Raw genomic sequence first — 561,041 nt, 5'->3', positions numbered from 1 at the left:
AGGCAGAGTCTCGGGATGGGGCCCAAGCGACAGGTTAACAGGCTCTGCATGTGATCCATATGCACACTGGAGTCAGAACCACTGCCTAGTCCACATGGGGTCACGGCAGGCCTATGGGCAGGAGGCAGCCTACCTTCCCTCTGCAGGCACCGGCCCTCCCTGCCCCTCCAACGCTGATGGCCCAGCCTGGCCTTCAAGTTCCCTGCTCCCTCTCCCATATCACCCAGATCCCCCTTGGATGTCAAGTAGGCATCAGCCTGGGTGGACTCTTGGCCTTTCACTCACCTGTAATCTGTTACAGCAGCAGTCAAGAAACTAATACACTCCTCAAATTGATTTAGAGATTTAAATGCACCCCATCAAAATCCCAGTCAGGTTTTTGTGGACCTTGACAGGCTAATTCTAAAATGTACATGGAAAAAGAAATAAAATGTGCATGGAAGGTCAAAAAGCTAAGAATAATTTAGAATCTTGAAGAAGATCGGATGTCATTCTCAGCTGGGCGTTAAGACCTACAGTGACTCAGACATACAGTAACACAGTGAGATTCCTTCAGGATGAAGGTTAAATGCAGACTTAAACTGAACTGTAGTCTTTAGAGATGCATCTAGAGTAAGGGGAAAACTAATGAGTAAGATGAAAACTAAGTCAGAACAGAACTGTCTGGGGGAGAGGAGAAGGTGGGGTGGGGGGGCGGTGCAGTGTTGAGATGCTGGCTGTACTCGATTTCTTGAGTGGCAGCGACACAGGTGTTATCCTCATAATTCTGTTAAGTTGTACATTTCTGTTTCATGTGCTTCACAGTATGTTGTTATAATTCCCTCAAATTTAATGTATTAAAAATCAGATAACTCTAATTCCAGGCAATCCAAATAGCAGAAAGTTCCCCAAGTCATTCTTTGAAGCAGCCAGCACTTGAATACCAAAACCAGTTAAAGAAAGAAACTTTATGGGCGTTCCCGTCGTGGCTCAGTGGTTAGCAAATCTGACTAGGAACCATGAGGTTGCAGGTTCGATCCCTGGCCTTGCTCAGTGGGTGAAGGATCCGGCGTGGCTATGAGCTGTGGTGTAGTTGCAGACGCGGCTCAGATCCTGCATTGCTATGGCTCTGGCGTAGGCCGGCGGCTACAGCTCTGATTGGACCCCTAGCCTGGGAACCTCCATATGCCGAGGGAGAGGTCCAAGAAATGGCAAAAAAAGAAAAAGAAAGAAACTTTAAAAAAAGAAAGAAAGAAAGAAACTGTAGACATACTTTAGAAGTAGAATTTCCAAACAAAATATTAGCAACCACGATTGAGCAGCAGGTCAATACTACCGTATGCCATGACTAAGCGGGGTGTATTTCAGGAAGGATATTAAGTTCCACAGAGGCCACTCAATCTATGTAACTCATCCCACCACCAAACTGAAGCATGTCAGTAAATTCAGGAAAGGAGTGACACGTCTGATAGATGTAGTAATAGAAGGAAGCTACTTCCCCATCACATACAACCCCCATTTATCAACAGGCATCAGAAAGCACCCCTCTTAGCGGTCCTTGTAGACAAGCACAGAAGGAAAGTTGTGTCAGTGGCTTTCTCTGGCACCAGCACACAGCAGGCAGGAAAGGCCAGGAATCAAAGCCTGCCCCCCCAAACCCCCCTGTGATTTCACAGTCCAACCTCAGAAACGCTGAATTTTGGAAGTTCTCTGGTGGTCTAGTGGTTAGGACTTGGTGCTTTCACAGCCGCAGCCGGGGTTTGATCCCTTGTCTGGGAACTAAGAACCCACATCAAGCTGCTACATTCAGTGGCCAAAAAAGAAAAAAAAAAAAAAAAGCTGAATTTTAATTAAAGCCTAGTTAAACTAACAATGTTATTGGTTTCCTATGGCCCTGCCCCAGATTCCATCACAGGCCCCTTGTATACCCCTCACACAAGCAAAATGGTCCAAGAACACACTGTAGCTCTGTAAGAGCCAACCACGGAAAAACAGCCAAATGGTAGCCAGTAGGATGATGGCAGAAGAGTTGTAAATTTATCCAAGTGAGTATTGTGCTCACTCAGTGAATGGTCCAGGGCTGAGTGTGCTTACCTGGCCACGTCTTTTTTTTTTTTTTTTTTTTTTTTTCATTCTAAGAGTACATTCCCTTGAATTCATTGGGGGAAAAAAGTGCTACACAATATAAAAATTACATACAAAATTGAAATCTGTGGGAATATTTTTAGGTAATGTTCTATAATGCCCATTCTTTTTTTTTCTTTTTCTTTTTAACAGCCGTATCTGTGGGCTATGGAAGTTCCAGGCCAGGGATTGAATCTGAGCCACAGCTGCAACAATGCCAGATCTTTTAACCCACTTTGGGGAGGGTGAGATGGAACCCACCTGCACCTCCCCAGCAACCAGAGCCACTGCAGTCAGATTTCTTAACCCACTGTGCCACAGCAGGAATCCTATTAATAAAATAGTAAAATGCCAGTCTTATTAAAGGGAGACTCCTCTGAAGAATAAGGAAAGCATACTTGGCCAGGTTTCCAGTTGATTCTGTCCTTAGCAAATACGTTTTAAGCTCCATATTAATCCTACTAAACCAAAGTTGACCGTTCACCCAGCTCATGACCCTGCAATTCCAGCACTGCGCATCTGTCCAAGAGAATGAAACATGCGTATCATGAAAAGACAGGGACTCAAATATTCACAGCAGCCTGACACGGGATACACAAGGAGCGATAGCCCCAGACAAGAAACATGAGGCGTGGAGGAGCCACACAACAGAATAGCACACAGTAATGAAGAGTACCAAAGGCCTGCCCCATGACACCACAGAACAGATCCCAGCCAGGAGGGAAAGCTGGCCACGAGGCAACTGACTAGAAGGAACTTTCTGGAATGGTGTTTCCCATCATTTTCTACATTGTGACTTGGGTGCCACTAACATACGTGTCGTTCACACGCACCAAAGGCACGCACTTTAAGCACTTTATGGGCATGTTATACCTCAGTTTTTCAAAGCTTAAAAATAAAAATGCCGGGAGTTCCTGCTGTGGCTCAGCAGATTAAGAACCCGACCAATATCTGTTAGGATGCAGGTTCGATCCCTGGCCTCACTCTTTGGGTTAAGGATCCGGTGTTGCCACAAGCTGTGGCCTAGGTCGCAGGTGCGGCTTGGATCTGGCCATGCTGTGGCTGTAGCATAGGCTGGAGGCTATGGCTCCAATTTGACCCCTAGCCCGGCGCAGCCCTAAAAAAGACAAAAAATAAAAAATAAAATAAAAATGGTAATAGCTAAAAATACATAAACCTCATTAATGAAATGAACAAATCACAGGAGGGTGTTTTCCCCCTTATTTATACGAAGTTTAAAATCTCGTTAAGACAGCACTTTGACATTTATGGCCACATAGTAGGTAATAAAATATGAAATCATATAACGGGGAGTTCCTACTGTGGCACGGCCGGTTAAGTATCTGGCGTTACCTCAGCTGTGGCCTAAGTCACAACTAAGGCTTGGATTCAATCCCTGGCCCAGGGACCTCCATATGCTTTGGGTATAGACCAAAAAAAAAAAGTGTAAGGGAAAGATAAACTCCAGATTTTAGAGAGTAGTTCCCTCTGGGGCAGGGAGAGGAACACTGGAGGCTGAGCTAGGGGTTATGGGCCTCAACTGCATCTGTCAGGTTTTAATTCTCTGGTCAGTGGTACACACATGTTAAATTATCACATGTTTTTGTAACAGCCTAAGATCACTCCTAATAAAGATTCTACTTGAGATCATGTCCCACCCCCGCTCAAAATCCACTATGCCAGGAGTTCCCATGGTGGCTCAGCAGAAACGAATCCAACTAGGAACCACGAGGTTGCGCGTTCGGTCCCTGGCCTTGCTCAGTGAGTTAAGGATCTGGTGTTGCCATGAGCTGTGGTAAAGCTCGCAGACGCAGCTCGGATCCTGCATTGCTGTGGCTGTGGTGTAGTCCAGCAGCTACAGCTCATTTGATCCCTAGCCTGAGAACCTCCATATACCATGGGTGCGGCCCTAAAAAAAAAAAAAAAAAAAAAAAAAAAAATCCCATCAAGCCTCCCCAGTGCCCTCAGAGGAAAACTCCCTCCTCGCCTGGGGGTCTGGCCCCATCCCCTCTCTGGCCTCCTCTCTCGCCCTCCCTTCCTCTGCTCCTGCCACCCCTTCCTTTCTGCCCCAGGCTTGTTCCCACCTCAGAGCATTTGCACTTTCATGTCCCTCCGCACTATGGGCAACGTCCTTTCTGACTCAGCTCAACTTCCCCAACCACACCAGCTTGTCCCTACATATGATTGTTCTTTGTTCTACATTTTCCTGTGTCCCCTATCTACCTATAAGTCCCCCAAGGGAACAGACCCCTGTCTGGTTTGTCATTGCTGTGTGCCCAAAGTCCAGAGCAGTGCCGGACTGGCACTGGGACCTGTGGACAGGCTCACAAGACGCTTCTGGTCATGGCCACCAGAGGGCGCCCACAGGTCAGAAATAAATGCTTGGGGACCTAGGCTAGGTCCAAGGCCAGAGAAAGGAGGGTGGGAGAGGCTTGGGGATGGGGTGCTCAGGGCCTCTCTGAGTACAGAAGTGCCCCAGACTCCTGCTACCCTTTCTTGGGGTTCCCACTTCAGCCTGACCATGACAGATGTAGAAACCGAGGCTCAGAAACATCATAGAAAGTTCTTGGGTTCTGAATGCTCCCAGATCACCCAGTTGTACCTTCTCAGCCCCACCGGAAGAAGCTAAGGGAAACTAAGGATGGAGGATGGGCAGGGGTACTGGGGGGTGCCTGTGGTCCCCACTGACCAGCCTGTCCTGGCTAGAGGGACCAAGTCAGGGCCACTGGAGGGTCAGGTTGACCTTCCCAAACTCAGGGAAACTCAGTTCACAGTAGGTGGTCCATTCCCTGCCTGAGCCCCACAGCCCCTCTGAACATATGGGGAAACTGAGGCACACAGACAGGCTAGAACATTCTTTGGAGCTCCAGGACTGGGCAGGTCCCCTCCACCCAATGCTGCCCACCCAAGCTTCTCCAGCTGCCCCCAGGGTGGGGGCCCTACTTGGGGAAAACAGGCAGGGTACCCCTCACCCCCTTCCAGCTATTAAACAGATAGGGAACTGGGTCTGTCCCTGACCCAAGGTCACCTGGGAGCCCTGCTCTAAAGCTGAGCCCCACAGACTGGCTCCCCTTGCTGTGTGTCCTCGAGCCATTTCCTTACCCTCTCTGGGCCTGTTTCCATGTCTACATAGGACTTCTACGTGCCATTTTGTTAGAAGAAAGAAAGTTTTAGGCTGTTCTCAACCGAGTAGAACCTACACAATTTCCCTCTCTAGGGGCCACGGTCCTTTCAGAAGGTGCAAAACTCTGGTGTCTCCAATTCACTGTGGTTTTCATTGAGTTGAAATTCACATAGCATATAATTAACCGTTTTAAAGTGGGCAGTTCTGTGGCATTAAGTGCATTCACAGTAGGGTGCAACCATCACCTCTTAATTCCAGAACTTTCCATCACCTCAAGGGGAAACCTGTCCCCATAAGTAGTCACTCCCTGTCCCCCTCCCTCGGTCCTTGGCAACTACTAATCTGCTTTCCATCTCTGTGGATTTGCCAGTTCTGGACATTTCCTGTAGATAGGATCATACCCTATGTGACCTTTTGTGTCTAATCATGTTTTCAAGATTCATCCACATTGTAGTGTGTGTCAGTGTTTCATTCCTTTTCATGGCTGAGCAATATTCCATTGCCTGGACTTACCAGATTTTGTTTATCTACTCATCTCTCAATGGACACTGAGTTGTTTCCACCTTTGGGCTAATGTGAATAGTGCTCTTATAAACCTGAGTGTAAAAATATCTGTTTGAATCCCTGCCTTCAGTTCTCTTGGGTATTTACCTAGGAGTGGAATTTCTGGATCATACAGTAATTCTATGTTTAATTTTTTAAAGAATTTCATTAGTTTTTATAAGGCTAAAAAGGGCATGGCTCTTGGCCAAACTGGGGATACTATGCCTAAATATTTCTGGCAAGTTTTTCCTAACGATCACTGCCCAGCCCCCCACCCCACCAAATTTCATGTATTTAAAGTGCTGCCCAAATTATTTTCAGGATTCTATATATTCACCTTTGGATTGAGACATAAGACACAGCAAAATGGGCCAAATACTTGGATCTGAGGTGTGTAGCCTGATGCATTTTTGCCTCTGTGTAGGCTCAGATTGATATAACACCCCTCCATCCCTAGGGTGGACTCCCTCTGACTCCCTGTTCCAAAGGGAACCAGAATCCTGTTGGCTAACACCATTGGTTCATTTTGTCTGATCTTAAATTTCAGATACACAGACTCACACAGCATTGTTGTGTTTGGGGTCTGACTGCTTTTGCTCATCATCATACCTACAATATTCACCCATATCCCCCATCCTTTTTCCTTTCTGTGTACTATTCCTCAGCACGACTGTAGTGCAATTTGTTCACTCCATTCTGTTGAGAAGCATTTGGGTTGTCTGCAGAGTAGGTCCAAACATGTATGCTGAGGTCTTGTGGCTGTTTTCATCTCTCATGGGTCAATACCCTGGGGTGAGATGTCTGGGTTATAGGGGAGGGGAAGACCTCTGTTCGGCTTCAGTGGACATTGCCAAACAGTCTTCCAAGGTGGCTGTACTGTTTTACTTTCCACAGCAGTAAGCAGGAGTTCCCTTTGCTCCACGTCCTCACCAGCACTTAGTGTCACCAGACTTTTCCACTTCAGCCCTGCTGGTGGGGCTGTGGCTCATGCCTTCTGGGTCCACTGCCAAGCTCCCTGCCAGGGAACCAGTGGGGTACTGACCACACCCACTTTTTTGAGCCACCCCCTCTGCCCTTGGTTTCTGGGCCACCATCTCCCTCTGTTTCCCTACCACTGCTTCATCTTCATCCCCTCTTTCTTGGCTTGATCTTTTTTTTTCCTTTGTCTTTTTAGGACCACACCTGCGGTATATGGAAGTCCCCAAGCTAGGGGTCAAATCGGAGCTGTTGCTGCCGGCCTGCACCAAGCCAGAGCGATGCGGGATCCAAGCCACATCTGCGACCTACACCACAGCTCCTGGCAACACCCGATCCTTAACCCACTGAGTGAGGCCAGGGATTGAACCCACCCCTTCATGGATAATAGTTGGGGTCCTTACCACTGAGCCACGGCAGGAACTCCTTAGCTTGATCTTGAAACAGAGATGTTTCCAGGTCCTCCTACCTCACAGGAAATGACCACAAAGCCAAAGTGCCCCCAAAAGGTCCCAACACTCTACTCCTCCTCACCTTGGGGGGTGTGTCCAGCCTCAGCTTCAGCCCAGCTATTCCAGGGCACAGATGGAAATGGGGGCTTGCCCCACCCCCACAAGGATCACGATGCTCCTGCCCATTCCACCTCCTGAGTCTCATCTCCAGCCCCCACCTAGCCTAAGCCACTGCGTCTCCACTGGCCGGGCTCAGCTCCTGACAGGTGCCAGCACCCCTGGCACTTGCCTCTTGTCCAGTTCACACCAGAGTGATGCTTCCGAGAGCATGCATAGCCCGGCTTGGGCGTTTGAACAACCAGGTCCTCTGGCAAGTCCCTGCCAGGCCTGGCTCCTCTGACCTTCTAACCCCTCCTCCCACCCTCATTCATTCATTTATTCATTCAAGTATTTAATGGGTGCCTGCTGTGTACCAGGCCCTGGCAACTGAGCCCGACAAATGCAACCCCTCCCCTGGAGCGCATGGGGTAGGGGTACAGATGTCTCCACGCTCGTGGCAGAAGGGAGCTGCATGAGGGCAGGGAAGCCCCAGCCTGGCAAAGGGTGGGGAGATGTCCTGGGGAACTCAATATAGAGGCCAAGGCCTGGGATGGGCAGGGCACAGCCAGCCCATTGAGGTGGGGAGAACAAAGATGAGGAGCAAATCACACCTGCCACCCCAGAAGGGAATGGGGAGCCCCAGAGAGGCTTAGGTTTTCACATCTTCCCTTGGTAGCCAGAGAGCAGAGAAGGCTGAGGGACCCAGGGCTGTAGGGTAGGGAGGTAATGGGGGTGCAGACAGCCTGGAAGACCTTGCACACCCTCTGGCAGGCAGCAGACACATCCAAGTAAGGGATTCAGTTCCTTAAAAAATGCCACATACACACGTACACAAACACACACACACATACACACACACGGGTGCATCACACACAGAGATACATCCAACATCAGATACACACATAAAGCACACAACAGCCATACAGACACGCCTACAACACAGACACACAGAAAGGCACACATACAACACAGAAAAATACACACATACAACTCACGCCTGCAGTGCACAGACACACTGGCACCCTCTGCCGCCCAGCCTTGAGGGACAATCCTTTCTGCCCTTCCCTCTGCCCCAGGGACCCCCCTACCCCTGCCGCACAGGGCCAGGTCAAGCTCCGGTGTCGCTAAACCAGAGTCAAAAGTCCCTCTCTGCCTCTCAGCCCTGTCTAGTCCCAACCACATACTGTGTGTCCACACTGAGGAGATCCTCCGGGCACACAGCAAGCGTGGGAGGAGCAGTCAACAATGCCTACTGAGCAACCGGTGTTGGTCCCCCGGTGTTGGTCCCCTAAGCTGCTGCCCCCACACTCTCCCACCGTCAGAGCCGGGCTCCCCATTCCTCAAATTCTCTGCTCAGCCTCACCCCTTGACTGAGCCGGACACAGATACCTCATCTCAGATGGATCAGGAATGAGCCAGGGAAAGGCTGGGGGACCTAATGGCAGAGCTAGGATCTACCTGGGAAATCTGGGAGGGCTGCTTGGAGGAGGGGACATTAGACCTGGGTTTTGTAGAATGAACTGGAGCTTGGCAGGCAGACAAGTGGGGGTTCCTCTAGTCAGAGGGACAGACTTTCTAAATTCCCGTAGTACAATCTGAGCCCAGAGCAGCTCCAACAGGAGAGCTCACTGGGCTGTTGGCCTCTTGGTGTTTGTTTTTTTTTTTAATTGTGGCAAAATACGCATAACTTAAAATTCACCATCTTAGCCATTATAAAGAATATAGTTCAGGGGTTCCCACTGTGGCACAGTGGGTTAATAATCTGGTTTGTCTCTGTGGCGGTGCTGGTTCAATCCCCAGCCTGGTGCAGTGGGTTAAAGGAGCCAGTATTGCCACAGCAGCATTGTAGGTCAAGACTGTGGCTCAGATTCAATCCCTGGCCTGGGAACTTGCTGTGGGTGTGGTCATAAAGTTTTAAAATATATATATATATATATATATATATATATATATATATATACACACACACACACGTATATACATATATATACACACATATATACATATATATATACACACACACACATATATATATACATACATATATATATATATAGCTCAGTGGCCTTAAGTGCATTTTCACACTGTTGTGCAACCATCACTACCATCCATACTCAGGACTTTTTCATCTTGCAAAATTGAAACTCTGTCCCCATTGAACACTAACTCCCCATTTCCCTCCTTCCCCAGCCACCCCCATTCTACTTCCCGTCTCTATGAATTTGACCTAAGGACGTCACATAAATAGGATCATACAGTCTAATGTCCTTTTGTGACCAACTTCTTTCACTCAGCGTAACGTCCTCCAGGTTTATCCCTGCCGTGGCAGGTGTCAGAATTCCTTTCCTTTTAAAGGCTCGATAATATTCCATCGTACATATGTACCACATTTTTTCTCCATTCATCTGTCGCAATTCTATTTTCAATTTTTTGCGGAACTGCCGTCCTCTTGGCTGTTTGTTTTTAAACACAGAGTGTTTCTCAGTCATCCCATCCAGGACCCAAATAGCCCATCCTCTCCCAACTTCTGCCTGCCAAGCAGGGTTCCCTCCTCAGCTGAACCCCTTTACTGTCTTGTCCATCTCTCAGATCTGCCCTGAGAGGCAGTGACTGTTATAAAACCCATTTTATACAAGAAAACTGAGGTTGGAGAGCAGGAGTGATGTGCTTGGTGTCACCCAGCAGGGGCTGGCTGGTCCCAGCTCCCAAACCACGGGCTGTTCCCCTCCCTGCGAAGCCCAGAATGTTCCTAGCCCCTCAGCAGTTCCTGAACAACCCGTCCCCCACCCTGCCTGCTCTCGGATGCTGAGAGCATTTCCCATCCCACTCCTGGCTCTGCTCCCTTCCAAGAGAAACAGGTTGCACCTGGCACGGCTTCCCAGAAGGCCCCGGGGGAGGGAGGCAGAGGCCCAGCCACGTGAGTGGGTGTGTGTGGAGGCGTGTGGTCACATGGCAGCCCCCCATCAGACAATTGCTAGGGGAGGGAGGATCCTAGACCCAACAGAGAGGACCTGGGAGGCACTGAGCGCACAGTGCTGGAGCCAGCCGGACCTGAGTGCGACAAGAGCTTGGCTGCTTGCCGGCTGGGTGACCAAGCGCCTCTGAGCCTTAATCTATCATCTGGGAAATGGGCTTGCAATGGCCTTTGCCTCTCAGGGAGGATTCTGTGAGGGGACTCGGGGCTGGGGAGCATGGGTCCAGCAGGCTGGCAGAGTGAAATCACTCAGGCATCAGTGAAGGCACGGACATCAGTACAGCAGGGGCAGGACCACTGCCACCCTGGCTCCAGCAGCAGGTTTTTCTACTGAGGGCACTGACTGCGTAACAGGGGAGTCAGTTCCACCCTCAGCCAAGAAAATCAGAAGACAGATAGCCCAAGGGTCACCATTTAAAAATTTAAAACCACCCAGAAACCAGCCCCAGGACACTGCCAGGCAGTTTAAAAATCTTTTTTTTCTAATGGAAGTGAAATGCACAAGACATAAAATGAACAATTTTAAAGTGAACAATTCAGGAGTATTTGGGGCTTTTACAAAGTTGTGCCACCAGCAGCAGCATCTAATTGTAGATCATTTTCATCACCTCAAAAGGAAACTGCTCCCACAAGTAGTCCCTTCCCATCCCCCATCCCCCTCCCCCTCCCCAGCTCCTGCAACCCCCAGTCAGCTTTCGTCTCAATAGATTTGTCTGTTCTGAACATTTCATGTAAATGGGATCGTGCACTATGTGGCCTTTGGTGTCTGGCTGCTTTCACTCAGTGTGACAGATTTGAGGTTCATCCACATTGTAGCGTGTGTCAGGCTTCATTCCTTTTTATGGCTGAGTAATATTTCCTTGAACCCAACGGACCACATTTTGTTTATTTTTCACCCATCAATGGGCATTTGGTTTGTTTCCACTCTCTGGCTACTGTGAAAATGCAGTTGTGAATATTCATGTGCATGTATTTGTTTGAGTCCCTTGGCCACACATTTTTGAATCCTCCAACCAGGAGACCGAAGTGGCTCAGGCCCCACAGAGGCAGCACTGATTTATTAAGCAGAGTTCCATATTTGGCTCACATTTATTGAAAAAACATGAAAGAGGAGATCTAAACCAACAGTTTCCTGATCTATCGCCCCACTGGTCCTTCCTGTGTTGTGTACCAAAGCCCAAAACCTAAGCCAGTGAGGCAGGGGCTGGGTCCCTCCAGGTGAACAGTCTTGAGATACTGGTGTCCTCAGGCATCTTGGCCTCTCTCAGGCCAGGGAGGGTGTGGACAACCACCCTGAAGCCAGAGGGCAAACAGAGGCAAGTCCAGCCACCCCGAGACCTAGCTGGAATCTTGAGACTCATCTTTGACCCCAGTCCTTCCCCTGCAGCTCCCATCAGACCCTCTGCCATCGAGTCTCAGCCACCAGAGCCTGACTCTTTCCACGATGGAGCTGGAAAGAGTCAGTGAGAACCCCCTTTTAGAGTCAGCATGTAAGTGAGGTTGCGGGTTCAATCCCTGGCCTTGCTCAGTGGGTTAAGGATCCTGCATTGTCATGAGCTGTGGTATAGGTCGAAGATGCAGCTCAGATCCTGCATTGCTGTGGCTCTGGCGTAGGTCAGCAGCTACAGCTCAAATTAGACCGCTAGCCTGGGAACGTCCTAATGCCGTGGGTGCGGCCCTAGAAAAGACAAAACTAAAAAAAATAAAATTAAAAAAGAATAGAATCAGCATGTACGTAAAGTGAGTAATGTTTAATTTTAGCATATCAGTTTGATAAAGCAGTAGGTATGTTGACCTAACAAGGACCCAGGAAGACAAGAAAATGTATCACATTTATACCAAATTAAGGATGTTGAGTTACGACGGTAGACAACTTTAATACCATCTGCCAAAATAAACTTTATTTCCTAGAAAATTTTATTCTCTTTAGTTATTTCCTGTAACTTAAAATATGTGTGCTATACATGCATACATACGCATAGATAAACACATATATAGTTTATGATGTGTAGTTAATTCCACCATTTGAGCTGTAATAAAATCCATTTTACTTTGTTTTGTTTTTTATTTTAATTAATTAATTTATTTCCACCTGCAGCCTATGGAAGTTCCCAGGCTAGGGGTCAAATCGGAGCCACAGCTGCTGGCCAAGCCATGGCCACAACACCTTGGGATCCAAGCTGCATCTGCAACATATACCACAGCTTATGGCAATGCCAGATCCTTAACCAACTGAGCGAGGCCAGGGATCAAACCCACATCCTCGTGGATACTAGTTGGGTTCTTAACCTGCTGAGTCACAATGGGAACTCCAATAAAATCCATTTTGGAATTTAAAAAAAAAAAAAAACCAAGTCCCAGGGTCCCAACTGAGAGGGAACATATCCCATCCTAGCAACTTGGGTCTTGGGCAGCAGGTATAGGAGGAAGAGCCAGGTTTCAGAGCCATAGAATGACCTCCTCTTGGAATCTCAGCTTCCTTCTCTGCAAAAGGGGCAGAGTGTCACTTTGACTCCAAGCATTCACATACACTGTTCCCTCAGGCTGTTCATCCCTTCCATGCCTTCTGCCTGGTGAACTCCTACATATCCACTAAACCCCAGCTGTGACATCCCTTCTCCAGGCAGTCCCCCTAGACAGACACTTGGATTCCTCCAATCTCCACCCTCCCTCTAGCCAAGCCCTGATGCTGCAGTGCTGGGGGGAAATCTGTGTTCAGCTCTGTCTCGCCGAGATTTGGGGCTCCTTGAGGGCTAGGCTGGGGTAGGGTATGTTAAATGAAAATAGAGATGCCACTATCGCCACTTGATGGATGAGGGTAACTTTGAGAGGGGCCCAGCTCCCGAGAATCACACAGCCATTTATCACTAGAGCCACAACTCAATTCTGGGGAAGCTGGGCTCCAAGTACAGTGCTCCTTCCCAAAACTAGTGAGTTGACCCAACAACCCACCAAGTGGGTTGCTTGCCCTGACCCCTCCTGGGTGCCTGCAGCCCCTTCTTGGGGCCAGAACAGCCTGTCCAGGCTGTCCCCTTCTTGGGGCCAGGACAGCCCCAGGGTCACAGATAAGGCCACTGAGCCTGGCTATCGGCAGGAAACATCTTGGCAGGACAGGAAGCCACGGCATTGGCCAGCCGCGCCCTCACCCGCCTCAGCCTATCCGCGGCCAGATATTTTGGGAGGCACTATATAAACCCCGACTGGTCTGCGAGTTGTTCCCGGGGGGAAGCTTGAAGCTTCACGTTGCTCGGGCAGCCCCTGCCAGCTCCGCCACTGCTGGGACACAAGCACATGGGTGCTCAGAGCAGGATGCGCCTGAGAGCCAGACTCGCTGGAGGTGTCAGCACCTGTGCGTGTGACCCCCTTTCAATCCAAGTGTAGCCACTTGCTGGCTGAGTGACCCGGGGCAAATGATTTCAACTCTCTGGGCCTTGGTTTTCCCCACAGCTCTCCCCGGTCCTGTCCCAGGAAACACAGACTCAACTCTAAACAGACCCACGGGTCCCAGAGCCTTCCCTAAAGTTTCCTGGCGTGCTGTGGCACCTGCTGACACCTGAGGGCCAACCCGCCCCCTCCCCACTCTGGGATGTACCCACATTTTAAACTAGCCTCCTGAGGAGAGCTTTGTACAAGCTCAGTTTTCTTAAGGTTAAGGGCAAATCGTTGGTCCAGCCTCTCCAGAATGTCTCATCTCCCCCAGACAAGCACCTGGCCAGACTTTGAACAAGTGCGGGATCAGAGAGACAGCATGACAAGGATGTGGCTGTAGTTATTCCCATCTTACAGAGGAGAAAATTGAGGCCCAGAGAGGGGAAGGCAGTTGCCTGAGGCTACACAGCAGGCCAGAGGCAGGGTTGTGTCAGAACCCAGGCCCCAGGTCTCCTCCTGCAGCCCATGCAGCTCTCAGAAGGCTCAGCAGGGCTGACTGTAGCTCCAGAGGCCACAGGGCCAGCCAGTGGCAGGGGAGGGATGCAAACCCTGGTCTGTGTGATCCCCCACCCCCAGCCCTGGTCGACACAGTACAGAGCCATCCCAGGCCCAATAGCTACTGCTTGGGGCCTAACTAACCTGCACATTTCACCCAAGACCAGTAAAAGTGAAACGCAGAAGTGAAATAAAAATACTCAAGAGCTCACTGGGGCTCGGAGTTGGCTCCTGCTCTCAGACCCCCGGCCCTTTCCTGGTGAGAGGCGAGGGGGCAGGACAGCAAGCCAGGCGGGGGAGACCAAGCGTGGCTATGTAAAGTGGCCGGCCCAGCACCTGCGGCCGCTTGTCAGAACGGGTGGTGGAGCGTGCCCAGTGGCCCCCACCCCGGGCAGCTGCAGCCGGCGAGAGGGAACGGCCATGCCAGATTTAACCAGACCTGAACTCCACCCATAGCCAGGGCTCCAAGGCCAGCCTGTGCCTGGAAAGCCAGTTTTAGCCAAATGAGCTTGGGCAGGTCACCTTCAGTTTCTGGGCTTCTATATCCCCACTGAGAAAAGTCCCAGTGTGGCCACATGTCCCCGGAAGTCCTCCTCCTCACCCTCTTCCCTGCAAGGCATTGTGTGAAGTAAGGGGTTAGATGACCCTCATCTTGGCCCACCTGCAGTCCTGAGTTCCTGCTTAGCTTATGCCCGGGGGTATCAGGCTGACACCTGATACCCAGGGGGAGATACCTGGGGATATCTCTTGATGGGATGCTCGCTACCATCAAAGTAGCCTAGAAACCGGCTCCCTCAGGGACAACCACCCTACCCTGCTCTGCCACAGAGCCATCTCTAGCAGGTGACAGGGACCTAGGTCTGCCCTCCAGGTTAAATGCCCTAAAATCTCCAATGCCTTCTCCCAGAGCACCACTCTGAAGTTCATGCACGCACACACACAAACACACACCATGTTGGTCACTGAACCTGCCTTTTTCTGCCCCATTTCCAAAGTGGCAGAGGTAGCTGCCTGCCTGCTCTGATCAACCCACAATTTTAAGAAAAATCACCTCCCGTGTTCTGGAGTCTATACTTCTATTGATGCATCCCACGGACCTAGCAACTTATCATGCAGCTACATCACAGACAGAAGGCCCCTTGGGTAATCATTAATCATCAATTCAAAATTTTTTGAGCCCACCAGGGAGTTTGGTAGGAGGGGGGAGGCCTGGGAATGTTCTGTTTCTTCATCTGGGTGCTGGTTACATCGATGTGTTCAGTTTGTGAAACATTATAGAGCTGTAGACTTAGGATTTAGACACTTTTCTGCCTGTAGGTTACATTTGAAAAAAAAAAGTTTAAAAAGAAGGACAGGAAAGAAAGGAAAGAACGCAATTTGACGTCAGGCTGAGACTGACAAGTAAGCAGGCAATAACTAGATGAGATTTGAGGCATGGATGGATGCAGAAAGAGCAAGTGAAAAAACCTGGAATCCTTGGGGTGCCTGATGTGTTTGAGGACCTGGCAGAAACCAAGACTGTGGTGGGGGCAGGGACTGGCTACGGAGAGCCCCCAAAGCCACTACCAAGATGGAGGTCACCCTGAAACCAGTGCAATGTTATCAAGAGGTTTAAGTGGAGGCTGATGATGTGGGTGGACACATGCAGAGGCCACCAAAACCACCAGCAGGAGTGTCTATGCTGGAGCTAGTGAGGGGTGCTCAGTCCATTTGCTGGAGGGGGAAATTGAGGCCCAGCAAGGCCAGGCTGCTTGGCCGCACATTAATGACAGAGGTGCAGTGTGAGCCTCGCCTGACTCTCCCAGGGTCTCTTTCTTCCCAGTCCAATGTAGGAAGGATCATTGCACCCAAGAGGCGTCCAGGCACCCTGGACTTGAGTCTCTGTTTGAGCTTGCTGGCCTTGGGATCCTTATCTGTAAAATGGGGGCCCAAGAGGGCTAGGAGGGGGTCCTTCCCAGCCCTGCTTCAGGGGGCGCTCGGTAGGCAGTGAATTCGGTAGGGTCTTCCTCACTAGCCCAGGGTCTATTTCATAACCCGGGCACCGCAGAGGTGGCTTTTCTGAGAAACCCGAAGCCGAGGAGGAAATCCTTTGCCTGTGGAGGGCCATGGGGCAGGGGTAACACCTCTCAGGCCTGCACCCAAGAGTCTTTGCAGAGAAGGCAGAAAGTAGGAGTTCTAAAAAGAAGAAATGTCCCAATAATGCAAATTCAGGCTCGTGGGGTTGAAACTAAAGCAGGAAAGAGAGCAACGGAAGAGACATTGGTCAGGGGACACCCACCTCGTGCAGAGCAGGAGGCTGGTCACCACGAAGGCCCCCATCACCCCACCTCCCTCACTTGGCCCCTCATCACGGCTCTGGGATCCTCTGCCACCCCTCCATGCTCTCTAGAATCACCTTGCTCTTTCAGCTTTCTCTCATCTGTCCCCTGGCCATCAGCCATTGGCCAGCAGGAGGTTCAAACCTGGTCAGCTTGCTCCCCATCAAATTTCCGGCACCCAACCCAGGCCCTGGCACCAGGAGGAGCTCAGTAAATATTTGTTACCTGAATAAACGGTGGCAGGTCGTCTCGCTGCTTATCTCAATAGGGGTTTTATCAGCCTGGGCTTGGCACCAGGCCAGCAGATCAAACCCCAGCTTGGCTTCAGTCTGGTTGTCACAGTTTTTTTTTTTTTTTTAATAAACTGTATTGGAGTATAGTTGACTTAGAAAGTTGTGTTCATTTCAGGTGTACAACAAAGTAAATGTTATACATATATCCCTTTTTTTTCTTATGATTCTTTTCTCATTTAGGTCATTACACAGAGTTGAGTGGATTAAATCAGTTATACATATACATGTATCTGTTCCTTCTCGGATTCTTTTCCCATATAGGTCAATACAGTATTGAGTAGATTACCCTAAGCTATACAGTAGGTCCTTGTTCCCTATCGATTATATATACAGAAGTATGTTTATGTCAATCCCAATCCCCTAATTTATCCCTCCCCCCACCACGTTTCCCCTTTGGTAATCATAAATTAGGTTTCAAAATCTTTGAGTCTGTTATCTGTTTCTATTTTGTAAGTTCTTTTTTTTTTGCTTTTTAAGGCTGCACCCTCAGCATATGGAGGTTCCCAGGCTAGGGGTCGAATGGGAGCTGCAGCTGCCAGCCTACACCACAGCCATACAGCAATGCGGATCCGAGTTGCATCTGCGACCTACACCATAGTTCATGGCAGCACCAGATCCCCGACCCACTGAGCAAGGCCAGGAATTGAACCCATGTCCTTATGGATACTATTGGATTCACTTCCACTGAGCCACATTGGGAGCTCCCTGTAAGTTCTTTTATATCATTTTTTTTCCTTTTCTTTTTTTCTTTTTCTTTCTTTCTTTCTTTTTATTTATTTTTTTTTATTTTTTTTTTTTGAGGGCCATACCTATGGCATATGGAAGTTCCCAGACTAGGGGTCCAATTGATATGGCAGCTGCTGGCCTAAGCCATAGCCATGGCAACACCAGATCCAAGCCACATCTGGGACCTACACTGCAGCTCACAGCAACACTGGGTCCTTAACCCAGTGAGTGAGGCCAGGGATTGAACTCACATCCTCATGGATACTAGTCAGGTTCTTAACCTGCTGAGCCACAACAAGAACTCTCATGTATCATTTTTGTTTTGTCCACTCATTAGTGATATCATATGGTATTTGTCTTTCGCTGACTTACTTTACTCAGTATGCGAATCTCTAGGTCCATCCACATTGCTGCAAAGGGCATCATTTCATTCTTTTGTATGGCTGAGCCATTGCACTTCTATGAGCCCCCATGTTCTCATCCAAACTATGGGTCTAGGGGTCACACATCTTGTGGGGGTCCCAGGAGACGACCCACAGCACGTGGAAAGCCGGGGATATAGTAAGGGCTCAGTAAACGGCCACTGTCATCTCTCCCCAACTCCTGGCCTTTCACCCTGTTGAAAGGCAGACCCCCTATCCACCCCCTCCCCCTGCCCTCAGGAAAGAAAGGGCAAAGATGGTGCCAGGACTCGCTGGGGGCTGGCAGACTCCCTCATCTCAGCTCTTTCTAAGAAGCCAGCATTGATAACATTCCCCCAAAACAGGAACCAGCAGCTTGGGCTGGGTATTGCAGAAGCCTCCATCAAGATTGCCCCCCCAGGCACAGTGGGACCCCATGGTCGGCTTCAGGGCCCGCTGGGCAGAGCCTGGAAAGATTTTTATGTAAAAGTGGCCGATGCAAATCCAGGGGCCCTGGAACCACGAAAAGCTCCACTTCCCCCTTTACTATCCTAGCCTGAGTGGCTGCCACCTGGGCGTGGCGGGAGGGGAGGGTCAGTGGACACCGGGGCACCCCCATCAGGCTGGCTGCCAGTGCCTATCCTGCTCTGAACTGCCCTGAGGATCCAGGACCCCAAATCTGCCCTAGTCACTGGAAGAGGGAGGGGGAGGGGATAGTACATATTCCCCCGCCCCCGACGGCCCAGCCCCCTCCTTTAGGGGTGATCACAGAGGCTAGCTCAGATTTTTTAATTTTTATTTATTTTATTTTATTTTTTTTTTTTGTTTTTTTGCCATTTCTTAAGCCACTCCCGCGGCATATGGAAGTTCCCAGGCTAGGGGTCGAATCGGAGCTGTAGCCACAGGCCTATGCCAGAGCCACAGCAACGTGGAATCCAAGCCACGTCTGCAACCTACACCACAGCTCACGGCAACACCAGATCCCTAACCCACTGAGCAAGGCCAGGGATTGAACCCACAAATTGATGGTTCCTAGTCAGATTCGTTAACCACTGCGCCATGATGGGAACTCCTGATTTTTTTTAATTGAGATAAAACGTACATAAAATTCACCATTTTAAAATGTATAATTTAGTAGGTTTTAGCACACTTACAATTTTGTGCAACTATCACCCTTATCTACTTCTAGAACATTCTCAATACCCCCAAAAGGAATCTCCCCAATTAGCAATCACTCCCTATCTTCCCTCCCCCAGTCCCTGGCAACCTCTATGGATTTGCCTGTTTGTTTTTGGTTTTGTTTTGCTTTTTTGTTTTTGTTTTTGGCCACACCCACAGTATGTGGAAGTTCCCAGGCCAGGGATGGAACCCACACCACAGCAGCGACCTGAATCACAGCAGTGACAATGCCAGATCCCTAACCCTATGAGCCATCAGGGAACTCACCAGTTTATATTCTTACCCATAGTGTAGGAGGGTTCAAACTTCCCCGCATCCTCACCAACACTTGATCATTTTTGTCTTTTTTTTTTTTTTTTTTTTTTTTTGCTTTTTAGGGTCATACCTGCAGCATACGGAGGTTCCCAGGCTAGGGGTTGAATTGGAGCTGCAGCTGTCAGCCAACACCACAGCCACAGCAATGCAGGATCCAAGCCTTGTCTGTGACCTACACTGCAGCTCATGACAGCACTGGATCCCCAACCCACTGAATGAGGCCAGGGATCAAACCCACACTCTCATGGACACTAGTCTGATTTGTCTCCTCTGAGCCACAGCTGGAACTCCCCATTTTTGTCTTTTTGAAGAGGGTCATTCCAGTGCATGAGAAGCAGAAGCCCCTGTTTTACAGACACGGGGGGGGAGGGGAGGGCGGGGGGGCGGGGCGCCTGCTTGCCTAGCATGAAAACTCAGCTCCTCAGACTTGAAGGCAAACAGGTACATGGGTAGATCACAAGAAAAGAACAGGTGTGCCCTAGGGAATTCTCAAGTGGGATCAGAGTTGGTCTTCCTATCCGACTTGCCTATGCAGGCCAAAGGTCTCCCAAAAATCTCCTCCAGGAATCCAAATAGAACCTCCTTATATGCCCCCCCTTAATGGGGCACTCACTACCCACAGGGCAGCCTGGAAGGACCCTCACCTCTGATAGCTTCCAGGGCTAGCAGTTTCTTTCCTAGAAGGAGTCTCAATTTTCCACTGTCTCCCCTTCAGCCTGCCCTTGACTTTGGGGAACTTCTGCTCGGGGGAAGCCTCACAGAGGTCCACAGACACCACGCAGCACCCCCGTCAAGGCTTCTCCAGCTTGACAGCCAGGTTTCCAATACATAGAATCCTCATTTATAAAACAGCTGAAAGATCAAAAGCAAAGATGGATTCTGGAGCAGAAAAAGACGCCAGTGGAAAAGCTGGTGGTATTCAAATAAAGTCTGGCCTTTGGTTAATAGTAACGTAAATGCACCAGCATTGGTTCCTTCAATTTGGCCAAGGTACTATGAAAATGTCAAATGTTGATGGGGGAGGTTTCGGGGAGGGTTACGGGGCTCCCAGTACCGCCTATGTGACTTGTCAGGAAGCCTAAAATTATCCCAAAATAAAAAGTTTATTTAAAGAGTTAGCTGGACATGAACACACATCACCCCCCAAATCCCATGGCAGAACAGAAAAAGAATAATCTCAGAACCCATGGGACAAAAAAAGCCTAAGGACTCCAGTGACCCCCTCACCTTGCAGGTCCCAAGGGCTCTGTCCCTGGCCTGGGCCACTCCTGGGCTGACTTCCCCAGGAGCTAACTCTTTAAGCCTCATTTTCCTTTTTTTCTTTTTTTTTTTTTGGTCTTTTTGCCATTTTGGGGGGCACTCCCACAGCACATGGAGGTTCCAAGGCTAGGGGTCGAATCGGAGCTATAGCCGCCAGCCTACGCCAGAGCCACAGCAACACGAGATCCAAGTTGTGTCTGGGACCTACAGCATGGCATGGCAATGCTGGATCCCTAACCCAGTGAGCAAGGCCAGGGATCGAACCTGCAACCTCATGGTTCCTAGTCGGATTCGTTAACCACTGCGCCACGATGGGAACTCCTAAGCCTCATTTTCAATATTGGCTCAGAGAGGAGTTCCTGTCGTGGCTCAGTGGTTAACAAATCTGACTAGGAACCATGAGGTTGCAGGTTCGATCCCTGGCCTTGCCCACTGGGTTAGGGATCCAGTGTTGCTGTAAGCTGTGGTGTAGGTCGCAGACACGACTTGAATCTCGCGTTGCTGTGGCTCTGGCGTAGGCTGGTGGCTATAGCTCCGATTCGACCCCTAGCCTTGGAACCTCCATGTGCTGTGGGAGTGCCCCAAAAAATGGCAAAAAGACAAAAAAATTAAAAAAAAATATTGTCTCAGAGAGCCCCCACCCCAACCTCCCCCAATCCAAATCAGCCCCCACCCCTATAGCCCCACTTGACTCTATATATCTGTTCACAGCTATTTATTATGCCGCTGCAGCGTGCCCAGCTAGGGTACAGACAAGATTCTTGCCAATAGAGAAAGATACAATAAATGTATAAATGTGCAACATAACATCAGGGAAAATCTTTGTGATACAGAAAACTGAATCAGGATAAGGAGGTGGGTGGGATTAGGAAGATTGTTTCATTTGGAAAGGTCAAGGAAGGCCTCCTCATTTGAGCTCAGACCTGCAGGAGGTGAGGGAGTGAGTCAAGGGAAAAGCATTCTTGCCAGAAGGAACAGCCAGTGCAAAGGCCCTGAGGCAGACTATGCTTGGTGTGATCATGGAGGGTGGCTGGTGTGTTGAGAATGGGAGAAGATGGGGTCAGAGGGTTGTTGGGGCCAGTACATAGGGTCTTCTCAGCAAAGTATTTAGATTTTATACCAAACATGCCTGTGGAAATACCTAGGACAGGACCTTGTACGCTGCGGCAGTTCTGAAAATATTTGCTGAAAGTGGACGAACATACCACAGACCCAGTGCTGCCTTTGGAGTTTTGGGTCCTTCATATTGGCCCTCGGAAGCCTAGGGTGCAAGGAATTAGAGCCTGTGTGTGCCTTCCTGAGAAAACTGGAACAGTGTGAGACTGGGTGGAACACACATAGGTGCATTATGGAACCAAAGCTCTGATTCCAGCAGAACCCAGCTGAGTTGGCCTCTCTGGGACCTAAGTCCTTAGCCAACAGTTGCCCGCTTCAAAGCTAAACCTGGGAAGACTGAACTGCCTCCTGCATGCTGCCCTTTTGCAGAGACTTGATTGTGTGACAGAAAAGAGGCCACTGTCCTGGACAAAGGAGTCTGAGCTGCTGGCACTTCCTGCCAACCCCTAAGATGATCCACACATCTACCCTGGATAGCCCCAGACCTAACAGCAGCTCATTCCCCTGCTCCTGAACCAACTAGACCTCAGGTTCTCCAGTGTGAAATGGATGGAAGAAGCCTAGCTGCGCAGAATACTAAACCCCCTGCTTTCATCAGGCCCCTGCCTCCCCTCCCCCTCTCACCCCGCATCCCCAAGCACCCCACGCGCTGCCCTTTGCTCCTGACCGCGGCCGAGCCCAGGTACTGTTTTGATCTCACTCTGCTCGGTCGACCTGGCACCACAAGTCTGATCGCTGTGAAAACCACAGCTCAGGGGCTGTTATCAGCTATCAGCGGCAGGGGGGAGGGTGGTTTGGGGGCCCCTGCAGGCGTCCGCTTCTCAGAAGAGTTGGCCCATGTCATCACAGGGCAGCAAGCACAAAACAGCTGGGTTATCAGGCCCCCTCATCGCGATCCTGGCCGATTAGAGCCTTTAATGCCCGGATGACTTGTTTACAGGACTTATTTTTAAGATTTTTCAGCCGGATGCCTCCTGGGCTCACAGCCAAGCCAAGAGGGTCAGGGCTGGGGAGAAGGGGAGAACTGGAAGGCTTCCTGGAGGAAGGGTCACGGGATGGAGGGTAGGTCTTGGGGCAGTGAGTGAGGGTTCATTGCAGAAAGTGTGGAGGGTGCTTCAGGCAGAAGGACCTGTATGGTCGAAGGCTTGGCGGTGAGGACCACCAGGCAAGTTGAAGTTAATAAACTGGGCCTTACCTCAAGGGCAATGGGGACTTTGCACATCTTGAGCCATGGAGAGGAGAGATTAAGTTTCAAATCCTGGCCCCGGCTCTGTGATGGGACACACAGCTTGCACTCTCTGATCCTCAGTTTTTCTCATCTGTGAAATGGGCATAGTGGTAGCCCTCACCCCATGGGGGTGGTGTGAGGATAAATTGAGACCACAAAGGATGCGCCTGAGGAAGAAGCCTGAGCAGGAACAGGCCAGAGGGAGCTGGACTGGCGAAACCATCAAGAAACGGAATATCCACAGGGATGGAAAGCAGATTAGTAGTTACTTAGGGCTGGGGGCCTGGGTGGAGAGGGGGGAGGGAGAAACACAGAGGTGAGAGCTAAAGGGTTTGGGGCTGCTTCCTGCTCTAAAATGGACTATGGTGATGGTTGCCCATCTCTGTGAATTTAGTAAAAACCATTGAATCGGATACTTTCAATGGTGAATTATATGGTACGTGCAATTATATCTCAATAAACTTAAAACTAAGGAGGCTGTTTCCTCTTTAGAGCTGGCAAATCAGGAGGCAGAGTCAAACCTCCCAATATTTGGGGGGATGCTCAAAGAGGGAGGTAGTGAGCTCCCCGTCACCCAAGCCAGGACCAGGTGAGCCTCCCCCGGGAACCCCAACGGCCCCAGCAGTTCCCCACCTCCTTCCTCCACAGGCTAGACAGGTGCCAGGGGCCGCCACTCAGATGTGGCATCAAGCACCATGCCCCTCACCCACCCATGACGCCAGGCAAGCCTGGGGTTTCCACGCATTTGCTACCTGTCTACCTGCTAAGCCACTTCCTCTGTGGGCTGCTGCCTGCCTGCCTCTCTGTCTGCTCACAGGTGCCTGGCTTCCCCTGGCTCCTGGTGCAGCCTGGCCCTCCTGCACCTGCCCTCTGGCTGCATCCCCCTGTCTAGCATCCTTGCATGTATTCTATGGAGGACCTCACAGGATGAATCTGGGACAGGTCAGGAGGGAGGCCAGTTAGAAAGAAAGAAAGAAAGGCCCAAAGTCAGAGGCTGGCTTTGTCACTGAGCCTCCAGGCACCCTCCAGGATAGCTGGGCCTCAGTCTCTTCACTTGAGCAATAGGGTCAAAATCGCCAGCTACGCAGAAGGGCTGTGAGCTACAGGGCCTTTGCACTGGCTGTTCCCTCTGCCTAATGTACTGTTCCCTCTGGCCTCTCTCACCTCCTGGGAGAGGCCCTCCTCGCTCCTCCAAAGCACATGTACAGACGTACCCTCTCTCCCCCTTCCCCTACTTCATTCTTCTGAGCACCTTAGCACCTGGAATTGTATTTTGTGTCTATTTTCCGGGGTATCACTCATCTCCCACTGGCCAGAGAGTCCCATAAGGGAAGGAGTTTTGACCAGCCCCAGGGCCGAGCATGGGCTCAGTGACTATTCGTTAAATAATGAGAGAATTGAGCCTGGGGGAAGTGCACCCACAGATGCAATAGAAAATTGAAGGTGGTTTTACAGCAAATTTAACAAGAAAATGTCAAAGAGTTGAGTGAAAACTTCAGAGAAGTTGTCAAAATACACTCTGTAACCTCACAGAAATTCTCTGCTTGGGGGAGGTCAGGTTGAGTCCAGCCCTACCCCACCCCCAACCCCCAAGAGTCAAAGTTTGAGCAGCGGAACCCTCAGGACTTCCTAAGGTCTGCCCTGGCCCCTCCCCTGCCTTCAGTTAGTCTCAACATGGGAAGGGGGAAAAAAATGGAAAAGGACACTTCCTTCCAGGCCTCTGTGTGTTGCCACCAGGAGTTCTGTTCCTGGTGGTTCAGGGACTGTCCTGAGCCTGGGGCCTGATCAGAGAAGTCACTGCAAAGAGGGAGAAGGGGCAGGCAATGTAAAAACAGTGGGCCATTCAAGGCTAGCCAGAGCTCCAAGGAGTTCCCATTGTGGCTCGGCAGGTTAAGAATCTGATTAGTATCCATGAGGATATGCAATTGATCCCTGGCCTCACTCAGCTGGTTAAGGATCCAGTGTTGCCACAGGCTGCAGCATAGGTTGCAGAGGCAGCCTGTATCCCACGTTGCTGTGGCTGTGATGTAGGCCGGCAGCTGCAGCTCAAATTTGACTCCTAGCCTGGGAACTTCCATATGCTGCAAGTGTGGCCCTATAAAGAAAAATAATTTAAAAAGAAAATAAAAAAAAAAAACAGTAGGGCTCCAAGCAGGGGCCCTGCATACAGCATTTAGCAAGACTCTGCACCATACAGCTCCTTGGAAAGAGGCCTCAGTTTGGACACTGCCTCTGAGAAGGCCTCCAGGATACCTTGCCCACCCTGGGCCAGGCCAGGAGCTCCTAGGTCTCACCCAATGGTTCTCAGAGTGCACCCCCATCCCCCTACCTACACACACACACACACACACACACACACACACTCACACACACACCTGAAACCTGGAGGGGTCTGGTGGCATAGCACTTACTGCCCCCTACCCCCACCCCTGAGCATTTATAGCTGGTTCCAAAGCCAGTGGAGGCAATTCTGTTTCCCAGTCCTCAGCTCCAAGATGAGAGACACGCAGGTGGGGGTCAGAGGCGGGGAGTGTGTCATGGGCACTCTGACAGCGGAAGGAGCCCAGAAAGGCAGATGCTATGAGAAATTACATCTGAATGCCTGTTCCGTGTGTTTTCCCCTGACATATTTCCTAGTTCCCCAAAATTTATGGCAAGCCTCCACCCACTTCTGAACCCCCAACTCCTCCCTGCCTGGGCCACAAGCTCCGCAGCTTCCTGGCTCCACAAAGCCCGGCTTGTTCCCTACCCCATGACCTTTGCACCTGCTATTCCCTCTGTCCAAAGCATCCTTCCCCAGATCCTCACACAGTGTGTTCCCTTACCTCCTTCAAGCCTCAGCTTAAATGTCACTTCAGAAAGGGCCCCTTGGGCCTCTCTAGTGACTAAAGTAGCCCTCAGAGGCCCCCACAACCACCACCCTATCTAGGCAATCCCCCATCTCTATCATAACCTATCATCAAATCATCAGGCTCACGCCCCCTGAAATGTCAGCTCCATCAGGCAGGACTGGACCTGTCCTGTTCACTGTTGTGTCCCCAGGGTAGGGGACTGAGCTTGACACATAGTAGGTGCTCAGAGAACCAAGGCATGTCAGTTTAGGAAAAGCCAGAAGACTATAGACAGAGGGAGGCAGAAGAATGGGGCTGCAGCAGCAGAGCCAGGGACCGCAGAAATGTTCCCAGATCCCCTGTCCCCCACCCCCACTGCCCCAATGACCTGCTGACCCTCTTCTTTCTCAATTTCCCCCATGAACCACTTCCCTTCCAGGGCCACCTCGTCCTGGGTGGAGGGGGCAAAAACAGTCCTGTACATGTGTTCCTTTCACCCAGTGGGGGAGGAGATATGATGTTATTCTCCAGTGTAGATGAGGAACAAAGTCAGGGGACCCAGAGTAGGAAGGTGGGGGCCCAGGGGGGTTCCTAAAACCTCCATCTTTAAGGTAAATAATATGTAACACAGTCTGTTTTGAGAATCAAAATGAGTGCAAAAACATCCACATGGATAAAGAATCCACCTTCTAAATACCAACAGGTCCAACCCAGTGGGTCAGGAGTCTACCTCACTGTCCTCACCCAAGACCCAGAGGGAAACTTGGCTTCAGAGGGATGGCTGAGCAGCCCCAAACTCAGCCCCAGGGAGGTCATGGCTCCAGGTGGAGAACGTTGGGAGCTGCAAGGACAGAATGTGACAGTGCAGCGTTCCTCCCATTGCACACCCGCTGTGTGTCTCAGGGAGGTCGACCCACATGGCCACATGCTGGAAAGTCAACCCTGAATTGGAACAAAGTGAGGGACACATCGGGATGGCAGCAGCAAAATCCAGACTTTGGGAAACTACAGGGCATGAAACCCCAGTTCCACCACAAATAAAAAGCAAAGGGGAAAAGAAAAGGAGAGAGAAGCTGTCAAGTTAAAGAGATGAAAGAAACGTTTCAACCAAATACACATTGGCTTGGAATGGGATTTAAACAAACCACCTGTAAAATGTGTGTGTGTATGTATCTATATATATGTATAAATATACACACACATATATATGCATATATGTGTACACACATATGTGTATATATGCATGTTTTAAACATGTATGTAAATATAAGTGTGTATTTGCATATATTTACATATATTCCACACTTGCATATTACCGTATATTTGCATATGTTTACATAGGAAGCAGACATAATGTGTGTGTGTATATATATATATGTGCTTTATTAATTTTTTTTTTTGTCTTTTTGCCTTTTCTAGGGCCGCTCCCGCGGCATATGGAGATTCCCAGGCTAGGGGTCCAGTCGGAGCTGTAGCCGCCAGCCTATGCCAGAGCCACAGCAACACAGGATCCGAGCCGTGTCTGTAACCTACACCACAGCTCACGGCAAGGCTGGATCCCTAACCCACTGAGCAAGACCAGGGATCGAACCCACAACCCCATGGTTCCTAGTTGGATTCGTTAACCACTGTGCCACGATGGGAACTCCTATATGTGCTTTAAATATATGGTTTAAATGTGCATAGAAACAAGTATGTATTTACATATAATATCTTTATACACTGCACACTTGCATATTATCATATATTTGCATATATTTACATGTAGCTGCATACAATGTGTGGGTAGTCTATTCTAACCATTCACCAAAAACACTGAATTAGTGTATACTGGACCATGGCCCCTAAAGGAAATATAGTTTCCTTCAAGATTCTAGTCACATCTTCATTAACCTATCAATACCTAGCCTTGTTTTCTGTGTGTTTCTGTTTAAAGACACTTTTTTGGGAGGTGTCTTTTTGTAGGGCTACACAATTGAAGCTAAAGCTGCAGGCCTACACCACAGCCACAGCAACGCCAGATCTTTAACTCACTGAATGAGGCAAGGGATCAAACCTGTGTCCTCATGGATGCTAGTTGGGTTCGTTAACCACTGAGCCACGATGGGAACTCCCAAGACACTTTAATATATATCAATGATTCGTTCTCATTCAACTCGAAGCCAACAGAACTCATACCTGAATTAAGTTAATGTATTTTTTCCCCATACCACATCCCAGCCTTCTTGCTCTTAGGAACACCAGACAGAATTTCACTACACTTGAGAATGCTTTTATTTTTTGGCCACGCCCTTGGCACACAGAAAATCCTGGACTAGGGATTGAAGCCTCACCACAGCAGCGATAATGCTGGATCCTTAATTGCTAGGTCACCGGGGAATTCCTGGGGACCTTTTAAAACAGCAAGATTACCAACAAAAAGCACAAAAGTAGGGGAAATGTGGCCCTAGAAAGACCGTGGAAAAGATGCTTGTTTACAGTCTGAGAGGTGGAACAGGACAGTCAAGCATCACCTTGTCGCACCTCAGATGGGACCCTACACTCGGTGACTCAAATCTGTTCCCACACTGCATATGTTTGCAAATTGATTTGGGTGTTACAAATAAATTTTAGCAAGTTGGAGAATTTACACATACAGAATCTGTAAATAATGAGGAATTGACTGCATATATTTGCATGTCATATATTAAATTACATTAAAAATAAACATAATATATTGGTACATAAATATATTTATATAAATATATCTCTTTATACATGTATATTTATATTTATTTATATTTATATTTATATTTATTTATATTTATATTAAATGTATATTTATATTTATATAAATATATCTCTTTATACATGTATTAAGAAAACCAGGTATACTAGATATTAGCTAGTTTTAAAAAAAGAGTTCCCTGGTGGCTCTGTGGATTGAGGATCTGGCATTGTCACTGCTGTGGCTCTGGTTAATGCTGTGGCTTGAGTTCCATCCCTGGCCTGGGAACTTCTGCATGCCATAGGCAAGGCCCTCAAAAAAACAAGAGAGAGATAAATGAACCCTACTTGTATCCCAGCTTGCCCCTCCTCCTTGGTCTTAACTCTTAGAATTCTACTTGATGGGGCCAGATGTCGTGGTTATAACTATGAGCTCCACATGCAGAAGACCTTCAATAAATCCTCTGCAGAAGAGGAAAGGGGAGGTCAGGCTGGTGGCTTCCCTGCCTGGGCTCACACAGCGACAGCAACAGAGTGGGATTCGAATCCAGTCCCTTGTCATCAGGCCAATCTTTTTTTTTTTTTTTTAATCTTTATACATCTTTTTTTTTTCATTTTTTAAAGCTGTATTAAAGTATGGAGAACAGTTTGGAGATACCTTAGAAATCTACATATAGAACTTCCATATGACCCCACAATCCCACTCTTGGGCATATATCCGGACAAAACTCTACTTAAAAGAGACACATGCACACGCATGTTCATTGCAGCACTATTCACAATAGCCAGGACATGGAAACAACTCAATGTCCATCAACAGATGATTGTATTCAGAAGATGTGGTGTATATACACAATGGAATACTACTCAGCCATAAAAAGAATGACATAATGCCATTTGCAGCAACATGGATGGAACTAGAGACTCCGATACTGAGTGAAATGAGTCAGAAAGACAAAGACAAATACCATATGATATCAGTTATAACTGGAATCTAATATCCAGCACAAATGAACATCTCCTCAGAAAAGAAAATCATGGACTTGGAGAAGAGACTTGTGGCTGCCTGATGGGAGGGGGAGGGAGTGGGAGGGATCGGGAGTTTGGGATTATCAGACAGAATTTAGAATAGATTTGCAAGGAGATCCTGCTGAGTAGCATTGAGAACTTTGTCTAGATACTCATGTTGCAACAGAACAAAGGGTGGGGAAAAAATGTAATTGTAATATATACATACATGTAAGGATAACTTGATCCCCTTGCTGTACAGTGGGAAAATAAAATAAAATAAAAAATCTTTATACGTCTTTTTTTTTTCACTTTTTAAAGTTGTATTGAAGTATTTACAACGTTGTGATCATTTCTTCTGTACAAGAAAGTGATTCAGTTATACATGGACATGCATCTATTCTCTTTCAGGTTCTTTTCCCACATAAAATTATCATAGGACATTGGGTAGAGTTCTCTATGCTGTTCGGCAGGGCCCAGTTGCAGGCCAACCACTCTTATCTGGCCTCTCTGCAGGCTGAGCTTTTGTGTCTTGTCCCTGGGGCCTTTGCAGGGTGCTTGCTAAACCCACATCCTCTGGGTGCCCTCTGAGCCTCAGTTTCCCCATCTGTAAAATGGGACTTTTGCTGCGGATAAGCATAGGACTGTTTGGTACCCAGTGACTAGAGCCCTATTGTGACCTGACTGCCCCAGGTTCTCCAGGCTTCAGGGGGTGTCATCCTCCTCAGCCCTCAGGTGGATTTTGTCCAGGCCCCATCCGGGTAGTTCAGAAACCGCCTCAACAGTCATTATGGTCATTCATTTGTTCACATAATCAACAAATATTTCCTGAGCCCCTGCTTGAGCAGGGGCTGGCTCTGCGTGAAAGAGGCAGATAAAAACACCAGTTCTTGAGGGCGTGGATCAGCTGGAATTCTCAAATGCTGCAGAGGGAATAAGTAAAAGGACACTACTTTGGAAAATCATCTGGCAGCTTTAAAAGATTAAAACATCTTGGGGTGATGGAAATGTTCTAGAATTAGAGAGAGGTTGCACAACATGGTGTACATACTGAATGCACTGAACTGTTCACTCGAAAAATGGTTAATTTTGTGTCATGCAAATTTCACCTCCATTTTTTTCAAAATAAGAGTTAAACACATACGTCCAATTTGACCCGGTCGTTCCGCACCTAGGTATTTACTTAAGAGAAGTGAAAACACACGTTCATAGAAGTGTTCATAGCAGCTTTATTCCTAATTGTCAAGCATGGCAACAACCCAGTTGACCATCAGATGATGAATAGAGAATCTGTGTCCGTCCATTCCATGGAACACTCTTCCTCCATGAGAAGAAATAGACTGCAGGTGTCTGTGCCCATAGGAAGGGAACTGGGGACTGTAATGCCTAGTGAAAAAAGCCAGTCTGGGTGACTCTGTTTCTGTGAAATTCTCTCTCTCTCTCTTTTTTTTTTTTTTTTTTTTTTTGGCTAAACCCGCAGCATGCCAAAGTTCCAGGGCTAGGGATCAAACCTGTGCCACCGCAGCAACCATGCCGGATCCTCAACCTGCTGAGGCCTCAGGGAACTCCTGTTTCTGTGAAATTCTAGCAAGAGCACTGACCTATAGTGACAGGGAGCAGATTGTGGATGCCTGGGATGAAGTTGGAGGTTGGCAGGGGCGGCGGGAGGGGAGGGATGATGAGGGGACCCAGGAAACTTGCAGGAATGGACCTGTTCACCTACTCCTTTGTGGATGGGCACGTCTATCAACATTCATCCAATTACACTCTTTAAATAAGTACGGCTTCCTGTGCATCCACCGTATCACAGTAAAGCTGTAATCAATGTCTCATATACTTCAGGAACTGAGGATCTGGCAGGTGAGACAGGTGAGAAAGCAAGGAAACAAATGATCAGTGGGGACTGTTTTTTTGGTTTTTGTTTTTGAACGGCTGCACCCAGAGCATATGGAATTTCCCAGGCCCAGGGATTGAATACGAGCAGCAGCTGTGACCTACACCAAAGCTGCAGCAATGCCAGGTCCTTAAACCACTGTGCCAGGCCCGGAATCAAACCCGCACCTCCGGAGCGACCCACGCCACTGCAGTCTGGTTCTTAACCCACTGTACCACAGCGGGAACACAAGATGGGACTATTTTATTCAGGGTGACTAAAGGCAACTGCTCTCAAGTGACACTGGAGCACAGAACCGAAGGGAGTCAGGGAGGAACCCTGTGGCTTCCTGGAGGAAGGGTGTTCTGGGCAGAAGGAACAGCCAGTGCAAAGACTTTGAGGTGGGTGAGTCTTGGGCTGGGAGGACACTACTGCTGGAGCAGAGTGAAGGAGGGAGACGAGAGTGGGAAGGCCAAAGGGGTGGCTGGGAGCAGTGATGGAGGCTGGATGGTGGGGGGAGGTGGGGAGAAAAAAAGAATCAGCGTGCATTTTGGAGGCAGAACCAACAGGACTTCCTTACGTGATCCACTTGGTCCCAGGGTGGCCACAGGCGTTAGTCTGGAGAACCAAGGCCATCTGACCCAAGATCACGGATTCTTGATGGTGAGAAAGAGCTCTGTAGCTTCTCCAGCCCAAAGCTGAAGGCTCCCCCACAGACACATCCCCCCTCTGGACGGAAATTACATTGATTTTAGGAAAAGGAAGTTTTTATTTTGGATCACTTTAGATCATCCAGATTACTGCTTGAGAAAATTTGCAGTGACGGTACAGAGCGTTCTGCCTCCACTTTCCTTAACCTCCTCAAAGCCGGCTTCTTCCCCATCCATGTGTCGAAACAGGATGTTTAATGGTGGGACAATGCCGTTTCCCAAACTCCAGACCTTTTTTGGATTTTCTCCAGGTTTCCCTCTGCTCTTCCAGGATCCGGGCTGACCCCCTCAACCCAATAGCATTTAGGCAATCCATTTTATTTTATTTTATTTTATTTTATTTATTTTATTTTATTTTATTTTATTTTATTTTATGTTATTTTATGTTATGTTATTTTATGTTATTTTGTTTTGTTTTGTTGTCTTTTTGTCTTTTTAGGGCCGCACCCACGGCATATGGAGGCTCCCAGGAGTCAAATGGGAGCTGTGGCCGCCGGCCTATGCCAGAGCCACAACAATGCCAGATTGGAGCCGCGTCTGCAACCTACACCACAGCTCACAGCAACGCCGGATCCTTAACCCACTGAGCCAGGCCAGGGATCAAACTTACATCCTCACAGACACAATGTCGGGTTCTTAAACTGCTGAGCCGCTATGGGAACTCCAAGAGAATCAATACATTTTGTACGTATGGAAGAGGTGCACAACTCGAACAAGAGTTCCAAATTCCCTTTGCCCAAGCATGTGTGTGTTGGAACAAGGAGACCAACTTTGCCCATATTTTTAAACCATCACAAGCAGCCTCCCTCTGTGTCTCAGGACCTCTATGGCTTAGAGAAGGCAAATTAAGGCCTCTAATCCCACCCTGGCCACATCCTGCTCACTGTGACCTTGAGTCACTACATCTCTCTGAGCCTCAGTTTCCTGTTCTGTAAAACGGGCACATGCAGTGCCAGCCTTACGAGAACACACCAGGCACGTGGCAGGCACGGCACAAATGCCAGCAAGTTTGAATCTTATGGTCGGTTGCTTGACAGTCTAGGCATCTTTCCGTGGAATAAAGTGCAGGCGTGGTGCTCCCTCAGCCGAAACGCAGAACGTGCAGGTTTATTTCCCAAGCAGAACCAGCCAATGGGTGGGGACCCCTTCCCATTGCCCTCTGGCTTCCCCATATGACGTCTTGATCTTCCTAACGATGCCGGAGGGTGGCCTCACCTCCCCAGTTTGCACTGGAAGAAACAGGAGCACAGAATGAGATGCTCACCCAGCATCTCTCAGCCAGCCCCACCCTGGGTATAAATGAATTATCTATTCTTCTTACAGACACATCTCAGAATGTGTGGGTTTTTTTTTTTTCAAATTGTGGTAAAATTTGTGGTAAAAGACACGTAACATAAAATTCACCATCTTAACCATTTTTAAATACACAGTTCAGGCGCACTGAGTACATTGTTGGGTAACCATCTGCACCAGCCTTGTCCAGAACTCTTCATCTTGCAAAACTGAAACTCCATCCCCAGGAAATGCTAACTCCCAATCCCCCCACCCCAGCTCCTGGCAACAACTCTTTTTTCTGTCTCTGTGAATTTGCTCTAGGAACCTCGTATAAGTGGAATTGTGCAATTCTGTTCCTTTTGTTACTGGCTTATTTCACTCAGCACAATGTCTTCAAGGTTCATTTATACAGCATGGGATGGAATTTCCCTCCTTTTAATGGCTGAGTAATATTCCGCTGTGTGGATGGACCACATTCTCTTTATGCATTCATTCTTTGTTAGACCCTTGTGGTGCTCGCACCTTTTAGGTCTTGTGAAAAATGCTGCTGTGAACGTGAGTGTACAAGGATCTCTTTGAGCCCCTGCTTTCCATTCTTTTGGGGGATCAACCCAGAAGTGGGGGTGCTGAATCAAAGGGTAATTCTGTTTTGAATTTTTTAAGGATCTCCTATACTCTTTTCCACAGCAGCTGCACCATTGAACTTTCCCACCAACAGTATGCAAGGGTTCCAGTTTCTCGATATCCTCGATAACACTTGTTATTTTCTGTGTTTTTGATAGGAACCGCCCTCGTGGGGGTGAGGTGGTATCGCTTTGTGGTTTTGATTTGCATTTCCCTGATGATTAGTGATGTTGAGCATTTTTTCATGTGCTTCTTGCCCATTTGTATAATCTCTTCAGACTAGAATGGGATGGGGGGTGGCTTTAGTTCCTGGGGGCCACTCTGAAGTAACGAGGATGGAAATGGCTAGTTTCCTTCAGGTGAGGGCAGGTATCCGAAGCTAGCTGATCACTGACTGTGTGCTGGGTGTCTGTCTCTGAGGCAGAAACTCAGCCTCTCTCCAGATCTGCTTCATTCTTCACCACTCGGCCACACGGCTCATATCTCCAGACTTCCACATGCAGTTCTCTCTACCTGGAAGGCATTTACTCCGAGGGCACTGAATTCTCATGACCCTTCTATGGAGCGGGTACTACTGTTAACCCCATTTTACGGATGAGGAAACTGAGACTCAGAAAAGTCAAGGCACTTACCCATGGTCACACAGCTCGTAAGCAGCAGAGCTGGGATCTGAATGCAACCAGCCCAGCTCTAGCCTTCACGCTGCGCTATTTCTCTTCAGAGGGATGGGATTTCAAATGTTCTCAGTCCTGCTGAGCCCCTCCCCAAATCCCGCTTTGTCCTTGCGCCTGATCCCCAGCTTTGAGCCCAACTCCTTAGCTGTGGTTAAGGAGGGAACCCACCTCCCTCTCCCTGGACCCCATACCTCTGTTGATGTGGCAGAGACTCACCGCATCCCAGGCCCCACCCCCCTCCGTGCTGAGTCATATCAACCCAACGGAACCCTGAAGTTTTTCTTACAGGTGCTCTGATATGCCGTTATCTCCCCCACCTGCTCCCGGTCATTTCCTTTCCTTGAACCCCAGGGCAGATCTGAGTTGCTTTTTTTTTTTTTTTTTTTCTTAATGGCAATGAAATTCACAGAACATAACATTTACCATTTTAAAGTCAACAATTCAGGGGCATTAAATGCCATCACAAGGCTGTGCATCCATCATCTAATTTGTTCACCATCTAATTCCAGAACATTCTAATTAGTTCACCATCTAATTCCAGAACATTCTCATCACCCCCCAAAGAGACCCATCCCCATGAGCAGTCACTCCTCCATCTTCCTCCCGCAGCCCCTGGTAACCACTAAGGTGCTTTCTATCTCCACCGATTTGCCTGTTTTGGACATTTCGTATAGATGGGATCATACACTATGTGGCCTTTTGTGTCTGGCTTCTTTCAATCAGCGGGATGTTTTCAAGGTTCCTCCAGGAATTCCTGCTGTGGGACAGCAGGTTAAGTATATGACTGCAGCAGCTTGGGTCTCTGCAGAGGTGAGGATTTGATCCCTGGTCCAAGAACTCTCATGTGCCTCTAGTGTGGCCATTAAAAAAAAAAAAAAAAAAAGTAGTTCATCCACATGTAGCATGTGTTAGTGCTTCATTCCTTTTGTTTATTGGTTGGTTGGTTGGTTGGTTGGTCTTTTTAAGGCCATACTCAGCATATAGAGGTTTCCAGTCTAAGGGTCAAATCAGAGCTACAGCTGCCCATCTATGCCACAGCCACAGCCACAGCAACACCAGATCCGAGTCTTGTCTGCGACCTACACCACAACTCATGGCAACACCAGATCTTTAACTCACTGAAAGAGACCACGAATCAAACCTGCATCCTCATGGATACTAGTTGTGTTCTTAGCCCTCTGAGCCACAATGGGAACTCCAGTGTTTCATTCCTTTTCATGGCTGAATAATATTCCATTGTGTGGATGCACTGCATTTTGTTTATCCAATCATCCTTTGATGGACTTTGTGCTCTCTTCATCTTTTGGCGATTGTGACCAGTGCTGCTGTGAACATGCATGTACACATTTTTATTTGAACACCTGTTTTTCAATTCTTTGGGGATATATTCCTAGGACTGGAATTGCTGGATCATAGGGTAATTCTCTGTTTAATGTTTTGAGGAACCACCAAGCTTCAATGACTACACCATATTACCTTCCCACCATGAGGGCCTCCACTATATTAACACGGTGACTCTCACCTAACTGGGACACAAGTTCAAATCTTGCCTCAACCGCTATGACCACATGAACCTTTTCCTTCCCATCATGCAGCCCGCTTGATCTCCTAGAAATACCCAGCTCTCCTTCCAGGAATAACCCATCTCATCCTAGCCAATGGACCTTTCCATCCCAGAATCCTCTTTTCCTCAGGCTTGGGACTGGGGGGATTTGGAGCACCAGGGACAGCCCCTCCAGGTAGGAAAATCCCTGTGGACAACGCAGACCCGAGATCCACTTGGGAGAAGCAGAGAACACAGAGAAGACTTGGTGGTTACTGGGGGCTCCTGAACCAGGGAGATTTTAAATCTGTTTTTGCACAGGCATAGTCACATAGACCTTAAAACAGGAATAAAAAAGAACCTGTGTTTAGAGCCGAAAGCCGAGCGTCTAGGCAGCTGGCAGCGTTTAGCCTGGCACAGACCCTCGGAGGCAAGTGTGCGGTTACGGTTGTGTTCAAAAATACGGCTTCGAAGCAGCAAGCTTGGGTCTGGGCTGCACGCCCTGTAATTCTCTTTCCAAATAAAAGGCAGAACTATTCCTGGCTCGGCTTGGGCTCTTCTGCGGTTGCTGGGGCTCCAAGGAGGCTGGCCTGGAATGTCAGGCATGGCCCCGGCCTTTGCTGCCTGGGAGTTTACATGTCGAGTCTGTCATTGTAAGACTTTTTAATTAAAATGTTATTCCCGTGGGGGCCATCCGAGGATGCCTGGGCCCAGGACCCCTTCAATGGGAGACCCATGGGCTTGCGGCTAAGCATAGGGAGTGTGTGATGTTTGGCAACTGGAGTCGGTTTTGAGCTATTCCTAGAGGGGACTAAAAAAAAAACAAAACCAAACATCATTTGATGTTTGCCAAATATAGCATTTTGCGTTTCTATAGGCAAAGCCTTGGTTTTAAAAAAAAATAGTGTATTTGGTCAGCCATAAAAAACTATGAAAGGGAGGAGCAGGGGGTGGGAAGGACTGGGAGACTGGGGTTAGTAGATGCGAACTATTACATTTAGCATGGATAAGCAATGAGGTCCTGCTGTACAGCACAGGGAACTAATCCAATCACCTGTGATAGAACAAGATAGAAGATAATAGGAGAAAAAGAATGTATATTTATGTATGACTGGGTCACTTTTCTGCACAGCAGAAATTGACAGAACTTTGTAATCAATTACAATAAAACATTTTTTAAAACGAAATAAAAGTTTACTGGTCATGAAAAAAAAGAATGAAGCACTGACTCACACTATAACATGGATGAACCTCGAAATTGCTGCGATGAGTGAAAAAAAAAAGCCAGACATGAAAGGCCACATTGTGTCTGATCCCTTCTATATGGAATGCCCAGAACAGGTAAATCCATTGAGACAGGAAACTGACTGGCAGATGCCAGGGGTGGAGGAGGGGAGTGAGGAGGGACAGTTAATGGAGACAGGGTTTCTTGGCCCTCAGGCCTGGAAGCACCTCAGTGCACGGCACCAGGGCTGCCACCTTCCACTTCTGCAAAAAGAAGTGAAAATTGCTCTCATGAGGGGCAACTCAGGAAAACAGACAGAGAGATGGACATGAGCTCGCCAATGTGGGGGAGGGGTGGAGAAGGGGCAGCTCGGACCCCTGCCCAGGCCTGCACCCTATGCCTCACCCAGGCATCCCCCCTTAAGCAGCCCTTGGAGAAAGACCCCTGTCCTGGTCCCCTGGTTGCATCTGTGGATGCTTCCACCACATGGATTCTTGTCACCGCAAACCCTAGGTCTGAAGCTGGGGAGCTGCTTTCAAAACTCCTGGTGCCCAACTCTTGCCCAAGGATCTAACTTAACTGGGCTTGGTGAGGCCAGGACCCAAGGCTCTGTTTTGTGGCTTTGCCACATTTTATTTTGAAGCATGTGAAACCTCTAGAAAAGTTGCTAGAATAATACATACCCTGCACCTAGAACCACAAACTGCTAATAATTTATCACATTTCCTCCTCTCTTTATATGTACATATAAAGTATATGCATGTATATATACTCATAGTATGGATAATATATGTACATATGTATATATACTTACAGTATGGATACTATATGTATATATATATAAATTGATACAAATGGTATAAAATGTGTGTGTGTGTGTGTATTTTTTTTTTTTTTTTACAGCTCCGCCTGTGGCATATGGACATTTCTGGGCCAGGGGTCAAATCGGAGCTGCTGTTGTGACCTATGCCACAGCCATGGATCTCATGCCAGATCCTTAACCCACTGAGCGAGGCCAAGATTGAACCCCCATCCTCACAGATACAACATCAGGTCCTTAATCGGCTGAGCCACAGTGGGAACTTCTTGGCCACCTTCTTTTTTTTTTTTTTTTTTATACACTAAATTCTTTATTTTTTTCCATTAAAAACTAACATCCCCAGGTCATTCTGATGTGAAAAAGACAATATCTGGCTTTTTTTTTCTTGTTTTATTATTTAATTTTTTTCCACTGTACAGCATGGGGACTAAGTTCCTCTTACATGTATACATTTTTCCCCCACCCTTTGTTCTGTTGCAGTATGAGTATCTAGACATAGTTCTCAATGGTACTCAGCAGGATCTCCTTGTAAATCTATTCTAAGTTGTATCTGATAACCCCAAGCTCCTGATCCCTCCCACTCCCTCCCTCTCCCCCCGGGCAGCCACAAGTCTATTCTCCAAGTCCATGATTTTCTTTTTTGTGGAAAGTTTCGTTTGTGCTGTATATTAGAGTCTAGTTATAAGTGATATCACATGGTATTTGTCTTTGTCTTTCTGGCTCATTTCACTCAGTATCAGAGTCTCTAGTTCCATCCATGTTGCTGCAAATGGCATTATGTCATTCTTTTTTATGGCTGAGTAGTATTCGATTGTGTGTATATATCACATCTTCCTAATCCAATCATCTGTTGATGGACATTTGGGTTGTTTCCATGTCCTGGCTATTGTGAATAGTGCTGCAATGAACATGCATGTGCATGTGTCTCTTTTAAGTAGAGTTTTGTCTGGATATATGCCCAAGAGTGGGATTGTGGGGTCATATGGAAGTTCTATATGTAGATTTCTAAGATATCTCCAAACTTTCTCCATAGTGGCTGTACCAGTTTACATTCCCACCAACAGTGCAAGAGGGTTCCCTTTCCTCCACAACCCCTCCAGCACTTGTTATTTGTGGACTTATGAATGATGGCCATTCTGACTAGTGTGAGGTGGTATCTCATGGTAGTTTTGATTTGCATTTCTCTTATAATCAACGATGTTGAGCATTTTTTCATGTGCTTATTGGCCACCTTCTTATTGCTTCTTCACAGGGTCTTTTCTCCATCCTTTGTGTGTCTCCTTGTGTCAATTTCCTCTTCTTGGATACCAGTCAGATTCGATCAGGGCCCACTGTATGTCCTCATTTTAATTGTATCACCTCTTTAAAGGCCCTATCTCCACATACAGGCACATTCTGAGGTACTGAGTTTGGTGAGAGGAGACAAAAATATCCGGTTCATAGCAATATAATAGAATATCATTTTTGAACCATCTGAGGGTACACTGCTGATCTCATGCTCTGTGACCCCTAAGTTCTTCTGCCTGCATCTGCTCAGAGCCAGGAGTTCTCACACAACCCCAGGACAAATGTCACACTCCTCAAATTTTTCATTGAGAAATCCCATGAGCTGATCTACATTTTGTAGTTAAATTAACCCACTGCCCCAGTGTCTGAATCTTGGTGTCCTCCTAAAATTCCAACATTGAAATTCTAATACCAGAAATTCCCGTCGTGGCTCAGTGGAAACGATTCTGACTGGTACCCATGAAGATGCAGGTTTGATCCCTGGCCTAGCTCAGTGGGTTAAGGATCCAGCATTGTCACAAGCTGTGGTGTAGATCAAAGACATGGCTGGGATCTGGAGTTGCTGTGGCTGTGGTGAAGGCCAATGGCTACAGCTCCAATTCAACCCCTAACCTGGGAACCTCCATATACCTTGAGTGTGGCCCTAAAAACACACACAAACACACGCATGCAAAAGAAATTCTAACACCCACTGTGATGGTATCAGGGGTAGGGCCTTTAGGAGGTGATTAGGTCATGAGGGTGGAGCCCTCATGAATGAGATTAGTGCCATTGTGAGAGAGATCCCAGAGGTTCCCTCACCCCTTCCACCACGCCCGGACACAGTGAAAAGGCAGCATCTATGAACCAGGATGCCCTCACCAGTTGCCAAATCAGCCCATACCTTGATCTTGGACTTTCAACCTCCAGAACTGTGGGAAAGAAATTTGTGTTTATAAGCCAACCAAACTGGCTTTGAATTATGGCTGCATAACACAGGGACTAAGATAATATCATTTAGGGCACTATTTTCTTCCCTCTTTTATGATCCATTTCAGACTCGCCTGCTGTCTTTTGTTCTCACAGCTTTCTAGCCTCCCTTATCAGGAGTGTTTTTCAGCCCCTCTGTGTCTTTCACAGCACTGATGTTTTTGCAGGGTCCAGGCAGCACATCCCCCAGCAGGCTGGCCTGCAGGTTCCTGGTGACCGAGTGCCATGGTGCGTCATGGGGCTAGTCCTCCGTGCCTTATATCAGGAAGAACCTGGTTTGGCTTGTCCCATTGCTGGTAACATTAACTGCGTTTGCTGGGTTCAGGTGGAGGAATTACTGCACTTCCAACCTCCCCTGGGGCACTTGAATATTCAGGCAAAGTTGGAAATGATCAGCTTAAATCGCCTTTTTCTGAAAATGCAGAGAAATTGCCAAGTTCCACCAGCCTGAGCCTACATGCCCAGCTTGGGGCACCCTCACCCTGACATCTTGTCGGCCGAGGGATGAGGAACCACTCGCTGGGGCCCAGGGATGGCTCAGACCCTTCCTTGACCCTGAGAAGTTTTGTAAAGGGGACCACATGAGGATGGAAGGAATGAATTCCTGGAGGCTTCCTGGAGGAGGGGACCTCTAAACCAAGCCTGCCAATGGGCTGCACCCAGTGCTATCCCAGGGTCCCAGATTCTCACCAAAATGCCTATAGGAGCCTCCTTCTGAGCTCACTGAGCAGGTGGGAATGGGGGCTGTGTCCACTGCCCCCTATTCTGAATGGGCTCATTTTGACTCTCCCCATCAGAGAGTTGCGGTGGCTCCCCAAAGCAGTGGGCAAACACAATCAGGCCCCCAACATCAGGCACCAGATGGCTTTGCCTTCTTTGAGGTTTATGCTTTCCAGGGGACAGGAATTGAATCTTTTATAGGATCCCTGCAGCTCTGGAGTCTGAACCACAGGCCATGGTGTTCAGCAGTTGCCTTGGAGGGAAAGGCAGGGGAGCTATTTTGGGCTCTGAGGCCTGTCATTTCTGCTGCCCGGAGAGCACCTTAGGGGCAGGGAGCAGAAGGATGGATGACTGGCTTCCTTCGCCGGGCCTCAGTTTACCCACCACCTAAAGGGGTGAGCAATTCACATCTCACAGGAGGAGTGGAAGAGGTGCTAGGTAGTGAAAAGTTCATCCTTTGGTCTGTCTCATGAGGAGGGGGAGGTCTCTCTCAACCCTTCTACCTCCCACCAGGAGAGGTGGGTCAGACAGAAGGGGAAGGGGATGTTTAACTTCCGGGGGACATTGGGCAACATCAGGAGAGGTTTTTGGTTATATTGATGGGGTGTTACTGGCGTCTGATGGGTGGAGACCAGTGAAGCTGCTCAACCCTCAATAAGGCACAGGACAGAAGCCCACTGCAGAGAGGGATGTGGGTCCAAATGTCAGCAGTGCCAGGTTGAGAAGCTACCATAGACCTATATTGAGCTTCCTGCAGTTTCATGCAGTTCTCTTTGTGATTTAAAATACAATTCAATATTACACATAGGACATGTGTTATATTAGTCCTAATAACGGTGAAAATTGGAAGCTGAGGGGGCATCTATCAGTAGAGAAATAGCTACATATACACTGCATATATGTATAAAGTTAAATATTACATTGCTTTAATATAAATGAAGTAGCTCTATAGTGGGGATTCTGCCCTTAGGGGACATTGGCTCTGTGGAGACATTTGCAGTTGTCACACCTGGCAGGTGAAGGGATGCTGCTGGCATCTGGTGGGACCAGGGATGCAGCTCAGCATCCTACAGTGCACCAGGATGGTCCCATCGCAGAGAAGGACCCAGCCCCAGACACCAGTGAATTCGTGAGCTAAGGGAAAGCAGCAGAGGGGACAATTGAGCTGAGATCTGAACACGCCACCCTCAGTCATGTTGGCAGGCTCCACCTTGAAGGAGTCACAGCTGACACTCACATTCAAGGGCAGAATGACCCACTTGGGGGGGGAAGCAGCAGGCTGGCGTTGTCATCCCTGGTTGAGAGGGAGCGGGCTCAGCTGGATTGGAGTGTGGATGATGAGGTGCAGAGAAATCACAGGGTCGACAAACTTCCCACAAGAGAACACATGGTACAGATGCTCGGCTTTATGAGTCATACGGTCCCTGCTGAAACTATTCAACACCACCAGTGTAGCTTGAGCGCAGCCACGGACAAAATGTACACCAGTGGGCAGGGCAGGGTGCCAACAACAGTTTATTTATGACACCAAAACTTGAATTTCATAAAACTCCAATAACAAGTCAACAAATAACAAATGCTAGAGAGGGTGTGGAGAGAAGAGTACCCTCCTACACTGTTGGTGGGAATGTAAATTGGTACAATCACTATGGAAAAGAGTATGGAGGTATCTCAGAAAACTAAATATAGAACTACCATATGACCCAGCAATCCCACTCTTGGGCTATATCCAGACAAAACTTTCATTGAAAAAACACCCCTATGTCCATTGCAGCATTATTCCCAATAGCCAAGACATGGAAACAACCCAAATGCCCATCGACAGATGATTGGATTCGGAAGATGTGGTATATATACACAATAGAATCCTACTCAGCCATAAAAAAAGAACAAAATAATGCCATTTGCAGCAACATGGATGGAAGTAGAGACTCTCATACTAAGTGAAGTCAGTTGGAAAGAGAAAGACAAATACCATACAATATCACATATCTGGAATCAAATATACAGCACAAACGAACCTTTCCACAGAAAAGAAATTCATGGACTTGGAGAACGAACTTGTGGTTGCCAAGGAGGAGGGGGGGGAGTGGGATGGAGGGAGAGTTTGAGGTTAATAGATGCAAACTAGTGCATTTGGAGTGGATAAGCAACAAGATCTTGCTGTATAGCACAGGGAATGATATCTAGTCACTTGTGATGGAACATGATGTAGGCTAATGTGAGAAAAAGAATATATATATGTATGATTGTGTCACTTTGCAAAGAAGAAAAAAATTTTTAAAACTTCCACATTTCACAAAATAGTATTTTATTTTAGTATTTTTCAACTATTAAAAACTTTTTAAAAAATGCGGTACAACTAGAGATTATCATACTAAGTGGAGTAAGTCAGAAAAAGAAGACAAATACCATATGATATCACTTATACGTAGAACCTAAAATATGGCACAAATGAACCCATCTACAAAACAGAAACAGACCCACAGACATAAAAAAAAACAGACTTGTGGTTGCCAAGGAGGAGCCGGGAGGGAGTTGGATGAATGGGGAGTTTGGGGTTAGTAGATACCAACTATTCCATTTAGAATGGATAAGCAATGCAGTCCTACTGTACAGCACAGGGAACTATATCCAGTCTCGGGATAGAACCTGATGGACGATAATATAAGAAAGGGAATGTATATTTATGCAAAAAAAAAGAAAGGGGGTGTATGTATATGTATGACTGGATCTCTTTGTTGTACAGCAGAAATTGGCAAAACATTGTAAATCTACCATTCTTTAATAATGCAATTAATATTATTTTAAATAAAAATGTGGGAGTTTCCTGGTGGACCTTCCCTTTTTATTGCTGTGGCATGGGTCACTGTTGTGGCATGGGTTCAATTCCTGGCCCAGGAGCTTCCAGATGCCATGGCTTGGCCACATAAACAAATGTAAACACCATTTTCAGCTAAAGGCTGTAGGTTTCTCTGGGGTAATGAAAATGTTCTAAAATCCATTGTGGTGATGGATGCACAGCTCTGTGAATATGCCAATCATCTTCGAGTTTTACACTTTAAGTGAAACCGTATGGGATGTGAACTATACTTTGGTAAAGCTGTTGTAAAAAGAAAACATGCAATACCCAAAGGTGGAAACAACCCAAATGTCCATTGATGGATGAATGAATAAGCAAAACATGATCCATCCATACAATGCAATACTATTCAGCCACAAAAAGGAAGGAAATTCTGACACATGCTGCAACGTGGATGAACCTTGAGGGCATTATGCTGAGTGAAAGAAGCCAGACACAAAAGGACAAGTACTGTATGATCTCAGTTATATGAGGTCCCCAGAGGAATCCGTTTCATGGAGACAGGAAGCAGAAGGATGGGTGCCAGGGGCTGGGGGAGGGGTAATTTGAGGTTAGTGTTTAACTCAAGGTTAAGTTGAGGGGGACAAGGTTTCAGTTTGGGAAGATGAGGAAGTTTGGGGGGATGGACGGTGGTGATGGATGCACAGCAGTGTGAATGTATTTAGGGCCACTGAACTGTATATTCGAAAATGATGGCAATGGTGGAGTTTCCGTTGTGGCACAGTGTAAATAAATCCGACTAGTATCCATGAGGATGTGGGTTCGATCCCTGGCCTCACTCAGTATGCTAAGGAACCAGCATTGCCGTGAGCTATGGTGTAGGTCGCAGACTTGGCTCGGATCTGGCGTTGCTGTGGCTGTGGTGTAGGCTGGCAGCTGTAGCTCTGTTTTGACCCCTCGCCTGGGAACTTCCGTATGTCGAGGGTGTGGCCCTAAAAAGAAAAAAAAAAAATGATGACAATGGTAAATTTTATGCTATGCACATTTTACCACAATTTACAAAGAAAAGAAAACAAATATTCTCAGTTCACAGGCTTTACACACACAGGCAGCGGATAGGATATGGCCCCTGGGTCTGTAGTCTGAGGACCCCTGGGCCACCCCATACTGCTTGGCACTGGGAATAACACAGTGTGAAACCCAGAGTGGTCAGTGGAACTGACTCAAGGCGGATTTGCTCATAAAGCAAAACCAGGTGAGGATGCATCTGTTCTGGAAGGAGAAATGGGTATCCTGGCGAAGGTGAGCCTGGGGTTCAGGGGGACAAAAGAAGGTTGAGTGCTAGGCTTCCCAGGGACAAGGAATGAATGGACTGAGTAAATGAATAAAAGAATAAGTGATAGAGATCTCTTGTGGCAAAGTGGGTTAAGGATCCCGCAAGATCACTGCAGAGACTTGGGTTTTGATTTCTGGCCTGAGAACTTCCACATGCTACAGGTGCAGCCAAAAAAATAGAATGAGTAAGTGGGTGCAAGGATGAATTGCGGGGGGTGGAGGGGGCAAGGGGGCGCTGCTGCTAGCATCCACCATGAAATAAAATGCGCCATATGACGAGCCACATTTAGAGGGCCACAGACGTGAGTAACCAGGAGATGTTCGCAGCTCTTCTAGGCAAAAGCAACAAGACCTCTCTAGCTCACCTGCTGTCCTCCCCCGCTGCCACGGACCTTCCGCAAATTGGGTGGAACCCAGCCAGGAACCCCCTTGCCTTCAGGTTAAGTCCAGGGCCCCAGCCCCCAAGCATGGCTTCCCCCCTACGTGAGCTGGCCTCAGCCATCCTCACCTCCCGGCTGGCCCCAGGCTGCCTCCGCTCTCCAGGTCTTTGCACATGCTGTTCCCCTGCAAGGGGAGTCCATTTTGTCCCCCTCACCTCTTTTTTTTTGTTGTTTTGCTTTTTTAGGGCTGCACTCACAGCATATGGAAGTTCCCAGGCTAGGGGTTTAATTGGAGCTACAGCTTCAAGCCACAGCAATGCCAGATCTGAGCCGCATCTGTGACCTACACCACAGCTCACAGCAATGCTGGATCCTTAACCCACAGAGCAAGGCCAGGGATCAAACCCACAACCTCATTGTTCCTAGCCCATGGTTCCATGGATTTCGTTTCCACTGCGCCATGACATGAACTCCTGTCCCCCTCATCCCTACTCCACAAATCTGATTCCATTTTGGAGCTCCCTGCTTCCCTCTCCCCATGTCCCATCCCTCCCTCTGGCCCAGCCCAGACCCCACTCGCTGGGGGGTCCGCATCCCTCACTTTCTCCCTGGACTCAGGGCCCCTTAGCCATGGCTTGGATGGAGCTGAATCTTCTCAGGGGTCCCAGCCTCACCAGGGACAAATTCCCAAGTTGTTGGGTGAGTGACTTCAGTAGCCCATAACTATGATAACAGGGCTCATCCCCTGGGTGGGGGCAGGGCCAGATGGCTGAACTCAGTGCAGGGAAGCGGGAGACCAGCCTGGCTGGCCAGCCAGCTACAAAGGGTTAGGTGTCCAGGACTGCAGACCTAAAATAGGGTGACAAAAAATAGCTGCAGGCTTGGAAGCCGCTTAGGATATAAATTTAGATGCAAATTTTTTCTTTCTTTTTTCAGTCACGCCTGTGACGTGCAGAAGTTCCCAGGTGAGGGATTAAACCCATGTCACAGCAGTGACCTGAGCCATGGCGGTGCCAATGCCAGATCCTTAACCAGCTGAGCCACCAGGGAACTCCAATTTTTTCTTTCTTTTTTTTTGGCTTTTAGGGCCACAGTCATGGCATATAGAGGTTCCCAGGCTAGGGGTCAAATTGGAGCTGCTGCTTCCGACCTACGACACAGCCACAGCCACACAGGCTCCGAGCCAAGTCTGCGACCTACACCATAGCTCAGGGCAACACCAGATCCCCAACCCACTGAGTGAGGCCAGGGATCAAACCCACATCCTCATGGATACATTTCCGCTGATCCACAATGGGAACTCCCAGGAATTCCAAATTTAGATGTAACTTTTAAATTCGCCCTGAGCTGGGGGCTCCTTGTTCCTATTGAAATGAGGTTCCCAACCAAGGCTCTAGGGTGGGGGGAGGGGGAAAGACAGGATCTGATCCCCATAACTGTCTGTAATTGCCCACCTCCAACTCGCTTTACAATCGTTTATAATCACCTCCCAAATTTCCCTCCGACACTCTGAACTCCTCCCCGTTTCCCAAATTCACCAAATTCTCGATCTGGACCTACATATCACTGCTGCATGCAGCCTGGCCATGCACACCAGTCCCAGGCAAAGCCCCTGCTCTCCCTCTGGGTGACCCCAGCCCTGGGTCCTTCCCTCTGGCCAGCCCTGACCGCGCAGGGCTGGGGGTGTCTGAAGTCTCTGTGCCCCCGCTGAACTATATCTGGGCTAGAAATAGGGATGATGAATGTTTATCCAGTGACAAGTGGGGAGGCCATGGCTGGCCCCCCAAAAGATGGTCATCTCCCCTCCCATTTACTGTAAGGAGCCCAACAAAGCTGGCCCTCTCCCTTCTGCAGCCACAGCCTGCAGCTGGCTTTATAGAGATACCTTAGCCCTTCTCTCTCTCTCCATAACTTTCAGGAAACCCACTTGGATCACCCCATTCCTTTGGGAGTCCTTCAGCTCTGCCATACGGAGGACCCCAGGCTCTGTGCCTCAGTCAGGCCCACATCCAGGCCCCAGAACCATCTCCTCAACATATGGATTAAACCAGTTCCCTCCCTTGCTCTAACACCTCTCATGGCTCCCTACTGCCCTCAGAACGAAGTCTGAGCTCCACATCTCACAAGAGACACTTACCTCTCTAGGTCCCAGTCTCCTTGCCTGAGATTGAGGGTTCCACCTCCCAGGGCTTTAGGAGGAAACCTGCCACTTCTGTTGTGGACATCTGAGCCTTCACTAGACTGGGGTTTCTCAGCAGTTCTGAGATTTAGGGCTAGATCATTCTCTGTCATAGAGTGATAATAGATGATAGGTAGATAGATAGATAATTAATAGATGGACAATAATTGATAGATGGTAGATGTGGTAAATATAGATGATAGATGATTAATAGATGTCAGATAACTAGATTGATGAAAGATAGATGATTGATAGATAATATATGATTGACTGATCATTGATTGATTGATTGATTGATTGATGATAAAGAGACAACAAACAGGGTCTCCCGCACGCTAAGGCACTGCTGACATTTAGAGTACTTCATCCTCTGTGGGTAAGGGGCGTCCTGTGCATCGCAGAGTGTTGAGCTGCACCCCTGGTCTCCACCGACTTAATGCCAATGGCACTTGCTACCTCCAGTTGTGACAACCAAAAATATCCCCAGATTTTGCCAAATATCCCCCACCCCCACAGTGCAGAACCCCCCACTCTTCCCAGGTAAGACCCACTGACTCAGGCAAATGTCTTTAGACGTGGTGACAAAGGCCCATCTGAGACAAAGCCACAACAGAAGAAACAACAGGATGGTGATGACAAGGAGGCTGTGGCTTCTCTGAGGGCTTATGCCCCAAGGAGACCAAGAGGGATAGTGGCGGGGCTGCTCTGGAGGCTTCCTCCCCACCCCCAACCAGAAGAGGAGCTCATTCAAGTTCAGGCTGGGGCTGGCAGTACAGCTGCATCCCAGGGCTGCATCCCAGAACTTCTTGTACCTGTAGGACCCTGAGCAAGCCACGCACCCTCTCCAAGCCTAAGTTTCCCCATCTGCAAAAGAGAGGGTCCTCCCAGTGCAAAGTTCCTTAGGATACTGGGGGCCGAAGTCCTCGCACAAAGGATTTAGGCTTTAAGAAAGCCACAGGGATTTATTTGCCCAGTGTCACGTGGCTGGTAAGGGAAGGAGGCTGGAAAGTGAAGGAGGCTGGATTGAAGTAGGTCCTGGCTGTCCACCGCACCCTACTGATTCCGCATGAGAAACATCACCATGCACAGAAGAGTACAAAAGAGTTGAGATGACTCTGTCCCTACATACCTTTCCCCTGTGTCTTCTACCAGAGCTCAGAGGGTGCCAACGAATTGCTCGGCTGCAAACCAGCCATGTTTCAAGAATGACATGACATTGACGAAAATAATTTTATCCAAACCCAAGCCTTCAAAGGATGTTGGAAAGCAGAATCTATCCACCAGCAGTGGAGTGGATGAGCAAAACATGGGGCAGCCACACAGTGGAATATTACTCAGCCATAAACGGAAATGAAGCGCTGATTCATGCCGCAATGTGGAGGAACCTTGAAAACATGATGCCGCGTGAAAAAGGACAAGCACTCAAAGCCACATAGTGAATGATCCCATTGATGCGAAATGTCCAGAACAGGCAAATCCATAGCAACAGAGAGCAGACGAATGGTTGCCAGGGCCTGGGGGACGGCGGATGAGAAGTGACTGCTCAGGGGGACCAGGTTTGATTTTGGAGGATGAAAATGTTTTGGAACTAGATAGAGGCGGTGATTGCACAACATAGTGAATGTACCCGATGCCACCACATTTTCCACTTTAAAATGACTCATTTTATGTTATGTGAATTGCATCTCAATAAAAATACATGGATAAAAATAAAAAACAGAAGTATTAAAAAAATCAAACAATCCAGTTGGGGGTTGGGGAGAGCACACACTCCCCCCCCACCCCCTGCCACCGCCCCACTGCCTTGGGAAGGTGATGGGGCGGTAGGGCAGGGAAGGGGAGCGCTGCCTGGGAGCCCTGGGCACCTTCACCGCCAATTTGTCAGCGCTGTGGGGGCTGAGCTCCCGCTGGCGGGAGTGCAAGGCTCTGAGAGGGTTTTGTCAGGGTTTTGAAAAGGGGCCAGGTTTTTTTCCCAGAGCCGAGCAGTCTTGGGCCTGTTGTTCTCAGCAATCTCGGGGCCGCGTGTTAGCAGGAAACACGGCCAAGTAGGGCTTCCTGCGAGTCAGAGAGAGGAAGCTCCGTAATGTTCTGGAAGGCCGGGTTAAAAATAACCCCGGTATATAAAGACAGCGGAGGGTCCCCTCTCTCCCTCACTTGCTCGCAGGCCGGCTGGACGGCCGGGCTGAGCAGGTGGTTTGGAGCCTAAGACAGGCCAAACCCCTCTCTATGAGCCCCGGGGGCTGGGGAAAAACACCAGCCAAGTTGAGAGTCTCGAGGCTGCCCTGGCTTTCAGAACTTAGGCAGAGGCAGGGACACTGTGGGTGTTCCTGTTTTAAATCACTTTTCTCCAGCTGAGGATGCAAACTCAGGCACTATCAGGGGAGAGGAATCCGGGTGGAGCTGTGATTTCGGATGTGCGTGGCGGTGGCGCCCAAAGCACACACAGGCAGAGGGGTTGACAGCCAGGGTTCGAATCTTGCCTCTGCTACCACCTCTGGGTCTCAGTCTTCTCATCTGTAAAATGGAATGAACGATAGTTGCTACCTTATTGTAAGCAGTAAACACTTAAAAGAGAGGTTCTAGGAGGCTAATTACTATGCAGTCTAATCATTCATTCCAGGGCTCCTACTTTGCTGGAAGTGGTGTCTGTATATTATCTCATTTAGCCCACACATCAGTTCTATGGCCAGCCCCACCCCCCTTCACAGGTGCAGCAAGTGAGGATTGGCATCATGTGTTGCCATGGTGACCCAAGAGCTCCTGGCTGTAAGTTGTCTCGGGAAGTTTTTTCCAACCTTGCCTTCCACAAGCCTATGGATGGAGCACCTCCTTAAAGTTTGCACCTAGATGCCTCATTTGCCTTACCGTATTCCAGCCCTGCTGAAAAGTAATAGCTTCAGAAGGACCCATGTTTTTCTGTTCTGTGCTTAGAGGTTCAACTTTGGGAGTTCAGCAGGTGCAGCGGGAAGATAGTCATCACCCTTACAAAGGCAGGCTTTTCACACTTTGAGCTGGGCTGGGTTGCCTTCCCATGAGGGCATCTGATGTCAGGGCCATTGGAACAGTGAGGAGAACAAATCCACCACTGCTCAAATTTGGGGACAAACTCAATACCTGTGTGTGGAATGTCTCATCTTGGGCAGAGCCACATGGAGAAGGAAAATAAACGAAGACACAGATTACCAATATCAGGAAGGAGGGGGGGACCCCATGACAGATACTACATATATTAAAAGTGTGCATTAATAACCACTTGATTCCAATCAATTTAAATGTTCAGATGACTTGGACAAATTTTTCTCTTTCTTTCTTTCTTTCTTTCTTTTTTTTTTTTTTTTTTTTGGTCTTTATAGGGTTGAACCCTTGATATATGGAGCTTCCCAGGCTAGGGGTCAAGTCAGAGCTATAGCTGCTTGCCTATGCCACAACCACAGTAATGCAGGATCCAAGCCACATCTGCAACCTACAGTGCAGCTCACGGCAATGTCGGATCCTTAACCCACTGAGCGAGGCCAGGGATTGAACCTGCATCCTCAAGGATGCCTGCCAGATTCATTTCCACTGAGCCAGGACGGGAACTCCTTTTTTTTTTTTTTTTTTTTTTTTTTTTTTTTTTTTAATGGCTGCACCCAAGGCATATGAAAGTTCCTGGGCCAGGGACTGAATCCGAGCCACAGCCCTAGCAACATTGGATTCTTTAACCTACTGCACCCACTGAGGATTGAACCTGAACCTCTGCAGCAACTCTAGCTGGTGCAGTCAGATTCTTAACCTGCTGCGCCACAGTGAAAACCCCCCTTTTTTTCCCATCCAAGTACTAACCAGGCTTGACCCTGCTTAGTTTAAGAGAGTGGGTGCCTTCGGGATGGTGTGGCTGTAGACGAAAACTCCTTTTTTTTTTCTTCTTCTTCTTTTTTTTTTTTTTTTTTAATAAATTTCTTGAAAGACACAAATTCCCCAAACTCACTCAAGAAGAACAGATCACCAGGAGAGCCCTCTATCTACAGAAGAAATTGATGCGATGGTTGGAGAAACTTCCCACTAGAAAGCCAGGTCCAGAAGGCGTCACTGGTAAATTTCCCCAGACGTTTAGGAAAGAAAGAATGCCAGCTCTACACAGACGCTTTCATAAAACTGGAGAAGAGGAAGGCTTCCCAACTTACTCTAAATAGGGGGCTGCCAGGGGCTGCGCTGGGGGCTTCCCTACCTGCCACCATTCAGTAGAGCCCTGGAGCTCCCCTCCCCCTGCCTGTCCTCCTCACCCTCAAACCCCAAAAGAGATCCTGTTCCCTTCCAGGGGATGCTTTCTTTTGCCTTTAGGGCAGATCCCTTGCCGGGGCTCAGGGAAATGAAAGAAACTTTTGCTCTCCAGAAATCTGATCCAGACACACGGGTTCCCCTGAAGGCGCCTTTGTACCCTGAGCGCTGCCACAATTAGTGCAGTCGCCGGCTGTGGCCTGTACTTCGGGGCCGCCTGGGCTCTGAGGCCCCTTTCAGAATTCATCGTCATCCTCCACCCTCTATTTTTAACTGGCCAAGGGAGATCTGTGGGCTGGGGGATGCAGGACAGGGGACTCGAACACCCATGAGGCTGAGGGCCATGGCAGGTCAGCCGGGGGCTCCATGAAGGGCAGTGTCTATGCCTGGGTGACAGTGAATGGAGGTGCCCAGTTGCCCTGTGGGCCTCAGTTTCTGCATCTATCAAATGAAGACTTGAAGCCCATCAGGGGCTTCAATTCAAAGTAGCCCCAAGGCTAAATTCCATCAACAAATCTCAAGGGTCCCTCCATTTCTCTGAGTTCCCATTGTGGCGCAAGAGGATCGGTGGCGTCTCAGGACCACTGGGACTCAGGTTCAATCCCCAGCCCAGCACAGTGGGTTAAGGATCTGGCATTGCCACATCAGCAGCTTAGGTTGCAACTTCGGCTAAGATCTGATCCCTTGCCTGGGAACTCCATATGCTGCGGGCGGCCAAAAAAAAAAAAAAAAAGATGGAGGAAAAAAAAAATAAAAGTCCCTCCATTTCTCTGTGTGTCTCTTTCTCTCTGCATATCCCTCTTTCCCTGTCTGTTTCTTGCCTCTCGCTCTCTCACTCTCTCTCAACATCCCTTCTGTGGGTTGCAGTGGTTTTCTGCTCAGCTCTGTCTGAGCAGACAAAACTTCTCTCTTCTAAGGACAAGTTGAGCAGTTCTGCAGCCTTGTTTTCTTTAACTGGAGAAAGGATTATCAATCAAACCATCATTGATTGCTCTAAATCACCCATCCAGCATGCCCTGTCTGTGCTTGGCCCCTTGTTCCCATTTTCCAGCAAGTTGGGCTGACTTCCATCTCATGCACACATTTCAGAACAAGCCCTTGTTCTGAGATTCAAGTTTCTCAATTAAACAAGTAAGGAGTTCCTGTTGTGGCTCAGCAGGTTAAGAACCCAACTAGTATCTATGAGGATGCAGGTTCAATCCCTGGCCTCGCTCAGTGGGTTAAGGATCTGGCATTGCCACAAGCCATGGTATAGGGTGCACATGCAGCTGGGATCTGGCATTGCAGTGGCTGTGGTGTAGGCTGGCAGCTGTAGCTCCAATTTGACCCCCAGCCTGGGAACTTCCATATGCCACAGGTGCAGCCCTAAAAAGAAAAATCAAAAAACTAAAACCAAAAACCAAGTAATTAGAGAGCCAAGCCCCTCAGGGAAGGGGTCCCGTCCCTGCGGAGATGCCCTGGGGGATTGTGGACTCTCCAGGAGTTGGATTCAATTTCACACCAGCCTGTATAGCAGCATCTTCTATGCATTCTCCACTGACCAGCGGAAACTGAGGCTCAGAGGAATGAACACACTCCCCCATCCCAACGGGCCTGTTACCCAGCTCCAAGAACCAGGCTCTTAAACAAAGCATCTCCTGATTATTGGAATTCAAGCTCTTTTCAGATCCTCTGTCGGCCCCGAATGCTGGGCCTGCCTGGAGTGGGCCTAACAGCCCATGAGGCTGCCTGCCTCAGGGCTGTCAGAGGAGTAGCCCCTACGCCCCCCACTCCATAACACCCTGTGGTGGCTACCCCCAGCAAAGACTCTAGCACACTCGTCCTGCAGGTGGCATTTCCCTGGAAGGACCTCCTGAAGTCACACAGGCCACCTTGCAATCCCAACTGGCCATCCTGAGACCTTGGGAAAACTCCCTGCTCATAGGCCTCAGGTTTCACTTCTATAAAGGGGGCACATCAGTGGTCCTAGCTCCTCAGCATTCAGTGGGACCTGACATCTCTATCAGCATGGCTCTGGCAGCAGTTATCCAACCAAAGGTCTCTGCTCACAGCTCTTCTGGGACTCTGGCCATGGGTTCAAGTTTCCTCCTAGCCAGGCTCTGCCTGGTATTTTTTTAACTTGTGGTAAAATATACATAACATAAAATTTACCAGTTTAACCATTTTTAAATGTGTGATTCAGTGGCATTTAGTACCTTTGCAATGTTGTGCAATCATCACTTTATCTAGTTCCTCAACATTCCCATCACCCCTAAAGGAGACCTTTCCCCATGAACAGTCACCACCCCATCCCCCACCCTCAGCCCTTGGCAATCACCAATGTACTTCTTGTCTCTATGGATTTGCCTGTTTTGGACACTTCACATAAATGGAATCATATATTATATAACCTTTTGTGTCTCGGCTTCCTTCACTAGGCAGGATGTTTCACAGTTTATCCACGTTGTAGCATGAAGTAGTGCTTCACTTCTTTTTATGGCTGAGTAATATTCCACTGTATGGATGGATAATATTTTCTTTATCCATTCACCTATTGTTGGACATTTGGGTTGTTTCTATCTTTTGGCAATGGTGACTGTTGCTGCTGCAGATGGGCAAGTAGTCACATAAACACCTGTTTTCTTTCTTTTTTTTTTTTTTTTTTGTCTTTTTGACATTTCTTGGGCCGCTCCCACGGCATATGGAGGTTCCCAGGCTAGGGGTTGAATTGGAGCTATAGCCACCAGCCTATGCCAGAGCCACAGCAACGCAGGATCCGAGCCGCGTCTGCGACCTACACCACAGCTCATGGCAACGCCGGATCATTAACCCACTGAGCAAGGGCAGGGATTGAACCCGTAACCTCATGGTTCCTAGTCGGATTCGTTAACCACTGCGCCACGATGGGAACTCCAAGGATAATTTTTAAATTATATCCCATTGCATGCAAAATTTGGGATATACTCATCTTTTAAAAATTGTTGTTCATCTGAAATCCAAATCAAACCGGGTCACCTGAATTTTACTTGCTCAATTGGTGACTGGCTTTTGTTGCAGTTTATTTCTCACAACCAGGAATAAATCACCAAAATCACAGAAATCATAGCCAGGTAGAAATCAAAGGCAACGCATTTTGGGGCAAAGGCATTGCATTTCAGGGCAAAGGCATTTTGGGCTCTGAGCCACCTGACTTGCCTCAGCAGAACCCTGCTGGGACCTGAGCCACCGTGTTTCTGATTCTCCACAGGTTCCTCAAGAAAGGTCTGATGACAAAGGATTTGTTAAGACCCTGGGAAATCTTTGAAGGTCCATTTCAGACAGATGACAAATGATCTAAATTTGTCCCCAGACCCCAGGCTGCCGGAAGCCCAGTGAGCAAAGGGGTGAGCATTCAGAGTAGCCCCTTGAAAAGACATCTCACCGGGGCCTGCCTCCCAGGGCACCGAGGTCTGATTCACGTTTCCTCGTATTCAAACGGAGCCGGTCAGGGCCGGAAGCATCACTGTGAGGAGCAGATCGGCCTGAACAAGGCGACACTTGTTCCCCTTGATTTTTCCCAGAACCCAACTCTGGGCCCTGCACAGGCCTGGGGCTTGGGAGATGCCAGGCAGCGTCAGATAATGAAACTGCTGTGATCACTCGTCACCTTGGGGAAATGGGCTTCAGGGAAGGCCACCTTCTCCAGGGCTGGTGAATGCGTCAGGAACGAGAGGTCCAGAGCCCTGGTCCTTGACCGAGTCCACAAAAGGGTCTTGATTTCTTTTAAAATCAGAAGAAAAAAATTTTGTATTGTTTTTATTAAACATTTACAATGTTGTGCCAATTTCTGCTGCACAGCAAAGTAACCCAGTCATACATATACACACACACACACACACACACACACACACACACATATTCTTTTTCTCATATCATCCCCCCAGAAGAAATAATTGGGGGGGGCAGAAAAAAATATTTTATTTTTTCTTACTTCAGTAGGGGTGGGGGGTGGGATGCAATTTTTAGGACCTATGAAAATCTGTTAAAGTATTTTAACCATTTTTTTAATAGAAGAAGAATGTCTCATTCCATGCACTATTTGGTACGTAGTTCTCCCCCCAAAATGTGTTGTTTATTTGTATCTCAAGTTTACCTGGGCTGCTCGTGCTTTATTTGCTAATCTGACAACCCATTTCTCAGATATCAAAACTGAGGATTAGAAAAGAGAAGCGACTTGACCCAAGCTCTAGGCCATGGTGCTCTAAAAAGCCTTTTCAGGGAGAATGGTTTTGTACTTTTTTTGATGTCCTAGGGCCCATGTAATGAAAGTTGGAGAAAATTCATTGTAGGTAAATATCTTGGCCACTTGCCTTCAGGTTTATGGGGTCTGTGGACCCTCCAAGGCTCTGACAGGGAAACAAGTTTGGGTAAGGATCAGAGGGTAAGGACCAGATAGTCGGGAGTTCCCGTTGTGGCTCAGCAGGTTAAGAACCCGTGAGTATCCATGAGGATGCAGGTTCGACCCCTGGCCTCGCTCAGTGGGTTAAGGATCCAGTGTGGCCACGAGGTGCAGTGTAGGTCGCAGCTGCAACTTGGATCTGGTGTTGCTGTGGCTGTGGTGTAGGCCAGCATCGGCAGCTCCAATTCAGTCCCTAGACTAGGAACTTCAATATGCCGTGGGTGTGGTCTTTAAAAGAAAATAAATAAATAAACAAACAAAATCAGGTAGTTGACCTGGCTCAGTTGAGGATCCGTTGTGCCTCATTTTCTTGCCCTCTCACTATACAGTGGTGAAAAAAACTAATGGCTGAGTACTGAGGACCCAGGGGGCTCCATGTAGGGCCTAGCACATAGTAGGTCTTCAATGTTAGTTGCCTTCTCCCCTCCCTCAGTCCTAAGCCTCCAACACACACACACACACACTCAGCGTTGGGCTAGCCATTTTATTTTGTTTTATTTTTTGCTTTTTAGGGCCATACTTGCAGCATGTGGAGGTTCCCAGGCTAGGGATTGAATCAGAGCTGCAGTTGTCAGCCTACACCACAGCCACAGCAACACTGGATCCGAGCCTGGTCTGTGACCTACACCACAGCTCACGGCAATGCCGGATCCTTAACCTACTGACTGAGGACAGGGATGGAACACAAGTCCTCACTAGTCAAGTTCATTACTGCTAAGCCAGGATGGGAACTCCATGTGCTGGCCATTTTAAACCCAAGCCTTCACATCTATTTCTTGGGGGATAGGGCAGGGAAAGGAAACTTTTCCTTTTTGAAATACTACACATATTTCCAAAAACTGCCCTTACAGTGGAAAAGTTTTTACATCTGAAGAAAAACCTGATTGTTAAACTCAGGTCTGCAATAAACCATAGCTATTTTTAAGCGCCTGGGGACACAGGCTTGCAACCCCGGGGAAAGAAGCAGCCGTTTGTCCTCCTCAGCACGTCCGGAGTGGCCCAAGTGATGTGGTGCCGAGAGTGAGGGGCACGAGCCCTCAGCCTGCCAAGAATACAAGAGCCTCCTAGAGTATTCCAGAACATTCTTCCCCAGGTTTTTAGAAATCCTACAGCTAGAGCTGTGCTTGAAAGTTCCAGCTCTGCAAGCAGTTGTTTTCCATTTCATTTTTCCTTTTTTTTTTTTTTTTAATATCTCAAATCACATTTGTTTTTCCACAATCGAAAGCCCTCACACACATCTTGCCCTGGCCTTCAAACACGCTGTTCTGACCAAGATGTGTAAACAACCGCTCCCCCACCCCCCTCCACCCCGCAGCTGGGTGTTTGGGTGACACTGGAAAAATCTTCTGGAGGGAAAAGAAAACGGGGGGGGGGGTAGTTTTCCAAAAATCAACTCAGGATTTACGTAACACAGAGTTTATGCAACTGGCCCCTGGAAACACATCCAGCCCAGCGGCCTCCTCCAGCTGCCGAGGCTGCGAGCGCCGGGCGGAGGGCTGTGCTGGCAGCAGGCAGACACGAGAAGGGAAAGTGACGCCTTGGCAGGGATCCCTGACTCCTCCACCGGAGTGATAAGAGGAATGTGGATGGGGCTGGGAGGCCAAGTGCATATTTGAAATATGTTAGCAAGGCCAAGTTCTTGTAAACCGTCACCAAACTTCCAAGGGAAGGGAAGCGATCTTCCTCCAAGAGCCACCGGCAGCTGGGACACAAGCAGATCTGTTGGTCGCCTACAGTGAGCCAGGAGTTTTAAGTCACTTGTTCTCAGTGTCTCCCCGATCCTCCTAGCGCCCTTGGGGGTTCCACCGCGCCCCGCACACCTTTCCCATTTTACAGAAAAGGAGACCCCAAGGCACAGAGAGGGGAGGTGACTTGCTCCAGGAGAGTCACACACGGCTGAAGCAGGCAGCAGCGAACCCGAAACTAGATCTGTCCAAAGCCACATTCAATATTTTCAATATTTTCCTTGAAGACCATTGGTCTGGCCAGGGGGGTGGGGGTTGGTCACTGTGGGAATCAGGCCCTTAGAGGTGTGTAAAGTAGGCGTGCAAGTGTTCTCCAGCTCAGATGTGGTGGGTTGTCTCTTGCCACAAAATTCAACCCGAGCATTATTCCTTTACCTGCTGCCCTCCCCCGTTCCCCCTCCCCCTGGGGGATGTTCTCAAATCTTGTCCAAGCTGCATGTTCAGGATTTTTTCTTTTTGCAGACTCTGTGGGCTCTGATCTTAGGGAGCGGGGCTTTCTCCTTGGGGTGGTTGTTTTTCTCTCACAAGCAATAAATCGGTCTAACCACTTTGGAGAACTGTTTGCCAGTACCTACTAAAGCTATGACCCTGTAACCCCTCTCCTAGGTGTATGCACCTAAAGAAATAAATCCACGTGGCCGCAGTAAAGAAATGCAGTCACATTATTCACAGTGGCGAAAAGAAAGGAAGGGAGGAAGGAGGGAGGGAAGAAGGAAGGAAGGGTGGAAGGGAGAGAGGGGAGAAAGAAAGAAAAAGAGAGAGAGAAAGAAAGAGAGAGAGGAAGAAAGGAAGGAAGGAAGGATGGGTTACAGGGTCATAGCTTTAGTAGACATTGGCAAATGGTTTTCCGAAGTGTCTGAACTGCAGTTCCCGTCATGGCGCAGCGGAAACAAATCTGACTAGGAATCGTGAGGTTGTGGGTCCAATCCCTGGCCTTGCTCAGTGGGTTAAGGATCTGGCATTGCCTCGAGCTGTAGTGTAGGTCGCAGACGTGGCTTGGATCCCATGTTGCTGGCATAGGCCGGCAGCTGTAGCTCCAATCCAACCCCTAGCCTGAGAATATCCATATGCCGCGGGTGCGGCCCTAAAAAAAAAAAAAAAGAAAAAGCCAAAGTGACTGGACTGTTGTATTGCTTGTAAAAGCAAAAGAAAGAAAAGGACAAAAGAAAGAAAAAGAAAAGAATCCAAATGTCATTGGTGAATAAACCATAGTTTATTCATTTAATCAGATACTAAACAACAATGGGGGGGGGGAGAAAAAAGAAAAAGCCCTGCTACATGCAGAACATGGAACCCAGTGGGCACAACACTGAGCAAGGAAACCAGATATGAAAGAGGGCATAATGGTGATCCCACAGCGAATCCCATCAGTGAAATCAACAGCTGACAAAACTCATCTCTGGGGACCGAGGTCTGAGGCGGGGTTTCCCTCACTGGCAGAGGGAGCCTTGGGGACACTGGATGTTCCCGTGTCTTGATCTGGGTGATAGTCACATCCCCGAAACCCACTGAGCGTGCTCTTCAGATGAGCATACTCAGCTGCATGAAAATTTTACCTTCATTTGAGAAGATTGAACAGGTATTTATTGAGCGCCTAGTCCATGCACTAAGGAATAGCAATGGCTCAGACCCCACCCTTTGCACCAGTTCAGCCCCCCAGGAGGCTGGAGGGTGTAGCAGGCTTCTGCAGAAATTTCCACCCATGGTTGACGCTGGTGCTCAGTGTCCCATCAGCCCCGTGACCCGGGGAACCGTGCTCTGTCCAGGAATGATTCTGAGTCTGGGGGTGCAGAGGGATTCTTGTGGACCATGAGGTGTGGATGGTGGTGGAGAGAGAAGGTCTGAAAGGACCTGTGCTCACGGGGGTCAGGTCCCTGCCCAGGGGAAGCTGTCAGCAATGATAGTGGCCACCATCGGTGAGCACTCCTTACCCACGCCAGGGGATTTACTACCTCCACCTTGCCCACCCCCATCCCATTCTAAGCCCCACTTGGCAGGTGTGGAAACAGAGGGTCAGTGACTTGCCCAAGGTCCCCAAACTGGACTCAAATGTGGAACACCTGTCCTTGAAGGAGCCGATGAGCCTCATAGGAAACCAGCCCCCAAAGCCGGCCCCTCCAACCTGGACACATTCCCACTGCCCACTGGTTTCCTTGGTGACTCAACCAGCACAAGGTGTGTCTGGGAGCTGCACGCACACACTGCAGCCTCCCCTGATGGTCACCACCTTCAGTACACAGCCTCTGGGTACCCGGGGACACCATGAGTCATGGGGACTCGGCCCTGGGATTGTCTGCAAAAGGCCCTTTGTTGCCACAAATCAATAAATATGGTCAAAGGTTCCAGCAGTCAGCCAGCCATCCCCCTGAAAACCTTTCCAAGAGATCCCCTTGGACTTGATGAGGATAAAAGCCAATGGCCAGTCATCTCCAAAAGAACTCAAAAGTGAACAGATGCCTCCTCTGTGCACGGAGACAGAGGACTTTTGACATGAATGTGATCCCTCCATTCCTGGCTGGGAAGTCTCATCATCCAGGATGATCACCCAGAGCCTTGAGGCCCACAGCCCAGAGGACAAAGGATGCTCACCGGCTCAACGCAGTTGTCTTTGTTTGAAAGGACCAGGGATTGTGTTTCTGATGAATGACAAGGGACTCCCCACCTTCAAGTCCACCCATGGGCCACCTAAGCAATTCTTTCATAACTGTCCATGGGCAACGGCAGATGATGGGGCTCATGGTGAGAGGGACTCAGAATCCCGAGGGTCCCTGGAATAATACCTTACAGGTGGGTGGGACCAGTGACTAGTTGAGATATCCGCTCCCTTGATCCTGTTACCTTATAGGGTCAAAGTGAAAGGATTTTCACAGATTGAGTTAAGGTCTCAAATTATTTGATTCTGAGTCCATCTAAAGGGAAGGATATCCTGGGTTGGCCTGTCCTAATCAGGTGAGGGTTTGGTGGAAAATTTTAGGTTATGGCTTCTTCTTCTTTTTTTTTTTTTTTTTTGTCTTTTGTCTTTTTGTTGTTGTTGTTGTTTTTTGTTGTTGTTGTTGTTGTTGCTATTTCTTGGGCCGCTCCCGCGGCATATGGAGGTTCCCAGGCTAGGGGTTGAATCGGAGCTGTAGCCACTGGCCTACGCCAGAGCCACAGCAACGCGGGATCCGAGCCGCGTCTGCAACCTACACCACAGCTCACGGCAACGCCGGATCGTTAACCCACTGAGCAAGGGCAGGGACCGAACCCGCAACCTCATGGTTCCTAGTCGGATTCGTTAACCACTGCGCCACGACGGGAACTCCCTTTTTTCTTCTTTTTTTAATGGCTGCACCCATGCATATGGAAGTTTCTGGGACAGGGATTGAGTTAGAGTCACAGCTGTGACCCAAGCCTCAGCTGCAGCAGCACCAGATCCTTTAACCCACTGTTCCAGGCTGGGGATGGCACCTGTACCTCCACAGTGACCCAAGCTACTACAGTCAGATTCTTAACCCACAGTGCCACAGCAGAAACTTCAGATTATTTTTTTATTTTTTTATTTTTTTATTTTTAGGGCCACACCTGAGGCATATGGAAGTTCCCAGGCCAGGAGTCCAATCGGAGCTGTAGCCATTGGCCTTCACTACAGCGAAGATGTAGGATCTGAGCCACATCTGCAATCTACACCACAGCTCACAGCAATGCCAGATCCTTAGCCCATTGAGCAAGGTCAGGGATAGAACCCGCATCCTCATGGATACTAATAAGGTTTGTTAATCACTGAGCCACGATGGAAACTCCAGGTTATGTCTTTTTTTAATCACAATTTTTTCAGTTGAAAAAAAAATTAACTGTGTTGGAGAGTAGAAACAACTCGTGTCATTCACAGATAAATAGATAAACAAAACATGGTATATCCATACAGTGGAATATTAGTCAGCCATAAAAGAAATGAAATTTTGACACATGTCACATGAGTGAACCTTGAGAACATAATGCTAAGTGAAATAAGCCAGGTGCAAAAGGACAAATACAGTATGATTCCACCTGCATAAGGTCCCTAAGCTAGTCAGATTCCTTACACAAGGTAGAATGGTAGTTGCCAGGAGCTGGGGGAGGGGAAAATGGGGAGTTAGTGTTTAATGGGGATAGAGTTTCAATTGGGGAAAATGAAAACATTCTGGAAATGGATGGAGGTGATGGTTGTACAACAACGTGAACTTAATGCCACTGAACTGTACAATTAAAAAGGGCTATACTTGGAGTGCTCATGTGGCTGAGTGGGTTGAGTATCCGGCATTGTCACTGCAGTGGCTCAGTGCAGTGAACCTGTGGCGCAGGTTCAATCCCTGGCCCGGGAACTTTTGCATGCCATGGATGAAGACAAAAAACAGGGGGCTATACTCAATATTTTGTAATAACCGTAAGGGAAAATAGTCTGAAAAGTATATATATATATCTTCCATATAAAAGTTATAACTTTTTTTTTGTCTTTTTGCATTTTCTAGGGCCCCTCCCATGGTATATGGAGGTTCCCAGGCTAGGGGTCGAATCGGAGCTGTAGGCACTGGCCTACGCCAGAGCCACAGCAACATGGGATCCAAGCCGCATCTGCAACCTACACCAGAGCTCACAGCAACGCCGGATCCTTAACCTACTGAGCAAGGCCAAGGATCGAACCCACAACCTCTTGGTTCCTAGTCAGATTCGTTAACCACTAAGCTGCTACAGGAACTCCCTAAAAGTTATAACTTCCATGTTAAGTTGTATATATATATATAACTGAATCACTTTCCTGTATACCAGAAACTAATACAACATTATAAATCAACTATACTTCAATTTTAAAAAATCTAGAAAAGCAGAAACAAAGGGAGGGCTAATATGGTAATTTCTGTTATGCATGTATGTTTTACCATAATTAAAAACAAAAGCTATGTTGAATAACCCAGAATTAAACTAAGTCGTTTTGATGTAAAAACAATTTTTTTTAAAAAGAGGGTCTTGAAGTCAGAGACTGGAAACAGCAGAGAGCCACAATGCTGTGAGCCTCGAGGAAGCTTGTGGCCAAGTTATAAGATGTGAGGGCCTCAGTCCTACAACCACAAGGAGCTGAGTTCTGCCAACACTCAGGGAGCTCAGAAGAGGACCCTTCAAGCCTCAGGTGAGACCTCTGCCCTGGCGGACACCTTGATTGCAGCTTTGTGAGAACCTGAGCAGAGGACCAGCTATGCCATGCTGGTTCCTGACCCATGGAAACTGTAGATACTAAAGCCTGTCTTGGAGTTCCCATTGTGGCTCCAATGGATTAAGAACTCCACTAGTATCCATGAGGATGCAGGTTCAATCCCTGGCTTGCTCTGTGGGTTAAGGATCCAGTGTTCCTGCAAGCCGTGGTGTAGGCTGCAGCTGTGGCTCAGATCTGACTTTGCCATGGCTGTGGCATATGCCTCAGCTGCAACTCCAATTCCACCCCAGCCTGGGAACTTCCATATGCCACAGGTGCAGCTGTACAAAGAAAAAATAAAATAAAACCTGTCTTAGCGAGCAAAGGCTGCTAGAACAGAATACCATAGACTGGGTGACTTGTCAACAACAGATTTTTACCTCTCATAGTTCTGGAGACTGTAAGTCTGAGATCAAGGTGCCAGCCTGGTCAGGTTCTGATTCAAGCCTAATTCCCAGTAGCAGCTGATATATATATTGATATGTGTTGTGTCCTGATGTGGCAGAGGGGGAGAGGGAGCTCTCTGGGGTCTCTTTTATAAGGACACTAATCTCATTCATGAGGGCTCCACCCTTATGACCTAATCACCCCCCAAAGGCCCCACCTCCTAATTCCATCACATTGTAGGGCAGGATTTCAATATGTGGATTTTAGGGGGACACAAACATTCAGCCCCCCCCCAATAAATTGTTTTCACCTGCTGAAAAAGAAAAGGAGGGGAGTTCCCATCATGACTGAGTGGGTTAAGAACCTGACTAGTACCCATAAGGATGCAGGTTCAATTCCTTGCCTCGATCAGTGGGGTAAGGATCCTACGTTGCCGTGAGCTGTGGTGCAAGTCGCAGAGGCAGCTCAAATCCTGAGATGCTGTGGCTGTGGTGTAAGCCGGCAGCTGCAGCTCTGATTCTACCCCTGGCCTGAGAACTTCCATAGGCCACAGGCGCAGCCCTTAAAAAAAAAAAAAAAAGAAAAAAAAGGAAACAAAAAAGAAAAGGAGAAGGAATGTCCCTGCATTCTTCTCAGACACAGCTCAGCTGGACGCTCATACTGGGTGACTGGGAGGAACAGGTAAAAGGACCAGGTTTGGGAAGCACGCAGGGCTGGACCAGCACCTGGGATGAGCAACATCAGGGGGCTGTTATGGCCCCAAAGGCAGCAGGAGCAGAGGAGAGGAGTGTGGTCTTCCTCTAGCAGCAGGTGAAGCCACAGCCACGTGGCAAGAGGGACCCCAGAGGTCCGATTCCCTAAATCACTTTCCTCCTGCCCTCAGCGCCCCTCAGGGCCTCCTACTGGCCAAACCCAACAGGGAGACATCCATGTACTAATGGCCAGCCCCCCAGCCCAGAGCAGGATGACGGGAAGCCAGACACTAGGCCTAGTATCGGCCCCACTGTCAACCTCCCCGATTCAGTGGAGACACTTGCCCCCAGTGTCCCCCCACCTCACCTCTCACTCCCCTCAGGCACTGGACACCAGACAGAAAACCTAGGGCTCGATTTATGACTGCACCAGCTCCTCATACATAGGGGGATGCACACGCTGCTCCTTCTTGGCCTAACCCAAGAGTGGTCACATTTTTTCTATAAAGAGCCTGATGTAAACATCTTCACCTTTCTGGCTCATACGTTCTCTCAAAATGACTCAGTTCTGCTGTTGCAGTGCAAAGCAGCCATAGACAACATGAAATGAGTGAGCATGGATGTGTTCCAATAAAACTATTTATCAAACAGCCTGGGGGCTGTAGTTTGAGACCCTTGGCCTAATCCATTTCAATCCATCACCCCTTCCAGAAAGTCTTCCTGGGGATGCTCCCCACTCCCGGCCTTGTAAAGTTGCACATGCTCCCACTGTTCCAAGTGTCCCTGCAAATTCTTCCAGGCCAGGGGATTGCCCCCATTTCCCCCCACCCCACCCCTCCACAATGCTTGGGACAGAGCCTGCATAGAGCAGATGTTTAAAAAACGGATGCAAGGAGTTCCCATTGCAGCGCAGTGGAAACAAATCCGACTAGGAACCATGAGGTTGTGGGTTCGATCCCTGGCCTCACTCAGCCATAACTGTGACCTACACTGTACCTTGCAGCAATGCCAGATCCTTAACCTACTGAGCGAGGCCAGGGATGGAAGCCACATCCTCACAGGCCCTATGTCAGGTTCTTAACCTGCTGAACCACAACGGGAACTCTGACTCTTTTTTTTTTTTTTTTTTTTTAAAGTTAAAGTGAATACACAGTCCAGAAGGTGCATATCTGAAATTCCACTCCCCTCTCCCTTTCTCCAGGGTCTTTCCCTGGTACCACTCTCCACGGCTGACTCAGCCTGCCTCCTACAAACAGCCTGGGGCGCCCAAGTGTACCAAGCCATCATGGGTCCCACACCCCTTCACGCCCTGGGTGTTTCAAGCAAGCACACAGCCGAGCCTGATTGCTGTGGGTTTAGCCAATATTTTCTCAGAGGGGTGCTGTCCCTGAGCTGAGGGCACAGGTATGACATCGAAGGCTGTGAGTCACGCCTTGGCCATGCTCCCAGCACAGCAGCACATGAGTCAGGCCTGGAAAGCTGACTGCCTCTCTGGTTTTTCTTGCTCTGCACATATCGGCAGGTGACGGGCTTTCTGTGGTTCATAAGTCACTGTTTGGTGTAAACAGTACAAATCGCTGAGCACAAGGCCCCCCTGGGTCAGAGGAGCTCAGACTTTTCTTATTAAATTGCAAACATCCAACGTCTTACATGCTGGCCAGTGACGGTGGTGATGGAAGGAGATTTCCTTCCCAGAGCTGGGAACAGGACAGACTGCCCAGCAGGGCTCCAGAGTTTGCTGAAAATGCAAATCACACCTCTGAGGAGCAGCCTCACTTCCTAGAGACCCACAGAGGGTCTCTGCCTGCCCCCCAGGGAAAACTTGGAAACATTTCTGGGTGTCACAACTGGGGGATGCTACTGGCATCTGTGGGTGGTAGACCAGGGATGCTACTCAACCTCCTACAATGCACGGGACAGTCCCACCCCCAGAGAATGGTTCAGCCCCAAATGTCAGCAGTGCTGAGGTTGGAAAATTCTATTTATGGGCCCCTGTAACCGAGTTCTCAGGCTGATTTGCCTCTCCACCCCCGCCTCTTAAGAACATATTCTAGGAGCAAGGCAACTTAACTACTGAGGCTTTTTACCATGCGGAGCAGAGTCAGTGGGAGTAAGCAGACCCAAGTTGCTGTGTGACCTTCAGGAGGTACCTCTGCCTCTCTGAGCCTCTGTTCTCAGGAAATTTTGGATAACATCATGGAGCTACTGGGCAGATTACATCAACTCTGAGAGTTAAAATGGCTCAGCTTATGTTCTTTGGGCTGTTAAGTTAGAGGAACACGATTCAAGCATACCTCTCAAAATCACTTACTGAGTCTGTAAAGTGTGCATGCTGGGAAACAAACTGGGAAGAAAAGAGGACTGTTTCAGGATTCACAGGCTCTGCAGTTGAAGAAGCACTTTCATTTCCTCCACTTAAAAACCGTCTTCCTTGGAAAGCAGAAATGAATCTGACTAGTATCCATGAGGACGAAGGTTCGATCCCTGGCCTCACTCAGTGGGTTAAGGATCTGACATTGCTGTGAGCTGTGGTATAGGATGCAGATGCAGCTCAGACCTGGTGTTGCTGTGGCTGTGGCATGTGGCATCTCCATACGCCATGGTGTGGCCCTAAAAAGACAAAATAAAATAAGATCCTGCTGTGGTGAAATGGGATCAGAGGCATCTGCAGCACCAGCATGCAAGTTCCATCCCTGGTCCAGTGCTGGATGGGTTAAAAGATCTGGCATAGCTGTAGCTGCAGCATAGGTTGCAACTACAACTCCGATCTGATCCCTGGCCTGAGAACTCCATATGCTGTGAAGCAGCCAAAAAAAGAAAAGAAAAAGAGAAAAAAAAAAAAATCCATCTCCGGCAGTGGGGAGGGGTGTATCCTGGGATCTGACCCTGTGCCTGGTACATGCTATTGCCATCTCCTGCATTCAAGGAACCAAAACTCTGGTTCCTGAAGATGTTTAGGGAATGCTCATGGTACCCCCAAAGGACAGCGTTCACATCACTGTGAAAAGTCACGCGGTACCCCTGGGATGGTGTGACATGAAGGACCCCCCCACCTCTGTGGTCTTCTCCTCAAGTCCCTCGGTCAAATCACAACAAAACATCAGGCAAACCCAAAACGGGGGTTGAGGGGGGGGACATTCGGTTGTCCTGGGGGATACCCAGCCAGCACTCTGCAGGTCCGTCAAAGTCCTGAGAAAAACAAAGGCTGTGTAACTGTCACAGACCAGAGGAGACGGGGGCGACGGGTGACTAAGGCAGTATGAGATCTAGAACCGAAAGAGGATACTCATGGATAACGTGGTGGCATCAAACAAAGGCTGGAGTGCAGTCAACAGCGTCGCTCACGCTTAATTTCTCCATTTACACACACACACACACACACACACACACACACACACACACACACACACAGCGGTCTCGCGAGATGTTAACTTTCGGAGAAACTGGGCCAAGTGGAGAGGGGATCTCTGTAGGTGATCTTCGCAGCTTTTCTGCAGTTAGAGCTGTCATTCCAAAACGAAAAGATTGTTTGTAAAAACAACCACTCTAAGCTAAGAAGGGGAGGGGAAAGAAGTTTACAGGGACATACTTAGGTGAAAACATCACTCTTCATCTCTCTGACATTCACCTTTAACGAGGTGGCTTGTGTTTGATCTGGCAACTCTAGCCTCAGTGGAAGAAAGAGGCTCCATTACCTGGGGTGGGGAACGGAGGGATGGGCTGGAGGTGGAAGGGGCAGATAATGAGCGCCTCCCCCATTTCACGGAGGCCAATAATGACTCAATAACAATAATGGTGATGAGAACAATAATAATTGCACCTCTTTCACGGCATTTATCTCGCTCCACCCCAGCTGTTTATGGGCTCACCTTACTCCCTGCTGGACCCAGGGAATCTGCAGCAGATGATCTCTGCTATGTTCATCCTGGGCCCAGCGTGCAGAGACCCCAGCTCTACTCACCTATCCATGCATGTGAGTTTCCCATCTGCTTTAACCAATGACTACAAAGTGGGTGGCTTTAAACAAAACACATGTGTTGTTTCACAGTCCCAGAGACCAGACAGAGGTCTGTGACCAAGGCGTGAGCAGGATGGATTCCTTTTGGAGGTTCTGAGGGAGAACTCATCCTATGTTTCTCTCCCCTGGCTTCTGGTGGCTGCTAGCAACCCTCAGCATAACTTGGCTTGTGGCTGCATCACTCCCATCTCTCCTTCCATCTTTACACAGCCTTCCTTTCTCTATTTCCCCCTCTCTTTTCCTATAAGAACACCTGTCCCTGGACTTGGAGCCCACCCTAAGTCCAGGATGATCTCATCTCAAGATCTTTTACTTAATTGCATCTGGACAGACCCTATTTCCAAGAAGGTTGCATTGCAGTTCCCTGGTGGGTCAGTGGGTTAAGGATCTAGTGTTGTCATTGCAGCAGCTGGGGTTGCTGCTGTGGCTTGGGTTTGATCCTTGGCCCAGTAACTTCTGCATACTGAGGGCGCGGCCAAAAAAAAAGTCACATTCCCAGTTATGGAAGGTTTAGGATGTGGGCATATCTTTAAGTGGGGACACCTATGACCCCACCATACTGTGGATATTTTTCCATAGGACCTTGCTCTCTTTGAGATTTTTCCTACCCCCGGAAGTTCCCATTGTGGCTCAGCAGTAGCAAGCCCGATTAGTATCCATGAGGATGCGGGTTCAATCCTTGGCCTCACTCAGTGGGTTAAGGATCTGGCATTGCTGTGGTGTAGGTCGAAGACGAGGCTCAGATCCCACAATGCTGTGGCTGTGGTGTAGATCTACAGCTGTAGCTCTGATTCGACCCCTAGCCTGGGAATTTCCATATGCCATGGGTATGGCCCTGAAAAGCGCACACGCACACGCCCGCGCACACACACACACAGATTTTTCCTACCCCCTCCCCCAAATTCAACCAGAAAAGTGTTGGTAGCACAGGGACCAAACACCAGCATTTGCCCAGGGTGGAGGAGCAAAACTGCATAGATGTTGAAGAACCAGGAATGAGAGGGGGCTGGTAGGATGGGATAGGTGTCCCAAACCCTAAGGCAGTGAGCCTCAGTCTCCACATCTGTAAAGGGGGCTGACTGCACCATCCAGGTGAGGTCCATCCTACCATGCATGCATCCATTCCATGGCTTGGCTCCCAGTGGGAGGTGGGAGAAACCCGGTGTTCCTGGAACAGGCAGAGAGAGAAAGTATGTGGAAGAGAGGGAGGGGTCCAGAGGGAGGAAATGAGACTATGCTTATAGAAACTCAAATACACATCATCAGGACAATAATCGTTCCAGGGGCAGGAGGTAGGGTCAAAGCTAGAAGACCCAGGACTATCTCAAGCCTGGGAGAGTGTTTTCAAACTGGATCTGATTGGGTGGTTCCTCCAAAAGTCAAACAGAGTTATTGTAAGGCCCAGCCATTCCACATGAAGGTACAGACCCCCAAAGAACCGAAAACAGGAACTCAAAATCCCTGTACATGAATGTTCACAACAGCACTAGTCACAATTACCAGAAGGTAGAAACAACCCAAATGTCCAGATAGATGGATGGTGGTCCATCCACACAACAGAATATGACTCAGCCATAAAAAGGAGTGAAGGAGTTTCCATTGTGGCGCAGTGGTTAACGAAACTGACTAGGAACCATGAGGTTGTGGGTTCGATCCCTGGTCTTGCTCAGTGGGTTAAGGATCCGGCGTTGCCGTGAGCTGTGGTGTAGGTTGCAGACACGGCTCGGATCCCGCATTGCTGTGGCTCTGGGGTAGGCTGGCGGCTACAGCTCCAATTAGACCCCTAGCCTGGGAACCTCCACATGCCGTGGGAGCGGCCCAAGAAATGGCAAAAAGACAAGAAAAAAAAAAAGGAGTGAAGCACTGATACATGCCACAATGCAGATGAATTTTAAAAAACATTATGCTGAGTGAAAGAAGCCAGACACAAAGGCCACTTGGTGAATGATTCCATTTTCACATAATGTCTACAACAGGCAAATCCATTGAGACAGAAAGCAGCTTAGTGGTTGCCACGGGCTAAAGGAGGGAGAAGAGGAGTGAGGGCTCGGGACTGCATTTCCCTTGGGAGTGCCGGCAATCTTCTGGAACTACAGGGAGAAGTTTGTACAACATTTTGAATGTATTTAATACCACTGAGTTGTACACTTTAAGTGGTTAATTTTTTGTTTTGTGAATTTCACCTCAATTAAAAAAATTCAAAGTGGAAAAAAAGAGGATCTGAAAAATATTTTTGCTCCTTTGTTTCCCAGAGAAACTGTTCTAGGCATCCAGAAATACCTTATCCCCTTCCCCCACAGGAGATGTAGAGCTTTACAAATAAACTTCAATAAGGTTAAATGGGATCCTTAAGTAATCCATCCCTTGTAGAGCACTGGCCAACCTGTCGCGTTCCTATCATTATTAATAATGTATAATAATGATATAATAACATAATAATGTCATTATTATTTTCCGCCCTGATTACAGCATTGCGGGTCAGCAGGGTGAAGCAATGTGCTTGAGGCCATGCACCATGGAAGGAGCAGAGACTCAAATGAGGTCAGTGCCAAAGCCAGTTCCTCCAGCTGATGACAGGAAACCAAAGCAAGCTGCATGACACAGGCCACAATCCCTGCGGAGAGGAGGCTCTGTGCAGGCTTGTTATCCATACAAGTGAGGATCAAACCTTCCTTGAAGTCAGAAGGCAGGTCAGGGGACTGTGTGAGGAAAAGGATCCCCCAGGTGCTAGCAATGTGGGGCTCAAACTTGGCCACTAATGCCACAGACCCCAGCCCCTCCTCCCTACCAGGTCAGACGTATGGTGGCTATGCTAGGCAGAGAATGCAGAACAGGTAGGTGTCTGGGAGAGCAGGACGTCAGCCTCCTCCTCCCAGCAGGGTGTGGCAGGGAGACCTACAGGTCTGATCAGCTGCCCCAAGGGGTGACTTTGCAAGCAGCAGTGCTGGAGTCCCAGGCCCACAAGGGTGAGGGAAGGCCAGGACACTCAGGATGGGAAAGGACATTACCTACCACCTTTTTTGACAATGAACGTGGGATTGTCCCTGGGCTCCAAGAAGTGACACAAACAACACAGAATTATGATGCTCTTAGAGGCAGTCTGCATCCACCAACAGGTGAAGGGATGACCAAGTTGTGGTCCATACTTAAGTTGGAATACTAGTCAGCAATGATAAGGAACCAGCGACTGATACATGTTACCTCAAATTTCACAGAGTGAAAGAAGCCAGACACAAAGAACCACATTGTATGATTGCATTTATATGAAGCATCCAGAAGAGGTGAATCTATAGATTCAGAAAGCACATCAGGAATTCCCATCCTGACGCAGCAGAAATAAATCCGACTAGGAACCATGAGGTTGAAGGTTCGATCCCTGGCCTCACTCAGTGGGTTAAGGATCTGGCGTTGCCATGAGCTGTGGTGTAGTTCACAGATGCGGCTCGGATCCCTCATTGCTGTGGCTGTGGCATAGGCTGGCAGCTGTTGCTACAATTAAACCCCTAGTCTGGGAACCTCCATATGCTGCAAGTGCCGCCCTAAAAAAAAAAAAAGCACATCAGTGGTTGCTTGGGGCTGGGAGTAGGACTGGGGATGGACAGCAAAGGGGGCAGGAGGGATCTCCTTGGGATGACATAAAGTTCTACAGCTGGATTGTGGTGATGGTTGCATTACTTGGTAAATTTCGTCGTATGTAAATGATGCCAAAACAAATCTAAATAAAATTTTAAACATTTTTCTCTTTTTCGGCCGCACCAGAGGCATATGGAAGTTCCTGGGGCAGGGATCCATTCCAAGACGGAGCTGTAACCTACATCACAGCTGCAATAATACGGGATCCTTAACCTCCTGCCAGGCCGGGGATAGAATTGGTGCCAGATTATTAGAGAGACAAGCCAGACTATTAGCCCACTGTGCCACAGTGGGAACTTCAAAGTTTTTTTTTAATTTTAACATCTAAATAAATTGGTTTTTGTTTTGTTTTGCTTTTCAGGGCCGCACCCGGCGGCACATGGAGGTTCCCAGCTAGGGGTCAAATCAGAGCTATAGCCTCTGGCCTATGCCACAGCCTGCGCCACAGCCACAGCAACACAGGATCCTAGCCGCATCCGTGGCCTATACCACAGCTCCTGGCAATGCCGGATTCTTAACCCACTGAGAGAGCCCAGGGATCAAACCCACAACCTCATGGTTAACAATCGGATTCATTTCAGCTGCGCCACAACGGGAACTACACCTAAATAAAATTTTAAAAACTTTTTAATCCAAATACAACTAAATATTTTAAAATAAAAAATTAATCTAAATAAGATTTAAATTTTTTATCTAAATAAAGCAAAATTTTTAACAAAATAAAAGACATCAAAATAAAATGTTTACATTGTAAATCTAAATAAAATTTTTTTAAATAAGAATAAAGTGAAAATGAAACAAAAAAGCAGTCCCTAGCCCAGAAGTTATAACCACAGGTAACAAAAAGTCTAAGCCAAAAAAAAGAAAAAAAGAAATTTTTTTTTTTCTTTTTCAAAAAGAAACTCTCAAGTCAGGCATCACTAATAAAGTATACCATGGAGTTCCCATCGTGGTGCAGAGGAAATGAATCTGACTAGGAACCACGAGGTTGCAGGTTTGATACCTGGCCTTGCTCAGTGGGCTAAGGATCCGGTGTTGCCATGAGTTGTGGTGTAGGTCGCAGACTCAGCTCGGATCTGGTGTTGCTGTGGCTTAGGCTGGCAGCTACAGCTTTTTTTTTTTTTTGTCTTTTTTTTTTGTTGTTGTTGTTGTTGTTGTTGCTGCTATTTCTTGGGCCGCTCCCGCGGCATATGGAGGTTCCCAGGCTAGGGGTTGAATCGGAGCTGTAGCCACTGGCCTACGCCAGAGCCACAGCAACGCGGGATCCGAGCCGCGTCTGCAACCTACACCACAGCTCACGGCAACGCCGGATCGTTAACCCACTGAGCAAGGGCAGGGACCGAACCTGCAACCTCATAGTTCCTAGTCGGATTCGTTAACCACTGCGCCACGACGGGAACTCCAGCTACAGCTTTGATTAGACCCCTAGCCTGGGAACCTCCATATGCTGCAGGTGCGGCCCTCAAAAAGACAAAAGAAAAAAGAAAAAAACAAACAAAAATAAATAAATAAATAAAGTGTACCATTACAACCAGGTGTTGAGACATCCTTGATGTTGAAAACCACTGACCTAAGTCTGTCTTTGGCTTTATCCCCATATCTATTTGACTAGTTAGTGACTTAACACCTGAGAGCTAAGCAAGGGCAGAGACCAGCTTTCTCTAGACAATGGCTCTCTCGCCAGCACCTGCACAGTAAGAAGTATTCCAGAAATGCCTATTAAATGCATACCGAGAGGCAGTGATGGTTTGGGGGGGCCTGCTGAGACTCTGGAATCCAAAAGCAGCTCTGCTGGCTTCTCCCCATGAAATCATCTACTCTAAGCTTCAGGGCAGAGAATCAGCATTTTCTGCTTGTGACCATACACTCTCTTTCTGTGCAAAATCTCAACACATCCATGAATGGGCATGGCTGCATGCCAATAAAGCATCTTTATGGACCCTTCAATTTGCTTTTTGTAGAATTGTCATGTATCATGAAAGATTATTCTTTCGATTTTTTTTAACCATTCATAAACGTAAAAATAATACTTAGCTATTGGCTGAACCAAAGTTGCCATGGTCACATAGTGTGTGATTCCCTTTATATGAAATGTCCAGAACAGGCAAATCTATAGAGACAGAATGGATTAGTGGTTACCAGGGTCTGAGGGAGGAGGGGCTGAGGAGTGACTGCTAATGGGATGGGGTTTCTTTTGGGGGGGATGGAAATATTCTGAAACTATAGAGAGGTGATGGTTGCATAACACTGTGAATGTCCTAAACGCCTCTGAATTTTTCACTTTAAAGTGGTTAATTTTATATGATGTGAATTTCGCCCCCATAAAAATTATACACACATATGTAAATGTATATCATTAACACTGGAATGCACATGAAATATTCAGAACTCTGTACTTTGCTGTACAGAGGAAATAAACACAACACTGTAAATCAACTATACTTCAATAAAATAAATTTTTTATGAAAGTACAGTTGGTTTACAATGTTGTGCTAATTTCTGCTATACAGCAAAATGGCTTAGTTATACACATACGTACATTCATTTTATATTCTTTTCCATTATGGTTTAATCCCAGGAGATTGGACACAGTTCCCTGTGCTATACAGTAGGACCTCATTGTCTATCTAATAATAATTTTTTAAAGAAAGAACAATGCTATTGACATTTTCATATATATACATATTGATATTTTCATATATATATACTATTGACATTTTCTCACACACACACACACACACACACACACACACACACTGTAAAATGCTACAAGCTAGGATGTGCTAGCTCTTGATTTAGGCAAATAAAAACAGCTTCCAGAAACAGAGGGCCTCTCCTAGGAAAAGTCCTTTACATGGGGTGTCTCTTTGGGTGACAACGAATTCTCATGCTCTTTTGATGGAAGGGGGACTAAAGTTCAAAAACAAAAGCCGTTCGTGCAAAGTCACTGAGCTGTAAGCGCCATGGCCATGATCTGACCTGGAGCTCCGGCTGAGCCCCCCTGTTTTGCTCGTCGCTCACCATGTCGAACAGACCTGCTGTGAGGAATAAGTGAGAAAACACGTGCTGCTCTGCAATGCAGGACCTGGCATACCATCAGTGCTTAATAAATGTTCCTCCTTCCACCTCTCCTGTCTCTGTGTTGATGAGACTGAGATAGTCATGGCCCAGCTGGCAAGGAGATGATGAGGGTTCTCACAGGAATCCATCAGTCATCAACCAAATGCAATTCTGCACCCTTCCCACACACTCATTACTTAATTGTTCATAAACAAGAGGAAAACTCCAGAGACAGGGGGGCTAAATGGCAAGTGCCCTTTCTTACTGACCCTTGGCCACGAGCACAGCAGAGGCAAGGTGGGGACCTGCAGGAAAAAGCCCACTTGCAGGGGAATCCTTGCCTGTATCACTTCCCATTCTCAAGAAACACCAAGCTGCCAAATATCTTTGCGACACACACTGCAAAAAAAACTTGAGCAAATTTAAGCAGAAATACCCCGATTACCCCAGCTGGGAGTCATCACCCAGTTGCTGCTGTCATGCAACTGTAATTCCTCTAGAGCATTCACAATTTGTCTTGGAAGTTCAGCTGTGTTTTAGGTGACGTGCTTTCTGTAAAATTCCTGACTGCTTGCTCTTGGGAGTTGGGCCAAGTGCACACAATAGCTATTCGGGGTGGAACAGCTGATAAAGGGAGAGGCAGTCTAGACTCTGGAAGAAAAAGGGAAAGAAGTAAAGGATACTAGAAATGGCCAGGACCCAGTTAAAGGAGACTATAAGCTCTCCGTGCGCAGGAATGGAGCCACATCCTTTTTTAGCTTATTCTCCATGTCCAGCAGAATGTGAAGAGGGAGTCAACATTTATTTGTTGCTCAGACTAAAAACTTCTGACTTGAAAGTTTCCTGAGTCCTTAAAGACAGCATGGCAAAGAGTTTCTTTGTGGCATATCAGGTTAAGGATCTGGTGTTGTCACTGCAGGGGATTGGTTCACTGCTGTGGGGCAGGTTCGATTCCTGGCCTGTGAGTTTTTATATGCTGTGGGTGCAGCCAAAAGGGGTGTGCTTAGGCGAGAATGGCCTGGCAAGAGATGGCAAAAGTGAAGCTGCATGCATACTGTTCCTACAAGGATCCACCAGGGACAGACATCACCAATCAAGCACAGACAGACATCACTAATCAATCACAGCACTTTTTATCCAGCACTGAACCTGAATGTAATCTCAGAACCTGTGCCAGCACGGTGCTCAAACATCACCAATGAATTAGAGGGAAAAGATCTGCCTCCTTGGTTTAGACTATTAATGCTGGTTTGTTGGGAGTGGATGGGAGGCCTTGGGAAAGAGATGAGAACAAAGATATCATTATCAAGAGGCAAAAAGTTTGCAACTGTGAGAGGGGACCAGTGGGGCACAGATGAAGAGTTATTCCCTATCCTTTAGGAACGTATTCATGACAGGGAAAAAGGTACTCATTTACTTAGTACCCACCGTGCACTTCAGCATCATCAGTTCACTTACCAACCGCATAACCCTCAGACATGCACTTTGTTCTCCCCAGCTTAGTAGCTGATGGGACAGGCTGCTCAGAGGCTGCAAAGCTTCACCAAGAATAAGTCAACCAGGAGTTCCCGCCGTGGCTTAGCAGGTTAAGAACCCAACATAGTATCTGTGAGGATGTAGGTTTAATCCTTGGCCTTGCTCGGTGAGTAAGGATCAAGCATTGCCACAAGCTGCGGCATAGGTTGCAGATGCAGTTTGAATCCTGTGATACTGTGGCTGTGGTGTAGGCCGGCAGCTGCAGTTCCAATTCAGCCCCTAGCCTGGGAACTTCCAGGTGCTGCAGGTGCAGCTCTAAGAAGAAAATTTACCCAGCTTGCAAGAGGTAGTGCTTGGACCTGACTTCAAGTGCAAAGCTCTTCCTCCAAGACCATTGTCACCTGAGATGTCACAAGGACACACCCCCACAAAGGAAGACACAGCCTAGCTAGCAGGGAGTCAGAATGCTCTGAACCTCTCCGTGCCAAGCCTCTCTCCCTGCCTGGGATTCCCTATCTGGCTCATTCATTCATGTCCATGATCAGGCAGTAAGTACCCATATCTTACTATGAAAGAAGCTCAGAGAGGTTACTTGACATGCCCAAGGTCACACAGCTAAAGGAGCAACCAAAGCCCATATTCTTTCCACTCGGTGGCTCTGCGTGTAGGTCCCATTCACTACGTGCTCTGCTCACATGTCTCAAGCTGCCCTGGGGAGGTCCTTGGTGGGTGGCCAGCATCCTCACATCCTGTCTGTTTCAACACCAGGTCCACAGCTGGGCCTTGGGGACACAGAGATGAATCCAGGGAGGTCCCTGCCTTTGAGGGGCTCCTTTTCTAGTAGGTGGGGAGAATAGCTGGTTACCATGACATGTGAGCTTCTTGGGGCTGCTGGAGCAAAAATGACACAAACTGGGTGGCTTAAAACAACAGCAATGTATCCTCTTTAGTTCTGGGGGTCAGAGAAGTCTGAAATTAAGGTGTTTAGAGGGTTGGTTCTTTCTGATAAGGTTCTGGGGGAAAGTCTGTCCCAGGCCTCCCTCCTGGCCCCAGGCAATCTTTGGGGTTCCTTGGCTAATAGCCACAAAGCTCTGAACTCTGTCCTCAACCTCGCATGGTCTCCTTTGTTTTACTCTTTGTGTGTCTTATTTATTTATTTATTTAGGTCTTTTTGCCTTTTCTAGGGCCGCTCCTGCAGCATATGGAGGTTCCCAGGCTAGGGGTCGAATCGGAGCTGTAGCCACTGGCCTACACCACAGCCACAACAACGTGGGATCTGAGCCACGTCTGCAACATACACCACAACTCACAGCAACACCGGATCCTTAACCCACTGAGCAAGGCCAGGGACCGAACCCGCAACCTCATGGTTCCTAGTCGGATTCGTTAACCACTGTACCACGACGGGAACTCCTGTGTGTCTTTTCTTTTAAAAGCATACCTATCATGGGATTGAGGGCCCTTCCTAACCCAGGATGAACTCATTTTGAGACCTGTAATTACAACCACAAAGGCCCTCTTTCTGTTTTTTTTCTTTTTATGGCCACACCTGCCGCATATACAAGTTCCCAGGCTGGGGTCAAATAGGAGCTGCAGGTGCGGGCCTACACCACAGTCACAGCAATGCCAGATCCAGCTGCATCTTCGACCTACACCACAGCTCATGGCAATGCTGAATCTTTAACCCACTAATTGAGGCCAGGGGTCGAATCTCCTCCTCATGAATACTAGTGAGCTTCTTAACCCACTGAGCCACAATGGGAACTCCCTTAAAGTCACATTGACAGGTACAAGGAGGACTCAGACATATCTTTTGGGGACACATTCAACTTATTACCACACATGGTGACAAGGAAGGTCCATAAGAGGACAGGCAAGGAGGAAAGACGTAGACAATCCTGCAGGAGCAGGAGGTCACCCGCAAAAGTCCCTCTGAGGAGCTGCAAGAGATACAGTCACTCATTTGCTTGCTTATCCCCTGGTGAACATTTTTTTTTTTTAGGCAGGAAATAGATTTATTAAGATAGGACGCTTGTGAGAGGTGCAAGTGGGCAGGCATGGAAGCTCTGTCCCTCTGGTGAACATTTATTGAGCACCTGCTCTGTGCTGAGCTGGGCGTGAAGAACACAACAGATCCAGTATAGACTTGGTTCCCACCCTCCTTGTGATTCGCATACTATTGTGGGGAATACAGAAAAACAGCAAATGGATGGATAAAAATAATTATGGTGAAAAGTACTGTAGAACAAAAAAAAGGGGGTGGAGGGAAGAACTAAACTGCCTGGGGATAGTATTTGTGAGGGGGGAGAGGGAGGCCTGGAAAACCCACATTTGCACTGAAATGCATAGTCAGATGAGCTGAGGACAGTCTTTTCAACAAATGGTGCTGGAACCACTGGGTATTCACATGCAAAAAAAAAAAAAACCAACCAAACAACAAAAACAAAATTAACTCGAAGTGGTATCATTCACTTCCATGTAAAATGCAAGACTGTAAATCTTCTAGATGATAACACAGGGGAAAATTGAGATGACCTTGGGTTTGGCACTGACTTTAGATACCAGACCAAAAGCACAGTTCCTGAAAGGAAAAGCTGGGCTTCATTACAATGAAAAACTTCTGTAAGGCAAAAAGGCACCATTAAGAGAATGAAAAGACAAGCTATGGACTGGGAGATCTTTGCAAAACACCTATCCGGTAAAGCACTGGTGTCTAATACATACGAGGAATTCTTAAAAACCAATAAAAAATAAACAATCTAGTTAAAAAGTGGGTCAAAGATCTAAACAAATCCCTTACCAAAGAAGATACACAGATGGCAAATAAGCATACGAAAAGATGCTCCACATCAGACATCTTCAGGGGATTGCAAATTAAAATGACAGTAAGATACCACCAAACACCTATTAGAATGATTAAAATATTTTTAAAAAAAGAGTTCCCATGTGGCTCAGTGGGTTAAGGACCTGGTGTTGTCATAGCTGTGGCTCGGGTTGTTGCTGTGGTGAGGGTTTGATCCCTGGTGCATGAACTTCTGCATGCCACAGGTGAGGCCAAGAAACAAAACAAAGCAAAACAAAAGACAGAGTCTTATCCTACAGTCCATCAATTGTGTTCCCAGGTGTTTATCCAATTAATTTGAAATCTGCACATGAATATTTATAGCAGCCATATTCAATGTCTGTTAAATAGCAAATATATTGCCCTAAACTGGAAGCAACTAAGATGTCCTTCAATAGGTGAATGGATCAACTGTGGTATATCCATACCAGGGAATATTATCCATTGATAAAAGGAAATGAGCTATCAAGCCACAAAAACTTAAAAGCATACTGCTAAGCAATAGAAGCCAGTCTGAAAAGTCTACATACCAAAAAACAAATTAAAAAAAATAAAAGGGAGTTCCCATTGTGGCTCAGCAGGTTAAGAACCCAACTAGTATCCATGAAGATGAGGGTTCAAACCCTGGCCTCTCTCAGTGGGTTAAGGATCTGGTGTTGCCACAGCTGCAGCATAGCTCACAGATATGGCTCGGTTTGACATTGCTGTGGCTGTGGCATAGGCTGGCAGCTACAGCTATGATTCCAATTTGACTCCTAGCCTGGGAACCTCCATATGCTGCCAGTGCATCCCTAAAAAAGACCCCAAAAAAGAGTGGACCCTAAAGCAAACTGTGAACTTGAGTTAATACTGTATGGTATCAGTATTTGCTCAATAATAATGTATGAATATGTAACAAATATATCACACAAATGCAAGATGTTAATAAAAGGGGAAACTGTGTTGGAGGATATATGAGAACTCTTTGTGCTTGCTGCTCATTTTTTATGTAAACCTAACACTGATTTAAAAAAAAAAAAAAGTGCATTAGTTAAGGGGGGAGGGGGTGGGAGATGAGCCAGAGCAGAGCAAGTGGAAAGTGAGAGGACTGAATGCTGGGTGGAGGGCACAGCAGCACAAAAGCTTGGAGGGGGGAATGTGCTTGATGTGTTCCAGAACCTTCAAGGAAACAGAGTAGGAAGGGATGGGGGGATGCAAGGCTGAGGGGAGGACCCAGGTGCCATTTGAGCAGAGGTCTGCAATTGCCTAAGAATCACACATCAAGGAAGCAAATTCAATTTCCTTAAACTGAGGCCCAGACAACAGCAGAGAACAAAGCACACAGGGGGCTCATCTAAGCAGCTCTCAGGGTGTCATCAACACTTCCACAAAAGAGAAAGAGCCCGCATGACCCTCACAATATCCCTTTGGGGGTAAGGTATTTTTGTAATCTGCATTTCTCAGATGAGGAAGCGAGTCCAGAGAGGCAAAGCCACTTGCTCAAGGTCACACAGCGAGGGGTCAGGAGCTGAGGCTGACTCAACCATCACCCTACTGTGATGGTTGGAGGCATGGTGGAGCTCAACCTGAAGTCTCCAGCAGCCTGGGAAAGCTGCAGAGGGGATCCCTGCACCATCACCCTCTGACACACAACTGTTCCTGGGACTGAATGCAGCACCTCTGGATGCCCCACACCTGGCAAATAGGGCTTATCAACAAGTGTTTGCTAAATTCACAATCTAATGAATCACGATGAGATAGCGCACTTCTGAGGTTCCTTCCAGCTGAGAGGGTCCAGGATCGTGGACCCCAAAGGGGTGTCTTGGTGCCTGTGTGATGCCAAGGTGACCTCTTGCAGTGGCTCTGTGCTGTGGGGGTCCAGCTGCTGTCAGGGACAAAACCCTGCTGTCCCCAGGCCAGGAGCTGCCTGCACCCCTCACCACCTGGCCATGGACCCTCTGGGCCTGAATTCTGGAATCAAGGTTCTGGAATCAAGAGACCAAGGCTGGGTGCTGGTTCCAGGTTACACCATGAGATGCTCTCCCTCTGAAACCCACTTGGCTCTCCTCTTCCCTAGGTCTTGACTCACACATCTCCTGGGTGAGGTTCAAAATTCCACCATTCTCTCTTCCCCCTCATTACCCATCTCCCTCTGCTGCTTTATTTTTCCAAAAGGCCCCTTTCCCCAATAAACTTGTGTATTTTACATCTCTGCCATCCCCCCACCCTCAACTGTGAAAATCCCAAGGCAGGGGGATTTGTCTGACTGTCGGCAAATGTGTTCCCAGTGCCCACACAGGGTCAGGACACAGGAACAACAGGAGTGCCAGTCCCTTGCTAGCAGGCAGCCCCCACCCCACCCCCGCCAGCCTGACCCACCCACCCATCCCCGTTTGTTCGTGGTGTGTGGGAGGGGATGGGGGGATTGTTTAAGATGCTCATAGGGGAGGCTTGTTCCCTGTGGTCCCTCTGGTGCTGGATCTGTGTTGTGAGATTTGAAGTCGAGTCAATAAAGCACCAGGCCTGATGGCAGATACAGAACCTCAAGCCTCTGCCAGCGCCTCCTGAGCCTCAGTTTCCCCGCTCTGAAGGGCCTCCTCAAGGGAGAGTGTCTCAAAGACTTAACATTTCTTGCTGTCATCATGCAAGGTTTTTGACTGAATGGTGGGTGTAACAGTGGATCAGGCTTAGTGGGTCCCCAGAAAATGAGAAGCAGAGTCTCCATCCACCATGGGTCCGGGGACTCCCACCCTGAATTCTCGGGACTCAGTCTTCCTCTCCATCTAGGATTCTGGGGGCCCTTCTGTGGCTGAGGGGTCCAACTCCCCATCCAGAAGGGTTCCCGCGAGGCCCCGGGCCCCTGGGTTCCGCTCAAAGTCCCGGGTCCCGGATGCCGCCCCCGCTCCAGGTCCTCCCTGTCCTTGCGCAGGCGGGAGCCCACGGGGCGCCCCGGGGATCCCTGAGCGTCACGCTGCTGTTGTGGAGTGTGTGTTGACGCCGTCGCCGAGGAGACGGGCGGGGGCGGGACTGGGCTGGGGGCGCGGCCTGGCGGCGCACGAGGGGCCGGACCAGCGGCGCAGGGCCCTGGCGGCCTCAGTGGCCACGGCCGCCGCCGCCCGCCGGCTTATATACCGCGGCTAAATTTAGGCTGCGCCCGGAGCTCGTCCCCATCCGGGACGCGTTTCCGCCGCCGCCGCCGAGGCCCGGCCCCCGCGCGCGCCGCTCCTATAAGGCTTGGGCGGGCCCGGCCGCGGCCCGCAGAGCCGTCCCCGCCCGCCCGCGCCCCGACCAGCCCGGCTCCGGGCAGCCACTCACCGGTGTCCCGAATTTGCGTCGACCCCGGGTCCCAGCCATGGCGCTGAGCGAGCCCATCCTGCCGTCCTTCTCCACTTTCGCCAGCCCGTGCCGGGAGCGCGGCCTGCAGGAGGTGAGGGCGGCAGGGATTGGGACGGCGGGGGCAGCTGGCTCAGGGTAGTAGAACGTGGGCTGCGGGGTAGTAGAACGCAGGCGGCCGGGACAGCGGGCTCGGGGTAGTAGAACCTAAGTAGCGGGCAGCGATCCCCCGCCCCACCGCGCGCTCACGCCTGCACCCTATCGCCCTGTCACCCGCAGCGCTGGCCGCGCGCAGAGCCTGAGACAGGCGGCACCGACGACGACCTCAACAGCGTGCTGGACTTCATCCTGTCCATGGGGCTGGACGGCCTGGGCGCGGAGGCCGCCCCGGAGCCGCCGCCCCCGCCCCCGCCGCCTGCGTTCTACTACCCGGAGCCCGGCGCACCGCCGCCCTACGGTGCCCCCTCGGGTGGCTTGGTGTCGGAGTTGCTACGGCCAGAGCTGGACGTGCCGCCGGGGCCCGCGCTGCACGGTCGCTTTCTGCTAGCGCCGCCGGGCCGCCTGGTTAAGGCCGAGCCCCCCGAGGCAGACGGCGGCGGCGGCTACGGCTGCGCGCCCGGCATAGCCCGCGGGCCACGGGGCCTCAAGCGCGAGGGCGCCCCGGGACCAGCAGCCGCGTGTATGCGAGGCCCTGGGGGTCGCCCCCCGCCACCGCCCGACACGCCACCGCTCAGCCCCGACGGCCCCGCGCGCCTGCCTGCGCCCGGCCCGCGCGCGCCCTTCCCGCCGCCTTTCGGCAGCCCGGGCTTTGGCGCGCCCGGGCCGGGCATACATTACGCGCCGCCCGCGCCCGCCGCCTTCGGTATCTTTGACGACCCGGCCGCTGCCGCCGCAGCAGCAGCGCTGGGCTTGGCGCCGCCCGCCTCCCGAGGTCTCCTCACGCCGCCGGCGTCTCCGCTGGAGCTACTAGAGGCCAAGCCCAAGCGCGGCCGCCGCTCCTGGCCGCGCAAGCGCACCGCCACGCATACCTGCAGCTACGCGGGCTGCGGCAAGACCTACACAAAGAGCTCGCACCTCAAGGCGCACCTGCGCACGCATACAGGTGGGTGGCTAGCGCAGGCTGGGAATCTCGGGTGGGGGCGCTGAGGGGAGGACTCACTAAGGAAGCCTGCAGAGGGCGTTGCCCAGCGGTTGGGGAGGGGGCACAGTCTTAGAAAGCCCCCCTGGGGGTGTGGCTCCGGAGCCTGGGGAGGGGGCGCGCGCTTAGGACACTCCTGGGAGCTTGACTCAGGACTTTGGGCAAGGATGCAAGCTTAGGAAACCTAGGGGGATGTTGTGTCCCAGACTGTTCAGGAGAAAGTGCATGCTTTGGATCCCGCTAGAGGCGTGACTGAAAACACTGGCGAGCGGGCCGTGTTGAGGATCAGTAGATAGATGCCTAGGATCTCTAGAGGTTCAACACGTAGCCGGGGGGTGAGGAGCACGTCAGAGAGGCGTGGGGTTAGGGGTAGGTTGATCGCTCCCGCCGCCACTGATCTGGGTGAGTGCCTAAGCCACAGGCTAGAGGGAAACTGAGACCCGTTCTCTTCCGCTCCCTGCAGGCGAGAAGCCCTACCACTGCAACTGGGACGGCTGCGGCTGGAAGTTTGCGCGATCCGACGAACTCACGCGCCACTACCGCAAACACACAGGCCACCGGCCATTCCAATGCCATCTGTGCGACCGTGCCTTCTCACGCTCTGACCACCTGGCGCTGCACATGAAGCGGCACATGTAGCCTGAACACCCCCACCCCGCCCACCCGCGCGCGGCCGTGGCGGGTCCCACGCGCCGGGCACGGCCCCCTTCCAAACTGTGACTGGTATTTATTGGGCCCAGAGGACCGGGCCGGGCACAGCGTGGCCACCAAACGACGCTGCCCGGACCCCATCAGAGACTGAAGGGCCCGGTGGGAGAAGACCACGATCCTCCTTGACGAATTTTGTTTTCAAAATGGTGCAATAATTAAGTGTCGTCTTCCCTCCCCCAGCCCACCGGGTCTACACTAGAGGATCGAGGCTTGATGCCTTGTGAAAAATACAGCCTTAATTTGTACTGTGCAACATTTTTTATAATATTGTACATAGTGACTGTGACAGATATTGTATTTACTGTAAATAGGAAGACAGGTGGGCATTTTGACTGCCTGGTTTGTTTTTATAAGATTTTGCTGTTTTTTTTTTTAATTAAAAAAAATTTTGCATCTTTTGAAAATAATCACAGCACTGGTCTGGCTGCTTGGAAGCTGGAGGTTTGGAACACTTGGGAGGGGCTGGTGGTGGGGGAGAGGAGGACAGGCAGCTTTGATGGAGAGCAGCCTGGCAGAGGCAGGGTGAAGTGGGTCCTGCCCTGGCCAGCATCTGGGGTTGCCAGCTGCAGCCCCCAGCTGCCAGGAACCTGTGGGTTTTTCTATAAATTGAAACACTGCATTTTAAGACTGAGGGAGAGTTATTTTAAGGTTGTTCCCTGAGCCATAAATTGCCTCCTTTTCTCCAGAGCTGGAGAAAGTGCTGGTCCCACTGACGTGGCCTCCTCTGGGCTGAAAAAAGCCTTACCTCCTTTTGGAAGCTTCTGAGGTTTTAGCCAAACTTTGAGTGTGCCTTCTTTATTTTTTTTTTTCCAGAAAGGGCAAAATGCTGACTTTCTGACCTGCTTTGCCTTTCATTAGACTTGCCTTTGAGCAGAAAAAAAATTTTAAGATGAGTTCCCCATCCTGTTCGGGAAAAAAAATGTAATCCATGTTTGAGTGTGCCTTCTTTATTTTTTTTTTCCAGAAAGGGCAAAATGCTGATTTTCTGACCTGCTTTGCCTTTCATTAGTCTTGCCTTTTAGCAAAAAAAAAAAAGAAAAAAATTTAAGATGCGTTCCCCATCTTGTTAGAAAAAAAAATGAAATCCATATTTGAGGGTATTGGGTAGTGAGTGCTCTTTTCCAGATGAGACAATGGAGGCCCAGAGAGGTAGCTGTGATGTTTTAGGGTGCTGGTCTGCCTCCCGAGGGTCCCCAAACTCCACTAGAGGGGATTGAGGGATTTCTGCACCAAGCCACCTGTTGCAGGCTCTGGAGGGTTCTAAGACCCTCCCTTGTACGAGCTCTGGTGTGAAGGAATCATCAGAGCCCCCACCTTGATGGCTGGAGGTGGCCACTCCAGAAATCTACCTCATGAGGGAGGAAAGAGTGCTGCACAGCATCCCCAACGCCTCAGTTGGCGGCGGAGGTACATTTTCCCTAGCAGGTTCCCCCTTCTTAGGGCCCTGGGTGGGTAACCATGGCCACCAACAATTGCACAAGTTGTTTCCAGAAAGTGAAAATAGCTTGTAAGCAGCGCCTGTTTTAAAACACTCTGGCCCTGTTGCAACAGAGGCTGGGATTTCCTCCCTCCCTCCCTCCCTCTCTTCATCCTTCCTCCCCCACGATAGCAGCCCTGGAAACAGCTGAGAGCATTTGGTAATCCACAAAAAGCAGAAATGGGAGATGACAATCTGATTCATCTTTTTCGAGTAAATAGCCTGGGCCCACTTCCGCTGGCGATGGCAGGGCGTGTGAGCATGCATGTGCGGGAGGCTCCTGTGCCCTCTCTGCAGCTTTTGCAAAAACTCTTCCAGAGTGGAGCACCCCGAGACCTGTGGAAATGCCCCTCTTTGCTCAGAGCTGGTTTCAGAGGCACTAGCGGTAGAAGACTCGCCAGAGATCTTAAGCAAATTTTCCTAGAGCACCTTCAATCTTCCCCGTGGCGTTTTTAAATGTACAGGTAAAGCCATTTTTTATTGCTCGAAAACACCTCCCAGAGGCACCTGAGTCTAAGGAGAGGCAGTTTTAAGGGGACTGAAGCTGTTGAGTTTCTGTTTCCTGAGTGCCTCCAACTAATACAATAGAAAGTGTCAGGCTCCTACGCAGCTGTACGTTTCAGTGAGAAATATTGGCCCACGAAGAGCTGGCTTGAACGGATGAATACAGAAATACCTGCTCTTCGTTTTCTCTGCCTCTTTCTGACGCCCAAATATCAACTTCCATCACCTATCTTCTAGATGGGTGGTTCTCAACCAGGTGCAACCCAGTCTTGAGCTGTTTGGTTGCATCATTCAGAGATGCTGTTAGTATCTAAGGGACAGGAGCTAGGATGCTGCAGAAACTTTGTAGAAGGTACAGGGCAGTTCCTTCCACAGAAAACCATTTTGTCCCAATGTCACTAGTGCTTCAGTTGAAACATCTACTCAGGTTCTCAAAATATCATCATCATCCGTCACGGCTTTTATCAGCATGGAGGGGGCTCCGTTCCAGGAAGCAAGCTGCTATGGAAAATGCCACCCAGGAAAAGGATGGCTAAAACCTCCTCTTGGGCCCTGTCTCCATCCCTGTGAGAAGACTTAGGACATTTTTCCTTGCTGGTGTCCACTTGAGAAAATGGTCAAATCAGGGGGAAAAAAAAGTTGGAGATCCCGTTGTGGCTCAGCAGGTTCAGAACCCAAAACAGTGTCTGTGAGGATGCAGTTTCAATCCCTGGCCTTGTTCAGTGAGTTAAGGATCCAGCGTTGACACAGTTGTGGTGTAGGTTGCAGATACAGTTCGGGTCCCACTTTGCTGTGACTATGGCTCAGGCTGGCAGCTGCAGCTCCATTTAGACCCCTAGCCTTGGAACTTCCCTATGCCTCAGGTGTGGCTGATAAAAAGAAAAAGAGAGAGAGAGAGAAAAAAATTTGTCCCGCATTCCACAACTCAATTCCAGTTAGTTTTTTTGAGAGGAGTTTCTGTCCTGGCTCAGCGGAAACGAATCTGGGAGACGAAGCACCCGTGAGGATGCAGGTTCGATCTTGGCCTTGCTTAGCGGGTTAAGGATCCGGTGTTGCCATGAGCTATGGTGTAGGTCGAAGATGAGGCTTGGATCTGGTGTGGCTGTGACTATGGCGTAGGCTGACGGCTACAGCTCCAATTCAGCCCTTGGCCTGGGGAACTTCCATATGCCACGGGTGCAGCCCTAAAAAGACCAAAAAAAAAGTCAGAGGCGGGGATTTCTGGTCAGTGGTTAAGTCGGGTTCACATAGCTGCAATTACCAGTGTATATATTTTTTCCCCAGGAAAAATTATAAGTATTTTTCCATATATTTTCCTCCATGATATGTTTTACTATCATTTTAAACAGTTGCATAATATTCCATTTTAGGGAGTTCCTATTGTGGCTCAGTGGATTAAGAAACCAACTAGTATCCTTGAGGATGCAGGTTCAATCCCTGGCCTTGCTCAGTGGGTTAAAGGATCCGACATTGCCATGATCTGTGGTGTATGTCGCAGATGCAGCTCAGGTCTGGCATTGCTGTGGCTGTGGTGTAGGCCTGCAGCTATAGCTCTGATTCGGCCCCTAGCCCAGGAAGTTCCATATGCTGCAGGTGCAGCCGTAAACAAAAGATAATCCTTTTTAGCTGTATCAGAATTTGCTTATGCAAATAAGCATATGTATACACACACTGGGTCATAGATCAGATTGTCCCCCAGGGCTGGAAAGGAGCATGGTTTTGGAGGGCTTTGAGCATTGCCAAAATGCTCTCCCAAGAGTGACTCCAGTGATGGGGAGAAAGATACAGGAGCTGCGTTTCTACCAGGAGTTTCCTGTATGTCGTGGAGCCCCAGGCATCCTACAGAATACCTTGGTGTGAAGTAGGGGGAGGGAGAGCCTTCAGAGGGCCAGGTGGGTCCCAGGACATGCTTGACTCAGTACCCTGCCCCATCAGCAAAGCCAAGCTAGCTCCTCAGCCACACCCTGAGGAGTTCCAAGGCAACAGGCCAGAGATGAATGTCTCTCAAAGGCACCAGCACCAGGCAGCTCTGATAGCCTGGCCCCATACTGAGCTGGGGTGTGATGAGCACAGGTTTTCTCAATCCTGTCACTGTCAACACTGGGGGCCCAAATCAATCTCTGTAGAGGGGGCTGCCTTGTGCACCACAGGACTTTGAGCAGCAACCCTGACCTCCATCCCCTCGATGCCAGCAGTACCTATGCCCCAAGTTGTGACAACCAAAAATGTCTCCAGACATTGCCAAGTGTCCCCTGGGGGCAGGATCACCCCACACTGAGAACCACTGGGTTGGGGGGTTCTGTGGACACATAAGACACTTTGCCTCTGTAACAATCTAACCTACTGAGGTCCTAGGAGGCTACACACATTTAAATACAGAAACTTAGCAGGAGGGAGGGAAGAGGTAATTCACAGGTGCTGAGGGATTAGCCTGGTTTATACCATCTAACGCATCAGGAATTTATTCTGGTGTGTAAGTGAGTTAGGAACACACATCAACATTTTTTTCCAAATAATTCACACAGGGTTGCTCCCATCAGCCCTGCTGACTTTTGAGGCCGAAACCTTCTGTATATTCTGGGACCATTCCGAGCACTGCAGGATGTTCAGAAGGACTCCTGGTCTCAATCCAGGGATGCCAGTAGCACCCCTGGTTCCGCAGATGTGACAATCAAAATGTCTCCAAGAGTCCCCTGGAGTAGGGAGGATGCAAAGTCGCCCACAGTGAGTACAACTGCTTAGGCAAAACCATTCTTTCCCAGGGAAGCCCTCAGCTGTGCTGTGTGGGCCTGTCTCACTGGGAGGCGAGGATGCTGCAGTGGGGATGAAGTGACAGAATGGACATTAGTGCCTAGCACTAGACACATTAGAGCCTGCCCAATGAGTCTCCTCCGTGAGATGAGTGTGTGCGAATTTCAAGGCTCGATATCCCACCATCTCTCTGTTTCTCTGTCTGGATGGATGGATGGATGGATGGATGGATGGATGGATAGATGGATAGATAGATAGATAGATAGATAGATAGATAGATAGATAGATAGACAGATAAACAGAAAAATGGATGGATGGATAGATGATAGATAAATGGATGGATGGACAGACAGATAAATAGACAGTAAAATGGATGGATGGATGATAGATAAATTGATGGATGGATAGATAGATGATAATCTTTCAGTCTCTCTTCCTTCTCTTCACCACTGTCTCGTGCCCTCTTCCCCCCGCCCCATTCATTCAGCAGATGCTCCCAATGCCTCAGCACCAATCTGAGTCCTGGGGAAGCAGAAATGACTCAGAAGTGACTCAGCCTTGCCTCTTCACCCAGAGCCAGTATCAACAAATGTTTGTTGAATGACTAACCCAGTGTGAACTTGAGCTGAGCTCCAGGCTGAGGCAGGTGCTTTCATCTTGGCACCTTAACACAAATTCTCCCTTTCAACCCCCAACCAAGCTGGGGTGTGTGTGGGTGGGGCCATAACCACCCCTGTTTTTCAAATGTGGAAAGTGGGTGCAGAGAGAGAAGACTAGATCCTTGCCCGGTGTGGGTATAGGTGGTGGAGTCAGGGTTCAAACCCAGGTTTGCCCAATCTTGATGTCACAGCTCCTATCAACACCTGGAAATATATACCTGCTAGATTCCATCAAGCCCGCCCTGTTTTCTTCCTTGCACAAAATCAGGGGTTCCCGGAAGCCCCAGGGCGTCCCTTTAAGGCTTCCATATAAATATCCTGAAAAGCTCATCTTCTAGGAAAATCTTGGACAGCGAGGAACAGGGTCAGGGCTGGGAGAGGCTGGCCGGGTGAATAGAGCTCCCCAAGATGTAACAAGAAGCAATATGAGGAATTCCCATTGTAGCAGAGCGGAAACAAATCCGACTAGGAATCGTGAGGTTACAGGTTCGATCCCTGGCCTTGCTCAGTGGGTTGGGGATCAGCATTGCCATGAGCTGTGGTGTAGGTTGCTGACAGGGCTCGGATCCCACATTGCTGTGGCTCTGGCATAGGCCGGCAGCAATAGCTCTGACCAGACCCCTAGCCTGGAAACCTCCATATACTGCAGGTGCAGCCCTATAAAGACAAAAAAGACCGGAAAAAAAAAAAAGAAGAAGAAGAAGCAAAATGAGGCCTGCGGGAAGCATTTCTCCAACATAGAGTTGTCACATGACCTAGTCATCCCACTCCTAGCTATAGACCCCAAAGAGTAAAACAAGGACTCAAAGAGTTCCCGTTGTGGCACAGTGGTTAACGAACCCGACTAGTATCCATGAGCATGCGGGTTCGATCCCTGGCCTTGTTCAGTGGGTTAAGGATCTGGTGTTGCCATGATCTGTGGTGTAGGTCACAGACGTGGCTCAGATCCCGCACTGCTGTGGCTGTGTTGTAGGCCAGCAGCTACAGCTCCAATTGGACCGCTAGCCTGGGAATCTCCATATGCCAAGGGTGTGGCCCTAAAAAGATAAAAGACAAAACAAAAACAAAAACAAGGACTCAAACAGATGCTTGTACATGGGTGTTCACAGCAGCGGGATTCACAGCTACCAAATGGTGAAAACACCTCACATGGCCATCAATAGATGAGTGGGTAAACAAAAGGAGACACATCCATGTACTGGAATATTACTCCCCGATAAAGAGGAATGGGGCACTCACACAGTTACAGTGTGGATGAACCTCAAAAACATTATCCTGAGTAAATGATGCCAGACACAGAAAATCACATGAGCCCACTCATGGAGGGTCCTAGAGCAGGCAAATACAGACAGGCAGACAGCAGCAGGATGGATGCCAGGGGCTGGGGAGAAGAACCAGGGAGGTAGTGTGTAACGGAGACAGGGTTTCTGTTTGAGGTAATGAAAAATTTTGGAAAGAGATAATGAGCATTGTTGCACAACACTGTAAATATAGTAGCACTGAATTGAATGCTTTAAAATGGTCAATATAATTCAAAAATACACACGCACCCCTAATTTCATAGCAGCCCTATTTACAATAGCCAAGACATGGAAACAACCCAAATGTCCATAAAGAAGATGTGGCACATACATACAATGGATACCACTCAGCCATTAAAAAAAAAGAGTGAATAATGCCATTTGCAGCAACCCGAATGGACATAGAAATTATCATACTAAGCAAAGTAAGTCAGAAAGAGAAAGACAAATACCATATGATATCACTTATATGTGGAATCTAAAATATGACACAAATGAATTTATCCATGAAACAGAAACAGACTCACCCACATAAAGAACAGACTTGTGGTTATGGGGGGGGGATGGGATGATTTGAGAATTTGGGGTTAATAGATGCAAACTATTACATACAGAACAGATCAAGAACAAGGTATTACTCTATAGCACAGGGAACTATATTCAATATGCTGTAATAAACCATAATGGAAAAGAATATTAAAAAGTGTATATATATAAATATATGTAAAACTGCATCACTTTGCTGTATACCAGAAACTAACACAATATTGTAAATCAACTGAGGGTTTGCAGTGGAAATGCTGTAAAATTTGGTTGTGATGATTGTTGTGCACTTAAAAATGTAATAAAATTCATTAAATAATTTAAAAAACAATACTTCAATTAAAAAATAATTTTAAAAATTAAAAATTTTTGGAGTTCCTGTCGTGGCGCAGTGGTTAACGTATCCGACTAGGAACCATGAGGTTGCGGGTTCGGTCCCTGCCCTTGCTCAGTGGGTTAACGATCCGGCGTTGCCGTGAGCTGTGGTGTAGGTTGCAGACGCAGCTCGGATCCTGCGTTGCTGTGGCTCTGGTGTAGGCCGGTGGCTGTGGCTCCGATTCGACCCCTAGCCTGGGAACCTCCATATGCCATAGGGGCAGCCCAAGAAATAGCAAAAAAAAAAAAAAAAAAAGACAAAAAAAATTAAAAATTTTTAAACAAAAATGGTATAAATGAACTAATTTGTATAAGAGAAACAGACTCACAGTCTTCGAAAATAAATTTATGGTTATCAAACAGGCTAGGTGGAGGGGGAGGGAAGGACTGGGGGTTTGGGATTGGCAAAGGCACACTGAGGCATATGGAATTATTGGCCAGGGGGGACCTGCTGTATAGCACAGGGAACCCTACCCAATATTCTGCAATAACCTACATGGGGTAAGAAGCTGAAAAGAGAATGGATATATGTATATGTATAACTTAATTACTTTGTTGTACAGCAGAAAACAACATTGTACATCAACGATACTTCATTAAAACCTATAAAAAATGAAAAAAAAATTGGAGTTCCTGTCATGGCTCGGTGGTTAACAAATCCAACTAGGAACCACAAGGTTGGGGGTTCGATCCCTGGCCTTGCTCAGTGGGTTAAGGATCTGGCATTGCCATGAGCTGTGGTGTAGGCCGGCGGCTACAGCTCCGATTCGACCCCTAGCCTGGGAACCTCCATATGCCACAGGTGCGTCCCTAGAAAAGACAAAAAGGCAAAAAAAAAAAAATGTAATGGTTAAAATGATAAACTTTATGTTAAGTATATCTTACAACAGTTAAAAAAAAAAAAAAGGCTTGGGAATCTCCTATGAGTCATACCCTGTGATGAGTGTTTTGCGGGCATTTGTGCCCATTTTACGGGTAGGAAAATGGAAGCCTGGGGAGGCAAGGCCACCATCTGCATAATGTAGCTGAATTTTGAACCTGGGTCAGCCTGAAATGAAAGTTTTTCTCCATTGGGATGCCTCTGCAGTGGACAGTCACTGGGCCTCTCTGGCCCTCAGTTTCCTCATCTGAAAATAGCCAGGGCATTGGACCTGATGGCTCCTCTAACTGGACCACATACTGGGGACAATTTTTTTCTCCCCAATAAAACTAGATAGTGTCCTCTAGCAGAATGCCATCATTCTAGAATAAATCCAAAGTCTTTTGGGTCTGTGGGGCCCCAAATCCCCCTGCCCACCTTTCCTTCAAGCCTATGTGCTCACTCAGCCACACTGGCTTCCTGATTATCCACCAAACATGCTTCCCTTCAGTCCTGCCTCAGGGCCTTTGCATTTGCTGTTCCCTGGGCCTGAAATGCTGTTCCCTGTATTCTTCCCATAATCACTGGTAGCAGCCAAGCCAAGCTGTACTTGGTGAGGAATCTCTGCAGCCTCAAAACCAGAAACCAGATCTTCAGGTGAGGGCAGGAAGCTATCAGACATGGGGGCAGGGCCCCTGCTGGCCCTGACCAGACAGGAGGTGAAAGAAGCTGGCCCTGGAATTCAATCTCCAGCACCTTTGCCTCCTGGCTGTGTCTGAGGAAAGCCCCTTGGAGGCGTTATTGACCATCCTTATAAAGAGGAAACTGAGGCCCAGAGGTATTTCCCATCGTCATACACCGGTGCTAGGACTCCCTGAAGGTAGGGGTTTTCCCTTAGCTGTGTGCACCTAGAAGGCTGGGTTCACTCTGGTTCATGAGGGAGGCAGCGGAAGGAGGCAAATCTCAATGCCCCATCCCCCACCAATTTTCATTCTTCTTTTTATAGAAGAGAGGAAGGCTGGAGTAGGATTACATTTATGGCCATTTGTATCCCTAGGAGTAAAGAGACATGCCTTCTATGCCTGCCTCAGGGCCTTTGCACTTGCTGTTGATGAGGCCAGAAATGCTGGCCAGCTGTTCCTTGTCCTTCCAGGATGAACTTCCAGCTGACCTTACCCACTCCCTGGTATGGAGGGTTTAAGGCCTCCCCTCCCACTTGACACACATTTAGCAATGTCTTTCAAATGATTGGGTTCCTCCTCCAGGCTTGACTGCACGTTGGCACATGTTTACCCAAGCAGGTAGAATTGGGGGCTGAGCAGGGGATGGGGGCAGACCAATGCTTTAATGTGCCAGGGAGGTGAAGAATGGTGCCCACGGAGGCTCAGAGAGGGGAGGAAACTGCCTGAGGTCACACAGCAGGAAAAGCCAGACTTCCTTGGAGTTCTGTCTCCCAAATCCTTACCCCGACTCCCCAAATGGTGGGACCCAGTGACCATCCTGTCCCAGAAGACTCTGTACCTCCCCAGGGCCTCTCTCCTCCTCAAACCCCAGGGCCTTAGCTGGGCCTCCTCGGACGGCACCATTGCTTTTCTCAGCCTCACAAGACCTCCTCCTAACCTGCCTCCAACGCAGGGGCTCATGGACTGACCCACCCAGGAGGGAGTGGGTGGAGGGAGATCTCGAATGTGGGGCTTCTGGGCGGGAGAAGGTGGGTGTGGCTGGAAGGCAGGGGAGGAGGCGGTGGTGAGTGGGGCTGCAGGACTGAAGGGCAGGGGGGAGCCACAGAAGGATTAAGGCAGATGACTATCCATTTTGTGCCCTGTCCCTCCAGCCCCATCACATGGTTCTGCCATGACCCATGGCTGGGAGGGCCCCCTTTCCCCTCTGAACAGTCACACCCTTCTCAGACCTTCTCTTGGTTCTCTAAGCATTTTTCACTCCAGATTCCTGACAGTGGTCCCTGGCTGGTTCTGACCCCTTTTCCTAGCAGCAGAAGCCCAATCAGGGCTGGGACCAACTGAGGGAGGCCACTTCACTGTTCTAGAAGGGACAGAGCCCAGCCCAGGCAGAATGGGAACAAGGGCCTCTCGAATACCACCCCGCTTCTAGCCCTTAGCACTTTCTCAGATTCCGACTCCTCCATCACCTGAGTCTCTTCCCTTCCATTTTTTCAGTGTTTTTTCCTCCCCCCCCCTTTTTTTTTTTTGCCCTTTTAGGGCCGCATCTGCAGCATATGGACAATCCCAAGCTAGGGGTCGAATCAGAGCTATAGCAGCAACCTACACCACAGCCATAGCAACACCAGATCTGAGCTGTATTTGCCACCTGCACTGCAGCTTGCAGTAATGCGAGATTCTTTTGTTTGTTTGTTTTTTGTTTTCTGCCTCTTCTAGGGCTGCTTCTGTGGCATATGGAGGTTCCCAGGCTAGGGGTCAAAGCGGAGCTGTAGCTGCCGGCCTACACCAGAGCCACAGCAACACCATATCCGAGCCGCGTCTGTGACCTACACCACAGCTCACGGCAATGCCAGATCCTTAACCCACTGAGGGATGGAACCCACAACCTCATGGTTCCTAGTCAGATTCATTAACCACCGCGCCACGACGGGAACTCCAGTAGTGTGAGATTCTTAACCTGCTGAGCAAGGCCAGAGATTGAACCTGCATCCTCACAGACACTGCGTCGGGTTCTGAACCCCACTGAGCCACCACGGGAACTCCTCCCTTCCATCTTTTGTTTGTTGCTTTCTTTGTTCATTGCCGTCAAATACATATGCCACAAATGTAACCATTCTCACCAGTATAAAGTGTACATAGAGTTCCTCCGTGCTAAGTACATTCACACCATTGTGTAACCACCACCACCATCCACCCCCAGAACTTGTTCAGCTTCTCGCTCTGAAACTCTGCCCCCATTAAACACTAATTCCCCAGTACCACCCACCTCAGGCCCTGGTACCCACCAGGCTCCCTTCTGTTTTATGAGTCTAACTCCTTTGGCCCTTATGTCAGTGGAGTCACACAGTATTTGTCCTTTTGTGTCTGGCTTGTTTTACTCAGCATAATGTCCTCAAGGTCTATCCACGCCATCACACGGTGTCCGAATTTCCTTCCTTTTTAAGGCTGAGTAATATTCCATTGTGTGGATAGCTCACAGTTGTTTATTCATCCATCTACTGATGGACAAGTGGACTGCTTCCATCTTTTTGCTGTTGTGGGAACATGGACGTGAAAACACATCTTTGACACCCTGCTTTTAGTTTTTCGATGGATCTATCCAGAAGTGGAATTGCTGGATCCCCCTTGTTTTGTTTTGTTTTGTTTTTTCTGAAAGTTTTATTTGCCACCTCTCAGAAACTCAGAAGTGTTTTTCTTTTCTGAGCAGCTTACCTAGGAGCGGCAGGCCCAGGCCGAACATCTGCAAATATGTCAGTGTCCACATCTCACCTCTTACACCAGCTCACCACCATCAGCTCCAACCAGCCACACTCTGGGCCTCAGTTTCCTCCTCTGTGAAATGGGGGCAGCAGCAGAGGGGAGGGGAGCACTGGCAGTGGCCCGGCATTGGGGTCACCCGGAAATCGGGGTTTTGCAGCAGCGCAGGCTGTGTAGAGAGTCACAGCGCAACCGGGAGCCGGACAGGCCTGCGGTCGAGGTGCCGCTCACACCCAGCACGCCCGCCCGCCCACCCCTCAGCTTCCAGGCTGCTCTGCATGCAGCCAGCACCCAGCCTTACTGAGCCCCAGCGGCCCAGGACAGCCTTCTCAGGAGGGACACATATCCCTTGGAAACCAGCTGGGCGACCCTCCATCGGGCCAGGGCTTGGGCTGAGCCAATGCCATCTGCCCTCACTCAGCAGAGGCCACTCAGGGGAACAGGCCAGCCAGGACTTCTGGGTCCCTTGGCCCCCCCAAGCCAGGACCTCCTCCGTTTTAACCTAGAACAATGTGAACAGAACATTCTATTGACGAGTCTTTTTATTTTTTTTTCCCCTCCCTCTCACTTTTTTTTAAAATGCAGGGTGTCTGGAAACCCACTAGACTGAACAGACACGTCTGGAACACTCCACCCCACGGCGGCAGAATACACATGAACATTCCCTAGGATGGGCCACTGACCAACCTCAAAAATGGAAGAGGCTTTGAGATAATACCAAGTATGTTCCTTGGCCACAAGGGAATGAGATGAGAAACCCTAAACAGAGGGAAATTTGCCCAACTTGGAAATACGTGGAAATTAAGTAACTAGAGTACAGAAGGCCCTGCTCCAAGATAGAACCAGCAAATCCTGGAGGCAGGAGATCCATTTGGGGACCTGAGTGCCAAGGCTGGGGGGAAGAGGCATGCAGATCTGGCTTTGCTCTGGGCCATGTAGGCACCCGGGACTCATCTGCAGATCTGGGGGGTCCATGATGTCTCTGGGTGATTCTTGTGATTCCCACGGGGTTGGGGCCTCCACAGTGGGAGCCCATCTTGATCCTGCGGGTGATCCCAGAGCCCCAAAGGGCAGCTCCTCATGGCTCCAAGGGGGTCCACTGCACAGGGATGAGTAGGGGGTCTGTTCTGAGGGCCTACCCCAGCCATCCAGATACACTCCTCCCTTGCTTATTTATTTTTCTTTTTTTCTTTTTTTTTTTTTTTGTCTTTTTAGGGCCGCACCAGTGGCATATGGGAAGTTCCCAGGCTAGAGGTCAAATCAGAGCTGTAGCCACTAGTCTACACCACAACCACAGCAATGCCAGATCTGAGCCGAGTCTGCGAACTACACCACAGGTCATGGCAACACCAGATCCTTAACCCACTGAGTGAGGCCAGGGATTGAACCCGCATCCTCATGGATGCTAGTCAGATTCGTTTCCGTTGCACCACAATGGGAACTCCTCCCTTGCTTATTTAGAACTTGCTGGAAACTCCTTCATTCCACATTCCAGTCCTTAATGGTCAGCATGCTCTCTCCTTTAGCCTCTGCTTCTCCCATGTCATGCTTCTCCCATGTCACCCCTCATCTTTCACTCTAATCTCTGAGTCCCCTCTCCCTGTCAACCCTGACTGACCCTTGCTTCTCCTCAATTCCACATTTTGGCAGAGGCTGTTCCTTATGCCAAAAAACCCCTCCCATGTGTCCATGGGAAACTCTAGTCCATCTTTCAAGGCCTTGCTCCAGCGTCACCTCTTCTGGGAAGACTGCCCTGACTCCCTTAGCAAAACCCCTGCTCCCCACCCTGCGAGCCTGACCTCACTGGGGCAGGGGCACCTGGATGGGTATCTGGCACTCTCAGCAGACAGGGCCTGAGCAGCCAGCCATGTGGGGTGCTCCAAGAGTGGGGGGGCTGGTTGAGAAGCTGTCACAACATGAGTTGGTATAGTGGCTCTGTCCCCAGGTCCTCATAATACCGCAGCGAAACCCTAAATTCAGGCCTTCCTGGGATGACAAGATTTCTGATCGACCAGGAGTCAGTGCTGATGCTCATGCAGGGTAGTGTGCAGCAGGCAGTGTAGATGGGACTTGGAACCTGGCAGCCCGGGGTCACTCCAGCTCTGGCGTTTGCCTCCCAGCTGTGGCCCCGGGCAACTGAATCTCTGGAAACAAAAGCTTCCCCCTGGGCTGGCCAGAAAAGTAAATCAGAGTCAAGTTTCCCAGCACACACACAGCATGCAATCAGCCTCTGCTGTCCCCTCCCCTCTGTCCTCCAGGGGAGGTCTCATCTTATCCGGGGGGACCTTGGGCAGGGCCCAGAAGTTGACATGTATGTAGCGCCCTGGGGACCGGCTCCACCACACATTGAGACATGAGGCTCTAAATTGTCATAGTCATTCAGGAAATCATTCTGCACCCGCCGAATGCCAGCCGCCGTTCTCGAGGCAGCCGTCCTGCCCTCTCCAGCACATCCTGACTGATCTCCACCTCCATCAGCCCTGATTTTAACCTTGACCCCGAGTTGGCCTTTGAGGGACTGTCCCAAGACTGAAAGACACACTCCTTGGCCAAACCCCCTGTCTGCGGCCTCGGGTCTCTGACATTTCCAAAGCTAGGAGGAAAACCAGGAATCCGGAGTCCAGCCAGCCCCATTCTTCATTTGGCTTTAAAATATGCCCAGAGGCACCAATCCCATCTCTCAGGAGCAAAATTCTCCACATTCCCAGTGTGTTTCCGTTGAACCCCAAACCTCAAACACATCCTGATGGCTCATTTCCTCCACGTGGCCCGGGGTGACTTAAGCCAGCTTGCTGGGGGCTCGTCAGCTCATTTTGAGTCATCCGGGGTTTTGTCGAAGGAAAGCTTTCTCATCTCAGAAGTTGGTGGCTGTTCCATCAAGCACGGCTTGTTCCCACCAGCCCTCGGCCTGCATCTGCGCAGTTCACTGCAGGAGCCCAAGGCCGGCTTTGCCCTGCCTTCAAGGATCTGGGTTTCCAGTGACTTGGAGAGGCGGCCCTGGCCACCAGGCAGGGGCTGGGGGCACTGGACAGGTCTGAGCTGAGCTCCATCAACCTGTGACTCCCGGGCCTCCATTTCCTCCACTGTCAAAAGGGGTCCTTGGTAGCTGTTTTGGTGGCTGTTCTCTGATGGGTGGGGCCTGCTCTTTGCCTGGCACACAGTAGGTGTTCAGTGAAGAAGTGGTGGCCGTTATGAAGAGGGAGACAGTGAATGCTAAAGGAGCAAGCCCACTTGTTCTGCTTCATCCTGCTGGTCCCTGAGAGGTGGGACTGAAGTTGGGGGGACTGCTACGTTTCATGACAGTTCCCGATGTCATTGGCAACTGTCCTCCCCTGAGCTGACTTTTGTCCAAGGAGACTCAAGTGCCTGATGGAAATGCATAGGCAGAGTGTCAGTGCAGGTGATTCAAACTGGGCCTTTCTCCAGCGTAAGTGCATCTCTGAGAGGGAGGGGCTTCTGCGAGGTGTTTGCCTGGAAGAAAAGTTTTGGGTGTTTCTTTTGTTTGTTTGTTTGTTTGTTTTTTGCTTTTTAGGGCCACACCTGCGGCATATGGAGTTTCCCAGGCTAGGAGTCCAATTGGACCTACAGCTGCCAGCCTATGTCACAGCCACAACAACATCAGATCCAGCCGTGTCTCGACCTACATATACCACGGCTCACGGCAACACCGGAACCTTAACCCACTGAGTGATGCCAGGGATCGAACCTGAAACCTCATGGTTCCTAGTCAGATTCATTTCCGCTGCACCACGATGGGAACTCCTCTGGTAATTTTTTTTTTAATGGAAGTACCTAAGCCAGGGATTGAATTCAAGCCCCACCTGTGACCTATGCCACAGGTGTGACAATACCAGATCCTTAACCCACTGTGCCATAGCAGGAAATCCAAAAAACAAAATGATTTTTTAAAAAAAGCAATTGGAAGAGAGACTTTGATGGAAAACTTTGCTATTTTTAATGGAATTCTTTGCGTGAATGTAAATATAAAATAGCATTCATCAAAGGATACACAGATAACAAAATATAGTATATAAATATACAATGTGCATACGATGCATATACAGACGTAGGATGAAATATTATTCAGCCTTTTTTAAGGAAGGAAATTCTGACACAGGCTCCAACATGGATGAACCTTGAGGACATTATGCTGAGTGAAATAAGCCAGTCACAAAAGGACAAATTCTGCACCATTGCACTTATATGAGGTCCCCAGAATAGTCACTACCAGAAAGCAGAAGGGTGGGTGCCAAGGACTGGGGGAAGGACAGAGTTTAGTGTTTAGTGGGGACAGAGTTTCAGTTTAGGAAGAAGAGCAGATTCTGGGGATGGATGTTGGTGGTTGCACAACCATGTGAAATGTGCTTCATGCCACTGAATTGGACACTTGAAAATGGCTAAGATGGTGAATTTTAAAGTTACGTGTAAAGTTTAAATTTTACCACAATTTAATAAGTAAATAAATAGGAAAATCAGAGTAACGAAAAAAAAACTAAACTACAGCTTCCCAAACAGTAACATTCACTCATTATGTTAACAACACAAAGGGTGAAAATTCAAACCCTCTTTTCCATTTTCACTAGGTTGATACTATATTCAGTGCCAGCAGGTTGTATAATTGGATCCATGAGTGATTTTCAAGAAAACAGTGGGTTTCTCATCTTATTGTTTTGGGGTTTTTTTGTTTTTTGTTTTTTTGCTTTTTAGGGCTGCACCTGTGGCATATGGAAGTTCCCAGGCTAGGGGTTGAATCCAAGTTACAGCTGCCAGCAACCTACACCACAGCTCACGGCAACACTGGATCCTTAACCCACTGATCGAGGCCAGGGATCGAACCCACAACCTCATTCCCATCTTATTGTTTTAACCTATGCATTTGTCAGCCTTGCGCCAAGATGGGAAAGAGAGCCCCAAATATAGAGAGCGTGGAATCAAAGAAGTGGAATGATCCTGATACTATCATTGAGATTCACAGAAGGAGGCCATCTTTATTTCACACAATTTCCTTTAAATATATTGATCCTAAAACCTATGGGGAGGGAGTTCCCCAATGGTTCAGCAGGTTAAGGATCCAGCATGGTCATTGCAGCAGCTTGGGTTGCTGCTGCGGTACAGGTTCCATCCTTGGCCCAGGAACTTCCACATGTTGAAGGCATGGCCAAAAAAAGGAAAAAAATAAAATAAAATAAAACATACAGGGAAACAGGGAGGGGACCTCTCATTTAATGATGATGCTGTGAACAATGTAGCTTTTAATTTTTATTCTTTCAAGTAATGTCCACTTCCTGCACCAAAAACCAGATTACACAGGAGTGGGAAACCATTCATCTCTAATGAAAAGTAATTCAGCTGGAGCTCCATGAGGGCAGAGAAAATGTCACCACTGCCTTTCCAGCACCCTGCTCAAGGTCCTAAATCTGGTGTGGCAAACTATGACCTGAAGACCAAATATGGCCCTCCAACTGCTTTTGTAAATAAAGTTTTACTGGTACACAACCACCTATTCATTGGCATTGATTCTATGACTGAGTTTGTGCTATAATGACAGGCTTGAGTCATGGCAGTGGACACTACACGGCATTTGAGGGCATCTGATTCTTGAAGAAATCACCCAGATCGACCTTGTATGTTTCTCCAAGGCTCTTAGGAGAAAGTTTCAAATGACAAACAGGAAAGAGTGCCCAGGGCTCAGGGCTTGGACAGAGTAGTCTCAGCCTCTTAGGTAACAGGACGGAGGGAAGTTAGTGAGAATGGGCTCTGTTGTCATTTAACCAACTACAAGTGGGAAGAATTTTCTAGATCAGGTTTCACGGCTGCCATGGCCCCTCGGTGAAGGCCAGATGAGGGCAAATTCTTGAGTTTCACTGCCTGAATCAAACATTTAGAGATGCCTTGCAAAGTCTCCAATCTGTCCGGGGTCCCTGCCTAACCCCAGAAAATGTGTGCACACAGGGGGACCCTCATTCTGTTTTGTGGGGAGGTGACCCAGCCCATGACTGTTAGAAAATGCCTGCTTAGGATTTCCTGTTGTGGCGCAGTGGAAATGAATCCGACTAGGAACCACGAGGCTTTGGGTTCGATTCCTAGCCTCTCTCACTGGGTTAAGGTTTCGGTGTTGTCATGAGCTGTGGTATAGGTTGCACACGTGCCTCAGATCTGGCACTGCTGTGGCTGTGGTGTAGGCTGGCAGCTGTAGCTCCAATTCAACCCCTAGCCTGGGAACTTCCATATGCCATGGGTGCAGCCCTAAAAAGCAAAAAAAGGCAAAAAAAGAAAAAAAGAAAAAAAAAGAAAGAAAGAAAGAAAAAGAAAAGAAAATGCCTTCTTAATGCTCGGCCATGCCTCCTAAGAAGAATTTTGGTTCAGGGAGTACCTGTGGCACTGCCCCCAGGAATTGGGGTGTAGTGTCAGCAAAACAGTGAGTGCAAAAATGGAGTTCAAAGGGGTTGGTATGGATGTGAGAGAAGCAGTCAAAAATAGAAATAAAGAAGAGTTCCTGCAGTGGGTTAAGGGTCCAGCGTTGCCACAGCTGTGGTGTAGGTTGCAGCTGCATCTCGGATTCAATCCCTGGCCAGGGAAGTTCCATATGCCATGGGTGCATCAAAAAGAAAAGAAAAAAAAAAAAAAAGAAAGAAAGAAAAAGAGTTGCTGGAAATGTGACAAATGCCCTGAAGACAAAATATCAAAAAGTGCCACACACAGGGTCTTCTCCAGAGCTGGGACACTGGCCTGGGGGACAGAGAGAGCGCTGCAAGGGATAGGGTGTTTTCTATGTCTGAAAGGAGGCTCTGAGCTGAAAATCAGGTTCCCTTCACTTCCTCAATCAAATGAATCATCTTCCTTGGCCGTGTCAATGCTTGAGAGCAAGAGCGAGGGCAACTGGGAAATGCATGCAGTCAAGAAAGTGAAATGGGAAATGGAAAACAAGAGAACTCTCCTCCCCTTTGGGGCAGATGCATTCTTTTCCTGGGAGGGCCAGGCAGGAGTGGGGGCAGGCTGCCTGGGGTAAGTCTTGAGGATCAGAGGACCATGATACAGGAGAGAGGATGATGGCTCTGGGGCCTCAAACAGGTGTCCTGAGAGACCTGGTCCTCAGGAAGGCTGAGGATCCCTGGGGTTTTTCCTGAGCTGGAAGTGATCTGCTCTGTGGAAATGTCATGGTCAAGGGCTTCAAGAGCCCATGCATTCCAACTCCTCACATTTAAGTGTAGGAGTTTCTACCCAGGAATGCCAAGCCATTTCCAGTAAGTCTCATCATCAGCTATAAAAATAACCACTGTTGAAGTGGTGACAAGCTCATGATACAGTCCTACTGTGCCACAGAAGGATAATGGCATCTGGTCCCCCTAAGTGGAAAGTCCCCTGGCCAAGGTTCTGGACTAAAGGGAACATCTTCGTTTCAGACAGGACCGCCCTTTTCCAGAATGGTGGCGGATACTGGACTTGGTCTGTACAAGGCACCCAATACACCCGAGCCCCCATCTCTCCCAAGACCACACAGTCACACAGAAAGTTAATGGTAGTCCTCCGTCTTCCTCAACTCTACACGATTTCCTTTAGAATGAGACTCGCACAATAAAGAATAATGTAATAGCTTATTGAATACAGACAGAATTACCTCTCGCATGTTCCTGGGTAGTGGAACTAAGATATACACGCCCTGCTCTCAAAGTGCAAAGCAATCACTCTCACAGCTGCCATAGCTTTCATAAGAACCATCTGAATCAGTAATAACAAAAACCGCTACTACTGGCTGGGGGGAGGGGAAATGGGCGCTGTTGTTCCATGGGTACAGAGTTTCAGTTTTGCAAGATGAAAAAGTTCTAGAGAGCTGTTGCACAACAATGTGACTATACTTAACGCTACTGAACTGTACACTGAAAAGTGGTTGAGATGGTAAATTGTGTTATTAGGTTTTTTTTTTAAAAAAAAACCATAATTACTAATAAAACAAATCCAAAACAAAACAACAGTTACTACTGTTCTTACTACCTTGAGGATCTAGAACCTGCTGGGAATGCTGCTGTGGATTCTCCCCACAGCCCTGGGAGATGGATGTTATTATCTCTACTTTACAGATGAGGAAAAATGACTCCAGAGCTGAAATCAGCTCCCCAAGCTCACCCCACTAGCGAGAGGGGAGCTGGGTTTAGGCCAGGTTGTCTGACTCCCAAGGCTGTACCTGCTTGTAACTTTGTGTCTTCTGTGCTCTCCCTCAGGGCTCTTATCCCAGGATGTAGAACGGAAGGAATCAGGGTTTTGGTCTACCACCTTGTTCTCTTAGAACCACGATGGCTACTTCCTTCAAAAAGTATGTTTATGGTTGAACAATGGCTATGGCTTTGCTTGGGTCTTTTTTTGGCTCTTGGAGTGGAAACTCTGCCCTTTGTCTTTAGTACAGAGAAACAGTATTCACTGACCACTATCTCAAAAGTCCTTATGCTTCTGTTCCTCAGAAAGTGCTCTCTCTCCCCCTGGTTGAAGGTTAGCATAGAAAACCCACTGGAAGTTCACGGAATTGTTCATTTATTAAACTACTGTTTTCTATACTAATTTTTTTTTTTAGTTTATAAGATACATATACAATATTATTATCACTTATATGTGGAATCTAAAATATAGCACACAGAGTTCCCATTGTGGCTCAGTGGTTAACGAATCCGACTAGGAACCATGAGGTTGGGGGTTCCATCCCTGGCCTTGCTCAGTGGGTCAAGGATCCAGTGTTGCCATGAGCTGTGGTGTAGGTCGCAGATGCAGCTCGCATCCTGCGTTGCTGTGGCTCTGGCGTAGGCCGGCTACTGCAGCTCTGATTGGACCCCTAGCCTGGGAACCTCCAGATGCCATGGGAGCGGCCCTAGAAAAGGTAAAAAGACAAAAAATTTAAAATGAAATAAAACATGGCACAAATGAACCTATCTACAAAAGAGAAACAGACTCACAGACATAGAGAACAGGCTTGTGGTTGCCAGGGGAGAGGGTGGAGGGAGTGGGATGGACTGGGAGTTTGGGGTTAGTAGATGCAAACTATTACATTTAGAATGGATAAGCAGGAGTTCCTGTTGTGGTGCAGTGACTAGGAACCATGAGATTGCAGGTTCGATCCCTGGCCTTGCTCAGTGCCTTGCTCAGTGGGTTAAGGATCCGGCATTGCCATGAGCTGTGCTGTAGGTCCCAGACACAGCTCGGATCCCCCGTCACTGTGGCTGTGGCTCTGGTATAGGCTGGCGGCTACAGCTCCGATTCAACCCCTAGCCTGGGAACCTCCATATGCCGAGGGAGAGGCCCTAGAAAAGGCAAAAAGACAAAAAAAAAAATTAGAATAAATAAGCAATGAGGCCCTGCTGTACAACACAGGATCTGTATCCGGTCTCTTGGGATAGAACATGGTGGAAGATAATATAAGAAAGGGAATGTATGCATATATATATATATATGTATGTATGTATGATTGGGTCACTATGCTGTACAGCAGCAATTGGCAGAACATTTTGAATCAACTGTACTTTAATAAAATAAATAAAACAGTTCTATTAAAAACTAAAAATGATACATATAAATAGTATTTCTATTGATAGAATTATTGATTTATATTGTTTATATATTATATTACATGATATTATATTATACTCTACTATATTATATCATATTAAACTAGTGTTATTTAAATTAATATTTCTTCCTTAGCTATCAAATGGTTATCAGGATTGGGAAAATATTGAAAAATATCTTTTTCCTCTACTCCCACCAGCAGTGTATGAAATTCCTGGTTGTTTTACATTCTCATCAATATTTAAAGTTGTCAATCTTTTAAATTGAAATCACCTACATAATATTTCATGTGGCTTTAGTTTGCATTTCCTAAATCACTATTACTGGTGAGCAGTTAAGTTTATTTGCCCTATGGACGTCTTCCTTTGTGAAATGTCTTTTTAAATCTTTGCCCCCTCTCTTTTTTTAGGGCCACACCTATGGCATATAGAAGTTCACAGGCTAGGGGTCGAATCGAAACCGCAGCTGCCAGCCTATACCACAGCCATAGCAACACCAGATCCAAGCTTTGTCTGTGATCTACACCACAGCTCACAGCAATGCAGAATCTTTAACCCACTGAGCGAGGCCAGGGCTGGAACCTGCGTCCTCATTGGATGCTAGTCGAGTTCATTACTGCTGAGCCACAACGGGAACTCCCTTTGCCCCTTTTTTATATGCAGTTGTTTGTAGGAGTGGTTTATATAGTCTGACTACAAATCCTTTGTCAGATATAGGCATTGCAAATGCTTTATTTCAGTCAGTTGCTTACCCTTTCTGTTTTGAATGACATCTTTGATGGTATATTACAAAATTTTTTGTGCATAGAAAATATTTAAAAATTTTTTGAAATACATTTGACACTTAACATTGGGTAAATGTAAGTTGTGTAACAGGTTAATTTGATACATTTCTGATATGATTGCCATAGTAGCAATCGGCACTTCCATCACTCACATTTCTTTTTTTGTGGGAGGGGGCCTGGGCCAGGGATGGAACCCACACCACAGCAGTGACAATCCCAGATCCTTAACCTGATGCACCACAAGAGAACTCCTAGCATGTCTTTTTAGTGGTGGGAATAATTAAGTTCCAGTCTCTTGGCAAGTTTGATGATTACAATACAATATTGTTGTCTACATATGGACAAAATATTTTCAGTAAAAATGAGGACAGCAGGATGCCATGTATTCCATTTTCTTCTTTTATGTCACCTAAAAGCCTAAAACAAGTGCTTTTCTAGAGATTTGAACATGAATCTTAAGCACTTTCAAGCTGGAAATGTCTTCATTGGAACATTCCAACCTCCTCAGCCAAATGAGGAAACTGAGACCCAGAGCGTTTAGGTAGAAGGCCCAAGGTCACCCAACAGAGCACACACAGCATGGCCACCAGAAAGTAAATCAAAGCACGATATTTAAAGACCCACAAAACATAAACACAAGTCCAACCACGCAAGCCCACATCACGTAATTTCTTTGGAATAGATTCAAGATAAGGATCACATTTCCATTTCCCTTTATGTTTTTCCAACAACAGCTCATGATACAATTTGTACAGCTCCTGGTCACTTTTACTGGGGAAAATTTTTGGAAAAAAAAAAAAAAAAAGATGTTTCAAAGACACCAGATCTGATAAGGGGGCAGAAATATTTACTCCATTATTCCAAGAGGCAGGTTCTTTGTTTCTCAGATGCTTCCTGTTTTAAAAATAGCTTGCCACCACTGTTTCAGAACTAGAATGTCCTTTTAAATAAAAGTGGCTTTGAAGACATGATTTCATTTAGTTGGAGCCAGTCTCAGATTATCAATCATTCTTTTGCATAATGCCGCTCAGATCAGGTATCCCAGACCCTTGGGTTCTGGTCCAACTGCAGCTGGATCTGGGTCATTGGACCATGAGGGGGTTGGGAAACAGCTGCCACTTGTGGAGCCAGGGGGCTTCACCTTAAGGGGACATAGACTTCCAAGCACCAGAGCAGTAAGTTGATGAGGTTGCAAAATCACAAGTTGCTTCTCATGGGAAAGATGTGACTGATGCTGGGAGGGTGTGACTCAATTTTGTTAGGTGTGACCATGGCCTGGTGGTTATATGAGAAGGTCCCACATGTCTTAGCTGAATGCACTTGACTGTGGAAGGGTGAAGTGACATCATCACTGAATTGCTTTAAAGCACCTCCGCAAAGAGAAGGAGAGGAAGAAAGGGATGGGTAAAGCAAGGGTGGCAAAATCTGGAGGAGAGTGATACTGGGTGATGGGAGTGTGGGGGTTTAGTGTCCTCTGCTTGCTGCTATTACATTTGCAGATTTTTGCAATGCATTTTTTTGGATACTCTGTTTTTCAGGAAAGGGTGTGAGTGTTCCCTGCCAAGGAAGAGGCAGGAGAATCCGTGTGTGTGAGTGTGTGTGTGTGTGTGTGTGTGTGTGTGTGTGTGTGTGTGTTTGTTTGAGGCTGGGGAAGAAGGAAACAGGATTTAAAACTGCTTCATGGAATTCCTATTATGGCTCAGCAGGCTAAGAACCTAACATCCATGAGGATGCAGGTTTGATCCCCGGCCTCGCTCAGTGGGTTAAGGAAACAGTATTGCTGTAAGCTGCTGTGTAGGTCCCAGACACGGCTCAGGTCTGGCATTGCTATTGCTGTGGCTGTGGTGTGGCAGCTCTGATTAGACCCCTAGCCCGGGAACTTCCATTGCCACAGGTGCAGCCCCCCAAAACACAAAACAAACAAATGAACAAAAACTAGCTCATAAGCTTTGGGGTGTGGTGTCTGCGAACCTCTAAGGATTAGATTAAAAGGTCATGGACATCCTCCCCCAAAACAAAAGATACACAAATGTGCATTCTGGGGGCTCACAGGTTCCCCAAAGGCCATTTCATCCCTCTGGGTGAGAACTCCGAATTCAAAGCATGGCCATCAATTTCTAAGGTGTAAAGAGACAATTTCTGTACCTCTTCTAGGTACAATGGATATATAATGAAGCAGCAGGCAACAAGAAACACATCTTGGAGGTCCTCCTGTGGCACAAGGGGGGCACAGTGGGTTAAAGGGTCTGACATTGGTCGAAATTGTGGCTCAGATCTGATCCCTGGCTCAGGAAATCCATATGGCAAGGGGCAGCCAAAAAAGAAAAAGAAAAGAAAAAAAGGGTGAGGAGAAAGGAACACATCTTTTTTTTTTTTCTTTTTGGCTGCTCCCATGGCATGTGGAAGTTCCCAGGCCAGGGATCAAACCTTTACCAGAGCAGTGACTTGAGCCAGAGCAGTGACGATGCTAGGCCTTTAATCCACTGAGCCACAGAGTAACTCCAAGAAATATATCTTTTTTAAGATCAGCAAAACACTGAGCCACCGCCACTGGCTGGCTTTGGGGCTGGGGGCAAATAAATGACTGCAAACATTGAGTCTGTTTTCCCATCAGGAGAATGGGCTAGCATCCCACCCTCCTCACATACAAGGTTTCTTGGAGGTTAGAAAAAAATGCCCGATGTCGAATGCTCTGAAAACCAGGTGTTTTTCACCAAGTGCAGAGTGTGGATCTCATGTTCAAATGGGGGCCTGCGACCATCTCAAAGAGAGGCGACCCTTCCCCAAAGGGATACGATGGTTGGGGCTCGAGGCATGGGACTTTCAGATTTATTCTGATGGCTCCACTGCAGGAAGAGGAAAGCTTAGGGGTCACCTCAGGCCCCATTCTGGAAGTTGCTTGCTCTTCCAGAGAGGATTGGGGCACCTCAGAGGTTTGGAAGCCCACAAGCCTTGCATGAGGCCCTGGGTCCCAGACCCAGGTCACTGCTGCTGACAGAGGCAAGGCCTCTCTATAGGCACCAAGGAATCCCATCCCCTCCAGGACCACAGGGGCATGACCAAGGGCTCGGACTGTCCTGGTTGATCTCTATATCCCCCTAAATCTGTCGTAAAACCCCAATTTACAGTTTACTTTCTTTCTTTTTTTTTTTTAGTCTTTTTGTCTTTTCAGGGCCACACCCTTGGCATATGGAGGTTCCCAGGCTAGGAGTTGTAGCCCCCGTCATATGTCACAAGTGCACCTGTGACCTACACCACAGTTTATGGCAACGCCAGATCCTTAACCCACTGAATGAGTCCAGGGATGGAACCCTCGTCCTCGTGGATGTTAGTTGGGTTCGTTAACCACTGAGCCACGACGGAAACGCCTCTTTTTTCTTTTCTTTTCAAGGCCACACCCGCCGCATATGGAAGTTCCCAGGCTAGGAGTCCCGAATCAAAGCTGCAGCTGCTGGCCTACACCACAGATCCGAGCCACACCTGTGACCCACACCACGTTTTTCAGCGACACGGGATCCTTAACCCACTGAGTGAGACCAGGGATGGAACCTGCATCATCATGGACACCATGTTGGGTTCTTAACCTGCTGAGCCAAAATGGGAACTCCTACAGTTTACTTTTAATCTCACGGAGTATCGCCCTGGGGCAAGACTGTGTAGACCCAGTACCTGGGTCTGAAAAGCTGTCAAACATTAATCTCTCCCCAGGCGATGAAGGTCAACATCAGGGGTGATGAATCCTATTGATGACATAGACTCTTGATACAACGTGAAGGATGTTTCGCCTCTGAGGTCCTCCCTAAACCCCTCCCCTAGACTAAACCATGAGAAAAACATGGGCCGATCCCAACTGGCGGCAACAGACAAGTTGACCACTTTTCCTCAAAACTATCAAAAGCAAGGAAATCCTGAGAAACTGTCTCAGTCCAGAGGCACCTAAGGAGACATGACAACCAAATGTCAAATGGTACCCTGGGACAGGAAAAAGGCAAGAAGGAAAAAACTGAGGAGATGTGGATAAAGGTGGACTTTAGTTAATAAGGTCTCGATATTGGGTTCCTTCATTATAATGAATGTACCAGCCTGAGGTAAGACGTTAAAAGCAGAGGAAATCACATGGAATACTCTGTATTATCTTTGTGATTTTCCGGCAAAACTAAAACTGATCTAAAAAATAAAGCTTATGGGGAGTTTCCTTTGTGGCTTGGCAGGTTAAGAACCCAACTAGTATCCATGAGGATGCAGGCTCAATCCCTGGTCTCAAGCTGTGGTGTAGGTCACAGACAAGGCTTGGATCTGGCGTTGCTGTGGCTGTGGTGTAGGCTGGCAGCTGCATCTCTGATTCAACCCCTAACCTAGGAACTTTCATTTGCTGCAGGTGTGGCCATAAAAAAAAAAAAAAAAAAAAAAAAAATCAGCTAAATTTACAGATGAGGAAACCAAAAGCCCAGGGAGAATGAGTTGGCCAGGATGACCCACCCAGATCCAGATCAAGTAGGATTTTAAAAAATAATATAAAATAAATAAATAAAGCTTACAGGAGTTCCTGCTGTGGTACAACAGGATCAGTGGCATCTCTGCAGTGCCAGGATGCAGGTTTGATCCCCAGCCCCAGCACAGTGGATTAAAGATCCAGTCTTGCTACAGCTGCAGCTTAGGTCGCAACTGTAGCTCAGATCTGATCACTGGCTCGGGAGCTCCACATGCCATAGGATGGCAAAAAAAATGGGGGAAAAAAGTTACTAAAATGCAAATGCGGAGTTTCCGTCGTGGCTCAGTGGAAACAAATCTGACTAGCACCCATGAGGACGCAGATTCGATCCCTGGCCTCGCTCAGTGGGTTAAGGATCTGGTGTTGCTATGAGCTATGGTGAAGCTTGTAGACGAAGCTTGGATCTGGCGTTGCTGTGGCTGTGGCATAGGCCCCAGATCCAATTCAACCCCTAGTCTGGGAACCTCCAGGTGCTGCGGGTATGGCCCTAAAAAGACAAAAGACAATAAAATAAAATAATAAAATAAAATTCCTCCTTAAAAAACAATAAAATGCAAATGCTTCTCCTCAGAATGATTTCTTGGCTGCAATAAAGCATTTGAGGTAGTGGGTTGTCCCCTAGCTGGAGAAGGAAGGGGAGAGGGCAAAGACGGGGACTCAGAGACCCAGGACACACACTGAAAAGGAACTTTTCAAGAGAAGGGCCTCTAGGGTGCCAGAGGGGCTGTGCCTGTGCACACCCTGCCATTTCCAGTAAATGGTTCTGATAGGGAACATTTTGGGCCTCTTGCCCCCTTTCTGCCTGGTCTTGGGGTCAGATATTCTCCACTGCATTTCTCTGTGCTCAGGCCACTGCGGTTCACCAGTTTTGATCATCTTGGGATTTGTTTTATTTCTTTCTAGGGCCACACCCAGGATAGGGGGTCAAAATGGAGCTGTAGCTGCCAGACGCCACAGCCCGGCAATAAAAGATCCAAGCCACATCTGTGACCTACACCGCAGCTCACAGTGGTCAGATCCTTAATCCACTGAGCAGGGTCAGGGATTGAACCCACATCCTCATGGATACTAGTCAGGTTCTTAGTCTGCTGAGCCACAATGAGAATTCTAAACACTTGGGATTCAAACAGGAACTTCAAGATTGTCTTGCATCTCTCTGCCCAAGGTTAGTCTGCCTCTGTGACACCGCGGGTGAGCACGAATGCAAGGAAAACAATGTTTCCATGAAAAAAAAAAAAAAAAAAAGATTCTTGTGTTTTGTATTAAAATATTTTATATTAATCATTCAAACTTAATTTTTATACAATGACTGCATACATCACCAGGGTGTCTGTCTCAGGGGGAGGTCAGGGGTATGGGGGGGGTACGCCCCGGGCCCTGGTGCTGGCCTGGCTGAGAGCAGGGCAGGGAGGGCAGGAGACGGGCGCTTCCTCTTCTTGTCCTGCACTCTGCTGGTTCCAGGAGGGAGGCAGGGATGTCACAGCAGGGAGGCAGATCCCAGGGCTGCCTCCACAGGCGTGAGCTGATCCCTCGCCCCAGGGCCAGCCTCTCAGAGCCCGAGGCCCTCTGACCGGCCAGCGAGTCCTTCACATAACAGTGGCTGTGACGTGTCACATGATCTGGGGACTGCTGAGACTGAGCGTGTGTGTATATACACAGAAACTTCCAGTCCTCTGCTGTTGCAGGCCTGCCCCACGGCCATCCAGCCAGTGGGCACGTGCGTGAGGCCACGCCTAGGCGGCGGGCATGTCAGCCTTGCTGAGCGCGATGGCCAGCTCCAGGTCCTCCTGCTCCTGCCTCCGCAGCCTCGCCAGTCTCTCCTGCTCCGCCTTCTCACTCTCCCGCTTGGCCCACGCCAGCTGCTGCTCCTCATTGCCAAACTGCAAGGGAAGAACGAAAGGTGGGTTACATGGTCCCAGAGCTGCCCGCCAGCTGGGTGGGGACAATGAAGAGGCCTGTCTCTGGCAGGTGGGTGGGTGGGTGCTTCAGGGAAACGCGATGCTGGGACGCATGGGGGGGAGGTGCCCAGAGTGCAGGTGAAAACCAGGAAAAGCCAGAAGCCCTTGCCTTGGTTGGGGGCGGGGAGGGGACACACATGCCCTGGTCCTGCCCCAGTTGAGAAGGGGTCATGTGCACTGAGAAGAGGGGCTGAGTCTGACCTTAACCGCCACCTCCAACCTCAGAGAATCAGCCGCCCGCCCCTGCAGGAAGCTGGAGCAGGCATTGGATGGGGGACACTCAAAGACCCCCCAGAAGCCACGGAGACTTCATGGCATGTGAGGGAAATGCCTGCCTGGGTCTCCCCTTGGGGGATGGCAGGGGCAGCTCCAGAAGCAGCTGGGGCGCAGAGGTCAGCCGAGCCCCGGGGAGCCAGGACAGTGAGCCCACAGAGCCTGGGCCTCCATGATGGGCCTTGACGCTTGGTGAGAGGCGCTGGGGCTGGAGAGTTCTGGCTCCTACAGAACCCCGAGTTTCAAACATGCACAGGGGCCTCAAGGCCAAACGTGGAGACGACATGGTCCTGAAACGCGGCGCCTCCATCTCGGCCATGCTCCCGGAGCTCTGGGAGACGCCAGGAGCCACTCTGTAATTGAACGTTTACAGAAGCCCTGGCATTTATGCCATAACTTAGTCCAGGAGTTTTTCCCTTCTTGGAGTCCTTTACCAAAAGGTTCAATTTGAAGAAAAAAAAAAAAATATATATATATATATATAGTTTTTTTAAAACAAGGGAAGAAATTGTTTTGGTTCTGAAGTGGGATGATTTCAAATCATTTGAGGTACCTTAGCTCTATGCAAAGAAAAGCAAAGCAGACCTCACTCGCTCTTCCCCTGGTGGGGGTCTCTGATCCCCAAGCCCTCCCCCCTCCAACCACCCGACCCCCAGTCACTGTGCTCTGCCTCCAGCACCCTCAGCTCCGAGCAGAGCGGCAGTTCAGGTCCTTGCCTCCCTTCATTACTGTTTCTCTTCTGTGCACTGACTGGCTGCCGGCTCTCTGCTAAGCACTGGATGACACCAAAGGTAAGGAGGTCCCAAGGTGCCCCTCGGGGAGCAGACAGACATACAGACAATCCCAACCTGATAGACAGAGGCTCTTGTAGAGGCCCTGGAAGACCCATCAGGAGCAGTGGGGAAGGCAGATAGACCAGAATTCACGGCTACTTCTTCACCGCCCCCTACCACCCCCAACACATGGTCTGAGTGGTGACTCAGGAGGTGGGTTCCTGCCACAGCTGGGGACACCGAGGCCTGGGGAAGGTGGGAGAAACTGGCTACAGAGCCTGGGTTCTCAGGATTCTGGACTCTCTCCTGGGTTTGGAGGGGGGTGGTAGTGGTCAGCTCTAACTGCAAGGTCGAGGGCACAGCACCACCACAGGTCCTGGAGGCCTGGGCACCATTCCTAATGCAGTTCCAGCTATGGGGCTAGGGAGGGGCTGGGGGGGGGGCAACAGGGGTCAAATTCTCAACCTTGGAGCTTCCAGAACGGAGCACTAGGTAGAAGGGGCCGGACCTGGAGGGGCTTATGGGCTCCAGAAAGATTTTCCTGAGGAGGCTCCTTGAGCAAGTGAGTGGGGCAAGTGGACTGGCAGTTTCTGAAAGTCTCATGATCCGACAGCCAGTGTAGGGGTGAGACAGGGGCAGGCAGGGGAGGGCCGGGTTGGGGGAGTCTGGGTTGGAGCCAAATGTGGCCTGGAGGAGGAGGAGGAGAGGGAGGAGGGACAGCCCGGGATGTCTCTCGCCACCTGCCTGGGGAGTCAGGCAGGGGCAGGTGAGGGTCAGCACCAAGAGGCACTGTCTCTGGAAACAAAGGCCAAATCCTGGTTTCTTAGAGAAGCTGCCTGGAAGAAAGCTCAGGGGTCTGATGGGTCTCCAGGCTAGACTCCTGAGAGCGGGTTCCTACCCTCTGTGTTTCCACCACTGGTCACAGATAATTGCGGCCGCCCCCCGCCCCCACCCCACGCTTTAGGGAATTTTCCAATACCTCTTCAGAAGACAAACAAGGAAAAAACAACAAACGCCGATGGAAATGACTCCACAGTGCTGCTGACAGCAGCAGGAGGGACAGTCCAGCTGACAGGGACCTCACCCTAGCCAGCCCAGAGGAAGGGCAGGAGGGGCTGAAGAGTATGACCAGGATGGTCCACGCCAAAGCCGAGGACCAAGGCCTGGAGAGGTCAAGGGGTCAGCTGAGGCCCCATGGCCAGGTGAGGCAATCTGGGCCCATGCCCCTGTGCCTGCTCAGCCTGGTGTCTCCTGCTCAAGGAGCCTGTGTTTTCAGAGTAAATGTGCTGGCAGGAATGTTCTAGATGCCATCAGAGTGGACTGGGTTGAGGCCAGCTCAGGATCCAGGATTGAGACTCGCATCAGGCACGTGGTCTGCTCGCACTGAGAAGCAGGATGGACTGTGACATCTGAGGGAGACGGGAGGGAGGGGCTCCCTCTGTGTCTTGAATCAGCAGAGAATCCATCCTGGCCCTGGGGGAGACATCCCGACCGGCCCCGCTCTAGTCCTCTGACCTGGCGACAGGCCCAAATCTGGAACGGCCTGCAGGTGCAGGAGCTGCTCAGTGAATGGCAAAGCTGGATTTCCCCTTCACTCTGGCACCATCTTGGAACCAAGACCTGAGGGGGGACAAGCATCCTGCCCTCCTGAGGCACCTCCCACGCCGTGGACTGGTGGACACCAAGTGGCTTAATCTTGGTGGCCTCTCCGTAGAAATCTGAGGTTCCGAGGCTTCTGCCCATGACGCACTGATGCCTTTTCCTCACTGGGGTGGACACGTGTGCCTGAGGCATCCAGCAGCACGTCTGCTGTGTCCCTCGGTGGGGACGCTTCTCACCACCTCCTGTTAATTCACTTATCCCGCTGTTGAAAACGCATCCAACTGTGACGATGCAGAGCGCGACTTCTCTTGTCCAATATTCGCCCTGCTCTTAATGCAGACTTCCAAATGAAAGAGCCGTTTTCCTCACCTATAAATGCAACTTCCTAATAAACACGAGTCGCCTGGGAGAGAAAGGCTTGTTTTAAAAGAAACGCTGGGGAGGTTGCCCTTGAGCAGCTACAAGCACAAGAAACCCATTGATAGAGCCTTGGGGCGTGTAAATTAAAGGGGTCTAGAGCAGCAGAGCTGGGATGCTGGAGGTGGCGGGCAGAGGGGGGAAGAAGCGGGACTTAGAATGCATATGACACTGGCTTCCCTGAACTCCAACCCAGACCAAGCTGCTTTTGCACGGGTGACAACGAGCCTTGATGGCACTCTTACACTCTCAGCACATCCAATGTGAAAGAATCACGCTGCCAGTCTGCTGGGCAGTTAGAGATGGGGGCGGCGGAGGCGGGGGGGGGGGTAGGCAGAAATACACAAACCGGAGGAATCAACTTTGGCCTCTTTTAAGTCAGCACCTATCTTTGAGGTCCAGTGAACTCAAAGACCAGGCTGAAGGACTGAACCCAGGGTGCCATGAAAATGCAAAGACCTCCCGAGCCCCTGGAGGTGGGGCAGTTGTGACCGTATCCTGAACCGTGGTCTGACTGAGGTCCTGCCAATCCGGCACCACAACCCATCAGAATGGGTGGTTTCCTCTGCCAAGACTGGTTGTGTCAGAGCAGGAAAGGTGATTTTAAATATAAAACAGCAGGACTGCAGACTGGGCAGAATTCAGTTCCCTGCCTGGAATCAAAGATGATTAAATACCAGGGGTGTTTTAAAAACTGAAGTTAACAATTGTTCTGGAATGACCAGAAATGCTGGGCCGAATGATAGTTTGAAATCTTGGGGGCTAAAAAAAAAAGTTTTCTAAAGACTCGCCCTCAGGAGAGGGGGCGGAGGACCACAGGAAACATAACTGTGCATTTCAGAGAGAGAAGTCTTTTCTTCAAATTGCCATTCAAATCCACTTATTCTTCCGCCCTCCCCTAAACAGAGTACCTGAGTCATGAGTGAATGGGTCTATTTTTTTCATCAGCGTTTAATATTTTTTCCACTGAAAAATAAAGGCGGTGCTATTTAGGAAACTCTAGATAAAGTGGGTTTTGTTTCTGGCTTTATTAACAATGTCGCCATTTGTATATATCCACAGCCTGCACTGGCTGTCAACAAAACCCGGCTAACTGCCATCATAAAATATTTACAGGTCGCCAAGAGCCAGGAACGTGCTGGCGTCTTGGGCGATTTCAATAAGCCACAGCATAGCTGATCGCGCACAGGGTGGATCTGAAATGAATTGGGCGTTCACACTGGGCAATGAGACCGCAGAGCTTGCTTTAAGACGGATATTCTAGGAGAGGAAGCCTATATAAACAATACATTTCACAGCTAACGAGGAAGCAAGGTACTCTGCACAATGCAGTGAAGAAAACCTTTTCACAAACATAGGTGTACAACAGACAGTGAAACCGACTCTGGGAAGACAACGACTGAAGCTCTCTGAGAACAAGGTTTTTGGGTGCTGATGAGGGTACCGAAAACACCCTAAGGTAACAGTGTTTTACAATCTGCGATCTTTTTTTTTTTTCACACCAAGAAACAAAGCCAGGCTTTCAAAATCCCCAGGTTGACGTCTGAAAAGGCACTTAACTCCGCCAAAGGGCTTTCTAAGTTTTTTGGGTTTTTTTTTTTTTTTTTTGGTTTTTTGGGTTTTTTCCCTCCCACAAAAGGAGGGCTTCAGAGCAGTTTTCTAGGTTGCGTTTCAGTTTTCCTCGTAGCTGATAACAGATATAAAAGTTTAAAAAAATCAAACTGCTTTCCCTTCGTGTGATCCGCCTGGGTCCTTCAATTCTCACTTGCTGCACGAAATGCACTGGGTGGGACCATCAGAACTCCTGCACAAAGACTTTTCTGAGGACAGCAAAACCTGAATGCAACTTTCTCAATCTTGTTTTCATACTTCAGAAGCACTTGACTTCGTGGCTTTCCCAAATAATCAATGAACACGACAGCCTCCGGGCCACAGAAATAATACAAAGAGTCTACCGTGAAGGACAGAAAAAAGAGGCATATTGGGCCACCCTGCTGGAAGAAAACGTGCCCTTATCACAGAGAATCCAAACCAGAGCTCTTTTTTTTATTGAGAAACCGTTTTTCTTACAGAAGGCAGCAGTACAGAATAAATAACACGGGTGATGGCGTGAGGTACCAGGAGACTTGAGCCAGGAGGGGGTTTGCCATTCAAAAGACACCAAAATAATAACTATAACCACCCCAAAGAAGCTGCAAGCAGTGAGGGGGGAGGGGTTGGCGCGGAGGCGGAGAACTCAACTTACAGAGGTGAAGTCTGCAAAGCCCAAGGAAGAGGCTTTAGAAGATTTAGCTGAAGAGGAGGGAGCAAATGGATCTTTTCCACTAAACGGGTCCCCAAACCCCTTTTTATTTTGGAACGGGTCACTGCTGTCAGCCCCGAGTGGCTGGAATGGATCAGGGGGCTCGGGAAAGTCTGCAGAACCAAGCTGGCTTACGGGTGTACTTTTACCTGGAAAGTTTAGGAGAAAAAAAAAAAAAGGAGAAAAAAAAGAAATACAAGTTACTGACCATGGACAGAACAGAGTCCTGACAAGAGAAGCCGGGTGCCAGCTCCCTGGAAAACCCTATCCCTCTTTAGAAAGGGATGGAATGCCACTCGCTCCGGGATGGTCCTGGGGAAGCGGTGTGGATCTCCATTTATCCCGGAGGCTTAATGGTTTGTGGGCGTGACCAGAAAAACCACTTCAGATGACCCCCTTCCCTCCCCACCACCGCAGCTAAAATCTACATGTCTTTAAAATGCTCACATGCAGGGGTGTTTCAAAGTGATTCACTTTTAGTGTGGCAACACATTTACTATCATGCTGTTTTTTTTAAAAAGTCATGGCTGAGCAGAAAAATACGCTGCAAAAGGCGCGCGCGCGCGCGTGTGTGTGTGTGTGTGTTTCACAGTCAGTTGTGTGAGTTGTCCGTGTCTGGAGACAGTTCACCAGACAAACCCACTCTGCAGTCCTGGGTTTAAATTCACATCCAGCTACCGCTTGTGTCCCTTTGGTGTGGGTGGCTCCAAAGGGCAGGCCTTGAGCCTTTGGGCTCTTGCCAGGAGGGTGGCTCTGGGATACCCAGATCCTGGCACCCGGTAAGGCCCATCTTTAGGGGGACTTGGGAGGTGTTTAGAAATGGAGGGAAATGAAGCTGTAAGGCTGTGCTTGGGGATGTGGCCTGAGGACAGGGGGCTTCTCCCCATAGGTCATGCCAACGTGTCAGAACTATCCACTAGGAACCTGACCCCTCTCCAGGCCTGCTTGGCAAGGAGAGGGGGGGCCCTACTTGATGAGCCTCAGGGACTCGCCAGTTTTGCGGGCCAGGTTCCTGCCTGATGGCATGCATTTGCTCAACAGCTGCCCGGGTACCGAGGGGGTGAGACATTCAACTTGGCAGCTCTGTGTCCAAGCCCAGGCTAGAGGCTCAAGGATACTTAACATGATTCTGACTTGTTAACTGAGCTGCCTGTGTTCACTCTTGCAATTTCAAAGCGAATGTGCAAAGAGAACCCCAAAACTGAATGAATGACCCTGGACATCTAGCTGCACGTCCTGACCCCTGTAGCCTGTCTTCCTCGCCTCTGCCATGCCACCTGCCGCACTTCCATCTTGAAATCCAGTTCTAAAACCACCCTCTCCAAAGCTGCTTCCCAACCACACTTCTGAGAGCCCCGAGGTGTCCCGAAGGGCTCCCCCCGTCACCTAGTTCTGAGACCCAGACAAGGACAAGTGCCTCAGCCCCAGCTGACCTGTTGCCTGTCAGTGAAGGTGAGGGTCAGAGGAGGTGACTGGTGGACAGTGTGCTCCTCAGGGCAGCATGGGGTCTGCACGTGGGTCTACACCCCACTCCAGGCACTGCAGTGTAGGAGGGGGCCGATGGGAACCTGGCCCAAGGTCCCTCACCTGACACACGTTTACTGTTGACAGAGCAGCTGAGCAGCCATAAGGTATAAATGGCACCCTGTCTCCATCAGCTTCACCCATGCACGAGAAGCTTGGGTCACCAGTGCTGCAGTCCTGCCGCTGAGAGCGCCGGTGGAGAATAGGAGAGGCGGAGCCCACTAGAAACAGTGGTTAAAATCCCCATGGCCTCTCTCACATGAATTGGGTTGTCTGGGTGGGCGGGTGAGGTCAATGCATGGCTGTGCCCACTGATGGTTGGGGCACAGAGGCCCCAAGCCACCCCCGCCCCTGAGAGCTGCTGCTGGTTTCCTTTCGCACGTTCGAGGAAACACCGAGTCTTAACTTCCCGAGGCTTGCACAGGACTCTGAGACACAGGCAGACCTGCACCCAGCCCTCTGTCTCCTCCCACAGTTGGAGCAGAGCACCTCCACACCCTTGGCTGTGGCCTCCAGGGGCTCCCTTGCTGATCCCTGGCCTGTTCAGGCTCTAACTGTCATAAGCAGCACCACCGAGCACGTGTGTCTATTTATAGGAGGCGTTTCCGGAGGTGGGGCAGTGGGTCAGAAGCCCTGTCCACTGTGGCCAGACCCTCCTAGTCACACTGCCCACCCAGGCTCCAACAGGACATACCTTGACCGAAAAGGAGAAGAGAGGAAGCTGCAGGTCACAGTCAGCCATGAGGCCCAGTGAGACAGATTAGCCACAGCCCTGGACGGGCCCCAGAGGCCAGGTCAGGGACCTTTCCCCAGAAGGGTGGTGCGCAGGCCACTACAAAGGGGGAATTAGGGCCTCGATCCTCTAGGGCAACTGGCACCTCAAGGTGAAGGCCTAGGGGTGGTCCCTTCACCCCACCTTCCATATACAGCTGTCATCTACCTCTGGCCCCTTCTCTCCTATTCCTGACACAACCCCAGACTTCAGGCTGCCCCCCAGCACCAAATGCTCTTCCTGAGCCATCCTCCCTGCTGTCAGCTCTTCCGCCTCCTCCTCTCCCTCCTGGACCTCAGCCCCCTGGGCTTCGGAGAGCAAGGTGTTCTGGTTGCAGGCCTGGAAGAACTGCTTCCTCCCACCTCACACAGCCAGCCTACTTCCCTGTCTGAGGGATGACCCGAAAGGTGAGCCAAGGCCTTTGGGCCCAGCACTGCAGGGAGAGGAGCGTGCATGTCACTGTGGAACCCCATCCGTCTCCAGAGGCAGGCCGCAGCTCTGAGGGGAGAGGTCCAGCGAGATCTTCCCAGTAGCTTATCAACTTCAGGCAGTGCAACTGGGAGCAGTGGGAAGCCAGGTGGGCCCAGGAGCACCCTGGGGAGGAGGGAGGGTAGGCGCCAGGCCTGAGTGCCCTGGTCCACAGGGCTGCACCACCACCCCAGGCAAGTGGTCCTCCCCTTTCCCAGGTCCCTGGGAACCACCCCTCCACACACACACACGCTGGCTACTCCCCCTCTCAGCTTCTGGTCCCATGGAGCACCTGCAACCTACACCACAGCTCATGGCAACACAGGATCCTTTAACTCACTGAGCAAGGCCAGGGATCAAACCCGCATCCTCATGGATACTAGTTGGGTTCATTACCATTGAGCCACAAAGGGAACTCCAAGGTGGTGTTTTAACACAGAGCTGACCAGACACTGCTGAGCTCTCCCGATGGCTTCAAGCTGCTCTGGGAACACACACCCCAGCCTCCCCCATCCCGCCTCTGCCCTGGATGGGACACTAATGTGGGTGCTACATATTCAGAGGCCGCCCTCCCTACTCCTCGCTAAGATACCTCTGCAGCCCTGGTCACGCTCTGTTACTATGTCACTTGCTGTGTATTTCCCGCTGCCTAAACACCTACTGAATGAAGCTTTCTAACATGCGAGCTCCGCCTTCTACCGCGCCCCAGCCCTGTCTCAGGCCCATGTGCCTGCTGAGGTGGATCCAGAAGGCCCTAGAGCCTTCCCAACCTCATCCCTCAACAGTCCTCCAGGGCCTCCCAACTCAGGGCTTCTTTTGAGACAGTCCCTCTGCCCAGACGGCACCTCCACCTCAAACACCCATGTCTTCTCGGGGACACCCCCACAACCCCCGTCTCCCCAGGCCTGTGTTCGGCCCTTCCAGCCCAGCCTGGGGCAGCCAGTGGGGTGTGGGGCAGGCAAAGATGGACCACCACCCTGCTCAGCCTTGCTCGCTCAGCCTGCTTCCTCCTCCATGAAATGGGGCCGGGATGGGCTAATTCATTATGTTCGGGTCCTGGGCCCCAGTACCTCGGAATGTGACTGTCTTTAGACAGGTGGTCTTTGCAGAGGTGATTAAGTTACAATGAGGTCCTACAGGTGGGCCCTAATCCTCCAGGACCCTTTTCTTGGAAGAAAAGGAAAGCTGGAAAGAGCCATGCACAGAGGGGAGACCAGGTGAAGACACAGGGCGAGGACAACCGTCTACAAGCCAAGGAGAGAGGCCCCAGGAGCAACCAACCCTGCTGACACCTTGATCTTGGACTTCCAGCCTCTAGAACTGTAAGACAATCAATTCTGGCTGTTGAAGCTGCCCAGTCTGTGGTAACTGGTGCTGCGGCCACAGCACACACACGTGGGATAATGAGAGCACCTGCTCTGTGTGGCTGCCAGCCGGAGAAGGCCTGTGATGGGCTGCCGGCTTCTGGAAATCAAGTTTTACTGGTCTGTCAATGCCAATCGTTCACGTGTCCCCTATGCTGCCAAGACTGTGCAGCTGAGCAGAAGGGAGAATGTATGTAAGGCTCACGGGGTCAAAAACGTGGACTTTCTGGCCTTTTACAGAAAAGCTGTGCACATATCAGGTGGAAAAGTGCTTAGCTCAGATGCTGCCAGGCATAGGCACCCTGCGTGTTATCCTAAGAGATCAGGCCCTTCTGAGAGGTGGAGTCGGGGTAGGGCGGGAGATACTCTGAGCCTCAGGGAGGGAGGAGCCAGACCAGCGCAGCTCTATACCTAGAGGTCAGGACAGCTCATCCCCCAGGGGCCCACAAGGAAACCCAGGACCCTCAACTGCAGCCTCCTGCTCTGATGAAGCCACTAAGATGCACTGAGTGCAGCATGGGGGGCATGTGCAGCCCCTGAGCGAGGGTGTCCTCCCCTCAAACTGCTCCTATCCACCCTGTCTCCTCAAACTCTCCGGGCAACTTCCTTCCCCACGGGGGAGCAATGCCACATGGCAGGTATGCACCCTCACCAAAGAAGACCCCCCCCCCCAGCAGGTTGTGCTAAGATGCAGACCCTGCTTCGCTTTCCAAATGCCCAGCAGTGACATCACCAAGGCTTGATCTCAGATAGACACACAGGTTTCCGAGTGAACCACACTTCAGTGGCCCCTGGAGCACCTGCAGCCTTTCCTGGGCGCTGGGGGACAGGTTCTCACCTGTGCACGGACCCTATGCATCCTGAGGGATGGGGACATAGGCTCGGGTTGCCTGGGGAAGGACCTCGGCATGCACAGTGCCTGTGGCCTAGCCACCTCGGCCTCTTTCCCATACTGATTTCCACCATGATGACTGTCCTGCACTGTCCAGCCTGGCACAGCCTCACCCCTGCCCTGGAAGATATTTCTCCAGGCTTCATTTCTCCCCTGCAGGCATGTCCACCGTCCTGTTCACCTCCCGTGGCACCAACATGTTCTGGTCTAGCCTCCAGCACACCTGAGGGTCAACTCTACAGAGGCAGGGCTAGCACATCGCAGGTACCTGTAATACCTGCCGCTTCTCCTCGGTAGGGGTCCTCGAGGGCCCAGGCGCCACCACGCAGCCTCCATGGGGCCATCCAAAGGGACCCAAGGCCTTTAGGGGAGCCCCTCTGGTGTGCTAGAAAGGGAAACAGGCATGTGGCCTCCCTCCCTCACAAGACAGGGCAACAAACACTCACTGGTATACTCTTGGGCTGACTTTTTTAAATCAAAAACTAAAATGACAATGGACCAAAGAACAAAATCCTGATGCAAGAAAAATCAGGAGTTGCCAGGGACAGACTGAAAACCTCTGGGCCCGGCACAGCCCCTGCTTCCAGCAGCAAGTCCAAGGTCGACGGCTGCTTGATTTCCTGGAGCATTTCTTGCAGGAGTTGTTCACAGAGGACAGACATCTAAGCGGAGGTGATGGGGTCAGTTGACCCAGCCCAAGCCCTGAGAGGGTCTATAATAGTCCAAATGTTCAAATATATCATCACCCACTTCTGTGCTTTTTTTCTTTTTTTTTTTTTTTCTGTCAATTAAGAAAATCTTCCTTCCTTGGTTTGGGTTTTTTTTTTTTTTAAATCACTTTGGGGTGTGGGTGGGGCACGGTTTAGGATTCAGCCAGCTAGAATTTCAAGCTGAGGTTTCTGACAAGCAAAGAGAGGATGGGGGAGATGAAGGGTGGCATTCACATCAAGAACGGCCCGGGCCTGGTTTTCCACTGCTGCCGAAACCATTGTTATTTAGAAATCATGCCTGTGTTTAATATGAAACCAGGGCACATCAACTGCTCTTCTTCTCAGAGGGGGAAAAAAAACAAAACGGTTTTTTCTCAGTTATCGGTTTTTGTGCTCGGGCACAGTGGCTGAATTATCGGACCTGACACGTGCAAAACCGGTGGCATCCCCGGTTCAGCCCAACACCAAGCCCATGAGCACAGGCAGAGGCTTTTTGCAAAGAAACCCCCGCCCTGATTGCCCTTGGTCCAAACTTCCCACTCTGTGCCCCCGTTTATTTTTAGCAGCTGCGCTTTTAAAACATTCTGGGGCTAGTTCCTGCTTTTATATAACCACTTCTGCTAACTCCTTAATGGTTTTTTTTCCGATTTTCTGAGGTGTGGCTTGTCTTAAACGTGACAGAATAACTCCATCTGCCTCTGCGCCGCTGAGCAAACTCACTGCCCAGCTTTATGCCTCTCCATGGCCCTGGACACCGCGAGAAAGGAAAGAACTCAACTGGGGTGTGTTTCAGAGAAGGGAGCACAAATTATTGGGTTTTTAAAATTTGGTATAAAGCTAACCAAGATGATACCTGGCTGCGTGCTTTGTCATTCCGAGACACCGGGTCAGGGAAGGGAGCCCTGAGCGGAAGGGGAGGCTGTGACTGCAGACAACGAAACGAAGACCCCCAGGGGCTGGAAGCTGCCGCTGTGCCCCCTACAGCAACAGTCGGGCACTCAGAGGAGTCTTCAGTACTGGAGGGGGGGGGCGGTGCGCAGGGTTGAAGACAGGACAGAATCGGGCTTATTTCAAACCGCAGCAGTTTCAGCAGCTACCCCAGCGGTGCACCGAAACCGCACACAGGACGGCCTTGAGCAAAAACAATATGAACCCGCTGGTTTACCACGGTGTGTGCTGTTAAAAAAAAAACCTCGGTGGCCGGCCCCACCCTGGTAGAAGTGTCTTTAATTCTCTTACTTCTGAACTTTCCGAGGCCGTGCGTGCCCCCAGCACCCAGGATCCAGGAGTGGCGAAGCCCCACCCCACCTCCACTGCCATGATTCTTGGGGAGCTTTCCACCTAGAGGGAGAAGACGATGGAATCTAAATCCTGCTGGCCTCCAAAACTTAAAAATACGAACACTGAAAGAAGGCAGATTCTCTTGCTTAAAGGTTTGGGTGACTTGGGATCTCAATAAATCGGATTAATACTAAATATCAAAAATATACACGAGCCTGAGTGTATGTTTTATCCCAATCAGATACTTGCTAGGTTCTATTTATAAGATTCATGGCTGCAGTGGGAAAATGAAGGTCTGCAGATGAGAGATAAATACAAACACAACAAAACGAAACACCAAAATAAAAAAACAAAGGTTTGTGGTCAGGACAGCTGCCCCACCTGAGCTCTTACCCTACACAACACAGAACGTTCCCACAACTGCCATTTGTCCCAACATAGGACACCCACACAACTGTCACTTGGCCTACACAGCACGGGACACCCGTACAGCCACGGGGCTTCTGAGAGTCCTACTACACAGGAGGGCTGTGGCTGGGGAGGGGGCATTGCCCATCACTTTGGCTCCTCCACTCCTGCCCCCCAACCCCAGCAAAAAAAAAAAGCTCAACTGTGGGGGAGAGAAAAGCACAGGCTGTCCAGAGCACAGGCTTTTTCATTTTTTCACACATCCATAATCACTTGGGAACTTCTTACTGAAAAAGACAGCTTTTCACAGACACCCACGAGTGTTCTTCTCTGGCTTCCACCTGTGGGGGAGAGCTAACGTCTCACAAGGTGACCCACGGGGCTCGTCTGAGCCCCAGGGCCACTGGCAAGGAGCCCTGCAGACGGCAGCCCTGTTCGCTCTGGCAGATGCAGGAGAAGGCAAACCTGGCAGATCAAAGCCCGTGCCAAGCAGCACAGCCCCAGCAGATAAAATCTGAGGTCCCCACCATCACAGCGTTGAGATTTTTCCACTAAAAATATTTACTGAATTTTAAGAAAAATCTGCTTAATGCATTGAAGGGAACAGGATGAGGTTTGGTTCTGAATTGTCGAGAAAAGCTGAACAAATACGTACTATTATCCACCAGGCACCCCACGACTGATGTGTTTTTTTTTCTTATCATTTGTTTATTACTTAAAAATTTTTTTTTTTTTTACTAGAGTTGATTTACACTGATGTGTTTTTCATCCTTTGTGAGGTGCCTGGGGTGGTCAAAGGGGGTAGAAATTGCAGGTGGCTGATGAGCCCATGGATGCGGGGTCATCGCATTGTCAGCAGGAAAAGGAGAGGGAGAAAAGTAGCCACATTTTTGGAGTCCTCAAAAGACAAATACCCTCTTGATTTAGAAATACGATTTTCAAGAGGTTTCCACTGAAGTCTCCTGAGACCTTCACAGGAAACCTGACAGGGGCTACTTTAGTTCTTGTAGCAAAAACGGAGAGGCGGGTATGTGACTTATAAATGAATTTACAAATCACAAATCAGTCTTCACAACAAAAATAATACAGACCGGCAGGGCTCACAGTTCTGCTTTTTGAAAAAAATCAAAAGAATATTTGTTCTTTGATTTGCGCCTTCAACACCGTCTGCTGGAATAGCCCGCTTGCTCTGAGGGGCCCGGGGTGCCCTGGAGGGGACAGGGGGATGCTAGCTAGAGCCGGGTGGGGGAAGCCCTGGGGCCGTGGTGGCCCAGCCTTTGTTCCTCCCTGCAGAGGAGAGCCAACGCTGCCAGAACACACCTCTTCGAGGGCAGAGAGGCACCGTGCCCACATTTAACAAAACCCCCAGGGTGCCACAGAGCGGGTCTGGAAGCTGGTTAGTAGGCACGTGTGCAGAGTGGGGGGTGCAGAGCCCACCAGAAGTTTCCTCCCGTAGTGGGGGCAGCACAAACGGAGTTGAGAGAGCCTGGAGTAGATGGCGACCCCGCCCACTCTCACTCTTTTTATGGCTGGTTCCCATCACCCACTCAAATACACTCCCGTACTGCTTTTCAGTTGACACTGGCAGTGGGAGGGGGTTGACTCAGTGCTTTGAATGTGAGAAATGAAGAGACTAAGGACCACATGCATCCCAGCAGAAAGACAAGGGCTGCACGGGAACACCTCCCTGGGCCCCTCACCTTGCTGTAGGTGGAACCAAGGGGCTGGGGTCAGGGTGGCAGCTCCTGTCTGTTCACACCCATGCTCAGATGCAAGACAGGGATGTCCAGGCTCTCTGGGCCTGCACCCCACCATGAGGCCCTGCTGGCCCCCAGATCCCAGATGGCTGAGCCCTGACTTCTCTGCTCCAGGACCCCAGCTTGGGCATTTGCACCCCAATGAATAACGGGTGACAACAGCGTCACTCAACTCCCACTCAATCCACCGCTAGATTCTGGGTGCAGGAGGGTGGGCGTGTGCTAAGATAGGCAAACGCTTCTATTTTCAAACTCAGCCGACTCTGCGGAACAGAAATTCACCCCCAGGAACAATTCATCTCCAGGCATTTTATGTGTTAAGAGGCTGAGAGGAAAATGACATTTCTCCCTCTGCTGGGACCCAAGTCCCGCCCAGCCCTGGTGCACCCCAGCCTTGGCTGGCCAGCGAGTGCCGCAATTTTCCAGGCATCTCTGGTTGGCGGTGAACTACTTTTGTCCCATTCTAGAACTTCACATGTACCCACCGAATTATCTCTTCGAAATCATCGTGGGAACGGAATTAAAGTAGTTAAGTTAAAGGCTGAGGTGCTAACCGCACGGCTCAACTGGAGAAGCCACTTTAAGAGTGGATCTTGTGCAATAAACAAGGGGTTGGGACCCGCACGGGCCAAGGATGACCACCCTGACCTCACCCCCAGCCTGGCGTCTTAGAGCCAAGCGTGCACCGGGCTGGCACCATGTCTGAATCAGGGCCATTCTCTGTGATAGAGTCCGGTGTGGCAGCTCCCAGGACGGTCAAGCTGACTGCCAGCCAAGTGGGCTGGCCCGACAGTGGGTGGCAACCAGAAAACCGCCCCAAAGGAAGATCCTGCAGTCAGTCACCCTGCGAGGAGTCCACACAGGTGTGGGAGGGGACCTGTGTTCTAGGGGAGAAATGGCTTTTTCTTTTCTTTTTCTTTCTTTCTTTTTTTTTTTTTTTTTTTTTTGAGAATCATTTGAATCAAACAGGACACTGGTTAAAAGGTATCCCGTGGTCTTGGGTTTGTCAGAAAAATTATGGGGGGGGGGCAAAAAAGACATCACAGGTGTGTGCGTGGCTTTATTCTGTAGGTGAAAAGGTCGTTAGCAGTAATAATAATTAAATTGGGGAGAGGTTAAAGGTGACTGGCTGGTTAGCGGTGAAGGCGCGCTAGCTGGTGTCACCCAGGCGCTGCAAGGAACCGCAACGCGGGGCTGCGCCGGCAGGAAGTGGCAAGGGTGGGGCCCTGGGCGCAGGATCCCGCTATCTGTCGCCGCAGGCGCGAGGCCCAATCACTGACACCCACACAGCCATTTCCTGCACTTAAAAAAAAATCTGTTTCTCCCTTTGCAAATCAACAACTTTTACCTAGAAACTCCTCAGCGGTGAGTTCTGACTGATCTCGATCTCCGGTCCGTTGCAGAAAGCACACCACTGTTTACCTGGGGGAGGTGTGGCAGTGCTAACCCTAACTGACAGGTTTCAGAGGTTGCGGAGGGGTCTGTTTTGCATCTGCCTAAAGAAACCAATTCTCTTTACTCCAAACAGACACCTGCTGATTATTTCATACCTTGATAGACCTTTCTAGAAAAGGGCACAGAGAACTCAGTGCCGACGCCAAAGCTCCATGCACACGCCCCAGAGGGTGATTCTCCAAAGTCCCCAGGGGTCTGCTTTCTGGCTTGGGTCAGAGCAGATGGCCAGACACAGGCTGTCCTGGTCACACACATATGACACTAGAACTGTCCCAGAGAATCTTGGCGAGGCTCCCAGTTGGCAGGATCACCACCATGACTGCATCGGCTGACACTTATATATATGTGTTTATCGCACATCAATGAATCAAACTTAAAAACACAAATGAAAAACAGCTCCCACAAAATGTGAGAACTGCAGCCTCTGGTGCAAGAGATGGCACCCCGCAACCAGGAGTCACACGGACCCACAAGTGTACTCGGTCCCACAGGAGTGATGACAGCTGAGCTGTGCCAGAGAGGACCCTGGAGCCCTCTTTGAAGTTCTACTACCCACGCTCTGACTTTTTTCAACTGCAAAGACTTCTGCTAAACTGCAATCTCACCGGGAAGGAGCCTTTGATGACTCTCTGTGTGGATGACCGCCTCAGGCCCAGCCTCTCTTTCCCCAGGACAGGAGCTAGGGAAGGAGGCCCTGGGGCTGGGTTTGCTAACACACACCTCACTCATCATGGTAACCACTGTGCAAGGCGAGAGGCCACACGCTAGGCCAGAGCTGGTCCTGAGTTCAGGCAGGGAAATTGAGGCTCAGCGAGGTTAAGACACTTGCTCAGAGCCCCTCAGGGAAATGGAAGTGGGCCGGAACGTGAAACCAGCCTGATCAAGCAGCCTCTCGGGGTTTAGCCAGACAGGTGGGCAAGAGGCTGGAGGGAAAGGGCATCAGGCTCACCTGCCCTGGCCTCACACGTTGGAGCCAACTCCAGGTGCAAAGACCTGGCAGGGTTCCACAAGCCTCTGAGTCCCCTGCAGACAAGCCCCAAGTGGGAATGTGGCAAATCAGACCCACTTCACATGTAGAACCATTTCACATGGAGAAGTTACAGAAGACCCCATCCCTTCCTCTTGGTTTCTGAAGCGCAGGTACAAAGATGTGCGTATGGTTTGCGGAAAAAAAAAAAAAAACCATTACCTCTGGCAGTCTGGATGGCCCATTTGCCCACCTCCACAGGATCACGGCTCCACTGCTAGGGCCACACAGCCCCAAGAGCAGGGCACCCACCTCGTTTCCTCCCTGCACAGTTGCCTGGGACCAAGACTCCCCCAGGTGTCAGGATGGCCCTTAGGCGTGACCACGCAGCACTCCCTGGTGAAGGCGGCCACCACCAAATGCTGGCCATGTGGCCCTTCCAGGCGGGAAAAGGCTGGGTCAGCAAGAAGAGCAGACAAGCACATTCCATCCCTCGCTTGCAAAATGCTGGACTTTCTCACAAAACAACAACAACAACACTTGGACATCTTCCTGGTTGCTTCCCATCTTTAGCAGCCAAGAGAACAAGAGCCATGCCTGAGGCTTTCATGACAAACCTTCTGAGTGGGACTTCTCCAACATGCACCTGCTGACTTGTCTTGCTAATAACCAGATAACTACCGAGCTGCTCCGGTGTAAAGCGGCCTCACCCCACGCAGCACAGATTGGGAGAGAGAAGGGCCACATATGCAGCTGGGCTCAACTCCCTCTACCGGGGAGCAATGGCGGTGGGGGGGGGGGGGGAGTGGCCACTGACCTCTGAATCCCTCTAAGGGCCCAATGCTCTCCCTCCCAAATCCACCTTGTTAAGTGACACCTGCTGGGTCAGGCGGCCCTCGTGAGCGCATGGGCACAGCCAGCCATTCCCAGGATGTTAGAGGTTAGTATGAAATCACAGCAGAAACACCACTGGACGTGCTCCAACGTCACACCGTGTGTACCTACCACCCAGCAGCGTGTACAATGCAGGGTTTTTCTGTTCAGCCACTGCTTCTAGGTAAGAGAATCAGATGAAAGACATTTAGGTCTCTACACGGGCATGTCACGGCCACTCACAGATTAAACACTCTGCACAGGCTGTTTTCCAGAGCACCTGAACCTCACAGCTTGATTCTCCTTACAGCTGTCTTGGGGAATGGGGGCGGGGGGTGGAAGGGCTGGGGGATGTTCACTGGGTTCAGGGTTGGCCCTGCTGTGTGACTTGGGCACCCACGTGACCTCTCACGCTCCTTTCTGATTCCAGTAAGAGGCCATCATGGTGTTGCCCTGTCTTGCAGGTCTTGTTAGAATCTTGCAAGATGACAGTCATGCACCCTGAGGGTCATGATGGCAAGAGGCTATGAAGGCACTCAGCCCCCTGGCCGTGGCAGAGCAAGAGTGTGGTAGCCCAAAGCCATGAGCAAAGGCAGCCTGAGACCCCTTGGATACAAGCACCAATGCCCCTCCCCAAACATGGACAGCCCAAAAAAGCCCAAGCCCTGAAACCAGCTCCAAGGAGGTCAGCTGAGCCTCTGGCATGTTCTGCTTTCTAAGTCCACAGCATCCTGAAAGGCAGAAGCCAAGGTAGGGGGCAGTGGGGAGGGTCGCAATGGGGAGGTGACAGCGGAGGGTGAGTTCAAAAGCACCCAGGACTGGTTCGGGGAAAGGTGAGAATGAAGCTCTGCGCCTGTCACAGCTGGCAAGAGGAGCAGCTCCTCCTCGAGGCCAGACAGATGCTGTGCTGCTGGGCGTGTGTGTGCACACGCGAGTGTAAGAACATTCACATGTGTGGCGCACGGGCTGGTGTGTGCAAGCACTGTGTGAGAGTATGTGCACATGCATGCAGGCCAGCTGTGACTCCCTTCTTCCGGGCAGAGTGAGAAGGCGCGATGCCATTCCATCAGGAGACTGCCAAGGGCCACCGAGGACCACTGCTTCCATCTAAGATACAGCGGCCTCTCACAGATACAAGGGAATTCCTGTGCTGTTTTCGCTTTTCTCCTCCCGTTTTACAGTAAATGCCTTTGATGTGTGACTTACAGAAGTGAACTCTTAATGCATAGTTTCTGCTCACAGTTCACAGAAAATCTGTTATAAATTCACCCAGCCCATTGGTAGTGCTTTCTCTCATGACTCATTCACAAGGCCAAACTGGGCACCGTGGGCAGAGTTCCTGTCCTCCTGAAACAAAGCCCTGGCCAGTCCAGGTGCCAGGAGGAAGGAGGCAGTGTTTTAAAATAAATTTCCCTGTTTGTCTCTAGTGACAGGTGGACCTTGTGTCCAGCCAGCCTTGTACCGACCACCACTGTAACCAGTGCACTCGGGGTCTTGCACTGATGACAGGCTGTGAGGAGGAGCCCCGGGGGCAGATTGAGGAAGGAATGGAGTGGGGAGCTCAGGCAGGAAGGAGAATGCCACAGAAGGGACAGGGAAAAGAGAGGTTGTGGAATAGCAGGCACAACCAAGGGAGCGTGAGGGTCTCTTGTGGCCATCCCGAGGCTAAGGACAACAGGGGTTCCTTTGCCTGGAGACCAGAGCAAACGATGCGGGGCGGGGAGGATAAAGGGATTGGAAAGTTGTAGTGAATCCCTCAGCTGCTTGGAGCAATAGCTCTCTGCTTTCCAGTCTGGTAACCTGGCCTGTACACCTACTGGTATCACGGAACAGAGGTCCCACGAATGAGCTGGTAATAGTCCTCAGTATCCTGAGGAGGTGGGGGGTGGGGCACCTGGGCTCCCTGGTGAGAAAAAGTAGCAGCGCCACCACAGCCAGGAGAGGCAGGGTCTGCAGGAAACCCCTTGCTCAGAGCCATCTGCCAGGGGCGAAAGTTGAGGAGAGGGGAGCCCCGAGCCATCCTGCCCCTTCTGACATCAAATACAGCCGAGGAAGACCCCCACTTCCACCCCGTGTCCTTAACTAGTTTGGAGGCACTGGATCAAGATCAAGAGGCTGAAATCAGCCACTGCTACCACCACCTCAGCCACGAGCCCTCCCTGAACCAGCCTGGGAGGGAGTTTGGGTGGGATCCACGACTACATCCTGAGCCAAGGGCTGTGAGGAGGGCTAGGAGCCTTGGCCTTCGGGAGACCACCCTGGAGCCCCTCTCAGAGCCCAGAGCCAAGGAGCCTGCACGACACAGAGCGGGTGGAGCAGGAGATGCCCCAGGCACATGGTGGATGTGACCCAGGCAGACCGTCTATTGCTCTGACTGCAGAACCCGCGGCATCTGCTCTACTCTGGGTTGGGGAACAGAGGGGCCCTCGGTGTCCCAGCCATCTGGCGACGGTGGGCGGGTGGCTGTGAGAGAAGAAAGCGTACTGACCGCTGGGCGGTTTAGGCCGAGGAGGAGCAGGTTTCTTCGGAGGCAGAGCGGGAGTGTCCTGTTTACTTTTAAAGGGGTCATCTGAGAATCCTGCCCCTCCAAAGGAGGAGGTGAAAGGGCCAGAAGTTGGGGGCTGTAAGAGAGGACACGAAAGAGAGGCAGAAACAGTTGTTAACACAGAGGCAGCGGACGTCCACCGAGCCCTCCGGGCTGCGCGGCACAGCCCCCGCTCTGACCCGGGATCTCTCACGAGCACCCACTATACTCCACCCTCAACAGCCGGGGTCCTCCGGCCTGTGAAGGGCAGCCGGCAAACACAGAGAGCAGTCGAGAGTGGCCTGGTGCCTCGATGGGCTTATGGCATGGCAGGGCAGTGCGGTGGGTAGGGAGGTGGGTAGGCAGGCAGCACTGAATGGCCCTGAAGCTTGGAGGGAAGCACTCAGCATTCTTCAAGGCACGCAGGGCCTTCGTCATAGCTGCCCCCTCACCCAATTCTTCGGCCTGAGCCCTGCAGTTCTCCCAGTCTCCTCCAAGCAATTTCCCAGTGCCTGGAACCTCTTTTGAGCCCCCATCCCCAGGCCCCCATATACACAAGGTCTCCAACCGGGGGTTTAACCTGCCCCATTCACCTCAAGTCCCTCTTCTCCCTCAGAGACTGGCTGGACCTCACTGCCGCTCCCAGAGCTCTCCCTAACACCCCTTCCAGCTAACTGTGCCTGCCTGGACATCCCGGTGGGAGTTGACAAGACAAGTGCCACCATGCCACAGTGATGGGTACCCCGGCCCCTCCAGCCTAACTGGGTGGCCTGAAGGGCAACTGCCTGTGACAGCTGCCTGTGGTGGGCAGGGACTTGTCTATGTGTGCACCCCACCTGGAGCACCAGCACAGTGCTAGGCCTTGGACCAGCTACACCCCAAAGGGAAAAGATCGCTTCCTACAGGGGTGGGGGACCACTTTCACTAAAACAGAAAATAACCAGGAAAAAGTAGAGCAAGGTGATTCATCAGACATAAAAGGAGTTGGTGGACACAGGAGTAAAAACACTAACGCATTCCTTAAAAAGCAAAGGAAGGGAGACGCAAAGCAGGGATGGAGGAAGGGAACTCAGGGAAGGGCACCTGCAATTCTCTCCCCAGTGAAGAGGGCTGAGGGACAGAAAACAAAGCAGAAACACAAGGCACTGGGACTATCTTAGGTAATCTGCTTTCAATACATCTCTGGAGAAGTGGAGAGAAGGGCTGACGCCAGTCACGGAACAGGGCTCCCCGCTTCTCCTGGGTCCAGTTACAGGGATGGGATGGGATGGGATGTGGCCACCGTGCCCCAGCACCTAGTCCCAGATACTAGTCTCAGGTGGGAGAGAGGCGGACAGCCCATGGCGGGGGGGGTGGCGGCGGTGGCTGCTGCACACTCAACCAAGCCCACTGGGTGCCTGGGTTGCTCCATCCTACCCCACCCTCCAGGGCCTCCAGAGTAGGAGATGCTGACTCCATGCAGGTCTTCTCACTATATCTTTCCAACGGCCTTGGGACAGAGTCCTACTGTCCCCACCTCCATTTTATGCATGGGGAAACTGAGGCACAGGGAGGAGATGTGGCCTGCTAGTCACACAGCACCTCAGTGGGGGAGTCGGGGTGGGAATCCACGTCATTCGCCTCCTGGGCCAGGAGTCCCAGGCCCTGCACTCGGCTGCTGGCAGCCCAGCCCCCACGGGAGGTCTGGGCACTGTCCTCAGGCCCATGGGGGAGACACTGTACAGATGCAGGCAAGGGACAGAGCAGCAAAGAAGGCCTGGGGAATAAGGGGTCACATAGGGAAGACCCATTTGCCTACCAAGACCACCTTAGCCTGGGCAAGAAGGGCTGCCAGGGCTGTGGCACAGCAAAGAAGGTAGTACTCCCCTGCATGATGGCTACTCCCCTCTCCCAGGCTTTGAGACATTTGTCCTTTTCGGCACTAAAGTCAGGGAGGCTCTGCAAGACCTGTGGCTTGAGTTTCTAGAACGTGTTCTGCAGAGCATGGGGGTCAGGGTAGGATCTGGAGGCCCTGCTACCAGCTCCATGCTTCCATTTCCTTGTCCGTGAAATGACAATAATGACAGGCTCACGGGGCTACGGCAGGACAGAAAAAGGTAATGTGTAAATCGCTCCACCCAGCATTTCAGAGGACATCAGCATAAAGGCAGCATGGTATCATCAAGCCAAGGGTGTGGACCTGACTAGAACATCTCTTGGATGTCCATGCATCTGCATGCCCCCCATCGCCCAGCAACGCTTTCCTTCTACCACTTCCTGTCATCCAGACAGGGCCAGCAGGAGAACCAAGGTGCAGTGACGACCTGTAGTTTAGTTCGGCTCTAAAACGCGTGAGTGCAGTTTGGGAAAGAGGACAGACTGAGGGCTAAGGAGACAGAAGGGAGGGGGAACACTAGTATCTCTGCTTCTGTCATGCACAGGGCACGCCCTGGGTCCAAGGCTTTCTCCACTCTCACCACAACCTGAGACAGGCAGGCAGGAATCAAAGCCAATTTTCTTGGTGGAGAGGTGGCGTGACCAGCCCCGGAAGGCCCCGCATAGACCCCAGTTCTTGTCCTGGATGCTGGGAATGCATGCCCTCTGGGGAAGGGGTACAGAGGGACACCTGGACTCCCCCTGAGTTTCGAGGTGCACGAGGCCTCATCCTCCCAGCTCATACACTGCACTCTGGAGCGTGAGCCGCAGTGATCTTCCTGGCTGGTTGGGGACACCGCAGGCCAAGCCAATTCTCCACCCCCTCTTCTGTCTGAACCCACTGCACCGGTGGGCCCACTCCAAGGTAAAAGGGTTTCAACCGTAAACGCCTGGTTCGCCCACAGCAGGGAATTATATCACTTCTAATACTGAAAAGCCTGCGTCATTTCCGAATCCCAACTTTCATGACTTTGAGTTTCCCAAGAAGCCTCCTTTGGGACCTGACTGGTTCCTACTCAGACAGTGGCTTCAGGGAAAGTCGCTATTTTTAGAAGGGTTTCAGTAAAGCCGGTAGGGGCTCTCTGGCCGAATAGAGTGAAGTGTGCTCACAAGAAAAAAAAAAAAAAAAAAAAAAAAGGGACAGAAAGCTACTATATGAAAAGCAGCTCTATAAAAGGTTCACAGTTTAAATAATTGGTTTAAAGCAAATGACTCTCAACCAAAAAAAAAATTGTCCTAAAGAGGAATGCACGCTTTTGAAAAACAACTGAAAATGGGCTGACAAATGGTCAAGTATTTCATAGGTGACCTTTTTTTTTTTAAGGGTGGGAGGAGTAAAATAATAAGTTAGAGTCTTATTTTTATTCTCAGATATCTATTTTGGGGAATGTGTTCTTAAAGGAAGGTAATGTAGGCTTGATACTGTCTAGAAAAATCTCCTCAGGTATGGGGGGACCTCAACTAAAAATGCAAGCCCAGAGAACCTCGAAGGAATCTCCTGGAGTCAGATTGCTGCCTGGCACTTTCCTTTAGCACTGCCAGGCAGCAGGAGGACACTCCATCTGAGGGGGAAGTTAAGAAAGAGCACCAGCGTGCATCACCAGCATGCACTGCCTCCCCAGCACACTCGGGTGGGAAAAAGATAGCCATGTTAAACACACACACACACACACACACACACACACACACACACAAAACCAAGCCAAAAAAACAAAAAAGAAACACCTTCTTGCCACTTTACTTTCATTTCCTTCAGCATTTTATTTATACACACGATGTTGTTCTTGAAAAACAGAAAGGGAACCAAAAGGGAAAAACAGAGACCTGGGGGTTAGGGCCCTGTATTCGTCTGGGCAAGTGGCATGAGAGCAGGAGCTGACGGGATCGTGGAAACAAAACAATGGAGTACCGGAGACAAACTTTCCACAGCCCTGTCCAGCTCTGTCCCACCCAGCGCCACCAACAGGAAGGTGCACTGGCTCTGAAGTCACAAGTGCACATTTGTGCAGCCTGCCGGGGGACAAGAGACCAAGGAGAGGGAAAATGGAATGAGAAGAGGGAAAATGCCACTTTAGGTCAGAAGGGGCAGAAAGAGGGAAGATCCAGGCTCTGGCGAGTCTGCAGCTACAGCAAACGCAGGCACTGCCTGGGGGAGGGAGGGGCAGCCGTTGCTGCCATCTGGGGCCCCACCACTCTGGTGGCCCCATCGCAGCCCCATGAGCCCGAATAGCCTCAACTCAGGTCCTTCTTGAAACAGGGGGCCTGGTTCATGCCCTCTGCTAGCTCTCCCTCACTCCCTCGGCCTCCGCGGTCAGCCTTGTGCAGGGAGCTGGCTCGAGAATACAACCGTGAGTGCCTTCCCTGGAAGCTGCTGCCACCGTGTGGCTGACAGATTCTGCAAACAAGGACAGAAGCCGAGGACACACAGCTCCATGCAGTGACGGGTAAATGAGGCAAATCTCAGGCCCTGGGTGCCTTTTGGCTGATCCCACATAGCATCCCAACCATCAGTGTCACAGTTTCCAAGTCAGGGCTGTAGACTCGTTCCCTCCGGGCACCAGAAGGAGAGAGGCCACAATCCCAGCACCTCTGGCTCCCTCCTGAGGCAGCCGATGGGCAAACAGATGCTCTGCCTCCCACCTGAAGCTAGATTTGCTACCGCCAGTTTATGTTCACATGCTTCTTTGAAAAGCTAAACAGAATCTCAGATGCTTCTTGGAAGCCACACACCACGATCGCACATTACTAACCACAAAGCTCAGTGCCCAGAGAGCTGTGCACCCCTCAGGCTGAGTGAACATGGAGGAAGCAGGCAGGGCACCTCCAGGAGCTGGCATGCGCGGGTCCAAGAGGCACAGGAGTCCCCACGGTGGGCGCCCACTGCCACCCACTCCAGGGGCTCCCTCCCCCGCCCCCTCGCCACCACTGGCTTGTGAGCCTTCCCCAGGTAGGGCGCAAGATCAGAGAACTGTATCTGCAGGGGGTCGTCCCAGTGCCCAAGCCCGGAGCAGGCAGGAAAGGCTGGTGGGTTCAACGATCGATCGCAAGGCTTTATGACTCCGGGGCCAAAGGCTGCATTGCCTGAGCTCTTTAACTGTGAGGGATCCCACCCTCACCTGCAAGGAGAGGAGCAAACGCAGGTGCCAGCAACAGGGACTGGGACTCAGGCCAAGATGTGCACACCTAATGCCGCTTCCCTAATCCTTGTCAAAGAAACCAGACCCACAGTCAAAAATCAAGGGACATCAAAGGTTAGAACGAAGAACAGCAGGCCCTCGACCCTTTCTCACTCGCCAAGGCCAACATCTTCAACTTAGCAGTTTCCTATGGAATTAACCTCATAGGCTTCCACTCTTATTTCTTAATCTGTTCCTTTTGGACATTATCTATCGACTGACTTCCTGCTAAATTAAAGATCTAACTCTCTAACCACACACCCAAGCCCCTGCCAAATGAGCTCAACCACCACCTGTGGGGTTATATTCAGTCAGCTTATGTAACTCTGGCCGGGCAGACACCGTCCTGTCCAGCCAAGGGTGACTATGGTCCTTCCTGCACAGCTGACTTTTCACTTGCGCATTTATTCACCAAGCCTAGTCCTCACTTTCCACATCCTTCTCAGGTTCTGCCCACTGGCAGACCCAGACACATCTCCTGCCTTCTGGCCCATGGCCCACGGTTCCATCCTTAGCGGGCTGCACATCAGGGCTGGCCCTCTGGCTCAACACCTTCCCAAGTTTGTTCAGCCACAGAGACTTTATTCACTGAGGTCTGATGGCCGTCAGAAACAACAGGGAGCAGGGGGAGCCTGCGGCACTCATGCCTCAGGGAGGGACTCAGGGTTCTGGCAGTTCTGCCTAAGGACGGGAAATAGGTCCAGTTACAGTCACGGGCGCTTTCCAGACCCTGTCTGCTGAATCATGACCTCACATGAGAATGCATTTCAGAGTGTGACAGGTGCCAAGGAAATACATATGTGGCATTAAACAATTATGCCTGGCAGCCCACAACAAGACCACGACAAGAGGCACAAGGATAATGGGAGAGCACAGGGGCTCCATGGGAGGGGCTTTACCTTGGACATCTGGCTGAAGTCGGCAAAGCCCTCAGCACTATTGAAGGACCCACTTCCGAAGGGGTCTAAGGTTCCAAAGGGACCTGCAAGCAGCACCAGCAGAGGCAGAGTTACAGGGTGTCCACAGAACACACCTCCTGGAGTAAAGGGGAAATGTCACCTCTTTGTTCTCAATGGCCCCTAAAGCCGGAGACCCATGGAGGTCACATTTGTTGGCCAAGGTCGTGAATCTGGGTGCAGACCCCTCAAAAAGGCCTCCCCCATCTCCTGTCTATTCTGGGTCCTGACCTGGATCCTGGCCATGACAGCCAGCTCAGGGAGAGCAGAGGGACTCTGCCTTGTGTCTGTGCCACAAGCCAGCAATGTTCAGAGTCACCAAAGGGGTGACAAATGCCCTGGGGAAACAGAGCCTCTGTCCTGCCGGATTGGGAGGGGAGAGTGAGAGGAAGGGGACCCGCCAACTGCACAATTTACGTGGGGAGGTCATCTGTGGGGAAAGACTTTTGCTGCGCTTTCTCTTTTGCGGGGCGAGGGAAGGAGGCGATTTGCCTGGAGTAACCCACAAGCCCACCTATGAAATCAAGCTCTGTTAACTAACAAGCGCAAGATGCTAAGCAAGGCCGCAGTACCCAGTGGGGCCTGTTCCCAAAAAGCAAGGGGCAGTCTGCAAACACCCCTTTCCTTAAAGGCTCAAGAGCTTTATACTGTGAGAGAAGGTTTTCTCAAACACAGCGCCTAGAGCACAAGCCTCAGCAGAACTTTGGCTTCCTTTAGGAAACAATCCAAAGGAATGAACCAAAGATTCACAAGGAGGAATGAGTAGAGAGTAACTAACACATTGGTATTATGACTGAATTAAACCCCTACTGCCAAGCTTCCTTTCCAGAAAGATGCCAGCTCTTGCTCAGGAAGATGGGCAGCTAGAGGGAATTGGTATGGGCCGCACTGCCTTGAGCGAGAATCTAGGTGCCACTTGCTAATGACATAAACACTGAGGACTCATCAGTTTTGGAAACAGGTGTGCTATTCCACTGCCTGAGGAAGAGTGAGAAGGAAATTAAGCCATCAGTCTCACCTGATCCTTTTGAGGAGACACTGGATGATGAAAAAGGATCACTGGATTCAAAGGGGTCGAGCTGAATGAAAGGAGAGAAGAGAGAGTGAAAAGCAGTTCCCTTGTTCATTATCCATTCATTCAACCACAAACTTCCTTGACATCTATACACACCAATCTGGTGCCCTGGCTGTAGGGAGGATAAAATGTTTTAAACTAAATCCAGGCAGAGTCAAATCCCAGCAGATCAACCCCTCCTGCAGATAACAGCTATAAATACTTTGGACCAAACCAAACAAACAAAACAATCACCTGAAGACCCAGGAGGCGAACCAAAGCAGAAAGACTTTGGAAGAGAACTGAAACTTGGCAAAACAAAACAAAACAGTACGAGGTTGAGTTTTCTGTTTTGACAGCTACTGGGAGGCTATGACTCCAGTAGAAAATTCACTGTCTTTGTGGACTAAAGTTCTGAAGAGGGAGCCCCAGGACAACCACAGCCATAAGAAAGGGTTGCGGGATTTGGAAAGGACAGGCAGAGGATGGGAGCCCCAACTTCCATGACAAGCTCTGCCCACATCTCAGGCTGACCCTTACACTGTGTGGATGGGCAGACTCAGAGCAGCCTACAGATAAGGCCATAGGAATGAAACCACAGGTGAGAGAGGGAGAGCCTGCAGTGCAAGACTCACCAAGTTTGTTGCCTGCTAAAAGAAAACCACCCACATTCTTTGGAGGAATGCAACAGAGTCCAGTCTCCACAGCAAAGCACTCAGAATGCATAGAATACATTTCTAAGTTATTCAACACAGAGAGAACCAGAAAAATGTGGTTCTCAAGGGAAAAGGCAATCAATGGAGTCAATCCCAATGACCTGCATATTGAAATTCTCAGATGGAGGACAACTCAAAAGCAGAGATAACTGTGCTTAGTGAGGTAAAGGAAAACATACTTAAGATGAATGAAAAGACAAGAGATCTTAGCACAGAAAGGGAAACTACACAGAAGGAACATGGACATTCCAAAACCATAAAGTAGAATATCTAGACTAAAAATTTCACTAGATAAGCTAACCAAAAAACGACAGAGAAGGTAAGTGAGGTTGAAGATAAATCAGTAGAAATTACCTAACATGAAGAAAGAGGAGAAAAAAAAGAATGAAAAGAAACCGAAGCATGGGGACCTGTGGGGATAACACCAGAACATATGTGTAACTGGAATGCCACAGATAAAGGAGAGAAAACAGGAAGAAAAAAAAAAATCAAAGAAATTGATGGCTAAAAACTTACCAAGTTTGGTGAAAGACATAATTCATAGACATAAGAACTTCAGCAAACCCAAGCAGAATAAATACAAAGAAAACCATATCCAAATCCTATACAAACTACTGGAAAGCAAAGATAAAGAGAGGCTCTATAAAGCAGCCATAGAAAACAACATGTTACAACTATCTGAAAGACTGACAACTTCTCAAGAACAAGAAGGACTAAACGGTAGTGGAACAACATCCTACAAGCGGCAAAAGGAAAAAAATAATTCTAGATTGGGCACAAATATATTCAAGAATGACAACAAAATAGTCCTGCATTACAAGAAGTGCTAAAGTAAGTTCTTTGGGCTGAAGAAAAATGATAATGGAGGGAAAATCAAATCTTGAGAAAACAATGAAGAACTTGAGAAATGGTGAATATATGGGCGAAAAAAAAGGATTGCTTTTTCATCTTTCAAATTCATACAGTGGGGAGTTCCCTGGTTGCCCAGCAGTTAAGGATTCAATGTTGTCACTGATGTGGCTTGTGTGTGATCCCCAGCCTAGGAAATTTCCATATGCTACAGGCACAGAGGAAAATTCACATAGTGGATTAAAGCAAAAATTATAGCACTGTCTTAAACAGAATTTAATATATTTAGAAATATTACACTCACAGGGCAACTGAAACAGAGACACTGCTATTTGGGGAAGGCAGACAAAGAGACCTATATAATGGCAAATTTTCTGCATTTTATATTAAGTGACATAACATTAATTCCAAGTAGCCTATGAAAAGTTAAGAGTCTATTACCTAAGTGCTTTTAGGTAATCCCTAAAGCAACTTCTAAAAAATAATGAAAAAAGCTATAGTCAAAAGAGGCCATTGCAGAACAGATGCTGACTCACAGACACTGAAAAACTTATGGTCTCCGGAGGAGACAGTTAGGGGGGTGGGGGGATGTCTTCGGTTATGGAATTGAAATCCTGTGAAATAGGATTGTTATGATCATTACACAACTACAGATGTGATAAATTCATTTAATAATTAAAACAAAAACAAAAACAAACAAACAAACAAACAAAAAGAGGCCAATAGATTCAATCCCTGGCCTGAGTAACTTCCACATACTATGGGTATGGTCAAAAAAAAAGGCCGATAGATATTAGTAAATGGAATTCTAGAAAACACTGAGAAGAGAGAAGAAGAGGAACAGAGAAATAAAATACAGAGCATAAAAGAAAGCAAATAATAATAGATTTAAATCCAACCATGTCAATAACTGTATTAAATGTTAGTGGAATAACCACTTCATTTAGAAGGCAGTGACTTTCAGACTTTATAGAAAAGCAAGGTCCAACTGCATTCTCAACACAAGAGACATCCTTCAACATCCAGATGGGTTGTAAGTGGATAAAAAAAGATGTTCCATGCATAGACTAAGCATAAGGAGAATGAAATGGCTATTTTAATATGTGATAAAAAATAGATTGGACAAAGATTATCACCAGAGGGAAAAGGAAACTTTTATAATGAAAAAGGTCACTGCATCAGGATGATACAACAATCATCAATGTGTAGCACCTGACGAAGCTTCAAAATATACAAAGTAAAACCTGACAGAATGAAAGAGGATATGGACAATTCCACAAATGTAGAAGATTTTAACATCCCTCTTTCGGCAATTGGTAGAGCTAACAAAAACTGTAAAAACAGATGATTGGTCCTGTAATAAACCATAACGGAAAAGAATTCAAAGATATACATAAAACCTAATTACTGCGTTATACACCAGAAACTAACACAACACTGTAAATCAACTATACCTCAATTTTTTAAAAGGAGAAAGATGATGAGAACAACACCTTGACCTAACCAGCATTTACAATACATTACATCCAACGACAGCAAATAGACATTCTTCTCAAGTGTACACAGTATGTTTACCAACAGAGACCACAAAACAAGTCTCAGTAAACCTAAAATGACTGGAAACATACAAAATATGTTCTCTGGTAATGACAGATTTAATTAGAAATCAATATTATAAAATACCTGGGGGGACAAAAAGTATCTGGGAACGAAACAATACACTTTATTCTTTTTTTTTTTTTTTGTCTTTTTGCCTTTTCTAGGGCCGCACCAGCAGCATATGGAGGTCTCCAGGCTAGGGGTTGAATCGGAGCTGCAGGCACCGGCCTACACCAGAACCATAGCAACACGGGATCCGAGCTGCGTCTGCAACCTACACCACAGCTCACGGCAACTCCAGATCCTTAACCCACTGAGCAGGGCCAGGGATCGAACCCACATCCTCATGGATGCTAGTTGGGGTTCTTAACCCGCTGAGCCACAAAGGGAACTCTGAAACAAAACACTTTAATCCCTAGTTCAACAGAGCAATCACAAGGGAAATTGGAAAATATCTCAAACTGAATGATAATGAAGATACAACATATCAAAATGTGTGGAATGCAGCTAAAGCATCACATCGAGAGACATGGATACCCAATGGGGACCTGCTGTATGGCACAGGGAACTCTACCCAATGGTCTGTGATGGTCTACACAGAAAAAGAATCTAAAAAAGAATGGATGTGTGTGTGTGTATATATATATATTTATATAACTGAATCACTTTGTTGTGCAGCTGAAATGACCACAACACTATAAATCAACTATACTTCAATAAAACTTTAAAAAGGAAAAAAAGAGAGAAATGCATAGCTTTAAATACTTAATACTAGAAAAGAAGATTAAGATCAATGACCTAAGGTTAGATCTTAAGAAGTCAGAAACAGAAGAGCAAAGTCCTAACCAACCCAAAATAAGTAGGAGGAAGGAAATAATAAAGAGCAGAAATCAGTGAAAGAGAAAACAAACAAGAGAGAAAATTAGCACAGCCAAAAGTTGGCTCCTGGAAAAGCTCAATAAAATTGATAAACACAGGGTGGGAACAGACCACAACACTAAGAATGAAAGGGAGGATCCCACGACAGGGCTCACAGACAGCAATGTTTCAGGTTAATCTCTGCCTTCAAGGAGCTCTGGGGATAGTGCTGCAGACCAGTAGGTCTGTGGAGAAGTGAAACACCAGGAAATGGGTAAGGCAGGGACAGAAATGCAACCTAGAACATGAAGGAAGGCTATACACTGCCCTCACTTAGAAGTTTCTCTATTCTATCACAAAGTCACTTTTTAAATCCTCACTGACACCAACTGAAACCAGTCTGTTAGGCCTACTGTGCAAAACACTTGCTTGCTTGGGGACGAGAGGCATACTAAGCGCAGTCAGGCTGTGGGTCTGGCCATCCTCCTGGCATGGCCAGGACCCACTAAGCCAGGCTGACGCCAAGGCCACTGGCAGGGGAAGTCATGTGGCAGCTGGGGAGGTCTGTGGGAATGTGTGGTGCTCTGTTTTGTCTTTGTTGAGAGTCAGGGTGGCAATGGGGGTGATGGGGGGAGAACCCAGCAGGTGGGCTGGAGCTGCAGTAAAGGGGCTGTTCAGGACACAGCCCGCCCTGCCTTGGGCTCACTGGACTGCTGGGTCTGACACCTGCTTCATGGGACAAGCCTCTGCTGGGACCAACAGAAACAGTCACCGTGCTACACCGAGGCTTGTCTCACAAGCCAGCTCCTGGGGAGCCGCCTGGCCTCAAACGGCCCTCACTGGTCAGGCTTAGCACAATCTGAGCAACGGAGGCCCTGCTTTCATACCCGCAGAGTGCACAAAGGGGCAGCACCGAAGGCAGCCTTCCCGGGGTCACTCACCTTTGAAGGCAAGGAAGGGTTTTTCGTGAATGGGTCTGAGGTAAATGGGTCATTCTTTGTCTGTTTCTTAAAGAAGTCATCGGGGGCAGAGCCACGGAACGGGTCGCTTTCTTTGAAAGGATCCCCTCCAAAAGGATCTACAAGGTGTTTTGGAAAAAGAAGGAAAAAGTGCTCCATTAATAAACATTACGCTTAGTGAAAGAACCCAAAAATAAAAGAACACTTAAGTGCTGGAGGCCATTTACATGAAATTCTAGAAAAGGCAAAAACCACAGTGACAGAAAGCAGGATGCCAGAGACCTGGGGGCGGTGGGGGGGAGGGGAGCACCAGGGACCCTTTTGGGATAAATGGAAATGCTGTCTCTCACACACCACTACACGTATCTGTCAAAATTCATTCCATTAGACACCGAAAATTGGTGCGTTTTGTTGTGTGTGAATTATACCTCTCGATAACACTGATTTTAAAAACATCAACGAACAATGTGGGGAAATCCATAAAGACAGAAAGCGGATCAGTGGCTGCCAGGGGCTGGGGTAGGGGTGGGATCAGGGAGACTGCCCATGGAGACGGGCCTCCTTTTGGGGTGAGGGAAATGTTCTGGAGCTAGACAGAGGTGGGGGCTGCACAGCACCATGAACGGACTAAATGCCACTGAAACGTGCACTTTAAAATGGTTAATCTGGGAGTTCCTGTCGTGGCGCAGTGGTTAACGGGTCCAACTGGGAACCATGAGGTTGCGGGTTCGGTCCCTGCCCTTGCTCAGTGGGTTGATGATCCAGCGTTGCCGTGAGCTGTGGTGTAGGTTGCAGACGTGGCTCGGATCCTGAGTTGCTGTGGCTCTGGCATAGGCTGGTGGCTGCAGCTCCGATTCAACCCCTAGCCTGGGAACCTCCATATGCCGCGGCAGCGGCCCAAGAAATAGCAAAAAAGACAAAAAAAATTAAAATAAAAATAAAATGGTTAATCTGTGTTATGTGAGCTTGTTAATTTTGTGTTATGTGAATTTCATCTCAATAGAGAAAAACAGGAGTTCCCGTCGTGGCGCAGTGGTTAACGAATCCGACTAGGAACCATGAGGTTGCGGGTTCGGTCCCTGCCCTTGCTCAGTGGGTTAACGATGCGGCGTTGCCGTGAGCTGTGGTGTAGGTTGCAGACGCAGCTCGGATCCCGAGTTGCTGTGGCTCTGGCGTAGGCTGGTGGCTACAGCTCCGATTGGACCCCTAGCCTGGGAACCTCCATATGCCGTGGGAGCGGCCCAAGAAATAGCAACAACAACAACAACAACAAAAGACAAAAAAAAAAAAAATAGAGAAAAACAGATAACAGGGGAAAAGAGCCCAACATGAGCAGCATGAGCCCAACACCACACCCTGAGGGCATTCTCCTTGGATGTGGGGTGTGGCCTGGTGACTAAAGGAGGGCAAGTTGTCACCACCTGGAGGGGACAAGGTACCAGACTTTTGTGCAACACGATGCTGTCCTTCCCCGTCTACTCCACCACCACCCCTGGTATGTGTGGGCAGAAGTGCCACCACATGTGGGTACCACACAGGACACCCTGATGCAGCCACAGGTGACACAAGCGGGCATAACACTGACCAAGTGTCCCAACAATTGTCTGGCTCCCTCCCAGGAGCCTTTACTCCAGTTCTGCTTCTCACCACGCTACATGTTGGCAAGAAGGGGCACTGGGCTGCAAAAGGGAGGGACAGTGGAAGTTCCTTCAGAAACTGACCTGGCACAGGAAGCTGGAAGGGGTTTTTCCATTTCCCTCACCCTGAACTAGCAACAGGAATATGCTGAGGACCAGCTCACAAAACGTTTAACAAAGGCTTTTCTTTTTACCTGTTGAAGCCGTCTGTTGTTCTGCAAAGGGGTCACTCTGGAATGGGTCACCTGGATTAGAGGAGAGAGGAACATTCAGCTCTGTGGTAGAAATTACTTTGGTGCAGCTAAGTGGGAAAGCAGGGGCAACCACAGGCTGAGGCAGTCTGTCATGGCTAGGATGACTAAGACCAAGTGAAAAGTATTGCTGGCTGCTCAACATGGGCCCAGCACTCCAGGACCCCAGGGGCTGCCCGTGTCCTCAGCCCTGGAGCAGTGATGAGTTAGTAAATCTGCCTGATTCATCTCTCAGACCTAAGGTGCTTTCACTCCAAGCCTGAAACTGGAAAGGCACGCCCATTGCCCTCTCCCTGCCTGGGCATTTTTCTCAGAAAAGTACAGATAGCTTTCCTGGAAATACTAGTTTGCTCTGCAAAAAAAATGGAGAAACTTAGGAAATGTCTCTAGAATTCTTCTTAGTTATTTGACTTGTGTGTGGCTCTGGGTAAACTCACCACACTAGGACTTCCAACATTTATGTGGGGATCTGCTGTTTATTAGTTTCACGGTCATTACTATGCCTGATTATCTTATCAGTCCCACAAGGTGGACAGGCACTGAAGCACGTAGAGACTCAGGGCCAAGCAAGCCGCCCTTGAACATGGACCTATTGCAGTGAGCTTGGAGGTCTTCCCACCCCTACCCCGACACCGCAGCTCTCCAGTTGACTGGGTGAGGTGAAAAACTCCAGAGGCCCATTAGGCTCAAAAAAGCCCCTTCCTCCCCCATGTCAGAGGGTGGTATCTCCTACCTGTTCTGGTCACTGGACAATCCTAAAGAGCACAAAATAGACAGCCTTTCAATGAGAAAGTGGGTGCCAAGTGAGATACCTTTGAAGGGATCGGCTCCTTTAAATGGGTCAGATTTGAAGGGGTCTTCTGCCTGGAAAGGATCTGGATGCAATTCCTGGGCGTTGTTGCTAAATAACAAGGCTTTATTTTTGAAAGGATCGTCCTATAATTTTGTGAAGAGACAGGACAGGGATTTAATTATTTCAGATTTAAATTAAGCAAAATACAGAACTCTATATCAAACTCGTATAAGTGGTGTGACCCTAAGGAAAATGATTTCTTTTTTTTCAAAAGACGATCAAGAAAAGATGGACTTCAGTTAATAATAATCCGTTGATAATGGTGCATGAGTTGTGACAAATGTACCACAAGATGTTAATAATAGGGGAAGCTGGGTGCAGGTCCTATGGGAATTCTGTACTACCTTTGCAACTTTTCTCCAAGTCTTTTAAAATGAAAGTTGAGGAGTTTCCATTGTGGCTCAGTAGTTAACGAACCCGACTAGGATCCCTGAGATGTGGGTTCGATCCCTGGCCTCGCTCAGTGTGTTAAGGATCTGGCATTGCCGTGAGCTGTGGTGTAGGTCCCAGACACAGCTCGGATCTGGCGTTGCTGTGGCTCTGGCGGAGGCCGGAGGCAATAGCTCTGATTAGACCCCTAGCCTGGGAACCTCCATATGCCATTGGAGCAGCCTAAAAAGCCAAAAAAAATTTTTTTAATTTTTAGAAAATAAAATGAAAGTTTATTTCAAAATCACTGAGCGGAAGTAATGCAAGTGTCCACTGATGGAAGAATGAATAACCAAAATGTGGTATATACATACAACAGAATTACTATTCAGCTTTAAAAAGGAGGGAAATTCTGACACACACGGCATGGATGAACCCTGAAGATATTATGCTGAGTGAAAGAATCCCATCACAAAAAGACAAACACTGTGTAATTCTACTTATATGAGGTCCCCAGAGCCATCAACTTCACAGAGACAGAGAGCAGAATAGTGGGTGCGTGCAGGGTTGAGGGAGGAAGGAAAGGGAGCTGGTCTTTAATGGGTACAAAAAAGTTCTGGAGCTCAGCTCTACCATGTGAATGTACTTAACTCTACTGAACTATATACTTAAAAATGGTGACGATGGTAAGCTTGACACTATGTCTTTTACTGCAATGAGAAATTTTTTTTAAAAATCACTGAGTCAGAGAAAAATCATTATTTTTGTAAATGTCAGAAAGAAAAATGTAATGAGCTACCCAACAACTGCAACTAGAGGCCTTGTTCAAAGGTCTGCCTCCTTCGACTACCTTCTCAGAGAGCATGCACCTACGTGGGCATTTTAAAAAATGCCGTTTCCACACCAAGAAACATGCTAGCTATTTACATCCTGAGAGGAAATGAGTGCTTATGCAGTTAGAACTACTAGAGCATACCCAGCATTTTGCATTTTTTTTAAAAAAGTACTTATCTCTAGAAACAAACAAGTTTATTTAAATCAGAGGGGGAAAAAAAAAAAACCTGCTTTTGAAGAGCAAGTTTTTATAGCGGAAAATGACCTGAAAGGGGGGAGCGGGGAGGCTTCACAATATACACGGGAACGGTGCACTTGGTTTAGAAACACCAAGCTATTTTGGTTAATAAAGACACACCCTCAGTGAAAACATGAAGGTTTCACTATGATAGTAAAAAGCACAACATCCTCAGTGAGGCTGGCAAATGTGTCAGCATCTGCAGGGCTAGCAAACTCAGCCCTTATTCCAACTGACAAAACCAAATGATTACAGAGCTTCTGTGAAAATACAGATGATGGTTACCAGGCAATGACATCAAAGGTGCCAAAGGCAGATTCTTGATGAGGCTCCTACCCTCTGGGCTGGCTGACTTCAGGGAGCAGGATGGGTCTCAGAGGTACTAGGCTAACAGGAAGCCATGGGCTTTGAAAGGACAGACCAACGCCCCAGCTCTGTGATGAATATGGAAGGATTCTCTTTACCTGAGAAAGATTACCTGGAGCCTTCAACCATAGGGCTTCCCAAGGCGGGGAAACCAAGCCATTTCTTGGGCAAGAAAGTATCGATGCGTGCAAGCACTGCGTCTGGCAGCAGCATGTGGACTCGGTAGGGACACTGTGGGGGCTAACTACTTTGAGAAGCCCCAGCCAGCAAGCACTCGGGATTCTGAGACATGAATCAATGTGACAGAAAAGTCCTAATCTAAGGAAGCCAGGAGGCCAGCGTGGAAAACAAACCTCTGGCACTGCGCCATGGGGCAAGGAACACATCTGTTCCAAAAGAACAGAAAGACATGAAGAACAACCCGGATGAAGCAGTGAGTTAAGAATGACAACTTGGCCTTAGAATGGAAGCTTCTATTTAGTTTTTAATTAGCATTGACATACAAATTGGTTGTTTGGTTTCTGGGTTTTTTTTTTTTTTTTTACTATTTTCAATTGTCATTTGGAAGACTGACAAATAACAGTGGACAATGGCAGAGAAGAGGATGACTCTGGTGTCTCTGGCCGCAAGCCCTTGAAGCAAAAGTCAGGTCTGCAAATCCTCTGTCTGGAGAAACTGTTTGCCTGAGGCAGCAACTGCTCCCTCCACTTCTAAGGGGAAGCAACAGAAGACCCCCCCGCCGCAGGATTCATGTGGTTAGGGTAACCACATGTGGTTCAGATTCCAGTTCACAGATACAGAGCAGAAAACTAGATTTCCCCTAGTACAGGGGTGCTGTCAAACTCCACCCATCCACTGACCACCTACCACTGAGAACAGGAGCCATCTGCCAACTTGGTGGACACAAGGGCAGCACGGGGTGATCAACAAGCACAAGGTGAACGACATGTCCCCTGGCAGAGCGAGAATACCTTGAACAATGAGTTTCGTGACCAGTCTTAAGTTTTGCATTTCTTAGGAAATAGACAGGACACCTCTGAAAGGGCATCAACATGATATTCTGTAACATTCCTTCTCTTTAGATGGGTGCTGGGCAGTGGTGCGCTGTGAAGCAGCCCTCTGATTAAAAAAAAGCCATGACTGGTAGCTTCGGCCAATTCTCATGGTGTAAATATCCCATTGGACTGATTTTCTTTCTTTTTTTTTTTTTGTCTTTTTTTTTTGTTGTTGCTGTTGTTGTTGCTATTTCTTGGGCCGCTCCCGCGGCATATGGAGGTTCCCAGGCTAGGGGTCGAATCAGAGCTGCAGCCACCGGCCTACGCCAGAGCCACAGCAACGCGGGATCCGAGCCGCGTCTGTACCCTATACCACAGCTCATGGCAACGCCAGATCGTTAACCCACTGAGCAAGGGCAGGGACCGAACCCAAAACCTCATGGTTCCTAGTCGGATTCGTTAACCACTGCGCCACGACGGGAACTCCTGGACTGATTTTCAAGTTACCAAATTTGAACAGCTTACTAAATTCCTATTTAATAATCAGCTCTAGAGAGGTAATAAAACTGGCTCAAGCACGCCAGAGGCTGGATGTGACAGACAACCCCATCTTTCCTGATGTATTCTGAGGCTGAAGTCTGGGGTGATTTATTAACCTTCTCTCTAGGAGACAGGCTGGTTGAGTGCTGACTTCAAGGCCAAGAGGATGGTATTCTTATCAGCGAATGAGAGACAAGAAATAAACATGGCTTTAAGAACCCTGATGTCTTAGACAAAGCAAAACTAGGTGAACCTAACACTAAACTTAGTAAGTTTAGCAGGACTGCCCAGACTTAGAAAGTTCTAGATTTACCTCTGTAGTCACACTGTTCTCAGAAAACCAAACCCCTCATTTTTATCCCCCCAAAGAGAAGAGAAGTCCCTCTCCTCCACAAGGGTCTTGAAATGTCCAGGAGTAAACAAAAAGCCTTCTTCAAATTGTTTATTAAAAAATGGAAACAAACCAAAAAGTGCTTTAAAAACTGTATTTGTACAACAAGATAAATATAGTTTTTCTTTCAGACACTGGTTGCAAGTTTCTACATAACAGATCTGACGTCAACATTTCAAGATGAATTGACTCTCATGTAAACTTTGCCCTGCTTACAAGATGAATAAAAATAAAGGTAAAAAATCTGTTGGGGGCGGTGGGGGAAAGAATCCCTGGCTGCTTGAAAACCACCATATGACTGCTAACTACAAGGGTGTTTGAGAGTGAGCTGTTCCATGAACTAAGACAGAACTGGGCAAGCCGAGAGCTGTGCAAGGGTACCAGTGACAGGTGGGACAAGAAAGAGAACAGCTATGAAGCTGAAATGCACACTGAGACAGCCGGGCAGCCGAGCGGGAAATTCTGCCTCACGCAGCTCATGAAAGATGTTCAGCTCATGAAAGATGTTCGTAGTCTCCACTTAGATGATAAAGCTGACGGTGGGCCTAGGAGCGGATATGGAATTCATTCGTTTACAATTCCGCAAGGAAAGGAATGTGTGAATGGCAGAGGGAGGTACTGAGCGCCAGAGACAGGAGACAGATGAGAACACCAACAGTGTCTTCTAAGCGAGCCAGAGAAGAAAGCATGAGCTCCCCCATAAATTCTTAGGACTGAGGACCTGGCTACTGAGAAAAGAAACATGTCAAGAAATGAGCAGAAAGCCGAGTTTCACATTAAGAGAGACAGAGAGGCTGAATTATTACAGGGAGGGGAAGGAATCCAGAAAGCAAACAGGGCCAGGAGCAGGAGGAGGGCTCAGAGGAGGAGCCCTGGAATAGAGACGGCAGCACAGGGTGTGCTGTGAAAGGCTTTGGGAGCAGAGCACGGCGAAACCGCCCAGACCACCAGCATCCCACTGGCTCCCTCAATGGCACAGAGATGCCTTCATCAGCCAAAACAAATTAGAATCAGCACAATTTGCAACAGCAGACTCCGGCAGAAACAGAGGACAAAGTTAACACCTGTGGGATGTCAGCAGCCTGAGGGCCTGCAGAAACCTAAACAGGCCAACAGGCCCTCAGACCTGCACCAGGACCACCAGAGTCACGAGGTTTGCACCAAAATGCTGAAGTGGCAAACATAACCAAAGTTTTAGGAGACAGGCCAATTCACAGGTGACACAGCAACACCCCAGGAGGGCTGACTGTCATTTTCCTTGAGCTTTACCTACACATTTACGTTACAAGTGCTCCTTGTGGAAACACACACACACACACACACACACACACTCTTTTGGCCTCCCAATTAGTAGAATGTGGGTTTTTCACAATCTGTGAGAGATGATTCAATTTTGGTTAAGCCTTGGAAACCCTCCAAATTTAGGTGGTTGGCCTACAGATGGAGGTCTTTAAAAACCGGTTTTACAAAGGATTTAGGTCTATCCTTGGCTTTGTCCTGGACACCAGAAAGGAGTACACCGGGCTTCGGGACCAGTGGGGACACGTAAGGCAGCAGCAAAAACAAGAATCACCCTGCACTTGGATTGAATTAAGGCTGGCAAGTGCTGGATCCAGCAGGCGGGGTATTCTCTGATCCCAGCATGGGACCTAATCCTAGAACGGGAATACATTTATTCAACCTTTACCATGGCTCCAAAACCGCCCCTCTCTGTCAAGGAGACGCCCTCGCTCAGGTCTGCTAGGTTGGTCAGGCTGGCTCCATGGGCCCCGTCGAGTGCCTGGTCACACTGCTCCAGACTCCGCTGGGCTTCCTGGTGGCTTTCATGCAGCTGCGAAAGCTTGCTTCTTGCCTGTACAATAAAGACATCGCCGGCATCAAGTATGGTTTAGGGGAAAGGTATCAGGTGACACATTTTTTTCTCCTGACATCCAACTCTGGATGATTCACACCAGTAACTGAACTATGCACCTACAGAGTAGACACTTCCTGCTGCTTTGTTTACAAGAAGTGAGATCGCTCGTAAACCAAGATGAGATCCTGCGGGCTGCTCCCGGCAGCCTCTTTGTATCCCTGATCCCTGACAGAGGCAAGTGTTCAAACAGACATTTGTTGGTTCGGAATGCACTGGAATTGGACAAAATCCAGATTCACAATCTATTCAAAGTGATATTCACCAGTCGTTTTCCTTTATGGGATTTTCATTACCCCACTTACTCCTCCCTATTCCTGGAGAAGGCATGTAAGGGCTGGGAAAGGAAGGCAATCACTGATGTCAAACAGACACTGGCATTATCTTAACTGCTTTGTACACACTGTGTGACCTCAGGCTGGGGACCTAACCTCTCTGTTTCCTCTTCTCCAAAACGGAGCGCTAGAAACCATAGCTAAAACACCTCTTGCAGTGTCTGACAGGGTGGACCTTAATAAACAGCAGCTATTGTTTTTATTATCATTATTATTATTGCTAACATACATTTATGTCTTAGCTCCTATCTATATTTTATTAACTCTGAAGGCTAGGAGGGAAAAGATTTAAGATAATCTTACAGTAAAGCACAACAAATGGTATTAAATCCCTGAGTGTTTCATGTTTGTAATTAACTTTTGCCTGTAAACTGGCAAAAAGAGCAAAGAGACTGATGCAATCAAGAAAGGAAGCACGAATATGCTTTTTTCTTTTCTTTTCTTTTTTCTGGAGTTTGGAGAGAAAACATTTATTGCAAGGGCCATGTAAGGAGTACCGGGTGGCTCATGCTCAAAAGGCCTGAACTTCCTGATAGGTCTTAGGGAAGTTTTTCAAGGAAGGGCAAGGGAGAGGATTTGCAGGGTGCAAGATCAAATACCACCCCCCACTCTGCAGATGGGACACCAAAGGGCCAGTAAGGAGGCCTTTGGCTATTATATACAGGGGAGCAGGAAAATAGCCCTCCCTCTGCTGGTGGGCAGTGGATGCAGGCCTCAAGGCCTTCATACAAGAGCAGGACAGGGAGGGCTGCCTGGATGAGGCCCCATGGGGCAATGCTCCTTAGAGGATGGGGCCTCCTCGGTGTGACAATTTTCAAATGGCACGGGGACAGAAAGGTGCTGGACCATGTCTTGGACTCTGTCCCTTTCACCTGTGCAAGGACCAGGCTGGGAAGAGCACTTCTTGAACCCAAGGCTCTCTCCAAAGGAGTTAACTTAATGTCCTCACCCAGCAGCCCCTACTCCTCAGAAATAACGTGCACTCAGGCAGGGAAGTAGAAGGCTAGTAAGGCAAAGCGGCCGCCGCCAACCAAGGCCAACATGATGTGGAACACCTGCTGGGGAACCCTCAGAATTTCACCTTCAGGCCAAAGAAAGTCTTCTGAGCAGAGAACCTAACATAAACGAGGTGGGTGAGAGGAAAGGAAACATGTACTGCAGTGCAAACAACTGGGACCGCTGGTCGCACACACCTCTGTGACTGCTCTGCTCATGGCAGACACCCCAGTGGGCAGAAGACCACAGAAGCATCCCTGGCCAGGGGTGGAGGCCCTGCACCCATGAGGATACCTGGTTGATTTCATCTTGTGTGGATTTTAGGGACTTGATGATGGTTTCCAGTTGAACTTTCCCAGCCTGAATGCTCTGCTCCAGCTGTGTTTCCTCCTGCTGCAGTCGGTTCAGCTCAGATTTGGCCCGGTTCAGGTCATCTTCCTGCGACTTGAGGTCGGATTCCTGAGACTGAATCTGCGTCTTCAGCGAGGAAATCTGAAATGAGATGAAACAACACTTCCAGGAAGAATTCTGGTTTGTGTTCTTGAAATGAGCTGACCCACGAAGGTGGAGAGCAGCCTGAAAGCCAGAGCCTGGCTTCCTCACAGGGACCCCTCTTCACACCTAGGACAAGCACAGATCATCTGCCTTTCCCTCGAGGCTGAACATTCCCAAAAGAGGCCTCAGACAGGGATGTAAGGAGTTTACAACGTGCTGAGGCTACAACCTCCCTGGACTGTACCAAACAGCAAAGCCACCAGGGGAGGGAAGAGAGGGGTGCTGTGGGTCACCAGACAGGGTGGGGTGTCCATACATGGGTTCATGCTTATACACATGACATGGTGGAGGAGACAGGTCAGGCCACATACGCCTGGGCACTTTCCAAATGATACATTCAGCTTCTCTATTAAACCCATAGGATGTCCTAGCCCTGATTCAAAGTCAGGGTGAGCTCAGGGAAGCCTGTGAGGCACTCCTCCCTGTGATAGGCACAGGGAACTCACCATCTGGGTCTCGTCCTGGCACTTCTGCCTGACATCGCTCAACATGTCTCGGAGCTTGGCCTTCTGCTGGTCCATTTCGTCCAGGCGGTCTTGGGCGTCTTGTTTCTGAGCTTCAAGCTCTTGCAAACTGCTTGTTTCCCGATCTAAATCATTTTGTAATTCCTGGGAAAGGGTGGCATCGATTTACTTGAGACTCATTAAAACAGGGTACATCCAAGGTAACATGGTCCCAGGCTGGGCTGGAGCCCTTGAGATGTCATCCAAAACCTCCCCGGGACTGGCGTCCTGCACACACCATCAGGAACACCACACACATCTCAGTGTGGCAGCCCCAGCTGAATCTCTCACTAAGTCCCTCAGGAAATATTTACTGATGGCCTAAGAGAGGACAGGTAACAGGTGAGGGGCTGGGTCCGGGGCTAGAAGAGCTCTTCAGTGGTCAGGGGTGGGAGCGAACAGCCATCACTCAGACACAAATGAACTGAGATGAATGGATCTCATGCGTGCTGTTGGTCACTGCTGCAGGAGGCCTGCAGAGACTGGACTGATGCTACATGGGAGAAGAAGAACCCCATGGAGCACCACTTTGATGAGACCAAAGGACAAGCAGGCAGCAGTGAGGAAAGGAGCAGGAATGTGAAGAGCAGATGGGGAAACAGAGGACCCTCAAGAGCAGGGGGTGTCCGGGTCCAGGTGGATCACAGGAAAGAGGCCGTGCCTCACAGGCCACGCCAAAGGGGCAGCTCTGGCTTTTGCAGCAGGAAGCCCCTGTGGATTCTGAACACAGAGAAAGGCATAATGGTTCTCAAGCTCCAAGCGGGCCATCTCTGTCAAGACAGCCAATGCGCATATGCTAGGACTTGACTACTGGACTTGCAGGGAAAGGCTTCTAGGGGTGGATGGCAATGCTGTGATAGCAAAAGCTGCCAACAATGCAAAGTTCCATATGTGGGTTGCGGGACTTGCAGCAAAGAACATCCACAGGGACACTGCACTGAGTTACAACGTGAAATGAACAAGGCACGAGGCAGAGTGCACACGCGTTGCACACTAGCAATCGTGCAAACAGAAAGGGGAGAATATGCAGATGTCTCTCCTTGAACACATGCAACCTTTCTAGGAGGCTCCATGGGAGCAGCTGGACCCCCTCTGGAGGCACAGGGAGGGCAGGAGGCCTCTCTATCTTTGATTTTCCACCAAAATGTGACAGAATGTCTTACCTACCTATAAGATAGATGACTAAAGCAGAGACAGGATGGGAGAGGAGGGTGTGGCCATGAGGCCCACAGAGGAAGCAGAGACGGTGGGGAGGGAACTCAGGCTGGGGTCAGGGGAGAGGTGAAGGCAGCCCAGGCGAGGCAGTGGCTGTGGGAATCAAAGGAAGGGGTGGACTTGAGGGCACTGCTGAGGGGTCAGGGAGGTCAGAGTGGTGAGTCCAATCTCCAGAGCTGGCCTGGGCTGCCGGTGGCTAATGTCATCTTAGAAGAAAACCCAAAAGAGGTGCAGGGTCTCTCTCTCCCTGCTTTGAGGACAAAAAAGTCATAGCTCTCTCGTGATAGCCAGAATACACCTCTTAAGTTATTCTGGGGGGTGGGTTCTCTGGTCCCCAGTCTCCTTGCCCCCGACATTTAATTTAAGGAGAGGATTTCAAGTCTAACAGTTTGGGGAACATGACACTGAATGTTTGCAAGGGGGGCAGTGGCAGTGAGGGGACATGGGTTTGCCACATCTGAGGGAAGGACAGGTGATGGGGGAGGGGGAGCCGAAGGAAGGAGGAGGTCAGGCCCAGAGTGGGGTGCTTGGGATGTCAGAGAATCTGGGCCTCACTCCATAATGGAGAAGGAGCCATGGAAACCCACAGGAAGACAGCCTGCCAGCCTCGGTTAGGAAGAGTGCTGCAGTCGGAGCAGGGGAGGTATCTGAGCAAAGAGAAGACAGGAAAAAAAAAAAAAAAAAAACCCAGACAACCTACAGACTCAGAGCAACCCCCAATGGAATGCCTGCTGGCTCTGACAAGCGGATTCCAAAATTCATGAGGAAACACAAGGGATCCAGGATAGCCAAAACAATCTCAAGAAATACAAAGTTGGAAGACTCACCCTTTTCAATTTGAAAACTTATGACAAAATAGTAATCAAGACAGAGTGATACTGGCATAAAAAGAGACAGGAAGCATTGGGATGGAGGTGAGAGTCCAGAAATAAACCCATATGTCTATGACCAGTTGATTCTTGAAAAGGGTGCCAAGACCATTCAATGGGAGAAGGAACAGTCTCTTTAAGAAATGGTTCTGGGGAGTTTCCGTTGTGGCTCAGCGGTAACGAACCCAACTAGTAACCATGAGGATGTGGCTTCTATCCATGGCCTCGCTCAGTGGGTTAAGGATCCAGTGTTGATGTGAACTGCGGCGTAGGTCAAAGACACGGCTCGGATCTGCTGTTGCGTGGCTGTGATGTAGGCCAGCAGCTATAGCTCCAATTCAACCCCTAGCCTAGGAACCTCCACATGCAGCGGGTGTGGTCCTAAAAAGAAAAAAAAAAAAAAAAAAAAAAAAAAAGTGGTTCTGGGACAACTGGCTATCCATGTGCAGAACAATGAAGTTCGACCTGACCTCACACAATATATAAAAATTCACTCAAAATGGCTCAAACACCAAAATGTAATAGCTAAAACTACAAAACTCTCAGAAGAAAATGTGGGATAAATCTTTGTGACCTTGGATTTGGCAATGGGCTCTTAGTTATGACACCAAAAGCAAGAGCAAAAAAATGGAATAAACTGGACTTCACCAAAATTTGAAACTTTTGTGCTTCAACGGACAACCATCAAGGAATTCCCTGGTATCCTAATGGTTAAGAATTTGGTATAGGTTGTTGCTGTGGCACAGTTTCTATCCCTAACCCGGGAACTTCCACATGCCACAGGTGTGGCCAAAAAATTAAAAGAGGACAACCATCAAGAAAGTGAAAAGAGGAGTTCCCGTCATAGCGCAGCGGAAACAAACCCGACTAGGAACCATGAGGTTGCGGGTTTGATCCCTGGCCTCGCTCAGTGGGTTAAGGATCCAGCGTTGCCGTGAGCTGTGGAGTTAGTCGCAAACGTGGCTCGGATCTGATGTTGCTGGGGCTGTAGTATAGTCCAGTGACTACAGCACCAATTCAACCCCCAGCCTGGGAGCCTCCATATACTGCGAGCGTGGCCCTAAAAAGCAAAAAAAAGAAAGAAAGTTTAAAAACAACCAAAAGATAGGCTATAATATTTGCAAATCATACATTTGATAAGAGAATTTATCTAGAAAATATAAAGAACACTTTACAACTCAGCTATAAAAAGACGAATAGCCCAATTTAAAAATGGGCAAGGATCTGAGTTGACTTTTCTCCAAAGAAGATACACAAATGGCCAATAAGCACAGGAAAAGCCACTCATCATCGTAAGGGAAAGCAACTGGGGCAACGAGATGCCACTCCACACCCCCTAGGAAGGCCATAATAAAAAAGGGGATACATCAAGTGTTGGTAAGGATGTGGAGAAACTGGAACCCTTGTGCATTGCTGGTGATAATGTAAAATGGTGTAGCCACTTCAGAAAACGGTCTGGCAAGTCTATTAACTTGCATGTTAATAGTCATGGTGGCAGGAGTTCCCATCGTGGCGCAGTGGTTAACGAATCCGACTAGGAACTATGAGGTTGCGGGTTCGGTCCCTGCCCTTGCTCAGTGGGTTAACGATGCGGCGTTGCCGTGAGCTGTGGTGTAGGTTGCAGACGCGGCTCGGATCCCGCGTTGCTGTGGCTCTGGCGTAGGCCAGTGGCTGCAGCTCCGATTGGACCCCTAGCCTGGGAACCTCCATATGCCGCGGGAGCGGCCCAAAAAAATAGCAAAAAGACAAAAAAAAAAAAAAATAGTCATGGTGGCATTATTTGCAACAGCTTAAAAGTAGAAAAGCGCAAACAGCCATCAACTAATGAACAGATGAATAAAATGTGGTCCAGCCATACACTGAAATATTACTCAGCCATAAACAGGAATGAAGCACTGACACATGCCAACATGAATGAACCTTGAAAACTAAGCTGAGTGAAGGAGGCCAGACACAGAGGCCTTATAATCTATTGTCCCACTCATATGAAATGTTCAGGACAGGCAAATCCGGAGAAAGTAGATTACTGGTTGCCAGGGCCTGGCTGGTGATGGAATAGGCACTGCTAATGGGCATGGGGTTTCTTTTTGGAGAGATGAAAATGTTCTGTGACTGACAGTGGTGACAGCTGTATAACTCTGTGCATATACTAAAAACCACTGAATTATATACTTCAAAGGGATGAACTGTATGGTATGTGAATTATATCTCAGTAAAGCTGTTGATACAAAAACAAAACAATAAACCAGGCAAAGATGCTGCAGGTTCTCACTAGGATGGTAGCCTTGGAAAAGGAGAGATCACCAGGGCAGGCTGGGGAAAAGCAGGCCTAAGGGGCTGAAGCTCCCACTGCTCACAACCAAACACAAATTGACCGGAGGACTGAGGCCTCCTCCCTGACCTGCAGCCTGAGCTGGCGGGTGTGGCACATGACCTCTCAGCCAGACCCACTTGGGAAGAGGCAGCAGGAACCAAAGTCAAACCTGGCTGCATAGGGAAACTTTAAACAACATATAGCGTTCTGTCCCAGACCAAGGAGCTGCCATCACATTGCAGCAGGGCCCCACCCTGGCCTGAGTACAAATGAGCTCCCATGGAAAAGGGGCTGGTCTGGCTGGCACTGGGCTCCCTCCAGCTCTAGGGGGCTGTCGGGGCAAACAGGGACCCCATCAGCTCAAAGGCTGCAGGAGTGCACCATCAGGACCCAGCAGCAAGGGTTCCGGGGGGGCCTTGCTGAGCCACAGACCAGAGTGGACAACCCCTCCCGACATCAGAGCAGGTCTCTGCAAAGACCCAATGGCTTTCTCAGAATCACCCAGGAGTAGGCTCCAGAGACCTGGTACTGGTTTCCCTCGTAGCTGAAGGACATCACAGCACCCAGCTCCCCAGGCACAGGAATGCAAACCAGAGCTCATTCAGAGTAACCCAGACACAATGGGAGGGAGAACTGCTTGCCTAGGCATCTGTGTGGCCAGCCAGGCCAAGGCCAAGGTGAGAGGGAAGATGTGGCCAGCTCCGCCACACCAAACAGCCAAAAGGATGGAAGGTAAGGCAAAATAGGTGGTGCAAAACTATGTCTAAGGGGTCAGTTCTAGGACATAGGTGGAAATCTTAGGGCTGAGGTAAAAATAAAACAGCAGGATGAACATACACATCCAGAAAAACAGTCACTTCACCTGTGGTCTTATAAACAAGGCAGCTCATTTCAGAAAAAAACAAAAAACGAAAAACAAACACACACTTAATGGTAGAGGAAGGATGGGCCCTGCCTTCTGATTCAAAACATTCCAGGGGGTCATCTAAACCCCAATCCTCAATACCAACGTGCAGACAGTGAGAAGCTATAAGAGAGGAGTTGCCTGCACGTTGTGGGGCAGCATTGGGTGCCATCCATCCACTGGGTGTCTCACAGAATCCTCCGCCCCCTCATGGACAGGCCCAGGGAAGGAGGAAGAGGGCCACCCAGCACCCCATAAGCCCGAGTCAGGTGCTGCTTCCCCTGGCCTGGCTCAGGTCCCTGTCCTAGGAGATGGCCCAGAAAGAACCAGCCACTCTCATGGTGCACACTGCAGTCAGACACTGCTCTTCGCCCTGAGCCAAACACAGTCCATGCACTGATCCTTGAAGCCAGGCAGGAAGGTGTGGAGGCCTGGAGGCTGAGCAACGTGGTGGGCGGGAGTGGTGACTGCTCAGCACTGCTCCTCTTCCCCAGCCCTGAGCTCAGAGCACTCGAAGCCCCCACGCAGAGATCATCGGCCCAGTGGCATGGCTCAGCCTTGCTCTCAAGGCCCTACAGATGATTGAGCTTTCTCAAAATGGCAGAGCTTTCTCAATTCATTCAGACCTCAGATATCTCAAGGACTGATCTTTCTTCAAGGGGGTAGCTCCCAGGCACTGACCATTTGCTTCTGGCACAGCCTCACCTCTGCCCCGACAACGGGTAAGCACTGAGCATGTTCCAGGCCCCTCCATACTCCAGCCCACTGCCCAGGACATTAGAACACTCATCACCAACAACACACAAGGCCCAGAGATGTTAAGTAACTTGCCCAAGGTCACAGAGCTGCCCAGAAGAGGCAGGTTTGAGCCCCAGCAGTCAGACCTCCAGGGTCTGCCATCACCACCACCCACAAGGAGACTCTCCAAGCAGGACTGTCCTGAGAACAGGTTAGGGGTCACTGTCTGAACCTCCAAAGTTCAGGCTGAGTGAAAGAAACCAGACACAAAAAGCTGAATGTTGTATGATTCCCTTTATGTGAAATATCCAGAAGAAACAAATCTATAGAGACAGAAAGTAGATTAGTGGTTGTCAGGGGCTGGGGAAGGGGAAATGGAGAGTGACTGCTAATGGGGATGGGCTTTCCTTTAGGGGTGATGGGAATGTTCTGGAACTGAACAGAGCAGGTGGTTAAGCAACATAATATGCTAAAATCACTGAACTGTACATTTCAGTATAGTGAGTTTCATGTTACATGAATTACATATCTAAAAAAAAAAAAAATCCACTGTCTATGACTATAGGCAACTCAAAAAAAAAAAAAAAAAATCACTTGGAAGCCCCCAACAGCTCAAGTTTCCAACAAATACACTGCTGCCCTCTTTGTCCTGCTCCACCACCAATGATGGGAACTCCCTGCGCCCTGCATCTGACACAAGGTCAATCCCACCAGTAAGCCATGTTCTTACCTGTACTTCATTGGTTTTCTGTCTGATTGCCTCCTCCTTTTCTCTAATGTCTTGTTCCAGTGAGTATTTCTCTCTGTGTGTTTAAAAATAGTTCATGAAAGCACAGATAGGGTGAATAAGTTGACTGTCCCTCCCAAGTTTCCCAACTTCTCAGGACTCAATCCCATTCGTCCCACATTAACCCACCCAGGCTGACCCCTGTCGGTGGGGGCAGAAGTCTAGGAATGACCCCTGGTGACCTTCTGCCCTATATAACCCACCCTTCAAGTGTGGGTGGGACCTGTGGATGCAGTGAGGCTTCACTCCCAATGTGGCCGAGAGAGTCTTTTAAAGCAAGAGGGTGTCAGAGCAGGGCTCAGGGCAAAAGAAGAGCTGGATGTGCCCCTGCTGACTTTGAAGATGAGGGGTCACGAGAGAGGAGGCATGGGGCAGGCTCTCAGAGCAGAAAGAGCTCCCGGACACACAGCACGGAAAGGAGACCTCAGACTCCCAGCTGTCAGGAACTAGATTACCCTCCCATTGGGCCAACACCTTGAAATCGGCCTTGTGAAGCCCTGAGCAGGGAGCCCAGTGGCCCCACCCAGACTCCTGATCTATAGAGCTATGCACCAATAAATGTGCATTGTTTTAAGCCATTCCCTACACAGCAAGAGAAAATGAATACATTCTCTAAATCTATGTTCATTCGCTCCCAATGATGAGTGTCAACTGCTCAGAAGTGCCAAGTACTGAGGACATGAAGACACATGGAGAAAGCCCCTGCCTTCAAGGAGTTCAGAGGCCAGTGAGAGAGACAGGCAACACATCGACACACAAATGCTTTCAACCTAAGTGCCGCAAAGGGAAATGCAGTGGGGTAAGGAAAGGGGGTGAGGAGGGTCCCACACAGAATGACCAGGGAAGGACTCTGAGGAATGTGGCCTGTGAATAGAAAATGTGATGGAAGGACATTAGTCAATGGAAACAGGAAGGCAAAGTTCAGCTGGAAGAGCCACGGTGAGACGCTCAGTGTGACGCAAAGTAGGGTGGGGAGTCCAGAGGGCTGGCAGCCAGAAGTGGCAACGAGGGGTCTCTGGCCCCCGGGACTTCCCCTGGCTACTCCCTCACAGGAGGCTGTGGCTGGCCGCTGTGCATACTGGGCACTCGATGGGGCCCTGCCTGTCTGTCTCCTCAGCTGCAAACACTCCCCAAGGCAGCCACCAGCCTTGCTCTCCTCCTTGGAGACTGAACTGCCAAATTCATGTGTTGAAACCCTAACCCCCAATATGATGGTATGTGGATGTGGGGCCTCTGGGAGGGGATCAGGCCATGAAGGTGGAGCCTCTATCAATGGGCTTAGTGCCCCCGTAAGAGACCCCAGATTGCTCCTTGCCCTTCCACCATGTGAGAACACAGCGAGATGGTGCTGGCTATGAACTAGGAATTGGGCTCCACCAGACACTGGACCTGCATGCACCTCTCCCTGGACTTTCAGCCTCCAGGCTGGGGAGAAGTACGTGTTTGCCATTTAAGCCCATGAGTTTGTGATAGTTTGTTACACAGTCTGAACACACTAAGACACTTCTCTGTGCCTCAAGGGGCTGCCTCAGAAGCAGGAACACCATGTGGCCAACAGACCCTGCCTTCCCTGCCAGGAACCCAGCACTTGCTCAACAATAAGACTCCCTATAGGCTGGGCCAGATGCGAACAGCTATGAACCTCTGCACATTCATTTCCACAAGTCTAAGAACTAACTAATGGGGAGTTCCCTGGTGGTCTCAGAGTTAGGACTTGACATCTTCACCACTGCAGCCTGGGTTCAATCCCTGGTCTGGGAACCGAGATCCCACATCAAGCCACTGCATACCATGGCCAAAGAAAAAACTTTTTAATTGACAAAAAAAGAAAGAACTACCTAGTAATACATCCTCTGTAGACTCAGCCCATTACAATCGGGTCACATCTCAAGGGGGGGGGCATGTTTTGCCACACCCCAAGCAATGGGCCTGAAGGTCACTCTCAAAGCCACCCAGGCCCAGCTTTCTGCATGCTTGCCTCTCGCTTTCACAGGGAAACACTCTGGGCTGCCAGGAGCTGCATGGCTGTGAAGAGGCAGCCCTGGCCTGACTCGGATTCAGACACCAACGTCCCTTCCAAGACCCCAACTCTTGTCTTACAGGGTCCCCTCCCTCCTCCACCTGCACTGCTAATTAACAGGCCCACCCAGGCTCTTAGATACTGGCCTGCCATCCTCATAGACCCTCTCAGCCTTGCCACTCTGCAAGTACTGATCTCTAGTTTGGAAATATGGCCCAGGGGGGCAGTGACAAAATGAGAGCCACCCTCTGGGCTGAGCATGAAGCAGAGTCTGGTGTCAGCAGGTGGCCAAGGCTGAGGCTTTGTGGCCACCCATCTAACTGGTCTCTCATGACATCTGTCCTGCCTTTAAATCTCAAGACTCTGCTCCACTAAGGGCACAAACCACACCCACGGGACATCCAACTGTGAGTGGGATCGGATCCAGCCTGCTCTGGCAAAGCAATGCTGTTTTCATTCCTGGTCAAGAAACACTCCCTTTCCTGTGAAGGGCAGGGTGCCTCTGGCCCTTCTTCCCACCCTTGGTTCTCCGAAGTAGGGAGAGCCCACCTCCCTCAGAATCAACTGGAAGATGATGCTGCTTTGAAGATCACAGGGGCAATAGGAAGTAGATGTATTCTTTCACAGCAGATTCTGAGAGTACAGACACCCCATCCAAAACCCTGTTCACAGGTGGGAGAACCAAGACAGTCGGCACTGGGAATGAAGACAGAAACCTGGACACAAAGCGTCTCTCACAGAGTTTAGCTGTTGGTCCTAAGCCATGATCTCACCATCTGAGACTCAGACACTTTATGTGTTTGGAGATAACAGGGCCCTCCTGAGGAGGGGGTGGGGGTGGGGGCCCTGTGGCCGCCCAGCAACAACATGCCTGAGACCCCATGGCTCACAGCAACTCCCACTGAGGATGTCATGAGTCAAGCTCACCAGTCACTCAGGAATTCAGGAGAATCTGAGTCCTTGTTTCTGAACAAACTCGTGACGGTCAACCTGTCACCTGGTTCACAAGCCTCTGCTACTTCCAATCGCAACCTGGGATAGAGACTGGGAATCTGAGAGGAAGGAGATACTTTAACATACCTTTGTAACTGGGCGATCTCTTGACTGATATCATCAAGTTCCTTCACACCGGTAAACTCCCCAGATCCAAGAGAAGTTGAACTGTCCTAGAACCAAGTTCAGACACAGAATTACAAATTGGCAAGCTGACCTCACTGCACAGCAGGGCTATCAGGTCTTAGAATTGAGGGATAAAATCATCCATCTCCAGCCCCAAGCCTGGGAGCCATCTGGGCAGCACAGACACACACCCCCAACAAGGACTGCCAGCGCCACCTGGTGGCGGGGTGTAGGAAGCAACACAAGCACGACAGGGGTGGCCCGGAGTGGGGGCCAGCAGCTACTCACCGGGATGGGAGTGCCTCTCTCTGAGGGCGGGACCATGTCTGGCGAGAGGACTTGAGGGGGGTCGATGCCTTTACTGACCTTCTGCTGAATGAAATACATAGCTAATGCGAATTGGTCTTTGCTTAACTTTCCCGTTTGCCTCGTATCGGCCAGGGCCCTGGGAGAAACATTGGATGCTAATTACACATCACAATCTGTTCCAACTACACAGAACCCACACTTTTAAAAAATGGACAACCACAATGATAAAAACAATAGGTCATAGCTGCAGCTCCTTTTCTACTGAACAAACCCCTCCCAGGGAGCAGTCCCGCCCCACCACCAGTGTCAGGGCTGGAAAATTGCCAAGCCCCACCCACGGGTCAAGGAGCTGGTCCCTTGGGAAACCCTCTCAGCCGCTAGGAGAGATGCAGCTGGCTCCTGATGGCATGCAGGCAATGGACTGAGATTCACATTCTGGTGTAAGTGAAAGCTGGGACTGTGTTCACACACAGATCTTTAGTTGGTTCCCGCAGCTTTATCTTATCTGAACGGCCTGGGACACTGGTTTTAAATGGGGATGAAAAGCAGGATTTGGGGTGATCATTATGAGAGGACAGGGCCTGGAGAAGCCAGGCATGGTCACACAACACAGGGGACAGTCCCCCAATGCTAAGGTGCCCCTGCCCTTGCGGCCTTCTGGTGTCCTGGCAGATGGGCAAGGCAGCACGTAAGCTCTGGGACTCCCCAGTCACCGAGAGCCAGCCGTTAAGGGAAAAGAAGCCTCATGCAGCAAGAACAAGATCTCCACCATCTGTGAAAATGTCATCCCTTCACTCACCCTGTTCCCTCAACACGCAGTCTTTCCCACGGCACACAGCCGCCTTGAGAACAATGAAACCCTGTCCTAATGCAGAGCAAAGAGCTGGAAAAGTTTAACAAACTCAGGCCCAAACACTGTGAGAGACAGGGCTGGGAGAGATCCCTTGAAATGTCTCTATTAAAGGCCAATTTAGAAACCTCTCTGTTCTTGTTAGGGCTGGAGGGCAAGAGTGACACTTTTGAATGCAACTACTTCTCCTGGGTCTGCCGGCGAGGGCCAGTTCTGCCACACCCCGCCCACAGTGGCTCTTGGCTGCAGCCTCTTCTCTCCTGCCTGTCCCTGCTTCCCCATCTCTGAAGGAGCAGGGGCTCCCAGGCCCACATGTGGGGGTTCTCTGTCCCCAACCAACTATGGCAGCGTGTTGTGCTTGTTGTGACACCATGTCGAATGGCAAGGTGAGGGGCCAACCTCCATCCTTGTTCTCTCCCTCTGACCCTTCTTGGCATGTTACCTCCAGTTCAGTTACGCCCCTTTCCCATGGCCACATACCAACAAACCTCGACTGTCCTTTCGCTTTCCCAGTGGTTCTTCAAGACCTCACTCTTTCTATCCATTCCCTCTGCTCCCTGTAAGCAATGTTTTCTGAGCACCTTCTTTTACTCCAAGCATATTTGTGATTTCATTATGTCATTTACATGTCATCATGCCACTTACTGGTTGGAATATATGTCATAAGTTACATCATGATCAGGGTATAATTTGAATTCCATGCACACCCCATTTCAGGATGATAAAAGGGGCACTGGATCTGAAGGGCCTGATAGAGACTGCCCCCAAGTTATCACAGGGCCAGGCCTCCTCTAGTCCTTTTGGTGACTGACAAGGTGTCGTGTGCCCCATGAGAAGGGACAGCCCATTTTTCTCAGTTGGGGCCTCACCTCACAACATGGCCATCTCTAAATTTTCGCTAAGGACAGTTATTTCTCCAAGTCACTCAGAAATGTGCTAAATTTCACAGCTCCACTTGGAGGGGTTCAGCCCTCCAGAATTACATGGAAATCCTCACAACTCCCAAGTGAAGCCCTCCAAGGCCCGGTACTCTGGGGAGAAAGCTAGGAGGTGACTGTCACCACTGGCCAGGTACAAAAGGAGCCTGCTCAGTGCCATGAAGACTGCATGCCAGCCCTGGAAGAAAGTGGGAGTGAGGCTGGCTCCCTGAGGTGCAGACCGGAGTCTCACCCTCCCCACCAGTCGAATCACTGGCCTTCATGGGGCAGGGCCTGAAGGGGATGTGGCCACATCCCTGATGCCCAGGGTGGCATATTCTCCCCACCCCCCGCCCCACACCTCCGCGAGGGCAGGGCCGAGCACCTGCATCCCCACTGGCTGGGCTGAAGGGTGCATAACCACCAGTAAGCACTTGTCCCAGCCACCCAAGCAGATGGCCCCAGAGCTCCCCAGAGGGACAAAACAGGAGAGCTTCCTGCTGAAGGAGAGTGAACTGACCTGTATTCCATGCCCTTTACACTCGGCCCTGACAGCAGCCCCCTCCCGTCCTCTCACCCCCTCCAGACCTGCACACAGCAAGTCTCACTCAAAGGGTGAGCCACCCACAGCCATTACCTCCACACCACGAGGCCCTGAACACTGAGCAGTAGATGTCCACCCATCTGCCCTTACCATATGTGTGCTAGAAGGTTCTGGGTGAGGCCTGAGTGCATGAAGATCTCCTTCACCTCCTGGCCACTCACATAGCCATCCAGGTCCAGGTCGGTCTTCAGGAATATCTCGTCAAATCGCATCTTGTCCGCCACCGGCACCACCCAGTTTACTGTTGGCTGAAAGGGTTTTTCACAACAGTTAATCCTCAAGCTGCTCATCACCTACAAATGCAGGCTATTCAAGTGTTTCGTGCTTGTTTTAGCAGAAAACCTTCTATGAGCTGAGAGGGCAGACAGGATCCCTGTTCTGTAAGTGGGGAAACTAAAGCTCAGAGAGGAGGATACTGCCTTGGTCAGTCTAATACAATGCCTCTGTCCACCCATCACGGTGCCCTCAATCTTTGTTCTGAGAGGGATGTAAAGTCCCAGAGGGTCCATCTGCCAGTATCCGTCTATCCTTGCTGCCTGGGACACGAAAGCAAGCTTGTGACCACCCTTCAGGAGGGGGCTTTGAGCACGCTCACTTTGCAAGGACTATGTCCTGAGAACCAGCCCAGTGCCCATGCCTGCCTTCCTGGCCTTCTGTCTCCCACCTGCACATCTCTGCAACTGCCAGGGGCATTCTCAGGGCTCACACTTCAGGATCCTGCAGCAGGGATGAGAGGACTATTGGCAGATGGACCTGCTGGGTCTTTATATCCCTCATCCTTCTCTGACCCTGACCCCCCTCCCTGCGGCTCAGCAGACCCATGTGAGGTATCAGTACACACAAGGCACTGATGGGCAGTGGGTGAGGCTGATGTGAAAACTGCACCCACAGGACAGGTGGGCTCTCGGGGACCTGTAACGCCGATTGGGGAGCCCAGGCCTGGGTAGCATGCACACCACCTGCAAGAGCCCTGCTCTGGCAGACAAAGCTGAGAGCCCAGCAACTTGATGTGACTTTGCATGTGTGACCTCTCTCACCACCTGTCCAAATGCTACTTAAGAAAGGCCAATCCAGGTCCACCGGGGCCGCCTCCAATCTGGAGGCAGCCGGGCCCCTTCAACTGCTTATTCTGGGTTTCACTTCTAACCTTCGGGGGCTCTCACTGCTCCATGTTTCACAGCATCTCCGCCCCCTTTTCTAGAGACGTTTCCCCTCATCTGCTTCTTCTGACCAGGTCTCTCTTGTCACCTAAAGCCAGCAGGTTCCAGATGTGAGCAGGAATCCAGAAAGCAAGTTTGGGAAGAAAGGGACGACACGCTACTCAGGGTTTCAGGTAAGGAGCAGAAAGATTTAGGACAACTAGGATTAATCAAAAAATTTATCAGAATTTAGGAACCAGATTCTAACTGCCAGGGCTCAGGCAGCAAGAATTCAGAGAGCGTTTCACCTGTCACATTATGGGAATTTTCCAAGCCACCTCAGGGTCTGTCACGGAACAGGTCGATGGAGATGTAAAGAGGCAACAAAGGAGCTCTAATGAAGACAAGGCTTGCTGTCTTTCAGTCAAGAGCCTGGAGCAAACTAACCGACTGACTCCAAGATAGCCACAGAAGCAGCAGCAGCGGGCAGACAAGCTGAGCTGAGGGGAAGAAGGGTTTCTGGGTCCCATGGTCCAAACATATTACAACTCTGGGATGAAAGTGTCCAGATGCTCACTGCTTTATTTCTGGGGTCTTGGGGTGTGCTGGCAACAAGAACCTGATGCCTATGTGGCTACCAATCCAACACTGGACAACCTTTCCCTTAGAGCGAGGTCTCCTGGAAAGGGCTGGGTGTAAGGTCACCTTAGCAGCTGCAGGCCTCTAGTCAATGGGAACAGACCCTGGTGGCTAGAAGAGGCTTCATCCCATACCTGGCCATGAGGGCAGGACTGGGGGGCCCTCAACGGACCCCAGGTAAGGCATCACTGACCTGGGGGTAAGGGAAGTGTGGGAGGGGAAAGCACAGAGCTTGTGGGTCCCCAGAAATGCCCGTTCCCACATCTGTGATTCCACCAGCTCCCCTACTCCTGGGGAAGGGGACACACACCACCTCTGACCCCAAAGCAGCCACTAGTAAAAACTGGTCTAGTTAGGGGCTCAGCAGCATGTTCCTGGGATCTGGGGAGAACCACCAGACCACGGCAGGGGTGGGGGGCAGCATGAGGCTGGCTGACTTGCACCTATCAGCAACTTCAGCCACACTTGCTCCCCTGTAACACACACCTCCACTAACCTAACCTTGGTACTTAAGAACTCTCAGCAAGAATGCTGCAGACTCAAGGTGTCGGGTCTTGGAAAACAGCAGTGTGTACATGTCAAAGTAACCAGCCTCAGCCCTGCTTCTCTAATTGCACCTCACCATTCCCTGGTCATCCTGCCCCAGCCTTCTTCCTGTTTCAAGGACACACCAAGTGCCCCCACTTCAGACCTTCACCATGTGCTAGTTCTCAGGTGGCTTCTTATCATTCAGGTGTTTGCTCAGATGTCACCTCAGCAGTGACCTTCAGCTGGCTTCACCCCTTCCTCACCTTGACATTTTCAGGCCAGGGCTTGTCCTGCTTTCTCATGGCTGGTGGACCTTCCATAATTTACTGATTTGCTTATGTCTGTCTCCCCACATGGGGCAGGGGCCTGTCACACAGTCACTGTGGCACCCCCAGGAGCACCAGGCATTGGTTGGTGAGCTGGTAAAGACTCCCAGGATGGGCCATCAGGAGCAGGGGATTGTTCACAGAGAGCCACAGACAGCTCACCAACCAGAAGCTATGCTTGTTCAACTGGCCTCTATGACCAAGTCTCCACAACCCTCTCTGATCTCTTTTTTTTATTCTAGGGTATGATGAGCTCCTTGAAAATGAACTTCCCAAGTCAAATATTTAACTTTAAAAATACATCACAAGCAGAGTTCCCACTGTAGCACAGCGGAAATAAATCCAACTAGTATCCATGAGGATGCAGGTTTGATCCCTGGCCTTGCTCAGTGAGTCAGGAATCTGGCGTTGCCATGACCTGTGGCGTAGGTTGCAGATGTGGCTTAGATCCCACGTTGCTGTGGCTGTGGTATAGTATGGCAGCTGTAGCTCCAATTAGACCCCTAGCCTGAGAACTTCTATGTGCCACATGTGAGGCCTCAAAAAGCAAATAAATAAATAAATAAATAAATTTTTAAAGTCACAAGCAAGAGAAATTATTGTCTTATTATGTTTCTCATTTTCATTTTTATCATAGTTCAAAGCTGCACAGTAGTACTGGCTGGCCTTTTTGTCACAATTCATTGCTCTGCCTTTGAAACCACAAATGAGGGAGAAAGTGAAGCTTAATTCCAGACATAACTCACGCTCACATTCTTGCCTGTTTTAGCCTCGAAGGTGCCCTTTTATAAAGAGCGTGTTATGATGCTGCCTTTGCTAGAACAAGAAGCATCTTTTTTGATATATAAGACACTGCCACATCGAGAGCTGGAGTCCCCTCCTGTCTTCCCAACACAGGAGGAAGGCCTCCCTCCCTCACCTGGTTACTCAGCTCACTTTGACTGAGCATCAAAGTACCACAGATTCTCCTAGATGCCAAGATTATAACCAAGAACTCTGCTCTCATGAAGCTAACGGCTTGAGGGTCGGGGGCAGGGTAGACACAGATGACAAATGCTACGTATTTAACCATGCCTAACAGTGCAGGTGTGAGAAATCTAGAAGCGCACAGGTAGAGGGTGGCCAGCCTGGTGTCACGCCAGAGTCCCCAGATGAGGTGCCCCGGGAGCAGAGGCCTCACAACGCTGGGTGCCACGGTACAATCTGGGGACACACCCTCCCAGCAGAGGGACCACCTGAGGCAGGAAGGCCAGAGGGGTGAGTAGAGAGCCTGGAGGTGGGAACATGCTGGGTGTGTCTGGGGAAAGGTGATGTTTACGTGCAAGTGAATCCAAGAGTTAACTGTGAAGCCCTGCTGCCATGGTCTGAATGTTTGTGTCCCCTCCAAATTCCTACAGTGGCAGTCCCAATCCCCAGTCTTATGGTATTAGAAGGTGGAGCCTTTGGGGATGGTTAAGTCATGAGGGCAGAGACCTCATGAATGAGATTAGTGTCCTTACAAAAGGGACCCCAGAGGACTTCCCTGCCCCTTCTATCATGTGAGGACACAGCTAGAAGATGGTCACCTGTGAACTGGGAAGTGGCCCCACCAAATATCAAATCTACCGGCACCTTGATCCTGGATTTCCAGCCTCCAGAACCATGAGAGATAAACGTCTGTTGTTTAGAAATCACCAGTCTGTGGCATTGTTATAGCAGCTGGAATAGACTGAGACACCTCCGTCTAGAGGTAGAGATTTAACTGCAGAGATTTAATTTCATCACAGACTTCACCCTTCTCAGGTCACAAACTACTTGTACCCAAGAAACATCTTACTGGGAGTTCCCACTGTGGCTCAGCAGTAATGAACCCAACTAGTATCCATTAGGACGTAGGTTTGATCCCTGGCCTCTCTCAGTGGGTTAGGGATCTGGCGTTGCCACGAGTTGTGGTGTAGGTCGTGAATGAAGCCTGGATCTGGTGTTGCTGTGGCTGTGGTGTAGGATAGCAGCTGTAGTTCTGATTAGACCCCTAGGCTGAGAACTTCCATATGCCTCAAGTGCAGACCTAAAAAGACAAAAAAAAGAAAAAAAAAAATCTTGCTGAGACTCTACCCAGCAGTTGTAAACAGCTGTTCTGAGATGCGGCTACCCGCACAGAGGGCACCATACCTGTGTTTGCTTGATGCTGTGCTTGGGAGACAAGCTCCCAGTGCTGTTCAGGCTGCTGACGCTGCCATGGGAGGGCGTGGAGCGGAGGCTATCTTTGGGTGGGGGGCTGGCGGGCAGGACGGGCACAGCGCCTGGGAACACTGTCTTCTTCCTCTTGGAGGGGGGGATGAGAGATGGGGGCAGGACGGAGGGCACGGGCTCCTTCTCGAGGGCTCGGTACACCAAGTGCATGGCCTGGGAGCACAAAAGAAAACAGTGTTCAGGTGGTGAGGCCCAGAGCCAAGGGCGGACAGAGGGCAGCTCTTTCAGGGGCTGCAGTGATATGATAAAGATTGCTCTCTTTGAGGTCAGTTTCAAATGGGACAGAGTAAAAAACCTTTTCTTGGATTAGCAGTGAGAGCCTGCTGTGTAGCACTGGGAACTATGACTAGTCACTTATGATGGCACATGATAATGTGAGAAAAATGAATGTATACATGTATGTGTAACTGGGTCACTATGCTGTACAGTAGAAAACTGACAGGACACTGTAAACCCGCTATAATGGAAAAAAATAAAAATTATTATATATATTTTAAAAAAAACCTTTTCTTATGAGCTATGCTGCCAATGTATAATTTTCCAAGACTTTTGTTTAATCACCAAGACTGAAATGACTACAAAAGCTAATCACGCCAGACTCCAAACATGCCCCACAAAGCAGAGCCACCACCTCCAGGGCTGATGACTCCCAAAGGACTGGAACTTGGAAGTCTGAACACGCACCACGATAGTACACCTTAAACTTATACAGTGCTGTAAGCAGGTATAGCTCAATAAAACTGAAAAGGGACAAAAAAAAAAAAAAAAAAAAAGACACACCACAAGAGCTGCATGTACTTCAAGATATTCAGGAGATACACACACACACACACACACACACACACACACACACACACACAAATATGATATTCAGGAGACACAGAAAACTACTCAAAAGGGTGTGTGTGCCCAGGACAGACAGGTGGCTCTCCTGTTTGAGGTAAGCAGGCAGAAATAAACTCTGTCTAAAACAAGGGTTGAAAGGTATGTTCTAGGAGTTCCTGCTGTGGCTCAGCAGGTTACAAACCTGACCAGTACCATGTGGATGTGGGTTCGATCCCTGGCCTCATTCAGTGAGTTTGAGATCCGGCACTGCTGTGAGCTATGGTGTAGGTCACAGATGCGGCTTGGATCCCTCCTGGCTGTGGCTGTGGCTGGCTGGCAGCTGCAACTTCGATTTGACCCTAGCCTGGGAACTTCCACATGTCACAGGTGCAGCCCTAAAAAAGACAAAAAAAAAAGTCTGTTTCAAAAAGTAACAAAACCAAACTAAAATTACAACCCTCCCACGCACTTCAAACTAGTCTTTTAAGTCTCTATCTGTATAGAGAAGGGATCATTCACACAAGTAAAAACTTAAAATTCTACTAAATGTTAAACCCAGCTAGTGATGAAAAGAAGCACAAAACACAACTCTAAGACCCACTTTTTTTTTTTTTTTAATCTTTTTAGGGCCGCACCCACAGCATACGGAAATTCCCAGGCTAGGAATTCAATCAGAGCTGCAGCCGCCCTACACCACAGTCACAGCAATGCCAGATCTGAGCTGTGTCTGCGACCTATGCCATAGCTCACAGCAACGCCAGATCCTTAATCCACTGAACGAGGCCAGGAATTGAACCGCATCCTCTTGGATACTAGTCGGGTTCATTACTGATGGGCCATGACAGGAACTCCCATCTAAGACCCATTCATAAAGGAACATAAACGTTGGCTGAAATAATATTGGAAAAAAACAAAACAAAACAAAACCAGAAATTCATGGTTCCTGAGGCTGTGAGGAGAAAGGCATGTTCCCAGGTTCACTCCAGGACAATCCTTCCATTCCTGGGGACCACCTCAAGGGGAGTTCAGCAGTAAGAGAAGAGGGTGGGAGAAGGAGAAGAGGGTGGGAGTGTCAGGGCTCTGGCATGGACAGAAGCAGATGTGGAAGCAAATGTCAGTCTGCATGTACACCTACTTCTCAGCTCTGGCTGCTGAAAGTGCCTGGAAGCGGTGGCAACCTAGTGGCACTGAGCATACCAGTGCCCAGACCCTGGTTTCTAATACCATCCTCCACTACAAGGTACCAGGGCTCCCTGGAGAAATGGGTGATGAAATGGGCTGGGAGAGGGGATGTACAGGAAGAGCCAGGAACATCCTATCATGCCAAAAGAAAGCAAGTGCTCAAAGAACAACAGGATGTGATCAAATGACAAAGGAGCCAGCTGGGAGAAGCTCCCACTGGGCAAAATAAATCACGTCAGTAAAGAATTATAAACTATGGATCAGGGAACAAAGGACACATCCATAAGCCCACTCTGATATCAACAAATTCCTTACAGGAGGAGGCCAGCTAGAAAATGTGCAAGAAATGACAGAATTAGAAAATCACTATCTGGCAACCACCCGAATCCTAACTGACTCAGGAGGGCGCAAGAACTAGCAGGTGAAGGTTGTAGGGGTAACAGGGTGTTTAGTTCTACAAGTCTCCCAGGAAAGAGTGGGCACAAAGGAAAAGAGTAACCGTGGAGAGAATCCCAAAGCCTCACCTCCATCAAAGCTGACATAAAGGTAGTAAGACGTCAGAGTTCCCACTGTCACACAATGGGTTAATGATCCAGTATTGACTCTGCAGTTGCTCAGGCTGAGGTGCAGGTTTGATCCCTGGCCAAGCACAGTGGTTTAAGATCCAGCATTGCTGCAAGCTGTGGCATGGGCTGAAGCTGCAGCTTGGATCCAATCCCTGGCCTGGGAACTTCTATATGCTATGGGTATAGCCACCCCACCCCCCAAAAAAGCATAGTAAGATATCACATGACCTATCCATGTCATGTGCCCTGGGAAAATGCGCCTCACATCGGTGGGGACCTGCCCCACAAAAGTGCATGGCCTGGAGTTCCCGTCATGGCGCAGTGGCTAACGAATCCGACTAGGAACCATGAGGTTGCGGGTTCGGTCCCTGCCCTTGCTCAGTGGGTTAAGGATCTGGCGTTGCCATGAGCTGTGGTGTAAGTCGCAGACGTGGCTCGGATCCCGCGTTGCTGTGGCTCTGGCATAGGCCAGTGGCTGCAGCTCTGATTCAACCCCTAGCCTGGGAACCTCCATATGCCACGGGAGCGGCCCAAGAAATAGCAAAAAAAAAAAAAAAAAAAAAAAGAAGTGCATGGCCTGAATCATCATGAGGAAATAGCGGACACCCTACAAAGTGGTGGCCTGTGCTCTTAAAAATGCCCATGTGGCCATGAGACACAAAGACAGAGGCAGGAGCTGATCAAGATTACAAGACATGAAAGAGAGAGGGCTACAGATGTACCACATGAGGCTAGAATCTCTCTCATTACAAAGGATACGCTGGGAATGACTAGCAAAACATGAATAGCAGCCTTAGATTAGATAACAGATTAAGACAATAATAGATATAGTAATATATAACATATATGATATAACATATAAGAGATACTATAATAAATCAGACAATGTTAATGTCAATTTCCTGATTTTGAATTGGACAGTGGTTATATAAGAGAATTCCCTGGTTTTAGGATATAGACACTGAATTATTTCAGGATGAAAGGCTTGTGTTTGAAACTTACTCCAAAATGATTCAAAGGGAAAATGAATGTGTGTATACATATGCACACATACACTCATCTGGAGAGAGAGGGAGAGGGAAAAAAGAGAAAGAGGGAGGGAGGGAGAAGGATAAAGCAATGTAATAAAACTAACACTAGGGAACCTGAGTGAAGGGTATTCAAAAGAATTCTCTGTAGTCAAGTTAAACTCAAAACATGTCAAAATAAACACTTAAAAAATTAAAGAAGAAAAAAAAAAAATCCAGAAACCCCCCCCACCCCCCGCAACGAGCTGCACATTTCCTTCCTCAGCAGAGGGGGGAAGAGAGTCACAGCAGAGGCCTACCACAGCAAACTCATCTCTGTCCAGGTGCCCGTCCTTGTCAATGTCACTGAGGTCCCAGACCTGCAAGGGAAGAGCAGCAAGGCTTAGTGGGGGGTGGTACTAAGGCTTGGGAAGTCAGGGGAAGGGCCTGTGTGGCAGCAGGCACACCCACCAGAACTCAGATTCTGCCTGCACATCAGGGTTAAGATTAGGCAATCAAAATGCATTTAAGAACCCACGTGGGAGAGTTCCCTTCATGGCTCAACGGTTAAGGAACTAGGCCTCGCTCACTGGGTTAAAGATTCGGTGTTGCCATGAGCTGTGGGGAAGGTCACAGACATGGCTCAGATCCTGCATTGCTATGCCTGTGGTATAGGCAGCAGCTGTAGCTCCAATTCAACCCCTAGTCTGGGAATTTCCATGTGCTGTGGGTGGGGCCCTAGAAAGAAAAAAAGAAAAAAAAAAGTGTGGAGAGTTCTCTTGTGGCACACAGCAGGTTAGGGATCCAGCATTATCACCTCAGCAGCTCAGGTCACTGCTGTGACATGGGTTCAACCCCTGCCCAGGAACTTCCATGTGCCATGGGTGTGGCAAAAACAAACAAAAAAACCAGTCAGCAGGTTCTCTGAAAAACCATCCAGTGAAGTGCTGTCAGTTCCAAGATCCTTTCTACCAAATTATGTTTCATTTTCTCTGAAAAACGATCATTATTATACTCACATCCATCCTGATTTTCAGATTCTTTGGTTTTGGTGGAGATGTTGCTCTGAACACAAGCACTACCCATGCACCCACCCCTGTCCCACACACACACAAATTCAGCACCAGCCCCCATTCATGGCTGGGGAGGGCCATGGGCATGCACTTAAGCAGGTCTGTGGGATCCTGTTTCCTCTCCCCCATCAGTGGATGGTAAGGAATATGCCACAAAATATGTCAGGCTCACCTAGCACCCTGAAAGACAAGGCAGGCATGGATCAAAGGCCGCATGCTGGGTTTTCACAAGTACAATCAAGGCACTAGCCTCCTGATCCAGGTCAGTCCTCCAGGACTGGCAGGCCTGCCTGACTTGGACAGTGCTGCGCATGGCATCAGTGCCCAGAGGGAGGTAGGTACACTAGCTTCTCCAGCCCAGGGATGCTTCTCACGAGTGGGTCCTCCTCTTCACCCCCTGCTGCGGTGCCCTTGGCTTGGACCTCTCCACCACTTCACAGAGGCCAGAGCTTCCAGCTGGGCTCCCCGCCTTCTCCTGTCCCCAGGGTACCCACAGGGCCCTAGAAAGCACTCTGACCCTGCCAAGCCCTGCAGAAAGCATCCAGTCCCTGCCCTTCCCCTTCCTCCTGGCACATGGAGCCCACTGTGCCCTTAGTGAGTTCCTGCACCCCAGCCCAGCCTCCTGGGATTCTATCCACCTTGACCTCTAGGGACCTCAAAGTGTTCACAGTCCCCTCAAGCACACAGATGCCCTTTTAAAGGTGCCTGGCACTGGGCTGAGTACTTTACGTTTGTGGCCTCTATTCAGAAAGCAGAAGCTCAGAAGAGTAACTTACCCCCAAATACAGCACATATGGGCCTTCCTGGCTCCACAATCCTCCCCTGCCCCGGTCTTCCTCACCTCAGCACCACTGATATCCAGGGTCAGGTCATCTCTGTGGTGGGACAACCTGTGCACTACAGGATATTGAGCAGCACTGCTGGCCTCCACCTACCTGATATCAACAGCACCCAACCCAGGAGGAAGAACCCAAAATGTCTCCAGATACCGCTGAACATCCCCTGGGGGCCAGGCTGCCTCTGCTCATGCTGTCATGCACCCAGCCTTCTCAACCCATCATCTGCCACCTGTCCCTTCCCCCTTGAGCCTATAACACAGGGGCACCTACTCTAGGCAGCCTCCCCTGACTGCTCTGTAGCCCTCTGTTCACGTGGGTCAGCTCCCTCCCCCTCTACTGCAGTCAGTCCGTGATTATCAGGGAGGCAATGGGAGGTAGGGGTGGAAGTACAGAGCACCAGAGCTTCATTCTTTTCACCATGTGACCCTGAGCAATTAACTGGCCACTCTGAAGGCTCCTGTTTCCTTATATGGAAAATGGAAGTGATACCATCCGCAACGAAGTAGCTGCAAGTACTCAGTGATATCTTTCCTGAAAAGTACAGGACCTGGCATGTACTAAGCCCTCAATGAACAAATATTAGGATCTTAACTTCTATTTATTTATTTGACCTCCTGGACTGTATCTAATTTCCTCCCCATATTCCCAAAGCTCAGCACAAGGCTGGCCCAGAGCAGACTCCAAAATATGTTTCTGAATGACTAAATGGATACATAATATGAGGGTGCGTGGACACACAGATGAACAAGTGTGTGCACAGATGCATGAAGGGATGCATGAGAGCACTGATGCATGTGAGCATGGACAAATGAGTTCAAGGATATGGTTGGATAAACCATGAGGTTGTGGGTTCGATCCCTGGCCTTGCTCAGTGGATTAAGGATATGGCATTGCCATGAGCTGTGGTGTAAGTTGCAGACGTGGCTCGGATCCCGCGTTGCTGTGGTTCTGGCGTAGGCTGGCAGCTACAGCTCCAATTAGACCCATAGCCTGGGAACATCCATATACCAAGGGAGCGACCCTAGAAAAGGCAAAAAGACAGAAAAAAAAAAAAAAAAAGAAAGAAAGAAAGAAAAAGGATATGGTTGGATTCATGCACAGATGGATGGGTGTATGGATGTGGATGCATGTAGGCACAGATGGATGGGTACACATATGGGTTGATGTTTGGAGGAAGGGAGAGAAGGAGAGAGGAGCAGATGAGGAGTGACCCCTGTGGACAAGACCCGGAGCCAGGGCAGAAGAACCACTGAAGCCACCCTTCCTAGTTGTAGCTCCCTTTCTAATAAAGTGCACTCTCCTCTGTCAGTCTGTCTTATTAGTGATTTGACTCTACAACATTACTACATCCAATTGTGGGGTATTTTGAAGAACTGCCAAATAAAGGCATACGCTATGCAGAAGCACATAACCCCATCCTGCCTCATAAAGACCACTGGTGATCAACGTGGGTCCCCATCACAGGGTTGTCTACACCACACCACGGCCAAGAGGGAGTCAATAGGATCTGAGAGATCCCCTTCTTAGTGGCCTCATTTCAAAAAGTCCTATCTGGGTCCTATCAAATGGGCCAATGTCTATAAAAGTGATATTCAAATAGACATGTTACTTGATAAATCCCAGTGAGCAGGAATTTGCACCTTTCCCATGGTTCTACCGGTTGTCAAGAGCTAGACCCATAGGTGCGGCCTGGAGCAGCAGGGACCAATCTCTGTCCTGCTCTAAGCCTGCAACCTGCCTTATCAGCAATTCTATCCAGATAACAACATCACCTTGTCTCTCGGTCCAGAGCTGGAAACTTGGCAGAGAGAGAGCCATGTGGAACTGGGCTTTATGCATGAGCAAATACATGTGGGGCCATAATGCAAACCTCATTAGAAGGAAAACAGTTTGGTACAGAAAGCTGTATCTAAAAAAAAACCTGCATTTAATAGGAACAAAACTCAGAGGAAACGGGGCGGCACATACACACACAAAAAAAAAAACAGGATGGGGGATGCATAAAATTTTATCTAAACTTGCAGCAGAATTGAAAGTATCTTTACCTTCGGTTCATAAACAGGAAAAAAAATTAAAAATAGTAAAGAAATAAAGAGATACAGACATTTACTTCTATACTACTTCCCTAGAAGCACAATATAGAAAGGAAACTGCAGCCTGGATTTGGGTCCCAGCTCTGCCTGTCCTCAGCCCTAGGTAGTGAGTCCACTTCTGAGGCTGCCTCCCCATATATGCTGGGGAGCTTCTGTGAGCTGCACCCTGTGAGCCCCGAAGCCATCCACATCAGCTCTTAAGAAACCCAGTGGTGCACAGCCATGCAGTAAGGCCTCATACGTTATCTGTGGGGGGCAAGCATGGGGCTGAGCAGATTCAGCAGCAGTGCCCAGTGTGAGAGAACCACTTACCCGGCCCAGGACATCAAGAGGCAGCTTCGAGTTCATGAGGACTGGCTTGACTTTGTCTCCAGAGAGCAAACCATTGATGGGTAAGAGGCTTTCAAAAATGCCATCGAATTTTGCCTTTTCTTCTACCTAGTTGGAAAGAAATAGGCTGAGTAAATGAAAAGTGTAAGAGTCCAAAATGAGCCCTGAACTGAAGCTGACTGAAAATGGACAAGGACCCAGCCCTGGGCTCACCCAAGAGTATAGGATGGTTTTACTGCCCTTCTAGGATGAACTACACCCTGAAGAAAAGAGCCTCTGCTGTGACTAGAGATTTAGTAGCCATGATAAACAGAGGAGAGAGGAGCTGGCTCCGGGCTTCACTTTCTGCCACAGGGGATGCCTGGGAGACCAAGGTCACTCCTACCTATCTCCTAGGAGCTCACCAGGATGAGAAAGATGTGAGAACAAAGAACTAGATCTGGATATCAACCCACAGAACTTAAACAACTCAAGAACCAAACATAAAAATAAACCAAGGATGTAAGCACTAATTATCAAAATTGGCTTTAAGTGTAAGTCCTTTGTTCTAACATTAGAAAATAAATCAAGAATAAAGCTCCTCATGAAGAGAATGAAGGGCTGGGCAGGACTTGCAGTGCAGAACAGCAGCCACTGCCATTCTGAAATATGAAATGAGGGCAGTAAAGGGAGCTGTCAGTGAGGGAGTTTGGACAGGGGCCTCCAATCTGCCCTTCTATGGAAACAAAGCCCGTGGCAAAGGGAACTGAGGAGATGGCAGCCCTCTCACCACTCACTCTAACCACAAGCTGAAGCCAAAATACTCTCAACAAGTGTCCATCAATGGAAGAATGGATAAACAAAATGTGGTCCATCCATACAATGGAGTATTATTCAGCCATTAAAAGAAATACAACATTGATGCATGCTCCAACATGGACTAGCCTTGCAAACATTATGCTGAATGAAATAAGTCAGTTACAAAAAGACAAATGCTACGACTCCACTCATAAGAAGTCCCTAAAGTACTCACATTAATAGAGACAAAGTAGAATGATTGATGCCAAAGGTTGGAAGAGAGGAATGGGAAGTTAGTGCTTAACGAGGACAGAGTTTTATTCTACTAGATGAAAACATTCTAAAGATGGACACTGGTAATGTGAATATACATAACAGCATTGACCTCTAGGACAACTTCAAACATACTAACATTCTATCATATGGGTCCCAGAAGGAGTAGAGAGAGAAATGGGCAGAGAGCTTATTTCAATAAATAATAGCTGAAAACTTCCCTACATGAGAAAGAAAGCAGATATCCAGGTCCAAGAAGCAGAGAGTCCCAAATAAGATGAATCCAAAGAGGTCCACACCAAAACATTATAATTAAAATGGTAAAAATTAAAGAAAGAGGGAGTTCCCATTGTGGCTCAGTGGTAACAAGCCCAACCAGGATTCATGAGGATGCGGGTTTGAGCCCCTGACCTTACTCACCGGGTTAAGGATCCAGCGTTGCTGTGAGCTGTGGTGTAAGTAGCAGAGGTGGCTCAGATCCCTTTTTGCTGTGGCTGTGGTATAGGCCTGTAGCTATAGCTCCAATCTCTAGCCTGGGAACTTCCATATGCTGCAGCTGAGACCCTAAAAAGAAAAAAGAAAAAAAAAAAAAAAAGAAAATTTTTGCATACCACATACAAAAATAAACTCAAAATGGACTAAAGACCTATATGTAAGACTGTATACTATAAAACTCCTAGAGGAAAACATAGGTAGAACACTCTTTGACATAAATTGCAATAGTATTTTTTTGGATTCCTCTCCTAGAGTAATGGAAATAAAAACAAAAATAAAGAAATTGGGAGTTCCTGTCGTGGTTCAGTGGAAACGAATCCAACTAGGAACCATGAGGTTGCGGGTTTGATCCCTGGCCTCGCTCAGTGGGTTAAGGATCTGGTGTTGCTGTGGCTGTGGTGTAGGCCAGCAGCCACAACTCTGATTAGACCCCTAGCCTGGGAACCTCCATATGCTATGGGTGCAGCCCTAAATAGCAAAAAAAGAAAAAAGAAATTGGACCTAATTAAATGTAAAAGCTTTTGCAAAGAAATAAAACCATCAACAAAAGGAAAAGGCAGCCTAGTGAATGTGAAGAGATTTGCAAATAGTTTATCTGATAAGTGGTTAATATCTAAAAATATACAAAGAATTCATTCAACTCAATATCAAAACAAAACAAACAACCTGATTAAAAAATTGGCAGAGGATCTGAACAGACAAAAGATGTTTCCAAAGAATGTTTATAGATGGCCAATAGACACATGGAAAGATGCTCAACATCATTAATCATCAGGGAAATGCAAATCAAAACCACAATGAAATATCACCTCATACCTGTCAGAATGGTACTCATCAAAAAGACAGTAAGTGTTGACAACGTTGTGGAGAAAAGGGAACACCTGTGTACTGTTGGTGAGATTATAAAGTGGTGCAATCAGAGTTCCTGTCGTGGCTCAGTGGAAACTAATCTGACTAGCCTCCATGAGGACATAGGTTCGATCCCTGGCCTTGTTCAGTGGGTTGAGGATCCAGCATTGCCGTGAGCTGTGGTGTAGGTGGCAGATGCAGCTCAGATCCCATGTTGTTGTGGCCATGGCTGTGGTGTAGGCTGGCAGCTACAGCTTCAATCTGACCCCTAGCTTGGGAACCTCCGTGTGCTGCTGGTGTGGCCCTAAAAAGACTAATTAATTAATTAATTCAAATAAAATGGTACAACCACTATGAAAAACAGCATGGAGTTCCTCAAAAAATTAAACAACCACATGGTCCAGCAATTCCACTTCTGGGTATTTTTCCAAAGAAAACAAAAACACTAATTTGAAAATATCCCTAGGTCCACTTACAGCTTAGCCAAGATATGGAAGCAACCTATCTTGCTTGACTGGATAAAGAAGATGCATGAGTTCCCGTCGTGGCGCAGTGGTTAACGAATCCGACTAGGAACCATGAGGTTGCGGGTTCTGTCCCTGCCCTTGCTCAGTGGGTTAACGGTCCGGCGTTGCCGTGAGCTGTGGTGTAGGTTGCAGACGCGGCTCGGATCCCGCGTTGCTGTGGCTCTGGCGTAGGCCAGTGGCTACAGCTCCGATTGGACCCCTAGCCTGGGAACCTCCATACGCCGAGGGAGCGGCCCAAGAAATAGCAACAACAACTAACAACAACAACAAAAAGACAAAAGACAAAAGACAAAAAAAAAAAAAGAAGATGCAGTATATACACTCAATGGAATTATCACTGAGCCATAAAAAATAAAAATAAAAAATCTTGCCATTCCTGACAACAGAGATGAATCTAGAATGCGTCATGCTAAATGAAATAAGTCAAACAGAGAAAAAGAAATATTGTATGATCTCACTTATACGTGGAATCTGAGAAGCAAAACAAAACAAAATGAAAAGACACAGAGGGAAAAAACAGGTAGTTGCCAGAGGGGAAAGAGTGGGGTGTGCAACGAATAGGTGAAGGGAATTAAAGGGTACAAACTTCCAAGTTACAAAATAAATAAGCTTTGGGAATGTAATAGGCAGCATAAGGAATATGATCGATGACACTGTAATCACTTTGTATGGGGACAGGCGGTTACTAGACTTACTGTGGTGATCATTTCATAACATATTCGAATGTCGAATCACGACGAAGTACACCCGAAACTAACGTAATATTGTACATCAACTGTATTTCAATTTTTAAAAATGGTTAAGATGTTAGACTTTAGGTTATAGATATTTAACCACAAAAAATAAAATAAAATCAGAGCACAGACACTGCACATAAGGCACCGTAAGCGCTGATTCTCCCTGACCTATCAGACTGGCTGACTCAGGGCTTCAGGAAGCCTGAGAACTTTCAGAAGAGAAAAGGACATCTGGCACTTTGGGTCTGTCACTGCTTCTCTGAATGGACCATGAAGCTCTCTGCCCAACACGCACCATTCCTGCCCTGACTCCTCTCCTCAAGGCCCTGCAGGCTCCCCAGCCACCAGCCCTTCTCTCAAGGCCTCAACACAGTCCCTGCTGGAAAGAAGCCCAAATGTTCAAGGTTCAAGGAATAAGATCCCTCTGGCACCATTTTTTCATGGCAAAGCAGTTGCCACGCAACTGGAATATGGAGAAAAGAAATCCTTCAGTGTTGCGCTCACCGCCAGCAAAGGTCTTGGCTGCTCATGAAGGCAACTTCTTGACCCCTTGCTCACCCAAGGCCTCCTTCTGCCCTGTCCCTGTACAGATCTCCCCTGTCCAAACCCTTCCAAAGAGGGAACAGACCAATCCTATAAAAAAGGACAAAAGTCCTTTGGGGAGGGGTCTATTTTAAAGCAAGAATGCTAATAATGTCAGTAATGAAGCCAAATAAAAGTGGAAATGTGACAACTGTCTTACAGCAAGTGGGGAGAAGGTCTCATTCTCTGGGAGAACATCTCCGAGTCCCCCGTGAGTTTCCTTTAGGAGTAGTTCTACATTTATTAAAAGACACCATTCGTTTCTTTTCTTTCTAGAGGCGGTAACACAGGTCTGGAGCCACAAGATCTCGTCTAAGAAAGAACATTTTAAGTGCTGAAGCAAGCTTTTCAAAAAGCAACAATAGCAACAGCAACGAAGATTTGTAACATATAAACTGGCTAGAAATAAGGAAGAAGTCTACAAAGCCATCCTGGAAGTCTTCATGCTTGCAATGAATTTCCCCTTCTATCATGATTAACCAACCCAAGCACAAATCCACAGAACATGACCTGGAAATGCAAGAGTGAAACTGTAAAATTTTAAGAATCAACATAAACATAGCTAACTGCCTTAGCAGGCAACATTCAATTATATAGGAAAAGGTGATACCGCCTTTTCCGAAGACTCTAATTTAGAAAAGTCTTTCACACAAATTCTGTGACATACTCACTCTGAAACAGAGTGGATGAGACAATCATCCTATGAACATCATAAATTGCATGTGAAAGACAGTCAAGGGGTGCTGTCCCTGGTCACTTACCCTCACAGCCCAATGGGCCTCTGCAGAAGGTGGTGTAACCATCAAAGGGCTGCTGGTGTCATGCTGAGAAGAAAGAGAAACATTTTGCTGTAGCTGGCATAGAATTTGACTACAGTAAGATATGTTTATTGTAAGGATAAACATTTCAAAGTGCTTCCCCAAAGAAGAAAGACTTCAAAAAGTTAAACACAGGAGTTCCCATTATGGCGCAGTGGAAACAGATCCAACTAGGAACCATGAGGTTTCGGGTTTGATCCCTGGCCTTGTTCAGTGGACCCAGCGTTGCTGTGAGCTGTGGAGTAGGTTGCAGATGCGGCTCGGATCCAAAATTGCTGTGGCTGTGGTGCAGGCTAGCATCTGTAGCTCCAATTTGACCCCTAGCCTGGGAACCTCCATATGCCACAGGCGTGGCCCTAAAAAGCAAAAGAAAAAAACCAACCAACCAACAAACAAAAAAGTTAAACAGAGAATTCCCATGTAACTCAGCAATTCTACTCCTCAGTATAGACCCAAAAGAACTCAAAGCAGGTGTGTAAACAACACCCTGCACATGAATTATTATTATGTGCACTGACAGACAAATGGAGAGACAAAATGGGGTTGACCACACAATGCAATCTTATTCAGCAATGAAAACGAATGAAGTGCTGACACATGCTATGATGTAGACAAATCCTGAAAATGTCATACTAAGTGAATGAAGCCAGATGTATGATTCTATTAAAATGTCCAGAACAGGTAAATGCAGAGAGAGAAAGCAGATTAGTGGCTGCCAGGGGCTAGGGAAGGTGGGGGAAGAAATAGGGAGTGATTACTTAATGGGTGCAGGGTTTCCTTTTGGGGGGGTGATGAAAATGTTCTAGAACAGACAGAGGTAAAGTTACACAATACTGTGAATGCATGAAATGTCACCCAATTGTTCATTTTAAAACAGTTAATTTTAGGTTATGTGAATAATTTATGCAATAGGAAAAGAGAGAGAGGAAACAGAGAGAGACAGATACTAGAGGAACGTGAACATGAAGGATTCTGACACTTACAAATTTGGGCGGCGGCATGTTCAAATTCAGATTGCTCAAGGTAACTTCGTGGCCGCTCTGTGCACAGGCCACTAGTCTCAGTGCAACATAGAAACCCTGAAAATCCAAAAAAGGGCCAGGTGTAAACCCCACCCAGCTGGCAGTGGCAGAGCTGTCTATAGCAGTGGACTTTGGGGAGTGAAGGATTTCATTTCACTTAAATGAGGAAGACCACATGAAAGTTACTTACAGTGTTGAACAGAACTGGTCTCACCATGGGAGTCCTGTTTAAATGAATTCGCTAAAACAGACTTAGCCCAGAAAGTACAGTGTACTTTCTGAACACTGTAAAATTTCCAATGTATCTTTCAAAAACAATGAGCTCTCAAGATATAGGAAATGCTAGACTGTATATAAGAAGCAGATTACAGTTTAAGAATCTAAAGGACGGTTCAAATATGCATTGACTTTCTAAAAATGGTTTGAAATAGACATGGTTTTTGGGGAATTGACATGATTCACTGGGATCCTCATGGTGTCGCTAAAGAGAGCATCTCCCAATTGCACCACTCTGCCCTGCTCAATGGCCTGACATGGACTTCACCCCCCACACAAGGACAAAGGCCCTGAACTAGGCCGTCAGGGGCCTTGGCTCCTCCTTGCCCTCCTCCTAACCCAGAACTGGCCATGCGATGAGCTCAGTGGACTTGTGCAGCATGACCTAGTTTTTTTTTTTTTTTTTTTTGTCTTTTTGTTATTTCTTGGGCCGCTCCCGCGGCATATGGAGGTTCCCAGGCTAAGGGTTGAATCGGAGCTGTAGCCGCTGGCCTATGCCAGAGCCACAGCAACGCAGGATCCGAGCCGCGTCTGCAACCTACACCACAGCTCACGGCAACGCCAGATCGTTAACCCACTGAGCGAGGGCAGGGACCGAACCCGCAACCTCATGGCTCCTAGTCGGATTCGTTAACCACTGCGCCACGACGGGAACTCCGACCTAGTTTTTTTTAATTGATCAACTCACCTAAGAACATGGACTCTTTTTCAAGCTATACACACAACTATGGTTTTAAAAACTTTCAAAGTGATGAGCACTAGACCAGTCTTTCTCAGGCTGATGACCACAGGATGCTCACAGAGTGTAGAGAGAAGGGGATGTAAGGTTAGAAGAACTGCATTAGGAGTTAACGGGGTTCTGGAGTTTGCATTGTGGCACAGTGGAAATGAATCCGACTAAGTAACCATGAGGTTGCAGATTCGATCCCTGGACTCGCTCAGTGGGTTAAAGATCCAGTGTCACTGTGAGCTGTGGTGTAGGTCACAGATGGGGCTCGGACCCTGTGTTGCTGCGGCTGTGGTGTAGGCCGGCAGCTGTAGCTCCAATTCAACCCCTAGCCTGGAAACCTCCATATGCCTCAGGTGCGGCCCTAAAAAGACAGAAAAAAAAAAAAAAAGAGTTAAAGGGGTTCTCTTCCACAAGGATCCTCAGAACCCTTAACACAGAGGCATGCATTGTGAATCTCCATCAAGGGAGGACTTGCTGAGGGTGCTTTCCCGTTGGGTTGGATCACAGACCATGGGAGTCTAGGAACATCTCTTGAAATGTAGTTTGGGAAAGACTGAACAAAATTAAAATATGACCATTTAAAAATCCTTGGTAAGTACTATAAACTTCCACTTACAGAACATTCTTGAAACGACAGAATTATGTCAGAGAAGGAACCAGTGGTTCACGGGGTCAAAGTGTGACTACCAATGGGCAGCACAAGGGAGACTCTCTGAGGTGCTGAGGATGTTCTGATCCTTATTGTGGTGGTGGTTACGTGAATCTATGCAAGTGATAAAATTACTTGGAACTACATACACCAGAAACAAAAACCACAAAAAAGGGCTTGTAAAGCTGTTCAGCTCTGAGCCAGGCCTCCAGTTTAGTGCTGCACTGGCTCTACGCATGGCACTATGCTGAGAGGTGGGAAAGCATACACAGGAATTCTCTGAACTATTTTTTGGAACTTCCATGAGGGTCTGATGTTATTTCAAAATGTTGTGAAAACATTTCAATCGCTTGTAAGTACACAAAATATTAAAAGATACGCTAATCATGAAAGATGGCTCAGAGAGTTCAAAAGACCTTTATTTTGAAATGAAACCTTCTCATTTTAACAGTCTAATGGCCACATTTATATCTAGTAATACTTGTCAGTGGAGACAGCAAGGAAGGAAGTGCAGAGGTGACCCAGCCTGGGGGCTCTGGCCCAGCCCCTCCACATACTCTGTGTATACGTGTATATACCTGTTTGTCCAAGAACCCTTTACCTTCTGGATCGGCCAAGTCCCATATCTGTAGAAAAATAAAAATGTTCTTGAGTATGATCACCCATCACTGCCCATTTATTCATAAAACAGGAGCCACCAATGCCGCATGCGGGCTTTATATGTAAGTCACAGCAGCCTCAGACTCAGAGCAGGTGAATGACCTACACTCCTCCCTCCCCCTGGGGAGGGACACAGCAGTCCTTGGCAAAGCTGGGAGAACATCCAGGTGCACCAACTCCAAGGTCGACATAAATCCATAGCTGTCAAGAGCCCCAGGGGTGGTCCTGAGAGGTCTCTTGTCTGCTACTCACACAAAGGGTGGTGACTGCCATCAGAGCGTTTGGATCCACCAGTTATAGCCCCAAGAGACTAACAGTGGCTGGTCCACTTTCCAAGAGGAGTACATAACCCATGAAGAGGGGTCAGCACAGGCTGGCCTTCGCCTGCTCTAGGGGAGCCCTGAGGGTGGCCACGGAAGAGACACTGCTATCATTCATCACATACCTTCCCAAGGATAATGTCTGAGAGCCCAGACTTCTTTAGAAAAAGTGCAGCTTCACTGGCCCCAACTCGCCCTGTGTATGCTGGGTCTACCTGGAATTGAGGAGCAATACTTGAGACATGGCTTCAGCAACAGGAGCAGCAGGTAAAGCAATACCCATAACATGGGTTTCTGGCTGACAATTTGGAAAGAGAAAGGGACAAAAGGCCTCCCTGGGCTGTAATTCCGAGCTGTGCTTTCTGAGTCACACCCTCTCTAAGTTCAGTCCAAAAAGACACTAGTGAAAACTTACCTGCTTGTAATAAGATTCATATAATGGATTTCCAGTAGGAATCTGTAAACAAAACCACAGATACTGGTCAAAAGTAGACACAAAAGCTATCTGAAAACAAAGTGTCATCCCCTCATCTGTTATCACTAAAATACACAATAATGAAAATAAAAATGTATGCAACTTTCAAACGTCCTCCAGACACAAACTGAACTTTATTTTCAGACAGAGATATCACACTTACGCGATTTAGAAAAAGGACATGCTAATGCTTTTAAAAACACAGTCGTTCAGGAAGAAGCAGCAGCCCAGAGTCGGTTTCCAGTCCCTGAACAATGGGATTTCAGTGTGTCCGGGCTCTCAGAGGGAAAAGACACTCTTGGCCTTTAAGATTGTTCTCTGTCTCTGGAACCAGGACAGGAGTTTCCGTACGTCACAATGAATCACCAGTCACACAAGCTTCAGACTGGTTTCCCCACCCCAAGTCTCATCCCCACCCATCTTGTCCTCCACCAGCCACCTGCAGTACTGCACAAAAAGACCCTGACCTGCCCACAAGCCAGGAGAGAGCTGGCCAGCAACTGCTCCCAATGTGACAGGCAGGAAGCTCAAAGTCCTCAGCTCTGCACCAAAGACACTCTACTTTTGCCATAAGATTCCCCAAGACCTCACAGTTCAGAGAATGTAACCACCATGTCTGAGGCCATGCCTGGATTCAGCCCAGTTGGCAATCGAACCCCCAAACTTCCCAACCTCAGTGAGATACCCCCCAGTGGGAAGAAGGGGATCTGGAGGCGTACGATGGGGGTGCGGGAGGGAATTAAGTAGTTACTGTCTGTAAGGCTGACACATGTTGGTGTTCTACTGTGTGAAGGGAAAAAAACAAGATATCGCAAACCTGCTGTTGATTTAGTCACCTAAGAAAAGTGAAGAAGACACCATTACGCTTAATCACATGGGAGAACAGGTGTGTAAAAAAAGAACTAAAGAGAAGAAGGCCCAGGAAAATGAGTACCAGTTGAGAGGTGGGATGGCAGTGTCTATTTTAAAAGTCTTTGAATACACTGCTGTGCAATTTTTCATAATGAGTAAAACTGGTGAGAGCTGGGTTCCTTTCAGCTACGATCACTGATTTGAACCAGTCCAGCACTTACATACTGATGTGCTATAAAAAGTCAATTCAGGTTAAAAACAATGCCCCGATTACGGTCAGCTCCTCTGGGGGTTGCCAACACCTGCAAACACAGAAAGAAGCGAAAGTACAAGAACAACAGCAAGACAGAATTAAAAGAGAAGGAAGAGAGAAAAGATCTGAAAGGGGAGAGGGGAAAGTCAAAACAAAAGAAAAAGGGGAAAAGAAAGAGGGAAATCCTGAAAAGAGAGAAAAAATTAAATAGAACTTGAGAAAAAAGATGACATCAAGGAGAAGGATTAAGTGTACAGCTACAGCAGCTCCTTGGCCAGTGGCTTCCTCCTGCCCTAGGCCCTTGCCCAACACTGTCCAGGAGGAGGCTGTTACCCTTAGCTTCTTATGACTTCAGACAGCAGTGTCTACCAACACACCCTGTGTGACTTCCAGAGTTTGAAACTCTGCTTGAGAAATTCCCAGGTGGCTCAGCAGGTTAAGGACCAGGCATTGTCACTGCTGCAGCTCAGGTCGCTGCTGTGGCATGGGTTTGATCCCTGGCCTGGGAACTTCCATATGTCATGGGTGCAGACAAAAAGAATTTAAAAAAAACAAAAAACAAAAAAAAACTCTGCTTGAATTCATACAACTCAATAGAAAAAAAGACAAACAATCCAATTAAAAATAGGCAAAAGATCTGAATAGACATTTTTCCAAAGGAGATATACAGGTATGTGCAAAGATGCTAATCAAGATCACAACAAGATCCTACTGTATAACACAAGGAACTGTATCTAATCTCTTGTGAAAGAACATGATGGAAGATAATATGAGAAAAAGAATGGGTGTATATATATACATATAACATACATATACACATATGCATACACATATATACATATATATACACACACACATATATGACTGGGTCACTTTGCTATACAGCGGAAATTGACAAAACACTGTAAATCAACTATACTTTAATAAAAAAAAAGATATCACCTCACACCTGTTAGAAAGGCTAGCATCAAAAAGCTAAGAAATAAGTGTTGGCAAGGATGTGAAAAAAAGGTTAACTCTCATGCACTTTTGGTGGGAATGTAAATGGGTGCAGCTGCTATGGAAAACAGTATGGAGATTCCTCAAAAAATTAAAAACAGAACTACCACTCTGCAGCACTATTCACAATAGCCAAGACATGGAAAAAACTTAAATGTCCAGTGACAGATGAATGGATTAAGAAGATGCAGTACATATACATAATGGAATACTACTCAGCCATAAAAAGGGACAAAATAATGCCATTTGCAACAACATAGACGGAACTAGAGATTCTCATACTGAGAGAAATAAGTCAAAAAGAGGAAGACAAATACTATATGAAATCATTTATACGTGGAATCTAAAATATGGCACAAATGAATCTATCCATAGAAACAAACTCATGGACATAGAGAACAGACTTGTGGTTGCCAAGCAGGAGGGGAAGGAATGGGATGGCTGGGAGTTTGGGGTTAGTAGATGCAAGTTATTGCATTTCGGGTGAATAAGAGCGAGGTCCTGCTATACAGCACAGGGAACTATATCCAATCACTTGTGATGGAACATTACGGGAGATAATATGAAAAAAGAATGTATATATAATGTACATCTGGGTCACTTTGCTGTACAGCAGACACTGACAGAACATTGTAGATCAACTATAATAAAAACTTTTTTTAATAAAAATAGAACTACAATATGATCTAGCAATTTCACTTCTGGGTATTTATCCAAAGGAAAGGAAAACACTAACAAAAAAAACCCACATGCACCTCCATGTTCACAGCAGCATTTATTTACAACAGCCAAGACATGGAAGCAACCTAATATTTATTCATCAGTGGAAGACTGGATACAGAAAATGTGGTGTTCACATACACACAAACACACATATAGAGAAGAATATTATTTAGTCATTAAAAAGAAGGAAATCCTGCCATTTGTGACAACATGGATGAACCCTGAGGGCATTCTAAGTGAAATAAGTCAAACAGAGAAAGACGAATACAATGTGACCTCAATTACAAGTGGAATCTAAAAACAAAAACCAACAAAACAAGAAACCAAATTCACAGATACAGAGTATAGATTGGTGGTTGCCAGAGGTGGGAGTAGCGGGTAGACAAAATGGGCAAAGGTGGTCAAAAGGTAAAACCTTTTTCTTTTTTGTCTTTTTAGGGCTATACCTGTGGCATATGAAAGTTCCGGGGCTGGAGGTCAAATCAGAGCTGCAGCCACAGCAACACGGGATCAAGCCACATCCGTGACCTACACCACAGATCACGGCAATGCCAGATCCTTAACCCACTGAGTGAGGCTAGGGATCGAACCTGCATCCTCATAGACACAAGTGTCGGGTTCTTAACCCACTGAGCCATAACAGGAATTCCAAAAGGTAAAAACTTTCAGTTACAAAATAAGTCACAGGATAAAATGTACAGCATGATTAACAGAGTTAATAACACTGTATTGTATATCTGAAAATTGCTAAGAGTAGATCTTAAGAAAATGTTATAGTATGTATCGGTGATAGATATTAAGAACGGTGATCATTTCACAATATGTATATATAAATATCAAATCATTATGTTGTACACCTGAAATTAATAATAATGTTATATGTCAATTATAATCTCAATTTAAAATAATTTTTTTTATTTTATTTATTTTTTTATTTTTTTGGTCTTTTTGCTATTTCTTGGGCCACTCCCGCGGCCTATGGAGGTTCCCAGGCTAGGGGTCCAATCGGAGCTGTAGCTACCGGCCTACGCCAGAGCCAAGGCAACGCGGGATCCGAGCTGTGTCTGCGACCTACACCACAGCTCACAGCAACACCGGATCGTTAACCCACTGAGCAAGGGCAGGGATTGAACCCGCAACCTCATGGTTCCTAGTCGGATTCGTTAACCACTGCGCCACGACGGGAACTCCTAAAATAATTAATAAAACAAAAAAAATTCTGCATGCTTTCAAAACACATCTCCCCAGAGAGGAGTAAGGCCAACAGAGGAAGCAAAGTCAGGCAGGCTGTTTGTCATCTGTCAATAAAGGAGACAGAGCCAGATCTAGACAGTATATCACATGTCTCTGGCTCACAGAAATGGAAATGCACAGACCCCAAGGACCCCTCACCTTGACAACAAAGGTCCCCTTCCTGCCAGCAATCAGAGAGGCACAGGTCTGAAATGCATTTCCAGTGGAATTTTTTTTAAGATCTCATGATAGGCAAGAGGGAAGTTTCCAAGCTACTATAATTCCAATTAAAAAAAAAAAAAAGTTAGGAGTTGCCGTCATGGCGCAGTGGTTAACGAATCCGAATAGGAACCATGAGGTTGCGGGTTCAATCCCTGCCCTTGCTCAGAGGGTTACCGATCCGGCGTTGCTGTGAGCTGTGGTGTAGGTTGCAGACGCGGCTCGGATCCTGCGTTGCTGTGGCTCTGGCGTAGGCTGGCAGCTACAGCTCCGATTAGACCCCTAGCCTGGGAATGTCCATATGCCACGGGAGCGGCCCAAAGAAATAGCAAAAAGACAAAAAAAAAAAAAAAAAAAAAAAAAAAGTTAGGGTATTTAGAGCATAGAGGTTGACAACTATCTCACACTTCACAAATGGTTCTGAGTTTAGCTCTACAATCAGGAGAAGCAAGACACCTAATAGTATAGAAGAGGCTCTGAAGCCCCAGACTCAAAGCTTGGATCATCAATGCTAAGGTCTCATCCCATAGACATTCTCTGGCCAGGTGTCAATCACTAATGGAAAAGTACAGCATGCCTCAACCATTTCTCTCTAAGTACAGGAATCAATCTGAGTAACCTGGGACAAGGACAGCAGTTTGAGGTTCCGATTTAATCACACACACTTAAGGTACTCCAAAAGCAGAAGAGGAGAAAAAGGGAAACCACCACCAGATCTAATTGGCACTTCCTCTTACCACACTACTTCCTCCAGGGAACAGTGGAGTCACACCTGCAAGCTGCCCAATCTGCCATTGCAACAGAGCTGAAGACAATGCTGCTAGTGCCTCAAGCCCCCAAACGACACGCAAAGACCTCAGAAAGAAATAGCTCTCTGGTGCAGATAGCCACTCTGCTGGGACAGAGCCTTCTGAGTGCTAAGAGTGGGCACCAGAGCTGCCCACCTATGTCTAATCCTGACAAGTCCAGGCAAAGCTAGAAAGGGAACAGGCCAAGGGACAAGGCTTTTGGGCCAAGAGGCTGGAGACAGTTTTAAGAACGGAAGTCAGATGGAGCCTGCCCAGGAGGGCATTCTCCTCCACTAGCCCACTGAGCTAAGATACCACCTTTGAATCTGAATTATTGATGTGGTTCAATATAACTTTAAACCTGACCTTTCAGTTGGTCATTGCATCTTAAAATCCTAAGAGAGATGGCATAACAAGTACCCATGGCCTCTTTCCTCTATTCTTTAGCCGGGAGACAATTCACAAATGGGGTGACCAGGAGGGGAACACAGCAGGGAACAAGCTCTCATCCTTCTGTTGGGAAGCCTTTAAAACTCCACAGTTCATGGGAGTGCACACGATTTTAAAACTGGAGAAAACCAGCTTGAGATGAGGAGCACAGCAGTACCACTTTGGAAGGGGAGCCCTCTGAAGACCAGGGTTCCAGCCACTCCTAATCCTCCCAGGATTGAGTCCAACCACCTCTGATTCCTGATTTTACCTGTGGGCAGAGCTTTTATGCACAACAAAGCAATGTTTACTGGCCTTAATGGTTTCAAAATGACATTTGTAAACCAAACTCATTTTATGTTTCAAAACTTTTAGAAATGTATCTATGATTCCTTATTCTGATAAACAATGGATCACATTTACCGAGTGTTCACTGTTTTCTACCCTGTACCTCATTTAATTGTCTCACAATGCCATGGGGCAGGTACTACTGTTTGCCTCAATTTATGGGTGAGGAGACTGAGGTTATCTTGCCCAGAGTCACAGAGCCAATGAGCAATGGACTCAGAGGAGAACCAGGCCATGTGGGTTTTTGAACCTGCTTTGAACCTTGCAAAAACAGCCCAGGCATGACAGAGTCAGGCTTGGGGCCACTGCACAGCCTCCTGTGCACGCTCCCCTGAGAAAATGCAAACATGTGATTACATCTTGGTGCATTTTATTCAACAGATGAGGTCAAAGCGCAAGATTTAACTTAAGCATATGAACTGACCTGAAAGCCAGTGCAGCCTGTCATTTCACCAGGAAAACAGAGACCCCCTTAATGGCTGGTTTTTCAAAGCTGTTGCCAAGTTTTGCAGGAAGTTAGTCATGTAACAACAAAAGACACTGCCGTCTGAGTTCCTACTTGGAAAACCAGATACGGATGCAAGGGCAGGGCTAGAGAAGTGCTCACTTGATAGTCCTTATATTTCATCTTCCACTTTAGAATTTGTTCCCCTCAATGGCTTGCACAACCATTACTTTGGCAGTGTTCACAGCCCTCGAGGCAGGCCAGACTCGCTCAGCAGCACTCCAAGGGCATCAGCAAACACTGAGGCATCCTGAAGCTCCCTGAAACTGACAGGCAGTCTAAGCCAAAGCTAAGGTAAGCACTGCCAAGAGAACTGAGACATGAGAAAGGGCTTTCATAAAGTCTGAGGGAAAAGACATCCCAATTAAAAATTGAGCAAAGGATAAGAAAAGGTAATTCTGAAAGAAGAGATAGATATAGCAAAGTTAGGGGAAATGGTCAAGTTAGTACTGCTAAACAGAATGAAATGCCAGTCCTTGCTAATGGGTTGGCAAAGTCAAAGAGAGGTGCCATGCAGGGCTGGCAAAGGTGGAAACATATCTTGGGCCCGGCCGGTGGGAAATTAAACCGATTGTCCTCCTGGAAGCCAATGCAACAACATGTGATAAATGGGTATGCCCTGATATGCAGGTTTAATGCAATTCCCACTGAACTCCAGCAAGATTCTTTGTTGATACAGATAAGATTACTCTAAAATTTTATGTAGGAAAGGCAAAAGGACTAAAATAGCTAAAACAATTTTGAAAAAGAATAATGTGGGAGGAATCAGTCTACCTGATTCCAAGGCTTGCTATAAAACTACAGTGATCTAGACTGTGTGGCACTACAGGACAGACACACAGAACCACAGAACAGAACAACAAGCCCAGAAACAGACCCACATGGACATGCCCAATGGACTTGTGACAAAGATACAAAAGCCATTCAGGAGGAAAGAGGCCTTTCTGACAAATGATGCTGGAACAAGTGGCCATCCAGAGAGAATGAGCCTGGACATGACTCTCACACCTTCTACAAAACTAACTCCAAGTGGAGCATGGACTTAAATGAAGACTAAAAATTTTAGGAAAGAACATACGAGAAAATACTCAGGATTGGGGGCTGGGAAAAGACTTCAGACTTGCCACCAAAAGCCTAATTCATAAAAAGAAAAAAAAATCGATACATTGGACCTCGTCAAAATGAAAAATGTTTTACCTATGAAAGACCCTGATAAAAGGATGCAAAGACGTATTGCAACGCAACAAAGGGTGGGGGAAAAAATGTATACATGTAAGAATAACTCGATCCCCATGTTGTACAGCGGCGGAGGGGGGGGGAGGAGGATGCAAAGACAAGCTACAGACTGGGAAGAAATACAGGCGATCTTGAACAACATGGGGGTTAGGAGTGCCTATGCTCTGCCCAGTCAAAAATCTGAATGTAATTAACTTACACTCAGATTACAGTCAGCCTTACATACAGTCCCTCTGTGCAGTTCCACATCCATGGAGTCAACCAGCCTCAGATCAAGTAGTTCTGTAGTACACACTGACTGAAAAAAAGCCACACATAAGTGGACCTGCACAGTTCAAACCTGTGTTGTTCAAGGGTCAACTGTGTTTGCAAATCATATACCCAACAAAGGACTAGTATCTGGAATATGTAAAGAACTCTTAAAACTCAACAGCAAAAAAAGCGAATAATGCAATGAGAACATGAGCAAAAGGCATGAAAGGACATTTTGCCAAAGAGAACATACAGATGGAAAATAAGCACATGAAAATATGTGTAGCATATCATTACCTAGGAAATGTAAATGAAAAACCATAGTGACAGGATTATCACAATACTGCATGTAAATCAATTATACATCAATAAAACTTTTAAAAATGAAAAAAAAAAACATAGTGACAGGGAACTATATTCAGTGTGTCGTAATAACCTATAACAGAAAAGAATCTGATAATTTATATATATTTTGCTGTTCACCCAAAACTAATAAAACATTGTATTTCTTTTTTTCTTTCATTTCTTCTTTTTAGGGCTGAGGCATATGGAAATTTCCAGGCTAGATTCCAAAGGTTATCTACAGCTCTCAAATGGGAGCTGCAGCTGAGGGCCAATACCACAGCCACAGCAACATCAGATCCTTAATCCACTAATCGAGGCCAGGGATCAAACCCACAACCTCATGGTTCTTAGGTGGATTCGTTTCTGCTGCACCATGATGGGAACTCCCCATACATTTGAATTTTTAAAAGATTATCTTGAGGAAATTCCCATAGTGGCTCAGCACGATGTATCCACTGAGTATCCACTGAGGATTCAGGTTCAATCCCTGGCCTCATTCAGAGGGTTAAGAATCTGGCATTGGCACAAGCTGTGGTATAGGTCACAGACAGGGCTCGGATCTGGCATTGCTGTGGCTATGGCATAGGCCAGCAACTACAGCTCCAATTCCACCCCTAGCCTGGGAATTTCCATATGCCGCAAGTGCAGCCCTAAAAAAAAAAGACCAAAAAAAAAAAAAAAAATCTTGAAAAACCACAGTGAAAGGCCACCACATGACCCATCAGAATGGCTGAAAAAACAAAGAGCAACACTAGTGAGCACACAGAGAAACTGGATCACTGGTACTTTGCTAGCGGGAATGTAAAAAGGTAAAACTCTGGAAAACAGCTTAGCAGTTCCTTTAAAAAACAAAAACACTAAGCATGCAACCATCACAGAACCCAGCAACTGTCCTGGACATTCATTCATCCAGAGAAAGGAAGACGTAAGTTCACAGAACATCCTGTACTCAAATGTTCAGTGCAGCTTTATTCATAATTGCCCAAAACTGAAATAAGCCAGATCTCCTTCTGTAGACAACTGTTTCAATGAACCATGGTCCCACAACACCATGGAATACTACTTGGTAATGAAAAGGAATCAATTGCAGATACACACAACAACCTGGGGGACTCTCCAGAGGATTACAGTGACTAAAAAGATTACCTACTCTATGATTCCACTGTATATTATTAAAATGTCAAAATTATAGAAATGAACAGATCAGTGGCTGCCAGCAGTTATGGAAGGAATGGGGTGGAAGGGAAGTGGGTGTAGATGCAAAAGGGCAACCACCAAGATTCCTGTGGGGATGGAACTGTTCTGCTTCTGACCAGAGCAATGTCAATGTTTTGGTTAGAATGGTGTCCTACAGATTTGCAAAATGTTACCATTGGAGGAAACTGGATAAAGAACACACAGGATCTCTGTATTTTTTTTTTCTTTTGTTACAACTGCTTATGAACCTACAATTATCTCCAAATGAATAGATGTATATATGAATATATACATTTTTTAAATTTTTTTTATTTTTAGGGCCGCACCTACAGCATATGGAAGTTCCCAGGCTAGGAGTCAAATCAGAGCTGCAGCTGCTGGCCTACACCACAGCCATAGCAACGTGGGATCCAAGTTTCATCTTCGACCTACCCCACAGCTCACGGCAACGCAGGATCCTTAACCCACTGAGTGAGGCCAGGGATCAACCCCGCATCCTCATGGATACTAGCTGGGTTTGGATACTACTGAGCCATAACAGGAAGTAGTGAAAATATTTTTTAAAAAGAGACTTAGGAGATCTCACAGCCAAACAATTTCCTTGATATTTTTAGATAAGGAAATTTGAGTATGGACTGAGTATCAGCTAATACTAAGGAATTATTCATTGTTTAAGTTGTGGTATGGCATTGTGGTTATGCAAAAAAAAGTTTCAACTATCAGAAGTACATACTGAAATATAATTTCTAAGATGAAAAAAAACATAAATAAAGACATTTGTAAAACATTGGCACCTGCTGTAAACGGGGGGAGAGTACATGGGAATTGATTAAACACTTTCCTCTACTTTTAGTGTGCTTAAAACTTTTACATAATTAAAGACCAACGTTTGATGTGTTTCTGCTCTGGCAAGGCACAAGATTCTTCAGGTTTAAGTGTGATAAAGGAAGAGTAGCTTTATCACTGGCAGGTTCGCGTTCAAGTCAAACAATAAAGATCAGCATTTTTTTAACACACATAGGGCCTCCCACTGCTCTAAGGTCTTTCCTGGGAATCAGGAATGATCAGATATGCAGGAAGACGGAAGGGCAAGGACTGCAGGTGACAGTCAAGGACAGAAAATAGTTAAGAACTGGATAAGTCAATAATGAATTCCTGTGTCTCCATGGGATAGAATACCACAAAGCAATATTAAAACAAAAACAAAAAACAAACAAACAAACAAAAAGCAGGCAGAACGTTTATGAGTGGATATAATGGCCAGATATTTGCTCAAGTGAAAAGGGAGGGCCCAACCAGCATGCAGTTATGACCTGGCTGGAAGGCAAAAAAGCCATCACATCCACATGGATCTACACATAGTGGGACGGCCATCACACACGTACAGTGCTTTATCCCTGCTTTCTGAGTTCTCCAGTGTTCTACATTAGAACACACTTCTTTTCTCAATAGGGCAGAGAAGCGAAAGGGAGATGCCAAAGGAGAGAAGGATCTGAAGGAAGAGATAGGATTCTCCCTGGGGACCCAAATGACCACTGTGACAAAGCACCAGCTGAAGACATGTGCCCGCCACTTGGCACAGATGTGGTGCCTCTATCCAACCCATGCAGAACTCCGGGCCTACGGTGGGGACATGACATGGGGGAGTTAGGTCTGCAGGCCCCCCTACATGGAGAACCAACGAGCAAGAGAACCACACCTGGAAGTTTAGACACACAGTGAAGCACCAAGGTGAACAAGCCAGGCAGGGAAAGTTCAGGGTGAGAAGCCATTTGGAGGAACACAGAATCAAGGAGCAAAAGCTTCCATGCTCTCAGAAGACCAGTGCTCTCTGACCCATTGCCCAGAAACAGAAGTAAGGAAGAAACAAGGGTCACTGGAGGCAGCCTTCTGCTCCAACACACTGCCCTCTGCAGGATGCAGGACCTACGCTGGGCCTCAAGGGTCAGGAAAAACCTACCACCTCCACCCATACCTCTCAGCCATGCCATCCCATCACCAAGGGAGGCAGGAGCACAGAGGTCAATAACTCCACCAGACAGATGTAGACTCAAGTCCTACCCTATCACTGGAATGGTGTGCAACCCTGGGGAGGCTGAGCAGCTGCTCTGTGCCTTGGTTTCCTCATTTGGAAAAGGGAAAATGGGTGCCCCCACCACTGGAGATTGACAAAGGGTGAGCACTGGTGCAATGCTGGCTCTGTCAAGTCCTATTCTCTCACTCATCATTCTCCTTCCACCAATTCCTATCCCCAGAAATGCCAACCCCACCCTGGCTGCACTTCAAGCTACCAAGCTCCTCCTACCCTTCTCTGGAAGAGTGATACACCCTTGCATTTGCCAGCTCTCTGCTCTTGGACGTGGGAGTTCACTCATTCACTTTTTAAACATTTACGTGTTGAGTTCGCACTATGAGGAGACAGAGGACACAGAAGCATACAGGACAGTGCCCTGAGGCTTGAGAAGGGGGAGAGGCAGGGAAAGCAAGTCAGGACTACAGTGCAGGTGCCTCGGGATATGACAGTGGGAGCACAGCCAGGGCCTCCAGAGCAAGGGATCGGCAAGGCGGGCTCTGGAGCAGGAGACAGCAGGAGCATGGGGTTGTTCAGCACCATTTCAGTCAGGTGGGAAGGATGGGCACAGTGAGATGACAGGTCTGTGCACCCCTTGCTGAGAGGCCAGAATGCAACCTGAGTAAGACACGTTCATGAGAAATAAACTGAATATGCACTCGGCTCCTCAGAGAGGGTAACAGGATGGAGGGAAGGAAGTGATCAGGGAGAGACTGCCACTGTCCTCCAGGAAAATAAGGCCTAAGAAAGGCAGCCATTCATGGCATGGGAGGGAGAAGGGCCATTCACCTCTAAACACGTTTCTCTGGGATGTCCCTATAGGCCATTGAGGTGGAAATCTCACTGTCATTTGAGCAGTATCTACAGAGTGTCTGCCTGGTCCCAGGCGCTATCCTCAGTGGGGGGTGTGGCAATGAATAAAGGGATTCCATCCTAGCTTCTCAGAGCTCCTGGTCCGGAGGAGAATGTCGTTAGTTGTGATAACGTGCACAGCACACTACCAAGTGCTATGAGGAAAAGACAGGATAGAGGGCAAAATGACACGTCTGAGAGGGAATGGAGACAGTGGCCACCCTGGCTGAGACTGCCCCAGGGGACTCACAGGGGCCAAGTCTTAGCAGTAAGTAACCCCACCAGAACTGGGCATCCACAGCCCACTTTGCATAGTGCTCCCAACCTTCCCCAGGCATACCCTCAACCTTCCCACAATTCCTTTTCTACATCGGCCACCCCAGGGTTCCAACATCCCTACCATTCTCTGACCTCTGGCCCAGGGTCCCCCCCAGAGCAGGGCAGGTTGGCAGTTCTCTGTGCCTCCTCCCCCTCCCCTTTATAGTGGCATCATCAGCCTCCCAGCCCCACTGTCCTATAAAGCCTCAGGGCCCTCTAGGCACCAGGCACTAAGCCAGGCTCCCACATGCCATAGCGAGCAAAAAGACAGTGCCCACCACCATGGGGCAGAGCATCACAGTCTGGTCAAGGAAGAAACACACAAAGGCAAAAGAACAAACCCACCGACAGGAGAGGCACAGAAATGGAGCTTTGTGCTGTCAGAGAGGGAGGGAGGGAGCAGGCGGGCAGAGCAGCAAGGGAGGCCTTCTGACCCCCTCCTCGCTCTGCACACACCTCTGCCCAGGCCCCAGGCCCAGCCTCTCAGCTGGCAACCCACGCTTACTTGCCTCCCTCTCCATCCCACCTAGCACATGGTCACGTCCCCTGCTCGAAAAGACCCTCGGTGGCTACAGAAAGGGTTTGAAGTTCCACTCAGCCATGTTCTCTGTGTGCCTACAGGCATCTCCTGGCCCTGCCAGGTCAACTTCCCCTCAAATTCCCCACACGCGCTCGCTCACAGATATACACACACAGCCATCAAGCTCCAACTTCCTTCTGGGTCTGGGAGGTTGCTCTACTAACCACACAGAGCACCTTTCACTCTAGTCATGGGGCATAAATTATTCCCCATGGAGGGGGATGGGGGTGGGGGGGTGGAGGGTAGATCCTGCCTGCTAAAAGCTAATTACCTTCCAGCACCAGCGCCAACCCCCCTGCTGTAAGAAGCCTCCCAAATTTCCAACTGAAATGAATCCCTCTGTCCCACATTCCCATAGCCCTGAATTTACAAAAGGGACACTTCTTAAAGTCTTCTTGGGGGGGGGGGCGGGGTCATCACACAGAAGTTCTGAGCCTGGGATCAAACATGCACCACAGTAGTGACATGCCAAATCCTTAACCACTAGGCCACTAAAGAACTCAAAGTCCAATTTATGTTAAGCTTACTGTAACGACTGGGGCCCCTCCCTTCACTTCATTTCTTGAGAGGTGGCGGTTTCACATTTATTCCATCTTGTGCAATGCTGGTTCCAAATCCTTGGTAAAAGTTTGTTCATGGAGTGGGTGGGATTTTGATGGAGCCTCAGGAGGGAGGGACTGAGATGGGTGGAGAGCAGTCAGCATTTCGGCAGACACAGCTCCACCACTCAGTGGCATAGTGAAGACAAGCCACGTGGCCTCTCGGGGCCTCAGCTGACCCATCTATAAAATGGAGATAATACAGTGCCTGCCCTGAGAGCTCCTGTAAGTATCAAATGAGAATATGCAGGTAAAGCATACTCTACAAAGGGAAGCCATTATTGTATCTATTATTAAGGCCGTTGCTATTGTTACTGAAACAGGGACAGGCTTTATCTACAAAGAACCATGAGGAGAAGGGAGAGAAGTCAGGCAAAGCTGTGTGTTGCAGGCATCAAATCATCATCCTTACAGCTGGCCATGCCAAATAATCTTATTACCAAACAATAAAATATTTCACCCAACACTGAACACAATGTAGTACGTATTGCACGTCTTCTCTCTCAACTCGTTGGCTAAGCTGCTCCCAACACCAGGACAGACAGTTCTCTTAGTCTCAGTGATTGTTTAAAACATAAAATTTCACAAACAGTTGTTATAAGTACATACCTATAAAAACCCATTTACAGGGTTGTGAACTAAATAATATTTTCTAACATTAAAAACCAACATTCAGGGAGTTCCTGTTGTGGCTCGGTGGTTAACGGATCTGACTAGAAACCATGAGGTTGCGGGTTCAATCCCTGGCCTTGCTCAGTGGGTCAAGGATCTGGTGTTGCCATGAGCTGTGGTGTAGGTCACAGACACAGCTCGGATCTGGTGTTGCTGTGGCTGAGGTGTAGGCTGATGGCTACAGCTCTGATTCGACCCCTAGCCTAGGAACCTCCATATGTCGCGGGTGCGGCCCTAAAAAGACAAAAAATAAACAAAAAAAAACCCCAACATTCTAAGGCTTTGCTACACAAAATATAGTTCTGAAGACCACCAAATCAGCATCACCTAGATGCTTGTCAGAAACACACAATCCCAGGGAGTTCCCATCATGGCTCAGAGGAAACGAATGTGACTAGTAACCATGAGGATGTAGGTTCGATCCCTAGCCTCGCTCAGTGGGTTAAGGATCTGGCATTGCCACCGTGAGTTGTGGTGTAAGTCACAGATGACGCTCGGATCTGGCATTGTTGTGGCTGTGGCCACAGCTCCCATTCGACTCCTAGCCTGGGAACTTCCATCCATGGGTACGGCCCTAAAAAGAGACAAAAAAAAAGAAATGCACAATCCCAGAAAAGAGTGCATTTGGCCAATACCATTTATGCGGCCTTTCTGTGGGAGGGATAATATTTCAGGATTTTTTCTTCTTTCAATACTCAGCACTTCCTATTCTGTGCCTTTAAGGCTCCTGGATGCTATTCAGTCTTTCCACAGCAGGTGCAACACTATTTTTCAAGATATTTTAAGGAGACAATAACATTATTTAGGCCATAGAAGCCATATATATATATATATGGATGGATGGATGTATTTGCTTTTTAGGGCCACCCTCCGTAGCACATGGAAGTTCCCAGGCTAGGAGTCAAATCGGAGCTACAGCTGCCAGCCACAGCCACATGGGATACAAGTCGCATCTACAACCTATACCACAGCTCACAGAAACGTCAGATTGAGCAAGGCCAGGGATCAAACACACATCCTCATGGATACTAGTCAGATTCGTTCCCACTAAGCTATGACAGGAACTCCCTCAAAATATATTTTTTATGCAAATCAGAGACTAGGATACAATATTCAAATCCAAACAAATATTAGTTCATAATTAACTTTCTTCCTTTATAACCAAAAAATGATGCAAGCCACCAAGAAGTGGGATTAGGTAACAGCTACAACATGAAAAACTGACGTCTAAGACTAGACACTGCTTATTAAGATTACAAGTTCATGCCCTTACTCTTTATGTGCAAGCACTTTAACTTCTGAAGTAGTGTAATGGTTTGGTATCACCTCATTAGTACAGTATTAGGAGAGGTTCTTAGTCCTTTGAGCAGCAGTATGACTTGTGAACTTATAAGAATTATATTCTTGATCCTCACCCAGACCTACTGAATCAAATACTAGATTTGCAGACCAGCAATCTGGTTTAACAAGCCCTCAAGGTGATCCCGATGCATGCTAAAGTTTGGGAACTACTGGAATAGTGGTTCTGGTATAATAAGTTTATACTAAGTTTTCCATCACCAGCTTGAATGTGGTTCCACCTGAAAATTTATGAAGATTGGAAATGGGACACTAAAATAATGAAACCCAACCTTTACGCCTGGAGATAAGTGTACCTATGACCAAGGCCATGTATTATAAAGAAACTGTGATTTACAGCTGATGTAGTTAAAAGTTATTGCGTGTTTATGTGACTGTCTACTATGTATGTTTGAAGGATTATTTATAAACTTTGTATAATCTTAAACTTTTTTCAAAACTACATTTTTTATAACTGTGCAAAGTATAAATAAAACTTGTTTCCCTGATGGATGATCAAAAAAAAAAGAATATCTTCTAGGAGTTCCTTTCTAGCAAAGTGGGTTAAGGATCCAACACTATCAATGTAGCAGCTCTGATCACTGCTGTGGTGCTGGTTTGATCCCTGGCCCAGGAACTGCCACATACTGCAAGTGTGGGGGGAAAAAAAAATTCTGGTGGCAAAAGGCAACAAAAAATAAAAAATGCCAACACTAAGAACTTGGTCTGAAAGAAAACACTGATTCCATGGCACAGTGTATGAGCACCACGGTGACCTATAGGCTCGCCTGACCCACTCGGCTCATCCCCTCAGGAGCCTTCTTCTCCATGGAGGTAGTGTTCAAAATGGACAGAGCAATGTGCTGTGGGCACAGAAGATGTTCTAATCATTATCAAAGAGAACAAGCAAAGAGAAACATCTGCAACACCCCCACACACACACCACACCACACCACACACACACACACACACACACACACACACACACACACGTCTATCGCGCTGTTTGCAGGGTGTGGGGGGATTTAGAGGGCTAGTCCATCCCAAAACTTCAGAGTTTCAGTTTAAGTCTCCAAGTGAGAGGCCTCATCATCAAGCTTTTTTCCTGTTTAGTTTTCACTCTTTAAAAACAACTTGGGAGTTCCCGCCGTGGAACAGTGGGCTGAGAATCCAACTGCAGCAGCTTGGATTGCTGCAGAAGTGCAGGTTAGATCCTCGGCCCAGTGCAGTGGGTTAAAGAATCCACCACTGCAGCTGTGGCTCAGATTCAATCCCTGGTCTGGGAATGTCCACATGCCGTGCGGGTAGTCATAAGCAAAAAAAAAAAAAAAAAAAAAAAAAAAAAAAAGTCTGAAAGAAGACAGTTTTCTTTTCCACTGAGAGTGTAAAACTGAAAAGCCATCCTATATGGATTAAGAAAAGCCAATTTTCTATGGATCAACAGGCATGCTTGTTACTGTCACTAGTAAATCAGAGCACCCTTCCCATATCCTCTTCTAGCAGAAGTGAAGAAACATCGGGAGCCCTGAGGAGGGGTGGGGACCTGGCCGTCATGATGCTGGCCCAGGGACTGGGGTGGGGGTGGGGTGCCCTGACTTTCATCACCAGCAGAATGGGTGCCTGCTTCTTCACCCAGGACACAAAATACGAAATATTCCCACCAATCGAGTATAATCAAGGGTTAGCTAGAGAGAGACTGCACTACTGGCTGCTATTCAGAGCGTGCAGCTATCAATCAACAGCTGACTATCACCTGCCTGCTTCAGAGCTGGGGACACAGCAGGGACAGAGGCACGCCTGCCCTCTAGGAGACTAGAGCGTGGCATCCACAGAAACCTCAGAGTTCTAAAAGCTGGGGCCAATCCAGGCACCCCCACCTCCCTGGGAGACCTGAAACCAGTCATTTTTTTACCTCTCCCGCTTCTCAGTTTCCTTGTTCATAAATAAGCACAAGGATGATGACAATGACATCTCCCTAATGGGGAGTCAATGGTGAATGGGCACAAAGTGAGTGTCTAACCATACTCCCTCACTTCTAGGCAAGACCTGTGCCCCAAATCTCTCTCCAGCCCCACTCCAGGAAAGCCCAGGTGATCAGAGTCCAGGAAAGGGGGCTCTGACTGGGTTGGGGGGTGGGAGGGGCAATCTATAGAGTAGGGTGCAGCGGCGCTGGAGGGCAGCCAGCCCGGATGGCTGCACACCTCTGCTTCTTCCAGTCCTACAGGACCAGAGGAGGGAAAAGAAAAAAGGGAGGTTGCAGGTCCCCTCCTCCCTCTCTCCCAGTGGAGGCATTTTGCTCCACCTCTGCGAGCTGCCACCTGACCTCCATGAGGATGTCTGTCACAGGTGTCCTGATCAGCCATGCGCCTGGGAGCCCAGCTCCAGTTGAGCCAATAGAAGGGTGGGTGCTCAGTTTACTCATCTTAGGCCTCAGTCAGCACACAGTAGGTGCTCAGTAAATGGAACCTGGTGGTATCCCAGACACATGGGTTGCCCCTCAATGTCTGGCCCAGCCTGGAGTGCCTGCTGTGAAGGTGATAAGTCTGGTCTCAACTGACACACAGCTACCACTGGTACCACCCACCCACCCGGCTCCCAGGAAAGCTTGTCTGTGAGACTGTGCACACCACACCAATTCTTTCGCCTGCTTCCCACCTAGACTCAGAGAGCCCCTGTCCGACTAGCCAATCCACATATTCCTTTGATCACCAGCCCTTCTGCTCTTCTAGAAACAACCTCAAGCCAGGTTGCTCTTTATCACTTCAGGCCCATATCACGGCAAATGACTCTGAGCTAGTACCCAGCTCTGGGCACACCCTGTATAAGCAGTCAGACCATCTAAACTTCACTCCTCAAGAATCTGCCATTACTCCTAAACACCTCCCATAAAGTGAACCTGCCCTACCAGTCAGCCTTTAGTTCAATAGATGATTACTAGCACCTAGGGTACAAAATTAAAACAGGCATAGCCCCTGCCTTTGTGGACACAGTCAGGAAAGACCATCAATCAATATTCCCACCAGTAGAAAATTATAAGCTGGTATGTGGAAAATTACAGGTTATCCCCAGTGGCAGTAACAGAAAAGCTGGGCCAATTTGGTAGAGAAGTGAAGTGCAAGCTTAAATATAAAGAGGAGTAGGGGGAGTTCCCTTTGTGGCTCAGCAGTTAACGAACGTGACTAGGATCCATGAGGACGAGGGTTCAATCCCTGGCCTCGCTCAGTGGGTTAAGGATCCAGCATTGCCGTGAGCTGTGGTGTAGGTCACAGACATGGCTCAGGTCCCAAGTTGCTGTGGCTGTGGTGTAGGCCAGTGGCTGCAACTTCGATTCGACCCCTAGCCTGAGAACCTCTATATGCCATGAATGAGGCCCCCAAAATAAATTAATTAATTTAATTAAATAAAGAGGAATAGGGATTAACCACAGATGAAGGGGGAAAGAACACTTCAGAGAGGCCAAAATAGCATGTGCAAAGGCCCTGAGGCAAGAGACAATGTGCAAGCAACAGAAAGAAGGGCCTAGGAGCTGCAGGGCAGAGCAACAGATCTGGGAGGTACAGGATACAGAGGTGCTACATGCTGGATGAGGCAGAGGCCTGGCAGTCCACAGTCCACAGACAGTGATGGCCAGGCACCACCTTCACCTGTTCTCAGCCAATGTGTACAAGAGGAGGAGAACTGACTCTGCATCAGCCAGTCTAGAACACAGTCGGTAAACAGATTCTGCTATCAAGACTGCAACAATCCCACCCGGCAGGAAGAACCAGGCAGAAATCTAAGGAGACAGCTGTTTGTGGTCATCTATAACCTCTACTTCTCCCCAACAGCTCATGGCATTAAGAACTGGGACTGCCATGGGAGGCAAAACACTCTGCGCAGGAGCAGCCTTTGGGCTGCAAAGCGGGCAGATCTCCTTTCCTCCCCCACGTCTGCGTCAGCCACTCTCTGGGCAAGCAGAGAGCCTGTCAGTTCCCTTTGTCTCAGGGCAATTTGTAAGCCAGGCACAGACTCCTGTGTCCCATTTTACTAAGCCACCTTCTTCCCCTCAACCCTAAGTCACCCTAATTAAAAGCAAGACATGTACCCCAAAGTCCCAGCCCCAGCCTCACATTTGGCTCTCTGAGCTGCAGCTCCAGTTTCTCAGCTTCGGCTCATTCTGCTCTGCCTCTGTCTGAAAGGCCATGACTCCTCCCTTCCGAGGAGCCCCACAGCCCAGTCCAAATGCCCCTTCTCCTCCAAGCAGCCGTCTCCAACACACCCACGTGGAAGCAAGTCACCCACTCTCCTAAAGCTTGGACCACCCGAGGCCTGAGCCCCTCTGGCCTGAGAGAGTCCACCCTCCCTGTGGGCTGGACATGGCCCACTCATTCCACCCTCAGCCTCTGGAAGCACTGAGCACCTGCTCTAGCAGGAAAATCTGCTGATCCCTCATAAAGGTGAGGAAGAGGTCTCTCCATCTCCCCCTCTTCCTTCCAATAAGATAAAATTAAAACAATAAAATAAAAATGGAAACAAGTGATCTCTTCACCAGACTCCATAGTTCCTAATGATGAAGTAGCATGACCACTGTGGAAAAAACAAATGAGACCTCACACTATTCTATCCAAGACAGGAAACTACAGTGCAGTGCAAAGCCTGGGACCAGGGTCAGCATGAGCTTGTTGCATGCAACCTTTGGCAAGTGACGTAAGGTCTTTAGGCCTCAGTTTACCCCTTTGTAAAGCAAAGATAAGACTGACCAGTGATAAATGGATATGACTGGGAGTAAACAGAGTGGTCCACAACGCCTTTCCTATTTAGTCCTTGCAGCGGGGCAAGGCCTTCCCAGACCTCCAATTGTGCCATTCTCTGCTTTACACTTCTCACAGCGCAGACAGCATCACTGCACTATGTGTTTGCTCATTTCTGTACATCTAGGCCCCCTTCTTAGAACCTAAGATCCCAGGGCAGTCTTCAGGTGCACTGGTACATCCCACCATCCAGAAAGAACTAGACAAGAGAAGATGTCCAATAAATACTTTTGAATGAAGAGTGTGATACACAAATGAAGGCACTCTGAGTACACATCTGTCACTCTGAGGAACCCTTACACCTCCTGTTATGAGACAGGTAAAACAAGTAGAGTATTACTCCCAATTTGCAGCTAGGGAAACTGAGATGCAGAAAGTACTGCACAACTGAGACCCTGAAAGAATATCTGGGGACCCTAACATTGAAAAACAGGCACCCTGAAGTGCCCTCAAGTGATAATGGGGCTTGGAGGGCCATTTCAAGGAAGAAACCAAGTAGCCTTTCCAAGTGAGTGCTGGCTGCTCAGGGCAGATCGTGGGGGAGGGGACCAGAGAGCGCTCCCCTGGAGTGAGGCTAATGAAGTCCCTCTCACCTGTGTGGCAGTGGCCATGTCTGTCCACAAAGCCTGAGGCATCAGCAAGTAGACACTACAGCCAGTACATCTGATCAAACACAGTCACTGGCTTCTCCAATCAGTTGATCAGGATTAAGAACCAGGCAGGGAAAGTTGTTTTAAAGCTCAAAACTGGGGCAGAAGAAGCAAAATTTAGATGTTCTTGCTTGCCTGGGAGGCTTGTAGTCAACAAAAACCGGGCTGATGCAGGTCAAGATGACAGACAGAGCCAGGGAACTCTGGATCTTACAGGGTACTCAAATTTACTCTAAACCTGGCTCTCTACCCACCAATTTATATCACATTAGCAGTCTAGTACGATAGAGAAACTAGCAATTATTTTGGAGGAAAAAACAAGGGACAAAAAGGATAAACAAGTGTCTCAAGCACTGAGCCTTCATTCCAGACACATTTGCCGGGAGCTGCTGTGGGCGGGGTGCCCAGCGGGCCACCTAGAAGAGTGAAAAGAGCAAGGCACTGTGGGCAGACAGAAGTGGGTTCAACCCCAGCTCTGCACCCACCAACTAGAGACTTCAGCAAGTTACTTAATCTCTCTGGGTCTGTTTCCTGTTTGCAAAATGGGAATAAAAGCCTCTCACTTTTGAAAAGGGACACCCACTAAAAAGAAGCATATGACTAAGAAGGGAGGAAGGAAGATGGAACTCCTTGGGCACCAGGCAGACTCTAATTTGTCACTGAGCCCAACGCTTTTCTCCCATTACCATGTGCTCCCTGGGTCTGGGGGTGTCACAATAGAGACCCATGAAGGTACAAGAGACCCATTCAGGTAGGACTAAGGGAAGACCACCTAAGAGGCCTCAGAGAGAGCAGCCTCTGGGGCAGGTAGGATGCAGCAGAAGGTCAGAGCATGAGGTTCCAGGCATGCAGGGGGCAAGGGCAGAGGGTGTTAGAGTGCTCTGCACCAGAGGCAGGAAATGCACAGAAAGAAAGGATGCAAGCGGGAGAGGCTGAAATTTAGGAGAAGAAAGACAGTGAAGGCTAAGGGTAGACTACAGTGACAGACAAGTGTTGCAGAACTCCAGGAGGACCAGCCCCAAGAACAGGTCACTGGGGTTAAGGACATCAAGGTTGCCAGTAACCTACAAAAGCACACAGTACAAAGGGAGTAAGGGATACAGGTGCATTTCCAGGGTGGGCTGCAATTAAAGAGAGGTAGGCATGGTGGCTCAGTGGGTTAGGGGATCCGGCCTTGTCACTGCTGTGGTGTGGGTTCCATCCCTGGCCCAGAAACTTCTGCATGCCATGGGTGCAACCCAAAAAAAAAAAAAAGAGGAGAGGTTGAAGGGGGGCTGAGAGAAACATAAATCAATGAGATGTTGACGGAGGGGAAAAACCACTTCTAAAGGAAGAACCAGCTACTCCCAAATCAAAAAGATTTATATTCAGGGCCAGAGGAGACTATACAGGGAGAGAACGTCACATATGTGGCAGAGAGTAGGAAGCAGACCATGAAAGATGCTGACTGTTCTGGGGGCTGAGGAAAAACAGCCCACCCTCCACAAACCTACTGGCTACCTGCTTTACTCACTTTCAGCTGGCCATCCGTGTTCCAAGTATGCCCTACACCTCAATCCAACCAGATCACGGTATTCTACTCCAGCGGGCTCCCCACTGCCCCCAATCAGAAATTGTCCCGGAATTACAGTCATGCTCTCCCTGGAACTATCTGAGAATTCAGGGGAGGCCCTCAGCTTGGTGGGTCTCTGCCTCACCCCAGGATGAACAGGAACATATGGTGGAGCACTTCTCTTAACAGGTAAATGTTGACATAACTACTCAAGGAAGAAAATCTGGCCAGGCTATGATTCAACAAACACAGAGGAAAAGGAACAGGAAAAAGTATACCAGTCAGCGACTTCAACTTGTCAGAGACCAACTCTTACAACTCCTCCTTTGACTTCGCTCCCATTGCCAGGGCCCAGACCCCAGGCCACAGGTAGAGAAGAAAAGCCACCTGCCATGGTGCTGGGTGGTGCAACTCACTGGTCCCTGCTTCATGGGTTTACCTGACACCCCCGGGGTACTGAGCACAGAGTCAGGGATGCTGAGTAAGAGGCCTGTGCCTGGTCTAACAGGGGCACAGACACCTGTAGACCATGACTGGTGCTCATGGTGGTGTGGGGGAGACATACTGCTGAGGGGAGAGGGGCTACTTTTGACAGGTAACCAGCAAAGGTCTCTGGGAAGAGTGACATTTGCTCCGCCTCCTGCAGAGAGCCAGGCACTGGCAGCACCAAGGGAAGAAACAGGGAAGAGTGCTTCAGGAAGAAAGCACGACCCACAGGACATCACAAGGACAGAAAGAGCTTAGACCATGGGCGGAAGGACTAGAAAAGCCACAACTATGGCCACAGCGTGGGGGCAAAAGGCAGGAGAGGCTGGCAGCCGCCTGACCAGCAGGGATTCCTGGGGAGGGACTGGGATTTTATTTTAAAAGGTTCTAAGCGGTCAATCACATGATCTGATTCAGGTTTTCATACCTTACCTCACAGTACCAAATCACTGCCTTCCTCTAAAGCTAATCCTTCATCAGTAAAATAAGAACCCCCTCTCTTTGCTGTGTGGATAAGGGTGAACATGTTAGAACTCATTTAATAAACCCTAAAGCACTCAACGTTAGCAATTGTCATCAAACTTCAAATTAAAACAAGAGTCAAAACGTGGTAAGTTTTAAAAAACAGTAGCATTTCCTCATTAAATGAGCCTAAGTGAATTTCGCATCCCCCCCCCAACTGCACCAATTGGCTGTTAATACCCAACCTCTGGGGGGTACTGAACAGTTTAGAGAGTGCTTTCATATGTTACAAGAACTTGTTAATTAATAACTATCGGTCTTTAGCTTTTAATTTAGTAACAGTGTTACAAATTTGCTAGTTTTGGCAATATTTAGCAAGTAAGCAAGTCAGTCTCTTCCCATCAGCTGAGGCATCACATCAACCTGCAAGGGCTCTCCTGGGATTTGGCATTCTCACTGCTGTAATCTCTATTCCCAAATGTCCAAATCTGCCAGGGAATGAAATAATGATTATAATTAGAGGATCACTGAGTGCTTCCGATGTGCCAGGCACTGTTCTAAGCACTTTACATGCTTAATCTTCAAGTGATCCCGATATATTTATATATATATATATATATATATATATATATTTTTTTTTTTTTTTTTTCCCATTTTCCAAATGAGGTGGCTGAGGCATGGAGCGGTTAAGAGCTCTGTCCAAGGACACTTAGAGGAATAAGCCCTGGAGCCAAGATCTAAACACAAGATAATTGTGAGCCTGTGTTCCCATTCTTAATCTAAATGCTGTGCTAGATAATTCTAGCAAAGAGCATGTAATACGGTGTTCGGTACTACACAAGATATTCAGCAAATAAAGGCAGGATATAGGTAGCCTCCAGTTCCCACGAAAGTGTCACCTCCATGAGAGCAGCGACCTTGTTGGTCTGGATTACTGCTGCGCTCCCAGCACCTGGCCAGAGACACATCTGACGGGTGGATAAATGAATGAACGTCCCTCCCAGAAGGCAGGGCTGCCTGCGCATGGCTCTTTTTTTGCACGTCTGTGTCTCGCCACTGATACTGCCCCTTAGTAAGAGTGTGAGGCTGATCTGAGGGCACTGCAAGATGCCCAGAGACTTGCGACCCCCCAACCCCACCCCACTCCCAGCTTTCGCAGCGCAAAGGTGGAGGAAGCAGCTCCCAAAGGGAAAAAGAGATGAGTCTGGGATCGCACTGCTAGCGGGTCCTGGCTCTGGCGGGGCTCAGAACTCCACCGCGGAGAAGACATTGGCCACCCGGACGCTGGGACCGGGCAGGAGACAAAGACCCGCGGGGCCTCCGCACCCGCAGAAACGTTCGCTCCCCTAGCCCACCTCCCCGGGAGGCAGCCCAATGCTACCGTGCATCACCTGGCCTGGACGCTGCGGAGGAGGCCAGGCCCCAGGCGGAACAGACAAGCGCTGCGGCTCCATCAGCCGGGTCGCCGCCCGTAGAGGGTCGCTCGGGTGCGAGAGGCCGCAGGCGGGACCAGCCTGTCACCTTCAGGACCGCCCGCCCACTCGCCCGCCCTCTGCCGAGGCCCCTACAAAGCCCGAGCCGCCGCCGCCGCCCAGCTGGGCCTCTACGCGCTTCGGCTTCTCCGCGGTGTCTGCCTCGCGCCCCGCACAGCCGCGCCTCACCCCCGCCAGCCCGCCCGGTCCGTACCTGCTGGGAGAGAGGGATGAGCGGGGCCGCCATCTTCCCGCGGACTCGGGTTCCGAGCGCCGGGGGAAACGGGGCGGGGCCGCGCATGCGCTCTGGTGCGAGGGGCGGTGCGCGCGCAGCCGGGCCGGGGAGGGCGGGGCCAAAGGAGGGCGGTGCACGCTCAGTCGAGCAGTGAAGGGGTGGGGATGGAGGGTGGGGCCGCGCGCTTTGCCCCAGCTGGAGGGGGCGGGGCCTGGGAGGCCCGCGGGCCAGGGGACCCCTGAGGAGTACTCTCTGTGCTCCTTCACCCCCTTTCTCCTGGATTCTTGGCTAGTTAGCCACAGTCTCTCCCCTCTCCAGTTCTTTGCCGATTGCGCTCTCTTCTAGGTATTTCCCACTGCCATGCGCCTGGCGAAGCCCTGGTAGTCGCCCATTCGGCAGAGGGTCGGGACCCTCGCACTGTCCAACGAGGCGCCTCGTTCCTAGGATAGCTGGGGGAAGGTATCTGCGTATGTTACAATATGGGTCTGCCCCCTTAGGGCTTCGGCTAAACTAGATTGCAGTATTTTAACCTCTCTGTGCTGCAGCAGCACCCTGGACGCCTAGGATTATTTCCCAGCTGCCACTTCGTAGTTGTGTGACCTTGGAAGTCATTTAAGTAGTCTCCCTGCATCCCCAGTCCCCTCTTTTGAAAAGAGAGAATGGTAATATATGTTGGCTCTTGTTGCACCTCTATGCCTCACACTATGCCCTGCACAGGGCAAGCACCTGAGTTTGCTGGAGAACACCAATGGAGAGGATTTATTTGCTTAGACATGTTTAGCCTTTCTTTGCTGCAGACATCCACTCATCTGTGGCTGGTTTCCACTAAAAGAATGAGGAAAGAATGTTCCGCTGGGTAGCTAGCCATTGTGTCACAAGGTTTCTTTAGCACAAGTCAGCTTCCCCTTACCTGGTCTCTCCTGTGATGGTGGCACAGTAAATCTGGGTGGGCACCTTTTCTCAGGTGGGCAAGCTGGAAGGCTGTATGATCTTGGGATGGTGGGGGCACAGCTTCTTATTCCCCTCCATTCTGGAGTCTCACAAGCTACTTGCTCCAGTATCTTCAGCAACTTGGTGTACCTCATGCCTTTCAGATGAGCACAGTGTGCTTTGTAATTCATTCAACAGCTATTCACTGTCAAATGCTCACTAAGCACCTCTGGCCTCAGCACAGGGGCTCCATTGCTGGGCCAGGCAGAGCTGGTCTCACCCTGGAGCTGCCCAGGTGGTTCATTAAACAGACTGGCTTCCGATTCTGATTTACAGATCTGGATAGGGCCTAGGATATTTGCATTCCTAACAAATCCCCAGGAGATGCTGCTGGTCCCAAGCCCCACATTGTGAGAACCACTGGTCTAGAGGAAAGAAACAGACATCAAATAATCACATGAGGAAACAGATGACTATAAATAGTGATGAGTGCTACAGAGTAGTCCAAAGGAGTGACACTTGAAGGTTGAGGGTGCATGCAGTGACAGAGAGGGCTGAGGACCATCACAAGCAGAAAGAGATAAGGTGTGGTGAGAGTTCCACCTGGCCTGCAGCAGAGTGGCCTGGGATTACCTCTCCCCCAGACAGGGTTGTGGTCTGTGCAAGTGGGTTGGAGAAGGAATTTCCAGCAGGGCAGGTGAAGAGAAAGAAGGCTTTATTGAGATAACAGACAATGCAAGTGCAGCGGGACAACTTCCTAATGGTCAGGGAGAGCCGACCCCAAAGAGAAAGAAGAGTTTGAGAGCTTGAGCAGAGCTTGAGCGTGGGTTCACATAAAGGCAGCTGACCTTGGCCAAGTTCCTTACCCTCTCTTCCTCTACATCCCTGTTTCTGAAATGGAGATGAGGGCACAGATTGATGATATAGGCAGAGATAAATGGGTGATGGTGCCTAGAATAAATAATGCCTGGTGCATAGTAGCACTGTGTGTTCTTATTATGTGGTGGTTTACGTTGATAATGGTCATGATTGAGTCTGAACCACCCCTGCCCTCCAGGCCTCATCCCTGCTGCCATTTTCTCAGCACAGGTGCCAGGTGGGACCATTTCTCCAGGCTGTCACAGGCTGAGTGGAAACAACCATCACCCAGACTGAGTTGAGAGTCCTGTTGTTTATGGATTCTCCAGAAGATTCTGGGTGTTTGGCAGAAATACACAGTGTTGTGGTCTGTCTTTATAACCCAGGGAGAAAGAAGGGGTCTTACAGTATACCTGCTGACCTGCTGATAGGTTAGTGGCACATAAAGCCCCTAGAGGGGCAGGGTGAGGAGTGTCCACATACCTTTCATGGTAGGGGGTAGGAAGGAGTAGGCCAGGTTGTTCAAGGTGGGGGAAGGGGCATTACAAAGAGAAGGGTGGGGTGATGAATAGGGTCTGGTAATTCTTGTCTTGGCCAGAGGCTTTGCGCTGTATCTCCTTGAAGAGACCTTGAAGTCCGACAGGCAATGATCAACTATCCTGGGGCCTCTTTCACCAGAGTCTAGAGCTGCACCGCCCAACACAGTGGCCACTTGCCACATATGGCTATGTAAGTTTAAAAAATTTAAATTAATTAAATAAAATTTAAAATGTTTTCCTCCATAGAAGGTACAACACCAAGAGCAAACCCTAATGTAAAGTACGAACTCTGGGTGATAATCATTTATTCCGTGTAGGTGCACCAATTGTGACAAATGTACCACCACCCTATGGGATGTCGTTGGGAAGGAAGGCTGTGCAGGTGTGGGAACAGGTGGTGTAGGAGAACTCTTTCTACTTTCTGCTTAGTTTTGCTATGAACCTAAAACTGCTCTAGACAATGAAGTGTATTCATTTTTTTAAAAATGTATTCCTCAGTCCCACCAGCCACATTTCAAGGGCTCACATGTGCTGGTGGCTACTGTATTGACCAATACAGATGAGGACCATCTCCATCTTCACAGGAAGTTCTCCAGGGCATTGCTGCTCCAGAAGATGAGTTCTGCATGGTCTGAGCTAGTCCGACCTATCTTTTTTTTTTTTTTTAACTTTCCCTTTTTTGGCTGTACTCGCAGCATATGGAAGTTCCCAAGCTGGGAATCAAACCAGCATCACCCCAGAGACAATGCCAGATCCTTAATCCACTGCACCACAGCAGGAACTCCTTTTTTTAAAAAAAAAATAAAATAAAATACAGTTGATTTACAATGTTGTGGTAGTTTCTGTTGTACAGTACATTAATTCAGTTATATATTTTTTTTCAATTACAATTACAAGATATTGAATATAGTTCCCTGCGATATACAGTGGTACCTTGTTACTTATCTATTTTATATATAGTAGTGTGTTAATCCCAAACTCCTAATTTTTCCCTTCCCCACCCCCTCTTTCTCCTTTAGTAACCATAAGTTTGTTTTCCATGTCTGTGAGTAGCCTGACCCATCTTTGGACAATTGTTTCTGGCATTTTCTCTTGAGGTCTAGCATTGCTTCTTCCCTCATCAATTTCTCACCTTATTCAGAGATTAAAGAGATGCGGGGTGTTTGAATCCCACCCCTGCACTTCCAGGGACTGAGTCTTTATAGTTTCTGAGATTCATAACCCCTAACAAACTGGGAAGACCCATGTGACCATCAGCCAAAAAAGTTCAAGGCTGAGGTCTGCCAACTTTGACCAAAGCCAGGACAAAGCTTGCCAGACCTTCACTTCCTGGCCAGACTTTTCACCCTGATCATCTATCAATATATATGTAATTTCCAATTTTATTTGGCTTATTTATAATATCACTAAATTGCACATTCCTGGTGTCCTAAATGTGATTATTTCCAATACAAATTTCTGTGTGGAAACAGATCTCTTCCAAACAGAAGCTTTTTTTTTTTTTTTGCAAAGCACGTCATTTGATTTAAGGGGAAAAATTAAACTGAGAAGTAATCACTATTTTCGCTTGAGAGAATGGATTTCGTTCCTCTGTCTTACAAAAAACTAATGGCCATGGAAGTGGGTCACAGAGTGCGGAAAAAAAATCAGCTTCTTTGTAGAATGTTAAACGTCTGTGCACAAGGCCCAGGTTTTCCAGAATAACCAGAGCACAAGTGAAGCATGCAAAACCTTTCCAGGCCAAGGATGCTGCATAAAGATTCCATATTGGAAAAGTTTCAGATGTGTTATTATAGTCATTTACAACCTGAAAAAATAAAGCATCATTTCTCCTTTTTAACGTAAGTTTTACCACCTTTTATTTATAAAATATTTGGGGGGGCTAAGAAAAGAGCATCTTGGAGTTCCTGTCATGGCTCAGTGGTTAACGAACCTGACTAGTATCCATAAGGACGAGGGTTCAATCCCTGGCCTTGCTCAGTGGGTTAAGGATCCAGCATTGCAGTGAGCTGTGGTGTAGGTCACAGATTTGGCTTGGATTCTGAGTTGCTATGGCTGTGGCGTAGGCCGGCAGCTGCAGCTCCAGTTCAGCCCCTAGCCTGGGAACCTTCATATGCTTCAGGTATGGCCTAAATAGACAAAAGACAAAAGAAAAGAGCATCTTATTTTTAGTTAGACACTCACCAGCCTATGGCTTCTTCCAGCCCTCAACTTTGTCCAGAGGAAACATCTCAGGGTACAGAGGGGCTCAGGAAAAATAAGACTGAGGAGTTTCCATCGTGGCGCAGTGGTTAACGAATCCGACTAGGAACCATGAGGTTGAGGGTTCGATCCCTGCCCTTGCTCAGTGGGTTAACGATCCGGCGTTGCCGTGAGCTGTGGTGTAGGTTGCAGACGCGGCTCGGATCCCGTGTTGCTGTGGCTCTGGTGTAGGCCAGTGGCTACAGCTCCGATTGGACCCCTAGCCTGGGAATCTCCATGTGCCGCGGGAGCAGCCCAAGACCAAGAAATATCAAAAAGACCAAAAAAAAAAAAAAAATAAGACTGACACCACCGAGAAGCACAGGAATATTTTTCAAAGAAAATTGGACATATGACCATGGATGTAGACATTTGAGCTTTTAAGTGTAGATTAAAGTAGAAATCAGGTTTTACCAGTCATCTTTATCTGGGGTGGGGATGACTAAAGTTCATTCCTCCTGTAGAATCTTCTGAAGTTATTTTCTTGCCCATTAAACCTGCCCATCTGAAAATCCTCCTCATCTTCCTCTCGGGCCTTCTTCACTTCTTCCTTGGCCTGTATGGCATCCATCTCCCTTTCTGGGTCCTGGAGAAAGAAACAAAGACCCTGGCAGCTGGGGATTATGCTTCCTGGGGGCTGATTGGTTGTCAGCCTGCAACCTGCCCCTGCCTCCTAGAAGCCTCCACACCAGCTGGGGTTGGCTCAAAAAGAGCCCCCAAGTCCTTTCTTACCACCTTTTATTTATAAAATAAGGTCCCAATTCCTGGAACCTATGTATGTAAACTTAGACATGTATGGGGAAAGGGTCTTCGCAGATATGATTAAATGAAGCATGTTGAGACAAGAGAATTATATTGGATTTAAGTGGGCCCTAAATTCCACCATGAGGTTCTCATAAGGAACAAGGAGAGGGAGGTTAGTTCCCATTGTGGCTCAGCAGGTTAAGAACCCAACACAGTGTCCATGAGAAGGCAGATTCGATTCCTGGCCTCAGTCAGTGGGTTAAGGATCCAGCGTTGCCATAAGCTGCAGTGTAGGTCACAGATGTGGCTTGAATCCAGCATTGCAGTGGCTGTAATGTAGGCCAGTAGCTGTAGCTCTGATCTGACTCTTCACCTGGGCATCTCCATATGCTGCAGGTGCAGCCCTAAAAAGGAAAAAAGAGAGAGAGTTAAACGTACACTATGCCCAAGAAAAATAAAAGCACATGTCCACACAAAAAACAATGTGCAAATTTTGTTTTGTAGGACCACACCTGTGGCATATGGAGGTTCCCACACTAGGGGTTGAATCAGAGCTACGGCTGCTGGCCTGTGCCACAGCCACAGCAACACCAGATCCAAGCCGGGTCTGCAACCTATACCACAGCTCACGGCAACGCCGGATCCTTAACTCACTGAGCAAGACCAGGGATCAAACCCACAACCTCATGGTTGCTAGTTGGATTAATTCCCGCTGCACCACGACAGGAACTCCCACCATGTGCAAATATTGATAGCAGCTTTGGTCATACTGTTAAAAATTGGAAACAATCCAAATGTCCATCAGCTGGTGAACAGATAAACTACTCAGTAATAAAAAGAATCAAACTGCTGACTGAATCCCAGTAGCATGGATGAATCTCGGAGACACTATGCTTGGTGAGAGAAACAGACTTAAAAAGACCCAGTACTATAATAAATGCTGGAGAGGGTGTGGAGAAAAGGAAAACTCTACATTGTTGGTGGGAGTATAAGTTGGTACAGCCACTGTGGAAAACAGTATGGAGTTTCCTTAAAAAGCTAAAAATAGAGCTGCCATACAATCCAACAATCCCATTCCTGGGCATATATCCAAACAAAACTATAATTCAAAAAGATGCACTCCTATGTTCATAGCAGCACTATTAACAATAACTGAGACATGGGAACAACCTAAATGTCCACTGACAGATAAATGGATTAAGAAGATGTGGTACATGTGCACAATGGAATACTACTCAGCCAAAAAGAATGAAATATTGCCACTTGTAGCAACAGGGATGGACCTAGAGATTCTCATATTAAGTGAAGTAATTCAGAAAGAGAAAGACAAATACCATATGATATCACTTTTGTGTGAATTCTAAAATATAACACAAATGAACTTATCTACAAAATAGAAACAGATGAACACACATAGAGAATAGACTTGTGGTTGCCAAGGGTGAGAAGGGGTGGGGGAGAGGGATGGACTGGGAATTGGAGTTAGTAGATGCAAACTATTCTACATAGAATGGATAAAAGAAGGTCCCTACTGTATAGCACAGGGAAATATATTCAATATCCTGTGATAAACCATAATGGAAAAGAATATAAAAATAAATAATTTTTAAATAAAAAGTAAAAAGGAATGTGAATATATACATATATATGTATATATATATGTATAACTGAAGCACTTTACTGTATGGCAGAAATTAACACAACATTGTAAACCAACTATACTTCAGTTAAAAAATAAATTTAAAAAAAGATCCCATACTATATGATTCCATTTATAAGACATTCTGAAAAGGCAAAACTATAGGAACATATGAGGACCTACTGTATAGCACAGAGAACTCTATTCAATATCTCATAATAATTACAGTGGAAAAGAATCTGAAAAATAAAATATTTTTATATATAGCATATATATTTAGTATATTTCTATGGCATAATACTACATATAGTATATATATGTACTATAAAGATACTAATATATATAAATATATATGCACATAAACTGAGTCTTTTTTTATGTACCTGAAACTAATACAACATTGTAAATCAACTATACTTCAATTACGATTGGACCCCTGGCCTGGGAACCTCCATATGCCACGAGTGGGACCCTAAAAGACAAAAAAAAAAAAAACTATACTTCAATTCTAAAGAAACTATAGAGACAGATATCAGGTCAGTGGTTGATGGCGTAGGGGAGGGCTAGGCTACAAAGAAACTTTTCTGGGGTGATGAAACTGCTCCATATCTTTATTTTTAGTGGTGATTTCACAACTAAATGGATTTGTCAGAATTCATAGAACTGTACTTTTACAGTATGTAAATTATACTTCAGTAAATCTGACTCATCAACAACTGACAGTAATACCAAGCATAGCCAAAGATGTGGCACAAGTGAAATTTTCATCCACTGCACAAGGAAATGTAAATAGGAGGACACATTGAAAACTGTTGGTGAAAGAACTTGTGACCCAGCCTGTCCACTCCTGGGCATGTATCCACTGAAAGACACGTACGAGAATGATGGGAACAGCTTTATCCATGGGACCACAGGCTGGAAGCATCCCAAAGCTGCATCCACAGAAGATGGATGCATACCTTCTGGAATATTCACAAAGTAAGAACAAGCTACCGCTGTATGCAAAAATACAAGTAGCCTTCACAACACTGCCTGAATGAATAAATAATGAGTGGTTCTATTTATATGAATTTCAAAAGGAGGTCAGATCCATCTGCACAGAAGGAAGAGTGGAACCAGCATTCCTTTGGGGGCGGGTGCTGGCTGGGAGGAAGCATGAAGAGGTTTCTGGAGCTCCGGTGACATTCTTTTTTTATTTTTAGTTTTTTGGCTGAGGCTCGCAGTGGCTTGAAGTGGGATCTCAGTTCCCAGACCAGGGATTGGACCAAGGCTGCAGCAGTGGAAGCACCTTAACCTAACCACTAACTACCAGGGAACTCCCTCTGGTGACATTCTTGATCTTGATCTGGGTCGGGTGCTTGTTAGTAAAAATTCATCCAGTCTCTCCCTATATGTGAGTCTCAAGTACAGAAATAAGTGAGTAATGAAAGAAAGCTTCATTGTGTTCATCGTACCTTGGTTTCACCCCAGGTGGCCTTGCCGAAGTTCTCGGCATACTCTTCATCATCTGTGATCAGGAAGTTATCGAAAATGGTTCCGGATCTCACCTGTGGATGAAAATGAGTTCTTCATTACTGATGCAAAAAAGGAAACTTTCTACAAAATGAACGGTTGTAATTTACTCAGTATGATCACAGTGATTAGCTGTCAAGAGTAGAACAGGCTGAAACCCTTTTCTACAACATCCATTCCTTCCAGGGCACTGGTGCTCAAACTTGGCTACATACTGTTTTAAAAACTCCTGATGGAACTCAGGAGTTCTGTGTCTTCATGGATACAGGGGAACCTGTGGTGTAGGTCACAGATTCGGCTTGGATCCCATGTTTCAGTGGCTGTGGTATAGGCTGGCAGCTGCAGCTCCAATTCGACCCCTAGCCTAGGAACTTCCATATGCCACACATGCAGCCCTAAAAAGCAACAAAACAAAACAAAACAAAAAACTCTGATGGATTCTGAAAAACTTAAGGTTAACAAAGGAGACAGGTGAGAAATGGACTGGGGGTTTAGGACCGGCATATGTATGCTGAGGTATATGGAATGATTGGCCAACGGGGACCTGCTATATAGCATGGGGAACGCTACTCAAAATTCTCTGATAATATAGGTGGGAAAAGAACCTGTAAGAGAATGTATATGTATGACAGAATCACTTTGTTGTACAGCAAAAATTATCACAACCTTGTAAATCAACTTTAATCAAACTTAAAAACAAAACAAAAAACTCCCGATGCCTGGTCTCACCCACCGGAGCTGCTAATTTAGCTGGTCAGAGGTCCAATCACGGCATCAAGACTTTGAAGAGCTCCCCAGTGATTCAAGCACTTGGAGATGTTTGAGAACCACTGATCAAGGACCTTCCTGTGCAAGGTGTGAGCCATCGATGGGCAGCACTGACACCACCCGGGAGCTTGCTGGGGATGTAGAACCTCAGGCTCCACCCTGGACCCACTATGACAGAATCTGCAATCTTATCCTAAAGCTGATGGGAGAGTTCCCTGGTGGTTCAGTGGGTTAAGGATCTAGTGTTGTCACGTGTTTTGGCTCTGCTTGCTGCTATGGCATGAGTTCAATCCCTCATGCCATGAGCATGGCAAAAAAAGGCTGATGGGCACTACAGGTCAGCTTCAAGCAAATTCCCAGGGGGCAGGGAGGCAGACAAGACATGCCCAAGGGCAGGAAGGATGTCCATTTTGTCCACAGCTAAATGCCTTGGGTCCAGGTAGGGGTGCCAGGTGCTTTGTGAATTAAGGACTTTGGGCCAAAGTTCAGAGTTGTTAAACTAAAGCACATTTAAAACCAAGTGACCTGCCAAAGCTCCAGTCCGATGGCACCAATATTCTCAAATTCTGAGAGATCATATTCCGTCAAATAGTTGGTGTGTTTCATCTTCTGATGGAGCCAAATATCTTTGTCTATACCTTCTGGTTTCAGGCCATCCTGCAACAACAAACCATATGTGGAGGTCCCCGGGGACTCTGCGGCGGGGAGAGGGGGGTGGCAGGAAGAGGACCCCATGTACCTGGTATGGAGGTTTCTGCAGCATAGGCGCCTGCCAGTCCCCATCCAGTTCGCTGTTCCAGTCGCTCGGCTTGCTGGCACCAGCATCCAGAAAATGCTTCTCCCAGTCCTTGAAATATGTGTGGGTTGCGGGGCGGGGGGGAAATAGATTCTCAGATTTGGGAAAGCAAACTCCTACTACCAAGACGCAGGGGCAGGCCTGTGACCTGGGTGGCACTTTTCCCCTCTCCTCAGCTTGGTGGTTGAAGGCCGGAGTGCTGGGGTGTCCAGTCTCACTGGGGGCTTCAGGACCACACACTGCCAGGTTTTTCTCCCTAACTCTCCATGTGATGACAGCACTCTTCCCGTGCTGTTGAGAAGAACAGCACTGTTGCAATAGTGGTCAAAGTTAAAGTGATGATGGGAGGAGGTGTCATATTTACTATTGGTTAGGTTAAGTCTGTCCTTCTACATTATGGTCATATATGGACTGTTCCAGAGAGAGGCTGGATAACTAAGGAATGTTTCAAGATTTACCTGAGGACTGCTGACTAGCAGGAGAAAAGCGGTTATGTTATTGAGTCCATATATATATATACACACACACTCACACTATACACACTATACACGTGTACAGTGTATATACATGTGTGTATAGTGCATATACACACACATATATACACTATACACCTATGTATGTATACATATATACACTATACACATGTGTACATATATATGTACACTATGCATATATACAAGTGTATAGTGTAAATATGTGTGTATATACGTATACATATATGTGTATATGTGTGTATATATGTACACACATATACATATATACGTGTGTATATTGTATATATATATACAATGTGTATATGTATGTACACATATACACATATATGTATATGTATACATGTATACACATGTGTACATGTCTACATATATACACTGTATAGTGTATATATATGTGTATATACACACCATACACATGTATATATACACATACATATACACTCACTTATACACACATTTATACACATGCATACATACATGCATATATACACACACACATATATATGTATATGACTTAGTATGTGTTGAATAAATATTTGTGGAATAAATGAATGGATAAGGAAAAAGTTGCTCTGGATTTATAACACAGATGAAGACATCAAAGCATAATAGTAGTATCCAAGGGTGATTTTTCTTTTAGAATAACCGAGAAATAGTAAAAGTGGCGCACTCAGACTGTGACTTCCCCAAGATACTCTAGAACTTCTCCACAATGGCTCCTGGGAGTCAATCACCTCTCCTATTGCTTTTCACCCTGACCCCAACTGGCAACCGATAAAGCACTCTTATGTTGGGATCCAGGAAACAATTACCTTTCAATCTGAGTAGCTGGCTCCTTATAATGGGGGAGGGGGGCATAAATCATAAAGCCATAAGGAACTACACTGTTTAAGAGATCACACAGCATTCGGAGTTCCCGTCGTGCTGCAGTGGTTAACGAATCCGACTAGGAACCATGAGGCTGCAGGTTCGATCCCTGCCCTTGCTCAGTGGGTTAAGGATCCGGCATCGCCGTGAGCTGTGGTGTAGGTCGCAGACGCGGCTCGGATCCTGCGTGGCTGTGGCTCTGGCTTAGGCTGGGGGCTACACCTCCGATTAGACCCCTAGCCTGGGAACATCCATATGCCGCAGGAGCGGCCCAAAGAAATAGCAAAAAGACAAAAAAAAAAAAAAAGAGATCACACAGCATTGAACATATTGACAGTTTGGAAACAAGCTTTCTTTCTCTCTTTCTCCCTTCCTTCCTTCTTTTCTTTCTTGTCCACACTGTGGCATATGGAAACAAGCTTTCCTTCTCTTTCTCTCTTCCTTTCTCCCTCCCTTCTTTCTCTCTCTCTCTCTTCCTTCCTTCCTTCCTGCCTTCCTTCCTTTCTTTCTCTGTCCACACTGTGGCATATGGAAGTGCCCAGGCTAGGGGTTAAATCAGAGCTGCAGCTACGCCACAGCCATGGCAACACCAGATCCAAGCCGCATCTGTGACCTACACCACACACAGCTCATGGCAACACTGGATCCTTAACCCACTGAGCAAGGCCAGGGATCATGGATACTAGTCGGGTTCTTAACCTGCTGAGTCACAATGGAACTCCCTGGAAACAAGCTTTCTGAAAGGAGGATTTGGCTGCTCTGGGACCTGCCTTATGTACATCTGGCACTAAGGCACACTTGCACAGCTGGGACAGCATCCTTGTAGCCCAGAGGCAGCCAGGATTTCAGTCCAAGACAGGTATCTTCTACTAAAGAGCCAGGGAGCTACAGGGTCAATTTCTTTGCCAATTTATTTTCTGCATCTTATAAAGTAAATGCTCTTTCCAGGTGAAAACTACCTTGTTTTTTTTCTTTTTAGGGCCGCACCTTCGGCATATGGAAGTTCCCAGGCCAGGGGTTGAATCAGAGCTGCAGCCGCCGGCCTACACCACAGTACAGCAATGCAGGATCCGAGCTGAGTCTGTGACCTACACCACAGCTCATGGCAACGCCAGATCCTTAACCCACTGATCGAGGCCAGGGACCGAACCTACGTCCTCATGGATGCTAGTCAAATTTGTTAACCGCTAAGCCACTACGGGAACTCCACATTTTCCTTTTTTTTTTAAAAAAAAAAAATATATATATATATATTGGTTGGAAAAAAAAAAAAAAAACTCTCCTTGCTTTCATCTCAAATAGTTTAACTCTTTCACAATACCTTGAAGTGTGTGGCTGTGTGGCTGTGTGGCTGGTTTCAGCACATGCACTCTGAGGAGGGCACTTTGTTATATGGCTGTCATCATGGTTTCTAGCCAGGCAGCAACTGTACAGTACCTGGGTACTTACAAACTACACTTTGTATACTTTCTAGCAACTGTGCAGGTGGAAATCCACACCTGGGGTTTCTCTGTAGCCTGGTCCCAGTCCTTAGACTCTGCCGAAGCCATCTCCATCTTTTTCAGTGATGTTAATTGCCAGTCATACTCTATGCTGCCGGATTCAATTGACTGACCATCAATTTTCACTTCGTAAGTGAGGTCTGGTCTTAGAATCAGAGTGTAGAGGTGGGTAAAACCATCAACCTGCATGTTTCCGGAGGAGAAAAGGAAAAGAATTAGACCCTTGATGGAAGGTCTATGTATGCATTGTCAGTTGTCATGGGTGAAAACCTTGTGGTGAACAACAAGCAGAGACGTTCTAGAAATAGGGGTGGACTTGACTATGAAAGGAGGTCTTATGGAAGAACTACACAACCCCTTGGTGGAAGACTTCCTCCCTACAGGCAGCCTTCTCTTGAATGGCCTATTCCCTTTTGTACAAACACAAAATCCCACAGGTACCTATGATGGGATGGTCAGTGTAGACCAAGGGACCACTGTGCTGTGTGATTTATGAAAAGTTACATAGAAAACAACTTCCTGTTCTGTATTCTGAAAGATATCCGTTGAAGCCCACTCTATTTCTCAACACAGGGAGGAACTTTCTTTTTCTTTTTCTTTTCTTTTTATGGCTGCACCTGTGATGTATGGAAGTTCCCGGGCCAGAGGTTAAATCTGAGCTGCAGCTGCCATCCTACCCCATAGCCACAGCAACACCATCTCCCTGTTTGAGGATCACCCCGTCCCTCCCCTGGCCTCCCCAGAACATGTGAGGTATTTAGGGCTGTGCTTGCAGCATATGGAAGCTCCCAGACTAAGGGTCAAATCGGAGCTACAGCTGCTGGCCTACACCACAGCCACAATCACAGCAACATCGGATCCCAGCTGCATCTGCAACCTACGCTACAGCTCACAGCAATGCCAGATGCTTAACCCACCAAGCGAGGCCAGGGATCGAACCTGCGTTCTCATAGATACTAGTTGGGTTCTTAACCCACTGAGCCACAATGGGAACTCCCAAGGTATTTTTCTAGCATGCAGACCAGACCTCCTCCTTGGAAGCTCTTGAGGGCTCAACATCACACTTTCCCTCCATGATGTCAATGATCTTGACATACACTTGGGCCTCCCACCCAGACTCACAGAGGCTCTGGATGCTGAAGATGCCTAAGGGGACAGTTCCCTGCTCCCTGATGCTTACATTCAAAGTGGGGTGGAGGGAGGGCCATTCTGGGGAGTGCACTTACCCTTCTCAGGCCCACATACCAGGGACTCAACGCCAGGTGCCTCTCTGGAGACTCCATGGCAGGGCCCTTGAGTTATAAACTGGCCTTAAGGAGTTCCTATTGTGGCTCAGCGGTTAACAAACCCAGCTAGGATCCATGAGGATGCAGGTTAGATCCCTGGCCTCGCTCAGTGAGTTAAGGATCTGGCATTGCTGTGAGCTGTGGTGCAGGTCGCAGACAAGGCTCAGATCTGGCATTGCTATGGCTGTGTTGTAGGACAGCAGCTGTAGCTCTGATTGGACCCCTAGCCCGGGAACTTCCATATACCGTGAGTGCAGCCCTAAGAAAAATAAACAATAAATAAACTGGCCTTAAGATCTAAAGTATAATTTTCACAGGATCCCCTGGATGAAAAGGTAAAGGGTATATTATGCTTTCATTTAAGAAATATTCCCATTTTTTTGGGGGGAAGGTAGATCCCACTGTGGCTCAGTGGAAACAAACCCAACTAGTATTCATGAGGACTCAGGTTGGATCCCTGGCCTCCCTCAGTGAGTTAAGGATCCGGTGTTGCCGTGAGCTGCGTCTGTAGGTCACAGACATGGCTCGGATCTGGTGTCGCTGAAGCTGTGTCATAGGCCGACAGGTGCAGTCCCAGTTAGACCCCTAGCCTGGGAACTTCCATATAACACAGGTGTACCCCTAAAAAGACACAAATAATAAAAGAAATATTCCCATTTTTAAATGTGTTGGTATTTTGAAGATTTTTTTAAAAATATTTCTCCAGAATGTTTTTTAATCCTGAATATTCCATTCCTTTTGTTTTTGTTTTTGTTTTTTCTTTCTACAGCCGTACCTGCAGCATATGGAAGTTCCTGGGCTGGAGTCGAATTGGAGGTGCAGCTGCCAGCCTATGCCACAGCCACAGAAACTCGGGGTCCAAGCCAAATCTTCAACCGACCTATGCTGCAGCTGGCGGCAATGCTTGATCCTTAACCCACTGAGTGAGGCCAGGGATTGAACCTGCCTCCTCATGGACACTGTGTCAGAGTCTTAACCTACTGAGCCATAATGGGAACTCCCAATATTTTCATTCCTTAATGATGATGGGTAGAGTTGAAACGCAACCATCCTATTGTAATCTTTACGGGGCACGTGATAAATCGATGTCATAGATCACATTGAGAAGTAAGTGTGCCCTCCTGGTGGGTAAAAACTTCAGAAACCAAACCAATCAAAGTGATAGCCATGCGTCTCTAATGGACCTGCTAGACTGGAAAGCAGGAAAAGGACAGACAAAGTCCATCCGTGGTTCATTTAAATATTTTAAGATCAAAACTATTTTCTATAAACTTACATTATCATCCGGCAAGTTCCCACAATCACTAATTTGAATATGAAAGCATTTACCTTACACCTGATTGATTTTTTGTTTGAGTGATACTGATTCTTGAAATATAAAATAACATGAACTTTCTTGATATCAAATCCACAAATATCGGGTCCTACAAAAAAAATATATTAACTGCTGTCAATTTCCTTCTGTAATGCATCACCACAGAATATCCCTGACCATTCCCCTGAACAAGATAGGAGGTACAGGAAGCTTACATATCTGGGGGCATCAGATGTTCATGTGGAGATATTTAAATGGTCATCGATGCCCTTCTCAGTTCAGCTCATGGTCACCACAGCCACTTTCGACTCAAGTGTAAACCAGCACGTGAGTAAGAAAAGGAAGGTCTAACAGTCTAGGAAGCAGCCCCTGATATGCTGCCTGAGCGTCAGGTGTTCACTCTGAAGCTCTGACCAGGGGTTCTGCACCCATAGGAGGGTTCAGAGCTAGCTGACTGGCTCCAATCCCAGATCTCCATGTTTGAGACATATTTGCAGGTAATATACTCACTTCCCCATGCCTCAGTGTCCTGGTCTATAATAATGGGGGTGTTAATCTTGACTTCACAAAGCTATTTTGCCAATCCAATAGGCTAATGTATATAAAGATTTTGGTAGGGTAATGCTCAATATTTGTTTTTATTATTGTTATGCTCCAAGACAACACACACAGGTATACATACGTGTATTCTTAACGATACCGTCAAAACGTAAGCAAAAGAGAGGTTACAATTGGTACATACGTTCTGATGAACTGTGAAATCTATAAAGTTCTATTCAGATCTATAAAGGACCTGACAAGTATCAAGTTAATAATTTTTAAATTGGCATGAAGTTAAGTTTCAGTCATTAAGAAAATAGAACGCTGTAGTATTCTCTGCTCAGAGGCTAATAAATTCTGAATATTCTCAGCAAGGTTCCAGGAGGGATCTGGGAAATCTGTCAGACCTTCGGAGGATGTTTGGAATTACCCTGTTGTGGCTTCACTGACCTTAAGCCATAGGAATGTACTAAAGCGTCCGCGTGTCTTTCTGTCTCAGACTGAATTCCACCACATCCACTGACCCGAGCCTGCACCCACCCCTGGGGATTCTGTGAGCAAACCCTGCATAAACACAGGCAGATGACTGTGATTTCTTCTAGAATTTGCAGTGGTGAGCCTCCAGATTCAATAAGAGAGATCTGAGCTGCATGTAATTAGTAAAGAATATTATCAATCTGCCAGTATAGATGTGACACTGAACTTGGAAACAGCATCTTGAGGGACCGACAAAGAACACCACATGAGATGTTCCAGATGAGATCCAGGAGGATGCATGTTTATGTAATTTCCCTTTTTTTGTTATTGCTGGAAAACATTCCACTTCAATTTTTTTAAAACAAAAGCTATGCAAAGTCTATTAACACAGGATTGATCTATGAAATTTATTTTTCCTTCAAAGTTGGTTAGAATTTTTCTCTTTCTAAGCAACTACACATTTTTAACATTAAATTAAGCTTCGGAATGTGTCCAGACTTAATCAGAAAAATCTGGACATTTTCCCTTAACAGCAATCATAAAATAGTTATGTGGTAATGGATTTTTGCGAAGATTGAGGTAGGCAGATGAGCTCTGAAGTTGGGCTGACGTGACTTTGGACAAGTATTTTAATCTTTCTGAGCCTTAGTTTCCTTATTTGCAAAATGGGGGTTGTTACCCATCTCCTAGGATTTTATATATAATCTAAGACTGCATGTGTAAGTCTACTGGCAAGGGTCCAGTAAGATATATTTCTCTCTTCCTCTCATACTAAAGCCTAGAGCTGAGATATCACAGGAAATGTTCTAACACAGTGGGTTTAAGTAAAATGTAACTGATTTTGAGTTAAAAGCAAAATAATACAAAAAAATATACAAACTCCAGAAGTTCCCGTTGTGGCTCAGAGGTTTACGAACTTAACTAGTACCCATGAGGATGCAGGTTCGATCCCTGGCCTTGCTCAGTGGGTTAAGGATCCAGCATTGCTGTGAGTTGTGCTGTAGGTCACAGATGTGGCTTGGATCTGGTGTTGCTGTGGCTATGGCGTAGGGCAGCGGCAACAGCTCCGATTAGACCCCTAGCCTGGGAAACTCCTTATGCTGCAGGTACAGCCCCAAAAAGACAAGAAAAGAAAGAAAGGAAGGAAGGGAGAGTGAGAGAGAGAAAGAAAAATGTCGCAGGTCTCACGTGAGAGAAAATAATTGTAAAGATTAATTCCCTAAATTTGGACAATAGGTGGATATTTTAAAAATACATTTTCAGGGAGTTCCCATGGTGGCTTGGTGGAAACAATCTGACTAGTATCCATGAGGATGCAGGTTCGATCCCTGGCCTCTCTCAGTGGGTTAAAGATCTGGCATTGCTGTGGCTGTGGCATAGACCAGCAGCTGTAGCTCTGATTCAACCCCTAGCCTGGGAACCTCCATAAGCAGCAGGTGCGATCTTAATAAGACAAAAAAAAAAAAAAATTTCACTCTTAAAGCTTTTTTTGATTGCGGTAAAATATATATAAAATTCACCATCTTAGCTATTTTTATGTCTACAGTTCAGTAGCATCAAATGCATTCACACTGTTATGCAACCATTACCACCATCAATCCCCATAACACTTTTAATCATATAAAACTGAAACCCTGTACCCATTAAGCAATAACTCCCCATTCTCCCTTCACGCTAGCCCCTGGCAACCACCATCCTACTTTCTGTCTCTATGATTTTGACTACTCTAAGTACCTTGTATTAGTGGACTCATAGGGCATATGTCCTTTTGTGACTGGCTTATTTCACTCAGCATAATATCCTCAAAGTTCATCCATGTTGTACCATGTGTCAGAATTTTGCTCATTTTTAAGGCTGAATAATATTCTATTGTATGGATACCCCACATTTTTGTTTATTCATTCATCCATCAGTAGACACATGTGCTGAATTCTCCAGTCTTGTTCTTCTTTTTCTTTTTTCTTTTTTCTTTTTTTTTTTTGCCATTTTCTTGGGCTGCTTCTGCGGCATATGGAGGTTCCCAGGCTAGGGGTCCAATCAGAGCTGCAGCCACCGGTCTACGCCAGAGCCACAACAACAAGGGATCTGAGCCACATCTGCGACCTACACCACAGCTCACAGCAACACCGGATCCTTAGCCCACTGAGCAAGGCCAGGGATCGAACCCACAACCTCATGGTTCCTAGTCGGATTTGTTAACCACTGAGTCACGACGGGAACTCCTTGTTCTTCTTTTCAACATTATTTTGACTATTTAGGGTCCCTTGAGATTCCCTATGAATTTTTTTTTTTTTGTCTTTTTTGTCTTTTTAGGGCCACACCTGTGGCATAAGGAGGTTCCCAGGCTAGGGGTCTGCTGTGGCTACACCAGAGCCACAGCAACGCGGGCTCCGAGCCACGCCTACAACCCACACCACAGCTCACGGCAACCCCAGATCCTTAATCCACTGAGCGAGGCCAGGGATCGAACCCGCAACCTCATGGTTCCTATGGGGATTCATTTCCACTGCACCATGATGGGAACTCCTCCATGTGAATTTTAAGATGGGTTTTTCTACTTCTGCAAAAGAAGTCATCAGATTGAATCTGTAGACTGCATTGGAACCTGTAGATTGTTTTGGACTCTGTAGTCACTTTGGGTAGTATTGACATTTTTAACAACACTGAGTGTTCCAATCCACGAACACGGGTTATGTTTCCATTTATTTATGTCATAATTTCTTTTAGAAATAGTTCATAGTTTTCATTTTACAAGTCTTTCACTTCCTTGGTTGATTCCTAAGCATATTACTCCTTCGCATGCCATTATAAATGACATTATTTTATTTATTTATTTATTTTTTTGCCTTTTTGCCTTTTCTAGGGCCGCTCCCACAGTATATGGAGGTTCCCAGGCTAGGGGTCTAATCGGAGCTGCAGCTGCCAGCCTATGCCAGAGCCACAGCAACATGGGATCCGAGCTGTGTCTGCAACCTACACAAGGCATTGCCGGATCCTTAACTCACTGAGCAAGGCCAGGGATCGAACCCAAAAACTCATGGTGCCTAGTCAGATTTGTTAACCACTGAGCCACAACGGGAACTCCAAAATGACATTATTTTTGTACTTTCTTTTCAGATTACTGTTTGTGTATAGGAATGCAATTGTTTTGTTTTGTTTTTAACATGTTGACTTTGTATCCTGCTGCTCTGCTGAATTCATTCATAGGAGGTTTTTTCCTGCAATCTTTAGAGCTTTCTACAAATCTCCTGCAGAGATAATTTTACTTCTTCCTTTCCAATTTCTCTTATTTCTTCCTCTTTCCTAAATGCTTAAGCTAGAACTTCCAGTACTATGTTGAATAGAAGTGATGAAAGCAGGCATCCTTGCCTTGTTCCTAATCTTAGAGGAAACACTTTTAGTCTTTCATCACTGAATATGTTCACTGTGGACTTTTCATATATAACTTTTATTATATTGAGGTACTTAACTTTTTTTTTTTTTGTCTTTTTGTCTTTTTGCCATTTCTTGGGCCGCTCCCACTGCATATGGAGGTTCCCAGGCTAGGGGTCCAATCGGAGCTGCGGCCGCCAGCCTACACCAGAGCCACAGCAACGCAGGATCCGAGCCGTGTCTGCAACCTACACAATAGCTCTCGGCAACGCCAGATCCTTAACCCACTGAGCAAGGCCAGGGATTGAACACGCGACCTCATGGTTCCTGGTCAGATCAGTTAACCATTGAGCCACGATGGGAACTCTGTAGGTATTTTATTCTTTTTCATGCAATTGTAAATAAGGTTGCTTTCTTTCTTTCTTTTTTTGTTTTTTTTAGGGCCGCACCTGCAGCATATGGAAGTTCCCAGGCCAGGGGTTGAATTGGAGCTTTAGCTGCTGGCCTATGCCACAGCCACAGCAATGCCAGATCCTAGCCATGTCTGTGACCTATACTGCAGCTCATGGCAATGCCGGATCCTTAACCCACTGAGTGAGGCCTGGGATCAAATCCATGTCTTCATGGATACTAGTTGGGTTCTTAACCCACTGGGCCACATGGGAACTCCAAGATTGTTTTCTTAAATTCTCTTTCTAATAGTTCATTGTTAGTGTATAGAAACAAAAGAGATTTCTGTATAGTGATTTTACATCCTGCAGTTTTACTGAATTTATTAGTTCTTAGAGTATTTTGGTGATGTTTTTAAGATTATTTATGTGTAGTAACATGTCATCTGTAAATGGTGACAGTTTTTACCTCTTCCTTTCCAATTTGGATTCCTTATTTCTTTTTCTTATTGGATTACTGTAGCCAGGACTTCCAATACTATGTGAATATAAGTGGCAAGAGTGGATATCCTTATCTTGTTCCTGACCTTAGAGGAAATGCTTTCAGCTTTCACCATCAATGATAATGTTGGCTGTAGGTTTGTCATATATTGCCTTTACTATACTGAGATATGTTCCCTATATACTCACTTGGCTGATACAGGGCTTTTCTTTGTTGGGAGGATTTTGTTTACTGCTCCGATTTTCTTAAGAATTTAGGTCTATTCAGATTTTCTATTTCTTTGTGATTGAGTCTTGGTAGGTTTTGTGTTTCTAGGAGTTTGTCCTTTTCATCTAGATTACATAATTTTTTTGTCAAATATCTGTAGTACTCTCTCATAATCTGTTTTATTTCTGTAGAATAGGTAGTAACATCCACACTTTCACTTCTGATTTTGGTAACTTGAGACTTGTTTTCCCTTTAGTCCATCTAGCTAAAGGATTGTCAATTTTGTTGATCTTTACAGAGAATATCAACTTTTGATTTCATTAATTTTCTCATTTTTTAAGTATTTCATTAATCTCTGCCCTAGTCATTATTATTTCCTTTGTTTTGCTAGTTTTGGGTCTAGTTTATTCTTTTTCTAGTTACTGAAGTTGTAAAGTTACATTTTTGATTCAAAGTATTTTAATTAATTGATTTATTTTTAAAACCCTCACCATTTTATGCTGATACTTCTTCTACAGAGTATACAAATAGCACTGCCCAATGACTGTCTATTTGATATGGTTTTAACAGACTCCGTGTGACCCTGTGGAAGAGTGGTACCTGTTGGGTACTGTTTGCATGTCATTTCATGGGGATTGGATTTTAAAGGACCAAAGTGTATCCAAACTCAATCTCATATATTCTAAGTTTTTTCCTTTTTTTTTTTTTTTTTTTTGCATTTTAGGTCTGCACCCGTGGCACATGGAGGTTCCCAGGCTAGGGGTCGAATCGGAGCTACAGCTGCTGACGGCCTATGACACAACCACAACAACACCAGATCTGAGCCCCGTCTTCGACCTACACCACAGCTCACGGCAATGCAAGATCCTTAACCCATTGAGCGAGGCCAGGGATTGAACTTGCAACCTCATGGTTCCTAGTTGGGTTCGCTAACCGCTGAGCCACGATGGGAGCTCCCATTCTAAATTTGTTAACAATGCGTTCAGGCCACATGAGTTTTCTGTAAAGAACTGAGCACACGCTGCATTTTTAGTCTGTCCAGGTGTTTTTTTGCTTGCATGCCTTATGCAAACCTTTCCTTGGAGATGACCAAGGAGGTTTTGAACCCCAGATCTTTAAAAGAATAAATATGCATTGTTTCAACCTACCAAGTTTGTAATAATTTGTTAACAGCAGCCATAAGAAACTAATACATCACCCTTCCATGATTACCTGCTTTAAAAAAGCCTATGCTTAGCTATACTTAAATGGTTAATTCTTACTCTGCCATTGGCATATATGTGGAACTAAAAACCATCTTTAAGTCAGGAGTACTATTAATATATTCATATCTCTGACTACTTTGTGCTAAAAAATTTAAGTAAACCTGATTTAAAATTTAAGTAAACTTTATAGCAAACTACTTGGCTCACTTTAAACAAAATGGAAAGGCAAGGTTCAAAGTACTATGGTGAACATTTTGTCTTAGTACTATGAAATAATCACTACTTCCCTCAGGGTTATGTTTAATAAATAGCAAAGTGCATACAGTTTTTACAACAGTTTCAAAGAAAAACACAGGTCCTTTTCTGTGGTCCCAACAATAACAACAAATAGGCGTTGTCGTGAACTATTTATAAATTCTTGAGTACAGTTGTTTTGAAAGTAGAGTTCACTTGCAATTGTTAAAAAAAGAACATCCGTGGAGTTCCTCTCGTGGCTGCCATTCCTCAAAATGTGCTCCAAGTTAAGTGTGGATTGGAATCTCTTGGTGTCAATGAGCAGCAACTGCTCTTTGCCATTTATTATCAGGGATTTTTAAATTTTTTTTAATTTTTTAATTTTTTTTTTCTTTTTAAGGCAGAAACCGGGGTATATGGAGGTTCCCAAACTAGGGATCCAATCGGAGCTACAGCTGCTGGCCTACGCCACAGCCACAGCAACACCAGATCCGAGCCACATCTGTGACCTACACCACAGCTCACAACACTGCCGGATCCTTAACCCACTGAGCAAGACCTGGAATTGAACCGGAAACCTAATGGTTCCTAGTGGGATTTGTTTCTGCTCTGCCACAATGGGAACTGCTCTTATCAGGGATTTTAACTCTCTGTCTTCTTCCACTTCTACACTTTCTTGGCCATTCTCAATGATTCTCTTGGTGGTGAGAATCACCACCTTTCCTTTGTTTTGCTAGATGTGGGTTTAGTTTGTTCTTTTTCTAGTTACTGAAGTTGTAAAGTTTTGATTCGAGATATTTATTTTTAATGTAAATATTAATGGCTATAAATTTCCTCCATAATACCACTTTCAATTGTCCTGTAAATTTTGGTAAGCTGTGTTTTCATTTTCATAAATCTCTAAGTATTTCCTAATTTCCCTTTTGAGTTCTTCTTTGATCCACTGATTGTTTAAAAGTGTTTGTTTTCCACAATTTAAAAAATTTTCCAGTGTTCCTTTTGTTAGTGATTTCTAACTTTCACCTATTGTGGTTACTTTGTATGATATCCTTTTTGAATCTATTGAGACTTAATCTGTGGCCTCTCATTGTCTATCCTGGAAATGCCCCATATGCACTTGAGAAGAATGTGTATTCTATTGTTGTTGGGTAGTGGTCTGTAAATGTCTGTTAGGTCTAGTTGGTTTAATGAATTGTTAAAGTCCTCTTAGTTCCTTATGTTCTGATTGTCCTATCCATTATTGTGAATGGGTTACTGAAACCTCTAACTATTAGAGTAAAGCTGTCTATTTAATCCCTTTAATTCTGTTCGGTTTTGCTGCATATATTTTGAAGGTCATTAGGTTTATATTTCTTTTTGTATTCAATCTTTTATTGATATAAAACATCCTTCTTGTCTCTCGAAAGCTTTTTTGATTTAAAGTCTATTTTGTCCGGTATAAGTATAGCCACCCTTGCTTTCTTTTGGTTACTATTTGCAGGAAATTTTTTTTCATCCTTTTACTTTCAACCTGCTTCTGTCTTTGGATCTCAAATGAGTCTCTTGTAAACAATACATAGATCATATGTTGTTATCCATTCTGCAAGCTCTGTCTTTTGATTAGAGAGTTTAATCTATTTACTTTTCTTTTCTTTCTTTCTTTCTTTTTTTTTTTTTTTTTTTTTTGTCTTTTTGCCATTTCTTGGGCCACTCCCAAGGCATATGGGAGGTTTCCAGGCTAGGGGTCTAATCGGAGCTGTAGCTGCCACCCTACGCCAGAGCCACAGCAACTCGGGATCCAAGCCAAATCTGCAACCTACACCACAGCTCACGGCAACGCCGGATCCTTAACCCACTGAGCAAGGGCAGGGATCGAACCCACAACCTCATGGTTCCTAGTCAGATTCGTTAACCACTGCACCACGACAGGAACTCCCCCTATTTACTTTTAAAGTAGTTACTGATAAGGAGGGACTTCTGTCATTGTGTAGTTTCCTATATGTCTTAAAGCATTTTTATTTATTTCCTGCATTCCTATCTTCTTTCACATTCAGTTGACCTTTTTGTTTGAAATGTTTAAATTCCTTCTCAATTTCCTTTTGGTTATATTCTATAGCTATTTTCTTTGTGATTACCATGATGATTGCATTTAAATCTTTTTTTTAAATTTTTTAACCATTTTAAGTGTACCATTCAGTAGCACTAAGTGCATTCACAATGTTGTACATCCATCACTCCTGTCCATTTGCAGAACCTTTTCTTTTTCTGTTGCTTTTTAGGGCTGCACTCAACAGCATATGGAGGTTCCCAGGCTAGGGGTCAAATCGGATCACAGCAATGCAGGATCTAAGCTGCGTCTGTGACCTACACCACAGCTCATGGCAATGCCGGATCCTTAACCCACTGAGTGAGGCCAGGGATTGAACCTGGGTCCTCATGGATACTAGTCAGATTCATTTCCGCTGAGCCATGATGGGAACTCTCTTAAAGTTATAATATTTTAATTTGAATTTATATAGGCTTAATTTCAATAACATACAAAAACTTTGCAAGTTTACATCTCTGTCCCCGTGCCTTTCAGTTATTGATATTACAAAATTATACCTTTATACACTGTGTCCCCTAAAACATAAATAATTCTTTTAAATTCATTAGTCTCTTAAATTATGTAGAATACAAGATTTGATGTTACAAACCAAAGTTACAGTTATATTAGATTTTACATGAATAATTATTTTTCCTTAAATGTATTAGTCTCTTAAATCATGTAAAACTCAAAAAAAGTATAGTTACAAACCATTGTTAAATAATACCAGGCTTTTGGAATAGAGTCGTGGCTCAGAAGTAACAAACCCAACTAGTATCCATGAGGATTTGGGTTTGATCCTTGGCCTTGCTCAGTGGGTTAGGGATCCAGCATTGCCACAGCTGCAGTGTAGGTTGCAGACATGGCTTTGATCTGGCGTTGCTGTGGCTGTGGCGTAGGCCAGCAGCTGCAGCTTTGATTCAAACCCTAGCCTGGGAACCTCCATATGCTGCAAATGCAGCCCCAAAAAGCAAAAAAAACGAAATAAAACAAACCAAAAAAAAACTAGTTTTCATGTTTATGTTTACCTTTATTGAGATCTTTATTTCTCCATATAGGTTCAAGTTACTGTCTAGTGAGTGTCTTTTGATTTCACCTTACAGGACTCTCTCAAGCATTTCTTGCAGTGCAGGTCTAGTAATTTCAAACTCCCTCAGCTTTCGTGTTATCTGGTAATGTCTTAATTTCTCCCACACTTTCGAAGGACAGTTTTGCCAAATAGGACTTTTGGTTGACAAGTTGACTTTTTTTTTCTTTTAGCACTTTGAATCTATCAGCCCAGTATCTCCTGGCCTCCAAAGTTTCTGATGAGAAACCTGCTGAGGGAGTTCTCTTATGGAGAAATGGATTAAGGATCTGACATTGTTACTGCAGTGGCTTGGGTTGCTGCTATTGTGCGTGTTCGATCCCTGGCCTGGGAACTTCCATATTCTGTGGGTGTAACCAAGACTATTTTTAAAAATTAAAAACTTTTTAAAAATAAATCTGCTGATAATCTTATTGAGAATGCCTTGTATGTGACGATTTGCTTCTCTCTTGCTGTTTTCAATATTCTTTGTCTTTTGCAAGTTTGATTATAATGTGTCTTGGTATGGATTGAGTTCAACTTACTTAGAGTTCATAGAGCTTCTTGGATATTTATATTCGTGTATTTCATCAAATTTGGAAGTTTTCGGCCATTTTTTTTTTCAAATAGTCTCTCTCTGCTCCCTTTTCTTTATCTTCTCCTTCTGTGACTCCCACAATACATATGTTGGTCTGTTTGATGGTGTCCCACAAGGCCCTTAGGCTCTGTTTGCTTTCCTTCAATCTTATTTCCTTCTGCTCCCCAGCCTTGATAATTTCTATTATCCTATCTTCAAGTTCTCTGATTCTTTCTTCTGCATGCTTAAATCTGCCTTCGAACTGCTCTAGTGAAATTTTCACTTCAGCTGTACTTTTCAACTCCAGAATTTCTTTTTGGTTTCTTTTTAAGTATTTTATCTCCTTAGCTCCATTTTGTTCACATCATTTTCTTGAGCTTCACTAGATCTTCCTTTAATTCCTTAGCATCATTCAGATAGTTATTTAAGTCTAACAGACTGCCAACAGGTCTTTTTTTTTTCAGGGACAGTTTATGTCTGATTAATTTTTTTCATTTGAATGGGACACACTTCATTTTTTTTATACTTTGTGATTATTTGTTTACATATATATATTTTACAATTTTTTTCATTATAGTAGGTTTACAGTGTTCTGTCAATTTTCCACTGTACAGCAAAATGACCCAGTCACACACATGCATACATATACATACATTCTTTTTCTCACATTATCCTCCATCATGTTCCATCACAAGTGACTAGACAAGTTGCCTGTGCTGATTATTTGTTAAACACTGGAAATTTGAGTCTAATAATGTTAACTTTGGAAGTCAGATTCTTCTCCTTCCCCAGGGTTCGCTGTGTTATTTTTACTTTGTTTTGTTTTGATTTTGGATTGATTGTTGATGGCTGACTCTGTGCCAAAGGTCAGTTTGAATAAAAACTTAAAGTTTCCTAAGGTCTTTCCTGAGTGTTTTCCTGGGCATGTGTGGTCATTTTCTCATTACCCCTGCCTATGTTTTTGTTGTTTTCTGGCCACATCTGTGGCATGTGGAAGTTCCTGGGCCAGGGATTGAACCTGAGCAACAAGAGTGACCCAAGCCACTGCAAGAGTGACAATGCTGGATCCTTAACCCACTACATCACAAGACAACTTCTGCAAATGTTTCTTAATGTCTTAGGTCTTTAATATGTAGCTTCCTAAAGGTGAAAAGATGAAAAATGGAAGAGGGGGGAAGGGTTCTAGCCCTTTAAATCCCTGGTAATCATTTCAGTTGGAGGGGGAGAGGCTTACAACAATTGGGGGGAGGTATAACAACAATGGCTGCCCAACTTTTTTTCTGCACTCTGTGATCAGAAGCAGCAATCAGTCATCAGAGCTCAGATCCCTGATATTTGAAGGACAGGATCCGTTTTGCCCACCCTGGCTCCTGCAAAAGCTGCTTCAGGAACATGATGTGAAACCAAGGTCTTCCATGTGCCTGGAGGCGGGAGACGGGTAGGTACTACTATGCTAAGAACTGAAATTCACCCAAATTAACCTTCTTTGTCCTCCACTGGAAGTTGTAGTACTTCCTCAGACTTCAGAGTTCCATCATAGTTATATCAGATAGAGTCTGCCATTGGAACTGTTGTCTATGTGGGGACACAGATTCCTGGTGCTTCCTACTCCCCCATCTTCCCAGAATCCTCTTCATTCTTAAAGGTTTTTGAATCTACACACTTCAGTTATATCTAGTTCCTGTAGCCCAATGTGGTCTCTTCCCAATTCCAGCACAAATGGTAACCAATTACCCTTGATGCCAGGAGACATTTAATGTATTTCAGGGGTCAGTAAACTTTTTCTGTAAGGAGCCAGGCAGTAAATATTTTTGGCTTTAGTGGGCCATACCATCTTTGTCACAACCACTCAACTCTGCCAGTGTGCTTGAAAGCAGCCATATCAAGATGTAAATGAACAGAGTGAGGCTGCATTCCAATAAGACTTCATTTGCGGACACTGAAACTTGAGTTTCCTATTATTTTCATGGGTTGAAAGTATTGTCCTTATTTATTTATTTATTTTCATTTTTAAGGCCACATCTGCAACATAGGGAAGTTCCTGGGCTAGGTGTCAAATCGGAGCTACAGCTGCCAGGCTATACCATAGCCATAACAACACCTGATCCATACCACATCTGCCACTTACTCCACAGCTTGTGGCAACACTGTATACTTAATCCACTGAGCAAAGCCAGGGATCGAACCTTCATCCTCACAGACACTATGTTGTGTTCTTAACCCATAGAGCCACAAAAGGAACTCCTTGTCTCTCTCTTGATTTTTTTCAATCATTCAAAAATGGTAAAACCCATTCTCAGTTCATGGGCTATAACAAACACAGGCTGTGGGCAATCTGGCTTATGGCTGAGGTTTGCTGACTCCTGATAACATTTAAAATACTTGGGGCTACATTAATGTTGAATAAATAACTTTCACCAAAGAACAACTGATGGCACAGCTGCCATTTTATGACAGTAATTAGGTCTAACGGTGCTAAAAACCTTTAGCTAGATATACATCAATGCTACTTTAGCAAACTCAGTCTAAGGATCCAACAAGGTAGAAGTGTTTTCAATATCACCAGAAATAGTTTCATGTAACATCTAAACTCACCAAACATAATATAGTACTGGGATTTTCCATTCAGGTTTTTCTGATCCACGTCTGCAGGGAAGATTTTAATGTAGCCCCCTCCACAGTCCATCTTCTGCTCATGTTTCACTGTGTACTGAATGATCAGATTTTTCCCTTTGTTGCTAAATGGTTTGAACCGTGCAGAGATGGCATAGAAGCGGCTGTTTTGAGTGGTTTGCAGACCTTTAAATGAAAAGGAATCATGAAAGATTAGGAATGACATTGTTCAGCAATGCAGGGAATTAAAATAGCTGTCCTCCCCACTCCCAATAATAAATCCCCTCTCCATTTACCTTGATCCTGTGCTTAGAGCACATTTGTACAATAACATGCAAAGGACATATCACTAACAGGTTCTTAGATTTCACATACTCATGCACTTGTTTTTGTACTTAATATACAACTGGGGTTTTGTTTGTTTGTTTGTTTCTTTTTGTCTTTTTTGCCATTTCTTGGGCCACTCCTGCCGCATATGGAGGTTCCCAGGCTAGGGGTCGAATCGGAGCTATAGCCACCGGCCTATGCCAGAGCCACAGCAACGCGGGATCCCAGCCGCGTCTGTAACCTACACCACAGCTCACGGCAACACCAGATCCTTAACCCACTGAGCAAGGCCAGGGATCAAACCCGCCACCTCATGGTTCCTAGTTGGATTCGTTAACCACTGAGCCATGACGGGAACTCCATGTACTTAATATACTACTGTTTTATCTTAAATTATCAAAATGCTTCAGCTCTAAATGACAAATGTGCAATCTAATTACAGATAAAAGATTAATTTTGTTTCCATGCAATTTCCAAAGGGTGGGAATATACGAAGAAGCTTTGTAGCAACTGGAATGGAGCATTCTATTTCATTTCCTTATTTCTCATCTTAAAACAGCCACTTAAGAGACACAATGGCTAGAGCTCCTGTCATGGCACAGCAGTAAGGAATCCAACTAGTATCCATGAGTTCGATCCCTGGCCTTGCTCAGTGTGTTAAGGATCCAGCATTGCTGTGCACTGTGGTGTAGGTTGGAGATGTGGCTCAGATCTGGTGTTGCTGTGGCTGTGGTGTAGGCTAGCAGCTGTAGCTTTGATTCGACCCCTAGTCTGGGAAATTCCATATACCACAGATGAAATATTAAAAAAAAAGAGAGAGAGAGACAATGCCTGATGCAGGACAGTGCTGATCTGTTAAAGAAAAGTGTTTCACAGGAGTTCCCACTGTGGTGCAGCAGAAATGAATTCGACTAGTATCCATGAGCACACAGGTTTGATCCCTGGCCCTGAACAGTGGGTAGAGATTGGGCGTTGCCATGAGCTGTGATGTAGGTTGCAAAAGGCTCGGATCTGGTGTTGCTGTAGCTGTGGTATAAGCCAGCAGCTGTAGCCCTGATTCCACCCCTAGCCTGGGAACCTCCATATGCCATGAGTGTGCCCTGTAGTGAGTGAGCTGGTCCACAGGTGTCACCTGTGTGTTGGCTCTTTTTATAAAGATACCATCTTTTTGTCACGTGAATCACGTCATACTTTATAGATTTAAGCATTCCCTTCAGAACCACACCTTTTTTCAGTAGCCCCTGGACTCTGTACCAATTCCTAATCTTACACTGTAGAATAAAGCAAACCTGGCAACAAAAGGACTTACTGTACAGCACAGGGAACTATACTCAATGTTTTGTAATAACCTGTAAGGGAAAAGAATCTGAAAAAGGATATATATGTGTGGGTATATATGCATATATATGCAAATGAATCACCATTCTATACACCTGAAACTAACATCATATTGTAAATCAACTATACCTCAATTTAAAAAAAAAAAAAAAAAAGACAGGAGTTCCCGTCATGGCTCAGTGGTTAATGAACCCGACTAGCATCCATGAAGACACAGGTTCCATCTCTGGCTCATTCAGTGGGTTAAGGGTCTGGTATTGCCATGAGACATGGTGTAGGTCTCAGTCGCAGCTTGGATCCCGCATCGGTATGGCTCTGGCACAGGTCAGCAGCTACAGCTCCAACTGGACCCCTAGCCTGGGAACTGCCTTATGCCATGGGTATGGTCTAAAAAATAAATAAATAAATAAACCAGAGCCAGTCCTCTTATAACCTACCCTTCCTTGCTTCATACTCCAGCCCCCATAATTGCCTGTGATAAGAGTCATCATTAATGAACTTGGCATTTTGGTGGGTTTTTTTGTTTGTTTGTTTTTTTTTTTTTTTTTTTTTCAGAACCCATGGGATGCAGAAGTTCCTGGGACAGGGATCGGACCTGGGCCACAGCTGTAACCAGAGCCACAGCAGTGACAACACCAGATCCTTAACCACTGAGCCAGGGGGGAACTCCAAACTTGTCATTTTGTATCAGTATATCTATTCCCATCTCTGTCTGGTTAAATTCCATTGATCTTTCCATCAGTGGCTTCTATGTCATAGTCCTGGGAGACCACAATGAAAGGGGCCAAATTAACAGTATCCTCAGTGCCTTGCCTTCATCTGCTCTAAGCAGATATGTGCTGGAGTGAATGAAATGCACAAGAGTCTCAGGATTCCAGGTTGGAGGGAGGAAAAACATTGTGGGGAAAAAAACAAATGACAACCCCTTTCCTTGGACAAGCTACATAGAACAGCTCATTTTCACTCCATTCTTGCCATTATAGCCTGACAATTTGGAGTAACACATATCTACAAAACGATGGGTATACAATCCTAAACCAGAGGCAACATTGTTAAGGCAACATTGGAATAACAGAGCCAAGACAGAAGGTGAGTAGAAGGTGGTGAAGAGAGAAATGTCTCATTTAAATCAGTTGGTATTCTTTTTTCCGAAAGGCCAGGGAATGAATGCTTTACACTTTGTGGGCCATTCGTGTGTTCTCTGTCTCAACTATGCAATTCTGTCTTTTGCAACTATGCAATTCTGAAAGCAGCCAGAGACTACATGAAAATGAATGTTAGTGTTCCACTAACACTTTACAGACCCTAGAATTTCAAACATTCCATTGAATTTCGTGTAATTTTTATGTCACAAAATACTATTCCCCTTTCTATTTTTCTCCAACAACTAAAAAATGTAGAAACATTTTCAGCTGAAGGGTACAAAGAACAGGGAATAGCAGAGGTGTAGTTTATCTTTGATCATCTGAAATGAGAAGCCAGAACAGAGGTTATCCTTGGTACCAGGAGGCTACTGATTTGGGGGGAACAGATCACAAAGGAGGAGGCCTCTGGGGGAGGAGGTGAGGCTTGAAAATGTTCCTATCTTGACCTGGGTGTGCAGTTGTAAACATTCATCCTATTGGACCCCCTAAGATTAGTGCACTTGACACTTAACATTCACCTTGCTTTTTTCAAACATGAAAATAGGGAATTCCCATTGTGGTTCATCGGTTAATGAACCTGACTAGTATCTGTGAGGGCATGGGTTCAATCCCTTGATTACTCATTGTGTTAAGTATTCCGCTTTGCCTTGAGCTGTGGTGTAGGTCGCAGATGCAGCTCTGATACTGAGTTGCTGTGCCTGTGGTGTAGGCCCGCAGCTGTAGCTCTGATTCCACCCCTAGCCTAGGAACTTTCTTCTGTTTTTTTTTTTTTTTGCTTTTTAGGGTCGCACTCACGGCATATGGAGGTTCCTAGGCCAGGGGTCGAATCAGAGCTACAGCTGCCAGCCTACACCACAGCAACTTGGGATCCAAGCCACGTCTGAACCTACACCACAGCTCACGGCAACACTGGATCCCTAACCCGCTACGCGAGGCCAGGGATCAAACCTGCAACCTCATGGTTCCTAGTCAGATTCATTTCCTCTGTACCACGACGGGAACTCCTAGCCTAGGGAAGTTCATATGCTGTGGGTTCAGCCCTAAAAAAACAAAAGACAAAAATAAAATAAAATAAAATTTTAAAAAAGTGAAAGTAAAAAGGAGAAGTATCCTCTATCCTTTCTCCCTCTGTAGGGCAAGGCCCTTGAGTTGAGGTACCCATACCAAAACTGCTTGTCAAGAGTAGTTTCTAGAGAGAGACTACAACCCTGCCCCCAAAAAACCCTTCCCAGGAGTTCCTGCTGTGGTGCAATGGGCTCAGCAGCATCTCTGCAGGTTCAATGTCCTGCTCAGCACAGTAGGTTAAAGAATGCAGCACTGGAGTTTCTGCTGTGGCACAATGGGATCAGCAGCCTCTTGGGAAGGGGCCTCTAGGACGAAGCTTCCATCTTGCTGTCCGGCACAGTGGGTTCAGGATCTCGCGATGCGGCGGATGTGGCTTAAGCGGCTCACAAAAGCGGCTGGGATCTGATCCCGGGTGGGTGGGGAACGCCATATACCCGCGTGGCGGCCAAAAATGAAAAACAAAACAAAACAAAACAAAACAAAAAAGAAGAAGAATTAGAATCTGGCATTGCCCCAAAAGTTGCAACTGCCCCTAATTGCAAGGTCCTATGGTCCCTGGCCCAGGAACTCCATACACCGCGGACAGCCAAAAAATAAATAAGTAAAGATCCTTCCCATGCCTTAGTTTCTCCGACCTGTGAAAAGGGTGTTAGGGGTGTGCCACACCTACCTTAAAAGGTTGCAATGGCGGGGGCGGGGGTGGGTGGGTAACTATTCAGCTTGATTTTCTCACGATTCCTGCACTAACCTTTGTCTTTCTCTTTATGACCATAAAATTTCCCGGACGATAGTCTAAAATGCCCAAATTGGGAGTCATTGCTGGACTGCACCCATCGGTTCCTCCAGCGCTCTGTGGGAGCGGAAATAACACCAGTTAGTGCTGAAGATTGTTCATCTGGGTCGTAAGGAGAGTGATGGGGCCCTCCAGGCTTCGCGGTTTTGCCACCACCAATCCCTCGGCGTCAGGCCGGGGTCTGATGGCAACTCGGGCCATGCGTTGGGCAGCGGAGTATGCGGGAGCTTAGCCCCCGCCACTAATGGCGTGGCCACTTCACCTCCATCTAGAAATTCCTCCTGGAAGTAGATAGTGGCCAGCGTCACTCGCAGCACACAGACTACCCAGAGCGCGACACAAGCCGCAGCCATGGAGGGTGCGCGTCCAATTCTCCTAACCGCCCCCTAGAGCCGAGGTCTCCACTGAGCGCCGGACCCGTCCCGGAACTACAACTACCGTCACGCCTCGCGATTGTGACCCGAGAGACCATTGGACCTCGGCGCGCGGTGCACGCCGGGCCCACTCCCAAACCACCACTCCCACGACGCCTGGCTATTGTAACGGAGCGCTATTGGCCCTCTTGGCGCAGGGCGCACTGGGAGATGTAGTCTTTTCCTCCCTGGCCCCGTTGCCGGGGGCAACGGTCCTCTCTGGCCTCAGTGTCCGGCAGAGAGCGGTGGCGGCCTCCGTGGAAGGACTACGTGGGAGGAGGTTGGCGGGGTTTGGCTGGGCGGTGGTCAGGCTTGGTGCCTGGTCTCGGAGCAGCGGCTGAGGGGAAAACAGGTCGCTCTCCGGAGCTGGGCCGGTTGGGCGGAGGGAGGGCGTCGCAGCGCCTCACACCTCAATTTCCCGGACCTGGGCACACTGGAGAGCATGGCCTGCTGTGGGTCGCTCCAGGCCAGGGGGAAGAGCTTGATGGTCTGAGGGGCACCCGTGTTTTCAAATTTTCATTTACTTATTTTAAACAACTTTGTTGATGATTTCATCTACATACATCGTCCCTTCTAAGCGTACAGTTCCTATTATTTTTGATAAATTTACCAAGTGGTGCACCACCATCCAGCTTTAGAACTTTTCACTCACCCCAGACGTATCTCTCCTTCCCCCTTTGCAGTCCATCCCAGTTACCACCCCCAGTCCCAGGCAACCACTGATGGGCTTTCTGAGTCTATAGATTTGCATTTTCTGGACACACCTTGTAAATGGAGTCAGAGGGATGTGTGGTTTTTTGCATCATCTGATTACTTTCTCTTAGTATGATGTGTTTGACATGTATGCATGTTCTGTGTATTGTTATTTGTTGTTTTTGTTATTCTTTTTTTATTTTTTATAGTATCTTGTTTATGAATGTAACTTAATTCTCATTCATTCACTAGTTGTTATTTCCACTTTTTGTCTATTGTAAATAAGAAATATTATTAATATTTCCATACATTTCAGTTATCTTGGGTTACATGGGAGTGGAATTGCTGCATCTTGTGGTAACTATGTTTAACTTTCTGAGGAACTACCAGACTGTTTTCTAAGCTGGCAACTGCATCATTTTACAATCTCCTGCAAAGGTGTATGGAGGTTGCAATTGCTTCACACCCTCACCAACACTTGTTATTTTCTGTGGGTTTTGTTTTTTTTTCTTTTTTTGTCTGCGCCCACACCATTTGGAAATTCCCAGGCCAGGGGTGGAACCTACGTCATGGCAGTGACCAGAGCCTTAATCCGTTCTGCCACAAGAGAACTCCATCTGTAGTTTTGATTATAGCCATCTTAGTAGGTGTGAAGTGGTATCTTGTAGTGGTTTTGATTTGACCTTCCCTAATGGCTAGTGATGTTGAATATCTTTTCATGTGCTTATTGGTCATTTGTATATTTTTTTGGTGAAATATCTATTCACATCTTTTGCCTGTTTGTTTTGGTTTTGGGGGTTTTTGTTTTGTATTTTGCTTTTTGGGGCCACACCTATGGCATATGGAAATTCCCAGGCTAGCAGTCGAATAGGAGGTACAGCTGCACAGCAATGCAGGATCCGAGCTGCATCTGCAACCTACACCACAGCTTGAGGCAATGCTGGATCCTTAACCCACTGAGCAAGGCCAGGGATTGAACCTGAATCCTCATGGATAGTAGTTGAGTTCTTTTGGGGGGGACCACACCCAAGGTGTATGGAAGTTCCCAGGCTGGGGGTTGAATTGGAGCTATAGCCAGAGCAACATCAGATCCAAGCCATGTCTGTGACCTACACCATAGCTCACAGCAATGCCAGATCCTTAACCCACTGAGCAAGGCCAGGGATCTAACCTGTATCCTCATGGATACTAGTCTGGTTGATTTCCACTGAGCCACTCCAAGAACTCCTTGGTTTATTTTTAATTATGTGTTTTAAAAATACATCTGTGTCTGAAACACAATATTGCAAATCAACTATACTTCAATTAAAATATATCTATTTTAGTTGTGGCAAAGTACACATAACATAAAGTTTACCCTTTTGATTATTATTGATTTATTTTTAAACCTAGGGAAAATTTCAGAAGAACTAGGTGCCAGAAAACCTGGCATGGTAGTCAGGCTTCCCCTCTGACCCACCGAATGGCATGGGCTGAGTCATCTCGAGAGCCTCGGTTATAAAAATATTAACAAAGATGGCTGTTTATTCAGTTCTTTCTACTTCCCCTTCACCACGTCCTTCCAGCTAAAAGTGAGCCCATTATGCAGGTCATCCAGATACAGTTATTACTACTGTCTAAATTTTATTGTATGCCTATTCCATGCCCCACACTGAACATAGGAATCTTATGAGGGTAATAGTTATTGTTCCTTGTTTATAAATGAGCAATCTGAGGCACAAAGTGGTTAAACATCTTGACCAGGGTCACTCAGACTAGGAATTCTGCACTGTTTCTGTTGGGTGTGGTTTTGCATTCATTGACCACTATGGTCAGGCCTCTGTTGAGCACTATTAGTATGCAAGGTGGTTAAGATGGAGAAAAGCAAGCAAGCCCCCTGGTCAGAGAAACAGACAGCAAAATAATAAAAATAATTCATTCTTGTACAGAATCTCAGGGGCTGGGTTAAATGTTTTACCTTGCCTAAAAGGTTTGAGCTCAGCTTTGAAAGGTGCATAAGATAAAGTGTTGCCAGATTTAATAAATCAAAATATTGGACAGCCAGGAGTTCCTGTTGTGGCTCAGTGGGTTAAGAACCCGACATAGTGCCCTAGAGGATGTGGGTTCGATCCCTGGCCCTGCTCAGTGGGTTAAGGATCCGGCATTGCTACGAGCTGTGGTTTGGGTCACAGACTCAGCTCGGATCCTGCATTGCTGTGGCTGTGGCAGGTGCAGCTCCAATTCAACCCTTTGCCCAGGAACTTCCATATGCCGCAGGTGGGGCCCTAAAAAAGAAAAAAAAATATGGGGCAGCCAGTTTAATTTCCATTTCAGATAGGCAACAAATTGTTTTTTAGTATAAGAATATTTGGAACATACTACTTTTTAGTCTAAAAATATTTGGAACATTACCTTTTAGTATAAAAATATTCAGGTCACATATTTTTAAAATTATTTGCTGTTTATCTGGAAATTCAGATAACTGGGTGTCCTGTATTTAATCTGGCAATCCCAATAAGATTGTTTTCTGAATGGACAGAGTGGTAAAAATAGGCTTTTTTAGGTCTCACAGTGAATATTTTTTTTTTACATAAAAGTTACACATGGCCTTGCTAAAACATTCAAACAGTATGGAGCTAAAGTGTGGTTCTGCATCTTGTCTTTTCTGCCTCAGAGATCATTATGCTGGAGACATGGCTATGCACAGAGAGTGCCCATTCTTTTTAACAGCTGCATAGTGTTCCATTGTCTGCCTGTGGTCATCTGGATTTCACAGGCCTCTGTGGATGGGTTCAGATTTTCGATGAGCACAAACAACGCTGCCAAGACATTCCTTGAACATATATCTCTGTGTGTGTTTGAGAACATAATAGCAGGTAAATTCCCAGACTAGGAATTGTGGGGGTCACAGTTTATGCATTTTACATTTTCATTGTTGTTGCCAAGTTCCTAGTTAAGGGGGCTGCAGCAAACTCACACTCACCCATGTCATATTTTTCCATTTTATAAACTCTTTAAAATCTTTCGAAACTTTGCTCATACAGTGGATCATTCATATTCTTGCAGGGGCACATGGGAGCTCTGAGAATATGATGAAAACTATGGCCCTTCTCCCCGGGAAACCATACACCAGCACGCACATGCCACGCAACTCATAGTCAACATTTAGTGAGGGGCCTATGTCTATCCACAGCCCCACTTCCTGCTTCCAGGGCAGTGGTTCTCACACTTTAAGTAAAATAAGACTTCCAGGGAACTCATTACATATTCAGATGGTATTTCAACAACTCTTTTTGAGAGAGCTGAGGACACTTGGATAAAGTCATTGAAACCCAGTTTGGGGTCCGACTCTTGAGTGGAGATGGAGCAATTGGAGAGGCAATGAAGCATGATGGGGGCCAATGGGGTCTTTGGAATTGGACCCGAACTTTGAACTTGGCTCTGCTACTCCCTGGCCTGGTGACCTAACCTGTGGGAGGCCTTCATTTCCTCCACCTCCTCTGCATGAGGGGGATGGCAACCATCTGGCTTGAGTGAGGGTTAAATGAGATAATGCAGCTCTGAGCTGAGTGCCGGGGCCTGAGAAACACTGGCTCTCGTCTTTTTTTTTTTTTTTCCCACTGTACAGTAAGGGGGTCAGGTTATCCTTACATGTGTACATTGCAATTACAGTTTTTCCCCCACCCTTTTTTCTGTTGCAACATGAGTATCTAGACAAAGTTCTCAATGCTATTCAGCAGGATCTCCTTGTAAATCTATTCTAAGTTGTGCCTGATAAGCCCAAGCTCCCCATCCCTCCCACTCCCTCCCCCTCCCATCAGGCAGCCACAAGTCTCTTCTCCAAGTTCATGATTTTCTTTTCTGAGGAGATGTTCATTTGTGCTGGATATTAGATTCCAGTTATAAGTGATATCATATGGCATTTGTCTTTGTCTTTCTGGCTCATTTCACTCAGTATGAGAGTCTCTAGTTCCATCCATGTTGCTGCAAATGGCATTATGTCATCATTCTTTTTTATGGCTGAGTAGTATTCCATTGTGTATATATACCACCTCTTCCGAATCCAATCATCTGTCGATGGACATTTGGGTTGTTTCCATGTCCTGGCTATTGTGAATAGTGCTGCAATGAACATGCGGGTGCACGTGTCTCTTTTAAGTAGAGTTTTGTACGGATAGATGCCCAAGAGTGGGATTGCAGGGTCATATGGAAGTTCTATGTATAGATTTCTAAGGTATCTCCAAACTGTTCTCCATAGTGGCTGTACCAGTTTACATTCCCACCAACAGTGCAGGAGGGTTCCCTTTTCTCCACAGCCCCTCCAGCACTTGTTAATGATGGCCATTTATTAATGATGGCCATTCTGACGGGTGTGAGGTGATATCTCATGGTAGTTTTGATTTGCATTTCTCTTATAATCAACAATGTTGAGCATTTTTTCATGTGTTTGTTGACCATCTGTATATCTTCTTTGGAGAAATGTCTGTTCAGGTCTTTTGCCCATTTTTCCATTGATTGATTGGTTTTTTTGCTGTTGGGTTGTATAAGTTGTTTATATATTCTAGAGATTAAGCCCTTGTCAGCTGCGGCTCTTGTCTTTAATATGTAATGTATTTCACTTAAGACCTCGTTGGGAGTTCTCGTTGTGGTGCAGCAGAAATGAATCCAACTAGGAACCATGAGGTTGAGGGTTCGATCCCTGGCCTCATTCAGTGGGTTGAGGATCCAGCCTTACCTCGAGCTGTGGGGTAGGTCGCAGATGAGGCTTGGATCTCACATTGCTGTGGCTGTGGTGTAGGCTGGCAACTATAGTTTTGATTCAGCCCCTAGCCTGGGAACTTCCATATGCTGCAGGCGCAGCCCTAAAAAGCAAACAAACAAACAAACAAACAAACCAAAAAACCCCTGGCCTTGAATGGTAATTTAGTGGTAATATACAAGGTGTCTTATTATTTTCATTGTCATCATCAAGCTTGAAGGGGAGGCTCTGGCCAGGGGGGAAAAGGGGATGCAGTCCCACCCAGGTGGTAGGAGGCAACGAGGGATTTAAATGCACTGTATGAATACCAGGTATTAAAGTTTTCTTTCTTTACTCCCTAGAATGGCTTCAATAAGAAAACCCAGCCGTCCCGTGTCCAATATCTTTGGTGACTTCAGTGATATTTCCTTGGAAGATTCAAAGGTGGAAGAAATCCAGAACTTGGGAATCAGTCGAAGTCTTACCAAAATAGCACCCAGTCAGAGCAGATTTCTAAAAAGAAACCAAACTGTGGGTGGAAGACACTTATCCCCCAAAGAGAACGCTGTCCTGGGGAGTGGGCCCTGGCCCTCCTCAGGTAGACCCCTGACCATGGCCTCAAAGGTCAGGGCCAATGCTGCACTCACGAAGCTGGCCCAGATCGAAAGCAAGATCAGGAATCGGAAGGTGCAGATGGCGTTGTCTCACGTGGAATCTGACCTGAAGACTTCTGAGGACATGCTTCCTAGTGGAGCAGACGACATTCCCCCCAGGAGGCCGGGTGACCTTTCTTCACAGAACACAGACAAAACCTCCTGGACACAGACCCGTGAAATTCTTGTCTCTGAGGGTGACAAGCCCAGTGGAAAGGTCAGTAAGTTTCTAAAGAAGAGAGAAGCACTTGTTGAAAAGATATCCCCCAAAGCACATGCTGGGAAAGAGAGGAATTTTCAAACACTCAAAGAAAAGAAACCTCCTAGAAAACTGGATTCTCCAGACAGCGATGAGGAGGAAATGAAGGAGCTGCTGGGAAGCTTGATGGAGTCTCCTAGAGAAAAAAACACAGCCACAAATCAGGGTTTCACCAGCACTAGGGTCAGTGAAGAACAACAAATAAAACTGTTCTCGGTAAGATTTGCATCTGCCTATCTACCTATCTATTTACCTATCTACCTATCTATTTTTTCTATCTATCTATCTATTCTTTCTATCTTTCTTTCTTTCTATCCTATCTATTCTATCTATCTGTTCTTCCTGTCTATTCATTTGTCTACTTATCAATTTATCCATCTATTTATTTATTTATTTATTTATTTAGTCTTTTTGCCTTTTCTAGGGCCGCTCCTGCAACATATGGAGGTTCCCAGGCTAGGGGTCCAATCAGAGCTGTAGCCGCCAGCCTACACCACAGCCACAGCAATGCAGGATCCGAGCTGTGTCTGCAACTTACACCACAGCTCATGGCAACGCCAGATCCTTAACCCACTGAGCAAGGCCAGGGATCGAACCTGCAACCTCATGGTTCCTAGTCGGATTCGTTAACCACTGAGCCACGACAGGAACTCCCTATCTATTTATTTATTTACCACACCTGTGGCATGAGGAAATTCCCCAGCCAGAAATTAAACCCATGCCACAGCAGTGACCTGAGCCACCATAGTGACAATACTGGATCCTAAACCTGCTAGGCCACCAGGGAACTCCTGCTTGTATTTATTTTTAGTAGAAGTTTTGCATTTGTACCTTTATGTCATAGCACTAGAGGTTTTTTTTTGGTTTGTTTTTGTTTTTTTTTTTGGCTATGCCCAAGGCATGTGGAATTCCTGGCCCAGGGATAGAAACCATGCCACAGCAGCGACCCAAGCCACTGCAGTGATATGCCAGATCCTTAACATACTGCACCACAAGGGAACTCCCACTAGAGACTCTGATGGCAGCCATCACTCATAAGCTACTTGAGAAAGTGTTTACAAAGGAAAGGTTGGGTTTCAGCCCATCACAGGTACCCATTCCTGGTCTGTTCTGTAAGGGACGGGATTTGGGACACATTAGACAGTTTTGCAATATGTTGAGCTTATGCTATATACACCACATGACAGCACCAGCAGTGATCACTGCTATTGGTGATCCTCGCCTACTTGTCAGTTGTACCACACAATAATCACTAACTTGGGAAGGCTGCCTTTCCATTTTTTAAAAATTGAGGTGGGAGTTCCCTTGTGGTCTAGTGGTTAGGACTCGGCACTTTCACCACTGTGGTCCGGGTTCAATCCTGGTCTGGGAACTGAGGGCACATATTAAGCCACTGCATGCCATAGCTAAAAAAGAAAAAAAAAAGGTCAAAATTAAAAAATAAATAAATAAAATTGGGGTGAAATAACCTAAAATTGATCTAATAACAATCCAGTGGCATTTAGTGCCTTACACAAACCACCAGCTCTGTCTCGTTCCAAAACAGTATCATCATCCCCAAAGGAAACCCTTACCTAGTATCACTTCTGTTTCTCCCTCCCCTAGAACCTAATAGTCACTATCTCCTTTCTGTCTCTGTGGGTTTGCCTGTTCTAGACATTTCATGTAATGGAATCACATGGAATCAGACAACACCTGGCCTTTTGTGTCTGGTTTCTTCCCCTCAGCATGATTTTTTCGAGGTTCACTCACATTGGAGCGTGTATCAGTGCTTCATTCCTTTTTATGGCTGAATATTATTCCATCGTATGGGTGGACCACATTTGGTTTATCCATTCATCTATTGATAGGCATTTGGGTTGTTTCCACCTTTTGGTGATTGTGACTAGTGTACAAGTATCTGAGTCCCTGTTTTCAGTTCTTTTGGGTCTATACCTAGGAGTGGAATTGCTGCGTCCTATAGTAATTCTATGTGTAACTTGTTGTGGAACAGATGAACTGTTTCCCATCAGCAGTGTATGAGGGCTCCAGTTTCTCTACATTCTCGCCCACATTTGTTTTCCGGGGGGTTTTTTGGTTTTGTTTTTTGTTTTTTGTCATAGCCATCCTATGCGTGTGAAGTGATGGGACGGTTGTAGGTTTTTTTTAATTAATTTATTTATTTTAGTCTATTTAGGGCCATACACATGGCATATGGAAGTTCCCAGGCTAGGGGGAAAATCACAGCTGTAGCCACAGCAAATGGGATCCGATCCTTGTCCGTGACCTACACCACAGCTCGTGGCAATGGTGGATCCTTAACCCACCAAGCAAGGCCAGGGATTGAACCCACATCCTCATGGATACAAATTGGGTTCATTACTGCTGAGCTGCGACATGAACTCCATTGGTCTTGTTTTGTTTTGTTTTTAATCTTTTAAAGATTTCTTTCCTTTTGGCCATGCCCAAAGCATATAGAAGTTATGGGGCCAGGGATTGAACCTGCGCCACAGCAGTGACAACACCAGATCCTGAACCTACTGTGCCACCTGGGAACTCTAGGAAGGTTGCATTCTAAAAGGGAAAAATCTGTATATTGATTTTGACTCTGTTGAAGATCCAGGCAGTCATAGATCACGTACTAAGGGAACCTGGTTTAGAAAATGTGTAATTAACGGTATGTATTTGAAAGCAAAGTGATATTCCTAATTATTTGTGGAGTATGTTTTTTTCTTTTTAATTTTTTTGGCCATGGCATGCAATAACTTGATGTGGGGCCTGGGTTCCCAGACCAGGGATTGAACCCAGCCTGCAGCAGTGAAAGCATAACCACTAGACCACCAGGGAACTCCCTTGTGGAGTATTTCTAATCTCAGTGTTAGCTTGTCTAAATGTTGTACCTTGACTTCCAGAAATGGGGGGAGAGGAGAGATAGGAGCAGAGAAGGATAATTGTTTGATCACCAAGGAGTTAGTCTCATGCTTCCCACCAGCCGTGGTGTCCAATGATAAGGACAGATGTGTCGTACATTTGGTAATTTCACTTAATTTCCTCCAAAGTAGGATCAGACCCCAACTCAACCAAGAGTCCTTTCACTGCCCAGTAAGGACCTTTCCAGTTCAAAGCCATTTTGGACATCACGTGTGCCAACCTCACAGTCAGCCGATGGGATCCTTCGCAGCACTGGCTCAAGAAATTGTTCCCCACAGACTCACATTTCAGATGACACAGCCCCCCACAAAGCATCGATTTCCACTCCCGGCACCTTTCCGAAGTCATTGCCTTCGACAGTCGGGGACGGCAAGCTCTCATCCCCGCCCAGATGGAGTGAGGCTGGGCCTCTGGAGGAGTCTCCCTCAGCAGCTACCGATGACAGCCTAAACGGTAACCCTGGGTAGGAAGGGCAGGTCTGCCTTTAGGGTCCCCAGTGTGGTGTCACAGGGTATTGTCATGAGGAGTACCAGTCACACCCTCGGCTTCCTGATCTTTCCTAGTCAAGGAGCCAAGTCAGATTTTTGTTCTGTCTTTAAGCCTTCATCTGGTAATGTTGCCCAGTGACAGAGCAGAAAAAAAAAAAAAATCCTTCTCAAGACATGTGGATGAGAAAGGCAACTCAGTTTTTCTTGTTGTGAAAAAGGAATTTGCCTCCCTTCCTTTTTTTCTTTTTTTCTTTTTCTTTTTGGTATGCAGAAGCTCCCCAGGCTAGGGATTGAACCTGTGCCATAGCAGCAACCCAAGCCACAACAGCAACAATGCCAGATCCTTAACCCACTGACCCACCAGGGAACTCCTTTCCTTTCCTTTATATTTTAATTAAAAAATTTTTTTTTGTCTTTTTAGGCCTGCACCCACGGCATATGGAGGTTCCCAGGCTAGGGGTCGAATCTGCGCTACAGCTGCAGGCTGACACCACAGCCACAGCAACTCGAGATCTGAGCTGCACCTGTGACCCACACCGCAGCTCACAGCAATGCTGGATCCTTAACCCATTGAGCAAGGCCAGGGATGGAACCTCTGTCCTCATGGATACTAGTCTGATTTGTTTCTGCTGAGTCGCTATGGGAACTCCTCCTTTCCTTTTTAAATTCAGAAAATGAAACAGATCTCTAGCCAGTCACTTTTAGGGGTGGGAAGGCTGTACCTTCAGCATGTGGAAGTTTCCAGAAAGGAATGCAACCCATGCCACAGCAGTGACCCAAGTTGCGGTAGTGACAGTGTGCATCCTGAACCCACTCTGCCACAAGAGAACAACTTTTCTGTTCTTTCTTTTCTTTTTCTTTCTTTTTTTTCGGTCTTTTGTCTTTTTAGGGCTGCATCCGTGGCATATGCAGGTTCCCAGGCTAAGGGTCAAATCGGAGCTGTAGCTGCCGGCCTACACCATAGCCACAGCAATGCAGGATCCGAGCTGCATCTGCAACCTACACCACAGCTCACGGTAATGCTGGATCCTTAACCCACTGAGTGAGGTCAGGGATCAAACCTGCCTCCTCACGGATGCTAGTCAGATTCGGTTCCGCTGAACCACAACGGGAACTCCCCTTTCTGCTCTTTCTTAAATACGTACAATATTAAAATAAAAATCATGTTGAATGATGTTCAAATAATAAAAATATTTGTGACTGAAGTTCTCCTGTGGTTCAGCAGGTTAAGGATCCAGCATGTCAGGAATTTGATGACAATTAGACGCACCCCTGCCCCCAGGTGCTGGACGATCAGTAGCCTGTGAATCAGTTGTAGGGAAGGACAAATAGCTGTTCCTTGTGTCTTTCAGGTTTTCAGCTGGGGCTGTTTAACAAAAGACAGGTTAGAAGTTCCTGTTATGGCATAGTGGGTTAAGGATCTTTGTGGTCTCTGTGGCAGCACAGGTTCAACCCCCAGCCCAGTGTAGTGGGCTAAGAATCTGGCGTGGATGCAGCTTTAGCACAGGTCTAGCTGCAGCTTGGATTCCATCCCTGGTCCAGGAACGTCCATATGCTGCCGGCATAGCCAAAAAGAAAAAAAAAAAGAAGAAGAGGCAAATTAACGGGAGAAAAGCATTCAGTTTTTTGGTTTTGGGTGTTTTTTTTTTTTTTTTGGTCTTTTATCTTTTGAGGGCCTCACCTGCGGCACATGGAGGATCCTAGGCTAGGGGTCTTATTGAAGCTGTTGCTGCCGGACTACGTCACAGCTACAGCAACGCCAGATCCAAGCCACATCTGTGACCTACAGCACAGTTCATGGCAATGTCGGATCCTTAACTGACTGAGCGAGGCCAGGGCCACATCTGTGACCTACAGCACAGCTCATGGCAATGTCGGATCCTTAACTGACTGAGCGAGGCCAGGGATCGAACCCGCAACCTCATGGTTCCTAGTCGGATCCATTTCTGCTGTGCCACAACAGGAACTCCAAGCATTCAGATGTTAAATAAATATGTGATAAATATGTAATGTAAGTTTTATGTGACACAAGAGCCTTCATAAGGAAATGAAGAAACGGTCACGCCTCACGATAAGTTTGATGAGGAGTGGAAAATCGGGAGAAAATGTGATAGACAAGAGGATATGAGCTAAGGGGAGTAGTAGTGTGCTACTTGGGGTTGGGATCGCTCCGTGTCCCTCCATCTTGGGCGTAAGGATGCTCCTTTCCTCTGGGTAGAGGGAAAGCGCGTCTTACGTGAAGGTCTAACAACCTGCTTCAGGGGAGAGGGTCAGGGAGCCCTCGCAGCCCCCGCTGTGTCTCAGATTCCTGCAGCTCAAATATTCAAGGTGCCAAAGTACCACTGGGTGTGGGCCGGGAGGAAGTGCACCGCCAACCAAGGTGATCTCATGAGGGTCAGAGAAGGCTGGGGGATGGACTCCAGTGATGTGGCAGCCTCAGGGCCTGCCATCTGCTGGATGCCACTTGGTGCCTTGCCAACACGGGCTCGGATCTTTGGGCCCAAGAGACTGGTGAGTGGGCATCCTCGCCAGCCTGGCCGGTGTGGATGAGAAGGTGGGTGTAGCTGGTGGGGCAGGTGCCAGACCTGGCTTCTTGCCCTGCTGGGCTGCCCCTCAGCCCTTGCCACTGGCCCAGAGAGGCCCCTTGGTGCCCAGACCCCCCCTTCCCTCATCCTGATGCAGCCTCAAGGGAGGCAGGCAGCTGGGAGTGGGGAGTACTAGTCTGAGTTGGGGGTTTAGCATACCTGGGGTGGATGTCCTTACTGGTCAAGCAGTCCGGGGTTCTGTGTGCCTCATGTTCCTCATCTGTGAGGTGAGGCAGAATTGTGTCAGTGAGCTGGTGCCCGTGGAGGCCTCAGTGGGTCCTGCTTCACAGTAAAAGTGCATGTCAATGTCAGCTGATGTGACAATAATGTTATTTCGCAGCCAGCACCAACACTGTTCCTAAAGGCTAGTCCACAGTCTTCTGTGGTGCCTTTGCCCAAGCTGCCTCGGATGCCTTGGTCCATGAACGTTATCTCTGGATCTACCTGTCCCACGGCACTGTAGTGACTGGCAATGTCAGAGGAGCTGGGAGGTGGGCGGGAGGAGCCCCTAGCGCTAGTGTCATGTGTGGGCTTTGATATGATCCCATGTCAGGCTGACTGGCATGTGGTGGTACTTCACTCAGCCGACCTTTCCAGAGAGCGTGGGTGGCCCACCCTTTTTTCTCTCTTGCTCACCACCTGTCCAGAGGGTCCTACTCCCGTCTGCTCCTGCTTACTGTCCCCTTCCTGTTTTGTGGAAGCCCCTAGGGGCCCTGGGCCCCCCTCCCAGATCAGCCATGGTTGGATCATGTACCTGCTTGAGTTCTTTTCTTTTTACAGCCGCACCATTGGCATAAGGAAGTTCCTGGGCTAGGGGTCGAATCAGAGCTGCTGCTGAGGCTTGTGTCACAGTTACAGCAATGCCAGATCTGAACTGCTTCTGTGATCTACGCTGCAGCTTGCTGCAATGCTGGATCCTTAATCCACAGAGCGAGGCCAGTGTTTGAACCCACATCTTCATGGACACTATATTGGATTCTTAACCTGCTGAGCTATGACAGGAACTCCCTCTGCTTGGGTTTTGAGGCCATGCAGGCAGGAGGCACAGCTCCAATCCACACATACCCCCCTCCCCCCGCCTCCCAGCACACACATACAACGTCTGTGCTTCAGGGTCTTGAACTGGGCCAATGGTAGAGGCCCTGCTGACACTGCCAATGGCGGGCTCACAGGTTGAATGGGCAGAAATCTGCTGGGGCACCAGACCTGGGCTGAGCATTCCTGCTCCTGAGTGGCCGCCCAGCACTTGGGTGCTGGTGACTGGCCAGCTGGCCCCACAGAGCGGTTGTTCACCTGAGCTCCTGTGGCCTTAACTCTCTGTAAATGAGAACTTAGGACAAGGTGCCTCTCCTCAGAGGAGGGGACCTTGTGCACCCTTGTCACTGTGCCTCCTTCGTGGCACTGTGATCATCTGCTCTTCTGTCTAGGCCAGGGGCGAGGAGGCCCATTTTTATAAATAAAGTTTTATTGGGACACAGCCATGCCCATTCATTTACACATGATTTGTGGCAGTTTTTGAATCATAAGAGCAGAGCTGAGCAACTGTAACAGACAGACTAGTCCGAAAAGCCAAAAATAGTCACTCCCTAGTCCTTCAGAAAAGAAGAAGCACTCAGACCCCTGGGCAAGCTTTCTGAAAACAGGCATGGCATGCCTTCCAAGCTTCCTGTCCCTAGCATTTAGCCTGGTGCCTACAAGTGCTAGTAGGCTATGGAGTAAATAAATGAGTCAATATTGTCATGTTGCATTTTTCATTACAGATTTTAGAATAAACATTTTATCCCTTGATGATCTGTCTCCAGCTGTCAGTGAGAAACCAGACTTTGAACAGAAAGTAAGTACAATGAACTGATTTATCATTGCAGGTCTTTAGATAGAAAGGCTTGCAACCATCATGACTAAGCCAGTAGTTCTCACCTGGGGGTGATTGCACCCCTTGGGGACACTTGGCCACATCTGGTGACATTGTGGTCATTGTGACTAGGGTGCAGGGTGCTACTGACATTGAGTTGGTGGCAGCCAGGGATGCTGCTTATTGTTTGGCAATGTACAGGATGGCCTCCATGCAAAGAATATTTGGATCTCAAATGTCTGTGTGCCATGGGTGAGACCTTGATTTTGTTATAATGGAATCGAGCTACTTAATGTAGCCAACAGTGAAAGCAGGTCCCACTGAGACCTCCCCACCATAATACCTGCATTGACCTCTTCTTGTTCCAGTGTCCCATGGGGATTCTGGCCGTATTAGTAACTGCCTCATGATCAATGCATTTTTTTTAGGGCTGTACTGTGGTATGTGGAGGTTCCCCGGCTAGGGGCTGAATTGGAGCTGCAGCTGCCAGCTACACCACAGCCATAGCAACGTGGGATACAAGCCTTGTTTGTGACCTCCACTGCAGTTTGCAGCAACGCCAGATCCTTAACCCACTGAGCAAGGCCAGGGATCGAGCCTGCATCCTTAAGGATACTAGTCAGGTTTGTTTCCACTGATCCACAATAGGAACTCCCAATATGTGTTTTAATAATGCAGAATAATGACGCTTTAGCTAATTCCACCCATGTGCCACCTACACATGTGTCCTGGGCTGAAGGGTCCACGGTACTTGGCCTGCCCAAATACTGCCCAGAGTGGACCCTCGCTTGCCAGGCCCCAGGTGGTGGTGGGGTGCTTTCATTCTAATGCAGCAGTATTTTGAGTGTGTTGCTTGTTCCAAGATACCTTCAGTTACCTCTGCCATCCTTTGTTTTAGAAAGATGGTCAGAGGGAAAAGGCATCCAGCCGAAGCCCCTGGGTAGGGAGCCCTTCCTCTGGAAGTGAGGTCTCTGAGCACCTGAGCGAGCGGTCGGCCTTGTCTGCTGGGTCCAAGGGTGTTTCTGGCCCAGGGCCCATGTCACAGGAACCTCTGGCCAGCTCCGAGAGCTTTTCTTACTCGGAAGATTTTGAAAAATCCCCTAGTCCAACGACAGCGTCTGAGTTGACGGCCCATTCTGAGGAGTCTCCTGACAGGACGCTGGCCACTCGGTCTGAGTTTTCTGCAAGTCTGGAGACAGCCCTTCCTCCACCAACACCCAAGTCTCAGAAGAAGCGGACCAGGGGTGTTGCAAGAGTCATGGTGAAGGAGACGGCTGTGCAGACCCCTGATCCTGCCTTCATCTACCAGTGGACTAAGGGTAAGAGTGATGGCCTGGAGCTCTGAGGAGGGAGGAGGGGGCCTGGCTGCAGTGACAAGCACCAGAGCCAGGAGGTCTGAGCTGTTGTCATTAACTAGCTGTGGGGACCCTAGCACCCTATCTCCTCTTCCACTGAAGAGGGCAGGGTTCCCTGTCTTCCCACTGTCTTCCAAGCTCTAAAACACTCTGAAAAGTTTCAGAACCAAAGACAAAGGCAGTGGTTCTCAGCTGGGGTGATCTCGGCCCCAGAGGACATTGGCAAGGTCTGAGTGACAGACAGACAGTCTATGGGTAGATGCCAGGGGTGCTGCCTAACATGCTGCAGTGGCCAGGACAGCCCCACCACAGAGTGATGTGCTCCACATGTCAGCTATGCCTGGGGTGAGCTGGGGGCAGTGCTGAGACAGGAGCCACCTTCCAGGACAGTGAGTGTTCAGGTGACTCATGGGGCCCCAGCCTGGGGGGTCCAGGGGCTGCCGTGTCACTTGTTTAGCTGGTTGTCCAAACTCGGGTTTTGGAGGGTTCTCTTCTGGGGTGTGGCAGGCACTGCTCATAGTGGCTGGTGCAGCTTTCCAGGTATTTCTCTTGTCCCCAGCATCCTGGCCCTTCTGGACAGAGAGGTCACTTTTTTTTTCTTCTTCTCTTTTTTAGGGTTGCACCTGTGGCATATGGAAGTTCCCAGGTTAGGGGTTGAATTGGACCTGTAGCTGGAGCCTACACCACAGCCACAGCAATGCCAGATCCAAGCCGTGTCTGCAACCTACACCACAGCTCATGGCAACACTGGATCCTTGACCCGCTAAGTGAGGCCAGGGATCGAATCCTCAACCTCATGGTTCCTAGTTGGATTCGTTTCCACTGCACCACGGTGGGAACTCTGAATATAGTTCTCTTTGCTATACAGTAGGACCTTGCTGTTTATCCATTCTGTATGTCATAGTTTGCTTCTGCTAACCCCCAACTCCCAATCCATCCCTCCTCCGTCAACCTTGGCAACCACAAGTCTGTTCTCTATGTCTGTGAGTCTGTTTCTGTTCTGTAGATGGGTTCATTTGTGCCATATTTTAGATTCCACATGTAATATATGGTATTTGTCTTTCTCTGAGTTATTTCACTTGGTTTGATAATCTCTAGGTCCATCCATGTTGCCGCAAATATCATTTGGAGAGGCATCACAGCCACACCATGTGGAGGTTCCTGAGCCAGGGATGGAGCCTGAGCCACAGCAGTGAGCCAAGCCACAGCAGGGATAATGCTGGCTACTTAACCTGCTGCGCCACCAGGGAACTCTGTTTTTGCAATTTAAAGAGATCCTTTTGTAAAACATTGGTGGTGCTGATTTCCTAGACGAGTCCTGACATGGAAAGGAGGAAGAAAAAAGGCAGCCTAACGAAACCAGCTTGTTACAGTCAGGGAACATTCCAAAGCCCTCAAATGGTTGCGGAGGGAAGAGCTGGGGAAGGGGGCACGATGCCGCACTCGTCAGCTGCCCTGAGCTTCAGTGACCACTTCAGCCAGCTCACCTGAGCTGTATGTTGAACATGGTGAACCTACCAGAAAGACGGAGGCAGGTTTGGGGAAATTTTAAAAGGGTAAGAGGTTAAAAAAGCAAGGAGGGTGGCCATCACATTCAGAAAGAGAAAAGGACAGATTCACTAGCTTATTTTAAAGGTCATATCATTGATGAGAAAGTCTTTGCTCTGCATCTTGTCCACTCACCCCTCCTCCTTTTTCCTTGGGACAGCGGCCAGTGTGGCGGCCATCGGGCCAGCCCTGGGAGGCGCCTACGTGGACCCTGCACCCATTGCCAGTCATGTCATCAGTGCAGATGCCATAGAAGGTAACAGACCAGCTCAACTTGTGGGTCCTGTCAGTGAAAGGGACATTTTACCTGCAACTTCATGCCCACCCTTGGAGGTGTGGTGCCTCCTTTAGCATTAGGTTCAGGGAATCTGCTGGTGGGCATCGTTACAGTCTCAGGAAACTGCCACAATTCCTGGGACCCCGGACAACAATGTCTGAGGGCAGTTATCTGTCTTGCAAAATGACGCTGATGCTGGACTAAACAGTAAGGTTACCAGTAAGACACCTGTGAGCCTTCCACCCCAACAGGGCTATTTTTATTTTGTGTGTTCCCCTTTGAGCCTTTTTGGTCCAGAATCCATAGCTGTTTTTCTCTGGGAGACACTTAGCCAGTACGGAGTTTATATCCTTTAAAAAAGAAAGTCATCCTTTATGTATTTATTTATTTATTTTTTGGCTGCACACACTGCACATGGAAATTCCTAGGCCAGGGATCGAATCTGAGTTCCAGCTGCAACCTACACCACAGCTGTGGCAATGTGGGATCCTTAACCCACTGCACCAGGCTGGGGATTGAAGCCATGCCTTAGCAGCAATGTGAGCCGTCACAGAGCCAGCACCAGATCTTTAATCCACTGTGCCACAGTGGGAACTCCCCTTTTTAAAAAACTTAATATTAACCTCAAGATTTTTCCCAGTTACTATTTAGCATTGTTTTGTTTAGTTTTTTTGGTTTTTTTTGACCATGGCATGCTGTGGCTTGATGTCAGATCCCAGACCAGAGCCTGAACTGGGCTGCAGTGGTGAAAGCACCAAGTCTTACCCACTAGACCACCAAGGAACTTCCCCTACTATGTAGTCTTAATAAATCATCATTTTTAACAGTTGAAGTTATTTTAAATTGTATTTTTATATAAAAATTATATTTTAATTGCATTTTAAATTCTAAAATATTTTAAGTACGTGTTTAAAAATGTGTAATGTAAAAATGTACCCTCTTCCTTATTGTTACCTTTTGGCTGCACCCGTGGCACACGGAAGTTCCAGGGCTAGGGATCGAACCATGCCATAGCATCGACCTAAGCCACAGTAGTGAAAACATTGGATACTTAACCTGATGAGCTACCAGGGAACAGCATCTTCTCCCCCCCCCCTTTTTTTCTTTTTACAGCCACACCTATGGCATATGGAAGCTCCCACGCCAGGGGCTGAATTAGAGCTGCAGGCCTACACCACAGCCACCGCAATTCGAGATCTGAGAAGCATCTGCAACCTATGATGCAGCTTGCAGCAATGCTGGATCCTTAACCCACTGAGCGAGGCCAGGGATCAAACCTGCATCCTCACAGAGACAATGTCGGGTCCTTAACCCACTGAGCTACAATGAGAAATCCTCTTCCCCATTTTTATTTTTATTTGCTTATTTTAGGGCTGCAGCCATGGCATATGGACGTTCCCAGGCCAGGGGTTAGAATCAGCTACAGCTCCTGTGCAGTAATGCGGGATCTGAGCTGCATCTGCAACCTACACCACAGCTCGTGGCAATACCAGATCCTTAACCCACTGAGTGACACCAGGGATTGAACCCGTGTCCTCATGGATACTAGTTGGATTTGTTTCCGCTGTGCCATGAAGGAACTCCCTCCTCATCCCTTCTTTTAATCATACGGTTCAGGAGTGTTAGATTTGCACCATGCGGGTGCAGTTTTACTGGCCTTTCCTTGTGTTGGACGCTCAGCCTGAGCGTTCTGGTTCTTCCTGGGAGTTGAGTGTCCCACACAGGCAGCTCTGGGGAGCCACACATGTCAATGAAAAGCAGTTCTTGTATTGCTGAGTAGAGATAGGCACATAACAGGCCAGGCCTTCATGGCTTCCGAAGGTGGCTGCACCTGCAGAGAGCATCCTGACACAGCTGAGGGGGCAGTGGCTACAGGGCCCTCGAGGGGTACAGGGACTGTCAGGGGCCAGGGGCCAGGCTGCTGACTGATGGGGAACTGTTGCAGCCCTGACAGCATACAGCCCAGCCGTGTTTGCACTCAATGACATGCTGAAGCAGCAGCTGAACCTGACGCAGCAGTTCATCGAGGCCAGCCGGCACCTACACGCGTCCCTCCTGCACTCCCTGGACCGGGACTCGTTCCACTACCACACCCTGGAGGAAACCAAAGAGGTGACCATGGCACAGCTGCCCCTTCATGGGAGAGAGGGCAGGGGGCTTCCCATGCTTAGTCTGGGGCAGCAGGGATGCTGGGAACCGGCTGCTTTCAGTCCTAATGGAAGGAGTCTTGTTCTGTCCTTGTCTGTGACCAGGGCTGGTATGGGGTGGGCACTAAGCGCCAGCGGCAGCCTAGGCTCTCTGTGACCTCCGACCAAAGGTGACCTCCTCAGTGAGGGTCTCCAAAGCCCCTTCCTGAGGGCCACTGGGCGAGGTCTCTCTCAGTCCTGAGGGCTAAAGCTCAAGGTACATCACACTCACCTATGTCTCTTTTTCCCTCCAAAAATTTATTATTTTATTTTTTGGCCATGCCCATGGCGTGCAAAATTTTCCAGTCCAGGGATCAAACCCATGCCACAGCAGTGACCTGAGCTGCTGCAGTGTCAATGCCAGATCCTTAACTGCTAGGCCACCAGGGAATGTCCCCAAAATTAATTAATTAATTAATTAGTCTTTTTGCCATTTTCTTGGGCCGCTCCCACGGCATATGGAGGTTCCCAGGCTAGGGGTCAAATCGGAGCTCTAGCCACCGGCCTACGCCAGAGCCACAGCAATGCGGGATCTGAGCCGCGTCTGTGACCTACACCACAGCTCACGGCAATGCCGGAAACTTAACCCACTGAGCAAGGGCAGGGATTGAACCCACAACCTCATGGTTCCTAGTCGGATTCATTAACCACTGCGCCATGACAGAAACTCCTCCCCCAAATTTATTTTTTTCTGATTACAAAAAAATATTATTTTATAATAATTTTATTGGATATGGAACTTGTCAAGTCCTCCATAACATTATATTCTTTAGATTTTTCCTACGTAAGATATAAACCATTAGGTATATGTACACTATATATCAAAGTATAAAATAAATAGAATAGGTATAGTATTATTTATAAGTATTTCTTTACAGAAATGGCATCACAATATATGAATTGTTCTGAATGATTTTTATCATTTTATCAGTATTTCAGTATATATTTCTTAAAAATAAGAACTCTAAGTCACAATACCATTATAATACCAAAACCAAATTAACGTTTAATATCATTAAATAGTAAATTTCCACTCATTTAATAAAAGCTCTACATTTTGTTCCTGTTTTTGTCGTTAGTCTCCAAAGTCATACATCAAGATTGTTTGGTGTCTTTTGAGCCTCCCAATCTAAAGCAGTGGTTCTCAGCCCTGAGCAGTGTCATACCTCCTCAGGCCCGAACACCAAGGTCGTGATGGCAGCAGGGCAGGCCTGGGAGTGGACACTACTCTCACAGGCCCACCAGGGACCCACTTTGAGAACCACTGCTCTACAGGTCTGCCCCCCTGCCCCATCTCTTTTGTTTCCTTGCAGTTTATTGGTCGGAAGAAAACAGGTTGTCCAGTAGTTTCCCACATTCTGGACTTGGCTGACTGCGCCTCTGTGGGGCCCTTTAACTTTGTTTCTGCTGGCTGTACATTAGGTGATTGGATGCAGCGATCTGAGCATGTCACCTGCCTATAGCCTACGGTGACTGCCTGCTGTCTGCTCTAGGCTCATGTCCTGAGTGTGGCACCCAAGCCCTTCTCCCCTACCTGTGTGCTCAGAGGGCACCCCTGGTAGCCCCACCCCCACTGCAGCCCCTCTTCCCCTTCAGGGTACCTGCCCAGAGCCTGCCCGGGCTCACCTCCCCTCTTGTTCCCACAGCACTGCCACCTGGCATCCCATCATTTTTTGCTAGACCCTGGGGACAGGCTCTCCAGCACCCAGAGCTTCAACAGCCCGAGGCTGCAGTGGTGACGGCTTCCCCATGTCTTCTGCCCCACAGTACATCAGACAACACAGGCCCACTCCGCTGACCATGGAGGAGGCTCTGGAGGAGGTGAAGAAGGAGCTGTGAATGCTAGCAGGTGAGACAGACTTGTGGGTCTTGGCTGTGGGCCGACTGAGATGCCCACACATTAGTTCCCAGGGGACACTCAGGGGGGCCTCTCCCAGGACTCACCTGAGTGGAATCCCAGCTCCAGCCTTTTCTTGCTGTGAGTAGGTGAGCCTCCCAGGCCCCTGGTTCCTCGATGTGCTGGCCCCCGACAGGACGCACAACAGGCTGATGGAGATGGAACCTCAGGTGGAGTTGTCACCGCTCATGGCAAGACAGAGGATGCCAACCTGTTGATAGAGGCATGCAGAGTGGCTCCAGCTGGCCAAGTGCTGGCTTCCCAAGAAGCTGAGGTAGATGGCGGGGGTGAGAAGCCCCCTTTACTAATGAGGAAACAGGGCCAAGTATCCCTGCTGGGGACTCCTGTGAGACGCCAGGGCAGAGTTTCTGACCCAACTCGGCAACTCAGACAAGATCTGCACTCAGGATGCACCTCCTCCCTCCTCAGCCTGAGCGCGCTTCTGACTTAAACTCATAGAGGAAAAGGTCTTTAAAAAAAGGTCTTTATTCGAAGGCAAAACAGTAAAATCCACAAGAAATTAACAACACGTGTTTAACATTTTATCCTGAATCAGACATGTTTGAACAATTCACAGCTACAGGAAATCTAGAACAAAATCAAATATTTTATCACATCAGGTTGAAAAGTTGGAGAGGATTTTGCATCTTATTGAAAAGAATTTTTCAAAAATGTTTCTGTACAAGTAAACGGCACCGCACCAAGCTGCCCGCGGATGCCAAGTGCGGCCGATCCTGGGTGGTCACCCAGCGGCTCCCGGCAAAGGTGGCTCCGTCCAGCCTCACCTCCCTGTGGGAGTGGCTGGGGGCAGGCAAAGGAAGTGACAAGAGCAGGAGGCAGGGCCGGTGGTGGCTCTCCACACTCTGGATGCGAATGGGCCGTCGCACGTGAGTGCTGGTGTGGGGGTTCCTCTAAGTGAAAAACGCAAGTAGAGACACTAAGGGTACAGGTTCTCCAAGAGCGTCCTCGTTTGGACACCCGAAGATGCCTCAGCTCTGTTTCCTTAGAACCTTTTGTTTCTGTGGGTAACAGCAAATGGCTAACATTCAAAAAACGAAAACTCAAAACAGCTAAAACAACTGAACTAAGGACCGGCATGTCTCAGAGGAATCAGGTTTCAAATTATCTCACTGGGGATCAGCCTGGATCAGTATTCTTTTTTTCTAAAACTAAACCATTTGGAGTAAAAATGAAAACCCTGTTTAACTTTGCAAATCAAAAAGGCTGTTTTTCCATTTTTAAAGAGTGAGCAGTACCAGCACCTGGCCTGAGCCTTCTCATGACACAACTGATGGGAGAGGGTGGGAGGCTGGCCCCTCGCACCCAGTCCTGGGTGGGTGGGGAGTGTGCGTGCTCAGGGCCCCTCCTCCACACACTCCCACTGGTTTAAGAGGCTTGGGTCTGAGGGGAAGATGCTAGATAGCTGATCCTCTGGACATCAAGAATTCTTAGCCAGAGGCTTCGTGTTTCTTGCTTCACCGTCAAGGGAAATGAGCTCGTGGCCAAGTTGGCTGGGCATCTCCTGGTGAATCCGGCTTCTACTTTAGAGCTGGTCTGCAGGTAGGGCCTGGGCCTCCGCGCCATCAAGCATGGCACCGGTCACAAGGCCTGCTTAAGTCTTCCTCCTCTTCCGTCACTCCCCACAGATGGAGACCGTGTGAGAACTGAGGTGTCCCTTCCATCTTCCACTGCCAATAAGCCAAGAGTCCGAGGCCCGCGCTGCTGGCGGCCAGCCACTGACGTGGTTCTCTGCCTGTGCCGCTCCTACTTGCACTCGTCCCTGGCCTTCATGCGGGCGATGAAGGAGTAACTCTTGTTCCTGCGGTAGTTCTCGTAGGGGTCATCCAGAGCCACGCCCACACCCTTGTACTGGTCCCACTTATCCCGGACGTCCCCGCCCTTGATGGGGTCCTGGATCCCTTGCTCTTTCGCGCCAAGGCCACCGGATCCACTCCAGCCTTAGGAAGAAAGGAAGGGGTGGTTACAACACACCGAGGAAGCCGAAACTGGGCACTTAACCTGACATGAAGTTAAATGGGAGCGCGTGTGGGGAGCTGAACATGCAGGCATGCGGTTTATAAACCTAAGACTAATGAGGGAAGAAAGAAGGCCCAGTAAAACCCCTGCAGGTTCACCCTTTCTAGAGGTTCTGGCCTTGAGCTGGAACTTTCTCTGACTCCATCACCCCCAGCCGCAAACACCCAGAGCAGACTGTTTGGTCCTTCTAGAAATCTTACCCATTTTCACCAGCATCTGATGTCCTTTGTTCTCTTCCCCGAGCCTTGAGTCAGGTATGGGAGGTGCTGAATTAGAACCCAGACCAGCCGAGGAACTAAAATTAAGACAGTTACGTCTTTTAAAAAGGAGCTGATACATTTATTGGAATGAAAACTTAGAATGTTACAGCGTGTAGCTTATATAAATGGTCACCAGCGTGATGGACACACACACACTGTTCCGTGTCTCTAAGCCTTCTTCTTTGTCCTCTTCGCCGACCAGATAAGGGGGCTCCCTAAGATGGCCCTGCCTCGCACAGCGGCAAGGGCAGGCCACACTGAACCCATAAAATGGTTAGAAAACAGAGCCCAGCCACCGTCTCAGGCTTTACAACGTGACTGTGGAGGTAAGAGCGAGGTGTGAGACGAAGTGCCACCATCACCGAGCTAGTGCTCGGGGCCCCCGAGGTGCCGCCTCAGCCCAGGCCACCGTGAGTGCGTCTTCTAAGGACACCATTCAACATTCACAGCAAAGCATCAGAGGTTTCCAGTGCTACCAGAGGTCATTTGACAGTTAAGACAGAAATCTTACGGCGGGGTGGGGCTCCGGGACCGTGATCGACGTCTCCTTCCTGGGGAATAGGACTTGGAGCGGGAGCGAGAGCGGGAGCGGGAACGGCTTCGTGAAGAGCGGGAGCGGCTGCGGCTCCTGTGGAATCAGGGGAGAGCGGGTGGGTCAACGTGGCAGCCACGGACCCCAGGAGCTTCCAGCCTGGCATCCCCAGAGGTGGGCCCTGCCTACCTGGATCGGGAGCGGGAGTAGGAGCGGGAGCAGGAACGAGACCTTGACCTGGAGTACGAACCAGACGACTTGGAGGACCTCGAGTTGGAGCGGGAGGAAGATCGCCCTCGGCTTTTGGATCTGCTCCGAGACCTCGAGGGTCCGCTGTGGAGAGAGGCCTGGTGAGCTGGAGCCCCAGGTGCTCCTGGCCCCTCCAAAGGCTGTGCCCACTCCTTCTAGCAGCCCTACTGTGCCCAATCAGGCGCAGACAAGCCTTTCACCTCAGGGTTAAATACAAATGATGGCAAACTTCTCTCCTGTGCTAATGTTTTAACTTTGGCCTTGTGGGGAACAGCTCCAGTGGCGCACAGCACTTGTATCATGGGGTACAGACCCCAGATCCAGGGCAGAGGCCAAAACCGACCTTCCTCTGCCAGAGTTGGGTGTGACACCACAGCATGCCTGTCGGCAAAGGCAGGACTGACCTAGGACAAGATGCGCTGCGGAGGCCTGGCCTCCACGCGGGTGGCACGTGTGCTCTCACCTGTTCCTCTTCTCCTGGCCTTTCCTCCTGCGGGCCCGCATTTTTGCTCGGAAGAACTCATAGAGGCCGTTCTGCTCCCAGCCTTCACTGTAAGACACGGGGGTTACCTGTGTGAATGCCAGCCTCCCTCTGCAGGAACAAGCCCCACCTGACAAACCTTCCCTCTCTCCCTCAGGACACTGAGCAGGTGCCCAGCACCAAAACCAGTGGGGTTGCCCCTTCTTGGAAGAGGAACCAGGCTGCCTCTGAGAGGTGGAGAGGCTGGATGGGCTCCCATGCCTTTCCAAATAGCTGAGGGGATCTTAGCATTACTCTAACCGGGGACAGGGAGCACTGACGTTGAGGCAGACAGGCCTGTGGTCTGACACAGGGCAGGAGACGCTATTAGCTAAAGATGATATTAGCTAAAGTGATGAGGCCGTTGGGGGAAAGGATTCTAGGAAGGACTGGTGACAAAACCCAGTGCTGCCTCTGAAACACACCACACCTGAACTGTGTTCTAGTTCTAAGGTAACTCAATCAGAAAAGCCCCTATCAAAGGTCATTATATGTGTGACACACAAGCTGGGAGAGAAATGGGCTCTCCTAACTGTGACATTTCCTCACCTGGGCTCACACCACCTGGGCAGAAGGGGTGACGATTAGGAGTCTTTCTCGTGAATCAAACTCGGGGAAGACAGACCAGGGGAGAGGACAGGGCTTCCCCTCCCGTCACCAGCCCCACTGCCTGGTCTCCCAGAGCCCCATACCTGTTCCGGGGCCTGTCATGGGAGGGTGGGCTGTAGAAGGCCTCCACAGCCGCCAGCAGCCTCTCGCTGGGTGGCATAGGAGGTGGCAGGCGGATGTCTTTAGGATCCAAAGGCTTGTACTCATGGTCTTCCAGCTGCAGCAGAGAATGCAGCTGTCACCCTTCCCCGCCAGGGCCGCCCTGGGCCCATCCAGGGGACTTCGGGGGGCTGGAAACTGGGGCAGCCAGGAGTGGAGACAGCTGCCCTGGGCATTAGAATGCCGCATCCAGCCCTTCCTGGGAAACCCCGCCCTCAGGTAGGGCTTCAGCCACACCAATGACTCAATTCCTAAATAGGGTGGTCCACGGAAGCTGATAAAAAACAGAGCTCTACCTCTACAAAAAGACATGGCCTCCAAGCTTAGGTGAAGGAAAGACCCCTGTTCATTCACAGACACCGTGGATCCCAGACGCCCTCATCTGCATGAGTGTCTGCCCAGACATCCACCCAGGGGCCCTGCTATCTGCCCTTCTCTGTCTGAGGGCAGCCCCGCTGGCCACTCTGCCTCAGCTCTTCATGCCCCCAGCCTGATCCTTCTCACTTCTAGTCTGCTGGTGTCTCAGAGGGGATGGGGCGTGACAGTGGCCAGTACAGCCAGCGTGGCCTCCAGAGTGTCCGAGTCCCAGTCCTGGCTCCCCCTCACCTCCTCTCCTGTCTTGCTCTCCCTGATCCTCAAATGGAGGCCTCTGCTTTTCTGAGCACTCCCTGTCCTCAGCCACTATACAAGACGGCTTCCAAAGGCCAGGGCCAAGAAGACCTACACCTCCCACCCAACCCAGCCTGTCCTGAGCAAGCTACCACACTTGCGGCCCTGGGAGGGAAGCTTGGAGGAGCAGAGGGGACATGGGCCTGGCTCATGACCACACCTGAGCCTGCGAGGCAGTGTCATTGGCTCAGATGCTTCCTCACAATTAGCTGGTCAAGTTTACTGGGGCATCGGGAACAAGAGGGACAGGGCCCTGGGAAGCAGCCTTTGCAGCCAACTGGGAAATGGGTTCCACCTGAAAACTTACCCTAGGGAGACTGGGCACTCAGCACAAGTGTGTGTGGCTAAGTCTGGCACTCAACTTGGCAACATTACCTTCACGAGGGGGGCCATCAGCCCGGCAGGGAGATCGAAGTAGGGCACATTGGGGACCAGGCTGGGGTCGTCATGGTTGATGTGGGGAGGGCCCTGTCGCCGCATGTGAGGGGGCTGTCCGTTGAAGCCGTGGGGAGGAGGACCGAAGTCAGGGTGCTGGGGCCCGCCCCAAGGTGGGTGCTCGTTGATCCCAGGGTGAGGCATGCGGTGGCCGGGATGGTGGTGAGGGGGTCCCATCTCTGCAAAACAAACTTGTCTCAGGCCTGCCAGAAAGCTGTGAGCCAGGCGGCGCTGACAGCCCAGCTGAAATCTGAAAAGCACCAGAAGAAAGGGGCTCAGAGATGGGGACAGGATGCCCACGCCCACTTCCTGGGCAGCCTTGCCCAGCACCTTCCCTCCAGCTGCGTCACTCCCTGCTCGGGGTGGGAAGCGAGGGCTTGGAGAGACCTGTCTTGCACCCACAGCAGTACCTGACAGACCTCACAGGTGAAAGGAGGAACCACAAGGGAACTCACATAACCTCCAAACAGCAATGTGTGAGCTGAACTGTGTCCCGTGAAAATTCACCCACCAATCCCTCAGGATGTCACTGCATTTGAAAACAGAGCCTCAAAGAGGCAACTGCTTTATTTTTATAATTTTTTTACTTTTTATTTTTTTCTGGCAGCACCCTTTGCATACGGAAGTGCCTGGGCCAAGGACTGAACCTGAACCTCAGATGCAACCTAGGCCACAGCTGCAACAATGCCGGATCCTTCACCCACTGCACCAGGCTGAGGATCAAACCCACACTGCCTCAGAGACAATGCTGGATCCCCAACCTGCTGTGCTACGAGTGAAACTCCAAGAGGTGACTATTTTAGATGAGGTCCTAGGGGTGGGCCCTGATCCAATACTGACTGGTGACTTGATAAGAAGAGATTTAGACATAGACACAGAGGGAAAACCATGAGAAAACACAGGGAGAGTGTCAGGAGAAACTGACCCCGTGGACACCTCGATCTTGACTTCCAGCCTCCCATACTGACCATGAGAGAAGGATTCCCTGTTACTGAAGCCACCCAGTTGGCAGCACTAAGGCACAGCAGCCCCAGGACACTCACACAAACAATAAACCTGCTACTGGTCTCCAAGCTCAACTTACAGTCAAGAATGGACTTGAAGATAAATATAGAAAGTCATAATTATCAATTTCTTTAAAAACACAAATCAGGAGTTCCCTGGTGGTTCAGTGGGTTAAGGATCTGGTGTTGTCACTGCTGTGGCTGGGGTTCGATCCCTGGCCTGGGAATTTTGCATGCCATGAGCCAACTCCCCTCCTATCAACAAAACTAAAGATTCTTTGAAAGAAATTAACAGAAAAGCTGTTGAAAACAGCAAGACAAGGAATGTGGAACAGTACCACAAGCTGGGCTTGGACTCAATGCTCTGCTCACTGCCCTGCCTGTCCCCCATGGGGAAGGGGACTTCCTTCCTTTTCTTTTCAGAATCCCTCTTCTCTCTCTTCTGCAGGGTGGGACGTGGGAATGGGGCCTCACACCTCTAGGGCCAGCCTGGCATGTGGCCAGTGCCCAGAGTGGCCAGTCTGCCCCATCTCCACTTTCCCGAGGGCCTGGGCTGCTTCTCTGTCACCCCACGGCCCTCAGCCCATCACCCTGGCTTGGGGCACGCCAGGCTGGAGCAGTGCCATCAGCCTGCCCAGGAGGAGGTCGATCTGTCAGGTTCCTCTTTCTAGGCCCTTCCAGTGAGGGACCTGACCTTCCAGGGAAGGTGGGACAGACAGGAGAGGGAAATGCTCAGTGTTCACTGGCCCGAGGACGGTCCCCCCACCCCCCAGGGTGACCTTGCACTAACCGGCTGGGAAGTCCCCCTGGGGGTAGTCGAAGCGGTGAGGGTAGGGCGGCCGCTCGAAGGGGTGCCTCGGGGGGAAGTCATCCTGCATGAAGCGCGGCGGGAAGCGGTTGAAGTTGTGGGGGTGTGGCGGCTGGTTGAACTGCGGGTGCTGCTGGTGGGGTGGGAAGGGCCCGCGAAAGTGCGGCGGCCGCTGCATGCGGAAGGGCGGCTCGCGCTGGCCCCCGCCCCAGGGCGGCTGCTCGTGCTGGTTGTTCCAGGGGCCCTCAAACTGGCTGTTCCAGTTGGGGTCGGGCTGGCTGTTCCAGGGGGCGTCGCGCTGGCCGTTCCAGCCGGGGTCCCCACGCTGCTCACCCCACATGCCCTCATGGCTGTTGTTCCAGGGCGGGCAGTGGGGTGGCCCACCCTGGTGGTGTGGGTAGGGGGGCTGCTCGGGAGGCTGCAAGGCAAAGAGCGGACATAAGGCCAGCCCACAACAGGCACTGGGGGCACTTGGCTGACTTTGGTCTCCAGCCACAGAAACGGCCCGGGCCCCAGCCCAGCACTGCCTGGAGCTACAGGCCTACAGCTCAGAGGGCACTGCCACCTTCACTCTGATGCGTGGAGGACACTGAGGTGTGCCCGCACCAGCCCCCAAGTCCGTCAGTGTGACAGTGTGGGGGTATACAGCTCCCAGGGTGCACAGATGCCAAGCCATGGGGCCCACACCTTGCCCTGATGACACCCCTTCCTTGCTTGATTCACTTCTCTCCCCTACGCTGTGCCCTGGGGTCACCTGCCCGCTCAGATCCTTGTCTCGAGTCTGCTCCATTACCAGGAAACATCCTTCTGTAAGTCAGTGAGCTCTGGTACGCACCCCGCCACTGCTTTGAAGACTTTAAAAGCCTGGCCTGCCAGCCAACTCAGGGCCAGGGTGTGTCTGGGTGAGGCTGCCCAGAGGGCCACTTCTGGAGTGAGGGCTGGCTAGCTCCGCTGGCCACAAGTACAGGGAGGCCGGCCCAGGCCACCACACCTCCGTCTCTCAAGACAAACCAAACAAGCAGGTTTTAAATATGGCAAATATTTCAAAATGTGTAAAAAAGTGCACAACACCACGTGGACAAGCCAGGCTGTGGTTTCTGACTGTGGACTACACAGTGCAGGTACACTGCTGGCCTTCAGTGAGGCCCCATGGCATGAACCTAACTCGCCAGTCCCCAAAAAGACCGAGCCAGGAGACACTAGTGGTGTCTGTTTCCACACCAAAAAAATGGGAGAACTGCCCCTACATCAGAAGATACCCACAAAATGCCCAACACTGCAGGGCTCACAGCCGGCACCCAGAGCTGGAACCTGTCTTTGTGGGGATGCATATCTTTGTGAAGTTAAATCTCTTGTCTTAAAACTGAGGGTGAAAAACAAAATGAAACAAAATGGAGTTCCTGTTGTGGCTCAGTGGTAAGGAACCCAACTAGTATGTATGAGGATGTGGGTTCAATCCCCGGCCTCGCTCAGTGGGTTAAGGATCTGGCATTACCATGAGCTGTGGTGTGGGTCGCAGATGAGGCTCAGAGCCTGCATTGCTGTAGCTGTGGTATAGGCCAGCAGCGGTAGCTCCTACTCAACCCCTGACTGGGAACTTCCATGTGCCGCAGGTGCAGTCTTAGAGAGCAAAAAAATGTTAAAAGAAAATAAAAATGAGAGTGGTGGGGCGTGGCGGCACTCACAGCCATGACTCCCCACTTGTCAGCCCAGAGCCATCTCCCTTCTGTCCTTATACCCCCTCCACAGAGGGTCACTAGGGAGCGCCACACCTAGTCCTAGGGCAAGCAAATGCCTGGAGCTGGGCATGGATGTCCTAACCAGGTCCAGTGGGCGGAGGGCAAGCTGCACGTTGTCTTCCAGTGATGCTACACTGGATGAGATGACCCCTGCCCTGGTCCAGAAGCTTCCAACTCCAAGGAACCCAGAGGGTAGGCCAGCACCCCAGCCTCAGAAAACAGCGGCATTTCTGACCTGCCCCTTCTTTCTAGGGTAACAAGATGTTGCCACTTTGCTAATCAAACTAGCTAAAAAAGGGAAGGAAACCAATCAGCTTGCTGTACCTAACAGTGTGAAATTCATAAGAAAATGGGCACCTGTGTTACTGAGGAGCCCAGGGAAGGATGTCAAGGCTACCTTTCCCCCGCAGCTCAGTCCTTGTACCTCAGAAAGACTATTACTCTCTTGCCACGCCCTCGCTGCACTATCTCGGCCCTGCTGCACTATCTCATTTTCCCAGGGGACGCTAAAAGCCCAGCAACTCAAGGAGGCCCACCACCCACCTGCCTGCCATCCAGTTAGTTCCAAGTGTGCCCCACATGCCCCCACACCAAGTCTTAAGAGATACCTGCTGTTGGCCCCAAGGAGCAACAGGGTGAGGCTGGTCAAACCACGGGGGCTTGTTAGGCGGCATCTGGTCATGGGGCCCCGGGCCCCGGGGGCCAGAGGCAGCAGGGTCCTGGACCCCTCCTGAGGCATCATACTCGGAAGTGCCAGGCATCTGGATGGGAGGCTTGTTGTCATCTAGAATCAGGCACAAGAGGGGTCAGAGAGGGCCTTGGCAGCAGGGGGCACCACCCGAAATGGGCTCCAGCCATCACCCAGGGCCAACCCAGGCTGGGCCTGATTTTCCATAAACCCTCACTTCTGGGCTCCACTGAAAACTGCCATCGCCTCCAGGAGGCAGCAGAAAAAGAGCACTGACCTTGCTCAGGACACACACCCTTCTTTGAGAGCTCTTACTACTTTTGCCAAATTGATTTTAGTTTGCTCAGGAATTTTTACCATCACTGCATTTTAGGGAAATACCCTCTTTGCACCTAGCTGAAAGATCGTTCCTTCCTATCTGACCTAGGATTTTGTTAGATTTTCTAGTATTTAACCATCCTGAGACAATGTCCTATTCGGTCATGACTTATCTTTTAAATACTTTGCTAGATTTCACCTGTTAAGACTTTATTTCGTGTTTTGCTTGTCTGTTCAGAAGTGATACTGAGTTATATATTTTTAATTCCCTGTCCACAACCACCCGGTATAAGCTATACTAGCCTCGGAAAAAATGACCTGACTAGCAGTCTCTGGGATGGTCTGGATAGAACTGTCTCAGTTCTAAGGGTTTGGTACATTTACCTGTGAAATCACCTGCCTGATGCTTGTAAGTAGATTAGAATCTGCTCCTGGGATTGGGCCTGAGACTACAGAACCAGAGCCCTTCCTGGGGAAGAAGACTGCTCTCTGGAAGCTGCCTCCTGAGGGTGGGTGCCAAGGGAGCCGCGTACCAGGCTGGGTGGTTGGGGGGATGGCCGGGGCTGGCGCGGGGGCCGGGGGTGGGGCAGGTGGCGGCGGCGTGGCCTTGACTTCAGCCTCCATCTGTGGCATCTGGATCTGCTGCTGTTGCTGCTGCTGCTGCTGCTGCTGCTGGGCCAGGCTATTGACAAACTCCTCGTGCTGTGTCTTCAGGGTCTGGATCTGCTGCTGGAAGGCCAGCTGCACTGGCTGGACCACGGAGGAGTACTCATTGATGAGGGTCGCCTGGTGGAGAGGACAACCGGCGCTCAGAATGTGAGACTCAAGTCCCAGACCTTCTGGAGCACCAGGGACCAAAGTCCAGGAGCACCCAGAGGTCAGGGTGCTACCAATGGCAGCAAGGCTCAGGGGCCCAGTGCAGGTAGGGGATTGTCACATAAAATAGTCAATTAGGGATTGACAACCGCAGAACACCTCAGTCTAGTCAGACTTGGTGACATTCAGTGCAGGGCAGTTTAGAATTCCCTCACAAGGATGGCTGTGCCCTGGACTGCCACACAGACATTAAAATCCCACCACTGACAAACATCCTAGGACATGTCTACAGGCTGTACTTCTTACACCTTGTATGGCTTTGGGCACGTCATAACTTCCCTGGAGCCTCAATTTCCTCATCTGTAAAATGGGACAATAATGGGACCTAAATCTAAGGATCAGAGAAAAATTCAGTGAAAAGGACTAGGGCGGCTGCTACCACCAACTCAAGAGGAGAAATGCAGTGAATGTCACTGTGGTATGAGCCTGTCTTTTATTCAGCAATTTTAAAAAGTGGGTAAAATTTAGTGCAAGTCTGAAATGCACTTCCCTTGTTTGCTTTTTTTTTTTTTTTTTTTTTTTGTCTTTTTGCCATTTCTTGGGCCGCTCCTGTGGCATATGGAGGTTCCCAGGCTAGGGATCTCATCGGAGCTGTAGCCACCGGCCTTCGCCAGAGCCACAGCAACATGGGTTCCGAGCCACATCTGCAACCTACAGCACAGCTCACGGCAACGCTGGATCCTTAACCCACTGAGCAAGGCCAGGGATCGAACCCGCAACTTCATGGTTCCTAGTTGGATTCGTTAACCACTGAGCCACGACGGGAACTCCCCTTGTTTGCTTTTCTGAGCATGAAAGCTTCTCCCCTGTGGGGGAAGGTGCAGGTCAGAAACATGACAGAGGACACAATCAACACAGAGCTTCTGACGGTCAATCAGACCTTTACAAGATGACAACATCCTCTGGCCTGAGAAAATGGGGTGTGAGCTGTGCCTTTTATCCTAGCAGCTGTAGATGGGGTAGCAATGCCAGGGCCAAAGCAGAGGTGACCAAGGAGAGCCAGCCCTCCTTTCCTGCCCTGCGACCCTGTCCTCTGAGCAGGTGCCCCCTCAGAAGCAGATGTGTGCACAGGGGTCACAGGTGACACGATGACTGTGCACAGGGGTCACAGGTGCAGATGTGTGCACAGGGGTCACAGGTGACACGATGACTATGGCAGCCCAGATTACACTGGGGTTTCCTCACACTCCCATCATGCATGGAGGACCAGAGCAAACAGGCCAAAGACACTACAAAGAGGAGTACCTAAACCAGACAACCTGGTCATTAAGTCTCGTCACAAGAAAAAAGTCTGGTGGGCTCACCTAGGAAGGGCTCACTGGCTCTAAATTGGGTGGGTTGGGGGCGTCCCCGGAAGCCGCTCCTCAGACCCACCTCCCACTACCAACCCAGGGGCACACCTGGAAGCCCAGTTGGGAAAAAGCTACCAGAATTTTTCTTTTTTTTGGGGGGGGGGTCTTTTTCGTCTTTAGGGCTGTGCCCACGGCATATAGAGGTTCCCAGGCTAGGGGTCCAATCGGATCTATAGCTGCCGGCCTACACCACAGCCACAGCAACGATGGATCCAAGCCACATCTGCAACCTATACCACAGCTCATGGCAACGCAGGATCCTTAAGCCACTGAGCAAGGTCAGGGATTGAACCCATGTCCTCATGGATGCTAGCTGGGTCCGCTAACCACTGAGCCACAGACAGAAACTCCTAGAATTCTGAGGTCACCACGCCACTGGCGGCTCCCAGCCTGGGTGGGGAAACCAGGTCCCATGACTTCTGGGAAGGTGCTGGGGTGGCAGTGGCCACACACTCCAGGGGCACCCACCCTGGCCCCAGGGAGCCATGCCAATGGTGGTGGCACTCACCTGGTACTGGCCGAGCCCCAGGGCTGGGCTCTGTAACTGTTGGATGATGGAGTCGTCAAAGTAGCCATTCTTCTCCCAGAGCTGCAGTAGCTGGATGTGGGGGAGGAGGGAGAAGCCGCGTCAGGGGGAAAACAAGTGCCCTGAGAAGCCCTCGCCCACCTCCCCTGCCCCTTCCGGCTGACCCATGTACCCGAGCGATCTTCTGCTGCTTGTCCTCCTCCACAGCCAAGAAGCTGGTACAGTAGATGGGCACCACGACCTTCTGCAGGGCGGCCAGCAGCTCCCTGGCCTGCTTGCGCTGGCTGTGAGGGAGAGACCTTCCGCGCGTCAGGGCCCTGGGGCGGGACCCGGCCACGTGCCCGTTACCATCGCGGCTCCAGCCACAGCACCCTCTGCCTTTTCGGGAAATGGGCCCCCAACCCAGCCGGGACAAGGGCTGAGCCCCCCACAAGACCTGTGCTGGCGCCTGGGCCCAAGTGACAGATCCATGGCAATGGGAGGAGGGAAAGAACACAGCCTGGGGACCTTCACAGCAAAATCTGTCACCCTGGTCCCCTCATCAGTAAAATAACCCTTCTGTCTCAAGGGGGCTTGAGGATAGACAGGTAGAGGCTGTCCACAAAGACCAAGCCACGGCTGTTGTGGGCTCAGGGCCCTGTCCACCTAGCCTCGCTCAGCACTGTCACCCCCTCCACACAGGAAACCTAAGACCCTGCTTTCCAGGAGGCAAAGGGAATATGTGAGCTGCCAGGTGCCTAGGAGCCTGAGGCCTGGCCTCTGGGGGGGCTCTGTGCATAAATGGGTGTGGAGGCCCCTGTGACTGTGCACTGAAGTGGCAGAGTCTGGACAGCACATCCCATCCCAGGGGAGGACATGGGAAGGAGGGTGGACAGCTGGAACCTCTCCCCTCGCAGAGCTCACCGGAGAGCAGCAAGTGCCTGGGGCTGGGAAGCGGGGGGAGGGGAGGGAGGACAGTCGGGCCAGGAGGACAGGGCAAGTGGCACTGGGCTTCCAGACAGACTGAGGCTTAGGAAGAGTATGGCTGGAGAAGTGCCACAAACAGGGCCGCCTCCGCAGAGCTGCCCAGTCAGCGGAGCGGCTGGTGAACAGGAGGGCAGACAAGGTTCCAGACAGCTGCTTATTTCCCAATGGCAGAGAAGGGAAGGCGACGCAGGGAGAGCTGAGTGAGAAAATGGAACCACCCGCGTGGCAAAGGAAGCGGGGAGGGGTGACATCGGCTGCATGTGGGCAGAAGACAGGGTAAGACCTGGGTCTGATTCTGTTGCCCTCATGGGAACCCTCCCTTCGGCCAGCCAAGTTCAAAGTCAAATGTGGCAGCCAGTCTTCACAGCGACACACTAGCCTTGCTAGCACCGCATGCTTCTGCCTCTCTCTGGCCCAGGCACCTGGTTTCTTAAATTAACTTTTGTCATTAGGTGCCAAAGAGACCATGCGGAAGTAGGACCTTCCTGTCTTGGGAGAGCTAGGGAGGTGGGGGCCCTTCTCGGTGGAGTGGAACAGAGGTCTAGCCAAGGGGACCCTACGGGAAGATTCCTAAAGCAGAATCAAGTGACTGGGCGGGTGTGTAGGTCAGGGAAAGGGAGCTGGCAGCTGACAGACACTGAAAAACACCAGAAGCTGCCCTGAGGAGAACAAGGAGCGAGAGGTCAGTGGCCCCAGGGGGGGATGAGGGGTCTGGGTAGGGGCCAAGCTGTGGGGGATGAGTGTCCTCCTGATGGAGAATTTGTGGCTGAGACTGACCCTCCCCCAGGGACTTTGGAAGAGTGATCCCCAGTTCCAGGATAGGCCAGACTACTGACTGCAGAGCAGTGGCCAAGAGAAGGAGAGGGAGCAGGAGGGAGGTGGAGCTGGCGGGGCCCTCACCAGTGATGCAGGACATCATTGATCAAGTAGATGAGGTGCAGCCGCAGCTCAAAGTGTGCTCCGTCAGCCGTGATGCGGTTCCGGAGGTGGCCCGCCATCAGCTCGCAGTGGGGCGGGGACTTGGCGTTGCTGAACATCCAGTTCTTCCCGGCCTGCAAAGCCGGGGCAGTGGGTAAGAGGGGCCAGGCCTCCCTGGGCTGAAAATGTGCGCAAACCCTGTCACCTCTGCCCACCTTCTGTCTCTTTCTTGGTTGGAGGAAGCCCAGGGAAGTGCTCCAGAGGGAAAAGTGGGGAAAGGAGACAGAATGCCTTTAGAGTAGCCCTGGCCCCAGAAGGGAGTAGCAAGTTCTGGGAACGCCTCCCCTGTTCTCACCGAGATGGCGTCTTTAGTGCAGGTGTCAATGATGGGCTGCAGCAGGTTGTCAAACTCATTCATGTCCAGCTGGGTCTCCTCCAGGAGCTTCTGCATCTGCTGCTCCACTGCATGGGCCACAGCCGCTGTTACCTGCTCCTGGGAGGCCAGGTGGGACCGAGACTGCGTTAGGAGAGGCCTCGGCCCTGGGCCCTTCCAGGCTGGCACATCAGTGTTCTGCCCCCAGCCCAAGTAGGTCTAACCTATCCCTCATGCCGGAAGCCCAAGACATGCATCTGTGAGTCCTGCCACAGGAGGCAGAACAGGCAAAGGATAAAGTCAGACAAGATACAGGGGGAGATGGTCTCTCTGGGGTGACAGAAAGATTAAGGCCCAGAGGAACAAGGAACCTCTGAACATTGATTCACCAAAAAAAGAAAGAAACATGAGCAACAGGAGTGAACACAGTATAGAGGGAACATATAAATGGTTACCAGTCCAGTAAAAGAGCAACCTCACTAACAATCAGGGAACTGGAAATTAAAAGATGCCACCGGGCTTTTGCCCATTAGGTTGGCAAAATGAGACATGGCTAAGATCCAGTGCTGCTGGGGGACAAGCGGTCAGCCCAGGGCTGGCCGAGGCTGGACTGCCCAGTCTGTGATGAGCCCTGTGCGGAAACTGAGGTTGAGTGTTCTGGAATATACATGTATATATATGTGTTTTTTAAAGTTATACAACAGTAACTCTCTATCTTGACTTCTTATTTTTTATTTTTTATTCTTTTTTTTTTTCATTTTTTATTCACTTCATTTTTCTATCAATTCATCCTATTCTCTTTGGCCAAAGTATCAGATTGTGATGGACTAGGACAAAAAAGACCTTCCCTACAATAGCTTGGGGCAATCTAACTAGCAGGGGCTGGTGCCAATGGCACCAGACGCCACCTGGCATTCTGTCACACAATTTCTAACTTGCGGCCCCATTTGTTGGCATCCACTTAGCACAATGCGTGTGCGTGTTTTAGAGCTCGTGCAATGATCTCACTGGGATAAGAAGCAACCTCAGTGTCCAGCATCAGGGGTCGAGCTAAACACAGCATGGGTGCTAGCAGCACTGGAGGGATAACAACTGTCATGAACCAAGCCCTGGGCAACAGGAGTCCCCTTCCTCAGCAGTGCCATCTATCATTAGCGCCAAGGTACCAATGCAAAAACTGAGGCACAGAGGGTGAGCTCCGGGAACCCGCCTCAGGAAGAGAGAGGAAGGGGGGCAGGCTCTGGACTGGTGGGGGGAAGGACTGGGCCCATACCTGTCTGAGGGCCAGCAGGTGCTGCTCCTGCTGCTGCAGGTTCCATTGGCTCTGCTGGATAAGCTCGTCCATGGACGGGGTGCCCTGCGTTGGTGGGATGGGTGCAGCAGGGGCCAGCGGGGGCTGTGGCAGGGGTGGCAGGGCGGCAGCTGGCTCTAGCTCTGGGGCCTGCTGCTTGCAGATGACTGGCAGGAGGGGAGGAGAGGTGGACTCTGTGAGGAGGTGGCCGGGGTCCAGATGTCCCCTTGGCTGCCTCTGGGGCAGCTCTAAGCCACAATGGCTCCCCATCCTGTACTCACCACCCAATAAAGAGGACCCCTGAAATGCACCGTGGCCACGCCTGCCCCCAGTCTCCCAGTGCTTAGCCTGAGACCGCTTCTATCTGACCTACCCCCTTCCTGCCCGTCTTCTTCTTGGAGACCTCACCACTCTCTAGCCAACACTGTTTGGCTTTGCCCACTGTCCTTTGGGCCAGAGGAAGCCTGAGCCTATCCCTCACCACCCTCTCCACACCTTGGCTAGGCCTAAACCAATGCTGAACAGAGACCAAGGCACTGCTGGAGAAACAGCCTCTCCAAGGGGTCTCTCAACCTCCAGCCTCCTCAGCAGCAGCAAACTCCAAGGCCTGAGGCCCCCAGGCTACTCTTCCCTTTCAAGACATCAAAGCCACTGGACCTCTGGATGACTGACTGTGGCACCCCAGACACATGCTGTGGCCTCTCCACACCCCACCCCTAGCCTTCCTTCCACTGACTCTATTCAGAGAAGGAGGCCCCTCTGCCTTAAAAGATCAATCCAGATGGAGGCGGCATTGGATGCTCCATCCTGCTGGCAGGATCCCGGATGGGGTGGGTTCCTGCCTTGCATTCATCAGAAGAGATGGGAAGGGTCTCTGGACAAGAAGACCCCCTCTCAGCATTTGGGCCTTGTCCAGTCTGAGTGTGACCATGCACTGCTGGAGCCCTTCTGAGTCCCACCCTAAGGGGGCCCCGACTTTTGACAAAGCCAAAGAAGGGACAGCGGGTGGAAGGTATCACCCAGGGCTCATCACAGGGGGCCCTACTGCTGCTCAGGTGTGAGGCAGGGGGGATGATCTCCTAACTTGTGCCCTAGATCTCACCCACTCTGCCCTCCTAGGAATCTGTTCCCTAGTTCTCCTTTCATTTTCTCTCTCTACTGACTCCTCCCCAGCAGTATTTAAACACACCCGTGTCTCCTATCCATAAAAACTCCCTTTTCACAGGAGTTCCCACTGTGGTGCAGTGAGTTAAGAATCCGACTGCAGCAGCTCTGGTTGTGGCAGAGGCACAGGTTCAATCCTGTGGGTTAAGGATCTAGCCTTGCCACAGCTGTGGCGTAGGTCACAGCTGCAGCTCAAATCCAATCGCTGGCCTGGAAACTTCTATTTGCCACAGGTGAGGCCATAAAAAACAAAACAAACACCCCAAAATTCCCATCACCCCACCCACCTCTCTTAACAATTCTCCGTCTCCCCTTGATCTCAACCCATGGAGGACTGGCTCTGTCTGCCCACCCCACCCCCATAGCCAAAGCCAAAGTTCTGGGGGTCATCCTCACTCAGCCCCACGGCCTCATCTCAGCTCCTTGTCTCACGTGGCTGGTATAGCTGTCTCCTTGGCCCCTCCTTCCTCTGTCTGACCCTTATGCCCAGTTTGTGAACTAAGTCCTCTTTTCCAAGTAAGCCCCCAGGGAAACATGATATACTCCTGGGGCTGCAGTTACAGTCTGCACCCTACTACCCCATAAACTATCACTGTCATCCTGGGTTCCTCAAGCTTTGGGTCTCATTACAGACCAAACAGCCCACTGCTCTCTATAGGCATCACTTTCCCCTCACCCTGTGCCCTACCCCTTCCAAAGTCCCCCTCCTGACCTGTGGCTGGCACAGCTACGTCCATATACTCAAGCCAGAAGCCAAGAAAGTCTAGACACCTCTCTTCCTTGCAGCTCATACTAAACTGTAGTCAAGGTACTCCCCTAGATCACATGCCAACCTGTCCATGTCTCTGCCATCACCACCATAACTCTGCTGTCACCTGTATCACCCTGGGAACTGGTTTCCTGTGCTGTGTCCACTCCTGTCCCCCCCACTCACAGCTGTAGTACCGTTGCTCAAGTGTGGTCCAAAAGGCACCCCAGGTGATACCGAGACTATAAACAAGCACAGAAATGCCAAGAGAGCGTTTTGGCACTTTTAAAGCAATTTGATATTTCATGGTTCATGTTTCTACTGTGCAAAACTGTACTTTTCACAGCAAATTGTTAAAAACAAAAACCAGTCCGTTACCACAGTCTGTGGGGCAACATGCTAGAGCAGTCAAGGGTCTCAATCTTCTCAGACTACCAGGGTGAAGGGCGGGCTACACAGTGGCTAACCCTGCTCCAGAACATAGTCTTGAAACCCTTCAAGAGCTCCCCAAAAGCCTCCAGAATTCCTGAATCCTTGGCAAACCAGCCCTACCTGCTCTGCACCCTCCCTTCTGGCCACCCCAAGAATCCCTCCTTCTCTGGGCTCCAGGCACCCTGAGCTCTTGTCCCCTCTCTCCCCAACCCCTCCTCAGGCGTGTTCCTCAGCCTGAACACACTTGTCTCGTCAGTTCCCATCAGCTAAATGACTTGAACTTTAATGGCAACAGTTACCTACATAAAACACTTTCTGAGCCCCATTCCCTTCCAGAAGCATCCCAACCCCCATTATAGCACCACGTCCCAAGAAGGTCCTGATTTCTGACCTTCCAGGATGGGAATAGGCTCCCCTTGCAGGGAAAGCATCTCTCACCTCACAGGAACCGGAGCCAAAACACTGTCCTCCCCTGCCCAATTATGCCACCTGCTTCAATATCCAACTGGCCCTTCCCTTTAACCCCAACTGTCCCCAGGCCCACATTCTCTACTCGACCTGCCAACTTAATTCAGATTTTACCACCAAACTGGTCCTAGACTCCACTCAATGCTCCCTCCAATCTGTCCTCCATACAAGTCACCCAAAACCCAACATTTTCAGGCAACAGACCTCCTCCACCCTCATCTCAAACATACACAGGCACCAGAAGAACACCAGACTAAAGAAGAAAACCCAAGCTTTTCCCTGGCATTTACCACTCCAGATCAAACCCGACCCTGTCGACACACATCAAAACTCCAGCCATGCTGGGCTGCTCACAACACACTGTGTTTGCAAACGTGATGACTGAGGTTTCTTTCCGCTCTCAAAACACACTGTGCTTGTTCAAGCCATTGAACCTTTGCTGTGTCCTATGAACTCTTTATTGAACACCTACTACGTGCTACCTATTAGGCACAACAATGCCAAACAAGGCCCGGTTGGCCGTGGGGAACTTGTAGTTCAGGGAGCATCCACCTTTCAATGTCCATCTACTTGGCAATCTAGAACACAACATATCTGGAAGCTAAGGATTCACTACTGAACAGGGCAGATGTGGGTTCAGGGATCTTTACTACCTGGTGATTATCTGTTATTCAGAGACCAACTGTGTTAACCAACCCCATCTTAAGCTCTTTTAGAAGAGGGTTGGAATTTTGATACCAAGAACTAATACCCACGAAACAACTCATTTTTGATCTAGGCTACAACCATCTTAAAATGCACAAAAACCTCGCTGGACAGTATTTGCCCCAAGGGTCTCACCCAATCTGGCTTCTACTACTTCCTCCCTGGAAACCGCTGAAGTAGTCACTACCTTCCTGACCTCAGTCATCACGTTTGCAAAACAAGAGTAAACCCTGATCTGGAGCCCAGCAAAAGGATCGATAACCCCGTTCTCCATTACACTGGGACCCAGCTGCCGCACGGGTGCAGAGCCCCGGGAACAGCGAATGGGACCGTGAAGACCGAGCTAATCCATATTCCCAGAAGAACAAGCGATTTAAAAAAAGGCGGTCTGTGGCAGAGCCCGAAATGGAATCAGAAAGGAATCGCTGGAGAGGACGGCCGGAGAGCAAGAGAACTCACGCTGCTGCTGCTCCAGCGCCAACTTGCACTTATAGTAACTGTAGAACTCTCCTCCGAACAGAAACGAAAATTTTGGGTTGTCCTTCTGCTTCTCCATCGTCATCTTTTCAAATTCGGGCCCATTCCGAGCCACGAACTGGGCCAGCTTGTCGATGACATTTCGGAGCTCCTGGTCTGGAGGACGGAGAAAAGGCCACGCGGGGCGTCAGCGAGAACCGCCCAAATTCGGGGGCCCTGTCGTCCCAGCCCGCGTCTGCTGGGCCGGGGGTCCCTAGGGGTGGGTCCGGGAAAGGCCGCCTTTGTACGGGTCCCGATAGGGGCCAGAAGCGCGCCGAGAATGCGGGAACCCGCGGGAGAGGCCGCAGGCGGACCCCGGAGGCCGAGCCCCGCCCCCTCCTAGGCCCGGGGACCCCGGGAGGCGAGGTAGGCCAACAGGGGATTCCGGGGAGAGAGAAACAGCCTTCGAGCCCAGGCTGGGCCTCACCATCAGGCGGCAGCGGCATCTCCATGGCTCCAGCCGCGGGGAACGTCCTCCGGCGCCTCACGATCGCCCACCAGGGCCGTCTGCGGAAGCCGGCCGGAAGTGGCGCGAGGGAGCCTTTTACGACTGGCTTCGCGCGCTGCTTCCGCCCGCCACTTACGGCCGTCGCCAGGAAACCCCGGAAGTGAGGAAACGAGGCAGGCGGGAAGAAGCCGCGAGGGGCCGAACGCACGGAGGGGCGAGCACCACGCACGCGCAGGGGCTTTCCCGCGCATGTGCGGAATGGACTTCTGTAGCGCGACGCGAGGGAACGGCTGGAACGGTGCAGGCGGCCGTTAGCTGCTCTTGGGGCGTTTTCCCACGTTACGTGTTGCAATGCGAGGACTTGGGCAGTAGATTCTTCCGTAGGACTAGGGGCCCTGGGGAGTTACTGCGCTAGTCAGTGCCCTATTTTCTCCCAGCGAGGCGGCGGTGCGGAAAATACGAGGTGAGGTGCGTCCAGGAGGCGCCTGGGCTGCGGCGCCGGTCACATCCTCCCGGGCTCGTCCGGATGTAAAAGTAGAACTGGGAGGCTACAGGCGTGGCGGGGATGGAACAGGGCTTATCGAGGTTCAAAAGTTTCTCCTGCTGTGCTTCTTTTCTTTAATCCAACTCTTTGATAAAGAAGACTTAGGGCGAGGGGACACCTCCACCTCTACTCCCTCCGTTTTCAGAAGCCTTTCAGAGCTCGCGTGGCTTCTGTGTAGTCATTCAAGCGGGTGCCGGGCCTTCTAGGCTGCGCGGTCAGAAAGATGCACCTTGAAATACGCAGTTATGTTACTTATGAAACTTTGAGGAGTTCCCACTGTGGCGAAACGGGATCTGCAGCGCCAAGACACAGATTGGATTCCCCGGCCGGGCTCAGTGGGTGAAAGAATCCGGCTTAGTTGCCCCAGCTGCAGCGTAGGTCACAACTGCAGTTCAGATTTGATCCCCGGGCCCATATGCCCCGGGGCGGCCAAAAAAAGTGAAATAAAACGATGGTAAAGTTAACGCTTGCTAATTGCGGGGAAAGATAGCAAGGAACAGCAAACGTTAAAGAAACGTAGACTTGTGACTTCCCTCGCAATCTGAACGCTTTTGGGATTACCATTGTTAACATTAACACTTAGTTGGCGGTACCTCCCTACTCTGAAAACGGTGTTGGGGTGTTTTAGATACATTTTTTAAATTGTTACTTAGTTTCTCCATCTGACGTTATAGATTGTCTCCTGTATCCCAAATAGTATTCTTAGACTAGAGGCTGGCAAACTTTTTCTATAAAGGGCCAGATAGCAAATATTTTTGCTGGCCAAGACCCAAAATCAAGGATATTATGTAGGTGTTTGGCCAAGAGCCAAAATCAAGGATATTATGTAGGTGCTTGGTGCTTATATAACCAAAGAGAAAAATGTGCATAACACTTTTTAGTGGTAGAATTTATAAATAGAGTGTTACAAATACAGGTCTGAATGGAAAGCTTTTGGGGGATTCCAAGTCACTCTTTCCTGTCATTAACTGATTCTAAATGTCACCTGCAAAGACCATTCTTGGTTCACAAAAAGGCAGGCTAGATGTATGTAGCTTGTGGATGAAACAATTCAAACCTAAGCTCTGCTTTCAGAAGCCCACAGTCTGGGTAGGCAGAGACCCATAAATCAGTAGTCAAATGTGTCAGTACATAAGTATTATTAAGGACAACAGAAGGGTGCTGAGATCATAAGGTGGGAGGGCAGTGCCTACCTTGATAGGGTTGTCTGAGAAGGCCTTTAGGAGGTGAGGTTTGCACTGACATCCCACTCAGTAACTATGTGAAGTGTCCAGGCAGAGTGAATATCAAGTGAACGTTCTCAGTAATCTGCATAGTGTGATTTTTTTTCCTATGCCAGTAAAGATCTGTAATATCGAGAAGCTTTAACCTGTGATCCACCATAAATGGCCTTTAGAGCTAGCACAACATTGTACATAATGTATATTCTCGTGAGTTGAAGAAACATAGCATTTATCATTAACAGGATCTGTGAACCAAAAATGTATGGTTTTTTTTTTTGTCTTTTTGCCTTTTCTAGGGCCGCTTCTGTGGCATATGGAGATTCCCCAGGCTAGGGGTCGAATCCGAGCCGGATGGTCATTTTTAATGACCTCATAGGACGGACAGTGCAGTATGGATTTACTACTAATAATATATTGAAGCCAGACCATGGAGTCTCCTGGGTTGGTTCCACTTTGCAACCACTATGAAGTTTTAGTGTACACAGAGATCTTGTGCTGGAAAAAGGGGTGTACTTTTAATGCTGATGTTGCTCAGCTGCACCCCAGAAAGGTTGAACACCCGTGACTACTATTATACATTCATTTCATAGACTGAAAATTTAAACATCTCAAGGCCTCCCCCAGGCTCATTTCAGTGCATTAAAACAGAATCCAGGGGTCAGAAGAAAGCGGTGGAATTGCTAGAAGTCAAGGCTGGTGCAGAGACAGTCACCTGTGACCTGGAAGGAAAGCTCTTTTAGGTAAACATGTAAAATGCACACCTCTTGGTGAGATGAACTGAGGGGGCCCACTTAAGAAACAAAATGGAGGAGTTCCCATCGTGGCGCAGTGGTTAACGAATCCGACTAGGAACCATGAGGTTGCGGGTTCCATCCCTGCCCTTGCTCAGTGGGTTAACGATCCGGCGTTGCTGTGAGCTGTGGTGTAGGTTGCAGACGCGGCTCGGATCCCGCGTTGCTGTGGCTCTGGCGTAGGCCGGTGGCTACAGCTCCGATTGGACCCCTAGCCTGGGAACCTCCATATGCCGCAGGAGCGGGCCAAGAAATAGCAAAAAGACAAAAAAAAAAAAAAAGAAATGGAAAGAATTTGAAAAACAAATGTACACCCACTTTGGTCCTGCAAATGTGCTCTGAGGAATTTATCCCAAATCAGAAGTGTGTGCTCCATTGTGCACTGTAAACATCTCATTTAAATAGCATTTAACGTGTAGCAATAGGGGTTGTTATAGCATGTTCTATACTACCATTACATAGACAAAAATCAAGAGAGAATATTTAATAACATGGGGAAATGTTTGTCGCATTTTTTTTTCTTTGTACAGCCACACCTGTGGCATATAGAAGTTCCTGGCCTAGGGGTTGAATTGGAGCTGCAGCTGCCAGCTTGCACCACAGCCACAGTGACACCGGATCTGAGCCCTAACTGTGACTTGTGCTCAGCTTTGGGCAATGCGTGATCCTTAACCCACTGAGCAAGGCCAGGGATTGAACTTGCATCCTCACAGACACTAAGGCAGGTTCTTAACCTGCCGAGCCACCACAGGAACTCCCCTAGCATATATTTTTTAAAGCAGAGTACAAAATAATATGCACAATATACCAGTTTTGAAAAAAGTGTATATATCCTCCCCAGAGACAACTGTTGTGTCCAGCTTCTTGTGCATCTCTTCAGAGATAAACTGTGTTTACAGGCACCTTTATATACCTTAATGATATATTTTGGAAGTTCTCTATCCCACTCTTTGCAATATCTGTATAGTGTGAATGAGTAACTTTGGCTTTAGTAATTTTTTTTCAAACTTAAAAAAGTAGTGGGTGACTGAGGAAATCTAAGCCCATTGAGACGTGTGGTCTTAATAAAGCCTGAGCTCGGTGTGACTGTCGCCTCATCTACAGTAACTGAACCCCATGTGGTTGACTAGCTGAAGCCATGGCAGGAGGAATGTCTTGTGGGAACAGAGAAGGTCCTGTTCTGTCCTAGATGTTGAGCATTCCTTGGGATCCCAAGCTAAACCTCTGGTCACAAAGGAGCTTCCCTGGGGAGACAGAGGAGGATTCCAGTGTCTGGGAGAAGACATCCCCATGGAGGGGTTCAGCCTGGCGTCCAGGCAAGGCAGCCACCTCTGAACCTGGCCCTGCCTGACTCATAAGGTGGTGATACCATCCCAGGCAGAGCCTCTTGGGTCATGTGGATATAAGGGCGCCTTCAGGGCCTCATGAGCAGTATGGCCCAAGTGAGTGAAAGGAAAGGATACACCTTTGATCACAACAGCTCTTCTGACAAAAACAAAACATCTCACTTTTTTGAGGCTACTCTGCAGAACAGAGGGCCCTGGGCTTAGAGCCAGACAGTGGGCTTCCAGGCCTGTGCCATGAGCAAAGATTGACTTTCTCTGTTGCCATTACCTTTTGTAAAATGGGGCTGATATCTCCCTCTTGGGTCCTAATAGTTAAAACAAGGCATATGTGATACAAAATGTGCAAATAAAATATTCTGTGAATTGAAAATACAAGTCAAAATATTCCCACATGTACCTCATTTTGTCACCCACAGCACCTGTGTGCTACTTAGTTCTGAATCCACATATTGAGCTGAGTGCTCTGAGGGTAGGAGGCTTATGTATCTGTTTCCTGTACTTGGCACAAACAAAGTGCTCAGTAAGTCACTGAACAAAAGGACTGTGAATAAAAAGGATGTGGGCAGTTATTTTAAACCCAACCCTCTGTTGGGAATGGTTTCTGAGTAATACTGGGGGGAAGGAGGGATGGGCTTGGAGGCAGACTTTAATAGCTGTGTGATCCCAGACAAATGACTTAACCCCTCTGGGCCTCATTTTTATCTGTAAAATAAGGCTAAGAAAACAAAGCAAATGAATTAATTATAAGGACTGTGTGAAAAGCCAACATGCAGTAGTAGGTACTCAGTATTATCTATTATTCCTCATACAGATGCTTCATAAGCACATTTGTCACAACATTCTTGGATTTTCCATGTTACTCTGTTTCAATAAAGGCATGTCATTAACTGTTAAGCTGTGATTCTGGTTTTATCCTACCATCTCATAAATTCACAACTCACATGTCTCAATTCTGGCTCAGAAAAAATAAAAAGGTTGCAGTACACTTGGATGAGAGAACCAAGTTAGTTTGTTCTTTCTACTTCTTACATGTTTTGTTGCTGGGTACACTGATAATAGGGTCACTCAGAAAGGGACCCTCACTGACAAACTGGGACCAATCTTGAGTCCCTGGAGACCATCATTTATTTTTGTAAATGCCATCCATGAATATACACGGTATCTTTTCCCACAGAACAGTCTATAGCATTGAGTCTTGAAAACGTAACAGTTGAAAAAAACAATTCACAATTTTCAGATTCTTCAATAATTTAATGTTCTATGCCCTTAAAACTGTTAGACCTTAAGGTGTCCAGGTCTGGTTATGTCCCAGTGATAAAAGGGCCAGTTGCATGATGTATGCCAAAACACACAGCAAAAATCAGAAATCCCAAGTGCTTCTTCCTTTGAACATATTTGGCTTCTCTCCATGGTAACAGGGGTTTGATTTTCCTGATAACGGATGACTTAAAATAAGGTGCTTAAAAATTCCACACTGAGTCTCAAAATAGTGAACAAACACTATTTTAAAATGCCCTCTGAGCCTCAGTTTCCCCTTCTGTAAAACGAAGAGGTTGGGTTCGAGTTAGTTTTGCAGACCATACCACCTATGGGTAAACTAAATTTGCTGTCACAAACCCCAGCAGTGAGGAGGGTAAGGGGAACAGAGCTGCCAATGTGGATGTGGGAGTCGGGTGGGGGGTTGAGCTGGGGCAGCAAGTGGCTGGAAAACTGGCCTTCACAAGGTTAATGTCAGCTCTGAACTTTCAAGTCTCAAAAGTATGTCTTCTGCTTTTTAGGGCCACACTTGCGGCATATGGAAGTTCCCAGGCTAGGGGTTGAATCAGAGCTACAGCTGCCGGCCTATGCAGAACAACGCCAGATCTGAGCCGCATCTTCAGCCTACACCACAGCTCTCGGCAACGCTGGACCCCTAACCCACTGGGCAAGGCCAGGGAGTGAACCCACATCCTCATGGATACTAGTCTGGTTCGTTACTGCTGCTCCACAGTGGGAACTCCTAAAAGTATGTCTTTTGATCTGATGATTTGGTCTAATATGATTGTGTCTCTCATTCCAGTGTATGTACTCGCTGTAGATTTATGTACAGAACTAAATATCCCATTTATTAATTTATAAACCGTTATAAAACCAGTCAGACATTTCCCCTCACCAGCAGATCTTGCATTGGAAAAGGAAAACAATATACAAATTTCAGCAACCTCAAACATTTCATTAAACCTGCAGAGAGGCATAATTCATCTTGGAATTCAATTATCGTTCAAGGAATCAGTTACTATCCTCATAAAGATAGCTACCACAATGTCTGCCATGCAAAATTACTCCCATTTATTGTGGTTCAATTGCAGAATCTACTGCCTCTGGTGAAGGCACAAATAACACCCTTCAGGACAGCTCCTGAATGTTTTCCATAGCATTGTCTTAGAACTTGGGGGCAAAGTAATCAAAAAGCAGGCCACCAACAATCAGGGACTCTTGAGGCCAGTGGTATTAAACTCACAGGCCAGAAGGGGACCCTGTGACCTCTCCAGGAGCTGCCAGTTCATAAGCTGATGAAATGTAATCTCTAAATACAAAATTCCAATTATCAAAACCAAACAGGAGTCAAGCATAAGCTACAGGACTTCCTCTTGGAACAGAGAACCATCTCACATGCCAGAAGGTAGAGGGTGACCCCCCCAGGTCCCATCTGCTGATCATGTCAAGTGTCTGTTCAGGGACAGGGCTGAAGGAGGAAGGCAGCCATCACCAAAGACCTCACCAGCCAAACAAGTGGTCCCCTCCGAGGGCACAGTCTCTAGTGATGCCAGGTGTCCCAACCTGGACCCCAGGACACAGGTTACTCACTGGGGACACATAATCTTCCTGATGATGTGATTCTGCCCAGACCCCAACTTTTTCTTGACCAGTGACTGCTGGCGAATCAAATCCTAATGTAAACACCACAAAAACAGCTCGTGCAATCTGTGTTGAGCACCGATCTATGACACAAACCATTTAGATGACTTTTTTTTGTCTTTTCTAGGGCTGCACACACAGCATATGGAGGTTCCCAGGCTAGGGGTCAAATTGGAGCTGTAGCCGCTGGCCTACTCCAGAGCCACAGCAATGTGGGATCCGAGCCACGTCTGCAACCTATACCACAGCTCATGGCAACGCCGGATCCTCAACCCACTAAGCAAGGCCAGGGATCGAATCTGCTACCTCATGGTTCCTAGTTGGATTCGTCAACCACTGAGCCATGACGGAACTCCTAGATGACGTTTTTGATTCACTGTACTTTCGGAGACTTCCAAACACTTCATTGTTCCCTACTAAATGCAGAAAATGTGCCAAGACAGGCATCACTGGCAGCTTTTCTTGTTTTTAAACGTTTAAAAACAAAAGGAGTTTCCAAACATCTGCCAATCCTCAGGCATCCTGCATCCCTGAAGGGGGACCTCAGCAGAAATACATAGACAACTACAAAATAGTCCCTAGAAAAATGTAAGCTCCTTGTAAAACCAACATCTCCCCATCAAACATCCTTCGAAGTCAGCAGAGAAGTGAAGATGCATCAGAAAACAAAGTCAGTATTACGGAAATAGAGCTTGAAACACTGAACATGATTTCCTCATGATCCTTCTCACAGCCCCATGTCCCCTCCTGCTCGCTGCCTTGGAGGAGAGATGCTCTGCTCAGCAAGGGAAGAGGGAGCTGAGGAAACAGTGGCCACCCTGCCCTTCCCTCCAGTTCCGGGCACATGCCAAACCTGCCTTGCAGGTCAGCTCTAAGAATTCAATTCTAATTGCAATAGCTTCGCACTGAGGAACGTTCGTCAATTGCCAACAGTTATGGAGCTGACCAGAGAGCTGGGTCCAACTGTGTGGTTGGAGATGTTTCCAATAACCCTGGCACGCCTCTGCACCACACGTGCCTCCATCCTACGCTTACCTGAGCAGTAGAATTAAAGCGGCTAGTCTGTCACCCAGCACCACCCCAGGGTCTTTCCTTGGCACCCTCCCCACAAACTACCTCTCGCCCACTCCGAGTTCTGTATCCTTTCCAGAGAGGGTCCTGGATGTTCATCTGGGAAAAGAGATCTCTGAAAAACATGACTTGGGGAAGAAATCCACGCAGAAAGATTAGAACCTGGCTAAGATTTCCACAGCGATACACCCTTGGAAGACAGACTCCAGGAAGAAAGGGTACGAAACATGGGAGCTTGGGATGCATCCTGCTGCTCCTGGGGGCTGGGAACCCCGGGGTCTTCTGATGGTTCTGCACTGTCCCCCGTTGGCTGGATTGTACATTCACTGGTTGTCAGAAGTACCTGGTGCTGCTGGGGGGCCGGGGGGAGAGGTGGCAGAATGTCCCGCCCTGCTCGCTGGTCTCTACACATCGTAACGGTTCAAACTGTACGAGTTTGGGTAGCTCTGCCGGCTGTACTGGAAGTGATCTGTCAAGATGTTGTTGCGGCCATACTGATAGTCCCCATGCTGGGGGAAGAGGAGGCCATTGTGGGGTTTCTCCAGGGGGCTCCGATGGTGCTCCTTACTGCTCAGGTCCCCTGTCGTGATGGGGAGGAGGTGCTTCCGGGCTTGCTGATTTGCGTCATACTTGGTCTGCAAAGCCAAGAGAGCAGTGAGACAATCAGCTCCTTGCCCTGGACGCACACAGAGGACAGAGGGACAGAAGGGAGCTCAAGACTCACAGCCAAGCAGCCTCTGAAGCTGACGCAAGTGTCACCTCGAGAGGGTCTGGGTATGGCCAGTGAACTGGTAATGGAATGGCCTTCCCCATCAGCCACCGCACAGCTTTCCACCAGAATAAACAGAATCTTCTTTGCAAGGAGGGAGCAAAATCCCCGACAAAGCTTCAGGAGATCTGGGAGCCACAGGTGGGGGTCATCTACACAGGGAAAGGAAGCCCAAGGGCAGACAGGACCACGCCAAGACCATTAACCAGTCAGTGGCAAAGCTGGGAGCTGGAATCCCCATCTCCTAGTTCCCAGTGAGGCCCCTCCTCTTCCCCACCTCCACCAACTCCTGGTGCCTCCCCGTGCGTCAAGGGGACAGCCTCCCCAACCCCAGACTCACCTTATTATACAGAAAGACCCCCAGGATGGCCGTCATCATGCCCAGGACGTTGGTGCTGGTGACTGGGTTTCGCAGCATGATCAGGGACACAGTGATGACCATAATTCTCTTGGTGGCATTGGCGACGGAGTAGCTCAGAGGGCTGATGAGGTTGAGGATGCTGAAGGCAATGACATTCTGGGCAAAGTTACAGAAGCCGCTGACAGCCAGGAGCAAAAGTGTCCAGGGCCACTGGGACACATATGTCTACAGAGATGCGAGAGCAAGAACAGCACAGCAGTCACATGCTTGCACGGGTGGGGGCAGTGACACACACGGCTTATGTGGGTGACACTGTCAGAAGGGAAACAGACCCAGGCAGGTCCCCATGTAATAAAAGGTGCCTTATATGCACAACAACCTCTGACCCTCACTACACTTAGCGAAGCATAACAACCATGATATAATCACTGCCCATTCCTGCTGAGGAAGCAGAGGTGGAGGGGGGACTTCAGACACCCAGAGGGTGCAGAGTATGACATGAACCAAAGCCTTCTCTCTTCCCCAGACAGTGGGAACCCAGCCTCTGGGTTGGCCAAGCAAGGTCTGCATACTGGGCATCGCCTCAGTCTGTTCAGGCTGCTGTAACAAAATTCCACAGGCTGGGGGCGCCCACAAACAACACATTTATTTCTCATAGTTCTGGAGGATGGAAGTCTAAGATCAAGGCATCTGGTGTGGGCCCTCTTCCTGGTTTAAGGACAGTACCTTCTCACTGGGTCCTCATGTGGCAGAAGTGGCAAGGGAGCTCTCTGGGTCCTTTTTTTTTTCTTTTTAGGGCCATTCTCGTGGCATATGGCAGTTCCCAGGCTAGGGGTCAAATTGGAGCTGCAGCTGCCAGCCTACAGCACAGCCACAGCAATTCGGGATTCTACACCACAGCTCGTGACACCACCAGATCCTTAACTCACTGAGTGAGGCCAGGGATCAAACCTGCACCCTTGTGGATACCAGTTGGATTCATTTCCCCTGAGCCACAACGGCAATGGGAACTCCTGGGGTCTTTTTTTATAAGGGCACGAATCCCATTCATGATGCTCCACCCCCATGACCTAACCACCTCCCAATACCAAGTTGTGGGGGAGTTAGGTTTCAACATATGAATTTTGGGGGGACACTAACATTCAAACCATAGCAGACATGATGATTGTGTAAAGCAGGGAGGTCCTGGGAATGCAGTCTCTGGGTATGTGAAGAACCCCTCAAGGTTGGGAGCCAGAGACTCTGGGTCTGTCTCATTGCTGGGAGCCTCCAGGCAAGCTGATCAACCTCTCTGGTTGCTGTTTCTTCATCTATGCAATGTGGGAGACTGATCCCTGATGAGCCCGTGCAAAGCTGCTGCTAGGAGGGTCAAATGCAATCATGGCCTTGAAGGCGCTTAAAAACAATCCCAAGCCAAAGAAACAGGAGTTGATGTTATCGTCAAAACTTTAGTTACCATGTGACCTTCACCAGAATGAGGCCGCTCTGATTAAGGGGGCCCAGAAGTCACAAAACCACAAGTGGCAGACACTTGGACCACAGAACTCCTCAGAGAGGGTGGGCCAATCCCAGGCCCAGACCCAGGCTGTATCCACAGGAGGACGCAGCTGGCTCCCCCAAGACTGTGGCAACTAGTGGCCCTGCCAGGACGGGAGCTGCAGCAATCCTAGACCAGCTGCGTGATTCTACCTCCACCGCTGTCTGATAGGGAGAGGATCACACTGTCTTCTTAAAGGTGAGGGAGATGCACCCAGGTGACCAGCTCAGAATTGCCTGGGGATAACAGCTGCTGTAAGGCTCCTGAACGCCCCCAGCATGCCTTCAGGGGGCATGCTGGTCTGTTCTCCCAGGAATCCTTCCCCGAGGTGACCCACATGGACCTCAAAGCTATTTTTATGAGGTAGCCAGCTTGCAAAGATATCTCCCATGAAAGAACCCAACCAATCCAGCTTTTTTTCTTTCCTTCTTCCTTCCTTCTTTTTATTTTTTTTTTATTTTTGTCTTCCTTCTTTTTAAAGCTGACATATAATAGAGTGTTTCTTCCTTCCAGTGAATAGTTCCATGTGTTTTAGACACATATTGATTTGTGTAGCCAACATCACAACCAGAATTCAGAACCACTTCATGACCCCAAGACACTTTTGGGGATTTTTTGTGCAAATCCCCACCCCTAACCTAGGCAACCACTGATATATTCTTCACAAAAGGTTCATCATTTAGAGACTGTTCTATAAGTGGAGTGATAACAGCATGGAACCCTCTTAGGTTTCTTTCATTTAGCATAAAGCCTCTGACACCCACCCAAGTTGTTATAAGGATAACAGTTGGTACCTTTGTATTGCTGAGTAACATACTGAAGTTCTTTATCCATTCACCTGTTGAACGACATGTGAGTTGTTTCCAACACTTTGTGGTCATGAATAGAGTTGCAATAAACTTCTGTGTGAACCTGAGTTTCATTTCTCTAGAGTAAATACCCAGGAGTGAGGCTGCTGGGTCACATAGTCAGTGTATGTTTAACTCCAGAAGAAACTCCCATGTTTTCCAGAGTGGCTACACTATTTTGCACTTACTCCAACAACATATGAGAATTCCAGTTGTGTTCCACCCTTGACAGATATGGTACTGTCAGTATTTTTTTTTTCCTTTTTTTTTAATTACTCAAATGAATTTATCACATCTGTAGTTGTATAATGATCGTAACAATCTGATTTCACAGGATTTCCATCCCACAGCCCAGGCACATCCCCCTACCCCCCAAACTGTCTCCTCTGGAGACCATAAGTTTTTCAATGTCTGTGAGTCAGCATCTGTTCTGCAAAGAACTTCAGTCTGTCCTTTTTTCAGATTCCACATGTCAGTGAAAGCATTGGATGTTGGTGTCTTATTGTATGGCTGACTTCACTTAGCATGATAGTTTCTACGTCCATCCATGTTGCAAAAAATGCTGGTATTTCGTTCTTCTTCTTCTTTTTTTTTTTTTTTTTTTTTTTTTTTTTTTGTCTTTTTAGCTATATTCTTGGGCCGCTCCCACGGCATATGGAGGTTCCCAGGCCAGGGGTCGAATCGGAGCTGTAGCCACTGGCCTACACCAGAGCCACAGCAACGCAGGATCCGAGCTGCATTTGCAACCTACACCACAGCTCACGGCAACGCCGGATCGTTAACCCACTGAGCAAGGGCAGGGATGGAACCCACAACCTCATGGTTCCTAGTCGGATTCGTTAACCACTGCGCCACAACGGGAACTCCTGGTATTTCGTTCTTTTTAATGGCTGAGTAATATTCCATGGTGTATATGTACCACATCTTCTGGATCCACTCCAGTATTTTCTTTCTTTCTTTTTTTTGGTTGCACCTGCAGCATGCAAAAGTTCCTGGGCCAGAAATCAAATCCATGGCCACAGCAGTAACTAGAGCCACAGCAATGACAATGCTGGATCCTTAACCCACTGAGCTACTGGAGACCTCCATTAGTATTTTTTTTTTTATTATAGCCATTCTAATAGGTACAAATTGGCATCTCATCATGGTTTTAATTTGCTCCTCCCTAATGACTAATGATGTTGAACTTATTTCACATGTGAAGTTCAGGTCTTTTGCCCATTCTTAAGCAAGTTTTCTTACTCTTGAGTCTTAAGGGTTCTTTATATATCCCCAAACAAGTCTTTTGTCAGCATCTCACTGGCAAATAAGCAAGAGTTTTTAATTTTGATGAAGCCCCCATTTACCACTTTTTTTTCTTTATTGACTTTGCTTTTGATATAATGTCTAGGAACTAATCCCAAGTTATGAAGAATTTTCTTCTCTGTTTTCTTCTAAAGGTTGCCATTTTCACTCTTAAGTTTAGGTCCAGAGTCTGAGTTAAATTGTGTATAATGTGAGGTTTAAGTCAAGGCTTAGATTTTGCACATGGATGTCCAATTGTTCTAACACTGTGTTAAAGAAACTACCCTTTCTCTATTGAATTGCCTTTGAAACTTTGTCCAGGATCAATTAGCCATATTTATAGTTTCAAATGGTCTCTTCTGCCCCAAAGATCATTGTCTTTCTCTCTCTCTTCACCAATATCTGTACCTTTATACTAAGTCTTAAAATTACATAATGTGATTCCTCCAACTTTCTCCTTCTTTTTCAAATTGATTTGCTATTCCAGTTCCTGCCAGTCAGCGTTAATTTTCCAATCAGCTTTTCTATATTAAAAAAAAGTTTAAGACAGTTCCCCAGTGGTCTAGTGATTCGGACTTGGTATTTTTGCTGCTACGGGCCTAGGTTCAACCCCTGGTCTGGGAACTGACATCCCATATCAAGCTGTGAGTAAGCAGCCAAAAAAATTGAAAAAACTGTGGAGTTCCCATTGTGGCTCAGCAGGTTAAGAATCCAACTGGTATCCATGAAGATGGGGGTTCGATTCCTGGCCTTGCTCAGTGGGTTAAGGATCTGACATTGCCATGAGCTGCGGTGCAAGTCACAGATGCGGCTCAGATCTGGCATTGCTGTGGCTGTGATGCAGGCTAGCAGGTGCAGCTCTGATTCAACCCCTAGCCTGAGAATTTCCATATGCTGCAGGTGCCACCCTAAAAAGCAAAAAACAAAACAAAAAACAAAACAAAAAAACGCAAAAATTTAAAAATATCTAAATATATGTATCTACCTCTAAACATACACAGAAACATAGATTAGCATATCAACTTTTTTTTACTAATGCCTTTGCCAAGGAGAAAAACTAAATTTTATAACTAATACTAGAGAATAAGATTTTGTTGGTACAGAGAATTTTTCTTCTTCCTTTCAAATCTGTATTTCTTTCTTATCTTATTGCTCTGGCTATCATGTCAGGTATGCTGTGGAATAGGCATGTTGAGAATGAACATCTTTACCTTATTCCTGAATTTAGGGGGAAAGCCTTCAATCTTTCATTATGATGTTTTGTTTTTTTCATTATGGTGTTATTAGCTATATATGCCCTTGATCAAGTTGAGGTAGTTCCTTTCCAGTTTAGTTTTTAAAAAATGATGACCAGATGTTGCATTTTGTCAAATTCCTTTTCTACATTGGTGGATATGAATATGTGATTTTTCTTTGTTAGGCTGTTATGGTGGGATTACACTGACTGACTTTCCAGTATTGAATTAGCCTGCATTCCTGATTTAAATCCCACTTTCTCACAGTGTAGTATGCTTTTAATATATTGCTGCACCTGATTTGCTTCTAAAATTTTGTTAAAGACTTTTGCCTCCATGTTCATTAGGGTTATTGGTCTTTTTGTTTTGTTTTGTTTTGTTTTGTTATAAAAGCCAAAAAATGATCCCTTCCTTTTCTATTTTCTGGAGGAGACTATATAGAACTGGTGTTTATTTTTCCTTAAGTTGGGTAGAAATTACCAGTAAAACTATCTGGGTCTGATGATTTCTTTCTACAAGGTTTTAAACTACAAATTCAAATTCTTTATACCTATAAGACTCAGGATATATTTTCCATCTCGAGTGGGTAAATTCTGTTAATTTGTAATTTATAAGCAATTGGTCTATTTCATCTGTCACTACAGAGTTCCAAGTAGTATTCTTATGCTTTTAAGGCCTGAATAAGTGAGTTCTACAGAGCTATTCTCTCATTCCTGCTATTTGTAGTGTCTTCTTTCTCTCTCCTTCTCTCTTTTGGGTCAGTTTTGCTTGAGTTGAAAATATTTTGTTTTCCCTGAGACTTTCTCTTTGGCCTAGGGATTATTTAGAAATGTGCTGTTTAGGAGTTCCCATTGTAGCTCAGCAGTAACAAACTTGACTAGTATCCATGAAGACTCAGGTTTGATCCCTGGCCTCATTCAGTGGGCTAAGAATCCAGCATTGAGGTGAGCTGCAGTGTAGGTCGCAGATGCTGTTTGAATCCCACCTTGCTGTGGCTGTGGTGTAGGCCTGCAGCTACAGCTCTAATTCAACCCCTAGCCTGGGAACTTCCATATGCCACAGGTGCAGCCCTGAAAAAAAAAAAAAAGAAATGTGCTGTTTAGTTTCCAAGTGTTTGGAGATGTTCCTGGTACCTGTTATTTACTTCTAATTCCATTATGACCAGAGAATGTACTTTGTATGTTTCCAATCCTTTTGTTAAGGTTTGTTTTATGACAAAGAATATGCTCTATCTTAGTGAATGTTCCATGTGTATATGTGAAAGAATGTTCTGTTGTTGTTGGGTAGCATATTCTACAAATGTCAGTGAGACATTCAATTGGTTGATGGAGGTGTTCAGTTTTTTATTCTTGGTTCCTAGTTGGATTCATTTCTGCTGCGCCATGATGGGAATTCCCAAGGGCATTCTTGAAGCATGATTATAAATCACTGCTTTAAATTCTCTGTCCAATAATCCCAACATCTGGGTCATTCCAGTGTTGGCATCTGTTGATTGTCTTTTTCCACAAAACTTGAAATTTTCCTGGTTCTTCATATGCCAAGTAATTCTGGATTATATCCTGGACACTCAGAATATTATAAGACTGTAGGTCTTATTTAAGTCCTATGAGGAATGTCAATATTTTGTTTTAGCAGACTTGTTTGGGTTCAGGCTACAAGCTTGACCAGCCTCCTGTGAGTTGTGGTTCCAATGTCAGTTCTGCTTTCCAAGCCTTTTCAGTGGGACATGGCTCAGTTCTGAGTGTGCACTACCAATGTCAGTCTTGGTCCTGGGGAGTAGTCTATCCTGTCTTTGTACCTTCACATGCACAGCTGTGGGGTGAGCGCAGGACTTTGTGGTTCTCTGTGAGGTCACTTTCCCCAGGTTCCCCCTCTCCATGGTCTCCTTTGTACTTGCTGGTTTCTGAGGGCTCCCTCTTTCAGTCCTCCAGTCAGAAAGCTTGGCTTAACTACCCTACTCCACTGTGTCCTTCCCACAACTGCACCTCCATTCAACGGCCAGGCAGTAGGAGGATGAGGAGCAGGAAAAAAAAAAAAAAAAGGCAACAGTGGCTAATCCCATCCTGTGACTGCAGAGGGAGGATGAACTTCCTTAACATCTCAGGCACGTGTGGGACCCTGCTGCCACCACCATAGTGGGATGGCTAGGGGCTTAGGGTGCTATAGAACAAAGGAAACAGAGAGCACACCTACTCTCTCTGAGCATCACGAATCTCCTGTTCCCCTCCGCCAGCCAGCATGGAGGGCTTTTCACTCTATTCTCCCCCAGTGCCCTGAGTTTAGGCTAGCAATACAGGAGGCAAAATAAAGGCAAACCCACAGCTGGCTCAATAGTACTTTGCAATCCAGTCCTCTCCCCAAGCTGGCCTGCTCCCATTTACTTTTCATTTCTCAAATACCTGCTTCACACATCCTGTCCAAGCTTTAAAACTGGGCCACCTCCTCCAGAGTCTGGCGACCTGTGCCTGGCTTCAGCAGAGCTGCTGGCAACAGGGCTGGGAATGTTTGAGAACTGCCCACTGTAGCCTTTGATACTCGGTAATGTGGTGAGCAGCAGATCCCAGCTGATGTTCTCTGATCTGAGCCTCCTCCCTCCCACTGTGAAGCACAGCACTGGGACAGTGCTAACTCACCTGGCCTCTTTGGGAGACACAGGGCAGAGCGTAAGAGCCCTGACAGGAACCCTGCCCTCAGGCAGCTGCACTGTAAAGCTACTGTTAAGATGTACAAGGGCCCCATCAAGGTAAAAAACACATGGCCTCAATGAGAAAAAAGAGGCTACTAAAGGTAATAGAAAAAAAGGTAATCACTAGAAGAAAACTGAAAAATGTCTGAAATATAAGAGAAAGAAAAGATAAGAGAGCAGAGGAAAGCTTACATATGGTGTTTGTGAGTGTGTATACAGATACCAATGAGTTGTAACAGAAAAGTGTAACAGAACTGACGTCAAACTTATAGATGATACTGTGCAGCTGATAAAAGGAACAAGACAGACCTAGTAGGTCAATACAAAGTGATCCCTAGGATGTGTTATCGAGTGGAAACAGCAAGACACTCTTTTCTAAACTATGTAAAAAGTCACCTTCTGGTGTAAGGAGGAGGGAGGTATGAACACACTTGGCCCTTGTTATACGTAGGGGATTGGTTCCAGGAGCCCTCAAATCTGAGGATGCACAGGTCTTGCATATAAAATGGCGAAGCATAATTTATAGAGTCGGATTACTGTATGTGTGGGTTTCCCATCTGCAGATTCAACCAACCACAGATTGAAATTTCTATCCTCAGTTGAATGCGGAGACGTGAAACCCGTGGCTATGGAGGGCAGAGTATATATACAAGTTTGCTTATGTTTTCAGAGAGAAACACCGAGAAGGTAAAATATAATTGTAAAAATGGCTCCTAATGGAGCCGGAGGCGGGTAGTAACAAGGACTGAAGCCAGACACCTTTTCGTTTTTTTCTTTTTATGGCCGCACCCATGGCATATGGAAGTTCCTGGGCCAGGGACTGAATCTGAGCCACAGCTGTGGCAACACCAGAAACTTCAACCTGCTATGCTGGGCTGGGGATCAATCTGCACCTCTGCAGCAGCCCCAACTGCTGCAGTCAGATTCTTAACCCACTGTGCCACAGTGGGAACTCCAAAGCCAGACATGGACATCTTTGTTTTTTTTTTTTTTTTTTTTTTTTTTTTTTTTTTTGTCTTTTGTTGTTGTTGTTGCTATTTCTTGGGCCGCTCCCGCGGCATATGGAGGTTCCCAGGCTAGGGGTCAAATCGGAGCTGTAGCCACCAGCCTACGGCAGAGCCACAGCAACGCGTGATCCGAGCCGCGTCTGCAACCTACACCACAGCTCACGGCAACGCCGGATCGTTAACCCACTAAGCAAGGGCAGGGACCGAACCCGCAACCTCATGGTTCCTAGTCGGATTTGTTAACCACTGTGCCACGACGGGAACTCCCAGACATGGACATCTTTGAATAAACCCTGTTATATCATTTGAATTTGAAAATATAAAGGTTTGATATATCCAGTTGGGCAGGGAGAGAATGCCTAAAAATTAAAAACTAATGGAAGTAAAGGAACCCAGCTGCACAAGAAGTTGGTGACCCAGGCACATTGTGAAAATGATTCTTTCAACTTCTTTCAGAACACAGTATTCCAGTTATACATCTGTAACAAAACCTGTTCTAAGGCCAAACAGAGCTGCAGGGGCATCTTAACCATCTCTCAATACTCTCCCTGCAGTTGTCCTGAAGAATTCTCACCCTGAAGCGATCGTACGTGTGTAGAGTAGAATCATGTGTATGAAGAGCATGGGTAGTATAAACATGTAAGGAATGCTGCGAGAAACCAAGTGTATCAGAAAAGACACAAATAAAAAAAAAAAAATCAAAGCACTAATACATCCTGTAATGTTAAGCTGGAATCAGAATGAACTGGGATGAACTCTGGCCTCTGCCACCAAATAACGTTTTCCCTAGTGTTTCACTGCAAAGGCTTAAAAGCCACGACAACCCAATAGCAGCAAGCACACTTGGCACTCAGAAGGCATCTCTAAACACCAGTCTCTCTGCCAAAAGTAACCAGGATCCCTGAAGGAGTGACTGATTGCAGGTCTGGGATGAGAGGTGCACAATATGAGGGAAGACATCCTATGGGACCAAAGGCTACCAAAAGCTGATACGTGCTATCAGAAAGGCAGGGAGCCAACAGGAAGGATTCCACTGGTCCAGACAGCATAATCTGAATATTAAAAAAAAAACAGGAGTTTCTGCTGTGGCGCAATGGGATCAGCGGTGTCTTAGGGGCCCTGGGACACAGGATCAATCCCTGGCCTGGCACAGTGGGTTAAGGATCCGGCATTGCCATAGCTGTGGCTTAGGTCACAACTGCCACCAGGATCTAATCTGTGGCCTGGGAATTCCACTTGCCTTGGGGCACCCAAAAAAAGAAGTGCAACTGACAAACACTAGTTCACAATACTACCGAAAAATAAATAAAAGAACCCTTCTTCACCTCAAAAACCTCTCAACACACTGGCTAACATTTGAAGTAAGCTCTAACTCTGTATTCTGAAACCTGGTAATTAAAAGGAAGGAGAAACATTAAACTGCTTTTCATGTACGTCCTTTCATGTAATAAACTAGCTGTTGTTGAGAATAGAAAGTTCTTCACAGAACAATTACAGACAATCAATATAGAAGAGAAGTTAAAACCTGGAACCACAGTTTCCCCACATGGAAACCAAAGACCATCCCCACTGTGTCCACAAATGGTACTAAGGATTAAAGGACCAATGTCAAGAATCCAGTCGGACCTCATGACACCCTAATAGACATTTACTCCACCTAACTAGGGCCTGGAAGAACCATGCCCATCTCCTTCTTATCACTGCCGCCTGCATTAATTTCTAGCACATTCTCTGCAGGCTGGTCCTGTGAGTGATGAGAAGAGGCTTTTTCCTGTGCTCAGAGAGCTATGGATACATCTGGAGTAAGTGGAAGTACAGATAGAGATGACACCAAGAGAACACAAAGCAGTGCAAGCACAGTTTTAAAAAGTCAAAGTGAGGAGTTCTCATTGTTGCTCAGTGGTAATGAACCTGACTAGTATCCATGAGGACATGGGTTCCTTCCCTGGCCTCGCTCAGTGGGTTAAGGATCTGGCGTTGCCGTGAGTTGTGGTGTGGGTCGCAGACATGGCTCAGATCTGGCATTGCTGTGGCTGTGATGTAGACCAGCAGCTGTAGCTCCACTTGGGACCCCTAGCCTGGGAACTTCCATATGCCTCGGGTGTGGCCCTAAAGACCAAAAAAAAAAACAACAACAACAAAAAAAACCTCTCAAGGTGAGATCTAAAGCAGAGACTGTTGGGGTAGGAAGTCATCCATGCTGGCATTTTTTCTTCCTTGAATGCACTGGCACAAACGCAGCAACTATTAGCAGCAGGTATCTAGCACGAGAAAGAGGGAAATGCACAGGAAGCCAACTTCCTCTACTGCATGCAATGGGAATCATCAAAGAGCTGAGTGCTAAGCGGGCTGGCTATCAGAGGCCCCAAATGCTCCAAAGTCAACATAGCGGCATTATACCTGACAGTACCTACTTTGGAACCAGTTAAGAAAAGGTTATGTTCTTGACACAGGCCAACTCACCAGGTCACTGCTGACCAAGAAAGCTGAGAGGTCCACCAGGACCCACGTAGGGATCATAAAAAAGACAGCATGGCAGCCCAAGATGTTCAGTAGCCGAAGATGGTGGATCCTTGAATCTCTTAACACCTGAAGAGAGAAAAACATCTTTTTAAAACCTGATTGAAACTGTAACTGGCAAGAGGGTATCCATTTACCCAGGCCCCAAACATGGTGCCCGTACATTAACCCTGACATCTGACCTTGACTGTCAAACCTGCAAGTACACCTATGACGAAACACACAGCCCACGTCCAACACAAGCATGATGTTTCAGACATGGAGAACCAAGAAAAGAAAAACAAAACAAAACAAAAACAGCAACACTCAATGCTGGTGAAGCTACAGTGAAAGAGGCACTCTGAAATGGTGCCGGGTAATGTCTAAATTGGGATATAGTACCAGAATACAACCAGGCAAAGTATGTCAAGAGCCATAAACATCTCATACCCTCTAACCCCCAAACTGTAAACATATCATAAGGAAATAACCTGAAAGAAAAATGTTATGCATAAAGATGTTCATTACTGTATTATTTATACCTGCATCTACAATAAGGGAACCAAGTGCATTAACTGTGGTATTTGAAAAGAGTGTGATTATTACAGGAGTTAAGAGCTAATAATTTTTATTGATGTGGGAGAATGCGACGTTACAATAATAAATGAACAAAGCAGTATTTAAAAAGCATCTATAACATTACAACTCTAAAAACTGTGCAGAAAAATACACCTACACCTACTATTAATAGTTGTTCTGTTTAGGGGACAGTACTGCGACTTTCCTCAATAACAACTGGAATTTTCCTCAATAACCCTGGGGGGCAGGTCTCTTCTGATTCTTTGTCTCCAGCACCTACGATAGTACCTGGCACATAATAGGTACCCAGTAAGTTTTCTGATTTCTATTCATTGGGCTTTTCTCTATTTTTTCACACTGAACATAGGATGAACTTTATAAATTAAAAAAAAAAAGCAAAATCTGGGAGTTCCCATTGTGGCACAGCAGGAGCAATCCCACTAGTAACCATGAGGTTGTGGGTTTGATCCCTGGCCTCACTCAGTGGGTTAAGGATCCGGCGTTGCCATGAGCTGTGGTATAGGTTGCAGACACGGCTCAGATCCAGCATTGCTGTGGCTGTGGTGTAGCTCGGGAACTTTCCGTAGGCTGCAGGTGTGACCCTAAAAAGCAAAAAAAAAAAAAAAAAAAGCAAAAACTATTTAAAAAAAATAAAACAAAACAGAAAACCAGCAGAAGGGCAACAGGACTTTTTTGTTCCAACACTGAAGAAATCCCTACTTGGCCACTTTTTTTAGATGCTACCCACACACCCCTGAAACACCAGGTGTACCCTGGATGGTGCACAAATACCTTTTTTTTTTTTGTCTTTTTGCCATTTCTTGGGCCGCTCCCGCGGCATATTGAGGGTCCCAGGCTAAAGATCTAATCGGAGCTGTAGCTCCCAGCCTACGCTAGAGCCACAGCAACGCGGGATCCGAGCCGCATCTGGGACCTACACCACAGCTCACGGCAACGCCAGATGGTTAACCCACTGAGCAAGGGCAAGGACCGAGCCCGCAACCTCATGGTTCCTAGTCGGATTCGTTAACCACTGCGCCACAACGGGAACTCCCCCATACCTTTTTGGAGAAAATATTCTGAAGTGAGAAGCACAGTGTGGCAGCAAGGGCGCTGACAAGCCCCCACATGTCGAAGGACAGTTCGGTGACAGTGGCCAGCAGGACGCCGCTGATGATGGGGATGAGTGACAGGTACACCTGTGAGAGGAAGGCAGGAGGGGCTGAAGGGCCAAAGTTGAGCTGGACAGCCCAACACAGATGCTCAGAAGAAAGCCTCAGCCGTTTTCTCCTCCCTTGCCAGGACACCACCTACCCCTTTGAACAACGGTGTTAGCGGTGACAGCAATGCTCTAGAGGGGTGGGAGGGAGGGTCTCAGAGATCTGAGGGCAGGGCTGTGTCACTGTGGGCAGCCTCTACCCCATACCATCATCCCAGTTAAGAACCCCTGCTCAAGGCCACAAACCCAGGCTGGGTCCTATCGAGATCTATCCAGCTGGCGCCACCAATACAACAGGGTCTGAAACTTCAACCCTCTTGAGAGAGGCTGGCCGGGTCCCTCTTATTCCGGGCTCTTCCAACATGCAGTGGGGACACTCCCACCTCACCTCCCTCTGGAAACCTCCTTCCACTCAGGTGTCAGTTCACAGACAAATGCAGGGAGTACTTTCCCTGATCCACCCCCATCAGACACCATCAGGCTCCTCTGCTGTGTGCTCAGGGAAGAGCCCTCTCCACCTGCTAAGCACCCATTTCGTGTGTCCCTGCACTCCTTAGGGACAGGTCCTTATTCACTGCTCTATCCTGGTGCTCAGCACATGGCAGGTACCAGATAGCTGCAGGCTGAAAGAGTGAGTAATGAGTGCCACGACAGAAGGCCTTCCAGAAGGCCTAGGCTTTGCAGGGCCAAGGGCATGGAATGGCCCCCAAGCTCTGGAGGCTAAAGGGGCTCCCAATTTCCAGAGAAATGGGATCCATTCCCAACATTTAGCGCTTCTTCTCCTGTCTCATCCTTCTACAAAGGATACCACCCCATCTCTCTCTCTCTTTTTTTTCCTTTTTATGGCTGCATCTGTGGTAGGTATATGAAAGTTTCTGGGCTAAGGGTCAAACTGGAGCCACAGATGGAGCCTACACCACAGCAACACCAGATCTGAGCTGCATCTGCAACCTATACTGCAACTTGAAGCAACACCACATTCTTAACCCACTGAGTGAGGCTAGGGATCCTCACGGGAACTGTGTCGGGTTCGTAACCCACTGAGCCACTACGGGAACTCCTACAAAGGATACTCTTAAAAGACTTTGGAGATTTTAAGAGGGGTTGGTAAGGCCCATCCTTCCCCCCAAACCCTGCCACACACACACCACACACACACACACACACACACACACAGGCACACACAAGGCAGAACAAGGGGTCTGAATTCCAGAATTCTAGCTCTCCCACTACTGGCTGCAGCCCTCAGGCTCTCCCTTTTCAAGTCCCGTTTTTTCCTGGGATCAGGGATGATTACCAACCTTATCTGGATAGGGTGGGGCCATACTTACTGTATCATTATCTTTAGTCTCCTGCCTAAGCCATTCCCCTGTCTTTCCTCACTGTCTAAGGTTCTGGTTCCCTGCCCAAGCCAGGTACAATGTCCCTTACAACAGGAAATCTGATAAACACGATGTGATATTGAGAGATGCAGCTGCCCACCTGCTGGGCAACTCCAACCTGGGGAGACAAGTCACACCTGAATCACACTGGGGGCGGGCTGCAAAGCACACCCAGATCTCGCAAGGAAAAAGATTGGCTGAAAGAAAAATCAGCCAGAGGTGGCCCAATATCTATAAGCTGATTCGGGGCACGGCCATTCTAAGTTACAAAAAATACAAGATGCCAGAAGCCAACCACAGAGAAAACAGGCGCTCTGTCCAGCATGAAATGGATTCCAGCTGGGACTACAGGAGTTCCACTTCCACTTAAGGACACAGGGCAAGGCTGTCTCTGGCTGAAGCCACAACTTCTCTCGCCTCAAGCCAGGAAATACCCTGGCTTGGAATCTTAACAAACCCTGGATTGTGCCCAAAGCATCTTCCCTATGCAGCCCTGGGTTCTGCATGTTGCTTTCACTTCCATACCCAGACATTCACAATTCCTGGCTGTTTTTATTTCGAAGACTTTGCTGGGCTTTGCCAAAATCAGATTCCTCTGACTAGCATCTCATGTCTTCTGACCCTAGAAACCCCCAACCTGACCATTATCTCTTGCAAAGATGTGAAACTGTCAAGAGTTCTGTTCCAGCAAGGAGTCAGGTATTACAACCTTGACCCCACTGGAGCATCAGGGGATGTGTGGTCAAGATGCAACCAAGTTGTCCAAGTTGCCTATCAGCAACCCCATGCAGGAAATCAAAACTGGGCCTGAGATAGATGGCAGCATTCCAAGACCATAGAGCAAAGACAACTCAAGAATACACACCTCACACACCACCGCCCCAGCGATTCCAGAACAGTAGCAGCAAAAGCGCCTCCAGAAGTCTCTAAGCTGACTTCCTTATTTGACAGGAAGCCAGGCAGCCCATGCCAGGAACCTGTACCACGTCAGCAGCTGGGCAACAGCTGGGAGGCCCTTGGGCCCCTACCTGCCCAAAGCCCTTCTGGGTTACCTTGGTGCTCTGTTTCTCCTTCATGATGATCCGGGACAGGAGAACCACCCAGATGGGCATAGTAGCCTTGACTGCAAAGAGAGGCAAGGAGCGTTCAGGGAACCACTCTAGTCACTGAACCCACCCTGGAATTCGGTCTCAACTCCACTGGAAGGATAGAAAGGCTTGGCAGCCCCTCAAACTGCTTCAGCTCTTCTCTTTCTATGGGTTTTCCCCGCAACCCAACTGTTCTGCTCCGCCCTGCTCAGCTCCCAGCCATCTTCTCAGTCCCTTCCTTCCCGGAGACCCTTATGTGTGTCCCTTTCCTGCTAAAAGCGCTCTCAGCGCTTTCCAGAGAGAAGTGGACTTAGGGCCGCATTCCAGGTCGTCTGGCGCACTCCTACCCAAGCGCCGAAGCCCGGGGCGGCGTGCTCCCGGCCGCCTCCCCTCAGGCCAGCCGCGGCACCCACCGGTGTGCGCGTAGGACACAGGCACCTTCCAGATGCTGACGTGCGCGGACACTGACGCGAAGTACTTGCCGAAAGCGAGCGGCAGCACGTAACGCGGGTAGAAGCGCGGCGGCAGCAGCGGGCCGGGCGACGGATGCGGGCCGGGCCCAGGGCCCGAGACGGGCGGCGCGGGGGGCACGCGCCAGGCGCGCAGCAGAGGCGGGAGCCCCGCGCACAGCGCCAGGATGTGGCACAACGACACGGTCACGGGGAATGGAAAAGCACTCAGGATCACCTTGTTGACCACATTGCCGCCCGCGCTCAGCGCATACCACAGTAGGCACAGCGCCGCCACCCGCGCGCCCTCACGCGCCCCGCTGCCGCCGCCTGCAGCTCCTGGGCCACCGGCGCCCGCGCCCACTCCCACCGCCGCAGCCGCTGCCGCCATCCTTCCCAAGCGGCCGCCCCTTCCCGCCCGTCCGACGGCCCGACGCCGGGCGGAGGCGGGGCCGGCGGGGGCGGGAGCGGTGGCCTATAGCGCTTCCTATTGGTCATCGCTGCTTGCATCACCGCCGCGCGCCGACCGACGCGCCAGCCACCACGTAGCTAGCGCAGGCCGCGCCCCTTACTGGTGGGCTTCCGGAGAGGGCGGGGCTTGCCCCGGAAGCAGAGAGAAGGAACAGGGACTGATCCCAGAAAGTTCCTGGAGTTGTGGGCTAAGGCCGGGGACACGGGTCCGGAGCCCCAAGCACAAGCGGGCGAGAGGGCGGTAGCATTAGGGCCCCTCCACGTCGGCGTCCGTGAGCTGGCGTCGAGCTCGCGAGTCAAACCTCGGTGTCTGCGCTGCATCGGCGCCCTCCAGCTAGATTCCTGATGGCCGGGCCGGACACCAAAGGTAAAAGACCAGACCTTTCGGGGAGAGAAACCGAATTGTGAAGACGTCTCCATGGGCAAAATTCTTTCTTCAAACTGGGAACGAACTCCCTTGGCCGGAATCCAACAGAGGGGCCAGCTCACAGCGCCCGAGGGAACGTTCTGGGAACCACCGCGATGTGCACTCAGGTTGGGTATTATCTTCATTTCATAGACCGACAGACCAAACCCAGAAAAGGGAAGCGACGTGGCTTAAGTCCTGCGAACAATTTGGGAGTCACGGTAATGGCAGCATCCGTGGGCACCTATCCCAAGGGTTTGCTGGAGGGAGGGGCGTGGTGCCGGCCCGGACTGCTTGATGCACCAAGAACTGGCGGGGATAGAGCAGCCCCAAGGAAAACAAGACGGTGTTTTCAGCAAGTTGATCTTCTGTTACTAAAGGACTTTGTACTTACAACTTTGCGGGGTGGGGGTGGATGGAGTGTTAAAAATTCCCTTCCATTGTGTTCTTAGCAAAGAACAAAGCGGCAACCCAACTTGGTCTCCAAAATATTGGTGGGAAGTCTTAGCCGTGTGTTCTCAAAGGCAAGCAGTATCTGTACCCCAGGGCTTACTAGGTACTCAAGAGCTGGAGATGTGGTCCCTGCATGGGTGGGGGAACAGTCACCTCCCCCAAAGCGTAGGTATGAGATAAAGAGATGATCCTAGGACACCAACCTGAAATCCTAATATGTTCCAGCTGTGTCTATGATACTTTGTCACAGACTAATATCCTTGGGACCTGTGATCAGCTGGCCACATTGCAGGTGAGAAAACAGGTACAGTGGAATTAGGAAAGTAGTTACTCCGCAGCACAAATGGTACTGCTGATATGCTTTTTTTTCCCCCTTTGGTCCTAAATTTTGACCATTTTTTTAGTCCTCACAGCTCTGGAGTAGCACTTGCATATCATACAGCTGGTAGATGGCAGGGGCAGGGTTCAACTTCGGACTGCCCTTAAAGCCACTTCACCCACTTTTTAGGAGTCTTTTTCAAAGCTATGTCAGAAATCTCCACTGGCTTTGAAACTATGCTTCAGGGTTGACTGAATGTCCCTAGACCTCTTGGTTTGCTCTGTGGGGCTACCCCTCTAAAGGGGTAGTTGCTTTCTCATCTGTGAAATTAAGTTGCTCCTCACCTTGAAACAAGATGACCTATTCCAGAGTGGAAAAACAAGAAAACAGAAGTCTTAGCTTATGGTTTCAGGGACAAGGGGGAAGAACTAAAAGGCTATCACTTTATAGTTAAGGGAGGGAAAAAAAATTTTTTTTGTTTAAGTCAACCCCATCCAGATACTAAGATAGCCCTAGGCCTGCATGGGAAGCTAGCAGCCTGGAGCCAGGGCCCAGCCTGGAGCCTGGAGCCAGACAAGAGTTTTGAACCATGTGGTATAAGAACTACAAATATTTTAGGGGATAGGACAAGGTCACTGAAACTTGAATTGCAGAGCCTGCTGGGGGGGGGGCTTCTCTGTCTGAGAAAGGTGAGGTATAGATGGAGACAGATGTGGCCCTTCAGTTTGTCACCCAAAGCTAAGAGGTGACCTGATGTGGGAGAAGCATCGTGGCCCTGAAAGCATGAAAGGCAAGGTAGGGGTCAGTCTCCAGGTGGAAAGCTAACAGGCTGACTTGGCAACTTTGCCCTGCCCTCCTCCCCACAGTCTGGCTACTCAGGGTCCATGTCTACTTGGCTAATCCAGAAAGGACTATAATGGCTATAAAGGACCAAATTAAAAACAATTCTCAGACTGGTTTGTGCAAATGTTTTTTTTTTTTTCTTTTATTTCCACATTTATATCACAAGGTGTCCACTTACTGGACCAAATAGCAAAGTTGCTCCCTTCTGCATCCTGAGAACACAGAAGTCTAGGTACTGTACATTCACTAAGGCTCCTTGTTTTTGCAAATCGCGTTTATGACAAATAACCATAAGGCAAACGAATCTAAAGGAATGGTTATGAGTGTTTCCAGCGTACAGACAGGTCTCCTCTCACCCAACAGTACAGCTTACACACCAGTAGCACCCGCGGTTACTTTTGTGGGTTTTTTTTTTTGTTTTTTTTTTTTGTTTGTTTTTTTTGGGGAGGAAGGGACTCTAGGAAGGTGAACTTTTCTAGATTTGTGCAGGAAGGGGAAAACGAAGAGGGAGGAACAAAGTAAAGTTACTCATCTGGTGGTGAGATGGAAAAGGGGGATAAAATAAACTCTAGAAAACTTAAATTTTGCAGCATTTCTTTAAAAACTGGGTTTTAACTGAAACGAGATACAAATGTGTGGATGCCCATGGAGTGTGGGTCAAACTGCTGGCCAGTTGGCCTGACTGATGCCAGCAGCTTGCTATAGCTGAGAAGCTTCTGGCACCACGATGGAAAAGCTGGCCAGGTGGGGTGCAAACAGAGGCTGCAGTGTTGCCCACTGCCTCACTCAGGGCCACATTAAAAAACAGAAAATGCAAAGAGATGAGATGCGTGCTTCTGTTGCTGTGTTAAAGGTAACCTCTTCCACAGGTTTTCTCTGCCTGCCTGCAACTGAGGTCCCAGCTCATGGGGGCTGGGCAGCGTCCACACCTCTTCTGAGGTGGGGAACTAACGCTTTTTATAGCTGGTTTGCTATAGAGTTCTGAACTCACTTTGCTGGCCTTCCTTCCACACGGTCCTTCCTTTGCAATTTTGTTAGTAAACTGGTAGCAGCATTTCACAAAAGAAGGAGAATTTTGAGGGAAGAGCACGGAGAGACCTAGAGACTCTCGCCCCCTCCCTCCCGCCCCAGGCCGGACTCCCTGGATTCCCAACCACTGGAGGTGGCAGGGTCCTGGCGCCCCACCCTCCACGGCTAACTGCAAGGTGGGAATGCACTTAGAGCCCGCGGGACGGTCAGTCCAAGCAGACATAAGGCAGAATGTTCAACCGCCCGTCGTCGCCGTGCGGGTCGAGCGATATGCACTGCGTCCAGTCATACCAGTTACCCTGTGTGTCCTGACACCCATTCACCCCTGGCCACTGGTGGGCCTGGATTCTGTCCAGATCGTCCTGTGTGACCTCTCGGCTCAGCCCAGGGAGGTCCGTGGGTGGGCCGTGAGGCACCAGCACGTGTGGCTTCCGGGCCCCACGCCGAGTGCTCTCCTCCTGCTTCAGGTACTCGGACATGAAGTGGTGAGCCCCTGGGGTCTGCGCACCCGATGATGAGAGCAGGCTGCTCTGCCGGCTCAGGTACGATTGGATGATCTCGTTGCGCGACAGCTCCTTCCAGTTCGTCTGTTCAAAAGGGCTCTGGAGGTTGGCCTTGGCCTCGGGTTTGTCCAGCTCTGTCCTGGGCTGCTCTGTGTGCACAGGGCTGTCGGCCCGCACTGGCTCTTTCTGGGTCAGAGGTTTGATCTGTCTTGTCATGGGGTCAAAGGTGAGCTTCCGCTCTTTTAACCGGACAGGTTTGACGCCCGCCTCGGCCACTTGCCCGTCCAAATTAACCGTGTAGTCACGAGGCCGGTACCTCTTCTTCTTTTTGCTGTCCGAGCCACCGGAGGAGGCAGCATCGCTGTCTGCCTTGGAGGAGTCTGGGGAGAAGCCTGCCCGGGGCAGGAGAGGCTCGGCTGGGGGCAGCCCTGCCTTGCAGCCTGGCCCTGAGAGCCGCTGGTGGCCCTCAGGCTGTTCTAGCCAGCGCACCGGGCTCTCTGCACTGGGCAGCAGCTCCAGTCGCCGCACAGGGGGTGTGGATGGCTGGGCCAACGGAAGCGGTGATGGCACCTGTGTGGCATCAAGCGACTGGGGCCTCTGTGAGGGACTGGGCACCGAGCCCTTGTATGTGTACGGGCTCCGTTGCCGGGCAAAGGAGCCCTCGTGCCGTGAGTTCCGGGGACTGAAAGAGCATCGAGGTGGTGCCTTGGGGTGGGGGGGGCCGGGAGTCTCGTCCACCCTGTCCAGCTGCTGCAGCAGCACAGCCTTCGTCTGCAAGCAGGGCCCGGGGGGCTTGCCTAGGCCCGGGGAGCTAGTGTGAGGCCTCACGGCGTTGATGGGGATCTTGCCGCTGTGCTTGTCATTCTCGCTGTGCTCCAAGCGGCTGCCCTCAGGGCCCGCATGCCCACTGCCGTCCAAGGAGCCAGGGAAGCTCTCAGGGCTCCCACTGATCCCGTTAGTGGGGAGGGGGGACAAGTTGGGTACCAGGGAGTCGTGGCTTGCTTTGGAGACCTTGGGAGGTGGCCCAGGGTGGCCAAGGTCACGCTGGTCTCCCCGGCGCTTGCGGCTACCCAGCCTGTCCAGCCGCTGCCCGGGCAGCCTCTGGATGTCGTTGCGGTTCTTCAGGTCGTGGATGCTCTTGGGTGGGCCAGCTGCCCCTGCCTCTGGCCGACAGTTATGGGCACCCCCATTGGCTGAGCCAGTGGCGCCTGCCAGCCCCCGCAGTGTGGCCTCATTCTGGTGCACGGGCTCGATGAGCTTCTGCCAGCTCCGCAGCAGCTTCTTGGCCCGCTTGGCAAGCTCCTCATTCTTCGTCTTCTTGCGGACATCGTTGATGAGCTTCCCAAGTCGAGTTTCCTACAGCCAGAGAGAGATGATGACACACTTATAGGACAGGGAAACCTCATGAAAAAGGGAGCTGAGTGAGAAATGACGGGGAGCACCCCATGTCTTTGAAATGACCTCACACTGGGCCCTAAACCACTGGCTTCCCAGACACAAAACCTATGAGGATTTGGAGCCTTCGTGGCATTTAAATTCTCAAATCCAAGTCCTCAGACTTTACGGTCCCAGGGCCACAGGTGGCATTCTCAGAAGCTCCTGGAGGCTGTAGCCCATCAAGATCACTGCAAGGACACTTTGTCAGGGGAGCTTTCTGGGTGAAAGCACATTGTGACAAAGGCAACAGCAAACAGAAGACCTTTAGCCAGCGTCACTCACATGAATCTCCATAGGCATGGCCGCCCCCTTCCCCCAGAGTGTGTAGGGCCTCCTGCAGAGACAACTGCAGCCACCCAGTTCCTGCAATGCCCATGGTAAGACAGTACTCTTGGAGCACGTGCTATGGACTGGCACAACGTAGTCCAGGAGGGCACGCCCCGTCACTCCTCTTAAGGCCTCACTTGGCCAGTGAGCAATGGCTGTGATCTCCAAGAAACCAGGAAAGACCTGGGTTGGGGCAGCTTGGGTCCCGCCCACACCATCCTCCCTAGTGCTCGAGCCCAGGAACACTCACCTCCAGTGCCTCTTTGGTAATGGGGTATTTCTCCAGGCTGGAGATGACTTCCTGCACCGCCACCATGTTCCGGATCTGCTAAACAAGAGCCAGTGTATCAGACCTTGGGCACTTCTTTCTCCCCATCCCAGCCTGCTCCAGAAATCCGCCTTCCCAAAAGCCAATGGAGCCAACATTACCAAAGCCCCGACCTCATGCAGCCTCCTACCTGCTCTCAGGGGCCAACATGACTCCTGTCCGCTTCCTCTAGTGCATGGTATGCAGTTTACCATGAGCCTGTCCATGTACACTCCCACTTGCCCAAGTAGCTGGCACACAACTGAAATTAACAGTGATTATGAAACAATATCTGCTCTTGCTATGGGAGATGCGCTACTGGACTCTGCCATTTGATGGGAGGCTGAAGGATTTATCAAATAAAATGCACCAGGTTTAAAAGACTGATATGTAATAATCCAATCAGTTTTTTGTTTTTGTTTTTTTTTTTTTTGGTCTTTTTGCCATTTCTTGGGCCTCTCCTGTGGCATATGGAGGTTCCCAGGCTAGGGGTCTAACCAGAGCCACAGCAACACGGGATCCGAGCTGCGTCTGCAACCTACACTACAGCTCATAGCAAAGCTGGATCCTTAACCCACTGAGCAAGACCAGGGATCGAACCCGCAACCTCATGGTTCTTAGTCGGATTTGTTAACCACTGTGCCACGACGGGAACTCCTAATCCAGTCCGTTTGATTACACTAAGAAGATCTTTATAGAATTCATCCAAAGATACCATAAGGATTGCAAAAGTCACAAAGTGGGAGAAGACTGACACTACAGGGCCCCAAGGATCCCTATCTGGAGCATACAGAGAACCTGGGTCAGGAGACACAAATAGGAACTCGATAAAACGAGATTGTGCAGCAGTGCTCAACTCTCTTAGTCATCAGGAGATGCAAAGTGAACCCACAAGTGGCTACACTGCACACACCCGACTGGTGGAAATGGGATCTGACAATACCAGGTTGTTCTGGGGCACAGCCAACTCTGGGGAGTGATCGTCTGTGTCTAGTCAAGTCAAATGTGTGCCTGTCTCATGACCAAGCAATTCTATCCCTCATATAATACTTGCTACAAGCCAGGCCCTGTTCTATATACCAAGGTCTGTTTCCATAGACCTTGAAGAATTACCACACAGACCTGTGTAGAATTATCACAGCAACCTCAGGGGAAGGTACTACTATCAAAATCACATTTATGGATAGGGATGGCACAGAAAGGTGTGGGTCATATGGCTATATGTTGTAATGATACCAGTGTCCTCTGTGAGTTGAAGGAACAGACCGAGAAATTCAAGAGTACTGGAAATGAGCACACTGAAGCTTCATGCATTAAAAAGACAAAGCTTAAACCAAGAGGGATGAAAAGTCACAGAAAATATCATATTGTTGATTCCATTTAAACCAAGCATCACCGCACACTCAAAAATTAACTCAAAATGAATCAGACCTAAAGGTGAAAGCAAAAACTCTTTTAAGTCTTCTCAAAGAAACAGGAGAATATCTTTGCAACCATGGGGTAGACAAAGATTTCTTAGGAGCCCTAAAGCACTAATGTCAAAGAAAACATACTGTCAAACTGAGCATTAAAATCAAGAACTCCTGCTTATTAAAATAAGACACTGTTAATGAAGAGGCAAGCCTCAGCCTGAGAGGACATGTTGACAGAGCACATCTGGTGAAGGATTTGGATCCAGAACTGGTGAAGAACTCCTGCAGCTCAACACCCCTCAGCAGCTGCAGGTTTCTGATGGGCTAGCTGAAAGGGGGAAGCCACGGCTCCTGAGGAAGCCCCCCTCCCCTCCCAGATGGCACAGTGAGCACATCATAACACACACACACACAAAGAACCAAGTTATGCAGTCATGTGAAAGGGCACAAAGAAAGGTATATTGCCCACCCAGCCACTACAGTGTGTTTCCTTGTATTTTTCCAAAAATATTCCTTGTATACAAGCCTGTGTATAAACTTATGACACACTAAAAAACAAAACATGGTTCTATGCCTTGCTTTTTCTTACATCAAAAACTTCCGGAGTTCCCATCGTGGCGCAGTGGTTAACGAATCCGACTAGGAACCATGAGGTTGCGGGTTCCATCCCTGCCCTTGCTTAGTGGGTTAACGATCCGGCATTGCCGTGAGCTGTGGTGTAGGTTGCAGATGCGGCTCGGATCCCGCGTTGCTGTGGCTCTGGCGTAGGCTGGCAGCTACATCTCTGATTAGACCCCTAGCCTGGGAACCTCCATATGCCGCGGGAGCGGCCCAAGAAATGGCAAAAGGACAAAAAAAAAAAAAAAGAAAAAAAAAAAAACTTCCGACATCACAGACCTCTTCCCTTTGCTCAGCATTCCAGTAGGAGGAGGGCTCCACTTGAGCCGCCACATTGGGGGGACACTTAGGCATTTCCACTCTCAGTTACAAACAAAGCTGCAGTCACCACCTTTGCTAGATATGACTTTGGGCTAACACAGAACAGCTAGAGGGGCTGTTGGCACAAAGGCCATGAATAGTTATAATGAGCCCCCAGGGAGGCTGCTTCCACTGCGCCCATGGCAGTAGAGGAAGGTGAGGAAGCCTGTTTCTCACATCCTTGCCAGTACTGTGATGTTACCGGTTTCCTATTGCTGCCAAAATGACCACACATGATTATAAACTGAGTAGCTTAAATGACACGTTGTATATCATCTCAGGTTCTGGAGGTCAGGAGGCCAGTTTGGGTCTCCCCGGGCTGAGATCCAGGTGTTGGCAGCTGCCCTCCTTTCAGGAGACTTTCAAGGGCCCATTTCCTACTCCTTCAGAGAGTTGGCAGAATTTGGTTCCTTACTGCCATAGGACTGAGGTCCCCATTTCCTTGCTGGCTATCATCTGTAAGCCAGAAGGCACTGCATTTTCTGGCTCACTACTCCTCACCCTCCATCTTCAAAGTCAGATATGGGGTTGAGTGCTCCTATTGCACCTGACACAGGCAGGAAAGGGTCTCTGTTCTAAAGATTTAATTAAGCTGGGCCCTCCCAGATAATCCAGGCCTGCACCATTGATTATATCTGCAAAGTCTCTTCTGCCATGTAAGGTACCACACACCAGCTTTTCTCACTTGCTCCATGTCCAGCTAAAGGCAGACATCACCCCTACCCCCCACTCTAGCTCTTCTGTCTCCTCTTAGTATAAACTGCACAGTGACCATAGAGCAGCAACAGTGGCCCTCACTGCCCAACAGGGCTTTTGCAAAGCTGCTTCTGCCAGGGGGCTAATCTGCACCTAGGCAACTAAGGCCACCACTCATAGTGTTCTTGTCTGGGGCTGTGTCTGTGAACACATCCAGATGGCCCTAAAAACCTACTCCAAGCTGCACTGAAGGAGGGGGTCTGCCAGAAAAACACAATCCATCCTCTGCATACCTCTAACATGCGACAGGCAGGGATTCAGCACAGAAGAGACTGGACAGTTAGGAGGCTGGCCCCTCAGGGACTGCGAGGCCACCCACTCCCTGTCCCCAGCCCTGGGATTCTGGCCCCAACAGGGTCCTAGGTTTGCCACATGGCCTGTCTCCATCCCAGTGACCTCACCCTGGTATATTTAGAGCCCTGGGTCTCCACACACTCCTGAACCAGCAGTCACCGAAAGTGAGCCCGGCAGCACAGAGTGTCCTTGTCCTTAGGCAGACATTGTCCTGCTGCCAGATAGGAGGGGGGAGGCAGAACACCTGAGAAGCCAGGGACTGCAGCAAGCTGGGGTTGCAGACCTCGCACAGCCAGAGACCCTCCTGGAAGTTGCACAGGAGCAGGGATGGGATAAGGCTACTGGGCCCTACTGTCATGGTCCAGCAGCTCCCACAGGGGGGGTGGTGCAGAGGCCTTCAGCTTTGAGAAGGCTCTCAGCCTCTTGGCCCTGTGGAAAATGCTATGTCCTCTGCCTTTCTCTTTTGGCCCTTGCTGCGTGCAAGTTCAGGATCACACACTTGGGGCTCATCCCTCTGCTCTTAGGCCATGATGGCAAAGACATTGAGCACTGTCTAGGCAGCATCACCTGGGCATTCTGGAGGCAATCGGGCCCTAGGGACCAGGAAGCAGACTCTGAGAAATACTCCAGGGGTCTGGCACCAAGCCCTGCTCTCACCACATCCAACAGGCAGGAGTTCTAGGGTCTATGCAATGCCAGGTTGGGCCTCTGGCCTCATACCTAGCAGGCAGTGACACCCCAGCAGACTGCAGCCCTTGTCTTTCACCCTCAGTGAAAGGGCCCCTGCTGTAGCAGAGATGCCAAGGCTCAGATGGGGCAAAGGGGAGGCTCCATCTAGGCTCCAGGCCTATAAAGCCCAGCACGGGCCCCTTGGGGCAGGGAGGTATATATCAGGTAGAAGTCAAGCCAGAGGGGTCTATGGCAAAGGTGGCATCTAAGCAGGGCCGCCAAGGGTGGACAGCAGAGGCCCTGACACCTCAGGAAATGGTGAGATGGCACCAAAGTACCAGAGAGGGGAGAGGGGTCCAGAGCAAAGACAGCAAAGCGGCATGAGCCAGGACGCCAGGAGGAAGAACAGACCTGAGGGAGGTAAACTGGCTACACAACCTGCTTTCCATAAACTTCAGCTACTGTGGGAGCCGAACTGCTCCCACTATCCCAACAGACCATTCATCTCTGCCCGGTTTCTAGGGCCTTCCTGGCATTATCTGTCTGAAAAAACACGATCACAGCAGAGACACTGTGCCATTGCTAAATGAGGAGGAAGTCTCTGAGCCACTCCCAGGTATTGCCCTCCAGAGAGACTTTGGGGAAGTTCTACAGTTCAGAGAGCCCAAGGGTCATGCATAGCCTCTTGCGGTCAGAAATAGCCTGGCAAGTCCATGACCCTTTCAGCCTTTTGATACCTCCCTTGGGATTTATCCTCTGTTTAAAACCAACCAACAAAACAAAACAAACAAACAAAAAAAACCTAACCTCTCAAAACCACTTGCCAAACGGCTCTCCCTCAAGGGCTAGAAATCATACATGAGGGACGTCTGAACACCTGCAGCCTCATCTTCTCATTAGGGCTCCTTCAATAGGTACAGATTAATCTGTATTTCATTAACAATTAGTGAGCCAAGTATCACCTCCCCTTTCTACCAATGCTGACTTCCCGTGCAAACTGCTCACTGTCCCAGCCCACTTATTTTCATTATTTGACTGGCCTCTTTATGGCAAATAAATACCTTGCCAGGTTGGTGATGTCTGGCCCTGTGCACAAGGATGCCTAACCAGCCTCAGGGAAGGAGCAGGGTGGGCGTGGCAGAGGAAGGTGTCAGGAGCAGGGAGAGTTACTGTGGAAGGGCAAGGAGCAGGCAGGGTGGGCCAGGCAGTGAAGGCAGGACAGGGAGTCAGTGGGCAGCCCCAGGTGTGGCTCAGGTGAACACACAGTCATTGGGAGACAACTGGTGGACGTGACTCCTTCACTATCACACTGGAGACTCACATATATCTGCAGTCAGGCAAGGAAGTGAACATCCACCCCAGGTAGAAAGAAGGTAAAGTAGCCGGTGTCTCCACATGGACTACACAGGCTCCTCCTAGCCAGCCTCAGTGAGGGGACAAGAAAGATCATGTCTGAGCATATCCTCACTCACACTTCAGAGATGCCCCTCACCACTGACCCAGTTCCCACCAAGAGCAGGTGTGGAAGTAGCAAGGCCCCCATTCCTGGAGAGCCCCTCGGCGCTTGCTAAGTCACTACTCCAGAATGGGAGGAAGGAAGGGGGGACTGACATGCACAAGTGACAGGACCTGACAGGAACAAGGGAAAAAGGCAGCTCTCGGGCAGCCTTAGTAAGAGAACCGCACAGCACAGGGTGCTACCACTCCTACTCATGCCCAAAGCCGGAGATGTCTCTGTCCTCCCAACACGTTGGGTCACAGGAAAAATGAGAACCTGTGCAAAATTCCATAGCCCACTGTGCTGGGAGAACTGTTAAAGGCTCATCCTCATCATTTTATTTATTTATTTATTTTTGCTTTTTAGGGCTGCACCTCCAGCATATGGAGGTTCCCAGGCTAGGGGTTGAAGCGGAGCTACAGCTGCCAGCCTACACCATAGCCACAGCAATGTGCGATCTGAGCCACATCTGTGACCTACACCACAGCCTATGGCAATGCCAGATCCTTAACTCACTGAGTGAGGCCAGGGATCAAACCCACATCCTCATGGATCCTAGTTGGGTTTGTTAATGCTGAGCCACGATGGGAACTCCCTCATCCTCATCTTTTAATGACAAGTTTTAAGAGTATTTACCGATATGCCCTGGAATCTGGTAGAAAATAATTTACTGGGGGTGGGTGGCAAGAAGGGGATAGATGAAACAATGCTGATTGGCTCTAAGTTGGGACCAACTGAAAGGGGGGAGGGTGCATGGTTATATGATTCTCTCTGATTTTATTTTTTTTTGAAATTTACCACAAATCTAAAAGGTTACAAAACACACCCATTACCTAACATTTGGGTAGAAGATAACACTGGATCTGGCATGAGAGGGCAGCAGCCATGTGGAGGTGAAGTGAGCTAACACCTGTTTTCCAATTCCTCACCACAGATTTGTGCTGCACCATCTGGTGCCTGTGACACCATCTTCACCTCGACCCTTGGGTCAAACTACAGGGCAATCCTCAGAGCTCTGGATCAAGCCCCCTGCAGGCTGCTGAGCTGCTGCTCAAAAGGTCCGGCGCAAAAACAGCCACACTCTTGGGGTGGGAAGGGATCTGGGTCTGCCCTCTGAGACAGCTCCTCACCTCCCTGCTATATAGCCCTCACTCAGAGTGGAACTGGGGCCAGGCATAGGTTTCAAAGCTCCTTTATGCAGGCAAGGCTGGACCTACTCTCTGCCTCCAGCTAGGGAAAACAGCACAGGGTCTGGGAGGGCACCCACCCTAACATGCACCAAACAGCTTCCCATAGGGCTCTCAAAAGGGCCCAGGAGGAAGAAGTTGGCAAGAGTTGTCCCAGGCTTCTGACATAAACCCCTCACTTGTCTGCAGACGCCATCATGTGTGCGCTCCCACGTGCATGAGGTTAGAAGCTAGGTGGAGGGCAGTCAAGGTCTGGGGGCACCTCACAGAGGGGTGCAAACCAGGGTGGGGTAGAAACATGGTAAAGAACCAATGGTGGAGTCGCCATTGTGGCGCAAGGGATTGGCGGCACCTTGGGAGTGCTGGGTTGCAGGTTCAATCCCCAGCCCAGTACAGTGGGTTGGGGATCTGGCATTGCCACAGCTGCAGCTTAGGTCACAACAGTGGCTTGGATCTGATCCCTGGCCCAGGAACTCCATATGCCACAGGGCAACCAAAAATGAAAAAAAAAAAAAAAGAAAAAAGAAAAGAAAGAAAAAGAACCAATGGTAATCCTGGTAATCCAGGGAATGGACAGCCAGAGCTCCACAGCCTGCCCCCTCTAGTCAGCCCAGCATTCCACCTCCTGCCTGACACTGGCACATATGTGATCTGTGATCATGCAGCTGGGCTGCAGGAATCAACCATTCAAGACCTTTCTTCCCAGGCTGCTCCCTGAGGCCACTCTCTGACATGAAGGCACACCACTATCTTCTCCAGAATCCAGGAGACTGGACTGTCTTCAGAAAACCTGTCTATAGCACAGTATGTGGAATCCTCTTTGAAACCAACATCCCGTTGGAAAAAAATATATTAACTGGCCTTCATCACATGTCTGAAAGTTGCTCTGTGAACTGGATCACTGGTCTAAACCTGGATTCATGTGTAGAGGTGGGGCCAGCCCAGTGGGGCAGAACCACCACTGACCAGCCTCCTCCTCATGGTAATTCAGGGGATATGTAGGTGAACCCCAGACCCTGAGTAATTACTACCCTGTGGGGGATTTCCAGCCCTGATGTGAAACAAGGAACCAAGACTTCTTCAGAGTCTACAAGGCTCCTGGCTCACTGCTCCCTTTTCTCCATGCACCAAGGGCTCCCATTCCACCCCAAATCCCCAATCTCTCAGTAATTAAGCTGGACCCGTGCAGCCCTGATGGCAAAGGGGAAAGCCTGCACTTCTGAGTCCAAGCACTGGTGAGAACCAAGGGCAGTAAGCCAGGGTAGGCTCACCCCAGCATGCCTCTCACAGGATCACTACTTGTTGGGTTCCTCCAGGGTCCAAAGTCCTTTCCTTCCTTTCTTGAAACCCCACTTAACAGATAAGGAAACTAAGGGTCCAGGAAGGTAATGGGAGTCCAGCAGTCAACACGCCTCTAAAAGGTAATGGAGCATGGTTTTTTACCTTAGTTTGGCGCAAGGTCTGTCCGTCACACACAGCCCAGCTGGTGCTTTACTAGGTGGGATGAAGGAGGGCACCCAGATGCCACCAGGCTGGTGACATTGGCACCTGGCCCACATATTCTCCCAGCAGGGAAATGCACAGGTTACAAAGTGTTCCTGAAGCCACACGGGGCCAGTGGCTTCATGCCTAGCAGCATCTATGAATGGTCTCTCAGCTACCTCTGCCTTCCCCACCCCCATGGTGCACTAGAACCAGAGCCAGAGATCTCCACACCCAACCACAACAGTAGGGGCTTCAGCCCACCCCCAACGCTTGCCCTGAGCTTCACGCTATTGGTAAACAACAATGACACTGGAGCCTCCTCCCTGCCAGGCCCTGGGAATGGCACACAATGAGGGTAGACTGGCCATCCCCACCCCTGACCACACTGTGACCCTGCATCCAGGCAGCATAGCCCACACCAACACCTTCAGTGGGCTCAAGGGCCACCCGGGCAGCAGTAAAAACTAGTTCACTTTAAAACCAACCATGTGGAAGCCACTTTTTTTTTTAAGCAGAACAGTCTAGACTAGAATTTACAAAAACCACTTAACTCAAAAGACTTTGGAAGTGTTCAACAGCAAGCAAGCTGTCCTTCCAAACCAAAACATGCACAGATGGCACCCAGAAGAAAGCAAACCTCTGAGGCTTTCAAGGTGCTGAGCATTCTAAGGCCATCCTTGGCTGAGTCACCCTGCCCTGCGTCACACAGTGGGTGTCGGTCATGTCCGCTGAGGGCGTGCAGGTGGATAAATGAAAGGGGCTTTGCCAGGCAAGTGTGTATCTGTGATTTAGTCCCAGCCTCACTCTTTTCAGCCACGGCAAGTCTTCCTGCTTCTGAGGAGCTTCATACATGTTCCCAAGGTAGGTGCCATTCTGTGACTCTAACTGCCTCTACTGCAGGTCAATGCAAACTGCAGGTCAATGCAAGAGGTAGTGCCTGCATTCCCCAGAAAGCCTGGCAGTACCAGCCCATGTCCCACCCCATCTCCTTGAGCAAGGAAAATAAGTCAAGAGTCAGTAAGTCAAGATCGTAAGTGCCTTGATCCTACCTTTTAGCTCAGAAGGTGCAGCCTCCTGGCCCTGCTCTGCCTTGCCTGGTCCCATAGCTGGGGAGGAGTCAGGAGACCTCCCTCAGGCATATGTCACACTAGAGCTCTGCCTGGCAAAGCCACCTTCCTGTGGCAAAACCCCATGGGACCTTGTACCCACAGGGGCAAAGTCTCTCGTGCACTGCTTCTGAGAGGAAGAATGATGTTGGGGTGGGGGCTGTGTCTCAGCTGTTGCCACCAAGCTCACCACTTGCAAAAACACAAAAGCACTTCCTCATCAGTGGGGCCCATCTGCTCCCCAGGAGCGTACACAGCTCCAGGATGGCCACTGCCTGCATGGCCCTGACTGTGTACACTCACAGCCTGCAGAGCACCCATGGCCTGAGCTGCCAACTGCATCTGCAACTCGGCCCAGGACAGTAACTGGAGCTCCCCATCAGCACATGGGCATGAGCGGCTGCCATCTATGGGACCTCTGCGAAAGGCCTGTAGAGGAGAGAGAAGCTTGCAGACAGGAGGGGGTGGGTGGGATAGTGTAGTGTGTGGGAGAGCTTTCCTCTCCACAGCAGTGGCTCTCAAGCTGTCCCTCTCAACAGTCCTAGCTGCTCTTCTCAACAAAATTCAAACTCTCCTGACCTCTGAGTCACATCAATATACAATTCTTGTTGTAATTCAGCCCTTTCTGAGAGCACAAGAGCTCTCAACATGTCATCTGGGAATTGGTTCATTACTACAACTGTAAAGTCAAAAAGCCAAGTGGAGCATTTTCCTTCAGTATCTGTGCTTGAAGAAAAAGGTCCAGTTGGCAGTGCACCTGATGACAGAGACCACACCAGTGGCGTTTCCTCCCTCCCAGCCTTGCTCTCATTGGAACAGCCAGTAAGAATACCAGCTGAGCAAGATAAGACGCCTATGGGAGGGGTGTGCACAGCGCTTGGCCCACTTGTATGCAGACTATAGTTAATCCAAACTGAGAACGAGCCAGCTTTTTAGGAAGTGACAGGGGCCAAGCTCCAAGAGAATGTTAAGTGAAACAGTGAAGTGACAGCAGTGCACTCCCAAGTTGCCAATGAAAACACCTGGCACTGGGGCTGGACAGAGAAGCAGTTAGCTCAGACTCGGCCTCCAATGCTGGCCCAATTAAGACTTAGAGCAATACTGGCCACCAACCTGAGTCCAGCTCCTCCTCTATGAGCTGGGAAGCCTGGGTGGAATGTTGGGAAAACCAGAGATCATGTTTGTAGATCCTGAATGGTACAGTGACTGCCATTCTGGGAGACTGTACCCACAGAGGTCAGGCCAGGTGGACCCTGCACACTGTCCACCAGGCTTCTCTATAGTTTGTAAGATCCTTTCAAGGCAGCAGTACCCAGTGTGGTACCCAAGAGCCTGCCAGTCTGCCCTCCTGGGCTATTGGATCCTGAGAACAGGTGACATCCTAGAATCCTACTCAACAAGTTTCCAAATGCTTTCTGAGCGCCTACTGCAGGCCTGGAGGATACAGGAAGGGCTGGTTTTGGCCCAGTCCTAAGGCATGGATAGAAACAGCAAGCACAGAACCAACAGGTGGGACATCAAAACTGAGGCTCAGCTGGGCTGCAGGAGCACCAAAGTGGCACATCAAGCAGGCACCTTTAGGACAAGGGAAGGACTATGGAGAAGAGAACCAAGGACTTACTCCTTCTCAGAGGGCCTCAAGCCCAGAACTGGCCCAATAACCTGAGGCTGCCAAGCCTCGATGGGTAAAAATGACCACACCCACAAATGATGATCACGACCTCTGTGGTAAGCAATGAGTGTTACAGACATGTGATTGACACACAGGGTCTGGCGGCCCTCACTTTCCTGGGCACTCCATGTGGGGTCACCTATGTCTGTTCTAAGCTGGGTGGAAATGAAAAGAGTTAATAGGAACTGTCAGAGCCTGGGTGGGGGTCATGCTGGTTAAGTCATTTGGCAAGTCGCAGGGTTAAGTACAGAGGAGCTCTTGTCCGCTTCCACAGAACACGAACCCATGAAATCTGCAAACTCACCAGGCCCTAAAGGTAACTGAGGGTGGGCATGCCTGTCCTGCATGACATAAGAGCAATCAGGCAGGACATGGCCTAAAAGGCTGTGTGAGCTCTGTATCATGTGTTTCCGGGCAGAGAGTACCACAGAAGACTGTACACAGAAGGTGAGCCAACCCACCCAGCCCACTTAGCCACTAAGTGGGAGGATGATAGAAGCTTCCTACAGACCTCTGGGAGGGGGACAAGAGACACCCCCTTCCCAGGACAGTGCCCGACATAGAGTAAGCACTCAGGAAAGAGGGGTCACCATGGAGCCTGTCACGAGACTGAACTCAAGAGGGGTCAGATCCAAGCCCACCTCTTCCCCTTCCCAGCTGCCCTGGGCTCTGTGTGGAGCTGAAGAACAGCGGTGGGCATGGGGACCTTTTCAGTGAGCATTCCTGCAACAGGGATCACTGCAGAGAACCAAAGATACTGTCATGGGGAACAGGAAGGTTAAGTCACTGCATTGTGTCAAACATCATTTAAGGATAGAACTCATACCCCAGGATCCGGCAATTCCACTCTGGGGTAGGGACCAACAGAAACATGAGCACACATGTACTGAGAATGATCAGGGCAGACATATTCAGAAAAGCCCCATCTGAAAACCAACCACATGGCCATTAACAGTACAATGGATGACTAAATCACAGTCTATCCATTCAACATCAAAGATGAATCTCAACATAGGTCAAGTGAAAAAGCCAGTTACAAAAGAATACATTCTGTATTAGACTGGAAGCTCAAAAGCAGGCATGGACTTCTAACAGAAGCTGGGGAAGCTGGGGCTGAGGAGAGGATAGCAGAGGGAGCAAGAACGGCTTTTTGGGGAGACACTCTATTTCTTGACCTGGGAGGGGGTTACTGGGGTGTGTTCACTCCACAAACATTCACTGAGATGTAAAACATGACTTGCACACTTTTCTGGATATACACTATACTTTAATGAAGAATTGGTCTTAGAGGCTGTCCCATCCTGGAAACAGACACAAGAGCTACCAGGATTAAAGAGGAGGGACAGGTGACGGCAAGCCTGCCTCTCACCCTCCCAGTGCAGCACAGACCCTCTGAGGGTCCCAAAAAACAAGGTATGAGAGCTCCACGCCAGGAGCTCAGGCTACCTCTGAGACACCCAGCATGTGCTGTGCTTCACAGCTCACAGAGAAATGCGTCCACACACTCCTACCCTGGGCAGGGGCTAGTCTGGGGAAAACAGGATGCTCTGAAGGTTCCACAGAAGAAGCATGGAGCAGTCAGCGTCCCCAAGAAGGAGCAAGCTCCAAAGTTACTGGAGAGAGGGAGGGAGGCAGGCAGGCAGCACCCACCATTTGGGCATCACTGGACAGCAGCCTGGGTGGGGGACCTCTATCTCCTACAACATCATGGTTCTCTCCTGAGACCACAAACCTCCAAAGTAGGTGCTATGTCACCTCCTCAATGAGGAAGCCAGCCACCCGTTATACACCTGGCCGCAATTTCATTACCAACCTAACCTGCTAATCCTGTGCAGTTAGCCTATGCCTGCCGCCACGCAATAGGCCATGAGCAAGTCGTAGACAGGGCAGAAATGGATAGCTGGCTCAAGGGAGGGCAGTGGAACAATTCAGATAAGTAAAATTCTACATGCCCACTCCAGAAATGAAGATAGCTAGGAAAGACTAGAAATTAAGGCGGGAGGGGGTGCGTGGCATAACATTAAAAAAAAAAAATCAATGTAATCTGCCGTATTAAGAGGTCAAAAAACCATTTCAATGGATGTAGAAAAAAATTTGACAAAATTGGACAACCACTCCTGACAAAAACTCTCAGTAAGCTAGGAATATAAGAGAACTTTCTCAGCCTGACAGTATCCACAGCCAACATCATACTTAATGGTGAACAGCTTAATGTGTCCCCTGACCCAAGGAATAGGTACAAAACAAGGAAGTGTGCTTACCCCCGCCCCCCCGTCCCACCCCCTGCCCCCGACTCAGTCTTGACAGGAGATTTGAGGGAAGAAAATCATCCAGATTGGGGTAAATAAAGCTGTCTTTATTCATAAATAACAAAAGTCTATATGGAAAATCTTACAGAATCTACAAAATAAGGATAAGTGAGTTTAGCAAGGCTGCAGGACACAAATTCAATATAAAATTCCACTGTATTTCTATATGCAAGCAATAAACATTCAGAAATGGAAAAAAAACCAATTCTGTTTAACAGCAATTTTAAAATATGAAGTCATTACGGATAAATTTGACAAAAGACATATAAGACCTTAACACTGAAAAGTATAAAACATGGCTGAGAAAAATTAAGAGAGGCATCAATTAAGTTAATGGATTGGAAGAGTCAATGTTGTTAAGATTTCAATTCTCCCTCAAACTGATCAACAGATTCAATGCAATCCCAATTGGAATTCCAGCAGGGTCTTTGGGAGAAATTGACAAACTGATTCCAAATTTCATGGAGAAACACAAAGGTTCTAGAATAGCTAATGAACTTTATAAAAAAGAAAACTGGGAAATCCCATTGTGGCTCAACAGAAACGAATCTGACTAGTATCCATAAGGACAAAGGTTCGATCCCTGGCCTCACTCAGTGGGCAGCTGGTTCTGGTGTTGCTGTTGTTGTGGTGTAGGCCGGCAGCTGTAGCTCTGATTCAGCCCCTAGCCTGGGAACCTCCATATGCTGTGGCTGAAGCCCTAAAAAGACAAAAAAAAAAAAAAAAAAAGGAAGACTCACATTATCTGATTGTAAAAATTACATAATCAAGATAATGTGATATTGGAGCAAAGACAAACTGATCAATGGAACAGAACAGAGTTCATTAACAGACCCACACACATACATGGGCAGGTGATTCTTAACAAAGATGATAAGGTAATTCAATAGTGGACAAAAAATCTTTCAATAAATAGTGCTGGAATTAACTGGATACCCATATGTAAAAAATAGCAGTGAAACAAAGCAACAAACCCTTGACCTTTATCTCAGAAAATACACAAAAATTAACACAAAATGGACCGCAAATCTAAATATAAAAGTTAAAACTACAAATATATGGCACAAATGAACCTTTCCACAGAAGGGAGAATCATAGACTTGGAATCTGGGGTTAAAAGATGCACACTATTGCCTTTGGAATGGATGGGCAATGAGATTCTGCTGTGCAGGACTGGGAACTAGATATCTTGCTACTTATGATGGAGCACGATAATGTGAGAAAAAGAATGTATATATAATATGTATGTGTGACTGGGTCCCCTTGTTGTGCAGTGGAAAATTGACAGCACACTGTAGACCAGCTATGATGGAAAAAATAAAAACCATTTACAAAAAAAGTTAAAACTAGGAGGAAAATCTCTGTGATCTTGGGTTTAAAAGGCAAAACTTTAGAAATACAACACAAAAAAGCACAAACTATAGAGAAAACAAACTGGATTTCATCAAAATGAAAATCGTTGCTCTTTGTTAAGATGACACGGTTATGAAAATGAAAAGGCAGGCCACAGACTGGGAGAAAATATACACAAATCATATAAGAAAGGACTTGGACTTGCATAAAGAATATATAAAAACCTTTTTTTTTTTTTTTTTTAGGGCCACACTCACAGCATACGAAGATTCCAGGCTAGGGGTTGAATTGGAGCTACAGCTGCTGGCCTACACCACAGCCACAGTAACATGGGATCTGAGCCTCATCTTCGAGCTACACCACAGCTCATGGCAATGTCAGATCCTGTACCTACTGAGCGAGGCCAGGGACTGAACCCACATCCTCATGGATCCTAGTGGAGTTGGTTAAACACTGAGCCATGAAGGGAACTCCTAAAAACCTCTTTCAACTCACTACTTAGGCAAAGAACCTAAGAGAAAAAAAATGGGCATATGATTTGATGCAGAAAAAAATCACTTGACAAAATGTTGAACGGATTAAAATCCTTCACCAAAGAAGAGATGTACATGGCAAACAAACACTTGAACATGCTCAACATTATCAGTCACCAGGAAAATGCAAATTAAAACCACCATGAGATACCACCACCTATCTATTAAAATAGCTGAAATTAAAAAGACTGACCATACCGCATGCTCACAAAGATATGAGACAAATGAAACTCTCATACACTGCTAGTGGGGTGGGAGTATAAAACGGTATACTCATCTTAGAAGAATTTTGGCAGATTTTTTTTTTTTTTTTGGTCCTTTTAGGGCCCTACCTGTGGCATATGGAGGTTTCCAGGCCAGGGGTTGAATCAGAAGCTGCAGTTGCAGGCCTACATCACAGCCACAGCCATGCCTGCAACCTACACCACACTGCAACCTACCCCACAGTTCATAATGCATAATTTCATAAAATTCTAGAAAAAGCAAGTTAATCTACAGTGACAGAAAAGTAGATCAGCAGTTTCCTGGGGATGGGGGTAGGCTGAAGGGAAGATTACAACAGGACAAGAAGAAGCTTTTGGAAATAGCCTTATTATCATGATTGTGGTGATGGTTTCTCAGGTTTATAAATTAAAAATACATCTAATTGTACACTTTGTGCACAGTTTATTGTATGTCAACTATACCTCAATAAAACTGTAAAACAACTTGGAGGCAGAGGACAGATACAAGTTCCTGGAAAAAGGAGGAGGGATGGGAGGCAAAGAGAAGGAATGCTTCTTTGCCAGAGGTTACGGATCAGAAGACCAACCCAAGCTCACTCTTCCCTGGGGTGGAGGGTGGGGCAGAAAGTTGTTTCTCCCCTAAGTAAAATGAAGAAACCTGTCATGCCTTAGCATCCTAGGGGTATCGTAAGGACTGCATCACAAATGCATGCATGTATAATGCACTCCTCGTAACAGAATGGGCTCCAGCAGGAACCAAGCCTCATCAGCTTTTCTTTCTCCACATTCTGTTTGCCCCCATAACACCTGTGCATCCAACAGACTGCACATCCTAACTGTGGGCTTGGGAAAGGTGATTCCTGGCTCAGAGCTAGGCCCCAGCCATCAGGGAAAGCTCTGTGGCTGAAGCTGGGTGACAGTGTTTTACAGGTTGTAAAATGAAAGGCTCACTAGCCATTGAGGACTGAACTTCAGAACACACGCCCTCCTCAGCCTGCCTGTGGGGTTTTGTCATACTAGTTGGAGACCCAAGAGAGGGAGCTAGTGCTCATGTGGAAAAGGCCGGTGGCCACTAACATCTGCATAAAGTCTTAGGCAAAAAAAGCAGTTTGTTCTCCCTTCAAACAGCTGGTGTGAACGATACCCTGTATCTTATCCTCCTGACAAGAAAAGAGCCTCAGGACATCTGACACCTTCTTCTCTCTCACTCTTTGAAGTTTTCTCCAATATATAAAGCTCCTCTGACTAAATGTCTAAAATTGTGACTTCCCTCCAGACAGCTGAGCTAGACCCTTACTACTCTCAAGTGTGAATGAATGAATGAATGGAAGGATGGATAAATGAAGTCCCATCTTACTGTTCTTGGTTGCTGGGGACCATGTTTACTCCATTATAAACATCTCAGGGGTCTCTCTCTAGCAAGTCAGGATCTGCAGTCACAAAGTTAGTATCTGGAGAGCAAACAGGCCTCGTCCTGCTTCCAGCTGTCACCTGCACCAACCGCCATGCCCTCAAGGGTCATGGGAACAGGGAGGTGAGTCTTAGTACTCCTCACATACTCCCATGGAGGTCAAGGCAAAGAGCACCATGCCTAGGCAGCCAGCAGAGGAAAAGCTAAGGCAAGGGCAGGAGAGGGCTGTGCTCAGGGTGGCACAGACTCTGTTACTTCTCCGGGCAAATATGTTTGCTCAACCGGGTCCAATGGCTTTGGAGAGAGTCTCCCATGTTCAATGCAGTGGTCCTAGGAGTTACCACAACTATGAATATGGTCTCCGAATTATCTTCTTGCCCACCTGAAATGATTCCAAAGGGTTACATAAAGAGGGAGAAGGAAAGTCAATTTTTGCGAAGCCAACATTAAAGCAACAGGGAAACCAAACATCACAATCCACTCTAGCAACTTGGTGACAGTATGACCCACAAGGTGACAGCACTGCTTGGCATGGTGGATTAGTGGAAGGTTGCTGGTAGAAAGAAGGTGAGGGCACAGGGGAGGAGGCTCCCAAGGCCTCTTGCTACCAAAAGCTAAATCAACTGCTTCCTCCCAACCTTCCCTGATAGGGGGCCTCAGGAAAGCCTCATCACCCAAAAGCAGTCCCCGCTGGCCGGCATGGACCCCCAGCAGCACCTCCTCCCTCACCCTGAACCACCTGCATCCCAAGGGGAAAGGGGTGGCAAAATCGATCCTGAGGAGCCCACTCCATGGCTAAATGTCAGAGGATAGCCTTGCAGTGAGACACAAGGTTCCCCAAGGTGGGACCCCAGTTGGGTTCCAGGAGAAGCACCACAGCAGCTTTTCTTTGTTTTAAATGCACTACGGAAAGAACATTAAGGAGCAATGGGAACAAGGAGGATTTCACTTATTACTGTATTTTCTTCTGTGTATCATTTGCTAACACTACTTCCTCACTATTTTCAATCTATTTTTAAAAACTTAAAAAAGTCTGCTCTTCCCCATTCAACCATCACCATACAGGTAGGTACCAAATACAACTGACCATGGTAACTAGGCAAGGAAACAGCACACAAGTTTTAACTAAAACTTACATTAACTTTATAAAGGAAATTAAAAGCAAATTCTACATGATTCCTACCTGTAACTACACCAAAACTGCTCTGCCCAGGGGACCTTTCGCCAAAGCCAAGGGCCCTCAGCCCTGACTCATCTTATCTTTCAGACCCTGGGCAGATCCTGGCACACCTCCACAACCTTGTCTTCCTCTTCCTTAAGGCACAAGCCCAGAAAGATGCCTTCCTCTCTCACTCAAGTTCTCCACTGCCTGGGCAATCCCAACCCAGGCAGCTCCACAGCTGCATCTGGGGCCCAGGTGTTGACTCTGAACCCATCTGGTGGCACTTCTGCATCTTAAAGGTGCAAAGGGTGTGTATACCACTGGCTGACTCCATCCCTCCCCACCCTTGGAGGTAGGGTAGGATCCCGCGGAGCAGGAGGCCCATTAGGGGCTTCTCTCACCTCCAAATAAACCCACTCATACAAGCCCCGTTAGGCATGTCTTCTTTGGACCATAATTTCAACCTTGATATGGTGGGCCTGAGCCCACTTTGTCTGAGCATGCCTGTATCTGGCCCCATAACTTTTTATGCAGACCAACCTCATCTGACCAGGGTCACCAACAGGGACCTGAGGTTTGATGGTGCCCAAGCTCCTTGCCCTAAGTATCTGGCATTCTCCTCCACCCATTCTCTTCCTCTCCTCTGAGAGCATCTTCTAGGCCATTACTTTTGTCACTCTTGAATCCCAACAGTCCCAGAAGGCATATAACAACATTATGCCTCAGATCTGACCCCAGAGGCCAAGCTCTGCAGCACCATTTCTCCTGAGCCCCTAGAGCCCCCATCAGTCTATGCCACGGCAATGATTCTCTGGGTGGCTTTCGTGCTCTTGCCTAGAGCCTGCAACAATTATTTAGTTGAAATTGCATCATGAATACTGTTGCTACATAATATTCAAAATGATCTTGTTTAACAGCTAAATGTCCCATTAATGCATCATAATTTCCTAGACCTTCTCCAACTGCTGGGCACCCCATTTCCTTCCGGGTTCTCCTAGTGCAGCAATTATCTTCACACATACGGCTTCCTTCTCTCACTTTTCCCTCAGAAATAAATTCCCACATGTTAAACTCTGCCTTAGGGTTCAAATACTTTATGGCAATTGGTACTGCCTCAACTTTACTTTTCACTCCCACCCTACACAATGCAATGACCCCATTACAAAGGTAAGAAAGAAAGTAAAGCCAAATCTGGTGTTCCCTGCACAGGGTCACCAAGAGACAGGCCCACCTGTCTGGCAACATGAATTCAAGTGTTGGGGCAGTTATCCTGCCCTTATCATCTATCCCTTGACTGCCAACAGGGAAGGGAACTCAGTGCACACAACCATCCAGGACCAGCAATGAGGCCACATTGCCCACAGCTGCTGACCACAGTCTTGGCCTTCATGAGTAGGCAGGTGCAGGCCACTTCCTTGCACAGAGACTGGAGAGAAGAACTGGGCCCCTTCCCCCACTATAACTCAGAGGCTGCTGGGGAGACAGGCAGTATCAGTGCGACTGTCACTCTACCCAGGGAGGGCTCTAACATCCCTGCAAGGGCATGATGGCAGAGGGCTGGAGGTGTTCCTGGGAATCCAGGCAGGCCAGCAGATTTGCAGCAGGAATAGCAGAAGCAGACCTAGCCCATCTCCCACATCACTCTCTTGGATCCCTCCAAAAAGAAACAGGGGGAGTTCTCTTGTGGTGCAGTGGGTTAAGGATCCAACATTGTTGCTGCTATGGTGCAGGTCTGATCCCTGGCCAGGAACTTCCATATGCTGCAAGTGCAGCCAACACCCCTACCCCCCAAACAAACAAAAAACCCTAAAAAAAAAAATACATAAAAAGAGCAGCCACCAGAAGAAATAAGGGTACCAGGAGCAAGAGCGGGGTTTCTGGACACTCCTCTGGGTATCCTGGGCAAAGTGAGGCCCTGAATGGAGCTCCATGGCTTGCTGTCCATTCCTTCCCATCTGTCTTGTTTCTTGGACCATGGCCCTTGCCCCAGGATGTGGGGAAGTAAAAGGAAACTGTGAGGTGAGGAGGAAGAGGCAGGCAGAGGCCACTGGTGCCAGTGACACAGAAGCCTGGCTTGCCTTGTGAGGCTGGGGGGGCCCCAGGGGGGTTGCAGTGAAGGGGCCAAGTTGGACTGCAGTTCTCATTACCTCTGAGGATGGGCTTGAGCTCATCTGAGTCATGTGGCTGAAGCCCCTGCTGCCCATCTGCATCCAAGGCCCCCATACTACATGCTGCTGGCACTTCTTCCATTCCCCCACGAGCCTCAGACTGGAACCACGAATCTGTCGCAGCACCCTGAAGTGGAGCAAGGAGAGTCACTCTCCTTCCTCTGAGCCAAGGCCATGATGTGTGCTCTGGAGGACTGTGCCATCCTGCCCACAGATGCTCTGAAGAGTGGAGACAATGTGTGCAAAGCCCATACCCTGGGACCCCACATCTGTCCCCCTCTTGACCTAATGCTGGGATCCCACTAAGCAGGATGAAGAGACAACAGATAAGCCTCTACCCTGCTGGTGTCAATGTCAAACACTGACCACTGTTAAGGGGTCCCCTGCTTTCTGAACCTAGATCTGGCCTCAGAATCCTCTTTAACCCAGAGCTCTGGCAGGCTATCCAATGAGCACTGGGATGCAGGGAGAACCCGTCTCTCTTTTTCAGTTTTATCCAGCAACCCCCGCTCTGCAACCTGTCAGCTCTACTTTCAAAGCCCAAATCAGCTCCTTCAGGTTCTCTGCCTCCAAGGCTGCCTTCTCACTGTACCTCTCACAGTGGCTGCCCCCCACCCCAAGTATAAGGTCTCTTGCAGTCCCCCTCCCCAGTCTGCTACTCCTAATGATAAGCCTTCAGGCCCTGCTTGTAGAAGTTTTGCTGAAAGATACACTAGGAAAAAGAACTGGATCCTTTACAAAAAGGCCAATTAAGGCACTACATTTATTAAGAAATTCTTGCATGGGGCTCTATTATCACCCTGATGTTTAAGGCTCTATCAGCCTCTTTTTACAGCGAGGAAGGTAAGTGACAGGTCATCTAATCTGCTAAGGTCACACAGCTGAATTTGGGGCTCAGGTAGCCTGGTTCCTAAGCACTGACTCTTTACCACACACTTGGCTACCTCACAAAAATCACAGATAAAGCACATCCACGGCCTTGAAGGCGCTCCTGGCCTAGCCAGCAGACACATGATTAGTAAACTTCAAACAGCGCAGGCAGGCAGGGCCGTGGGAGGTTCAGAGTGCTCTAAAGCCTCTAAGAAGGGGGATGAAGGGCCTTTCTGAGGAGGCCTGAAGAGTATGCAGGAGTCTATAGGGCAGAGTTAGGACACATTTTAAGCTGGGGGCAGAGCAGGAGCAAAGGGTCAGGGGCACACAGCAGCACAGCAAATACAGAGAACAACAGATTTGGGGGTGTAGGTGGGAAGCCAGCATAGGAAGGCCACATGGATCCCACACCATGCTCAAAGCAGGGAATGACACCATCAGATGGAGGGAATGTCATGTTCAGATTCCAGTTTTAAATAGCTGGCTCCAGCTGCCTGGTGGAGGACCCCCAGCTAAGGCACGGAGACAAAACTGTAGGGGGAGGCCAGCCCTAGGGAGTGAGATGATGAGGTGAAGGATAGGATGGGTGTAAGATGAAGGGATACAGGGATTTAGGGAGGACTCAGGATGGCATGCAATGGAGACCACCAATTGAGGCTTGTGGGATGGATGACTGTGTGCACAAGGGGGTACAGGGGATGGAGAGTTCATGGACAGAAGAGACAATGAAACTTGGCCTGCTGTCTAGGGACAATGATAACAGCACCACCCTCTCACTATGAGAGAACCAAGATCAACACCAGATATACACCATAAGTGGGTGGGAGTAGTTAATGATGGTGTGACTGGAGATGGCTGTGGCCCCCAAGTAGGGGGGAAGGAATATGGAGCTTTTTAGGCAATGTAAACATTCTATACCTCAACTGCAGTAGTTACACAGGTGTATGAATCTGTCAAAGCTCATCAAAATGTAGCTTTGAACTAGAACAAAAAACCTTTAAGTCTGTATGGAAACACAAAAGACCCTGAAAAAGACAAAGCAACTTGAGAAAAAAAAAAGTAAAACAGAGCTGGAGGAATTAGGTTCCCCAATTTCAGACTATACTACAAAGCTATAGTTATCAAAACAGTAAGGTACTGGCACACAGACAGACATATAGCTCAATGGAACAGGATATAAGACCTGAAATAAATCCATGCACCTATGGTCAATTAATCTACAACAAAGGAAGCAAGAATAAACAATGGAGAAAAGACAGCCTCTTCAATAAGTGATGCTAGGAAAACTGGACAGCTTAAATATAAAAGAATGAAAGTAGAATGTTCTCTTACACCATGTGCAAAAATAAACCCCAAATGGATTAAAAACCTAAATGTAAGGCCAGATACTATAAAACTCTTAGAGGAAAATAAGGCAGAACACTCTTTGACATAAATGGCAGCAATATCTTTTTGGATTCACCTCCCACAGTAACGAAAAGAAAAACAAAAATAAACAAATGGAACCTAATTAAACTCAAAAGCTTTTGCACAGCAAAGGAAACCATTAAAAAAAAAAAAAAAAAAAAAAGACAACCCACAGAATGGGAGAAGATATTCACAAAGTGACCAAAAAGAGATCAATTGCCAAAGCATACAAATATCTCATACAACTTTATGTCAAAAACAAACAACCCAATAAAAAATGGTCATAAGATCTGGAGTTCCCATCGTGGCACAGCGGAAACAAATCTGACTAGGAACCATGAGGTTGAAGGTTTGATCCCTGGCCTCGCTCAGTGGGTTAAGGATCCAGGGTTGCTGTGACCTGTGGTGTAGGTTGCAGGTCAGGCTCAGACCCTGAGTTGCTGTGGCTCTGGCATAGGCCAGCAGCTGTAGCTCCAATTAGACCCCTAGCCTGGGAACCTCCATATGCCTCGGGTGCCAAAAAACGCCAAAAAAAAAAAAAAAAGCCATAAGATCTAAATAGACATTTCTCCAAAAAAGACATACAGATGGCCAAAAAACACAGGAAAAGATGCTCAACACCACTAATTATTAGAGAAATGCAAATCAAGACTACAATGACATTATCACCTCATATCAGTCAGAATGGTCATCATCAAAAAGTCTACAAACAGGAGTTCCCTTTGTGGCTCAGTGATTAATGAATCTGACTAGGAACCACAGGTTGCAGGCTTGATCCCTGGCCTCGCTCAGTGGGTTAAGGATCCAGCGTTGCTGTAAGCTATAGTGTAGGTTGCAGACGAGGCTCAGATCCTGCATGGCTGTGGCTCTAGCGTAGGCTGGAGGTTACAGTTCTGATTTGACCCTTAGTCTGAGAACTCCATATGCCACAGGTGCGGTGCTAGAAAAGACAAAAAAAAAAAAAAAAAGTTTACAAACGATAAATGTTGGAGAGGGTGTGGAGAAAAAGGAACCCTCCTACACTGTTGGTGGAGATGTAAATTGGTGCAACCACTAAGGAAAACAGTATAGAGTTTCCTTAAAAAACTACTCATATAACAAACAAACAAAAACAAAACAAAAAAAAACTAAACATAAAGCTACCATATGATCTCAAAATTCCACTTTTGGACATATATTCAGAGATAACCATAATTCAAAAAGATACATGCCCCCTAATGTTCACTTCAGCACCACTTACAACAGCCAAGACATGGAACCTAAATGACCATCAACAGGAAACTGGATAAAGATGTGGTACATATATACCATGGAATATTAATTGGCCACACAAAAGAACAAAATAAATAATGCCATTTGCAGCAGCAGAGATTGACCTAGAGATTATCATATTAAATCAAAGAAGAACACATATCATGAGATCACTAATATGATAATGTAATAAAATGTAATAAAAATAATACAAAAGAACAGAACACAAACAAAAGGTTTCAAAATCAAACTTATGGTTACCAAAGGGGAAATGCTGCGGGGAGGGGTAAAATGGGAGGTTGAGATTGACATACACAAACTACTATAGACAAAATTGTAAGTAACATGGACCTACTGTATAGCAAAAGGAAATCTATTCAGTACTCTACGATAGCCTATGTGGAGAAAGAATGTGAAAAAGAATGGGGATGTATATATATATGTGTCTGTGTGTGATCCACTTTGCTGCACACCTGAAATTAACACAACACTGTAAGTCAACTACACTCCAATAAATTTTTTCCTTTAAAAAAGAAGCTTTTGGGAGTTCCCATCGTGGTGCAGTGGTTAACGAGTCCGACTAGGAACCATGAGGCTGCGGGTTCGATCCCTGCCCTTGCTCAGTGGGTTAACGATCCGGCGCTGCCGTGAGCTGTGGTGTAGGTTGCAGGTGAGGCTCAGACCCTGAGTTGCTGTGGCTCTGGCGTAGGCTGGGGGCTGCAGCTCCGATTGACCCCTGGCCTGGGAACCTCCATATGCCGCGGGAGTGGCCCAAAGAAATGGCAAAAAAGACAAATAAATAAATAAATGAATAAATAAAAAAGAAGCTTTTTATTCAAAGGAAAGACAAATGCAAAAAATGAACTCTGCTACCAGCATGGCACTATGCAAACATCAGTTATTCACTTAATGAGGGATTTCCGCTGCAAAAGATACACCAGAAATAGGTGTACTTTACTACATAATCTATACCTCAAGAAAGGTCACTTTATTTAAACTCTTCAGACTGAGATGTGGGCTGAAGGCCCTGATGATCAGGTGAACGAGAAAAGCACACAAAAAGAAAGAATGGATGTAAAACAGATCCAAGAGCCTGTCTGTCCCCTGGGGAGGAGGCACAGGAAACCACTGACTTTTGCTGGCACCCACGTGCAGCCCACGGCAGCTGCCCCCACACCTTCCCCCAACACAATGATGCCAGTTGGCTCTAATGGAAAGGAGAGAAGAGGCTCAGATGAATGATGTGTGGGGAGGTGATGGCGTGATGAAAGTAGAGGAGAGGAGGGGAGCAGGTGGAAGAGGCTCAGGCAGAAAGGCAGCAGGCAGATTCTGCAGCGCTGAGAGGAAAGGGGCAAAGCAGCTAAAGGGCTCATCCTGCAAATGGAAGCCCCTCAGAGAGGAACAGCTGAAGGATGCATGGAGCCCTTAGTACTAACAAAGCACCTTTTCACATGTCTCCTTATCAAGCTCCTAGACAATCTGTCATTCAGCAGGGCCAGCTGTCCTCCTTCCTCCATACCTGGCACACATACTTCCCTCACTTCTGCCTCCCTGCTAGGAGATGGACAAACTGGCGGTTCCACCTTGCCCTTAGCAGATCACCCAGACTCCACACACCTGGGCCAAAAGCGTTGGGAGACTGCAATGGGTTGGCCTCTCTGGGGCTGCTATTTCTCTGCCCCCCCCCCACCCCGCCAAAGAACGCACACCTTCGTCTAATTAGGAATGAAACAAGTCTGCCCACTCAGTCCATCCTTCATCTCACTGACCAAGCAGTGTGACTCCCAGTAAAGCAGCAATGCTGGGCAGGAGAGAGACCACTGATCCTCTCTGAAGGAGAGGCCTGTGGCCCCTTAAATGAGGCCCAAATGGTCAGCATAAAGCAGTCTCAAGATGCAATGCTTGTAGGTTTTCAGTCTTTTTTTTTGGGAGGGAGGGAGCAAATGTGGCATTCATTTTGCTGAAACCTAGAGGAATTTTTACAGCCCAGTGGTAAGATTATCAAAAGTGACTCAGATCTGTGAGGAGAACACAGCCAGAAGACGGAGCTGCTTGTTTCCAAGGAGAAGGGCGCCCTGCACACACTGAGAAGAAATAGCTGTCTCCAACATCAGGAAAGCCTTGGGCGTGGGAGCCAAAACCATCTAGACTGCATACTGTAACTGCTGCAGCCAGCAGAGAAAAGACATCAGAGTTCATTCAAAAGGTATTTTTTACCAAGAAAATAAGAATGTACAAGTGCTGAGGTGGAAATCAGGAAGCAGGAGCTCCAGGGATTTATATTCATGGCAGGGAAGGCAGGCAACAGACAAGCAATCAGGACAAGGTGACTGTACTGAAAGCTATGAAAAAACAAATAGTGTGACAGGCTAGAGGAAGGCTTCCCAAGACAGCAAAGGGTCTAGGGCAGAATGCTGGCCCCGCCCTATCTTTAGGATCACTGGCTCATTAAGCACCCACAAGGGGCTCAGAGCATAGCCTCTGAGACACTCAAACCAAGAGAACTGTCCCAGAAGCCAGCTGCAGAGGCACTGATGCCATCTTGGATAATGAGCCTGTGGCTTGCAGCCCAGATCCAAGCAGGATAGGGGTAGGGACTCTACACAGGAGTGCACTGGAGCCAGCTCACACCAGCCCATGACAGCCTGTGGTGAAGCTTTCAGGAATCTTGGGGGCCAGTTGTGAAACACAGCCATTGTGAAAAATGCAATGATAAAGGAATGGTTGGGACTGACCAGCTGAAAGCTGCTGTAGGCAGCTAGTTATCTCCTGCCTGGCAGCATTCTGAATTTTCTAGAAAAATCACACATCTGAATTATTATAGGAAATTCCCATTTGTATTTGTGTGGCTAATTAAAGTTTTAAAAATACTGTACTAGGAAGTGCTGCAAATCCTTGAGCTCTATCCTGCTCACAAATTACCTCTATTTATGCTCAGCGTCAGGTTCATGGTAGACATTAACAGCAATAAAACTGCACAAGCAGCCCTTTGTGCCAGGTATCGTTCTAGACACTTGACATGTATTAACTCACTTAATCCTCACGATAGCCTTGGGAGACAGATATTATTACTACCCCTCATTTTCTGTGTAAGGGCAGTAAAACTCCAAGATGTTAGGTAACTTGCCCAAGGCCACATAGATAGTAAGTCATGGAGCCAGAATCAGATACAGGCAGTCTGGCTCCAAAGTTGGTGCTTATAAGGTTTGTGTTCTAGTTCCTGAAAAACAAAGGTGCTTACATGCATAGGCAGACATAGTGTCTAAGGAGAAGGAATGAGTTAGATTCCATTTAACAGGATTCTGGTTGAAATAAGTATCACTTACAAAGATCCTGTGAGGAGTACCTGTTGTGGTTTAGTGGAAACTAATCTGACTAGTATCCATGAGGACACAGATTTCATCCCTGGCCTCGCTCAGTGGGTTAAGGCTCCAGCAGTGCCGTGAACTGTGGTCTATGTCACAGACATGGCTCAGATCCTGCGTTGCTGTGGCTGTGGTGTAAGCTGGCAGCTGGAACTCTGATTCAACCCCTAGCCTGGGAACCTCCATATGCAGTGAGTGCAGCTCTAAAAAGACAAAAGGCAAAAAAAAAAAAAAAAAAAAAAAAAAAAAAAAGTTCCTGTGAGCAGTGGAAACAACCTCCCACTTTGTTGCCATATTCCTGAGATCTGGGGTGACCCTTGCCTAGTTAACTTGGCATCCTATCTGTTTTAACATGTGTCCTGGATTTTTCATCTTTTCAACAGTTTTAGACTTACATTAAAAATAGTTTTTAAATGGAATTTTTATTGCTTTTTAATAAACCATTTGTAGTCAAAATATTTTAGGAGTCCCCGCTGTAGCACAGTGGTTTAAGGATCCAGTGTTGTCTCTGTAGCGACACAGGTGTGCATCCCAGCCCCAGTTAAGGATCTGGCACTGCTGCAGCTGTGGCTCAAATCCAATCTCTGGCCCAGGAACTTCCATATGCCTTGGATGCGGCTATAAATGCACATTTTTTAAAAAATGTAATTTACTTTTAGCACTCTCTTTTACTTCTCAAGAGGTATCTTCATCCGGATAGGTTTTCTTTTTAATCGAAGTATAGTTGATTTACAATGTTGTGTTCATTTCAGGTGTACAGAAAAGTGATTCAGTATTATACATATACATACGTATTATTTTACAGATTATTTCCCACTATAGATTATTACAAGATATTAAAAATAGTTCCCTGTGCTATAACAGTAGGTCCTTGTTGCTTATCTGTTTTATATATAGTTGTGTGTATTTGTTAAACCCACACTAATTTATCCCTCCCCTCATTTCCCCTTTGGTAACCATAACTTTGTTTTCTACGTCTGTGAATCTGTTTCTGTTTTGTATTTAGATTTATTTGTATTATTTTTTACATTCCATATGTAAGTGTAGATTGCTTTGGGACATATGGCTATTTTAATAATATTAATTCTTCCGATCCAATAGCATGGGATATCTTTCCATTTCTTTGAATCATCTTCAAATGGATAGTTTTAAGGACCCCCTCCCAGTGCCCAGTAGAGTACCTGGTACATGGGAGACACTCAGCTACTGTTTGAACTGATTCCAAAAGTATAAATTAAAATGCAAACAGTTGCTGGCTTTACTGCAACAGTGTTGCATTAAGATGAAGATAATGTTCTATGAGGTTTTTTTTGGCCAAAGCTGCTGCATGTGGAAGTTCCTAGACCAGGGGTGGAACCTGCCCCACAGCAGTGACTTGAGCTTCTGCAGTGATGCCAGATCCTTAACCCACTATGCCACAGAGAACTCCAAAATGAGTTGATTTTGTACTATGTTGCTGCATCTTTGACATAGGAGCATTGCTGAATTGGAGTTTTAATCTTTTTTAGAAAAAAGGAACACAAATACATTAAAAAATTTTGTGGTGGGGGAATGGAAAAGAATCTGAAAAGAATATATATGCAGGCGTTCCCATTGTGGCTCAGTGGAAACTGATCTGACTAGTATCATGAGGACGCAGGTTTGATCCCTGGCCTTGCTCAGTGGGTTAAGGATCTGGCATTGCCGTGAGCTGAGGTGTGGGTTGAAGACGCGGCTTGGATCTGGCATTGCTGCGGCTGTGGCAAAGGCCAGCAGCTGTGGCTCTGATTAGACTCCTAGCCTGGGAACTTCCATATGCTTCGGGTGCGGCCCTAAAAAAAGAAAAAAAGGAGTTCCCGTCGTGGCTCAGTGGTTAATGAATCCGACTAGGAACCATGAGGTTGTGGGTTTGACCCCTAGTCTCCCTCAGTGGGTTAAGGATCTGGTGTTGCCGTGAGCTGCGGTGTAGGTTGCAGTTGCAGCTGGGATCCTGCGTTGCTGTGGCTCTGGTGTAGGCCAGCAGCTACAGCCCCAATTAGACCCCTAGCCTGGGAACCTCCATATGCCGTGGGAGAGGCCCTAGAAATGGCAAAAAGACAAAAAGACCAAAAAACAAACAAACAAAAAAACCCCATATATGTAAAGTTTTATTGGAACACAGCCATGTTCATTTGTTTACAAACTGTCTATGGCTGCTTCTGTGCTATGCATAAAGGCAGAGTTGTGACAAAGACTGTACCATTCACAAGGCTGAAAATATTTACTATCTGGCCCTTGACAGCAATAGTCTGCCAACTACTGGGGTTTAGACTTAAGAAAATGTTGATTATGCAGACTAAACTTAAAAATGTGTCATGTCTGTAGATGTTACATTAGGAATAGCACAAACAATTGAGGAAATATTCCTCCAGCATTTGAAAACTATTATCTGATTCAGCAAAGGCATTACTTGACCCGTTAACATAAAAATATCAGTCAACATTCATGTCAGAACTACATTCATAAATTGACTACAGATTCAAAAGTTCAGCAAAAAAACAAAAGCAGTCTGTGAGAAACAACTGGCTACATGGAACTGACAATTAAAAGTGTGTGTTTCGTTATTACTTGTAAATTGTCTGTTAGCTATTCTATCATTAGAATTTATAAATTATGTATATGCATACTTTTTTTTTCCTGCAGAACCAGCTGTCGAACATTTACAGGCACGCCACATAGAGTAAATTAGAGTTCTTCATTACTTCAAAGTACTTGAAATAAAGTTTGAATAAAACTAAAATCTATTTGCATTACTGTAATTTAACATTACATAAAAATGAAAAGAGGGAAGAACGTGGATTCTTTTCTTTTTTGGCCCTACCCATGGCATATGGAAGTTCCAGGGCCAGATATGGAAACTGAGCTACAGGTGTGACAACACCGGATCCTCAACCCACCGCACTGGGCCAGGGATCGAACCCTCAGTGCAGAAAAGACAACACCAGATCCTTAACCCACTATACCAGAGAGGGAACTCCAAGAACCTGGATTCTTTAGATACCAACTCATAAATCACTGTTTATTAAAAAATGGTTCTAAGTTTTATCATCTCTACATGCATACAAAATTGCTCCACAGTGATTATCAAAGTAAAGCAAAAACGACAATGACAAAAAACAAAAACAAAAAAACCCCAAAACAAAGGATTTTTCTTGTGGCACAGTAGGTTAAGGATCCGGTGTTGTCACTGCAGTGGTTCAGGTTGCTGCTGTGGCCTGAGTTTGATTCCTGGCCCAGGCACTTCCATTTGCCACAGATGCAGCCCAAAACAAAAACACACTCCCAAACCACCTAACATATAAAAGTTATTTTTTGAACACTGTGCTCTCTTTTATGAAAATCAATAATGTTATCTGGAAATTCAGAAGAATATTTAATATTCAATATTTAATACAATTTCTGACTTTAACACTTTATTTTTGTTATACCTATACTGAAGAGGTGTACTGCTCATCCCTCCTCCCCCCAAGTCTCTCTTCTTTTTTTTTTTTCTTTTTTGCTTTTTAGGGCTGCGCCCGTGGCATATGGAGGTTTCCAGGCTAGGAGTCTAATCAGAACCACAGCTTCTGGCCTACGCCACAATCACAGCAATGCAGGATCCGAGCCTCGTGTGCAACCTACCCCACAGCTCACAGCAATACTGTATCCTTAATCCACTGAGCGAGGTCAGGGATCAAACCCGCAACCTCACGGTTCCTAGTCAGATTCGTTTCCACTGCACCACGAAGGGAACTCCCCGAGTCCCACTTCTAAGTTTCCCAGTGCACTGCCTGAATACCATATTTCCTATGTGTGCCATGAACTGAAAGAATCTGGAGGAAGTGTGACAGCAGGGAGAGGACGGGGCTCTTCATAATGGGTGACCAAGTGAGACCTGAAGAAGTCTGAAGTTACAGATCTGGGGATGTGGACAGTCATGAATGAGGGAGAAGGAAATTTAAATTAAGATGAGAAAAGAGAGAAAGATCCAAGTCATATAGCACCTGTAGATCATGACAATGAGGAGTGGGGATGTCTATTCTAAGTGCACAGGATCTTAGGTGACAAAGAGTGGTGTGATCTGATAACTGGTTTGGAAGGGGTAAGAGGGAAGTTTTCCAAGAGGGTAGTAGACAAAAAATGGAGAAAAGAGGACGAATGGAGATACATTTTGACAGTAGAGTCACCAGGACTTACAGATGGACTGGGTGTACTAGGTAGAAAAAAGGAGGAAGCACAGATTACTCTAGGGCTTTAATAAGAGCCACAAGTGCCGCTGCACTGAACGCAATGACGAAAATTTAAAAGTCCACGTATACCCTCTCTGTCCTGGTGAGCTGGACCCCAGTCCTCTGAAAGCATGAAGAATACTACTGCTGGACTGGGTAAAGAGTTCCACACCCCTGCTCTCAACCTCCCAGAAAGGCATGAGAGAGGAAATAATCCTCTCTTCTCTGTTGGCTGCAGTACACAGGCCCCACGATCCACTCCACGTCTGACGGCTCTCAATAGTTTGAGTGCTCTTCAGGCTAAATCAGTCTACTTTTCTTTCCTTTTTAAAATTAATTAATTAATTAATTTTTATTTAAACTGTTTACTTGAGGGGTTCCCGTCGTGGCTCAGTGGTTAACGAATCTGACTAGGAACCATGAGGTTGCAGGTTCGATCCCTGGCCTTGCTCAGTGGGTTAAGGATCTGGTGTTGCCATGAGCTGTGGTGTGGGTTGCAGATTCAGCTTGGATCCCACATTGCTGTGGCTCTGGCATAGGCCGGCGGCTACAGCTCCAATTCGACCCCCAGCCTGGGAACCTCCACATGCCAAGGGAGCTGCCCAAGAAATGGCAAAAAGACAAAAAAAATAAAACAAACTGTTTACTTGAAAAGACAATGGAGCAGGGGAAAAACAAAAATAAAAACTGTCCCTACTGCCCCCCATGAATGCTTCCCATTTTACCCAAAGTTCTAGTTGTGCTGGACTGATAAAAATGCTCCTTTTTCTCATCATGGCAAGCCTGGTCCATTTTTCTACACAGCCTTCAAGATTGTTCTTCACAGCTCTACGTTATCTGACTCTGGATGCATTATGTTTCCTCTCCCATGTTTGCCTCTCCCATGCCACTGACTTAATGATACTAACAATTATTATTACATAAATATATCCATTAACGTTGTTATTAAAAATCATCCATGCATCTGTAAATAAAGGTCCAAGAGTAAACAGACTAGATGAAAGGATGTGACCACATACATGCTTTCCAAAAGGGTAAGTATGAAGTTGCTCCTGGGTCCTGAGAGCAGGGTGGTGTGGGATGAGGGTGGGTAGAGTGGGAGATACACCAAGAGATATAAACAAGCAACAGGACAGTTTAACAGCCCAGTCTTGATTACCTGCCAATGTCATTCTTCCCACATGTTTGAGTACAAGGTATATTTTCTGATTCTTAATTACATCAACATTTCTCTGTCTGGTGATGTCTCTGGGATCTTGTGATTGTTAGTTCTGAGTTAAGTTTCCCATACTCAAGGGATACTGCTTCCTACAGGCGATTACACACACACACACACACACACACACACACACACACACACACACACACACACACACACCACACACACACATTTCTATTTGGATCCCTTCCCTCCCTGGTCTGCAACCACAATACAGCGGGATTCAGAGAAGTTCAGGCAGGTTTTAAACCTGGATGGGAATTCCAACCCAAGCACATCTTCCAAAGAAGTATGCCTTTCCTTCTACAAGTTGGGGATTTTGTTCTACAACCAATTTCTTCTGCTTCCCCCCAGGGAGCTTTTAGAAATGTGCAAAATTATGCAATGTTGTCTGGTAACTGCTCACACTAAAAGGAAGACTATCTTTGAGGAAAAAACAGCATCTGTGAAAACCAAGTTAAATATCTACAAACTCATCCAGGGGAATAACTGCCCCCACCCCCATCCCTAAGAAAAGTAGGGAAGGGACTTATATGAGTTCAGTGTCTATAAAGTACCCAGCAATTTCCCTTAGGGCACTACTGACCTTTCAGTGGAGTAGGGCTTGTCATCACTTTATAGAAGACAGCAAGTTTGACAGATGGTCAGCAAAAATCTGATGTAATTTGTCCAAGGACAAACATCTCAGAAACAGAGCTATATAGATTTGAATTCGGGTCTAACTCCAAAAACTTGCATGTTAAATACTTTTCTTTCTTTCCTTCTTTCTGTCTGCCTGCCCATCCATCCATCTTTCCTTTTCATTTGGGAGGAGGCTCAGAGGATTTCTCATTCATCAACCTATACTTAAGAATGAGAAGACCTTCTTCTCCATAAGATAAGACCTCATGAATGGAGCTGACCTAGCCTAAGGAGTCCAGAGGTATCAGAGAAACCAGGCTATGTGAAAGAGGAGGGGACAGAAGCCATATTCTGCATCCCCATGCCATCCCACCCCCATGTGGAAAAAACACAGCATAGTCCCCAGCTCTTACTCAAAGCACAAGTGATGAGGCCCTAGAAGCGTGCTGCCCAATTCAGATGGGCATTAAAATTAAATAGAAATTTTAAAATGAGCTCCTTGGTGTTACCACCAAGGCATTAGGTGCTCACTATCCACACGTGGCTGTGGCTACCATATGGACAGTGCAGTCAGTGCACGTAGCCATGAGGACAACCATCTCCATCAGAAAGTGCTCTGCAAGGGAAGGAAAGAGCTTGGCAGGTATTCCCACACACTCCTCTCCACCCTGCAGTGGGCACAGTGCTGCCTTGGGAGAAATGCAAAGGCTCTGAGGTCAGCTCTGCAGTGGCCAGCAATTTACCCTGGCTAAGCCTTAGGCTCATCCATTCAATGGGATAATACCTAGCACAGAATGCGCACACAGTTAAGAGTTGATGCTGCTGCCCTCCTGCTTCTGTTAATGGTCCAAAGATAAAGTCCCTACAAAGACATAACCCTTATAAAGATGACACCAAAGACAATGAACACTTGATTTGTTAGGCAGGGTTGTTCACTAGGATTGAATGAGATCCTGCCCCTCCACACTGAATTCTATCTGCAAATCTATTACTCACTAATAGGATTAAAATCACCTCTCTGCTCCTTCCAGCTCCAAGTCCTCAGGTAAGGACAACCTCCTTCACTCTTTCTAATTTTTAATAGAGAAATACTATCAGCTCCCTCACCTAGGTGACTAAATCCAAGTCAGACACTGTACCAGGCACCTAACATGCTCAGCCCCTCAGGACACCAACACCAGGTGACACCAACACCAGCACCATCAGCTTCATATCACAGGTACAGACTGAGACCTAGAGACATTAAGTGGTTCATCCCAAGGCCACTCAGGGAAAAGCAACCAAGGAGGACCTGCAGCCAATGCTCTCACAGTACAGCCAGGGTTCAGAGTGCACAATCCTCTTCTAGGGGTAGTCTGGTCCAGGCCTGGCCCAAGGGAGGGAGGAGACATGTGCGCTTCTTGGGGGCTGGGCCTGAGGGATTTATCACACTACAGAGGGCAAGTGCTGCAAAACCTATAGCTGCCCACTGCCCCCGATCCCTAGTTCCTGTCTCCAGACCTCCTACAACTCAGTGACAGGCTCAACGCCTGACCACTATGGTTCCAAGGGAACCCATGTATCATAGGAGGATCCCCAAAGGGCTGAGGTCTGGAGAAGGCCAAGCAGCCGTCACAGGATGGGGCTGTCCAGGGAACCAGCCACCTAACCCTGATACTTTTTTTTTTAACCCTTTTGAGGCCGTACCCGCAGCACATGGAGCTTCCCAGGCTAGGGGTCAAATTGGAGCTACAGTTGGCAGCCTACACCACAGCCACAGAAACTCGGGATCCGAGCCACAGCTCATGGCAACACTGAATCCTTAACCCACTGAGTGAGGCCAGGAATCAAACCTGCAACCTCATGGTTCCTAGTCAGATTCGTTTCTGCTGCGCTATGATGGGAAATCCTCAACCCCAATACTTACGAGCCAAGCAGCTGCCCCACCTAGGCCCCGCCAAATCTTAATTCTTTCTTATCCCAAATCCAGCTTGGTCCTCCCAGGTTAGGCACTACTTGTCCTCAACCAGAGCTTGAAATAGGAGATGGACCCAGAGTAAACTGGCCACAGGCCCCAAGAGAATGAACAGGCTCACTGTACACCAGGAAGAAATGAACCAAGGGGGGTAGACAGAGGCATGTCAGACAAGTTAAAGGTGCTGTGGGCAACCTCAGACCAGGATGCCAGGAAGTCAGAAGACAGTGCTCCTGGGACAGCTGGCACTGGCCTTGTTGGGGGAGGCATGCTAGGTCCAGAGCCCAGGCAGGCAGGTAGGAGGAGAAGGAATGAGGGGAAGAAAAATAGAAGGAGGGCAGGCCATCCAGGTGGGAGTGTAGAAGCAGGTCAGGAGAGAGGATGCCTGAGCCAGAGGCTAGGGCAAAATATTCTCAGCTGACTCTCTTGGTTGCAAGCGACAGAAAAGCTAGTTCAAATGGGTTTCAAGAAAAGAAGCTACTGGCTCATCTTGGGCTGGCCAAGCCTGAGGCAGCAGACCCCTAGCAGCAACCTGCTCATGTCCTCCCCCAGTCAAGTCTCTCCCAAATACGCCAGCAAAGCACCAAACCTTCACAGACTCTGACTGGACCACAGGTCCATCCCTGAACTGGCCAGGAAGATGCGGCCCCATGATTAGTTATTTGGGCTGGGAGCTGGGTGAGCTGCCCAAAGTCTGTGAACCATTAGCTACCATGCACACATGTTAACACCCAGGATGCTTCAGGTCTGGAACCACATATCCCACTCTCAACAGTCTTCCTAAGCAGCATATATACATCCTCCTGAGAAAACTAAGGCTGCAAATAGCTTAACCTCATCCAAAGCTGCATGGTGAATAGCAGAGTCAAGATTTCAACTCAGTTCTGCCCAACACAAAAGCCTAAGTTGTCCACCCAGAGAAAGACTGTCTTCTCCACTATGTCATCTGAGGAGCTCACATGTTACCCAGTCAGCCACATGGTCAACTGGGAAGCAGCTGCACCTCCCTGGAGATCCTGCTTATAGGAATGAGGTGACTGAGGGAAGTGGCCAGCAGAGCACTTGATCATGGCACCACCAATGAACAGTACAGCATGCTGAGGGTAGCAGTCAGCTGGACTGCCCAGGCACCTATGGAAGCCATGATAAGAATATCTGGGGAAAGCCTTAAAGGCCAGACGGAGGTCCCCAAGCAAAGCCAAAACATCAAGGAGAAGGAGGCATCATGGGCAGGCAGTTTGGAGAAAGCAGAAACACCAATGCAGTAAGGTACAAGGGGCCCAGGGGACAATGGGAACTGTTCAGTGTTAGGCCTCAGGCTTTCTTCATTCCCAAGGAGCTGCATTAAGCTCTGACCCAGTGGCAGGATGGTGACCCAGGGAGACAGCCTGGAGTGACAAGCATAAGGGCATCCTCATGCTTGAGGTCAGCTCATCTCACGAAGCAGATTACATCACTTCCTATTTCTCAACTTGGGGGAATCCACCACCGACAGAGCAGAAAACCATGCCCCCCGTAGTCCTGATATGGGAGCATCATCCCCAGGACATGCAGATGCCTGCTTCCCTAACTCTGAGTAGGGCTGACAGGCAGGTTCACCGGAAACCCTAAGACAGTCCTGACTTCCCACCTCAGACCAGCGTCCTGTTTCTGTCCTGTCAAATGAGGGCTACAGCAATCTAGGGACACCTACTGATTTTGTCTGCACAGCAGACCCTGCTTCTTCTGCAAGCTCCTCCCAACTTCCTGTAGGCATTGCCATTTTCTTACAAAGCCCCCTTCACCCCACCCCCAAGCCAAGCCAAAGTGATTATCCAGGAGTTTTCAAACTGGAAGCAAGTGAATGAACCCACCTCTCTAGCCTTCAAGAGTTCAAACCCCAGAGCTGCTGTGCTTCCCTCCAAGTGGAGGAATTCCATCCACAAGACAAACAAATGCATACAGTGCCAAGGACCAAAAACAGAACCGTTTCCCTCTCAGTTCTTCCACCCCAATTTCAATCCCAAAGAGCACTTTGACTCAGTGAGGAGAAAGGTTAGAAGCAAATGCGGGATGAGGTCACAACACCTTGGAGGGTGATACTTCTGCTCCTTGGTGAGAAGTTAGGCTCCTGCACTCAGTGGCAGCGTGGCCTGTTGACCAGCCTTCAAAGGGAGAACTTTAAATGCTTGAGAAGCTCCTTTAAAATAGAAGTGAAAGTGAAATATCCATTCACAAATCTCGCCTGCAGACACGCCTGTATGTGTAACATGTGGCCCACTTCTGTCACTGCAGGGCTGCCAGCATCCAGCAAAGGGGGAGCAGACATCATCAACTTCAGGTGCTTGCTGAGAACCCCTCCCAGACACATAAGAAGGGGAAAGTGGACGACCACAAAAGATCTCCTGACCCTAATTGTCTCAATTAACCTAAGGGAAAGAAACCAAGCCTGGAAATGCAGGTATCAGTTTCTTCCGGTAAGCAGGGGGAGGAGACAGACAAGAGGAAGTGGGCATGGCAATCAGCTCTGACCAGACCTCCCAGTAACCATCCATGTTTCTGAGTTTGACAGGACCGAAGTCTGGACAACTCAGCTCCTGTCTGTTCACAGGCACTGCTTCCTTCCACCTAGGCAGTTACTGCAGTACCAGAAGAGGATGGGGACAAGACAATGTAGCACCATGGTGAGGCTCTCTGCACTCCTACAGGGCTCCTTCGCCCGGGATAGGGTCAGAACCTACAATCCGGCACCTGTGCTAAGACAAGGTAACAGCAAAGTACCCAAGCGTGACTACAGGCAAATCGATCTGCAACCAAGAGTGGGTCCTTAAAACCCCATGCTGTGATCTGATGTCATACAAACTATCCCATTGCTTACTCCAGACCTCATGGTTCAGCTATATCCATTTTGTCATCTGGCTCCAAGTCTCCTAGGCCCAGCACGACACCCAACTATTTGAAGGCCCTATCATATCAAAGAGGTGACTAAACCAGCACTCACCCAGGGGTCACTGCTAGGTCATTCCCCAACCCATTCTCCCATGGAGCAGGATCCTAATGTCTCTTAGGGTCACCCCCTCTATTCTGGACCACTTGGGGGGAACTAATATCATGCCCAGATTTAGGGGTGAACCAACCAAGACAGCCTGCTAATTCAATCAAAGCCCAGAAAAAACACCAGGAAATGTCTGCCAGGCCCTCTGGGAGAGCTGCCTTCGCCTTCTTCCTCTGGATGACGGTCAGTGGAGGGTGAGGGAAGACACCCACTGTGTGAAGGTAACACTAAAAAAGCAGAACAGAGAGATGGAGTAAAGCCAGGTCCTCAACTGAAAAGAGACCCATTTCTGGGCTTTTGAGCAACACAAGCAGATGACCCCCTTTGCATTTAAGCTTCTGTTATGAGTGCAGAGCGCAGTCTCACACTTGCTCTGGGGGAGAGGGGCCAATAGAATTAGTAAAGGTGCTCTGCCTGCCACTATCTAACTGAACCCTCCAAGGAAACATTGTGAAACAATCAGCAGAAAGGGTAAACTATTCCTATTTTATATAATTACACATCAGTTGTCACTCGTGCCCACCTCTCACCCAACAGTGCTAAAGAGGCAAGATGCACCAAGGGGGTAAATAAAGTCGCTTCCAGGAGGGCTTGCCTTAGGAAGGAGAGTAGGCAGCTACCTTGGGATCACCCAGGGGAAAGTGGATGTGGCCACCACTCCACGCCCAAACCCAAGCTGGGCAGGGACCTGATGACATGAAGGATCAAGAAAGTTAAGATGGAATGAGGGAGGGAGGAATATCCAAGTAAGGCATCAAGGGGATAAGGAGAACCCAGCCCCAGTGTGTACAGGCAGAGCTGCAGCCATCACGGTAGGCCAGGCATGACCCAAAGAGACAAACATGACCAAGGATGTAGGTAGGGGACAGGGCTGAAGGTATACACAGGGCAGTGGGACCACCAGCACCTGAAGGGGGGCTGCCAGGCTGCCAAAGGCCTCTTGGTGTAAGCCCTGGTCATGTGCAGATAAGTTTTCCATCTGTAGTTCACCCAACTGCACCACAGAACCCTCCACCACAAAGTCAAGGCCAGTCACCTACAAAATCACTCCATGCACAACAGTGGACAAGTGAGCAGTCTCCACAAGGCTGACCCACCATGTGGTGTGGCCTGGAGAAAGCATCACCCACTTTCTGGCCCTGATGAATGAAACTCAGGAGAGGGGTTGTCCAGGAAGGGTTTGGTTCTGTCTCAAGACCAAAAAAGGCCAAAGGGTCCCAAGGTACCATTTGAACAGTGTTTCCAGGGATCAGGGATGGCCACCTTCTCTGTCAGGGGTGAAAAATGATAGCCAAGAAACAAAAAGGAAAAAAAAAGAAGTTCCCGTCGTGGTGCAGTGGAAACGAATCCAACTAGGAACCATGAGGTTGAGGGTTCGATCCCTGGCCTTGCTCAGTGGGTTAAGGACCTGGCGTTGCCATGAACTGTGGTATAGGTCGCAGACGTGGCTCCGATCCAGCATTGCTGTGGCTCTGGCACAGGCCAGCAGCAACAGCTCCAATTAGACCCCTAGCCTGGGAACCTCCATATGCTGTGGCCGCAGCCCTAAAAAGACAAAAAACAAAAAACAAAAAACAAACAAAAAAAAGAAACAAAAAGAAATAAACACTTCACACCTTTTCCTCATCCAGTTCAAAAGAAAGCATAAAGTATTTCAGGTAAACTTTCCTCCTGCACAAGCACAAAAACGCTGTGCGATGAAGCCAACATAAGGATCCAAACCCAGGCAGGAGAGTGAACTGACTGCCTTGTACCCACTACCCTCTCTTGAGTGACATGGGAGGCAGCAACAGGTGGGTAAGGACTGGGGGGGTGGATTCCAATCACAGCGCCATCCCTTCTAGCCAGATGTCCACTGAGCCTCAGTTTCTGCACTGGTACCTGCTTCCCAGGGTCACTGTATAGATTAAATATGAAAAGTGCCAGCATCTAGTACCTGCCAGTATATATTAACGGCCAATTTGGAAGACCAGGCCTTCTTCACAGGAAGATCAAAAAGCATCTGAGCACCCACTTGCTGAAGAAGTTCCAGATACTTAGGGAGTAACTCATGCTCTACTACCAAGGAGCTTGCAAACCCATGGAAAACATGATCAATAAGACCTACTCTCAGCAGGAAAGCAGGATTTTTAAGTCATGTCCAGGGCCTGAAGGAGACTTTCTTGGATTAAAGCAAAGAAAAGGGAGAGGAGTAGAGATGACAGGGGGCCCCAAACAGAGGCAGCGCAAAGGGTCTGACCCTAGGTGTCACACATAAGACAAATAAGGTCAGCCTGCAAGGTTTAAGTACACACTGTTTTTATGACAAGCTATAACTTCATTGCAAAGTGTTACCAGATTAGGAGTAGCTTCTGTCCTTCAATTTTCTCAGGAAAAAACAAAACAAACAAAAAAAAAAACACTACTCAAAGTACACATGCCATTATGTGGAAGTTCCTGAATGTTCCTTATCATAAAAATGGATGCTGAAACTCAAAAAGGTTAGGACTCACTGAGCCAGAAGATTTTAAGGGGGAAATGTTGTAGGAACTGGGAAGGAAATGGAAATACAAAACTATATATATATAGTTTTGGTCCTTTTTTTTTTTTTTTGATCTTTTTGCCTTTTCTAGGGCCGCTTCTGCGGCATATGGAGGTTCCCAGGTTAGGGGTCTAATGGGAACTGTAGCCACCAGCCTACGCCAGAGCCACAGCAACACAGGATCCGAAGCACGTCTATGACCTACACCACCGCTCACGACAATGCTGGATCCTTAACCCACTGAGCAAGGGCAGGAATCGAACCCGCAACATTATGGTTCCTAGTCGGATTTGTTAACCACTGCGCCACGATGGGAACTCCTACAAAACAATATTTAAAAACACTTCATCTTCAGAGTTTCCATTGTGGTACAGTGGGTTAAGAACCTGACTGCAACAGCTCACAGCTCACGCCACTGTGGAGGCGCAGGTTCCATCCCTGGCCCAGCACAATGGGTTAAAAAGGATCCAGATCTGCCACAGCTGTAGCTCAGGTCACAGCTGTGGCTCAGATTCAATCCCTGGCCCAGGAACTGCCATATACTGCAGGTGTGGCCATTTAAAAACAAACAAACAAAAAAAACTTCACCTTTAAGGTTAACCTCAGAAGATGCGCTGGCATTCGACTTTAAGGATGGGCAGTACTTACGTGGGAGGTGGGAGACTACTGCTAAGCCCACCAGCTTCTGTGTCAACCAGCACTGGGTTTGGGCCCAGAGCTCCCCATATCCATCTCTGTAACACTAGAAGATCATTTAACCTTTGCTCTCCCCTAAAATGAGTAGTTTACTTCAAAGAGTAGTTCAGAGAACGGCTGAAGATGCAAAGAGCACTACACATACCTGGCACACAGTAAGTGCTCAGTAAACCACAATTCTTCATTTTAGAGCCTCCAATGAATGAATCCAGAAATCTCTGTTGAAGTCCCTGGAGGATTTGAAAGCTTTTAACCCCACCTGCCTGCAGTGGCACATCACCTCACAAGACGCCTCCTTTTAGCAGGCTCCATACACAATTACAGAACCTCCAGGAACCCACAGGCCAGGAGTCTGAGGGCCCAGGAGTGTCTGCACATCCACCTGGCATGGTGGCCTGGGACTCTCAAGCCAGCTATGATGATAATCAAGAGCTCCCCTGAGCACTAAAGTACCTAGCTCCCAGAAGCTCCTGCTTTCCAAATCCTAGGTTAGCCTCTGGAAGCCACACAGAGCAAACCTAACCTCACTAACCTGAAACCATACTCCAGGCCCTTCACAGAGCCTTACAACTGCCCCTTTCCTATCTCAATGCTAAGAAGGCAAACTGTTCAAGGATTTGCCAGCAATTCCTCCAAACTCTCCATTCCCCTCAGATCAGAGATGAACGAAGAACTGACCCCCTGAACCTGACTAAAACTTTTCATTCTGAAAACACAAATGATGAAAAAAGGATGATTCTAGACAATCATTTCATGCTTCTGAGAATTCTGATCTCTGAATAAAACATGTAAAGAACTGTCCCACTTGGACCTAAGAATTGTGGCCCTGTAAGGCTGCCCCACACCAGACCACCCATGTGCACACTCCACACCTGCTCCAGGTCCCTCCAGGGTGGTGGCTGGGCATCTCCAGTTCTGCACCCTCTGCACCCAGCACCATAAGCACTTGCTAGAAATGAGACTGCTGAGCTACTTTTCAGTTTTACTGTTATTTCTCCATAAACAGCATAGGCCAACTGGTGATTGAGATGAAAGTATATTGCCTCCCAAGACCTGGAATTCATTCAGAAAGTACTTTTAAACAAAGCATGCAGAATAGTGGTAGGTCCTCCTTAGGCAGAAAATGCTTCCCAGTTCATGGAATCCCTGTGTCACTATTTGTTCAGCTCCACTCACTTGCCCCAAGAGTGAATAGGAGCAGTTTGAGAAGGGGGCTCCAAGCATGGGCACTCAGAAGGGCAGAACGAAAATGTGCTACTTCCACAGCCAGCCACTTAGCCACAAACTCAGCCACCTATTCTGATAACCAGCACATGCTCCCCATAGAGACCAAGGGGGCTCAGGATGGCCCACCTGAGTGGAATAAAAAGTACAACTTCTACTGACAGAGACAGAGGTCCCAGCTTCCAGACAGAGGTTTACAGTAGGGGGGTGGGCAGGAGACTCAACCATGGGACTGAGTCACCCAGAGGTCAGGCTGGGTTAAATCAGTTTTGGTTAAAACAGAATTCTAAGAAGACACTCACATGGACACCAAAAACGAGGCAAGGTGCATACTGTTCTTCTCTTTCATCTAACCCCAAGCTTGGCACCCTTGGGGGCATAGCCTGCCATACGAAGCTGCATCTTGAGCTCAGATGACCCTGATGCCTTTTTCTATCTGTATCAGGATAGACAGAACCCTTTCCATAAGATGATCTTGGACTGACCCCCCCGACCTCTATGACCTCCAGCCAGGACAACATACTCCAATGACAGCCACCTCTGAGGACCTCTGTGAAGACAGAATGTAAAGTCCACCTCTTCTGAGGAAGAGAGTGAGTCACAACAAGGACCTACACCTGCTTCACAGCCAACACTTGTTGCCTGTTTCCTAAAGTCATAAAATGCCACATTGCTGTCCTCACACATCCTGGCCACAACATAAAGAGCAAAGACAGGAGGGTTACTGAATTTGGGCAACTAGTGTGATCAGGAAGAGTTCACATGTTTAGATTTCCTATCTTCTAATATATTAGTGAGAATTAGAACTAACAGTCTTCCATTTTAGAATTTATAAAATTCCTCTTTTCTGCAGGATCAATGGCATTTTAAATTAACATCAAAAGTGCAGTAATCTTGAAGCAGAAAAGGAAGCTGGAACACAAGACTCATGAAAAGCTCCACATCAGTTTGCAGTTGCCACAACACAATGGTCTGGCCCAGGATTCTGTGTCCCTAACAGAAACCTTAAGATATTTCCAGGACAGTCTGTCTAATGTCATCAACCAGTTAGATCTATCACAGGTAAATCAAACCCAAGCTGTAATCTCATATAAACTTGTGTGGGAGTAAAGAGGCTCCCACATCTTTTCTTACCAGCTCAAGAACACTGCCCCCTCAGCTTCTTCTGAAGCTCTCTCCTCTGAGAGCAGGATGGTGGCAAAGCACTTAATAACTCTGGGTAAGTCCCTAACTTGAGAGCAGTCACCTCACATTAAGTCAGCAGGAAACAAAAACATTTTGTCCTCTCTTGGCCATGGGAGACATTCACTAAATAGCACCTACTGTCATTATTAATACTGTTGGCTTCTGTACCTGCAGAAAGGGAAGACTGGCTACCCACTCCACCTTTCCTTACAGGCTGTTGGGAAGAAGCAGGAGACCCTGTCAAAGCGCTGCACCAAGTCATGTAAAGCATACATCTCTGTGTAGAACTGTGTATTTATTATTCAGAAAATTCACATAATATGCCTTGCATTAAAAGAAAAAACTTCTAGAACAATTCATGTTAGCTTCTGCTACCCCATCTAGCATCTGAACCTGGATCTAGAAGGATCTTTATGGGGCAAAGACACCAGTTCCCAACCCCACTTTGCAGCCCAATGAAGCTAAGCAGTGTTTTAACCTTCAAATTTCTAGGTGGGAATTTTATCCTTCCCATGTGTCTCTCTGCAGAGGCCCCTTGGTCACCTCCCCTTGGGACCTGATGTCTACAGAAGAGTGATGAAGTAGTTCCTGAGGTTTCCTGCTGGAGAGCCTGTCCACTGGGGAGGCACTTACACTGATGCCTAGAGTGAGCTCACGTCTCTTCCCCAAAGTGCCTTCTTTGACCTCTTCCTGCTGTGAACACAGGGATGCTCACCTGCCCCTCACTGTTAGTCAACTTGTCAAAGGGGTGCAGCACTCACTCCACCGTCTGAGCCAGAACATTTCTCGGACACCAGACTAACATGTTCCTCACAGTTCTCCAGAGCTCCACACTAGAACACTATGTGACTCAACTCCAGGGCATAGAGCAATCACAGGGCTTTTCGGTAAAAGAGGGTTCAAATGTAGCTCTGCAGTCATAGGCCTGAGAAGGATTCTAGGGTTCGGTCAGTTTAACCAGCCTTAGAAAGTATGTCTAGCACTTCTGCTCTAGACAGAGAAGACCGTACTCTGGTCAAACAATGAGGTACACAGGGGAACCTAATCACTTGCTGAGGAGACTATGCTTGGGTGGACTGACTCTGATTCCTGGGCAGAAGGAAGACAGTCCTCAACTTTATCCACAACAAAACAAGATAAAGCAGGAACAAAGGCACACAGTACACTTCAGAAAGATTTTCAACACCCTGGGCTGACATACACAAGAGTAAGGCTTTGACCGTTCTGAAAAACTGTTAGTTGCTTTCTGAAAAGGAATGTATGGGATTTACTTCATTACTAAAGTATTAACTCAGAGCCTTATACTAGAGCTATTCAAATTCTATAGCGGCTAGAATTTAGAGCAAAGCGACAACTTTCCTCTTAAGAAAAAGTGTTTCTTTGTTACTTCCCTAACTTTTCAGATACTTGTGGATATTAGGTCAGCTGCCTGACATTGATTTTTCAAGCAAAAGTTAAGTTTGTTAAGCATAATTGCATGCCCATAAAGGTAAGCATTACATGACACAATTCTCTGTCGCTTCTCTCAGAAGAGGTTTAATTTTAGTATTGGCTCTTCAACACTGTCCCCATTTTTATTTTCCAGGAGCATCTTAAATATGTGTCAACTAACTATGCAGAAGTGAAGTTCCTACTTGGGCAAGGCAGAAAAGAGCAGCTGTGTGCTAGCAATGCCTTGTTGGAGCCACCTAGTTCTCACCTGAGCTCAGGTCAATCAGGAGAAACTGCAGAGATACACTTGTACCATCTCTATCCACAGGAGTGTGGACAGGAGTGTGGCTTGGGGTTTGCTCCAAGCCACACTCCTGTCCAATGGCTTATAGTGATATTCAGGGCTGACACTGACAGTAGCAGCATTTAAAGGAGGCACTTTCTCATCACTCATATTCAGAGGCAACTTCTCAATTCTATCCACTACATTTACATTAGTAAGATTCCACACACACCTATCACAAGAGTTGTCCCAAATAAGCCATGTGAAATGTGAATACCATAACATACAACACAATGGTGGGCTTGGACCCTCTTCCTCCTGTATTCCTAGGAGGAACCTTTCAGATTAGAGCCTTACACAACACTGGAACCCCTGAGGTCACTGCCCCACCTAATCTACAATACGGGGACTATGCATCAAAGCCCCTCCTGATCCCAAAGCTCTCCTAGATGGCATTAAGGATCAGTGCTAATATCTCAGGAACCTTTCAGATTCTCTGGAAGGCAAACACGCAAATGGAATTCAAGAAATTACACTCTGACTGATGCAAAAGACACCAAGGCTACATTTTTCACATCACTTGTTTTATCCTCTAATATTTCAGTCTTGGGAACCTCTGCGGCACCAGTTACTGCAAAAATCCTGCAAGATCTTATATACTTTGTGCCTAGTCCACCCCCAAAGTCATAAAAAAAAATGTATACAACATTTGTTAAAGACAATTACCACCACGGCTACTCTAATAGGGCCTGTAGACCAGGAACAACAGAATTACTTATGATATAGAAATCAGAGTCTTAGAGCATAACTTCTCTATATCTACCAAAACTGTACAATCCAACATGAATTCTAAAAATGCTAAGCTAAAGCCTACTGCTAAAAGTAATCAGCCAAACTCCTGTAAAAGAAAAGCAAAAGCCTCCATAGTGATAGAAACCTGAGTTACCTGGCCAAGCCCAAGAGGGTTTTTCCTTCTAGCCCCAGTACATTAAAAAATGATCTTAAGGGCCACTTCCTGGTCTCCCAGGAAATGCAGGGACTCATCTCTTACTTGGATGCTACTGCATCTTCCTACTGCTGAACCTGCTCCTGCCACAGGGAAAAATGACCCTTATGGCCAGCAACCACTCAGAGAAGATATGAGAACTCAATGAATCTTTCCCCCCACACACGGAAGGGGGCAGGGAAGATCCCTCTACAAACAGCAGCCTGGGTAGAGGAGCGTCTGAGAAAGCAACACCCTGAGGTTAACCCGGATGGTCTAGGTCACAAACCAACAGGCTGGGACCCCAGGTAGGGGGAAGAGACAGCTGAAGGAGGGCTATGGGGGGAATGGGAGAGAAAACAATCACCTCTAATTCACTACCAAAAAGCGGGGCTCTGGCTTGGTCAGAGACGCAGTGAGTACTCAGGCCCAGAAAGGTAAAAGAATCCACTCTCCACAAGATCGTCTTCCGTCAGCAGCGACCCCAGGAGGGATCCTGCAAAGACATGTTCACTCTCAGAACCGAAGAGGACTCTTTACGCGCCCTAGGCAGCCGGCTAGGGGCAAAGCAAGTCGAGGGATTCTCTCCGAAGCCGGGAAGGTGCTTCCAGCCGGGAGGAAAGCGAAGGACTTCCCGATCACCCAGAAGGCCGAGACACTGGCGACACGGGATCCCCGAATCATACCCCGGACACCAGTTGCTCCACAGCCTTTCCCTCTCCCCTCCCCCGCGCCGGGAGGGCTTCCCGGGGGTCGGGGGTCTCCCGGGAAGGAAAAGGCAAGCGAGCTCTGTCAGTAGCAGCAAGGGTCGAAGAGCTGGAGCGGGAACTGAGGAAAAGCTCTGGTCTCAGCTCCCATCTGCTCCCTCCGCCCAGGCCTCACGAAAGCCTCGGCCTCACGTACCGAACGCCGCCGGGCTGCCCGACCTGCCCCGACCCGGGCCCGAGGGGCGAGAGGCCGAGATGGCAGCGGCCCTTGGGGGCAGGTGAGCGTCCGACGGGTCCCCCAGAACCCGGCAGGAGAGAGGCAGTAGGGAGGGGGAGGGTCCCGGGCCCACGCGGCCTCCACCACAGCCCGTGCCGTGGACACTTACGTTGCTCTGGGGGTCGATGGCCTGCAGCAGCCGGTCCCTGATCTGCTGCGGAGACGGCGGAGCCGCTGTCATTGCCTGGGCGAGGCGGGGGGGGAGCGGCCGGGCCAGCGGGCGGGCGGGCTGAGGTGGGGGACGGGGGTCACTCACTCGCCGGCCTCCGGGAGCGGAGCCTCATGTTCCCCGCGGCGCCGGAGAAAGTGGGGGCGCGCGGGGTGGCAGAGGGGGAGCCGGGGCCGGGGCTCAGGCCCGGGGCGCCGCCGCCACCGGAGGAGGAGGAGGAGCCGCCGGAGCCTCTGCCGCTGCTGCCGCCGCCTCGAGAACCAAACTCCAGTGAGCTACCCTCGCGCGGAGCACTCTGGGTAACCCGCGCCGCACGCAGCGTCGGCGCCACGCTGAGGAGGTTGGGAGATGGGGCGGGCAGAGACGCCGAACCTGGGCGGGGCCACGCGCGGGCCCGGCCCCATACCCATACGCATGCGCGCGCAGGCGCACTCGCCCCACCGCTTGGTTCCTCCCCGCCGCCCGGCCAAGGGAGCCGTTGGGAGGCGGTTGGGCGGGGCAACGGCCACCGCCTGCAGGCCCCGCCCCCGCCCCGGCTTGGGGGCCGAGGTCTCCGACCGAAACGCTAGGTGGGCGCCGAGTCCTTGAACTCCGGCGCTGTGGGAGGCCGTATCAGAGCAGCCGAAGGACCTCTCCTCGGGGAGAAAAGCTTTCCCTGTTCTGATGGAGGTGATGGAAATCGCGGGCAGGAGAAGCTGCCAAGTTTTCTGAGCCTGGGGTCTTTCACAAGCCCTCTATTTGCGTTTCTGAGGGCCAGGGGAGCAGACTTCCCCGTAGTGAATTTGTGCGTGTAAGGGTCAGTTGAGCGTGCGGGAACACTCCAGCCCCTCCCCCTCCAGAGGGCGTTGATACGAGCACGGGTCTGCAGCGCCTCGGGCCGGGATCCCGAAAATGTGCGATAGCCAAGCGCCCCGCATGGGAGCCGCCGCCCCAGCTAGGAAAGCCCCAAAGCCAACCCCTGAGCTGACACCAGCGTTGCAAGCCTGTATCTACGCCAAGCTCGCAACGTTGGAGTCAACCTGCCCAGACATTTGGGGCTGGGATCACTCTGTTGTAGGGCCTGTCTTGTGCATTGCATGATGTTCAGCAGCATCCCTGGTTTCTACCCACTAGATGCCAGTAGCACCCTTTTCCCCCGCCTGGGACAGCCAAAAATGTCTCCAATCACTGCCAGAGGTCCCTTGGCTGGCAAAAATCGACTCCTGTAGAGAATCCCTGGTTTAAAAGAAAGACCCTTCAGTCCTCATTCTCTCAATCTCCACTACAAAGAAGGAAACTGAGGCCCAAGGTCATCCAGAGTTCTAGGTCAAGCCCAGAATTGTTAACTGTCAAGTCTAAGCCGACCCCCGCGCCTTCTTTCATTGCTGTCTCCTCTGGAAGCTCTGCTAAATACTCAGTTATGTGACGGGATGAAAGGGCAGGCTGAGTGGATTATTAGTCGCAGCCTCGGGAGAAATAACTTTTTTCGTTTGTTACAGGAAGACCTAGATTTAAAACAGGAGAGAGGCAGCTGATGAAAACCACATGTGCGCCTTGGATCTGTGCTACACCTGTTAGTCTTGCATTTGTCATGTTTCTGGGAAGCATTTTTATTTACAAAAACGGCTGTTTCCACACGTGGTTGTGGTTGCCTGCTTCTGCACATGTGAAAACTTTTACATCACCCTTGTAGGAGAAAATAAATATGGGCAAATAATTTACTCTCTCTCCTAGAATGAGATGCTTTGTTTACCTGGTCCAGGTTGGAAACGGGCCCATTTGGAGATATTCCTTATCTCACTTCAGATAAGCAAAACAAGCACGCCTCCAAGCATCCCGTTCCAACCTCTCTTTTTTTTAATTTCTGACTCATATAATATTAATATATGTATTAATATTAATAATGTATATATATTAATCAAGGGTTACAAAGAAATAATTTGTTTCATAAGGGTCAGGTTATTTAAGAAAAATCTAAAAAGCACTCTACTTACTTGCTTTTTATTTACTTTTTCTTTTTAGGGTTGCACCTGCCGCATATGGAGGTTCCCAGGCTAGGGATCGAAACAGAGCTACAGCTGCTGGCCTCCACCCAAAGGCCTCATCTATGACCTACACCACAGCTGATGGCAACTCAGGATCTTTAAGCCACCGAGTGAAGCCAGGGATCTAACCCACATCCTCATGGATACTAGTCAGGTTCATAACCTGCTGAGCCAAGATGGGAATTCCCTACTTGCTCTTTTTAAATTAAGAAAGATTAAGATGACTGTGAGCTTTGCAAGGGCACTGACTTGACTGTGTCCCCAGCAGATAGAAGAGTGATTATTAAATACATGTGAAAAAAGGGAATGAACATCTTATCCAGATACACGGCAATTGTACACACATTCAGGCAGTTCAGTTCCACAGATCTCACACACAGTGGGGGCTCAATATTTAATAACTTATTACATTAAATATAAATACTGTGTACACGAGGATGCACATGAACACACACAGATATCTGTATGTAGTATATAAATGGTTTTATTCCACATTTAACATATATACAAAGGGTGCTTGTAATAGTAAAGATTAAGTCAGACAGCCAATGAACAGAAGTCTTGAAAACATTAACAGTTCTCTTAGTTTCAGGGTAGATTAAGTTCACCTAGCAGGTGTTTTGCTTCGAGGAAGAGACACTTGAAATGGCAAAGAAGGAGCTAAAGGTAAATCTTCTTGCTGTAGTGGTTCTTCCCTGGTGATATGTCCCTTAAATTATTTAGACAGAGAGTACAATCTCTATTGTCCTAAGAGGACAAGATCTTCTATGCTTGGAGTGCCCTTGGGAAGGCTGCCTCACAGTAAGGTGGCCTCCAAGAGGAAGGGAGAGGAAGTAGCTCTGACCTCACGACTGGCTCTTGCCATGAGAAGTGGCAGAGAAGGTAGTTTTAGGAGCCTGAATGCAAAGCACCCTCAGCCAAACTTGGCAGGTTGGGAGTGTATTCTCTGACAAACTTCAGTGGCCCAAGCTGGACAAGCAAGGGCATCAGAAACAGAGGCTGTGTGCAGGCCAGCTCCCACAACTGCACAGGACCTGTCTTCAACAGCGACATCCGGCGGTGGTGAGGAGCAACAGCAAGAATATGCACTGGGCAGACATTCCTAAAGTGAAAAGCAGCTGTGCCCTTTTAGACACATAAACCCCTGGGAGTTGGGCAATTTAAGAGACTTACCCCCAATAAGGTATGTGAGAACTCCAGTGATTAAGAGAAAAAAAACAGGAAAATGTTAGCAAATCCACCATCCAACTTGGACCCATATGTTTGCTGAGTTTAACGGTCTGGTGGGAATTTAAAAAAAACACGCTCATGTATTAACTCATTCAACCGTATCAGTGATCTCAGAATTACCTAAAGATAGGTTTCAGAGTTCTGCTTGGCTTTGCAAAAAGTCCTTTTCAAAAGGAAGCCAGTTTCAACTGGTTTTGAATATGTCACTGCTTTTAGGAAGAGTTTCAAACATGGGCAAGAGAACTCAATTTTTATTATGTCTCCAAGTGTGGGGATACACACATGCACAAAGCAAGTTCTGAAGCCAAAAACCTGAAAACAGGTTAGAGGCTCATCAATACAATACCATAATTATACTTCCAAGCAGAGTATAGCAGGAGGGAGTTCCCGTTGTGGCTCAGTGGAGATGAACCCGACTAGTATCCATGAAGACGCAGGTTTGATTGCTGGCCCTGCTCAGTGGGTTAAGGATCCAGTGTTGCCACAGGCTGTGGTGTAGGTCGAAGACACGGCTTGGATTTGGCATTGCTGTGGCTGTGGCATAGGCCAGCAGCTGTATCTCTGATTCGACTCCTAGCCTGGGAATTTCCACATGCTTTGGTATGGCCCTAAAAAGAAAAAAAAAAAAAAGTATTGAATAATATGGAAAAATGCTCCCAATTGAATATTAAATAATAAAATACGGCACATAAACTATATATATTACATTCTTAATTTGTTTTATTAAAATATATATATACTAATGCACATAATTCATAGAAAAAATACTGGAAGAGACCAAAACATTTATCGCTGACAGGCAAAGTGACAGGTGATTTTGATTCTGACACTTTTGCCTGAAGTTCCACATCTTCTAGACCGAATATGTGAGGCCTCCTGATTATCCCACCTGGACCTAGTATTGTTCTGACCTCTAGTAGCCTCTAGTTCTCGCCTTCTGACTCAGGTACTGCTAATCTGAAATGTAATCATAAACTCCAAAATCCTAAAGATGGATTTATCATCAGGCCGACTGATGGTTGTCCATCTAAGTCCAAACCATTTGTGTTTTCCCCCTAAGGCGCCAGTTTTTGTATTATTATTAGTAAGAAAGAGAATCATTACAGGGAGTAATATTTACTAAGTACCTACTATGTGTCAGGTTCCACTCTAAGGGCTTAACATGAGGACCCTGATGGGGCCCTCCGGACAGTCAGACCCATGCGTCGGCCCCTCTCCTTGACTCTGTGTGGAGCATGCAACTCACTTTGGCCTAGAGGATGCAGGGGAAGCCACACCCTGCCTGGTCCAGACTGTGGTTTTAAGAAGGCCTGGCAGTTACCACACAACTCAGTAATTCCTTTCTTACAAATCACCCCAAGAAAACTGGAAATGTGCAGTGACACAGATTGTACAGGTAAATGTCCATGGCAACTCTATCCTATTAGGCGCAATGTGCAAATGCCCAATACCCATCAACCGGTCACTGGATAAATGAAGAGTACATTGTACACTGGAATATTACTCAAGCATAGAAGGGAATGAAGCACTGACACAGGCCACAATGTGGATGAACCCTGAAATCATTATGCTGAGAGAAAGAGAGCAGACACAAAAGGCCACAGCTTGTATGATTCCATTTATATAAAATGTCCAGAGCAGGGAAATCCATAAAGACAGGAAGAAGATGGGTAGGAGTTCCCATTGTGGCTCTGGAAACAAATCTGACCAGTATCCATGAGGACTCGGTTCGATCCCTGGCCTCGCTTAGTGGGCTAAGGACCTGGCGTTGCCATGAGCTGTGGTGTAGGTCACAGATGCAGCTTGGATCTGGCATTTCTGTGGCTCTGGCATAGGCCAGCAACGACAGCTCCGATTAGACCCCTAGCCTTGGAACCTCCATATGCCGCAATACAGCCCTAAAAAAGACAAAAAAAAAAAAAAAGACAAAATTCCCTCTGGCCTTCAGTGTGCTCCCCGAGGTCGCTGAGGCATGGACTTCCAAGTGTGAGCACAATTTTGATGCAAAGTGGTCAAGTCTGAGAACCACTCATCCCTCATCCCCACCCCACCATCCTGGCAACTACAGTTTACTTGCCTTAAAACAAATCTCAGAAGTGGATTATTATGACACCAAATGGCTTGGACAAGATTCTCTTATCCCAGTGCAGTTTCACAAGGAGAGATTAGGAGAAATAAGCAAGCAGATTCTATTCGAAGGGACTGAGCCACCCAAGCCCATCCTATTTGAGCTCCTGTTTGCCTACCTGAGCTCTGCCTACTTCCCAGGCTTAAGGGATGACAGGTGCAGAAAAGGATGGAGGTTCCATGAACTCTATTTATATCCTTTTCCCTTTTTTTTTTTTGGCCGCCTTGAGGCATATGGAGTTCCTGGGCCAGGGATCAGATCCAAGCCACAGTTGCAACTGCAGCAACACTGGATTCTTTAACCCACTTGAGCTCAAACCTGTGTCCTGGCACTGCAGAGATGCCACCGATCCCTTTATGTCATAGCAGGAGCTCTTGCATCTTTTTTCTTTTTTAATTTCAAAATGTAGTGTTGGTTTTCCTCCTGTTTCCTGGACACTCTGATATTTAATTCTTTATGTTTTTTTTTCTCTTTCCTGATTATAAGAGTAATAGATTTGCTAAGTATAGACAATTAGTCAAGTATGAGAAAGTATGACAAAGATTTAAAAAACAAGCGCTGATGGATACACAGAAATCTCTGCACTGGTCTACTTTCGTCTGTGTTTGAAATTTTCTGTGAGCAAGTTAAAGATGCAAAGAGGAAAAGAAATCGCTTGGCCAGACCTGTGAGTTTAGTGTGGTTTTGTGTGTGGTAAATGGGAGTTGCATAGTTGAAAAAGAGATGGTGTTGTCTGAGGGCCAAAGATATTTACTGTCTGGCAGAATAACGGCCCCCTCCCCCAACTACCAAAAACATCCCGGTCTTAATCCAAGGAACCTGTAAATAAACTGTATTAGATGGCAAGGTAGAATCAAGATTGCAGATGGGAATAAGGTTCTCACTCAGCTGCCATCTCCTAAGATGGAGAGATGACCCTGGATTTTCAATAAGGGGGCCTGATGCAACCACAGGGGTCTTAAATGGGGAAGAGCAGAGAGTCAGAATCAGAAAGATGGCATCATAAGAAAGAATCAACCAGCCATTGCTGGCTTGGACGATGAAGGAGAGGGCCATGGCCCAAGCATATGGGGGGCCTTTAGAAACTGGCAAAGGCAGGGAAATGGATTCACCCCTCCAGCCTCTAGCAGGAACTAGCTCTGCCAACCCCTTGATTTTAGCCCAGTGAGACCCATTCTGGGCTTCTGACCTCTAGAACTCTAAGATAACAAATGTATTATTATTTTTAAATTTTTATTTATTTATTTTTGTCCTTTTAGGGCTGCACTGAGGCATATGGAAGTTCCCAGGCTAAGGGTCAAATCGAAGCTGCAGCTGCCGGCCTATGCCACAGCCAGAGCAATGTGGGGATCCTTAACCCACTGAGCAAGGCCAGGGAGTTAACCCGCATCCTCATGGATACCAGTCAGGCAGGTTTGTTACCACTGAGCCATGACGGGAACTCCTAATTTTTATCTTTTTTGATTCACCTGCAGCATGTAGACGTTCCTGGGCCAGGGACTAAACCCGTACTACAGCAGTGACAACACGGGATCCTTAATCTGCTGAGCCACCAGGGAACTCCTCAATGTATTGTTTTAAGCCGTGAAGTTTGTGGCCATTTATCACAATAGCCATAGGGAAACTCATAGTGGACCCTGACTTAAAATGCTTACCACTTCCTCTTTTAGAGGCAGAGCCGCCCAATTAGAACTTTCTGCAATGGAAATGTGTGTGAAATGCAGCTACTTGTGACGATGGGTTTTTAATTTTAGCTGAGATAGAAATTGAAATATTCATAGGTGGCTAGTGTCTACTGAACAGATGACAGAGGCCCTCATTACTCAGAGTGTGGTCCAGGAACCAGCAGCACAGGCATCCCCTGGGAGCTGGTTAGAAACACAGAATCTCAGCCTGAGCCCCCAAGCAGCTAAGTCAAAGCCATACTTTGCCACCCTGGACCATCTATTATGGACTGAATTGTGCTTCCCTCCAAATTCATATATTGTGACTCCCCACCAGTGTGACTGTATGTGGAAATAGAACCTTTAAAGAGGTAACTAAGGTTAAATGAGGTCACAAGGTTGGGCCCCTGGTCCAATATGGCTGGTGTCCTCATCAGAAGAGAGCGCCCAGGGATGCTCACACAGAGGGAAGGTCATGTGAGGACACAGCAAGAAGGTGGTCCTCCACAAGCTGAGGAAAGAGGCCGCACCAGAACGAACCCTGCTGACACCTTGATCTTGGACTTGCAGCCCCCAGAAACTCTTGAGAAATGTTTATTGTTTAAGCCACCCAGTCTATGACACTGTCGTGGCAGCCTGAGCAGACTAAGACATCATCTCATTTAAGCCTCACAAAACCCTGCTGAGAATGTCCCTTCCTTCCTCCCTCCATTCTTTTTTTCTTTTTAAGGCCACACCTGCAGCATATGGAAGCTCCCAGGCTAGGGATTGAATCAGAGCTGCAGCTGCTGGCCTGCACCACAGCCACGGCAACACCAGATCCCAGCCGTGTCTGCAACCTACACCACAGCTTGTGGTAGCACTGGATCCTTAGCCCACTGAGCGAGGCCAGGGATGGAACCTGCATCCTCATGGATATTAGTAGGATTCTTAACCCACTGAGCCACAATGGGAACTCCTTTTTTCTTTTCTTTCTTTTTTTTTTTGAGAACTTTTTTTTAGTAAAAGTACTAAAGGGGCTGGAAGTGCCTTCCTCTGCATAATAATGAAAATCAAGGGAATGGAGGCAAAAACAAACTCCCCAAGTAGAATTTACATTTTTTTTTTTTTTTTTTTTTTTTAATAGCATGCCTTTGGCTTTATACACAACCAGCACATGTCTTTCATCATCAATGCAGGAAAACATCAGGAGGTCTGTCAAATACTTCACAAACTCAAATTTGGTTAAGAAGGAGATAATAAAATGGCTGACATGAAAAGGAAATGCCTCGCTGACTTTTCAAATACAAATGGCTGGCCCCATTTTCAGAAAGTTTGCCAATGTCTGTACTACAATCCAGACCACAAGGCATGCAGACGAGTTCACCTGAGTGGCTTTGGGAGGAAGGGGCACCTTGAGACTCTCCATCACCCCTAAACTCAGAGGTTGAAAAATCTGTCCTGTAAATGGGCAAGATTGGCAATACTTTTATTTCATTTTAGCCTTTTTTTTTTTTAAGCTTTTTAGGGCTGTACCCGCAGCATATGGAAATCCCCAGGCTAGGGATCAAATCGGAGCTGTAGCTGCCGGCCTATACCACAGTCCCAGCAACACCAGCAACATGTAAGCCATGTCTGTGACCTACACCATAGCTCACAGCAACAATGGATCAGTAACCCACTGAGCCAGGCCAGGGACTGAACCCGAATCCTCATGGATACTAGTCAGATTCACTACTGATGAGCCACAATGGGAACTCCCCCAAGATTGGCAATACTTTTGGTCTCTGTCGTCAACTCTACCACTATAGCCAATTAGGCCATAGACAACATATATCCAAAGGGGCATGGCTAGGTACCAATAAAGCTTTATTAATAAAAACAAGTAGTGGGCCAAATTCTGCTCTAGGTCATCTGGAGCTGAGGTGCAATGAGAAACCCACAGAAAGGAGAGAGGGAGTCCATGCCTCAAGATGGTAAGGGTAGAGGAAGCAAAAGGGGGGTATCCAATAGGAAACCCAGTTTGTAGCCAGAGCTGGTGCTGCAAATTTCAACCTTCTTTTTGTTCTCCAGGTGTAGCTTCTCACCTTGGCAACAACTCTATGTAATGTGCTCCAGGACAAGCAGGAGTGGGCATTTATTTATTACCTAAATGGTTAAAGATCTTCACCACCAAGGCCAAGGTGGAAAGCCTGCTGGTATACGTCAAGTTCTGTCACTTGCACAAAGAAACAGTTATCTGGGTGGAACTGAAAACTCTGTCCTTAGTCACAGATTAAGCAAACTGAAAAGCTGAACAACGCTCCTTGTCAGAGGTAATAGGGGCTTCGAAACAAGTTCTTCGGTAGGTACATATGTATGTATGCATAAGCACATATGTAGGAACGAATGAACATTACATAAATAGAGACAAAGAAATGAGTAGTCTAAGATACTTTTGGGGGTGGGGGTTCTTAGCCTAAAGCTGTCAAGGTGGATCTCTCTCTCTCTCTTTTTTTAAACTGCAACTTTCTGTAGTGTTTAATGATTTTACCATCCTATCTTTTAAGGTGGACTTTTGCTAACAGTTTTTTTTTTTTTTTATTGAAGTATAGTTAATTTACAATATAGTGTTAGTTTCGAGTGTATAGTGAAATGATTCAATTATACATATATATGTACACACACATATTCTTTTTCAGATTCTTTTCCATTATAAGGTTATAATAAGATATTGAGTATAGATCTCCTTTTTATATCTTTGGTTTTTGTTGTTGTTGTTTTGGCCACACCAATGACATGTGGAAGTTACCGGGGCAGGGATGGAATCCAAGCCACAACTGTGGCCCAAGCCACTGCAGTGAAAATGCCAGGTCCTTAACCTGCTGTGCTACACAAGAACTCCTGAGTACGGATCTCTTCTTTATTTTGTTTTTTGGTTGTTGCTGTTTTTTGCTTTCTTAGGGCCACACCCGCAGTTCTCAGGCTAGGGCTCTAATTGGAGCTGCAGCTGCCGTCCTTTGCCACAGCAACTGGGGATCCAAGCTGCGACTGCGACCTACACCACAGTTCACAGCAACACCGGATCCTTAACCCACTGAGCGAGGCCAGGGATCAAACCCACAACTTCATGATTCCTAGTAAGATTTGTTTCCACTGCACCACGACGAGAACTCCTGGATCTCTTTTTTAAAGTAAATTAGGGATGAAACACTGTGAAGTTCATCGCTGTGTTATTTATAATAGACAAAGGCTAGAGACAACTTGAGTCTCCATCAGCAGGCGACTAGGTAAATTAATTATGGTATGTCCTTACAATGGCTTATTTGCAATTATTAAGAATGATATTTAGGGAAAATACAGAAATGTGTGGTCATAGTTTCAGATGAGAAAAGCAAGCTAGAAGATACAAAGATATCATCTGAATAAAGCAAAGGTATCCTCTATATCCAAGGCACATGTGGACAAAGAGCCAGAAGAATGTGTACCCAGTGATGCTCTCTGGGGTAACATGATTATGGGCGATTTTTTTCCCTTACAGCAAAACTATATTTTATAATTCTTCTACAATGAATGCGCATTGGTAGTTAAGACACTTTAACACAAAACAGAACAGGAGTTCCTGTTGTAGATCAGTGGAAACAAATCTGACTAGCATCCATGAAGATGCAGGTTCGACTCCCAGGCTTGCTCAGTGGGTTAAGGATCCTGCATTGCTGTGAGCTGTGGTGTGGGTCACAGATGTGGCTCAGATCTGGCGTTGTTGTGGCTGTGGCACTGGCCAGCCACAACATATGCTGCAGGTGCAACCCTACAAAGACAAAAGTAAAAAATAAAAAAAATAAATAAATGAAGCAAAACAAAAGCCACTAGAGTTACAGTGATGGTACATAACACACAGCCTCCACGTAGTCTGGGAAGTACCAGTGAGGGAAGCCAGCAAATGTCACAACGATGGTGACCGCAGTGGCATTTATAACAGCAGACAAAGTACAAGTTCAAAGTACACATGAGAGGGCCAGCGAGAGGGCCAATGTTAAAGAGGGATTTATTGGCGCGCACAGTAATTAAAAATGATAACCACGAAGCCTCTCTGGCAGCCCAGAAAACAAGAAGGAAATGATGCCGACATGAAAACAGCAGAGACTCACAGACATAGAAAACAAATTTACAGTTACTCAAGGGGAAAGGGATAAATCAGGAGTTGATGAGTAGCAGACACACACTATTACATATAAAACAGATAAACAACAAGGACCTACTGTATAGCACAGAAACCTACATTCAATATCTTGAGATAAGCTATGGTGGAAAAGAATCAGGAAAAGAACATATATACAACATATATATATAAAACTAAATCACTTTGCTGGATAGCTGAAACATTGTAAATCAACTATATTTCAATTAAAAACAAACCAAAAAAAAGAGAAAACGAACCCAAACTGCTTTATCCACTGTTGGAAAGTGGTTCCAATTTTTGAAAATGATGTGATTGCTCTTTAACAGCAGGAATGCTGCGTGTGGACTGCAGGAATGAATGTAGGCAAGAGAGAAAATTCAAGCAGTGATGACACCCATACTGAGTGCTTATTAGACGCCACCCGGTCAAGCATCTGGCCCACTTTTAAGTTCACTGAACCTTACAACGACCCTATCAGGTGGGACTTTCAGGCCTATTTTGTAATAATAATAATAATAATAATAATAATAACAATAGCAACACCGGATCCTCAACCTACTGAGCCATCAGGGAATTCCTTAGGCCCATTTTAAAGACATGGAAACCGAGGCTTAGCAAGGAAAAGCCATCAGCCAAGGCCCTATCAGCAAGAAGAAGAGATGGGATTTGAACACACAACTTTTTTTTTGCTTTTTAGGGCCACACTTGAAGCATATGGAGGTTCCCAGGCCAGGGGTCTAATTGGAGCTGTAGCCACCGGCCTACACCAGAGCCACAGCAACGCAGGATCTGAGCCGTGTCTGCAACCCACACCACGGCTTACCACAATATCGGATCCTTAACTCACTGATCGAACACAGGGATCAAACCTGCATCCTCACGGATACTTGTTGGGTTCGTTAATCACTGAGCCACAATGGTAACTCCTGAACTCACATCTAACTGACCCAGAACATGAGCACTTACATGCTGTGGGACCCATGGAGCCCAAACTCAAACTCGGATAACCTTTGGTGCCAATGAGGGTTCTTGAAAAGCTCCCTAAACACCCATGTGTTGCCACTTTAAAAATGTACAACAGCCTTTGATATGCATCTCCCAGAGCTCCACTGCTTATAAGAACTTGACAATGAGAGAACAGTTCTCTGGAGAAAAATAAAACTATTGAAACAAAATCTCAACAACAGCATTCTCTTCTCTGCGCTCAATTCATTCCCATGACACACAAATGCCTCGCCTCATTGAAACCTCAGTGCTTATCTGAATAAGGCAGAGAGGTTTCCTCACACCATTCATATGGCTTGAGGACTGATCGGCCAAGATCTTGGCACATCTGTTTCTGCTGACAAGAACACCAGCCTGGACCAAACTCAATTCAGCAGCCCCATGCCCTGCTACTTACAAACCATGGGGTAAGGCTCAGCCCAGATTTGACAAGGAAATAGATTACAGAAGCAATGAAGTAGAATGAATGATCTGAGCAGCAGGACAAATGTACTCGACCCCGGTCTGGCAAAACTGCACCATTATTACTAACTCTCAATTCTTTCAGAACAGCCTGTCACAATCATATTTGCCCAATTCCTGCCCAACATTTAGTGAACAAAATCTGAAAAAGAATATCTAACATCGGGGGAGGGAGTGAGATGGATTGGGAGCTTGGGGTTAGTAGATGCAGACTACTGCCTTTGGAATGGATTAGCAATGAGATTCTGCTGTGTAGCACTGGGAACTATGCCTCGTCACTTATGATGGAGCATGATAATGTGAGAAAAAAGAAGGTATACATGTATTTGTAACTGGGTCACCATGCTATACAGTAGAAAATTGACAGAACACTGTAAACCAGCTATAATGGAAAAAATAAAAATCATTATTAAAAAAAAATACCTAACATTGCCTCTTGTCTAACTTTTTGACAGCCTCCACAATAGATGAATCCTAGGTGCTTCCCATGGTGTAATTTGAAACAACTCAAATTGAAAAGTCAACTTCTACTACTGTGTAGAAATTAACATTTTTTTTTTTCTTTTTAAGGCCACACCTGAAGTATATGGAAGTTCCCAGGTTAGGGGTCGAATCTGAGCTGCAGCTGCCAGCCTACACTACAGCCACAGCAATGCCAGATCCTTAACCCACTGAGCAAGGCCAGGGATCAAATCTGAGTTCTCATGGATATTACTTGGTTTCTTAGCCCCCTGAGCCACAATGGGAACTTCTAACACAATATTTTAAATCAACTGTACTTCAATGAAATAATTTTTTTTTTCCTTTTTCAGCTGCATCCATGACATGTGGAAGTTCCTGGGCCAGGGACTGAATCTGAGCCACAGCTTTGATCTATGCCACAGCTGCAGCAACACCAAATCTCCAACCCACTGGGCTAGGCCAGGGATTGAAACTGCACCACCACAGAGAAAATGCCGGCCTCTTAACCCACTGCACCACTGCAGGAACTCTAATAAAATAAATTTTTAAAAAACTAAATAAAAGTAACAAAAAAGATTTTTTTTTTAATTTAAAAGAAAAAAAGCCAATTTCTTGGGTAAAAAATGTATAAACAAAAAGTCCTTTTTTGAAACAAGCTTTATTTTCAATGCTATTTAGTTCTAAAAGCCTGCCTATTTGTTTTTCCTCGCACCAGGTTACCTACAAGTCAGGATTTCGAAAACCACAACAAACAAATCCAACACCTGTGGAATCTGAGCCCTGACCACCAGCATGTCATTTTGGCAATTAAACCAGGACTTCCTTCCAAGAAGCTTCTGTGCAAAATATTGTATTTCCTCAAATGAGGCTTACTGTTTTGCAACCTTGAAACTACCCACCAACAAAGCACACCCCAAAAACCCAAGCTTTCAGGACTGGGTCCCAATATCACCACAAAAATCATTCTAAAAACTGTACAATGAATGGCCCCCAAAGTTACTTTAATAGAGGGCTTGAAAGCAAGGCAAAATTTCTCATAAAATCCCCATCCTTCCCTGCCAACTGTTCTATACCTCTCTTCCGTGGGGATCAGTTATACTTCACCCTTCAAGTCCTGGGGACAACCTCAGTGGCACAGAGTGACTGAGCAGAGCCCGTCGGAATAGGGATGAAGTTTGGACCCAGACCCAGCAACACTGAACTTGCTTGTTCCTCATAAATGCAGCCCCATAAGAGGGTGCATTAAACTTAAAGGCCAACCTTTCTGCATCAAATCCGTGGATAAAAAATATTTTTCAAAATCTGTATAATTTGAACCAGTTAGTATGGTTATTAAAAACAAACCAAGAAACACCCAGAAATGGGGTTCCAGTGAAAGCTTGGTAAAGGAGGGATTCTGATCTGATGAAACAATCTAGATTTGGTCTTTTATCTCTGGGGAATGCCAGTTATCACAGCCCCATGCATAAGCCCTCCTCAAACTCTTTTAGTAGACAGCATTTCAGTGCAGAGATCAAAGTGAAAATATCTTTGAAAAGAAAACAGTGACATGGCTGGGAAACTGTGTGCATCTTGCTGAACATTTTTTCCACCCACCACATGCTTGGGTTTTCTGGGAAGGTCACCAGTTTTCCAATCAAAATATTCTTGAAGTCGTCAGGAACAGAGGAAGAGAGACTCAGCATCTGAGAAGCTGTGTTCCTGGTTCCATATCTGGAGCTCAGGAGCCAAAGAGCCTGGAAGAGTCAGAGAGAAGACACATCCATGAGAATGGAAAGTGTTGCTATGAAAATACTTTCTGGAAATATTTTCTGGTTACTATTATTCAGATTATTTTACATAATTTTCTGAGTTTATACAAGTAACTCTTCTGTCACACAATATAAACACAATCAACACTCCCAAAGTGCACACTTAAAAAAAAAGTAACCCTTTTAAAAAGTATCTACTTCCTATGAATCTGGAACAAATTATCTTAGCCTACTCTCCACTACCGCAAGCCAGTGGTGACGATCATAAATAAAAAAAGACCTTTGGGGAGTTACCGTGTGGCTCAGGAGGTTAAGGACCTGGCATCATCACTGCAGTGGCTTGGGTCACTGCTGTGACACACGTTTGAGCCCTGCCCAGGAACTTCCATATGCCTTGGAAAAAAGACCTGTGGGTAGACAATTACTAGGCTTAACTCTGTCCATTGGAGAAAAATTGGAGTAGAAAAGGCCAATAAACTGTATAAAGGGTCCATGAAATTTGGGAATGGGTACATAGGCCTAAGGGGGTTATGACATAGGCCTAAGGGGAAAACCATAGAGTTGTTAAAAAGAGACACAGCTGACCCTTGAACAATAGGGGTTTGAACTGTATGGGCCCACTTCTATGCGGATTTTTTTTTTTTTCAGTAGTAAACACTGCAGTATGGCACAATCCAAGGTTGGTTGAATCTGTGGATACAGGGCTGTGGACATGGAGGGCCGACTGTAAAGTTATTCTTGGATTTTTGACTGAGGAGAGGGTGGGCTCCCCAAACCCCCGTGTTGTTCAAGGGTCAATTGTATACAGGTGCTCTCTATATTATTTCTGTAACATTTCTATAAATCTAAACACTTTTCAAAATAAAAATGTTATTTGGAAAAAATAATAACAGATGGTGCAGGAACAACTGGGTCACCACATGCAAAATAATGAAGTCAGATCTCTATCTCAAACCTGCATCTCCACGGATACTAGTTGGATTCTTAACCCCCTGAGCCACAATGGGAACTGGAACATCAGGTGTACATCTTTGTTACCTTGGGTTAGGCAATAATTTCTTAGCTATAACACAAAAAGCACAAGCAACAAAAGAAAAAAGAGATACGCTGGACTTCATCAAAACTGTAGAATTTTGACACCAAAACAAGTGACACCATGAAGAAAATGAAAAGACAATCCACCAAATGGGAGAAAATACTTGCCAATCACATATCTGATAAGGGGCTGATATCCAGAATGTAAAAAGAACTCCTACAACTCAATAATAGACCAACTGATAAAATGGGCAAGGGATCTCCATAGGTATTTCACCAAAGACATAATGGCCAATAAGGACATGAAAGTTCAATGCCATGAACCATCGCACAAATTCAAGTCAACTTTCACATCCATTAGGATGGTTATAAGCAAAAAGACTGATAATAACCAGCGTTGGCAAGGATGTGGGGAAACTGGAACTGTCATACACTGCCCGCGGGAATGTAAATTGCTGCAGCTACTTTGGAAAATAGGCTGGCTGTTCCTCAAAAGGATAAATATAGTTACCATATGACCCAGCAATTCTACTACTGGTATACACCAGAGAACTGAAAACTTAAGTGCACAAAGACTTGTACATGAATGTTCATATCAGCATTATTCAAAACAGCCCAAAGATGGAAACATCTCAAAAATCTATCAATTGATAAGCAGATAAACAGACAAAAGCTTTCTTTGCTCATGGCATGTGCTCAAAGTGCCGGCCTAAGTCAGGGATCTGCAAGAAGCCACACAGTAAGTAGTTGAGGCTTTGCAAGCCTGTCAAAATGGTGCAGTCTTGCTACTGCAGTGCAAAGGCTGTGACAGACATGGGCATGATCCGTTCATGAAAACTTCATTCATGAAAACAAGCAGAGGGTAGACCTGGCCCATGGGCTGTGGTTTGCTGACCCCTGACCAAAGTGGTTATGCTGGCATCAGGAACTCTCAATCCAAGTAGACCTGGATGCTCCTAGAAATCAAAATCAGGATACTGGGCTACTGGCTAAACTAGCCTTGGGCTGAGCAGGGAGGTCACAAAGCCTGAGGCTACCATCCTGGTCATAGGCCTGCAAATGAATAGTGAAGGAAGCCAGGTGAGTAAGAGGGAATGATGAAGCCAAGGGACAGAAAAGAGCCAAATGATGAAAACCCACTAAATTTTTCCCTTCACATATGCTGTTTCTGGTGCTACCATGCCTCTCTCCATCTCTGCAAATGGCAGGCTTCCTCTCATTCTTTAGGCTTTTTTTTTTTTTTTTTTTTTCATTTTACAGCTGCACCTGTGGCATATGGACACTTCCAGGCTAGGGGTCGAATCGGAGCTATGGTTGCTATCCTACACCACAGCCACAGCCATGCCAGATCCAAGCCATGTCTGCAACCTACACTGCAGCTGTGGCAATGCTAGGTCCTTAACCCACTGAAGGAGGCCAGGGATTGAACCTACATCTTCAGGACACTATGTCAGAATCCTAACCCACTGAGCCACAATGAGAACTCGCTGGTTCTTTAGGTCTTAATTTCATTTGAATGGCACCTTTTCAGAAAGCATCTCCCTGACCTTCCTAAACTGGGGGAAGCCCTGACCCATTCTCCATCTCACAATTGATATTCTCCCCCATTTGTTTATGTCCCCGTTACACTGTGTATTTGCTAATGGCAGGGACTGTGGTTGTTTTGGGCTCAACCGTAATCCCAGAGCACAGCCGTCAAAAGACAGTGGTAAATAAATGAATGGATGGGTGGGAATCTAAAGAGACAAAGGCTAAAGAAGCCCCTAAAGCTTCTACTTCCCATGAGGACTAGCTGTACTTCCTACACTCTCATGCAAATTTTTTGATATCTTCATGAGCCCTCTGTAACTAGGCAGGCGTCATCCAAGCTCCCAAATAGGGCCTCTCTGGGTGTACATTACAGTCATCATTCTGGGATCTAAAATATTTTCCATGGACACAAAAACCCCTCCCCCCTCAATCTCTTAAACCCTAGAATCATCCCCTCAAACCAACCATTGGGCTGGCACAAGGACAGCCCAGCAACCACAAATTAAGCATCTCAATGACTTGGCCCAGCCAACTTTTCATTCTCTTCATCTTTAGGGGAAGCAGACAGGGATGGGCCCAGCCTGACCTAGAACCCGAGTCTCCTTTTGTGTTTTTCTCTGAGTCTCACAATTCATGAACAGCAATATTGGAATTATGGCCCTGACACTGAAAGGGCATACTGGATTTTTTTAGCCTAATGAGAAAATAAAAATAGGCATTAAAAAAGGTTAAACAGGAGTTCCTAAACAAGTCTGACTAGAAACATGAGGTTGCAGGTTCGATCCCTGGCCTTACTCATTGGGTTAAGGATCCAGTGTTGCCATGAGCTGTGGTGTAGGTCACAGAAGCAGCTTGGATCCCATATTGCTGTGGCTGTGGTGTAGGCCAACAGCTATAGCTCCAATTGGACCCCTAGCCAGGGAACCTCCATATGGCCACAGGTGTGGCCCTATTAACAACAAAAAATAAATAAATAAAAATAAAGGTTAAATAAAATACACTGAATATACTTCTGAATATACTTCTGCTGGTTTCCAGCAGGGAGGGAGCAAGACTCAGCAGCATGCCAGCTGTTCAAGCTGTATTTTCCACTTTGGCAGATACAGAGCACAGGCTAAGACAACAGAGCTGGTGAGAGGTAAAGGGGCCGTGGGTTCAGGGGAAGGCCTCTCTTGGCAGCTCCTGCCAAGTGACCGGGCAAAGCTGGGATTTGGAGAATGCCATGTCCCAATCGAAGCTCCAGCCTGGACTGTGGTGACATAGTTTAACTCCTGCAGACTCTGATTTCCTCTCTAGTGTGGAGAGTTCTTCCTTTGAGGGCAGAAAGCATGACGCAAAAGTAAAGAGGCCCGAGAATGACCATCAGGTATGTCATCCTAGAGAATGACATTGAGGATAATGACAATGAATGAGACAGGAGGGCTGGACTTACACAATCATGCAGAACATCATGAAGACATTCCACAGGGCGATGAAGATTCGAAAGTATCTGAGGCTCAGCAAGAACTCCCGGATGTTGTCACCTGGAAAGTCAGAAAGCATTTTCACAAGCAGTGCTAACATTTCTATTGTCACAGCCGCAGTGTGCTTCTGTGGTCTCTGCCTGGCCCATACCCACTGTCCTCAAATTCCAGTGGCAGTGTGGCTTTCCCTTTGGGCTGCCTGTTTCCCAACCCTCCATACTGGGGCTACAGCTGTCACTGACCAAACCCATGACAGCACCAAGCCCCTAATCTCTGGCTCAGGGAAGGGCACATGACCCAAGTCTGCCCAATGAGTCAGCCCTGGGACTTTTGCACTGAATACTGGGAAAGAGGCACTTGCTTTCTGCCAGGCTTGCTGGGCTGGGAAGAGGTAAGCCCAGTCCTCTAGGCAGCGGTCAGCAAACCACGGTCCTTGGGCCAAAGCTGGCCTCTGCTACCTGTTTCTGTATAGCCCATGAGCACAGAATGTTTTTTATATTTTTTAATAGTTTAAAAAAAAATCAACAAAGTTACTTTGTGAGACACAAAACTTACATGAAATTCAAATTTTAGTGTCCATATATGAAGTTTTGTAAAATACAGGCATGCCCATTCATTTACACTTGTCCCTGGCTGCTCTCGACTTAGGAAGTTGTTGCACCAGAGCCTGTATGGCCCACAAAGCCTAAACTATTTATTTACAGAAAAATGTGCCAAGCCCTGCTCTAGTATCACCTCTTGTCAACACAAGCCAGCCTGATGGTAAAGACAACCCAGAAGGAAAAAGAGAGTTGGAGAGGGTCACGTGCTAGAAGGCTGGTTTAAGCCCTGAATCTAGGTTGCTTGAGGACAATTCTATCCTTGGAAATTTCAATTTTCTTTAACCACTTTGAGCTGGTTTTCAGGGTTTACAACTGAAAAAGCATAGTAATCAGGCAAGTATAATGGGAATTCTGCTTTGGTGACAACTTACTCCAGTCCCCTCTGATGCCAAGGAATAGAAACTACTCCAAGAAGAGGCAGTTTGATACATTAAGATGCCAGAGAGTTGGATCCTAGAACCTTCCTCTAGTGTTTTGCATTCATTGCCCAGCCTCTTGAGACTTCCAGAATGAAATAAACGGATACAAATTAGGTAATCTATAAGGGTGTTAACCCAAAGTACAATCTACAGATCAGGGCTGGAACACCAGGCAGGAGCTCAGAAACTTCCACAGCAATACAACATGACAGCTGCCTGGCACTGCTGCACCATCCAAGTGCATGATCAGCACGAGGTCTTGCTGAAAACAGTTTAGTCTAGAATTGTCCAACCCACGCGATTAGCCACATATGGCATAGCCTATGTTAACTGCTGGCCCAGCACAGACTGCAAATATCAGAGGGAGGTCCATCCTCAAAATGTCTGCAAAGTAATGCCTGGCAAGGCCCTTCTCTGAGCCTAGGATCACCAAAACAGGTTCTTTTACCATCAACAAATGCTGACTAAAAGCCACTTGTTCCAGGGAGTATCTGAGTTCAGGGGATACAGGGGAATGAGGTGGGTGCCCCTGCCCACAGGAGAACAAATACTAAACAAGTAACCACACACCTCATAATTACCATAACAAGTGCCATAAGAGCTACAATGGGGGACCCTGAGCTGGCATGTGTCAGGAGGGGGGGTGAGGTCAGAAGTAGAAAGTAGAAAGTACTGGAACTTCGACCTTAAATGTGGGCTGGAGTTTACTGCCCTTCTGCTCAAGTGACCTGCGCCTCTAGGTGCCCCAGTTTCCTCCTGTATAAATGGAGATGATGGGGGACTGGGAAGGCCTTAACACAGTGCCCAGAACACAGGAAGCTCTCAACAAATGCACCCACTATGGTATTAGGGGTCAGTCAGGCAGAGGATGGAGTGGGAAGAGCATTATCTCCAGGGGCAGCAGCCAGCACAGAGTCCCAGCCTGAAAGCCTTGCAGGAGCCCCCAGTTGGAGAGAAGCCACCATTCTGACCATCCTTGTCACCAATGCACCCACCACTTCCAAGCCCAGAGGCCCAACCTCCAACCCACCACAGTTCCAATTCAGATCTACAGTCCACAGCCGCTGGGGATGGTACAGTGCCTTCCATGTAGAGGGTAAGCAATCTATACAGCTGCTGAATGAATGCATGAATGAATGAGTGAACTGTGTAGCCGTGAACATGATGGGCCACATCTCTGAACCTCAGTTTCCTGTAAAAGGTGGGGGGGGGGGAATGCTTCTTAGAATGGAGGTGGAGTGAAACACCCAGAGGGAGCACCTAACGAGGCAGCTACTACCCAGCAGGCTGCCAGGGAGGAGAGCTGTCCATCTTCAAATTCACTGCTCCTCAGGGTTCCTACTGTCCTTGTGCAACACTCCATCACAGCACCCACTGCCTTGACTGCAGTGTCACCTCCTCAGAGGGCCTTCCTGCCACACAACCCAGCCGGAGCAGCCACCCCATCACTATCTTCACCTGACACCTTCTCCTTCACTGTCTGTTCTTTGTTTCAGAAGTGTCTGTTCCACCCCATGATAGTGCAACCCAAAGGCAGGAATTTTATTTGTCTTGTGCCCTGCTGGGCCCCCAGCATCCAGCACAGTGGCTGGCACACAGCAGGTGCTCAATAAATGCTTGGAAAACAAATGAATGGATACAACAGGCATGTACAGGTCCCATTAGACTCCAAGTAGTTAAACAAATCAATTCAGCAGGAGGTATAAATTCTAGGGCCTCCATGGGCTGGGCAGATGGAATGACATAAAAATAAGAGGGCTGGGGCTGGGCTGAGGTAGAGGTCACATGCCCTGCTTCAGTGGGGTCCTGCATCTCGACTCCCATTCAATAGGTGCCAAAAGGTCGCCTGAACTCAGTTGTAGAGTGCTCTGATTTTTCTTAAAAATCAGACCTCTGAATTTTTACATGACATCTCCTGATTTACCTGAAAACCAATCTAATTGAAAATTAAACAAACAGGTCCACAGCATGCTGAAAATAATAGCTATTTGTGAGGCTGTTCATTCACTCATTCATTCATTCCTTCATGGTGGGAATCTTCGCACTGCAAGGACACAGAGATGAGCCAAAACAAGCTGGAGCCTCTTCTCTGGAGTGTAAGGTCAAGTGTGAGGGGCGACTTTACCAGATGATAGCACACATAAAGAAAAATTATAACTGTAATAAGTGAGATAAGTGCTGACCTATGCAGGGAGGTCTGGTAGGAGAAAGAAGCGGGTGACAGAAGTGGATAGAAGGAACATCACAAACTCAGGCCCACTACATGCACACGCACATGCGCACACACACACACATACTTAAAAAGAAAACTGGTGCGAAAGAACTGTCTTCGCTGAAATGTACCAATTCCAGAGTTCAGAAAGAAGGCCTTACCTGTGCTCGGTTCTCTCGACTCCTCCCCAAAGCCCTGCGTGTCCTTCTTTTTCCTATAAGGAGAAGCAGACAGCGTCTACTTTCAACAGGACAAAGAAACCGTTTAGTCCCCGGGCCCTGACTCCCAGCTCAGAGGGGAGCTCTAACCTTACCGCTGATTTGCTGTGTGACCTCGCTGTTCAATAATCCTCCCTGCCCCGCCCATCACAGCTATGCCTGCAGCCACGGACGGTGTGGAGAGGGTGGTCCGAAGGTGCCAGATGCGGGGTTGAGGGTACAGGCTAGGGCTAAGAGATTCTTGGGTGATGGGCCTGAGGCTCTCGTGCTTGTGAGCAGAGGGATCTCAGGAGAGTCCGATTTCATGTCGCTGTGGCCTGGAGGGTCACAGGAGGATGGCCCATAATGAAGGCGGGGCCAGAGGGCTGGGACTCGAGGGCAGGGCCCGCGGCGTAGGAAGGGCTCAAGCTCTCGGGGGCGGGGCTACGGGTCCCCCGGATGGAGCTGCGGTCCAACGCGGCCTACTCACAGTTTAAAGTTGAGCACCGCCCCGGCGTTCATCAGCAGCGTCCTGCAGAGGGAGAATACGGTTACATGGGCCGCCCCTCACCCCGTCGGGCCCTCTGGCCCAATCTTCCGGTCCCCCTAATTACCCAAACAGCAGGATGTCCCCGATCATCGTTACGGCCGGAGTGTCCGTCAGAACAGGAAGCGGAAGCCTCTGGGAGGGAGGGGAGAGGAACACGAGCCGACCAATCTCGAAGCAGCTCTGGCAAGGGCTGAGCCAATCAAAGACCAAGGCAGTCAGGGTCCCGCCTGCTGTAGACCAAACCCCCTTCAGAAAGAGAGAGCGCCGCTCCTTGTTGGGGAGGTCCAGAGTGTAACCAAGAAAGGGCGGGGCGGGGTCCTGACGTCTCCCAGGGGCGGAGCCATCTGGGGGCAGACTTGGTTCACCAATTGCGAGCCAGTCGCGCAGGCTTGAGGGACCAGCGCGCTGGAGAACTAGAGCAGCAGCTTCTGTTGTGGGGTTGGGGTCTCGGATGGGGCTTCTGGAGAAACACGGTCCCCTGATCCTTGAACTGCATAGGGGAATGGGTCTTGACAGAGTGGGCTCTCCAGGGCATGGAGGCCCAGATTGATTGGACTCCAAAAGGGCCTCCTCCCGGGCTCCACGGGAGCCGGGATCCCACACTAGACGGGCAGTACCGGGGGCAGGGGTCCCAACTGACCGATTCCCTTGGAAGACGGGGTTCCTTGTGGAGGACAGATGTCATGACTTACAGAGGGCTGAGATCATGACAGCTTTATAGACGACAGGGGTCCTGACTGAAGGGGCCCTTTGGTGCACGGGATTATGGGGTTCACAACTGATCCGGCCCCACGAGGGACGGAGGTCCTCCTGATCTAGGGGCTCCACAGAGACGAGGGTCCTAATCGAGCCCCACGGGAACCGGTCCTTGATGATCCATCCTGCCTGTTGGGCCCTGTGCTGAGCGAATCTCGTCCCCCTACAAAGACAGCTCCCCTGCCCAACTCACACACCACAAGGACCCCTCGAAGCCCACTTCGCTGGGCTGGGGGTCGTGATGGCCGAAGGGACTGACTGTGTGACACTCGACCGACAGGGCTCCGTAGGACAGGATTGTCCCAAGACCCGCTCCGAAGCCAGCGGTAGCCCCTCCTCTCCCGCGGGGGCCGGGTTGGGGGCGGTGCCTGGCGGGCGGGGGCGGGTCCAGCAGCGGGGCGCATTCGCCGGGCCTCGGGCAGCTGGACGCACCCGGCCGGGGGCTGGGGTGCGACCCGTCAGGCGCCATGGAGCTGCTCTCGGCGCTGAGCCTGGGCGAGCTGGCGCTCAGCTTCTCGCGGGTGCCCCTCTTCCCTGTCTTCGACCTTAGCTATTTCATCGTCTCCATTATCTACCTCAAGTATGAGCCAGGTGAGCCTGGGTTGGGGGCTGGAGAGGGCTGGCATTAAAGGGACGGGGGTAAACCCTGGGGGTCTGGAGGAAGAGAAAGGCCTGGATCGTGGAGGGGAGGGGACAGCCCCAGGGCCTGGTTCGGGGGAGCAGGCAGGTGCCGGGATCGTGAGATTCTCCTATTCGGGAGCGGGAAGAGGGTAGGGACTGGAGGGAGGGCAAGGGGAGAAGCCCCTGGGATTGCGGGGCTGGGGGAAGGGAAGCTGATGCAAGCCAGAGGGAAGGAAAGTGATTGTTCAAAGGAGGGGGAGCAGGTACTGGGGAGGAAGCAAGGAGAGAAGGTCTGGGGTCCTGCTGGGTAGGGTCACGTGTGCTTGGGCAAGGGTCGTAGGTCGTGGTGAGGGCACCGGCGGGGGTTGGCGCTCTCGGCCGGGCCAGATGTCCTGGCTGCCCGGAGCCGTGACCTCCCTCCTTGCCCTTGGCGTGAGAAGCCGGAGTGGCAGCTGAGTGTCTATATAAGGGCCGGCTGTGCTGGGGGCTGTGATCAGGCTCAGAGAAAGTGACACCGGTGCCCCCTCCCTGCTGTGGCCATGGAGCCGAAGCTGTGCTAGATCTCCGAGCCCGGCGGGAATTCCTCCAGCTCTGGTCCGGATCCTTTGCACTTACTGAGTAGTACTGGCCCTAGGGCAGGGTGATTTGGGGTCAGCCTCCTCCCACCAGCTGCAGACCCTCAAGGAGAATCGCTGCGCTGGAAGACCCAGCTTCCAGGGTTGTGATGGCAGATGGCCTCCTTAAAAATGCCTTGTATTTTTATACAAGATTCAGGGAGTGGTTTTTTTCCTTTCCTAGTATTTTAATAATTTTAGCACACCAGCAAACTAGAAGGACAACAGGGTTTAGCTTTAGAAAAAAGACCCATTACCCCAAATTTTGTGAACCTCTCCCCTGTTTAAATGTAAATTACCCCTATATTCTCTTCTCAGTGGAAATAGTTTTTCTAAAAAGATGATAAAAATAGACGCTCATATATATTAAAAAAAAATCAAACTGAAAAGCCCAAAGGAAAAAAGAGATGATTACAGTTGACATGGTGGCCACCTTTCCAGACCTCTCTTCTCTGCATGTATACCTCTGTAGTTATGGATGGAAATACATGTCTTATGCAAATAGGACCATACTCTGCCTGCCAAGTGTTTTTTTTTTTTCCATTTTATTTTAGTTCATCCACATGCCAGAGCCTATTTCTTTAAAAGCTCTTCTGGAAAGCAGTTGCTTTGCAAAGCAAAATAAGCTTTATATTGCCTTAGCCTGACACGGGGCTGTATTTCCTACAGATGAATTCCTGGTGGCTCAGGCCAGTCCCCTGGGCAAGTACAGAACCTAATACACATTGGGAAATCTAAAATTGTGGAGGGCAGAAGCCCCATAAAGATGTAGAACACAACTCTCTGGAAGGAAAGAGGTCTCTGGGCTGGCTGGGAGGGTGTGGGAGGGATTGGGACATTCCTGCTGGACTCACAGAGTAAATCATCTGAACTTGAAGTACCAAAGCCTGAAGGTTCCTGAAGGTTGTTCAATGGTTCTGAACCCCAGCTGCACCTTAGAGGCCCCTGGGGGCTCTTAAATCCCCACCTCATCTCTGCTCCAGACCACCTGGATCAGAATATCTAGGATAGGACCCTGGCATGCTCCTGCTTCAAGCTCCCCTCCCCCCAGTGATGCTGTATGCTATCAAGGTTGAGATCCCTTTACCCCATTCAATGTTCAACCCCCTCCTTTCATAACTGGGGGAATCGGAAATAGAGGCTAAACTAATATACATATGCAATGAGTCTGTGGTCCCAAGTAGATGACAGTGTTGGGATTCAAACCCAGGTCTGGAGTTCCCGCTGTGGCGCAACCTGATCTTCGGCATTTTGGGAGCACTGGGCAGGTTCAATCCCCAGCCCAGCACAGTGGATTAAGGATCCAGTGTTGCCACAGCTGTGGCTCAGGTTGCAATTGCGGCTCAGATCTGATCCCTGGCCTGGGAACTACTTATGCCAAGGGGTGGCCAAAAAAGTGGAAAAAAACCCAAAACACCAGGTCTGCTTTATCCCAAGTATCACTACAATTGCTCTGGGGTACATGCCTCCCCTTAGAAAAGGGAGGCATTGGGAGTTCCCGTCCTGGTGCAGTGGTTAATGAATCCAACTAGGAACCATGAGGTTGTGGGTTCAATCCCTGGCCTTGCTCAGTGGGTTAAGGATCCTGCGTTGCCATGAGCTGTGGTGTAGGTTGCAGACGTGGCTCGGATCCTGCATTGCTGCGGCTCTGGCGTAGGTCAATGGCTACAGCTCCAATTCAACCCCTAGCCTGGGAACCTCCATATGCCATGGGAGTGGCCCTAGGAAAAAAAAAAAAAAAAAGAAAAGAAAAGAAAAGGGAGGCATTGGACTTAGCTTTTAACCCCCCAGTTTGGTGTTTCTGAAGTTTTCTTCTTAGAACCCATATGCTGATGCAGGACCAGCTACAGGATCTGCAGGGCCCCTTGTTCAGAAATTAAGAATTTTGAGAGTGAACCTAGCTTGAAGTAATAATCTTCAAATTGGGAGTCAGTTCTGCCTCTAGCAATGAGTACAACACCAGGCTGGTTGCTTTGCTTACATGAGCTTCAGTGAGCCACCTGTGAAATGGCCTCATGAGTAAAATAATCCTGGATTGCCTTTCCTGGCTATTGTGAAGAGCTATTGAGAACTTTGTCAGTAGTGAGGTTTAAGGCACTTGTGAGAAGTAGTAGAATTAATTGTGGAGTTCCCATTGTGGCTTAGCGGAAACAAATCTGACTAGTAACCATGAGGATGCAGGTTCAATCCCTGGCCTCACTCAGTGGGTTACGGATCCAGCATTGCCATGAACTGTGGTATAGTTTGCAGACGGGGTTTGGATCCCACATTGCTGTGGCTGTGACATAGGCTAGCGGCCACAGCTCTGATTTGACCCCTAGCCTGGGAACCTCCATATGCCAAGGGTACAGCCTTAAAAAGACCAAAAAAAAAAATTTTTTTTTTTGTAAGGCATGGGGCAGTTTATTTCCTGGGATGCAAGCATTTTCTGGGTCAAGCTTTCAGTGAGAATCCCAAATGAAGATGAAGCACAAACGACGGTCCTCAGATGAACAGCATCGTGGCCCCTAGTTAAGAAATGCAGAATGCAGGAGTTCCTGCTGTGGTGCAATAGGGTCCATGGTGTCTTTGCAGCGGCAGGGACAAGGGTTCGATCCCCAGCCCAATGCAATGGGTTAAGGATCTGGAGTTGCTACAGCTGTGGCATAGGTCAAAACTCCTACTTGAGGGAGTTCCCGTCGTGGCGCAGTGGTTAACGAATCCGACTAGGAACCATGAGGTTGTGGGTTCTGTCCCTGCCCTTGCTCAGTGGGTTAACGATCCGGCGTTGCCGTGAGCTGTGGTGTAGGTTGCAGACGCGGCTCGAATCCTGCGTTGCTGTGGCTCTGGCGTAGGCTGGTGGCTACAGCTCCGATTGGACCCCTAGCCTGGGAACCATGGCTAGGGGTCCAATATGCCCCCGGAGCGGCCCAAGAAATAGCAACAACAACAACAAAAAGACCAAAAAAAAAAAAAAAAAAAAGAACTCCTACTTGAATTCAGTTCCCGAATTCCCAGGAACTCCCTATGCCTCGGGGTGGCCAAAAAAGAAAAAAAAAAAAAAAATGCAGACTGCCAGGTTCCCCACCCGGAATCTGCATTTGAACAAGATCCCTGTAAACACACTAACATTTGAGAAATGAAGGACTAAAAGAGGCTAGAGCTCCTTAATAGGGCAGGGAGGGCTAGGTCTGGCTCATTTCTAGGACCCCCAGCTCTATGCAAGAAGAGGGGAGGAAGTCATGGATGCTGGCTGCATGACTGAAGGAATGAGTGATGAATGAGTGCGTGGCAATCAATCCTGTCTCCCTTAAGCCCTGACCCAGGCAAAGAGCCTTCCAGACCAGTGGTTCTCAAATATGGTCACAACATTAGATTCACATGGGAAGCTTTTAAGATTTATTGTCCAGGTAGTGCTCCTTCACCAGTACAATCAGAATCGCAGAGAGTGGTACCAGTATCTGTATTTTTTTAAAGTTCCCCAGGTGAGAACTGGCTCTCTACACCAGCGTTTCCCAACCTCAACTCCAGTGATAGAGCCAACTCATTCTCAGTGGTTGGGGCCATCCTGTGAATTTCAGGATGTTTCACAGCATCCCTGGCCTCAACCCAATATATGCTAGTAGCATACCCCAGTTGTGACAACCAAAAATGTCCCCAGACATTGTGTTGCCATGGCTGTGGCACAGGCCTGCAGCTGCAGCTCTTATACGACCCCTAGGCCAGGAAATTCCATATGCTGCAGGTACAGCTGTAAAAAAAGAATCACTGAAAATTACCATCGTGGCTCAGTGGTAACAAACCCCCTAGTATCCATGAGGATGTGTGTTCGATTCCTGGCCTTGCTCAATGGGTTAAGGATCCAGTGAAGCCATGAGCTGTGGTGTAGGTTGCAGAGGCGGCTCAGATCCTGTGTTGCTATAGCTGTGGTGTAGGCCTGGCAGCTGTAGCTCTGCTTTGACCCCTAGACTGGGAACTTCCATGTGCTATGGGTGTGGTCCTAAAAAGAAAAAAAAAATAGCCAGGTGAGACCCATCCCCAGGCGAGATCCAGCCATGCACATTTCCACCTGATTGGAGCTGGAACCAGCATTTTTCCTTTTTTCTTTTTCTTTCTTTTTGGGGCCACACCCACAGTATATGGAGGTTTCCAGGCCAGGGGTCAAATCACAGCTGTAGCTGCTGGCCTACACCACAGCCACAGCAATGAAGGATCCGAGCCAAGTCTGCGACCCACACCACAGTTCACGGCACTGCTGGATCCTTAACCCATTGAGCGAGGCCAGGGATCTAACCTGCATCCTCATGGTTCCTAGTCAGATTCTTTTCCTCTGAGCCATGACGGGACCTCCAGAACTCATTTTTCAAGAGAAACTGAAATGTGATTTGCAGCTCCTTGTGTTTATATGTTGGCTGTTTGTTCTCTTTAAAAATTAATAGATAGGGGTTCCTGTCGTGGCTCAGTGGTTAACGAATCCAACTAGGAACCATGAGGTTGCAGGTTCCATCCCTGGCCTCCCTCAGTGGGTTAAGGATCTGGCGTTTCCATGAACTGTGGTGTAGGTTGCAGAGGCGGCTCAGATCTGGTGTTGCTGTGGCTCTGGCGTAGGCCGGAGTCTACAGCTCCGATTAGACCCCTAGCCTGGGAATCTCCAGATGCCATGGGTGCGGCCCTAGAAAAGACAGAAAGACAAAAAATAATAATAATAATAATAATAATAATAGATAAATTTTAGAGCATTTTTAGACCTACAGTAAAATTAAGCTGAAAATAGTTTTCATATATCCACTCACACACACAGAGCATTCCCCAGCATCAACATTCTGCACCAGAACATTTGTTATAGTCAATGAACAAACATTATTGTCAACATCGTCATTGTCATATTACCATTATTATCCTGTGTTACCAACATCATTATCAGCTAAAGTCTATAGTTGACATGAGTTCCTTTGTATTGTACACTTTATGGATTTTGACAAATGTATAATGACATATATCCATTATTATGGTATCATACAGAATAGTTTCAGTAACCTAGAAACCCCCCAAGCTCTGTGTATTCATCTCTCCCGCCATTCCTCCCCAAACTCCTGATAACCTCTGCTCTTTTTTACTGCCTCTGTAGTTCTGCCTTTTCCAGAATATCATACAGTTGGAATCATATAGTGTGTGGCCTTTTCAGAATGGCTTCTTTCACTTAGCAATATGTATTTAAGGCTTCTCTGTGTCTTTTCATGGCTTGATAGATTTTTTTCTTTCTTTCCTTCTTTCTTTCTTTTTTTTCTTTTTTGGCCATGCCCGTATTATGTGGAAGTTCCCAGGCCAGGGATCGAACCCAAGCCACAACTGTGACAATGTCAGCTCCTTTAACCCACTAGACCACCAGGGAACTCCTATAGCTTCTTCTTAGTGCTGAATAATATTCCATGCTATGGATATTCCACCTACTGAAGTATATCTTGGTTGCAGCTTAAACATTTTTAAAATGCTGTGGGAGTCAAAGAGAACAGTTCTTTGATCTCTAGTTTAAACCATAAGCTTTTTGAGGGTTGGAGTCAGGGGCCATCGTCTCCATTTTATGGGGGGGTGGCAGGGAACTGAGAACAAGAGCTGACCACAAAGGCTCGGGAGAGGATGACCGGTCTTAAAGTCGCTGAGAGACTCTGTTAACCCACCTCCCATATTTGGACCTCAGACTAAATAGCACAGAATGGCAGCAGTGCTAACAGTGCCCCGGGGAACCTTCTAGCACTTCCTGCCATCCACAGACAGGACACTGACCCCCGGAGAAGGAATGTTGGGGTGCCTGTCACAGGTCAGGACTAGGATTCCAATCGGAGCTTCCTCCATCTTTCTTAGGCGGACCTGGTTTTTATAAGCCCATCCACTAAAACTTGCACTCACAGGTACTTTCCATTTCAGTTTAGTTCCATTTCAGTTCAGTTCCAGAAATAACTCTCACATAATTGCTAAATCCTAAGCAATTTCTTTTCATCCTTGCAGGCGCCCTTTTAAATGAACCAACTTGCCCACTTTGCCCAAGATAAGCACCCAAAGTCCCTTGTCCCAGAAACTCCCTAGCCAGGGCAAAAAGGGACAACTGGTCACTCTAAACAACAGCATCCCCATTCTACACATGACTAAGGGAAGGGGAGAGGAGTGAGTAGTCAAAGCTCACCCAGTGAGAAGGCATTGCTTTGGTGGCAAACCTGGAATTGAAACCCACTTTCTCCTGCTTCCTGGTGCTGCCCCAGGACCCAGCAAGAGAAACCAAGAAGAAGCATCGCAAAGCAAAAGAGCTGGGGGAGTTCCTGTTGTGGCACAGCAGAAGTGAATCTGACTAGGAACAATGAGGTTGCAGGTTTGATCCCTGGTTTTACTCAGTGGGTTAAGGATCCAGCGTTGCTGTGAACGGTGATGTAGTTCGCAGACACGGCTCGGATCTGGTGTTGCTGTGGCTGTGGTGTAGGCCGGCAGCAACAGCTATGATTAGACCCCTAGCCTGCGAACCTCTGTATGCTGTGGGTGTGGCCCTAAGAAAAAGAAAAAAAAAAAAAAAAAAAAAAAAGAGCCAGGGGGACAGTTTCTTGGCCACTGCCTCACTGTGGATCTTCGGGGAAGGCAGTCCCCACCAGCCTCAGTCTTCCCATCTGTGGCCATGGATGACTCCTTCTGTCCTAGGGTTGCTGGGAGGATAATGACAAGGATAAGAAGCTCACAGACATCGGAGTTCCTGCCATGGAACAATGGGTTAAGAATCTGACTGCAGGAGTTCCCTTCATGGCTCAGCGGAAATGAATCTGACTAGTATCTATGAGGATGTACGTTTGATCCCTGGCCTTGCTCAGTGGCTTAAGGATCTGGTGTTGCTGTGACCTGTGATGTAGGTAGAAGCCTTGGCTCCGATCCTGAGTTGCTGTGGTATAGGCGGGCAACTGCAGCTCTGATTTGACCCCTAGCCTGGGAACTTCCATATACCCAGGGGGCAGCCCTAAGAAGACCACACACACACACACACACAAAAAGAATCTGACTGCAGTGGCTGGAGTCACTGTGGAGGTACGAGTTTGATTTCCCCTGCTGGACACAGTAGGTTAAAGGATCTGGCAGCTCTGGCTGGGATTCAGTCCCTGGCCTGGAAACTTCCATGGCCACTGAAAAAAAAGAAGAAACTCACAGACATAGAAAACAAAATTGTGGTTACCCAAGGGGAAGGGGGGAGCGAAAAATTAGGAGTATGAGAGTTATAGATACACACTAGTATATATGAAATAGGTAACCAACAAGGGATTATAGCACAGGGAGCTATAATCAATATCTTGTAATTAAAGAATACATGGTACCGCAGATAGTTTCACAACATGGTTAAATCAACTACAATACAAATTTTTTTTTTTTTTTTTGGCTTTTTAGGGCCATACCTTCGGCATATGGAAGCTCCCAGGCTAGGGGAGGAATCGGAGCTGCAGCTGCCTGCCTACACCACAGCCACAGCAATGGGGAATCTGAGCCACACCTGCAACCTACACCACAGACAACTTAACAGCAACCCTGGATCCTTAAGCCACTGAGACCAGTGATCGAACCCATGTCCTGATGGATACTAGTCCGTTTCATAACCCACTGAGCCACAACAGGGACTCTGACAATACAACTTTAAAAAAATGGAAAAAACGGAGTTCCTGTGGGGCGCAGTGGGAACAAATCTGACTAGGAACTGTGAGGTTGCGGGTTTGACCCCTGACCTCACTCAGTGGGTTGCTGTGGCTGTGGCATATAGGCCGGCAGCTGTAGCACCAATTAGGCCCCTAGCCTAGGAACCTCCATATGCCCTGGGTGGGCCCTAAAAAGACAAAACACAAAAAAAAAGGAAAAAAACTAAAAAATAAGAAAGAATACACACACACACTTGTATGTGTAACTGAATCACTTCGCTCTACACCTGAAACTAACACAATATTGTAAATCAACTAAATCCCATTCTTTAAAAATTATACTGATGATAATACACACAGCATTGACTCAGTATAACTCAGTGAGGGGAGTGCTCTCATTCTCCTTTTGACAACAGAAGAAACAGGCTGGGGGTGGGGTGGGGGGGCTGTCATTTACCCAAAGCCACACCAGAGTGGAGCTAAAACACAGGCATGTGACTTTACTAGGCCTCATCCTTAGTGAGACACCTACTTTGTTCCTGCAGAACCCAGGCTCCCACCCCAACCCCTACTCCCTGGCCTTATGGTCCCAGAGGGCACAAGAAAGACCCTGGAAAGAATTCAACCCTCTGGGGGTTATTTTTAGTGGCAGAGGTATCCATTTCTGCAAAACATGGCTTGCTCACCTGGCTCGGCTCCTGCAGGACCCACCAGCTGCTCAGAAGGATTAACTCTCAGCTGGCGGTGTTTTAAATAGATGCCCCAGAAGAGAGAAGAGGGCATTGGGCTTCTTAATGGAGGAACTTGGTAAGTGCTGAGACTCAGGACAACCTTGAGGGTGGGGAGAAGATGAACTTTGGGCCTGTGACTCCAGGGTGAGAAGGAAAAAAATGCTCCAACCCCTATTAGGAGTTTGGCAAAGAAGGGATTAGAGTTCCCACCTGACAAAAGGAAAGGGATGGAGAAAGAAGAAAAATGGTTTGTCCAAAAGCATGTGGTTAGTCGGTAAGGGTGTGTGTTCCTGACTTACTCTGAAACAACTTTTCTTAGTTTTCATATTTCCTGATTATAAAATGTAGTATATACAAAACAAATGGGTAAATAATCTGTGACGTAGTCCTATGATGGAATACAATACAGGAGTGAAAAATGAACATTACCTTTGAAACTGTTGTGCTAAGTGAAAGAAGCTGGATGCACAAGGCCATGTTATATGATCCCACCTATATGTAATGTATGTAAGTTCAAGAACATTTTCCTCACTTCAAAGGGAAGCCTTGATCAGCATTCACTCCTCATTCTCTCATCCTCCAGTCGTCCCTCCCCCACCCCCAGCAACTGCTAATCTGTTTTCTACCTATGTAGATTTTCCTTTTCTGGACATTTCATATCAATGGAATCATGCAATATGTAACCTTTTGTGTCTGGCTTCTTTCACGCAGCATGTCTTCTAGATTCATCATGTAACCTGTATCAGAACTTCATTCTTTTTAAGGCTGAATAGTGTTCCATTGCATGGATGGACCACGTTTTGTTCATCCATTCATCTGTTGATAGATGTTTGGGTTGTTTCCACCTTTTGGCAGTTGTGAATAGTGCTGCCCTGAACATGAACTTTTAAGAGTGTTCCAGAACCGGAATTCCCTGGTGACACAGCAGGTTAGGGATCCAGTGTTGTCACTGCAGTGGGCTCAGGTCGCTGCTGTGGCTTAAGTTTGATCTGGGAACTTTCACATGCCATGGGTATGGCAAAAAAATAAAAAAATAAGATAAGTTCCAGAATCTATTGATGGAGTCTTGTACATAGGACAGCATGATGTCCTGCTGACCATCCTAGGCTGTGAGACCTCCTGTTCCTGGCCCCCCATCCACAGCCATCAGAGAGGGAGCAGGCAATGAGGGATCCACAAGGGGACTTGGTACAGACTGTGGAGCCCAGTGTGATGAGGCAGGAAGTACCCCAAGTCCTTCTTGCTTATCAGCTTTCAGAGAGACCCTTTTTTTTTCTAGTTTTGATGATTAAATATTTCAAACATACAGAATGGCTATCTGAGATATGTCCATACTCTCTACACAGATTTACCAGGTGTGCTTTTTTTTTTTTTTAGGGCCACACCTGTGGCATATGGAGGTTCCCAGGCTAGGGGTCAGATCAGAGCTACAGCTGCCAGCCTATGCCACGGCAATGCCAGATCCGAGCCATGTCTGCAACCTATATTACGGCTCATGGCAATGCCAGATCCTTAACCCACTGAGCAAGGTCAGGGACCGAACCCACAACCACATGGTTCCTAGACAGATTCATTTCCGCTGTGCCACACAGGATGTCCAAATTTACCAGATGTGAATGTAGATTTATTTCAGACTGTTTTTTTTTTCTTAAAGAAATAGGGCTAAAAAAAAAAAGCAATAGTGACAGAGAGAGTCAATCCCAGCCCTTTCCCTCTCTCCCTCTCCAAATGTGACCACTGCCCTAAAATCAGCCTGTATTGCTTCCATGCCTGTATTTATAACTTCACCCCATATATGTATCTATGAACTACCTGGAGCATTTTGAGTTGTTTTAAATATATACATAAAATATACATAAATGTATCACTTTGCAGCCTAGCATTTTCACTCAGCAGTAACCTTTTGGGATTTATTCGTCTTGAAACTTCTAGAGCAGAGGTTCTCAACTAGAAGGGAATTTATCCCCAGGGGATATTTGGATATATCTGGAAACATTTTTGGTTGTCACAACCAGGGTGGGGGTGGGCTACTAGCATCCAGTGGGTAGAGGCCAGGGATGCTGCTGACACATCCTGCAGTGCAGAGATTGGCCCTCACTTCAGCAGAGAAGGAATGATCCAGCCCCATATGTCAGCAGTGCTGAGAGTGAGGAGCCTAGATCTAGATCTAGGTTTTTTTTTTTAAAAGCCAATTTTTGTTTTGTTTTGCCTTTTTTATGTCTTTCTAGGGCCACATTCACGGCATATAGAGGTTCCCAGGCTAGGGGTCCAATAGGAGCTGTAGCCATGGGCCTATACCACAGCTCACAGCAACAACAGATCCTTAACCCTGCCAGGGATCGAACCTGTGTCCTCATGGATACTAATTGGGTTCGTTAACCACTAAGCCCTGATGGGAACTCCAAGATCTAGTTCATTATTTATTTATTTATTTTTCTCTTTTTGCATTTTTCTAGGGCCTCACCCGTGCATATGGAGGTTCCCAGGCTAGAGGTTGAATCGGAGATGTAGCTGCCAGCCTATGCCAGAGCCACAGCAACGCGGGATCCGAGCCACGTCTGCGACCTACACCACAGCTCACGGCAACGCCGGATCCTTAACCCACTGAGTGAGGCCAGGGATTGAACCCGCAACCTCATGCTTCCTAGTCGGATTCGTTAACCACTGAGCCACGATGGGAACTCCCTCTAGTTCATTTTTAAATAGCTACTCTGTGATACTCCATTTCCTGTGACTTCCCTCCTTACTAAGAAACCGTAGACTCTACTTTTCTCCTGTTGTAACCATGTGGCAGTGAAATACCCCCTCCCATGTCTTTTGTCAACATACTCTAGCATCTTTAGGGAAAATAGTGAGGAGAGGAATTGCTAGGACTGATGACCTAACAGCTTTGAATTTCCTCACTATTGCCAAATTGCCCCCAAGCTGGTTATGCCTATTGATCTTCTCACACTGTGTCTGTGCAAGGGAAACTTGGGCTCCTATACCCAGGGAGTGGGGGGAGTGCAGATAATTCTCCTCCCCACATCTCCGTGAGGTTGACTGATCTGAGAAGAGTAGAGTGGACTTAAATTTCTTTCCCCAACATGGGCTTAGAACATTGGACATCGGACCCAGAAAAGAGGCTTGGCTGCCATGTTAAAAGATGTGGGTTCTCTGTGGTCCAGGCTTGGCCGCTTGCTTTGCTGAATGTCCAGCCCATGCTGACCCATGTATCTTGCACCAAGTGCCCTTTAGCTCTTAGATTTCTTCTCTCCTACCGACCCCACCTTCTCCATGCTTTCCCTTTGCCTGGATCATCTTCGCTCCTCCACCCCCATCCTTTAGGCAATCTCTGCTCATTGTTAAGATCTCAGCTGAAGCACTACTTCCTAAATGAAGTCTGACCTCTTCAGCTACTTCCCTGATTAGACCTTCCAAAGCACCATATGTCTCTTCTTTATGAGGTTTATTATTTAACCAGGTTGCCTCCCTACTAAACTATGAACCCCACAAAGGTAACGTTTGAACCAGTTCTTGCTCATGGCTGCATCCTGGGTGCCCAGAAGAAGTCAGGTACATGGTCAGAGCTCAAAAATACTCACCGAATGCATGGGCAATCTTGGGTAAGCCATTGACCTTGAGGAGACTCTGTTGCCTCATCTGTCAGCTGCTATGTTGGTTTGCTAGGGCGCTGTAAACAATGACCACAAACTGGGTGGCTTAAAAAAACAGAAATTTATTCTCTTATATGTCTGGAGACTAGAATCCAAAGTCAAGATGTCTGGGAGTTCCCATTGTGCTTCAGCAGTAACAAAACTGACCAGTATCCATGAGAACTCAGGTTCAATCCCTGGCCTTGCTCAGTGGGTTAAGGATCTGATTTTGCCATGAGTTGTGGTATAGGTCACAGATTCAGCTCAGATCCCTCGTTGTTGTGGCTTTGGTGTAAGCTGGAAGTTGCAGCTCTGATTCACCCCTTGGCTTGGGAGATTCCATATGCCATGGGCGTGACCCTAAAAAGGCCCCCCCCAAAAAAAAGAAAGAAAGAAAGCCATAGTCAAGGTGTCTGCTTGTTGTTTCCTTCTTGAGGCTCTAGGAGAGGAGCTTTCCATGCCTCTTTTCTGGTTCCTGGTGGCTTCTGGCCTTCCTTGGCCTGTACACACATCACTGCAATCTCTACGCCTGTCTTCACTTGAACTTCTGTATGAATTTCCTTTGTCTGTTGTGGCAAAGTACCACAAACCAGGTGGCTCTGAACAGAAATATATTGCCTGGCAATTCTGGAAGCTAGAAATCCAAAATCAAGGTGTCAGCAGGGCCATGCTCTCTCTGATGGTTCCAGGAAGGAATCTTTCTGTGCCTCTTTCTAGCTGCTGGAGTTGGCTAGTGGCCTTGGAGTTCCATGGCTTACAGCTGCCTCACTATAGTCTCTGCCTTCTTGGGGTTTTGTTGTTTGTTTGTTTCAAGTTCCTGGGCCTAGGATAGAACCTGAGCCACAGCAGACAACACCCAGTCCTTATCTTCCCTGTGATTTGTCTCCTCTTCTTATAAGGAAGAAGAGACATTGGATTAAGGCCCAGCTAATGATTTCATCTTAATTTAATTATATCCACAGAGACCCTACTTCCAAAAATAAGGTCACATCTACAGGTACCAGGGGTTAGGACTTCAATATGTCTTATGAGTTCAACTCACAACACCTTCTTCTCTGTGTGTCTCCTTCTTTGTCTCTTATAAGAACACTCTCTTTGGGTGTTCCCATTGTGGCTCAGTAGGTTAAGAACCCAACTAGTATCCATAAGGATGGGGGTTCAACCCCTGGTCCCACTCAGTGGGTTAAGGATTCAGCTTTGCCACAAGCTGTGGTGTAGGTTACAGATGTGGCTCAGATCCCATGTTGCTGTGGCTGTGGCACAGGCCTGTAGTGGCAGCTCCAATTTGACCCCTAGCCCAGGAACTTCCATATGCCGAAGATTCTGCCTAAAGAGAGAGAGAGAAAAAAAGAAAAAAAGGAACAATCTAATTAGATTCAGGACATACTGAGATGTTCCAGGATGACCTCATCTTGAGATCCTTACCTTAATTACATCTGCAAAGAGCATGTTCCAAATGAGGTTACGTTCTGAGGTCCTGGTGGACATGAATCCTGGGGGAGGGGGAGTTCTAATCCCCCCCCCCATAACTGGGGGTAGGGATACTGATCCCTACATTACGTGTGGTAGAAAGCCTGGGATCTGATGCTGAAGCCTTAAGGACAGTGTGAAGATACAATAGTAACTCAATTTTTTTTAAGTAACTCAAAAAAATACATGCACCACAATGTTCATTGAAGCACTACTTACAACAGCAAGGCATGGCTAAATGTCCATTGGCAGAGGAATGAATAAAAAAGATGTGGTGCATTTACAGAGTGGAATATTACTCAGCCATAAAAAATGAGGTAATACCATTTGCAGCAACGTGGAAGGACCTAGAGTTTATCATACTAAGTGAAGTTAGATAGTGAAAGACAAACATCATATGCCATCACTTATATATGGAATCTAAGAAAATAATACAAATGACCTTATCTGCAGAACAGAAACAGACTCACGGACTTTGAAAATGTTATGGTTACCAAAGGGGACGGGTTTGGGTGGGGGAGGGATGGACTAGGGTTTTGGGATTGGCATATGCACACTGCATATGTGTATGGAATGATTGGCCAACCAGGACCTGCTGAATAGCACAGAGAACTCTACCCAATATTCTGCGATAGTCTATGTGGGAAACGAAGCTGAAAGAGAAAAGATGTGTGTGCATGTATAACTGAATCACTTTGTTGTACAGCAGAAATTATCACAACCTTGTAAATCAATTATAGGTCAATAAAACTTTAAAACATGACAGCAAGAAACAAAAAGTAACTCAGGGAGTTCCTGCTATGGTGCAGGGGGTTAAGGATTTGACTTTGCTGGAATTCCAGTCATGGTGCAGTGGAAACAATTTGACATTGCTGAAGCTGTGGCATAGGCCAGAGATGCTGCTTGAATTTGATCCCTGGCGGGGGAAACTTCCATATGTTGCAGCCAAAAAAAAAAAAAAAAAAAGTTTTTTAAAGTAACTCAGTAAACAAAGGGTGCAGGGGAGTTTGTTGTTATAACGTAACCGAAAGTGCTCAATACAACCTCAGTGCCTAGGAGTGTTCAGACCCCATTTGCTAGAATGTAAGCTCCATGTGGACATTTCTTTCACTCACAGTTGTTTATTGAGTAACTACCCTGTGTTAGAACCAGTTGTCAGACACAGCTGCCAAGCACACTGGGGGTTCAGCAGCAGATAAGACTGGTAAGGTCCCTGTACTCACTCAAGGATTAAAGTCAAATCAAACCAACGTGTTGAGTGTATCAATAGTATATACAGAAACTTCCCCCTCGCCCCAGCCCTCCCAAACCTGAACTGATTATTTTTTTATTAATCTTTTGATTAATAGATCACATATTGTAACACTGGGTTTTTTTTTTGTTTGTTTTTGTTTTTTTTCTTTAGGGCCGCACTCACGGCATGTGGAGTTTCCCAGGCTAGGAGTGGAATCAGAGCTACAACTGCTGGTCTATACCACAGCCACAGCAACACGGGATCTGAGCCACATCTGCGAACTACACCACAGTTCACAGCAACACTGGATTCTTAACCCACTGAGTGAGGCCAGGGATTGAACCTGCATCCTCATGGATGCTAGTCATATTCCCCTGAGCCATGATGAGTACTCCTGTAACCTTGTTATTTCAGATCCACATTGAGTGGCATTTTCACTGGATTTAAGTAAATTGTTGAAAGAGAGGCATTGGGGAATACTGCTCAGCCATGAAAAGGAATAAAATAATGCCCTTTGCAGCAACAAGGATGGACCTAGAGATTATCATATTAAGTTAGAAAGAGAAAGACAAATATCATATGCTCTCACTTATGTGTAGAATCTAAAATATGCCACAAATGACTTTATCTATGAAACAGAAACGGACGCACAGACATGGAGAACAGCCATGTAGTTGCCAAGGGTGGGGGGAGTCAGGGAGGGATGGATTGGGAATCTGGGATTAGCAGATACAAACTATTATATCTAGGATGGATAAACAACAAGGTCCTACTGTATAGCACAGGGAATTATATTCAATAGCTTGTGTTAAACTATAATGGAAAAGAATATGAAAAATAATGTATATATGTATAACAGAAATTAACACAACATTATAAATCAACTATACACCAACAAAATAAATTTTAAAATAAAGGAGTTCCTGTCATGGCTCAGTGGTTAACCAACCTGACTAGTATCCATGGGGATGTGGGTTTGATCCCTGGCTTTGGTCAGTAGGTTAAGGATCTGACATTGCCATGAGCTGTGGTGAAGGTTGCAGGCGAGGCTCGGATCCCGAGTTGCTGTGGCTGTGGCGTAGGCCGGCGGCTACAGCTCCAATTGGACCCCTAGCCTGGGAACCCTCATATGTCGCGGGCATGGCCCTAAAAAAAATAATAAAATAAAATAAAGAATTTTTTTAAAAAAGACTCATTGGTACCAGCTCTGGCTGTGAGAGCTAAGTAGCTGTGTCTAATGACTTTTCCTAAATTAATTCTCTGGAAAATGAAGCTAGTTGGAGAGGGAAGAATTAAGATGATGAAATAAGTTGTAACATAGGAAACACCCAGGTTCCATCTCAGGGGTGTGACTGTAGAAGATTATGGCAATATTAGCATAAATATAGGACCTAACTTTTAAAAAATATTCTAAAGACTTTAAGTGGGTAGTACAAACTGTACAGTTTGGCTAATAAACATTAATCCTGTATCTGTAGTGTTTTTGTTTGTTTCATTGTTTTTTGCTTTTTAGGGCATCACCCGCAGCATATGGAAGTCCCCAGGCTAGGGGTCAAATCAGAGCTGCAGCTGCTGGCCTACGCCACAGCCACAGCAACTTGGGATCCAAGCTGCATCTGTGATCTACACTGCAGCTTGCAGCAACACTGGATCTTTAACCCCCTGAGCAAGGCCAGGGATCAAACCTTAATCGTCATGGACACTAGTAGGGGTCATAACCTTCTGAGCCACAAGGGGAACTCCTCTGTAGTGTTTTTTGTGAACTTTTTTAGGGGGTGTGCTGTGGGGTACAGCAGCTTGATGTGGGATCTCAGTTCCCAGACTGGGGATTGAACCCAGGCTGCAGCAGTAAAAGTGCTAAATCTTGATCGTTAACCACTGGTGAACTCCCATAAAATTATTTTTAAAGAACTAGAACCCCTCCACATGTATTTTATTTTATAAGTTTTTTATAGCCAAACCCATGGCATATGGAACTTGCAGGGACTGAATCCAAGCCGCAGCTTTGACATGCACCATAGCTGCAACAACAGCCAGATCCTTTAATCCAGGTCACTGGGCTGGGGATTGAACTTGTGCGTCTGCATTGTCCCCAGCCACTGCAGTCAGATTCTTAATGCACTGCGTCATAGCAGGAACTCCCACATCACCTGTATTTTAATTTAGGATTTTAAAATACCTTTTACCCTGAAAGAATTTAAGACTCATAAGAAGTGGCAAAAGTGATACAAAGAGTTCCCCAGTCCCCTTCACCCAATTACCCCAATGACATCTTACCTAATGGTAGCTCATTATTAAAATATGGAAAATGATCAGTACAATACCATTTACACTAACTATAGACTTTATTTGGCTGTTTTTATATGCACTTTAAAAAATATAGTCCTGGGAGTTCCCTGGTGGCTCAATGGGTTAAGGATCTGGCATTGTCACTGCTATGGTGCAAGTTTGATCCCTGGCCTGGGAACTTCCTCATGCTGTGGGCATGGCTAATAAATAAATGCATAAATAAGTAGTCCCTTGAATTTTATCACATGTGTAAATTTGAGTCACTACCACCACAATCAGAATACAGAATGGTTCTAGCACCTGAAAGAAACCACCTGATAATGCCCCTCTATAGTTAAATCTGCCTTTGAACCCTAACCCCTGGAAACCTCTGATTAGCTCTCTGCCATTCATCACTATGGTTTTGTCACTTGGAGAATGTTATATAAATGGAACCATACAGTGTGGTTCCATACTGCAATTGGCTGTCTTCACTGTGCATAACACCCTGGAGACCTGTCCGGGTTGTTTTGTGTATCCCTGGTTTGTTTCTTTTTCATTTCTAAGTATTCCATCATACAGACATACTATGATTTATCTATTTACCCACTGAAGCCATTTAGGTTGTTTACAAATAAAGCTATGAACATTTGCATGCAGGACTGCCTGGGTAACAGATTCTCCTTTTCAAACCAAATCTTTTGCCAGATTCTGAAATGAAGCAGTAAATGAAGTTGTGCTCTGGTTGAAACAATGGGGAGGACCCAGAACCTACCTGCTTGGTCTCTCCTTTGCCCTCACGGTTCCCAGGAACATGGGAACATGGTTTGCAAACCACTGCCCTTGGGGGCCCATCTTCTCAGCCATGGATGGAAGGCCTTGGTTCATCAGGGCTGCAGGATGACAGGACATGGGCTAGCCCATTTCCCTATCTGTGTGATTTTCAGTTTTGTTGCACAAAAAATCCACAAGTCCAGCCACATTGCAGACTGACCAATTGAGATATTCTGGGATGGGGCACAGTTGTCAGGTGTTTCTAAATTGATCATTTACTCCCCAGGTAATGCTGATGTACAGGCAAGCTGGGGACCAATGCACTGAGCCACCTTCATTAGGGATGGAGTCCCTATTTCTGTTTGCTAAGTAAGGCCATTCTTTTACATTTCCCTGCCTTGGGTTTAGAAGACTCAATTTAGTATCATTTATGAGTGTGTATCCTCAGTTGCAGAAATTGTGAAATAAGCTACATTTTCCACTTTGTAATCCATTTGTTTGTTTATTTTTGGCCATGCCCATGGCATGTGGAAGTTTCCAGGCCAGGGAGTCAACCTGCGCCTCAGCAGTGACCTGAAACACAGACGTGGCACTGCCAGATCCTTCGCCCACTGAGCCACCAGGAAACTCCCTATCTATTTTTTAACAGCTTTATGGAGATATAATTCATATACCACCCAATTCACTCATTTAAAGCATCCTGTTAACTGGTTTTTAGTATATTCACAGAATTGTGCAACTATTATCTCCAAAGGAAACCCAGATCCTTTAGCTGTTACCTTCCCATCTCCCCCATCCCCTCTAGCCCTAAGCAACCATTAGTCCACTTGCTATTATTCGATGTGAAAACTTAAATAAAATGTCAAGACCAAAAATTGGGTTGAGTTCATAGGGTGGTGGGAGCCCCAAGTTGGGAGTGACTGGCTCAGTAGAGCAAGGAAGGCTTCCTGGAGGAAGTGGCATTTGTGCTTGACCATTTTTTGACTTTGTGTCTTTGTTCCTTCCATGCTGCTATCCTGGAGTGCCCTCTCTCCCTCACTTTGTTTATATAATTCTACCTTCAAGGACTCCTTTTTTTTTTCTTTGCTCATTGCTCTTTTTGCACGCTTCTGCACACATGGGCATGCCCTGCACTGTCCCCATCAGTACCTAGTGACTTCCCTCTGCCCTGATGGCATTCCCCCACCAAGACAGGGCTCCAGAGTTCTTCAGCTACATCCTGCAAATCTCTCTCTCTCTGTCATCTGTTTAGGGCCGAACCTTCAGCATATGGAAATTCCCAGGATAGGGGTCAAGTTGGAGCTATAGCCACCAGCCTACAGCACAGCCACAGTACCACAGGACCCGAGCTGCATCTGTGACCTACACCACAGCTCACAGCAATGCCAGATCCTTAATCCACTGAAGGGGCCAGGGATCGAACTTGTGTCCTCATGGATACTAGTTGGGTTCATTACCACTGAGCCACAACAGGAACTCCGTCCCTCAAATCTCTTATGTTCCTTTCATCTGGAACCAATCAAAACTCTCTTCCTAGCAAATGAACATTCTCCCCAAGAGCACAACTCAATTGGAAGGACAACCCAATTCTTTAAAAAAAGGCGCAAAGGACTTGAAGACACATTTCTCCAGAGAAGATATAGGAATGACCAATAGGCACATGAAAAGGTACTCAACGTCACTAATCATTAGGGGAATGCAGATCAAAACTACAATGAGCTACCACTTTATATCCATCAGGATAGCTATTCCTAAAAATCAGAAAAACCACAGGCGCTGCCAAGGACGTGGAGAAGTTGAAACCCTTGTGCACTGCTGGTGGGAATGCAAAATGGTGGTTATGATGGAAGATGATATGGAGGTTGCTCAAAAGATTAAAAATGGGAGTGCCTGTTGAGGCTCAGTGGGTTGAGAACTCAACATAGTGTGCATGAAGATGGACAATCCCTGGCCTCGCTCAGTGACTTAAGGCTCTGGCACTGCCACAAGCTGCAGTGTGGGCTGCACATGAGGCACCAATCCGGCGTTGCCATGGCTGTGGTGTAGGCCTCAGTGGCAGCTCCAATTTGACTCCTAGCCTGGGAATGTCTGTATGCCACAGGTGTGGCTGTAAGAAGAAAAAATTAAAAATGGAACTGCCATTTGATCCAGCAATTCCACAATTGCTACAAAGAACTGAAAGCAGAAACTTGTACAGATTTGCACGCTCCTGTTCCTAGCAGCACGATTCACAATAGCCAAAAGGTGCAATCAACCCATATGTCCACTGATGGATAAAAGATATGCAAAATATGGTAGATCCATAGGATGGAATATTATTCAGCCTTAAAAAAGGAAGGAAATTCTGACACATGCATCTGACATGGATGAACCTTGAGGACATGATGTTAAATGAAAGAATCCAGTCACAAAATCACAAATACAGTATGAATCCACTTATGTGAGGTCCCTGGAGTAGGCAAGTTCATAGAGATGGAAGGTACAGTGATGAGTGTCAGGAGCTGGGGCGAGGAGGGAATACAGAGTTAGTGTTGAATGGGGATAGAGTTTCACTTTTACAAGGTGAATAAGCTCTGGAGATGGACAGGAGGGGTGGTTGCACAACACCATGAATGTATTTCATGCCACTGAAATCTACACTCCAGATGGTTAAAATGGTACATTTTTAGGTATATTTTACTACATACACAATTTTTTTTTTCTTTTTAGGGCCACACCTGTGGCATATAAAGATTGCTATGCTAGGGGTGGAATCAGAGCTATAGCTGTTGGCCTATGCCAAAGCCACAGCAACATCCGATCCAAGCCGCATCTGACCTACACCATAGTTCACGGCAATGCCAGATTCTTGACCCTCTGATCAAAGCTAGGGATCAAACCTGCAACCTCATGGTTCCCAGTCAAATTCGTTTACGATGCGCCTTGGTGGGAACTCTGCACAATTTTTTTTTTTTTTTTTTACAAAGAAAGAGAGGCCAAAAGTACAGGTGTAAGCTTATAGGGCTCTTCACATCAGCCCAAGGCAGGAGTGACTACATCAAAGCCTTGCTAGCAGCACGTTGCCCACTTTCTCCAAGCCTCAGTCTCCTCAAGGGGATATCATAAGAGTGATCACCTGGGAGTTCCATCGTGGAGCAGTAGGTTAAGTATCCAGCGCTGTCACTGCAGCAGCTCCAGTTGCTTCTGCGGCGTGTGTGTTCGATCCCTGGCCCAGGGAACTTCCACATGCTGTGGATGTGACGAAAGAAAAAGTGTGATCATTTGGTTGCAGTTATCCATGAGTGGTTTTTTTGTTTTTGTTTTTGTTTTTGTTTTTTTTTCCTTTTTTAGCCTCTCCTGTGGCATATGGAAGTTCCAGGGCTAGGGGTCAAATCGGCTCCACTACAGCCACAGTGATGCCAGATCTGAGCCACGTCTGCAACCTACACCACAACTCACCACAACGCCTAATCCTTAACCCACTGATTGAGGCCAGAGATCAAATCTGAGTCCTCATGGATGCTAGTCAGGTTTGTTACCACTGAGCCACAATGGGAACTCCTTGATGAGGATTTACTGAGTCTTTCCTTTAAATGCTAAATCCAGTGTCTCTGACCTAGGAATGCTGGTGTGATGGTCATTGCCACCTCTCTGAGTTCAGAGAAAAGAGCCCCAGCCCTGTTCTGCCTTCTCTCTGTGTGACCTCAGGCATGTGGGCAGTCTCTCTGAACCTTGGTCCTCCCTCTAAAATGGGCCAACTGCAAGGCATTGGGCAGGCACTCTGAGAGGGCAGCTGAATTAGAACAGGATGACCGGAGGGCATGAAGGGCAAAGTATGCCCTTGATGCCCTAGTGATGGTGGGGGATACTCCGTGCCCATCAGGAGCAGTTGAGCTGTCCCGGCGCCACCCTGTGGCGTCCTGGCTGTGCGCCATGCTGCACTGCTTTGGGAGTTACATCCTGGCTGATCTGCTCCTCGGGGAGCCCCTGATCGACTATTTCAGCAACAACTCCAGTATCCTGCTGGCCTCCGCAGTCTGGTAAGCATCACTGGTCTGGTGGCGTGTGGGAGAATATGTGGGTGGAGTGACCTGGCCATCTGGGAGATGGGAGGAACTAGGATCTGCCAGCGTGACCTCATCTCCAAGGGGTCCCTATGGTCTGTCTCCCCACTGATGCTTGTCATTCTCTCCCCAAAAGGTACTTGATTTTCTTCTGCCCCCTGGACCTCTTTTACAAGTGTGTCTGCTTCCTGCCAGTGAAACTCATCTTCGTGGCCATGAAGGAGGTGGTGAGAGTCCGAAAGATCGCCGTGGGCATCCACCACGCACATCACCACTACCACCACGGGTGGTTTGTCATGATCGCCACTGGCTGGGTCAAAGGTAAACAGGACCATGATGGGAACAATGGAAAAACCAGTTGAGAACTCTGCACAGGGGTACATATTGGCCACCCCAGCTGGCATAGCCTTTGCTCCAAGCTAGGGGGTGTCAGGACAGCTGCAGGTGTCAGGTCAGCCTCCTCATTAGCTAACATCTTGAGGGTAAATGAAAAGATTCTTCCAGAAATTTGACTGTCAAAGGCAAATAGGACAAGGAAACAGTGACAGCTGATGTCTCTAGAGCAGGATTTCTCAACTGCAGCCCCCCTGATATATGGGACTGGACCATTTTCTGGGGTGGAGGCCATTTTTGTGTATTGTAGGATGCTGAGCATCCTTGGCCTCCACTCACTAGATACCTGTATCATCCACCAAAAATATCTCCAGACATTGCCAAATGCCTCCTAGAGAGGAAATCCTACCCCTGTAACTACAGGGGTTCTTAAGCTTTGTAAACTGTGACTCTTTTGTCAGCCCAGTAAAGCCTACAGACCCTTTTATGTTTTTTGGTTTTTTTTTTTTTTTTTTTGTCTTTTTAGGGCCACACCTGAGGCATATGGAGGTTCTCATGCTTGGGGTCTAATCATAGCCATTGCTGCTGGCCTACGCCACAGCCACAGCAACACCAGATCCAAGCTGAGTCTGTGACCTACACCATAGCTCATGGCAACGCTGGAACCTTAACCCACTGCGCAAGACCAGGGATCGAACCCTCAACTTCATGGTTCCTAGTCAGATTCCCTTCTGCTGTACCAAGAAGGGAACTCTACCCTTTTATGTTTTTAAGTGCATAAAATAAAATATATAGAGGAATAAAGGAAGCCTATGATTTTAAAGTAGTTATATACTTAAAAAATATGCTGTAGTAGTTTTATGCATCTTTGCTAGTGACTAAATAGCAGACCTTCACTTTGCCATATAGCAGAAATTGGCACAACATTGTAAATCAACTACACTTAAATTAAAAAAAAATTTAAATAGCAGAACTTCCATTGACTCCTAATAACTCTCAGACTTTTTTTTTTTTTTCTTTTTAGGGCCACACCTGAGGCATATGGAAGTTCCCAGGCTAGGTGTCAAATCAGAGCTGCAGCTGCTGGCCTACACCACAGCCACGGCAACACCGGATCTGAGCCACATCTGCGAACTACACTAGTCAGGCCCTTAACCTGCTGAGCCACAACAGGAACTCCACTCTCAGAGTTTTGAAGTGGAGCTGAGCACAAGTGATATTTTGAAACCACCTGCAAAAACAGGAATGTGAAAAGAAAAAAAATCCATGGATTCTGTTGATGCCACAGTCACATACTTGCAAATCCTGCTCAGGTTTTGCCTCCCTTCACAATGGAAGGAGAGCCTGGATTTCAGTGACAGATATGAAAATGAAGATGTTACGCTGTTTCCTATCTGGGTTCCTCCAGGTTAAGACCTCTGACCCAGGGCAAGTATTGAGCTGAGGGCTCTGTGCATCTTATCTCATTTGATCCTTAAGACTCTTCTTTAGGAGAAGCATCATCCCTTTTAACTGAGAAAGGAAATGAAATGACTTGCTTAAGGTCACACAGCTGGGGCGGGCACAGCTGGGTTTGACTTCAGGTCCTCTGAATTCAGTTCACATTCTTAACCACTTTGAAGCCCTCCTTTTCCCTCTCCTCCATCTATACTAAGAGGCAGGCTGAGATAGACTTCTTTTTTGTTTTATTTTAAAATTTTTTATTGAAGTATAAGTGATTTACAATGTTGTATTAGAGAGTTCCCATCGTGGCTCAGTGGAAACGAATCTGACTAGTATCCATGAGGATACAGGTTCGATCCTTGGCCTCACTCAGTGGGTTAAGGATCTGGTGTTGCCGTGAGCTGTGGTGTAGGTCACAGATAACGGCTCAGATCTGGCATTGCGGTGGTTGTGGCATAGGCCAGCAGCTACAGCTCTGATTCGAACTTTAGCCTGGGAACCTCCATATGCTGTGGGTGCAGCCCTAAAAAGACAAACATCAATCAATCAATCAATCAAAATTAAAAAATACAATGTTGTGTTAATTTCTGCTGTACAACAAAGTGATTCAGTTATACACATATATGTATCCATTCTTTTTCAGATTCTTTCCCATATAGGTTATCACAGTATACTGAGTAGAGTTCCCTGTGCTATACAAGAAGAACTTTAAAACCAAAAAAATGCTGCTAAAAATATAGCAGACAGTTATAATGGTGGGTCAATCGACTAGGAAGATTAACCATTATAAACACACATGCATTTAAAAACAGAGCACCAAAATATATAAAGCAAAAACCAAGGGAATTTAAAGGAGAAATAGAAAATTAAACAGTAAGAGTTGTAGGAATTCCTGTTGTGGCTCAGTAGGTTGAGAACCTGACTAGTATCCATGAGGATGTGGGTTTGATCCCTGGCCTCACTCAGTGGGTTAAGGGTTCCACTTTGCCATGAGCAGTGATGGAGATTGCAGACATGGCTCAGATTCCACATTGCGTTGGCTGTGGCGTAGGCAGCAGCTGCAGCTCCAATCCAACCTCTAGCCCAAGAACTTCCATATGCCATAGGTGTGGCCCTAAAAAGAAACAAAACAAAACAAAACAAAAACAGTAACTATTGTAGAGGTGGACCAAGGAGTAAGAGGAAGGCAAGGAAAGAAGGGTCAAGCAGATGCTAAATATCATTAGGTACTGCATCCCTGCTTCCTGATCACCAAAGTGAGTACCCCAAAACGCCTGGGTCTGGAATCATCCTCCACTGAGCCACAGTGTCCTCAGCACACTTGACATGTAGGGCTAGCTCATGGTCTGTGGTAGGGGCTGTCCTGTGCACTGCAGGGTGTTAAGGGTGTTGAGCAGCATCCCTGGCTTCAACACATGACTTGCCAGTAGCAGCCCCCCAACCCAAGTTATGACAATCAAAAATGTCTGTAGATATTGCCAAATGCCTCCTTGGGGGCAAAAGTCACCCCAGATGCAAAACCCTGGTCCAGTGGTACATATCAGGCACCCTGGATAGCACAACCACCCCTGGAGTGGATAATGTAAGCCTCTTTGCCAATACATTTGGGGAAAATGGGAAGATTCTTTTAGAAATTTGACCAGAAACCTTGATGTGGGTCTCCTTATTCTCTCTCCAGGAAGGCTATATACTATAGAACAAATTCCCCAGGGCTATAACATGCTTTCCAGAGGGTAACTGCTTAAGAAAGATTAAAAGCTCAGAACCCAGAGGAAGAGAGAGGCTGGGGGTAGGGAACTCTCTGGAAGCCTCGTGCACAGCTCAGGGTCCTGGATTGGGGGCATCAGAGGCAGACAACCCAGATGTGTCCAAGACATATTTTGCAGGTGGGAAACGATCTCAATTACTTCATGTTGGTTTTGCTCTGAATGTGCTGTGTGACCCTCAGCAAGACTGTACCTTCTCTGAGCCTCAGTTTCCCCACCTGCAACTGATGATCATATACCCCAGGCTCAGTATTCCTCTGGAGAAGACTCCAGAAGCAAAGAAATTGCTTCCTTGGGAATTCAGCCAAGAAGAATGGGGAGCTGGGGGTGGCAGGCTTATTCAGAAGTACCCTGTCCCATAGGCTCCGGTGTCGCCCTCATGTCCAACTTTGAGCAGCTGCTCCGAGGGGTCTGGAAGCCAGAGACCAATGAGATCCTACACATGTCTTTGTGAGTATTCCATCCTCCCCATTCCCTGGGCCCCACCCTGAGCTGGAAACTTCTGGTAACTTAGAAGCCTCAGAACCTGATTCTCTTTCTGGAAGCTCCCAGAGGCCATGGCTGGGGGATCCCAGAGAGGGAGCCATGACACTACCTAGGCAGGCAAGGGCAGGTAGAGTTGCAGGGAGGTGATACATTTGTTATGGGTTTTGAAGAGTGAGTGGGAGTTTTCTGACAAAGCAGGAGCTTCTGGACAGAGGCCAGCACCTCTGCCAACTTTCAAATCAGAAAAGAGCTGTGCTTCTGCCTGGTTCTACACAATCATGGTACAAAATGTAGGTGGGGAGTGAGGGGTCCAGGGAGGGGAGGATAGAGCATGGGTGAGGAGTGTGGCTGGGACAAAGTGGGGAACAATGGGCAGGGCCAGATGGTGGCATATAGGACTCAACCTAGGACCCCACCGGGCATTTATGTAGCTTAGTATATTCTTAAAAGACCTGAAAGCTTTAGGCTAGTTAAATTTTCTCCCAATCTACAATAAATGAGGCTGTTGCCATTAAAATATGACAACATTAAAAGGCTCAGTGGGAGTTCCTGTCATTGCTCATCATTAACGACTAGTATCCATGAGGACAGGGGTTCGATCCCTGGCCTTGCTCAGTGAGTTAAGGATCCGGTGTTTCCATGAACTGTGGTGTAGGTCACAGATACGGCTCAGATCCTGCATTGCTGTGGCTGTGGCGTAGGCTGGTGGCTACAGCTCTGACTCCCCCTCTAGCCTGGGAGCTTCCATATGCTGCATCTGTGGCCCTAAAAAACAAAAAAACAAACAAATAAAAAAGAGGCTCAGCCATATACCAATGAAAATTACCTCTCTTTCCACATTTTGGAACACATGGCATTATCTCCGTTTATCCCCATGAGAGGTCTGTTCTCACACTCAGTTCACAGACAGGGAAACAGGGACTCGGACAGTTGTGTCTCTTGCTCCTAAGAAGGCAAGTAGTTTTCCCTCTCAGATTCCATTCCCGCCTCATCAGCTGACTGCAAAGGCTCCACAGAATCACACACATAATCCCCCTGACCCTGGCGAGTGCTTCGGAAATACCAGGTTGAATTCTCATGCAGTGAGCGACAGACATCAGGAACAGAAGTCACAGGTCTGTCTTCTGCAACAAGTTAAACTATTGGCAACTTATTCTTCAGGGAAGAAAGGGAAAGTTAAGCAAAACTGCATGTGGTAATCCCACCTTCTGGAAGAGTGCACTGTTCAGGGATCTCCAAGACCACCCTCAGGTTTCATGATTTGCTAGAAGGACTCACAGAACTTGGCCAAGCCATTACACTCAGGATTGTAGTTTATGACAGTGAGAGGATGCAGATTAAAATTGGCAAATGCAAAAGGTGCATGGGGCAGCATCCAGGAGAGACCAGGTGCAACCATCCAATTGGCGCCTCTCAGCAGAGCCATGAGGACAGCACCTGTGTCTCCCAGCATCCATCTGTGACTGTATGCACTGAAAATTGCTGACCAATAGAGCTCCACCCAAGCTCTTGTATTTGGGGATTTTTTTTTTTTTTTGGCTTTTTAGGGCCATACCTGCAGAATATGCAAGTTCCAAGGCTAGGGGTCGAATCAGAGCTGCAGCTGCTGGCCTACACCACAACCACAACAATGCAGGATCTGAGCTGCATCAATGCCAGACTTTTAACCCACTGAGCAAGGCCAGGGATCAAACACAAATCCTCATAGATACTAGCCTTGTTTGTAACCTGCTGGGCCACAACAGGAGTGCCCTTTCTTTTTTCCTCTTTTGGGGGCATATGGAGTTCCCAGGCCAGGGATCAGATCAGAGCCACAGCTGTGAACTAAGCCACAGCTGTGGCAACACTGGATCCTTTAACCCACTGTGCCAGGCTGGGGATTGAACCTGCATCCTGGCACTGCAGAGACACTGCTGGTCCTGTTGCACTGAAGTGGGAACTCCTTCAGGGATTTTACTGGGGCTTAATCACACAGATATAGCTGACTGCCTGCATGGCTGACCTCAGCCTCCAGCCCCTCCAGAGTTTAGCTGATACCTTGTAGCCCAAGATTCCACGCTAAATCACACTGTTACCATCTGGTGTGACCCAAAGCCCCCAGATAAACAAAGACACTCCCATCAGGCAGGACATTCCCAGGGCTTAGTGGGTACCTCCCAGGAGCAGGGCAAAGTCTAGATCTCTCTTTGGGGCCAAGTTAAGTCTTTACCTCGCAGGGTGACACCACCTCGTCCATGTCACATGGGCATCTTCCCACTTCACATTCCTCTCATGGGCCGGCAGGGGTGGGTGGAGAAGGGAGTCTGGGCCAGAGATACACAGGTCTGAGCTGTGCAGAACCTCCCGGTAACCACAGCTGCCCCCTCCAGCCCCACGAAGGCCAGCCTGTATGGAGCCATCCTCTTCACCCTCCAGCAGACCCGTTGGCTCCCGGTGTCCAAAGCCAGCCTCATCTTCATCTTCACCATGTTCATGGTATCCTGTAAGGTGAGCCTTCTTGTCCTGATTGACACTGATCCTCACCTCCCAGGCTGAGAATGGGGAGCTTGGACTCATGGCCTTGGGAGTCTGGGGAATGGACAGACCTTTGAGCGGTGAGGGTGGGGACCTTGCCAATAACTTGAAGCATGGGAGGAGGACAGGTGAAGAGCAGTATCCAGCAGATGGGGACGGGAGTGAGCGGGTCAAGGTCTTCCAGGCAGAGGACCCAGCCTGGGCAAAGGCCGAGACTGGGGCTGGAGTGTTTGGAATCTGTTTGGGCTTGGAGAGTGGACTGGACCAGGAATGGTGCTGGACTAATCCTCGGGCCTTGAGCTGGGCGTCGCCCTACCCAGGAGAGGACTTCCAGGGCCACACACTTTTGCCTCCCTGTGAAGCTGGAGAGCTTCACTGCTGGATCCCTGGGAGGGGACCCCAGGCCATTGCATAAGGAAAGGAAGTGAGTGACCCCAGGCCAAGCATGGCTCTTCTCTGAGTCTTCTCTCAGTGAGACTCCTGGGGGAAAGGTGACCAACTATCCTGGTGTAGTTAGGTTTTTAACACCAAAAGTCTCACATCTGAGAAAATCCAGAACAGTGGGCCACCCTCCTGGGGGTGCTTGCTGCCAGAAGGCTGGGCCTGGGCTATCTCTGCCCTTGACCTGGCTGATCATCTTTCTCTCCCCTTCTCCCCCTCCCACCCTTGGCTTCTGCCTTGTTCTCTATCTGGCACTCTTGCTGTCTCCCTATCCCTCTGCACCCTACCTCAGGTGTTCCTGACGGCCACTCATTCCCACAGCTCCCCTTTTGATGTTCTGGAAGGCTACATCTGCCCTGTGCTCTTTGGATCGGCTTGGGAGGGGGACCATCACTATGACAACCATGGTGGATCCCAGGGCAGCAGCGGCCCTGGCTCGCCACACTCAGCCCTGCCCACAAAGTCCAAGGAGGAGCTGAGTGAGGGCTCCAGGAAAAAGAAGACCAAGAAGGCAGACTAGGGGAATCCCCAGCGAGAGGACCCAGACCCAGGACCTGGGCTCAGTTTTTCCCTCTCCAGGCCTCTATTTTTCCGTCTACTAACTGGGGCCATCAGCCCACCCTCCAGAGCTGACATGGGGGGGTTAAATATGATATGGGGGTGAAGGGCATCTGTAGGAATAGGGGTCCTTTTCTCTTTCTGCCAGGTCCCCATAGAGTTCCAGCTTGGGGGAGGGGGAGTCCACAGAATCTTAGCAGCAGCTCCAGCTGGAAACCCTGGCCAGTTATATACTTGGTTCTAGCATTTCCTAGCTAAAATTACACCTTGACTCCAAAAGAACTTCAAGCCGTGTGGAGGCTCGTTCATTTGACAGATGTTTACTAGGTGTCTGCTGCAAGGTACCTGTTGCGATTTCCATGTCTCTTCTTGCCAGTTTCTCCTGGGCATCCCTGGGCCAGTTGCCTTCTACTCTGAGCCCGTCTGTAGAGTGGCCCCTCAACCCTGTTCCATATGCAAGGGACTGATGTGATTCTGGATGTGAACCAGCTTTAGGAGCACAATGCAGTCTGGAGGGGAAGCCTTGATGGATGTTCCTTGTGCTTAAAACAGTTTTGCATCTTTAGATCTTTTGTGTTTGTGGACCGGAGATCCCCCCACAAGTTACCTGGCACAAAGAAGGCCTTCAGTAGACATGTCTAGGCCAGACTTGAGAGCATGGAGGGTATGGAAGGCTTGTTCTGATATCTGGCTTCAGGTTGCCCTTAAACCAAAGAAATGCAGCTGGCTGGGCAGGGATTCCAAGATCTGGCTCTGTCCAGGGACCGTGAGCACTTGTTACTGGACTCAGGATGCTCCATGAGACCTCCCTCAGGCTGGCACCCTTCACCGCTACTCACTCAGTCACTCAACAAACATGCCTACAATGTGCCAAACCCTGTGCTGCTACTGGGCAAGCTGGGAACTTGATTCAGGGTGAGCGAGGGGGATGGGAGCTGAGGGCCCCTCCTGGACACCTTCATCTCAGCCTAGGTCACCAGGGCCTGTTGAGAGGGTGGGTGGGTTGGGCATGGCCAGTCTCAAGTGGAGTTTTGGCCCAGACCAAGCCGGGTTGGGGCAGCCCTCTGCATGTGGGTGCTCAGGGCATCACCCTGCAGCTTTATTGAGATCAGCATGGGAGTGTTGGGGTCCCGGGTGTTGCCCAGTTATTGGGAAAGTGCCTTGATCTGGTGAAGCCTGGGAACTGGGTGGGTCCTGAAGCTGTAGGGCCCCAAAACTCCTCCTATTGCATGTCCATCAAGGCTCAGCATCAAGGGTCAGCAAATAAATTTGTTGTGAAAAAGCCCTAACGGCTTGTCTCATTCATTCTTGCTCTTTTGGCCTCAGGACACAGCAAGAGTCTGTAATCTTAGAAATTCATAGATTCCGAGAGAATGAGGCTCATGGCAGCCCTTGACCACCAGGGGAGATGGAGGCAGAGGGTGAAGTCTATGGGGTTTGGGCTAAAGCAGACCTGGGTTCAATCCTTACTCTGCCATTGACAGGTCATGGGGTTGCCCCTTTAAACCTGTTTGCTTCTTGGGAAAAAGAGGATGATTATTATCACTGCCCTTCAGAGATTGGGGGGAGGAATTCCCTCATGGCTCAGTGGGTTAAGGATCTGGCATTGTCACTGCTATGGCTCTGGTTATAGCTGTGGCATGGATTTGATCCCTGGCCTGGAAACTTACATGCCGTGGGTGCAGCCAACAACAACAAAAACAAAGATAGGTGGGAGGATTGATGTGGGTGGTTGGGATTTTGCAGCTGTGCAAAATCCTGTGAAGAGAATGAAAGTCACACCACAGACTGGGAGAAAATCTTTGAAAATCACACATCTGATCAAGGAATTGTATCCTGCATATAGAAAGAATTCTCAAGACTCAATAATAGGAAAACAAACTGTTCAATTTAAAAGCAAGCAGAGGGACAGTTCCCATCGTGGCTCAGCAGAAATGAATCTGACTAGCATCCATGAGGACGCAGGTTCAATCCCTGGCCTCGCTCAGTGGGTTAAGGATCCAGTGTTGCCATGCTGTGGTGTAGGTCACAGACAAGTTTTGGATCCCGAGTTGCTGTGGCTGTGGTGTAGAGCAGCAGTTACAGCTCTAATTCGACCCCTAGCCTGGGAACCACCATATGCCATGGGTGTGGCCCTAAAAAGACCAAAAAAATTAAAAAATCAATAAAAAAAATAAAAACAAGCAGAGGGGAATTCCTGTTGTGGCTGAGCAGGTTAAGAACCCAACATGGTGTCCATAAGGATGCAGGTTAGATCCCTGGCCTCCCTCAGTGGGTTAAGCATCCGGTGTTGCTGTGGCTGTGGTAAGCCAGCAGCTGCAGCTCTGATTCGACCCTAGCCTGGGAACTCCCATACAAAACAGGTGCAGCCATAAAAAAAAAAAGGATTTATAATGACTGGTTTTGGCAATCGCCAAACCCTAGAAACATTCCAAATGCCCATCAGCTGGTGAGTGGATGAACATTATACAATGAGTCCATCATACAATGGAATACTAGTCAGGGAAGAAAAGGAAAGAATTTTTGATACACACAACAATGTGGGTGAATCAAATGCATTTGCTCACTGAAAGGAGCCAAACAGACTCAGGCTACATCCTGTGTGCTCTCTCTATAGGATGTTATAGGAAAGGCAACATTATAGAGGCAGAAAACAGATCCCTGGGTGGCTCTGATTGAGAGTGGGAGGATAGATTGTTTTCCAAGGGGGCAGGGGAATTTCAGGAGGTAAGAGAACTGTTCTGTATCTTGATCATGGTCAAAATTCACAGAACCGGATGCTAAGAATTCTGAATAGCTTAATCAACTATAATGGAAAAAATAAAAATCTTAAAAAAACAGAAAACCGGAATATACTCTAAAACTTCTCAGACCTATTCCTATCCTGTCTTTTCACCTGCAAGGTGTGTTGTTGGGCAAATAATCCCCCTTCTCTGAGTCTCAGTTTCCTCCTAGGACGACCTAGGATAACCTAGGAGCGTCTGGAGTCAGATCACAAAGCCAGCTCTGTAAGAGGGCCCGGAGCCCTTTTGCTTGGGCTCATCCAGCACCTGGTGGGTGTTGGCAAGAAGCCGGCTCCGTGCCTTCCAGCACGAATGTTCTGGGATCTCAGTTTATGATGGAACACACTGTACCAAAATAGCCTCCCAGTCTATTTTGGGAAGGGGGTGGGCAAGCCACTGGCTGGCTGGCAGATGATTGGCGGGTCAGGCTGAACCTATGTCCCATGTAGGTGTGAGAGTGCTCAAGTCTGGCTCTTAAGTCCAGACTAATTTTAACTGCAGTAGTCAAGGGAGGCTACAGCTCCGATTAGACCCCTGGCCTGGGAACCTCCATATGCCGCAGGTGCAAGAAAAGACAAAAAAGAAAAAAAAAGAAAAAAAGAAAAAAAGTATTCCTTGATCCACGGGTTGCAGAATGGAAGTTGTGTTAACAGGCATGAAAACAACATGAATCTCATTGTACATCTCCATCAGAGCTCATGCGTGACCAGGTGCATTGTCAGTGAGCAGTAATATTTTAAGAAGAATGATTTTTTTTCTGAGCAGCAGTTCTCAACAGTGAACTTAAAATGTTCAGTAGACCATGTTGTAAACAGATGTGCTGTCATCCAGGCTTTGTTGTTCCATTAAATAAACTCAGGCAGAGTAGATTTAACATGAGCCTCAAAGGCCCTAGGATGTTCAGAAAGGCTTCAATCTGAAGTCACCAGTGGCATTTGGCCTCTAATAAAAGAGTCAGCCTGTCCTTTGAATCTTTGAAGCGAGGCATTGACTTCTGCTCTCTAACTGTGAAAGTCCTCGATGGCATCTTCTTCCAATATAAGGATATTTGGTCTACACTGAAAATCTGTTTTGTAGGGTAGCTACCTTCAGTAATTAGCTAGATCTTCTGGATAGCTTGCTGCTTTACCTTACACTTTTATGTTGTGAAGATGGTTTCTTTCCTTAAACCTCATGAACCAATCTCTGCTAGCTTCAATTTTTTCTTCTGAAGCTTCTTCACCTCCCTCAGCCTTCATAGAATTGGAGAAAGTTAGGACCTTCCTCTGGATTAAGCTTTGGCTTAAAGGAATGTTGTGGCTGGTTTGATCTTCTATCCAGACCACTAAAACTGTCTCTGTATCAGCAATAAGGCTGTTTTATTTGCTTATTATTTGTATATTCCCTGGAGTAGCACTTCTACAACCTGAAAATCCCTAATCCACTGCACAAGGATGGGGATCAAACCCACACATCTGCACCACAGCGGGAACTCCAGATATGGAATATTTTCATCACCTTCAAAGTTTTCTTCTATCTTCTTTTGGCTGTATGCCAAGACGTGGGATTTCTGGATTACATGGTAATTCTGTATTTAATTTTTTGAGGAACCACATCCAACAATTTTACTGTATTATGTTCCCTCAAAGCAAATTCCTAGTACCCTACACTCAAGGGCAGGGATTATACCAAGGCATGGGCACTAGGTTCAAGGATCCACAGGGGCCACCTTAGAAGCCGCCCACTATGGGAGGAGTTCCTGTTGTGGTGCATCGGAAACCATGAGTTTGTGGATTCGATCCCTGGCCTTGCTCAGTGAGTTAAGGATCCAGTGTGCTGTGAGATGTGGTGTAGGTTGCAGATGCGGCTCAGATCTGGCATTGCTGTAGCTCTGGCATAGGCCGGCAGATCCTAAAAAGACAAAAGACAAAAGACAAAAAAAAAAAAAAAAAAAGCTGCCCACTATGTCTCATAAGCAAATCCAGACACAGTTGCACCTAGAAATTTCCATTAAGCACTAAAAAGATGCCATGAACATAAGCAGGTATTTTATAAGCAGTATGTCCTGAAAGTGGGTTGTTACACTCTAAAGAAAAATATTTAGGTTCAGTGGCAGAGTGACTTGACATCAGTCACATAGAGCTGACAGTGGGACAGAATTGAAATCCACTCCCACCTCATTCCAGAAAATAGGCTTCTTCCTTTAGGAGCTCCTGTTGTGGCTCAGCAGGATAAGAACCTGACTAGCATCCATGAGGATGCGGGTTCCATCCCTGGTGTCACTCAGTAGCTTAAAAATCTTTGCTACAAGATGCAGCATAGGTCACAGATGTGGCTCAGAGCCAGTATTTCTGTGGCCGTGGTGTAAACTGGCAGCTGCAGCTCTGATTTGACCCCCAGGTCAGGAACTTCTATAGGCCACTGGTGTGGCCCTGAAAAGAAAAAAAGAAAAAGAAGAAATCTATGCCTATTTCATTCCAGGAGACAGGCTGCTTCCTTGTTTTTTTTTTTTTTCTGTTTTTTGGTTTTTTTGTTTGTTTTTTAGGGGTGCACACACAGCACATGAAAATTCCCAGGCTAGAGGTTGAATTGGATCTGCAGCCTGTTGGCCTACACCACAGCATCACCAGATCCAAGCTGTGTCTGTAACCTTGGCCACAGCTCGTGGCAACGCTGGATCCTTAACCCATTGAGCGAGGCCAGGTATCAAACACTATGTCCTCGTGGATAGTAGTCAGATTCATTTCCACTGAGCTATGATGGGAACTCCCGGCTTCTTCCTTTATGTTTCATTTCTCTGAGTCTCTTTAGGGAAAACATAAGGTACACATATGGGAAGAGGGTGGCGGATTCTCTGATGCTGAGCAGGTGCTTAGCACAGGTAAGGCCATCATCCAACAGTTACTGCAGACGTGGTATAACTGTGTTTGCTTTGTGCTTTCTGATTGGTACCTGCCTGGAGGTATCTGGGAAAAGTCCCAGCTTAATTAGTGGAGGATACAAGCACCTAATTGAGCCCATAGAAGCCATCTGAGAAGTCAAAGTGAAGGCACCCAGACAGGATGTTGGCAGGCCTGAGAGTGAATTTTGGTTTTGCTTCTCACTTGCCTCATGACCCCAGGGCAAATCCCTCCTCGTTAAATGAAAATGTTGAACCAGGTTAAGGGTAGGTGAGCTATAGCCCACAGGCCCAATCCCGCCCACTGTCTGTGTTTTATTGGCACAGAACCTGGCTCATTTGTTCCCACATCATTAGCACCTCTCTCAAGCTAAAACAGCAGAGTGGAGTCCTTTCAAGAGAGATTGCTATGAGCAACTGAAAATATTGACTGTCTAGTCTTTCGAAGGAAAATTTGCTAACCCCTGGACTAGACGGTTTTTAAGACTCTACTTCTAAAAATCTGATGATTGGATTTCCTGCCATGGTGCAGTCGGTTAAGAATCCAGCTGCCATGGCTCAGGTGTGGGTTGGATTCCTGGTCCACCATAGTGGGTTAAAGGATCTGGCATTGCTGCAGCTGTGGCATAGGTGGCAGATGCAGCTTGAATCTGGTGTTCCTGTGGCTGTGGTGTAGGGCAGCTGCTGCAGCTCTGATTCTGTCCCTAGCCTGGGAACTTCCATATGCTGCAGGTGTGGCCCTAACCAAAAAAAAAAAAAAAAAAAAAAAGCAAAAACAAACAACAAAAAATCTACCATAGTAGGTATCTTAGGTTAGAATGCTATTTTTTTTTTTTTTTTTGGTCTTTTTGCCATTTCTTGGGCCGCTCTCGCGGCATATGGAAGTTCCCAGGCTTGGGGTCGAATAGGAGCCATAGCTGCCAGCCTACGCCGGAGCCACAGCAACATGGGATCCGAGCTGCATCTGCCTCCTATACCACAGCTCACGGCAATGCCGGATCCTTAACCCGACACCTCATAGTTCCTAGTCGGATTCGTTAACCACTGAGCCACGACGGGAACTCCATTAGGTTAGAATGCTATAACAGATGATCATGGACTGGGCTGCTTAAACAAGGTGTATTTCTCATAGTTCTGGAGGTCAGGAAGTCCAAGATCAGGTTGCCAGCAGATCCAGTTGTCTGGCGAGGGCTCTTTTCCTGGTTTGTGAATGGCTATCCCCTTTTATCTGGCAGAGAGCAAAGAGAGACCCTGTAGCTTCTCTCTCTCTCTCTCTCTCTCTTTTAGGGATGGGGGAATGCCCGCAGCATGCAGAAGTTCCTAGGCCAGGACTTGAACCCTTGCCACAGCGGTGACCTGAGTTCAAGCAGTGACAATGCCAGATCCTTTCACTGCTAGGCCACTAGGAACCTCCTCTTCCGCTCTTTTTGGGAAGAACCTTAATCCCATCATGAGGGGCCTACTCTCATGATATAAGCCAGCTCTAATAACCTCCCAAATGCCCCACCTCTAAATATCATCCTGTTGGGAAGTTAGGATTTAATCATATAAATCGGGGCGGGGGGCAGAAATATTGAGTCTATAACAACGAAATAAAGATGAATTCATTCAACAAACATTTTGCTAGTGCTTAATATACATGTCCCTGTGCTGCACCCTAGGGGCACATAGATGCAAAAGCCCATCCCTTGCTCTTAAGGAGTTTTCTATGAGAAGGAAGGGAGTACCTTGGGGATTCAGATGGGTCTGAAGCATCAGGAAGGGCTTCCTGGAAGAGAGCGCATTGTCTGGGGCCTTGAAATACATAGAATTAGATGTCATGGAGAGCATTCCAGACAGAGACTACAGCCTGGGCCTAGGCTGGGAGGTGGAAGAATTTGGAAAACACATATAGAAGGGATCCCCAGCTCACCTGGTTGAGAGGACATATGTTGCATCCTCTCTGCCATCGAGGTGTTGTAGATGCCCTCCTGGCTAGCCCCTCCTTCATTATAACTGAGATTTAGAGTCTCTTTTTTGTTGTTTGTTTGTTTGTTGTTTTTATTATTTTATTTTATTTTTTTTATTATTATTTTTCTTTTTAGGGCCACACCTGTATCATATGGAAGTTCTCAGGCTAGGGGTCAAATTGGAACTGCAGCTGCAGGCCTATGCCGCAGCCATGGCAAGGCCAGGTCTGAGCAGCATCTACGACCTACACCACAGCTTGCAGCAACACTGGATCCTTTAACTCACTGAGTGAGGCCAGGTACTGAACACACATCCTCATGGATACTAGTCAGATTCTTAACCTGCTGAGCCACAACGGGAAGCCCGTAGAGTCTCATGTTTATCATCACATTTTTGGGTTGCCCTAGAGCCCTCTAGGATGTGCCTCTGCTGTGGAAAACGGTAAAATAGGTATTAAAGATTCTAGAAATAAGAGAGACAGACTCGGGCCAGGGAAGAGCAGGGCATTCTATGAGGGCTTAGATGAAAGGCTGAAAGGTTTTAGTTCTGGCACTGACCCATTGCATCAACTAGCTATTGCTGCATAACAAAGTGCCCCGATTTGTAGCAGCATAGAACCACAAACACTTACTATTTTATGTGGTTTCTGAATGTCAGGAATCTAAACGTGGCTTAGTTGGGTGGTTCAGGCTCAGTCTCTCTCAGGAGGTTGCAGACAAGATGTCAGCCCTCTGACATCAGTCATTGAAATGCCTGAGTACCACTGGAGAATTAGCTTCTTTTTTTTATTTTTAATTTTATTGAAGTATAGTTGATTTACAATGTGGTGTTAATTTTTGCTGTATAGCAAAGTGACACAGTTATACACATATACTTTCTTTTTCATATTCTTTTCCATTATGGTTTATCACAGGGTATTGAATATACTTCCCTGTGCTATACAGTAGGACCTTATTGTTTATCCATCCTAGATATAACAGTTTGCATCTGCTAATCTCAAACTTCCTATCCTTCCTTCCACCATTCCCCCTCCCTCTTGGCAACCACAAGCCTGTTCTCTGTATCTATGAGTCTGTTTCTATTTTATAGAAATACTTATTTGTGCCATATTTTAGTTTCCACACATAAGTGATATCATATGGTATTTGTCTTTTTCTTTCTTTCTTTTCTTTTTCGTCTTTTCTAGGGCTGCACCCAAGGCATAGGGAGGTTCCCAGACAAGGGGTCTAATCTGAGCTGTAGCCTCCAGCCTATGCCAGAGCCATAGCAACGAGGGATCCAAGCCACGTCTGTGACCTACACCACAGCTCACGGCAACTCCGATCCTTAACCCACTGAGTGAGGCCAGGGATGGAACCCACAACTCATCGCTCCTAGTCGGATTTGTTAACCACTGTGCCACAATGGGAACTCCTTGTCTTTTTCTTTCTGACTTACTTCACTTAGTATGAGAGTCTCTAATTCCATCGTGTTCCTGCAAATGGCATTATTTTGTTCTTTTTTATGGCCAAGTAGTATTCCATTGTGTATATATATTTCATCTTCTTTATTCTTTCATCTGTCAATGGACATTTAGGTTGTTTCCATGTCATGGCTATTTTATTTTATTAAAAATTTTTTTTTAGCCACACCTGCAGCTTGTGGAAGTTCCCAGGCCAGGGATCGAACCTGCACCATAGCAGTGAAAATGCCTGATCTTTAACCTTCCAAGCCACCAGGAAACTCTCTTGGCTATTTTAAATTGTGCTGCTATGAACATAGCGATGCATGTATCTTTGCAAAGTATAGTTTGGTCTGGACGTATGCCCAGGAGTGGGATTACTGGATCATATAGTAGTTCTATTTTTAGTTTTAGGAAAAAATTCCGTGCTGTTCTCCATAGTGGCTGCACCAATATACATCCTAACAACAGTGTAGGAGGGTTCCCTTTTGGAGAAATAGCTTATAAGATCACTCCTGTAGCTGTTCCAGGCCTCAGGTCTTTATTGACTTGTGGACGAAGGCTTTGGTCTTCACTACGTGAGAGTCTCCACAGGGCTGCTCACAGCATGGCAGCTGCTTTCCCAGAGTGAGCAATTTGAGAGAGAGAGAGAGAAACAACCACACAAGAGAGCCCAGGATGGAAAATCACAGCCTTTTGTAACCTAGTATTAAAAGCGGCATCCAAGGAGTTCCCATCGGGGCTCAGCAGTTTACGAATCTGACTATATCCATGAGGATGCAGGTTTGATCCCTGGCCTTGCTCAGTGGGTTAAGTATCTGGTGTTGCTGCAAGGTACAGAGTAGTTGCAGATTCCACTCAGATCCATTGTTGCTGTGGCTGTGGCATAGGTTGGTACCTGCAGCTCCGATTTGACCCCTAGCCTGGGAACTTCCATATGCCCCAGGTGTGGCCTTAAGAAAAGAAAGAAAAAAAAAAGACACTTGTTGGGGTTCCCTGGTGGCTCAGTGGGTTAAGGACCCAGTGTTATCACTGCTGTGGCTCAGGTCACTACTGTGGCTCAGGTCACTACTGTGGCATGGGTTCAATTCCTGGCCCAGAAAATCTGCAAGCCACGGTGCAGCCAAAATAAAATAAAATAAAGTAAAATAAAATAAAATAAAATATTATAAACAAATAAATAAATGAGAGACAGTTGAGTTAGGGCCCCTCTGGGTGATCCAGGATGATCTCATCTTGAGATCTTTAACTTAATTACATCTGCAAAGACTCTTGCCAACTCAGGTCACATTCATAAGTTCTGGCAGTTAGGGCATGAATATATCTTTTTGGCAGCACTCATTCAACTCACTAGGTTTCGTTATATTAAAATCTATTGGTCTGTCTTGCACTTGGGATGGATCTCCTGTGATGATTGTAAGATTGGTCATTTGGAAAATATTGGTTCCCTGAGTTAGGCAGAGGTAGTCGTCTTTTATTATTCAATATCAGAAAGCTACATTTTGGAGTTCCTGCTGTGGCTCAGTGGATTAAGAACCTGAAATAGTGTCCATGAGGATGTGGGTTTGGTCCCTGGCCTTGCTCAGGGGCTAAGGATCTGGTGTTGCTGCAAGCTGTGGTATAGGTTGCAGATGCATCTCAGATCCCATGTTGCTGTGGCTGTGGCATAGGCCTGAAGCTGAAGCTCTGATTTGACCCCTAGCCTGGGAATTTCCATATGCCACATGTGTGGCCCTAAAAAGAAAAATAAATAAATAAGACATGGACTCACCTATTATGGGGTAAATTGTGTCCCCCTAAAAGATATATTGAAGTCCTAGCCTTCAGTATCTATGAATGTAACCTTATTTAGAGATAGGGTCTTTGCAGATGTCATCAAGTTAAGATGAGGCTGTCAGGCTGGGACCTAATCCAGTAAGACAAAGGAAGAGGAAAAGTTGAACTCAGACAAAAAGAGGAAAAGACCACATGACAGTGGAGGCAGAGACTGGAGTGATGCATCTATAAGCTAAGGATCACCAAGGATTGACAGCCACCACCCGATGCTGAAGAGGCAAGGAAGGACCCTCCCTTAGAGCTCTGGGGGGGAGTATGGCCGGCCTAATGCCTTTATTTTATTTTATTTTATTTTTTAAATTAAATTAATTTAATTTAATTTAATTTTAGTCTTTCTAGGGCTGCACCCGCAGCGTATGGAAATTCCCAGGCCAGGGGTCAAATCAGAGCTATAGCCACCGGCCTATGACAAAGCCATAGCAACACAGGATCCAAGCCCTGTCTGCAACCTACACCACAGCTCGTGGCTACGCTGGATCCCTAACCTACTGAGTGAGGCCAGGGATCAAACCCAAGTCCTCATGGATACTAGTTCCATTCGTTACCACTGAGCCATGAAGGGAACTCCAATCCTCCTTCCTCTAGAATCCTCAGAGAATAAGTCTGTGTTGTTCTAAACCCCCTGGTTTGTGGTAATTTGTTATGGCAACTCCAGGACACTAATCCATCACCCAAATATCCTGAGTAGGTAGAAACTGGCATACAATGGAATACTGTTCAGTGATGCAAAAGAAGAGCTTTTTTTTCTTTTTTTCTTTTTTTTTTTTTTACATTTTGCTTTTTAGGACCACACCCTCAGTGTACAGAGGTTCCCAGGCTAGGGGTCCAATCAGAGCTACAGCTTCTGGCCTACACGACAGCCACAGCCATGCAGGATCCGAGCCGAGTCTGTGACCTATACCACAGCACACGGCAACACCAGGTCCTTAACCCACTGATCAAGGCCATGGATCAAACCCGCAACCTCATGTTCCTAGTCAGATTTATTTGCCCCGTGCCACAATGGAAACTCCCAAGGAGAACTTTAATACATGAAACAATATGGATGAATCTGAAAGGCATTATGCTGAGTGAAACAAGCCTGTCTCAGAAGGTTACCTGTCGTATGTTATATTCTTCAAAAGAAAAACCTATCGGAGTTCCCATCTTGGCACAGTGGTTAACAAATCCGACTAGGAACGATGAGGTTGCGGGTTCGATTCCTGGTCTTGCTTAGTGGGTTAAGGATCTGGCGTTGCCGTGAGCTGTGGTGTAGGTTGCAGACGCGGCTCGGATCCCGTGTTGCTGTGGCTCTGGTGTAGGCCAGTGGCTACAGCTCCGATTTGACCCCTAGCCTGGGAACCTCCATATGCCACAGGAGCGGCCCAAGAAATGGCAAAAAGACAAAAAATAAAGAAAAAGAGAAACCTATCTTTTTTTTTTCCTTTTTTTTGGCCACCCTGTGACATGCAGAAGTTCTCAGGACAGGGATCAACCCCCACAGCAGTGGTCTGAGCCACAATAGCAATAATGCCAGGTTTTTAACCCACTGAGCCACCGAACTATTTTTTTTTTTTTTTTTGCCTTTTTGCTATTTCTTTGGGCCGCTCTCACGGCATATGGAGGTTCCCAGGCTAGGGGTCAAATCGGAGCTGTAGCCACTGGCCTACACCAGAGCCACAGCAACGCGGGATCCGAGCCGCGTCTGCAACCTACACCACAGCTCACGGCAACGCCGGATCGTTAACCCACTGAGCAAGGGCAGGGACCGAACCCGCAACCTCATGGTTCCTAGTTGGACTCGTTAACCACTGCACCACGACGGGAACTCCCGAACTTTTTTTTTTTTTTGGCCTTTTTAGGGCCATACTCGTGGCATATGGAGTTTCCCAGGCTAAGGGCTGAATTGGAGCTATAGCCGCTGGCCTACACCACAGCCCTGGCAATGCCAGATGCGAGCCATGCCTTCGAGCTACACCACAGCTCACATCAATGCTGGATCCTTAACCCACTGAGCAAGGCCAGGGACCGAACCTGCGTCCTCATGGATACTAGTCAGATTCGTTTCCACGACAGGAACTCCAAAAAAAACCTGTCTTGACAGAGAACATGTGAATGATTGCCAGAATTTGGGGAGAATAAGAGTACAAAAGGACACCCTAAAAGCAACTTCCCAGGATGATAAAGCTGTTCTGGTCAGTCCTGACTGCAGCAGCGGTTACGCAAATCTGTGCACACTCTAAAACCCACTACCCCTCACACCAAAAAGATGAGTCAATTTTATTGCATGTGAATTATAAAATAATATGAGAAGGTTGGGAGTTCTCCATCCTAGCTCAGTGGATAACGAATCCGACTAAGAACCATGAGGTTTCAGGTTCGATCCCTGGCCTTGCTCAGTGGGTTAAGGATCCGGCGTTGCCATGAGATGTGGTGTAGGTCGCAGACTCGGCTTGGATCCCGAGTTGCTGTGGCTCTGGTGTAGGCCAGGGGCTACATCTCTGATTAGACCCCTAGCCTGGGAACCTCCACATGCCCCGTGTGCAGCCCTAGAAAAGACAAACAAACAAACAAACAAACAAACAAAATAAAACAAAATAATATGAGAAGGTACATGAGGGAGATAAAGCATGCTCAAGAGTTGAAGTTTTTAAAAAATTAATAATTTTTACTGTTTCACCAAGCTTCAGCAGTAACATTAAGTGACAACGGCTTCCTTGATTCCTCCAATTTTTTCCCTTTTTCTGGGCAGTGCTGTGGGGAACAATATGAAGACTCCCAGTACATTCGAAGTCTTTTTTCTTTCCAAGTTGGCTTGTATTGCATTTATTATAATAACACAAATATGCAACTACTCACTCACTCTACCTTTTATTCTAATGTCAATGGTGTTTTTTTAAATTAAAGTATAGGAGATTTACAGTTTTGCCAATATCTTCTATACAGAAAAGAGTATATTATACATTCTTTACAATTTCCTTATTATTATTATTATTTTCTTTTTTTGGCTCTTGGCATATGGAGTTCCTGGGCCAGGGATCAGATCCAAGCCACAGAATTGAGAATGACTCTGGGTTTGGGGTCTGAACAACTGGGTGGATGGGTGATGGTTAATCAGATGGAGAAGGCTGGGGGACAGTCAGATAGGCCAGGAGGGGATGTCGGTTGTCAACCCCATTCAGCAGCTGAGTCTCAGAGAGGGAGCACTAATTAAATTAACCGCCACCCCTGACTCCTCTAAACCTGGGTATGGTTTGAACAGTGTCCACTCAAAAGGAAATTTGATTCAAGTCCGGATCCCTGGCACCTGTGATGATGGCCTTATTAGGAAATAGGGTCTTTACAGATGTTAATCAAGTCAAGAAGAGGTCGGATGGTGTCCTTCTGAGAAAAGGGAAATTTGGACACAGAAGCAAAGGGAGAAAATCATGTGACAATGACAGCAGAGACTGGAGTGATGCAGACTGGAGTGATGACCAACGATGCCTGGAGCCCCTGGAAGCTGGAAGAAGCCAGGAGGGATCCTCCCCTAGAGCTTTAGAGGGAGCTCAGTCCAGCGGACACCTTGATCTCAACTTCTGGCCTCTAGAATTATAAGAGAAAAATTTCTGTTGTCTTAAGCCACCTTGTCTGTGGGACTTTGTATGACACCCCTAGGAATCCAATCCAGGCAGTTTGATGGGCTCCACTGTAATGTGACCTGGTTTGTAGTAAACTCTACATCTCAACCTGCTTGTGCTGCTGTAACAAAATATGACAGACTGAGTGGCTTGAACAACAGACAGCTATTGCTCACAGAGTAGGGGCTGGAAGTCCCAGATCAAGGTGATAGAAGATTTGGTATCTGGTCAGATGCCAATGCCTGCCTTGCCGATAGTCACCTTCTTGCTGTATCCTCACAGGGCCTTTCCTCTGTGTCTTCCTTTTCATATAAGGTCACTAATCTTTTTGTTTGTTTGTTTTTTGGACGCCCTGCCGCATATGGAGTTCCCAGGCCAGGGATCAGATCCAAGCCATAGTTGAGACCTTAGTTGCAGCTATGGCAATGCTGGATCCTTAATCCATTGTGCTGGGACTGGATCATTTGCTCCCAAGATGCCATCAATCCGATTGATTGCCACAACAGGAACACCTAAGGGCACTAATCTTATCATGAGGGGCCCACCCTCTTGACCCAGTTATCTAAACCTAATCACCTTCCAAAGGCTCCAGTCTCCAAAAATCATCACTGAGATTATTAATTTTCTGCATCAACTTAATTGGGCTGAAGGATACTGGAGAAACATTATTTCTGTGTGTATCTATGAGGGTGTTTCCAGAAGAAATGACCACTTGGATTTTTTTTTTTTGGTTTTTTGTCTTTTTAGGGCCACACCTGTGGCATATGGAGGTTCCCAGACTAGGGGTCGAATCAGAGCTGTTGCCGTTGGCCTACACCACAGCCACAGCAATGCCAGATCCGAGCTGTGTCTGCGACCTACACCACAGCTCATGGCAATGCCAGATCCTTAACCCACTGAGCAAGGCCAGGGATCGAACCAGCAACCTCATGGCTCCTAATCAGATTCATTTCTGCTGCGCACAACAGGAACTCCAGGATTTTTTTTTTTTTTAAAGGGCTGCACCTGTGGCATATAGAAGTTCCTAGGCTTGGGGTTATAACTGACCTGGGAGTTTGATTGGAGCTGCAGCTGCTGGCCTACACCAAACCCACAGCAATGAGGGATCCAAGCAGCATCTGCAGTGTACACCGAAGCTCACGGCAACATGGGATCCTTAACCTAGTTAGTGAGGCCAAGGATCAAACCTGAGTCCACATGGATACAAGTCAGGTTCATTACCACTGAGCCACAATGGGAACTCCAAGAAATGAGCTTTTGAATTGGTGAACTGAGTAAAGCAGATTCCACCCTCCACCCCTGACCCAAGTCCCACTCCTTTGAAGGACAGCCTTTCCAATTAGCTATGGACCTGAGCTGAACAAAAAGACGAAGAGACAAATTCACCTTCTCTGTTGGAGCTGAGACATTCATCCTCTCCTGCCCTTGGACACTGGTGCTCCTGATTCATGAGTACTTCGTTACAGTAGCCTCAGCAAACTAGTGCACTCATTGAACAAAAACACTAAGAGGACTCTCCCTGCACCATGATCTTGGAACAAAATTGCAACTAGATGAGTAAATGACAGGGTCCATTCTTTTTTTTTTTTTTTTTTTTTTTGTGGTCTTTTTAGGGCTTCACCTGTGGCATACGGAGGTTCCCAGCCTAGAGGTCAAATCGGAGCTAGAGCTGCTGTTCTCTGCCACAGCCACAGCCACAGCCACAGCCACAGCCACAGCCACAGCCACAGCCACAGCAACGCAGGATCTGAGCCACATCTGTGACCTACACCACAGCTCACAGCAACGGCAGATCCTTAGCCCACTGAGCGAGGCCAGGGATCAAATTGGTGTCCTCATGAGTACTAGCTGGAGTCATTAACTGCTGAGCCGAGACGGGGACTCCTGACAAGGTCCATTCTGTTTGTACATAGATGAGCACTTGTCAGTGAACAGTCACATAATTTTCTTCACCAGACCTTCTAGACTGTTCCCTGAAGGGATGCACTTCTTTCCAAACCCTATATAGGCAAAGACTTTTGTTTGTGCATATTTCAGAGGTGCAAGTTGAATCACTGGACTGGTGCAGTGGGTCAAAAGATCTGGTGTTGCCTTAGGTGCAGCATAGGTCACAATTGTGACTCGGATTCAGTCCCTGACCCAGGAACTTCCAGAGGTGTTAGATTGAAGCCATAATATATTTCTGTAATATATATACTAGTAACACAATCTGGCTGTTAAAAATGCAAACTATAAAGAAATGTATAAAGTAAAAAGAGAGTTCCCCCCTATGGCGAAGCAGTAATGGAATCCGACTAGGAACCATATGTTTGCTCATTTGATCCCTGGCCTTGCTGCGGCTGTGGCGTAGACTGGCAGCTACAGATCCAATTTGACCCCTAGCCTGGGAACCTCCATATGCCATGGGTGCGGCCCTAAAAAGACAAAAAATAAATAAATAAACAAATAAATAAATAAATAAAGTAAAAAGAGAGACAGACTTGGAGTTCCCGTCATGGTGCAACAGAGACGAATCGGACTAGGAACCATGAGGTCAAAGGTTCAATCCCTGGCCTCACTCAGTGGGTTAAGGATCCGGTGTGACTGTGAGCTGTGGTGTAGGTCAAAGACTTGGCTTGGATCTTGCATTGCTGCGGCTGTGGTATAGGACAGAAGCTGTATCTCGGATTTGTCCTCTAGCCTGGGAACCTCCATATGCTGTGGGTGCAGCCCTAAAAAGCAAAAAAAAAAAAAAAAAAAAAAAGAGAGAGATAGACTCACTTCCACTCATCCATAACCCACCTTTCCAGAGGTAACCACTACGAATAACCCTTTTATTGTGCACAATAAATACATGTGGAAAAAAAACACTTTTATCTGTTTTGACCAAAATGGACTCATGCCGCACTCTCCCTTTGGTCCCTTGCTTTTGTCACATAATAACATGGACACCTCATGACAAAGCCCTAAAGATATAATTCATTCATTCTGATGGCTGCATAGAATTCTCAATTCTGACCTGTAATTTATCTACCTGGTCTCTGATTTTTTCTATTTTTTTTCTTTAAAAATTTTAAAACAATTAAAAAAAATTGAAGTATAGTTGATATACAATGTTGTGTTATTTTCTAGTAGACAACACAGTGATTCAGTTATATATGATACATAGCATACATAACATACATTATATAATATATATACACTATATATAATATGTTACATATTTTGTATATACTTTTTTCAGATTATTTTTCCTTATAGGTTATTACAAAACATTGAGTGTAATTCCCCGTGTTGTATTACCCAATCTCTCCTATTGATGAATGTCTTTGTTGCTCCTAACTTTCCATATTATGACTGGCATTGGGCTGTGAAACCAGACTACATGGGTTCAAATCTCATCTCTTCCAAGTTCAAGTTGTTTGTGTTAGCTATTCATTGACATATAACAAATGTCCCCCAACATAACAGTTTAAAACAACAAATATTTATTATCTCAGTTTGGGGAGCAGAAATTTGGGAGCTTAGCTGGGTGGTTTAGGTTTGCGTTCTCTCTTGTCTTTTTTTTTTTTTTTTTAAAGCCACACCCTCAGGATACTGACTTACCACTCTTTTTTTTTTTTTTTTGCTTTTTAGGGCCACACTTGTGGCAAATAGAGGTTCCGAGGCTAGGGGTTGAATCGGAGCCATAGCCACTGACCTGAGGGATCTGAGCTGTGTCTGTGACCTACACCACAGCTCACAGCAATGCGGGATCCTTAACTCGCTGAACAAGGCCAGGGATTGAACCTGCATCCTCATGGATACTAGTCAGGTTCGTTAACCACTAAGCCATGACAGGAACTCCTAGGCTTGGGTTCTGAGGTTGAAATCAGATGTCAGCCAGGACTGCAGTCATGGAAGGCTTAAGTGGGACTGGAGACCCCATCTCCAAAATAGATCCTTCACCTGGCTGTTGGTTGGAGGCCTCAGTTCCTCATCATGTGGGCGTTTCCATAGGCTGAGTATCCTCATGACATGACAGCCAACTTTCCCCAGAGCATGCAATCCAAGATAGCAAAGAAGGCGTAGAGCCTTTTATGATCTAGTTTCCAAAGTCACACATTGCTAGAGTACCCTTGTGGCCTATTGGTTAAGGATTCTGCCCTGTCACTGCTGTGGCTGGGGTTCATTCCCTGGCCTGGGAACTTCTGCATGCCACAGCTGTGCTCCCCAACAAATGTGCTCATTTGAGATCACACATCATTACCTTTTCTTTATTCTGTTTGATCAAAGCTAGCCATTAAGTGCAGCCCACATGCAAGAGGAGGGGGATTAGTTTCTATCTTCTGAGGTGATGCGTATCAAGGAATTTATGGACAGATTTTAAAACCATCATACTGTGCATCTGGGCAAATTATCTAGTTATCTTGCCTTCTTTGTCTCCAACTCTCTAGCTGAAAATGGAGATAAAAGCTAGCACCTGATTATTGACTAGGGTAGTAAGAGTGACAGGTAGGTTAGTACCTTTCACAGGTAGGCACTCAGGAAATGACAGTTGTTACATATGCCTGGCACATGTCCCTTTTTTTTTCATGTGGATGAGTGCTGTTGATTTAAGAATGGTTGACCAAAAAAAAAAAAAAAAAAAAAAACCAAAAAAACAAAACCCCAAAACCAAATCAAAACCCCAAAACACCACAAGGAATTCCCTGGTGGCCAAGTAGTTGGGGTTGGGTATTCAGCATTGTCACTGCTGTGACTCAGGTTTGATCCCTGGCTGGGAATTTCCACATGCTGCATGCAGGTGTGGCAAAAAAAAAAAAAAAAAAAGATTGACTCTCCAGAATATTTTTCTGACTTTGAGTTTGTTTACCTGGACTTCATTGGTGTCTCTCTCCAATCAAAGGACAGGAATTAGAGGCTCCCTGAGACGGTAACCAATATTGTGACTGGGTGTTCATTCTGGACTGTGCTGGGCTGGGTCCAGAGCTAAGCATTGGGAGAAGAAACAAATCAGAGACTTTCGGCCTGGGGCACAGACCAGCCTAGGATATTAACAGCTAAATGTAATCATCAGGAAGGGTTGATTGTTTGCAAACCATTGAAAACGATATATTTTTTTTATTTTCCCACTGTACAGCAAGGGGGTCAGGTTATCCTTACATGTATACATTACAATTACATTTTTTCCCCCACCCTTTCTTCTGTTGCAACATGAGTATCTAGACATAGTTCTCAATGCTATTCAGCAGGATCTCCTTGTAAATCTATTCTAAGTTGTGTCTGATAAGCCCAAGCTCCCGATCCCTCCCACTCCCTCCCCCTTCCATCAGGCAGCCACAAGTCTCTTCTCCAAGTCCATGATTTTCTTTTCTGAGGAGATGTTCATTTGTGCTGGATATTAGATTCCAGTTATAAGTGAGATCATATGGTGTTTGTCTTTGTCTTTCTGGCTCATTTTACTCAGGATGAGATTCTCTAGTTCCATCCATGTTGCTGCAAATGGCATTATGTCATCCCTTTTTATGGCTGAGTAGTATTCCATTGTGTATATATACCACATCTTCCAAATCCAATCATCTGTTGATGGACATTTGGGTTGTTTCCATGTCCTGGCTATTGTGAATAGTGCTGCAATGAACATGCGGGTGCATGTGTCTCTTTTAAGTGGAGTTTTGTCCAGATAGATGCCCAAGAGTGGGATTGCAGGGTCATATGGAAGTTCTATGTATAGATTTCTAAGGTATCTCCAAACTGTTCTCCATAGTGGCTGTACCAGTTTACATTCCCACCAACAGTGCAGGAGGGTTCCCTTTTCTCCACAGCCCCTCCAGCACTTGTTAATGATGGCCATTTATTAATGATGGCCATTGTGACTGGTGTGAGGTGGTATCTCATGGTAGTTTTGATTTGCATTTCTCTTTTAATCAGTGATGTTGAGCATTTTTTCATGTGTTTGTTGGCCATCTGTATATCTTCTTTGGAGAAATGTCTATTCAGGTCTTTTGCCCATTTTTCCATTGATTGATTGGTTTTTTTTTGCTGTTGAGTTGTATAAGTTGCTTATATATTCTAGAGATTAAGCCCTTGTCAGTTGCATCATTTGAAACTGTTTTCTCCCATTCTGTAAGTTGTCTTTTTGTTTTCTTTTTGGTTTCCTTTGCTGTGCAAAAGCTTTTCAGTTTGATGAGGTCCCATGGGTTTATTTTTGCTCTAATTTCTATTGCTTTGGGAGACTGACCTGAGAAAATATTCATGATGTTGATGTCAGAGAGTGTTTTGCCTATGTTTTCTTCTAGGAATTTGATGGTGTCCTGTCGTATATTTAAGTCTTTCAGCCATTTGGAGTTTATTTTTGTGCATGGTGTGAGGGTGTGTTCTAGTTTCATTGCTTTGCATGCAGCTGTCCAGGTTTCCCAGCAATGCTTGCTGAATAGACTTTCTTTTTACCATTTTATTGAAAACGATTTTTTTTTTTTTTTTTTTTTTTTGCTTTGCAGGGCTGCGCTTGAAGCATACGGAGGTTCCCAGGCTAGGCTAGGGGTCGAATTGGAGCTACAGCTGCCAGCCTGCACCACAGCCACAGCAACGCAGTATCAAAGCTGCATCTGTGACCTACACCACAGCTCAGGCAATGCCAGATCCTTAATCCACTGAGCAAGGCCAAGGATCGAACCTTCAACCACATGGTTCCTAGTCGGATTCATTTCTGCTGCACCACAATGGGAACTCCTTTTCTTTAATTTTTATTTTTTTTGTCTTTTCTAGTGCCGCACCTGCGGCATATGGAGGTTCCCGGGGTCTAATCGGAGCTGTAACCTCCAGCCTACACCACAGCCACAGCAATGCGGATCCGAGCCGCCTCTGCAACCTACGCCACAGCTCACGGCAACACCGGATCCTTAACGCACTCAGTGAGGCCAGGGATTGAACCAGCAACCTCATGGTTCCTAGTCGGATTCGTTTCCACTGTGCCACAACGGGAACACCACTATGTGACTTTTTGTATCTGACTTCTTTCACTCAGCATAACACTTCTGAGGTTCATCTACTTTATATCATGTGTCAGTGCTTCATTCTTTTCTATGGCTGAATAATATTCTATGGTATGAAGTTACTGTATTTTGTTTATTCACCAGATGATGGACATTTGTGTTGTTTTCACCTTCTCTCTATGTTGACTAGTGATGCTATGAATAAGTGTGTACAAGGATTTGTTTGAACATCTGCTCCAATTCTCCCAGGTATATACCTACAAGTGGAATTGCCAGATCATATGGTAATTGTATTTAACTTTTTAATGAACTGCCAAGCTGTTCTCTACAGAGGCTACAGCATTTTGTTCAGAAACCCTGCTCTGAAGCATTCTGAGTTCTCACCAAGCAGAGCACGAGGGTTCCAATTTTCCCCCATCCTCGCTGACACTTACTGTTTTCTACTTTGGGGGCTGTGAGGTGGTATCTCATTGTGGTTTTAATTTGCAAAGTAGATAATATTTTAAAGAAATTTTTAATAAATCAAAAATGCCTACAAAAATCCATGATGAACGAAACATCAAAATCTTAATAAAAACAGGATCCAACCCTGCATTAGCTCCTCACTCATGTTACTGTATTTTAAATTGTGACATTTAATTTACTGAAAAATTTTCTGCATTGAGTTTGATTCTTTTAAATATTGCTTTGAAAATTATTTATCCTTTTATGACAATAAAAATATGAAAAATATTATTTTATCTTTGCTGGTTGGTTGTTTTGGAGGCCCCTCTTCTAAATGTTATGCCCCAGGTCAGCCAGCCCCTCTCTGGCCTCCCGCACCTGGCCCTAGATCAAGCTCACGGTCAGGCCCAGAAATGGCCACCAGGGGGCGCTGCTTCCCCACTCATGCTCAGCCCAGGTATATTCCAGGCTAAGAGTTGGATTCAGTTTTAACATCCCAGCCCAGATCCCTCATCTGTATCATGGGAATAGTAACATTAGGCTTGGGGGATGGCAGAGGAGGTTTGGAAGTCCCCTGCCTAGGGCTCAGCCCCTATTCAACACGGAATGACAGTCATGTCTATATCCTAAGAGCACAAATGGAACAATATTTAATTTTCCTACAGAGAATTTCAAACACTCGGAAAAGTAGGAAGAGTGGTGTAATGAACCCCCAGTCCCAGCCCTGACCACCAGCACCCTCTGGCCAACCCCACTCCATCCATCTCACCATCTGGGATTATTATGTTGAAGCAAAACTCAATCATTCCATGAATCATCATGCTGGAAATATTTTATTCTGAGTCTCTAAAAGATAAAGATTTGGAAAAAAAAGAAACTAACTACAATACCTTTATCATGCTTTAAAAACTTTGCCAAGAATTCTTTAATGCCCGCAGATTCCAATGCAGCCAAATGCGGTTTGCCTCTCATCTCCGTTGCTCCCTTGCCAAGAGAACTTGGGCACATTGTTGAATTTCTCTGAAGGTCACTGTCCGCATCAGGAAACCGGGGTAGCCAACTGAAGTCCTCAGGTCTCTGGGAGTATCAGAGACAGTATAGATATTAGCACCTGAAATTAAAGTCCCCCAAAATATAATAACATGACTACAGTAACATGAATATAATAACACAACAGAGAAGTGGTTCTCAACCAGGCAGAGGAGGTGGGGATTCGTCCCCCAGGGGACACTGGGCCATGTTGGAGACGTTTGGGTGTTTTCACAATTGGGAGTGGTGGGGCTACTGGCATCTGGTGGTAGAGATTAGGGATGCTCTTCTATATCCTGTAGTGCATAGGACAGCACCCCAATAAAGAATGACCTGGCCCTAATGATCGATAGGGCCAAGGCTGAGAAACCCTGCTCTGAAGACTTAGATTTCATTAACACTTGCTGAAACAGTGCCATTGGAGCCTTTGATTCCTGACTCTGCCACTAGTTGGGTGAACCTGGTAGCTGTAAAAATAGTAATGAATCAGCGCTCCCATCATGGCTCAGCAGTTGACAAACCTGACTAGCATCTATGAGGATGTGGGTTCAATCCCTGGCCTCTCTCAGTGGGTTAAGGATCCAGTGTTGCCATGAGCTGTGGTGTAGGTCACAGACGTGGCTCAGATCTGGTGTTACTTCGGCTGTGCTGTGGCGTAGGCAAGCAGCTACAGCTCCAATTTGACCCCTAGCCTGGGACCCTCCATATGCCGCAGGTGTGGCCCTAAAAAAAAGTAATGCATCAGGAGTTCCCTGATGGTTTAGCTGGTTAAAGATCTGGTTTTGCCACTGCTGTAGCTCGGGTCACTGCTGTGGCTCAGGTTCAATCCCTGGCCTGGGAAATTCTGCCTGCCTTGGGTGCAGCCAAATAAATAAATAAATTAATAATAATAATAATTAATCATAGCCAACATTCCATGGGTTCTTTGCTTGAGCTAGGCATGGTGCTAGCTTTACCCTATTGGTAAGTATGTCTCATTCTCTCACCAGCTCAGGAGGTGGTTGAGAAAAACTTAAGCCCAGGGAGACCAAGTGGTCCACACAAGGGGCTTCACCTCTTTGGACCTCATTTCCTACAGTGGTGGAACAGGATCATAGGGATCACATGGACTGCCCACCACAAAAGGCATCTGCTAGGATGAGCCTATTAGCCAGGCACACAATGGTTAACTGCCAAGTCTGGCCAAGTGCCCAGCAAAGCTGGGGCTGGAGAATGAATTTCTTTCATTCTCCCAGTTGCTGGGAGATTTGGCATGGAGAGATTTGAGAAGAACCGAGCACAAAAGTTACTAGGATTGCTGGGGGCTTGCCTTCCAGGCAGTGCCAGGCCCAGAGAACTTACTTCTCCAACTTACTTTCCCAGAAGATTTGAAATTGGCCCTTCCACCACCAGCAGGAGCCAGAGGAAGCCTGGAGCTCCCAAGGAAAACCTCCGTCCTTCCTGAAAAACCTAGTCTTGCTTAGTGGTCTGTGGTGACAAACAAGAGGCGAGAAAGATGGATAATTTGGATGAGTCTGCTGAAGGGACAGTTATTTCTTGAGCACCTACCATGGGGCCAGACACGTCAACCTCGGCAGACAGTCTCAAAGTCATGGACGTCATGTTCTTGCAGGAAAGACAAATGGTAAACAAGCAAGGAAGAAACAACTGGTGGTGAGTATCGTGCAGAGAATTAAATTAGGGTGATGGTACAGGGAGTGACTTGGGAGGTCACTGAGTAAGGGGATGGTCTGAGGGAGCCTCCCAGGAGGTGGCTGTTAAGCTGAAATGTGAATGACCTAAAAGGATGCAGGATGGAAGGTTTAGGTATGGCATGTGCAAAGGCCCTGAGACTGAAATGCATTGGCCAGTGTTAGACCAGGGTTCTCAACCAGGCAAGATTCTGCCCCCTGCTGGACATTGGCAATGTCTGGAGAGATTTTTGTCACAACTTGGGGGGTGGGGAGGAGTCCGCTACTTGTTTCCAGTGGGTCAAAGCCAGGATGCTCCTCAATATCTTACAATGTATGGAGTTCCCGTCGTGGCGCAGTGGTTAACGAATCTGACTAGGAACCCTGAGGTTGCGGGTTCGGTCCCTGCCCTTGCTCAGTGGGTTAACGATCCGGCGTTGCCGTGAGCTGTGGTGTAGGTTGCAGACGCGGCTCGGATCCTGCGTTGCTGTGGCTCTGGCGTAGGCCGGTGGCTACAGCTCCGATTGGACCCCTAGCCTGGGAACCTCCATATGCCGCGGGAGCGGCCCAAGAAATGGCAACAACAACAACAACAACAATAATGCCGAGGGAGCGGCCCAAGAAATAGCAACAACAACAACAAAAGACAAAAAAAAAAAAAAAAAATCTTACAATGTATAAGATGTCCCCCATTGCAAAGAATAATCTGGTCCCAAATGTTAGCAGTGCTAAGATTGGAAATGTCAGGGCTAGAGGAATAGAAGGAAAGCCTAGTGTGAGTGTCAAGGTCAAAACCTTCCCATCCTCTTAGTGAGGAGACCGTTAACCAAGGGAACATGACCATGAACTGGAGTAGGGTCAGGTCCAAGGGGACTAATAGGGACCCAGGGAAATGGAGGAAGATACCAAGATTTAGTGGACGCAAATTCAAGGTCAGGAGACTGATAAGGAGGCACTAAGAGAAGGGCTAGACCAACTAGAATCCAGAGCTAGGGCCTGGGTGAGCCTGGCAGGGTGCATCTGAACCAAAGGGTCTGGTGGATTGTGGGAAGGTGACTGGATGGCCAGGCTGACTTAGGGGTTGGGGGGAGTCCTTGAAGGACAGGGTCCAGACCAGTACTCACTCACTGACTGCCCTTCCAGGCTAGAAAGTTTTCACTCTGAGCCTCAGTTTCCTCATCCATGAAACAGTGACTCTCATGCATTCCCGTTGTGGCTCAGCGGGTTAAGAACCCAACTAATATCCATGAGGATGCAGGTTTGATGCCTGGCCTCTCTCAGTGGGTTAAGGATCTGGCATGGCTGTGAGCTGCGGCATAGGTCACAGATGTGGCTCAGATCTGATATTGCTGGATCTGATGTTGCCGTGTCTGTGGCACAGGCTGGCTGCTACGGCTCTGATTTGACTCCTGGCTGAGAACCTCCATATGCCACAGTACAGCTCTAAAAAGACAAACCAACCAAAAAGGTGACAGTCAAATCAACGTCGCAATTTTTATCAGGTTTGTGCAGGAAAAGATGAACTCAGCAGGCCTGGGTTGTCCACACTCTGAACATGAATGTTTGACCCTTGCCCAGCTCCTGGGAGGTGACCTTGTAAGCCCTTGGAATGTCCTGCCTGATAAAAGTGTCTTGGTTTGGAGTTCCTGTCATGGCTCAGCAGAAACGATTCCAACTAGAAACCATGAGGTTGCGGGTTTGATCCCTGGCCTCACTCAGTGGGTTAAGGATCTGGCATTGCAGTGAGGTGTGGCGTAGGTCACAGATGTGGCTTTGATCTGGCGTTGCTGTGGCTGTGGTGTAGGCCAGCTGCTACCGCTCTGATTGGACCCTTAGCCTGGGAACCTCCATATGCCACAGGCGCGGCCCTAAAAAGCAAAAAAAAAAAAAAAAAAAAAAAAAAGTGTCTTGGTTTATCTGGGTGTTGGGCTGCACCCTGCAGGCCTACAAGGCTGCACTTTCCCAGTTTTAAGACCAAAGAGCTTGGGGTCAGCAACAGAGACATCAGTGGTTTAATGGATGAGGGGAGCTTACATGTCTGAAGCAAGGTCCTGGAGCAACACCCCACCGTGTGTGGCAGATGGTGGGGAGGACATGGTGACGGACTTTGCTTCCAGGGGGAGGGGAGATTGCTGGTTGTAGGGGGAATTGCATCCAGTTGGGTCATTTGTTATCAGGGAAACCAGCAAAGGGGCAAGCTCATCACCACCCTTTTGGTAAGAACAATGACCAGCTGGGGCCTGGGACAAGGATGTAAGAAGGTCAGTCATGTGACGGGGTGTAGGTGAAGCAGGCACTGGACAAGCAGGAATGTACAGGGAGCAAGAGAGCAGGTCTTTTTGTGTGTGACAAAGTTCAGACTGGAAGGGAGAACCAATGCTACTCTTTATTGAGTGACGGTCTCTAAGGTGGGGACTCCCGTTTCTCCCAGACACCTTGCTTGCATTGTGTTCATCATGGACATCTTGACATTCATTTTGCCTTTCAAGCATGCCACACCTCCGCACATGTTGATCCTGAGTTGAGTGCCCTCCTCTCCTCACCCTAGCCCACCCCCATGTGGGTTTCATTCTCATTTCACAGATGCTTCGGCTCATGTTCCAAGGAGAGAGGCCACTTGCTTAAGTCCTCCAAGAAGGTGGTAGATGGAGTTCCTGTCGTGGCTCAGTTGTTAACGAATCTAACTAGGAACCATGAGGTTGTGGGTTCGATCCCTGGCCTCACTCAGTGGGTTAGGGATCCGGTGTTGCCGTGAGCTGTGGTGTAGGTCGCAGTCTCGGCTTGGATCCTGAGTTGCTGTGGCTCTGGCGTAGGCCAGGGGCTACAGCTCCGATTTGACCCCTAGCCTGGGAACCTCCATATGCCATGGCAGCAGCCCAAGAAATGGCAAAAAGACAAAAAAAAAAAAAAAAAAAAAAAAGAAGGTGGTAGAGGAGCTGGCATTCCAACCAGGCCCATGGACTCCAAGGTATCCTTTCTTCCTGTCTGTGGTTTGTTAACATGGAAAGGTGGGTGTGCAGGGCTAGCTCACTGAAGCCTTTTCAATAAGGTCAGATCCTGAGATATTTGATGCCTACCCCCCCACCAGCTGTATAGACATATAATTGACATATAGCATTGTGTAAGTTTACAGTGTGTAACGTGCTGATTTGATGCACTTATTTGGTGCTACTACAGCAGCATTAGTTAATATGACTCCTCATGTCTCATAATTACTATTTCTTTTTTTTTTTTTTTTGGCCCCTCCCATGGCCTGCGGAAGTTCCCAGGCCAGGGATCAAACCCATGCCACAGGGAATTCCAGTTGTGGCTCAGCAGGTTAATAACCCAATGTAGTGTCTGTAAGGATGCAGGTTTGATCCCTGGCCTCGCCCAGTAGATTAAGTATCCAGTGCTGCTATAAGCTGCGGTGTAGGTCACAGATGTGGCTTGGATCCTGTGTTGCTCTGGCTGTGGTGTAGGCCAGCAGCTACAGCTCTGATTTGACTCCTAGCCTGGGAATTTCTATATGCCACAGGTGCAGCCATAAAAAGCAAAAAAAAAAAAAACCCTAAAACAACAACAACAAAAAACCCTGCACCACAGCAGTGACCTGACCCGTGGTGGGAAACTTTTAATCTCTTAGCAAATTTCAAATATATATATATATATATATATATATATATATATATACACACACACACACAGTTTTGTTTTTTCTGTTTTTGTCTTTATGTGCCCAAGTCCACGGCATGTGGAAGTTTCTGGGTCAGGGATCAAACCCTCACCATAGCAGTGACCCAAGCCCCTGCAGTGACAATGTCAGATGCTTAACACGCTGTGCCACAGGAGACCTCCACTACAGTACAATATTATTAACTATAATTTTCATGCTATACATCAGAGCCTTGGAATTATTCATTTTATAGCTGGAAGTTTGTACCCTTTGGCCAACATCTCCCCATGTCTCCCACCCTACAGTCCCTGACAACCACCATTCTACTCTGAATCTATGAGTTGGGCTTTTTTTAGATTCTATGTATAAGTGAGATCATGTACAGTATTTGCCTTTCTCTGACTTATTTCATTTAGCATATGGCCCTCAAAATAGGCCCATCCACAAAACAGAAATAGACTCAGAGACATAGAAAACAGACCTGTGGTTGCCAAGGGGGAGGAGGGTGAGAGTAGGGTGGATGGGGAGTTTGGGGTTAGTACTTGCAAACTGTTACACTTAGAATGGATGAGCAATGTTATACTGTGTAACACAGGGAACTATATCTCATCTCTTGTGATAAAACATGATAGAAGATAGTGTGAGAAAAGGGATGTCATATGTATATATATGATATATGACTGGGTCACTTTGCTGTACAGCAGAAATTAGCACAACATTGTAAATCAACTGTGCTTTAATAATAATAATTTAAAAAAGGTAGGTCCATCTATGTTGTTGCTAGTGGTGTTTCTTGAATATTTCAAAGAGCACCTCCCAGTTTGATGTGGGTATGTCCTTAACTGCCCCTCTGGGGACTTGCTAATGTCCCTTCTTATCAAGGAAAACTGGTCTCGGGCCCAGACCTCCTTCAGGCAAGGAGCTCCAGCTAGAGATGATATAAAGCTGGTTTCCCAATTTCTCAGCACTGTTGACATTTGGAGACAGATAATTCTCTGTAGTGGCATTGTCCTGTGGGGCATGGAGCAGCACCCCTGGGCTCCACCCACTAAATGCCAGTAGCTCCCCTTCCCCCATTCCTGACAACCCAAAGTGTCTCCAGACATTGCAAACATTCCTCCCGGGGAAGGGGGGGTGGGCACAGAATGGCCCCCTGTTGGCTGAAAATAGTACTGCTCGCTGAAATTGTACACCCAATGCCTGTACCTTGTGGAAGGGGACAGTGAGCACAGGATGGGGGGTGGTGTTTTGCTAAGAATTTGTCCTCTGGCCTGCCCTGCCAGGGCTGGGCAAGGCTTCCAGCATCCCACAGCCTCCCTCTGCACACCTGGGCCCAGGTTCAGCTTTCATGGAGCCCCAGGGGACCCAGGTGTTCGAGAAGCTGGCTGGTCCCCGGGCCCCAAAGCCCAGCACCAGGAAACCGCAGTTGCTGTGGCGACAGCTGAGCTGCTGGGGCGAGGAGCTGTTGGTTGAGGGGAAAAGGCTCCAGTGCCTGGAGGAGCCGCCATCCAGGGCTCTCGGCTGGGAGGTCTCTGTCCATCATTCCCCCAACTTGCGCTTGGACACCAAGGAGAGCCGTGGAGAGCCTCTGATTCAGCCTCTCAGGGCACCGGAGGTGACAGAGGCTACAGATAGCCGAGGGGGGGTCTAAGAGGGTGAGACAGCCACTCCACCCCAGATGGCCCTGCCCCACTGGGCTCCTAGGAAGGCCACCTGGCCATTGGTGTGAGGTCTCTGAGGCCCAGGCCCTTTCCTGGGGAAGGGTTATCCAGGTGGGCAGGCAGCATGAGCATCAGCCCCTTCAGCCCAGGCACCCGCCGGCGGCTTCTCCAGGGTCAGGCAGGCCCCCTCCCGGAGCCTCTGTCCAGCAGTGTGTCCATCTTCATCAGCTCTACGGTCTCAGGTAAGGGCCAGGGCAGGGCTGGGGGCTCAGGGGGTGCCAGGGCAATGGGCATGGCTCACAGGGTTCTCTAAAAGACTTGGATGTGAATGTAGCCCATTCAGTGACCCACAGAGAAATTGATGAGGGAGGGCCTCCCTGACCCTCTGTTTTCTCCTCGATGAGCCGGACTCAGAGCTTGACTTGATAGAGTTGCTGGGAGTGGCAAATGATTTTGCCACTAATATCAATGATGAACGTTCTACACAATAGACGTAGAAAGTGCCAGTTTTCCCACAGCTACAAAGCACTGCATGGCTGGACCCTGCGTACTCCCCACTTTATGTGGTATGATTCTAGCCTCCTTATAGACTCGTTATAGTCACAATGGGCTCCAGCAAGTCCTCGAACCCATGAAGCCCCAGGCCCCATAATCTGTAGTTATTCAACTTAAGTGCTTATTTAATGCCTGACTCCTCCAACCAGGCTTAAACTCCACAAAGGTAAAGCCTACATGGCGTGTGCCAACAAATGTTTAATAATCTATTCTCCAAAAATTAAAACCCAAACAAAACCACCTGATTTATACCCTCTGCCAATTTCCATGGTGTAAATTCTCCCACTATAGTCAATTTCAAGCTGCCAGTGAGACTTCATAAATATGGACTTGGGCAGGGATATTGGGTAGCTCATCATTCTGTAATATTTCCCTGATAGAAAATCAGTAGTTGTAAAAATCTCAAGAGCAGAGTTCATGGTAACATGTAGTAAAATAATTTAGAAATGATGAGTTTTGGAGTTCCTGTCGTGGCACAGTGGTTAACAAATCTGACTAGGAACCATGAGGCTGTGGGTTCGATCCCTGGACTTGCTCAGTGGGTTAAGGATCCGGTGTTGCTGTGAGCTGTTGTGTAGGTCGCAGATGCGGCTCAGATCCCACGTTGCTGTGGCTGTGGCGTAGGCCGGTGGCTACAGCTCCGATTTGACCCCTAGCCTGGGAACCTCCATATGCCATGGGAAACTGCCCTAGAAAAAGGCAAAAAAAAAAAAAAAAAAAAAAAAGAAGTGATGATTTTTGAGATTTGCAATCTCCGCTTTTACTGTAATGTATTCCCTCCTAAGTTCAGAAAGTTTAACTTTTCATAGTGACTGTTTTAACAAAATTCCTCATGATTTAGCAATCCACCCTGCCAGGACAGCCAGGGGCTGGCTCTGGCATACTGCGTTCTGTATGTATGTCTTGTTTGCCGTTGTGCCCTTGATGATTGGCAGTGACTGGGCGTAAACTAACTTCCCAGTAGATATTTTATGGACAGATGTAAATAATCCATGGAATTTATAGGACAGGTATAGGACAGGGGGTAGGAGACAGATCCAAGATTGGTGTCTAGGTCAGCTTTTGTAACAGGGCCTGGGAAGCTTCTCTGTACCAGTGGCTTTAGGAGTCCTGTCATAAATACTAAAGTGACCTTCCCCTGGCTATGCGGAGAAAACAAATGTTTGTCTTTTGGGGGCCACATCTGCAGCATATGAAAGTTCCCAGGCCAGGGATTGATCCTTAACCAGATCGAACCCTCACTTCAGTAACAACCTGAGCTGCTGCACAGAAAATGCTAGATGCTAAACCCACTTCACCACAGTGGGAACTCCTGAAAACAAATATTTCTTGAATACCTTTGTTGCAATAGGTGCTTTTACTTGTAAGCCTTGGCGGTTAATCCAGTACATATTGAGTGCCTGTGTTGAGTGCTAAGAAATTAGCAGTGACCTAGATGAGCAAAGATTCTTGACTTTGGGGAGATTGCAGCCCTGCAAAGTAGAGGCATCACCCCCATTTTATAGAAGGGGAAACTGAGGATAGCCTAACGCTTGGCACGAGACCACACAGTGAAATCAAGCAATGGAAAAAGTCTTAGACTCCAAGTTTACCCTAAGGTAAGACTGCCAGATTTGGCAAAAATAAAAAAAGCTGAACTACCAACCACCACCAACAAAACTAGGATACCCAGTTCAATTTGCATTTGAGATCAACAACCAATCATCTTTAGCATAAGTATATCCTAAATGGTGGGTGTGCAGAAAGGGACATACTTATGCTAACAAATAATTTGTTCTTTATCTCAAATACAAACTGAACAGAGTTTATCAGAAATGCAAATTCTAGGGAGTTCCCCTGTGGCACAGTGGATTGAGGATCTGGCATTTTCACTGAAGTGGCTTCGGTGGCTACTGTGGCACAGGTTCTGTCCATGACCTGGGAACTTCCATATGCTGAGGCAAGGCCAAAAAAAGAAAGGAAGGAAGGAAGGGCAAATTCTAGAATCTATGAAGTGGGCTATTCTTATGCTCTTAAGTTTTCATTGTTCATCTGAAACACACATCAGCTGTGTGTCCTGTATTTTATCTGGTAACCCTAACTTAAGGTAACCAAACGTCCTGGTTAGCTGGGACTGAGGGGTTTCCTGGGATGTGGGACTTTTAGCACTAATACCAGAAAAGGCTCTGGGTGTGGTTGGTCTCTCTGGTTTGCCTCCTGTTTTTTGTATCTTTTGATTTGCTGTGAGGGATCCCAGCCTTGGTGGGAGTGATTGAGGCTAAAAGCAGAACTGTTGGAGTTCCCTTTGTGGTTCAGCAGGTTAAGAACCCAACATAGTGTCTGCGAGGATTTGGGGTTCGATCCCTGGCCTCGCTCAGTGGGTTAAGGATCTGGCTTTGCCGTGGCTGTGGCGTAGGTCACAGATGCAGTTCTGATTCGACCCCCAGCCCTGGAACTTCCAGATGTCACAGCTGTGGCCAGTAAAGAGGGAAAAAATCCAGGCAGAACTATGAGGTAGGGGGAGAGTTCTAGGTTCTCCCAAGTTATAGCCTCCATGCCATTCCTTGCAGATATGGACGCAGAGAGGGAGGCCCTGCAGAGCACCGCCTACCCAGAAGTGCAGACCTTCTGCCAGAAGCATGGCCTGATGTTCGAGGTAATGGCCCACCCACTCCTCACTGCCTCAGCATCAGGGAACGAGGGTGTGCCACCTGGGCAGCCAGGTGGAGAATCAGAGGGGCTCCGTGACCACAATGCATCATGGAAATGGAAGTCCTCCAGGAGTTCCCACTGTGGTGCAGGGGGATCGTCTGTCTCTGCAGCAGCAGGGATGCAGGTTTGATCCCCTGCCTGGCTCAGTGGGTTAAGGAGCTGACGTTGCCGCAGCTGTGGTGTAAGTCACAACTCCAGCTCAGATTCTTTTTTGTGTGTGTGTGGTGGTGGGTTTTTGTTTTTTTTTTTAATTAGTTTTTTTGGGGGGTGGGGCTGCACCTGCATCGTATGGAAGTTCCCAGGCTAGGTGCCAAATTGAAGCTACAGCTGCCAGCCTACACCACAACCATAGCAACTTGGGATCCATGCTGGGTCTCTGACCTACATCACAGCTCACAGCAACACTGGATCCTTAACCAATTGAGTGGGGCCAAAGATTGAACCTGCATCCTCATGGATACTAGTTGGGTTCTTAATCCATTGAGCCACAAAGGGAATGCTTCCAGCTCAGATTCCATCCCTGGCCATACCATGGGGTGGCCAAAAAAGAAAAAGAAAAAAAAAAGTCCTCTAAAAAGATGGGGGGGATCATGGCCATGGGTACTGGGGTGAACACAAGGCAGTGTGGCAAAGTGCTGGGAGTAGACACCTTGTGACCCTTCCCTTTGGGCGTGTCACTTTTGTTGATGTTTTGTTTGGTCCTCTGGTCCTCTGGGACAGCTTCGGGGGACATCTAAGAGGACCGTGAGATATTCAGGTTGGGCATGGAGGTGAGAAGTGTCTTTTTCCTGGGATGCTCATGGTGAACAAGCTGGGTAGCCACCAAGGGCCCCAAAAGTCTCCTACACACAGATCCCAGGGTAGGGACGTCGCCTCCAGCAAGTTTTAAAGAGAAAACTGACAAACCATCTTGGAGTCTCAGCCTCAGTTGACACTACCTCCTTGCCATTTACGGCAGTGATCCATCATATCAATGCACCCACCATCACTTACATATCACTAAGAAAGATGCATTGCTGTCTTGGGAATTCGACTCTGCCCACCACTCATCATGAGGCATAGTTCATTGGCATAGGCACTAACAAGGAAAATGTAGGTGCTGAGAACTGATGAAATGCCTCCGGTACATCCCTTGAATGCCTACCAGGTACTGTGTGACAAACACAATAAACATGCTCAAGGCACAGACAGGGAGACAGTGGCCCAGCAAGATGAAGTTTCTTGCCCAGGGCTGGTGGCTGATCCTTTTTCCTTCTCCTTTTCCTCCTCTAGACACATCCAGTGTGGTAGACCTTTTACCCCATAGTGTAGATTACTGGGAATTTTATGCCTTTCCCTCTGGACAAAAGAATTTAGGGATGCTGGGGACCGTTTTGTGTCCCATCCCTCTCTCCTCATCCCAGCTTTCCCCCAGGTCAGCTTCACTCCTTGAATCAAACCCTTCTGCCCAGGCCCCCTCTGGCCAGCAGGCAAAAATGGACCACAAGCATGCCGTTGCCAAGGAGACTTTGCCACGTCTGATTTTGGCCAAAAGAAAACCCTTCTTTGCAAAGACAACTCTGTGAACAAGTGTGGACATGTCCTCGCTTTAAAAGAACAGTTTGAAAATGCCCAAGGTCTTTAAAAAACTTTAAAAAATGTTTTTAAGTAAACTTTAACTTGAAATTTAGATTTGCAGTAAAGTCACCAGTGGTACGGAATTCCCACATGCCCCACACTTGCTTTGTTCCCTATTGTGAACATCTTTCATTATCCAGGCATATTTGCTATAACTAAGAAGAGAACATTGGTACATGATCATTAACCACCCTTTGGGGTGTTCCCATTGTGGCTCAGCAGTAATGAACCCGACTAGTATCCATGAGGACTCAAGTTCAATCCCTGGTCTTGCTCAGTGGGTTAAGGATCTGACATTGCGGTGAGCTGCAGTGTAGGTCGTGGATGTGACTTGGATCCGGTGTTGCTATGGCTGTGGTATTGGCTGGAAGCTGCAGCTCCAATTCCACCCCTAGCCTGGGAACTTCCATATGCTGAGGGTGCAGCCCTAAAAAGCAGAAAAGCCAAAAAACCAAAAAACCACCCTTTGGACTTTGACTGACACCTGATCTTTGTGTTCTCTCTCTGGTCTAGGACTCCAGCCAGGGAACCCTGTTACATTTAGTTGTCATAGCTTCCTAGTCTCCTCTGGCTGGGGTGACTCATCCGTCTTTTCCTTTGCACTCGTGACCACCACATTCTTGGGGAGGACTGCCCAGGTGCCCTGTGGGATGTCTCCAGCCTGGGTCTATCTGATATTTTTCTCATGATTACACTGGAACTATGGGTGTCATTCAAGTTCTTTTTTTTTTTTTTTTCCTCTCTCTCTCTTTTTTTTTTTTTTTTTAATGGCTGAACCTGCAGCATATGGAAGTTCCTGGGCTAGGGGCTGAATCAGAGCTGCAGCCACAGCAACACTGGATCTGAGCCTCATCTGCAACCAATGCTGCAGCTTGAAGCAACGCCGGATCCTTAACCCACCAAGTGAGGCCAGGGATCAAACCCACATCCTCACGGAGACTATCTGGAGTTCTTTACTCTCTGAACCACAATGGGAACTCTCATTCAAGTTTTTTTTTTTAATTTTTAAAAGTATAGTTGATTTACAGTGTTGTGCCAATTTCTACTGTATAGCATAATGACACAATCATACATATATACACATTCTTTTTCTCATAGCATCTTCCATCATGTTCTATCCCAAGAGATTGTTCCCTGTACTGTAGAGTAGGACCTCATTGCTTATCCATTCTAAATGTAATACTTTGTATCTACCACTCAAGTTCTTTTAATCCAGACATCCCTTTTTGGGGAGAGGCTGTCAAAAATTATTGAAAGAAACTTTATGCCTTTATCAAAGGTAACTGAAAAAAAATGACTTATCCTGCTACCTTCCTGATAAAACCCATGCTTGTAATTTCCAGGTGGTTGATCTGAGGTGGGGTATCCAGAACACCGAGGCCACTGACCACATGACCACAGAACTCTGCTTGGAGGAGCTTGACCGGTGTCGGAAAACATCCATAGGGCCAGCTTTTGTCGTGAGTCTCTTGGAAGGGATGGATTAGTTCTTACTTCTCCTTTCAGCACCAGGATATGGCCCCTAATTCTTAGGCAAACCCGTCAGTAGAGGAAAGTGGGTGGTGATGATTCTGCCATGATAACCAATCTTGAGAGCCTGCCAAGGGCAGGCATTGATAATTAATCACTGCGCTCATTTTTCTGCAGTTAGCTGGGATCCAGACACGAGCAGTCAAGTGCAAATGCATGTGGGCTGGAGAACAGAATGTTGAAGCCCAAAGGGGTCTTAGAATTTGTTCTGAACCTCTCCCCAGCTTCCCCCTCTCATTCACTTTGTTTGGGGAATTTGGGGACCCTAGAAAACCATAGAGAAGGTGGAAACCTACAGGATATGGAATTTTTTTTTTTCTATGTGCCCCATGGTGTGGGGGGGCAGACCCTGTGGCCCTATCTGGAGCCTGCCTCAGGGGCAAACTTCCTCTGATCCTAGATGAGACCAATTTTTCCATATTACAGGGTCTTTTCTCCCTTCCACTACACTTCCTCTGTTACCAGGACAATCCCCGGCTCACAATTAATGGTTTGGGGAGTTTCCATTGTGGCTCAGCAGGTTAAGAACCCAACTAGTCTCTGTGAGGATGCAGGTTCAATCCCTGGCCTTGTTCAGTAGGTTAAGGATCCAGCATTGCTGCAGCTTCGGCATAGGTTACAGATGCGGCTCGGATCCCGAGTTGCTGTGGCTATGACTGTGGCTGTGGCATAGGCCAGCAACTGTAGCTCTGATTTGACCCTTAACTTGGGAACTTCCATATGCTGTGGGTGTGGCCAGAAAATAAACAAAACAAAACAAAATCTAGCCCTCCGTCTGTTTTTCTAAGTAAACATTTAATGACACTCAGTCACACGCCTTCATTTACATAAGGCCCAAGGCTGCTTTCCAGCTGCTAGGGCAGAGCTGAGGAGTTGCCACAGAGACCATCTGGCCTGCAAAGCTGAAAATTTTGGCTATTTGACTATTAATGGAAAAAGTTTGCTGAACCCAGTCTTAGAAAGTAAAGAGGGAAAAAGTCAAGAAGTGTTTTTGCCCAATACACCTTAATCACAAAGAAGATTTGAGCAGCTCCCCTCATAAAAACAAAACAAAACAAACACCGGAAACCTCTCCTGGAGATAAGAATGTAAGAAGCAAGTGGAGTTCTCTTGTAGCACAGTGGGTTAAGGTTTCAGCATTCTCACTGCAGACTTGGGTTGCTGCTGTGGTTTGGGTTCGAACCCAGCCCAGGAGCTTCCACATACCACAAATGCAGCCAGGAAAAAAAAAAAAAAAAAAGATGTAGGAAGTAGGAGAGAGTGGTCCCCATTAGAGAAGCTGTTTCCTAGGGAAATAAAGACAAATAGATGAGACCTGTTTGGACTTGAAATTGCATTGCCCATTGCAATAGCCACAAACCACATGTGATGATTTAAACTTAAATTAATTAAAATCAAGTAGTATTAAAATTTCAGTTCCTTGGTTGCACCGGCCACACGGAAGTAGCTCAGCGGCCATATGTGTCAAGAGGCCAATGCATTGCACAGCAGAGATAAGAACACTTGCAGCATTGCTGAAAGTTCTAGTGCTACCTTAGAGATGAGATCTTAAAACAATGACAACAACAAAAGAAAGCTAAGTCCTGGGCAGCAGAGATGAAAAGTTTTCTTTATCATGTATCAAGTTTTATCTATACAGTTCCCATTGCATTTTCATTCTTTTGTTCTATACTTTGTATGTGTTGTGTCAATTTTTCTTTGTTTTCCAATTTCATTGAGATATAATTGACATCTAGCATGGTATAAATTTAAAGTGTACAGTGTATGACTTGACTTACATGGACTGTGAAATGATCTTTTTTTTTGGTCTTTTTAGGGCCGCACCCGTAGCATATGGAGGTTCCCAGGCTAGGGGTCGAATTGGAGCTGTAGCCCGCGACCTACACCATGGCCACAGCAATGCAAGATCTGAGTTGCATCTGTGACCCACACCACAGCTCACAGCAACGCCGGATCCTTAACCCACTGATCGAGGCCAGGGATCGAACCCACATCCTCATGGATGCTAGTCGGTTTTGTTAAATGCTGAGCCACAACGGGAGCTCTTGAAATGATTATTAAATAATTTTTGTTAACACCCATCCTTTCTTATAGATATGGAAAAGGAAAAGTGTTTTTCCTTAGTGATGAGAATGTTTAGGATTTGCTCTCTTAGCAACTTTCAAGTATGTTCTGCGGCACCGTTAACTACAGTTATCATGTTGGACATTACATCCCCAGGACTTAATTATCTTATAACAGAAGTTTGAACCACTTTATTTATTTATTTTTAATTTTTTAAAATTATAGTTTATTTACAGTGTAGTGTTAGTTTCAGATGTACAAAGGTGATTTAGTTACATATATGTAACTGAATACATATGTTCTTTTTCAGATTCCTTTAACTTACAGGTTATCACAAAATATTGAGTATAGTTCCCTATTTAATTATTATTGCTTTAAAAAACATTCTGGAGGAGTTCCCATCATGGCTCAGTGGTTAACGAATCTGAGGTTACGGGTCGCAGGTTCGATCCCTGGCCTCGCTGAGTGGGTTAAGAATCCGGCTTTGCCATGAGCTGTGGTGTAGGTTGCAGACGTGGCTTGGATCCCAAGTTGCTGTGGCTCTGGTGCAGGCTGGCAGCTTTAGCTCCGATTAGACCCCTAGCCTGGGAACCTCCATGTGCCGTGGGTGCTGCCCTAGAAAAAGGCAAAAAGACAAAATAAAATAAAATAAAATACATCTTGGAGTTCCCGTCATGGCTCAGTGGAAACAAATCTTGTTAGCATCCATGAGGATGCAGGTTGGATCCCTGGCCTCACTCAGTGGGTTAAGGATCCAGAGTTGCTGTGAGCCATGGTGTAGGTCGCAGACGAAGCTCAGATCCTGCGTTGCTGTGGCTGTGATGTAGGCCAGTGGCTACAGCTCCAATTCGACCCCTAGCCTGGGAGCCTCCATATGCCACAGGTGTGGCCCTAAAAAGCAAAAAAAACAAAAATAAGTAAAATAAATAAAATACATCCTAATGCTTGAAAGGCTCTACTCTCCAGCTTATATGTCTCCTTCATGATTTTTTTTTTTTTTTTCAGCCGCACCATGCAGCAGCTTGATGTGGGGTCTCGGTTTCCAGACCAGGGATTGAACCTTGAACTTGGGCTACAGGGATGAAAGCTAGTATCCTAACCACTAGACCAGCAGGGAACTCCCTCCTTCTCAGATTTTTTCCCCCAATCTTCTAATTTTATGTTACAAATGAGCCTGATGATCAATCATTTTGTTGCATTTTAAAGTAAAAAAACTGTAAAGAAAAAAGGGAGATGGAAAGAAAATAAACTCCAGGAGGGATTCGATTTTGCAACCCAAATTGCAGGCGGCCAAAAGCACAACGCAGCTTCCAGGTGGCACGGGGGATGGGGGAACAGGAGGGAGGATGATCTCTGAGCTTCCCCCAGGCCCAAATGGCCCAGGGACCTTGCGGATCCTTCCAGAAGGATTCCTTGGGCTGCAGGCAGGCTGACCTCTATCCACTTCTTGTCTTTCTCCTGAACCAGGCCTCAGCCCTCTATCTCTTAAGAGTCATGGCATCATTTTCCCTGAGTAGCTCCGATTTGGGGGGGCTTTCCACGAACATCAGAGATGCAGTGGAAGCCCTTGGAGAGGTATCTCTCTGGTAAATAAGTCATTAGGCTGTACGGCAGGGGACGGCTCCCCATGGCACTTCCTTCTAGAGGCTCCGGGTCTCTCGAGCAACCTGCAGCTCCAGCATCTCAGGAGAGTTGCTCCTGATGGCTCCTCACTCCTCCTTCAAGCGCCTCCCATTCTGGTTGCTCTGGTCCCACAGTCAGGAGCATCTTGCATTGTCTGCCTCTTTTCTGAGATCTCTGGTCTGTGGTTGGCTGAATACATCTTGACATCTTTTCCACCTCCTCTTGCTCCTCCAAGGCTCTTATGGCAGGAAAGCCCCCTGAAGAGTGGCGTCCTCTTCAACACCCTATTTTTATCAAACCAGATTTGGGTCTGCCCATCCACACACAGTGAAGCCAATCTACGGACACCAGGATATAGGGAAGGAAAGCGCAACATTTATTGCAGGGTGCTGAGCAAGGAGTCCAGGCAGCTAGTGCTCAAAACACCCGAACTAGGAATCTCTGGTGTGGCTCAGCAGGTTCAGGGCCCAACATAGTGTCTGTGAGGATGCAGGTTCAATCCCTGGCCTCACTCAGTGGGCTAAGCAACCAGTGTCGCCAAGAGCTGTGGTGTAGGTTGCAAATGCAGCTCAGATCTGGTGTTTCTGTGGCTGTGGCATAGGCCAGCAGCTACAGCTTCAATTCTACCCCTAGACTGGGAACTTCTATGTGCTGTAGGTTTGGCTGTAAACTGCACTCACAGCTTGCAGAAGTTCCCAGGCCAGCGATGACAACATCGAATCCTTAACTGCTAGGCCACCAGGAAACTCCCAGGAAAGCATTTTTACAGGCCAGGTAAGAGAGGGGAGTCACAGGGTATATAATCATCTCGTGCACAATTCTTTGATTGGCTGATGGTGAGGTCACAGGGCAGTGTCACAAGGGTTCACATTATCAGTCCTCAGGCCCCAGTAGGTCTGGGGGCTACGTGCTCATGGTCATCACATTAAAGTCTTTCATTTGGTGGGGGTTGTAGCATCTGACGCAAGCAGGAAGCGTGCGTCAGATACTTTTATCTGGGTACTTAAGAGAGGAGTTTATGCAGAGGACCCCATGGGGTCCTGCTTGTTTACATCATCAGTACAGATTGCATTTATTCAAATGTCCTTGGTGCACACCTCTGGAATATTCTGTTTCCATTTTACATAATGAAGAAATTCAAGGCTTTAGGCCTGGTATCCTAGGCCTCCTCCAGCCTAATTCTCTTATGTTCAGTTTGTACTTTCCCCAAGCACATTGGGGCAGAAAGAGGGCCTCCTGTGTTGTCTGCAGTAAGACCAAAATCTTAGGGTCTCACCAAACCCTACAAAATCTCCTCAGAGGATGGCCTTATCTCTCTTACCTCCCCTTTTGGTTGGTGCTTTGGCTCTTGGCTTTCTGGCACTGAGCCTTTGCCACACTTCCTGCCCCAGGGCCTTTGTACATTCTGTTGCCCTGTTTGCCAGGACCTCTGCCCAGGGCACTCCTTTTTATGCCTTATTATGCAGCTTTTAAAATTATTATTTTTTTGGAGTTCCCAGTGTGGCTCAGCGGAAACGAATCCGACTAGGAACCATGAAGTTGAGGGTCTCGTTCAGTGGCTTAAGGATCTGGCAATCCTGTGAGCTGTGGCGTAGGTCGCAGATGGGGCTCAGATCCTGCATTGCTGTGGCTGTGATGTAGGCCGGCAGCTACAGCTCTGATTGGACCCCTAGCCTGGGAACCTCCATATGCCGTGGGTGCAACCTTAAAAAGACAAAAGACAAAAAATAATAAAATAAAATGACTATTTTTTAAATGATTTTTATTTTTTCCATTATAGCTGGTTTACAGTGTTCTGTCAATTTTCTACTGTACAGCAAAGTGACCCAGTCACACACACATGTATACATTCTTTATCTCACATTATCCTCCATCATGCTCCATCATAAGTCACTAGATATAGTTCCTTTAAATTATTATTATTATTATTAAAGTGTAATTGATTTACAATATTTCATCAGGTTCTGTTATACTGCAAAGTGACTCAATCACACACATTTCCCTGTGGCGTACAGTAGGACCCCATTGCCCATCCATTCCAAATATAATGGTTTGCATCCAAAAAAATCCCCAAAATGCCCATTCATCCCACTCCCTCCCCTTTCCCCCTTGGGAGCCCTAAGTCTGCTCTTCTTGGCCATGATCCATCTGTTTCTGTTTTTTGTTTGTCTGTATTTTTAGATAGGATCATCTGTTCCATATTTTAGATACCACAAATAAGTGATATCATACGGTATTTGTCTTTTTCTCTCTGGCTTGCTTCACTTACTAGGAGAATCTCTATATCTATCTCCTTATTCTGCAGCTTGATACTCACTGTTTCAAGGGAATTTCTCTGACTCCACAGCCCACGTGTGACCCGCTTTATCCTTTCCCCCTAGAACTATGACAGCTGCAGTAGTGACACTGGTGCTGTTCTCAGATTGATGCCTACTTTTGTTAGGACTCTGATGTGCAGGAAGGCAGGGACCAAGTGTCTTGGTCACTACTGTCTGTTGAGCAGTTGTCATGGGCTCAGCTTAATACATATTTAGGGAAATAACTGTGCTAAGAACTCAAGAGTTTCCATACTGGGATCTGACCATCTTCCCTTCCCAATTGGCTCTTTAATTTTTTGGCCACAAGCATACATCAGCTTGATATGGGATCACAGTTATTAGACCAGGGACTGAACCTGGGCTACAGTGGTGAAAGCGGTGAGTCCTAAACACTAGCCCACCAGGGAACTTCCTGGTTGGTTCTTAAACCCATGACCTTGGTCCACTTCCTTTACTTCCTGGACCTCAGTTTCCTTGACTAACAATGAGAGAGCTGGACATTTGGTTCCCTGAAGCCTACTGCCCCTCTGATGCCCCCAGGAAAGGCCGGGATTAGGGTGAGGAGAGCGAGGCACTTACCTCCAGAATAAAATTTTAACAGAGTGCCAAAAATCTTAATTATCAAAATAATTAATATTTTATTTTATTTTTATTTTTAAGACCATACCTATGGCATATGGGAAATTCCCTCGCCAGGATTCAAATCAGAGTTGTAGCTGTGGCCTATGCCACAGCTATGGCAATGACAGATTTGAGCCCTATCTGAGACCTATGCCACCCACAGCTTATGGTAACAGTGGATCCTTAACCTACTGAGCAGGGCCAGGGAACAAACCCACATCCTTACAGAGACACGTCAGGTCCTTAACACAATGAGCCACAATGGGGAGTTCCTGTCGTGGTACAGCGGAAACGAATCCAACTAGGAACCATGAGGTTTCGGGTTTGATCCTTGGCCTCACTCAGTGGGTTAAGGATCTGGCTTTGCCATGAGCTGTGGTGTAGGTGGCAGACGCAGCTCAGATCTGGCATTGCTGTGGCTGTAGCGTAGGCCAGCGCCCATAGCTCCGATAAAATAAAATAAAAAAAAAGCCACAATGGGAACTCCAAGATAATTAATATTTTAATGCAATATTTTAAAAAAATATTTAAATTGATCCAAAAAAATCTATGAGGAACCAAATATCAAAATTCTATAGACAGGGAGTTCCTGTTGCGGCCCTGTGGGTTAAGAACTTGACATAGTGTTCATGAGGTTGTGGGTTTGACCCCTGGCCTCTCTCAGTGGGTTAAGGATCCAGTGTTGATGCAAGCTACAGGGTAGGTCACAGATGCAGCTCGGATCTAGCATTGCTGTAGCTGTGGCGTTAGCCTCAGCTGCCGCTCTGATTTGGCCCCTAGCCCAGGAATTTCCGTATGCTACAGGTGCGGACATAAAAAGAAGAAAAAAAGATCTATTGACTTAAAAAAAATACAACCTGAAAGATGAGAGTTAAGTTTTATTTGGGGCAAAATTAGGACTTAAGCCCAGGAGACAGCATCTCAGTTATCCCTGAGAAACTGCTTCAAGGAAGTTAGGGAGGAGCTAGGATATATAGAAGTTTCTGCAACAAAGGACAGGGAGCAGGAAGGAAAGAGGCCTGGGCTCACAGAAATCATTCCTTTGCTATGCACCTCCACTATCAGGGCAAGTATCCTGAGTTTTCACAGTCTGCAGGACTCACTGGCTCTTACCCTAGGAGACATTCTTTATCCTTAACTACAGACCCGGCTGAAATACTACCCAAGAAGGAAAAGGGGGAATGTCAGGATATGATAAAGGTGAGGGGGAGGCACATTCAACATACACACATTTTACAAAAGTTTGTTGCTGATCTCCTGAAAGTCACTACCAGTCCCAAGGAGCAGACATCACCATGAAGGATTTTAATGTTTTTCCAGAAATGAAGAGATGCAAGAGTTGGGCACATAAAATCTTCTAAAAATATCTGACCATCTGAAGCCCTGTTCTTCCAGTTTTCCTGGAGCACAGAGTGCCTCACTCCTGGTCTCCACCCTGAGCTTCACTCAGGCGGTGCTGCGGGTTGGTAGCTGCAGTGGCTAATGTTTTACTCCATGTGGAGGTTGATGGCAAGTGACAAATTTCAGTTCACAGACCCTTAGCTAAATCACATCCGCAAAGATCTTTTGTTAGTTAGGGTTCTCCAGGGAAACAGAACCTAAAGGACTTATATGGATCTAAGTAAGAGGAGATTTATTACAGGAACGGGGTCACACAGTGATGGAGACCAACGAGTCCTGCCACCTGCCTTCTGCAAGCGGAAGAACTAGGAAAGCTATTGGTGTAATTTAGTCCAAGTCCTGAGGGCTGAGAATCAGCAGGAGGTTGAGGGTCTAAGTCCCGATATGGGACGGAATGTCTGAGAACCAGGAGCGCTGATGACCAAGGCCAGAAGATGTCTCAGCTCTAGCTGAGATAGGGAACCTACCCTTCCTGTCTTTTTGATCCATTGGGAGTTGATAGGTTGAATGAAGCCCACCCATACTGGGGAGGCTTCACTGAGTTCACCAATTCAAAATGCTAATCTCTTCCAGAGATACCCTCTTTTGACCTGCTACCTGGGCATCCATTAGCTCAGTCAAGTTGACATGTAAATTCGATCATTAATCAGTTGATCTAAGAAAGAAATGGAAATTGAGTTCCCACTGTGGCATCTCTGGGATGCAGGTTTGATCTTCCGCCTGGCAATTGCAGCTCTGATCTGATACCTGGCCCTGGAACTCCACATGCTGTGGGGTGGCCAAAAAAGAAGAAAAAAAGAAAAAGAAATAGAAAGTTTTATTTAAGCCAAATTTGAGGATTATAACCCAGGAAGAACATCTAAGAGAGCTCTGGGAACTGTTCTGCTTGTTAGAAGTCAAGGCACAGTTACATAAGTTTTTTGATGTATTATTGACAGTTGAAATAATCCAGATCTAAGTGTCATAGTGGTGGGTCATGTGACCCCTTATAAGATCAAGAAGGAATTGCTATCTTTTAAAACATTTTTTAATTAAAAAAAAATTGGTGGGGAGTTCCCATTGTGGCTCAGTGGTAACCAACCCTACCAGTATCCATGAGGATGTGTGTTCAATCCCTGGCCTCGCTCAGTGGGTTAAGGATCTGGTGTTGCCATGAGCTGTGGTGTAGGTCACAAATGCGGCTTGGATCCCATGTTGCTGTGGCTGTGGTGTATGACGCAGGCAGCTGCAGCTTCAATTGGACCCCTTGCCTGAGAACTTCCACATGCCACAGGTGTGGCCCTAAAAAAGGCAAAAAAAAAACAAAACAAAACTAGGATTGTCATGGTGCTTATGCAAATCAGCAGAAGGGTGGCAAAATATGCTAAAATATGTTGAATCATCTCAGGTTTCTGTGTAATGAGGATCTCCTACTTTGTCTTTTTTTTTTTTTTTTTTTTTTGCCTTTTCTAGGGCTGCTCCCACAGCGCATGGAGTTCCCAGGCTAGGGGTGGGTCTAATCGGAGCTGTAGCCACTGGCCCACACCAGAGCCACAGCAACACGAGATCCGAGCCGCATCTGCAACCTATACCACAGCTCACGGCAACGCCGGATCCTTAACCCACTAAGCAAGGCCAGGGATTGAACCAGCAACCTCATGGTTCCTAGTCGGATTCGGTAACCACTGAGCCACGACGGGAACTTCCCAGGCCTCATTTTATGTTTCACTTAATGACCTGAGGCTTTATTTATTTATTTATTTATCTCATACTTTTATTTATGGTTTTATAGTTAAGCAAGCCTGCTTCATTCTGATAGTTTTCTTGAGTGATTGTTAACTTACAGTGATTTCCCAAAGTTCCCTACGTTTCCCTCTCTATCTATGGTCTCCTACTGCAACTTCTACAACTACCTGTGTAACTCTTCTTACTCTATTCCTATCAAGCTCAGGTCTAGCTGCTCAATGTTTAGAATTCAATGTGAGAGAGAGAGAGAGCAGGTAGAAAGGAAAGTTGCTTTTTTTTTTTTTTTGGCTTTTTGTCTTTTAAGCCCGCACTGGTGGCATATGGAGGTTCCCAGGCTAGGGGTTAAATCGGAGCTGTAGCCGCTGGCCTACACCACAGCCACAGCAACTCAGGATCTGAGCAGCATCTGTGACCTACACCGCAGCTCATGGCAACGCCAGATCCTTAACCCACTGATCGAAGCCAGGGATCGAACCTGCATCCTCATGGATGGTAGTCGGGTTCGTTAGCCACTGAGCCACGACGGGAATTTCCAGGAAAGTTGCTTTTAATCAGAATGCCAGTGATCTGGGGAGATGGTAGGTTCAGTGTACCCCCACCCCAACCACTCCCAAAGATTCTGCTCAGCCATGAAAATTTTTAAAGGGAAAAAGGGAAATAACCTCAGTTAATCATTGAGATAGGGGATCAGAGTCTTCACCACTTCCCACTGCGTTCAGGCTTGTGGACTTGTGATTTTCTTTAGATGCCATCCTGTTCCCAGTTCATTCACCAGATTACTGAAGGGGAAGCTAGGGAAGAGACCTGGTCACCTTTTAATTATTTATTCTTCATTTTGACGTCTTCGATCTATGGAAACACCAACACATTAGGCAAGGTATTGTGTGATCAAAAGATATGCAAAGGGTGCCAGGGCCAGAGATAAGTAGAGCCCGGGGTTGCCTGGTTTAAGGCAAGTGACAGGATGAAGGGGCCTCCTGCAGAGAGCTTTTTCCTGCCAAACCTGCTTACACTAGGATAAGGATTTATCGTTACTTGCAGCAAGTAAGAGCACCAGGGATCTTTCCCAAAGCAGCAAAATTGGGAAGTTTTAAGCTAAGGGTACATGCATATTCATGAAGGGACTTGAGCCAGGAGAATTCAGCAGAGAAGTGGGGCAAAGGTCGATTGGGAGAGTCCAAGCTTTTGCTGATTGAAGTCAGGAGAGTCCACGGGTCAACATTGTCATTCCCTCCTCCACCTGGGTGGGGGCCTTAGTTCCTGCAGAACTCAAAGCTAAATTATTATACATATCCCTTGAGGAGGAACTAGGACTCTGCTTTAGTGCTGAACCCTTGTTTCTTTTTTTCTTTTCTATTCTTTTCTTTTTTTTCCTTTTTAGGGCCACACCAAAGGCATATGAAAGCTTCCAGGCTAGGGGTCGAATCGGAGCTGCAGCTGCCAGCCTTCACCACAGCTACAGCAATGCCAGATCTGAGCCCCATCTGTGACCTACATTGCAGGTTGCAGCAATGAAGTATCTTTAACCCACTGAGCGAGGCCAGGAATCGAATGTGCATCTTCACAGATACTAGTATGGTTCTTAACCCAATGAGCTGCAATAGAACTCCCCTTCCCTTCCTTGATCAGCAACTGTTTGAACCTACCCCTTGGAACTCAGGGAAGTCCATGGAGGCTGAATGAGGCCCATTTCCTAAAAACAAGAAATGGGGGACACAGAAAGGCTTTTGTGCCCAGGAGCCCCACAGGGCCCTCATTGGTTACAGGCTGAGATCACCAAATGCCTTAGGCCAAAATGGCTTCAATTATGTCAAGACAGCCAGGCCTGGTTCTCTTTCCCTCTTTTTCTGGGGACACCGTATCCTATCTGCTTACATTAATATAATCTCCATGGTCCAACCACCAGTCGCATTTTCAGGGCTTGGCGTGCCCCACCCCAGGTCACAGAGCTTAAGTGCCCAAGCCGAGATCTGAACCTGGGCCCCTCTCTCCACCCCTCTCTGCCAGGCCCTCCTAGGTGACCAGTACGGCCCCTGTCCCATCCCCACGCTGATTGAGGAAAAGGAGTGGGAGGCGCTGAAGGCTCAGCTGACCGCGAGTCCACGTGATCTGGAGCTGGTGGCACGACGCTTCTGGAGGGACGAGAACGCTGTGCCCCCCACCTACCTGCTGCAGGCCCCATGCACTGGGGAGGCCCGTGGCCCCGAGGAGGCCACCCTGACCTCTGTCCTGCGCACAGGAGCCCAGGAGGCCCGGAGGCTGGGCCTCATCACCCAGGAACAGTGGCACCGCTACCACCGATCAGGTGAGGCTGCTGGGACTCCCCTGGGTTCCCCCAGAAATGCCCATGTGTTCAAAATCCACATCACATTTGGTCCAAATGCCAAAGTCTACATGTCTGTAAATGCCTAACTAACCTGGCTCCAGAGAGCCAGTTCTGAAAGAGATTATTTTTCTTTTCTTTTTCGGCCTCCCCGTGACATATGGAATTCCCGGGCCAGGGATCAGATCCGAGCCACTGTTGCAACCTAAGCCACAGCTGCAGTAATGCCAGATCCTTAACCCACTGTACCAGGCTGGTGGTCAAACCTGCGTTCTGGTGCTCCCAAGATGCCGTCAATCCCATTGTGCCACAGTGGGAACTCCTGAGAAAGGTTGTTTTTTTCTGATCCAAGAGAATGGAGTCATGTCCCAGTTAATTTCCATCTCTGAGGCTCCTTTTCTCTTCCCCCTTCTCCTAGGCAGCCTCCTGGCTTTGGGGGACATGTACTAGGATGAGCATCAGCCCTGTTTGTCTGGGACAGAGATGTTCGCAGGATGCAGAACTTTCCAAACCCAGGACAGTTATGGGAAAACTGGGAGAGCGGCTCACCCTGTTTCAGCCGAGAGCCAGCCCCTGCTGAGGTGTCCCTGTTGTCTGTCAGTGCACCAGCCTCTGAGGTGGTAACTGAGGCATAGCAAAAAGGAATGTTTGGCTCAAGTCGGGAGTAGAGGTTCCACCCTGAGACTGTCTGAGTCTGTCACCCAGCTCCCAGCGGGTCCCTTCCCTCTCACCTCTGGCCTCATCCTCTGCCCTTTCCATCTTCTGCACCAGCTACCAGAAAGATTTTTCTAAAAATAGAGCTCCTGCTGTGGTGCAGCGGGTTAAGTATCCGGCATTGCTGCAGCTGAGGCACAGGTTGTAACTGTGGCTCCAATTTAATCACTGACCTTGGAACTTCCAGAGGCCTCGGGTAGGCCAAAAAAGAAAAAAGAAAATGTAGTGTGCCAGAGTTCCCTGGTGGGTCAGCAGGTTAAAGATCTGGCATTGTCACTGCTGTGGCATGGGTTCAATCCCTAGCCTGGGAACTTTTGCATGCACAGGGCAAAGTCACATGCAAAAAAAATGCAGTGTGATCAAACCATTTCCCCACTGCCTGCTATCAGCAAGAAATATGTTCTTCTTCTTATTTATGGGTTAGTAATATCAGTTTATGGATTATTAGTATGTCAATTTCTGTTACCCAAACTGATAAACATATGAATTTATATTATCCACACTATTTAGTATATGAATTTGTATTACCAAAAAATTAAATACATGAATTTTTATTTCCCCAAATATTAAATACATGAATTTGTTACCTACACTCTAAAATATATGAATTCATTTTATCAACATATTAAATATTTTGATTTATTTAAAGTATGTCAATGTACTTTGACGTACTTTATGTTAACAGCATTTTATGTTAATAGTATTTTATTATTATGTTAATAGTATTTTAATTTTATTAAATATGTTGATTATTATCTATTTTATGTATTAATTCTAGTAACAACATATGAATTTTTTAAAATTTTATTTGAGGAATATTTTTTAAGGGCCACACCCACAGCATATGGAAGTTCCCAGGCTAGGGGTCGAATCAGAGCTATAGCTGCAGGCCTACAGCACAGCCACAGCAACACAGGATCCAAACCACATCTGTGACCTACACCACAGCTCATGGCAACACCGAATCCTTAAGCCACTGATCAGAGCCAGGGACTGAACCCGCATCCTAGTGGACACTAGTTGGGTTTGATTCCACTGAGCCATAACTGGAATGCCACGAATGATTTTTAATTAATAGGAGAGTTACAACGTTATAACTTGTGTAGAGTTCCAGAATGTTCTTCACCTAGCTTGTCGTAATGCTAACATCTTATGTGACCAAAGCACATTTGCCAGAACTCAGAAATGAATATCAGAATTTATTGGTACATGACTATTAACTAGACTCCAGACTTTATTTGAATTGCCTCAGTTTTCCCATCTATATCTTTCTGTCCCAGGATCCCACATTACATTTACTCCTTTGTCTTCTTAGGCTACTCTGGTCTGTAACAGTTTTTCATGACGTTGGTTTTGATGACCGTGACCATTTTGGTTTTTTGTTTTTTAGGATTTTTTTTTTTCTTTTTAGGGCCATGTCTGAGGCATATGGAAGTTCCCTGGCTAGGGGTCAAATTGGAGCTGCAGCTGCCAGCCTACACCACAGCCATGCAGGATCTGACCAGCGTCTATGACTGGATCAGCTGTGGCTTAGGTCACAGCTGCAGCTCAGATTCATTCTCTGGCCTGGAAACTTCTATATGACATGGGTGTGGCCAGGAAAAAAAAGTCCTACTTGAAGAGTTTCCTGGTGTCTCTTAGGGTTAAGAATCCAGGATCATCACTGCTATGGCTCAGTTTTGATCCCTTGCCCTGAAACTCCTGCATGGGCACAGTCAAAAAAGAAAGAAAGAAAAAAAAAGGATCTCACGTAAAAGGACAAACAGGAGAGTTCCCATTGTGGCTCAGCAGGTTAAGAACCTAACTAGTATCCATGAGGATGTGGGTTCAATTCCTAGCCTTGCTCAGTGGGTTAAGGATCCCATGTTGCTATGAGCTCTGGTGCAGACTGGCAGCTGCAGCTCCTATTTGATCCCTAGCCTGGGAACTTCCATATGCCGTAGGTGCAGCCCTAAAAAGCAAAAACAAAAGAAAAACCAGAAGCAAACAGAAACTCCTGGAAATCAGCAGAAAACACAAATGGTTGTGGCATTCAGAGGCACGTCATCAATGGCATCTTCAGAGCATACCACTTTCCAGGCTCAACTTTCTTTTTCTTAAAAATTTTCATCCTGAAATAGAGATTCCCAGGAAATTACAGCCAAAAAAAAAAAAAAAATGGAGGAAGAGGTTCCACATATTCTTTACCCAGTTTCCCTCAAAGGTTTTTCCTTTTCTGCAATTTTATCACCTGTGTAGCTTCAGGTACCTCACTACAAGTGTCCCTCCAGCCACTCCTTTAGAGCTATACTGAGCCCTCCCCACAAACCCCAGCCCTGGCAAACACCAATCCATCTACATCTCATTTATTTTGTTATTTCCACCATGTCACAGAAGATAAGATTGCAAACTGTAACCTCTTGAAATTAGCTTTGGTCCTTTAGCATCATGTGCTCAGCTTTTCATAAGCATTATTCCACAGAAAATCTTCACAACAGTCCTTTTGAGATTCTGCTAGTATGCTTATGTTAAAGGGAGGAAACAGAGACTCAGAGAGTTGCCATGATTTGCCCAAGGTCACACAGCCTGTTGGTGATCTTTCTGAAGACCATTGGTTCATGCCAAAATATGTCCAGAAAGGATCCTATTTTGGGACCATTAGTTGCCTTTATCTCTGATCTCCATTCATGCGGCTGAGGGCGACGTGGGGATCATCTAAGGAGAACTTTTATGTGGCTCTTGTCTTTGGCTCTGAGACCGAGTCCTGTCTCCTAGGGCCTGACTTGCTCAGCTGCAGAGAGCTGGGAGCCTCTTCTGAGCCCAAGGCAGCTTCAAAAATAACTCCTCATTTGACTGCTATTTCAAAACAAAGGCCTCCAAGGAGAAGTCGGTGTGGGCCCTTGGCTCTGGAAAATACAGGTCCTCAGGGCAGCTGCTGCATGCTCTGGAACAGGGGTCAGGAAACCATGGCCCCAGAGCCAAATCCATTCCACCACCTGCTTTTGTAAATAAAGTTTTATTGGAACACACTCAAGCACATTAGTTTGCATGTTGTCTCTTGCATAGCATGAAATTAACTATTTTGGGATGTACAATTCTGGGCATACAAATATGTGTTTGAGCTTCTGTTTTTAGTTCTTTTGGGTCCATATCCAGGGGCAGAATTGCTGGGTCCTATAGTAACACCATGTTGAGTTTGATGGTATTGTTTTATGATGGGGCTGCTTCATACACACAGTCTGTGTTGCCTACACCAAGGCTTCTTAGATTAATAATAACTAAACCAATACTACTCTGAGTGTGGCCCCTAGATCCTCAGCCTCAGCATCACCTGGGAGCCTATTGGAAATATGAACCCACGGGCTCCATCCAGACATGTGTGATGAGGACTTCAGGAGGTGGGGCCCAGCCTTGTGGGTTTTGTGAGCCCCCAGGTGACTCTGGCAAGCTATCGTCCTCAAGTCAAACCTGGCCCCCTGTTTGTTTTTGTAAATAAAGTTTTATTACAGTACACTCAAGTGTATCCATTTGCATGTTGTCTATGGTTTTGCCAGGTGACTCTGGCACATGTTCATCTTGAGAACCAATGTTCCCCAGAATGTGTCTCCCAGGTGACCCCATTTGAGCCAGCTGATGATGTAATGCTAATCACACTCTCTTCCCTTCTCCTCCACCTATGCAGTCATTGAATGGGAAATAGAACGGGGCCTGCTGAGCTCAACAGATGGGGACCGGGGGGTGACTGTCTTCCTGAGAGAGATCCAGGACCTCAACAAACACATCTTGGAAGACTGTGCCCTCAAGATGGTAGACCGGCTCATGGACGGCTGCCTGGACACAGATGCCCAGAACCTCCTCAGCAGCCTCAAGGGGCGCATCGCCAACAAGCAGCCTGGAGTTCTCAAGGCCCACCACCTGACATGGAGTCGAGATCTGGTGAACCCCAAAAACAAGGCTCACGCCCGGTACCTGAAGGAGCTGGGGGAGCAGTTTGTGGCCAGGGCTAACTATCAGGTCCTCGAGCACCTCCGAGAGCTGGAGGTGGGCAGGCAGGAGTTGGCATGGCTCTACCAGGAGATCCGCCACCACCTAGGGCTCAGTGCTGAGGCCACCAGGACCTTCTGTGGGCGCCAGGAGCTACTGGCCCAGCTGGGGCAGCAGCTCAGGCTTAGTGACAGCCAGCCTCACCCGCCTCTGGTGCTCTTTGGACCCCCAGGCATTGGAAAGACTGCTCTGATGTGCAAGCTTGCTGAGCGAATGCCAGGGCTGCTGGGCCGCAAGACAGTGACTGTTCTGCGCCTTCTAGGGACCTCACAGATGAGCTCCAATGCCCGAGGCCTGCTCCACAGCATCTGCTTCCAGGTGTGCCTGGCCTACGGACTGCCACTGCCCCCTGCCCAGGTCCTGGAGGCCCATGCCAGGGTGGTCCAGTTTTTCCATGCCCTCCTCCATACTGTCTCCTGCAGAAACTTTGAGTCTCTCGTGATCCTCCTGGATTCGGTGGATGAGGTGGACTCTGTCCACCGTGCTCGGAGGATTCCCTGGCTGCCTCCCAATTGCCCTCCCAGGGTCCACCTCATCCTCTCAGCCTGCTCAGGACAGCAGGGGGTTTTAGACACCATGCAGAAGGTGCTCACAGACCCAGGGGCTTACTGGGAGGTGAAACCTCTCTCCGGAAACCAGGGACAAGAGATGATCCAGCTCCTGCTGGCAGCCTCAAGGAGGACGCTGAGCCCCATGCAGAGGGACCTGCTCTGGGCCAGCCTTCCAGAGTGTGGACACCCAGGGCGGCTGAGGCTGGCCTTTGAGGAGGCCAGGAAATGGGCCTCCTTCACTGTGCCGGCCCCTCTGGCCTCCACTTCTAGGGAAGCAACGCACCAGCTGTGTGTCCGTCTGGAGCAGACACACGGGCAGCTCCTGGTGGCCCGTGTGTTGGGCTACATTGTATCTTCCCGGTGAGTCTCTGTTGCTTTCACTCTTTTGTTTCAAATTGAGATCTGAAGGTGTGCATTCTTCTGCAAGGGTTGCTGTAACAAATCACAAACTGGGTGGCTTAGAACAGTGGGAGTTTATTCTTTCACCGTTTTGGAAGCCAGGTCTGAAATCAAGGTGTCAGCAGAACTATGCTCCCTCAGAAAGTGCCAAAGGAGAATCTGTTCTAGGCCTTTCTCTTAGTCCCTGCTGCTGCCAGCAGACCTCCCCGTTCCTTGGCTTGTAGACACAACACTCCAATCTCTGCCTCCATCATCTCAGAGCCTTCTCCCCATGTGTCTCTCAATCTGAATTTCCCTCTTCTTTTTTTTAGGGCCACACCTGTGTCATATGGAAGTTTCCAGGCTAGGAGTGGGACCTACCCCTATGCTGAGGCCTAAGACACAGCATAGCAACTCAGGATCCTTAACCCACTCACTGAGGCCAGGGATTGAACCTGCATCCTCACTGACACTACGTCCGGTTCTTAACCCGCTGAGCTGCAATGGAAACTCCTGAATTTCCCTCTTCTTGGAAGGACATCACTCATTGATTTAGAGGCCCCTTCCATCTGGTATGACCTCATCTTAACTTGACTACTTCCCCAAAGCCTGGTTTCAAATGAGGTCACATTCGCAGGTTCCCTCTGGGCACAAATTTTGGGGAACACTATCCAACCTAGTGTAGTTCATATCATAAAGTTCACTCTTTTATTTTTCTACTTTGTTATTTTTTTGGCCACGCCCATGGCATGTGAAGTTCCTGGGCCAAGGATCAAACTTGTGCCACAGCAATAGCACTGGATCCTTAACCTGCTGCACTGCTAGGGAACTCCACAAGTTCACTCTTAAAGTGTTCACTTCAGGAGTTCCTGCCACAGCTCAGTGGGTTAAGAGCCCAACAGAGTGTCCATGGGATGAGGGTTCCATCCCTGGTCTCCCTAATGGGTTAAGGATCCAGTGTTGCCACAAGCTGCAGCATAGGTCGTGGATGTGGCTCAGATCTGGTGTTGCTGTGGCTGTGGTGTAGGCCAGCAGCTATAGTTCCAATTCCACCCCTACCCCGGGAACTTCCATATGCTGCAGGTACAGACATAAAAAGAATAAATAAATAAATAAATAAATGTATGCTTCAGCAGCATTTAGCACATCCGTGATGTGCTATCACTGTCCTCTAGGATGGTCCCTCACTCCACAAGCAGACCTCATCCCCATGAGCAGTCACTGCCTCCCCCCACCTCACCCCGTCCCCACCCCTGGCAGTCACTAATCTGCTTTCTGTCTCAATGCAATCTTCTAGGGTATTTCTTTGGCAAATGTTTTACTTAGAAATACTTTTAAATTATAGACTAGGAGTTCCCATTGTGGTACAGTGGAAATGAATCTAACTAGTATCCATGAGGATGCAAGTTTGATCCCTGGGTCAGGGATCCGGCTTTGCTGTGAGCTGTGGTGTGGGTTGCAGATTCAGCTCAGATCCTGTGTTACTGGGGCCGTGGTGTAGGCTGGTAGCTGTAGCTCCAATTTGACCCTTAGCCAGGGAACCTCCATATGCTATGGGTGTGGCCCTAAAAAAAATTATAGACTAGAGGAAGAACTCCCATAGTGCAAAAATAGTACAAAGAACTCCCATATAGCAGAGTTTATCAGTCTTGGTGCTATTGACATTTGGGGCCAGAACATTCTTTGCAGTGTGTGTGGCTGTGCTGGGCACTGTGGATGTTGAGCAGTATTGCTGGCCTCCACCCACTAGATGCTGGTAGTATCCCCCAGCTTGGACAACCAAAAATGTCTCAGGACATTGCCAAGTGTCCCCTGCAGGCACACTAGGTCCTAATTGAGAAATACTGTCATATACCCTCCTTCCACAATCACCAATTTGCCACATTAGCTTTCTTTCTCCCTTCCTCTCCCTGTCTTTCTCTTTCTTATTTTTTCCTTCCTTCCTATCCATCCATCTATCAGTGTCTCTCTCTACATACACGCACATCCAATTTTTCTCTGAACCATTTGAGAATTCATTACAGGCATCATTCCCATTTATCCTTAAGTACTTCACATATGTCCTGAGAAGGAGGGAAATCAGAACCCCACATCACCACAGGACACATAAAACTTACGAAATGTGTCCTAGCTGCAGTAACATCTTTTTTTTTTTTTTTTTTTTTCTTTTTCAGGGCAGCACCCGCGGCATATGGAGGTTCCCAGGCTAGGGGTCTAATCAGAGCTGTAGCCGCTGGACTGCTCCACAGCCACAGTAATTCAGACCCAAGCTGCATCTGTGACCTACACCACAGCTCACAGCAATGCCGGATCCTTAACCCACTGAGCAAGGCTAGGGATCAAACCCACAACCTTATGGTTCCTAGTCGGATTCGTTAACCACTGAGCCACGACAGGAATTCCTTGGGTTTTGTTTTTGAATAAAGACTCTGATTCAACAGATCTGGGGGTGGGGCCTGGGATCTTGCCTTTCTCCCAAGCTCCCTGGTGCTGCTGATCCTCCTGGTCCAGGGACCATACCTGGGGAGAAGGGGAGTTGGTACAGGGTTGTTATTGAAAATGGGGTCCAGCTGCTCACCACCCTAAAGCCTATGAAGAGGCAAAGTTGGTGGAAAGGAAAGTTTGCTTTATTTCTGAGGCTGGCAGCCAGGGCCGGAGGTGGGTGGTGGTGGGTGGACTCATGTCCAAAGGCCAGCTCCTCACACCTGCAATCCATGGGCCAGAGCTCTTATAGGTGGAGGGGGGGGGGCTACTTGGCAGAAACAGCACAGTCCACTCTGACAGCCCTCTTGAAGTTGGTCATGCAGTGATCTGATCAGCTTCATCTCAATTGTTTTAAGTACAGTTACTCTTCAGTTCCAGGGTCAGTTTGTTTCCATTTCTTTGAGGCCAGTTCTCCAAATTGTGGCAGCTTATGTTGTGGCTACAATCTGGTCATCGTGTAGTTAACTTCTTCCACGTGGTGGGGTTGTTAGTATCTACAAGACAGCTCACGGGACATGGCTCAGAATATTATCTATCGCCTTTGATGAGGAACTGAAGGTCTTTGACTTTATTTAATGAGTAAACTATTTATTTGTTCTTGTGTGGCTGTTTTCCTTTGCTTTTGCATTTTCTCACTTCTCTGATGAACTTCTTTGGCTAAAGGTTTTCTATGGACAAAAGACAGGCTGAGGACATGGGGGGAAGGACCATAGCATCCTGTTCTGTTTCAGTGTCTGTTGCTCCATCTGTGTTGGTTTGATGTTTCCTCGTGATGACATTCAGGTTAAACCTGGGTGATATTTGGCCCCTCTTGGGCACCATTTTTTTCCCACTGTAACTTTGCAATGTTCCCATCTGTAATCAAAATCAATGTGTGGGGAGATCTCAGATAAGAACTTTTTATTTTATTTTTAAAATTTGTATTTAATTTTTATTCATTATTTTTTGCTTTTTAGGGCTGCACCTGCATCAGCATATGGAAGTTCCTAGGCTAGGGGTCAAATCAGAGCTACAGCTACTGGCCTACAGCACAGCCACAGCAACATGGGATCTGAGCCCTGTCTGTGACCTACACCACAGCTCATGGCAATGACAGATCCTTAACCTGCTGAGCAAGGCCAGAGGTTGAACCTGCATCCTCATGGCTGCTAGTCAGGTTTTTAACCCACTGAGCCACAATGGGAACTCTCAGAAAAAAATCTTTTTAACACAAACTTCTCTGAAGAATTGACCACAAGCATGGGTCTACCTTTAACTCTAGGCTTCATAGCATAAGAATCAGCAAAAAGCAAATAGGAAAATGCAGTTCCAATGTATTTATAGAGTTTAAGGGAATGAATGTTTAAATGCAGTTGTTCAGCCTAGAAAAAAATCTCAGGGCTGCAAACTCCAATAAACCTGGGTCATGATAGTCAGAGATTCCAGGCACGGGTGGTGAGTCAGAAATAATGAGCAGGAGAGAAGATTGTGTTCATTAGATGCACACAGCATCCCCCTGGAGGGTGGGATGCAGGTCAATTAGCAGGCACACCAAGCAACAAAGCTTTGTCTTAAAGCAAATGGCAGTCAGAAGTCACTCATGCCCATCATCAGAAATGATGGAAGTACACTTTCAGATTGGGGGGGGGGGTAGTTCTCTCTCTCTCTCTCTTTGGCTGCACCCATGGCCTGTGGAATTTCCCGGGCCAGGGATCGAACCTGCACCATGGCAGTGACAATGCTGGATCCTTAACCGCTAAGCTACCAGGGAACACCCAGTTTTCTCTTCTGGACCTTTATCTTTTGTCACAAATCAGTCAAGGTGGCAGCGAACAGCCCAGTAAGGGTTTTCTGTTTGTTTGTTTCTTTACCAGGAACAGAAACCCATTCATGTTATCACATAAGAAATAAATGCTTTTGGAGGTCCCGTCGTGGCGCAGTGGTTAACGAATCCGACTAGAAACCATGAGGTTTCGGGTTCCGTCCCTGCCCTTGCTCAGTGGGTTAACGATCTGGCGTTGCCGTGAGCTGTGGTGTAGGGTGCAGACGTGGCTCGGATCCCGAGTTGCTGTGGCTCTGGCGTAGGCCGGTGGCTACAGCTCCGATTCGACCCCTAGCCTGGGAACCTCCATATGCTGCGGGAGCGGCCCAAAGAAATAGCAAAAAGACAAAAAAAAAAAAAAAAAAAAAAAAAAAAGAAAGAAAGAAAGAAATGCTTTTAAAAAAAAACGATAAAAAAAAAAAGAAAAAACAAAGAAATAAATGCTTTATGGAGTTCCCATTGTGGCTCAGCAGTTTAAGAACCTGACTAGTGCCCATGAGGATGCGGGTTCAACCCCCGGCCTCACTCATTGGTTAAGGATCTGACATCACCATAAGCTGCAACACAGGTCGAAGATGTGGCTTGGATCCCATGTTGCTGAGGTTGTGGTGTAGGTCGGCAGCTGCAGTTCCAATTTGACCCCTTGCCCAGGAACTTCTATATACCACAGGTGCAGCCCTAAAAAGAAAAGAGAAGAAAGGGCTTTATGCCACAGCCATGGGAGAAGCTCAGAGGATGTAGGGCTACCCTATAGTCAACTCCGGGGGGTACACCAGATTTTATATCACACCCCAGATTTTGTGACTGGTGCCACCAGAATGGAGGCCTGGCCTGGACTCTACAAGAGCACAGAGACAGACCAGAGAATGTTCCAGAATAAAAGGGGTGGGCCATCAGGACAACCTGATGATGTCTCCATGGAAGGTACTGTCAGGGGAACTGTAAAGCCACAAAATCAGGGAATCAGGGAAGTTTCTCATCCCCTCTTCCCTGGGTCCTGTCTGCACATTGGCTTCTGTTCTAGACTCTTCCTGTCTCCTCTATAAGTGTAGCTTGCCTGCCACAAGCTTCCATTGGCATCATGAGCTCCCATTTTGGAGCTCTGGTACCATCCTACTGATTCCTTCTTGAGTCCTGGTTGTAAAATCCAGGGAGATAGACATAAGTTGGCCTTCCTGACCCACTGTCTGGTTCAATTAGTAAAGCTGGGGGCCTCCTGGGGTGGAGGACCACCCCTCCTCCTCCAGGGTCTGGCTGGGAGGCAGTTTATGGAGTATGACTTTAGGGGAGGCGATTCGGGTACTTCCTGTTGCATGAAAATATGTATGTTTTACATGGAGTCAGCTAATGGTTGAGGGAGATCTGAGAGCTAAGGGTTCTTAGCCAGGAAGGTTCTGTGTCCCCCAGATAGGCACTTAACAATGGAGACATTTTGGTTGTCATGACTGGGTGATAGGGTGCTACTGGGATCCAGTGGGTGGAGACCAAGCATGCTGCTCAGCATCCTACAGTGCACAGGATAGACCCCTCCCCAAGGGTGACTGTACCCCAAATGTCAGTAGTGAGGAGAATGAGAAGCCCTGCCTTAGTATGAGGGAGACCCTATCTGGCTATAGCTCTATCATCTGTTATAATGTCTATCTATCCATCCATCTATCCATCCATCCAACCATCCATCCATCCATTCATCTATTTATATACCTATATCTATCTGTCTATAATCTATCCTGTCTGTCTGCCCATCCTTCCATCTACATATGTGTATAAACTATCATCTATCTATCTGTCTATCCATCTATCTAATTACCTATTACCTATTTATCTATCAGTCTATTATCTATCTGCCTGTCTATCTATCTATCCATTTATCATGCTACTGACGTCTAGTGGGTGGAGACCAGGGATGCTGCTAAATATTCTATGAAGTACAGGACAATCCCCATGACAAGGACTGATCCAACCCTTATTGTTAACAGTGGGAGGCTGAGAAATGCTGTGCTAGGCATTCATTAGGGCCTCTCTAAGCCCCCTCTGTTCAGAGGGGGTGACTGGGAGAGAAGATGAGCTCTGTACTGCTGCTGGAAAGCTTGATGAGATCATGCTTGCAAAGGTACACCACTGGACAAAGTCCTTCACCCACAATCAAAGGCAGAGCTGTGTGACCTCACATGAAGGGCCTGGTCTGCAGTGCAGGGAAAGTGGGTCCCATGTGGATCCCGTCAAGGAGGCGTCTTTGGGGATGGAAAAAGGCTCTCAACTTAGTGGTTCAGCTGTGACTGTGGACATGTCCCCCAGTCTCTCCAGCATTGTTCAATAGAACATTGGCAATGAGAGCAGTGCTCTGTATCTCATTGTCCAATGTGGGAACTACAAGCCACACGTGGCAATTGAGCATTTGAAAGGCAGCTTATGCAACCCAGCAGCAGGATTTTAAGTTTTATTCATTTTTAAAATGAGTTTAAATGCCCATGTGTGGCTGGGGATGACTATATTGGACATCTTAGTTCTAGACTTGATGAGACACAAAATTTTCAAGAGCATGGGTAGAATTGAATTCCTCTTCCCCTGGCCATTCAGGGACATGAATACACAAACCTCAGTGTCTCCAACTGATAAATGGAGGAACACTCTCTGCCCTGCCTTCTTCTAGCTGAATTTGGAGACTCAGCTGCAAACTTGGATGAGGAGGTACAAAGAGGGGCAGGTCCTTGATTGCAGTGAGCAGCTTTGGGGATGACAGGAAAATGGCACCCACTCAGGATTGTTCACAGGTCTTCACCTGCTCTTATGTCCCTACTGCATCTCCTGCCCCCTATGTTAGACTCTTGCTATTGAAGAAAGACCAGGTTGAGGCATGCCCCCAGACAGGGAGTTGTCAGTATTAACCGCAGATTGTAAGAAGTATGATCCTATTTGTGTAGAATGTCCAAAAATGGCAAATCTACAGAGACAAAGAAGAGACTGGTGGTTGCCAGGGGCTGAGGTGGGGTGGGGGTGTGTTGCAAACAAGATGGTAGCTCATGACTGTGTCTAGCAAAGGCTCTGGCCCCCAAACCTGCTCTCATCCAGAGTTCCCCATTTTTAGTAATGAGGTTGCCTTTTGTATAACCAGGAGTCATGCCTGTTCCCTCTCCTTCCACACCCCTCCTCCCTCTATAATCAGCAAGTCCTCTCAGGTCTGCCTCCAAAACACCCTGAACCAATCACTCTTTCTATCTCTACCATCCCTATCTTATCCTGGGCCATTCCTGTCTCCCCCTGAACATGGGCCCCAGCCCCTCACTTGTCTCCATGACTCTGTGTTTATTCCCCAACAAGCCCCTTCCCCAGAGAGGCAAGAATGAGAAATTTCCTCCCTCCCTTCCTTCCTCCCTCCCTCCCTGTATGTTTTTCTTTTTCTATCTTTCCTTCTTTCTCTCTTTCTCTCTTTCTTTCTCTCTCTCTCTTTCTCTCTCTCTCTCTCTCTCTTTCTTTCTTTCTTTCTTTCTTTCTTTCTTCCTTCCTTCCTTCCTTCCTTCCTTCCTTCCTTTCTTCCTTCCTTCCTTCCTTCCTTTCTTTCTTTCTTTTCCTTCCTTCTCTCTCTCTCTCTCCCCTTCCCTCCCTTTCTTACTTTCTTTTTTCTTTTTCTTTTCTTTTTTTTTTTTGCTTTTTAGGGCCACACCTGCAGCACAGAGAAGTTCCCAGGCTAGGGGTCAAATCACAGCTGTAGCTGCTAACCACAGCCACAGCCACAGCCACAGCAATGCAGGATTTGAGCTGCATCTGTGACCTATACTACAGCTCACAGCAGCACCAGATCCTTAACCCACTGAGCAAGGCTGGGGATCGAACCTGCATCCTCATGGATACTAGTTGGGTTCTTAACTTACTAAGCCACAATGGGAACTCCCAAGAAAAAATTTTAAATAAACCTTTATTTGGGAATAATTTGGGGTTTTTTCTTTGTTTGTTTGTTTGTTTGTTTTTTGTTTTGGCCATGCCCAAGGAAGTTCTCAGGCCAGGGATCGAACCCATGCCACAGCAGTGACAACTCCAGATCCTTAACTCACTAGGCCACCAGAACTCTGGGAATAATTTTAGATTGACATAGGAGACACAAAGGTAGAACAGAGTTCCCATTGACCCTTCCCCTAGCTTCCCCCTATGTTCACATCCAACATAACCACCACATCGTTGTCAAGATCAGGACATCAACATTGGTACCTGACTATGAACTCACCTCCAGACTTGATTTGGATTTCACTAGTTATTCTCACTGGACCTGGAAGCAATTCAGGATTCCTCATTGCATTTATCAGAGTGAGATTATTTAATTGAAATGAAATTCACATACATAATATTAAATTTTTAACATGCTACAATTCAGTGACATTAGTACATTCACAGTGTGGTGCAACCATCCCCTCTATCTTTTTTTTTAAGTTTTTTAAAATTTTTGTTTAATAGTTATTTTCCAATACAATTTTTTTTTCTACCATACAGTATCGTGACCCAGTTACACATACATGTACACATTCTATTTTTGCACATTATCATGCTCCATCATAAGTGCCTAGACATAGTTCCCGGGGCTACACAGCAGGATCTCATTGCTAATCCATTCCAAAGGCAATAGTTTAACCCTATTAACCCCAAGTTCCCCAACAACCCTACTCCCTCCTCCTCCCCCTTGGCAACCACAAGTCTATTCTGCGAGTCCATGATTTTCTTTTCTGTGGAAAGGTTCATTTGTGCCTTATATTAGATTCCAGATATAAGTGATATCAAATGGTATTTGTCTTTCTCTTTCTGACTTAATTCACTCAGTATGAGAGTCTCTAGTTCCATCCATATGGCTGCAAACGGCATTATTTAGTTATTTTTTATGGCTGAGTAGTATTCCATTGTGTATATATACCACATCTTCCTAATCCAATCGTCTGTCAATGGACATTTGGGTTGTTTCCATGTCTTGGCTATTGTGAAGAGCTGCAATGAATGTGCAGGAGCATGTGTCTTTTTTAAGGAAAGTTTTGTCCGGATATAAGCCCAAGAGTGGGATTGCTGGGTCATATGGTAGTTCTATTTATAGATTTCTAAGGTATCTCCATACTGATCTCCACAGTGGTTGTACCAGCTTACAAACAGTGCAGGAGGGTTCCCTTTTCTCCACAACCCCTCCAGCATTTGTTATTTGTGGACTTACTAATGATGGCCATTCTGACTGGTGTGAGGTGGTATCTCGTGGTAGTTTTGATTTGCATTTCTCTAGTAATCAGGGATGTTGAGCATTTTTTCATGTGCTTGTTGGCCATCTGCATATCTTCCTTGGAATCCCCTCTATCTTAGTTCCAGGACATTTCCATCATTTCTGAAAGGAGATCCTTTCCCCATTAGAAGTCCCTCCCATCCCTCCTTCCCCAGCATCTGACAACCAGGAATCTATTTTCTATCTCTATAGATTCTGCTCTTGTCATTTCATGTAAATGAGATCATACAATATGCAGTCTTTCGTGACTGGTTTCTTCCACTCAGTATTTCCTCAAGGTTTATCCACGTTGCAATGTGTATCAGTATTTTGTTCCTGTTAATGTCGAATAGTACTTCATCATATGGATACACCCTGTCTTAGTCCATGTTTGCTGCTATAACAAAAATACCATAAGGCCTTATGAATGATCCATTTCTTACACTTCTGGAGGCTGGGAAGTCTAAGATTAAGGCACCAGTAGATTTAGTTTCTGGTGAGAGCCTGCCTCCCGGCTCATAGATAGTCATTTTTTACTAGAACTTCACAGGCAGAATGGACAAGGAGCATCCTGAGGTTTCTTACAAGGACACTTATCCCATTTCTGTGGGCTCCACCCCATGACCTAATCACCTCCCAAAGGTCCCCCCTCCTAATACCATCACCTTGGGGATTAGAACTTCAACATATAAACTTGGGGGAGATGCATATATTCAGTCCATAGCAACCACATTTTTTTTTATCTCATTCATCTGTTGATGGACATTTGATTTGTTTCCACCTTTTGACAATGGTGACTAGTTCTGCTCTGAACATGAGTCTCTAAGTTCTAGTGTGAACACCTGTCTAGAATGAGATTTTAAAATTATAACTGAGACTGAGTTTCTGCCCTGATTAAACCTTTCCAGTGATTTCCCATTGCTTTTAGAAAAGAATCCAAACTCCTTACCGAGGTCTGCTGGATCTGGCTGTTTCCCATCCCCCTGCCTGGAGCAGCCTGGCCCTAGATCTTCTCACACTGGCTCCTTCTTTCCTGCACAGTGCCAATTCCAGTGGCATCTTTTCAGAGGGACCAAGTTGCTCCGAGCACCATTTCTCCCCTGCCCCACACCTTGTCACTTTCCTTCATGTGACATGTTTGATCTTCTTCCTACCTATTGGTGTTACTTAACCTCTTTGTGATTTTTTTTCCTGTCTTTTACTATCTAGCTCTCTGTGCCAGAAGATAAGCTTCATAGGTGTCTAGCTCTTTGTCCTCCAGGGGTCAGTACAGAGATGACCCTCTGTGAATAGTAGTTAAGCAAACATGCCAATACTTGATTGATGTCAGTGACCTTCCAGGATGCAGCCATCTGCTTCCCTGAGAATGAACACATTAGCCTGGCTTCTGCCCAGAGAGCCTTCTGATGCCAGAGAAGCATGGGGCTGTTTTTCCCTGGACTATCCATGTCAAATGCTGCTAGGATGTGCCAGTTTGATCAGGTGGACAAGCCATAGTGCTTGAAACTACAAGGAGAGGATCCAAGCCTATGTTGTACTGAGGGTGTATTGAAGGGTAAGAAAGAAGATTCTGTTCTGAGGTAGGAATTTTTTTAAATGGCCACACCAACGACCTATGGAAGTTCCTGGGCCAGGAATTGAATCCATGCTACCGCTGCAACCTACATTGCAGCTGTGGCAACACTGGATCCTTCAACCCATTTTGACAGACTGTGGATTGAACCCACACCTCCACAGTGACCTGAGCCACTGCAGTTGGATTTCTTTTCTTTTTTTCTTTTTTTTTTTCCTTTTTTAGGGCCATGCCTGCAGCATATGGAGGGTCTCAGGCTAGAGGTTGAAAGGGAGGTGCAGCTGTTAACCTAGGCCACAGTCACAGCAATGCAGGATCTGAGCCTCGTCTGTAACCTACATCATAGCTCATGGAAACACCAGACCCTTAACCCACTGAGTGAGGCCAGGGATTGAACACTCATCCTCATGGTTTCTAGTCAGGTTCATAACCCACTGAGCCACAATGGGAACTCCTGCAGTTGGATTCTTAACCCACTGTACCGTGGTAGGAACTTCATGAAATAGGAAATTTTTGAGGAAACACAGGACCACACTTTGATGCTATCAAGTATACCTTGGTGGTATGGCTCCCAGGAATTCTGGTTTGGAAAGACCTGTCAAGAGGAGAAAAGCAGGTTAGGGAGATTGCCTGGCTGCCCTAAAGGGGGAAATGTGGAGAACACCACCAATGACATAGAAATGATTGTCAAGGATGAGACAACCTTAGTGGAAGAGATCTCAGAGGATACTAATGTTAATATCCACCTTGCTGGACAGCAGAAAATTCCAAGTGAGCGGGTATTCTATATATGTGATGAATGTGGCAAGTGTTTGATTTTGTTTTGATTGAAATGAAGACTTTGATCAATATCAGAGAATTAAACACATATGCACATGGTGTTTGTACTCCCTGTATGCAGAAGTCAGCCTTCCTCTCTCCCTGGGGCTGCAGTGAACTCTGATTTTTCTCCAATGCCAAGGAAATTTGCAGGCAAGTCTTGCAGTATTTCCAGTCAAATGCTCACAGGTATTACAAAGTCTTTTCAAGGCTTGTTCAAAATGTCAATGCTTATCCTGTTTAAAGCTACTTCCTAGAGTTCTCTGATGGTGTAGCAGTTAAGGATCCAGCATTGTCATTGCTGTGACATGGGTTTGATTCCTAGCTTAGGAACTTCTGCATGCCATGGGTGCGACCAAAGAAAAAAGTCGGGGGGGAGGAAATCCCCCTCTGGCACAACAGGTTGAAGGATCAAGCATTACCACAGCTGCAGCTCAGATCTGATTCCTGGCCCAGAAACTCCGTATGCCAAAGGGCAGCAAATAAAGAGGGGGAAAAGTCACTTTCTTTCCAAGGCAAAGAAACAGGGTAGGCACAGGGGAACAGTTGGTTTTCACATTATTTTCCTAGGTTCTCTTTCCCTCTTTATGTCACCCAACTTGTCTGAGATCTGGAAAGAGACAATTCAGGGTTTTGTAGGTGTGTATGAGAAGAGAAGATCAGGAAACATTCTATTGGATGGGTACAACTGTAACTGGATGTTGGTACAGCTGGGCATGGGCACTGTCCAAATGCCCATCCCCATGGTGAACCCTTTGGTGGCATGCAGGATGCCATAGAGCTGGCCACATCCACCCCTCCCACGGCTTCTGTGTCTTTCAAATGCAGGAGACACAGGTGTGTTCCAATGCCTGTCCCACCCCCTGCAGGCATGGGCTCTCGGAGGCAGAGCTGAAGGATGTCCTGTCCTTGGATGATGAAGTTCTGCAAGCTGTGTACCAGGACTGGACCCCGCCCAGCAGGGAGCTGCTGCGTTTCCCACCCCTGCTGTGGGTGAGGCTTCGTCGAGATCTGGGTATCTGCTTGGCCAGGCGGCCAGTGGATGGCTTCTTGCTCCTGGCCATCGCTCACAGGTGGGTCAAGTGTGTTGGTGATGCAATTTGGGTGGTACCCTAAGAGTGAGGACTCACTGACCAGGCTCCTCCTTGTTCCAAATCCTTCTTTGCTCCCCATTCCCAGGGAATCAATCCACTTAGTGAAGCCTTCAAGTGTCTCTCTACACCACCAGCTCTAACACAACTAACTTGTTTTTTAAATTGATGAGAAATTCACATCACATAAAATTCATCATTTGAAAACAAACAATTCAGTGGCATTGAGCATATCTACATGTGGTACAACTATCACCTCTATCTACTTCCAGAAACTTCTCATCACCCTAAAAGGAAACTTTGAGCAATCCTTCCCTCTCCCCCAGACCTTGGCAACCATAGATCTGCTTTCTGTCTCTATGGATGTGCCTATTCTGGACATTTCATACAGATGGGATCACATACATTGTGGTCTTTGGGGTTTGGCTTATTTCAGCATAATATTCATGATTCATCCACATCATACCATGTATCAAGGCTTCATTCCTTTTCATGGCTGAATAATATTCCATTGTGTGGATGGACCACATTTAGTTTATTCATTCATCCATTGATAGACACATGGGCTGTCTCTACATTTTGGTGATTGTGACCAGTGCTATGAATATTTGTGTATAAGTTTTTGTTTGAACACCTATTTTCCCATTCTTTGGGGTATATAACCAGGAAGTGAAATTGCTGTCATCAGGTAACTTACTTTATGTTGTTTGTGGCCACCCCAAGGCATATGGAGTTCCCAGATCAGGGATCAGATCCAAGCCATAGCTGTGACCTATGCTGTAGCTCCAGCAACCCTGGATCCTTGACCCACTGTGCCCGGCCAGGGATCAAACCTGCATCCTGGCACTTCAGAAATGCCACTGATCCTGTTGCACCACAGTGGAACTCCAAATGTTCCTTTTTAAAAAAATTGAAGTATAGTTGATTTATAATGTTGTGTTGGTTTCAAGTGTACAGCAAAGAGCTTGTGTTATCTATACAGGAATATGTATATATATTCTTTATCTATTTCTTTTCTATTGTAGGTTATTGAAAGATATTTTGAGTGTAGTTCTCTGTGCTCTATAGTAGGTCCTTGTTGTTTACCAATTGTTCCTTTTAAATATTTATTTAGGGAAATAAAAGTAAGATGGGCCGATTTAGAGATAACTAGGGGGCGACGAGTAGTATAGATAGTCAGCTGAGCCAGCCAGGATCTGGAAGGCGGTTTAGGTTGGACCTGCCTTGGGGAACTGCCTCCTGGAAGGCCAGTGGCCACCTTGGAGCTGGCACACTGCCCAGGCCCATCAGCCCATGTCTCCTCTCTGCAGACAGCTGGCCGAGGTGGTCCAAGAGCGCTACCTGTCTGTGCCCGAGAAAGCCAAGAGTCACGGAGTCTTGGCTGACTTCTTCTCAGGGGCCTGGAGCCAGGGCACCAAGAAGCTCATCACCCTGCCACTCGTGGGAAAACCCCTGAACCTGGACCGCAAGGTGAGCTGTCCAGAGACCCTGCCCCCCACTCACAGCCTCCATGCAGTGCTCGCAAGGCAGAGACTGCCTGGCTAGGACCCCATGCCTCCTTCCTTCGCTCATTTCCATCCTCCGGATTGCCTTCCCTTCTCTTCCCACAGAGAGTGCCATGTCCCCTCAGCCCCTGAACATTACTTGGGGGGTGGGGAGCAGCCGATGAGGAATATATATGCCCCCACAACTTTCCAGGGAAGGAAACAAAACCACGTGATTCAGAAGCATATCCTAAAGTCCTGCTGCCCTGAGTTTTAATTTGCTACACTCTGGTTCTTCCTGAGATACACTAGCTTCCTCTCCGCTTTGTGTGTGTGTTGGGTGTAGGGATTTAACTTTTTCCTTTGTGAATTTCCAGCACAACCCCATTCCCAGTTATGAGTTCCCCCATAGCATTGCTCCTTTGAAAAATAACACTTATTTTGTTTTCCACTTAGGAGAGGAACGTGTGATTGTTAGGGAACACAGAGAGGATCAAACAGTAAAATCAAAACTACCCACAATTCCCCTAGTCTTGGGGAGATCTGCTCCCACACTCCCCTTCCTGAGGCCAGGGGGTTACTCTTCACACATTTCCTTCCAGTCTTTCTTTTGTGCCCTGGAGCTCTAAGACTTGGCATCCTTAGCTTGCAACACCCTTGAGTTTGTTGATTTTGGTGGGGGGTTGGGTTTTATTTTGTTTTGTTTTGTTTTCCTCTCAAACCCCTCAAGGCTCAGCTCAAATGCCTCTTCCTTCAGGAAGCCGTCTGTGATTTCCTCCCTTTTTGATTACTTGTTCTTTACTCTATGCTCCCTTCACTCTAAGGCAGAAGTAACACTTCAAAATGGAAAGAGCTTTTCATTTCAGGTTGTTCCTGCTATAGTGCAGTGGGTTAAGAATCAACTGCAGCAGCTCAGGTCACCTCGGAGGCTCAGGTTCAATCACCGTCACAATGGGTTAAAAGATCTGGCATTGCCACAGCTGCAGTGTAGGTCACAACTGAAGTTTGGACCCAATCCCTGGCCCAGGAGCTTCCGTATGCTGTGGGTGTAGCCATTAAAAACAAGTAAACAGGAGTTCCCGTCATGGCTCAGTGGTTAACGAATCTGACTAGGAACGATGAGGTTGTGGGTTCAATCCCTGGCCTCACTCAGTGGGTTAAGGATCCGGCATTGCTGTAGCTGTGGTGTAGGCCAGCAGCCACAGCTCTGATTCGACCCCTAGCCTGGGAACCTCCATATGCTTTGAGTGTGGCCCTAAAAAGCAAAACAAACAAACAAAAAACAAATAAACAAAAAAAAACCCCTTTTAGTTTCAAAATCATTTTAGATTTTCAGATGAGTTGCCATGAGTGTATGGAGAGTTCCCTCAGACACTTCCCTTAGTTCCCATCTTCCATAACCATAGCAACATCTTCCATAACAACAAGGAAATACCCTTTTTTATTTTTCCTTTTTCCTTTTAGGGCTGCACCCATGGCATATGGAAGTTCCCAGGCTAGGAGTGCAGCTGTCAGCCCTCACCACAGCCACAGCAATGCCACATACTTAACCTACTGAGCAAGACCAGGGATTGAACCCTCATCTCTATGGATACTAGTCAGGTTCTTAACCTGCTGAGGCACAATAGGAATTCCTCCACTGTGTCTTATAATTCAGCCTTTCCCAAACTCTCATCCCGCTCTCTCCCACCTCTGGGTCTTTGCACATGCTGTCCCCTGGCTCTGAAATGCCATTGTTTCTGACATATTTCAATAGACAGACTCCTACTTATCCTGTGAGGCCCGGCTTCTACGCCCCCTCAGATTCCCTGAGCCCCAAATGCCTCCGGTCCCAGGCCAGCTTGTGTGTGGGCATCTCTGTCTGGAATTGTGTCCCCCCACCCCAGCATCACCAGATGCCCAGCCTGGCTCATGTTTGTGGCATGAATGTGTGAGCTTGGGTTGGCCTGGCTCCCAGCCCCTTCCTCCTCTGCAGGTGGCCCCTCAGCCTCTGTGGTTCTCAGATGCAGTTGCGAACCTGCGGAAGCTGAAGGAATTACCCTATCACCTGCTCCACTCGGGCCGCATTGAGGAGCTGAAGCAGGAGGTGCTGGGTAAGGGCCATGCCCCTCTTGGAGGGGGTTGAGCGGGTCCCCGAACTTCTGCTGTGCTCCCACCTTCTGGAGCCTGACAAAGGGGAAGGTCAAAATCCTCAAAATCCTTGCCTCCTCTTAAGGCGCTGGTTCTCAACAGGGGTGGATCTGCACCACCTTCCCCACCCCCACGCCCAGGACACTAGGTGATGTCTGTAGGTATTTTGGTTGTCACAAGAGGGGGAGGGGGTGCTGCTGGTGTGTAGGGCTAGTTGATAGTGCAGAGGGTGAGAAACTCCACCTTCGAAAGGGAGAGATACTCTCTGTCTGTCTGTCTGTCTATCTATCTATCTATCTATCTCTCCATCCATCTATCTCTCCATCCATCCATCCCTCCATCCATCTCTCCATCCATCCATCTCTCCATCCATCCATCCCTCCATCCATCTCTCCATCCATCCATCTCTCCATCCATCCATTCATCCATCTATTCATTCCTATGATTTTCAACTAGATGTGATTCTGCTTCCCAAGGGACACTTGGCAATGTTCATGGTTTTGATGATAATGACTGAGGCAGTGTTACTGGCATCTGATGGGTGGAGACCAGGGACACTGCTCAACACCCTGCACAATGGCTCCACCGCAGAGTATGACCCAGCCCCAAATGTCAGAAGTGTGAGAGTCCCCAGGAGAAGTGGGGAGGTGAGAACCCCCTGACCTCCAGAATGAACTGGAAGGAGATGCATGCTCCCAATAGCTAATCTCCATCTTCTCCCCACAGGTAATATGAACTGGATTTCCTGCCGGGGCATCTCAGGGGGCATCGAGGGCCTGTTGGATGACTTTGACCTGTGTGCCCCTCACGTGGACTGTTCTGAGGTCAGCCTGGTCCGGGAAGCCCTCCAGCTGTGCCGCCCAGCCGTGGAGCTCCGAGGCATGGGTGAGTTGGGTTGGGGGGTGGGGAGGTGATCCACCATGCACTGACTGCTAGAAGCCCACTCTTCTCACTGAGCTGCCAGCTGGATTTGTATTAATTCCCACCCCTTTCCAGTCTACACCTGTGGGTTTTCTCCCAGCTCCAGCTTCTAGAATTCTGAATTGAACCTGGGAGAGCTTAGGAGTGAAAACTACCAAGCCCGTGCCTGTCCCCTCACATTGGCCTGGCAACTTATTCTAGAAAGGGCTACCTAGGAAATATTTCAGGAAAAATCAGGGAAATTATGTTGACACTTAATGTAACAACAGAAAACACGTTCCTACATTTTTTTTTTATTTTCCCACTGTACAGCAAGGGGGTCAGGTTATCCTTATGTATACACTACAATTACAGTTTTTCCCCCACCCTTTCTTCTGTTGCAACGTGAGTATCTAGACATAGTTCTCAATGCTATTCAGCAGGATCTCCTTATAAATCTATTCTAAGCTGTGTCTGATAAGCCCAAGCTCCCGATCCCTCCCACTCCCTCCCCCTCCCATCAGGCAGCCACAAGTCTCTTCTCCAAGTCCATGATTTTCTTTTCTGAGGAGATGTTCATTTGTGCTGGATATTAGATTCCAGTTATAACTGATATCATATGGCATTTGTCTTTGTCTTTCTGGCTCATTTCACTCAGGATTAGATTCTCTAGTTCCATCCATGTTGCTGCAAATGGCATTATGTCATCATTCTTTTTTATGGCTGAGTAGTATTCCATTGTGTATATATACCACATCTTCCAAATCCAATCATCTGTCGATGGACATTTGGGTTGTTTCCATGTCTTGGCTATTGTGAATAGTGCTGCAATGAACATGTGGGTGCACGTGTCTCTTTTAAGTGGAGTTTTGTCCGGATAGATGCCCAAGAGTGGGATTGCGGGGTCATATGGAAGTTCTATGTATAGATTTCTAAGGTATGTCCAAACTGTTCTCCATAGTGGCTGTACCAGTTTACATTCCCACCAACAGTGCAGGAGGGTTCCCTTTTCTCCACAGCCCCTCCAGCACTTGTTAATGATGGCCATTTATTAATGATGGCCATTCTGACTGGTGTGAGGTGGTATCTCATGGTAGTTTTGATTTGCATTTCTCTTATAATCAGCGATGTTGAGCATTTTTTCATGTGTTTGTTGGCCATCCCTACATTTTTTTTTTAAATTGGCTGCACTTGTGGCATATGGAAGTTCCTGGGCCAGAGATTGAATCTGTGTCATAGCCGCGGCAATGCTGGATCTTTTAACCCACTGCACTAGGCCAAGGATCAAACCTGCACATTTGTAGGGACCTGAGCCATTGCAATTGGATTCTTTTTTTTTTCATTTTTTAAAGCTTTATTTAAACATAATTGATTTACGAGGTCGTGATAATTTCTGCTGTGCAACAAAGTGATTCAGTTATATGTATATATACATCCATTCTCTTTCAGATTCTTTTCCCACATAGATCTTCAGAGAGCATTGGGCAGAGTTCTCTGTGCTGTACAGCAAATTCCTGTTGGCCAATCATTCCATATACCCCAGTGTGCATATACCAGTTCCAAACCCCCAGTCCATCCCTCCCTGCCCAACCTGTCCCCTTTGGTAACCATTAAGTTGTTCAAAGTCTGTGAGTCTGTTTCTGTTCTGCAAATAAGATCATTTGTATCTTTTTTTTAGATTCAGCATATAAGGGAGATCATATGATATTTGTCTTTCACTGTCTAACTTCACTTAGTATGATAATTTCTAGGTTTATCCATGTTGCTACAAATAGCATTATTTCATTCTTTTTGCAGCTGAGTAATATTCCATTGCATATATGTATCACATCTTCTTTATCCACTCCTCTGTTGGTAGACACTTAGGTTGCTTCCGTGTCTTGGCTATTGTAAATAGTGCTGTAATGAACATTAGGATGCATGCATCTTTTCAAATTATGGTTTTCTCCAGATAGAGGCCCAGGAATGGGATTCCTGGATCATATGGTAGTTCTATTTTTGGCTTTTTTGAGGAAAGTCAATACAGTTTTCCATAATGGTTGCACCAATTTACATTCCCACCAACAGTGTTGGAGGGTTTCCTCCCCCCACCCCCGCACCCTCTGAGCACTTATTGTTTGTAGACTTTTGGATAATGGTCATTTTCTGGCTGGTGTAAGGTGGTACCTCACTGTAGTTTTGGTTGGAATTTCTGTAATAATTAGCAATGTTAATGTGTTTTTTGAGCATCTTTTCATGTGTTTTCTGGCCATCTGTATATTTTCTTTGGAGAAATGTCTATTTAGATCTTTTGCCCATTTTTTTTAAAGCTCAATGAATTTTATTATATTTATAGCTGTACAACCATCATCACAACCCAATTTTACAACAATTCTTTTTTTTTTTTTTACAATTCTTTTTTTTTTTCCTTTTGTCTTTTTAGGGCTATACCCATGGCACATGGAGGTTTCCAGGCTAGGGGTCCAATCGGAGCTGTGGCTGCTGGCCTACACCAGAGCCACAGCAAACTCGGGATCCGAACCTCATCTGCAACCTACACCACAGCTCACGGCAACGCCGGATCCTTAACCCACTGAGCAAGGCCAGGGATCGAACCCACAACCTCATGGTTCCTAGTCGGATTCGTTAACCACTGAGGCACGATGGGAACTTCTGCATTAAGTGGTCTAGAATTTCTTTGTGATGTATTTGCAACAGAATTTTGTAACCTTAAGTTTAGGGAAAAAAAACTAACCCCAAATCATGTCAGTATAGCATAAGATTCTGAAAATCTTAATAAGGTTAATAAGGATTTACCTCCTCTTTCTGAAAAAGTAGATTTTTAACTCTTGCTGATAAGACCGTACTTCAATTATCCTTATGAATTTGGATCCAATAACAGAAAAGATACTTATTAAAATACTGTCTTGGAATAGAGATTATAAACGAGGAAATGGAGTGCTTGCATTCCTTTAAAAAAAATGAAAATCAGGAGTTCCTGTTGTGGTGCAGCGGAAACGAATCTGGCTAGAAACCATGAGATTGCAGGTTTGATCCTGGCTTCGCTCAGTGGGTTAAGAATCTGGGGTTGCTGTAAGCTATGGTGTAGGTTGCAGACACAGCTTGGATCCCATGTTGCTGTGGCTGTGGTGTCGGCCAGCAGCTGTAGCTCGGATTCAGCCCCTAGCCTGGGAACCTCTATGTGCCATGGGTGCGGCCCTAAGAAGCAAAAGAAAGACAGACAGACAGAAAGAAAGAAAGGAAGGAAGGAAAAAAATCATATCAAAACCAAAAAAAAAAAAAAAAGTTTGTGGTAAAATATATGTAACAGAAAATCAACCATTTTAAGTGCACAGTTCAGTAGTATTAAGTCCATTCACATTGTTGCACAACCATCCCCAGCATCCATCTCCAGAACTTGTTCATCTTCTCAAACTGAAGCTCTATTTATTAAACACTAACTCCCCGGCCCCCACCCCCAGTCTGTAGCACCCAACCTTCTACTTCCTGTGTCTATGAATTTGACCACTCCGAGGACCTCACGCAAATGAAATCATGCAGTATTTGTCCTTTTTGTGTCTGGCTTATTTCACTTAACATAAGGTCCTCAAAGTTCATCTGTGTTGTAGCATGTGTCAGAATTTCCTCCTTTTTTTTTTTTTTTGTCTTTTTTTTTTTTTTTTTAAGGGTCGCACCCATGGCATATGGAGGTTCCCAGGCTAGGGGTCGAATCGGAGCTGCAGCTGCTGGCCTGCACCACAGCTCATGGCAACACCGGATCCTTAACCCACTGAGCGAAGCCAGGGATCGAACACGCATCCTCATGGTTCCTAGTTGGATTTGTTTCTACTGCGCCCTTATGGGAACTCTGAATTTCCTCCTTTTTTTAAAAGGCTGATAATATTCTACTGTGTGAATGAACCACATTCTGCTCACCCATTCACCCATCAGTAGACCCTTGTGTTGTCCCTTCCTTTTGGCGATGGTGAATAATGCTGCTCTGAACGTGGGTGTGCAAATATCTTTTCGAGACACTGCTTTCAGTTCTTCTGGATATATATCCAGATGTGGAGTTGCTGAATCATTTGGTTATTCCTTGTTTGATTTTTGAGGAACTGCCTGACCATTTTCCATAGTGGCTGCATACATTCCCACCAACCATGCACAAACGTTCTATTTCTCTGTACCCTGGCCAACACTTGTGATTTTCTGATTTAAAAAAAAAAAAATAGCCATCCTAATGAATGTGAAGTGGCCAGGATTTTTTTTTTATCATACATTTCCCAGCTATTTTTGATTTGAGGGCTTTTATAAGGGGTTTATTTATTTGGCCATACCTGTGGCATGCAGAAATTCTTGGGCCGGGGATCAAACCCACACCACCACTATGGCAGTGACCTGAGCCATAGCAATGACAATGCTGGATCCTTAACAGCTAAGCCACTAGGGAACTCCCTAGAAAGGGTTTTACAAAGGTGCTTAATTCTTACATCCCTTCTGGCCATACTGAGGCTGGATACCCACCCACCCCACCCCACCCCCTGCATATTCCATCACTGCATGCTGTTTCCATCTATCTTAACTCTCAGTTATTTTTTATTTTTATTTTTTTGGTCTTCTTAGGGCTGCACCCAAGGCATATGGAGGATCCCAGGCTAGGGGTCAAATCGGAGCTGTAGCCGCCTGCCGACACCACAGCCAAAGCAATGTGGGATCCGAGACACATCTGCAACCTACACCACAGCTCATGGCAATGCCAGTTCCTTAATCCACTGATTGAGGCCAGGGATTGAACCTGCACCCTCATGGATGCTAGTCAGGTTCCTTAACCACTCAGCCATGACGGGAATTTCTCAGTTGTTTTGTTTTGTTTTGTTTTTGCTGACTTTCTTTCACATCATCTATCTGCTCTGCTTCCTGCCAAATGTCCACCCCCTATCATATAGACCAGTCCAAGAGCATGGATTTTGAGGAATTCTCATTACGGCTCAGTAGGTTAAGGACCAGATATTGTCTCTGTGAGGATGCGGATTTGATCCCTGGCCTCGCTAAATGGGTTAAGAATCTGGTATTGTATTGGTTTGAGGCCTAGGCCTTAGCTCCAGCTAATTCAATTCCCAGCCCAGGAACTTCCATATACTGTAGGTGCTGCCCTAAAAAGAAAAAAAAAAAAAAAAAAAAAAAAAAAAAAAGCATGGATTTTGAGTCCCGCTATGTTGATTCAAAATGAAGCTCTGCCACTTACGAGCAAGGTGACCTTGTAAGTTCCTTACCACCCCATCCCTACCCCTTCATGTCCCATCTTGCAGTCTTCAGGTTTCCCATTTGCTAAATGGGGCTGTTTGTCAACCCTCCCACCGAGGGCTGCTGGGTAAAATTTGCGAATCCATTCATGCAGAGCCTGTTCCCCTGGTGCCATCCGAGGTCCCAATTACTGGCATGTGACAGCACCAATGTTGTTGGCAGGAACCGCCTTGGAGGAGCCATTTCTGCCCTGAGCCTCTGCTTCCCTTATCTGTAAAATGTGGGATAGAGCTGAAGTGCACTGAGGAGCCCAGCCAAGTGGAAGATGCTGATGCCCATGATCAGTTATTCCTTTCTCGTGGATTCATGCTCACCAGGAGTTTCAAACCTCAGAAGGAGTGATTTCCCAGGAAAAGAGGCTTAGGCACCCAAGCCCAGTTTAAGGGAAGATTTACAAGCCCAAATCACAGCATGTTCTTTACCTGACAGCGCCCCGCAAGGAGGAGGTGTAGGAATGAATGTCACCACCAGATGGCGCAGCTGAGCCATGCTTTTTTTTACCACATTCCAGCACTTTCTGCCCGCTTTTAAAATCCTATTGGATTTCTCCTATTGCCTCAGGCCTCAGGATGACTTGGTGTAGTGCCATTTCTGACCACATTTTTATTTGAAAAACTAATATTTTTGTTCATCATGGTTTGAGGGGGCATGTGTTTGATTTTTTTTTTTTTTTTAAATATTGCATTAAAATAGTATTTTTCTTGGAGTTTCTGCTGTGGCACAGTGGGGTTCAGAATACCACTACAGGAGTTCCCGCTGTGGCCTAACAGGATCGACGGTGTTTTGGAAGCGCTGGAACACGGGTTCAATCCCCGGCCCAGCACAGTGGGTTAAGGTTCCTGCATTGTTGCAGCTGTGGCTTAGGTCGCAAGTACGGCTCAGATCTGATCCCTGGCCTGGGAACTCCACATGCTGTAGGGCAGCCAAAAAAGAAACAAAACAAAACAGAACCCCACTACAGTGGCTCAGGTCGCTGTGGAGGTGTGGATTCGATCCCTGACCCCTGCACAGTAGGTTAAAGGATCTGGTGTAGGTCACAGTTGCAGCTGAAGTTCAATCCCTGGCTGGAGAACTTCCATAATATGCCTCGGGGGATGGCCATTGAAAAAATATATGTATTTTTCTTGATGGTCAAGTTTGTTGGTGCCACCTTAAATTTTGTACCTGTCCTGAGAGGGGGCACTCACCCCTGGCCCCAGCCCTGCCCCATTCTACCCACCAGCAAACCAAGGCACAGAGCATTGCCACCAGTGTCCCAGGCCCCACACCTAAGATGCCCAACAACAGGGACAAAAATGAACTATTTGCCTTCAGTGTCCCTGGTCTTCGCTTGGCATTGGAATTGAATTTTTGGGGTCGGATATCTACCTCTTACTGACTATGTGACCTGTGTAAGTTGCTTAGCCTCTCCATGTCCCTATTTCCCCCTTTACACACTTGGGGTAATAATGAGGATACCTCTGTGTGGGAGGCAGAAAAATCTGTCCCCCCATATATATTTCTTAGTCCCTGGAACCTGCTCCTATTCCTTAATATGGCCCCAAAATGTGATTAAATGAAGGTTCTTGGGATGGAGAATTTATCCTGGATCATCTAAGTGGGCCCCCAGTGCAATCACGCTTATCCTTATTAGAAAGAAGCAGAGGGAGCTCTTCGCCCTCTTTCCTTCTCCCCGGCGTTAGCAGCCATGACGGTCGAGCTGTGCCGTTTCAGCAGGCACAAGATCTACCCAGGACACGGGAAGCGCTATCCTCGGCAGATCAACTGGACTGTTCTCTACAGAAGGAAGCCCAAAAAGGGACAGTTGGTGGAGATTCAAAAGAAAAGAACCCGTCATGCAGTCATATTCCAGGGGGCTGTAACTGATGCATCTCTTGCTGACATAATGGCCAAGAGGAACTTGAAGTTAGGAAGGCTCAAAGAGAAAAGCTATCAGGGCTGCCAAAGCAGCAAAAAAAGCTAAGCAAGCATCTAAAAAGACAGCAATGGCTGCTGCAAAGGCTCCCACAAAGGCAGCACCCAAGCAAAAGAGTTGGTGGAATGGAAGATGGGACTTTTAAATAAAGATCTGAGAATAACTAAAAAAAAAAAAAGAAGTAGAAGCAGAAGCAGAGGAAGATTTGAAACAGAAAAAGGGGAAACCACAGAGACACACAGATGAGAAGGACAGGTGAAGATGGAGGAAGAGGTTGGGGTGACTTGCTAGTATAATATGGGTGGGAATGTAGATCGGTGCAGCCACTGTGGAAAACTGTATGGAGGTTTCTCTTAAAAAAACAAAGAGAACTACTATACGATTCAGCAATTCCATTCCTGGCTAAATGCCTTTAAAAAAACAAAACCGCTAATTCAAAAAGATATATTCGGAATTCCTGTTGTGGCTCAGTGGGTTAAGAACCTACCTACTATTTGGGAGGATGCGGGTTCAATCCCTGGTTTTGCTCAGTGGGTTAAGAATTTGGCGTTACTGTGAGCTGTGGTATAGTTTGCATATGCAGCTCAGATCTGGCATTGCTGTGACTGTGGTGTAGGCCAGCAGCTGCAGCTCCCATTTGACCCCTAGCCTGGGAACTTCCATACGCTGCAGATGTGGCCCTAAAAGAGACCAAAAAACAAACAAACAGTAATGCACCCCAGTGTTCATAGCAGCCTGATTTACAATTGCCAGGATATTGAAGCAACCTAAGTATCCATCAACAAATGAATGGATAAAGAAGATGTGGTATACATAGACAATGGAAATAAGAAAAGAATGAAATTTTTGCATTCGCAGCAACATGGATGGACTTGGAGGGCATTACACTATGTGAAATAAGTCAGATAGAGAAAGACAAATACTTTATGGTATTACTTATATGTGCATTCTAAAAAATACAACAAACTAGTGAATACAACAAAAAAGAAGCAGACTCAGAAATAGAACAAACTAGTGGTTACCAGCGGGGAGAGGGAGGGGGGAGGGGCAGCCTAGGGTGGGAGGGTGGGAGGTACAAACTATTGAGTGTAAGATAGGCTACAAGGGTGTATTTTACAACACGGGGAATGTGGCAAATATTTTGTAATAAATGTAAATGGAGTATAGCCTTTTAACATTATATTAAAATATTAAAACAAAGAGATTGGGGTGATGCGGCTACAAGCCAAGTATGCCTAGAGCCCTAAGAAGCTGGAAGAGGCCAGGAACAATCCTCCCCTATAGCCCCTGGAGAGAACACAGCCCTGCTGACACCTGCATTTTGGACTTCTGGCCTCCAGAACCATGAGAAGGGAAAGTTCTGTTGTTTGAAGCCCCTTGGGTTTTTTCGTTACAGCAGCCACTAGACATTAACCCACTTAGTAACTATGAAGTACTGATGTAATGACTGTGATTTCTCTAGCAGACACTTGTTCTGGCACTCAGAACATAGCAATGAATAGGAGAGATATCATTTCTGTTCTTGGGAAACCCAAGGTCTAGGGTGCTAGAGGGGGAGACTAGGCCATGACATAAATGAACACAAAGAAAAATCAAATTGTAACTGTGATAAGGACCTGATCTAGGGGGGATGGGCAGGGATTAGAGGGATGGGCCGAAGACTGCTTTTTTAAATTTAATTTTATTGAAGTATAGTTGACTTACAATACTGTGTGAATTTCTGCTGTACAGCAAAGTGATTCAGGCATACATATACATATATTCATTCCCATATGAGTTATCACAGAACACTGAGTAGATTTCCCTATGCTATATAGCAGGTCCCTGTTGACCATCCATTGCATATACAAAAGTGTGCTTTTGCCATTCCCAAGGCCCCAGTCCATTCCTCTCCTCCTACCCTTCCCCTTTGGTAACCATCAGTTTGTTTTCTATGTCTGTGAGTCTGTTTCTGTTCCATAGATAAGTTCATTTGTATCATATTTTAGATTCCACTTCAAAGTGATATCATATGGTACTTGTCTTGCTCTGTCTGACTAGAATCTCTAGGTCCATCCATGTTCTTGCAAATGGCATTCTTTTGTATGGCTGAGTAGTACTCCATTATGTGCACATACCACTTCTGCTTAATCCATTCATCTTTCAATGGACATTTAGGTGGCTTCCATGTCTTGCCTATTTAATTATGAGAATGCCCAATGTGCTAAGAAGGCACTTGTCTTGGCCACTTTAAATAGTGCTACAATGAACACTGGAGTGCGTGTATCTTTTCAAATTATGGTTTTTGAAGAATGCTTTTTACCAAAGTGATCTCTGAGTTAAGATGAAGATGAGGGGATGATTGGCATGAGAAAAGGAGAAGGAAGAGTTCCTGCTGTGGCTCAGCAGGTTAAGAACGAGGATGCACCAGGATGCAGGTTTGATCCCTGGCCTCACTCAGTGGGTTAAAGGTCCTATGTTGCTGTGGCTGTGGCCTAGGCCTACAGGGGCAGTTCCAATTCAATTCTTAGCCTGGAAACTTCCATGTGCTGCAGGTGCAGCCATATTGAGAAGGAAAGAAGGAAAGAAAGAAAGGAAGAAAGGAAGGAAGGAAGGAGAAAGAGGTGTTCCCATCGTGGTGCAGCGGAAACAAATCTGACTAGGAACCATGAAGTTGTGGGTTCGATCCCTGGCCTCACTCAGTGGGTTAAGGATCTGGCATTGCCATGAGCTGTGGTGTAGGTTGCAGATGAGGCTCGGATCTGGCATTGCTGTTGCTCTAGCATAGGCTGGCAGCAACAGCTTCGATTAGACTCCTAGCCTGGGAACCTCCATGTGTCGCAGGTGCAGCCCTAAAAAAAGACAAAAGACAAAAAACATTTTTTTTTAATTTATGAAAGAAATAAAAGAAAAGAAAAGGGGAAGGAAGCATTCTGGGCAGAGGGAACAGCATGGGCAAAGGTTCTCCAGACACACTTGTCCCTACAAGTGCACCAGGTGGTTTATAGCCAGCAGAAAGGGGAGCAGGAAAGGATGATAAGATGAGAGACTTGACCCAGGGAAGCAGTGTCCCTCCCCATAACCAGTGTCTCCCCTCCGTTGCAGAGAGAAGTGTCCTGTATACAGAACTTCTGGCCAGACTCCATTTCTTCGCTACCTCGCATCCAGCACTGGTGGGACAGCTGTGCCAACAGGCGCAGAGCTGGTTCCGGGTGAGCCCATTCCCTGTGCTGGTGCCCCTCGGAGGGTTCCTCCAGCCTCCAGGAGGACCCCTCCGGGCGACCCTCACTGGCTGTCATAAAGGTGGGTCTTCCCCAGTGAAACAAAAATCTTGCCAGCTCCTGCTTGCCTGGGGCCAGCAGATCACAGGGGTTTCGGGCTGCTCTCTGGGGCTCCTCTCTGCCAGCAGGGAAGCCCCAAGGGTGCCATCAGGACTTGCCCGTGCTGTCTCATGCTGACTGGGCTCCTTCTGCTCCCCAGGGACTGTGAATTACTAGTGTAAATACTGCTAATGAGCCCAGAGCAAGGGGATGCTGACTGCCTCTGGGGTCTCATCTCTAAGAGTTTGGTGCCCATATTTCAGAGAGCTTCTGCAGCTTATAGGCTCACTGGCCCCTGAGAGGCTGGTGGACTTGTAGGTTTTTTTGCTGGGACACCAGAATGTCAGAGAGACAAAAGGATTTAATTCTCTCCATCCAATTGTCACCCATGTTTCTAACCATCCATCCATCCATCCTTCCATCCTTTCCTCCCTTCCTTCCATCTTTCTACCCTTTCATCCATCCACCCGTCCTCCCTCCCTCTCTCCTTTCCTGTTCTATCCTTCCTTCTCTCCTACCTACCATCCAGCTATCCATCAGTCTGTCCCTCCATCCACCCATTCTTCTATCCATCCATCCATCCATCCATCCTTCCTTCCTACCATCCAGCTATTCATCGGTCTGTCCATCCATCTACCCATCCCTCCATCCATTCATCCATCCACCTTCCTTTCTTCTTTCCTTCCATCTATCCTCTGTATGTCCTTCCTTCCTTCCATTCATCCACCCATCCACCAATTGTCCATATTTCCATTAGTCATCCTTCCTTCCACCTGCCTACCCACACCACTTCCATTTCCCTATATTGCCATCTTCTATTCACTCACTTACCCCTCCACCCATCTACATGCTCGGCCACTCATCACCTCACCTACCCATCTATCAGTTGATTCATCTACCATCTATCATCTACCACCCATCTATTCAGTCACCCATTGTCCAACCAGCCATCTATTTGTCCACTCAACCACCAGTCCACTTCCATTCATCCATCCTTTTATCTGCCCACTCACAGTCTCTCACATTAATCATGAAGCCACTGAATACAATTAGCTTGTGGTTCAAATGCCAGCTATTATGACTCTGGTTGTGTAGGTCACAACTGTAGCTTGGATCTGATCCTTGGCCTTGGAACTCCATATACTGTGGGGTGGTCAAAAAAGAAAAAACAAAAACAAAAAAATAGGAGTTCCTTTCTCACCTGTGCGACAGCCGTTTCTGTGCCACATGGGCTTGTAGGGAAAGCCACACTCTTAAGGCACCAGGACTCTGAAATAGAAATTCTAAGAGATGCTAAGTACAATGTACAGAAGAATTGATTCAGGGATAGCTACTAGAATGCCGTATTGAGAAGTATTCTGAGACTGAATATGGTTTAATGGGAAAGAATGTATATTGAATACATTGGTTTTGATGCTGTGCATAGGCCAGATAGCAGTGGCTTAAGTAAAACAGGAGTTCCTGCTGTGGTGCAACAAGATTGGCAGGCCCCTGGCCTGGCGCAGTGGGTTAAGGATCCAGTGTTGCTGCAGTTGAAGCATACTGGTTGCAACTGTGGCTCAGATATGATCCCTGGCCCAGGAAATCCATATGCTGTGGGGCAGCCGAAAAACAACAACAAAAAAAGACAGGAGTTCCTGTTGTGGCTCAGTGGTCATGAACCCGACTAGTGTCCATAAGGATGTGAGTTCAAACTCTGGCCTTGCTCAGTGGGTTAAGGGTCTGGCATTGCTATGAGCTGTGGTGTAAGTCGCAGATGCAGCTGGGATTTGGCATTGCTGTGCCTGAGGCGCAGCAGCTCCAGTTCCACCCCTAGTCTGGAAACTTCCATATGCCATGCTATGGCCCTTAAAGAAAAAAAAAAAAAGGCAGGAGTTCATTTTTCTCCCACACAATAGCCCAGGTAATTAAAAGTAATATGGTATCTCCAGGGTGTCAGGGACCCCTTTCTTTCAACCTTGTTGCTCTGCCAATTTCAATGTGAGGTTTCCATTTAACGGCCCCAAATGGCTGCTCCTGCTCTTGCCATCACATCAGCATTCTAGCCAGTGGGGAGCGGGAAGGAGCAGTCAATGGCAGGCTCCTTCCCTCCCAGCGCAGAACTCAGTACTTCTTGCTCCTGTCTCACTGGTGAAAACTTGGCCATCTTCAATTGTAAGGGAACTTGGGAAATAGGATCTTTGTTTGGATAACCACATATTCAGCCTAAAACCTGTGGGCTGTGGGTTTTATTGTTAAGGAAGCATGATAGAATGGCTCTTGGGGGCTGGGGCTGGGGCTGGGGGGTGTACAAATCACAGAGTGTGGTGATTGTTAGCGATGCCTGCCACGTTGTAGGCAAAGGAAGTGGAGTTTCTAGTTTTTCTTATCTCAATGGGGAAATGTTTTGTGTTTCAGACCCACTGTGGCAGTTGTATGAGCTTTAATTTAATTTTTTTACTCTCCCTTCCTTCCTCCCTCCCTACTTCCTTCCTACTTTCTTTCTTTTCTCTCTCTTTCCTCCTTTCTTTCTTTCTCTCCCTCTCTCTCCCTTTCTTTCCTTCTGGCCACCCTGTGGCATACAGACTTCCCAGCTCAGGATCAGATCCAAGCTGCAATTGCTGTGCCAGGCCAGGGGTTGAACCTATGTCCGGGACTGCAGAGATACCACCAATCCCATTGTGCTACAGCAGAAACTCCCAGTTTCTTTATTTTTAAAATGAGAAGTTTTGAGTTCACATTTCCAAGGTCACAGCGAGTGAGTGAAAACAAAAAAGTGGGGGGAGAGGAAGAGAGAAAGAAAAGAAAACCAAATCTCCTGTCCCAGTGAGGTGGATAAAATTTCTGGATTCTCAGACCTAGTCTGGCTCTAATTTCAACACTTCCCACACTATTTTACATAAGGGGAGGCTGAAGGGCAGAGCAGGAAAAGGACTTACTTAAGGGCATTCTGGAAGTCCGGTCTCCTGATATCTGGGCTGATGTTTTCTTAAGTGCAACTCTGTTCCTCTCTCTCTTCAGCAATGTACTAATCAGGATCCTCCCAGCAGAGAGGCTTGGGCTGTGTTTGCTCAAACTATTGGCAGGGATTTTTTAGGGACACACTCACATCGTATAGAAGTTTCCAGGCTAGGGGTCAAGTAGTTGCCAGCCTATGCCACAGCCACAACAACACAGGATCTGAGCCATATCTACACCCTACACCACAGGTCATGGGAACGATGGCTCCTTAACCCACTGAGCAAGGCCAGTTATTGAATACTAGTCCAGTTCGTTACTGCTGAGCCACAATGGAAACTCTGCAAATAGTTTTTTCTTTGGGGTACCAGCCCTCATTTTCCCACACAGATCAAACTCAAAGAGAAGTCAAAAGCAGAGTCATCATTCTCAGCCAATATAATTCCATTCCTGAGTCTTTTCTCAACTCAGCTATACATCATTGACATTTGGGGCTGGATCATTCTTTATAGGATAAGTCTGTCCTGTGTGATCAGGATGTTGAGCATCATCCCAGGTCTCTACCCATCAGATGTCAGTAGCACCCTGGTCCCCAGCTGTAACAACCAAAAATGTCTCCAGACATTTCCCAGTGTGCCCTCAGGAGTGTTGTGGTCCAGGTACGCAGGTCAGAAAAAGAATTTTCCAGCATGGTGAGGTGATGAGAAAGAAGAGTTTATTGAGATGTGAGATGCTGCTGGCATAGGAGGACCACTTCTTGATGATCAGGGAGAGCCAACCCTGGGTATATGGTAGTGTCTATTTTTATAGCCCAGGGAGAGGAGAAGTCTTAGAATTCACCTACTGACATGATGATTGGTTGGGGAAAGAGGGGTCTTATGATACACTTGCTGCTTGGTTGGGGGCATATAAGGCCCCTATAGGGGTGGGGTGAGAGTAGGCCGCATAACTTTCCTAGTAGGGGGTAGGAAGGAATATACCAGGTTGCTCAAGTTGAGGAAGGGACATTACAGTGAGACAGGTGGAGTGATGATAAGGTAATTCTTGTCTTGGCCAGAGGCTTTGAGTTCAATCTCCTTGAAGGGGGCTTGAAGTCCCATAGGGAGCAGCATCACCCCTGGGTAAGAGCTGCTGAACTAGAGGCACTTGTGACTAAGCAGTGGTTTAGTCCATTTTCCTACCTCAGAGCAATGTAAACATTACAGCCCAGAGTCTATCTCTGGCATCTGACAGCACTGGCTTTGAAATCCTAGCTCTGCCCCTTGTAGGTGTGTGACTTTGGACAAGGAACTGACTCTGTCTGAGGCTCAGCTTCCTTATCTGTGAAGTGGGGGTGCATTATAACACCTCATGGCTGAGCATTCAGACACAGGAGATCTCATCTCTGTGTGCCTACAGGCATTACAGCCATGGCATGGAGCCTGGAAGAGAAGCTGCTGGTGGTTGGCACCCAGGAGGGCATGGTGGCTGTGTGGGACATGGAAGAGCAGCAGGTGATCCACATCCTAACTGGACACAGAGGTAAGGCTCAGGAAGTGGGGTCTGTGATCAACTTCTTCCTAACATCCCTTGGCACTCAGTCAGTCCCCAGGGCTCCTTCACCAGTAATTCACTTCTCTGTGTCAAAACCCTGGCCTTTGTTCCTGCATCAGCTAGCTATAGCCACATAACAAAACACTCCAACAGGAATGTAAATTGGTGGAGCCACTATGGCAAATAGAATGGAGGGTCCTCAAAAAACTAAAAATACAGTTGTCATATGATCCAACAATACTACTCCTAGGTAGATATCTGGACAAAACTTTATTTATTTATTTTTTTATTTTGTCTTTTTAGGGGTGCACCTGCAACATACGGAACTTTCCAAGCTAGGGGCTGAATCAGAGCTGTAGCTGCTGGCCTACACCACAGCCACAGCAACGTGGGATCCAAGCCTCATCTGTGACGTACACCACAGCTCACAGCAACGCCAGATCCTTAACCTGCTGAGCAAGGCCAGAGATTGAACTCTCAATCTCATGGAGCCATAGGAGCTGCTCAGTAGGAGTAACTGCTGAGCCACGGGAACTGCAAAACTATATTTCAAAAAGATGCATGCACCCCAATGTTCATAGAAGCACTATTTAAAATAGATAAGACACAGTAACAACCTAAATGTCCATTGACAGATGAATAGATAAAGAAGACATGATATAAATATACAATGGAATATTACTCAATCATGAAAAATAATGAAATAATGCCATTTGCAGAAACATGGATGGACCTAGAGATTATCAGACTTCACTTACATCCAAGTGAAGTAAGTCAGACAAAGACAAATATCATATTCCACTCATACACAAAATATAAATTATGACACAAATGAACTTATCTATAAAACAGAAGCAGACTCATAGACATAGAGAACAGGCTTGTGGTTGCCAAGCGGGAGGAGAGGTGAGGGAGGGTTGGATTGGGAGTTTGGGATTAGCAGATGCAAACCATTGTATATAGAATGGATAAACAACAAGGTTCTACTATGTAGCACAGGGAACTATATTCAATATCCTGAGATAAGCCATAATGGAAAAGAATATGAAAAAGAGAACAAGCAAACACCCTAAACACAGTAGCTTCAAACAATAGCAGTTTATTTAGCTCCCCTCTGTGAGTGGGCAGTTCAGGCTGGGCTCAGCCAGGCAGCAATTCTAGTCTCAGCTGGGCTTGCTCATGCCTATGTAGTCAGTTACTGGGCATCTGGGAGCTGGCCTGGTTCAGGATGTTCTTAGCTGAGACAACTCAACTTTGTTCCACGTGGTCTCTCATCCTCCACCAGGTGATCCTGGGTAAAGGCAGAGTCTCGAGGGCGAGCAGAAGTGTACAAGGCCTCTTAAGGCCTGGAACTGGCATCCCTTCACATTCTCTCTCTTTTTTTTTGCCTTTTTGCCTTTTCTAGGGCCACCCAAGGCATATGGAGATTCCTAGGCTAGGGGTCTAATTGGAGCTGTAGCCGCCGGCCTATGCCAGAGTCACAGCAACGCAGGATCCGAGCCACATCTGCAACCTACACCACAGCTCACAGAAAGGCCAGATCCTGGAGTTCCCATTGTGGCGCAGTAGTTAACGAATCCGACTAGGAACCATGAGGTTTCGGGTTCAGTCCCTGCCCTTGCTCAGTGGGTTAATGATCCGGCGTTGCCGTGAGATGTGGTGTAGGTTGCAGACGCGGCTCGGATCCTGCGTTGCTGTGGCTCTGGCGTAGGCCGGTGGCTATGGCTCCAATTCGACCCCTAGCCTGGGAACCTCCATATGCCGCAGGGGCGGCCCAAGAAATAGCAAAAAGACAAAAAAAAAAAAAAAAAAAAAGGCCAGATCCTTAACCCACTGAGCAAGGCCAGGGATCAAACCCACAACCTCATGGTTCCTAGTCAGATTCGTAAAGAATAGGGGTCATTTATGTAATTTGTCTACCACAGTCCTTCAGAGCCTATAAAAGTTTTCTTCTGCAAATTCCCATCACAGCTATGGTTCACTCATCCCAATGATTCTTGAAGCTTTCTGTGTACCAGGCCTTTTTCTAGGAGAGAGATCAGGGCTGAGACTCAAGTAAGAGGAGTAAGACACACCCCTTGTGTGTAAAATTTAGGGGCATCCCCAAATTAAAAAAAATCAAGATAAATAATATTTCAAAACAATTAATGCAAAAAAATCCACAATGAATAAATATAAACATGTCTTAAAAACAGGATGGGTGATAGGGTGAGAGGCTCCATACGGGAGTCAGAGGCAAAAGGAAAACTCGGTAATTTGTCACCTCCTTAACTGTGCACCCAAGATGAGGCCTTACTTGCCTCACGAAATCCCTGCCCTGAGTCAGACTCATGTGTTTGGGAAGAGGAGCCAGATAAAAACGTAGTTACACATTGTGATAAGTGTAGTGAGGAGGGGGAGGGGAAAGTTAGAAGTTTGGGGTTAACATATACACACTACTAGATATAAAAGAGATAAGTAACAAGGACCTGCTGTGTAGCCCAGGGAAATCTACTCAATATTCTCTAATAACCTATGTGGAAAAAGAGTCCGAGAAAGCACAGATATGTGTGTATGTATATACACTGATTCCATTTGCTGTACATCAAGCTAACACAATGTTAAGAAGTCAACAATACTCCAATAATTTTTTTTTTAATATCATGAGGAAAACAGGATGTCATGAGCTGCAATGACCAAAGTGACCAACTTAGAGGAGTTAGGGAAGGAATTTCTCTGAGCAATGACAATCAGCCAACATGCAAAGGGTTGAAGGGGAGTTCCCCTTGTGGTTCAGTGGGTTAAGAACCTGACTAGTACCCATGAGGATGTGGGTTTGATCCCTGGCCTCGCTCAGTGGGTTAAAGGATCCGGCATTGTCACAAGCTGTGGTGTAGGTCATGGATGAGGCTCAGATCCTGCCCTGCTATGGCTATGGTGTGGGCCAGCAGCTGCAGCTCTGATTCAACTCCTTAGTCTATGAATTTCCATATGCCACAGGTGCAGCCCTAAAAAAGCGGGGCAGGAGGAGTTGAACAGATAAGTGTGCAAAGGGCCAGAGTGTGGGAAGAGCAGCCCAGGAAGACAGCCATTGTAGAGACCCGAAATGGAGAAGAGGTTGACACATTTACAGAATAGGAAGGAAGCTATGAGGCTGGAGCTTTGGATAATATATCAAATGAAAGAAGCCAGTCGCAAAAGACTACATTGTGTATGAGTCATTTATATGAAATGTGCAGAACTGGTAAATCCAGAGGGAGAGAAAGCAGTTGTGGCTGCCCAGGGGCTGGGGGTACAAGAGGGATGGAGAATGACTGCTAATGGGAACAGGGCTTCCTTTTTGGGTGATAAAAATGTTCTGGAATCTGATAGAAGTGATGTTTGCCCAACATCATACATGGACTCTCGTTACCAGTGATTATGCACTTTAAGATGGTTTAAATGATAAGGAAAGAAAGGGGGAGGGAATGACGGCTTTCTGAGTTTATGAAAATATTCTAAACCTAGCCTGTGGTGATGGTTGCACAACTCTAGGGAACATAAAAAAAAAACCCAGTGAATTATACTGTTGCCTGTGAGTGGGTGATTTCTTTTCTTTTCTTTTCTCTCCTTCCTTTTTTTTTTTCTTTTTTCTTTTCTTTTTTTTTTTTTTTTTTTTTTTTTTTTTTTTTTTGCCATGGCATGCAGTGGTTTGATGTGGGATCTCTCCTCCCAGACCGAACCCAGGCCACAGCAGTGAAAGTGCCAAAAGTGCCAAAGCCTGACCATTAGACCACCAGGAAACTCCTGAGTGGGTGAATTTTATGCTTGTGAATTTTATATCAATAAAGATGTTAAAATATAATATAATTACAGTCTAAGCATGTACATAGCTCTATTATTTTTCACATTTTGCCATAACATTCTTTTGTTTTCACTGAATCTTTTTTTTTAATTTTTGCTTTTTAGGGCCACGCCTGTGCATATGGAAGTTCCCAGGTTCAGGGTTGAATTGGAACTGTAGCTGTCAGCCTATGCCACAGCCAGAGCAAAGCCAGATCCGAGCCGCGTCTGCAACCTACACCACAGCTGGATCCTTAACCCACTGAGCAAGTCCAGGAATCAAACCCTCATCCTCGTGGATCCTAGTCGGGTTGGTAAACTGTTCGACCAGAACGGGAACTCCCTTACTGAATCTTTTTTAAACAACTTTATTGAGGTATAATTTACATACTACACAATGCACCTGTTTTAAATGTACACTGCAACGATTTTTTACTAAAGGTACCAACTTGCGCTACTATCTCCATAATCCCACTGGAGAACTTTCCATCACCCCAGGGAGATCTCTCCTGCCCCCTTTACAGTGCATCCTTGGTCCCACCCCCAGTCTCAGGCAACCACTAATGTGTTTTCTGAGTCTATAGATTTGTCTTTTCTGGACATTTCATATAAATGAAATTGTATACTATGTGACCTTTTCATCTGGCTTCTTTCACTCCACATAATATGTTTGCAGTTCGTCTGTGTTGTTACATGTACGGATAGTTTGTTCCTTCACTGTATGGAAGGGAACAGAGTTTTTTATCCATTTATCACTTGTAGGACATTTACATTGTCTCAAATTTGGGGCTGTCACAAATAATGCTGATATGATCCATTGAATCTCCATCTTTTTTTTTCTTCTTACGGCTACACTTGGGGCATATGGAAGTTCCCAGGCCAGAGGTCGAATCAGAGCTGCAGCTGGGCCTATGCCTCAGCTTATAGCAACGCAGAGTCCCTAACTCACCGAGCAAGGGGAGGAGTTGAACCTCCATCCTCACCAAGACAACGCTAGGTCCTTAACCTGTTGAGCCACATTGGGAACTCCTGAATCTTCATCTTTATAATGTTCAAAGGCAGCAAAAAAAATTCATTCTTCTAGATAGATCATGCTCCAGAATTCATTAAACTATTAAAAAAATTTTTTGGCTATTTAGATTGTTTGTAGTTTTATGCTATTTGGGTAACACTGGGATGAATTCTGTTTTCAATCTCATCAATATTTTTTTCATTCTGCCTATTTCCAGTGAGTAGCACTCTTGAATTAGAAGTTATGAACATTCCTATGGGTTTTGAGACCTGTCATCTTATTGCTTCCCAAACAGGCTGTAGCAAATTAAAACACTCCCCAACCCTAACGCTCCCAGCATTAGATATTTTCATTTTACTCTTTTTGTCTGAGTAGTCAGAGTGGAGTGGGTACTGATAGAGTATCTGTCAAATAAAATTCTCTCATTTTATCATCAGGATGGCTATTTTCCCATAGGTCTATTCAATCTCTGTATCTGTGTGTGTGAGCCCATTTACCAATGACGACCCTGATTCTCTTTTTAAAGCCATCAAACTCATTATTTGTACTTGGAAAAGCTCAGCAACCAGTTCACTGGAAAAAAAATCAAACAAGCAGAAAACATTATATACCTACATAATATGGGAAGTGAAAACTTCTGATCTGGTGGTTCATCCTGGCTTGTGAGAGCTGACTGAAACTTTCAGGAATTTGATGAGATGGTTGTCAAACATAGGTGTTCTTTTTTTAAAAACTAAAGTATAGTTGAATTACCATGTTTTGCCAATTTCTGCTGGATAGCAAAGTGACCCAGTCATACATATATATATATTTATATGCATTATGTTTCTTACATTATCTTCCATCGTGGTCTATCCCAAGAGACTGGATATAGTTCCCTGTGCTATACAGTAAGATCTCATAGCTTATCCATTCTAAATGTAATAGCTTGCATCTACTAACCTCAAATTCTCAGTCCATCCCACTCCCTCCTCCCACCCCATCCCCGTTGATGACCACAAGTCAAACAGAGCCATTCTGAAATAGTAAATTACAGAAACACATAATTAAATCAATTATATTAAAATAAGGTAATGCTCAAACCTCATCATTTTCTAACTATTTTAATACACTCTACCACTCTACTCTTTTTTTTTTTTTTGGCTTGATGTAGGATCTCAGTTCCCAGACCAGGGATTGAACCTGGACCACAGCAGTGAAAGCACTGAGTCCTAACCACAAGGCTACTAGGAAGCTCCCTGCCATATTCCACTCTTCTCTTGGCTATCATATCCATGGGATGGAAATAGTGTGCTACCGACCATCTCCTCCCAACTCCACATACATATGGTTGTGTGTAGTCATATAAGCTTGTGCAACCTATTTATTTTTTAGTAAAGATCACATATTTTGCCTCTTTCCATATCATGTGTATCTCTAATTCATTTTAGCAGTGATATTGTGTGCTACATATGGGGATATATTATAAAGCATTACTATTTATTATTATTATTATTATTGTCTTTTTTTTTTTTAGGGCTGCACTCATGGCATATGGAGGTTCCCAGGCTAGGGGTCCAATTGGAGCTACACCACAGCTATCGGCCTACACCACAGCCACAGCAACCTAGGATCCGAGCCATGTCTTCGATCTACACCACAGCTCACCACAATGTGGGATCCTTAATCCACTGATTGAGGCCACAGATTGAACCCACAGACTCATGATCCCTGGTTGGGTTTGTTTCCACTGCACCATGTTGGGAACTCCTAAAACATTAGTATTTATAGAAATTTTGGTTGATGGAGCTCCCGTCGTGGCTCAGTGGTTAACGAATCTGACTAGGAACAATGAGGTGGCGGGTTTGATCCCCTGCCTCGCTCAGTGGGTTAAGGATCAGGTGTTGCCATGAGCTGTGGTGTAAGTTGCAGATGCATCTTGGATCCCACATTGCTGTAGCTGTGGCATAGGCCGGCGGCTACAGCTCCAATTAGATGCCTAGCCTGGGAACCTCCATATGCCTCCGGTGTGGCCCTAGGGGAAAAAAAAAAAGAAAGAAAGAAATTTTGGTTGAAAAATACCCCAATCATAAGAAAGAAAAATCCCCTCCAATGTGCTGGACATATGAATTCTAAAGTAAACTTTTCTCTGGCCTGGGAAGTTCCATGTGCTGCACAAAACAAAACAAAACAACAATAAAAACAAAAACCCCACCAAAACAAAACAAACAAAACTGAGACAAAGAAGTAAACTATCCTTCCTTTAGTGTCCCCCAAGCTTCAGTCTCCCCTGAAAGTGGTGCATGCTTACAGTCCGTTATATGCCAGTAGTGACTTTTCTCTCAGTTTATGCAGACATTGCTCTGTACTTTGAGCCTCTGTCAAAAACAGCACCTTGCAGGGACATTCCCATTGTGGCTCAGCTGGTTAAGAACCCAACTAGTATCTGTGAGGATGGGGATTTCATCCCCAGCCTCACTCAGTGGGTTAAGGATCCAGCATTGCTGCAAGCTGCAGCATAGGTCACAGATATGGCTTGGATCTGGCTGTGGCGTAGACTGGCAGCTGCAGCTCTGATTCGACCCCTAGCCCAGGAACTTTCTGCAGGTGCAGAAATATGCCGCAAGTGAGGCCCTAAAAAAAAGAAATTATACCACGCTGGTATTTTTTCCTTTGTTTTTTATTTATCTTTATTTATTTTATATATATATGTATATATGTACACACACACACACACACACACACACACACACACACACACACACACAGCTTTTTAGGGGCCAAACACATGGCATATGGAAGTTCCTAGGCTAGGAATTGAATCTGAGCTGCTGCTGCCAGCCTACACCACAGCCACAGCAACTTGGCATCCGAGCTGCGTCTGTCACCTACACCACAGGTCAAGGCAACACCATATCACTGACCCACTGAGCAAGGCCAGAGATCAAACCCACAATGTCATGGGTACTAACTGAATTTGTTACTGCTGAGCCACAATAGGAACTCCATTTCTTTTGTTTTTTACTTTTTAAAATTCCTTTTTTAAAAAAATTAAAGTGAAGTTCATTTACAACATTGTGCCCATCCTCACTGTACAGCAAAGTGACCCAGATATATATATATTGTTTTAACAGATATATATATATTGTTTATTTATATATATAAAACAATATATATATATTGTTTTTCTCATATCATCATGGTCTATCCCAAGACTGGACACAGTTCCCTGTGCTGTACAGTAGGCCCTCATTGGCCAACCATTCTAAAAGCAGTAGTTGCAGCAACATGGATGCAACATCATGCTGTTTTTTTTTTTTTTTTTGTCTTTGTTGTTGTTGTTGTTGTTGTTGTTGTTGTTGTTGCTATTTCTTGGGCCGCTCCCGCGGCATATGGAGGTTCCCAGGCTAGGGGTTGAATCGGAGCTGTAGCCACCGGCCTACACCAGAGCCACAGCAACACAGGATCCGAGCCGCGTCTGCAACCTACACCACAGCTCACGGCAACGCCGGATCGTTAACCCACTGAGCAAGGGCAGGGACCGAACCCGCAACCTCAGGGTTCCTAGTCGGATTCGTTAACCACTGCGCCACGACGGGAACTCCATGCTGTTTTATATACTGGATACAACTTGCTTTTGTTCCCATGGAGTACAACAGTGTTTTGTAGCGGTTGAGAGTCTGGGCTCTAGGCTGAGATCCTGGCTCAGTTGCTTATTAACCATGTGGCTTTGGATAAATTACTGTGCTCGGCTGTGGATCAGTTTCAGCATCTATAGGATGTGGGATAATGATATTACCTCATAGAGCTGTTATGAGATTAAAGGCGTTTGATGCATGTTAACCACTGACAACTATGCTTGACACACAGAAAGCATCAGTATTGGCTGTTGTAATAATATTTATCATTAAGGTCGGGTCAGTGTATATGTATGTACACCTATCTTATTATTTTTGATACCTACATAATATTCTTTACATGGATGTACTGTATTATTTAACCCACTCCCTTTCATAGACAGGTTGTTTTCAGTTTTCTTTTTATACATACACGGTTGTGATTAAATATATTTTTTCCCTCCAGCTTAATGTGGGATCCAGACCAGGGGTTGAACCCAGGCACAGTGGTGAAAGCTCTGAATCCTAACCACTAGACCACCAGGGAACTCCCTAACAATGTTGCAATTAAGGTCCTTCTGCATCTTTACACACTTATATTATTGTTCCTGTAAGACACATTCCTAGAAGTGGGAGATTTCTGTGTCAGATTGTATGCACATTTAAATTTTTTCCCTCTTTTTGTTAGCTTTTTCTTCTAAAATAACTGTAGGCTCAGAAGAAGTTGCTAAAATAGTACAGTGAGTTTCCATATATCTTTTATCCACCTTCCCAGAATAGCAGTCTTATTATAACTATAGAACGTTAGTTATCAAAACCAAAAGATTGCGTATTTTAACTTTTGATAGGTGTCACCAAATTACATTTTTACAAATTTGTATCAACTTGTACTCTCATCAGCAAGGAATGAGACTAACTGATTTCCTGTATCATTGCCAGCACTCCAGCAATCAATTCATAAAATCTTAGCCAATGTGATGGGTTATAATGGTACTGGTATTTCACATTATATTTTTGTGATTACTAGTGAGGTTGAGCATCATTTTCAAATGCTGACTGTCCACTTGTACTATTTCTGTAAATTTCTTGTTTATATTCTTTGTCCAATTTATGAGTAGGTTCTTTGCATTTTTTCTTGCTTATTTGTAGAAACTCTTTGTTTATTAAGGAGAGTCTACATTTATCTGTTGTATACTGCAAGTATTTTCTCCCAATGTGTCATATACCTTTCAACTGCATTTTATCCTCCTGAAATTTTGCACTTTTATGTAATCCAGTTTGTCAATTTTTCCTCTTGATGGCTTCCAAATTTCATGTTTTGCTTAGGAAAATATCTAAGAACATGAGATCTTCTCTATTTTCACCTTGTTTTTGTTTGTTTGTTTATTACCTTTAAAAACTCCCTAGAAGATGATGAACTTTTGTACATTTCAGTGATCTCTGTTTATTTCAGATTCAATATTTGGGCAATTAATTTAATCCTAACCAGTTGTTGCTCTCAACTTAGTTTTGCCACATTCCATTATTTGTAATTTGGATTATGTTCTGGTCCATACACCTTTCCTTTAATAAAGCAGGGAGTTTCTAAGCCAACAGATGTTTTGGTAATTGGAAGGTCAAAATGTTCCCAGCTAATATACTATCTTCCCCACCCTGGCCTGTCGCAGGAGAGGTGAGGTGTGTGAAAGTATTTGCCAAAGGGACGCTCGCCATCTCTGCCTCAAAGGACCACACCCTGCGCTTGTGGAACTTACTCTCTGGACAAGAGAAAATCACCATTTGGGATGGAGGCTCAAAAGATTCCACTGAACCTCAGATCTGGAGTCTTCATGTGGATGAATCAAAGAAGGCTGTATATTCAGCATCTAGCTCAAAGGTAAATACCTTCCCTGTTTGCAAAAGGAATGCTGAGACCAGAGTGTTCAAAGATGGCATACATATATATAAGGGGGGGTGCTCCTTGATGTGGGGCAGGGGGGCTTTAGACAGAGGGACACAACCACTTGAGAGGGTGCCATGAAGGGCTTCAAACCTCATACATGGATTAGATGATTTTGATAGTTCTTTCTGACTCTAAGATTTGACACCATTCCCCTTTTCAGTACAGTCATTTTTAGTGCTATAAATTTCCCTATGAATGCTGCTTTACTTACATGCCATAAACTTTGATGTATTATTTACATTCGGTTCAAAATACTTTCAGAATTTACCTTTTGATTTCTTCTTTGCTCTATGGGTTATTTAGAAGTCTGGTACTCATTTCCATATAGCTGAGAAGTTCCCAGATAGTGTTCTATTTTTTTTTTTCTAATTTGATTCCATTTGTATGATATGAATCCTTTCAAATGTATTGAGACTCATTTCATGGTCTCTCTTGGTAAATGTTCCACACACATCTGAAAACAATATCCATTCTGCTGTGTTATTCCATTATATCAATCATAAACTTATAATCTGATCATTTTACAACTAGAGACACACAATAGAATAGTGGGTTAAAACTTCATAATTAAACTCATGGACACAAATCTGTATCCAACTCCAGTTGACTTTGCAAACTGAGTGGTCTTGATTTTATCACCTCATCTCTCTGCCTCAGGTCTTTCTCTATCTCATGAGGTAATGACTGTAAAACATCTGGCTTAGGGCTTGGTACATAGTAAGCACCAAATAATTAATACCCCTTAATTATTCTATTTTATTAGTAATTGGTGGTTGCCAGCATAAGTAATATTGGTAGCTTACAAACGCTGCTATCCAATATGGGGTACTACCAGCTGGATGTGGCTATCAAGCCCTTGAAATGTAGCTTTTCTGAACTGAGATGTGCTGTCAGTATAAAACACACACTGGATTTCAAAATCTTAGTTATTGTGAAAAGAATTTAAATATTTCAATAATAGTTACATGTTGACTACATCTTGAAATGATATATTGGATTAAATTAAGTACATTGTTGAAATTAATATCACTTGTTTCTTTTTACCTTTTTTAAAGTGGCTGATAAAAATTTTCAGTTGTGCGGCTTGCGCTGTATTTTTAGTGGACAATGTAGGCTTAAATATTACAGAGGTATGGGTTGATTTCAGAACTGGTTATTAGAAATCATCTTTGTTATCAGCAAAAGTTTGGAAAATACAGTAAAAGATATAATGTATACTAAATAATCACAAATATGGCTTTTTTTTTTTTCGATGGCTGCACCTGTGGCATATGGATGTTCCCAGGCCGGGGATTGAATCTGAGCTGCAGCTGTGACTTACACCACAGCTGTGGCAACACTGAATCCTTAAACCCACTGCACTGGGCTAGGGATTGAACTTGTACCTCCACAGTGACCCGAGCCACTGCAGTCAGATTCTTAGCCCACTGCACCACAGCAAGAACCCCCAAATAACCATTATTAACATTTACATGATTTTGTATGTTCATGTATATATGAAACAAAATGAAGATAAAATCATATACACAGTTTTCTAAAGCTATTTTTGCCCACAGCCATAAACATTCTTCAAAAACAGTAGGCTTGGTGATTTCATAAAGATTCCATTGCATGGCTCTGCTGTAGTTTATTTAACTAATCCCTCATTACTGGAAACCTTTGCATTTTCAAATAGCTGAGGTAATTTTCCTTATACATATATCTTTTTATGTATTTCTCCTATTTCTTTAGTGTGAACACCACAAGTAGAATTAATGGGAAATGTTTACTCTTTAAACAGTTACTGTGGATAAAAAGATTCTTTTGTGGGTGAAGTTAAAGGTGAAATCTGCTTTAATTACTCATCAGCATTTACTTGGAATGAACATATATGTGAATGCACATAGCATGCTGATTTTTTTCTATTTTTAAAATTTTTTACAAGGTCCTACTGTATATAGCACAGGAAACTATGTTCAAAATGTAAAGGAATCTGAAAATACTATGTATGTAATATATATTCTTATATATAACTATATTTAGTTTTATGTACTATATATAATATATATGTATTAACTGAATGACTTTACTATACCTCTGAAACTAATACAACATTGTAAGTCAGCTATATTTCAATTCAAAAAATCTATTTCAGAGTAATTTTAGATTTATGGAAAAGCTATAATGATAGTAGAGAGAGTTTCCATACGCCATTGATCCAGCCTTCTCTACTGTCAACAGCTTACATAACCAGTGTACATTTGTCAAAACTGACATTAATGTCAATAATGACTATCAACTAAACTCCAGACTTTATTTGGATTTTATCAAATTTTCCACAAATGTCCTTTTGCTCTTCCAGGATCCAATGTAGAATATACCCCCTTCACACACACACACACCTTTTTTTGAACTGATAGAGTATTGACAATAAAATACATGAATTATAGAAAAAGAACAGGTCTTGTATTCAACTCTGGAAAGCTTGGAGGCTAGGTCTCCCTCTGACACATCTCTTCCTTTTTCTTTGCTTTTTTTCCCCCCTAGAGTCATACCCATGGCTTATGGAAGTTCCCAGGCTAGGGGTCAAATCAGAGCTACAGATGCTGACCTACAGCTCACAGCAACGCTGAATCCTTAACCCGCTGAGAAAGGCCAGGGCTCAAACCCATATCTTCATGGATACTAGTCAGACTTGTTACCATTGAGCCACAAAGGGGACTTCCACGTCTCTTCCTTTTCATCATTCCATTAGGTCAATGCTTGGAATCTGGAAACTGGAGAGCTGATTTTCTGTATCCTGGGTGACGCCTCCGAACCCTGGGTGTCCACGGCAGTGCTGACTTCCCAGGCCACCCTGCTGACAGCATCCAAGGGTTGTGTGGTCTGTCTGTGGAGCTCAGACACAGGAAAACTACTGAGGAAGCAACATTTATCCAGCATCAAAGAAGAAACACTTACCTGTGTGGTCTCGGTCCAAAAACAAGGAAAGATGTTGACTGGGACGAGCAAGGGCTCCATCTCTTTGGTAAGCAACTTGACTGAATATGATGCCAACAATTCCTCAGCTCCAAACTGCTCAGATGTCCTAGAAGTTGGGAGAAACCATATCACCTTTGATCTCTAATAAATGACACTTGGCTTCTTCATTCTAGGGATTTGCAATTCAGCACAGTCCAGGAAACATCTCTTGGTGTCTCCTGGGGGTTGGCCCAGGTGGGCAGTTGGTGCTCAGTCCTGCTAGAGATGCTCTGGGAGAAAGCACAGAATGTGCATTAGAGCTGTGTCTGCAAAGGAGTCAGGTGCTGGGTTTCTATCACCACCTACATCAGTGGTTGTGTGAGGACTGCTCCCAGGAGCATTAACACAGGGTCCAATTGTGATAGAGGGATGGGGTAAAAAACAAAAACACAGCCCAGTGCAGAGTTGCAGGTGGACAGGAATCAGCCTTCAGGAATAGAAGAGTGTGTTGAGGGGATATGGATGAGGCACCAAGAGCGAGTTACATAGGAGTTGTAGGTGGCAGAACAAGGGCACCACACCAGGCACTGGAAAGGCTGTAGGAGTATGAGCCTAACCACACCTTCAAGGAACTCAATCTAGGAAGGGAGCCAGGCTCACCAATGACGTATGGTCACACTAAGAGGAACAGAGTCTGTTTTCAGGTAGTAGTAGTGTGCTCTTAGTTGGGGGAAGGAACAAATACTTCTGAAAGAGGAACTTCTGGAAAGGCTGCCCCTGGGGAAGCAGCCTCAGAAGAAGAATTTCCAAGATGAATAAGGGAAGATGGAGGAAGTAGGGGATATCGTGGTGGGGAGGTAGGAACATGCTTGGCGTAATAGGGGAAAGAGAGGCGTCATGGAAGTGCATCACAGAGGATCTTGTACATCCTGTTGAGGTGAGAGGTTGAGGAAGGAAGGAATATGGCCACTAAAGAATCTTCCCAAATCTCCATATTCTGGCTCTCATGCCTTGTAGCCTCCTCTAGCAATCAAGTCACCAAACACAATCACAGAAGACAACCCCAGTCCTTTCATCAGGCCTCTTGGTTGCTTCCCTTTTTGCCTTCATTCACTGATTGTCTTCAGCAATAGCTTTCAGCCTAGCAAGGAACTTGGACTTCAGGGTCAGACCTACTTGAGTTTGAAAATCCCAGTCCTGAATATAAATTGGTACAGCCACTATGGAAAACAGTAGGGAGGTTCCTAAAAAAACTAAAAATGAAGTTGTCATACGATCCTGCAATCCCACTCCTGGGCATATATCCAGACAAAAGTCTAATTTGAAAAGATTCAAACACCCCTATATTCATAGCAGCACTATCTACAATAGCCAATACATGGAAACAAGCTCTCTCCATTAACAGATGAGTAAAGAAGATGTGGTACATATATACCATATAATTTTATTTAGCCATAAAGAAGAATGAAATAATGCCATTTGCAACTACATGGATGGACCTAGAGATGATCATACTAAGTAAAGTAAGAAAGAGAAAGACAAATTCTATATATTATTTATACATGGAATCTAAAATATGACACAAATGACCTTATTTAAAAAACAGAAACAAACTCAGAGACATAGAAAACAAGCATATGGCTACCAAAGGGGAAAGGGGGTGGGGGGATAAATTAGAAGTTTGGGATTTGCAGATAGAAACTATTAGATATAAAATAGTTAAACAACAAGCACTGGAAACTATATTCAACATCCTATAATAATCCATAATGGAAAAGAATATGAATATATATATATATATATATATATATATATATATATACCACTTTGCTGTACACCAGAAACTAACACAACTGAATAATTGACCATACTTCAATCAACAAACAAAAACCAAAGAAACAAAAAGAAAATCCCAGTTCTGCCTCTACCTAGTTATATTCTTGAGCTAGTCAGCTCCTTCTTTGAGCCTCATTTTCCTCATCTGTAAAATGGGGGGAACATGGCACATATATCTAGGGCCACAACAAAATATGGACAGATGGGCACCTTTTCAGGCTTCAACCAGTGGGGTTGGGATGGGGGTGCTAAGATAACACCAGAGTGAATTGGAAATGCATATTAAGCTCAGATTTCTCCCTCCATAACTTACCTTTGGTGCCCCATCCCAATCCCCTCAATTCTGAAGTCTGTTCTGTTGGTCCCAAGCCATTGATGATAGTGCTCTTGGTTAGGAATGCCTGTGGTGTTCACATGGGCACCCATTACTCTTGGGGGGCTCCACAGACATTTCTCCCAGTGGAGCCCCTATTTGTGGCTGGGCTAGCTCTTGTGGTTCTTTCTATGATCACAGAATGCACTTCAGCAAGAAACCATTAGGGAACTTTGAGGAACAAGATTTATTACTTACAGGTCCTGGAGGGGGTAAATAGCACACCTGAGGGCCACACAACAAGGTTGAGAGGAGAGAGAGATCGAGGGAAAGAGTGAGAGAGCATGGACTTGGGGCTCTGCCTTTATTGGGGACTGAGGGTGGGATGCCTAGCATTTTACAGATTTGCCTTTATTGTTGAATTTAAAACATATGAAGAAAACTAGGATGCAGGAAGGCAAAGTGGTCAGTTACCTAGGTTACCCAGGACTTTCTAAAAGAGGAAACTTCATAGGTAGGCAGCCTGTTTCCTTATCGAGTTGTTTTGCTAGCAGCTGCCAAGATATTTATTCAAGACGGGTCTCTTTTGAAACGGATACCTCAGCAATCAAACAGCTTGATGTCAGGCACTTATATTACAGCTGCACACCTGCGACTCTGCACCTGCCTGGGTTTTTTCTCTGACTCCTTACCCCCACCCCCACCAACACACTTGGCCTCTGTGTTAATTGTCCTGGGACCATCCCTCATCCAACCTCTAATGGAGGTGGTGGATAGAAACGCAGCTCTTGGCTCCTTAGTAGGGACAGCTCTGATGCATTCTGTACACTCTCTCTCAGAACATCCCCAGTAGGACTCAGCTACATTTGCCTGCATTGGTAACTGGCTTGATGAGCCACATTTATGGGCTGCCTTCCCTTCCCTGTCTCAATTCTCCACTCTCTACCAGTGTTTCCTGGAATTAACTCCCAAACAAACTAGTTGCATTCAAATACTATTCTCAGCTGTCTGTTTCTGACAGAACCCAAGTCAGATTTCTGGCAAAATGTAAATTCAGGCAGAAAGCTGCTGACAGGACTGTATGATAATCCCCAACACCCCCAAGGTGCTGGTGGTCAGCCTGTAGAGAGAGCAGTTCTGTTATTTGGAAAACTGGTGGCTGGGCTGTAAGAAATAGGGAGCTCTAGAATCTTGCCTGTGCTTAGATCCCAGCCCTGCTAGGGGGAAGTCTTGATACCACCTTTAAAATATTTGAAGACAGTGGTAAAATCAACTAAAGATTCAGTCTAATCCAAGCCCACCTAAAGTACAGATTAGATTGATTCAGACCCCTCCACACAAGTGACCCAACAGGAGGAGCATCTCCTTTTCTAAGGGTAAATATTATTTAGGCTCTACTCTCCTTTTATACACAATATCCATCATATTACAAAAATTATGACATTCACAAAGCAGCAAAAACAGAACCACAATCAAGAGCAAAAGCAACCAATAAAAGCAAATGACTCAGAGTTTAAGTAATCAGTTGAGCACTTTAAAATATTTACAATAAAATATTTAGGATAAATAACAGAAAAAGTGAGTACCATGTGAAAACAGATGGAGAATTTCAAAATTTCAAAATCAAAACTAGAAAAAAAAGGGACCAAAAGGAAAGAGTAGAAACAAAAAACAGAATGTCAAAAATAAAAAAATTATTTGATTGGCTTAGGAGCAGACCAATCACAGCAGAGAAAGACCAATGAATTAAAGATAAGTTCATGGAAATTATCCAAATATAAAGAAAAAGAGCAAGGAAGGAAATAAGAGGATTTTGGAGGCAATGCCAGATGGTCTAAAGCACTAGAGTCTCTGAAGGAGAGGAGAGAATGAGAATGTGAGAAGAAACACTTGAAGAGATAATGGTCAAGGATTTTCCAGAATGATATCAAGTCAGAGATCCAACAGCTCACAGAGCCCCAAGCAGGGTCAAAAGAAAGAAAACCATACTTTGGCTGTCACAATCAAACTGCTGAAAACCAAACGTAAAGAGAAAAATCTCAAAAGCAGCCAGAGATTAAAAAAAGACCATATCTATGGTAAGATCTACAGCTAACTTCTTATCAGAAACAATGAGGACAGAAGACAATGGAAGGAATGGCATCTGTAACTTGAAAGAAAAAAAATCCGCCAACCTAATCTCTTATATACAATGAAAATATTCTTCAAAACTGAAAGCAAAATAAAAGGCATTTTCAGGCAAACAAAATCTGAGAATTTACCTCCAACAAATCTGCACTATAAGAAATGCTGGAAATAAGTTCTTCTGACCATAGAGATATAACACCAGATGGAAGCTCCGTGAATGAAGGAAGAGCACTGGAAACAGTGACTAGAGGAGGAAGCTCAACTCAAAGCTGTCTGTGTCCTAGGGAAATCAGAGCCTGAAAACACAGGTACCCAAACAACCATTTGGTCTTGGGAAAAGCAGTCTTCTTGCACAAAAGTTGCCAAGAATGGAAGCTTTATTTTATTATCTGAATGTTGATGTTTTTTAAAAACCTCCCCAAATTTATCTGGTTCAGCAAAGTGCATTGTAATAGCGCTCTTATTTTGAACATAAAAAGGGTGTATTTTCAAATGAACCTATCTACGGAAAAGAAACAAACTCATGGACATGGAGAATGGACTTGTGGTTGCCAAGGGAGAGGGGGAGAGAGTGGGATGGATTGGAGTTTGGAGTTAGTAGATGCAAACTATTGCATTTGGAGTGGATGAGCGATGAGATCCTGCTGTATAGCACAGGGAACTGTATCTAATCACTTGTGATGGAACATGATGTGGAAAAAGAATACATATATATATTAAACTGGTTCACCTTGCTGTACAGCAGAAATTGACAGAACATTTTAAAGCAACTACAATAAAAAATTTTAAATAAATAAATAGGAGTTCCTATCATAGCGTAGCAGAAACAACTCTGACTAGGATCCATGCAAGTTTGATCCCTGGCCTTGCTCAGTGGGTTAAGGATCCAGCATTGCTGTGGCTGTGGCTAGACTGGCGGCTGTAGCTCTGATTCGACCTCTAGCCTGGGAACCTCCCTATGCCGCAGGTGCAGCCCTAAAAAGCAAATAAATAAATAAATAAATAGTGGAAAGGGAGGGGGAGGGGATGAAAGGATTTCATTTAGTGGATAAAACATAGCATTCATTTCAATCTTGACCAGATACACCATTTGTGGATTTTTGCAGCGTTTCTCCTTTTATTTAAAATTAAAGAGAGGAGTTCCTGTCATGGCTCAGTGGTTAACGAATCCGACTAGGAACCATGAGGTTTCAGGTTCGATCTCTGGCCTTGTTCATTGGGTTAAGGATCCGGTGTTGCAGACTCAGCTCAGATCCTGAGTTGCTGTGGCTCTGGTGTAGGCCGATGGCTACAGCTCCAATTAGACCCCTAGCCTGGGAACCTCCATATGCCACGGGAGCGGCCCTAGAAAAGGCAAAAGGACAAAAAAAATTAATTAATTAATTAAATTAAAGAGAAACTTTGTAGACATTGAAAAAATAGAAATGAAAAATTAAAAGGGTGTATTTTTATGAAAAGGAAATCCATTTCTTGGGCACTATTTTACCTTCTTTATGGGGGTATAAATTGGTGAAGCCCTTGGGAGAGCAATCTTGCAGAGTCTATCAAGGTTAAAAGGTCACATTCTCAGAGTTCCCTTAATGGCTCAGTGGTTAACAAATCCAACTAAGATCCATGAGGATGCGGGTTTGATCCCTGGCCTCACACAGTGGGTAAAGGATCCGGCGTTGCCATAAGCTATGGTGTAGGTCACAGATGTGGCTCAGATCCCCCATTGCTGTGGCTGTGGCATAGGCCAGCAGCTGCAGCTCCAATTCGACCCCTAGCCTGAGAACCCCAGTATGCCATGGGGTGCGGCCCTAAAAAAAAAAAAGTCACATTCTCACTGAACCTAGCAATTCTGCTTCAGGAATCTTTATTTATTTAAGTACAGTTGACTTACAATGTCATGTTAATTTCTGCTGCACAGAAAAGTATTTCAGTTATACATATAAATATATGAATATATATACATTATTTTTATATTCTTTTCCTTTATGGTTTATCTCAGGATACTGAATATAGTTCCCTGTCCTATACAGTAGGACCTTGTTGTTTATCCATCCTATAGATATAACAGTTTGCATCTGCCAACCCTGAACTCCCAATCCATTCCTCCCCCATCCCCTCCCCCTTGGCAATCACAAGTTTGTTCTCTATGTCTGTTTCTCTTTTGTAGATAAGTTCATTTGTGTTGTAGTTTAGATCCTACATATAAATGATATCATACATTATTTATCTTTACCTGTCTGACTTACTTCACTCAGAATGATATTCTCTAGGTCCACCCATCTTGCTGCAAATGGCATTATTTTGTTCTTTTTTATGGCTGACAGGAACCTATCCTAAATACTTGCTATGCGCACACAAAGGTAGACCCAGAGTGGCCTCATTTCATGTGAATTTGACTTAGGTAAAAGTATTCTGTCCCATTGTATGTGCATATTTGTCATAGGAAACATGCAAAGACACTTAAAATTTGTTTAGCATCTCATGATCTCACAACCAGAGTGGAGATAGGTGAACTGAAGACCATATTTATACTAGTGTGAGTGGCAGCAGCACCATAGCTGGCAGATAAAACACCTGCCATCCTTTATTTGTCTAAGGGGGAAATCCCTCTCAAATTCTGCATGTTTGGTATTATCTGAGATCTTCAGGAATATACCTCTCATTTAAAATGAAACCAGTCTTGGAGTTCCTGTCGTGGCTCAGTGGAAATGAATCTGACTAGGAACCATGAGGTTGCGGGTTCGATCCCTGGCCTCACTCAGTAGGTTAAAGATCTGGTGTTGCCATGAGCTGTGGCGCAGGTCGAAGACACAGCTTGGATATGGTGTTGCTGTGGCTCTGGGGTAGGCCAGCAGCATCAGCTCTGATTAGACCCCTAGTCTGGGAATCTCCATATGCTGCAGGTGCAGCCCTCAAAATACAAAAATAAATAAATAAATAAATAAAATGAAACCATCCTCTATAATAATATTTACTGCATCACTCTGTGTTATAACAAAACGTGGGCATGGTCTCAGCTGTCCATCCATAGGAAGGGGGTTAACTAAACTAAGGAACTTTAATGCTGTGATTATGTAGCTATAAAAAAAATTAGAGGAGTTCCCGTCTTGGCGCAGTGGTTAATGAATCCGACTAGGAACCATGAGGTTGTGGGTTCGTTCCCTGCCCTTGCTCAGTGGGTTAACGATCTGCCGTTGCCGTGAGCTGTGGTGTAGGTTGCAGACGCGGCTCGGATCCCGAGTTGCTGTGGCTCTTTTGTAGGCTGGTGGCTACAGCTCCGATTCAACCCCAGCCTGGGAACCTCCATATGCCGCGGGAGCGGCCCAAGAAATAGCCCAAAGACAAAAAAAAAAAATTAGAAAGTCTTGAAAAGCGGTCGGCAAACAGTGGCCCACTGAGTGTTTTTCTTCGACCCATGAGCTGAGAATGGTCTTTCTGATTTTAATGGTTAAAAAAAATTTTTTTAAGAATAAGATCTTGTGACATGTGAACATTCTATGGAATCCAAATTTTAGGGCCATAAATGAAGTTTTCTTGGCACACAACCACACGCATTTGTCTACATACTGTCTGTGGCTGTGTTTGTGTACTAATGGCAAAGTTAAGATCGTATGGCCGCAAAGCCTGAAGTGTTTACTATCTGTCCCATTACAGGAAAAGTTTGCCGACCCTTGACCTAGAGATACTTTCATGGAGATAACAACTTCTCACATAGTGCTAACCATGTATTAAGTGCTATTCCAGGGACTTTATATCTGTTAATTTATTTAAGCCTCAAAACAACGCTAAGATGTAGCTTCTGCTATCACCTGTTACAGATGCGTTAAACTGAGGCGGAGAGGTGAGGTCATTTGCCTTAAGGTCACACAGCTGGGAAGTGTCACTGATGGGATTTGAACTCAAGCATTCTGGCTCTAGGATCCATGCTCTTAAGTGCTGTGCTACACCTGGGTGCCATTGTCATCTGGGGCCTGGTCCTTCTGCTGTGGGGGCCTTTCTGTGCATCATAGGGCATTTAGCAGCATCCCTGGCCTCTGCCCACTAGATGCACAGCGTCTGCCCCATCTTAACAACCAAAAATGTCTCTAAGACATGGCCCAGTGTTCCTGGGGGTGGGGGCGGGGGGCAAAATCACTCCCCTGCCCAGTTGAGAAAGGCTGCTTCAGACACATTAAGTGAAAAAAAGCACCTTGCAGAACAATACCTATGAGGGATGGTGCAGAAAAGGAGGCAATGGATTCTCAGCAAACCTAGACAGCAGTGACTTCCAGGAAGAAGGCAGAATGGTGAGAAATGTGAAAAGATGCTCATGGTGTGCCCTGGATATTTATCTTTTTTTAAATTTTATTTATTTATTTATTTTTGCCTTTTTAGGGCTGAAGCAGCAGGATATGGAAGTTCCCAGGTTAAGGGTCAAATCTGAGCTGTAACCACTGGCCTACACCACAGCCACAGCAACTCCAGATCCAAGCCATGTCTGTGACATACACCACAGCTCACGGCAATGCCAGATCCTTAACCCATTGAGCAAGGCCAAAGATTGAACCTGTATCCTCATGGATGCTAGTCAGATTCGTTTCCACTGAGCCAGGATGGGAACTCTTTTTTTTTTTTACTTTTAAAAAATATTTTATTTTACTTTTTTGGCCTCCCCACGACTTATGGAGTTCCTGGACCAGGGATCAGATCTGAGCCTCAGTTGCAGCCTAAGCTGAAGCTATGGCAATGCCAGATCCTTACCTAACCCACCGTGACTGGCTGAGGATCGAACCTGTGTCTCAGTGCTGCAGATACACGCCTATCTCATTGCACCACAGCAGGAACTCCAAGAATAACTTAAAAAAAAAAAAATCACCCACCCCCATCTTTAATGGACAAAGTGCCCTCAAAAGGGACCTAATTTTTTTTTTACACACTTAATCTTAGCAGATTACTTCAGATGTTTTTAAAAAGTATATTAAGATGCCTTTTCACTGTAGTATTTAAATATCTGTTACAGGTTTCCAAGGTGGACTTGAACAGATGGCCTTATATTACCAAAACTTTTAACAAACAAACAAAAAAGAAATCAGCAATAACAGCATGTAGAAATTCACTTTCTCCTGCCCCTGCTTAAAACAAAAGCAAAAACAAAAAACAACCCAAACCTTCCTCCTAGCTGTGAACAAAATCATTTCATTTCTGCAACTTGGGAATGGGGACAACCATGCTGCCCTCCTCCAGCTCCAACCTAACTTTCCAATTCATTTGAGCTCTCCAGAGCTCTGCCAGGGGCAGAAAATGAGTGCTGGGATGTTCTCTGGGACCCTCTGTTGATTACAAGAGCAACATCAATGGTAATAATAATAGCTGCTGCTTTGAGAGGGCTGATTCTGTGTTGGAGGAAACCATCCTATGCACTCCTTAGCCCACGTTAGGTCTGTGAGGTATCTTCGCCCATTTAACAGATGAGGAAACTGAGGCCGCCAGGGGCTGAGGAATATGCTTAGGATCACGGAGCTGGTAAGTGGCAGAGCCCTGCATCCCAAGTAAACTCTTAACTCTAAACCTTTAACTCTAGAAATGCTTAATGGGCATCCTTGGTTTCGCACAGTTTTCGTCAGAAGGAGACAGTCTGCTGGAGAAGCTTCCGGAAGCTGTGGGGTTCCTGGTGGTCTCTGAAGATGAGTCCCTTCTTGCTGCAGGTTAGCTCTCATTTGGAGTCGTGAGTCGGCAACTCTGGATAGGTTTGGAGGTGGAGAGTGGCTTGGTGAAAGGGGGAAGCAGGTCAGCAAAATTTTTCTGCAAAGTAAATATTATTGCTGGTTTCTCACAATTATTCAACTCTACCCTTGTGATGTGGATGCTGCCATGGGGATATTTCAAGTGAGTATGGCCGTGTGCCAATAAAACTTTCTTTATGGATGCTAAAATGTGAACTTCATACCATTTTCATATGTTATAAGGTAGTAATCTTTTTCTCTTTTTTCTTTTTTGGCCACTCTGCAGCACATGGAGTTCCTGAGCCGGGGGTCAGATCCGAGCTGCAGCTGCGACCTAAGCTGCTGCTGCAGCAACACCGGATACTTAACCCATTGTGCTGGGCTGGGGATCAAGCCTGAGTCTCAGTGCTCCCAAGACACTGCTGATCCCTTTGTGCCACAGCAGGAACCCCGAGTAATCTCATTTTAGCTTTTTCAAGCACTTATAAACATAAAAACTATTAGCCCACATGTAAAAATAAGTGACCAGCCAATTTTTGCCCAATGGCTCTAGTTTGCCAAATCCTTTTCTGGATAAATCTCCTAACCTTTATGGGCTTCTGGTTTCATTATCTTTGAAACAGGAATGTTTATCCCTGCCAGATAGTCACAGGGATAGAGGAGAACTAGGTAAGAATTTGGGGGTACACTCAGCCTACACAACCCCTCCTTTCAGGAGCTTCCAGGCCAGTGGGAAAGATGGACAATTAGGTAGCCACAGAAAAAGTGGCTAGTGCTATGTTGAGACAAGAATCAGAGGCTATAGGAACATGTGATGGAGTTCCCTTCCTTAGTCTGAAGCAATCAGGGAAGGCTTCCTGGTGGAGGTGACCAACATTTTTTTTTTTAATCCACCACCAGATTTTTTTAAAAAAGAAAAAAGTTTTAGTGTAGTTTTAGGTTCACAGGCAAACAAGGCAGAAGGTACAGAGAGTTCCATATACCCTCTCATTCCCACTCATGCACAGACAGTGTGAGCCACATTATATTGTAAATGTTCTCATGACTCTATTTAAAAAGATCAAAAGAAACAGACGGCCACTTGTATTAATAATATATCATTCAACAACTTAGAATAGATTTACAAGGAGATCCTGCTGAGTAGCATTGAGAACTATGTCTAGATACTCATACTGCAACAGAACAAAGGGTGGGGGAAAAATGTATACATGTAAGAATAACTTGACCCCCATGCTATACAGCAGCAGAAAAAAAAAAAAAAGACAATAGAAAAGATCTGTGAAATAATAGCTGGTTCTTTGAAAGGATAAATAAAATTAACAAAGCTCTAGCTAAATTCACCAAGAGAAGAGAGGACTCAAATAAATAAAATCAGAAATGAAAGATGAGATATTATGACTGACACCACAGAAATAAAAAGGATTGTGAAGACTACTATGAACAATTATATGCCAACTCACTAGACAGTTGAGAAGAAATGGATAAATTCCTAGAAACACACAACCCACCAATACTGAGTCATGAAGAAAAAGAAAGTCTGAAAGGACCAATTTCTTAGTAAGGGGATTAAATCAGTCATCAAAAATCTCCCAGGACCAAAGAGTGAATTCTACTGAACACTCAAGAAGAAATATTATCAATCCTTCTCAAACTCTTCCAAAAATAAAAGAGAAGGGAACTCTTTCATCTCATTTTATGAGGCCAGCATTATCCTTATACCAAAACTGGACAAAAATGCGACAAGAAAATAAAAATACAGGCCAATATCTCAGGAACAAAGACATAAAATCCGCAACAAAATATTAGCAAACTGAATTCAACAATACATTAAAAAGACCATTTCAGACACACTTTGGAGATAGTTCAGGTTTGGATCCAGACCAATGCAATAAAGCAAGTATCCCAATAAAGTGAGTCACACAAACTTTTGGTTTCCCAGGCATATAAAAGTTATATTCACACTATACTATAGTCTATTAAGTGCATAGTAGTATTATGGCTAAAAAATCAAATGCCTTAAGAAAAAAATACTGTATTGCTTAAAAATGACAACCATCATCTAACAGTGCAGGGTTGCTACAAACCTTTGATTTGCAAAAATCTCAAAATCTATGAAGCACAATAAAACAAAGTGAAATAAAAAAATAATAATATATCATTCAATAGACCCCCAAACCCAACACAAACTCAGTATGAACATTTTAATGGTAAATTTCACATTATTTTTAAAATTCTTCTGTGATGTTTTTGGTATCTGTCATGTATTTTATACATACAGCTCATATCAATTCCGACCAGCCACATTAATAGCCATGTGTGCTGACCATATTGGAGAGGCAGGTCCAGCAGATAAATGCTTCTCTTCCAAAATTAAATAGATGACTGCATGAGTTATACCCTCCATCCTGTTTCCAAAAGAATTTCAGGTGGCTTAACTGTATGTAAAGTGCAGCATGGGAAACAAGAACATAAGACAAAAGAAAATGAGGATAGAGGCACAGAATAGGATCAGGTCTAAAGCCAAAGGCATTGAGGACCTCAGTGACCTATAAACCTGTTACAGTTGGGTTTAAAGTGTGGCTCTTTCCAGCAGCCAATGAGAAGAGTTTCCCCATCTACAGTTATGGAGCCAACTTTGCTTGGGTGATGTAACTCAATCTTAACTTAGCTAAGATCAGGCAAGGATTTCATTAACAGGTCATACATAGAATTGTGGTTTGGGGTCCCCAGGAACACATTCAGGTTTGATGATTTGTTAGGGCTCACAGAACTCAAAGTTGTTACACTCACAGTTACAGTTTATTGCAGCAAAAGGATATAGATTAAAATCATCCAAGGGAAGAGTCCAGGAGAGACGAAACAGGAGTTTGCCCTCTCCTAGTAGAGTCCTGCAGGCAGTGCTTACTTACCTGACAATGACAACACACATGGTGTACTGCCAACCAGAAAAGCTCACCCCAGCCTTGACATTTCAGCTTTTTACTGGATGTTGGTTTTGTAGATATGGCTGACCACCTGCACAACTGACCTTAATCTCCAGCCCCACCTGAGGTCAAGCTGATACTGTATGTCCCAAAGCTTCCACCATACATCATACTTTGAGCATACACCATCCAGTGTGGCCCCAGGTCTCAGATTAACGAGGACTCTCTTTTCAGGAAGAACATTGCAAGGGCTTAGAGGTCACCTTCTGGGAGCCAGACTAGGACCAAAGCTTTAATGTGCAGGGTGTGGACAACCCAAGATGGCTGAGTTTATCCTTTATTGCATAAGAGTGTAATGCAAATATCCTTGGACAATAGACATTTTGGTGCATTTCATCAGTTTCCCACCCATATGTTTCATCCATAACATCCTTCCACATGAGCCTGCCATTCAAGTACAATTCCATAAAAGCAGTTCCACAGGGGATAAGGAGAGCCATAAGATAGACTCAGCCCCCAACTCCCAGTGACTTAATTTGATCCAAGGGTTGTCTTGAAGCTGAACTGAGATGACACATGTGATGTACATATCACAGAGCCTCACACCATAACTCCTTAGTGCGAGAGTTAACTTTATAACAATACTTGGTTTTTTACGATGTGTCAGAACCTATCCTGAACACCTTACATGCATTAATTCCTTTACACCCCAATAGCCCTGGGAGGTATTCATTATTCTCACTTATAGATGAGGACACTGAGGCACAGAGAAGTTAAATGACTTGCTTGAGGTCACACAGCTATAAATGGAGGGTCTGGGATTTGAATTCATAGTCAGGCTCAACTCTGAACCCTCCAATCTGATGCTGAATATTTGTTTATGTACCAACAATATTTTATTTCTGGACATCACATTGGTGGCCTGCCTGTCTTGTCAGCAATAACTGCTATGAAAACACAGGGTGTTCATTTGAATAGGGTCATGGTAACCCGGCACCCACATCCAGACCTGAGCAGTTGGTGCCGATGAAAATGGGTGACTCAGTGAGTAATCTGTGGTGTTCCAGGGATAGAGATCTTTTTATAAAGTAAGGAGGTGGCTTCCTTCCTACCTAGGAAAGACAGTAAAAGTACGCATACACACACGCACACGCAACATCCAAGTTTCTCTGCCAGCTGCTGGGGGTATGCTTCCTGGCTTAGCAGAAAGGGCCTGGTCTGTCTCCTGCATGAGGCCTCAGAGGCCATGCATAATCTGGCCTTCACCCAGCTGCCTGCACCGTTAGGGGTCCTTGCAACAAAACATTCACCTAGGCAGTATTTGGAATGCAGATAAGCAAGTCCCCTTGGGTAGGGTTCCCAGATAAAATACAGAACATCCAGTTAAATTTCAGATAAATGGAGTTCCCGTCTTGGCTCAGTGGTTAACGAATCCAACTAGAAACCATGAGGTTGTGGGTTCGATCCCTGGCCTCACTCAATGGGTTATGGATCTGGCATTGCCATGAGCTGTGGTGTAGGTTGTAGACATGGCTCGGATCCCATGTTGCTGTGGCTCTGGCATAGGCAGGCGGCTAAAGCTCCAATTGGATCCCTAGCCTGAGGACCTCCATATGCCACGGGTACAGCCCTAGAAAAGACAAAAAAAAAAAATTGCAGATAAACAACAAACCAAGAGTTTGATATAAGTATATCCCACACAACATTTTGGGATATACTTATACTGATAAAAATTTCATTGGTCATCTGAAATTCAAATTTGGGTGCATTATTGTTGTTATTTTGCTAAATCTGGTATCCCTTTCCCTCACCTCCTTTCTTCACTTCCTTCATAGTCCCCTCCATGCTGCCCCTCAAACACACCAGGTATTTCCTACCTCCTGGTTGTCTACCTCATTTCTCTTCCAGTGCCTGCCACCTCCACATCTCTCTAAAACTAGCTCAAATGTCCTGTAATAAATTGCCACACAAACTTAGTGGCTTAAGCTCATGGTTCTAGTAGCCAGAAGTCTGAGATCAAGGCATTGTAGGACTGGCTCCCCCCAAAATCTTCAGAGATTAATCCTTCTCCCCAGCTTTTGTCAGGATTCCTTGGCTTGTGGCCACATCTCTCCAGTATCTGCCTCCATCTTCATGTTGTCTTCTCCACTGTGTGTCTCTGTGTCCTTTTTTATCCTGGATCCAGTCCCTGACTTCATTGCCCTCATCACAAACTAGAATCCTTTCATTTTCCCTCCTTCCTTCCACCTCCACCCTTCCTTCCATCTTCAAATCTTATTCTCTGTCCAGATTTGTGTTGGGTTCTGGGAGACCACAAGCCACCCAAACAGGCAGAACCAGCCCTCTGGAATTTTTTTCTTTCCTTCCTTCCTTCCTTCCTTCCTTCCTTCCTTCCTTCCTGTCTGTCTGTCTGTCTGCCTTCCTTCCTTCCTGTCTTTCTTCTATCCTTCCTGTCTTTCTTTCTTCCTGTCTTTCTTTCTTTCTTCCTTCCTTCCTTCCTGTCTTTCTTCCTTCCTTCCTGTCTTCCTTCCTTCCTTCCTCTGTCTTTCTTCCTTCCTTCCTGTCTTTCTTTCTTCCTTCCTTCCTTCTTTCTTTCTTTCTCTTTCTCTCTTTCTTTCTTTCTTCCTTCCTTCCTTCCTTCCTGTCTGTCTCTCTGTCTCTCTGTCTTTCTGTCTCTCTGTCTTTCTTTCTTTCTTTCTTTCTTTCTTTCTTTCTTTCTTTCTTTCTTTCTTTCTTTCCTTCCTTCCTTCCTTCTTTCTTTCTTTCTCTTTCTCTCTTTCTTTCTTTCTCTTTCTCTCTTTCTTTCTTTCTTTCTTTCTCTTTCTTTCTTTCTTTCTTTCTTTCTTCCTTTTTCTTTCTTTCTTTTTCTTTCTTTTTTTCTTTTTCTTTCTTTCTTGTCTTTTTCCAGCCACACCCTAGACATTTGGAGGTTCCCAGGCTAGGGGTCAAATTGGAGCTATAGCCAATGACCTACCCCACAGCCACCGCAAGGGCGGATCATCAAACCCCTCAACCCACTGAGCAAGGCCAGGGATTGAACCTGCATCCTCATGATGCTAGTGAGATTTGTTTCTGCTGAGCCATGATTGGAACTCCAGAACCAGCACTCTGGAAACTCATAGTCTTATGATAATAAATAACTTGATTGTTTTTTGTAAGATTATTGATCACTGTGGTGCCCACTGACATCTGCAGGCTCTCCAAGAGATGGGGGCCTTGTCTATCTTGTTCGCCTATATTCTTTTTATCTTTTTGTCTTTTTGCCATTTCTTGGGCCGCTCCTGCAGCATATGGAGGTTCCCAGGCTAGGGGTCAAATCGGAGCTGTAGCCGCTGGCCTACGCCACAGCCACACAACACAGGATCCAAGCCGTGTCTGCAACCTACACCCCAGCTCACGGCAACGTCTGATCCTTAACCCACTGAGCAAGGCCAGGGATCAAACCCGCAACCTCATGGTTCCTAGTCGGATTCATTATCCACTGAGCCATGATGGGAACTCCTCTTTTTGTCTTTTTTTTTAGGGCCACACCCTCGGCATATGGAGGTTTCCAGGCTAGGGGTCAAATTGGAGCTGTAGCTGCTGGCCTACATCACAGTCACAGCAACATGAGATCCTAGCCGCATCTGCGACCTACACCACAGCTCACGGCAATGCTGGAACCTTAACCCCCTGAGCAAGGCCAGGGATCGAACCCGTGTCCTCATGGATACTAGTCGGATTCATTAACCACTGAGCCATGATGGGAACTCCCACCTCTGTATTCTTTCCACCTGCACATAATGGATGCTCAAAAAATCCATTTTGATTGAATTAGATTACTCTCAAGCTCTTTAAGGAATGAAAGATGTAATCCTGGTCACTGCTATTTTAGGTTTTGGAAGATCCGTGCGGATATTTTTGGCAGACTCACAGGGGTTTCATCGATTCATGGCCACTGACCTTGAACATGAAGACATGGTGGAGACCGCTGTTTTTGGTCCTGAAAACAATCTGATTGTCACTGGATCCCGGGATGCACTCATTCAGGTAAGGGGGAGATGCTTGCCGCATTTCCCCACCTCCACCTCTGGAATTGAAAGTATGATTCTTTTGGGATATTTTGGCTTCAAAATACAGACACCCATAAGAACTAGTGCAGGAAAAATAGGGCTGATCATTGGGGAGATGGTGGGGAGGGGGGAATCTCCTGGGACCCAGAGACCTAGGGGGATTGGAATTACCAAAATATGCAACAAAGGATATAGAATTCCCACAAAACTTTCGATACTGGGAAGACTGGAGCAGAGTTGGGGAGAGGGGAGGAAAATTCCTGCTAATCTCAAAGTTCTCACAACTGGGGAGAAAAGCACATGATAAAGTAGAAGTTTTACGACATTCTGGTCTTAGGACCTTTTTTGCAGGGGAGAGGACACACACCCATGGCATATGGAAGTTTCTGAGCCAGGGATTGAACCTGTACCACGGCAGTGACAGTGTCAGATCCTTAACCCACTGTGCCACAAGAGAACTCCCTTACAACCTCTTTCAATTCTTAAAGACTATTGAGGGAGTTCTCACTGTAGTGCACTGGGTTGAGAATCAGACTGCAGAGGTTCCCATTGCTGCTCAGCAACTTAAGAACCCAACTAGTATCCATGAGGATTCAGGTTAGATCCCTGGCCTTGCTCAGTGGGTTAAGGATTGGGCATTGCCACAAACTGTGGTGTAGGTCTTAGATGTGGCTTGGATCTGGCATTGCTGAGGCTGTGGCATAGGCTGGCAGCTGCAGCTCAGATTTTGAACCCTTGCCTGGGAACTTCCACATGCTGCAAGTGAGACCCTAAAAAAGGAAGAAAAAAAAAAAGCTTGGGTTACTGCAAAGGTGGGAGTTAAAGGACCCTGTGTTGCTGCAGCTGTGATGTAGGTGTCAGCTGCAGCTCAGATTCAATCTCTGGCCTGGGAACTTCCATATGCCACGGGTACAGCCATAAAATAAAATTAAAGTTATTGAGGGCCCCAACGTGCTTTCATTTATGTGAATTATATAAATATGATTTATATATTTTGTAACAAATTTTGGAATAGTTTTAGGATTTACAGAAAAGTAGCAAAGAAAGCAGTGTGTATGTGTGTGTATACTTCACCCAGCTACCCTCAATGTTAATATCTCATATCATATTGATCCCATTATCAAAAAACCAAGAAATTAACGTGTAGGACAATATTATTACTCATCTACAGACTTGGATTCTATTTCACCAGTTTTCCCACAACTGTCATTTTTCAGATCCTTTCTTACATTTAGCATCTATTGATAATTGCCCTATTAAAATTTTTTAAATCACAAAATCTGAAAATACTTAGCCATTAATTCGTTAATATGACACATCTACATAATAATATACGTTTATGAAAACAACTGTATTTTCTGAAACAAACTCTCTCCAAAACTGCAGGAAGAGAGTTGTTTCACATTTTATCTGGCTTTGTCTTTCACATTTTGTCTTTCTTGTCTGGCTTAATAGAAGACAATTGGATTTTCATATTTGATTCTGCATTCTCCTATCTGTTGTGATAACATGTCCCATAGCTTCTAAAGATACTACTGCTCACTTATGAAGGGAGGAGGGTGGAAAGAGGCAAATGACTTCTTAAATTATTGTGAAAATAATTTTGCTTTTGCAGAACTCCCTGAAAACCCCCTTTTGCAGAATCATGGGGGGGAACCCTCCAGGGGTTCCCTGGAACACACTTTGAGAACTACCATGGTAGCTGATTGGGGAGATATGGGAAAGTTTGAGAGGGTGAGGAGATGTGAAGGCCATTGGACTATACCCTAAAAGTTTACCTTAGGTGGACAGATGAGCTAAGCATATTTCTAAGCTATAGCAGCATAAGAAAGAAGTCAGCTTTGTCCCTCTGCTTTCATCCTCAGGTGTGGAGTCTGTCAGAACAGGGAACTCTGCTGGACATCTTAGAAGGTGTTGGGGCCCCTGTAAGCCTGCTGGCCCAGGCTGGCACCTTGGTGGCTTCTGCTTCCCATCAGTCCTCATCTTTTAAAGTCTGGGATCTCGGCTACACTCAGAAGCCAAGGGCCTCTACCCCGTTTCTGGACCGCACTGGCCTCACTGCTGTGTCACACAACGGAAGCTACATTTACTTCCCTAAAGTTGGGGACAAAAACAAAGTCACCATTTGGGACTTGGCAGAAGGTTTGTGAGATCTAAGCACAGTCATTTGTGTGGGTAAGAGTTGAAGTCTGTGTCTTGGTCTGTTCAGGCTGTTATAACAAAACACCATAGATGGAGGTGGAGGAGATTAAACTACAGACGTTTGTTTCTCATGGCTGTGGAGGCTGGAAAGTCTGAGATCAAGGTGTGGCAGATTGGTGCCTGTTGAGAGCCCCCTTCCTAGTTTGCAGACAGCTGCCTTCTCATTGTGTCCCCACATGGCAGACAGCAAAAGAAGCAAGCTCTCATGTCTCTTCTTATAAGAACACTAATCCCATTAGTGGGGGCTCCACCCTTACACCTGATCACATTCCAAAGGCCCCACCCCCTGATACCATCACATTAGGGTTTAGGATTTCAACACGAATTTTGGGGTGGGACACCAACATTCAGTCCTTAACACCCCAGTTCCAGTCAGGTTGAAAGCAGCTAATAGAAAATAGGATTTGGAATTCCCACTATGGCACAGTGGGTTAAGAATCCAACTGCAGTGGCTTGGGTCACTATGGAGATGCAGGTTTGATCCCCAGCCTGGCCCAGTGGGCTAAAGGATCTAGTTTTGCTACAATTGTGGTATAGGTTGCAGCTGTGGCTCAGATTCAATCCCTTGCCCAGGAACTTCCACATACCATGGGTACAGCCATAAAATTTAACTTTTTAAATTTTTTTTTTTTTTTTTTTTTTTTTTTTTTTTTGTCTTTTAGGGCCACACCTGTGGCATATGGAAGTTCCCAGGTTGAATCAGAGCTACAGCTACAGTCCCACACCACAGCCAGAGTAATGCAGGATCCAAGCCACATTTGTGACCTACACCACAGCTCACACCAGATCCTTAACCCACTGAGTGAGGCCAGGGATCCAACCCAAATCCTCATAGATGCTAGTCGGGTTCTTAACCCAAGAGCCACAATGGGAACCCCAGGCCATAAAAGTTTATTTATTTTTCTTTTTTCTTTTTTGTTTTTTTAGGGCCATACCTGTGGCATATGGAGGTTCCCAGGCTAGGGGTCCAATCCAAGCTGTAGCTGCTGGCCTACACCACAGCCACAACAACGCAGGATTTGAGCCCCATCTGCAATCTACACCACAGCTCACGGCAATGCCGGATCCTTAACCCACTGAGCAAGGCCAGGGATCGAATCTGTGTCCTCATGGATGCTAGTCAGATTCGTTTCTGCTGAGCCATGATGGGAACTCCAAGGCCATAAATTTTTTTTTTTTTTTTTTGCTATTTCTTTGGGCAGCTCCCACGGCATATGGAGGTTCCCAGGCTAGGGGTCGAATCAGAGTTGCAGCCACCGGCCTACGCCAGAGCCACAGCAACTCGGGATCCGAGCCGCGTCTGCAACCTACACCACAGCTCATGGCAACGCCAGATCGTTAACCCACTGAGCAAGGGCAGGGACCGAACCCGCAACCTCATGGTTCCTAGTCGGATTCGTTAACCACTGCGCCACCACGGGAACTCCGGGCCATAATGTTTTTAAAATACAAAAGAGGACTTGATTTTATAAATTTCCAGCATACATATATGGTGGTCAATCTCTGTTTTAGTTGAAGCTCCCCTGAAGGCAGAGCCTGTGATAGGGATCTTTGCACAAGTGGTGTAGAGGGGAGAGCTCCTGGGAGAGACCTGAGAGAGAGTAAGGGAAGCCGGCAGGAAGGGGCAGGACTGAGCAAGGAGGTGGACTCAGCCTGATCCCACAAGGAGCCCAGAACATGAATGGCACCTCATTGTTGTCCCATCATGAAACAAGGGGGCCTGCCTTTTTACTCCCCTATCAGTCAGTCATTTGTCTGGTGCCATCCTGGGTAGTGGGCACAGGCCCCCAGACATTCCCAAATGAAGCACTGCCTTCACTCAATAGCTATAGGAGGGCTTGAATCTGGGTGAACTGGCAGGTACAGGGGGTCTGGATGTGTCACTAGTGGTGTCTGCTCAATCCCCACTCATGGATGGAAGTGTAGAATTCCCTGTTGTTTCGTTGTTGTTGGTATTTCTTTTTAGGGCCATACCTGTGGCATATGGAAGTTCCTAGGCTAGGGGTCAAATCAGAGCTGCAGCTGCTGGCCTTCACCACAGTCACAGCAATGCCAGATCCAAGCCCCATCTGTGACTTATGCCACAGCTTGTGGCAATGCCAGATCCTTAACCCACTGAGCGAGGCCAGGGATTAAACCCACATCCTGATGGACACTATGGTAGGTCTTTACCCCACTGAGCCACAACAGGAACTCCAGATTCTCCTGTTAATGATAAAATAGTTTAAGAAAAGAAATTCACGGTCAAGTTCATACATTTGTGGGTTTGGCAGACATTTGTTGAATAATAGCAGTGGAGCTGAGCTCTGGGAATTGGCAGTCAGCAAGACAGATGAGGTGAAGATTTTCAAGGTGCTTGCCTTCTAGTCCTGGGGCAAAGCAAGATGTAAAGAAATAGAACTGAATGAAAGAAACAGAGTGGGGTGGAAGGCAATGAGGCAGGAGTCAGCAAACTACAGCCCTGGGGCCAAATCCAGGCACACTATTCATTTGCATATTGTTTCTGGCTTCTTTGGGGGCACAACCCAGCAAGGTTAAATGGTTACAGCAGAGAATATACAACCTGCAAGGCAAAAATATTTATTCTCCTGCCCTACCCCCTCCTTTTATTTTGCCTCGCCTATGGCATGGGGAAGTTCCTAGGCCAGGGATAGGAACGCAGCAGCGACCTGAGCCACAGTAGTAACAATGGCAGATCCTTAACCCACTGAGCCACCAGGGAACTCCCTGCTCTCCTGCACTTTACAAAAGTTGGTGAAGGAAACATTTGGGATGAGAGGTCACGTGAGGCCATGAAGACCAGGGAAAGTCACGTATGTTTGTTCTGAGGGGAGTGAGATGTCATCTGACAGTGTTAGGCAGGGCAATGAGAGCCTGAAATTGTCTCTTTTTAAACCTTAGATAATTGGACAGGCATGGAATTAGGGAAACTGACAAGATGGAGAAGAGATGATATCATTTAAAAAATCCTTAAGGAGTTCCTGTTGTGGTTCAGTAGGTTAAAAACCCAACATAGTGTCCATGAGGATGCAGGTTCCATCCCTGGCCTTACTCAGTGGATCCAGCATTGCCACAAGCTGCAGCATAGTTCGAAGATGTGGCTCAGATCTGGAGTAGCCGTGGCTGTAGTGCAGGCTTGCAGCTCTGATTCTACACCTGGCCCAGGGAATTTCCATATGCTGCAAGTGCTGCCTTAAAAAGGAAAAAAATATATGTAGGAACCAGCATCCCTGTGATCCATTATTTTTGTATGTGTGTCTTTTTAGGGCCGTTCTTGCAGCATATGGAAGTTCCCTGCATTGGGGTCAAATCTGAGCTGTAGTTGCTGGCCTATGCCACAGCCACAGCAACTCGGGATCCGAGCTGTGTCTTCGACGTGCAGTGCAGCTCATGGCAACACCAGATCCTTAACCCACTAAGCAAGTCCAGGGATCCAACCCACATTTTCAAGGATGCTAGTCAGGTTTGTTACCACTGAGCCATGATGGAGACTCCAACCTGTGATCCATTCTTTTTTTTGTTATTGTCTTTTTTTTTTTTTTTTTTTTAGGGCCACACCCACAGCATCTGGAGTTTCCCAGGCTAGTGGTCTAATCAGAGCTGTAGCTGCTGGCCTGTGCCACTGAGCGAGGCCAGGGATCAAACCCACAACCTCATGGTTCCTTGTCGGATTCATTTCCGCTGCACCAAAACAGGAATTCCCCTGTGATCCATTTTAATGCTGTCTTCTCCCCATGGCAGGCGAGGAACAGGATACCCTGGATACCTCCAATGAGGTCAAGTGCCTGGAGGTCGCCGAGCAGACCAAGCTCCTTTTCACTGGCCTCGTTTCCGGGATTGTCCTGGTGTTCCCCCTGAATTCCAGACAGGATGTGATGTGCATCCCCCCTCCAGAGGCCCGGAAAGCCATCAACTGCATGGCGCTTAGTAAGGACGAGGGGCGCCTGGCCATCGCTTATGACAGCATCGTCCTGGTGCTGGACATCAGCCCCGGGGATCCCTGCCCAGTCATCAATGGGCCAACATACACCTTCTATACCCAGCTGCCTGACACCATAGCCAGCGTGGCTGTTCTGGCGGATTATCGCGTGGTCTATGGCATGACCAATGGTGACCTCTTCCTCTATGAGTGTGCGAATTCCAAGGTGTTCCCTCTGGAGGCCCACAGGAGTCGAGTCACCTGTGTGGAGGTCAGCCACAAAGAGCAGCTGGCAGTCAGCGGGTCAGAGGAAGCCCTGCTGTGTCTCTGGGACCTGCAGACTTGCAAGTGGAAATTCGAGATGAGCTCCACGGTGAGTAGCCAGCCACACCGCGTGCACACTAGTTCCTGGCATTAGAGAATGGATGATAGGAGTTCCCGTCGTGGCTCAGTGGTTAACGAATCCGACTAGGAATTATGAGGTTCTGAGTTCGATCCCTGGCCTTGCTCAGTGGGTTAAGGATCCAGCAGTGCCGTGAGCTGTGGTGTAGGTCGCAGACGTGGCTTGGATCCTGCGTTGCTGTGGCTATGGTATAGGCCGGCGGCTATAGCTCCAATTCGACCCCTAGCCTGGGAACCTCCATATGCCACAAGTGCAGCCCTAGAAAAGACAAAAAGACAAAAAAAAAAAAAAAGAAAGAAAAGAAAAAGAGAATGAATGTAGGTATCATTTATTAGTGCATGTCATGTGCAACCTATCAGGGACAGGACTAGGGTGAATCAAGGGAGAGGTCCTGGCCTCTAGAGCAGAGTTTAAGGAGATGCCAAAAAAAACCCTCCACAATCTGGAGAAATTTTATATATATATATATAAATATTTTTTTTTTTTTTGTCTTTTTGCCATTTCTTGGGCCACTTTCACGGCATATGGAGGTTCCCAGGCTAAGGGTCTCATCGGAGCTGTAGCTGCTAGCCTATGCCAGAGCAACGCAAGATCCAAGCCGCATCTGTGACCTACACCACAGCTCACAGCAATGCCGGATCTTTAACCCACTGAGCAAGGCCAGGGATCAAACCCACAACCTCATGGTTCCTAGTCGGATTCGTTAACCACCGCGCCACGACGGGAACTCCTGGAGAAATAATATTTTAGTGCAATGTTTAAAAAAACGAAAATAGGAGTTCCTGTTGTGGCTCAGTGGGTTACAAACCTGACTAGTATCCATGAGGATGCAGGTTCAATCCCTGGCCTTGCTCAGTGGGTTAAGGATCCTGCATTGCCGTGGCTGTGGTGTAGGTTGCCGATGCAGCTCCAATTTGATACCAAGCCTGGGAATTCCCATATGCTGCAGGTAAAGCCCTAAAAAGAAAAAAATAATCAAAATAAATGCAAAAAATCCACGAAGAACAAAATACCAACATTTTAATAAAGACGGGATCCAGGAGTTCCGGTCGTGGTGCAGCGGAAATGAATCTGACTAGGAACCATGAGGTTGAGGGTTTGATCCCTGGCCTTGCTCAGTGGGTTAAGGATCCGGCGTTGCCACAAGCTGTGATGTACGTCCCAGACATGACTCAGATCTGGTGTTGCTGTGGCTGTAGTGTAGGTGAGAGGCTACAGCTCTGATTAGACCCTCTAGCCTGGGACCCTCCATATGTCACAGGTGCAGGCCTCACAAAGACAAAAGACAAAAACAAAACAAAAGACAGGATCCAATCTTGCACTGACACTGCCTCACTCTCCTTACCCTAATCCTGACAATGCTATTCTTTCACCCAATAGTTTTGATCATACTACCTTTGCCAGGTCTCTTTCTAGTGCCCAGAAAGCAGCTGTGACCATGGCAGACAGTGTCCCATGTCTTGGAGCCACGTTCAAGTGAAGGAGACAGTATGAGCCCCAGGAGGGCAGGATTTTTGTTTGTTTTGTTCACAGAGGTGGCCTCTGTTTCTCTGAGAGTTCCTGACCACTAAATGTCTGTGAAATAATAACAGAAGTAGCAAATCCATGTTGGGTTGTGGTGCAACAAAGGCTTTGAAGAAAAATAAGGCAAGATAAAGAGGGCGGAGAGTGGCAAGGGCTGTTATTTAAGAAGGTCCAGGAGTTCCTGTTGTGGCCCAGTGGTTAATGAATCCAACAAGGAACCATGAGGTTGCGGGTTCAATCCCTGGCCTTGCTCAGTGGGTTAACGATCTGTCATTGCTGTGAGCTGTGGTGTAGGTCGCAGACTTAGCTTGGATCCTGAGTTGCTGTGGCTGTGGTGTAGGTCAGTTGCTACAGCTCCGATTTGGCCCCTAGCCTGGGAATCTCCATATGCCACAGGTGCGGCCCTAAAAAGACAAAAAATAAATAAATAAAAATAAACTAAGGGAGACAATCTTGTAACTAAGAGAACAGAATATGTGCAATTTTATCTTAAAAAGCCTTCACCCCACAGGACCTATTTATATTTATGAAGCCACTATAAGGCTGAGATGTAAGTAATATTTTGCCTCATTGAGATGGGAAATGTCACCACAGCACTTAAATACACCTAGCTTTTTGGTTTTCGGTTTTTTGGGGGGGGCGGTTTCTGGCCACATCCATGGCATGTGGATGTTCCCAAGCCAGGGATCGAACCCACACCATAGCAGTGACCCAAACCGATGCAGGGACAATGCCAGATCCTTAACCCAGTGTACCAAGAGGGAATGTCTGTTGTTGTTGTTTTTAATAAACTTAATTTTGGAATGATTTTAGATTTACAAATAAGTTGTGAAGATAGTACAAAGGTTCCCATTGGCCCAGCCTCCCCTGACATTAACATCTTATATATACCTAGAGTGCATTTGTCAAAACTGAGAAAGTAACATGGGAACAATATCATTAACTATCAACTTTATTGGGATTATATGTTTTTCAATCAATTCCCTTTTTCTGTCCTAGGGTCTAATCTAGGACTTCAAATTATATTTAGCACATAGCTTTTGATTAAATACAGTGGGAGCTAATACTTGTATAACTGAGGTCATTTCAGAAATTAAATCCTATCATTCCTATTCTCCAATACAAAATGTCATACAACTTCTCAATCCAATCTCTTGGAAGATGTGTTTGGTCCTGAGAATTTTTTTTTTTTTTTTTTTTAGTGTCACAGGTACAGCATAGGGAAGTTTCCAGGCTGGGGATCAAATCGGAGCTGCAGCTGCTGACCTATGCCACAGCCACAGTCTCCCTGGATCTGAGCCACATCTGCAACCTACTCCACTCCCTGGATCCTTAACCCACTGAGAAAGGCCAGGGGTTGAACCTTCATCCTCATGGACACTATGTCGGGTTCTTAACCTGCTGAGCCACAATGGGAACTCCCTGAATCTTTTTTTTTTTTTTTTTTTTTTTTCCTTTAGGGCTGCACCTGCAGCATATGGACGTTCTCAGGCTAGGGATTGAATCGGAGCTGCAGCTGCCAGACTACACTACAGCCACAGCAACGCCAGATTCAAGCTATGTCTGCAACCTGCCCCACAGCTCACGGCAATGCCAGGTACTTAATCCATTGAATGGGGCCAGGGATTGAACCGGAATCTTCATGGATACTAGTCAGGTTCGTAACCCACCGAGCCACAATGGAAACTCCTGGTCCTGGGAATATTGATGTTACCTATCTCTCCAGGTTTTAACTTGATCCTCCTTCTGAGATGCTTACAAGCCTGGTTTCCTACACAAATGCCTTGGAGCTGGATTCCTGAGTGTCTTTCAGTCTGAAATCAAGATCACATTGCCTTTAAAGAATACATATACATGGAGTTCCCATCGTGGCTCAGTGGTTAATGACCCAACTAGTATCCATGAGGACACAGGTTCAGTCGTTGGCCTTGCTCAGTGGGCTGAGAATTCAGCATTGCCATGAGCTGTGGTGTAGGTCACAGATGTGGCTCGGATTCCACGTTGCTGTGGCTGTGGTATAGGCTGGTGGCTACAGCTCTGATTGGACCCCTGGCCTGGGAACCTCCATATGCCATGGGTTTGGCCCTGAAAAGACAAAAAAATAAAAAGAATATATATACATGTATGACTGGGTCACTTTGCTGTATAGCAGAAATTGAAGGAACATAGTAAATCAACTATACTTTAATTAAAATTTTTAAATGAAAAAAAGAGCACATTGCTTTTTTCAATAGAATTCTTACTGTAGAGGAGTCCAGTGCGCTTGCTTCTCCAAGGATGACAACTATGTCTACGCAGGCTTGAAGGATCGCTCCATAATCGTTTGGAGTGTACTGGATGGTGAGTCATTTCACTTGGTGGGTAGGACTGAGTTTAGATCTGGAGACGAGGGGTCCTATTCTGGATCCTGACCTTTAGAGGGCCCCACTCTGGCCTCCCTGAGCTGGGCCCTTCTGCTTAGGAAGACATCTTCAGGCTCAAAGGACAGGCTTAACTGGAGATACACCACCTCTTCTAGACCCATGCTCTGGCTACCTGGAACTCCAGAACATCCTTCCCACCTGCGCTGGAGTCTTTAGGTCCTGTGCAGGCCTCTTTCCTAGGTCTCTCCTTCTGAAGTGGGCTGTGCCCCCAGTGTAAATACCCCCAGACTCAGATGGTGCCCATGAAGTAATGTGCATGGAGTCTGGATGTGTGAGCTGGGTAGGGGGTTCACATACATGTGGGGTACAGGATGGAGCTGGATATAGGGAGAGGGTGCCAAGCCATAAATAGCTGGGGGCTGGCTGTCCCATACCATTACATTCTAGCATGGAAGTGAGAGTCTTCAAACCAAATCTGACCTTCCAGGATGGTCTGAAGATACATCTATCAATAGAGAAGGATAGAACATATTCCATTTAAGAGTTTACCAGCTAGATTTGCAGTGTTCACATATTTTATCTTACAGGATGTTGGCTTTGATTCAACCTCTTGCCCCAGCCCCATAAATGTTTGAAGTGTCTTGTTTAAGACCAACCACTTGAAAACCCCACATTTCTTGATCTGTTCAATATTAAGTAAGGGCATATTAACAAGAGTGAACTTTTCTTGTGTACTGGGTACTGTCCCTGAGCCATTTAATTCTCTCAATAGCCACCTATATTTTATAAAATTTGAAATTCTGAGAGGTGGGGTGATTTGCCCAAGGTAACATGGTGAGTAACTGGTAGGCTGTGGTTTGAAGCTTGTCTGCCTGGTCCCTAGGGTCACCTTTGTTACCCTCTCCTATAGAGAAGGGAACCCTTATGACCTTGGTAGGGAGATTGGAGCCATTGCTGTCCCCATTTGATAAATGAAGTTGAAGTTCAGAGAGGTAAGGAACTTTCCTAAGGTCACAAAGCAAGTAAGTGGCTGAATGAATATCAGGTAGAGTTGAATACACTGTAATCAAATACATTATAACCAAATATATTGTAATTGAATCATTATAACTGAATGCATTGTGATGGAATACATTATAATCTAATACAATATAGTCTAATACAGTGTAAGAAAGATGCCTGGCAAAGAGACGCAGCTCAGAAGGCGTGATCTGTGGATTGTGACCTTAAAAGCCCACCCTGAGCAGGTTCATAACCTCTTATTCTACTCCTCCTCCAGTAATAGTAATATTTACTGAATTCACTTGAGTCTGAAACTGGTACCAAGCACTTGACATGCATAACATCTTCAAATCTTTGGACTATCCTTTGGCAGGTAGGCTCAGTTATCATATTTGCAGAGGAGGCAAGAGGGACTCTTGAGAGGTTGACTGTCATACCTAAGTAATAAGGGGCATAGAAGGATTTGATCCCATGCAGCCAACTCTCAAATGTATGAATTTGAATCTCTGTGCCCCCCTTTTTATCATGTGTTCCCTCCTCTCTACCACCCACCTCAATAGGCACCCTCCTGGCTGTCCAGTTTGTCCATGCCATAGTGAATAGAATCATCCCAACTGCCAATGGCTTCATCGCCCCCACCAGACATGGCTATCTCATCCGTGAACGTTTCCAGTGCCCTTCATCAAGAGTCTCACAGCAGGACCCTCTCAAGAACTTCAAGAAGGCAGTGTGGATGGTCAAATCCAGGCAGAGAGAAGAACTGGCGGCTGCTGCAGGAGCACTCCAGGACTCAAGATCAGGGAGTGCCCAGGGAAATGAATCCAAGTCAAATAAACGTTCACAAGTCTGCTTGCTAGTTTAAAAACCTTCACTGGGCTCCAATGAGTTAGCCCTGTTCGATCTGGCTGAAGCAGAGAGAATGCATGTTTTGCCATATATCTGGACACACAGCCTCCGATGATGTGACCCAGACCTTGCTTCCCAGCCTCTTTCCATTCTTCTCTCCTCCTCGTCCTCTCCATTCACAGACCTGTAACTCCCAGGTTAACAACAGGATAGCCAAATTCAGTAGAAAAGAGAGTTTCCCTTCCCCAAGTTTGAACCAAAGTCTTGGCTGTGAGTCTGTTAGCCCCAGTCAGCTCAAACACGCATCCTGGAACACAAAGCCATCTCTGGGGAGAATACAGCACTCTGATTGGTGGGCCTGACCCAATGCCCATCTGGGCTGAGGATGGTGTCAACACCACCCAATTATGTGGACTGAGCACAGGAGAAGTTATTCTCGGAAGGGAAACTGGGATCTGGTGCCAGGTCAAGGGGTGGGAGGGATGGATGGATAGATGTGAGACCAACCAATCCACAAATATGGACCACAGAATTTTATAGTTTAAAAAGCTCCAGGTGCTATGGTTGGATCCTTATCACAGCACATACTTCAAAAGGGAAGGCAAGGGTTTCTGCATCCATTTACAGATGATGAAACTGAGCCTTGCAGTGGTAGTGCTCAAAGTCATAAGCCAGAGGTGCAAGAGTTCTGAGAAAGGACAGTGTTCCCATTGTGGCTCAGCGGAAATGAATCCAACTAGGAACCATGAGGTTGCAGGTTTGATCCCTGGCCTCGCTCAGTGGGTTAAAGATCTGGCATTGCCATGAGCTGTGGTGTAGGCTGCAGCAACAGCTCCGATTAGACCCCTAGCCTGGGAACCTCCATATGCTGAGGATGCTGCCTATAAAGACAAAAGACAAAGAAAAAAAAAAAAGAGAGTTCTGAGAACAGAAAGCCTAGCTTTCCTGTCCCAGTCCTTGTTGGACCGCCCTACTCCAATTTTAGACTCAGAAGCACAACCATCTATTCTGTGGGTGACACACTCAAATGTCCACAGGTGTCAGCAAGTAATCTAGATGTTTTCTATGCTCCCAGGGTGCAGTGGAGAGTTATGGTGACAATGGCAATGTGGAGGGTACTGGTGGACCCCGGCCCCCCCAACTTTATGCCAGAATTGCCATGTGGAAAGCAATGGTGTCACAACTTCCTATTGCCATTGGTAAAGCCAGAAATCCAGACTTTCAAGAGAAACTTTTTTTTTTTTTTTTTTTTTTTTTGCTATTTTAGGGCCACACTCATGGCATATGGAGGTTCCCAGGATAGGGGTTGCAGCTGCTGACCTACACCACAGCCACAGCAAGGCAGGATCAGGGCCATATCTGTGACCTACACCATAGCTCACAGCAACACCAGATCCTTAACCCACTGAGCAAGGCCAGGGATTGAACTCACATCCTCATGGATCCTAGTCAGATTTGCTAACCTCTGAGCCACAAAAGGAACTCCTTTTCTTTTTTTCTTTTTTGGCTGCATTCACAGCATTCGGAAGTTCCCAGGCCAGGAATCGAATCCACACCAGAGCAGTGACCCAAGTCATTGTAGTGACAATGTTGGGTTGTCACTGGACTGTAGTGACAACTCATTGAGCCACATGGAAACACCAGAAATGTTCCCATTTTTTAAAAGTTAGTGATTGACTCCAATTTATAGGCATATTTGCCCTGTGTGCCTCTAGCTCATGAATTGACTCCTGCTCCAAGCTGGCATTTAAACAGGAAACCTGTTATCATTCTTCCATCTCCACTCCTTGGCTCCCAAACTTGGAGGATAAAGATGTTTTTTATCTTAAAAACTAGAGGTTCTTCAAAGTAGATGGAAAAAACTGCTGACATCTCCCTGCCATGCTTTTGGACCATCTCTGCCTTAGAGAAGTTCAACAGTCCAACTGTTTCCATCCTAATTTCTTCTTTGCCTGCAGCCTTCTAAAAGCTCCAGTTGCTTCTGTGGCTTTTGCTATAAGGATAGGAGAGTCCAAGCCTTCAATGTACTATTCCTTTCCTCCTCTCTACATTAGATTCCAGACAAAGTTTCAGAAAAAACAACCTTAGAACCAGAGGCTTTTGAGCTGGACATGACCTGACTGATCGTCTCATTCAGTTGTTCCTCAAACTAGGGTTCCAAGGAGGGTTCTGGCAGTTTTGCAAACATTAGCATCAAATTCCATTTTTAAAATATTTTAAACTATAATTTTTAAAATGCAGGTTGGGGAGTTCTCATTGTGGCTCAGTGGGTTAAGAACCTGACATAGTGTCTATGAGGACGCAGGTTCTATCCCTGGCCTTGCTCAGTAGGTTAAGGATCTGGCATTGCCACAAACTGCGATGTAGGTCTCAGATGAGGCTCAGATCCAGCATTGCTGTAGCTGCGGCACAGGTCGCAGCTGCAGCTCTGATTTGACCCCTAGTCTGGGAACTTCCATATGCTGCAGTTGCAGCCATAAAAAGAAAAAAGTTTTTAATTAAAAAAATAAAATGCAGGTTGGGCAGCAGGGTTTAAGGTGTTGGAGATAACAGCGTGGGCTTCTCCTGCCATTTCCATTTAACTTAGATTGTGCGGGGAGCCTTTGAAAAAATAGCTACTCTTTACCACTATATCTCTGTGAATCAGGCTTTTACCCAAGGAAGAAATAGTGGAAATGACTAAGACCTCATCTACAACCTCTGGCTTAAAATGTGGGCGTCCATCTCAACAGCTTTGGTGAGAATCAATTGCTTTGTACATAAATATTAATTCAAATATAGGAAAGAAATTATACTGATAAAATGTTACTCAGAATTGTTGCTTCCATTGGGATTTTCGTAGTGTTTTTGTAGTGAGTTTTCATTTGAGAAGGAGTTTGGGTGCTCTGTTTGACAAGCACTGTGCATTGCAGTGGAGTGACTTGCCTGAGGTCTCCCAGCTCTGGTGGAGTCAGAGTGACACCGTGTTTATTGTGTTAACAGGACTATATTAACATGCTCTCCAAACTGGGACACTTTTTGAGAGTGAAAGGGAGTACTCTTAACCGTGACTCTGGGACAACTACCGTAAACTAGACTCTCCCAAGACAAATGGAATATGCCCACTCTGGTTGCAGCAGGAGTTAACGTATATTAAATTCTAGAGTTTTTTTTTAATTGAGATGTAAATGACATGTAACATTATATTAGTGTCAGGTATACAACATAATGATTTGATACTTGTATATACTGTGAAATGCTCACAATAAGTCTAGTTAACATCATCACCACAGGTGGTTACGATTCTTTTTTTGTGATAAGAACCTAAGACCTGTTCTCTTAGCAACTTTAAAATCAAATGTGCAATGCATTATGATTAGCTATAGTCACAATATTTACATTACACCTCCAGGACTTATTTATCATAATTTTTTTTGGTGAGAAATCAACTTCTTCCTTAAGTAGTTGCCTAAATAATAGTAATACATTTCCATGGCAAGCAAATCAAGAACAGAAGAATAAGGAGGACATAAGATAAAAATTAGAGGTAGTGTGATAACAGTAACCCTGTTTGCCAGGGACTATCCCAGTTTAAAAATGAAAGTCCCACATCCTGATGACACTTCAGTCATTGGCAAATCAGGACAGCTGGTCACCCAAACAGCTTTTTTTTTTTTTTTTTTTTTTTGATTTTGCATATGACATGGGGAAGTTCCTGGGCCAGGGACTGAACCGAAGCCACAGCAGTGACCTGTACCACAGCTGGATCCTTGACCCTGGGCCACCAGGGAACTCCCAGACAGCTCTTAATTTCCGAATCCCCCTTCACTCCCTGCTTCAAGAGATGTACCTTTTAACCAACTTCACCCTTTTCACCTCCCCTCCTCACTAGGCAACCACCAGTCTGTTTTCTTTATTTATGAGTTTAGGGGTTTTTTTTAGTTAATATTATTTGAATTATTTAATATTATTTGAGTTTATTTATTCATTTACCTAACTTGCAAAGGCTCAAGCCCACAGCAAAGTTGCAATATTGAGGACAATGAACACATATTTACTCAATCTGAGTGTTCCTGGGGTTGCCCTATTGCTGCCAGTCTCCTGCTAAACCAATCAAAAGTGACATCTGGGAACAGGGTAAGGCAAGTGGGGTACTCAACTCAGACACAAAATTTAAGAGGCACCCAAAAAACTCAATCATCAAAATAAATATTGCATTGTTATATATTTTTTAGGGAGTTTCCACATACTTTTTTTTCTTTGCGCCACATACTTTTTAAATAAAATGAATAAAAATGCAAGATGAAAAAAATACCAACATTTCAAATAAAAATGGGATCTGATCTTGCACTTGCACAAATTTTCCTCACTCACTTCACTCTAATTCCAACACTGGTGATATCAAGATACTTCTTCCCTAAATATATTGGCAAGCATTTTTAACGAATAAAGCCATTCTCCTACATGACCACACACACCTGCCAAAACTAACAATCATTATTTGATATCTTTTAATAGGCATTCTTGGGAGTTCACTGGTGGTCTAGTGGTAAGGACTCAGTGCTTTCACTTCTGCAGCCCGTGTTTGATCCCTGGTCTGGGAAGTGAGATCCCACATCAAGCCATTGCTGCGGCCAAGTAGTAATAATAACAGGCAATTCTAATTTTCCTAATTAGCCTGAAAACATTCCTAATTAGCTGTTTATTTCAAACTAGGACTCAATTAAGATCCCTTCACACATTGCATTGCATTCCGTTGTTTTGTCTCTGTTTCTTATATTCTAGAGCAGGAGTCAGCAAACCAGTCTGCTTTTGTAAATAAAGTTTTATTGGTTCACAGCCATGCCTGTTCACTGTTCATTCGAATATTGCCTACGGCTGTTTTCATGCTGCAGTACCAGAGAATGTATGGCCCCAGAGCCAAAAATATTTCCAATCTGGCCTTTTGTATTTATTTACATCACATACACTTCAGAACTGAGTTCCTTGTAGCTTCAGGACTATGGACCTCAGTGCCTAGAGGCTGCCTCTTTCCATAGGCAGTTCATGATGTGACCGATTGCTCCTTCAAGGCCAGCAGGATCACACCTCTCAGCTGCTTCAAGGCTCTGACCTCCAGACTTGTTTAAAGAGTGCCCCTGATTAGGGCAGGCCCTTCTAACATAATCTGCCTTCTGATGAGTTCAAAATCATCTCATTTGGAATCTTGAGGACACTTGAAAATTCCTTTCACCTATGTCATGTAGAATAACCCAAATGTAGGATGACATCCATTACATTCCCAGGGCCACCCACACTCCAGGATGGACAAAGAACCAGGGCACACACACCATGGCGTGAGAATGTCTGGCAGCCTTAGAACTCTGCTTCTACACGTGATTTAGGTCCTAATGTTTACCACCTGGGAAGACTTGATTACTTCAAAATAGGATCTTTTGGAGTTCCTGTCGTGGTGCAGTGGTTAACAAATCCGACTAGGAACCATGCGGTTGCGGGTTTGGTCCCTGCCCTTGCTCAGTGGGTTAATGATCTGGCGTTGCCGTGAGCTGTGGTGTAGGTTGCAGACGCGGCTCAGATCCCGCGTTGCTGTGGCTCTGGCGTAGGCCGGTGGCTACAGCTCCGATTTGACCCCTAGTCTGGGAACTTCCATATGCCGCGGGAGCTGCCCAAAGAAATAGCAAAAAAAAAAAAGACAAAAAAAAAAAAACCCAAAAAACAAAATAGGATCTTTTGATCTCCTTGCCAAAATATCCAATAAAAGACCTACCTAAAGAATTCCTGTTGTGCTTCAGCAGTAACAAACCCAACTAGTATCCATGAGGATGAGGGTTCAATCCCTGGCCCAGCTCAGTGCATTAAGGATCCGGCATTGCCGTGAGCTGTAGTGTGGGTCACAGATGTGGCTCAGACCCCAAGTTTCTGTGGCTGTGGTGTAGACTGGCAGCTATAGCTCCGATTCACCCCCTAGCTTGGGAACTGTGGTGTAGGTCAAAGACGCAACTCAGATCTGGCATTTTTGTGGCCGTGGTGTGGGCCGATACCACGATTGGATCCCTAGCCTGGGAACCTCTGTGTGCCTCGGGTGTGGCCCTAAAAAGCAAAAAAAAAAAAAAAAAAAAAAAAAATCTGAGCCACAGCTGTAACCTGTGCCACAGCTTCAGCAATGCCGGATCCTTTAATCCACTGTTTGGGACTAGGGATTGAACCTGCACCTCCACAGTGACCCAACCTGCTGCAGATTCTTAACCCACAGTGCCACAGCAGGAACTTTTTAGCAACTTTTTTTTTTTTTTTTTTTTTTTTTTTTAGGGCTACACCTGTGGCATATGAACATTCCCAGCTAGGAGTTGAATCAGATACAGCTGCCAGCCTATACCACAGCCACAG

General features: G+C 47.2%; 10 protein-coding genes and 1 long non-coding RNA gene across 39 annotated transcripts; 5 read left to right on the top strand and 6 right to left on the bottom strand.

Moving 5' to 3' along the window:
• On the top strand, positions 82,963–85,267 carry KLF2 (Kruppel like factor 2). Its single transcript, NM_001134351.2, is given in 3 exon segments — positions 82,963–83,131; positions 83,317–84,139; positions 84,639–85,267. Coding segments are annotated over 3 exon segments (1,074 nt in total). The 5' UTR covers positions 82,963–83,056; the 3' UTR covers positions 84,815–85,267.
• Positions 112,873–216,949, bottom strand: EPS15L1 (epidermal growth factor receptor pathway substrate 15 like 1). Of its 17 annotated transcripts, none has more exons than XM_013994629.2 (26): positions 216,847–216,948; positions 191,352–191,393; positions 191,062–191,151; positions 190,535–190,582; positions 188,263–188,358; positions 187,223–187,285; positions 182,204–182,329; positions 178,207–178,266; positions 174,226–174,459; positions 169,533–169,690; positions 167,051–167,207; positions 166,724–166,809; positions 163,567–163,639; positions 156,740–156,901; positions 156,033–156,230; positions 154,183–154,347; positions 148,722–148,845; positions 147,853–147,903; positions 146,004–146,140; positions 141,005–141,065; positions 139,930–140,012; positions 133,905–134,037; positions 131,549–131,596; positions 125,915–126,016; positions 118,889–119,094; positions 112,873–113,500 (listed from the first exon to the last, which is right to left on the bottom strand). In XM_013994629.2, exons 1-26 carry the CDS (start codon positions 216,931–216,933, stop codon positions 113,354–113,356), a joined length of 2,937 nt encoding a protein of 978 aa, XP_013850083.2. In that variant the 5' UTR covers positions 216,934–216,948; the 3' UTR covers positions 112,873–113,353. The 17 variants fall into 17 exon arrangements, 16 of the variants coding, with proteins under 16 accessions (XP_013850083.2, XP_020939252.1, XP_020939251.1 ...); XM_021083593.1 differs by having other exon boundaries at positions 191,062–191,147; positions 216,847–216,923; XM_021083592.1 differs by lacking the exon at positions 118,889–119,094.
• Positions 219,940–250,693, bottom strand: CALR3 (calreticulin 3). 2 transcript variants are annotated; one of them, XM_021083585.1, is made up of 10 exons: positions 250,536–250,693; positions 250,229–250,330; positions 245,588–245,791; positions 232,373–232,467; positions 229,755–229,940; positions 226,838–226,945; positions 226,624–226,755; positions 225,273–225,365; positions 221,850–222,021; positions 219,940–219,978 (listed from the first exon to the last, which is right to left on the bottom strand). In XM_021083585.1, the coding sequence occupies exons 1-9, from the start codon at positions 250,624–250,626 to the stop codon at positions 221,878–221,880; spliced, it is 1,155 nt and encodes a 384-aa protein (XP_020939244.1). In that variant the 5' UTR covers positions 250,627–250,693; the 3' UTR covers positions 219,940–219,978; positions 221,850–221,877. The 2 variants fall into 2 exon arrangements, with proteins under 2 accessions (XP_020939244.1, XP_003123521.1); XM_003123473.4 differs by lacking the exon at positions 219,940–219,978 and having other exon boundaries at positions 221,750–222,021.
• C2H19orf44 (chromosome 2 C19orf44 homolog) lies at positions 250,858–279,377 on the top strand. Of its 7 annotated transcripts, none has more exons than XR_002341601.1 (9): positions 250,858–250,966; positions 256,459–257,224; positions 260,050–260,371; positions 264,752–264,825; positions 265,742–266,162; positions 267,907–268,002; positions 269,969–270,135; positions 271,856–272,058; positions 278,184–278,205. XR_002341601.1 is itself a non-coding variant. In XM_021083583.1 (9 exons), the coding sequence occupies exons 2-8, from the start codon at positions 256,460–256,462 to the stop codon at positions 272,046–272,048; spliced, it is 1,917 nt and encodes a 638-aa protein (XP_020939242.1). In that variant the 5' UTR covers positions 250,858–250,966; position 256,459; the 3' UTR covers positions 272,049–272,058; positions 278,184–279,377. The 7 variants fall into 7 exon arrangements, 3 of the variants coding, with proteins under 3 accessions (XP_020939242.1, XP_005661251.2, XP_005661252.2); XR_001306990.2 differs by lacking the exon at positions 278,184–278,205 and adding an exon at positions 273,753–274,908; XM_021083583.1 differs by having other exon boundaries at positions 271,977–272,058; positions 278,184–279,377.
• Positions 272,573–293,040, bottom strand: CHERP (calcium homeostasis endoplasmic reticulum protein). Of its 2 annotated transcripts, none has more exons than XM_021083582.1 (17): positions 292,896–293,040; positions 292,412–292,585; positions 288,418–288,602; positions 287,127–287,264; positions 286,754–286,905; positions 285,060–285,171; positions 284,870–284,959; positions 282,667–282,919; positions 281,736–281,911; positions 279,371–279,806; positions 277,517–277,755; positions 276,397–276,530; positions 275,648–275,734; positions 275,125–275,268; positions 274,915–275,031; positions 274,344–274,438; positions 272,573–274,064 (listed from the first exon to the last, which is right to left on the bottom strand). In XM_021083582.1, exons 1-17 carry the CDS (start codon positions 292,918–292,920, stop codon positions 273,871–273,873), a joined length of 2,751 nt encoding a protein of 916 aa, XP_020939241.1. In that variant the 5' UTR covers positions 292,921–293,040; the 3' UTR covers positions 272,573–273,870. The 2 variants fall into 2 exon arrangements, with proteins under 2 accessions (XP_020939241.1, XP_020939240.1); XM_021083581.1 differs by having other exon boundaries at positions 272,575–274,064; positions 285,060–285,204.
• SLC35E1 (solute carrier family 35 member E1) lies at positions 297,904–318,175 on the bottom strand. Its single transcript, XM_003123474.6, has 6 exons — positions 317,697–318,175; positions 317,248–317,318; positions 314,656–314,793; positions 312,980–313,105; positions 301,899–302,144; positions 297,904–301,424 (listed from the first exon to the last, which is right to left on the bottom strand). The coding sequence occupies exons 1-6, from the start codon at positions 318,121–318,123 to the stop codon at positions 301,194–301,196; spliced, it is 1,239 nt and encodes a 412-aa protein (XP_003123522.3). The 5' UTR covers positions 318,124–318,175; the 3' UTR covers positions 297,904–301,193.
• Positions 320,339–371,767, bottom strand: MED26 (mediator complex subunit 26). 3 transcript variants are annotated; one of them, XM_003480761.4, is made up of 3 exons: positions 371,410–371,767; positions 323,771–323,845; positions 320,339–323,112 (listed from the first exon to the last, which is right to left on the bottom strand). In XM_003480761.4, exons 1-3 carry the CDS (start codon positions 371,479–371,481, stop codon positions 321,460–321,462), a joined length of 1,800 nt encoding a protein of 599 aa, XP_003480809.1. In that variant the 5' UTR covers positions 371,482–371,767; the 3' UTR covers positions 320,339–321,459. The 3 variants fall into 3 exon arrangements, with proteins under 3 accessions (XP_003480809.1, XP_005661248.1, XP_020939243.1); XM_005661191.3 differs by having other exon boundaries at positions 323,771–323,848; positions 371,410–371,750; XM_021083584.1 differs by lacking the exon at positions 371,410–371,767 and adding an exon at positions 333,156–337,137.
• LOC102160178 lies at positions 371,932–373,169 on the top strand. The gene is made up of 2 exons (XR_301790.3): positions 371,932–372,138; positions 372,948–373,169. It is a non-coding gene; the product is annotated as an uncharacterized LOC102160178 (long non-coding RNA).
• On the bottom strand, positions 385,225–394,468 carry SMIM7 (small integral membrane protein 7). Its single transcript, NM_001244720.1, is given in 5 exon segments — positions 385,225–386,321; positions 390,334–390,424; positions 393,759–393,811; positions 394,285–394,326; positions 394,409–394,468. Coding segments are annotated over 5 exon segments (228 nt in total). The 5' UTR covers positions 394,435–394,468; the 3' UTR covers positions 385,225–386,305.
• TMEM38A (transmembrane protein 38A) lies at positions 395,473–426,957 on the top strand. Its single transcript, XM_021083580.1, has 6 exons — positions 395,473–395,691; positions 417,947–418,103; positions 418,264–418,448; positions 422,032–422,119; positions 424,525–424,642; positions 425,403–426,957. Exons 1-6 carry the CDS (start codon positions 395,568–395,570, stop codon positions 425,628–425,630), a joined length of 900 nt encoding a protein of 299 aa, XP_020939239.1. The 5' UTR covers positions 395,473–395,567; the 3' UTR covers positions 425,631–426,957.
• On the top strand, positions 449,464–555,936 carry NWD1 (NACHT and WD repeat domain containing 1). Of its 3 annotated transcripts, XM_021083577.1 has the most exons (19): positions 449,465–450,237; positions 458,675–458,760; positions 461,777–461,893; positions 473,723–474,020; positions 478,414–479,686; positions 492,478–492,681; positions 494,010–494,169; positions 496,159–496,276; positions 497,040–497,198; positions 507,496–507,693; positions 512,046–512,168; positions 522,257–522,465; positions 525,266–525,538; positions 535,332–535,422; positions 542,239–542,393; positions 544,282–544,558; positions 548,360–548,910; positions 552,699–552,804; positions 554,390–555,936. In XM_021083577.1, exons 2-19 carry the CDS (start codon positions 458,677–458,679, stop codon positions 554,689–554,691), a joined length of 4,698 nt encoding a protein of 1,565 aa, XP_020939236.1. In that variant the 5' UTR covers positions 449,465–450,237; positions 458,675–458,676; the 3' UTR covers positions 554,692–555,936. The 3 variants fall into 3 exon arrangements, with proteins under 3 accessions (XP_020939237.1, XP_020939238.1, XP_020939236.1); XM_021083578.1 differs by lacking the exon at positions 458,675–458,760 and having other exon boundaries at positions 449,464–450,237; XM_021083579.1 differs by lacking the exon at positions 507,496–507,693 and having other exon boundaries at positions 449,464–450,237.

Source organism: Sus scrofa, chromosome 2 (genome assembly GCF_000003025.6).
Source record: "Sus scrofa isolate TJ Tabasco breed Duroc chromosome 2, Sscrofa11.1, whole genome shotgun sequence".
Classification (NCBI taxonomy): Eukaryota; Metazoa; Chordata; class Mammalia; order Artiodactyla; family Suidae; genus Sus; species Sus scrofa.
The sequence above is the reverse complement of the archived record's forward strand: the minus strand, read 5'-3'. Positions and strand labels throughout refer to the sequence as shown.

Excerpts from the sequence above, each read along its gene's own strand:
- MED26 (XM_005661191.3), bottom strand. The coding sequence starts at position 371,481 with ATGACAGCGGCTCCGCCGTCTCCGCAGCAGATCAGGGACCGGCTGCTG. Across the intron at positions 323,849-371,409 it reads CCATCGACCCCCAGAGCAAC|CAGATCCGGAACATGGTGGC; the intron begins GTAAGTGTCCAC and ends GCTCTTGTTTAG. Across the intron at positions 323,113-323,770 it reads TTACCAAAGAGGCACTGGAG|GAAACTCGACTTGGGAAGCT; the intron begins GTGAGTGTTCCT and ends CTCTGGCTGTAG.
- CALR3 (XM_021083585.1), bottom strand. The coding sequence starts at position 250,626 with ATGGCTGCGGCTTGTGTCGCGCTCTGGGTAGTCTGTGTGCTGCGAGTG. Across the intron at positions 232,468-245,587 it reads CCAGTACTATATTATGTTTG|GACCCGATATTTGTGGATTT; the intron begins GTGAGTTTAGAT and ends TTTTTTTTGTAG. Across the intron at positions 222,022-225,272 it reads CCACCTGGGGTGAAACCAAG|GACCCAGAAAGGGAGATGGA; the intron begins GTACGATGAACA and ends TTCTTTCTCCAG.
- CHERP (XM_021083581.1), bottom strand. The coding sequence starts at position 292,920 with ATGGAGATGCCGCTGCCGCCTGATG. Across the intron at positions 277,756-279,370 it reads CCAGGGGGACTTCCCAGCCG|AGATGGGACCCCCTCACCAC; the intron begins GTTAGTGCAAGG and ends TTTGTTTTGCAG. Across the intron at positions 275,735-276,396 it reads CATGACAGGCCCCGGAACAG|TGAAGGCTGGGAGCAGAACG; the intron begins GTATGGGGCTCT and ends CGTGTCTTACAG.
- TMEM38A (XM_021083580.1), top strand. The coding sequence starts at position 395,568 with ATGGAGCTGCTCTCGGCGCTGAGCCTGGGCGAGCTGGCGCTCAGCTTC. Across the intron at positions 395,692-417,946 it reads CTACCTCAAGTATGAGCCAG|GAGCAGTTGAGCTGTCCCGG; the intron begins GTGAGCCTGGGT and ends CGTGCCCATCAG. Across the intron at positions 424,643-425,402 it reads TGTTCATGGTATCCTGTAAG|GTGTTCCTGACGGCCACTCA; the intron begins GTGAGCCTTCTT and ends ACCCTACCTCAG.
- EPS15L1 (XM_013994629.2), bottom strand. The coding sequence starts at position 216,933 with ATGCGCGGCCCCGCCCCGTTTCCCCCGGCGCTCGGAACCCGAGTCCGC. Across the intron at positions 190,583-191,061 it reads CAGACATTATCCTTGGGAAG|ATATGGGACTTGGCCGATCC; the intron begins GTATGTGATGAA and ends ATTTTTCTACAG. Across the intron at positions 140,013-141,004 it reads TGTCTCCTCAAAAGGATCAG|GTCCCTTTGGAACCTTAGAC; the intron begins GTGAGACTGATG and ends TGCTGCTTGCAG.
- NWD1 (XM_021083577.1), top strand. The coding sequence starts at position 458,677 with ATGGACGCAGAGAGGGAGGCCCTGCAGAGCACCGCCTACCCAGAAGTG. Across the intron at positions 479,687-492,477 it reads GGCTACATTGTATCTTCCCG|GCATGGGCTCTCGGAGGCAG; the intron begins GTGAGTCTCTGT and ends CACCCCCTGCAG. Across the intron at positions 548,911-552,698 it reads AATTCGAGATGAGCTCCACG|AATTCTTACTGTAGAGGAGT; the intron begins GTGAGTAGCCAG and ends TTTTTTCAATAG.
- SLC35E1 (XM_003123474.6), bottom strand. The coding sequence starts at position 318,123 with ATGGCGGCAGCGGCTGCGGCGGTGGGAGTGGGCGCGGGCGCCGGTGGC. Across the intron at positions 314,794-317,247 it reads AGGAGAAACAGAGCACCAAG|GTGTACCTGTCACTCATCCC; the intron begins GTAACCCAGAAG and ends TTCCTCTCACAG. Across the intron at positions 302,145-312,979 it reads TCTTGGTCAGCAGTGACCTG|ACATATGTGTCCCAGTGGCC; the intron begins GTGAGTTGGCCT and ends GCATCTCTGTAG.
- C2H19orf44 (XM_021083583.1), top strand. The coding sequence starts at position 256,460 with ATGGCTTCAATAAGAAAACCCAGCCGTCCCGTGTCCAATATCTTTGGT. Across the intron at positions 260,372-264,751 it reads TACCGATGACAGCCTAAACG|ATTTTAGAATAAACATTTTA; the intron begins GTAACCCTGGGT and ends TTTTCATTACAG. Across the intron at positions 270,136-271,976 it reads CCCTGGAGGAAACCAAAGAG|TACATCAGACAACACAGGCC; the intron begins GTGACCATGGCA and ends TCTGCCCCACAG.